This window comes from Mastigoproctus giganteus, chromosome 7 (genome assembly GCF_048544385.1).
Source record: "Mastigoproctus giganteus isolate SK-2022 chromosome 7, ASM4854438v1, whole genome shotgun sequence".
Taxonomy (NCBI): Eukaryota; Metazoa; Arthropoda; class Arachnida; order Uropygi; family Thelyphonidae; genus Mastigoproctus; species Mastigoproctus giganteus.
Window position 1 is genome coordinate 39245174 of NC_143581.1, and position 414146 is coordinate 39659319.

A 414146-nucleotide genomic window follows, 5' to 3' on the forward strand; every position below is an offset into this window, starting at 1 on the left:
ACCTACCTCTGTTCCAATACGTGATCATCCCGACTGGAATTACACCTAACTCCCCGATCGCTTCAAATTTCCTTATAAGTTTTCAAAGCCCCACTGACATCAAAGGTCCTTTACGCAAACCTTTAAGTTTCCAATATTCACATAGTGCTGCAATAGCTTTACAATTATTCCGGTAGAACAGTTATACTAAAAGAGCAGGTTATTTTTTGTAAGAGCCATAATGGTTATTGACAGTGGCATTGGCCTTTCTGCTTTTATCTAACATGATGTTATTTGTGTAAGCAGAGTGTCTTGAAGTAAATTACAACTTTTATGTATGTGCAGCACTGTTTTCCCCCAAGTGGCAGAAATTAACTAATTTTTTTTCTTCTACAAATCGCTTCCCCATATCCTAAATGACATACTCACCGATTTTCACAGCACTAATTCTAACCATTTTCACACTAGGATCTCCCGAACAGGGAAACTTATTTTATAACCACCCGGTATATATACACCCATGAGCCAAAACATTATGACCAGTGAGTCGTTATACAAATCAAAGCAACTGCAGGTGAACTACGGCGTGTGCGCGGGTAGTTCACCTGCAGGTGAACTACCCGCGGAAAGGCAGCGGACTTAAGCGAGTTTGACAAAGGCCAAATTGTAATGGCCAGATAACTGGGTCAGAGCATATTTGAAATGGCACGGCTGGTGGGATGCTCAAGGTCAGCCGTGGTTAGTATCTACCGAAAATGGTCCGAGGAGGGGGAACCCACGAACCGCCAGTGAGGTGTTAGATGACCATGGCTCATCGATGCTCAAGGTGAGCGAAGGCTCGCCCAGATGGTACATGGCAACAGAAGGGCGACTGTGGCGTAACTCACTGGTAATTGGAATGCTGGTGATGGGAGTAATGTGTCACAACACAGTACATCAAACCCTGCTGAAAATGGGGCTGCATAGCCACAGGCCGCTCTGAGTGCCCATGCTAACCACGGTTCACCGGCAACAGTGCCTACAATGGGCATGCGAGCATCGAAACTGGACCTTGAGTGATTGGAAGAAGGTTGTCTGGTCCGATGAATCACGTTTCCCGTTACACCATGTGGGCGGCCGGGTACGTGTGCATCATTTACCTGGGGAAGTGATGGCACCTGGATGCATCGTGGGACGAAAACAAGCCGGTGGCGGCGATGTCATGCTTTGGGCGATGTTCTGCTGGGAAACCCTGGGTCCAGTCATCCATGTGCCGGGCACTCTGAAGTCTACCACCTACCTAAACATCATTGCTGACCAGGTACACCCTTTCATGGCAATGGTGTTAACCTCTGCCGGTGCCATCTTTCAGCAGGATAATGCACCATGCCACACTGCCTGGATTGTTCGAGACTGGTTCGTGAAACATGAGGAAGACTTCCAGGTATTGCGCTGGCCTCCAAATTCCCCAGACATCAATCCCATCGAGAATCTGTGGTTTGTGTTGGAACAGCAACTCCAATCTAAAGTATCTCAACCACAGACCTTACAGGAGTTAAAGGATCTGCTGGTTGCGTGTTGGTACCAGAGACCACAAGACACATTTAGAAATCTTGTAGCGTCCATGCCTTGCCTGGTACGATCTGTTTTGGCTGCACGCGGAGGACCAACATCATATTAGGTAGGTGGTCATAATGTTTTGGCTCATCGGTGTATATATACAGTGGTGTTCAAAGAAAGTGCATCACCTAGGAATTTCATATTTCTAACCCTTTTTAGCGATGGTATGTTACATTAATGACTAGCATCACAAATAGAAATATAAACAAAAGATATTTATTAATAGTTAAGGGAAAGCTAAGTAATATTTGACAGGTGCCCTCAAAATATTCCAAAATGAGCATTTGCAACCTTTATACAACAGTTTTGGTAAACACGACAATTATGACTGAAATTTTATCAGAAGCCCTCACAATTCGTTTCAGTTTATCATTTTAAATGGAAAACAAAATGAAAAGTCCACCAGGTGCAAACTAACAGTTAGTTGAACCACCTCTGGCCCTGATGACAGCAGCACACCGTCGAGGCATTGTCAAGATCAATTTCTGAAGATAATCAACTGATAGTTTGTGGTTCCAAACACTAATTATGGCTTCCTGAAGTTCACGAAGGGTCTTTCTTTCTTTCTGGCAACTGCAGATTCCACACGATGCCAACAGTTCTCTATAGGATTCAGGTGCGAGCTGTATCCTGGCCAGCTAAGAGTTGTAATGGACCATTCTTCCAACCATTCACCTGTAACAAATGTAAACACATTATTGTCAAACCTCTAATGCAGAAATGAAACTAAAGTAACTACAGAAGTGCCTAATTGCACTTTTTGCCCGAGGACAAGAAGCAGAGTCGTCCTGAAAGATGCAGTTACTTGGCAGGTTGAAATGATCTCTAATGGTTGGCAGCAATTTGCCTTCCAATATAGACAGGTATCCATTGGCATTTATGGTAGCTTTTATAAACTGCAGGTGCCCTACTCCACGATATGAAATGCACCCACATATCATTTGGCTAGTAGGGAATTTCACTGTAGGCACCATACAGTCTGGATGGTATTCTTCACCATGTCTACAGCGAATTGTTTGTCTCCCATCAGAGCCATGCAGGCAAATTTTTCTCATCCGAGAAAATAACTGACTTCCACTGCTTGGGGGTCCATTTGACATGCTCCTTACACAAAATTAATCAAGCCTTTTTCTTTCATTTTTTGTGTGAGGATGGATTTTCTTCTTAGGACGACAGGCTACAAGTCCATTTTTCAAGTGTCGTCTTCTGACTGTTACTGCACTTGCTACCACTCCTGTACATTCTTCTCATTCTCTTTTCAGTTCAGACGAAGAAGCATTACGGTTTTTAAGGCAAAAGCGCTTCAAAACACAGTCCTGTTTTGGTATAGAGACAAGTTTGCATCCGGTTCCTTTTTTCCTATCAGCAGAATCAGTATTCTTGAGTTTGGAAAGAAATCTACTCACTGTCAACTGATTACAAGACACTCTATAAGCAATATGATGGGAAGAACATCCTTCCTCATGTAAAGCAACAATAGCCAGTCTTTCTTCGTGACGTCAACTGCACGTACCTCGCCATCCTGACACAAGCAAGGAATGACTGCAACTCTTGCAGAGCGTACTTATATGGCTGAAAGTAACAGCTGATGTAATATTACATCATCACCTATTCACGTCAATCTTATCTATAAGAAATATTGCCATATATACTTACATTATTCGGACAATTACAATTTTATAGGGTGATGCACTTTCTTTGAACACCAGTGTTTTTTTTTTTTTTTATGAAAACCCCAAACACGAAAGGTATCAACCTATAGTACTTAGTACCGTGCATGGGTTGAAGGAGAAGTGGGGGGGATGCCGATTATTTGGGCCACCGGTTAATCGGGGCAGCGGTTTATTTGGGGCAAATCTTAAAAAACAGAAACCAATCGAGAAAATAGCCAGGGTTTACTTCGCTTAATTGGGACAGCATGCAGTTTAATCGGGGCAGGATACCACAGCACTGGAGAATACCCTACGATTGTCTCCGACGGTACCACGTGGCTCAGTTGAAATTCTGGAGGTCACAACCATAAAACAATTAGCACTCACCTGTTTATTGGGCTTTTCTGTTAGTGAAATCTATCATAAACGGATCGAGTAAACTCGATCTTACTGAATTTGCGATAATACCGAAAGCTGGAATTCTGTGGGTTATTATGGTGAAATGTGTTTACACTTCCATGAAATCTTCAATCATAAAAAAATTTATTTTCAGATCTTCTCTTCATTCCTATTTTTAAAGCTTTGTAACTCGTTACTCCGTTCTCACTTGCGCGTATTGTGTTACTTGCAATTTGTGTCTGCCGTGTTCTTTGTTATTGATTGCTTATCTTTTTACTGTTTTAAATTTTAACCCCCACCCACAAATGAGTAAACAGAAATGTCAACTAGTTCATATGTACATATTACAGTACGTATTAATTATTCCGATTATCAGGTATATTCTTCCGATTTTCACTTATCATTTAATTTTTTAATTGGTAAGGTAATAAAGGGTAAATTTGTGCCTAATATATCTTTGCTTTTATAGCCTGTGGATAATATTCCTCCTATTTTCGCTAATTAGAATTGCTGTTTAATAGAATTAAAATTCAATTCACAAACGTAATCACAATGACTGGCGCTTACTGCACATCGTATAGTGAACAGTACTTTACTATGTTGAGTTCGTCGTAACGTGATTTGATTGCACAGTGAACAAATTGTAAAGGGGGGGTACATTGTATTTTTAACTATTTACGTGAAACTTCGGATAATTGGGACAGCCGTTTAATTAGGCCAAAATGCACTAGACCCGATGTGTCCCAAATAACCAGAATGGACTGTATATGACAGCTGCTTTTTGAGCAGCTCATTTTCTTTTTGTCAGTTTATTAATTATAAATCATGAATTATTCGAGTTTATTATATTAATCACAGCAAAAACATGAAATGTATGTTAATTTCACCTGTTATTAAAACCCAAGAAATAAGTAAAGCATTACAAAACATTGATTGAATATTACACTGTGAGGTATGTGCAGTGAAGTGAAAACAATTACTTACATTATTAAATTAATTTAAGAGATAAAACTTTAACAAGCCTGAAATGAAATACACTGCATAAATTACCTAACTTGTTTAATTTGCAACCATATACATCCATCATGTTATAATGGTGAAAGGATTATTCTTTTTATTGAACAAAACCTTCAGCTCATCAATAAAAGTGAAAAAGGTGCTAAAGTGTCAACCTTAATGAGTGACAACAGAACTTGACTAAATGGAACAAGAAGATGACGCTATGAAATTTACAGTCGAAGCTCTATATAACAACCTCCCCCCCCCCCGGGGAATGAGAAAACAGTTGTTATATCGATTGTTAATAACATAGGATTAGGTTAATGAGAAATTTGCCGGGACCAACTACATAGGATGTTATAATGTGTGGGATGTTAAAAAAAGGGTCACTATAAAGAGCTCTGACAGTAATAACCATTAGCAAGAAGGCCAATAAAGGGAAAAAACAAACTTCACTATAAAAAATTAATTAAATGTAAAATTTCATCTTGTAATACTTTTATAAATATGAATATAGCATGTAACTTTATTTTTGTTACATTTATAAGTTTTTCTTTCATTTTGAAAATTACTTAGGGTTAAGATTATCAGGGAGAATATTTCCTAATAATCTTGCCAGCGAATATTCTGAGAATATTCCCAGCCCAGATAATCTATTGTATAATAATCTTGCAAAAAAATTGTTGCAAAAATTTTTATTATGATTTTTATCAGTGATTAGTTTTAAATACCTCTGCAGATTTTAGATGGGGAGGCTTTCCATCAAATACATACACAGGCTTAATTCCATTTTCAATCATGCGTATTGTTCGGTAGAAAAATCCCACAAGGTGACTAAAAAGAGAGAAAGAGAGTTATTGATTAATTAGAAGCTCAACTTTAGAAAGTTTAAGACCAGGAGGTACTGACAATATTTGAAGTACCACTGATTATTGCTAAAATAACTACATTAGACAATATCAATACTAATCTATTAGATAGCAATTAGTCATCCAATTCATTAAGAAAAGAGTAATTACACCTAACCTTTCAGACCTATTTTTGACATCATCAAGGCAAATTTACATACCTTTAATATTACAGAGATGGTAGAATGAGTTTTATATTAATACAACATAATAAAATACACTACACTGACAACTCAATAAAAAAAATATATAGAATTTCATTATTGGCACTTTGAATATGTGAATATAACTTTTTAAAATCACATCTTCATTAAATATTGATGAAAGTCAGCTATTCTTCATTCCTTGTTCTAACAGCTATTTTCACTTTGGTACAATAACTGAGTCACTGGAGAATATTTAAAACAATGAAAATGCTTATCTGAAAAGAAGTTGTTTGTGAGACTGCAATGAATTTTCCACTGTTTGCATTTTCACAGAAAAAAAAACCTCTTTTCTGGTGCACATCCATTTTTAAAATTAAGAATGTTATTAATTTGCACAGATATTTATTGAAAACCTTAAGGGTAACAAGCTTAGTCATGAAAAAAACCATTTAAAAATAAGAATACTTATTTAATCATTAAAAACTTGAATGGATAAAGGAAGTTTAAATATAGGGCTCTTGCTGAAATAAATCATCATTGCTTGTAATAAAAAAAAATCACACTTTCATAAGGAATGGAGATCATGAAGTTACCCCAGGCAATGTGTAATAAGAGGTATGATCAAAAAGTTTAGACCAACTGAATTTTAAAACTGTGGTGGTGCTGTGATGAGCTGAAATGTACTCAGTAATTCTCTAGACACAGTAATACATAAATCACCTGTTTACCCGCATGTTGTCTGAATTAGAATGTGTGAGTTGAATAGATGTCTGATGTGTTTTACTGCATTTTTAAAAAAAAATGTGATTTTATTGAGCAATGAATTTTTTTTTATATATATATATATATATATATATTTTTTTTTTTTTTCAAATTATGGACAAGTAAACAGAAACCCACAAAATGTTAAAAACACCTTTCTAAGAAGATGCTATGCAACATTTGAACTTTTCAGTGAATTGTTTGTTGTTTTCATTGGGTTTAAGGAGCATCAGCAACTAAGGCCATGTTGCAGTGTAAATTGTCTGAAAATTGCATGTGTTCTGAGGTCAATTTTCTGTTTGCTGGATGAAAAACCTGAGTTTCCAAGGGGAGAACCATGCTACCCCTTGCCTGAGACCGACTAACTCAGCCATGTTGTGAAAAAGACCCATAAAAATTTCTCCCATCATTGACAGGATTCGAACTCACTTTTCAATGAAGCTGCTTAAATTCCTTGCAGGAATTACAAAGCTAACTATATATTGCTTTTCTCTTGATAAAGGGTACACTTCAAAGTACAGTACAGTATGCAATAACATTCAGTAGCACATACAATAAATTACAAAAATACAGCTGGCTTTTTCTCTTTTTTCCCCCTTTAAATATATTACTACAATATGATCACTCAAAATCTGGAAAATCCAAAGATCCAGCTAGCCTTGGGTCCCAAGTTTCCAGATTTTTAAGGTTCAACTGTAATAAAAAAGTAAATTGCAGCCATTATCAACCCACTGCAGGATGGAAGAATCCTCAACAATTCATGCTGAGGGAAAATGGACCGTAATCTGCCATGCTGGTCCAGTGCGGGTTGGCAGATCAACCGTATTTAGCAGTCAGGGGCTTGAACCCCGGTCTACTCAAAGAGCGTGTGCCACTGCACTCCCGCTCCTGACCACTCAGCTACGGAGGCCTCAACTGTAATATCATTCACTAATATTATATATAAAAGTATTACTGCATTAAAAAAATAATAATAAAAGAAAAGAAAATACTGCTACAAGATTAAACCAACAAAATTGTTACAAAAAAAAAAATTCTGTGGTAGTCAATTTGTTCAAATTTGCCTGAATTAACTGATATTTATTTTAAAGCTATATATAGATGTACAGTACATAATGTGCAAACCAATAACCATAATAAATGCAAATTATTGTAATTTTCTCTGATTAATTTTTGATCTTTTTCTCCTTATCTTTTCCAGGGGCTCATATCTGGTGAGTATGGGCTTGGCACACCCAGGGTCCTGAGCTGGATATCATTATTCTTCTCTTTCTTGGTGATTCCCTTCTCTCTCTCTCTCTCTCTCTCTCTCTCTCTCTCTCTCTCTCTCTCTCTCTCAGGGGTAACTCAGAAAATTTTTTTTTTTGGCTGGGGCAGCAAAAGCCTCAGGCTTCCTTGCACCATATGGCTAATAATATTTTAAATAGATTTCATTTAAAATCAATTATCCAAAATACTCAGTCACAATTTCAGAGAACATGGAATTTTACTGTATGTGGATTTGTGTGTTGGGGGGGGGGATAGTATAAAAACTGCGACTAATTCTGACTTTTCCTTCTCAGATACACCCCCCCCCTCAAACATTTGAAATATCCTTTTATTTATTTAACTATATAATATCGGTTCAAATGCACTATAGTTAACCCATAAATTTGAACTACGTAAGTAGGGTAGAAGGCATAATTTTAATTGTATCTCCTATTGTGGTTGCCTTCACAACAAGATAGCGGTATTGCACTACTTCAAATAAATAACGCTTCTCTAGTAGAGAAGATTACTGTTATTTATTTTGGCATGTTGCATTACCAGGGTACCTGCCCGCCCACTGATGATGAAGCCCAATAGCTTCGAAACGATCGTCTGGTTGGTGGTATCCTCTGAAAATAAATAACAGTAGTCTTCTCTACTAGAGAAGCGATATTTATTTGAAATAGTGCAATACCACTATCTCGTTGTGAAGGCAACCACAATATGAGATACAATTAAAACGATGCCTCTACACTACTTACGTAGTTCAAATTTATGGGTTAACTATGGTGTATTTACACCGATACTATACAGTTAATTACCAAAACCCATAAGAATTAAGCCTTGTGCATTTTGTTTTCAAGCTTTCATTTATGTATATTTTAGATATTTTAAGATATTTTGAGATATTTTAACCTCAAAGTTAAGACATGCTGACAAATCCATATATAGTAAAACTGAAAATGCTTGTATATCTAAAACTACAGCTAATGGAGGCTAGCAGCTTCTGCCAAGAGGTAAAGCTTTCTATATATTATAAGTTAGTTCAGAAATATAAAAACATCAAGTCTAGCGGAGTTAGTCCATTCTTCCTCTTAATGCTTAATATACACTGAGTGGCCAAAGAATTGAATGCTCCACCAAAGACAGTGTTGTGTCTGTACCAGGCTATATAAAGCAGGTGATGCCAAAGGATAAAGTATTTTTGAAATTTAGTGAATGGGCCATGACCTAAGTGACTTTGAGTGTGCTGTGAAGTTATTGCAGATATTAGAACCTATAGTACTTAGTACGGTGCGCAAGTTGAAGGTTGAGAACATGAAAGAATATATTTGTCGACATTAGACTTGAATGTTGAAATTTACAGGAAGTACGTATAAAGGAAAGTTGAATGAATAAATGAGAAAGAAGAAAAGTTGGTTCTGTGAGTTTCAAGTCGGACAGTAAAAGGATGTTGACTGGTTGCAGCGTGTGTTCGAACTGTTTCGGAAGAGAGAGCGGGAATTATAGAAGCCAATTCAGAAGAGAAAAAAATATGCATGTGATGCACATAAATTATCAGCGACACAGAATCCTATGGCAGATATCAGCTAGTCTGTAATCAAGTCACAAAGGAGATTAAGCAAGTGAAGGCAGATTACGAGAAATCTTTAGAAAAGGATGCTAAGAAAAACAGCAAAGATTTCTTTACTTATATAAACTCTAAAAGGAAGAGGATGAATCAGATTGGTCCTCTTGATATCGATGGTTCGACTGTTGATGATCCTGCTCAGATAGCGAACAAACTTAATGAGTATTTTGCATCTACATTCACAAATCAGGAGTTATTAAGAAAGGAAAATGCCAAAAGTTTATCAAATTGTAACAGGGTGCTTAACGATTTTGTAATAACTGAGAGTTGAAATTGTTGAAGTTAAACATAAAAAAGGCAACTGGGGTGGATGGATCTATCCAGTTATATTAAAGGTGGTGGCAAATTAACTAAGAAAACCCTTAGCCATAATTATGGGATCATCCTTAGATGATCCCATAATTAAATAATGCAGTCACTGGTTAAAGATGCATTGCAAGTTCATCTAGACAAGGCTGCAGCAATAATTCAGACAGCATGGGTTTGTAAAGGGAAAGTCCTGTCTGACAAAATTGATTAGATACTATGATGTGGTTACAAAGGAACTGGATGCAAAAAATAAGTCTGATATCATATACTTGGATTTTAGTAAAGCTTTTGACACTGTTGCACGTGGAAGACAAATTGGAGCAGAATGGTATTAAGGGTAAGTTGTTACAATGGATAAAAGGGTGGTTGAGTGGGAGAAGACAGAGGGTGGTAATCAATGGATGCTGCTCTTCATGGACTAATATTATTAGTGGAGTTCCACAGGGTTAGGTGTTGGTCCCACAGTTGTTTTGTATATTTATCAATGATATTGATGAAGGTATATCAGGCTTAGTGTTGAAGTTTGCAGAAGGTTGGCAGGGTTGTTAATGACAGTAATTGCAGTGTGCTACTGCAACAGGATCTAAAAAATTTCGGCAGATGAACTGAGAAGTGGCAACTGAGGTTTAACATTGACAAATGCAAAGTACTGCATATGGGTAGAAGTAACCCCAGAGGAACGTACCAACTGTGTGGTACTACACTTAGGGTGGTAGAAATGAAAAAGACCTGGGAGTTGTTGTTATTTGGTTTTTAGGAGCATTAGCAACTAAGACTTATTGCTCCGGGGATATGCGATGGTCATTCCCTGACCTTTCCGCATACTCCGTAATTGGTTGTCATGGGCTCGGACCCTGGTCTAATCTAGAAGCATGTGCTACGCACTGCTGCTCCTGCCCACCTGGCTACGGAGGCGCCGACCTAGGAGTAATTGTGCAGTCAGATATGAAGTTTTCTGAGCAATGCAGACAGGCTGCAAGAGAGGGTCATGGGGCTTTTTTTATGATATACAGGAGTGTTGCTAGCAGGGAAAAGGAGGTGATTATCCCTTTGTATAAGGCAATGGTCAGGGCACGCCTTGAGTACTGCATACAGGTCTGGAGGCCTCATTTTAGGAAGGATGTAGATTTGCTTGAGCATGTACAGAGAGGGGCAACAAGATTGGTGAGGGGAATGATCCTGCTTAAGTTCTGCAAATTGTAGCAGCTGAAGACTAAGCACCTGCGAGGTGATCTGATTGAGATGTAAAAGGCTTTGAATTGGTTGAGCACACTGAATTCTGATGGGATTCTTCCACTTGCTCAGATTACAAAAACCTAAGGGGGCATAAATTAAAATTGAGGAAAGACAGTTATAGAATAGATGTGTGGAAATTTGCTTTTAGCCAGTGGGTGGTAAATTGCTGAAACAAACTTCCATTTGTTTTTTTTTTTTTTTTTTTTTTAATTTTATGAGAACCCCAAACATGCGAGGTATTAGAACCTATAGTACTTAGTACTGTGCTTGGGTTGGAGGCTGAGAAGACGAAAGAAGATATTTGTTGACATTGGACTTGAACTTCTGTAGATTGTAATTTTCAGGAAATATGTAGGAAGGAAGGTTGTTCCAGAAAACGGCACTTGAATGAATAAATGAGGAAGATGAAAAGTTGGTTCTGTGGGTTTCAAGTTGGACAGTGAATGGATGTTGGCTGGTGGCGGCACGTGTTCGGACTGTTTTGAAAGAGAACGGGAATTATAAAAGCCAATTTAGAAGAACAGTGCCCATGGAAGTATCTGTAGAAGAGGAATGCAGCAGAAACAGTACGTCTATGAGAAAGCGAGTGGAGAGATTCTGTTAGAGATGAATCATTAATTAACCTTACTGCCCTCTTCTGAATGGAATCAAGAAGCCTGAGAGAGGTTTTGGGGGCACCCCCCCAGATGTGGGAACAATATTCCATGGCAGGGCGGATTTTCGATTTATACAGAGTGAGCAGCTGTTTGGAAGAAAAGTAACGCCGATAGCGAAAGAGAAAACCAAGTTTTCTAGATGCAGAGGAAGCAATATTTGTAATGTGCTTGTGCCAAGAGAGATTAGAAGTCAGGGTAATCCCCAAAAGAGATATATCATTTTGCCTAAAAATCGGAGTGTCACTAAAGATAAGCATAGGAGCAGAAGAATCCTTTTTCCGAGATAGTAGTAGTAGTAGTGGCATGTGATGCAAGAAAGCAAATGTATGAGCTTATGCAGCATCATCCAAAAAAAAAAAATCACACCATTCCCTCCAAATACCTGTCCAGTTCCTCCTTAAATTTATTCAACCTATCAACTTCCACGACAGATGGAAGTTTGTTCCAGCAATTAACCACCAGCTGGCTAAAGGCAAATTTCCGCACATCTATTCTACATCTGTCTTTCTTAATTTGAATTTATGCCCCCTTAGGTTCGTAATCTGAACAAGTGGAAGGATCCCATCAGAATTCAGCATGCTCAACCCATTCAAGGGCTTATATACCTCAATCAGATCACCGCGCAGGTGCCTAGTCTCCAGCCACTGCAATTTGCAGAACTTAAGCCTCTCTTGGTAAGAGGATCCCTTCATTCCCCTCACCAATCTTGTTGCCCTTCTCTGTACACGCTCAAGTAAATCTACATCCTTCCTAAAATGAGGCCTCCAGACCTGTACGCAATACTCAAGGCATGGCCTGACCATTGCCTTATACAGAGGGACAATCAACTCCTTTTCCCTGCTAGCAAAATTCCTATATATCATTGACAAAACCCCATGACCTGCCCTGGCAGCCTGTCTGCATTGCTCACAAAACTTCATATCTGACTGCACAATTACTCCCAGGTCTTTTTCATTTTTCTACCACCACATTTTTCATTTTAAGTGTAGTACCACATAGTTGGTACGTTTCTCTGGGGTTACTTTTACCCATGTGCAGTACTTTGCATTTGTCAAGGTTAAACTTCAGTTGCCACTTCTTAGCCCATCTGTCCAAATTATCTAGATCCTGTTGCAGTAGCATACTGCCATTACTGTCATTAACAACCCTGCCAACCTTTGTATCATCTGCAAACTTCGACATTAAGCCTGATATACCTTCATCAATATCATTGATAAATATACAAAACAACAGTGGACCTAACACTGAACCCTGTGGGACTCCACTAATAACATTAGTCCAAGAAGAGCAGCACCCATTGATTACCACCCTCTGTCTTCTCGCACTTAACCATCCTTTTATCCATTGTAGCAACTTACCCTTAACGCCATTCTGCTCCAATTTGTACAATAGTCTTCCATGCACAACAGTGTCAAAAGCTTTCCTGAAATCCAAATATATGATATCAAAATTATTTTTTGCATCCAGTTCCTTTGTAACCACATCATAATATCCTATCAAATTTGTCAGACAAGACTTTCCCTTAACAAACCCATGCTGTGTCTGAATTATTGCTGCAGTCTTTTCTAGATGATCCTGCAATGCATCTTTAACCAGCGACTCCATTATTTTACCAGGAACAGAAGTTAAACTAACTGGTCTGTAATTACTCGTGTCACCCTTCAATCCCCTTTTGTGAACTGGGGATACATTTGCACATCTCCAGTCCGTGGGAACCTCCCCTGAGTCCAAGGATGCTCTCATAATTATGGCTAAGGGTTTGCTTAGTTGCTTTGCCGCCTCCTTTAATATAACTGGATAGATCCCATCCACCCCAGGTGCTTTTCTTACGTTTAATTTCAACAATTTCTCTTCCACTTTGCTCTCAGTTATTACAAGATCATTAAGACAGTTTTAGAAGGGTTGAAATCAACTAAGTTGTCTTTGCCCCACTGGAGAATTACCTGAAGATCAGCATTTAAGGAATTGGTAGAAGATTTTCGAGAAGTTAAAGCTGATTGAGCAGGACAAGGTTTCTCAAAATGGAAAGTGGAATGCAATGTGCTATCATTGGCAAAACTATGGATAGGATTTCCAGTCAATGGAAGAAGGTCATTAATATACAAGAGGAAAAGAGTGGGGGAAAGAACTGAACCTTGGGGGACACCGGCATTAGTGGAGAAGTTAGAAGACAGAGCCACTACCATCACCCTCAGTGAGCGATTAGAGAGAAAACTGGATAACAAATTACTGAACACAGTTGGCAAACCATAAGATGGAAGCTTGTTTAGAAGACCTTTATGCCAAACACGATCAAAAGCCTTTGAGATGTCAAGAGCAACTACTTGTGTTTCACCGAACCTTTCCATTGAATTAGTCCATAAATGGGTAACATAAGCCAGAATATCACCAGTGGATCGACACTGACGGAATCCATACTGGCGATCGTTGATCAGACGGAAGGTTTCTAGGTAGTTTAAGAGTTGGTAGTTAATTGATTTCTCCATTACTTTAGAAAGGGTAGAAGTAATTGCAATGGGACGATAATTAGATGGGAGGGATTTGTCACCCTTTTTAGGAACTGGCTGGATATGAGCAAATTTCCAAGCAGAAGGAAAAACACCTTTGGAATAAGAAACTGAAAAAAGGTGGCAAAGAATAGGAGTAAGTTCAGGAGCACAGGTTTTGAGAACAAGTGGAGAAATACCATCAGGACCTGGAGCTTTCTTAGCATCAAGATTCATCAAAATCCTTCTGATATCCTTTTGACGGAAGACCACAGGAGGCATTGAATGGAGCGTGTTGGGAATAGTGGGAGGTGTTTTACCAAGATCATTAATACATGAGCTGGAAGAAAAATGGTATGCTAGTAGGTCAGCTTTATCCTTGGCTGAAGTGACAACAGAACTATCTGGTTTGGACAGAGGTGGGAGCAGAGATGGGCAAAAGTTGCGGCCAATAGCTTTGGCAAGAGACCAGAATGCTTGGCTACCATTAGGACAAGAAGCAAGTTTTCTACTCTTAGCCTGTTCAAACTCTAGTTTGGACTGATTAATAACTGCTTTACAATTGTTGCGAGCTTTGGTGTAGGCAGAAAATGAAACTGAAGAATTAGAAACAAGCCAATTACGATATGCAACATTCTTCTCATGAACAGCCTTAGCACATTCTCGTCCTTTATCTAAACCAAGGTTTAGATAAAGGAAGAGATTTTAAAGTGGAGTGTGGGATAAAGGATTCCATTCCTGCAAGAATAATTTCACTGACACGATCTGAGCAAACGTTGACATTAGAAGTTTTGAAACAGTAATCCGACCAAGGAAAAGAAGAAAAGAAGTCTCGCAGGTCATCTCATTTTGCATTCTTGTAATGCCAAACAACACGAGGTTGGGAATAGCCATGGGATAAAGGTTCCATTGGAGAAGAGACAATCACCAAGTTGTGATATGAGGTGCCTAAAGGACCTCTCACTTCGACCGTGTACTTAGAAGGGTTGTTTGTGAGAAAAAGATCAAGCGTATTCGCTGTATGATTAGCATTGTCCGGTATTCTTGTAGGTAAATGAACAATCTGTGCTAGGTCATTAGTAATTGCAAAAGCCTCAGCATCTCGAACTGCTGGGTCGGTGTGACTAGAAAACGGAAGCCAGCTGGAGTTGTGAACATTAAAATCACCAAGGAAAATTACCTCACTGTTAGGAAAATTGGACTGAAGAAAGTCAAGTTGCAAAGAGAGAAAGTCAAAGAGCTCCATGTGATTAGTGGAGTTGGGAGAATGGTAGAGACAACAGATGAATATGACACAATGAGGTAGAGAGATTTTAAGCCAGAGAAGATCAAAGAGAGGAGATTCCAAATTGCCAAGTCTCTGACAGGGAATATCAGAACGGACATATGCACAAGTACCACCTTTGAGGTGTAAAGAATCATACAGCGGATAATTTGGGCATCTGAGATGAGCAGTAGTTGAATCAACAGATAACCGAGATTCTGTCAAAAAAAGTACATGGGGTTTGGCAGACTGCAAGTGGAAATGGACATCGTTGAGATTAGAATTGAGACCACGTATATTTGTGAAATTAATTAGGAAGTGCTTAGGAGGTTTATATCTTTTCGCAGATAAGCTTGTTCTATTAGTTTGACAATTCATGGTGTATTCAGTAGTAAGAAAAAGTGGGTGGGACATGCTGTATGAAGTAATGAGATTTATGGATATGGTGTACACGTGGTAAGAATATACCCAGATCCTTGACATAACGTGGCCTCGACAATGCTGCCCGCGTACACACTACTCGGACTCCCTCCAATCACTATCTGGTAGAGTAGAGGTAGCAAGATTATACACTAGCTGATCCGGAAGCCTCCTAAACAGTTACTAATAGGTTCCGTCCAGTGTACGCACTGTTCTCTAAAACGGTGTTTGCAGGCCGGCCTGCGAACAGCGTTTTAGAGCTGTATCCTCAAAATGTAAGGAATATTGGATCTCGCCACAACATTCATCATAACCTCGAAAGTCATAAATCATACTGCATGATGGAAGAGATGGGGAAGGGTTGACCGGAACTTAGCTCTAGAGACTAAACATGGGTTCCACCACTTCAAGATTCAAATAAGCAAAGTGGTGGTATTTCACCAGTTGATGAGAGTCATCTACCACCTAGTACTGCCTGGTAACCTAGAGGGGCGGTGTTCCTCCATGTGGTATGGGCGCCACACGTCGACCCCTGCTTACGTTGGTTCACACCTAGGTGGTCACCCACCATGTACTTGTGCATGGAGGTTATACCCAGGATTACTAACAGTCCCACCATCGTGAAGGTGCAAGCAGAGGATTTGGCTGTCACAGACCATCCGGACTTTGCCGAAATTGGGTCCACTTGACTTGAGTGTCACCCGAATATCAGTTCCATCAGCGTTTTAGACTCCCAGGTAGCAAGTACAGCTTGTCTGGCATATCTGAGAGAATGTCTGTGACAACCTCAAGGACCATTTGTCGTTGTGGAAGTTGATAGCTTAAATAAATTCAAGGAGCAACTGGACAAACATTAAAAGGAATGGTTGTGTGAATTTTTTTTTTTTTTTTTGACTGATGCTACAAAGCTCATACGCTTGCATCACATGCCTCTATTACTATTACAAAGTGCATTACATTTCAGGAGTGTCAGATTCTTTCTTATATTAATTGAATTGTTTTTTTATTTTTTGTGATTAACAAATGTAAAAAGAAAATACAGTTACTTCCTTATCAATTAATTACTAAGATTTAAACAGAACACTTAAACTAGTTTTATGTTCTCTAAACAGCCATTTTGTTTAATTACCACTATACAATATTTATAACTCTCATTCCATATTACTCTTCTTTTTTTTTTTAAGTCTCTTTTCTCTATGTACATATGTATCTCTTCATAAGTGACATCACATTCACAAGTCTTGCGTAACAATACTGGATTAAAATTACATGAGTGCCAGTGTTTTATATCAATATCAACCACCCAGATGATTATTATTTAATACAAATACCACTGGTTTTTAATTTATTTAATGCAGGACACTATGTGGATATATTACTAAGAAAGATTTTTAAGAAATTACATTTTTACCATATAATACCGTTTTCTGTATTAGTATTAGCCATATAGTGCAAGGAAGCCAGAGGCTTTTGCTATACGAGCCAAAACAATAAAATAAATAAAATAATAATAAAATAAATAAATAACTAAAAGTTAGATAAGAAAATACAGATTATACATTTCTCCTCCTCATGAAGGTAAATGTCCAGTAGACCTTTGGATTTCTTCAAATTGTCAGTCTGACTACCTGCAGAGGCAACTTGTTCCAGTAATCAACAACTCACTGGCTAAAAGAACACTTCCTACAATCTAGTCTAAACCTCTTCACCCATAATTTGAAATTATAGCCCAGAATTCTTTATAACAGTGAAAATAACCTATTTGTTAAAAAAACACCCCACCTCCCACCACCATTTTTTTTTATTTGTAAAAATTCTGATGTAATAGAACAAATTAAGTAACTTTTGAAATTTCTGTTACAAATGTAGTTTTATCAGCAGTAAGTTAATAAATTGGCACTTGAGCTAAAAGAAAGGCACAGAAAAAGTCTTCATTACTCATTATATAAATAAATTTAAAAATTCAAGCGGAATGCACAAGCAGTAACCTCCTGTTATTTCGTTCGAATCTTGCAGCCATTGTTTTTGTAAATAGTGTTGGGAATTCAAATTTTTAATTGAGGTAACTAGGTAGCTCTAACGTAAAATTATATAGCGTAATACGCCTCACTGTTTCTATTAGATAGCGTAGTATTGACATTTAATTAATTTAATTTATTGATCTTATTAATTTAAAATATCATGCCCCAAACTAGAGTAGCAAAGCAACGGGCACAAAGTGGCAGGAGTGCTGTGACTCGGCGGGAGAACTGATGCGATTCTCCAACGCATCACAGCCTAAAAAAAATGTGCAACTTGTGAAATGTTTGCCAAACTCTCTGGAACAGAACATGATATTGCCATGGGGATGTCTTTGTGTGTGCGCGATGTAAAGAGTGTAAGGAAATCAGGCGACAACTCAGCGTTGTTATGGGCCTATATGAGAGCTTGAAGGACAGGGTGGATGCCCTCAAAGGATCTAAATTGAGGGACCCATCAAGCTCTCAGCTGCCCACATCAACGCCAGAGCTTGCACTTGGTCATCACAGAACACAGCGGCAACCCCCAAGGCAGAATGCGCTGGTCCCACAGGACACAACATGGGTTTGTTAAGGGAAAGTCTTGTCTGACAAATTTGATAGGATAATATGATGTGGTTACAAAGGAACTGGATGCAAAAAATAATTTTGATATCATATATCTAGATTTCAGGAAAGCTTTTGACACTGTTGCACATGGAAGACTATTGTACAAATTGGAGCAGAATGGTATTAAGGGTAAGTTGCTACTATGGATAAAAGGATGGTTAAGTGGGAGAAGACAGAGGGTGGTTTTTTTTTTTTTTTTTTTTGGTAGTTGTTGGCGCATCTGTGGCCATAATGCACCTCCCAAGGTTTTTGCAGTATTTTGATCAACGCCCGAGGCAGGATTCGAACCCGCGACCTTTGGGTTGCCAGGCAGGTACTTTAACCACCCGCCTCAGAAGGTGGTAATCAATGGGTGCTGCTCTTCGTGGACTAATGTTATTAGTGGAGTTCCACAGGGTTCGGTGTTGGGTCCACTGTTGTTTTGTATATTTATCAATGATATTGATGAAGGTATATCAGGCTTAATGTCGAAGTTTGCAGATGATACAAAGGTTGGCAGGGTTGTTAATGACAGCAATGGCAGTGTGCTGCTGTAACAGGATCTAGATAATTTGGGCAGATGGGCTAAGAAGTGGCAACTGAAGTTTAACCTTGACAAATGCAAAGTACTACACATGGGTAGAAGTAACCCCAGAGAAACGTACCAACTATGTGGTACTACACTTAAGGTGGTAGAAAATGAAAAAGACCTGGGAGTAATTGTGCAGTCAGATATGAAGTTTTGTGAGCAATGCAGACAGGCTGCCAGGGCAGGTCATGGGGTTTTGTCAATGATATATAGGAATTTTGCTAGCAGGGAAAAGGACGTGATTGTCCCTCTGTATAAGGCAATGGTCAGGCCATGCCTTGAGTACTGCAGATAGGTCTGGAGGCCTCATTTTATGAAGGATGTAGATTTGCTTGAGCGTGTACAGAGAAGGGCAACAAGATTGGTGAGGGGAATGAAGGGATCCTCTTACCAAGAGAGGCTTAAGTTCTGAAAATTGCAGTGGCTGGAGACTAGGCACCTGCGCGGTGATCTGATTGAGGTGTATAAGGCCTTGAATGGGTTGAGCATGCTGAATTCTGATGGGATCCTTCCACTTGTTCAGATTACGAACCAAAGGGGCATAAATTCAAATTAAGAAAGGACGGATGTAGAATAGATGCGCGGAAATTTGCCTTTAGCCAGCAGGTGGTTAATTGCTGGAACAAACTTCCATATGTCGTTGTGGAAGTTGATAGGTTGAATAAATTTAAGGAGGAACTGGACAGGCATTTGGAGGGAATGGTGTGTTATTTATTTATTTATTTATTTTTTGGCTGATGCTGTATAAGATCATACACTTGCTTTCTTGCATCACATGCCAACTACTACTACTACAAACACTAATCGTGAACTAACTACATTCTGACACACGGCTGCCACAAGTGGACAGGGAGGTAAGCGTCGCTTACGGGTGGCAGTTCAAGAGGCCGCTGAAATATTTTTCGATATTGTTTTTGTGAATTAATTTCAAGGTTGGTTGGTTGGGTTTTATTGCCGCATTAGCAACTAAGGCTATAATGCGCCAAAACCTTGTCATAAAAAAGTAAAACTTTCAGTGACCTAACGAATTAGGTCACTAAGTCAGGGTATAAAAACAAGTATAAACTGTAAAAGACAAATATCAGTAAACAAGTAACAATATTAAGGTAGATTTTTTTAAATGTGAGTAAAAAGGTTTACTGATTGTAGAAAGCTAAAAATAGCAGACACGTGGTCATTGTTGGATAAAATCTGACTGAGTGTATATGGCTCAGTCAGATGGTTAAAAGCGGTAAAACGAGCATTTCTAAAACTGGTACAATCACATAAAATATGATCAATGGATAAAATGGTGTTACATTGCTCGCACATAGGAGGGTCATCAGCCCTCAGCAAAAAGGAGTGTGTCACATCGTAGTGTCCTATGCGGAGACTGTCATGCCGAGCAAGAACAACTTCCTCTTTGCAATCCCTGCGTAAGCTGGACCACCAAGGATGGATCACAGTCTTAATCCGACATAGTTTGTTTGTAGTAACCAGGCGATGCCACGAATCTTGCCACAGAGATTGTAGGTTACTACGGATCACTTGCATGTAGTCTGTACAGCGGACTAACAGGTCAAGATTATCCATCAGGGGTGCCGATTTGGCTGCAATATCAGCCAAATCATTTCCTCTAATCCCGATTTGACTGGGGATCCAGCAGAAGCAGATATCGAATCCACTTACATAGAGGCTGTATATTATCTGCTGAATTCAGAACAGGGTCGGATGATTAGTGCGTGACACCGCTGATAAAGCCTGTAGTGCACTCAATGAATCGGCATATATAATGCACCGTTGGTATCGGTGTTTTCTTATGTGATCTAGAGCTAACTCTATAGCTTGCAGCTCTGCAGTGTAAATGCTGCAATAAAGGGGTATCTGCTCTGATATGGTGTTATCTGGAAAAACAGCAGCAGATCCTACATACGATTCTGACTTTGAGCCGTCTGTGTAAACTGGCAAGAAGTCAAAATGTTCTGCACGGTGTTGTGAATAGAGCTGCAGGTAGACAGAAGACGGAGTATTAGACTTCGTCGCAATCTTGAGCAAGAAGTCACATGCTGGTGTTTGTGCATGCCAGGGTGGAAGGGGCTCCCCTTTGGTGATCGAGCAACCTTGTCAACCGAGATGTTAAGCTCATTGAGTAGCTCTTGAACACAAATGCCGAATGGGCGATTGGCGGTCCGCCGTGTGTTATAAAGATTTTCCCATCGTGGCTCAAAAATGGATGTCCACGTGGGATGATCTGGCAGGGGCTTCAGCTTGAAGGCATATTGTAGAGACAACTGCATTCGTCGAAGCGACAAGGATGGTTCATTTGCTTCGACATACAGACTTTGGACAGGTGATGTTCTGAATGCACCAGTAGAAATACGAATGGCTTGATGATGGATGGGGTCAAGCCAACGAACAGCGCTATTTCTGGCAGATGCATATACCTGAGACCCATAATCTAATTTTGAGCGTACAAGTGCACAGTATAGACGTAGTAGAGTGCATCGGTCTGCACCCCAAGAGGTAGAAGAGAGAGAGCGGAGAATGTTAAGCCCTCTCATGCACTTTGTGCGTAGCTGACGAATGTGTTGGACAAATGTCAGCTTTTTGTCAAAAATGAGTCCCAGGAATTTCGCCTCTGATACAACTGGAATGGTGCTTTGTCCAAGTCGTAATTCAGGCTCAGGGTGGAGGTTACGTTTGCGACAAAAATGTATGCAAACGGTCTTCTCCAGTGAGAACCTGAAACCATTGGCCATGGCCCGGAGTTAAGACGGTCAATAGCTTGTTGCAGTTGTCTCTCAATAACCCTCATATTGCATGATTGAGAGAATATGCTGAAGTCATAGACGTAGAGTGCACTGTTTATAGTTGGAGGAAGTTGTTCAGAAATAGAAATTATTTTAATGGCAAAAAGTGTGACACTTAAAACAGATCCTTGTGGTACCCCCTTCTCTTGGCAAAAGGGCCGCGAAAGGGAGGATTCTACACGAACTTGGAAACAACGGCAGGATAAAAATTTTTTAATAAAAACGGGAAGGTGACCTCTTAGACCGAGATTGTAAAGGTCTTTTAAAATACCAAATCTCCAAGTTGTGTCATACGCTTTTTCTATGCCAAAGAAGATGGACACCAAATGTTCTCTTTTTAGGAAAGCATCTCAGAAAGATGTTTCCAATCTAATTAAGTGCAGTTTTTTCGGAAGCTGCACTGAAAGCAGGAGAGAAGATCATTCGATTCTAAATACCATAAGAGACGAGCATTGACCATTCTCTCCAATATTTTGCACAGACAGCTGGTCAGAGCAATAGGACGATAGTTTTTTACATTTAGGATCCTTTCCTGACTTGGGAAAAGCAAGTATAGTTGTTTTGAGCCAGGTATCCGGAAAATGCTCTTCAAGAAAGATTCTGTTGTACAGGAAGAGCAGATGGTCCATGGATTCTGGTGAAAGATGTTTTATCATTTCATAATGGATGTTGTCTGGTCCAACAGCGGTAGCCTTTGTACAAGCAAGTGATATTTTCAGCTCGTGGTTAGTAAATGGCCCATTATACGCGTGGGAACCCTTCGATTTGAACTTAAGGGTCTGCTTTTCACTGTTGTGCTTTAAGACCAGAAACTCTGGGGAGTAAGATGATGTTGCAGAGATGTTAGAAAAAGTTTCCCCAAGAGCATTGGCTATTGCAGTAGATTCTGCAATAGTACATCCATTATATTCCAGGACCGATGAGGGATGTGCTGTATATTTCCCCTTCATTTTCCGAATTTTATCCCAGACTAACTTAGTACTAGTAGACTGAGTAATTGATGAAGTAAAGCGGATCCACGATTCCTTTTGACTCTGACAGTGGATGTAGCGTGCTTTGGCTCGCGCTCGTTTAAAGGCTATAAGGTTGGTCGTGGTAGGATATCGGCGAAATATCCCCCACGCTTTATTTTGAGCCTTTTTTGCTGCTGTGCATTGTGAATTCCACCATGGTTTTGGAAACGAAGGAAACTGGGTGGACATTTTTGGAACTGTAGTTGCAGCTGCATGGACAATATTTTCTGTTATGTACGTGACTGCATCATTGATAGACTCCTGACTGACTGCAGAGATGTTAAAATTTGACAGGTGTTGAAAGGCACTCCAGTCACCCTGATCAAACTTCCACCGTGGTAACCTGAAAAGAAGACAGTCTCCCACTTTGTAACGAGGTTATCACAGGGAAGTGATCACTTCCATATGGGTTCTCCTCCACTTCCCAAGTGAGCGAAGGGAGTAGAGAAGGGGAGCAGATAGAGAGATCAATGGCAGAAAACGTAACGGGTAGGCATGTGGAAGAATGTGTTTGTTCCAATATTTAGAAGGGAGAGGTCATTGTCATTTAGCATACGCTCTATGGCTCATCCCCTTCCGTTAATGCTAGCACTACCTCACAGAGTATTATGTCCATTAAAATCCCCGAGAAGTAAGAAAGGGGGAAGCAACTGCGTTACAAGATCTTCCAGGGAGATGTCAGTCCCAGTTGGCAAATAAATAGAGCACACGGTTAATAGGAATCCCACTGTAAGGCGAATTGCAACAGCCTCTATGCTGGTTGTAATTAGCAAGGGCTGAATGGGAGTCTGGTTGCCCACAAGGATAGCAACTCCTCCATGAGCAGGACCATCTGCAATTCTATCCTTACGAAAAATTGTGATGTTACGCATGGTGGGATCATCATTTGCCTTTAGGTAAGTCTCCTGCAAGCAAAAGCAAATGGGCTCGTGCTTTTGCAGGAGGGCCTTGATGTCATCAGTATTTCGCCGGAATCCACGACAATTCCAATGTAGGAATTTAGCCATTATTTTGGCTTGGTGGGTCCATCAGGCAGCTTCCGAGTTGCTGAGGGCTTACTTTTATCAGTCTTGGGTTTATCTCTTTTGGGGAAGTATGGACGCTGTCTGGTATCCATTTCTTCCTCCACAAAGAGTTCCAAGACTGATTCGTCCGATACCTCCTTGTCCTCTATATCCATTGTTTCTGTTATTATTGGTTGCTCTTTTTTACCACTTGGTTTTGGTAGTGGTGGAGCACTAGGAGGTACGGATATAGGAGTGGCAGCTGATTGTGTTTTTTTGGTGGGCTTTTGTGAACTCAATAAATAGTGTGCAATCGGAGTGAATGACTCTCTTGGTGGTACAGTCATCTCTGTTTGTGTACCGATAGTGCACCTCGCAGATACCTTCTGAGCATATGAAGGCTTCTCGCTATTTATTGGTTGTATGCGTTTTCTAGCCTCTGGGTAGGAGATGTTTCAGCTCCGTTTTTAATTTTTGGATCTCCTTTTCGTCCTTCCACCACTGGCATGCTTGAGAGTATGCAGGGTGCTCTCTTTGGCAGTTAGTACAATTAGGCTTAGGAGCTAAACATTCCTTGCTCTCGTGATCTTTAGCACCACATCGAGCACAGGCATGGTTACCACGACAAGCTGTTTGTGAGTGGCCATACTTTTGACATTTAAAACACCTCAGTGGGTTTGGAACGTAAATCCTCACTGGGCAGTTGGAACTTGGAGGTTGTGGGGTGTTAAATATTAGGATGAGAACTCGGGTAGGGACGAGATTCCCATCCTACATGGATATTCGCTTGACAGCTGTTACTCCTTGCTCTTTTAATTCAGAGCAGATCTCTTCTTCAGAAACGTGAAGGAGATCCCACTCTGATATGACACCTCGTGAAGAGTTCAAAGTTTTGTGAGGGGTTATGATGATGGGTATACCCCCTATAGATGTGGCTTTCAAAATTTTTTCGGCTTGATTTGTATTTGAAGCTTCAATTAAAATATCTCCAGAACGCAGCCGTTTTACGGATTTGGTTGAACCTGCCATTCCTTCTAATCCTTTCTGGATAAAGAAAGGTGACATTTTCCCAACTGACTGCTCTCCGGTGGAGTGGAGAATGAGGAAAAGAAGTGTCACAGATGGTGTTTTCTCCTCAGTTCTGGCTCTTTTAGCAGAATCGCTCTCACTATCATCAGACGATCGATTAGGTAAGGGCCTTGTTGGGGACCCAGAAAAAGAGGGATTTAAACTACTCATAAGAGTAAAGAGAAAGTGTCTGATGCCTAAGTACCTCACCCACCACGGAGCCCAATGAGGGGACGCCCACTCGTGAACTAGCAGGTACTGCGTACACGAATGGACGCCGAGTTCGCTTAGGAGCACCATACCCACATTACCAATAAGTCTTTATCCCGTCCCAGGATCAAAGGGAGGGAGACTTATTGGAACGCAGTTGACCCTAGCAGTAAAAAAACCACCCGCCGATTGATCCCAGTCGGGCCGGTCCGGGACCTCCCATCTTGTCGAAGCAGGGGCCAAAGTGGTGTATTAAGGCTGGGCCCCTCAACCACCGGGATCCCCCTTTCCGAAATCCACGGGTCGCGGCACACGGCTGCACACGCCGGATTCCAATGATGTAACCCTGGAACCAAGGTATGGGCGTTAGATCCCAGTGATGCTAATCTGGAAAACCAGCAGCATCACTGGGAGGTCCCCTCACCACGTACAGGTGCCCACGTCGAGGGGTATTTTCAAGGGTTCAGTATTCTGCATTTAGGACGGCAAATTACATTTTGCTTACCTGCGGCACAGGAACGCACACTACTGTTCTGACATTGCTGTACAACATAAGTAAAACTAAAGCCAGTCGTTTGCTGCTAGGTGTAATAAAATCCTGAGAAAACTCGGGATTTAACTGCCTAATGCAAAATTAGCCAGAGAAAATACGTTTCAGTCCTAAATTTGGAGGTATTATTGTATCCCGAGATATCTCGCGTGTAGTTCCAAATAACTTTTAAAACTAAAAACGAGATATCTCGGGATAATCCATGAAGGGGTTAAACTCTATGAAAATTAAAACCTTTATATGATTAAATTTTAGATATGTGGTAATAGTCACATATTACCATTTAATCATTTATGATGAACTATTACTGTATATCTAAAATTTATGATTAACTAGTACCACATATCTATAATTTTTGATTAACTATTACCAGAACATAAACTGAAAACAAGCACAGGAGATGATAAATTAACAGCTGCTCATTCCCTGAGTTATGACCATGGCTCCATAAACTCCATGAACAGTATAATTTTTTTCAGGAATGAAAAATTTTCTCCATGATCAGTTAAAAAAAAAAAAAAAAAAAGCTTGTTACATCAATTGAATAAGATACTAATTATGATGAAAACTCTCCAGGTAACTTTTAATTTTCACACTACTCTAACGAAAGTCAAATATGATTGGTTAGGTTATTATTCTTTGTCATGTTCCTTCAACCAACAAGATTTGTTCTGTAGAATAATGCTGTTGATAAATTAGCATCCATTCAAAGAGTCCATCATATTGTACTTTTGTTGAATGTTATGCCAATCATTGTAAAATACAGAACACAATGATTGTAAAAGAAAGAAGTGGCAATTTAACCTGATGTCCACTAAACTGATCTGAAAATACTAGTTACCAGCTGGATTTCTTAGTTTTAAAATGTTTGACCATGCTTGTCAAACCCTGGTTTATACAGTGTAAAACTGTTGACCGCATTGGGCACTTTGCTTCCTGTTAACATATCCTGTTAAAATCATATAATAATTTTTCTTAACAAGAAAATTTTAAACATACCTTGTGGTTTCTCCTTCACTATTTACTAACATATTTGATTCCTGACGAACGGCAACGAGAAACTGGTACATACACATTGATGCATCTACTGCAACTTTGCGTCCTAACAGAAACAAAGTAGACTTCAATATGCATAAAAATGTGGTGGGACGGAGGTGCTAATTTACATTATAATATAAGATTCTGATTGAGCACGTATAACTATTCTATTCACAATCATTAGGTTCATATATATACATTTCTTATTATTCAATTTATATTATTGGCGAAGGTAAAGAAAGCCAACATAAGAACCACGGGAAACTTTGGGAAAACTTACCAGGCAAAATTGTTTTCCACTACTACAGTTTCTCCCTGTATTCTCGGTAAACAGATGGTGCATATTATCGATAGTTTTTTTTTTTTTTTTTTTATGAGAACCCCAAACACGAAAGGTATCAAAGCCTATAGTACTTAGTACCGTGCATGGGTTGAAGGAGAAGTATGGGGAGAGGGAAGGGGGATGCCGGAAACTTTGCTCTAGAGACTAAACATGGGTTTCACCACTTCAAGCCTCCAATAAGCAAAGTGGTGGTATTTCACCGGTTGATGAAAGTCATCTACCACCTATGAGTGGCAGTAGAAGTCGATAACTATGTATCGATTAATTTTTTCTCATAATTAAAAGCAGATTATCGGAGTTAATGAGTGCAAATTGATGGCAAACGATGAAATGATTGGTGGTGGACATGACAGATGACAAGCTACTGTGTAGTCATTGGTTGGCATTATGATGTGTATTTATGAGTAAAGAATGGTGTATAATTAGTTTTGTAATGAATGGTAAACAGGTGATAGTAGCAATGAATCTTTTAAAGATGGAAGAAATTTGTAAATAAAATGTTGCTTGATTTTTTGATGAAAACTAAATTAATAAGACCGAAATTGTACTGTTTTCAGTGCAATGATTATTTTAAATTAACTGAATCACGAATAGAGTCGTGTGGAAAGTTCTGGTATTGCAAAAAATGTTCTGTGCGAGTTTCTTTATTAAAACATAGTTTTATGGAAAATATAAAACTTAGCTTAAAAAAGATAATGTATATTATATATTTTTGGTCAACATGCACGCCAGTAACTACGACAGCATTCCATCTGGATATTTCGAAAGTAAAAGCAATTATGTTTTATAAGAAACTAAGAGATATTTGCGAATTGCAGTTGTTAAAAAAACCCATTAAGTTGGGTGGATCATCAAGGAAAACTGTAGAAGCAGACAAAACTGTATTGGTAAAACCAAAACATCACAGAGGACAAAATTTAACTGCTAAGAAGAAATGGGTGTGTGGGGTATTTGAAAGAGAATCAAAATTCGTCCTCATGAAATTCATAAAAAATCGGAAAGCAAAAATTCTTTTATGCATTATTAGAAAACTAGTGAAGAAAAATACTACCATCATAACAGATGAATGGTGTAGATATAGGCATATTACGGCCTTAGAAAAAAAAAAAAAATTACAAACATTTAATGGTGAAACACAAGGAACATTTTGTAGAAAGGAACACTATGAATAACATCGAAGCCCAGAGAGACTAAAAAGTGTGAATAAAAGACTAAATGGCAGCTGTAAAGATATATTGACGGATCACATGAATGAATATATGTGGTGTTAAATTTATGGGAAAAATCATGAAGATGCTTTTCAGATGTTTTCCTATTATTACTCAAATTGCAAATAGCTATTGAGGTCCAACTACACCTAATTCTGTTTTTGCACGAACTTTTTTTACACGAATTTGATTTAACACGAATTCAAAATAAATATTTGATTCTCTTTTTACGCGAGTCATTTTGATTTAACACGATTTCTATGAATTTTTTTTTGCCTAAATTCTACGAATTTTTTTTTTATTTGTGGCATATTAGTATCATTTCTATATTACACGTACCAATAGATTGGATAACAGCTAGCGGGTGCATTTTAAAACACATGCTTTTGTTTACCAATGTATACGTCTAGGTATCTATGAATCATCAACGTTTTTATTGAATTTGGTGCACATCTACGGTATTCGTGCATTGTATCTTCGGAAGACATTTAGTATTAAGTTCTATTTCAAAGTGAAAGAATCTTCGGTGAAATTTCTGCACATATAAATTTATTAATTTTGCCAATAGTCAATAAATTGTAAGTTTACAAATTTTTCATACCTTTTTTTATTAATTATAACTGAGATATTTTTCGGTAGCTCTTATATAATGTCAAATAATTCGCCTATTGCCAAAATGAAAAGGAAAGAGATTTCTTTGGAACTTAAAATTCAAATTTTAGATCATCTTGCAACTGGACTACGTCTGTAGGAAAGCATTTTGGTGTACATGAAGCTACTGTAAGAACTATTAAGAAAAATGAAGCTGCAATTAGGAAGTCAGTATGTTCTGGAACAAAAGTAAGTGTTAATTCATCATCATATACAAGAGATATTGTCAAGGAAAAAATGGAAAAGGCTCTGGTAATATGGATAGAAGATCAGTCACAAAAAAAAAGAGTACCAGTAGATGGAAATGCCATTAAGCAAACAGCACTAAGAATTTACAGACATATTAAAGAAAAGGAGCCAAGCACTTCATCAGAAAGTATGAATAAACAGAAAGTATGAATTTTCAGCGAGTACAGGTTGGATGACAGGGTTTCTTAAAACGAATGCTCTTCATAATAAAAAAATTAAAGGTGAAACTACATCTGCTGATGAATCGGCTGCTAAAGTATTCCCGCAGGAACTTGCAAAAATTATGTAGCCAAATCGTAGAAAACTGCTGGTGGCTTTAAGGTAGCTAAGGATCGTGTGACCTTATTATTTTCCTCCAACGCCTCAGGAGATCGTATGTTGAAACCACTGCAGGGAAATCGAGCCCTAAACCCTCGTTCAATGAAAGGTGTAGATATCAATAAACTGCCTGTTCGCTGGATGGCAAACAAGAAGGCCTGGGTGACCACTGCTATCTTTACAGAATGGTTCAACAAACGTTTCGTCCAAGAAGTCGGATGTTATATGAATTTGAAAGGTCTCGAATTTAAAGTTCTTCTGATTCTTGACAATGCACCCGGGCATCCTGTCTTGGAACACCCAAACGTACAAATTTTATTTCTGCCACCTAATACTACATCTTTGATACAACCGCTAGACCAAGGTATAATTGCGACAATTAAAACATACTACGTAAAACGAACATTCCAACACGTTTTGGGCAAACTGAATGATGAAACGCTAACAGCCATTGATGTGTGGAAGAAATTCTCAATTATGGATTGTATCAATCAAGTTGGATTAGCGTTAACTGAATTAAAACCAGCAAATTTAAATGCGTGTTGGAAAGCAGTTTGGCCACAATGTGTAAAAAGCAAAGATCCCATCATCCCTAATACGACCGAATTTCCCAACATCATTACAATAGCACACAAAATTGGTGGAGAAGGATTCGATGATCTATCGTTTGAAGATATTGATGAATTGTTAACCGACAAAGCTCTAAGTGAAGATGAAATATTAGAGGTTGTCCTTGGGACTCCTTATCCCACAGAACGTAGTGATAATGAAGAAAATGACCCTGTTCTAAATGCAGATTTAATAAAAGAAGATCTGGAACTGGCCAGAAAATTAGGCAATCATTTTGTCAACATGACCCTAATGAGGAACGCGGTGGGAAGTTTCAACGTGAACTGAAGTTGTTGACAGCCTCTTACAGAAAATTATATAACGGCCTAACCAAAACACGAACACAACGATTAATAACTGAATTTGTTTGTAAAACCGGTGAAACATCAGCACCAGAGGAGCTGGTGCTGATGTTTCACCAGCACCAGAGGAGTCTCGTGCTGATTTTGCTCAAGAGATCACAGAAAGAATTTCATTAATAGAGAAAGAAGACGATGTCCACAACATTTCTAGTGATAGCAGTGATATTCCAGTCGTATGCAAACGTATGCGCCGTTTATTATCAGAAAGTGAAAATGAATAAAATCTTATGTGTAAAACAGATTTTTTTTGTTCATGAAGTATTTTTTTCAATTAATATGCATACAAATTTACTTTAATACATTTTCATCACATATTATTACATGTGTATTTTGTTGAAATAAAATAATAAGCTTAAAACGAATATTTTTATGTGTTTTTTTTTTTAATTATTTTTACTGATATTTTAGATCCGGAACCAATCTTCTTTTCTTCCATAAATACAATGTCTTTTTTTACACAATTTTTTTTTACACGTATTTTTCAGGAACATATCTATCGTGTATTTGTATTAATTAATTTTTTTTTTTTTTTTTTTTGAAAAAGTTCCATTCCGTTCATTTTTATGTCTTCATGAAGTTTTTTTTTCTCATTTTAAAAGCAGATTTTTGGAGTTCATGAGTGTTTTTACTATATTATTGATCTAGGTTTGGTTACAAAAAAAAGGAAAAGGTTTCTTTATTTTTTGTTTTATTTCATAACCTGACCTTAAATGGTAAGTTAGGAAATAATAGAAAAGGTTTCCTTATATTTCGTGACCTAACCTTAAAGGTTAGGTCAGGAAATAATAGGAAAAGAAAGAAAGATTCTTATATATATATATATACATACAAATCATTATTTAATTCAATAGATATAGCATAAAATGATACCTATCATGACAAATTAAAATTTAAAAACAAAATTGGCAATGAATATCTGCAACTTAAAAAGGACCCTATCAGCATCTATAGAAAGCAAAGTTTATAATAATCATAATAATTCCATATTTACATAATACAAATTATAAAATTCAAAATCTTAAAAAAAAAAAAAAAAACACGCAAAGTACAAAACTTATCAGTTATTATTGAATAAGGCTTACAAGGAAAGAGACGTCTTCATGGGGCTAGTGCCTCTCAATATATGCCATTGATGGCATATATTGAGAGGCGCTAGCCCCATGAAGGGCCTCATACATGTTATAGCTTACGCCGCAACAACTTTAAATCGGGTCCTGCTTGAATTCCGAAAACAGAGAATTGTTGTATTCTGTTTTCAGCAACTGTCCATTTGTCTTCTGCTCACACCTGCCATTTCTTTTACTACACTCAATATATGCCATCAATGGCATATATTGAGAGGTGCTAGCCCAATGAAGACATGCCTTTCAACGTAAGCCTTATTCAATAATAACTGATAAATTTTGTATTTTTCAGTATTTTTTGGTTTTTAGATTTTGAATTTTATAATTTGTATTATGTAAATATAGAATTATTATGATTATATTAATTTAACTTTGCTTTATATAGAGGCTGTTAGGGTCCTTTGTAAGTTGCAGATATTCATTGCCAATTTTGTTTTTGAATTTTAATTTGTTGTGATAGGTACCATTTTATGCTATATCTAGTGAATTTTTTTTTTATGTAAACCCCAAACACAAGAGGTGTTAGAACCTATAGTACTTAGTACCATGCTTGGGTTGGAGGTTGAGAAGACGAAAGAAGATATTTGTTGACATTGGACTTGAACTTCTGTAGATTGTAATTTTCAGGAAATACGTATGAAGGAAGGTTGTTCCAGAAAACTGCACTTGAATGAATAAACGAAGAAGATGAAAAGTTGGTTCTGTGAGTTGGAAGTTGGACAGTAAATGGATGTTGGCTGGTGGCAGCATGTGTTTGGACTGTTGTGAAAGAGAGAGAGCAGGAATTATAGAAGCTAATTCAGAAGAACAGTGCCCATGGAAGTATCTGTAGAAGAGGCATGCAGCAGAAACAGTACATCTATGAGACAGCAAGTAGAGACTTTATTAATGATGAATCATTAATTAACCTAACTACCCTCTTCTGAATGGAATCAAGAAGCCTGAGAGAGGTTTTGGGGACACCACCCCAGATGTGGGATCAATATTCCATGGCAGGGCAGATTTGCGATTTATAGAGTGAGCAGCTGTTTGGAAGAAAAGTAACACCGAGAGCAAAAGAGAAAACCAAGTTTTTTAGATGCAGAGGAAGCAATATTTGTAATGTGCTTGTGCCAAGAGAGATTAGAAGTCAGGGTAATCCCCAAAAGAGATATATCATTTTGCCTAGAAATCGGAGTGTCACTAAAGATAAGCATAGGAGCAGAAGAATCCTTTTTGCGAGATATAAGACAAGACTGAGTTTTAGAAGGGTTGAAATCAACTAAGTTGTCTATGCCCCACTGGAGAATTACCTGATGATCAGCATTTAAGGAATTGGTAGCAGATTTTCGAGAAGTTGAAGCTGATTGAGCCGGACAAGGTTTCTCAAAATGGAAAGTGGAATGCAATGTGCTATCATTGGCAAAACTATGGATAGGATTTCCAGTCAATGGAAGGTCATTAATATACAAGAGGAAAAGAGTGGGGGAAAGAACTGAACCTTGGGGGGACACCGGCATTAGTGGAGAAGTTAGAAGACAGAGAGCCATCTACCATCACCCTCAGTGGGCGATTAGAGAGAAAACTGGATAACCAATTACTAAAAACAGTTGGCAAACCAACTGTTTTTAGTAATGAGGTAGAGAGATTTTAAGCCAGAGAAGATCAAAGAGAGGAGATTCCAAATTTCGAAGTCTCTGACAGGGAATATCAGAACAGACATATGCACAAGTACCACCTTTGAGGCGAAAGGAATCATACAGTGAATAATTTGGGCATCTGAGATGAGCAGTAGTTGAATCAACCGATAACTGAGATTCTGTCAGAAAGAGTACATGGGGTTTGGCAGACTGCAAGTGGAAATGGACATCGTTGAGATTAGAATTGAGACCACGTATATTTGTGAAATGAATTAGGAAGTGCTTGGGAGGTTTAGATCTTTTCGCAGATAAGCTTGCTCTATTAGTTTGACAATTAGCATTAGTTTAGCATTAGTAGAGGCATATGATGCAAGAAAGCAAGCTTATTCAGCATCAGCCAAAAAAAAAAAAAACATTACTCCCATTTCACCCCTCCATTCGTTCGAAATACCTGTGCAGCTGAGCCTTAAATTTGTTTAGGCTATCAACTTGAACAACAAGCGATGGAAGTCTATTCCACAAACCAACTGCCCGCTGGCTAAAGGCAAATTTCCGCACATCTATCCGACATCCGTCCTTCCTTAATTTGAATTTATGCCCTCTCAGGTGATTATTCTGAGCAAGAGGAAGAATCCCATCGGCATTGAGCATGCTCAAGCCATTCAAAGCCTTATACACCTCTATCAGATCACCTCGCCGATGCCTAGTCTCCAGGCTCTGTAATTTGCAAAACTTAAGCCTTTCTTCGTAAGAGCAACCCTTTGTTCCTTTCACTAATCTTGTTGCCCTTCTCTGCACTCGTTCCAGCAGCTCTACATCCTTCTTGAAATGAGGCCTCCAAACCTGTATACAGTACTTAAGGTGTGGCCTGACCAATGCCTTATACAAGGGAATGATCACATCCCTGTCCCTGCTAGAAAAATTCCTGTATATCATTGACAAGTCACCATGAGCTACTCTTGCAGCTCATCTGCACTGCTCAGAGAACTTCATATCTACCTGCACAATTACCCCCAGGTCCTTTTCATTCTCTACCACTGTCAGCGTAGTACTACAGAGTTGATACGTTGATCTGGGGTTACTGTTTCCCATATGTAGTACTTTACATTTGTCAATGTCAAACTTCATTTGCCACCTCTCAGCCCATCTGCTCAACCTTTCCAGATCCTGTTGCAGCAGCATAGCATCAGTAGTGTCCTTAACAACCCTGCCAACCTTTGTATCGTCTGCAAACTTGGACATTAAGCCTGATACACCATCATCAATATCATTTATAAATACAGAAAACAACAATGGACCCAACACTGAACCCTGAGGAACTCCACTAATAACATTAGTCCACGTTGAGCAGTGTCCATTGATTACCACTCTCTGTCTTCTGCCACTCAACCATCCCTTTATCCATAGCAGCAATTTGCCTCCAATGTCACACTTCTCCAATTTGTGCAGCAGTCTTCCATGCGCAACAGTATCAAAAGCCTTTCTAAGATCCAAATATATAATATCAAAGTTATTCCCTGCATCCAGTTCTTTTGTGACTACATCATAGTATCCAATCAAATTGGTCAGACAAGACCTGCCCTTAACAAAACCATGTTGTGTCTGAGCTATAACTGAATTCTTGTCCAGATGATCCTGCAATGCTTCTTTAATCAGTGCCTCCATTAATTTTCCTGGAACCGAAGTTAAACTAACAGGTCTATAATTACTTGTGTCAGCCTTTGATCCTCCTTTGTGAATTGGGGTTACATTTGCACATCTCCAGTCTATGGGTACCTCCCCTGAGTCCAAAGAAGCTCTCATAATTATGGCTAGGGGTTTGCTTACTTCCTTTGCTGCCTCCTTTAATATAACTGGATAGATCCCATCCACCCCAGGTGCCTTTTTTATGTTTATCCTCAACAATTTCTCCTCCACTTTCCTCTCAGTTATTAGAAAATCATCTAGCTCACTGCCAATGTTTACTTCACCTACGACATTCTCCTTCCTGAATAACTCCTCATGCGTGAATGTAGATGCAAAATACTTGTTTAGATTGTTAGCCACCTGAGCAGGATCCTCAACTGTTGAACCATCAACATCCAGTGGACCAATCTGATTCATCGCTTTCCTTCTTGAGTTTAAATAGGTAAAGAACTGTTTTCTGTTTTTCTTTGCATCCTTTGCCAAGGATTTCTCATAATCTGCCTTTGCCTGCCTAATCTCCTTTGTGACTTGGTTACAGACCAACTTATATCTATCATAGGCTTCCATGTCACCCATTAATTTGTATGTATCCCATGCATTTTTCTTCTCTGCCATATGTCTCATTAGTTCATCTGACAACCATTTAGGCCTGAACCTTAAACAATATTTCTTGGTTGGTATGTAAAGCCTGGTAGCTTCCAAGATTAGTTCCTTGAATGCTTCTTATTTTGAATTTGCTGTTGGTAACATCATCAGTTGGTCCCACTGTATAGAATTTAAATACTGTCTCAGACCATCATAGTCGCCTTTACGAAAGCAAAAACCCTTCCCTTTACCTCTGATGGTAGTTACCTCCTTGAGTAAATCCCACTTCAGCACACTGTGATCACTGCCACCCAGTGGTTCCTTTATCTGGTGTATTTTCATGGTGTATGTCATGGTGTATTCACCATGAATACACCATGTAATTCATGGTGTATTCAATAGTAAGAAAAAGTGGGTGGGACATGCTGTATGAAGAAATGAAATTTTTGGATGTGGCGTACACATGGTAAGAATATACCCAGATCCTTGACATAACGTGGCCTCGACAATGCTCCCCACATACACACTACTCGGACTCCCTCCAGTCACTATCTGGCAGAATAGTGGTAGCAAGATTATACACTAGCTGATCCGGAAGCCTCCTAGAGAGTTACCAATAGGTTCGGTCCGGTGTACTAACTTGCGGCAGGCCTGCGAACACTGTTTTAGAGCTGTACCCTCGAAATGTAAGGAATATTGGATCTCACCACAATGTTCATCATAACCTCAAAAGTCATCAATCATACTGCATGATGGAAGAAATGGGGAAGGGTTTACCGGAACTTAGCTCTAGAGACTAAACATGGGTTCCACCACTTCAAGCCTCCAATAAGCAAAATGGTGGTATTGCACCGGTTGATAAGAGTCATCTACCACCTAGTACTGCCTGGTAACATAGAGGGGCGGCGTTCCTCCACGTGTGGGTGCCACACCTCGACCCCTGCTTACATTGGTTCACACCTAGGTGGTCACCCACAGTGTGCTTATGCATTGAGGTTATACCCAGGATTACTAACAGTCCCACCATTGTGAAGGTGCAAGCAGAGGATTTGGCTGACACAGAGCGTCTGGACTTCGCCAAAATTGGATCCACTTGACTTGAGTGTTACCCGAATATCAGTTCCATCAGCATTTTAGACTCACAGGTAGCAAGTACAGCTTGTCTGGCATATCTGAGAGAATGTCTGTGACAACCTCAAGGACCTAATGAATTAAATAATGATTTGTATATTCTCAGGCAAATGTAATGTTAAATCATTTCTGATGGCATTAATTTGTTCTGGCTAGTAATTTTATCTGTTTTGAATAAATAAATATAGTTTTTAAATTAATATATATATATATAACAGGTAATTAATATAAAAAAATAAAAATCAAATGTGCCAATTATATTTATTTTATTTTTTATTTCATTCAAACTTTTAAAGCCATTATTCATATATATATATATATATATATATTATTTTTTAAAACTTAATACCAACTGGATAAATTGCATACAACTGGAGAATTTTAATAAGTATCATGTAACCTAAGTTGGACTTCATTATATATATATATATATATATATATATATATATATATATATACAGGGTGATTCACTACCAGTGCAACAAACTTGCAGGAGGTGCAGGGGGCACAAAGACGAATCGGAATCACATAGCATTGCAGGGTCTGAAATGCCTTCGTCATGCGATAGAGGACGTTGAACGGGAGGTGGCATGAACAGCGATCCTGCTGGAAGTCAGCATTTGCGAACTGTTTATGTTGAAGAAACCACGTAGCAAAAGTCCTCCAGAGTGGATAATCTGCGGCTCCAATGATTGGACGCATTGCAGATGGCATGAACTCATTTGGTTTGTTGACAGTATCCTCCATACAGTGGATTGGGAAATACCCAATCGTTGGCCAATCGCTCGAGTACTCGTACTCGGATTGCCTTCTGCAAGACGTAGGACATTCTCCTCATTGGTCTGGCATCCTCGTTGTTCGCTCTCGATTCATGGTACCTCTCGTGAAACAACCAGTCTCACGTAACCTTCTGTGCACACGTGCGAAAATCATATGATGAGGAGCACGCCTGTGCAGGAAACGTTCCTGGTACAAGCGCAGAGCGGTGCGCCCATTACAGTCCGCAGCTCCATACGCGAGGTGCATGTCGGCCAGTTCAACGTTTGAATACTCGTCCATCCTACTGCCTCGGGAACCAGTTCGCAAATGCTGACTTCCAGCGGGATCGCTGTTCACGCGACCCCTCGTTCAACTTCCTCTACCGCATGACGAAGGCATTTCGGAGCCTGCAATGCTATGTGATTCCGATTCGTCTTTGTGCCCCCTACACCTCCTGCAAATTTGTCGCACTGGTAGTGAATCACCCTGTATATATATTGCGAATAGCTATTGAGGTGTTGATTGATGTTACGTGTGTATCTGCAAGAGTGTCTTTAAAAATAAAAATACAGTAATAAAAAATTAATATTTTGTTAATAAACAATTTATGTGCTAGTTCACCCATGATTCTAAAGAAAAAAGGTGAGGTTATCCCCTTTTAAAGCCATTATTCATATATATATATATATATATATTATTTTTTAAAACTTAATACCAACTGGATAAATTGCATACAACTGGAGAATTTTAATAAGTATCATGTAACCTAAGTTGGACTTCATTATATATATATATACAGGGTGATTCACTACCAGTGCAACAAACTTGCAGGAGGTGCAGGGGGGGCACAAAGACGAATCGGAATCCACTTTGGGAGGTAACCTGACCTCTTTTCACCATTATAGAAAGCATTCGTTAGGGCCTGTGTAATTAAGGCAAGCGACCATTAGTGCTTCTGAGATTAGGGCAAGTGATACTAAACCGATGTTATTGCCTGTTATCTTCACGCACCAATCAGCACATTTGCCACGCCTACCTGTCAATCAATATATCGTTCTCGACTTCTGCTCCACACTGATAACGTCTACAGTCTGTTTACTGAGCGAGCAGCGCTAGAGTGAGGTATCAGGAAACTAATTTTCCGCGTAAGTTAGCCGACATTTCCCATGTTGGCTTTCTTTACCTTTGCCTACTGCCATTTATTTGAATTGTCTGCCATTACCCAAATCTGGGATTTCAGCCCTTATTTAACTTACTGCACCATCTCACATATTGTAAATATATTTCATCAATGGGTTGTTCAGGTCTGCATAGTTTCTACTTACCCTCACCCCCCAAAAAAGGGTCAAAATACAAGTATGGTAATAGCATACACTTTAAATAAACAGAAATACTTTTTTTACTAGAAACAGTACTTTTTATTTGCAGTAGTGAATACAAGAGCAACTCACAATGAAGCACTTCCACAATATGAGACTGATGCACCAAGCAGCAAATCTAACTCACTCACTGCTACATTTACTAATAGGTGATTTTTATCATCATTAAAATCCCTCCCCACCCAGCCAAATAGTGAGGACCACATGTATTACATATGCAGACTATATGAGGTATAATCAAAAAGTCAGGGGACTGAACTAATATTTGGGAAATAAGCTTAGCAGCTATTTGGATGAGATTTCCTCTAAAGCAGTTTTCTTGACACTAAACAACAATTTCAATGCTTCTGCAACTTCTGTAAGCATTGGAAATTGGTGAATTAATGAGCCCCTTAAACCTCAAATCAAAGGCAGGTTACATGGAGTGTAATCTTCCTTTGATTTCTTAAAGAAGTACAGATTATTATCTGATGTTTTGTGGTACCTCCTGTACTTCAGTGACTGCAAAGACAGCACAACTGGTAAACCATGGTGATATGATTTGCATAAAGTTAATTTTGATTACACATTACCTATTAATTTGATTAAACAAAAATTAACATTGTTAATTTAGTTAATCTTATTAACAAAATTATGTAAAATTATTAAAAACTGCTGAAACTTAATTCTTTACCCAATGTACAGCTATTTGTTAACTAATTCAACAATAAACTTAACTGTAACAAATAAGAAATATGTAATCAAATTAACCACTTTATGTAAATCATATCACTATAATTTACGAGTTCTGCTGTCTTTGCAGTCACAGAAGTGATACAGGAAGTAGCACAAAATGTCTGAAAATAATTTGTAATTCTTTAAGAAATTAAAGGAAGATTACATACCATGCAGGTTTAAGTGCTCATTATTTCATAAATTCCCAGTTCTTCATATACCTCACACCATGTTACTAAAAGAATATTTAAGATTCTGGAAGCATTCCAGAAGCTTTGGAATTGGTTTAAACAGTGTCAAGGAGACTACTTTGTTACAACTTAGTAACTAATAGTTCCTATATCAGGCCTCTGCAGTAAGTGATCAGGTGCGGGAGTGCAGTAGCACATGCTCTTTGAGTAGATCAGAGTTCAAGCTTGTGACTGCTAAATACAGTCAATCTGCCAACCCACACTGGACCAGCATGGCAGATTATTATTATTATTTTTATGAAAACCCCAAACACGAAAGGTATCAAAACCTATAGTACTTAGTACCTTGCATGGGTTAAAGGAGAAGTATAGGGCAAGGGGATGCCAGAAAATTTGCTCTAGAGACTAAACATGGGTTTATGGTCCATTTCCCTCAAAATGAATTATTGAGGTGGCTTCCATCCTGCAGTGGATTGATAATGGCTGCAGCTTACCTTACCTTAGTTCCTACATAGCATTCTGTATAGTTTCTTCAGTCACTAAATCTGTAACCTTTCAAGGAAACTTTTACCCAATGGTGGCAGTGCCCTCAAGTTGTGACAAAACACAATTGCATGAAACCCAAACCTTTTTCCAGAAATTGACACCTGACAAGTGCCAATTTCCTTTTTCATTTCTAGAAAACGTTTTGGGCTTTTTTTCAAATTGTGGTTGGACAATACCAATATTTCATCTTTTCTTAACAGATTACAATACTAATGTACAAGTTAGTACATTTGCATTATTTCTGTACACAGCCAACTACATAAGTAGTTATAAATTGGCATCATTAAGTATATCTCATATTGTGAATACCACAACGAGTTGCCATGGTATTGCACTAGCTCGAATAAGTAACGCTTCACCATAGAAGACAAATGCACTAACTTGTACATTAAACTATTTATGCAACCTGAGGCTTTAGCCCTAAACTATGCCGTAATCTAAATTACTCCACACCATCAGGCATCTCTCGTATTGTGGATTTATACTTCGCAACTGGGTTGTCATCATTGCAACACCAGGGTATCTGCCCACCCACTGATGAGGAGCCAATAAGCTCCGAAACGGTGCCGTATGGGTGATGGTATCCACTGAGAATAAGTAACAATAGTGTTCTATGGTGAAGCATTACTTATTTGAGGTATTGCTACAATATGAGATATACTTAATCATGCCAATTTATAACTACTTATGTAGTTGGCTATGTATAGAAATGATGCAAATGCACTAACTTGTACATTAGTTAAACTATTTACGTAACCTGAGGCTTTAGCCCTAAACTATACCAGATTACAATACTTATTTTATGTAACTTTTTAACTTTTATTAAAATAAGGAAATGTTTTTAATACCTTTTATTTTCAAAAAACAAAAAAGTTAATTCTGCTGAAAATTAAAAAAAAAAAAAAAAAACCTCTAGTCAAAAAATTATAAATGCAATTTTTCTTTTTTCTTTATGAAACCTTCGTCAAAATAGGTTATAATACCTATAGTACTTCTGTGCATGGGCAGAAGGCTGAGAAGATGAAAGATGACATTAAACAGAGATTATATGCACAAAGGGAGGTTGTTCCAGAAAATGGAAGTTGAAGAAATAAATGAGGAAGGAAGAAAGTTGGTTCTTTGAGTTTGAAGTTGGACAATAAAAGGATGCCGACTGGTTGCGGCATGTCTTTGGACTGTTTCAAAGAGAATGGAAATTATAGAAGCCAACTCAGAAGAACAATGCCCATGGAAGTATCTATAAAAAAAAGGAATGCAGCAGAAACAACATCTATGTGACAGAGTAGAGAGATTTTGTTAGAGATGGGTCATTAATTAGCCTAACTGCCCTCTTTTGAATGGAGTCTAGAAGCCTGGGAGAGGTTTTGGAGGAACAGCCACAGAAGTGAGAACAATAGGTTTGAGTCAAAATCTTCTGACCTTTATTTAGGCAAGTTACAAAAGCTAGTAGATCATGTCAGAGAGTGTGTTGACTTAAAGGGGAACTATGGTGAAAAATAAACGGGTTTTCGCAATTTTCTAGCATTCCTTCTTATGAAAAGCTAGAAACTTTTCTAGTTTTCACTAGAAACATCACAGACGGCTAAATGTCAGTCAGATCCAAATTCAAAAACCAATTGAATCATTGGTTTTCGAATTTGAAGAGCAGCCAGATTAAGGTCATCTTCAACAAAAAAGACCTCTTTAAACCTTGTGAACCACTGAAAAGTCTTTCTTAATAACATGCAGCATCTTCTCTGAAAGTTTATTTTAAGATTTTGTGGATTTCTGTTGAACTTTTCCCTAATTTGAAACAAAATTTGATACATGATTTTTTTCATATTTTAAAATAAGTGATTCTGCTTAGCACATTCACTGCTAAGCAGAATAACTTATTTTAAAATATGAAAAAAAAAAAACCCTTCCTATTCAGACTTGACTACAGATAATGACATATGTGAAAGGGAGGATTCCTGCATTAAAGTATACTGGTTGTTTATTATTTGGTTTTTAGGAGCATTAGCAACTAAGGCCATATTGCTCCGGGAATATGCGGTGGTCATTCCCTTGACCTTTCTGCATCCTCCATATTTGGTGGTGATGGGCTCGAACCCCGGTCTAATCAAGAAGCGTGTGCTACGCACTGCTGCTCCTTCCCACCTGGCTACGGAGGCACCCTTAAAGTATACTTTTGTCACAAAAGTATATTTGTTGAACCAAATATGCTGTGACAAGTCACAATTGGCTATGATGCTGCAGTTTATAAATACAAAGTCAGTCCCTAAACTATTTGGTCACACCTTGTATATGTGTACATGGTTTGAAGGACAAAAAAATCCTACACTTTTTCCTGAGAATGGTTAAGACAGCTCCCAAGTGAAAAGTTTTATAAATTTCTTCCTGCCAGCAAGAGTAATCTGGGCTTGATTACTATTGCTCACAGGAAGAAATTTATACTGTATGTATGCATGTGTTCCCCCTCCCTGCAAAGCATGGCATGTCACAAAACTACTCTGCCACAGGAGTCTTTCTTATGATATTTTGCTATTGGCCTATTAAAAAAAAAAAGTTGAATATACTAATTTCAACACTTCTGCAACTTCTGGAAGTATTCTGATAGGCTTCTTTTGGAATTGCTAAAATAGTTGATGTTGTTAATAGTGCTAACAGTTCCTATATCCATAATGAGTGAGTAGGCAATAGTTAAAAATATTAGTTTAAAAATTGCCCAAAATTTTAAAATATACCCAGTAACCAATGGCAGTTCAACTGATTTTTGCATCCAGACTGACAAAAGTAAAATGATACACTCAATTTTGGTAAAATTTACATTCATGATTAATAGCTTTAACATTTATTCCTTAAGTCTTAAAAGCAGTCAGTTGCAGAAGCACCATCTCAAAGACAGAAGCACAGATCTAACAACAGCAGCAACAACAGGCTTACATGGCACTGCTTTGTAATAACATAAGTAGAAATTTAATTAACTGAGCATTACAAGAAATTTGAATGTTTTGGAACAATTTGATACCTTCACCTGTGAAAATTGGATTCATTTTCTCATTTGGTAAAGGGAAACCCAATACAATAAAAGTTTAATAAAATAAAAGTTAACCATTGGAACTGAAAACTCTTACTTCAGGTTAGCAAAAGCTTTAAAGGTTTTTTAGAGATCGGCTAAAAATGTTCCAGGAGATTTTGGAACTTAGACAGCATCAAAAAAAATTAATTTATATTGGTGTATATCATGTCAATTTGTCAAAATCAAGCATATCATTTTTTGTTCAACTATTCTCAAGATTCAGAAGCCTATCCAGCTGAGCTGTCCTCGTATAATCATTAAATTATATATGACCAACATTTTTCTATGTTTACATTAATACTTAATTTTACTCCAGGGGCTCACATCTGGCGACAATGGGCTTGGCACACCCAGGTTCCTGAGCAGGATATCATCATTCTTCTCTTTCTTGGTGATTCCCTTCTACTTTTGACCGACTCTCTCTCTCTCTCAGGGTAACTCAGAATTTTTTTTTTTTTTTTTTTTTTGCTGATGCAGCATAAGCCTCAGGCTTCCTTGCACCATATGGCTAATAATATTATTATTATATAATATTCCGACAATCAATTACTCTCTGACTAAAGATAATGCCATCAATCTGAGAGTTAACCGTATTCCTATCCTCTTGATCGTCGGAATGATCTTTCACCGAGTGGTGTAGGAAAGTAGTTTCAATCAATTTTAAAGAATAAATATTGGCTAATTAGAAGGAAAGGGCAAATAAACTGGGTAAATCTCGATTTTTGACTAATTACTGTATAAGCTTTGCTTTCTTGCATCATTTTGTCAATACTAAATCAATACAAAATTATTACCAAAATAATTTTTAATTTCATTTTCCTTAATGGCAGATGGTGCGTGATCAGCTATTAGCTTAGCTAGTCCGTGAATTCCCATGCTGCAAGAAAACTAAAATTTACTATATTCACAACAAACCAAATATCTAAACCACAGAGTATCTTACTACTCTGTACTCGATGCAATATGAAACAAACCAAACTGACGTCATTTCCCAAAATTGCTCCCGCCAAACATAAAGATTATAAGAAAATGAGAAGGAGAAACTGAAAATAATTTAAATATACCGAACTTCCAAAATTAATAAATTTTAACTAGACGTGTAAAAATTTTGGGGAGTACAACGTCTACAGAAAGGATAGACAGGATAGGAAGGGGGGAGGGGTTATGCTATTAGTTAAGAAACACATAAAAACCAAGGAAGTGAAGCCAGTCGACATCGCTGGACAGTGCAGTGTTGAGTCAGTTTGGTGTGACATAAGCATTGGGAGATCAAAATTGAGAGTAGGAGTGTGCTACAGGCCTAATGACTCTGATGAGTATAATAAGGAACTGTACAGGGAAATAGAGTGGGCCAGTAAATCAGAGAGTCTAATAATGGGAGATTTTAATTTCCCAGATATTGACTGGAATTTGGGGGCTGGTTACTCACACACTAGCAGGGCTTTTGTGGATTTATTGGATGATTGTTTTCTACATCAGCATGTTCGGGAGGCAACTAGAGGGAGTAATACTCTTGATTTGATTATCAGCAGTGATTCTTCATGCATTAAGAATCTGCAGATAAATGAACCACTAGGTGGCAGTGATCACAGTGTGCTGAAGTGGGATTTACTCAAAGAGGTAACTACCATTAGGGGTAAAGGGAAGGGTTATTGCTTCCGTAAAGGCGACTACGATGGACTGAGACAGTATTTAAATTCTATACAGTGGGACCAACTGATGATGTTACCAACAGCAAATTCAAAATGGGAAGCATTCAAAGAACTTATCTTGGAAGCTACTAGGCTTTACATACCAACTAAGAAATATTGTTCAAGGTTTAGGCCAAAATGGATGTCAGATGAACTAATGAGGCATATGGCAGAGAAGAAAAATGCATGGGATACTTACAAATTAACACATGACACAGAAGCCTATGATAGATAAAAGTTGACCTGTAACCAAGTTACAAAGGAGGTTAGGCAGGCGAAGGCAGATTACGAGAAATCCTTGGCAAGGGATGCAAAGAAAAACAGCAAAGAGTTCTTTACTTATGTAAACTCTAGAAGGAATGGGATGAATCAGATTGGTCCACTTGATATTGATGGGTCAACTGTTGATGATCCTGCTCAGGTAGCTAACAAACTAAATGAATATTTTGCATCGACATTCACACATGAGGAGTTATTCAGCAAGGGGAATGCCAGAGGTGTATTCAACTCTAGCAGTAAGCTACAGAATCTTGAAATAACTGGGAGTAAAGTGGAGGAGAAACTGTTGAAGATAAACACAAGAAAGGCACCCGGGGTGGATGGGATCTATCCAGTTATATTAAAGGAGGCAGCAAAGGAAGTAAGCAAACCCTTAGCCATAATTATGAGAGCTTCCTTGGACTCAGGGGAGGTACCCATAGACTGGAAATGTGCAAATGTGACCCCAATTCACAAAGGAGGATCAAAGGCTGACACAAGTAATTATAGACCTGTGAGCTTAACCTCTGTTCCAGGAAAATTAATGGAGGCACTGGTTAAAGAAGCACTGCAGGATCATTTAGACAAGACTTCAGTTATAGCTCAGACACAGCATGGTTTTGTTAAGGGGAAGTCTTGCCTGACCAACTTGATTGGATACTATGATGCAGTCACAAAAGAACTGGATGCAGGGAATAACTTTGATATTATATACTTGGATCTTAGAAAGGCTTTTGATACTGTTGCACATGGAAGACTGCTACACAAATTGGAGCAGTGTGACTTTGGAGGCAAATTGCTGCTATGGATAAAGGGGTGGTTGAGGGGGAGAAGACAGAGAGTGGTAATCAATGGACACTGCTCATCGTGGACTAATGTTATTAGTGGAGTCCCTCAGGGCTCAGTGTTGGGTCCATTATTGTTTTCTGTATTTATAAATGATATTGATGATGGTATATCAAGCTTAATGTCCAAGTTTGCAGATGATTCAAAGGTTGGCAGGGTTGTCAAGGACACTACTGACACTATGCTGCTGCAACAGGATCTGGAAAGGTTGAGCAGATGGGCTGAGAGGTGGCAAATGAAGTTTAACATTGACAAATGTAAAGTACTACACATGGGAAACAGCAACCCCAGAGCAACGTATCAACTCTGTGGTACTACACTGACAGTGGTAGAGAATGAAAGGGACTTGGGGGTGGTTGTGCAGGCAGATATGAAGTTCTCTGAGCAGTGCAGACGGGCTGCAAGAGTAGCTCATGGAGTATTGTCAATGATATACAGGAATTTTTCCAGCAGGGACAAGGAGGTGATTATTCCACTGTATAAGGCAATGGTCAGGCCACACCTAGAGTACTGTATACAGGTCTGGAGGCCTCATTTCAAGAAGGATGTAGAGCTGCTGGAACGAGTACAGAGAAGGGCAACAAGATTAGTGAATGGAACAAAGGGGTGCTCTTACGAAGAAAGGCTTAAGTTTTGCAAATTACAGTGTCTGGAGACTAGGCACCAGCGAGGTGATCTGATAGAGGTGTATAAAGCCTTGAATGGTTTAAGCATGCTCAATGCTGATGGGATTCTTCCTCTAGCTCAGAAAAATCACCTGAGAGGGCATAAATTCAAATTGAGGAAAGACAGATGTAGGATAGACGTTCGGAAATTTGCCTTTAGCCAGCGGGTGGTTGGTTGGTGGAACAGACTGCCATCACTGCCATCCCTTGTGGTGGAGGTTGATAGCCTAAATAAGTTTAAGGCTCAGCTGGACAGGTATTTTGAACGAACAGAGGGGTGAAGTGGAAGTGGTTTTTTTTTTTTTTTTTTTTTTGGCTGATGCTGCATAAGCTTGCTTTCTTGCATCAAATGCCTCTACTAATGCTAATGCTAATGCTAATAATTTAAATATACCGAACTTCCAAAATTAATAAATTTTAACTAGACGTGTAAAAATTCAAACAATGGTTATAATCTTTAAACTTATATCAGATTTATTATAAATTCAGTTCGTTTCTTTTTTCATTTTTTTTTTTTTTCTCTACTCTTGATAAAGATTGATTGAGCTACAGACAGAGGACGCCACGGCAATTGTGTATATCAAACACGTGTACAGATCGGAGGGAGAGTTTCGTTTTTTTTTATTTTTAAATGTCTGATTTCATGGATCAACTTGGTTTTGTGAAAACAATCGTGGACATTGACAATGTTACTGCAGAATCCGAAAGCTCGGACGAAGAAAATGTAAGTAGCTCATTTAAAGTTATTTGCAAACATTTCTCTGATTACAGAGGCGCACTGTCTTTTCAGATTTTTTTGGGAGCTGGGACTGAAATAAGTCAGATCACCTCAGATTCTCTATTTCCGTGCTGTTGAAACCTTAGTTTTTTTTTTTTTTTTTTTTTTTTAAGTTACTGAATGTTTTCAGCTAATGCAGATTTTCCAGTCGCTTAAAGATTTGGAGTGCTGGACACGTGCACACGCGATTTATATGTGTACCGTGTAATCGCCTGTTCGGTACAACCCATATTAATAACTAATTAATGCAGAAATAAATATGAATATATATTTTATTTTTCTCAGAATATTTTTATTTATAAAAAATACTCATTTTCATGTGTTGTTTTGACTGTACCTGCCTTTCCCAGAATGTGCTGCTTCCCCAATGGTTCTAAAGCTTTTATCTCTAAAAGCTTTAGAACTTTTGCTGTATACACTATTGTATATCAAAATGAAAGTGTGTTTTGGATGAGGATGTTCGCGGCATCACTCAAGAAAGGAAAGTCAGATCAGCAAAAAATTTTCAACATATGTTCTCATAGTCCCTGAGAAGGTTATACACCGTTTTTAAAAAATAAAATTTTTGGTTTTGTTTTTTTAAATTTAAAATGGTGTTTTATTAATTATTTGTGTAATTTGGCCCACTTTTCACTGTTTGAAAAGTGGGCCAAAGTGTTTTGTGTGCTGTATGTGGTAGAATTTTTTTTTTTTTTTTTTTTTGACATTTCTTCTATTATACCACTCAGTTTGTGTATTTTCATCCAGAAACTTCTCCCTATGGGGGGAGGGGAGCAATATTCACAAAAATATATATACAATGGATACAAAGGGTCAGCTTATAAAATGCCACTGGTGTGGATATATTACCCATAATTCATGCCTCCACCCACCATTCAAGATGGATAAGTGGGAAGACAAACTATAGTTGCTAGATGAATGGTGTTTGTACATTCTAGCTAATTCCAAATAAAAAATAAGACTTGGATACTCACTTAGCATCTGTCAGATCTTGAACAAATAGTTAACCTTTCATTACCTAATTAACTGAAAAAAAAAAAAACCCATAAAATATTCTATCTTAATACTTTACACCAATCAGAAGAATTAATGGATATTCTTCAGACTTTAGCCAGCAGGTAGTTGGTTGCTGGAAGAGACTTTGATTTATTGTTTTGGAAGTTGATAGCTTAAATAAATTTAAGGCTGAACTAGAGAAACATTTGGAGTGATAGGATGGGTGAAATGGGAAGTTTTTTTTTTTTTTTTTTTGCTGATGCTCTGCAAGCTTGTTTTCTTGCATCATATGCCTCAACTAATGCTAATGCTACTGCATATGGGTAGCAGCAACCCCAGAATAACATACCAACTGGGTGGTACTACACTCAGGGTAGTGGAAAATAAAAAAAGTCTTGAGGTAATTGTGCATTCAGATAGAAAGTTTTCTGAGCAGTTCAGACAGGCTGCAAGAGTAACTCATGGTGTCTTGGCAGTGATATACTGGAATTTTGCTGGCTGAGAAAAGGGGTATTTGTCCCATTGTATAAGGCAATGGTCAGACCACACCTTGAGTACTGCATAGCATACAGGTCTGGAGGCCTCATTTTAAGAAGGTTGTAGAGCTGCAGTAACAAGTACAGAGACGGGCAATGAAATTGTTGGATGGAACAAAGGGTTTCTGTTACTAAGAAAGGCATAAGTTCTGCAAATTGCAGTGTCTGGTGACTAGGCACCTGCGAGTGGTCTAATTAGGGTGTATAAGGCCTTGAATGGTTTGAGCAAGTTGAATGCTGATGGGATTCTTCTTCTTGCTCATATTTTTTCACCTGAGGGGACATAAATTCAAATTAAGGAAAGAATTGTAAAGATGTGTGGAAATTTGCCTTTAGCCAGCAGGTCGTTAATAGTTGGAACAAACTTCTATCACGGCAGAAATAGACAAACATTTGGAGTGAATGGATGGGTGAAATGTGAAGTGTTTTTTTTTTTTTTTTGTCTGGTGCCTATATAAGCTTGCTTTCTTGCATCATATGCCTCTACTAATGCTAATAACAATGTTTGTCTTTTTAATGTTGGTTTTATTTTGTTTGCTTTTGAAACTTTGAGTATTAATAAAAAAAATAAGTTCCCATTCTGAATAAAAAGCACTATAAATTTAGTTAAAACCATAATTTTTTTTTTTTTTTTTTTTTATTAAAAAAATCAAAGCTCATATCCATATATTTATTCTTCCAAAATTTGACCAACAGCTGAAAGGGATTATTCTGCAAGAATAAAAGAATGCTTTCAGTATCTTGCTCCATTGGGTAGTTGGCAACAACTGAACTTCATATCGTGTGCTTTTCTCCACACATCACAGTCTTCTTGTTTCCAAATTTTGACTACTAACTGCTAACATTTTTTTCTAACCAAATGTTAAATAATGAAACCATTGTTGTGTGGCTGTGTTAATGAAATTGACTAACTCAGGGCAGCCACATGAAGGTTGTGCACCCCACAAAGGCACCTAATTAAAGGAAATGCCATCTGCATTTTAGTAGTTTATAAATTTAAAAATTAAAATAAATTAAAAATAATAATATTCCTGTTTTTAATTTTTATTTATTTTAATTTTTAAATAAATAGTTTTTTTTTGTACTTCACTATAAACATTACTAAAAAGTTACCAGCCCATTACATTATCCCTAAACCCTAAAATTTGTTTTCAGCTGTAAACTGCATTGATCATTACGAAATACAGTATATTAAAATAACTCCCTACACCTATTTGTTAATTCTTCTTTGTGGTTGGGGGAACCGGTAAGATTTTGCAAAACGCACTTCATAAGCATGCAATTTTCTTGGTCTGACCAAGGTCTTAAACAGGAATAACATTAAGTGAGCCTGCAGTGGAGAAACATGCACTCAGAACAAAGTTTGTAACTGCTTGTTGGAGCAAGATATATGCCATTAAAAGTTTATTCAGGATACTGCACCTTGGGCTGTTGGTCAAAATGTGGATAACTTTTTTCTGCTGTCATATAAATTACTTATATAATATGCATACTGCATTTTTTTTTAAATAAGTTTAAAAGAAATTATTTATAATGTTACATTTGAAACTACCATTTATTAATTTTTTTTATTTATGTTTTTAATAATTTATATTTATATTCCTCTGAAATATATTACAGCCAACACCAAATAAAAAAAGAAAATCGAATATATTTTCTGCTGGTTTTCAATTTGTTGGAAGCACTTATGAAGAAGTTCATGATAACTGGAATAATATAACGAAATATACAAGAGGAAAATTATATCACCTGGATGATAAGATTGCTCAACTAAGAGAAGAGAGAAAAAATAAAAAAGTAAGTATGTTTGAATTTCATATTAAAATTGGAATATAACTGTAAAAATTAATTCAACTTAGAAGTTTGAAATTATAAAACAGTTAGTATTATTTTGGCCATTTCAAAATGGTGAAAATTAGGAGGGCTACTTGCCTTTCTCATGTTTTTGTGGACTGCAGAAAAATAGAGAAAATGAATTTAGATTAAATGATATTTGGCTGCAGGAAATATAACACTTAAACTGATGAATGTGTTAAAAAATAAAAAAAAAAAGCCGACCGGGCTAGCCGAGTGGGTAAAGTACCTGCCCGGCAACCCAAAGGTCGCGGGTTCGATTCCCGCCTCGGGCTTGGATCAAAGTACTGCAAAAACCTTGGGAGGTGCAATATGGCCACAGAAGCCGATGCGCCAACAACTACCAAATCAAAAAAAAAAAAAAAAAAAAAAAGTTAAAAATAAAATATGAACAGTAGAAAAATTATGTTAGTCATGTTGGCTTTTCCCAAAATGTGGAATTTTGATGATCTTGTGCAGAGGTTGTCAACCTGCAGCATGCATGATTTGAATATAAGAAATGACATAAATATGTAGTTTAAATTCCACTTTTATTATCAGAAATTACAACCCATGTTTCAACATCACAGGAAGTGGAACAGCTATGGTTTATACATATTACCTGTTAGTATTAATTCAGTGCAGGTTGGTAGGGTACTTAAAAGCTCCTTATGACATCAGTTCCTAAGGATGAAAATTTGATTGTTAATATATACAGGGTCTCTCAAAAACATTTAGGGGAGGTAGGTAACATCTAAAGGAATGTGAATTGAATAGGAACCCATAACTGGAAACGGCACGGGAAAGTAGTAGCAGAGGCACAAGAAGCAGAAATGACACAAGACAGTAATTAGTGTTGAACGTTTATTTGACATAATATTAACAATGGAGTACGAGATGGATACATTTCATGATGTTACAACAGATGCTCGAAGGTTCCACCATGAGACGCAATGCATGCATAACACCAACGCGGCATGGATTGGCAGACACAGTTGAACACACCTGGAGTTTCTTTGACAGTAGCAGCAGCACAGATGAGTCTCGCCACGAGATCCATTTCCGTCTCCACAGGCGATTCATACACGATAGATTTGAGGGGGCCAGGCAACGGGTCCACCACAGCCAATCCATCGACGCCCAAAACGTCTGTTCAAATGGTCACGAACACACCTTCCATAATGGGCAGGCATCCCATCATGTTGAAACCAAATGTTGCGTCTCACATTTGCTGGAACATCGTCAAGTAACCCTGGTAGAACTTGTTCAAGAAAGATCCGATATTTAGCGGAGTTCATGCGGGATGGTAACGGGTATGGGCCGACTAAGCAGTCACCGACCATACCTACCCACACATTTATTACGAAGTGATGTTGTGCCGCATGGGGGCGTACACCGTGTGGGTTGTCGTGAGCCCACACATGAGCATTGTGCTGATTGAATAAGCCTCATCCATGAACAAAACATAGGCTGGAAAATTCAAGTCTTGAACACTTTCTTGGAGAAACCACTGTGCAAAAGCCACATGTGCAGGGTGATCTTGGGGGAGTAGTAACTGAACCCTTTAGGGATGAAAGGAATCGTCGTGCCAGACACGCTGTATACTGCAACGAGACACTTCTAAGGCAGAGGCAACAGGCACGTGTGCTGGTAGTAGGATTATTCTGGACGGCATTCAACACACTTTCTTCCATGGCAGGAGTTCATGTTGAATGTGGTCTGCCTGCACTACTCCTGTTACCTCTAAATGAACCATAATCGCACAAATTTTTATGCACACGCACAAACATACGGTGGTCCGGTACATGTCTGTCTGGGAAGCGTTCTCCATAAATTCGTTGAGTGGCTCGTCCATTGCCCTCTGCTAATCCATACACTAGGTGCATGTCTGCCAGCTCACAGTTTGTATATCTATGCATGCTCTTCGTGCGGCTACTACTGCTTGAATGAGTAAACCGGAAATTTTCCCTCTTGCGAACTGGTGAACAGCGCTGTGTACCAACTTACGGTGATGTTTCCGGTTATGGGTTCCTATGCGATTCACATTCCTTTAGATGTTACCTACCTCTCCTAAACGTTTGTACCAATATTTTTGAGACACCCTATATATTAAATTTATTTTTATAAAGGTAAAATTCTTTTATTATTATTTGAAACATTTAGTATAAAATTCCCTTATGTAGTAGCAAAAATATTAGGTGATATGGCATGAACCATTTGAGAGCAGTTATTTCAAGATCCTGACCTCTTAAAGTTATTGTACTGGCTTTTTTAACTTCTTTTTTTATAAAAAAAAGTGGTACACTGAATTCTTTAATGTAGGTGCAATGCTTTATTTATTTTATTTATTAATTATTATTATTTTTTTTTTATTTGCTTTTCCAAGTTGATTTGTCTCGGGTGGCTTCTAAATCTGCCCTTAGGTGGGTAACATATTTCCAAAATAATATATGGAACATTGCAGAAAAAAGTTGGTTATTGCTGGTCTTATCGATTACATTGTGGAGTTTGACTATTATTGATAATTTTAATAGTACCAATACTGCTGAAGACTAACTGACAGATATGAAGATTATAACCCAATTGCTTTCAAAGGATTTCTAAGTTAAAGTAGTAGTAGTAATAGTGGCATGTGATGCAAGAAAGCAAGCGTATGAGATTATGCAGCATCAGCAAAAAAAATAAATAAATAAAAAAGAAATTAATTTTACACAACCATTCCCTCTAAATGTTTGCCCAGTTCCTCCTTAAATTTATTTAACCTATCAACTTCCACAACGACAGATGGAAGTTTGTTCCAGCAATTAACCACCCGTTGGCTAAAGGCAAATTTCTACATCTCTATTCTACATCTGTCTTTCCTCAATTTGAATTTATTCTCCCTTAGGTTTGTAATCTGAACAAGTGAAAGAATTCCATCAGAATTCAGCGTGCTCAACCCATTCAAGGCTTTATACACGTCAATCAGATCACCTCACAGGTGCCTAGTCTCCAACCACTGCAATTTGCAGAACTTAAGCCCCTCACCAGTCTTGTTGCCCTTCTCTGTACATGCTAAAGCAAATCTACATCCTTCCTAAAATTAGGCCTCCACACCTGTACGCAGTACTCAAGGCGTGGCCTGCCCATTGCCTTATACAGAGAGACAATCACCTCCTTTTCCCTGCTAGCAAAATTCCTGTATATCATTGACAAAAACCCATGACCTGCCCTGCCAACCTGTTTGCATTGCTCAGAAAACTTTATATCTGATTGCACAATTACTCCCATGTCTTTTTCATTTTCTTCTGCATATGGGTTACTTCTACCCATATGCAGTACTTTGCATTTGTCAAGGTTAAACTTCAGTTGCCACTTCTCAGCCCATCTTCCCAAATTTTTTAGATCCTGTTGCAGTAGCACACTGCCATTACTGTCATTAACAACCCTGCCAACCTTTAGATCATCTGCACACTTAGACACTAAGCCTGATATACCTTCATCAATATCATTGATAAATATACAAAACAACAGTGAACCCAACACCGAACCCTGTGGGACTCCACTAATAACAGTATTCCACCAAGAGCAGTGCCCATTGATTACCACCCTCTGTCTTCTCCCACTCAACCGTACTTTTATCCATTGTAGCGACTTACCCTTAATACCATTCTGCTCCCATTTGTACAGAGTAGTCTTCCATGTGCAACAGTGTCAAAAGCTTTCCTGAAATCCAAGTATCTAATATCAAAATTATTTTTTGCATCCAGTTCCTTTATAACCACATCATAATATCCAATCAAATTTGTCAGACAAGACTTTCCCTTAACATATATAAAGACTGTATATAAACAGTCTTTATATAAAGTAAGTTTTTAAGGGCCATAATGTGTTATAAAGGTTTTCAAAATCAATTTTAAAAATTTTACTATAAATAAATAATAAAAACTATTTGCATGTTATTTATAATTTTAAACACTATACATCAAAATGACTACTAAGAAAATAATGCCATGCTTGCTCCTCAGAATAACAAACAAAATCCTTAACCTTCTTCTGCTAGTATGGCATCTTTTTAAAAGTTTAAAAACTGTCTCAGACAGTTTTTAAATTCAGTACAGTGGGACCAACTGATGATGTTACCAACAGCAAATTCTAAGTGGAAAGCATTCAAGGAATTAATCATGGAAGCTACTAAATGGTTCATACCTATTAAGAAATATTGTTCAAGGTTTAGGTTTAGTCCTAAATGGTTGTCAAATGAACTAATGATACTCATGGCAGAGAAGAAAAATTGCATGGGATATATATAAATTATCAGGCGACACAGAAGCCTATGGCAGATATAAGCTAGTCTGTAATCAGGTCACAAAGGAGGTTAGGCAGGCAAAGGCAGATTACGAGAAATCTTTGGCAAAAGATGCTAAGAAAAACAGCAAGGGTTTCTTTACTTATATAAACTCTAAAAGGAAGGGGGTGAATCAGATTGGTCCACTTGATATTGATGGTTTTACTGTTGATGATCCTGCTCAGATAGCAAACAAACTGAATGAGTATTTTGCATCTATATTCACACGTGAGGAATGATTACAGTTTGAAAATGGAAGAAGGTTATCAAATTGTAGCAGTGTGCTTAATGATTTTGTAATAACTGAGAGCAAAGTGGAGGAGAAATTGTTGAGTTAAACATAAGAAAGGCACCTGGGGTGGATGGGATCTATCCAGTTATGTTAAAGGAAGCGGCAAAGGTAGTAAGCAAACACTTATCCATAATTATGAGAGCATCCTTGGACTCAGCTGATGTCCCCACGGACTGGAGATGTGCAAATGTATCCCCAATTCATAAAGGGTGACAGGAGTAATTATAAGCCAGTTAGTTTAACTTCTGTTCCGGTAAAATGATGGAGTCACTGGTTAAAGATGCATTGCAAGATCATCTAGACACAGCATGGGTTTGTTAAGGGAAAGTCTTGTCTGTCAAATTTATTGGATATTATGATGTGGTTACAAAGGGACTGGATGCAAAAAATAATTTTGATATCTTATACTTGGATTTCAGGAAAGCTTTTGCCACTGTTGCACATGGAAGACTACTGTACAAATTGGAGCAGAATGGTATTACGGGTAAGTTGCTTCAATGGATAAAAGGATGGTTGAGTGGGAGAAGACAGAGGGTGGTAATCAATGGGCGCTGCTCTTCGGGGAATAATGTTATTAGTGAAGTCCCACAGGGTTTGGTGTTGGGTCCACTGTTGTTTTGTATATTTATCAATGATATTGATGAAGGTATATCAGGCTTAGTGTCGAAGTTTGCAGATGATCCAAAGGTTCGCAGGGTTGTTAATGACAGTAATGGCAGTGTGCTACTGCAACAGGATTTAGAAAATTTGGGAAGATGGGCTGAGAAGTGGGAACTGAAGTTTAACCCCTTGATAAATGCAAAGTACTGCATATGGGTAGAAGTAACTCCAGAGGAATGTACCAACTGTGTGGTACTACACTTAAGATTATAGAAAATGAAAAAGACCTGGGAGTAATTGTGCAGTCAGCTATGAAGTTTTCTGAGCAATGCAGACAGGCTGCCAGGGAAGGTCATGTTGTTTTTTCAATGATATACAGGAATTTTGCTAGCAGGGAAAAGGAGGTGATTGTCTCTCTGTATAAGGCAATGGTCAGGCCACGCCTTGAGTACTGCTTACAGGTCTGAAGGCCTCATTTTAGGAAGTAGATTTGCTTGAGCATGTACAGAGAAGGGCAACAAGATTGGTGAGGGGAATGAAGGGATCCTCTTACCAATAGAGGCTTAAGTGCTGCAAATTGCAGTGGCTGTGGACTAGGCACCTGTGATCTGATTGAGGTGTATAATGCCTTGAATGGGTTGATCACTCTGAATTCTGATGGGATTCTTCCATTTGTTCAAATTACGAACCTAAGTGGGCATAAATTCAAATTGAGGAAAGACAGCTGTAGAATAGATGTGCGGAAATTTGCTTTTAGCCAGCGGATGGTTAATTGCTGGAACAAACTTCCATCTGTCGTTGTGGAAGTTGATAGGTTAAATAAATTTAAGGAGGCACTGGACAAACATTTAGAAGGAATGGTTGTCTGTGCTACATAAGCTCACATGCTTGCTTTCTTGCATCACATGCCACTATTACTATTATGCCTAGATATTTTATTTCATTGACAAGTTTAATTGTGGACCTGTGAATTTTGTTCAGTGGAGGCCGTCGAAGGTCCAGGTCCACTTCAGCAGGACTGATGATGTTTTGGTCGTTGTCAGAGATGTATAATGGGCCACCCAAAGCATACAGTGAATAATTTGGAAGAGAAAAGAAGAGAGAGAGAAAATAATAATAAACAGATCTCAGGCTATGGCTGACTCGCATTTAAATTCCTAATTGTAATTCACATGGCGCTTACTATTTTTGTTAGCTCTGTAAATAAATTTCATTCTAGCTAAGCAAGTAACCTAAAATAACTTCTTGAAATAATAACAATTTTTATAAAATAAATTTAACATACAGACTTACGCTGGTACTCCAGTTAATGATGAGGTGACTGATTCCGTTTCATACTTATAATTTGTTTAATATTTGTCTTGATTTGATAATCCAATATTAAATCATTCAAAAACTAAATAATTTTAAAAAATTCCTTGTTACGTTTTGATGCAGTAATATTTTCTGCATTTATTTATATATCATTTGATTCAGTTTCATCAACTGGTAAATCAGAAATCCAGAGAATTTATTCAGATTTGTCTTTTGTAAGTCAAAATTGAACACTTGAAGCTAACAGGTGTAAGCTTTTCTAAAGATTTTCAAAGCTGTTATCTTACTTATAAACTATGCCTACAATTACTTGGAAACACATAACACATGGCAGCACACCAGCACCTACTTAAATATTTCTAGAGTCTACAAATATCCAGGTAAGTGTTGCCATATATTATATTTGGGCATAAATGGACACATTATTTGAAACAATCTTCAAAATGTATATGTACATATAACAGTGAGTCCACATATGAAAATCAAGATAGACAGCATGTTTTTATCTTCATTTCTTGTTTTTCAAATTAGTTGTATAATTTTTTTTTATGTTATATTTTCACGAGAGGCAGCCCACTGACAAAATCTGCGCAGACCACAAATGGCCTGTGTGCCAGTTTGGCTATCCGTGCTGTAAACAAATGTGTGAAACTCAGTCACTCCATAGTACAAAAATACAATAATTCCCTCTTGTCCAGAAGTAACCTTCCCCTCTTTTCAGTGATTATAGACTCTTCCAAAAATATGCTCTAATATGTTTAGAGATCAACTGTAGAACTACCTACTATCCGAAGAGAGACCAGTAATAGCAACCCCTATTCTTTTAACATTGTTGGTGTCATTTTTTTTAAAATAGTCTAATGCTAAACCAATTCATGATTAAAACAAACTTTGTTCTGCTGTGAACATAAGGCCATCAAGCTTGGATTTACAGTTTTTGGTGCTTGAAACAGCAGTATGTCGACACCAGTTAGAAATAAACTGCAGTTTATTTCTAACCATTAACTATGTTCCTTGCACTAAGTATCACTTGTGTGGAATGGACTGTTTGGTTCTTTTTTTTTTTTTTTTTTTTAATTTGGTTTAAAATAAGCAAAAACAGTGGTGAATTTTTAGGGGTGGTCAGAGCGAATGGCAGAATAATGAATGACCTAATTCCAAAAAAAATTAATTATAAAGTAATAACTTTACAATTGATGTTTTGCATATTTAATATTCTAACTTAATAATTTATGAATAAATCTTGAAAACTTAATGCAAATTTCCATTACAATTTTATTACAGTTAGTTTGTTAGCAAAATGTCATTTTAAATCAACAAAATGGCAAGTTGTTAACCTGTTCTTGAAGCACCAATCATATGTAATTTTATTTGTAACGTATGCAGTGATCTTAAGGTAATTGGATTACTCACTAGTTTAGCAGGTGGTTTCACAAAATATTGTTTCCTTTGTTTACAGAATAGTCATGCAACAGAAAAACAGTATATTAGCATTACTAGAGGCATATATGCAAGAAAGCACACTTATATAGCATCAGCCAAAAAAAAAAAAAATCTTCCCATTTCACCCATCCATTCTCTCCACACGTTTGTGCAATTCTTCCTTGAATTTATTTGAGCTATCAACTTCCACAAAGACAGATAGAAGTTTGTACCAGCAATCATCCACCTGCTGGCTAAAGGCAAATTTCTGCACATCTATTCTGCAACTATTTTCTCAATTTGAATTTATGCCCTCTCATGTACATAATCTGAGCAAGAGGAAGAATCCCATCAGCATTGAGCTTGCTCAAACCATTCAAGGCACAGATATTTAAGCCTTTCTTGGTAAGTGGACCCCTTCATTCCCCTCGCCAATCTTGTTTCCCTTCTCTGTATTCATTCTAGCAACTCTACTTCCTTCCTAAAATGAGGCCTCCATACCTGTCTGCAGTACTCAAGGTGTGGCCTTATACAAAGGGATAATCACCTCCATATCCCTACTAACAAAATTCCTGTATATCATTGACAAGACTCCATGGGCTGTTCTGGCAGCCTGCCTGCACTGCTCAGAAATCTTCATATCTGGCTGCACAATAGTCACCTTTTCATTGTCTACTACCCTTAGTGTGGTACCGCACAGTTGGTACATTACTCTGGGGTTACTGCTGCCCATATCCAGTACTTTGCATTTGTCAATGTCAAACTTCAGTTGCCACTTTATAGCCCAACTGCTCAACTTTTCTAGATCCTGTTGCAGTAGCATACTGGCGTTAACAACCCTGCCAACCTTCGTATCATCTGCAAACTTGGAGATTAAACCAATATACTTCATTGATAAATGCAGATAACAACAATGGACCTAATACTGAACCCTGGGGGACTCCACTGATTAAGTTAATCAACAAAGAGCAGTGTCCATTGATTACCACTCTGTCTTATCGTACATTATTGTACTTTAAACACCCTTAAAATCCTTTATCTTAAATCTGTATCTTACATGCTGTTGTAATTATTTTACAGACTGTTGTAATGTTTATCAATAATTTAGTGGCATTAATCTGATCTGAGACTCTTTTCCTGCAATTCCATTCAAATATTTTTCCGGTTGCGTGCGTGAAGGGAGCAGTTGTATAGAGATTGGTGATTAGTCTTGGATAAGTTCTGTTGCTTAGGAAAATTTACTATATATTTGAATATATCATAGAAGAGATAACAATACAGGTAACCTTCGTATAACACGGTACTTAGGTTCCTATAAAATCTTGTGTAGTGTGAAACCGTGTTATATGGGACTAAGAACCATTACAAAGGGGGGGTTACGTTCCAAGGGCTAACAAAAATATGCCATTTCATTAAAAAAAACTGAGAAAAATACACCTTTATAGATTTTGCACGCTTTAAAAATCATTGATCTGGGTTTGCTTGCTTTTGCTTGATAGATATTTGTAATTTCATCATATGGAACTAATCATTTTTGAAGCTCCCTTTTGAACTTTGGGCTTCTTTCAGTCGAAGAATCTGAATTCAAAAAAATAAGATTTTGATTGCTCTGCTAGTTTCATGCTTTTCTTTTATTCTTTTTAGTTATAAAATTTGGTAGTTCAGAATTTTAATCTGTGCTGTCATCCTCTGAATTGATTTGATTTTCCTCTGATACTATTTCCACTAAATCCGCTTTGCCAGCATCTTTTTCTACCAGTAATTCTTGAATGTATTCAATAATTATATCGTTTTTGTTTTTTTTTTTTTTTTTTTTTTAGAAGCATCAGCAACTTAGTGTGTTGCTTACTGTGTGTTCTGAGGTTGATTTTCTATTTTTCTTTATGAAAAACCCGAGTTTCCAGGAGGAAAAAACCATGCTGACCTCACCTGAGACTGAATAACTCCACCATGTTGTGAAAAAGACCCATAAAGATTCCTCCCATTATCGACGGGATTTGAACTTAGGTCTTTTCCACCCAGTGTGGGGGATGACGGCAATTCTACGAACTGTGCTACCCTTGAGAGCTTCAGTAGTCATATCATCGAAACCTTCCTGCTGTACCAGTTCTACTATCGCACCGATTCCGTTTTTGGCTGGTTAAATCATTTCTTGAATGAACTGACTCTGGCCGCACATTTTTCCACCACGCATTTAATGTTGATGGTTTTACTTCTTTGAGTGATAAAGCTATGATTCCGATACAGTCCACAATTGAAAAATGTTGCCCTGCCTCCGTGACTTCAATTTTCCATCAATTGAATTCGGAATCAATTTTTTACAAAATCCATTGTAACAATTTTCTGATGTAATGAGTTTCAAAGGTAGATGTAATGCCTTGATCTAATTAAAAAAGTTTTACTAGATGGTAGGAACAATACTTCAGTGCTTGGATGGCCTGGAATGTTATCCAATAGTAATAAAACTTTGAAATCTAGATTTTTCTACAAGTTCAACGAGCAGAAATTCGATAGCACAGAACCTAACACAGGGATTTCCCTACAAAGTAAAATACCGGGATTTCCCAATTTTTTTTTTTTTTTTTTTTTTTTTTTGCATAACAATTAGCGAGCCAAAAGTGGGGATTCACAAAAAAGAATGTAAATATTGAAAAATTACATCCAACATAATAGAGTTTTCCTTGCACAAAAGCTCAAAAATACCATGTTATGTAAGGTTTGCTGCAATTCTCTAACCGTGTTAGAGCAAAACCATGTTATATAAGTACTGTGTTCTGCGCCGCCTCTGTAGCCAGGTGGGCAGGAGCAGCAGTCCGTAGCACATACTTCTTGATTAGACCGGGGTTCGAGCCTGTGACCACCAAATACGGAGGATGCGGATAGGTCAGGGAATGACCACTGCATATTCCTGGAGCAATACGGCCTTAGTTGCTAATGCTCCTAAAAACCAAATAACAACAACAATACTGTGTTGTGCGAGGATTGCCGCACTTGATCAGTGTCAGAGCGAAATTGTGTTGTAGAAGTACCTTGTTATTCAGGAGGGGGGGGGTTACCTGTATATCATAGAAGAGAGGGATGGCTGGTTTACATCTCAGAAATGCAATAGGTTTTTTGACATATAAAGTATATTTTCATGTTCATCTTGGAGACATTTTCACAGCCACTGTATAAAAAGGTGTGGTATGTCAAGGCTGAATAAATAATATTTCCATTGTTTTTTATGTTGTTAGATAATCATTCAGATTATAGATCATACATTATTTGCATGATAACTGAGAAAGAATTTGACATAAGGGATGATGTTTATGCTAGTTTATTGATGTTCAATTTGTCATTCTTATTTTATGCAGAAAGTGGCAAATCAGATCACCGGAAAAACTGAGAATATATTAGAACATTCTGAGATCACACGTGAAGATGATAATTCTGAAGAAATTATACAGCAATCAGGTAATTTTTAAATTACAAATAGCCTGCTCTTTTAAAAGTTAAAAAAAAAAATTTTAAAAGCAAAGGTAAGGTTCAAATTGGATGCAATAAATATAACAGTTAATAAATAAATAAATAAATAAATATAAGCTTATTGGTCACTATAGAGAAATTGTGTTGTCAGGAAAGAGTAACCTGCTTTGGATGGCATATAGTCAGTGAAGCCTACACTAAAATTATTATGGCAAAAATAAATATGTTCAAAGCATTCAGTGACTCATTTTACAAAATTTTACTATTTTCGGGATTACGTGTTCATACACACTGATAGACAAACTTTAAATTTAAATATCATAAAGAGTAGGCAGCAAATGAAAACATAAAAATATTTATAAGTAAGCCTGTACAGGTTATCATTGAAGAAAGTTGCCAACATTAGAATAATAGACTTTATTAGTTACAAACAAGCACACCTCTTTCATTATCATTTATAAGCTTCACAGTTGAGCACAGAAAATACACCGATGAGCCAAAACATTATGACAAGCGAATCGTTATGCAAATCGAAGCAACTGCAGGTGAACTACAGTGTGTGCGCAGGTCAGGACATGGTATAAAATACACCTGATACTGAGCTCTGGTAATCAGTGTTACTCTTTTTCTTCAGATGGAAAAGGCAGTGGACTTAAGCGAGTTTGACAAAGACCAAATTGTAATGGCCAGACGAGTGTGTCAGAACAGATCCAAAACGGCATGGCTGGTGGGATGCTCACGGACAGCTGTTGTTAGTACCTACCAAAAGTGGTCCAAGGAGGGGGAACCAATGAACTGAGGTGTTGGGCTACCATGGCTCATCAATGCTCAAGGTGAGCGAAGGCTCACCTGGATGATACATGGCAACAGAAGGGCGACTGTGGCGTAACTCGCTGGTAATTGGAATGCTAGTGATGGGAGTAATGTGTCACAACACACAGTACATTGAACCCTGCTGAAAATGGGGCTGTGTAGCCGTAGGCAACTCCAAGCGCCCATGCTAACCACAGTTCACCGGCATAGCACCTACCTACAATGGGCACGTGAGCATCAAAACTGGACCTTGAGTGATTGGAAGAAGGTTGTTTGGTCCGATGAATCACATTTCCTGTTGCACCATGTGGACAGCTGGGTATGTGTGCGTCGTTTACTTGGGGAAGTGATGGCGCCTGGATGCACCATGGTACGAAAACAAGCTGGTGGCAGCGGTGTCATGCTTTGGGCGATGTTCTACTGGGATACCCTGGGTCCAGTCATCCATGTGCCGGGCACTCTGATGTCTACCACCTAACTAAACATCATTGCTGACCAAGTACACCCTTTCATGGCAATGATCTTCCTCTCTTGCGGTGCCGTCTTTCAGCAGGATAATGCGGCATGCCACACCACCTGGATTGTTCGAGACTGGTTCACAGAACATGAGGAAGACTTCCAGGTATTGCCCTGGCCTCCAAATTTCCCAGACATCAATCCCATCGAGTATCTGTGGTTTGTATTGGAACAACAACTCCGATCTGCGGCGTCTCAAACCACGGACCTTGTAGAAGTTAAAGGATCTGCTGGTTACGTGTTGGTACCAGATATCACAAGATACATTTAGAAATTGTGTAGCACATGGAGGACCAACATCATATTAGGTAGGTGGTCGTAATGTTTTGGCTCATTGGTGTATCTATTGAGAGTTTTGGTTCTCTTTTGTAATGGATATAATGAACATCTGGATCTAGTATTTTTCTGAGGAAATTCGATAACAATTTTATCCTAAATAGGTTGAAGCGCAGAAGTAGTGTATATTTTAGCAACAGTCGCTAGTGAATCAAGAACAGTTATATAATTTGGAAATAAGTCTTTCTGAATTTGGCCTGTAAACAAGTTACTGGCTTTAACAATTTAGAATGGTAGACTTTATCAGTTACGAACATGCACACCTATTTTATTATCATTTACATGCTTCACAGTTAGGCACAGGAAAATCTATTCAGACCTTTGGTTCTCTTTTGTAATGGGTATAGAGAACAACTGGATCTAATATTTTTCTGAGAGAAATTGATACTAATTTTATCCTAAATAGGTGGAAACAGTAGTATATGTATTAGCAACGGTCTTAAGTGAATGAAGAACAATTATATAATTTTAAAATAGCAGTATAGTTAAGGGAATTACACATTTCTAAACTGGGCCAGGTAAACTAGTTACTAACTTTAACGTTTTCCTCTTTTAGAATGTATAATTCTGAGGATAGAAGAACAGAAACAGATTGTATTTTGTAGCAACAGGCAAAATGACTGAGCTATAAAGCATCACTGGATGCAAATGAGTTTTTATGTATTTCATATTATGGCTGAATCAGAAATATAAATTATATTTTGCTTTAGGATGGGATTTAATTTTAGACTTTTGAAGGTAAATTTTGAAATTGAGAGTTTAGAATTAAAATATATACCCAGATTCTTATGTATTGGAACCTCTTGAATTATAGTGTTGCCAATAATAGGAGAAAACTGAAGTAGAAAAGATTTCCTAGTTATTGAAAAATGAGTGGACTTTTGAGGATTTAGAACAAGGCCCAAAAAAAGAAGGTATTAAAGATGGTATTTAAACATTGATTTATAAAAACATTATTTGGCCTAGCTTCTTCTACAGAACGTGAGATAGACCAAATCTTTAAATCATCTGTGTAAGTAATTATGGGAAGTTTATTCTGAGGGGAGGGAATAAAGACTAGAAAACAGAGCAGATAGTGTAGCAGATGTATTCCTGCCGATATGGTTGTAACCAAGATCATTTTCCCAGAGTGTAGAATAAGTTTTTTTTCTATTAAGTATACAGTGTGGCAATTGGAAAACAAGACTGATGCTAGAAAAAAATAATGATCCCATGTTGATTAAACTAACCTTGATTTATTCAAAGTGATTGGAATGATGGTGGAAGGCCATAACTGATATACTGTTCAATAACCTCGCCATAACTCTTTGGATTGTGTCGGTCTTGAAAATAACAGCCTTTCAGTGGTGTCTTGAGCTTCGGGAACAAAAAGAAGTTGCATGGGGCTAAGTCTGGTGAATATGGTGGGTGCAAACAGTATGCAGACTTTTTTTTTTGCTAGTCAAATTCTCCCAAACAGTGAGATCCTCGTTGCTTGGTGTGTTGTCCATGAGGAACCAAATGTCATCTTCTCCATACTGAGGTCTCACGAAATGGATTCTTTGCAACAAATGTTTCAAAACGTCCAGATAGTAGGCAGCAGTAACACTTTGGCCATTGGACATGAACTCTTTGTGCATAGTTCCCTTGCTGTCATAGAGTGATGAGCATGGTTTTGATTTTTGACCTTTTGTGATGGACTTTTTTGGCTTTGGGAGAGTTTGCTAACTTCCACTCTGCACTTTTTCGCTTTGTTGCAGGGGCATACTGAAAACGGCATATCTGGTCATCCATAACAATCAAATTCAAGAAGTTGGGTTTGCTTTTGGCTGCTTATTGAGTAATCTCTAGTGTTCAACTTGCTCCTGTCACTGATTGTCTGTTAATGAATGTGGAACAAACCACACAGAACTTTATTTTCTTCAAATCATAGGTTATCATTTGTCAGATGGTTTCCTGATCAACACAGATCTTCTGAAATCATTTGGAGCATTGCACATTGGTCATTTGTAATGATTTCCTCCACATTTTCAATGAACTCTAGCATTCAAACTGTTTTTTTCTGAGTCCTGATGTTTGTAATCTTCCAGTGATTCTCTTCCATCGGTGAAAGATTTATGCCACTTGAACACACATGCATGGGACAGGCATTCTCTCCTTGCGCTGCTTCATCATTTGAAATGTTTCCAAGGTACTTTTGCCCAGTCGAACACAAAATTTGATATTTGCTCTTTGTTCCAGTGTCCCTCCACAACTCTATATCCACTGACCTTTACTGCCATACTCGAGGAACAGTCACACTTTCTTTTCATGTTTACTTTTATTAGATGGCAGCATTAGCACTTGTCTCATAACATCCGTCTCGCTTTCCAGTTGCTGCACTGTGTATGAAATTTTGAACAAAAGAGAGAAGAGGGCCAGAAATGGAATAGTAGTCATGTAAGAAATGAACAAGTGTATGGGAATTGATTACATTGAAAGCAGCAGAGACATTAAGATAGATTAAAACCAACTGAGCATTACTGTTGATTGCTTGAATAGCAAGAAAAGTATAAAAAATAAATTGGAAATTGTGGAGATGTGGTTTTTTTTTTGGCCCTAGTTTACGTTCTTTACTTTTTTTTTTTTTTGGCCCTAGTGCACCTAATCAGAGTTAAAGGACAAGAGTTTTGTGAAAGTAAACTGAGAAAAAGAATTTTTCTGAAGAAATTTTAGTACGAGTGATTGAGATAGAACTGGGTCTCCAATGTTTAGATTGTATACGATTTTATCTTACAGAAAAGATGGAATATTCATTTCAGCAGGCAGGAAAGTATCTCCGCACCAAACATTTGTTGAAGATAACAGCGAGGGCTGGTAAATTTTAAATAAAGATAGGAATCATTGACTAGACAAAGATAGGAGTCTTGGCTAGCACTTCAAGCTCATCAAATTTATTAACTATACTCCTAGCATTGGTGTACATGCAAGTATACATGCACCTGTTCCTACTCTTGGTTACCCTAACACAGCCCATGTATTTACTTGTTCCACTATGACTCCCAACAGTCCTTGGAAATCTCCATCACCTTGCTTTCCAGGCTGCTGCTCATTCTAATCAGCAGTGCAAGAATCACTAATATCTCAAAAAAAAATAATAAAGTCCAGAAGCATTGTTATTTCCCTTTGATGATATTTACAAAGCTGTAGATCCTTTTTTTTTTCTCCTATCACAATGTGTGCTACCTTCTGTTCATTGGAATTGAGGAGAATGACCACCACTTACTATAAACAGTGTAAGATGCTAATGTGTGGATAACATTGAGCAAAATGCTATACTTCAGTGTGTGGATAGCATTGTAATAGTAGTAGTAGTAGTGGCACATGATGCAAGAAAGCAAGTGTAGGAGCTTATGCAGCATCAGCCAAAAAAAAAAAAAAAAAAACCATTCCCTCCAAATGCCTGTCCAGTTCCTCCTTAAATTTATTTAACCTATCAACTTCTACAACGACAGATGGAAGTTTGTTCCAGCAATTAACCACCCGCTGGCTAAAGGCAAATTTCCGCACATCTATTCTACATCTGTCCTTTCTTAATTTGAACTTATGTCCCCGTAGGTTTGTAATCTGAACAAGTGGAAGGATCCCATCAGAATTCAGCGTGCTCAACCCATTCAAGGCCTTATAGACCTCAATCAGATCACCGCGCAGGTGCCTAGTCTCCAGCCACTGCAATTTGCAGAACTTAAGCCTCTCTTGGTAAGAGAATCCCTTCATTCCCCTCACCAATCGTGTTGGTCTTCTCTGTACACGCTCAAGCAAATCTACATCCTTCCTAAAATGAGGCCTCCAGACCTGTACGCAGTACTCAAGGCGTGGCCTGACCATTGCCTTATACAGAGGGACAATCACCTCCTTTTCCCTGCTAGCAAAATTCCTATATATCATTGACAAAACCCCATGACCCGCCCTAGCAGCCTGTCTGCACTGCTCAGAAAACTTCATATCTGACTGCACAATTACTCCCAGGTCTTTTTCATTTTCTACCACCTTAAGTGTAGTACCACACAGTTGGTACGTTTCTCTGGGGTTACTTCTACCCATATGCAGTACTTTGCATTTGTCAAGGTTGAACTTCAGTTGCCACTTCTTAGCCCATCTGCCCAAATTATCTAGATCCTGTTGCAGTAGCACACTGCCATTACTGTCATTAACAATCCTGCCAACCTTTGTGTCATCTGCAAACTTCGACATTAAGCCTGATATACCTTCATCAATATCATTGATAAATACACAAAACAACAGTGGACCCAACACCGAACCCTGTGGGACTCCACTAATAACATTAGTCCACGAAGAGCAGCACCCATTGATTACCACCCTCTGTCTTCTCCCACTTAACCATCCTTTTATCCATTGTAGCAACTTACCCTTAATACCATTCTGCTCCAATTTGTACAGTAGTCTTCCATGCGCAACAGTGTCAAAAGCTTTCCTGAAATCCAAGTATATGATATCAAAATTATTTTTTGCATCCAGTTCCTTTGTGACCACATCATAATAACCAATCAAATTTGTCAGACAAGACTTTCCCTTAACAAACCCATGCTGTGTTTGAATTATTGCTGCAGTCTTGTCTAGATGATCCTGCAATGCATCTTTAACCAGCGACTCCATTATTTTACCTGGAACAGAAGTTAAACTAACTGGTAATAATGCAAAAGAGCTTCAGACAGAGTTGTAAACTTTATGAATTGTAGTATTAATATCAATAGTTTTCTCTAGAGTTAATGCTCTAAAAACAGGGAGCTAAATGATTTTGTAATAACTGAGGGGAAAGAAGAGAAATTGTCGAAGTTAAGCATAAGAAAGGAACGTGGGGTGGGTGGAATCTATCAAGTTACATTAAGGGAGGCAGCAAAGGAAGGAAGGAAGTACGCCCTTAGCCATAATTACGAGAGCATCCCTGGAGTCAGTGGAGATGTGCAAATGCTTCCCCAATTTGCAAAGGGGTATCAAAGGGTGACACAAGATATTACAGACCTGTTAGTTTGATTTCTGTTCCAGGAAAAATAATGGAGTCACTGGTTAAATAACTAATGCAGGATCAATTAGACAAGGCTGCAATTTTACTTCAGACAGCATGGGTTTGTTAAGGGAAATCTTGACTAATCTATTTGATTGGATACTACGATGTGACCACGAGGAACTGGATGCAAAAGTTAATTTTGATATCATATAATGTACTTGGATTTCAGGAAAGCTTTTGATACTGTTGCAAATAAAATACTGCTGTACGAATTGGAGCAGTATGGCACTAAGGGCAAATTGCTGCTATGGATAAAGGAACGACTGAGTGATAATCAGTAGACACTGCTCTTCGTGGACTAATGTTATTAGTGGAGTTCCTCGTGGTTCGGTGTTGGACCCATTGTTGTTTTCTATCTTTATTAGTGATATTGATGAGGGTATATCAGGCTTAATGTGTAAGATTGCAGATGATACCAAGATTAGCAGGGTAGTTAATGACAGTAATGGCAGTGTGCTGCTGCAACAAGATTTTTAAAAAACTAGCTAGATAGGCTGAGAAATACCTCTTGAAGTTTAACATTGGCAAATGTAATGTATTGCATATGGGTAGCAGTAATCCCAGAGTAATGTACCAACTGTGGTATTACACTCAGGATAGGGGAATATGTAAAAGACTTGGGGATAATTGTGTAGTCATATGAAATTCTCTGAGCAGTGCAGACAGTCTGCAAGAGTATATCATGGTGCCTTGTTAATCATATACAGGAATTTTTCTGGCACAGATAAGGAGGTGATTATCCTCTTGTATAGGGCAATGGTCAGGCCACACCTTGAGTACTGTAAATAGGTCAGGAGGCTTCATTTTAGGAAGGATGTAGAGCTGCTGGAATGAGTACAGAGAAGAGCAATGAGATTGGTGAATGGAACAAAGGGTTGCTCTTACAAAGAAAGGCTTAAGTTCTGCAAATTGCAGCGTCTGGAGACTAAGCACCTGCAAGGTGATCTGATTGATGTGTTTAAGCTTTGAATGGGATTCTTCCTCTATGCACATGAGTGTGCATAAATTCAAATCGATGAAGGATGGTTGGAGTATAAATGTGTGGAAGTTTTCCTTTAGCCTGTGGGTGGTTGATGGTTGGAACAAACTTCCATCTGTTGTTGTGGAAGTTGATAGCTTAAATAAATTTAAGGCTGAGCTAGACAAACATTTGGAGTGACTGATGGGTGAAATGGGAAGTTTTTTTTTTTTTTTTCCCCGTCTGATACTGTATGAATATATATATACAGTAAACCCCCGCTATTCGTGGTTTCTCGTATTTGCGATCGCCGATTTAATATAAAATGAAACCTAAAAAAAATGTGAATTTTAAAGCGCCGTGAATATTTTCCGCCATAAAAAACATGGGCGTGGCCAAAATTATCTTTCCCGGTCAAAACAGCGCTCAGTGGGTGGGGGGAGAGGGGTGACAAATTTGCGAGCGTGGATGTTTCTCGCTAATCCTTGTTCAGTATGTGTTATGCGTATCAGTATGTTGTCATTTGCTTTAAATTTATATGCTTATAAATTGAATAAATTTAAATTGATGTGCTTACAAAAATGATAAATCTACCGTTTTGCAGTGTAAAACAGACTTTTTCGAGTGTGTTAACGGAAGAAAGTGACTTTATTGTGGACAAGTTCTTTCTAACACCTACAAAAATATGGTTACGAATAACAAGAGAAATGTGAAAATATCAAAGAAGGTGATGACATTAGCGAATAAAATTGAGTTATTAGATAAAATTTCTAATGGTGAAAGTGTCTCCTCATTGGCAAAACATTATAAAATCAATGAGTCAACGGTACGATCAGTCAAAACATCGGAAGAAAAAATCCGCTGTAGTGTCCATGAAAATGAGCTAATTGCTTCAAAAATTTGCTCTGTAACTCGTGATGTTAAATTAGAAAAAATGGAAAAAAGCTTTAAATCTGTGGATAGAAGACCGAACTCAAAATATAATTCCGTTAAGTTCACTCATCATTCGTGAAAAGGCAAAACTCCTTTATCAACACTTTAGCGGAACTGGTGATAGCACTGGCGGGATAAGTTTTTTTTGCTAACCAAGGCGCTGGTTTGAAATTTCTAATAAATATTACATTTAATATTAAATTGTTTCTTATTTTCATTTCGATGCCATATGCTTGCATTTCACTATGTACATAGTCATATTATGAAGGTACATATAATACATACATAGAAAAAATTTTAGACTAGTTTTTCTTATATATTTCATACTTTGGAACGGAACCCCTTTATTACTATGGGAGCCATAACTCAGTATTTGCGTTTTCGGTATTCCCGACATTTCTCAGGAACGTAACCCCTGCGAATAGTGGGGGTTTACTGTTATATGCTTGCTTTCTTGAATCATTTGTCACTACTAATGCTAATGCAAATAACTTCAGTCTGATTGAAAAGGAGATGCAGTATTATTTGCTCAATACAAACAACTGTTGTTGTTATTTTATTTCTACATAATGGGGTTCCACCCCATGACAGGTACTGGTAACAAGTGCACACGGTGGTTGTTATGTCTGGTGTTGGTTGAGGAACTCTCTGACTATCCTAAAGGTGTTCAGGATTGTAACTTTCTGGAATTCCTTGTGTGTGTTCTCTGGGAAACTTATTGCTGCTGTGTTGTTATGTAGGGTCTTTGGCACCATACTGGTGGTTGACATGATGATCAGGATGACCGTTACTTGTTTCATATGCCACATCTCTTTGATCTCCAGTCTTATGTCTGTATACTTCCTGATCTTTTCCTCGTGGGTTTTCTGGAGATTGCCAGTGTTGGGCACCACTATGTCAATCAGATAGGTAACTTTTATCTCCTTGTCAACAAAAGTTATGTCTGGTCTGTTGTGTGAGATTGTCTTGTCTGTTATTATGGTGCGGTCCAAGTACAGCTTGGGGTTACTTGTAATAAAGTACAGTTTCTTTGATCAACTAGTATTTCCTCCCTAGCTTCTGATGTATTATCCTGCCTAGCTGGTCATGTCTATGAGTGTACTCCACCTGGGCGATCACACATCCTATAGTAATGTGTAGGATCGCTTCTGAGACTATGTGCTATTGTCGACATGTTGTCATCTGACACTCTGGGCTTCTTTGCAAATTCTTCAGTCTTGGGGAAGAGCATTCCACTTGAAAGAGCTATGCATTGGAAGCCATTTTATCTTGGTGTTAGTCCAATCTATGATCCCAAAGGAGTATGTTAGTGCTGAGACTACACAGGTGTTTAGGGCTTTAACTGTGTTCCCTCTGTTTTGCCAAAAATACCATTAGGGACTCAGAATCCTGCTCAAAGCAGGCTTCTGATGATATTTTTCGGGCAGGCAGGCCTTATCTCCTTGTCTAACTGCTGAGCCTGCATGATCCTCTTTGTAGGTCTCTCCCTGTCATACTTCGATATCTTTACCAGTCTGTAGCTGGTAGTTTCAGTCAATTAATTTCCCCTGATCCAATGTGTGGATCTTACATTTGTCTAGTTCAAATTCCATTCTGATATCATTGCTGAATTCTTTGATGATGGAGTTGCTTCTTGGTTGCCACGTAGAGTTTGATGTCATCCGTGTACATCGGGTGGGAGACGATGAACGTTAAACGTAAGAAAAGCACCTGGGGTGGATGGGATCTATACAGTTATATTAAAGGAGGCGGCAAAGCAACTAAGCAAACTGTTAGCCATAATTATGAGAGCATCCTTGGATGCTCTCATAATTATGGGATGCTCTCAGGGGAGGTTCCCACAGACTGGAGATGTGCAAATGTATCCCCAGTTCACAAAGGGGGATCGAAGGGTGACACGGGTAATTACAGACCAGTTAGTTTAACTTCTGTTCCGGGTAAAATAATGGAGTCGCTGGTTAAAGATGCATTGCAGGATCATCTAGACAAGACTGCAGCAATAATTCAGACACAGCATGGGTTTGTTAAGGGAAAGTCTTGTCTGACAAATTTTATAGGATATTATGATGTGGTTACAAAGGAACTGGATGCAAAAAATAATTTTGATATCATATATTTGGATTTCAGGAAAGCTTTTGACACTGTTGCGTATGGAAGACTATTGTACAAATTAGAGCAGAATGGTATTAAGGGTAAGTTGCTACGATGGATAAAAGGATGGTTAAGTGGGAGAAGACAGAGGGTAGTAATCAATGGGTGCTGCTCTTCTTGGACTAATGTTATTAGTGGAGTCCCACAGGGTTTGGTGTTGGGTCCACTGTTGTTTTGTATATTTATCAATGATATTGATGAAGGAATATCAGGCTTGGTGTCGAAGTTTGCAGATGATACAAAGGTTGGCAGGGTTGTTAATGACAGTAATGGCAGTGTGCTACTGCAACAGGATCTAGATAATTTGGGCAGATGGGCTAAGAAGTGGCAACTGAAGTTTAACCTTGACAAATGCAAAGTCCTGCATATGGGTAGAAGTAACCCCAGAGAAACGTACCAACTGTGTGGTACTACACTTAAGGTGGTAGAAAAATGAAAAAGACCTGGGAGTAATTGTGCAGGCAGATATGAAGTTTTGTGAGCAATGCAGACAGGCTGCCAGGGCAGGTCATGGGGTTTTGTCAATGATATATAGGAATTTTGCTAGCAGGGAAAAGGAGGTGATTATCCCTCTGTATAAGGCAATGGTCAGGCCACGCCTTGAGTACTGCGTACAGGTCTGGAGGCCTCATTTTAGAAAGGATATAGATTTACTTGAGCGTGTACAGAGAAGGGCAACAAGATTAGTGAGGGGAATGAAGGGATCCTCTTATCAAGAGAGGCTTAAGTTCTGCAAATTGCAGTGGCTGGAGACTAGGCACCTGCGCGGTGATCTGATTGAGGTGTATAAGGCCTTGAATGGGTTGAGCACGCTGAATTCTGATGGGATCCTTCCACTTGTTCAGATTACGAACCTAAGGGGGCATAAATTCAAATTAAGAAAAGACAGATGTAGATTGGATGTGCGGAAATTTGCCTTTAGCCAGCGGGTGGTTAATTGCTGGAACAAACTTCCATCTGTCGTTGTGGAAATTGATAGGTTGAATAAATTTAAGGAGGAACTGGACAGGCATTTGGAGGGAATGTTGTGTTTTTTTTTTTTTTTTTTTTTTTTTGGCTGATGCTGCATAAGCTCATACATTTGCTTTCTTGCATCACATGCCACTACTACTATGATGTGCAGGTTTTTCTTTCCTTCTTTGAGGTTATATCAATATTTGCTATTGTTGAGCATTATGGATAGCAGGTTGAGTACTAGACAGAACCACAGTGGGTGCAGGGCATCTCCCTGAAAGCTTCCTCTCCTGATTTTTTTTTTTTTTTTTTTTTTTTTTTTTGATTTGGTAGTTGTTGGCGCATCGGCTTCTGTGGCCATATTGCACCTCCCAAGGTTTTTGCAGTACTTTGATCCAAGCCCGAGGCGGGAATCGAACCCGCGACCTTTGGGTTGCCGGGCAGGTACTTTACCCACTCGGCTAGCCCGGTCGGCCCTCTCCTGATGGGGATCAGTCTGGTTGTGATATTCTTGACCTTGATGGTGGTACTTTATTTCGCCATGGTTGCTTCTAGGAAGTTTGTCACTATCGGATTGACGTTGTAGATCTTCAGCATATCTATTAGCCAGCTATATGGCACAGAGTAGAAGGCCCTGAGGTAATCAATGTAGGCTGTGTACAGGTCGCAGCACTTTTTTGTAGGCTTGCTCTCTAACTGTGGCATCTATGATAAATTGCTCCCTGCATCCCTTTTACTGTTCGGTCATGATGTTCTGGCTCTCCAAGTAGTCTGATTGATTTTTGTTATGCAGCTGGTCAGGATCCTATACATCATTGGGAGATGGGTGATCGGCCCATATTTTGTCAGGTTTCTTGTATCTTGGTCTTAGGCCTTCAAATATCTGATTCTTTGAGTAAGAAACTGGGATTGACTCTGGGTGACTTATCATTCATGTGAACTGCTCTGCTATGTGCTTGTGTATGCAAGTCAGCTTCTTGTACCAGTAGTTGTGGACGTTATCTATTCCTAGGGTTCACCAGTTGTGGGACTTCCTGATCGACAGTTGTTCTTTCTCTGAATCTCCCATTCTGTCATCTCTTGTATGTACTTTGTTTTCTTCCATTCTAGTTCTATCCAGGGAGCTCAGCTATTATGGCTTATTTCACTGCTCTATATGTGACCCCAGAGCTCCTCAATCGTTTTCTACTCAGGTGGCTTATTTCCGTCTTTTCCATCTTGTCCAATACTTCTGTAGGATGCTGTTTTCTTTTCATCAAAGATTCGGTTGTTTATTTTCCTCGGGAGCTCTCTTTGCATCAGCATAATCTCTTGATGAGTGCAAGGAAGTTCTGCTTCAGTATGTCTAAGTATTCTACTATTCTCTGATTTTTGGTCTCTTATTTGCTGTGGACGTTGTCTCTCTTCAGGATGCTCTTCACTTTTTCAATCGGTTTCTTACTATTACCCCGTTCATACTGGCTCAGCTGGCCTATCTTGACTCTTAATTCTTCTACCTTCTGCTGAAGTCTTCTTTCCCAAGCTGGCAGTTCCTTGTTTTTTTGTTTCTTTTGCTGCTGGTCTCTTGTTTCTCTTACATTAATTCTATTGGCTAGCAACACAATATACAGCTGTGGGCTGTGTGGATGGCCTCTAGTATTGCACCATTGTTGTTGTTGAGGTAATGTAGTATTATTTGCCGATTTGTGTTGTCTGTGACTCTCCACAGGATTCTTTTGAATTTCTGCTATAGTATCATGTGGATCGTTGTGAGGTCCATTCCTTTGAATTCTGTTAGGGCCTTCCACTCATTTTCTATTCTAAATATCATCACCAGTGGCAACTTGTGACTGATGTATGGGGGTGCCGCTTCTTAAAGTTACATTAAATTGCCTTGGTTATATGATTATAAGACATGTAGACTATAAATAGTAATAATAATAAGAGTTAAAAATACTACAGAACATTAACTGGCCACTTACCATTAACAGACTTGGGGTAATCTTGAAATTTTATTTAAAAATAAAATACATTCTTCGGTTTTTATTTGTTGAAAATAGATTAATAACTTTTTCATTTAAGTTTGTTGCTCTGTTCAAATTGGTATTGCTCATTTCGCAGTTCCTTTGCCTCATTTTGTCACCTCTATAAAATGTGCATTGGCAACATGCCAACTAGGCATTGAACCACTGGGACCAAAATGTGGAACGTCAGGATTGTTTCTGGGTGCCTTATCATTCAGGTGAACTGCTCTGCCAGGTGCTTGTGTGTGCAAGTGAACTTCTTATACAAGTAGTTGTGGATGTTATCTATCCCTGGAGGTCGCCAGTTGTGAGAGTTCTTGATCGTCTGTTTTACTTCTTCCTCCTAAATCTCCTACTGTCTCATCTCTTGTTGTATGTCCTTGGTTTTCTTCCGTTCTAGTTGCATCCAGGGGATCGGCTGTTATGTCTTACTTCCCTGCTCCATACATTGCTGCAGAACTCTCAATCGACTTCTGCTTGGGTGGTCCATTCCCTTCTTTTCTGTCTTCTCGAAGACTCCTGTAGGAGACTCTTTGGTCTTCATCGAAGATTCGGTTGTTTATTTTCCTCTGGGAGCTCTTTTTTTTTTTTATCGGTGTAATCTCTTGCTGAGTGCGAGGAGGTTCTGATTCAGTGTGTCCAAGTGCTCTCCTATTCTCTGTTTTTTTTTGTCCTCATGTTTACTGTGGACGCTGTCTGTCTTGAGGATGCCTTCACTTTTACAATCAATTTTTACTCCTATTACCCTGTTGGTACTGGGTCACTTGGCCTATCTTGACTCTTAATTCTTCTATCTTCTGCTGAAGTCATCTTTCCCAAACTGGCGATTCATTCTTTCGGTTCTTCTGCTGTTGGTCTCTCATTTCTCTTCCATTAATCCTAGTGGCTGCTATAGTAGCACAATATACGGCTGTGTGAATGGCCTTCAGTGTTGTATCATTGTTGTTGAGGTAATGTAATGTTGTATTATTGGCCAATTGGGGTGGTCTGCTCCTCTCCCCAAAGGTTCTTTTGGGCCTCTGCTTCTGTATTATGTGGGTCTTTGTGGGGTCCATTCCTTCGAATTCTGTTAGGGCCTTCTTCCACTTGTCTTCTATCCTGGATATCACAGCCTTGTCTCTTTCCATTTCAGCTGTTGTGGGTTGTATTTCTTCTTGCTCTTCCTCCTCTGGTTCCAAATTGACCATATTCTTTATCCTTTGCAGTTGATCACTCACGTTGTGCTTGATTTTTTCCAAGATTGCAGGAGCTATCAGGTTCTTCGTGATGATGGTCGTTCTCTGGTTTGCTATTTGCTGTTCGGTGACCTGAATATCTGGGAATCGTTTCAACCACTTGATATGTAGTCTAACTGTGTACATTGTTGTATCGGTCTCTAGCTTTGTTATTTCGTAGTATGCTTGCATGGTGCATGTATTCATTTCAATGCTCCACTTCATGCGTTGGCATTTTCTTCCTTTCTGTGTGGTCACTAGTGCTGTTGCGCAGGAAGCACTTCCAGTTAGTGGGGTTGGATGGCCTTGCTCTTCTCTTGTGGTAGCTATATGGGGGACAGTGCCACTTGCTCCACTGTCTTCCTTCGGAGACCGTCTCTGACTTTTCGAACTGACCCTTCTGCCTAAGGCCTGAACGCGAGTGACTTCATCGTGTGCCACACTCAATGCAGTATGATTAATATTTTTGGCGCATTATAGCCTTAGTTGCTAATGTGCCAATAAAACCCAACCAACCATTAATATTTCTCTGTGACATCATCCATCTATGGAGGTGGACCTGTTTAGCTTTTGACTTATGTCCAGTGGTAGTTCTCGGAAGTGACACCAGATGGCACCATAATAATAATTATTATTATTATTACTATAGCAAATGGGATAATTGATTGAGGTTAACATAACTGATATTTTGTGCCCTCGTTAAGTGCTGCTGAAATGCAGGTGCTGTGTGTTTTTTCTGTAAATATCTCTGTTTAGGGGTTGAGTTGCATGTTAAGCAGGCTGAAAAACCGAGAATATTTCATGTGGGAACCCTACTCCCTCTGCTGCAGATTGGCTTCAGTCTGCACCTTCCATTAAAGCAAGTTAGAAATTCCTCTAATTGTAGATGGTAATTAAACCCAGATATTCTCAAAACAAGTGTCAGGTAGTGATGTGTCATACCAACTAAGTTGCAAATTCAGAAGTCAACCAATGATTTATTATATGAATTTATTACCAAGAGAGTTGCTAGGATCTGACTGACCAAAATCAAAAGATGAATATCAGGTGAGCAATTCATGCTAGTTTTCTTATTTGAAATTCATAATGTTGTTACCTCTGAGATTAAATTTTAAAAAAGTGGAAAAAAAAATTTTTTTCCATGACATTTAGTATAATGTTAAATGCCATGATTTTTTTTTTTTTTTTTTGTAATTTATTCATAAGGGCTGAATTACTTGAAAAAAAAAATTTCCTAGTTTCCTATCAGAATTGGGTATTTTTTAATAGTAATAATATTTTCTAATAGTTTCTAATATTACAGCTCTTAATCTAAAATTTCATTTTAGATTAAGAGCTGTTATGACATTTTAGATTAAGAACTGTAATAATAATTTAATTCATCTTTCCTTTCTTCCCTTTCCTCAATTCTTAGATTTTCTGAAAGTGACTGGTAAAAGAAAAAAAAAAAAGAAGAGTGAGAAGGCATCAAATGAACATATAGATGACATTGAAGTAAGTACTTTGTTTTTTAAACCCTAATGCATTATATTATCCACTTCAACTAACAAAAAACCTATAAAAGATATATATGATATAGTTCAAACTCTTAAATTTGGGATTCTGCAGTCTAGTTTATTTCCAAAATATTGTAATTTCTTCATTCTTTTTGCCAAGAAACTTAGGGGTTGAGTTGCATGTTACTCAACTCAAAATTCTGTGACTTCAGTTTTTGTTAATGCAAAGTAAATTATTTTGCTGGCCAAAAAATAATTTAGTTTGAGTAAATTATTTTTACCATAATGGCTATCAAAAATAAAATATCATGAATATTTTCTTTTTGATAAGCTTTGAAAGTTATTTCTTTCACTTTCTGTAAAGTCAAAGAAGATTAATTTTTCCCTTGAGATTTATTTTTAGACAGAAGTTTCTGATAAATACAAATGGATAAAACATAAACTAATGAGGACTAGACTTAGCCAAGGCTAATTAGGCATATTCACAAATTTTCCTCTATATCATCAAACCTAATTTGAAAAAAAATAAAATAAATAAAATGTAAAATTAAAGAATAAAATGCAGTATGTTAGGTTCACTAATTTTACACTGCAAAAAGTAAACTTCTACTGTACTTCTTAGAGGGTAACCAGCTACTGTATTCATTTATTATTGTATGTAATTACTGTAATTTTGCAATTTTTCCTTTGTCTTGCCTCAATTAAAGTTGCAACAAAAAACATTAATAGATTAATAGTTGTGTTTCCTGTGTAATCTCACAACGGAAACTAAAAAAAAAAAAAAAAAACTACTTCTGAACAGGAAACCACCTATTGTATTCGTCAGTTGTGGTATTTTCAGTTAGAGTAAATTTTTGTAAACAGTAGCACACAGTACCCTTTCCTAGATTATGAAATACGTATACAAGTAGAATAGTGAAAGCTGATAACAGCTTAACAGAAAGTGCACACGAATTGATAAACAGCTTTCATTTTAGAAAGTTTCGTACTTTGCTGTAATTATTGTACTCTGAATTTTTCTTGTATTGTTCGTAATCCTATTCTGTTACAGTATGACTAGCAAAATAAAGTGCAAAACTTTTTTATTGTGCCTGAAAGAAGTTGATCAAACAAAGAGGTTTCTAACATTATAAGTTTGAAATGCACAACAGTTTTCTTAAAAGGCGCCTCCATAGCCAGGTGGGAAGGAGCAGCAGTGCGTAGCACACGCTTCTTGATTAGACCGGGGTTCGAGCCCCTCACCACCAAATACGGAGGATGCAGAAAGGTCAGGGAATGGCCACCGCATATCCTAGAGCAATATGGCCTTAGTTGCCAATGCTCCTAAAAACCAAATAACAAACAAACAAGTTTTCTTAAACAATCATCAAAAACAAAAGTATAAATTGAATGCAACAGAAAAACACTGATTCCAAATTTAAAACCATTGAAAATTTCTAGGTGGTTTTTTTTTTTTTTTTTTACGATTCAGATGAAATTTGCAAGCGACAGAAATATTCCAGTAAGTTTGATTTAGTTGGAAAAAATAAATAAATAAAATAACAGAAAAGAATGTTTGTTGAACAACTAGGGTATTACCAGATGAACGGCCAGCTTCTTAAAATGCATGGTTCCATGGCGGGGGAAAAGAAATAAAGATGATGTAACTATGCTTTTATATGTGTTTTTAATCACAGTAATGGTAAAGAAAAATTACAACTATTGATAATAAGAAAATCAAAAAAGCTGAGATGATTTGCATGTGTGAAGCATAATTCTCTCTTCGATTTTACGTAGTATGTGAAATTGAGTATTGCTTTGTATGCCCACCTCACACTGTTGCATGGCCACTATACAAAAATATTTAATGATTGTTATTATATGATTGATTTTATATGTGAATTGAAAATTAAAGGATTTACTCACAGATATTTATAACTGTTATATTAAATAGATTTTACAAATATAAAATTAGCATTATGAAATCATCCTTGACAGTTTTAACAAATTTTATGGACTACAGTTTGAACATTCAAGTTTGAACATTCAGAAAATACATTAATCCTACTTGATGTTACTCATAATAAATAACAGTTAGGTAAAAGTATTGAAGAGTCTTGAGTCGCGACTATCCCTCAGAGACTCAAAAACTAGTACTGCTTATTTCCAGTACCATAAAAAAATTAATTTGGCTTTCCAACAAAACAAGCTTGTTGGATTTTAAAATAAAATTATTAAAGACTATTTGACCTATTAAACAAAATATTATTGAAGATTTTTAATTAAGGACTAAGGATAGAATATATATGAATCTTTCCTTCTATCTATTTGATAAATATTTTCATAGGATTTATTTTACAAAAATCCAATTTTATTGACACATGCATATATGTATTATGAAATAAAATTATATACAGAAAAGTCTATATATAAAAGAACATTTCCACATGCAGTTTTTTATTCACCAAATTTACAAAGAGAATTCATTTATTTTATAATTACAAGTAATAATTAAACTCTACACAAAATTATATATATATGAAAGAATATACATAATTTTAGATTTTTATTTTAACTACAATATTTACATGAGGTATGGATGTAAGTTAACACTTTAAATAGATAAGAAAGTTAAGAATATGAGATCTCTATCACATGTAAGTTATGTATATTGTATATTTCCTTATATTTTACTTTAAATGTTATAAAACATATTTTTAGGAAAGTGACATAGTAATGGCTGACAGCATATGCCTTGCAGGCACAAGTTTTCATCAAATGAATCTTTCAAGACCTCTTCAGAAGGTATTTGTGTATATTTTAATTCAGTATATAAATTCAGTATAAACACATATATAAAATTCTTTTTGGCTAGAATTCATGAAGCAATTTGATATAAGAAGAACTTAGAGGTGTTTTATCAAATAATTAATGATGAAGTTCCAACAAAAAAGGACTAGAACAGTTACAGCCAAATGCATAATAGCTGTTTATAGCTGTTGTTCTGAAGTTTTGTATGCATTAATTGTGGATAATTGTAATAATTCTGATTCTCAATCTTTGTTAAATCATGGTGACTTACTCTCTTCAGTTATCTGTTTTTCATACATTCATGCAATGGGAATGTAAGCATCACCACAATTATTATATGCACGTATTATTTTAATATGTGGATGTTTGTATCTTTTCAGCAACAATTTTCAACTATTAATCCAACTGCTCACCATTGTCTAGCTGTTTGTGCCATCACTTACTCATTGTGGATGATATCCAACATGATTTTTTCCAAATGAATTATTCTGTTGATTTCTTCAATCCAGTTTAATTCTGTGCCACTACAAGCAGTTCCATTGCCTATGAAGGCTGTAATTTTATTTCATGCTGTTTTCCCAGAAATTTTCATTAAAATTATGCCTTGAGTTATGATTGACTTTGGGACTGTGAAACTTAAACATGCTGAAATTTATCCTTTGGCATGATTCAAGCTCCTCCTTCTATATTGTATTACTTTGATCCATCTGTTGCTAGTTGGTCACAGCCTCACATATGTCACATCCATCCATATGTCAGACATAACTCTAAATATGCTCATAGGCCTTTGAGGAGACAGCAATATGATTTGTGAATGCAAGGTTCTGCAATCAGTGGAGTTAACTGACTTCTAGTGGGGAATGAAAATAGGGTGCCACATAAGCAGTCAGTCTGTGTCATTTCAACAATACTGAAGATTCCTAGATTGATGATTGGCAATGTGATCTCCAAATCAAAGCACACTATGCTGAATGATCACAAAGTGACCCGGAAAACCCTCTCGATTGTTTTGTCATTTTGTACAGCAGGGTAAATCTGTTATACACGAAATTGATACTGCATTAGAGAATACTCTTATGGATTTTACAAGAACAGAATTTGGAGTCAACTTTTTCTTAAGTATTTTCTACAAAAATTAAAGGTTATATAGAATAGATACTTTAACATTGTTAATGTTATGTTTGCAGTTTATTCCTATAAAGTGACGGAATGTGACAGTAGAGTCCCATAATGGCATACACACACACACACACACACACACACACACACACACACACACACACACATGCTCCCTCAGTTGGGAGTCAGCATCAGTATAGTGTGCAGGACATTGCATAACAGGGGTCACCATGGTTGGGCAGCTGCCCACAAGCCACTGATCACCCCAACTAATGCCAGATACTATCTAGCTTGAGGTAAGGCCTGCCATTCTTGGACCATAGCCCAGTGGAAAGCTGTGCTTTGGAGTGATAAGTCATGGTACATGGTCTATTGTTCTGGCTGTGGTGAATGCCTGGAGAAAGCTACCTGCTAGACTATCATCCCAACAATGAAGTTTGGCAGAGGCATCATGCTGCCTCCACACTTCATAGTTGGAGACAGCATGATGGTTTGGGACTGTTTTTCATGGTTCAGCCTGGGACAAAATCATGTTTTAGATAAAATCATGAATACTCAGGTCTATCTAGATATCCTGGACAATAATACTCTACCTACATTTTGGGGAAAGCGTATATCTGTATCAGCAGGATAGTGCTCCATGTCAGCTTGAGTCATGACAGACTGGCTCAAGGAAATGAGCATCAAAAAACTGGACTGGCCACCCCTGACCTGAATCCTATAGAGAACCTCTGGGATGAATTGAATTGTTGGGTGCATGTGAGGAGAGGCTGCCCAAAAAATAGAGCTGAACTTGCTGCTTTGAAAGTTAAATGGTAGAAAATATCAGAAATCATTTAAAAAAAACTGGTGAAGAGTGTTCCATGGAGACTAGAGGCTGTCATAAAAGCTAAAGGTTATTTGTAGATATGTAGATGTCCTGATGTTAATGATAGGGCAGGGCTGTGTGTGTGGGGGGGGGGAATATATGGAGAATTGGATAATTAAGGTATGTGTAAGGCTGTGTATGTATTAGAGAGAAGGGTGTAAACCAAGAATAGATGTTTGAACCAAGCAAAATAAATAGGCTGATTAATTAAATATTGGGGAAATGGCACAGAATAACATGCCTGCTCACAAGTCTATCAATGCTATGGCTGCACTGAGTGCTGCTTTGAAATCTTGTACTATCCTTCATATTTACCAGATCTATCACCATCAGATTTTTATCTATTTCCTAATTTGAAAAAATACCTGACTGGCATCCATTTTTCCCACAGACATTGATGTCATTCTTGGAGTACCAAGAGAAAATGTTCTTTGCAGCTGGAATCAATGTATTGCAGCATTGCTGACAAAAGTATATTGACTCCAAAGAGGACTATGTTGAAAAGTAATACGTTACCAGATTTTTCAAATAAACCCTTCGTACTCAGTCCACAAACTTTTCAAATGCCTCTTGTACATCAGAATATTAGATGTAGAAACGTCTTTTGTTTTGCAACTGTTTTGATGAGTATGTTGCATGTCCATGTTGTATCTCTTTTAATTTTTAATATTACTAAATTTCAGTGTTTGTTTTTTAAGTGACACTAATTGATCATCTTAGACTTTTAACATGCTATATATGTGGGAGCAGTGTGTGGGGGGGGATATTCTGGAATGATAAATTCCAGAACTTTTTTTTTTATTAGTCTTACTTATACAATTGGACAAAACTGGGAGAAAAATTATCAAATAAAATAAAGTACTTTTAGAACACGTAAACAAAGAAAGTAAATTTAAAATATGGCTTGTTAGATTTCATAATAACATAACAATATGAATGATATGCCAGTGCATTCTGGCTGGAAGACAGATCTGTATTTAAATTTTTCTAGATTCCAACTTCTTCAAAGGTGGCAGGCATATGAAACAATCCCAAACAGCAAATGTCGTGATCAAATTTTAATTTCAACAGGGACTTTGGAACATTTTATTACAAAGGCCCCTAAATGTCCGGCAAAATCCTCACTCATCCTTTATTCACCCAGTCTTTTAAAATAATACATAATTTCCTTATACAAAGAGTGGGATCACTACTGAAATCCCACCTTAGAGTGAACCCACTATCCATGAAAGATTTTCTGTTCCTTTTGACTACTCTGGTTAATATGAGTTCATAAGGTACTCCAGTTAATGTGTGTGTGGGGGGGGGGAGGGATTTTGCACAGGTCGAAAAACTTAAATAACTCATGGGATAGAATAACTTGAGTTAGAAAATCTTTACTCCCTCCACTTGAGATTAGCTAGTGTCAGGCCTGATTGATAGGAAACTTTTAAAAAATCCCATCAACCAGGATTGATATAAGCTAATCTCAGGTGGCGGAACCCTCAGAATTGAACATTGAACCTCTCTTTATTAGTGATAAGTGATGAACCCACAGAAGCTTCTCTGAAAGGTTTTTAACCCATGGCATAATATAAGCTTTAAGCCTGTGAGAGGAAACCTTCCATGTCCTGCAGAACTGCAAATCATCAGTGAGCTGCTCTTTGTGTGTAATAAACACAAAATTATTCCAAAAGCAACACCAAAAACTTTCCATTGCCATAAATTAATTAAAATAAATAGATCAACTTTTCACATTCCTCAAAATTCTCAGATTATTCTTGAAAAGTACTAAAATACTGAGCGTTATTAACATCACTTACATGAGAAATGTCTTAACAATTTGTGCTATTATATGTGTTTCCAGGTTAAGCATGTCTGTCAACACTCTTGATTTATGGTGTAGTCCCTATTTTTTTTTATCCCATTGGCTGCTCACCATCTTAACTTAATTTTCTCCATCTTTTTCAAAAAAAAACTATAAACCCATGGCTTTTCATTAAATTCAGAATTTTTAAAATATTCTGCAAATTTAGGCATGAAATTTCATCGTTTATCTGTAGCTAATGAATTCGCACCATGTGCTTGTTTGGGATGAATAGAATATGTGGAATGTAAAGGATAAAATGCTAAATATATTGTAATGTTAAACCAAAATTTCTTGTATGCGTGTTGCAAAGTTAAATTTAATTTCATAATTTCCTTCAGTAAGGTAACACATATCCGCAAGATGTTGCATATATTGAAAAATATGATAGTATGAATCAGAGCTGTAATACTCAATACATTCTACGTTGATATTAATATTTGTAAAATAATAAAAGGAGTTTACCTCAATATAGTACGTATAACACTTCAGTATGATACTCTCCAGAAATTAAAATGAAAAATCAAAAACTTACATTAGAGTAAAAAAATAAATAATTAAAAATCGATTTAACGCAATTAAAAAGAATCTAACAAAGATATCAAGACGATTTTCCTTCCTGAAGTTGACAACACTTTTCGACCGTATATTGTGATCACAGGAATGAAAATTACCGAATAGGGTTGAACCTGAAACTTAAATAGTGATTACAGTAAACCCCCGCTATTCGCGGTATCTGTATTCGCGGTTTCGCGTATTCGCGATCGCCGATTTAATATAAAATGAAACCTAAAAAATGTGAATTTTAAAGCGCCGTGAATATTTTCCGCCATAAAAAAACATGGGCGTGGCTAAAATTATCTTTCCCGGTCAAAACAGCGCTCAGTGGGTGGGGGGAGAGGGGTGACAAAATCGCAAGCGTGGATGTTTCTCGCTAATCCTTGTTCAATATGTGTTATGCGCTTGTTATGGAAGGTTTCGTCGTTTGCTTTTAATTTATATGCTTATAAATTGAATAAATTTATAAATTGATATGCTTACAAAAGTGATAAATCTACCGTTTTGCAGTGTAAAACAGACTTTTTCGAGTGTGTTAACGGAAGAAAGTGACTTGATTGTGGACAAGTTCTTTCTAACCCCTACAAAAATATGACTACGAATAACAAGAGAAATGTGAAAATATCAAAGAAGGTGACGACATTAGCGAATAAAATTGAGTTATTAGATAAAATTTCTAATGGTGAAAGTGTCTCCTCAGTGGCAAAACATTATAAAATCAATGAGTCAACGGTACGATCAATCAAAAAATCGGATGAAAAAATGCGCCGTAGTGTCCGTGAAAACGCGCTAATTGCTTCAAAAATTTGCTCTGTAACTTGTGATGTTAAATTAGAAAAAATGGAAAAAGCTTTAAATCTGTGAATAGAAGACCGAACTCAAAATAAAATTCCGTTAAATTCACTCATCATTCGTGAAAATGCAAAACTCCTTATCAACGCTTTAGCGAAACTGGTGATAACACTGGCGGGATAGGTTTTTTAGCTAGCAAAGACGCTGGTTTGAAAGATTTGTTTGAAATTTCTAATAAATATTACATTTAATATTAAATTGTTTCTTATTTTCATTTCGATGCCATATGCTTGCATTTCACTATGTACTGTCTATGTACATAGTCATATTATGAAGGTACATATAATACATACATAGACAAAATTTTAGACTAGTTTTTCTTATATACTTTGGAGCGGAACCCCTTTATTACTATGGGAGCCATAACTCAGTATTCGCGTTTTCGGCATTCGCGGCATTTCTCAGGAACGTAACCCCCGCGAATAGCGGGGGTTTACTGTATTTGTCTTTTTGTAACTGTAATTACCTTATTGGCAATTGTAATATTCTAAAATATTCCAATTTGTAACTCTTTCTATTTTTCTGTTTCCCTAATAGCTTGGTCTGATGATGGGTATCGGTAAGATATCCGAAATGTCATATTAATGTAGGCAAACAGTCTAATAAACTATATTGTTAATTTTCACGTGGTATAAGAGTGGTTTTTTAATATAATAACCTTAATGAATTACTATACATTGAAATTTCAACTGAAAGAAAACTTATTTTACAAATTTGAATGGGTTCATGTTTAAATATAGAATTTTAAGTGTAACGTTTAAAAACATTAACTAAGTTTTCTAGAAGTATAGTTTGTAACTGCTGTAAATAAATAACAACAAATTGTAAATAATGTTATTCTGTATATGTGCATTTTTTTTAAAATTAGGCTATCACAGTAATGAATTTCCTTCAACCTACTCCAATTCAAGCAGCAACTATTCCTGTAGCACTTATGGGAAAAGATATTTGTGGATGTGCTGCTACAGGAACAGGTGAGATATAACTTATGACTTTTAAAATATTCAACAGGGAAGGTTTAAAACTAAATAAGATCAGTTAAAAGTTTTCTTCGTGGATAGATTTAAAGCTCTTGTAATTATACTGGTTTACTCCTGCACAACTTCCAGTACTTGAATTGAGGTGCAACTACTTTACCTAATCCAATTCAACTCTTTCAGCATTGAATTCACTAAGCATAACAAATTTATTCAGTGACATAACAAATTTATTCAGGAGACTCAGGAGAATGACCTTCTCTTAGTGGTTGGCTCTGCCAAGTGAGTTTTTTTTTTTTTTTTTTTTGTGGAAATTTGAAAATTTGCAAAAATGAAAACTTTGTACATAAATGCTTTTAAATAATTGATTTGTTCTTATTTTAACTTGGTCGGCAAACATTAGAGTACATTATTGTTAAAAATCAAATCAGAATTAATCCAATAGTGGTGGTTGTGCCTGGTCTGATGGACCCTCTGGGAAATATCTATTGCGTGTTAATTCATTGGTTTAAGATTGTAGTGGCTGTTGTCTTTTCTTTTTCTCTCTCTCAGCAGCAGCAGCAGCATTGTTTAAGTTGTTTTTGAATTATATATGAAAAGCATCTGTTAAATCAGCTATCACTATCTATGTTATTATTTTTGCCTTTCACTTTGTGCTGCTATTTTTGGTTCCATTGTCTGACAACTTGTCTATTTGTTTCTTGTTAGATATTTGCTTCTGCTGTTTTGTGTTTAATTATTATATAAATTGGTTTCTTACCTTGATCATTATTATATATTTCACTTAATCTTCCCACTTATGTGAAATTTAATAAAGTAAATAAATTATACAGGAATTTTGCTAGCAGGGAAATAAGGTGATTAGTAGTGGCAAATGATGCAAGAAAGCAGGCTTATAGAGCATCAGCCAAAAAAAACTATCCATTCAACCCCTCCAATAATTTGTCTAGTTCTTCCTTGAATTTATTCAAACTACCCACTTTCACAACAACAGATGGAAGTTTGTTCCAACAGTCAACCACCTACTGGCTAAAGGCAAACTTCCACATATCTGTCCTGCAACTATCTTTCCTCAATTTGAATTTATGCCCCCCTATGATGCTGAGATGTGTGTAATCTCATCTGGAAGAATGCCATCAACATTGAGTTTACTCAATCCATTCATGGCCTTAAACACCTCATTCAGATCTCGTCACAGGTGCCTAGTCTTCAAATGCTACAATTTGAATATTCCTTTGTATAAGACAATGGTTAGGCTTAATCTTGAATACTGCATACAAGCCTGGAAGCCTGATTTGCAGAAGCATGTGGATCTGTTGGAGTGGGTGCAGAGAAGAGCAACAAAATTATTGATAGGAATTGAAGCATTTCCTTTTACCAGGAAAGGCTTCAGTTTTGCTGTATATGGAGACTAGACACCTGTGAGGAGATCTCATTGAGGTGTTCAAAGCTCAGAATGTATTGTGTACACTCAATGCCAGTGGAGTCCTTTCTCTTTCTCAGATTATACACCTGAGTGGGTATAAATTCAAATTGAGGATGGTTGTCGGATACATGTGTGGAAGATTGCCTTCAGCCAGGAGGTGGTTGATAAGTTAGAACAAAAACTTCTGTCACTTGTTATGAAAGTTGGTAATTTGAATAAATTCAGAGAACTAGAACTATTGAAGGGGATGTTGATGTGAAAAGGCTTTTTTTTTTTTTTTTTTTTTTTTTGGCCGATGTAAAAGTAATGTGATGCAAGAAAGCAAGCTTATGTAGCATCAGCCAAAAAAAAAAAAAAAAAAAAAATTCACACAACTATTCCCTCTAATGGTTTGTCCAGTTCCTCCTTGAATTTATTTAAGCTTTGCACTTCCATAATGACAGATGGAAGTTTGTTCCAGCAATTAACCACCTGCTAGCCAAAGGCAAATTTCCGCACATATATTCTGCAGCTGTCTTTCCTCAATTTGAATATATGCCCCTTTAGGTTCATAATCTGACCAAGGGGAAGAATCCCATCAGAAATCAACGTGCTCAACCCATTCAAGGCCTTATACACCTCAATCAGATCATCTCACAGGTGCCTAGTCTCCAGCTGCTGCAATTTGCAGAACTTAAGCCCTTCTTGGTAAGAGAACTAGAACTATGCCCTTTGTTCCCCTCACCAGTTTTGTAGCATTCTCTGTACAGGCTCAAGCAAATCTACATCCTTCCTAAAATGAGGCCTCCAGACCTGTACGCAGTACTCAAGGCGTGGCCTGGCCATTGCCTTATACAGAGGGACAATCACATGCTTTTCCCTGCTAGCAAAATTCATGTATATCATTGACAAAACCCCATGACCTGCTGTGGCAGCCTGTCTGCATTGCTCAAAAAACTTCATATCTGACTGCACAATTACTCCCAGATCGTTTTCATCTTCTACCACCCTAAGTGTAGTACCACACAGTACGTTCCTCTGGGTGTTACTTCTATCCATATGCAGTACTTTGCATTTGTCAATGTTAAACTTCAGTTGTCACTTCTCAGCCCATCTGCCCAAATTTTCTAGATCCTGTTGCAGTAACACACTGCTATTACTGTTATTAACAACCCTGCCTTTGTATCATCTGCAAACTTCGACACTAAGCTTGATATACCTTCATCAATATCATTGATAAATATAGAAAACAATAGCGGGCCCAACACCAAACCCTGTGGGACTCCACTAATAACAATATTCCACAAAGAGCAGCTCCATTGATTACCAATTTCTGTCTTCTCCTATTCAACCACCCTTTTATCCATTGTAGCAACTTACCCTTAATACCATTCTGCTCCAATTTGTACAGTAGTCTTCCATACACAACAGTATCAAAAGCTTTCCTGAAATCCAAGTATATGATATCAAAATTATTTTTTGCATCCAGTTCCTTTGAAACCACATCATTATGTCCAATCAGGTTTGTCAGACAAGACTTTCCCGTAACAAACCCATGCTGTGTCTGAATTGTTGCAGTCTTGTTTAGATGATCCTGCAGTGCATCTTTAATTAGTGAGCCCATTATTTTACTTGGAACAGAAGTTAAACTAACTGGTCTGTAAGTACTCATGTCACCCTTTGATCCCCCTTTATGGATTGGGGATACATTTGCATATCTCCAGTCCGTGGGGACTTCCCCTGAGTCCAAGGATGCTCTCATAATTATGACTAAGGGTTTGTTTAGTTCCTTTGTACCTCCTTTAATATAACTGGATAGATCCCATCCACCCCAGGAGCATTTCTTAAATTTAACCTCAACAATTTCTCCTCCACTTTGCTCTCAGTTATTACAAAATCATTAAGCACCCTGTTACAGTTTGATTAACTTCTGGCATTTTCCTCCCTTAATAACTAACTCCTCATGTGTGAATGTACATGCAAAATACTCATTCAGTTTGTTAGTTATCTGAGCAGGATCATCAACAGTCGAACTATCGATATTAAGTGGACCAATCTGATTCATCCCCTTCCTTTTAGGGTTTATATAAGTAAAGAAGTCCTTGCTGTTTTTCTTAGCATCCTTTCCCAAAGATTTCTCGTAATCTGCCTTCACTTGCCTAATCTCCTTTGTGACTAGATTACAGACTAGCTTATGCCTGCTGTAGGCTTCTGTGTCGCCTGATAATTTATATGCATCGTATGCATTTTTATTCTCTGCCACCAGTCTCATTAGTTCATTTGACGACCATTTAGGCTTAAACCTTGAACACTATTTCTTAATAAGTATGAAAAGCCTAGTAGCTTCCAGAATTAATTCCTTGAATTCTTCCCACTTTGAATTTGCTGTTGGTAACATCATCAGTTGGCCCACTGTACAGAATTTAAAAACTGTCCGAGACCACTCTAGTCATCTTTACAGAAGCAAAAACCCTTTCCTTTACCCCTGATGGTAATTATATCTTTAAGTAAATACATAAGTGCACTGTGATCACTGCCCCCCTAGTGGTTCCTTTATCTGCAAATACACGAATAATCACTGCTGATAACCAGATTAAGAGTATTACCCTCTCTGGTTGCCTCTCAAACATGCTGCCGCAGAAAACAATCATCCAATAAATCCACAAAAGTCTTGGTGGTGTGCGAGTGATCAGTCCACAAGTTCCAGTCATTATCTGGGAAGTTAAAATCCCTCATTATAAGACATTCTGATTTACTAGCCCACTCTATTTCTCTGTACAATTGTTTGTTGTACTCATTAGTATCATTAGGCCTATGACACACTCCTACTCTTATTTTTGCTTTCCCAGTGCTTATGTCTTATAAGCTTGCTTTCTTGCATCATTTGCTAATACTAAATATTATTATTCTCTTGTAAATACACTGTCAGAAGAATTTGCTTCTTGAAACTCAATGGCAAAACATGCTGCTATGTGTAAGCCTCCTTTTCATTTTGAAAACTGAAATAGAAACTTTTCCATTCTAAATTCAGTTAAATTTTAAACAAAGATATTTTTGAACATTTTTTTGGTTATGTGTGATACTGTTTCATAAGAGGATTGTTCTTTATTGCTTTAGAAATGTAAAACTATATTGCTTTTTAGAATTTTAAATTTTTTTTCATTTTATATATTAATCCATTTAATGGATATTAAGAAAGATATGACCATAGTGAATTATGATATATAGATTGTAATTTATTCCAGTAATTTCTTGGATAAATAATCTGCATGATGAATTTCCCCAGAGCTCTGTCTCTGTCTCTTTCTCTCTCTTAAACATAAAAAAAGTAGATTACTTCCAGTGACCTGACTTAAACAAATAATTTGATCTCTTTTCATGCATAACTTTTCAGGTTCTTGCATGACAGGCCTCAAAATAAAAGTAGGATTTTTGAATTAATGGCATCTTTCAAAACTGCTAGGATTAGCACCAAGCATGTTTTTTCCATTGTAATAGTAGATAAAAAGATCTTACTGTTACCAAGACAGAGCTCTGGGGAATTATTTCAATTTTTAAGTACCCACTAGCAAGTTAATAAATGACCATTCCGATAACAGTGTTCTCCATATTTTTTCCTGATTCTGCAAATGTTTTCGAATTCTGTTGTTATTAGTTCTGATATAAGTCTCTGAATCTTGAATTTGCTCATCTTATTCGATAATTAGTTAACTCCTCCACATTTTAATTCCTTTTTTCCTTCATGTGTTTTTGTCACCATACACTGATGAGCCAAAACATTATGACCAGTGAGTTGTTATGCAAATTGAAGCGACTGCAGGTGAACTACGGTGCATGGACGGGTTGGGACATAATATAAAAAACACCTGATACTGAGCTCCGTTAATCAGTGTTACTCTTGTTCTTCAGATGGGAAAGGCAGTGGACTTAAGCAAGTTCGGAAAAAAACCAAATTGTAATAGCCAGACGACTGGGGCAGAGCATATCCGAAATGGCACGGCTGGTGAGGCGCTCACAGTCAGCCATAGTTAGTACCTATCGAAAGTGTTCCGAGGTGGGGGGAACCCACTAACTGCCAGCGAGGTGTTGGACCACCACAGCTCATCGATGCTCAAGGTGAGCATCGATGAGCTGTGGTGGTACATGATACATGTTGCCATGTACCATCTCCCGGATGGTACAACAGAAGGGGGACTGTGGCGCAACTTGCCAGTAATTGGAATGCTGGTGACAGGAGTAATGTGTCACAACACACAGTACATCTAACCCTGCTGAAAATGGGGTTGCGTGGCCACAGGCTGCTCTGACTGCCGATGCTAACCACGGTTCACTGGTGAAGTGCCTACGATGGACATGCGAGCATTGAAACTGGACCTTGAGTGATTGGAAGAAGGTCGATGATCCAATGAATCACGTTTCCTGTTTCACCATGATATACCTGGGGAAGTGATGGCGGCAGGGTCATGCTTTGGGCAATGTTCTGCTGAGGTACCCTGGGTCCAGTCATCCATGTGCCAGGCACTGACATCTACCACCTACCTAAATATTATTGCTGACCAGGTACATCCTTTCATGGCAACGGTCTTCCCCGCTGGTAGTGCTGTCTTTCAGCAGGATAACGTGCCATGCCACACCACTCGGATTGTTCAAGACTGCTTCACAGAACATGAAGATTTCTAGGTATTGCACTGGCCTCCAAATTCCCCAGACATCAGTCCCACGAGCATCTGTGGTTTGTGTTGGAGCGGCATCTCAACCACGGACCTTACAGGAGTTAAAGGATTGCTGATTAAGTGTTGGTACCAGATACTACAAGACACATTTACAAATCTTGTAGCGTCCATGCCTCGCTGGGTATGAGCTGTTTTGGCTGCACATGGTGGACCAACATCATATTAGGTGGTCATAATGTTTTGACTCATCGGTGTATGATGTTTCATTTTACCTTAGAAGAGTAATAAGTATCTTCATTGATTCTAAATGGCTGAATATCAAATACATTCCTTCATTATTTAAATCATCTTTTTGTCAAATGAAAAAAGTTAATTTTTTCAATGATCGATATTTTCATCTGATATATCTCCAGTTTGACCGGCCATTTTTTTTCTCTTTCTCTCTCTCTCTGTGTTTTTTTTTTTTTTTTTTGTCGTTATTCGTTATGGTATCTCGCTCTGTCATTATTTGTTATAAGTATTTTAGTTTTTATTTTTACTTTTTTTTTTTATAAAAAAAAATGTAAGAAGATTTAGAATCTGTTAATAAGATTAGTATTTGTATTATTCTTAATAATAAACTTATTATTATTATTTTTTTAATTTCTTATTTTCTCAAAATATTTTTAGGTAAAACTGCCGCATTCATGCTGCCTATCCTTGAACGACTCCTATACAAGCCAAAAGAGAAACCTGTTACTCGTATTTTAGTGTTAGTTCCTACCCGGGAACTTGCTGTTCAGGTTTACCAAGTCTCTCGACAACTTTCACAGTTTACAAACATTGAGATTGCCCTGACAGCAGGTAAATTTTTTTTAAAAAATGGTTTATGAAATCATAATTTTAATTGCTATCACTGCAAGTCTTCCTAATGTCTCCCTACAAATAAATGGCACACCTTATAATGATGATATGCGTATAATACAATTTATTTGCAATTTTATGCCATCATCCCGAAAACTTTTAATGGTTGTTCCAATCTTTTTTATGGGACAGTATGATGCTACTCTAAAGATACCTTTAGAGTAGCATCAGAAGACTCAGTTGACAGTTCAAATCCTAAGATGCAAGATATAAAATGGCATAGAATTCCAATAAAAGGACTGAAAACAGCTTCAAAAACTTATATATTATAGAACTTTTGTCTGTTTTCTAATGTAGTTTATAGATGTGAAAAGAATTTTTTGCCAAGTAAAAAGTTAAGTTTCTGAGTTGTAATAGACATTGGAAGAATGCTATCATTAAACCTTTCTTCCTTCCCTTTCAAAATCAGGAAAGTGGCTCTGCATCATAGATGATATTTTCATTTTGGAACATAACATTCCATATAAACTCATTTCCTTAAATTCTCTAGTTAAATTACAGCAATTAATATAAAGCAAAATAAAACAGAACTGGTCATCTCTAAACTAAATGTTTACTGAAGTGATGACATTGCTAACTATAATTTTGTTTTTTTGTTAGTGATAACATCACAAATAAAAAAACACAATTAAAAAGCAAGCACTCAAATGTCCTTAAACAAACTAATATAGCCTGTTACCCAACTTGAATACAGTTCTTTTACCCCATAATGTGTCACTATAACCATCATCTGAAAAACTTCCTTCCTCCTCCTTTCTATTTGACAATCCTCTAATTTAGTATCATAGATGGCGGTATTGTAATAGTACATTTTCCCATGTAGGATGTATGAAGTATTATTAAAGTTGGCTATCAGGCTATATTAGTTTGTTTAAAGAGCTATTGAAGAAGGCCACTAAGGTAGCTGTATGATATAGTGCTAGTGTCTTATACCAGCATTTTATTATATTGTGTTTTTATATTTTCAATAAAATTTACTTAGTGAAGCAGTCTTTAATAAACTTTTTAGTTTTGAAATGGTTGGTGTGTTGTTTTATTTCACTTTATACAAAGGGTACTAGGAAAGTTTTGCAATATGACGCAACAACGAATCACAGGAAGCTGCTTGTTGCTGCATGTTGAGACATGTTCATACATGCATAGTAGCCGCCACACCAAGTCGATGGGCTCAGTTATTCATTAGTAGTGAGAGTGTAAAGTGCTTGCGATGGCATCGTGGTCAAGAAATGAGATAAGGACAGTTTTGCGGTATAATTTCGTGCGTGGTTTAACCATAGACCAGTGCTTAGAAGAAATGACTCTTGCACTAGATGATGATTGTCCACATCGTACAACGATATTCAGGTGGTATAGAGAATTCCAAAGGGGAAATTTCACTCTGGAGGATTCTGAGAGGCCGGGAAGGCCACGAACATCAGTTACGGAGGAAAACGTTACTGCTGTGAGAAAAATGCTTGACGAAAACAGGCGAGTGACCTACCAACAGATAGAGGATACTTTGGGCCTAAATGCACCAGCAATTCGTTCGATTCTGCAAGATCATTTGCAAGTGAAGAAACTTTGTTCTCTCTGGGTGCCGCATCAACTGACTGAAGAGCAGATGACACGACGTGTGACTTGGTGCCGGGAGATGTTAAAAAAGTTTGATAAGGGACAATCTCGGTATGTGAACAACATCGTGACAGGTGACGAGACTTGGCTGTACTATTACGATCTGCCGACCAAGGTTCAAAACAAAGTTTGGGTCTTTGATGATGACGACACACCCGTAATTGTCAGAAAATCCCGATCTGTAAAGAAGAAAATGATAGCTGTATTTTTCAAATCGAGTGGAATTGTGGAACGTGTCGTTTTGGACACGCAGAAGACAGTCACAGCTAAGTGGTATACTGAACAATGCCTGCCTAAAGTCATTGGATCTATGAAGAACCTGGGGCCAAAGTCAAGAATGGACACCTGGTACCTCCATCACGATAATGCTGCAGCTCACCGCGCCAAAGCCTGCACCGAATATTTGACCACGACAGGACTGAAACTTCTCGAGCACCCTCCCTACAGACCAGACCTTGCTCCCTGCGACTTTGCACTGTTCCTGCATGTGAAAATGAAGCTAAAAGGGAGGCAGTTTTCCAGTGATGAGGACCTTCTACGGGCTTGGGACAACGAGTGTGCTTTACTCCCTAGTGAAACTTGGCAGAACTGGTTTAAAGATTGGTTTCGGAGGATGGAGAGGTGTATTGAATGTAGAGGAAATTACTTTGAAAAAATTTAATAAACAAAGCTGTATTGCAAAACTTTCCTAGTACCCTTTGTATTAATTGTAGTAATTTAACCAGAAAATTCAAGGAAATGAGTTTATAGTCATTGATTTTCTAGACATGTTTTTTAAATTAGCATTCCATGTTCCCAGCTCTGGATATAGATAGGCTTTTTGTGTATTTTTTTTAACTAGCAACCTCTGGTCTCCAGTTAAAAATGTGAAGAGTGAGTTACATTCCAAACAGATCTTGTCAATAACTTTCTGCATCTGTCATGAGGGTTGTTTGAGTATACATTTTGCTTTAAATCAGATGTAGGGAAACATTTTGCATGTTGTGTTATAGGGAAACATTTGCATGCTGTATAAAATTTTGAAAATTGGACATGAACAGTCTTATAATTAGTTGCAGAACTTATGTGTAATTACACTCAATGTTTTTATAATTATGATAATGATTAGTTTATGTCCAAAAATAGCTTCTTGAACTGGTTATTTGAAGATAAACTTGAAACCTATGTTTCTTTATGTTTATTTCCAAATTGTAAATATGTACATAATGTTCTTACCGCTTCTTCAGTGACTGCAAGGACAGTAATGAAGGTTACTAGGGTTATTATTATGGAATTCTTAAAAATTATAGTATAATTAAATTTCTAAAATATTTTTGTAAATCGAACTTGGATCTAATTCAAAGAATTTTTGTTTTAAAGTTAGTAAGCAGTTATGAGCTGTCTCTGCAATATCACCATCACAAAAGGTCACCTAGGTTATAAGAACTTGTTGATTTGTTTATGAGTGAAACATATACGAAGAGCAGTACTTTCGTACTGCTCCTCGTATATGTTTCACTCAAAAAGTATGTCTCCATTTTTTTTTCCTCAGGAAATTTAATTCCTACAGCTATGCATTTTACATCTATTAATCCTCAATCATTAATAAACAACTGTTATTTTTTACAAAGTCACCATATTTTCTGTGCACTTCTGCCAAATCTGAGTCAGACTCTGTATTCCAATCCTGTAAAAGTCCTTACTCTTGCTCCAGAGAACTTTGCAAAAACACTGTCCTTGAGCTGACCGTCGTCTGCAAAATAGGTTCCAAGGAGTGCATCCTTCAGCGGGCCGAAGATGTGATAGTCAGAAGGTGCAAGATCCGGGCTATGAGAGGGACGAGGAAAAACAGTGCACCCCAGTTTTGCAATGGCTTCCTCGTGCACAGACTGGTGTGGGGTCATGCATTATCATGGAAAAGAACCTCATTAAATTTTTTGTCCGGTTGAACTCTACAGATGTGGGCTTTTAACTTTTTCAACATTTCCACATATCGATTTGAGTTGATTGTGGTGCCATTCATCACCTGTATATGCATGAAAGAAAAACCTCTCCTTCACTCTCATAGCACTGGAGAAGTTTTGTACAGATGACTTTCCGGGCTTCTTTTTGCTCATGTGTCAGCAGTTTTGGGACCCACTGGGTGCAAACCTTGTTGTAGCCTAGTTCCTTTATAATGGTTATCACAGCAGGTTTCCCTATACCTACTGCATTGCACAATTCGCATTTTGTGATGCGGCGGTCCTCTTTTATCAGTGCATCGATCTGGCACTTGTCTGTTATCACTGACATTACTGGTCAGTCGCTTCGGGGCTTATTAACAATGTCACTTTCCCCACAGTTAAAGTTTCTTACCGAACATTACCGAGTATTGTTGCCATAAACATTTTTGAGATGCGTATGCATTTCGATAGGTGTCACTTCTTCCTTGGTAAGAAATTCAATCGCCACTCTTTGCTTGATACATATCTGTAACATCCACAAGTTTGAATTATCCACGTGCTGCACTCACGAGACCGATCAAGTGCCACTCAGTATGGCAAAACTAAAGATCTGTGAGATGCAAAATGATCTACAGATACCAGGGTTTACTTGTGCTCTGTGGGTAACATTACTGTAGGTATTGCTTAGTGCAGCATTTCTCAACCTGGGGGTGTCGCAAGCAGCTTAGAGCGAGGGGGTTGCACCTGGATACAGTTGAATGTGTAATGTATAAAAAATCATCTTCAATCATATTCTTTATTAAATCTCAGGTGTGTTATTAACACTTGGTTCATTAACCAGATCACAAGACAAGCCCCTTTTCTCACTCACATTTTGTTTCTTTTTCTGTTTTCAAAGGAATCACACAAATTCCTTTAGCATTTTTGAGGATTGCAATATCACGAAGTTTAAGAACCCCCGGCTTAGTGGATAATGGGGGAGGTTAATACAGATTTAAAAATATATTTTTTATTAAAATTAAAATAGAATAAGATATAATTAAACTAAATTATATTGTCAGAAAACTTTACCAGTCAAGATCTGTTTCTAGGGTGGTTGGTAAGATTGATCTAGGTCATAGTGCACTTCTTAGTTGTTGGGGGGGTTGTTGTTTTGGTTGTAGGGTTGGTTGTGGTTAAGAAGTTTAAATTCATTTTTAATTTGGGTTAGGACTTTATTCTTAAAGGTGTGTGTGTTTTCAGTATGAATTCCTTTGTTGCAGTTAATGTTATCCTTGGCTCCTATTAAAAAGGTTTCTTTGTAGCATCTATGGTTATGGTATCTGTCTGTAGTCAGTACCGATGTTTCAAAAATCTAATTGTGGTCTTCTATCCATGTATAGGACAGAGGGGTCTGACTCTGTTAATCTGTCTTTCTCAGTGTCCTTGTGTTCATCTCCTCCGACTGTCTCTCTTTTTTTTTTTTTTTTTTTTTTGTCCTATATAAGCTTTAGAACTACTGAGATCTTACCCTTAAAATAAAAAAAAGGGGGGTTATGGACCCCTTCAAAAATCAAAAAAGTTTGTGGACCCAAGATATATATATATATACACACACACACACACATATGTTTCTGTGTGGGTGTGTCTGTGTACACACCGATGAGCCAAAACATTATGACCGGTGAGTCGTTATGCAAATCGAAGCAACTGCAGGTGAACCTACGCCGTGTGCACAGGTCAGGACATGGCATAAAAAACACCTGATACTGAGCTCCATTAATCAGTGTTACTCTTATTCTTCAGATGAGAAAGGCAGCAGCCTTAAACGAGTTTGACAAAGGCTAAATTGTAATGGCCAGACGACTGGGTCAGAGCATATCCGAAACAGCACGGCTGATGGGGTGCTCACGGTCAGCCATGGTTAATATGTAACGAAAGTGTCAGAGGAAGGAAAACTCATGAACCGCCGGCTGGGTGTTAAGATGACCATGGCCCGTCAATGCTAGGGGTGAGTGAAGGCTCTCCCAGATAGCACATGGCAACAGAAGGGTGACTGGCACAATTCACCGGTGATGGGAGTAATGTGTCATAACTCACAGTACATCTAACTCTGCTGAAAATGGGGCTGCGTAGCCACAGGCCGCTCCAAGTGCCCATGCTAACCACGGTTCACTGGCGATAGTACCCACAGTGGGCATGCGAGCATCGAAACTGGATCTTGAGTGAATGGAAGAAGGTCATCTGGTCTGATGAATCATGGTTCCTGTTGCACCACGTGGACGGCCGGGTACGTGTGTGTCATTTACCTAGGGAAGTGATGGCACTTGGATGCACCGTGGGACAAAAACAAGCCGGTGCCGGCGGTGTCAGGCTTTGGGCGATGTTCTGCTGGGATACCCTGGGTCCAGTCATCCATGTGCTGGGCACTCTGACATCTACCACCTACCCTACCCCTTCGTGGCAACAGTCTTCTCCTCTGGCGGTGCCATCTTTCAGCAGGATAATGTGCCATGCCACAAAGCCCAGATTGTCCGAGACTGGTTCGCCAAACATGAGGAAGGTTTCTGGGTATTGCCCTAGCCTCCAAATTCCCCAGGCATCAATCCCGTCGGGCATCTGTGGTTTGTGTTGGAACAGCAATTCTGATCTGTGGCGTCTCAACCATGGACCTTACAGGTGTTAAAGTATCTGCTGGTTACATGTTGGTACCAGATACCACAAGACATTTAGAAATCTTGTAGCGTCCGTGCCTCACCGGGTCAAGCTGTATTGGCTGCAAATGAGGACCAACATCATATTAGGTAGGTGTTCATAATGTTTTGGCTCATTGGTGTATATGAACACTGGGTTTTCTGAAAAGAAAATTCAGAGTTTTATGTTTTAAAAAACTCACCTTTATTCTTATTTTTTCATAAAGGTGATATAATAATGTTATTTATCATCGATTTGCTATACATAGAACGAATAATTTGACTCCATACAAGAAGGTGTGTTTCGCTGACCCCTTGGAACTGGTCTACGAACCCCCAGCGGTCTGCAGACCTCCAGTTTGGGAAAAGCTGCTTTAGGGCAATCTCTATATTATAGTCAGTATATATGGTTTATAGTGATGAAAGCCTTTGGGAGGGGGGGGGTAAATAAAAGATAAAAATTTTGCTTTTTAGTTATCTAGGCTTATTTCTTTGCTGATATGGTGCATAGGGGATAGTGATGTATTGGAGAATTTTTCTGTTGTACTTTGTATCATTTTTGATATCAGTTTTTATGGATATCCACAGTTTCTAAAGATGTGTGCAATCTGAATGATTTCATCTTTTAGAGCTTGGCCCTTGCAAGGGCAGCAAGCCCTCAGGATACGTTTTTGTGTTTAAGGAATGGTTAGACAAGAATTGGAGAATAGATCCTGTATCTATAAGTTTTCTGTATATTTGTGTTGTGATGACGTTGTTAGTTCTGCTTAGTAGAAGGTCTAAAGATCTTATCTTCTAATGTCATTTTGAAAGAGATGTGTGGATGTAGGCTATTTATGTGAATGACAGTTGCTGAGTTCCTCAGTGCTGTGTGACCAAATTGTAAGGACATCATCTGCATATCTAATCCAAACTTTAAGTTTATAGAGCTTTTTCTATGGCCTTGTTTTCAAAGAAATTCATGAAAATCTCTCTCAGTAGAGGGGAGAGCAAATTACCCATGCTTAATGGGTAATCCACCTTGTTTATACAGGCTACTTTTGAAGCTGAAGTAACCTTCTCCTATCAACAAATCTGTTGTCGAGAATGTGAAATATCTATGGGTTGGTTGAAGAAGGTAGTGTGTAACTGGTCACCTAGTATTTGGTGGAGAATAGTTTTAGTCTCTTCTAATAGGACTTTAGTGAACATGGTATCAACGTCGAAGGAGACTAGAAGATCTTTGTTATTGATGTTGGTGTTTTCTAGCTGGTTGAGTAAATGTGAGTTTTTTTTACCATTCTAGGATTTGTAGGTAAGGCTGGTGTCATGGGCACCGGCAGCATGGTGCAAGGTGGTGCAAGTGCACCACCTTTGGATGTCAAAGTAATGCGCAATTTTTAATATTTTCATTAATTTATTGAAACATTAAAACAATACAAATTCTACAAAAAAAAAAAAACTAAAATATATTATTCAAATAATTTATCAAAACAAGAACAAAATTAAAATAATTCTTGCAAAACAGAATTAGACCCAGTTAATTTTTGTCATTATCTTTAAATAAAAATTACAATTTTCTCGGCTTCTCTGTGAATATAGTTTTATTTAGTTGCATTTATAAAATCTTCATTGCCAATGACAAAATTTCACACCTTTTTTCTTTTTCACTCTGCCAGAATGCACTCGCAGTCTGTGCAGTACTTTCTCCCACCTATCATGAAATGTTGGCTCGGCTGTACATGTAAAGTCAAACTTGACTTAATTAAGATATTGCATGTATTAGAAAATTTGGTGAACATAATTTCTTCCCACATGCACTGATAGCACAGTGGTATCGTCACCATCCTCCTTGCACTGAGTGGGAAAGGCCATGGTTCGAATCCTGTTGATGACACAAGGAACTTTTATGGGCAGTTTTCACTCCATGGCTGAGTTAGTCGATCTCAGGTGTAGATAGCAGGGTTTTTCATCCAAAAAAATAGTCAAATCAACCACAGAACACGCAATTTACAGACACATTACAAATGGGTATATTTAATAGCTTACCAGGTGACCTTCTTCTTCTTCTTCTTTGGTCCTTAGCTGGCAGCTGGGGGAGGCGGTTGGCCACGCAACCAGTATGCTGCTGTAGGTGCCGCAGGGTTTCGGACTTGCTCTGTGATGTTCTTCCATACCTTACGATCCATGGCTTCAGTCCTGGCCTGGTTAAGGTCGAGACGTCGGCTCTTCAAGTCATCTTCCACTTGCTTGGCCCACGTTTTCCTAGGCGCGGTCCGTTGGATGCTCCATTGGGTGGGTCGTTGTCTCCAAAGGAGTGTGGATGGTATTCTGTTCGTGCCCATTCTACATACGTGGCCAAACCATCTGAGCCTTCGCTTCTGGATTTGGTCGGCAATGGTTGGTTGCTGTTGGTATCTGGCGCGGATGGTATCATTAGTGATGCGGTTGCGAAGAGAGATGCCCAAGATCTGCCGCAGGCATCGCATTTGGAATACCTCAAGTTTGTTCAAATCTAACTTGAGACAAATCCATGTTTCCGATCCGTAAAGAAGAATGGGCAGGATCAAAGTCCGGAAGAGTCGGATTTTAGTCTTTGTGGAAATGTTGGTCCTCTTCCATAGACACCATTTGAGCGAGGCGAACGCAGTGGCCGCCTGTCCAATTCTGCTGTGGATTTCCATGGTGGATGCAACTTTCTTCTCCTGGACCAGCGACCCAAGGTATTTAAAGTCCTGCACTTGCTCGATCTGGACGCCTTCGAGATAGATGGTGGTTTGCGACCCATCCGTTGTCAGGGCCTTTGTCTTACCAGCATTGATCTTCAAACCGTATGGCCGGGCAATGCGGGCAATGTCGTAGAGGATGTCCGTGGCTTCAGCATCGTTACCGGCAAGGATAGCACTATCATCAGCAAACATCAGGTCAGTCACATAGTGATCCTTGTCATATTGTATGCCCTGTCTGTTTCTGAATGCTTGCCTCATAATGGCGTCGACCACGATGTTGAAAAGCAATGGGGAGGCTACATCCCCTTGGCGGACTCCAGTTTGGATGGTAAATTCCTCAGATAAATCGTTCTGGATGCGCACCTGGCTGGTTAAACCGTTGTATGCAGTTTGGAGGAGTGTGATGACTTTTCGAGGTACATGTTCAACCTCTAGTAGTTTCCATAAGGCAGGCCGGTGGACACAGTCGAAAGCAGACTTAAAGTCAATGAAAACAATGACGGTTCGCTGTCCACACCGGATCCTCTCCTCCATCAGCTGACGAATGGCAAAGATTTGATCACAGCATCCTCGCCCGGGTCTAAATCCTGCCTGTTCTTCTTGACTGGTTTGCTCACGATGTTTTTGCAGTCTTGACTGGATGATCTTCATAAAGACCTTTCCGATGATGGAAAGGAGGCTGATGCCACGGTAGTTCTTGCAGTCCCGGTTATCACCTTTCTTGTGGATCGGTACGATAATGGCTTTCCTCCATGTTAACGGAATTTGTTCAGTGCACCAGATAGTTTTGAGGAGTGAGTGTAGTCGGCGAAGCAGTACATCTCCCCCGGCTTTGATCGCTTCTGTGGTGACTTGGTCCACTCCTGGTGCCCTGCCATTCTTCAGGGATTGTATGGCTGCTTTCACTTCTTCTACTGTAGGCTCAACATCGACCATGGAGACCTCAGGGGGGTCGATCGAGAGTGCTGTTGCTGGCGGTCCCTGAGGTGGGTTGTGATTATACAAAGCTTTGAAGAATTCACTCCACCGTTGCAGGCGTTCGGATGGTGATCGCACGAAGGTCCCATCAGCATTCTTGATGTTGTCACTAGTCAATTTGGTCTTTCCACTCAGACATCTGAGGGTGCGGTAGAGAGTGCGGTACTCGTTTTTGGATGCCGCCACTTCAAGATCGTCTGCCACTTGGTTCCAGTATGCTTCTCTTTCTGCTGTCATTCTTTGTCGGACTTCTCGGTTTAGCTGCCGGTACCGTTCAAAGTCGACCAACTTTGCCTGTTTCCGTTTGTCCACGAGGTCGAGGCACTCGTCTGATATCCATGGTTGCGTTCGACGTCGGGCAGGTGGACATAGGGGCTTGGCACATTCCAGGATGGCATCAGAGATCTGCTTTTCTTCTTCATTTATATCCTCGGGCACAGCCAGCATCTCGAAGCGGTTGGATAGGGCGATCTGATATGCCTGTTTGTTGGCAGCATTCATTAGCTGCCTCCAGTCCAGCTTGGCTGACCGAGATGATCTTTTTGCATGCCGTAATTTGAGCTGCACCTTAGCCCGGATGAGGTAGTGATCAGATCCGCAATCAGGTCCCCTCATGGCACGAACGTCCATGAGTGATGAGCGAAATCTGGCATTGATCAAAATGTAGTCCAGGATTGCTGAGTCCTTGCCAGATGGATTTCGCCATGTAAGTTGATGTTTTTGAGGGTGCTGGAAATGGCTGTTTCCAATGATCAGGTTGTTAGATGCGGCAAAGGACAACAAACGTAAGCCGTTGTCATTGATCTTCCCATGGCCAAACTTGCCCATTGTTGTTTCCCAACCAGATCTGTCCACGCCAATATGGGCATTAAAGTCCCCTGCGATGATGACCTTAGTGTAATACAGTAGAATGTTGACTATTGGAACTAATTGGAACCAAGATTATTTCCGATAATCAAACATAGGTAGTAGATGGCTTTCATCAACCGGTGAAATACCACCACTTTGCTTATTGGAGGCTTGAAGTGGTGAAACCCATGTTTAGTCTCTAGAGCAAAGTTTCCGGCATCCCCCCCCCCCATACTTCTCCTTCAACCCTAACCCAAGCATGGTACTAAGTACTATAGGTTCTAATACCTCTCATGTTTGGGGTTCACATAAAAAAAAAAAAAAAAAAAAAATACACATGAATACCTAGTTTATATGAAACAAAGTGTAATTAGGCCTACAATTAAATTATTGTATGCAAGGTTATTACTACTGTATTTTGAAATATGAAGTATTATAAAAAAATACAGTAATTGATTTGGGAAATGGTTTGTAAATAATAACCAAAACATTTTGAAGAAACAATGTATATTATAAAGGGTCATCGAATAAGGTGTACGTGATTTCCCTTTTAATATGTTGACTGCCAAATATGAGTTATTTGGTGATCTGGCCCAGGACGCTGCGCCTACGAGTTAACTCAGACTGGTATGACTTGCCTTTCAGGTGCAGCTACGAGTATATTTGTAGCAAATACGTGCAACCGACGGATAGTGGGCTTCTGGGATAAGAATGAAAAATCAACCACAGCATCAGAAAACAAGAATTTATTCACAAAAAAAAAAAATATTTTATTCACAAGTACATAAAGAAAAGTGTATTACTAAAACTCACAAAAATAATCTTATTTATTTGTGATATTTCTTGGAACATTCTTCTACACAAAGAGCAGGCTTTTCTTGGCACACTGGACAATAATAGCTTGTTTCACAGCATTTTTTATTCCTTGTACATACTCGACATGGCTTAGTCGGGCATGTTTTATTTTTTCAGTTGGTATTATATCCTCTAAATAATGAATTTCACGTTCAGACCTAATCTTTGGAACTTTTAGAATTTTTTCTCCAATCAAAGATTCAATGAATGTTTCTCTGAATTTTATAGATTTTATGGTGGAACCTGTAACTTGATGGAAAAGGACGTATACGTTATGTATATATATTTCTAAAATATATAATGCAATTTTTTTTGGCCATCTGATGGTTTTCTTAGCTCTGAATAATACAAGAGCATTTGATCCGATCAATCTGTGCCAGACATTCCACTATTGTAATCTCGAATTATGTTTGGTTTTATCGAAATTTTTCCATTCTGGTTATGTACCTCAACCATTTCAACATGTTTGTTAGAAATAGTGAGAACTTCTCTTTTATCCCTCCACTTACATACTATAACAGGGCCATTTCATTGCCATGCAATTTCCCCTTTCTTCAATTTTCACATCACCAAATCTTTTGGATTTTCTTTTCTGTTGGTGCATAATGTTTCACATACATAAGTTTTTCGAGCAGACAATAATTTCGTTAGAGCAACAGAATTATAAAAATTTTCCATATACAATATGGGATCCGGAAAAGTGGCCCCTAGCATTTCGCCTCCTGTAGATATTGAGTAGGCTACAGAAATGTAAATGAATCACTTAATTTTTTAATAATTCTAATTTATTTTGTTTTAATAGAATAAATGCACATTATTATTGTTTAAAACTCGAAGTTGTATGCAATGCCTCTAAGGTAATCAATCACATTACAATTTTGAAAATCTTGGACTATTCTTTTGATTCTAGCAGAAATTGCAGCGTACTTCTTTTTTCTTTGATTGCCTGAATTACTTGGCAATTAGTTGTGTAATTTCGAAATTGCATAGCCCTTGTTGTTTCTTTAAAGGATCAGTGAATCGTAAATATTTGGGAATAAAGTAGCACAAGTTTCCTGAAATCCCCTGTGCCACCCCTCCACGCCGTTGTTAGTACGTTGCTGATCATTCAGTGTTCATGTGTAAACATTCCACAATTCGATGGCAAAAATGGGTAATTGCCAGCCTCTCCGCTGTCTTCCAATATATGTATCTTCAAAGTAGTTTGCAATCACCATAGCTTCAATGGGGAAGTCATCAGCTTCAACTAAATCTTCAAATGCTTGAATAACGTTAGCAGGAGGAATAAATGCCAATGCCTGAATCATTCGGATCCAACGAGCAAATTCATGGTCTTGTTCGTATCGGGCTTTTAAACCTTCCTTCTGTACCCTTCGCCAAACGCTTTGGGAAAGATGAAAAATACAACCGGTATTTACAATACCAGGAAATTCTTGTTGGAAGGCTTGCATGGCACTTTGTTCAAAATCTGTAATAAGTCCCTGGGGTTGGAGACCCGGTTGTAGGTTTTTAACTTCTTGAAGCAACCTGACGTATGTGGCACGAGTTTTGTTTGGCAGAAGTGCGTAGACCACTGGAATAACTGCATTGAATTGAACCACATGAATTGTATAAAGCTGCTGGAAATGCGTGGGTACTGTGCTAAAAGTTCCATCAGAAAACCACTCCTGGCTACGTGCCAATAACTGAAGATTGTTACTAGTGGAAAAAGTAAGCATGCGACGCGGGAGCAGTTCGTCCTGAGAATCATACATCAAAAACTGTTGTAAATTGCCATCGATGATAATTTTGTGTAATTACTCGGTCCTGGAGATTGCTCGGTATAGCAGGAGTACCATTGTTGCATGTAACATGACGAATGGTTCGTTTAAGTGAATCCTTTTTAGGAAGTAATGCCGCGACATTGGCATGAGCCTCTGCAGTTACTGATGTAATAATTTGCTGTGGCCATTCGTTCGTGGTTGTTGGATGTTGCTGTATTTGACCAATCAATTGCAATGCTTCCGACCTTGCAGCTTAAGCTGCATGGTTATGTTTAGGTACGACTTTCACAACTGGGCCTTCCAAACCCTCTGTCCAAACACGCCCTTTGCAGGTGGAATGTTTTCCACAAACTCAGATTCCATGTTTTTCATCTAGAGTTCTCTTTGAAAACACATAAATGTGGTTTTCATCATCTACCAATTTTTTGTCGCCTCTTATTGATGAAACACTTCTTGCTATTGTACACACAGGATAATCAATCAAGATGCAAAAATAATATGCAGATATTGCACTGCCTGCGATGCTCAGCTTGTTCACACGATGCACCACTGATAATGAGGCAGCGAAAACAGCAAACGCGCGCTGTCCACTGCGCCAGGAAATGTGAGGAGAGCCAGATGCAGGAACTTTTATAGTTTGAATTTAGACAAATCAGAACAAGATTCACTTGTTACTGAAAAGACTCCTATAAGATTAGTCACTGTTCCCTCCCCCATGTCCGTCACTAACCACGTGACTATTGCCCTCGTGGTCGAGTATGTATTCTTTCCATTGTGAAATAATTAACAGTTCCAGTTAATCCTTTCACAATGGAATGAGAACCCTGAAGACATACAAAAGGGGAGAAATTAGTTTAAAGATTACGTGACAATTTGTACAAGAATGTAATTTTGAAAATTTGTTCGGAAAAGTTAAGAGTTATCAGAAGTTCAGTTCGAGTAATCGAGAGAGTTTAACATTTAATCTCCACTAAAGGGACTGGGACTTCAATAAAAATTCGAGTTATCGAGAATTGACTGTATTTACATTTTTGTCACCTACTCGTTATATACTGGGGGCAAAATGTGCCGGGGCAAGATTTGTGTGTGTGGGGGGGGGCGAAATGCGAGGGGCCACTTTTCCTTAAAGCATACAATACATATCCCTTGTCTAAGAAGTTCTCAAGCAAGTATAGCACAACTTCAGCAGTATGACCTATGCTTTGTTCATTTTCTGATTTACCAGAGTAAATTTTTATTTTCATAAGGCCGCTGGAGTTGCACAGTTCGTAAAGTTTAATTTCGTATTTGTGCTTTTTATTTTTATACATTGGCAGAAATTCAGTCTCCCATGCCACAACATCATCAACTCGTCGATACAGATGTTTTTATTCGGTACATAATTATTGCACATAACATTATTGAAATGATTCAAAATCAGTCTTACCTCGTATAGCTTGTCAGCAGATTGTAATGAATTATCTGCGATGTGAAAATATTGTAATATCAACTGGAATCTATTTCAACTCATAAATGATTGCCAAAACATAACATCGTAGAATGCACTTGTACTCCAGTAATGCTCTATTGAAGGAAAAGAACAAGGACCCATTTGTAACAGAAGTCCAAGACACACTTTCATTTCTGAGATGTTAGTGTCCTTCCATCTTGACGACCTGGCAGATTTTTGCAGTTGTCCACATTTTTCAATTTCTTGCAAAGCATATAAATTAGTTTGTTCAACTAATAATGTAAGAAATTCTTCCGAAAAATATAAGTATACCAATTTTTGTACACTAAGTTCTGTTGTGTCCATTTTTAAACCAACATTCTCTTCAAAAATAAATTGTGGAGGATCTTGTGCTATTTCATTCCACAAATTGTCATTATTTGATGTACTTGCCTGTGGAGAATTAGGATTATCTTCAGGCTGGGAGCTTGCTTCACCTTCACTGTCGAAACCAGAACCATACAGCTTGTCAAAAATCTCTTCAAATTCCAAGTCACTCATATTAGCATAGAGCTCAAGCTCTTCTTCGGTCAGTGGTCACTTCTTATCCATGTTTTAAGTAACAAATTACTAAATACAACATACATGGCACAGTCTGTGTCACTACTACGGATTTTGCACACAGTGCTGACTCATATACAGGGAATTCTGCAGGTAACAATACATCTGAGTTAACTCATAGTTGACTGCCGCTTGGAATTTTCTATTACATACGGCATCTACTAGATAGTTCGAGCTTTTTTTTTTACGAGTTTTGGTGATGAATATATATTATAATTTGGGTTTTGAATAATTTAACATGCCTAACTCAGATTGGTGTCAGAGACCTATTTACCCAAATAAGCCGTAGCAGCAAACAGTGTTAAGTTTTTTTTTGACGCCTCAACAATGACCTTGGCTGTGCCGTGAGTGTGTGCAGCCACTCAGTCTCATTTAACACGGCACTAGCAAATTCAATAAGTCTGGGACGGTCTTCAGGTTTGATTTCATGTGTGAGTTGAATCTTGTGTGCATGCAGTCTCAGTTGTTTATGAAGCACATTCTGAATGGTGGTCTTTGGAATGCCAAGCTCCAGGATGCGACGAGCAGTGGATTTCTTCAGACTACATAAGCAAGACTGTCTCAAGCACTCCACATTCTCTTCAGATGTTGGTGGTCAGCCTGGAGATTTCTTAATGTCTACACCAACGTATGTTGTTTTAATCAGTTTAAGGAAGCTGGCAGTGTACACATTAAGAAATCTCCAGGCAGACCACCAACGTCTGAAGAGAACATGGAGCGTTTGAGACAGTGTTGCTTATGTAGTCTGAAGAAATATGTCGCTTGTCGCATCCTGGAGCTTGGCATTCCAAAGACCACCATTCAGAATGTGCTTCATAAACAACCGAGACTGCATGCATACAAGATTCAACTCAAATACAAAATCAAACCTGAAAACCATTCCAGACTTACTGAATTTGCTAGTGCCATGTTAAATGAGATTGAGTGGCTGTACACACTCACGGCGCAACCAAGGTTGAGGTGTCAAATAAAACTTAGTGAGTTACCACACTGTTTGCTGGTACAATCACAGCAATCAATCAAATATTTCCCAAGATAATTAAAATGGAAATCACGGACACCTTTTTTGATGACCCTGTATATTACATTTATTTTGAACTTACCTAATTGTTTTACATGGTTTCAACTATAAATCACACTTTTTTTTACATAAACAGAAAAAAACAAACACAAGTAATTGCATACAAATAAGAGTATAATGAATCTTAGGAAGGTTTATTTTTCTTTCAACCATTCAAGATTGTCTTTTTTTTTTTTTTTCATGGCAAGGCCTCTCATCCTCTTTAATAGCAGTATCTCCATAGAACTTCATTCAGACTGTTGCTAACACTATGCCATTGCAGTTTCTAGCCGGCGAAGGCTTCCGCATGAGTGGGCCTGCTTAGTCTTCTTTATCATCAGAATCACCTTGTTTAAAGTCAGCATGTTTTTCATCCTGGACTAATGCAACAGTTTCTTGGTTAAAATATGATATCCAGGATCATCAGCATCATTGTTTAACCATGCCTCTGCATCATCTTGCCCACACTCAGAAAACCCGGTAATCCCTTGAAATAAAGTTACAATCTCAACTATGTCTTCATTCAGATCTTACACATGTGACCGTTGCTTCAGCAACACCCCATAGTTTATGCCATGCCTTTTTCAGATTTCTTTCTGACATGTTCCAGGCATCTGCTAACCCGTAGCAACAATCCTTAACATTGAGCTTCTTTGAAAACTCAACTATGTGCTCTTTCTGGTAGCAGCAAGCAACGCAAGACTTGTTTTTTGTACATTGTTTTTAGGTTCTCTGTAACACCTTGATCCATTGGCTGCAACAGGGCTGTAATGTTTGGCAGTGAAAAACCTGACAATGAAATTCTCTTTCAATCGAATTCAGTTTTTCAAGAGGAGGGTTGGATGGTGCATTATCGATAATAAGCAAAACTTAACCAACTTTACTCTAATTTTCTTGATGCCTCTTCACACTTGGAATAAAATATTGGCTAAACCAATCCAAAAAAAGTTGGAATTCATCCAAGCATATTTCTCTCCTTTATATTGTACTGGTAGGCACTTGATACCTTTAAAGCCTCTTGGATTTTCCAATCACCAACAATGATAAACATGCTATCCAATGGCATTTGCACACACCATAACTGTAACATGCTGTTTGTTAGCTTTGAAACCAGGAGCAGCTATTTTGCGTCGTGATGCAGGGGATTTAGGAAAGTCAAGTGTTGTTGCGAATCCTAGGGTTCCCCCCATTAGCCACTTTTGTACATCTTGTGAAGAGGCTTTCGCCATATCTGGTCATGTGTATGTAGTGTATTGTGCAGTGTTCATGATGCAAAAAATTTAAATTCAAATTATTATATTAGAGCAACCCATAATTTCTTACATATATCTGTGTATGTATTATATCTATAAATTGTGTGTGTTCTCTGATGGATTTGCCTGTTTTGCCCAGCAGTTTCTGGGGGGGGGGGCTTGCTATCGACGCCCGAGACTGGCTAACTCAGCCATGGAGAGAAAAAAGTTCCCCGTACATTAAAGTTCCTTGCGTTATCAACAAGATTCAAACACAGGCCTTTTCTACTCGGTGTGGTGAGGACTGTGACAATACCACAGTGCTACTGCATAGATGTTCATGATGCAGGTGATTTACGGGGGAGTGACTTCCAGTTAAGACCAGTTTCATCTGCATTGTAAACTTCATCCTTGGAAAAACCTTCTTCCTCCGCCATTTTCAGAAAAGACTCTTTAAAAGCTTCTACTTCTGGGACATCACCTGATAAAGCTTCTCCTGGAATTTCAAGCTACCTTACACTATGGCGAGATTTGAAAATTTTCAGCCATCTTGTACTGGCTTTAAATTTAGATGGGCTTTTAAACTTTTGATTCAATTTTAACGCTTTTTTTGCATAACAGAGGTCCACAAATAGGTTTGCCTTGACTTCTCTTTTGTAGAAACTGAATAAACAGCGTCTTTTAATTTCTCATCACTAGCTTTTTTCATAGTTTTCCTTTTTATAGAACCATTTTCATTGTATAACTTTGAAGCAAACTTCAAAATTTCATTTTTTCTGCTCTTTATGTCAGATATGGTTGCCATACCAATGCTAAAAATCTTAGCAAGAGATACACCGGTTTTGCCCTTTTCCAGTCTATTAATAATGGTTATCTTGTCTTCTATCGACAACATATTGCAGTTTCTTTTGCCTGTAGATGCTTGTTATTAACACAAAGGGGCAGCGGTATTGAAATTAAAAAGCAAAATGACATGGTATTTTACTTTGAAATAGCCACAAACAAAAACATTGAGTGATTGGAAACAAAGTGCCTGCAATGGCTTGCAGCAGACTGGGTAAAAGCTAACTGCCCCCATCATACTCCTGCACCCACAACGGACAACAGACAATGATGCATCAAGGTCCTGGGTCCACACAGTAGCTAAAGCCAACATTTCATTTTTAACTCCTGTAATGACAAATTAAGACTATTTCTATGCTATACTGCTTATATCTACAAATAAAAAATCAGAAACAAATGCGTTAAGCAGCACGAGTAACATTTCATCATAACAACAAGTGCACCAAAAGTAGATACTGTAATTTGGGGGGGGGGGGACAGTGATGGTTCAGATAATCAGTGTTCTACTGTAGTCTGTTTTTGTTTGTTTGTTTTTTTGCACCATGTTGCAAAATATCCTATGGGCATCCGTGGCTAGTGTGATGATTTTCACAATCCATTGGGCTACATTTCAGCCTGGATAGATTCCACCATTAACTATGGGTCTGATAGGAAATTTAGCTTTGTGTGCTTTGATGTTTCCGAACAACATTTGGAGCTCAGAATTTGATGGTAGAAGTTGTTTGTAGGTGGTGTCATTAATTTTGTTCTGTGCAAGTAGGAGTTTTAATTTTATTTTCATCTTTTTAGCTGTGGAATTGGTAGGGGCTCCCTTGATGGTTTTATAGATACTTTCATCTGCCAGTAGAGATAGGATTTTATTGTTATAATCTTCAGTGTTTATAATTAGTACTGCATTTACTTCGAGATAACAGAAGAGGAGAAAAAGTAGTATGTACTGGAACTTAAGAACAAGTTTGAGATTCTGCAGACTGCTCAGGACCAAGATATTGACAAGGAATACTACAACTTTCTGAAAGTGATAATGGCCAAGAAACCTATTGGTAAAAAGAAATCCAAAGAAGAAAAAATTAGTCAAGAAGCGCTTGTCATGATGAACCAAAGATGGCAAATAAAGGAGCAAGATAAACACTGACAAGGAGAAAATTGAGTATACTGAGTTATGCAAAGCCATTAAAAAGAGACTCAGAGAGAACATAAGAAGATTTAATACGAGAAAAGTAGAACAAGAATTAAGGGAAAACAAAGCACTTAAATCAGCAACCATGAGCAGTAATACTGAAAGACAAATGATACTGAAACTGAAGAATAGCAATGGTGTACTTATAAATAGCAGAGGAGGCATGATTCAAATAGCAGAAGACTACTATAGAAAATTATACGAGGAGCAAGGGAATGATGCCAGCAGTGGGGAAGATTGATCACAAATTAGTAACACATACATACACCATACCCGATATCCTTTCTGATGAGGTAGAACATGTGTTGAAGAATCAGAAAGCCCCTGGTGAAGATGAAGTTATTGTAGAGTTGCTAAAATTCGGAGGAAGAGACATGACAGAAACTGGCAAGATTCTTCACAAAATGCATTAGAAAAGGTGTGACGCCTAAGGAGTGGAATAATGCAATCATAGTTTTGCTGCATAAAAAAGGAGATAAATCAGAAATTGGAAATTATAGACCATTAGCTTGTTATCCCACATCTACAAGTTGTTCACAATGGTCATTACTAATAGATTAGAAAGAATACTTGATGAGAGTAAGTTGAAAGAGCAAGCTGGCTTTAGGACAGGATTCTCAACTATGGATCACCTTCATGTAATATCACAGCTAATGGAGAAAGCAAATGAACATAAAACACCATTATGCCTGGCATTTGTGAATTATGAAAAGGAATTTGACTCCATACAGCATAAGGCAATATTTCAGGCACTTGAAAGACAAGACATACATACCCCCTATATTATGATTTTAAAGAAAATATGTGAGAATGCTACCTTCTTTATTAGACTAGACAAAGACAGTAGCAAATTTAAAATTGAGAAAGGAGACAATATCTCTGAAGTTCTTTACTGCTGCCCTTGAGGAAGCTTTCAGAAGATTAGACTGGTCACAGAAAGGAGTCAATGTGAATGGAGAGTACCTAAACCATTTATAATTTGTAGATGACATTGTGATCATGTGAATGGAGAATACCTAAACCATTTAAGATTTGTAGATAACATTGTGATCGTGTGAATGGAGAATACCTAAACCATTTACAATTTGTTGATGACATTGTGATCATAAGCCATGATCCCAAAGAATTAGAGGAAAATCCTAATCAGTTATGCAGAGTTAGTAAGGATTTTGGACTAAAGATGAATATGGCTAAAACAAAAGTAATGATAAACAGGTATGCCACAGAAAGTGATATAATCATTGAAGGAGCAGTAATGTGGATCGATATACTTATCTTCTTATCTGGGAAAAGTCATTAGCTGTAATAATGATAAATGGCTGGAAGTCAAGAGAAGAATAAATTTTGGATGGATAGCATTCAGGAAAATATAGTCACATACTGAGGAGCAATATCCCAGTTTGTCTGAAATATAAAATAATGAACCAATGTATACTCCCCACCATGACTTGTGGAAGTAAAACTTGGGCACTCACCAAAAGAATGGAAGAGAAGCTGAGAACTACACAGCGAAGAATGGAACGAATTATATTGGAAATCGGACTGTTAGATAAGAAGAGAAACACATGGATTAGGCAGCAAACTCAAGAACAGGACATTCTTACCAAAACTGAAGAACTAAAATGGTCTTGGGCAGAACACATAGCTTGAAGACATGATGACAAATGAACTAATAAAATAACAGACTAGTACCCAAGCGGAACTAGAAGAAAACCTGGAAAACAATGACGGATATGGACAGATGAAATTTACGAGTTCGTGTGTAGTCAATGAATGGCCATTGCACAAAACAGAAGGAACTGGAAAGTTGCTGGAGAGGCCTTCATCCTTCAGTGGATTGAAAATGTCTGATGATGACTGCATCTCCTTTGTCAGCTTTGGCTCTGTGTATGTTGCTATCTTGCTTAAGTTGTTTTAGTATTTCCTGGGTGAATGACAGGTTGTTATATTTTTTGTAAGTTCATTCATATTTATTTTTATGCTTTTGGTACTAAGTCTTGTTTTTTCTGCAGGTAATTAGCAATTTTAGCTACATTAACATAGTTTAGCTACACACCATGGCACTCAAAGCATATCTAAGGTCATCCTACAGAAATAGCATTATCAGACCTATTAACAGGCATGAAAAAATTGTCAGAAAACTGAACACAAAACAGTTAATTCCTAATTATCTGCAGAAACCAAGAATTGGTACCCAAAGGACTTCAACTGAAAAATCCCATCAAGTTCCTTAACTCATCCAGGATCCTTAATACTGCCTCAAAAACTGATTAAACACAGCTATCAAGCACAATAGAAATGAGATTAACCACTTTCACGGAGAGATGAACCTTCATAAGACAGAACTCCATCAAAAGCTGAACCAGAGAGACTTCAGGATTGTCCAAGTTGTATGTTGTGAAGTAAGTGATGGTTTGTTGACTAGGTTGTCCAAATCACCTACATATCACTTACTTCACGACATACAATTTGGACAATTGACCTAATTAAAATAGATAAATTATTTTATCTGTATAGTCATATGATTTTATATATTTTAATTGTATTGGTAAATTTACTTTTCAGTACATAGCATTGGACCACCTTCCTGGCTCATGCAGTTTTTAATTATATTATTGTACTCTTACATCAAAAACTTGATTTCCCAACTTTTTTTTGCATCAATAGTGATATTCTTTGTAGATATAATCTAACTTCCAATCTTTTTTTTTGACTTTCTTTTATTACTTGACTTCTTGTAGGGCAGCATCCTATACACTGAACATCTCAACCTGCCATATTTACACTTTAATTTCCATTCGTGTGTGTGTGTGTGTGTGTGTGTGTGTGTGTGTGTGTGTGTGTGTGTGTGTGTGTGTGTGTGTGTGTGTGTGTGTGTGTGTGTGTGTGTGTGTGTGTTATGTTGATTTTTGGTATTGCTCTCCTGTGGAAAAGCCTGTATATGCTGATGTGCACAGCACTCAAGACTGCAATTTTTAAGGCATAAAGTGGCTGCTCATGAATATTGTGAATTTTTGGCAATGTAGTTATCATTTGTGATTCTCTGGTGAATTTGTTCATTACTTGGAGTTTGTCATTGTTTAAGGAACCAGAGTCAACTTCTGCCACTGTTATAGTACTGATATAGGCAATGCTTTGACTATTTATGTATCCGCTGAGGTGAAACCTCTAACAACATTTGAATTCCTTTTTTTTTTTTTTTTTTCTGGGTTCCTTGTAGCTAGTACAATGGTTATGATCACTATTCTTCCATATCATATGTAAAAGGCCTGGGTTTGAGTCCCATCTAGATGGGAGGGATTTTTATGGGTTTTTTTTTTTTTTTTCAGTGTGGAAAAAACCCATAAAAATCAGTCAAGTCAATTTCAAGCTGGAAATTTTTTTTTTTTTTTTTTTCCCAGAAGTTTTTCTTCCAACAAGACTGGTAAACCAGCCATAGAAGACATACAGCATACAGATATAATACACTGTTTTGTGGCCTTTAGTGCTTTGGTGCAAGATCAAACAACAACAATTTCCTCTATCTGGTGATTAAAGTTCATGCATAACTTGAATGTTATATAAGAAAGGTGCCACAAAATTTCTGTTGTTTTTTATATACTTCTATAAAGAGAAAATCCACTGCTGCGAAAATATACTCAGCAATTTTTTTAGAGAATGTAAAAAAACTTTATAGAGATATTATCGTCCAGAACACACTTATTGTTGACATTACCCGTTTTGCACAGAATAATTGAGGTGCACGTTGTAAATTTATTTGGAACATGGAGAATCTGAAAATTCCATGGAAGTGCATTCTCTTAGTCTAAACAGAAATATTACATCAAGTAATATTTCTGTTTATATCGTCATGTTCAACAATAAATGCACTTTGCACTTAGGTTATTTTTATTTATTTTATTTTTTTATTATTTTTTTTTATTTTTGTTTATTTATTTTTTGGCAGATGCACAAAAAGCCTGTGATTTCCTTTCATCATATGGCTAATACTAATATTAGACCTTTTGAAAACTATGGAAAAATGGCACCTACTGTTAGCAAAAAAATTTGAAGAATTTGGATTTCACCCTTTCCAACTTATAAAAAAGTCACAGTCATGTATGCCTATACAGTACCAGATAGTCTAAATTTAAAAAAAAGGAGAAAACAAAACTGAAAGTGGGCTGAACTATGTAATCTTCTGTGCATTATATTGCTCTTGCAAATGTTTTAAATATGTCCTAAGAATATACTTACTGCTTTAATTTTGGCAGAAAAAGCAGAATAACAGCAAAATGTTGATGGAAACCAGTTTAAAAAAAAAAAAAAAAAAAAAAAAGCTGCTGTATAAAAGAATATGAAATTCTGCCTGATTCTTCTGTTGAAGGAACAGATAGGTGGAATTTCATAATTAAAAATGTGCAGAATTTGTCTTCAACTAGCTAGTAGTTTATTGTTGGAACAAACTTCCATCTGGTGTTGTTGAGGTAGCTAGTTTAAATAATGGGAAGCATTGTTTTTTTTTTTTTTTTGCTGATGATGAATGATCTTTTTTTCTTGCATCATTTTCCAATACTAATACTAATACATTTTCCAAATTTCTAATACTAAAAGTTCAAATTTTGCCTGAACTAGCCAAAATCTTAAGATGCTGAATAGAAAAATAAGATTTGTCCTGCTTCATATCCTGATGTTGAACAGTCTGTTTTGCAGAAGTTATCAGAAAATAGAAGTCAAAACCTACCAGTGAGTTCATTTATAATGGACTCGTGTTTTTTTTTTTCTCCCCCCCCCCCCACTTTTTCATTCTTGTTATATGAAAGTATTGATATTTATGCTAAAAAAAAAAATACTGTTTGGTTGCTAATACTGTAATTTTTGTAATGGAATGTTATGGTTCCCACACAACACAATTTTTTAATTATATAGTTACAAGTTATATATATATATACTTAATTTATCATTTTTGTCTTAAACTTTAATGAACAGGTGGTTTAGATTTAAAAACTCAAGAGATAGCCCTTCGTCGTATTCCCGATATCATTATTGCTACACCTGGGCGCTTGATTGACCATCTACAGAATACTCCAACCTTCAGTTTGGATAAAATAGAAATTCTGGTACTTGATGAAGCAGACAGGTATAGTTTTCATTTATATTTTAGATTGTGAATAATAAATATTTTGTATAAGACATTTTAAACCAAATAACCCGAAAGTATTCTATTACATTTATAGGATGGATGAATGAAAACTACAAAAGCATGATAGCATCAGTCCATGAATGTTGTGTGCATAACGTTTCATTCTTTTATATGTTTGGTGGCTGTACAATGAACTTTCAAAAATTTCCCTGAATCACACACTGGTATTTAAATGGTTTGCACTATGGCTGTAAGATTTGGTGGGACAGTTAACCTTGGTGTGCATGCATGTCAGGTGGGAACTGGCTCAACCATTTCACTTGTGTGTCACAGCTCATTGATTGCAGAATGCTGCAGTTTTAAGAGCTGCTAATCTCTTTTGCTGTTTTGTTGAAAACAGCAGTTTACAAGTGGTTTAATCAGTTTAAAAATGGACAGGAAACACTGGAAGATGAACTTCACAGTGGATGCCCTTTGATGTCATGAAATGATAGGTGAATGACTGTTATTCAGATTGCTCATGAAGTTATCTTTAGGTTCATTATATACAATCCTGAAGCAAGATGTGGGGGTGTGTACACGGGCAAAGTTTGTCCCATGCTTGCTGTTGGACGACAGAATGGACTGCAAGAAAGCCATCGCAGGTAATCTGTTTGAAAAATCTAAGCAAGATTCAAGCTTCCTAAGAAAAGTAGTCGCTAGGGATGAGATTGAGTGCTCACCTCCAACCCCGAGACCAAGTGGACTTTGCCCATCATGGCCTAAGTTGCCTTTGCACCGTAAAAACCTAAATCAAATTAAATCAAACCCAAGACCAAGGTGGAATCATCTGAATGGCATACAATAATGTCCCCACTGCATAAGAATTCTTGTGCAACAAAATCTAATGTAAAAGTCGTACTGATCAGGTCCCCCCCCCCGAAAATGAGGGCATTGTGCACCACGAATTTGGGACTAGAGGGAGAAATATTACTGCTGCTTACTCTGTTGAGGTTTTGACACGTTTGGGTGAGATTGCGAGGTAAAGGCAAACTTAAAAATTGAAGGAAGGCTGGACAGTATGCCCAATCACATGGCAAAGTTATTTGAGCAGTTTTTGGCTGTTAAAAAAATCAGTCATGCAGCAGCCTTCCTACTCCTCCAACCTTACATCATCTGGCCTCTGATTGTTCCCTAAACTGAAAATGGGGCTTCGGGATCGTCGTTTCTCTATAGCAGATGACATCAAAGGAAATACAAAGTGGCCCTATGTGTGCTAAAAAAACACCATTTTTTAAAGAGTTTTTTTAAGTCACAGAAAAGTGTGTAACACATTTTGAGTAGTGTTCGAGGAATGAAGAAAATTTCTGCTTGGAATGTCTCCAAACTTCTGATACCTGAATACTTTTGCAACATGAGAATCACTGGCATTTTGAGTAGAACATCACTGGCATTTTGAGGCTAATCAAAGAATTTTGTGGTTAGATTGATAACAGTAGATGAGAATGGGTCTACCACTTCCAACAAGAGGGAAAAGATAGTCTAAGCCCAAAGTCAAGTTCATTCTTTTAGCTGACATCCAGATTCTGTGATTCTGAGGGCTTGCTGGTAATGGATTATTTAAGAAAAGACCAGCTCATTACAGGGAAATGTTATTTTTTACTGTATGCTGTCAATACCAAGGTTAAGAAGTAGCATGGAAAGTTCACAGAAAGGAGCCTTTTACCAGGACAGTATGATATCACACTATTTGCAGTGGGCACAATTTTTGATTGTACATTTAAACTTCTTAAACATCTCTCACTTGATTCAGCATCACAGATTTGACTGCTGCCAGCCCTCCCCCACTTGAAAAAACATTTGTCTTGAACTCATTTTCAAACAGATTCAGGTGTCATGACTGTTGTTAATGCATTTATTGGAGGACTTAGACAAAACATTTGAGACTAAATAACATACTTAACAAACATTGAGTAACTAACAGAAAAATCTTGGCAACAGGTTACTCATACGTAGATATATTCCTGAGAAGAGTATCTTAATCTAAATATATTACAGAAAGAAGGCAACCGACAAAAATAGTAAATTTCTTATAGTTAGGCACAAGAAGGTTTATTGTTGAAGAATCATAGCAATAAAGATTATCATTTTAATTACATTAGAAGGATGATCTTTATAATATAAAAACAAGCAAATGGGTTTCATTACAGAAGTCAATTTCATTATTATTTATAAGCCTAATTCTTAGGTATGGGAGGAATCTGTTGAGTGTTTTTTTAATTTTGTCTTGTAAAGGTAATAGGAATTGTTTGGATTTAATACCTTCAATTTTATTCAATTTTTTTTCAAAGGTTTTTTTTTTTTTTTTTTTTTTACACAATTTTATTCCCAATTGAAGGAAGAGGAAGAAGAAATGTAGTGGCGGTGGCAAAAATATATAAAACACACACACACACACACACACACTACACCCATTCATAGCCTTCAAGAATTTGTCTAGTTCTTCCTTGAATTTATTCAAACCATCCACTTTCACAACAACAGAGGAAGCCTGTTCCAACAATCAACCAGCTGCTAACTGAAGGCAAACATCTACACATTTGTCCTGCAGATGTGTAGAAGTTTGACACCATCCTTCCTCAACCTGAATTTATGCCCCTGATGTGTATAGTCTCAGCAACAGGAAGAATGCCATTAACATTTACCTTACTCAATCCATTCAAACACCTCAGTCAGATTTCCTTGCAGGTGCCTGGTTTGAAGATGCTGCAAAGAATTTGCATAACTGAAACCTTTCTAGTAAGAGCACCCTTTTGTTTTATTCACCAGTCTGGTTGCCCTTCTCTGCACCTGTTCCAGCAGATCTACATCCTTCCTAAAGTATTGGTTTTTTTTTTTTTTTTTTTTTAGGAGCATCAGCAACTAAGGCCATATTGCTCCGTTCCTAAAGTAAGACCTGTATGCAATGCTCAAGATGCTGCCTAAACATGTGCTTATACAAAGGGATAATCACTGCCTTATTCCTGCTAGCAAAGTTTCTGTATATCATTGACAAAACCCCATGAGCTGTCCTGGCAGCATGTCTAGTTCAGCCTTAAATTTATTTAAGGCTGAACTAGACATTTTATTTATTTAAGGCTGAATTAGAGAATTTCTTATCTGACTTCACAATTATCCCCAGGTCCTTTCCATTTTCCACTACCCTTAGTGTAGTATCACACAGTTGATAAGTTACTCTGGGTTTACTGCTGGGTAATGCAAGGTACTGCATATGGGATAACCGATGTGCAGTAGTTTTAACATTTGCCAATATTAAACTTCCATTGCCATTTCTCAGCACATCGACCTAATTTTCCTAGATCTTGTTGCAGTAGCCCACCCTGATTATTGTTGTTAACCACCCTGCCAACCTTATTATCATCTGAAAACTCAGATATTAAGCCTGATATATCTTCATCAATATCATTAATAAATATTGAAAACAACAATGGGCCTGGCATTGAATCTGGGGGGGGGGACACTTCTAACATTAGTGTCAGTGGATTCCACTAATGTTATTAGTGGAGTCCCCCAGGATTCAGTTCTGGGCCCATTAACATTAGTGCCCATTGATAACCACTCTTGTCTTCTTCCAGTTAACCGTTCCTTTATCCATAGCAGTAACTTGCCCTTAATGCCACATTGCTCCAGTTTGTACAGCAGTCTTTTATGTTCAACAGTATCAAAAGCCTTCCTGAAGTCCAAGTTCTTTCTGTACATTAAAATAATCTTCCTCCTAGTGATATTTATTCAGCCAATAGGAGAAGAGGGATGCCTGTTATGTAGCAATACGTAAAAAATACTAAAATGCGTAACAGAAGCTTGTTTTACTGCGTGGTCCTACTAGATAAACCTTGTGCATGTGCTTTGTTTATCTAGCATGACCACGCGGTACCATTCTTGATTTCCATTGTAACGTATTTATGTATTCATAGCTGAGGAAGAGACACACACACACACACACAGTGTCGAAAGCTTCTGTAAGTATTTTATTTTATTTTATCAAAAGAAGCAAGTGCAGCGAGCAGAGGGCAAAGCCCCCTAGTACAATATTACAATGATTTTTCTGCATTATATTAACTTATTGGATTAGCTAGACAAAACACTGATCCTTAAAAAATCCATATTGTGACTGTAGTATAATTTCATTCTTCTCCAGATTTTTCTCCATTACTTCTTTAACCAGTGACTCCGTTATTTTCCCTGGGACAGACATTAAGTTAATAGGTCTAATTACTCATGTCACCTTTTGATCCCCCTCCCTTTATGAATTAAGGATACATTTGCACATCTCCACTCTAGAGGGACTTCTTCCCTGAATCTAAGGATGCTCTCATAATTATGGCCAAGATTTTGATTACCTCTTTTTGCAGCCTCTCTTAATATAATTGGATAGATTCCATCCACCTTGGGTGCCTTTTTTATATTCAGCTTCAGCAATTTCTCTTCCACTTTTCTTTCAGTTATCACAAAGTTATTTAGCTCCCTGTTAGTTTCATAAACTTCTGGCATGCCCTCCCTAAAGAATTCCTCATGTATGAATGTAGATGCAAAATACCTATTCAGTTTGTCAGCAAATTGAGCAAAGTCATCAACAGTTAACCCATCAAGTGGCCCAATGTAATTCAACCCCATTCTTCTATTGTTAATATAAGCTTAGAAGTCTTTTCAGCTTTTCTTTTCCAGAGACTTCTCATAATCCGCCTAACCTCCTTTGTGACTTGATTACTGCTACTTTATATACAGGGTGTTTCAAAAAATGATGGTCAGTAATTTAAAGGTGAAAAGTACAAACTAAAATAAGCAAAAAAGTCCCAGTGAACATCGGGCCTCAAATGAACCATTTTTGAGGTAATGCACATTTTCTGTTAAGATCCGCCACTGTCTATGGGAGCACTAGTTTAGCAAAAAGCTGTGAATCTTTTGCTAAGAGTGGTTTTTATTAATCATAAGATAATAAATTTTTAATTTTTGGTTTCAACACCACAGGATTTTACAGATCATTTACAGATCACACAGGATTTTACTTCCATCTGATCAACGATCACCAGTATGGATTCCGTCAGTGTCAATCCACTGGTGATACTCTGGCTTATGTTACCCATTTATGGACTAATTCAATGGAAAGGTTCGGTGAAACACAAGTAGTTGCTCTTGACGTCTCAAAGGCTTTTGATCGTGTTTGGCATAAAGGTCTTCTAAACAAGCTTCCATCTTATGGTTTGCCAACTGTTTTTAGTAATTGGTTATCCAGTTTTCTCTCTGATCACTCACTGAGGGTGATGGTAGATAGCTCTGTCTTCTAACTTCTCCACTAATGCCGGTGTCCCCCCAAGGTTCAGTTCTTTCCCCCACTCTTTTCTTCTTGTATATTAATGACCTTCTTCCATTGACTGGAAATCCTATCCATAGTTTTGCCGATGATAGCACATTGCATTCCACTTTCAATTTTGAGAAACCTTGTCCTGCTCAATCAGCTTCAACTTCTCGAAATTCTGCTACCAATCCCTTAAATGCCGATCTTCAGGCAATTCTCCAGTGGGGCAAAGACAACTTAGTTGATTTCAACCCTTCTAAAACTCAGTCTTGTCTTATATCTCGCAAAAAGGATTCTTCTGCTCCTATGCTTATCTTTAGTGACACTCCGATTTCTAGGCAAAATGATATATTTCTTTTGGGGATTACCCTGACTTCTAATCTCTCTTGGCACAAGCACATTACAAATATTGCTTCCTCTGCATCTAAAAAACTTTGTTTTCTCTTTCGCTCTCAGCGTAACTTTTCTTCCAAACAGCTGCTCACTCTGTATAAATCGCAAATCCGCCCAACCATGGAATATTGTTCCCACATCTGGGGGGGTGGTGTCCCCAAAACCTCTCTCAGGCTTCTTGATTCCATTCAGAAGAGGGCAGTTAGGTTAATTAATGATTCATCTCTAACAGTCTCTCCACTCGCTTTCTCATAGATGTACTGTTTCTGCTGCATGCTTCTTCTACAAATAGTTCCATGGGCACTGTTCTTCTGAATTGGCTTTTATAATTCCTGCTCTCTCTTTCAAAACAGTCCAAACACGTGCCGCCACCAGCCAACATCCATTTACTGTCCAACTTCAAACCCACAGAACCAACTTTTCATCTTCCTCATTTATTCATTCAACTGCCGTTTTCTGGAACAACCTTCCTTCATACGTATTTCCTGAAAATTACAATCTACAGAAGTTCAAGTCCAATGTCAACAAATATCTTCTTTTGTCTTCTCACCCTCCAACCCAAGCACGGTACTAAGTACTATAAGTTCTAATACCTCTCGTGTTTGTGGTTCACATAAAAAAAAAAAAAAAAAAAAAAAGATGTTACATGTTATAGGATGTTCTTTCTAACACCTTTTCTTCAACATCAGGTGTTATGCTTCTGGGCCTACCACTCCTACTCCATGTGCAAAGCGCTCATGTTCTCTAAGGCTTTGACGTACTCTGATGAACGTGCACCTGTTGGCTGCCTTCAGCGGGGAAATGCTTCTTGGTGCAAACATGTAGCCTTGAGTGCACTGCCGTTGGCTTTACCATACATGAAGTGCATGTCTGCGTACTCAGCAACAAAGAGTATGCATACATGAAGTGCATGTCTGCATATTCTTCGTTGCTGTAACCTCTTTTCATGTTGACTATCATTTGACGAGTACTAGTATGCCTGCTACATCTCAGAGCATTGAGAGAGGGGAAACAGAGAATGAGCATAACCTAACCTAAACAAACAAGTCAGTGGTGGATCCCAACTAGAAATGTGCAATATCTCAAAAACAATTCACTTAAGGACCCATGTTAACTAGGCTTTTTTTGCATATTGTAGTCTGTACAGTTCACCTTTTAAATTATTGACCATTACTTTCTTGGCTTCTGTATCATCTGATAATTTACATGCATCCCATCACCTTTTCTTCTCTGTCATGTATCACAATAGCCTTCCAAGTATACATGTTAGCAAAAGTTTAAAGAGAGCTAAAACCATTAACTTAGAAATAGGAGTGTAATTAAAATTATTTTAGAATTCTGACTTGGATCAAGTAACCAAAATTAACTGGGCATTATTATTGATTGCTCGAGTAGCAAGAAAGATTGTGGAAATTACTCTACAAATTAAAAGTACTACATAAATAAAATTACCCTAAATCACTATTATATTTATGCTAATAATAAAACTTGGATTCGTAATGCAGAAAATTACCTATTCTTTGGCTTCTTACATTTCAACTAACCTTCTTGGGCCTTTGCTTGATTTATTGCATAATACTTTATTTAAAACTTGTTTGATTCCCTTTATGTTTTAATAATATGTCCCTGGGTTATAATGCCAGAAGAAGAGTCTGTCTCACCACACTGTGTACAAATAAATGAGAGAAGGAAAAAAAAGATTTGTACCCATTGTGTTTATGGTTGCCTCTGCAATTTTATACTGTTTGTTTAAAATTTATATTCTTGAACTGTTAAAGAATAATGGAAATTTGCACTGAGCTTAGGAAGCTGTAGTATGCTAATACTAGAAACTGCTTGTCACACATTTCATCGGTTTCAGTAAAATTCAAGGATGAGCAGAAATAACATAATCTACTAGTTTCTATTGTAGAAAAGGGAACACTAAATATATCACAAAACTGATGTTGCAGATTAATGCTGCAATTAGGATTATATTTGGCAAGGTGTATTTGTTACCTGAGTACCAAGCTACCATAATAATCAAAATAAAATAAAATCATAAAAATAAGAAACAGACAAAGCAACACTTACTCTAAGCAGTGACTCATCCACAACTGCATGACTCCCCACCCAAGGGTATGCCACAAGCACCACCTCTTCAAGGAAATATTAGCACTTGCAAACTCCAAAAAAAGGATCATATTTCAGTCATTGACTGCTATGGACTAAATATCAGTGGATATCGTGGTACAACTACTACTACTACTACAACAATCGATTGATATTTGGCTGATTTCAGCTGCTGAGGATGAGTGTTGCATGGTTTTTTTCTTATTTTTTGATTTTATTTGATTTTTATTATAAGGTTATCTTGATACTCAGGTTACAGATTGCACCTTGCCATATATAACACTAATTGTAGTGTTAATTTGCCACCTTAGGTTTGTGGTATATTTAGCTTTCCTATTTTACAGTACTCTTGAAGACATGTCCATGTTTATCTTCATAGTAAATTGGTTTCACCATTCAAAGACCTTTGGTATGCCAAACATTTCTTGTGAACCTTAAAGAGGAGATTAATATAGCACAGAATTATGGGGATACAAAAGTAGGAGAGAAGTTGCCTGTTTCCTGAAACAAATTATAAATACTGGCCAATTACTCTCAAATTAAATACAATCAAATTCAGTTTTAACAATAATGGCTCTAACAAGTTCACAGCTATAGGTGCAAATACTATCTCAAAGTTAGGTTTAGAAGCATTTATATGCAGAAAGTTCACATATATATAATGAGCATACTTAGAATTAGTAGAGTCACATGATGCAAGATAGCAAGCTTATATAGCATCAGCCAAAAAAAAAAAAAAAAAACCTTCCCATTTCACCCATTCATTCACTCCATATGTTTGTTTAGTTCTGCCTTGAACTTAAGTTGCTGACCTCCACTACAGCAGATGGAAGTTTGTTCCAACTATCAACCGCCCGTTGGCTAAAGGCGAATTTCCGCACATCTATTCTACAATTATCTTTCCTCAATTTGAATTTGTCCTCTCAATTGAGTAATCTGAGCAAGAGGTTGTTGTTTTTTGTTGTTTTGGTTTTTAGGAGCATTAGCAACTAAGGCCATATTGCTCCAGGGATATGCGGTGATCATTCCCTCACCTTTCCGTATTTGGTGGACACGGGCTCGAACCCCCGGTCTAATCAAGAAGCTTGTGCTACGCACTGCTGCTCCTGCCCACCTGGCTACGGAGGCATCACTGAGCAAGAGGAAGAATTCCATTAGCATTGAGCTTGCTCAATCCATTCATGACCTTATATACCTCGGTTAGATCACCTCACAGGTGCCTAGTCTCCAGAAGCTGCAATTTGCAGAACTTAAGCCTTTCTTGGTAACAAACTCATTCCAAACCTTTTGTTCCACTCGCCAATCTCGTTCCAGCATCTTTACATCTTTCCTAAAATGAGGCCTCCAGACCTGTATATAGTACTCAAGGTATGACCTGACCATTTCCTTATACAATGGGACAATCACCCCCCCCCCTTATCCCTGCTAACAAAATTCCTGTATATCAATGACAAGACACCATGAGCTACTCTTGCAGCCTTTTTGCACTGCTCAGAAAACTACATATCTGACTGCACAATAACCACAGGTCCTTTTTATTCTCCACTACACTGATTGTAGTACCACCTAGTTAATATGTTACTACTACCCATATGCAGTACTTTACATTTGTCAATGGTAAACTTCAGTTGCCACTTCTCAGCCCATCTACGTAACTTTTCTAGATCCTGCTGCAATAGCATACTGTCTTTACTATCATTAACAACCCTGCCAACCTTTGTACCATCTGCAAACTTGGACATTAAGCCTGATATACCTCCATCAATATCATTGATAAATACACAAAACAACAATGGGCCCAGCACCAAACCCTGGGGGACTCCACTAATAACATTATGAATGAAACTGTCAATGTCATTTACATGACCAAAATTCATTATTTCGTTTTGTTTTAGCCATTCTAATAAAGGGAGTAGATCATCTTCATTAATGTTTTGGCCTCTAATGGAAAAGTTGTCTAACGATAAACAATTTATCATCAAAAGTTATTGGAAAACCACAAAACCATCCTGTTTCATAAAAATGTAGAAGCTTCCTGTTGAATATTGAATATGCTGCAAATAAGAAGGCATGGATGACTTCAGTATTTTTCAACAATGCATAAGTAAGTGGAACAGGAGTTGAGGTGAAAAAAATTAGAAAAATATTACTCCGATAAGCTAACTGTTTAGTATACCCTCATTTGCAGGATTTGTTCAACATAAAATTTTTGTTTTTGTCTCCAAATGCAAACTCTGTTTTGCAGCCAAATGGACATTATTAAAAGCTTCAAGAATTATTTCAGGTGATTCTTTGTTTTCCAACTAATTTGAAAAGAATGAAGTTTACACGACAGTGTTTTTTTATTGGATTAAATTTTTTTGATGAGAAATGCATAGAATACTATTACATCTGCAGCAGTGATAAATTGTTTCCAGATAAATTGTTTATCATCAGACATTTTCCATTAGTGGCCAAAACATTAATGAAGATGATCTGCTCCCTTTATTAGAATGGCTGAAACAAAATGAAATAATGAATTTTGGCCATGTAAATGACATTGACAGTTTCATTCATTTCATGTGGATGATGATGAAATATTTGATAACTCCTGGAATTCCTACAGAGTGATATAATAAAGACTTTACTGAGCAAAGAAGAGAGCATTGAAGACACAATCACTATAAAAGCCATCGCAACTTACTCGCAAACTCAGGATGCTTTGGAGACTTTGGCAAATAACCCCAGGGGCTCACATCTGGTGAGTATGGACTTGGCAAACCCAGGGTCCTGAGCTGGATATCATAATTCTTTTCTTTCTTGTTTGCTTTCTTGGTGATTTCCTTCTGCTTCTCTCTCTCGGTAACGTGGGATTTTTTTTATTTTTTTTTTTTTTTGCTGGTTGCATAAGCCTGAGGCTTATGCAACCAGCAAAAGCTTTGGGGTTTTCATAAAAAAAAAAAAAAAAAAAAAAATTGAATTTTTTGAAAACACTGGCACTTCTGATGATGGTTTTAATGTGCCAAGTTTAATAAAAGGAAACCTAAAAGATCTCAAAATTAAATCTATGAAATAGGCCACATTTCTAAATTATGTTTATGAAGAGATAAGTCAAAGGTCGCGGGTTCGATTCCCGCCTCAGGCTTGGATCAAAAGTACTGCAAAAACCTTGGGCGGTGTATTATGGCCACAGAAGCCTATGCGCCAACAACCACCAAAAAAAAAAAAAAAAAAAAAAGATTAATGATACATACATAATTAACGTTTTTATTCACCTTTATTTTTATTTATTTTTTTGCATATTTGTATTTTTATGTTATTCTCACATGTTATGTATATACAGTGGATTCCAGTTATTTGGGCCACCGGTTAATCGGGGCAGCCGTTTATTTTGGGCAAATCTTAAAAAACAGAAACCAATCAAGAAAAAAACAGGGTTTACTTCACTTAATTGGGGCAGGAGACCGCAGCACTGGAGATTACCCAACGATTGTCTCCGACAGTACCATGTGGCTCGGTCGAAATTCTGGAGGTCACAACCATAAAACAATTAGCAGTCACCTCGATCTTACTGAATTTGTGATAATACCGACAGCTGGAATTCTGTGGGTTATTATGGTGAAATGTGTTTACACTTCCATGAAATCTTCAATCATATAAAAAAATTAATTTTCAGATCTTCTCTTCATTCCTATTTTTAAAGCTTTGTAACTCGTTACTCCGTTCTCACTTCCGCGTATCGTGTTACTTGCAATTTGTTTGTGCTGTGTTCTTTGTTATTGATTGCTTATCTTTTTACTGTTTTAAATTTTAACCCCCACCCACAAATGTCAGTGAACAGAAATGTCAACTAGTTCGTATGTACATATTACAGTACATATTAATTCCGATTATCGCGTATATTCTTCAGATTTTCACGTATCATTTAATTTTTTTAATTGGTAAGGTAATAAAGGGTAAATTTGTGCTTAATATATCTTTACTTTTATAGCCTGTGGATAATATTCCTCCTATTTTCGCTAATTAGAATCGCTGTTTAATAGAATTAAAATTCAATTCACAAACGTGATCACAATGACCGGCACTTACTACACATCGTATAGTGAACGGTACTTTACTATGGTGGGTTCGTTGTAACGTGATTTGATTGTACATAGTGTGCATAGTATTAGGGTCAGGCGCCACCTGTGGTTTCCCACATCTGCGCCATATGTTCGCTGTGAAGGAATACAGTACTACTGTAAATTCCAGAAAAGTGTTGTGTGTTGTATATGACATATTGCGTTAGGTTCTGTTATGTGTCCTGGCATTTGGCCGCAGGGTCCCTGGTGGGACTCCACGTTGCCCGCACACACCACTAGGAGGTTGCCAGTCTGCCCATTATTCTCTGGCTTGTCCCTGCCAGGGTCGCCAGAGCTTCCTGGACGGAGACAAAAAAAAAAAAAGGTAGAGTCAGGGAAGTACAGAGTGTATGCAAGAAAGGAGGGTATAGCTAGAAATATGGAGGATGTAGGCGAAGGCATCCTCCAGGTTATCAATGGAGCAATAAGCACCATCAGTTGAAAGGGGAATCCGGGAAGGACAATAAATAAGACACAGCAAGAGAGCTGCATGTAAGTTGCCACTGAGGAATAAGGTTGCCCGTACACCAGTTGATCCTATCCAGGTTAAGATCGGTTGGCCAGTTAGGCAAGGATCAGATGTTTGGATTGTTCCTATTTTGTGTTGGCAATAGGGTGCTCCGTCTTGTGAAGAGGGCTTGTGCAAACTTGGTAAACTCATAGTAGTAGTTTTCTTATGTGATGAATAAGTGTTCATTTCCTTGAGGGTTATCTTGTATACGAGTAAACAGGATGCTGTGGAGGTCCTCATAGTGTTGATTTGATTGTACAGTGAACTAATTGTAGGGAGGTACATTGTATTTTTAACTATTTACGTGAAACTTCAGATAATTGGGGCAGCCGCTTAATTGGGCCAAAATACACTAGTCCTGATATATCCCAAATAACCAGAATGGACTGTATATCTGTATTTATTTATTCACTTTTATTTGTTATATCAACATATATTATATTAATACTTGCATGTTTTATGCTCACAGGTGTTAAGAATAATGGCCATAATGAGTAGAACTGCTTGATCCTGTGCTGTTCTTTATAACCAAGTTTGACTGTATACTGGGAATGGGTGTATGCTCTTTTAATATAAATTCCTTATTCATCCAGGTGAAAAAAAATGTGCAACAAATACTTTTTAAAGTTAGTATGACTATAATTTCTAGTATAGTGATATCATAGCTAGCTTCGAATAAATCTTTCAAAGACCTAAGAAAGTACTATTCAGATTAATTGGCCTAAATATACATCCAAATATTTTAAACAGGGGTTGTTTAGATTTTGGTTCTTGAAAGACATGGATATAATTCCAATTTTTATTGGACTCAAGTATAGGATACCCTGTCTAAATAACACACACACACACACACACACACACACACACACACACACATACATACACACAATTTGGCAGAAAATTCATGTTTGCCAAGATTTGAAGTACGATTATTTTTTTAGACTCTTCTTTGGACTAAGGTGAGAACAGGCTGAAATATATAATTTTTTATTTATTGAATTTAGAATGCTGGATGAATATTTTGCTGAACAAATGAAGGAAATAATTCAGCAGTGTTCCACCACACGTCAGACTATGTTATTCTCTGCAACTCTTAATGATGAGGTAAGCCTTTTCTTTATTTGCTTTTTACTCAAAGTATTCACAACATTAATTATCAATGATAAACCTCAGCTGAAGCATTAAAATTATTTAATGATATGTAAAATAGATGTGCAGAAATTTGCCTTTAGCCAGCAGGTGGTTGATTGCTGAAACGAGCTCCCATCTGTCGTGGAAGTTGACAGCTTAAATAAATTTAAGGCTGAACTAGACAAACATTTTGGAGTAAATGGTTGGATGAAATGTTGAGGAGGGGTGTTTTTTTTTTTTTTTTTTCTTTTGCTTTATGATGTAAGTAGAGGCATATGATGCAAGAAAGCTTGCTTTCTTTGCCTCTAATAATGCTAATGTGTGTCTTTTTTTTCATTTGTTAAATCATACTTTGGAAAAAAAGGATTCTCATTTCTTTGAATTTAATAAATAATGTACAATAATTTCCCAAAGAATAAGCCATAAGTCAAAAGTTTTTAAATCTGGGGAAGTTTTTCCATACATATGATGTGATGAGAAGATGTATGCTGGTAACAGATTTTCATTCCCAAATATGCTTAACAGCAAACTTTGCTTTTTTTTTTTTTTTTTTTTTTTTGAGAATTGAAAAGAGGTTTTTCGTTGTGATTGTATAATTTTATAAATTTGAGGGGGATTAAAATATTTACCTTTATTTTATCTACCCTTAGAATTTCCATAAATGAATTATAATATTTAGAGAAAAAGTTAATTAAATCGGTATGTAGTAGGCAAATTCTTTTGTTCCACTTTTGGGGAAGAAATGTATAGGTCACCAATTAAAAATTATTTACAGGCTGTATTAGAAAAAATGTAAATGTAAAAAACGGTCTAGATCCTTTTTTGGCATAAAATTAATAAAATGTCAAATAAATACACACACTAGCCAAAAAATTACTAACTTTTATTCAGTATTGAATTGGACCACCTTTGTTTCGAATAACAGTAAGTATGCAGTTCGCCATGAATTCTATAAGGTGTACTAGTGCATTTTACTTTAACTATTCTAACTATTCTTCCAGCTATTCTCAAACTATTCTTCCAGCAAAATATCGTATAGCTGCAACAAACTTGAAGGAAGAGAACTTTGTTGCCGAATAGCTCTGTCCAGGATATCCCGCACATTCTCAATAGGAATGGGATTCGATGAATGTGGGGACCAGGGTAGATGATGGAAATCAATGTCATGTTCTACAAACCATTCATGCAAGATTCTGCCACAATGTACTGTTCCATTGTCATCCATAAAGTGGCCATCTTCATGATAAAAGTGTAACATTGCAGGGTGCAGTAGTTCTGATACAAAATTCAGATAAATGATATTCAACCTTTCAACAGACCCAGTCTGTATACCTTTGACTTGGAGGATGACAAGGATCGTTATGCTCTTCGTGGAAGTGGTTTCTTGTTAGGTTATATTTCAAGTTGAGTAACGTCGTTTTGGACTAGCTAACGTTAATGGGTTGTGACAGTCTCATTGTGGTTGTTCATAGTAATCATCATCATTAAATTTTTGATCAAATTTTCCTGAATTTGACTGCGTGGCAATCGGTGCTTTATAAAGAAACAGTCTCATTGTGGCTGTTGTTTCCCTGTTGATGCTGCTGGCTTTATCATCTGTTTCCAGTACGCCTCTTCTCGTGGAAGATTGTAAAGATGTATTTCATTGCTGTGTATCTTGGAGCAGAAGTGACGAATATCAACATGCTTCCCATAGCAGTAGTCTCATCGTGACTACTTGCCGCCGACAATCCTTTTTAAATGCTTTTGTATGTAGTTAAAGTTTTAGCTTTTAAATTTAATTGCATTGTAATATCTTAAAGTTAAATTCAATTAAGGTAAAAATATCAAAATTTCTGAGTAAAATTTACTAGGTTAATTTACACAGGGGTTTTTTTTTTTTTTTTTGCTGGCTCCTGGTTTGGGCAACCTGGGAGCGGGATTGCTTGTGCCCACCGGTATAGCACTATCTTCGGTGGGTGAAAGATTTTGTGCATTTCAGTACTACAGGTGATAGTGGACCCAGACCAACACATTAGGCTTACATGAGCACCAACACTTTTTCGGGCCCAATCTGCAGAGGCTCTGCACCACCACAGATGAACAAGGTGAAGATTGGCAAATGCCTAGGGCCACCAGTGATACCACACACACACACACAGACCCAATCCGTGCCAACAAAACATTCCCCATACCATGATACCACCTCCAGATACTTGTCTTCATAAGAAAAGCAGGGTTCATCACTTCATGAGTTTCTTGCTACACTCTCTGCTTAGCATCAGTACAAAACACAGTCGATCGTGATTCATCTGACCACGACTTTCTTCCATTGTTTCACTGTCCAATCATGACATTCTTAGCACCACTGCAAGCAAATTTTTATTTTTCTCTGAAACAAGCAGGTTCCAAATAAGCAGACGACTCTCAATACCCAATTTCTTCAATTCCCCACACATGGTATAAGTTGAAATAGGGCAGTTCAGATGTTATTTGCCACACACTGAATGTCTTATTTTTCTGTACAGTCCTCCTTAGAGTATGATGGCTTTGCTCTTAAAGTATTGTTTTTCTGTGGCATTTATTCCTTTGAAATGTGAAAGCCACTTTCTTTCCACTCATTAAAAACCTTTGACATGGATATTTTGAGAAACCAGTTATGTCTTTCATTTCTTGAATCATCATGGCTCCTGCCATGATAAGGCCTTTTTTTTTATCAGTCTAATAGGATATGCATTTTCTGACTTCAGATTTTTCAGTCAAACAGCCTATGCAGTCTTTATACTCAAAACAAGGCAACATTTCACAGTTTTATTTGCATTTCTTTTATCTGTGACTGTTTCTTAATACAGAGGGATTTTTTTTTTTTTTTTTTTTGGCCAATGTGTGTATTATGTTAACATTTTTATTTTGTATTTAATAAAACTGTTTAAAAATAGTTTTATTATTTATAATAGAGAAGTTCTGAATGCATTGGTCATTATATAGTTCTGATAAACTTACTTTTTTTTTTTTTTTTTTTCATTTTCTTTTTTCTTTTTTTTTTTTTTTTTTTTTTTTTTTGATTAATGAGCAATGCATTCCAGTTATTATACTTTAAATTTTTTTAAAAAAACATTAAAATAGTCATTGCAAGTTACGTGTTAAAGTGAAATTAGTAAAGCATAATTATTTGTTGCATCCAAATGTCAGAATTAGGGAGAATTGTAACATTCGCATGTGTAACTGCTGGTGTGACATTTGCCTATGTTGTATAAACTTTTGACAAAATTTATATTTAACCTTGTTTTGTTGCCAAATATTAGCATTCTCTTTGTTATTACTTTATAAGTTGTACATTGGTTGAAAGTGAAATGTAGGCTGTTCAAAACCAGTGCTGTTGACAGTGATTAAACTCTCTTACTTCTGTTGTGGCTTAGCTAGGTTTTCACTTAACAACTAGTCAGTATAAACTTGATTAATCAAGACCCTGCTGTGTGTATGTATATTATAAGAAAAGAAATAATATAAATCTACTAAGAAATTAAGAATATAGTTATCAAACTATGATATTGCACAAACTGAACACACGTCCAATGTTAGAAAAATATCATAGGACTAAAATGTAAAGCTGCATGCAATGATTAATGTATAACAAGAGTTGGTATGCTGATATAGATTGAAGGAGAATAAAAAATAAGGAATTAAAAAGTGAATAACTTAGAGAAAGTAAATAGAATAGATAGTTACTGCATGGATAAGATCTTTTAAGAGCCCTCAGAACAGAGGGAGCCTTCTGATGATGGAAACAATATTTTAATTAACAGGAAATTAAAATGGGAAGGAAAATTCTTGCCGAAGGAAAAAAATTCTGTTGTACTCCAGCATGACCACTGTGTCAGAGGATTTTACAATTAGCCATATTTAACAATCATGTGTGCTTGAACCACGGTCCACTCAAACATGCACGCGTGTGCGTGCGTGCGTGTGTGTGTGTGTGTGTGTGTGTGAGAGGGATAGCATGGCAGGAGACAAGAGGAGAGGAGTAATGTTTTTAATTGCCAAGCATATAGATTTAAGACAAGATTTACCAGTTTTATGTCACATGAGTATGATGTGTGTTATGGGCAAGGAAATCAGAATCTCTTATTATGGGAGATGTTAATTTTTCTAGAGGTTTACTAGAACTAGTGGGTTGGTCACCATTGTGCAGTAATTGGTCACTCATGTAGTAATCTGGAATTACTGGATGACCGCTTCTTACATTAAATTTTTAAAATGAGAATTACCTGTGGTATATTCCAAGGTCTTTTAATGATTCTGAATCTTATTAAAAATCGTTTCTTTATGGGGATAAAAACTAAGTTCAAAATAATAATCATTAAAATCTTGTTACTTATTTGAAAGAGGAATGCCAAGATTACGGCACCTCCGTAGCCAGGTGGGCAGGAGCAGCAGCAGTGCATAGCACACGCTTCTTGATTAGACCGGGGTTCGAGCCTGTGACCACCAAATACGGAGGATGCGGAAAGGTCAGGGAATGACCACCGCATATCCCCGGAGCAATATGGCCTTAGTTGCTTATACTCCTAAAAAACAAAATAACAACAAATAAATAAATAACAGCCAAGTATTACAACCATCCCTACCACATTATCAAGTAATGCAGACAGTAAAATCTCAGCACCAATATGCCTGATAACAACATAAATGTAGACCAGTGATACAATGGCAGTCATCCAGTGAAATGCAGTGCAATAACAAGTTAAAACCTTCCTGAAGTGAGATTAACATTTTTGTTTAGTCTTCAAGGGGAACAGCGTAAGACAAATGACAATATTAATGTGGCAATATAATATTGCCGATAGGCTGAATTCTGCATCTGCATCTTTTGCTTCTGCATCCATATGTATGTGAGGAAGTTTTTAAAGTTGAAGATAACCAGTGGCCTCTATAGTAAGGGAAGCAGAAAAAGTTGTATACAGACCTTTAGTTGTTATAATGAAAGCATCCTTGAATTTATATGAAGTCCTTAAAGATTGTAAATGTGCAATCTCCAATTCTTTAATTGAAATGGACAACATCAGACCTGTCAGTTTGACTGCTATGCCAGAGAAGACTGTTGAGTCTTTAGTTAAGGATGACATATGAGGTCATCTAGACAGGTATGGAATTACAAAGGAACCACAGCATGGCTTTGTTAATGGCAGATGGTGTCTGAATAATCTAATTGGCTACTATGAAGTTGTCAGCAAAGAATTGATTAGAAGGGATAACTTTTATACCGTTTTTAATGACATTTCAGTAAAGCTTTTGATACAGTCCCATATGAATTATTGTTGCCTACATTTGGAGTAATGTGGCATTAAGGGAAAATTATTGCTATGGATGAAAGGATAGTTAAGTGGTAGGAGACAAAGAGTAGTTATAAATGGCTGCTGTGATCTTCATGGATCAGGGTTTGGTACTTGGCCCCTTACTGTTTCTAATATTTATTAATGATGTTGATGTGTTTCAAGTTTAATGTCTACATTTTCTAATGATACAAAGTGGGCAGGATAGTTAATGACAATAATCATGGTATGCTACTTCAAGAGACTCTGATAAATTATTCAGATGGGCTGAGACAACTGAGGTTTAATACTGGGAAAATGCAAGATGTTGCATCAGGGTAGGAACTTGGGGGAGTATCTATACAATCTAATAAGAACTTTTCTGAACAGTGTATGCAGGTTTCTAGGACAGCTGCTAGAGTTTGTGGCAATGATATATAGGAACTTTGCCAGTGGAAATAAAAAAAAAGATTGTTCCATTATACTGATGATATATTAAGGAATCCTTATGTGCTGTGATGTAACAACTAGATCATAGGTTTATATTTCATAACTTAGCTAATTATCAGCACTCACCTCATAGTAATCTGCTTAGTTTGATGAAAGTTTCAACACGTGCATAGTAGTTATGAAATTTTAAAATTCCGATTAGTAGCTATTTTTTAACTTAAAGAAATTATGAATTTAAAAAAATTAGAAATTATCAAATTATGAGCTTTAAAAATTGTTAAAATTTGCCTAAGAAAGGAAAGTGCACATTCCATTCTATAGTTGTCTAATTAAAATTATGTATTAAAAATAAAATAAGTGAGATAATTCATCCATAGCAATAATTAGCTTTTATCTCACTTTTATTTTATTTTTAATACATAATTTTAATTAGACAACTATAGAATGGAATGTGCACTTTCCTTTGTTAGGCAAATTAACAATTTTTAAAGCTCATAATTAAGTAATTTCTAATTTTTTTAAAATTCATAATTTCTTTAAGTTAAAAAATAGCTACTAATCGGAATTTTAAAATTTCATAACTACTATGTACGTGTTGAAAATTTCATCAAACTAAGCGGATTACTATGAGGTGAGTACTGATAATTAAGCTAAGCTATACCTACCATCTAGTTGTTCCATTATATTAAATGGTTGATGTGCCACATCTTGAATATTTGCATATATGGCTTGAAGATCCCACTTTAGGAAAGATGTGGACCTGTTAGAGAGAGTGTGTATATACAGTGAAGGGTGGTAAGATTGGTTAAGGGCACAAAGAGATATTATAATTAAGAAAGACTTGTTTTGTAAGCTACATTGTTTGGAAACCAGGTATGTGTGGGATGACCTGATCAATATATTTAAGGCCTTGAATAGTTTGAGTAAAGTAAATGCCTAGGAAAATTTTATGCTTAGTCATTATTATTATTATTATTATTATTATTAGCTATATAGTGCAAGGAAGCCTGAGGCTTATGCTGCACCAGCCAAAAAAGAAAAAAAAAAAAAAAATTCCCGAGTTACCCTGAGAGAGAGAGAGAGAGAGAGAAAAGAATGATGATATCCAGCTCAGGACCCTGTTTGCCAAGCCCATACTCGCCAGATGTGAGCCCCTGGGGACATACACAAGGCAGCATGAATTTAAATTGAGAGGGGATAATGACTAGATGTCCAAAAATTTTTCTTATAAGTAACTGGTTAGTTTATAAGTAAGTAACAAATTAAAATCAACCATTTTTTTATGTTACATAAATTTAATGTAATATATGTATTATGCCTTGTAAGTTACAGTAATATATACAAAAAAAAGAACTGCATAATTTTTCAGGATGAATTCATAGAACACTATTAAGCTATCTTATACAGAAAAGACTACATTATATTATATTATATTACAGAACAGCCTGTATTATATTATTATTATTTACTAAATTATTAAGGGAGGGGAGATATTTTTAGATGACATAAGCTATGGATGAAAAAAACATGGTGAAAATATGGCATCAATCTAACTTTCCTTCTCAAGTAATGCCCAAAATCTGAAACTGTAGATAGAAATAATGACTAGTGAGTCATACTAAGTTCAGTGACTTGAGTCATTTGATTATTGAATATTGAGCAGAGCTGTAGTCATCAGTCTTTGCACCAGAATCAATAGCCAGTATAACAGTGCTCTAGTTATAGCAGCAGAATGAGCAGATCTTTATATATATCTCGGCATTCTCCTTGGCAGGATAGAGCAAATGTGCAGTGGCCAACCAATCTTAGTTGTGCTATAGGATTAGTTCAAAATAAAATGAGAGGGTTGAAGGGAAGTTTTAATTTTGATAGGTGAACAGTAAATAAACTTGAAGTATTTTTTTGAATGTTGCCTTCATTGAGACCATTGCAGCACTATCCTGTTGCAAAAACAAATGAAAGGATGAGGTAGCCCTCCTAATTTTATATAATTTCAATAAATCAAATAGCATTGGTTAATTTGTACTTTTGAACCTTTTAAATATACATTGTATATATATATATATTTTTTAAAAACTTATATTTATAACTTGAATGAAATTACGCACAAAAAATGTAGCCCACTTTCATACTATTCAGCTCTATATGTAAAAAAAATTCTATTTTTCATTTTTTAATGAACAAACTTTGCCTTTGCAACGAGTTGCCCTGATATTGCAGTACTTTCAAACAAATTAGATCACCAAAAGATTAATCTGACAGCTTTTGTGCAGATTTTAAAGCTTAATACTGTGTTAGGTATCCCTCAAAATCTTATATTATTAATATGAAAAATATTTGAAAGATGAAATTATTATGACAGCATGTTACAAATTTTGCTAATCTTCCAGATAGTGAATGGTCTTCAACAACAATAATTAGAAAAAAATATGCACAAAATATTTCAATTTCACAATAACACTATTGAATTTTCTGAGTAACCCAAGATTTCAGTGTGGTTTTTCTGTATGCTATTTATTTTATATTTCAGTAGCTATTATTTCATGCAATAAAATACTACGTGAAATTTAGACTTCTTTCATCTAGCTGTTCTTTTATTCAATAAAATAATAGCTGGCCTAAAAGACTATTTTTGTGGTTAAGTTAAACTGCCCAGTCAAAGAACAGCCTTTGCAATGCATTGCACTACTTTCAATTAAATAGCATTGGCAAGTGGTTATTTATCATTCAATTAAGAGATAGCCCCAGTTTCATGACTTACTGTGTTCCTCTCACATAGCAGGTGGTTTCTTTTAAGTAAAAGGCACAATTCTTTTGGCAGTGGCACTTGTTTAGAAGTGGTGCAATATTGGAGCAACTTGCTGTAAAGGCAAAGTTTGTTATGCTGTGAGCATTTAGACCATTGCATTGACTAGGTGGTTTAAATCCTGCTGGCTGCAGAAACACAACAAAAAAACAAGATATACCTCCGAACTTCATATAACTAAAAAACCTAATACCTTTAATAATATAAATTAACTTATTAAATTAACAGAACTGCGATGTTATATATATTTGTTTTGTATTTTAGCATTAAATATTTTTGACACCGGCTTCAGCAATTTGGGATGCATTACTGCACGACATTATAATTCCATCTGAAATTCCATCCTCCCGACACCACATGCTGTTATAAAATTTGTAAAAATATAACAAATTCATTGTTTTTGTAAGTTGAACACTAATTTCTCTACTTTAAACATTTCAACTTGCCCTGTGATGATGTGTGCTATGCAGTTAAAGTCACCCTGCCAAGCAGAATGCCATTAGGTATAATTGAATACCTAATGGCATCCAAGCAGGATGCCATTGGGTATACATCATCTTAAGCTTCAACATGTGTAACTAAATCCTTTTGATGTATCCCAATGTTTAAGGCAATGGTTAGACTACATCTTGAGTAGTCTTGAAGCCTCATTTTAGGGAGGACGTGGATCTCTTGGAACAGCAACAAGGTTAGTGAGAGGAACAAAAGGGTGCCTGTTTTCAGACACTGCAGTCAGTGTCTCGAGGCTAGGCATTTCTTACTCAATCAATGGATTGAGTAAGCTGATGGAATCCTTCCTCTTGTTCAGACCACACACATGAAAGGAGCATAAATTTAATTGACTGTTGGATTTTTTTTAACAAACTCACCATTTTATTAATTGACTTAAAGACCACCTTAAATCCATACCACTTTGTAATTGGTATTCCATCATGTTGGGTTATTGTGTTTGCTACTCAAATATATATATATATACTACCATTAAATACCATTTTGCCATACTACTGGCTTATGTTTTATTTTATTTAATTTAAAGTATATATATTTATACGTACACGTATAAATGTGAAGCTGGAAGTGTAAGTTACACAAATGCCAAAAGCCAAGAGGAAAAAGATAACAGAAATATGAGAAAATGCATGCTAACTTTAAGACTAAAAAGTTAGGTAGAAGTATTTTCTCATATTTCTGTTATCTTTTTCCTCTCAGCTTTTGGCATTTGTTTAACTTACACGTCCAGCTTCACACTTGTACGTATATATACATCTGCATCTTTTGCTGCTGCTTTGCACACTCTGGGCATTTGTTATATTCAACTTATTTTTATTTTTCCACTTTTTTTCCCTGGTTTTAACTATATAATATAAAAGATATATTTATATAATGACATTTTATCATTTTGGGTTTAGGTTGGATATTTTATAATCAAAACAATAATATATCAGGAGTGGGAAATAATATAATAATTTGCATTATTTTTTGAACTTATGCAATATTTATTTGAAATATTTTTAGGTAAAAGATCTAGCTGCAGTTTCTTTAAAAAAACCTGTAAGGATATTTGTTAATAGCAATACAGAAATTGCCTTAAATCTGCGGCAAGAGTTTATTCGAATCAGATCTAATAGAGAAGGTGACCGAGAAGCCATTCTTGCAGGTATGTAATATTTGTGTATTATACTTGACTTTTAAAATATAGTGTGCTAGTGAATAAAACTACTGGGTAAATAACAATAAACACATATAATTGTAATAGTTGTGTTGCAGTTTTTGCCCACATTGTATGTAAAGTTTTTTTTGGTTCTGTAGGGGTGAAATTTCAGTAACATATTAGAGAGTCTGACGGTTTGGATAATAGCTGCACTAATATGCATGTATTTTCATCTGCTACAATACTTCTTGGAATTCATTCCTATGTGACATATTCATAATATAAAACCCAAACACTATCTGGTATGCCAGATCATTTAAAAGCTTCTTACAATTTACTGAGATGTTATCTGCCATTATAAAGTTGTTGCAACGAAACAATTGTATCTTGTCACCAAACATGATAAGAAATTAAGTATAGTGGAATGATGTAAAAATTGCCTTTCTCTTGGTTTAGCTTGTTTCACCTTTTTATTTTCTTGTGGAATTACATTAGAGACCAGTTCTGCATGCCACCATTTCCAGGATGACTTAAAACGCCCATTGACAGAGCAAATATATCATATATCAGGTCACATATTAGACATCAACAAGATGACTCAGGGTTCTCATATCATGCATTTAGACTAAAGAGAAATGTTCGTTTTGTTGTTCTTGTTGTTTTGGTTTATTTTTCCTGTTTGTGATTTTGATTACAATGATGTAGCAAAAAACATTTAGAGTCAACCTGTATAATAAAACTTATTTTTAATCATAATCAGTTTGCACTTCAGAATATAGATGTCTACATGGTAACATTAGAAAGAATTAAATCAATAAAAAATAAAATAATTAAAATAGAACATATGGTACCTGATTATCTGGCCCCAGAGTGCCAAGTGATCTCCCTATTGAGATTTTCTAGAGTTTTTTCATAAACCCTCCTCTACAACGTTAATGCTACCTCCACTAGCAATGTACTGCCCTCCTCTTCCAATTGTTTGATCATTGGTTGGCACTGCTCCTGCCTCCATGTGCTGGGGCCAGTAACCTGGGAGAAGAAAGTCTCTCTCTCTCTCTCTCTCTCTCTCTCTCTCTCTCTCTCTCTCTCTCTCTCTCTCTCTCTCTCTCTCTCTCTCTCTCCCTCTCTCTCTCTCTCAGGACTAAAAGCATACATATCCATCACTAGATCCAACTGGTTCTCAACATACTGAAACTCCAGAAATAGAGCATGACCTCTCTCTACCCAAAAATAATTAAAACAGATTTGTACAGATCAGACCAGAACAGATGAACCTTTCTGATAATTCATTCCTTGTGAACACAGCCAATAAGCAAGCTTTCACCATTTATCATTCAGATATGTCTCAAAAATAATGTGGCAGGTTCACCAAAAATAGTAAAATGCTCAAGTCAGGAGATTTGTTGATTGAAACCCTGCAAACCAGCATGACATTTTGAACTATTATTAAAAATGTCCTCTATAAGTGGAATCCCAATCAAAGTCACTCCACATAACACACTGAATTCCTCAAAAGGATTGGTAAAGTGAATGAAATTGATTGAAAATCCCACTCACTTATCAATAGTGCATCCATTCACAAAACAAATCTTTTCCTGTTTAACCATCTACAGAATAATAATCATTTGGATTGCAGGATCTCTAGGCATTCTGTTATCACAGGTAATGAGAGAGCAGATCGGGCAGCCAAACAACCAAACAGTACAACACCAACAGTTTACCAAGTACCACATACAGATTATTTGAAGCATATAAAAAAAAGTCTATATACTTCAGTGGTCAGAAATCTGGAAGTGACAATTGAAAAACAAATTGCTCCAAATCAACCAGGAACTAGCATTATGGAATTCTAACTTTAGCAAAACAAGCAGGAAAGAAGTTGTACTAGCAAGATTATCTATAGAGCATACACACCTAACCCCAACCTATATATTTCCTCTTGTGGGGAATGACCCACCTCTGTACATGCATTGTTCATCACTGCTTACTGTCATGTACTTTTAGATTGCACTTACTATTCCCATATCAGGAAAAGTACTTTCACCCTCTCTCATGATTGCAAGAACCCTTATTACTTACCAGTATTATTGTAAATAGTGCAAATCTAGATGAACTGTTCTTGTTTATACTTTGGCACGACCACCGGGCCAGTGGAGTTTACAATAAATCAATCAATACAAATATTAATCGTATTTAGCAGTCATGTGTTTGAACTCCAGTCTACTCAAAGAACGTGTGCTGCTGCACTCACGCTCCTGATCACTCGACTATGTTTATCTTCCTCAAACAGAGAAAATTAAAAATGACAAAAAGGACCAAATTATTATGTTAAATTATAATGTAGGAATAGGCACATTTTGCCCTTGCTGCCTTTGTGCCATTAAACATCCGTACCATTACCACAAGATTTTTTTTTTTTTTTTTTTAATAAATTTATACAGTAGTATACAATCAGTGCATTGCACAATTTTCATACTTTATTATGCTACCTGTCTAACAAATCCTGGGAAAGATCTCGAATTTTATTTTGATTCATACTATTCAGGAATTTATTGTACAAACTTGGAATTCCTAAATACAGATACCAGCTAACCAGAAACCACAATTTTTTCATGGTTAATAATTAGAGAAATGGTGGTAAATGTGGGCCAATGACCCCAATAGCTGTTTAGTATTTTCCATTACAAAAGATTGAAATATATTTTGTAAGCAATTTTCTCCAGTGCGTGTATAATATAAGTCTGCTTTTTTTAGTGAGATTGTTCAAAGGCTGGGGAGAGTGTTCATTGGGGAACATTCGGCATTATATGTCATATATAAAGTAATTTTTCATAAGTAAGTCTATAATTAGCAACATCATTTCCAGTGACATTTTTATGTTTGTAGCACACCTCAATTTTAATGCCACTAGTGCTGTAACAGATGCAAAACCACCAAGAGCTCCACATACTGTAAATATACCTGAGAATGCACAGTAAGTTTGCTTGCTTATTGAACAGAATCTGAGACAATTCATTTCGCCTCATGCTTGTTGACACTATTTGTTTCACATAAATGATCACTGTAGTGTATATTGTTAATTTATTTGGAACACAAAACCTGAAATTCCATGGAAAATACTATGTCCAAGTATAGAGGCTGAACCTTAAAAAATAAGTCATTAAGCTTCTTGAAAGGTTCCAAAGATGGGCAATCCACTGCAAGGTCTGCAGAGAGCACCCATATGAAAAAAGACGCTGATGAGGGCTACAGAGCGTAGTAACCAGGCATCTTAGAGGGGATAGTAAAACAAACAGTGAAAGTTTTGAAAGCAAAATTATAAATAATTCCTGAACCAGGGGCTATAAATTAAAATTTGATTGGGGGAAAGTGATTGACTGGATTTTGTAAGAAGTACAAAAGGCTCGAGCTAATGGGAGTGCTGTGGCTCAGAGGAGAACTGAGGGGGTCAGTTGCCCTCTGAATCACAGCCTTTTAAAATGCACTGCTTGCATGATGTTTGTGCAGCAATCGGGTACGGGATATGATATTGCCATGGGGGACATCTTTGTGTGTGCGCGATGTAAGGAGTGTAAGGAAATCAGGCGACAACTCAACGTTGTTATGGGCCTATATGAGAGCTTGACATGAATTGTTGAGAAGGCTCCCATCCTGCAGCGGGTTGATAATGGCTGCAGTTTACCTTTATAAGAGCTTGAAGGACAGAGTGGATGCCCTCGAAGGATCTAAATTGAGGAGCTCATCAAGCTCTCAGCTGCCCACATCAACCAGAGCTTGCACTTGGTCATCACGCAACACAGCGACAACCTCCAAGCCAGAATGTGTTGGTCCCACAGGAACTAGTAGTTGTTGGTGACTCTATTGTCAGGGAAACGGGGAACATACTTTGTAAAAAGGATAGGTGGAACAGGACCAGGGTATGTCTGCCAGGGGCAAATGTTGATGACGTTGTAGAGCGGATATCATCTTTTAAAGGCACAAAAGGTGATATAGTTTTACCCGTTGGCACTAATGATATTAAGAGTAGGAGACTGGCAGAATTACTTAACAAGTACAGGTCACTGTTGAAAAAAAGCCGTGAATTAGGGTTGAATTTGAAAGTGTCTGCAATTCTGTCCAGACGCGAAAGGAGGGAGTATATGATGAGAGCCTTGTCGATCAATTCGGCCCCGGAAAGATTGTGCAAGGCTCAAAGGGTAGAATTTTTTTCAGCCTGGTGTGTACTTGTTAACAGGAGAGACTGCTTCTACAGGGATGGGATACACTTAAATAGAAAGGGTGCAAGAATATTTGCTGATGCTATCGAGGTAGTGTTAGGTGGGTTGGAAAACTGCTAGCTTGGGGGGATACAAAGACTAATAGATTAACAGTAGCCACTGGCAGAGGTGAAAGTGATTCTTGCACTGCTTCTATTGGAATTCGCAGCAGCCTGGAAAACAAGATGCAGGATATTTCAGAGACTACTGGGAGTCATTACGGTACAAGTAAACACATGGGTTGTGTTAGGGTAGCTAAGAATAGGAACAGGTGCATGTATACTTGCGTGTACACCAATGCTAGGAGTTTGGTAAATAAATTTGATGAATTTGAGGTATCGCTCAAAACATCAAAGGCAGATATTGTTGGGATATCAGAGACGTGGTGTCACACAGATATAAGGAATGCAGAACTGGAATTTGAGGAGTACAATGTATACAGAAAGAATAGACAGGATAGGAGGGGGGGATTATGCTATTAGTTAAGAAACACATAAAATCCAAGGAAGTGAAGCCAGTCGACATCGCTGTACAGTGCAGTGTCGAGTCAGTTTGGTGTGACATAAGCATTGGGAGATCAAAATTGAGAGTAGGAGTGTGCTATCGGCCTAATGACTCTGATGAATATAATAAGAAACTGTACAAGGAAATAGAGTGGGCCAGTAAATCAGACAGTCTTATAATGGGGGATTTTAATTTCCCACATATTGACTGGAATTTGTGGGTTGGTCACTCACTCACTAGCAAGGCTTTTGTGGATTTATTGGATGATTGTTTTAGAGGGAGTAATACTCTTGAACTGATTATCAGTAGTGATTCTTCATGCATTAAGAATCTGCAGATAAAGGAACCACTAGGTGGCAGTGATCACAGTGTGCTGAAGTGGGATTTACTCAAAGAGGTAACTACCATCAGGGGTAAAGGGAAGGGCTTTTGTAAAGGTAACTACGATGGTCTGAGACAGTATTTAAATTCTATACAGTGGGACCAACTGATGATGTTACCAACAGCAAATTCAAAATGGGAAGCATTCAAAGAACTTATCTTGGAAGCTACTAGGCTTTACATACCAACTAAGAAATATTGTTCAAGGTTTAGGCCTAAATGGATGTCAGATGAACTAATGAGACATATGGCAGAGAAGAAAAATGCATGGGATACATATAAATTAATGGGTGACATGGGGAAAAACTCGTAAACCCGGGAACTCGTAAAGTTCCCGGGTTTACAAGTTTTTTTTTTTTCCCAAGTATCAACAAAATCGAAAATATGAACATTAATTGCAAAAAATGAATGTTAAACATTCATAAATACCGCATTACAAACCACGTGCATAGCTATACAATACAGTGTACCACGCTTTACGATATTAATCAGTTCCAGAGATACCATCACATCGTTAAAATATCATAATTTGAACCCAATAACACATTGTTTTTTGGTAATTGTTTCAAGATCTCGGAATTTGAAAATTTCGCTGTGTAACTAAGCTATTTATCTCTCTAAAATATCATTTTTAATGTCAGGAGCGTGACCTTAAGGCCATATAAAAGGTCATGAGCATGGTTTGCAAATTGTATTAGTTACTAATTCAAATCATTAAAATGCACTACACTTTCATCGTTATCATATGTTCCATTATAAGAATCAATTTTAAACGTTTGTGATATTTTTCTAAAGCACATTTCTGGAAGTCACAACCATAAAACAATAAAAACAATTTGCAGTTTCTGATTTATTGGGCTTTTCTATTACTGCAAGCAATTATAAACGAGTAGTAAACTCGATCTTCTTGCATTTGCGAAAATACCGATAGCTAGAATTGTGTGGTTTTTTGTTATTGTGGTGAAATGTGTTTCCCCTTTACTGAAATATTCAATCGTATAAAAAACATAAATACATTTTCAGAATCTTCTCTTCATTCCTTTTTTTTTTAGCTTTGTAAACTTGTTACTCCATGCGAATCATATTAGTTGCAATTTGTGCATGCCGTTAAAAAATGCTTATGCATGCAGTCGTGAAATTTATAATTAAAAGGGAAGATTATCTTGGAAACAATCGCCTCTTGAAACATATCTGAAGAAGACATTGTGCAACAAACCAACGAGTGCCGAGCCAATAATGAGTGATCAACAAGTGTGCATTTAGTCGTAAATAATTTCTCTATTATTATAATTTGCTTGATTTTACAGGCTACATTTTCATTTCTTTCGATAAATCAATCATTGTTTGAACATAAACTAATTAGCTAACTAATTTCATTGTTGAGAATGTAACCCCTATTTTTGACCTTATGTCTATGTCGAAATAAATTTCCGCTTTACGAGCGCATGCTAGAAACGAATTAACTCATAAAGTCGAGGACTACCTATACCAACAATAATACTTTGATATTTGTGGAGGTAGACCATGCTCTTAATATAACCCTTCTTAATTTAAACATATATTATAAAATAATTTTAATAATAGATAAAATTTATGCTTCTATTTCTCTTTAAAATATTTTTAGCTCTTCTCTGCAGAACATTTACTGATCGTGTTATGGTATTTGTTCAAACTAAGAAGCAAGTTCATCGTTTGCGTATTATACTTGGTCTGTTAGGAATTAAGGTAGTAGAGCTGCATGGTAATCTCAACCAGGCTCAGCGACTTGAAGCACTGCAGTCCTTTAAAGAAGAGGTAGCAGATGTGCTTGTTGCGACAGACGTTGCTGCTAGAGGCCTTGATATTGAAGGAGTTAGAACTGTAAGTTAATAAACATTATTTCAGTTTTAAATATTTGTTAATGTATTCAGGTTTGATATGAATGCATTGTCTGTCTGTCTAAATATAGACAGGGGCATACATAAATAGTATGGTTGTCCGTGTGATAATATGGTAGTTTCATCAATTGTCATTTGAGTGAAATGGGTCTGAGGTTCAATTCCGAAGGAAGACTGAAGTGTTCACTTAATTTATGTCTCTGTTCTATCCCCTGTTGTATGTGGCTATGCCTTTACCTATTCTCAGTATTTATTTTAATGGCCATGCCACTAGTTTTTACCCAGTGGTAAATTAGGTAAAAGTTCATTAAGATTAAATAAATACTATTATGGGTGGGCTCAGCTGTACATGTCTATAATATTTTCAGCTATAGGCTGTCAATGTTAGCTCTCAAGCTTTCATCACCTTGAAAGCTTCATGCTTGTTTTATTACTTTTATTTTCTTTATATTAACAGGTTGACTTTTGTTATTTATTGTATATTTATTGGCTGCATATAATTTCAGTTTTAATTTATACAGTGTATTTATTTATTTTTTTATATTTTATTTTATCTATCAGCTTGCATAAACTTTACTCTTTTTGACTGTCTCATTGGTAGAAGCAATATCTGTTTCATTATTACTATTCCTGGTACTCAACGATTAAGTCAGGCACATAGTAGACAAATTTTTTGTTTAGATTTACCTTCTGTAATTTTAAAATTGTATTTTGGTAATTTCGTGATATTAATTTCTACAATATTTTTAAATTTAATTCTTAACTTCTCTGAAGTACAGGGTTGTTAAAATTAACAGGTGGATATGAAGGTATCAGAGCAGTGTAATCAGGTATCCAGGAAAGCTTGTGGTGTCCTGTCGATGATTTATTGAACAGCAGCCTATAGAGATGGGAGGTCATAATCCCACTATATAAGGCAATTGTAAGACCACTCTTGGAATACAGTGTATGGATACCACATTTAAAAAGACATTAAGCTTCTCGAAAGAGTCCGTTAGACAGGCAGCTCACATGGTATGATTGGTAAAAGGATGGCCCTACAAGGAAAGAGTTTTGTAACTAGACACCTTAGAGGAGACCAGACTGAGGCTTGGACTACATTGTAGAAAGTGTTTTCTTTTAGCCAGCAAGTTGTTGATTACTGAAATAAGTTGCCTCTACAGTAGTTGAGGTTGACAATTTGAAGAAATTCAAAGTTTGAAGAAATTTCACTCACTTGTATAAAATTACCTACCTCCATGAAGAATTGTAGGGCTTTTATCTGTGAGTTATTCTAGAGTTTCCCCCATTGCACATGTTCAGAACCAGCGAAACTAACCCTGAACATGGATAACTACTGACCTACACAGGTGAAAAAGGCAATGGGAAACCATCTCATATAACTTGTACAAAATCCCCAGCATTAAAAAGACCTGTATTCAACAAAATACCATTTTAATTCCAGATTAAATCAGAGTTTAGTTATTTCCTCAGTAATAATGTTGTACTTGTCAAAATAGTATCCTGTGTTAAAAGTTTAACTTTTAACTTTAAATAACTTTGGCTTATGAGTTTTTTTATCATAAATAATAATTTTATTTTAATATATAACATTTCAGGTTGTCAATTTTACAATGCCTTGCACCCTTCAGCATTATATCCATCGGGTTGGTAGAACAGCTAGAGCTGGAAAAAGTGGAAGGTAATATTATATCTTTTATTGTATCTGGTCATCCCGTAAGTAATACCATTTTTTCCCTCCCTTTTTCTAAATAAAAAACTCGAGTACACCATGTCTAGTATATATTTTCCTTTGTTTTTTATGACTTCTTACAAGGCAGGCTATTTTTAGCATCCTCAACTTTAGAGTTCTTTTCTATTGAGATAGTGTTGTACATTTTTTTTGTACATGATAATTATGTGGTAATCTGATAGTTTGTGGTCCATTTTTATTTCTAGTTACTCCTTGATTTTTCTGTAGGTGTCCCAAGGGATGGGGGTTTTTTTTTTTTTTTTTTTTGTAATGCTATGTTGTTGGCAGCAAGCTTTGGCTGTATCAGTATCATTGATCTGCATTAGTGAAGAATAAACTGAGTTCAGAATAAAATAACCCACCAACTGCACAGCAAAACCTTCTTGGGATGCATCATAGATCTTCTGGCATCAATCTGCTATCAAAGATACTTAAAATGATATAAAGCCCCCTTTTTTTTTTAATGCATAGTAATTGAATTGATTTAAAAATTTCCCTCGAAGGTCAAGAAGATATATCAGATTGTTTACCCAATATCTAAAATTATCTGGTGACAGCACATGGAACTCGTGTTCCAGGTTTTGATAATTTTTACAGCTATCACGAGTGGTGACAGTCATTGGAATTTATCAGTTTGAATTACTAGGCAAGTTCTCAAACTGTTAAGCAGGGTTTTCTCTGAGTGCAGCTATCTACAAGTCATCATTGAATTGAGTCTCTTATCTCATTGGCTATACTGTAGCCACCAAACTTCTTGAAACACCCTTAACTTCTTGCATTTAGAGATTCCTCACCATACACACTTTGAATGTTTTCATATCTGTAGCTGACCCAATACTAAATTATTTATTTATATATTTTTTTACAAATAGTTATATAATATACAGGATGTTCTAAAAGATTTGCAAAATAAGAACACTATTGATTGCAGATATCACTGGAAATGGACACTGTTCCACAAAGTGCAGAGAGGAGGGGTGTACAAATTATTTTAAAAGGCATGTTGGTCATTTATTTTCCATTAATCGCCATATTTGCTTTACCAGAGAAAGATCTGCTAGTTAAGCTGTAGTACCCTTTACAACAGTTTGTCCAGAAAGATACAGAAGGGGTGTAACCAGACCAACAAAGAGTTTGACAAGACAGGATGTCCAACAGCTCCTCCATGAAGTGAGAGACCATCAGAATTTATTGCAGTTGTGCCTTCTATTGAAGAGTACATTGATGAATTGATTACTTCAACATGTCATCGCGTCTCCAGTTTCGTGGCAGTGAAGCATTCCTAGTACAAGAGTTTACAAAGCACTGAAAAATACATTGCACCAATATCCTAAGAAAATCCATGTTGCATGTGCAATAAATGCTACCACAAGATTTTTCTGAAATTTGTTAGGTGAGCCTTTGCAAACATTGAAACAAAGGACTTAAATCAGCAGCCATGAGCAGTAATACAGAAAGACAAATGATACGGAAACTGAAGAATAGCGATGCTGTATTTATAAATAGCAGAGAAGGCATAATTCAAATAGCAGAAGAGAACTACTATAGAGATTATACAAGGAGCGAGGGAATGATGCCAGCAGTGGGGAAGATGGATCGCAAATTAGTAACACATACGACATACCCGATATCCTTCGTGATGAGGTAGAACATGCTTTGAAGAAAATGAAGAATCAGAATGCCCCAGAGGAAGATGAAGTTACTGTAGAGTTGTTAAAATTGGGAGGAAGAGACATGACAAAAACTGGCAAGACTAAGCTCAATGTTTGCAAAGCTTTGTGCATTCAAATGTTTTTGGATGCACAAAGTTCATTTGCAACTTAATTAGGGAGTGAATACCACAGCTGTTGCATTTGGGCAACAGATATCCATTATGCCTGGATCAAAAGCTTTGCTCTTTGGAATCTGCCCAAGCACATTTATGTATGTATACATTTCTGTGGACGGCCTCCGTAGCCGAGTGGGCAGGAGCGGGAGTGCAGTAGCACACGCTCTTTGAGTAGACCGGGGTTCAAGCCCCTGACTGCTGAATACGGTCGATCTGCCAACCCGCACTGGACCAGCGTGGCAGATTATGGTCCATTTCCCTCAGCATGAATTGTTGAGGAGGCTTCCACCCTGCAGTGGGTTGATAATGGCTGCACTTTACTTTTTTTTTTTACATTTCTATGCATCAATACTCTAACTGGAAATATTAACAACCAGCACAGTAATATTTAGTAGCAGATTAAAGAAATCTTTAGCAAAGGATGGAAAGAAAAATAGCAAAGATGTCTTTACTTATATAAACTAGAAGGAAGGGGATGAATCAGATTAGTCCACTTGATATCGATGGTTTGACTGTTGATGATCCTGCTCAGAAAGCTGACAAACAATAAGTATTTTGCTTCTACATTCGCACAAGTAAGTCTATAGGGAAGTTAGCATTAGCATTAGTAGAGGCATATGATACAAGAAAGCAAGCTTATGCATCATCAGCCAAAAAAACCCCTTCCACTTCACCCCTCCATTCATTCGAAATACCTGTCCAGCTGAGCCTTAAATTTATTTAGGCTACAACTTCCACAACAAGGGATGGAAGTCTGTTCCACCAACCAACCACCCGCTGGCTAAAGGCAAATTTCCGCACATCTATCCTACATCCGTCTTTCCTCAATTTGAATTTATGCCCTCTCAGGTGATTATTCTGAGCAAGAGGCAGTATCCCATCAGCATTGAGCATGCTCAAACCATTCAAGGCTTTGTACGTACACCTCTATCAGATCACCTCGCCGGTGCCTAGTCTCCAGACACTAATTTGAAAAACTTAAGCCTTTCTTCGTAAGAGCAACCCTTCGTTCCGTTCACTAACCTTCTTGCCCTTCTCTGTACTCGTTCCAGCAGCTCTGCATCCTTCTTGAAATGAGGCCTCCAGACCTGTATACAGTACTCAAGGTGCAGCCTGACCATTGCCTTATACAAAGGAATAATCACCTCCCTATCCCTGCTAGAAAAATTCCTGTATATCATTGATAAGACACCATGAGCTGCTCTTGCAGCCCATCTGCACTGCTCAGAGAACTTCATATCTGCCTGCACAATTACCCCCAGGTCCTTTTCATTCTCTACCACTGTCAGTGTAGTACCACAGAGTTGATACGTTGCTCTGGGGTTGCTGTTTCCCATATGTAGTACTTTACATTTGTCAATGTTAAACTTCATTTGCCACCTCTCAGCCCATCTGCTCAACCTTTCCAGATCCTGTTGCAGCAGCAGCATAGTGTCAGTAGCGTCCTTAACAACCCTGCCAGCCTTTGTATCGTCTGCAAACTTGGACATTAAGCTTGATATACCATCATCAATATTATTTATAAATGCAGAAAACAACAATAGACCCAACACGGAACCCTGAGGGACTCCACTAATAACATTAGTCCACGATGAGCAGTGTCCATTAATTACCACTCTCTGTCTTCTGCCACTCAACCATCCCTTTATCCATAGCAGCAGTTTGCCACCAATGCCACGCTGCTCCAATTTGTGCAGCAGTGTTCCATGTGCAACAGTATCAAAAGCCTTTCTAAGATCCGAATATATAATATCAAAGTTATTCCCTGCATCCAATTCTTTTGTGACTACATCATAGTATCCAATCAGATTGGTCAGGCAAGACCTTCCCTTAACAAAACCATGCTGTGTCTGAGCTATAACTGAATTCTTGTCAAGATGATCCTGCAGTGCTTCTTTAACCAGTGCTTCCATTAATTTTCCTGGAACAGAAGTTAAACTCACAGGTCTATAATTACTTGTGTCAGCCTTTGATCCTCCTTTGTGAATTGGGGTTACATTTTCACATCTCCAGTCTGTGGGTACCTCCCCTGAGTCCAAGGAAGCTCTCATAATTATGGCTAACGGATTGCTTACTTCCTTTGCTGCCTCCTTTAATATAACTGGATAGATCCCATCCACCCCAGGTACCTTTCTTGTATTTATCTTCAACAATTTCTCCTCCACTTTACTCTCAATTATTACAAGATCATCTAGCTCACTGCCAGTGTTTACTTCATCTATGGCATTCCCCTTCCTGAATAACTCCTCATGTCTGAATGTAGATGCAAAATATTGATTTAGTTTGTTAGCTACCTAAGCAGGATCATCAACAGTTGAACCATCGATATCAAGTGGACCAATCTGATTCATCCCCTTCCTTCTAGAGTTTACATAAGTAAAGAACTCCTTGCTGTTTTTCTTTGCATCCCTTGCCAAAGATTTCTCGTAATCTGCCTTTGCCTGCCTAACCTCCTTTGTAACTTGGTTACAGATCAACTTATATCTGTCATAGGCTTCTGTGTCACATATTAATTTATATGTATCCCATGCATTTCTCTTCAACTAATATGTCTCATTAGTTCATCTGACATCCATTTAGGCCTGAACCTTGAACAATATTTCTTAGTTGGTATGTAAAGCCTAGTAGCTTCCAAGATAAGTTCTTTGAATGCTTCCCATTTTGAGTTTGCTGTTGGTAACATCATCAGTTGGTCCTACTGTATAGAATTTAAATACTGTCTCAGACCATCGTAGTCACCTTTACGAAAGCAATAACCCTTCCCTTTACCCCTGATGGTAGTTACCTCCTTGAGTAAATCCCACTTCAGCGCACTGTGATCACTGCCACCTATTGGTTCCTGTATCTGCAGATTCTTAATGCATGAAGAATCACTACTGATAATCAAATCAAGAGTATTGCTCCCTCTAGTTGCCTCCCGAACATGCTGATTTAGAAAACAATCATCCAATAAATCCACAAAAGCCTTGCTAGTGTGTGAGTGACCAACCCAAAAATTCCAGTCAATATCTGGGAAATTAAAATCCCCCATTATAAGACTCTCTGATTTACTAGCCCACTCTATTTCCCTGTACAGTTTCTTATTATACTCATCAGAGTCATAAGGCCTCTAGCACACTCCTACTCTCAATTTTGATCTCCCATCCAAGTGGAGGACAGAAGCTTATTAAACTCTAACAGGGAGCTTAATGATTTCATAATTACTGAGAGCAAAGTAGAGGACAAATTGTTGAAGTTAAACATAAGAAAGGCACCTGGGCTGGATGGGAATCTATCCATTTATTAAAAGTGACAGCAAAGAAAGTAAGCAAACCCCTTGGCCATAATTATAAGAGCATCCTTGGTCTCGGGGGGAGATCTCCACAGACTGGAGATGTGTAAATGTATCCTCAATTCACAAAGGGAGATCAAAGGGTGACACAAGTAATTAGACCTGTTAGTTTAACATCTCTTCCCGGGAAAATAATGGAGCGACTGGTTAAAGAAGCATTGCAGGATCATCCAAATGAAGACTGCTATAATAATTGAGACAGACTAATGTCCACTTTGTGGACTAATGTTGTTAATGGAGTCCCCCAGGGTTTGGTGATGGGCACATTGTTGCTTTCTGTATTTATCAATGATATTGATGAAGGTATATCAGGTTTAATATGCACGGTATGACGGTTGGCAGGATTGTTAATGACAGTTATGACAGTACGCTACTGCAACAAGATCTAGAAAAGTTGAACAGATGGGCTGAGAGATGGCAACTGAAGTTTGACAAATGGAGAGTACTGCATATGGGTAGCAGTAACCTCTGAGTGATGTACCAACTGTGTGGTACTACACTCAAGGCAGTGGAGATTGAAAAAAGACCTGGCGATAATTGTGCAATCAGATATGAAGTTTTCTTAGCAATGCAAACAGGCTGCAAGAATAGCTTATGGGATCTTGTCAATGATGCAGAGGAAGATTGGTAGCAGGGATAAAGAAGTGTTATCCGTTTGTATACAGATCTGGTAGCCTTAAGAAAGGATGTAGATCTGCTGGAACAGGTGCAGAGAAGGGAAACTAGATTGGTGTAGGGAACAAAAGGGTGCTCTTACTAGAAAGGCTTAAGTTCTGTAAATTGCAGCGTCTAGAGATTAGGCACCTGCTGGGTGATCTGTTTGAGGTGTACAAGGCCTTGTATAGTTTCAGCACGTTGAATGCAAGTGGGATTCTTTCTTTTGCTCAGGGTATGCACTTGGGAATTGAAGAAAGTCAGTTGTAGAATAGATATGCAGAAATTTGCCTTTAGCCAGTGAGTGGTTGATTGCTGGAGCAAACTTCCATCTGTCGTTGTGGAAGTTGACAGCTTAAATAAATTCACAGCTGGACTAGACAAACTTTTGAAGCAAATGGATGACAGAAATGGGAAGTTTTTGATGTGTAAACATCTTTGGCGACACCTACTAAATTTTCGGATGGTAGTAAAATCAATTCATCACGATTTTGTGGTGCAGAAATGATTTTATTTGAAGTCACTTCCATTTCATAACGAAGAAAAACGGAGTCAGGTGAGGAGATCATGCAAAGAATCATGGGAGGTGATCTTGGTTGTGAGCGTGCAAAGGATCATGGGAGGTGATCTTGCAGATCGCTTACTAAATTTCAGATGGTAGTAAAATCAATTTGTCACGATTTCGCGATGCAGAAATGATGTAATTTGATATCATTTCCATTTCATAACAAAGAAAAATGGAGTCTGGAGAGGAGATCGTGCAAAGGATAATGGGAGGTGATCTTGGATGTGCTCAGAGCTGGCATAAACCAGCTGGTTGTGGAAAAATGTTTGATTCGGGGCATACTGCTTAGGCGGTTTTGGGCTAACCATTGCCACCCATGGCAGAAACCTTTTGGTAACCAGAGAAAGTGATCTTCGATGTGCTCAGAGCTGGCATAAACGAGTTCTGAGCACATCCAAGATCATTACATTGCATGCACTTCAACCTTACAAGTTGAAGCACATGTAGGCATTACAGTATCCATCTGTATTACTGAAGCAGTTGTATATTTCCCTCAAGAGATGAATCATAAATGTTTTTCTGCAACCAGCTGGACCCGTAAAGAATATTTGAACCAGTTCACGATTGGGAAATAACAGATTCCAAATTACATGTATGAGTAAAATCTTTTGCTTGTCATTGTTCATTCTTATTAAGTTGCAGAAGTCCTTGTTGGTCATCAAGTTTTCGCATTTCTTTGCAATTGCACCGAGTCGGTTGAACATGGCAAGCTTTAGATCCTCATTCATCTCGCTGTTTGGATGATCGTAAAAGTTTTTCTTCTTGCAGTCACATTACAAGGCTATGCAGGTCATTACCGCATGCTTTGTCAGGGTCATCGTTGTGGCACAGCATCTTACATATTTCAATTGTTTTGCGAATGTCCAAGTCCAATTCATACAATTTACAATCTCGTATGAGCTCTTCATTGCCGTCGTAGATCTTGACATATTTCATCTCTCTGACGGTATCTCTGTTTCCTCATTGCGAAATGGAATGTGCAGTGTTACCATCTAGCGCTTGTACTTGTTGAGATCCTGAGCCAAGTCATAGTTTTGATAGCATATTATGCATGGATACTGTCGTTTCTTGCAGATGTTGTAGCACTGCATGTGTAATTTCAGACAAAGCATGACAGAGTAACATGATAGTATGATTGTAACAATACAAATACTTGTATTGTTGCAGTCATACTAAATTCAGCAAATGGCTACCTCTTCCAAATGTTGATTCGGTAGAGTAAGCAGCGGTCGTGTGTATCCTATTTATCACTAACATTGATTCGATGGAGTAAGTAGCAGGCGTGAGCATAAATTACACTGTTCGTGATTTCGGTTCTAGCTGTTCAAAATTTATTAGGTGTTGTCAAAGATGTTTACACATAAATCATCTTTCCTGCTTACAGGATACACACTCGACTTTTTTTTTTTTTTTTTTTTTGCTGATAGTGTATAAGCTTGCATTCTTCGTATGCCTCTACTAATGCTAATGTTAATGTGGGACTACATCATAATTCTATAAATGTGAGACGACCATATCTGAATTTTGGACATTTGAGCACATCTAAAAAATACTCTCCCATCTAATACCACATAACCATTTTAGGCTTTGGGCTAAGTATTTGTTTTATTATATTAGACTTGTTTTGCTCAATATAGTAAATTCTTAAAATTGCATGCAATATGTCGCCAGTATTCAAAAGGATATTGGTTCCAATCATTTTTAATATGATTAGGAGGAAGGGAAATGCCATGTCTTTTTGAAACATAAGCTTTCAAATATTTTTAAAAATATGCAATTATATATAATTTTTCCATTTACATTGTAAAATGGTTAATTATACAGGCTGGCCTCAATTAACGCGATTAATTCGTCCCGCGAGCACATCGCACACAACGGAAACGTGTTAATCGAATATAATAATCAATAGGAAAAATTATAATTGGTCCTTGACCTTCTGGAATGCCCATAAAGAATTTTAAAAATACCTTTTAAATAACTTTTTAACTGTATACAATGTAAAAGATAATGAAAATAATTATGGAATTAAATGTTTATTGCATAAAACAGCGGTTCCCAAACTGTGCACCACGGAGTATTTTAAATTTTCGAGGGAAACACAGCGATACTCGACATCTGTCGGACACTGCATGAACTACTAGCTCAAGGTAGTTCACAGTTTCAACATTTCTTAGTTGTTTGGACCTAACTACTAAACGGAACTGTTGGTTATTTCTTTTGGTCTGAGTGCACTGTGAAAAAATTACTGAGACACTAAGGGCACCATGAACCGAGAAAGTTTTTGAACCTCTGACGTAAAATACACAATGAAGAAATGACAGTTGCGGAAATATTTGAACAGTGTTGACTTTCTCTTTTCATCAATCAATTTCCGATAGCCAACAGCAATCTTCTCTGGGCCCTGGCGAAATAAATATCACAGAGAACCTCAAACCTTTTGTTTGAGGTTCTCTGCAATATGAAAGATTTCATATAGTTCTTTTACCGTTATCTCCTTCGTGGTAACATTTTCATCTAGTTCATTTAAAAATTTTAATTTTTAAATGCAAGTCTGCATTAACTTTATTAGTGAGAGACAAACAAGTAACGCGTCTTTTTCCGATGGTTGATGGAACACACCGAAGTGGGCAGCAAGCAAACTTTGTTTATTGCCCGTCTGATGCACGATTCAAATCTTTTTCAACTATCGCATTAAAAAAAAAAATTGCGTTAACTGGAAATTTGCATCGTGTAAAGTGAAAAGTGGTATAATTTTTTCAAATAGTAGTATCTGAAAAACACGTTAATTGAACTCGCATTATACGAGGCCTGGCTGTATATACAGGGTATCTCAAAAATACACTGCATAACTTCAGGAATGAGTTCCTCATATGTAGACAATATAAATATTTTATATCAACATAGTTCCGGAAATGCTTGGTTCCAGAGTTATTAACCGGAATGTCTTATCTTCTGCAGGTGATTTCCTTCATCACAAGGTACTGACAGAACCTGGTGGTTTTCCATTCTGACCGTGTACTGAAATCAGGAGCAAGCGGATATGCACTTTATGTACGGTTTGGCGGACGGCAATGCTCTGGAGGCTCGTCATTTTTAACATGAAAGGTTCCCAGAACGAAGATGTCCAGACAGGAAAATGTTTGAAGGTATCCATCGCCACCTTTGTGAACATGGGACCATTACACCTTGTGCTGCTGACAGAGGACAACCAAGATCTACGACTCCTGAAGTAGAGGAGTAGATTTTGGATGTTGTGCATGCCATTCCTGGAATCAGCACATGCAGAATAGCAATGCAACTGGCTGTTCAACGTTCGACTATTTGGAGAGTGTTGCGAGAACACCAACTGTATCCTTACCATCTGCAACGGGTACAGGCCTTGTCACCAGCAGATTACCCTGGGCGCCCTCCGTAGCCAGGTGGGAAGGAGCAGCAGTGCATAGCACACGCTTCTTGATTAGACCAGGGTTCGAGCCCGTCACCACCAAATACTGAGGATGCGAAAAGGTCAGGGAATGACCACTGCATATTTCCGGAGCAATATGGCCTTAGTTGCTAATGCTCCTAAAAACCAAATAACCAACCAACCAGCAGATTACCATGCATGAGTAATGTTCTGCCAGTGGTTCTTGCAGCAGTGTGGTACAACTCCTCACTTTCCTGCCTTAGTGATATTCACAGATGAAGCACAGTTCACACGAGACAGAATCCAAAACTTTCACAATCAGCATGTATGGGCTGAAGAAAACCCACATGCAATTCTTCCATCACATCACCAACAGCAGTTCAGCCTCAACATCTGGGTGGGTATTTTTGGTGATAAGTTATTTGGGCCCCATGTACTTCCAAACAAACTCACAGGGCAGGTGTACAGAAACTTTCTGGAAAACAACATGCCTGATTTCTTAGACGACACGCCACTGATCATTTGTCAACAAGCACACTTCATGAACGATGGCACTCCCGCACATTTCAGCCACCTAGCTTGCAATTATCTGAATCGAAGGTTTCCTGGTCGGTATATAGGTAGAGGTGGACCAACTGCCTGGCCTCCATGCTCACTGATTTAAACCCACTAGATTTCTTCTTGTGGGGCCATTTAAAGTCATTGGTGTATTCGACTCCGGTAGCTGATGTGGAAACTCTCCGCAATTGAATTGTTTCAGGTTATGAGTGAGACAATATGAAACATGCCAGGAATTTGGCATCGTCTTCGCGAGTCCATGAGACGTCGATGTGAGGCCTGTATTCAGGCAGAAGGAGGACATTTTGAACAATTACTATAAGGTGATGTGAACAGTTAAGTGTCATAGACAGACCTTCAGAACTCGGAAACCAAGCATTTCTGGAACTATGTTGATATAAAATATTTTTGTCTACATATGACGAACTCATTCCTGAAGTTATGCCGTGTATTTTTGAGACACCCTGTATATATGTATATTGGAAATAACTTGGATCCTTTCATAAATAACAAGTGTGTATTTCCATAACATTTTGTTTCTCTAAATATTAGGTCTTTGTCTATGGTTGGAGAAAAAGAACGTAAAATTCTTAAAGAAATTGTGAAACATGCAAATTCTTCAGTGAAGCATCGCATAGTGCCATCAGGTAAATTTATTTTATATGTATAAATACTAGCTGTAACCTGCAAAAAATTACACGATATTAATTCATGCTACATATTAGCATGCAAATGGTACAAACAACCCCCACCTTTCTGTCATCCTCACATTTACACTGCTGAGTTTCATATGTACTATCCATCACCTGTAAATGTGTATTTCATAGTAAGATGCTGCTGTACAACCACTGGCAGGATAAAAGAAATCAGCTCATGAGCATACACTTGTATAGACTAATGCATAATGGCACAATATGGTTTAAATCACTGATGTGCCTAAAACCCTATAACAAGAAGGCACCACAAGTGGAAGTCATCGAATCTCCATCACTCGATCACTCAATTTTATGCATGTGGAAAGATATAAGAGTAATTATAAAGAACCTTTGCCACTACCGAGATAATATTTTACAAGAGGGGTGTGCATTGATTGATCATGCTATCTCCAATTTATTTTAAACTTTGCAAGGATAAAATATTCCTTAAATGAAGTAAAATGGCCAAGCTTCATATTCAGAAATAGATGAGAAAATTGAGAGAGAGAGAGGTTTGCCTTTCTCCTTATCACTACTTGCAATTCACCTATCAGCATTATTATCAATTCATTCCTATGCAAGTTTATAAATAATAAAGTGTGAAACATGCATGTGACCAGAGGCATCAGGCATTGCACAAGTGAAAGTAGCTGCATAACTATATTGCAAAATTCTGACATCAAATTAGTTTAGATATGTTATAAACAAACAAGCTGAACATAAAAGAAATATGAAATGAAACAAAAAAAAATTATAAAAATAAAAGCAGAAAAAAAAAAAAAAAAAACTGAACTAAAAAATTCCCCAGAACAAATGTTAGCCCCAACTCACAACCTTTGAACCAGAAGGTTTCACCTTAACTCCTAGGCCATAGAGGCTGATGATAAATGAATTCCAAGGAGCAAGAAACTCTCTTTCTCCCTCCCTGTTTTGATTTTCTCATCTATTTATGAATATAAAGTCATATTACATAGTCATTTTGCTTTATTTAAGGATACTTTATCCAACTGTGAAAATTTCAGTTGTATTTGACTTCTTGGATGCTGCCATTGTCTAGCATTTTCTCAGATTAACAAGTGACTGAGCTGTTCAAGTTCATATTACAGGTCTCATTCGTGTAGAATGACAAGGTGTGTTCATTGTGTCACGTCATTATCCATGATGCATTGCATTCATTGGGTGATAAACATGGCAGCAGAATTGGTCTGCATTTCATCTGCTATTGTTACTCACATCCTCAGAGTAGCCATCAAGCTTTAGAATTGCACAGAGGTTGCCAGAATGCATGCATAACTTCAAGTACTTCCAAAATCAGAAATCCATTGATATAACGTGAGGTAACTGGAGATGGGAGATTCTATTGGGAAGAATCTCTTCACCATATCATAAAACAGGATGATAAGTAGTGTGCCACTCTCCTGCAGTGTCAGCATCTGTTTGTCGGGAACATTTAGAAAAAAAACAGTATTCAGTACCATTTGGCCGCCAAAAAAAAAAAAAAAACAGTATTCAGTACTATCTGATGCTGTTCTCATCTCAAAATAGAAGGATTAAAGGATAAATTCAGACAAAACCACCACCAGTTTACTTTAGTTTCAAGTAGCAGTTTTCTAATAGTCATATATATTTTTCTCCACCAAAATAGTGCAGGTTGTATGTTGTTAACACCATTGGTAAGAGTGAAATATGTGAGCTTCGTTTGTCCAGAAGACATTGCTGAGGCGCCTCCATAGCCAGGTGGGAAGGAGCAGCAGTGTATAGCACACACTTCTTGATTAGACCGGGGTTCGAACCCGTCACCACCAAATACGGAGGATGAGGAAAGGTCAGGGAATGACCACCGCATATCCCGGAGCAATATGGCCTTAGTTGCTAATGCTCCTAAAAAAAAAAGACATTGATGATTCCTTGACTATTCAACTCCCAGTTGTTGCAGAAACCATGAAAATTATGCACATGAAGAAGTAGACCTTGTTATTCTGTTAACAGTAGGCACTATCCAAAATGGTAATAGTAGTTGTCATAGTAATTTCCAAAGTGGATAGTGGTAGTGGTCCCAGCAATTTCCAGATTGGATAATGTTAGGTGTCTTAGCAATTATTTCTGTAACTATTTCTTCTCCATAATCTACTTATAAAATTTCATCTTTGTGGCAAGCCAGTGACCATGTTACTTGCCACCCATTTGGAAAGGTTTGGTTCCGAATCTCATCAATAACAGGATGAGATTTGGACCTTTCTCAATAACATGAGAGATGAGTTGAGGCATTTCTGTGCAAAGCTGAGATAGCTAGGCACTGGCTGACATGCATTTATTTTCCTGAGATTTTTTCATTCCCCATCCCCACACAAGCATATTGACCTTGTACTGTGAGGCATCAGCATGCCACATATGACTTATAGGCATGGCAGCAGTTAATACCTGGTGGTCTGAGATATCTTGGAGCTAATTCAGAACAACAAAAAGCCAACCCAATTTCAATATTTCTAATTCTGATGAACTGTAACTGAAATATTCAACTAAAAATACTTTAAAAATCTTTATACTCTACACTCTGTGTGAATGAGTGTTCATTTTTAATCCTTACATTGAATTAAATTTTTTTAAAAGTGAAAAAAATTAATTCACAGTTTAATTGTGAAATTTGTTTATATCATTTTGATGTTATTAGATTCCTTATGTTTTCAGAAATAATTTCCAAGTATAAGAATCGTATTGATAACCTAGAAGAGGATATTAAAAAAGTTCTTCTTGAAGAAAAAGAGGAAAAGGAACTTAATCAAGTAGAACATAAAGTTCAAGAAATTGAAAAGTTTGTGGGAGATTCTAAAGACAATCCTGAACAAGTAAAGCGCTCTTGGTTTCAAACGCCTCGTGAGAAAAGAAAAGAACAAGGTAATGTGTTATACACACATATATAAAACTGAACAAACTTGCAGTTTATATAGGTTTTAAAACTGCTGAATATATTTAAAAATTAAATGTATTCAGCAGATGAAATTGTAAAGTATTTTGAGTTAAAACATTACTTGACACTGAAGCTTATTTCTCTCATTTTGTGATTGTAAGACATGGCTCTGTTGTTCTTCTCCTAAAACCCATGAAGTATAGAGAAGAGTTTGGTTTTTAAAGTGGATTCTATATGTCAGTTAATCCCTAAACAAATAACTAAGAGTTAATTATACTATGTGCAAAGTGATTGTAAAGAAACTCTGGAGATGAGTGTCTTGGTACAGTGCACTAAATTTTGTTTGCACTGGCTGTGCAATCACAGCCAGTGCAAACAAAATGAACTGCGACTGTTGGGCTTTGTCCATTAAATAAAGTGAGATTTAGTTCCAGTTTTTGCCAAATTTTTCAACTATTCATTGAAAGGGACATCACAGAAGTGGCACTATAACAGTGAGAGGATACACTGTCCACAAAACAATGTAAGAGGATATTGTTAGGATAAAGGTGGCCAATACTGATTTAGAAATTTTTTATTGCTATCGTATATGTCATCCATCATATATACAATGCATTGGAAACCATATTTAGCACATATTGATTGTATCTGCACAGATTGAAAGGCACATTACTGAACAACTCAACTGTTGGTAAGGTTTAATGTAATGTTGGCCATTGGCCATCCTTGGTTTCCTTGTGCATGTACTCCCAGTAACCTTGCAATATTACATATTTCTAGAATGTCTCATTCATAAAATATTCAATCCCGAAGTGTCCAAGTTTATTAAAAATATTTCATATATAATAAAAAAAAATTCTTTAATATAGATTTCTTGCAATATATTTTATAAGAAAAATCATACAAATAGGAGTTATTCTAGAAAACAAGCAAAATTGCGCATGAAGCATATAAACAATACATTGCTGGCCCACTGCTTAGTCAAATAGTATAATCTTTAGCCCAGATTATTTTTCATCAATGGCTTTATGCAATATGCTTTCAGACTACTTATGACAAGTCTTTACTAGACAGTTCTTTCACTTGCTGTTATACCAGCATTGTTCCTCCCACGTGACTTAGGTCTATGAAATGATTGTGGAGGCTTAAACATCTTAAAAATCTGCTTGTTATCACAGGATGATGAAATGATTCCTTCAGATGAGATAATTTCATTCATACATAAAGTTACTAATGAAATAATAAACCTTAAATGGATGATGCTTTTTTTATAGTTGCTGCTGTTTATTGAAAGTTATGTAATAAAAGACATATTTGTTAAATGGATATAAAAAGTAAGCACTTCTATGGATTTATGAGGTGGGGCAATAAAGTTCCCAGAATGATGCTATTGCAGTCATGTTTGACGAGTTTGAAGTAATACGTTGTAGTTCATATTTCCTCCGACAGATGATGTTACAGAAATTGTCCAGTACATTTACAGGTTGCAAATAACAACCACTTTAATTAGTAGTGTTAATGTTCCATGTCACAATTTCACAAGGGAGCAACAAATGAATATCAAATTTTGCTTTAAACTGGGAAAATCTGCAACAGAAACATATGAAATGTTAAAGACTATTTATGATGATGAAATGTTAAGTCATACCATTATTTTTAATGGTATAAGCAGTTCAAAGCAAACATGAGGAAGTGTGCAATGACCCAAGAACTAGGCATCTGTCAACCTCTCAAAATAGGACAAGGTTGCAGAAATTCAGGAAACTGTGGGAAGAGATCATTGTTTGACCCTCAGAGTGATGGCTGATGAATTTGATATGAATAAGGAGACAATTTGTCAAATTCTGCATGAGGAATTAGGGAAATGGAAGATCTGTGCAAAATTTGTGCTGCACAGCCTCACAAATGACCAGAAGAAACAAAGTGTCATCATGCGAAGACTTCATCCAGACTTGTCAAGACCTAATTCCTAAAATGTATTGTCACTGGAGATGAGTGTTAGGCCCAGAAAATTTTGTTTACAGAAGTCCAGTATCAAGAAAATGCTGATCATGTTTTTCAACAAACAGGGTGTGATTCACAAGGAATTTGTACCTGAGGGGGAAAGAGAGTCAATGCTGCATTCTACATAGAGGTGCTTCAAAGAGTATTGAAGCACATTTCCTGGGTGAGGCCACAATTTCAAGAGAAAATCAGCTGGTTCTTGTTGTATGACAATGTCCTACCCATTCTGCATTTGTTGTGAAGACATTTTTGATGAAACATGGCATTGTACTGTACAGATCAACTGTCCACCCTACTCTGCTGATCTAACACCGGTGTACTTCTTCCTCTTTCCCTAGGTGAAACTGCCCTCAAAAGAAAGATTTCAGGATGTTAATGGCAAAGAAAAATGTGACCGCTGAACTGAACATCATCCTTTTGTATGCCTTCACTGACTCTCTTTTCAAAAACTTTCAAAAAATGGTGTAATCAGTCAGGTGGCAATTACTTTGAATAAAAATAAAACCATTTTTGAGCTACTTCACTTTGTCCTATACATTTTGATAATGTCTTGACATTATCAAATGCAACAGTTGTTTCTTTATCAACGTTACTGCAGGCCACTACATTCTCTATTATGCTCAATACATTTTGGGAATTTTTTTAGATGGCAGTGTGTGCTTCTTCACTTTCGCTGTCACTCGTAACATAAACATCATTGTTTTGCTTAGGGCTCTCCCTATGTTGGTGTTGCTGTGGTAGCAACTTCATCAGCCACCTTCACAAACTTAAAATTTGCCCACAAAATCCATATGCTCCTTCAGATTTTCCCATTCTTCAATATTGCTATTATATTCGTCTGCTGGACCATGTTTTTCCATAGTAATCTCTCCAAATCCACTCTTTCTGAAGCAGTTGATTATTACACTTGATGCGAGCAATAACAAGATTACAGATAGCATCCAAGACATTCAAATTTGGCTGCAATTTGTTCCCTCCTATATTGTGGATAAAGTACCTTATCTGGCAAGCTGTATATGCTCCCTTGAGGTTATAAATAATGCCTTGATCCAGTGACATTGGGAGGTAAAAACAACAGCCTTATATTTGTCAACTTAAATGTCTCAGCAGAATGTGCTGTTCAACAATCTCAAATCATCAAAATGTTCCTTTATTCTGAAGCCATTCTTCTGTCTACTTTTGATAACCTGAAAAATTTTGACTGTAAGCCAAGCACTTCTATTGGCCTCGTACTTACAGGGAAGTTGGTTAACTTCTTAAAAACATCTTGGCTTGGAAAACTTGCCAATCAGAAGTGGACATAGTTTTGTACTGCCATCTGAATTGCAGCATAACACAACAGTGAGTCTTTGTTTACTTAATTTTCTTCCATAACAAGGCTCTCCTCAAACAGCAGATTATAAAATAAACCTGTCTTATCAAGATTAAAAATATCCTTTTCCTCATATTTTTCAAGAATGGACTGTACAGAACACAACCAGTCTAGCCTTTTCTTTGTTGACTAATCCAGACTCGCTGCAAACATTTTGAAAAACCAAGTTATTCTTATCTTTTAAATCTATGGAGTCACCCACTGCTGCATTTGAAGTTGCTAATTCCATGTTGCTGAACTAGATAATTTTCCCTTTGCAAAATTGGACCTGATATTGGCAAATTAGATGCACGCATTTGTTGGTATCACTCAAAGTTTTGTTTCAAGCTCCTCGTGTTTGGCACCACAAATTCATTTCCTGTTTTTTATTTTGCTCCAGTGTCACGCACTTCAAGTTTTTTTCAGTATTGTAGATAAAGTGGGTAAAGGGATATTGTATTCCTTTGCGGTGTCTGTTTTGCTTTGTTCCATTCTGTCAGCCTCTTGTAAAATTTTCAGTTTAATTTCCATGCTGAATTCCATCCGTTTACGTTTTGTCACCATAATACTGCTAGATGAGATTTAATATAAACAAACTTTAAATTTATTTTAAGACATGAGTTTCTAAAAAGACACCAGCTCAGATAAAATGGCACAAAAAATAGATTATATTGTACTGTAGCAAAAGACTCTTTGAACTGGCATAGCAATTGCAGCTGACCTTAATCCCATGGAGAGAGCAAGGGAGTGTATGTAAACAACTTAGAAAAACTGTTTTTATTATTTTGTTAATTTAACAGCTCATCCTTCGCAATGATATTTTTCAGAGTGCACTTATGTTGTAGCTACCGTAAACTGGTTTTGTTTACACAAAGGTAAATTTGCAAGCCAGTGCCATCCTTCGGGAAGCAGGGAACCTGGTGGCCAGAGGCAATAATAGTAGCAATAATCAGACAACTGTGCCAAGTTTGTATTAAACATAGAAAATAAAAATATTTATTTCTCACAGGGTGAAAATGAACTTTGTAATACATATTAACTGAATTTTGTAATAAACAAATCTATTTACATAGAAAAGCCTATCCTTTTGCAGGGGAATGGTACGTGCTTCATATAAATGAGTACTTTGTATAAACAGTTTGTATTAACGAGATTTTACTCATGCATGTATATGTGCATGCGTGCATGTGCAGAGCATCTCAAAAAAATGTATACACACTTTTACAGCCCACAAATAAATAATATTTTTTCTTACTTAGCTGTAACCAATTAAAAATTATGGCTGAAACAAGACTAAACTTTGAAGAAAGGAAATTCATCCTGTGAAATTCTGTGAGTCGTACCTGTCAAAATGTGTAGAGGGCCCACAGTTTCCAAACAAGATTCTTTGAAGTGATGAGGCTACATTTAAGTTAAACGGCTCAATTAATCGCCACAATTGCAGCTACTGGGCAACTAAGAACCCGTATGTTACAGAGACAAGCCATGTGAACTTATCAGGGGTTACAGTGTGCAGTGGATTGTCAGCATTGGCCTAATTGGACCATTCTTTTTTGACAACACTGTAACTGGTGCTGTTTATTTGAACCTGCTGCAGGATTCCATCATGACATGCATTCGCGAGATGTTTGCAGATGAGGAGGACTTTTATTTCCAGCAGGATGGAGCCCCTCCCCACTACCATCATGGTGTAAGGGCCTTTCTTGATGAAAATTTACTGAACAAATGGATTGGGCAAAGAGGTAGCATTGAATATCCCCCTCATTCACCAGACCTCATGCCACTGGACTTTTTCTTATGGGGATACCTAAAAGATAATGTTTATCGTGCAAAACCAGCAACAATTGATTAAATGAAAGCAGCCATTGAAAGAGAATGTTCCCATATCGCAAATGAACTGTTTCATGATGTTTGCAACTCTGTAGAACTATTTTGTCATTAGTGTCTGCACCAGAATGGCTACCAGTTTGAAAACTTGCGATAGCTCAAAATAATTACACATCTGACCTCTTTAATTTGAATTATAAATCTTGGATGTATCTGAATTGAAACTGTGTGTGTGTGTGTGTGTGTGTGTGTGTGTGTGTGTGTGTGTGTGTGTGTGTGTGTGTGTGTGTGTGTGTGTGTGTGTGTGTGTGTGTGTGGTAGTGGCATGTGATGCAAGAAAGCAAATGTATGAGCTTATGCAGCATCAGCCAAAAAAAAAAAAATCACACCATTCCTTCCAAATGCCTGTCCAGTTCCTCCTTAAATTTATTCAACCTATCAACTTCCACAACGACAGATGGAAGTTTGTTCCAGCTATTAACCACCTGCTGGCTAAAGGCAAATTTCCACACATCTATTCTACATCTGTCTTTTCTTAATTTGAATTTATGCTCCCTTAGGTTCGTAATCTGAACAAGTGGAAGGATCCCATCAGAATTCAGCGTGCTCAACCCATTCAAGGCCTTATATACCTCAATCAGATCACCGCGCAGGTGCCTAGTCTCCAGCCACTGCAATTTGCAGAACTTAAGCCTCTCTTGGTAAGAGGATCCCTTCATTCCCCTCACCAATCTTGTTGCCCTTCTCTGTACACGCTCAAGTAAATCTACATCCTTCCTAAAATGAGGCCTCCAGACCTGTACGCAGTACTCAAGGCATGCCCTGACCATTGCCTTATACAGAGGGATAATCACCTCCTTTTCCCTGCTAGCAAAATTCCTATATATCATTGACAAAACCCCATGACCTGCCCTGGCAGCCTGTCTGCATTGCTCAGAAAACTTCGTATCTGACTGCACAATTACTCCCAGGTCTTTTTCATTTTCTACCACCTTAAGTGTAGTACCACATAGTTGGAACGTTTCTCTGGGGTTACTTCTACCCATATGCAGTACTTTGCATTTGTCAAGGTTAAACTTCAGTTGCCACTTCTTAGCCCATCTGCCCAAATTATCTAGATCCTGTTGCAGTAGCACACTGCCATTACTGTCATTAACAACCCTGCCAACCTTTGTATCATCTGCAAACTTCGACATTAAGCCTGATATACCTTCATCAATATCATTGATAAATATACAAAACAACAGTGGACCTAATACTGAACCCTGTGGGACTCCAGTAATAACATTAGTCCAAGAAGAGCAGCACCCATTGATTACCACCCTCTGTCTTCTCCCACTTAACCATCCTTTTATCCATTGTAGCAACTTACCCTTAATACCATTCTGCTCCAATTTGTACAATAGTCTTCCATGCACAACAGTGTCAAAAGCTTTCCTGAAATCCAAATATATGATATCAAAATTATTTTTTGCATCCAGTTCCTTTGTAGCCACATCATAATATCCTATCAAATTTGTCAGACAAGACTTTCCCTTAATAAACCCATGCTGTGTCTGAATTATTGCTGCAGTCTTGTCTAGATGATCCTGCAATGCATCTTTAACCAATGACTCCATTATTTTACCCGGAACAGAAGTTAAACTAAGGGGTCTGTAATTACTCGTGTCACCCTTCGATCCCTATTTGTGAATTGGGGATACATTTGCCCATCTCCAGTCCGTGGGAACCCCCCCTGAGTCCAAGGACGCTGTCATAATTATGGCTAAGGGTTTGCTTAGTTGCTTTGCTGCCTCCTTTAATATAACTGGATAGATCCCATCCACCCCAGGTGCTTTTCTTATGTTTCACTTCAACAATTTCTCCTCCACTTTGCTTTCATTTATTCCAAAATCATTAAGTGTCCTGCTACAATTTGATAACCTTCTGCCATTTTCAAACCTTAATAATTCCTCATGTGTGAATGTAGATGCAAAATACTCATTCAGTTTGTTTGCTGTCTGAGCAGGATCATCAACAGTCGAACCATCGATGTCAAGTGGACCAATCAGATTCATCCCCATCCTTTTAGAGTTTATATAAATAAAGAAATCCTTGCTGTTTTTCTTAGCATCTTTTGCCAAGGATTTCTCCTAATCTTCCTTCGCCTGCCTAACCTCCTTTGTCACCTAATTACAGACTAGCTTATATCTGCCATAGGCTTCTGAGTCGCTTGATAATTTATATGCATCCCATGCATTTTTCTTTTCTATTACGAGTCTCATTAGTTCATTAGATAACCATTTAGGCCTAAACCTTGAACAATATTTCTTAATAGGTATGAAACTAAAAGTTTCATACGTGTGTGTGTGTGTGTGTGTGTGTGTGTGTGTGTGTGTGTGTGTGTGTGTGTGTGTGTGTGTGTGTCAAGGATGCTCAGTTGAAATATATAAAGCTACGGAATGACCCATAATAACATATGCAGTTGAGACGAGGTATTTCACTTCCATTTCTTCGCTCAGCAATCCAATTTTCCTAGATCATGTTGCAGTAGCTCACCCTGGTGACTGTACCACTTTGCCACCTGTAAATTTAGATATTAAGCCTAATATACCTTTATCAATATCATTAATTTTATAATTAATTAGTTAATTTTTAGTTAATTATAATACCAACTAGATAAATTGGAGAATTTAGCATAAAAGTATTAGGGATGAAAACTATACTCATTAGTTCAAAGGGCCAAGTATTTAGGTAACCTAAGTTGGACTTCTTTGTTTTAGCATCATCGTAACCTAATAAATATTGAAAACAATATGCCCAGCACTGAACCATGGGGAACTCCAATGATAACATTAGGCCACGAAGAGCAGTGTTTATTGATAACCACTTTGTCATCTTCCACATAACCATCCCTTTGTCCATAGCAGTAACTTGCCCTTAATACCACATTGCTCCAGTTTGTACCTCAGGCTTTTGTGTGCAACAGTATCAAAAGCCTTCCTGAAATCCAAGTTTATATAAAAATTATTTTTTTTTTTGCATCCAGTTCCTTGGTCACTATATCATAGTAACCTATCATTTGTTAGACAAGGCCACCCCTTAACAAATCCATATTGTGACTGCAGTATAATTGTATTCCTGTGCAGGTGGTCCTGCATTAGTTCTTTAACCAGTGATTCCATTATTTTCCCTGGAACAGATGTTAATCTGACAGGATGGTAATTACTTGTCACCTTTTGATCCCCCTTGATGGATTGGGGATACATTTACACAACTGCAGCCCATAGGGATTTCTCGTGAATCCAAGGATGCTCTCCTAATTATGGCTAAGGGTTTGCTCACCTCCTTTGTTGCCTCTCTTAATATGATTAGATAAATTCCATCCACTCCAGGTGCCTATTTTATGTCCAACTTCGACAATTTCTCTTCCACATTTCTTTCTGTTTTTACGGTCATTTAGCTCCCCATTGCAATTTGATAAACTTCTGACCCCCCCCCTCCTATAAAGAATTCCTCTTGTGTAAATGTAGATGCAAAATATCTATTCAATTTGTCAGCAACAGGAGTATGGTCATCAACAGTTAACCCACTGACATCAAGTGACCATGTGATTCAACCCCTTCCTTCTCCTGTTAATATAAACATGGAAGTCTGCTGCTTTTTATTATTATTATTATTATTATTATTATTAGCTATATGGTGCAAGGAAGCCTGAAGCTTATGCAGCACCAGCCAAAAAAAAAAAAAAAAAAAAAAATCCCAAGTATTTTCTTGGCATTCTTCACCAGAAACTTCTCATAATCAGTCTTAGCTTGCCTAACCTCCTTTGTGACTTGATTTCAGACTAATTTATATCTACCTTAGGCTTCTGCATCACCTGATAATTTATATGCATATATATGTATGAGTATATAAATATGGATGATATGAAAGGAATTTGCAAAGTTCATGGCCTAAGTATGAAAGGAGAGTGGTACGGTGTTAAAATTTTGTGTACTTAATGTATAACGCTTCAAATAGTAACCTGTCAAGTTTCATGCAGTTTCAATAATGTCTTTCTTTAATTACAGGTCCTGAAATGAACAAAGTTGTGTGAATGAGGAAAGATGGACAAAATCAGTCACTGTGCTGTCATCCAATTTTTGAGGTAAAGATGGACTAACACCAAAAGCAATTAATGAGGATATGGTTACAACACTGGGGAAGGATGCCCCTTGCATCTCATCTGAACGTTGAACGTGCATACCACATAATAACAGTTCTTGCTATGAAAAAGGTGTCAGCTCAATGGATCCCAAAGTTGTAGACAGCAGATCAAAAAAAAAAAAAAAAAAAAAAAATGCACAAGAGTTGTCAAGTCAAGCGAATATTTGCATCATTTTCAAGTAGATCCATCAAATTTCCAAGGTTTATAACCATGAATGAGATGTGAGGCCAGGCATTTACAGGGGCATTTTATGCCGACCTTGTGAGGTATTTGCACGAAAACATCAAAGAAAAATGCTGAGGAAAACTCAGCAAAGGAGGCTTGTTCCATCAGAATAACATGGCTGCTCTGCATGAGTGCTGCTTTGAAATCTTGGACCATCTCCCATATCTCCCTTAAAAAGTTAAATCATTGTTGCTTAACTTCGATGACACTCCAATTTCTAAGCAAGATCGTGTATCTCTGTTGGGGGTTACCCTGACTTCTAATCTCTCTCTTGGCATAAGCAAGCACATTACAAATATTGCTTCCTCTGCATCCAAAAAACTGGGTTTTCTCTTTTGCTCCTGGTATTACTTTTCTTCCAAACAGCTGTTCACTCTGTACAAATCTCAAATCCACCCTATCATGGAATATTGTTCCCACACCTGGGGTGGTGCCCCCAAAACCTCTCAGGCTTAGATTCCATTCAAAAGAAGGCAGTTGGGTTAATTAATGACTCCTCTCTAACAAAGTCTCTCTGCTTTCTGTTTTACGGATGTTCTGTTTCTGCTGCATGCCTTTTCTGTAGATATTTCCATGGACAATGCTCTTCTGAATGGGTTTCTATAATTCCTATTTTCTCTTTCAAAGCAGTGTGAACACATGGTTTAGCTGGTCAGCATCCATTTACTTTCCAACTTCAAACTCACAGAACCAACTTTTCTTCTGCTTCATTTATTCATTCAACTTACATTTTCTGGAACAACCTTCCTTCATACATATTCCCTGAAAATTGCAATCTACAGAAATTCAAGTCTAATGTCAACAAATATCTTCTTTCATCTTTTCAACCTGCAATGCATGCACTGTACTAAGTACTATAGGTTCCAATATCTCGTCTTTAGGGTTTTCTTTAAAAAAAAAAAAAAAAAACCATTGTTTATTCCTTTCCCTCTTCCATTTTCATTAAAAGTAATTAATTTTGAATTTGTTTGTGCTCTGAAGCAAAGTGGAACTAAATTATTACAAATTTGTTCCTGTCTCTGCTTAGTAAGTTATAGATTATTCAATATTAAAAAGACAGTGTTGTGAGGATACTCATATGGAAAAATTTTAAAAATCATTTATTGACTTAGTAAGAATAAAATTTTATTAATTCAGTGTGAATGCTTTCATATTTAACTATTTCTTTAGAGCTTACTGTATTTAAACTTTTCTTTCCTCTGCTTAGCATCCCTAAGATTAGATGACTATAATAAAAAATCTAAGGGAACAAAAATATCCCATGGACCTTTATCGGTAAGTATATCTATGGCTATAAATAATCTTCCTTACAAATGATGTTTATTATTATTTTTTCTTTTTTTTTTTCTTTGCATGAGCAAGAAAGTTCTTTTGGAATTTAGAAATTGCATATTTCACCAAATTATTGCTTTGAAAATAAATAGATAAAATAGTAAGATCCAAATGAGCTATTCTTTTGGGTAATCGAATTAAGAAGCACGATTCCATACATACACTTTACTTGTTATTCCTGCTTCTATGCAGTAGGACACTAAATTTAACAAATTAGTAAGCATAGGCACTAATGTACTTGGGCATTTTTTTAAACAGCATGACTAGTTGTCCATCAGATCCTGTGTCAATACAATCTTTGATCTTAGAAATAATAGTTAAAATATTATCAGGCTGAAGTTCATATGAGCTTAGAAAATCCTGAATTTCATCTGCTGATTGAGAATAGTGGTCAGAAACACTATCACAATTCAAAGAAGAAGCTGAGAAAACATGTACATAAAAGATTAGATTAGCCTTTTTTGGTAGGAGGTGAAAAGTGAGATTTTTTTTTTTTTTCTTTTGTAATTGAGTATCCTGTTTTTTCTCTGACCACTCACTGTCTGTTATGATAGATGGCTCTCTGTCTTCTTTTCCGCTAATGCTGGTGTTCCGTGAGGTTCAGTTCTTTTTCCCACTCTTTTCCAGGAAGTTATGCCAGATTTATTTTAAGTAATTTTTTCATGTGTGTGTGAAATTTTTAAGTATCATATGTTTGAGAACTCTTAATTTTTGAAGTGTTGAGTTAAGCACCAGTGCAATATAGCAATGAGTATAGAATACATTTTAAATTCCCATTTTCATTTCATCTAGCATTAGCATTAGTAGAGGCATTTGATGCAAGAAAGCAAGCTTATGCAGCATCAGCCATAAAAAAAAAAAAAAAACCCCACTTCCACTTCACCCCTCTGTTCGTTCAAAATACCTGTCCAGCTGAGCCTTAAACTTATTTAGGCTATCAACCTCCACCACAAGGGATCGAAGTCTGTTCCACCAACCAACCACCCGCTGGCTAAAGGCAAATTTCCGCACGTCTATCCTACATCTGTCTTTCCTCAATTTGAATTTATGCCCTCTCAGGTGATTTTTCTGAGCTAGAGGAAGAATCCCATCAGCATTGAGCATGCTTAAACCATTCAAGGCTTTATACACCTCTATCAGATCACCTCGCTGGTGCCTAGTCTCCAGACACTGTAATTTGCAAAACGTAAGCCTTTCTTCGTAAGAGCACCCCTTTGTTCCATTCACTAATCTTGTTGCTCTTCTCTGTACTCGTTCCAGCAGCTCTACGTCCTACTTGAAATGAGGCCTCCAGACCTGTATACAGTACTCTAGGTGTGGCCTGACCATTGCCTTATACAATGGAATAATCACCTCCTTATCCCTGCTGGAAAAATTCCTGTATATCATTGACAATACTCCATGAGCTACTCTTGCAGCCCGTCTGCACTGCTCAGAGAACTTCATATCTGTCTGCACAACCACCCCCAAGTCCCTTTCATTCTCTACCACTGTCAGTGTAGTACCACAGAGTTGATACGTTGCTCTGGGGTTGCTGTTTCCCATGTGTAGTACTTTACATTTGTCAATGTTAAACTTCATTTGCCACCTCTCAGCCCATCTGCTCAACCTTTCCAGATCCTGTTGCAGCAGCATAGTGTCAGTAGTGTCCTTGACAACCCTGCCAACCTTCGTATCGTCTGCAAACTTGGACATTAAGCTTGATATACCATCATCAGTATCATTTATAAATACAGAAAACAATAATGGACCCAACACTGAGCCCTGAGGGACTCAACTAATAACATTAGTCCACGATGAGCAGTGTCCATTGATTACCACTCTCTGTCTTCTCCCCCTCAACCACCCCTTTATCCATAACAGCAATTTGCCTCCAATGTCACACTGCTCCAATTTGTGTAGCAGTCTTCCATGTGCAACAGTATCAAAAGCCTTTCTAAGATCCAAGTATATAATATCAAAGTTATTCCCTGCATCCAGTTCTTTTGTGACTGCATCATAGTATCCAATCAAGTTGGTCAGGCAAGACTTCCCCTTAACAAAGCCATGCTGTGTCTGAGCTATAACTGAAGTCTTGTCTAAATGATCCTGCAGTGCTTCTTTAACCGGTGCCTCCATTAATTTTCCTGGAACAGAAGTTAAGCTCACAGGTCTATAATTACTTGTGTCAGCCTTTGATCCTCCTTTGTGAATTGGGGTCACATTTGCACATTTCCAGTCTATGGGTACCTCCCCTGAGTCCAAGGAAGCTCTCATAATTATGGCTAAGGGTTTGCTTACTTCCTTTGCTGCCTCCTTTAATATAACTGGATAGATCCCATCCACCCCGGGTGCCTTTCTTGTGTTTATCTTCAACAGTTTCTCCTCCACTTTACTCCCAGTTATTTCAAGATTCTGTAGCTTACTGCTAGAGTTGAATACATCTCTGGCATTCCCCTTGCTGAATAACTCCTCATGTGTGAATGTCGATGCAAAATATTCATTTAGTTTGTTAGCTACCTGAGCAGGATCATCAACAGTTGACCCATCAATATCAAGTGGACCAATCTGATTCATCCCCTTCCTTCTAGAGTTTACATAAGTAAAGAACTCTTTGCTGTTTTTCTTTGCATCCCTTGCCAAGGATTTCTCGTAATCTGCCTTCGCCTGCCTAACCTCCTTTGTAACTTGGTTGCATATCAACTTGTATCTATCATAGGCTTCTGTGTCATGTGTTAATTTGTAAGTATCCCATGCATTTTTCTTCTCTGCCACACGCCTCATTAGTTCATCTGATATCCATTTTGGCCTAAACCTTGAACAATATTTCTTAGTTGGTATGTAAAGCCTAGTAGCTTCCAAGATAAGTTCTTTGAATGCTTCCCATTTTGAATTTGCTGTTGGTAACATCATCAGTTGGTCCCACTGTATAGAATTTAAATACTGTCTCAGTCCATCGTAGTCGCCTTTACGGAAGCAATAACCCTTCCCTTTACCCCTAATGGTAGTTACCTCTTTGAGTAAATCCCACTTCAGCACACTGTGATCACTGCCACCTAGTGGTTCATTTTTTATTCATTTATTGTTATGATCTGAAATATTTGCAAATAAATACATTAAAGTTTCAGTTAACCTTACAGGTTTACATATAACTAAATCCAGTTTTCAGAATGGCCACCTTGTGACTTCATACATATCCCTTCATTTCTGATGCCAACATTGGATTTGTTTATGGTCTCTGCTGACTGCTGCTTTTTCTTTGGCTTTCCACCATGGTACTCCCTACACTGCATGCAACCCCTAGAGAAAAAAAAATCTAATAGCTTTGAGCTGGCTGTGTCCTTGGTCCACTTCTACCCATCCATCTTTCTTGATAATTTTCATTTAAGAACTCTTTAACTACTCTGCAGAAATGTAGAGGTGCACAATCATGTATCCATCACCCTTATTTGGCAAGAGGCACATCCTATAAATGTAGCTCACTTTCCTTAAAAGTCCCATAATATGCTGTAAGATACCTATCTTACAAGTAATTTTTTTATCTATTTTTCTGTCGGAATTTAAGTAATTTTTTTGTGTTTGTGAATAAATTCTATAAAATGGTGTTTGGGCAAAGAGAGAGCATATCGAAAGACAGTCGGTAGGTGTTCGTTTGATGTGGGGGCACAATACAGCTTTGCTAATGGAAACAGGTCCAGGAGAAAATATAAACAATAGAAGGTAACTGCAGGAGACAGGGCAGTTTACCTGAAATTGAACGGACACTGTACTCAGGTAATGGCAGACACCTTAAATTTCGGTGTGTACAAAGTGACTGATCCTGCGACACGGTTGAAAACTGAAGGGAGACTAGGTCTGGCAAAGAGCATAGAAAAAATAATTAAAAGAGTAGCCATTAAGTAAAGTAGCCAATGGAAGCAGTTCTAAGACAAAGAAGAGAGAATAGAGCAAATTAGAATAGACATTTAGAAGAGAAATTGATGGTGATCAGCGAAGGAAAGGAGGGAGAGAGAAAAACAAAAAAGAGAAATGTGAGGAGAGAAAGGTAAGGAGATTTTTGAGTGTGGTTGGAAGAAAGCCCTGGTTCAGTTCTGAGGGTCGGAGAGGAGAAGGTATGGAAAGGGGAAGAAGATAAAAAGTTATGTAAAAGTACGGTAGTTTTGGTAAAGGAGTGTGGGAAGTGAAATGTATTTAGTGGGAGGCTGTAGAAAGTCTTGGATGGTAAAGGAATGCATGAAGGAACGTGGAACAACGAGAAGGCTTCAGGAATCATCTATGTGCAAGAAGCAGAAGCTACACATAGCGTTTAACCCTTTTGATTGTGGCATTATGAGGATGAAGATCAAGCAAGTGTTGTGCAGTGACTAATAAGGAAGATAGCTGTTTGAAGGAGTCCAGGAGGCAGGAACCCTATCAAGGCAGTGGGAAGAGAAAGTAAGGAAGAAAATAAAAAGTAAGTCCTGTGGAATTTTGATTATGTTAAACTAATAAATAGGACTAGTAGGTAGGGCTGTATGCATTCTTATAGAAAAGAAAAAAGATAGAAAGAGAGAGTGAGTTATCTGTCTGCGACATAAAAGCATATGTGGAGTTATGAATTAGATGTTATTGTCATTAATAAAGAAAGTAAGTGCTCTGAATGGAGAAATCAATTTGTTTATAAACCACAGATGAGGGATCTGTGGGCCAAAAAAAATGCTATATACCCTATTTTTGAGTTTATATGTACTAAGAGAGAGTGAAAATGGAATTATATATATATAACTTTACGTGTTTGATAGTGAATCAATATTGAGATGTTAGTAAAAGGGGAATACAATATACCGTTAGTCACACTGATGTTGATAAAGGGATATAAAAATAAATAAGATAATTATATTCTTGGGGGGAAAGTAGAGAATATATCATCATCATCATCATCATCAGCCATTTTCAATCCACTGCAGGATGAAGGCCTCTCCAGCAACTTTCCAGTTCCTTCTGTTTTGAGCACTGGCCATCCATTTACTACCCACAAACTCATGAATTTCATCTATCCATCCCTGCCTTTGTCTTTCAGGTTTTCTTCTAGCTCCTCTTGGGTACCATTCTGTTATTTTCTTACTCCATCTACCATCATGTCTTCGAGCTATGTGTCCTGCCCAAGACCATTTTAGTTCTTTAGTTTTGATAAGAATGTCCTTTACTTGAGTTTGCTGCCTAATCCATGTGTTTCTCTTCTTATCTAACAGTCTGATTCCCAATATAATTCGTTCCATTCTTCGCTGTGTAGTTCTCAGCTTCTCTTCCATTCTTTTGGTGAGTGCCCAAGTTTCACTTCCATAAGTCATGGTGGGGAGTATACATTGGTTCATTATTTTACGTTTCAGACAAACTGGGATATTGCTCTTCAGTATGTGACTATATTTCCTGAATGCTATCCATCCAAAATTTATTCTTCTCTTGACTTCTAGCCATTTATCATTATTACAGCTAATAACTTGTCCCAGATAAGTATATGACTCCACCTTTTCAATTACTGCTCCTTCAATCATTATTTCCCTTTCCGTGGCATACTTGTTCATCATTACTTTTGTTTTAGACATATTCATCTTTAGTCCAAAATCCTTACTAACTGTGCATAACTGATTAAGATTTTCCTCTAATTCTTTGGGATCGTGGCTTATGACCACAATGTCATCTGCAAATCGTAAATGGTTTAGGTACTCTCCGTTCACATTGACTCCTTTCTGCAACCAGTCTAATCTTCTGAAAGCTTCCTCAAGGGCAGCAGTAAACAGCTTTGGAGATTGTGTCTCCTTGTTGAACTCCTTTCTCGATTTTAAATTTACTACTGTCTTTATCTAGTCTAATAAAGGAGGTAGCATTCTCATATATTTTCTTCAAAATCATAATATGTGGGGTATCTATGCCTTGTCTTTCCAGTGCCCGAAATACTGCCTTATGCTGTATGGAGTCAAATGCCTTTTCATAATCCACAAATGCCAGGCATAATGGTGTTTTATATTCATTTGCTTTCTCCATTAGCTGTGATATTACGTGAAGGTGATCCATAGTTGAGAATCCTGTCCTAAAGCCAGCTTGCTCTTTCGGTTGATTCTCATCAAGTATTCTTTCTAATCTGTTAGTAAAGACCCTTGTGAACAACTTGTAGATGTGGGATAACAAGCTAATTGGTCTATAATTTCCAATTTCTGATTTATCTCCTTTCTTATTCAGCAAAACTATGATTGCATTATTCCACTGCTTAGGCATCACACCTTTTCTAATGCACTTTGTGAAGAGCCTTGCCAGTTTTTGTGTTATGTCTCTTCCTCCCAATTTTAACAACTCTACAGTAACTTCATCTTCCCCTGGACTTTCTGATTCTTCATTTTCTTCAATGCATATTTTACCTCATCAGGAAGAATATCGGGTATTTGTATGCGTTACTAATTTGCGATCCATCTTCCCCACTGCTGGCATCATTCCCTCACTCCTTGTATAATCTCTATAGTAGTTCTCTTCTGCTATTTGAATTATGCATTCTCTGCTATTTATAAATACACCATCGCTATTCTTCAGTTTCAGTATCATTTGTCTTTCTGTATTACTGCTCATGGCTGCTGATTTAAATCCTTTGTTTTCCCCTTAATGCTTGTTCTACTTTTCTTGTGTTAAAAAAAAAAAAAAAAAAAATTGATGCCTCCGTAGCCAGGTGGGAAGGAGCAGCTGTGCGTAGCACATGCTTCTTGATTCGAGCCCATCACCACCAAATACGGAGGATGCGGAAAGGTCAGGGAATGACCACCACATATTCCCGGAGCAATATGGCCTTAGTTGCTAATGCTCCTAAAAACCAAATAACAAACAAACATCTTGTGTTAAATCTTCTTATGTCCTCTCTGAGTCTCTTTCTAATGGCTTTGCATAACTCAGTATACTCAATTTTTTCCCTGTCAGTGTTTTTCTTGCTCTTCATTTGTCGTCTTCGGTTCATCATGACAAGTGTTTCTTGACTAATTTTTTCTTCTTTGGATTTCATTTTCCCTATAGGTTTCTTGGGATTTATCACTTTCAGAAAGTTGTAATATTCCTCATCGATATCTTGGTCCTGAGCAGTCTGCAGAAGCTGAAACTTGTTCTTAAGTTCCAGTACATACTGCTTTTTCTCTTCTTCTGTTATCTCAAAGACCTTTGTATTATTTACTTGAGTCAGTTTTTTCCTTTCCTACATCTATATCAAGTGTACATCTTACCATTCTGTGATCACTTCCAACATTTACCTTATTTAGGATGCTAACATCATTCACAATATATCTTCTGTTAGTGAGGATGAAGTTGATTTCATTAGTTGTTAATCCATTTGGACTCTTCCATGTCCACTTTCTGTTCACCCTTTTCTTGAAAAAAGTGTTCATTACTGACAATCCTTGAAATTCTGCAAATTCCACAAGTCTTTCGCCTCTTTCATTTCTTTCACCAATTCCAAAATTTCCTATAGTTCCCCTTTCTGCGCTGTTTTGTCTTTTTCCAACCTTAGCATTGAAGTCCCCCATAATAATAGTGTAGTGTAGTGGGTTTTCTGCTCATCTAGAAGACTCTCAATTTCAGTGTACGTTTCTTCAACCTCTTAGAAATCTTGAGTATTAGTCTTGACACCCTTGGTGATGTACTTTTGAATTCCAAAATGTTGTTTTTTAAATCTTTATTGACCAGAAACACAACTCCATCTTCACTCCTTTCACTGTTTCCATTGATGTACAGCAGATTTCCACTTGATAAACTTATAAGTGATTCATTTCTTCTTCTTGTTTCAGCGAAACCGATGATATTCGAATTCACATTTTCTAATTCCTTTTCCAGCTCTAATATCCTGTCTTCACCGATGAGTGATCTTCCATTGTAACAGGCCAAGTTCAATTTCCGTGCATGGCAGGCTGGTCATACTTAGAGATTCTTAGCACCCTCTGCTTCCACTCTGATCCTCTCGCTGCCGTAAGAGGAGGAGTGAAAGCCGCTGGAGACTGGACTGAGGGCCATTTGTTTTGTCGTGCTGTCATATGCCGGAGGGTTTTGTCTTTTCCTCTACACGCTGACCAGGCGTCTTGAAGAGAACCATTCTACATGTTCGTTGCCACCTAAGTGACGTAACAGGGCCTACCATCGAGAAGGTGTGCGTGAGTAGATTTTGGGGAGGCAGACCAACCGGACCTCTCCTAAATCTTCTGTAATAGAAAGATATTGGATCCATCAGTGTTTTAGACTAAGTGTCTGATAACACACAGGATACCTGTTCTCCTCTAAGCCCCTAGAGAATATATGAGAGGTTATAAATGTGTATTACTGTGGAGGAGAAAGAATTGGATGATTGTATATTCTTGTAAATTTAGTATTTTGTATTTCTCACATAAGTTAACTGTGTTATGTTATTAAAAAAAAAAGACTCGTTATTTAAGAGATATACACAGCCCACTAAAATAGCCAGTGAAGCTTATCGTGGAAGGAGAAAATAAGAAAATCCTCATTGCTCACAATCTTCTGAGAAAGGATATTATTGCAGTCAGATAGCTTGTGGGCATTGGAGGAAGTGAGGATTCCAGTTGTTTGAATTGAAACTTAATAACAACTACCATTAGTGATTCCAAGGTAAATAGGGGTGTTAGAAAGATATTTAAATATAGTAATAATTAAATAAAATAAGATAAAACAGAAAGACCCAGTTCCCACAATGCAACTATTAAATATCTGAATAAAATGTGGTCCAAATAGGTAGTTGCCTAGTAGCCACACCACATATTTATTGAAAATTGTTAAAAATTGTTTGCTACCTTTTGGATTTTCCTGCCACCAAGAATTTGGATTCCTTGTGTTGTTGATATGGTCACCAGTAAACTGAGCCCCTTTGATAAACAGAACATTGTGTAGAAATTTGTAGACATGCTTGCAGCATTCAGAAAATTGTAAACAGCTGGTGTGATCTCCTGGTAAGAGTTGTCATACTGTTTGGAGGTAATATGCATATGACTCATCATTGTGCAAAATCCTCCATGCCTTTGTTGGTGTGCATTATGGGGATTCTCTATAAACTTTGTACATGGGCTTTGCTAAACTGCAACCAGAAAATTGGTTGCAGTTTAGCTTCTCCAAAAATTGTTGCTCATGTTCTGCATTCACATTGCTGGAAGAGTATTCTGTGCACATTGGAAGGTGTTGCAGTGTGGATATCATTGCCAGTATTCTTCTATTCCATAAACAAAATTATCTCTCGAATGCCTAAGGATCCCCAAGTAGTACTGTTGATTGACAACTTCTAATGTAACAAGAATTTGTTCCATCAGAAGTTACATGGCCACTTCAATAACTGCAGAATTATTTGAACACCCACAGTTAAACAGTGGGTGCACAAGAGTATGCTGTAGTAGCAATTCCTTCCCTGTCAAAAAACACAACCAATGTGTTATTCAGTGCTTTTTTTGTAAAAAAAAAATAGGTGCTGGTAGTCATTCTTTGCTATCAAGAAAAATTGAAAATTAAAAGGATATGAAAAGTACTCTAAAATGTTTTTTTTTTTCCTGATATTGTTACTTTAGTAGTAATGTTTTTGGAATAAGAACAACAAATTAAGTATATTAACACAGTTTATTAAGCATAAATTTATTATTCAAGTATATAAAAAAATAAGTAAAATGTAAGTAAAATAATAACATAAGTAAAAATAATTTCTTAATAAAGTTTTTGTAGAATATTCCAAATTTTTATTAAGTTCTCATTCAACACCCTATGCCGACTTCTTTTCTTCCTCTTTGTGCATCAGTTGCTGAATGACATTTCCGAAGCAGCCACAAATTGACATATTTTGCTGGATTGAAGCGAGTCAGCATGGGCCTACAGTTTTAAGAAACAGTAGTGAAGAAACTGTTTTTGTCATCAACGAAGCGCTGGTTGGGCTGGCAATCAGATTCATTTGTGAAAATTCTCGTTCACATTCACTCCTTGAAATTGGTATCGTACTCAAAGCGTTCATCAAATACTTCAATTCTTCCGAAACCTTCTTATCAATTAGGTATCCACGAATTTCATCTCTTTTACTTAACTGTAACCTAATTGACAATTTTCTAACATCATTTTCACCAAATGCCAACAATTTATGTTTAGAAGGATTAATACCTTTGTTGTCCTCGTTTTCCTTCTCTCGTCATCGTATTGTGACTAGTTCTTAAATTTGAATTTTTTTTTTTTTTTTCCCCTTTTCTTTTTCTTTTTTTTGAAACTATTCAAAATGTCAGCGTTATTCAGGTACTGTGACCATGTAAACAGAGATACGGAAAATGTGGATAATGCACTTCCGCGAAACAACAGATGATTATTTGCCGGGGTAAAAGAAAATCACTTTTCTAATTCTCGAACAGGGCGCTTACAGTTGATTCACAGTGGTGTCCAACCTACGGCCCACGAGGAAAGTGAACTAAAACAGCATTTTAAAATTTTTTAATTATCAAAAAAATTTTCTCATTAAATGTTTTGTTCAGTAAATGTAATTGTGTATTGTACTTAATAAATTTTTTGAATATTTTAATTTTACATGCAACAAGATATGGAAAATGTAACACACTAAAGAAATCTAACTTTGAATTATTTTTGAATATGGCCCCTGTACGGGAAAAGGTTGGACACAACTTCACTAGTGTGACTTCTCCATATGTGGGACAGGTGGTCGGATAGGTTTTACCAGGTACCACTAAGCTGTAGAATGATAATCCCTTTAGCTCTCTTAATTCGTGCAGCAGCACTATTTGCCTAAATAAATGGGTTGAGCACGCTGAATTCTGATAGGATCCTTCCACTGTTCAGATTACGAACCTAAGGGGGCATAAATTCAAATTAAGAAAAGACAGATGTAGAATAGATGTGCAGAAATTTGGCTTTAGTCAGCGGGTGGTTAATTGCTGGAACAAACTTTCATCTTCTGTCATGGAAGTTGATAGGTTAAATAAATTTAAGGAGGAACTGGACAGGCATTTGGAGGGAATGGTGTGATTTTTTTTTTTTTTTTTTTGGCTGATGCTGCATACGCTCATACACTTGCTTTCTTGCATCACATGCCACTACTACTTAAATTGCCTGAAGGCTAGAAATGTGAACAGTGCATACTGAGTTAATTCTCTCCTAATCATATGCTATATGAAAATTTTCTTCACTCAACAGAAACTACTTTAAATGTAATTTCCAAGAGGAATTCAAAATAATTCTCTATAAAAGGACTTCGTTAAACAGAGGTCCGATTGAGTAATATAGAATTATAAAAATGGTTATACAGTTTTATATAGAAAATATCTTAACAATAGATAGTAAAAAATGCAAATTTAGTTAAATAATTTTAAGCTTATTTGAATAGTAGGTAAACGTGAAAAAAATTTATGGAATGTTACAAATTTCGAAGTTCACTGCATCCAAATGTCACATGTCACTGTTAATAAAGGTACCAATATGCTGTACTGTTGTGTACCATCCTAAAAAAAAGCACTGGTTATTCATGATGGACCTGACCTGTTCCTTTTTTTTTTTTTTTTTTTTTTATATTGAAAAGGTGGACTCTTCCAGTGGAGTGAACGTTGCTTTGCTTCTGAGTCATAAACATAATCCTAGTTTTCATTTCCAATTATGACCATTTACTGGAAAGGAAGCTTTTGTCTATTTGACATAACTTGTTTGCCTGTGTTCCAGAAGACCTGGAAAACAGACAAGTTTTGCTCCTCACTGAAAAAAATGAGGCACAAACTTTGCAGCATCTACTGCATGTTGAAATCTTCCATTAAAATGCACTAGCATGATAGGCCTAAAATCCCAGCTACATCATGAGTGGTGCCCTGATAGTCTCTATGAGTGACTTGATGCACTTTTTTTTTTTTTTTTTACATCTTTGTCAGCCTGACTTAATGGGTAACTTAAATTCCCCAAATCTTCAGCCAACATTTGACAACTTTTAAACCTGAAAAACCACTTGAATATATGAGTGCTTTTTCAGGTTTAAAGTTTGAGTGGTATATCTATTTGAAATACTGAAAACTGTTTTCAGTCATTAGTTTGTGAAACTACTTTTCCGAGTTTAAAGCAAAATTTTATGCAAACGCTTTGCTCCTTGACATCATCTATTTCACTAACTGCAGAATGTTTTGAACATGCACACTTAAACAGAGGTTGCACAAGAGCATGCTATAGTAGCAGATCTCACCATATTAACCCATAATGAAGCAATGCAGCAGTACCTAATGGCACAAGGTCATGCTTTTTTACACTCCTATCTTGCCAGTCTAGGAACTTTTAGCTTATATCTCATATGTATTATTTGCCTGTTTTGCACACTTGATCCAGTTAAATTTATATAACTGAGATGTTTGTCCTCTTCTTTCTTTTTATCTAAATAGGGAGAAGAAAGAGTTCAGCATGAATTGCAAAAAGCTGCACAGTTTCAAGCAAGATTTGCAAAACGAAAACAGAAGCCTCACAAATTACGAGCAATTTGCGAAGAAGGTCTTTCAAACTTATCACACAAAATAGCTGGTGAGAATTTTTTGAAGGTTGAATTGTGCTGTTTTAGTTTTTTGTGCAATTATTATTATGCTTTATGGCACAGAATTAAAGTCATACCTTTTTTGAATTGTTTAGGGTCCAATAAAAAAGCAAAGTCTTCATTTGACGATGAATTGGTCAACACTAGTAGAAAGTCTGTTAAACAATTTAGATACGAGTAAGTATTTATTTAAGTGAGTCATTATAGTCTTGATATAGTCTACTAATATATCCAACACGTATAGTGTTTCATGTAAATTGATAAATTATTATATCTTGCTTCCTAAATTGTCCTAAGCAATTTTGGCTGCTACTGTAAAATTAAGAATTCCAAAATTGAAAGAACACACTAGAATTTAGAATATTTTAAAGCATTTATTTTAATTGCTTCTAATTAGTCATCACAATTTCATATTTATTTACAATATACCATCACAATTGTGTGGGGGAGTGTTGGTAAATATCAGGAGACTAGAAGTAGGACACAATGTGAAGAGGATATGCTCAGCCATAAAAAAGATACGTAAGAATATGAAAATAAAAAAATTATTCAGCATCAAGTCCTTGCAATTAACACATTGGTTACAAACATGGTCCTTTCACCCCATTTGGGAAGGACCTGGATTTAAGTCCTGTCTAGTTGTGACTTAAATTGTGCAACCCTCACTGTTTCAGGAATTTTTCTCCAGGAAATTGAGTTTGTTTCACATCCCAGAAAACAGGCAAGCTGACAATATGTGCAGTTACAGACAATGTACTGGTTCCCCATGTCCTTGGTTGCCTCAGCACAAAATCTACTGACTGAAGCCAAATGTAACCACTATTTATTATAATGATAAGCTAGTTACCAGCCATTACAACAATAGTTTTAGCAAAATATGTCCATTATCCAGATTTTTAACTAGCTTGTACCCATTTTAATTATTCAGTGGAGTGGCAGATAATTGATACTCTTCTGTACACATATGATTTTATAATTGAATGTTTGTATGCATGTGACAACTGTTACTTCTTGAAGAATTTGCACACTAACTTGAGTATGAAGGAAATAATTCAAAAATGATTTTTCCCCTTCTGAAAAACAGAAATGGAAAAATTATGCAATATGGAAACAGTGTGCTGATAAATATGTTATGGTAATCAGATAAGTTAGCCCTGTTTTTTAAATATTTTGAGAAAGGCATATTAAACTACACTGAAAGGACAGAATACATGGGGTACTTGATTCCTGGGCAGCGCAATGCTGTCACCCCTTTCGCTAGTAGACAAACCCACCATTTGGCAGTTATATAGGTACACTGCATTCACGTAGACAGTAATTCGATGTCAGTATGGATAAATGTCGTGAGTTAACCGACTTTGAAAAGGGGATGATAGTAGGTGCCCGACACATGGGTCACTCTATCGCAGAGGTGGTACACAGGGCGGTTGTTATGTCTGGTATTACTGTTGGTCAAGGAACTCTCTGCCTATCCTACAGGATGTTCAGTACTTCTGATTTTTTCTTCATGTGTTTTCTGGAGGTTGCCAGTTTTGGGCACTGCTATATCAATTAGATAGGTAGCCTTTTCCTTCCTGTCCGCAAGGGTTATGTCTAGTCTGTTGTGCAGGATTGTGTTATCCATTATTATGGCACAGTCCCAGTAGATCCTGTGGGTTGGGATCTCTAGTACTGCCTGGGGTTCGTACTTGTAGTACAGTACACTTTCTTTGATCAATTGGTATTTCCTCGCTAGCTTCTGATGTATTATCCTAGCTACCTGGTTGTGTCTACAAGTGTACTCAGTCTGGGTGATCACCTTGCATCCCGCGATGATGATTTGAATCGTTTCTGAGGCCAGGTGGCATCGTCGACGTGTGTCATTTGACACTCCGGGCTCCTTGATGATGTATTTTCTATAGTTTCTGGTGTTGATTACCTAGTCTTGGATAGCGAGCATGAATCCTTCAGTCTCAGGGAAGAGTATCCCACTTGTAAGCCATACATTGGAAGCAATTTTATCTGTGTGATCTTGATGTTGTTGATCTGTTGTGCAGGATTGTGTTATCCATTATTATGGCACAGCCCCAGTAGAGCCCGTGGGTTGCTAGCGAGGTCATTGTAGTGTCTGTCATGGAGTGTCTTCTTTGCCCATCTTTCTGGCTTTACTTGTGAGTCAAGTGCATCAACCAAATCCTCTGCTTCCACCTTCAAGATGGTGGGCTGTTAGTAACCCTGAGTATACTCCATTCCACATGCAAGTCCTGAAACATTGCACCTAGTATACTGAAGGTGACCACCCAGGAATGAACCTATGTAAGCAGGGGTTGAGATGTGGTGTCCACATCACACAACAAAATGCCATCCCTTTGTGTCACAGGCAATACTGGGTGGTAGATGATGCTCATCATCCAGTGAAATACTGCCACTTTGTCTATAGGAAGCTCCAAGTGCAAACCTATGTTTAGTCTCCAGAGAAAACTCCAGCAGCTCCCATCTCTTCCACCATGCAGGGTGAGTAATGTCTTTTAGGGTTATGATGGGCATTGTGGCAAGACCTGATATTTCTTCCATTTTGGGGTACACCTCTCAAATGGTTTTTGCAGGCTGTCTGCCAAATAGTCCACCAGACTGAACTCTCTAGGGGACATCTGGATCACCTAGTGTGTGATCTCACTACTTGTGCTTTACCAGCTAGTGGCTGGAGGAAGTCCAAGTAGTCTGTATATCGAAGGCATTTTTGAGACCTCGTTATGTCGAGGAACTGAATATTTTCTTACTCAGTGTTTGTCACTTCCAAAAATTTCATTAATTTCATATGTGTTCCTGCTAATAGAATAAAATTATCTGTGAAAAGATCTGACTCTCCCATAACCTCCCTTATCCATTTCACAAATATAGGTGTTCTCAATCATGTCCATTTCCACCTGTCTACAGTCTGCCAAGTCCCACTTAACTTTTTCTGACAGAATTCCTATTAGCATTTGCATTTGTAGAGGCATATGATGCAAGAAAGCAAGTTATATAGCATCAGCCAAAAAGAAAAAACCCCTTCCCATTTCATCATCCATTCACTCCAAATGTTTGTCTAGTTCTACCTTGAATTTATTTAAGCTGTCAACTTTTAAATTATCCACTACCAATTCCTTCATTGCTGAACTCTATGTAATTCCCTCACTGGGTGAAGAAAACTTCAATCCTACTATAACTCAGTCCTGTCTTATTTCTCACAAAAAAAAAAGAAAAAGAAAAGAAAAGAAAAAAAGTCTACTGCTCCTGTGCTCATATTCAACAACAGTCAGATTTCTAGACAAGAACACATGTATATTAGGGATTACTCTAACTTCTAATCTCTCTTGGCATAAGTACATCATAAATATTGCTTCCTCTTTATCAAAAAAAAACAAACTAGGTTTTCTTGTTTTGCTCTTGGCATTACTTTCAGTCTAAACAACTTCACACTCTGTACAAATCTGAAATCTGCCTTACCATGGAATATTGTTCCCACATCTGAGGTGGTGCCCCTTAAACCTCTCTCAAGCTTTTAAACTTCATTCAAAAGATGACAGCCAGGTTAATTAATGACTCTTCTCTTACAAAGTCTGTCCACTTTCTGTCTCTCAATCATTTAATATCTGTTGTAAGCCTTTTCCAGTGATACTTCCATGGGCACTATTCTTCTGAATTAGCATCAGTAAATTCTCCACTGTCTTCCAAACCAATCCAAAAACATGATACAACCAGTGAACATCTATTCACTGTTTAACTCCAAATTAATGAACCAACTTTTCCTCCTCTCTCTCTCTCTCTCTCTCTCTCTCTGGAACAATTTTCCTTCACATGTATTTTCTGAAAATTGCAATCCACAGAAATTCAAGTCTAATATCAACAAGTATTTTCCATTTTCTTAACCCTTGTATGATAATAACTACTATAGGTTATAATACTTTTTGTGTTTAGGGTGTTTGGAGGGGGAAAAAAAATCAGACCTCACTAAAGAAATGATAAGTGGCAAAACTGCTATACCATCATGGAGAATAAAATTCTCTGCAATTTAAAACCAGAAAAATGATGAAATTGAATCAAATGATACCAAATTCACAAAATAGCAAGTGCTTAATTTTTCAGTACTCACCTTGATCGATCTGCAATTGTTATGGTTTGAATGGCAAGAGGTGACTAGCTTTAAGGTGATTGGTTCTTAAATTAAGGGGCGGGTAAATAGTAATTATGATGGAAACAGAATTAAAATATGCGCAAGGAAGTAGAAGTGCACTAACTCCGTTCTTGGTTGTTATTAAATTGGGTTAAATTGGGAATCTCTAAATAGTGGATAAGCCAAAAGTTGTAACGAAGGACTTTCGTTAAAAAAACATCTTCAGTTGGCAAGTTAAATGAAAAGGGAATGTGTACTGTATTTAAGAAGAATTTTGTAATCCCGTGATGCACTTTGTTACTTGTGGGAATCTCAGATTGGGGAGATTCCAAACCGGAGAAAGATTGAAGGGGAGTTTCGCATTTATAATATTTAGATCGGAGTGGTGACAAAACCATTCTATAATGAGGGCTTCGAATTATAAAATTTTGTAACTGTTATTTAATTTTAATATGGTAATAGCTGAGTCAACTAAGGGAGTATGGTTGTTGGAGTGGGCATGTAAAGTAAGTTCAGTGCTAGATTGTCCAGTTTTGAAGCTATTGTAGTATGCTCTGGTATTGGATGATTGAGTTGAACCGAATTTGGTTGTGGTACTACCAGTGTAACAGGCATTACAATTGTGTTGACATTTTATTAAATAAATAATATTATTCATTTCGCTTGTTGGATATTTATGTGTTTCTTTATATTTATTGAAAAGTGATCCGAGTTTATTATAAGTGGAAAAAATAAGAGTGATGTCTGTACCTGCAAATATTTGCCGAAATTGTCCTGCAAGATTACTATGATAAGGAAGGACAAGACATGTTTTACTGTTTATGATGTGTTTTATGGGGTTATTGATATTATTTTTTGCGATGGAAATGGTATGTTGGATTAATTTTGGAGGGTAATTTCTGGCTATGAATTTTTTTGTGAGATATTGTAACTCATTGAATAGGTCGTCTTGTGAGGTGCTGAATTTAATGGCGTTGTAGATTTGGTTGTAGAGAACGGATTTTTTTATGTTGAAAGGGTAGTGTGATGTGAAATGTAGGAATTTCCCTGTGTGTGTATGTTTTCTATAGCTCTTAGTTCCTAGTTTAGTACCTGTTTTATATATTGTGAGATTGAGAAAATTAATTTGTGTATTGGTTTTTATTTCAAGTGTGTATTTAAGTCTGTTGTGAATTGAATTGAATTTTGTAAAAAAGTTATCAATTATAGTTTTGTTTCATATTAAAAGTACATCATCGGCGTATCGAATGTATAACTTTATCTCGGAAGGGTAAGGTTGTAGGATTTTATTTTCAACTGTGGCTAAGTAAATTTCGGAAAGGGAAGCAGAGATGCCCATGCCCATGGGTAACCCGAATATTTGTTGGAAGATCTGATTGTGAAATCTGAAATGCCTGGTGTCTAATAGTAGAGAGGGGAGTTCTAAAATATCGTTCATAGAAAGGGAGGTGCGATTAATGAGACTATTGTCGGAAGTTAAATATCCACGAAGGGCTTGTAAGGTGAAAGGTATATGTACATTGGTGTATAGTGATACGACATCAAACGATGCTAGAATATCATCGTCAGTGATTATGGTGGTTTTAATTTTCTCCAAGGCTTGGTTGGTATTACTGATTTTAAATTTGGAAAACCTGGTGAGTGGAGATATGATTTTTACTAGAAATGAGGATAGGTTTGCGAAGGCGGATTTACTAAAAGAAATAATTGGTCTTAAGGGGTGGCCTGGTTTATGTAGTTTGGTAATTCTAAACATATGGGGGAGAACATTGCTTCGTATGCCAATCTGCTGTAAGGTATGTAGGGTGATTTCTTTATTAGACCGGAGTTTTCTAAGGATAATGTCAAGCTTGTTTTTTAATTTGGATATATTATAGGAATTATTAATTATATAGGTGTCTTGGTCTGCTAGAATTTGTTCCATTTTTTTCTATATAAGTGGCTTTATCTAAAATTACTATGGTATCTCCTTTGTCTGCTTTTTGGATAATAATGTCGGGAATTTTACTTAGTTTATGAATATCATTGAGTTGTTGTTTGGATATATTAGATTGGGAGTGGAGTTTTGAGTTAATGATAGTGTTAGTCTGATGTAAAATGCGCCATTTGTCAGGGTGATGTTCGACTTTTGTTTGAAGTTCAATAATACTTTGATGGCTTTTTATCGCAAAGTTGAATCCATGCTCTAAACTTGTGAGTTCAGTAGGAGTGAAAGTTTTAGAAGAAATGTTAACTGCGGAAATTTGTGAAGCCGTTATTTTTGTTTCCTGGGTAAGTGTGATCCATTTTTTAGAATGTCTTAGTTCAACCTCTTTGAGGGCAAGTAACAAAGTGCATCACGGGATTACAAAATTCTTCTTAAATACAGTACACGTTCCCTTTTCATTTAACTTGCCAACTGAAGACGTTTTTTAACGAAAGTCCTTCGTTACGACTTTTGGCTTATCCACTATTTAGAGATTCCCAATTTAATGACAACCAAGGACGGAGTTAGTGCACTTCTACTTCCTTGGGCATATTTTAATCCCATTTCCATCATAATTACTATTTACCCACCCCTTAATTTAAGAACCAATCACCTTAAAGCTAGTCACCTCTTGCCATTCAAACCATAACAATTGCAGATCGATCAAGGTGAGTACTGAAAAATTAAGCCCTTGCTATTTTTTGAATTTAGTCCAATACTTTAAGAATACTATAACTTCTAAGTGATCAAATGATACCATAATGGTTTTTTTAATTCAAATTTTAATTTGATTTTCGACAATAATTTTACTCTAATGTTGAGCAATCAAGTCAAGTTAAAACAAATTAATATTTAAAATCATTTATTTATAAAATTTTTATTTTTACAGAATTTTAACATTCCACAAAGATGACCTCTAACAGGAAAACCTGTTCTTCCCAAGCCCATACATTTAGAATTGGAAAAGACATTGTCATATAGAACATTTAAGACATTTAAATCTTTTGCCAAAATGGGTACCTAATGTAAACCAGAAGAATTGTTTTTGCGAATTTCAAAGTGAACTTCTGAATTAAAAGTTTTTCAGAGAATTTGTGACTGTGTATGCAACTTGGATTTGCATGGAGTGGCATTATGGAAGGTCTTTGCCACAAGAAATTTTGAAGAGCATCATTAACTAACAAGTTGATGGCACCAGTTTTTTGGAACAAAGATGGGATGATATTACTTAACATGGTCAGAATTACTTAACAAGTAGAGCACCTCCGTAGCCAGATGGGAAGGAGCAGCAGTGCGTAGCACACGCTTCTTGATTAGACTGGGGTTCGAGCCCGTCACCACCAAATACAGAGGATGCGGAAAGGTCAGGGAATGACCACTGCATATCCCCGGAGCAATATGGCCTTAGTTGCTAATGCTCCTAAAAACCAAACAACAAACAAACTTAACAAGTACAGATCAATGTTGAAAAAAAGCCACGAGTTAGGGTTGAATTTGAAAGTGACTGCAATTCTGCCCAGACACAATATGACAGGGTGTATGATGAGAGCTTTGTCGATCAGTTCGGCCCTGGAGAGATTGTGCAAGGCTCATGGGGTAGAATTTTTCTCAGTCTGGTCTGTGCTTGTTAACAGAAGAGACTGTTTCTGCAGGGATGGGATACATTTAAATAGAAAGGGTGCAGTCAGGCATGAAGTTTTCTGACAGTGCAGACAGTCTGCAAGAGAAGCTCATGTTGTTTTGTCAATGATATACAGGAATTTTTCTAGCAGGGATAAGGAGGTGATTATCCTCTTGTGTAAGGCAATGGTCAGGCCACACCTTGAGTACTGTATACAGGTCTGGAGGCCTCATTTTAGGAAGGATGTAGAGTTGCTTGAGTGTGTACCGAGAAGGACAACAAGATTAGTGAATGGAACAAAGGGCTGCTCTTATGAAGAAAGGCTTAAATTCTGAAAATTACATTGTCTGGAGACTAGGCACCTGCGAGGTGTATGAGGCCTTTAATGGTTTGAGCAAGCTCAATGCTGGTGGGATTCTTCCGCTTGCCACGATTAATCACCTGAGAGGACATAAATTCAAATTGAGGAAAGACAGTTGTCGAATAGATGTGCAGAAATTTGCCTTTAGCTGGCAGGTAATTGATTGCTGGGGAAAACTTCCATCTATCGTAGAAGTTGACAGCTTAAATAAATTCAAGGCAGAACTAGACAAACGTTAGGAGTGAAATGGGAATTTTTTTTTTTTTTTTTTTTTTTTTGGCTGATGCTGTATAAGTTTGCTTTCTTGCATTGTATGCCTCTACTAATTGTAATGCTAATATTCCTTGGCACTAGGTTTTTAACAAAAAGGAATGATATTAATTGATCACTTCAAAAGAGTAAATCCGTTATGAGCGAATATTATTCCTCCTTGCCACTGAAAAAAAAAAAAATCAAAAGCCAGATGTTGTAGGAACTCTCCATAGAGATCCTCTTCCTGCTTGACAGTATTTCCAGTCACAGAGCTAAGGTATCCATGAAACAGTCACTGATTTATTATGTGGAGTTTCACACCCATTCCGTTCTTCAGATATGGTTCGTTTAGATTACTGCCCTGCTTCCAGCACTGAAAAAAATTTTTGAATGTTATTTATAGTGATAGTCATGAGTGAATGATTAATAATTAAGACTTCAATAATCAAAATAGTTGAATGATTAGTATTATGATTATATTATCATTCCATTATATCATTTGAATGAAATAATTAAACAATACACTCACTGGCCAAAAAAATTAGAAACCTTTATTCACTATCTAGCATGGCTACATTTTTGTATTAATAGTGGCAAATGATGCATGAAAGCAATCTTATACAGCATCAGCCAAAAAAAAAAAAAAATCCCATTGCACCCATCCATCCCTTCCAATAGTTTACCTAGTTCTTCCTTAAATTTATTCAAGCAATGAAGTGCCTGTTTGCTGAAGGCAAACTTGCACACATTTGTTCTGCAACCGTGCTTTCTCAATCCATTCAAAGCCTTAATCATCTGAATCAGATCACTTTGCAGAACTGGAGATTCTTGGTATGAGCACTCCTTTGTTCCCATCATGAATCTTGTTGCCCTTCTCTGTATCCATTCCAGCAGGTCTACATACTTCTTAAAATAAGGCTTCCAGACCTTTATGCAGTAATCAAGATTTAGCCTGACTATTACCTTATACAATGGGATAAGCAGCTCCTTATCCCTGCTAACAAAATTCATGTATATCATTGATAAAACTCCATGAGATGTCCTGGCAGCCTGTTTGCATTGCTCAGAGAACTTCATATTGGATTGTATATTCTGCAGAATTAGACATTAAGTCTGATATACCCTCATCAGTACCATTAATAAATACAGAAAACAACAATGGGCCCAATACAGAACTCTGTGGGACTCCACTAACAATGTTAGTCCATGAAGAGCATTATCCATTGATAATCTCTGTCTTTTCCAAATCAACCATCCTTTTATTCACAGCAGAAACTTTTGCCACTTAATACCAGACTGCACCAATTTGTACAGCAGTCTTTTATGTGCAACAGTATCAAAAGTGTACCTGAAATCTAAGTATATGATATCAAAATTATTTTTTGATCACTGCATCATAGTATCCAGTCAAATTGGTCAGACAAGATCTCCCCTTAACAAACCTGTGCTGTGACTGAAGTATAACTGCACTCCTGTATATATGGTCCTGCATTACTTCTGTCATCCTTTGACCCTCCTTTGTGAATTGAGTATACATTTGCACATCTCCAGTCCATAGGGGCCTCCGCTGAATCCAGAGTTGCTCTCATAATTATACCTAAGGGTTTGCATTCTGCTCACTCTTAAAATTTGATAATCTCCGGCATCACCCTTCATTAAAGAATTCCTCATGTGTGAATACAGATGCAAAATACCTATTCAGCATGTCAGCAACTTGAGCAGGTTCATTAACAGTTAAACCATTGATATCAAGTGGACCAATGATATTAAACCCTTCCTTCCTTGTGCTGTTAATATAAGTAAAGAAGACTTTACTGGTTTTCTTGGCTTTCTTTGCCAGTGACCTCTTGTAATCTGCTTTGGCTTGCCTACCCTCCTTTTTAACTTGATTGCAGACTATTTTATATCTACCATAGGCTTATGTAGCACATGCATAATTTATATGCAACCCATAAATTTTTCTTTTCTGGCACGTGTCTCGGCATTTTATCTGACATCCATTTAGATCTGTGCCTTGAACAGCATTTCTTGGTATGAAAAGCCTAGTAGTTTTTATGATTATTTCCCTGAATGCTTCCCATTTAAAATTTGTTGTTGTTGGAAACATGAGTTGTTTGCTCTGTACAGAATTTAAAAACTGTTTGAGACTTGTGTAGTCTCCTTTATGCAAAAACTCCTCCCTTTACTCTTGATGGTAGTTACATCTTTAAGTAAATACCACATCAATACACTGATTACTGCCACCTGGTGGTTCTTTTATCTGTTTTTTGTTGTTGTTATTTGGTTTTTAGGAGCATTAGCAACTAAGGCCATATTGCTCCGGAATATGCGGTGGTCATTCCCTGACCTTTCCGCATCCTCCGTATTTGGTGGTGACGGGCTTGAACCCCGGTCTAATCAAGAAGCGTGTGCAACGCACTGCTGCTCCTTCCCACCTGGCTACGGAGGCCCCGGTGGTTCTTTTATCTGCAGATTCTTAATGCGTAAAGAATCACTACTGATAATCATATCAAGAGTATTGCTCTCTAACATACTGCTGTAGAAAACAGTTATCCAGTAATTCCACAAAAGTCTTGCTAGTGTGTGGGTGACAAACCCACAAGCACAAGTCAATATCTGGAAAGTTAAACCCCCCATTATTAAACATTCTGATTTACTGGTCCACTCTATTTCTTTATAGAGTTTGTTGTGCTCAGTTGCTTTCCCAGTGCTTATCACACCAAACTGACTCGACATTGCACTGGTTGCTCATGTGAATTGGATGCACTGCCTTAGATTTTATATGCTTCTTAACTAAGAGCATAATCTCCCCCCCCTTCCTCCTGTCCTTTCTGGCTTTCCTGAAATCCAAGTATATGATATCATAATTATTTTTGCATCCATTTCCTTTGTGACCACATCATAGCATCCAATCAGATTGGTCAGACATAACTTTCCCTTATGAAACCCATGCTGTGTATGAGCTATAACTGCTGTCTTGTCTCAGTGATCCTACAATGCTTCTTTAACCAGTGACTCCACTATTTTCCTTGGAACAGAAGTTAAACTAACAGGTCTTTGATAACTCATGTCGCCCTTTGATTCCCCCTTTGTAAATTGGTGATATATTTGCACATCTCTGTGCACATTTGCACAGCTGCCTACCTACAACCCAGTAACTACATCCAGAGCCAAATGTGATGTTCTGCAATATATATTTTTGATCATTATAATTCATATTCGTTGTTAATGTATATATAGAATATGCTATGTAATTTTTTATATATATATATTTGTCTCCTTTGTACTGAATTTATGCCCCTAGCCTAGTGCTGTGATGGGCTTATTTATTTATTTATTTATCTCCAGTCTGTGGGGACCTCCCCTGACTCCAGGGAGGATGCTCTCATAATTATGGCTAATGATTGCTTGTTTCTTTTGCTACCTCCTTTAATATAACTGGATAGATCCCATTCACTCCAGGTATCTTTCTTATGTGTAACTTCAACAATTTGGCCTCCACTTTGCTCTCAGTTATTACAAAATCATTTAGCTCCCCATTAGAGTTTCATAGGCTTCTGGCCTTCACTTCCCTACAGAATTCCTCATGTGTGAATGTGGATGCAAAATACTCATTGTTTGTCAGCTACCTGAGCAGGATCATCAACATTTGAACCATTGATATCAAGTGGACCGATCTGATTCATTCCCTTCCTTCTGGAGTTTACATAAGTAAAGAAGTTCTTTGCCTAAATTGAATGTTTCACTCATTGCTGCAGACTGGACCTTCTATTCTGATGCGCAATTTGCTTTAAATTCCTGCAGTCTTGTTCTTGGAGTATGGGCTTTCTGTCACTTTTCTTCCTTTTAGAGCTGCCTCCTCCTTTCATCTTCTACTCATTGTATACTTTTGAGATGGCTGTTTTTGACACCAGTAGATTGTGGCTCATGCTAAACATGTTACAACAATAACACCTTTCTGAAAATTGGAAAGAGCACCTGCCTTCCCTATGATCGGATCAACTAAAAAGCCCCAAGAAAGCATACAGTATTTATCTGATATCAAGGAACTTGTGATCATAGCACACTACAGCTTACATTTGTAAGCTGTAGTGAGCTATGATTAATTATCTATTGATACCAGTGTCTTTGCAGGATGTCATGGCCAAGAAAATGGGTTTTACATAAGTGAACTAAGAAGATGAGAAGACATTGTATTAGTTGCAAATTGTGTAGTTCTTAGAGTTGACTGTAGAATAAAAGTCATTCTGTGGTAGGCCAAAAACTTTTCATATATTACTGTATATAGTATGCTATTTAATTTGCTCTTCATGCTTCACTAAGGAATTTTATTTTTTCTAATTAGCTGATTTTTTTTCCCTCCCCTTATTAGAGCAAAGGAACATTTAAAGAAATATAAAAAGAAGCCTGCAAAAAAATTCAAGTCAAAAGCCAGGTATGATGATTTTAGTTTTTGGTTAACATTTTCTAAAAATGTTATTACACTTATTGGATAGTGAAATGACTGTTTATGGCCATCCTGGAGTATAAATAAAAAAATTATTTACTTATATGGTAAAACCTCAGTAATACAGACTAAAAGGGGGAAGGGAGGGTTGAATTGTAGAATATAATGATATGTAAATATTTTAGTTGTAGGTCACAAAAACAAGCAAATTTATCCAAACATTTTCTTAAGTTTCTCTTTCTTCATATTTGTGTCCCAGTAACTTAGATATTACTGGGACACAAATATGAAGAAAGAGAAACTTAAGAAAATGTTTATTCCCAAAAATAACTTGAATGTAAACAATTTAAATCAAAGGAATGTGGCTAATACATTTTTTAAACAATAAATTTTAATTAACTTGTTAAACATTAACTACAAATTTAGTAGTATATGCAGATGGTCCTTCTTCGGTTGTATTGTCCATTTTTGAAGGAATATCAAAATTTATAATGAGTAAAGGTACCACCATATTGTTATTTCATAATGTTATTCTTCGTTTCTCTTAGAGCATAAAAGTACTTTTTGATTCCTCATCAGAATTAACAAATTTATCAAAAGTATCAAGCAACTTTTGGGTTCATGTAATTTAGCTTTTATTTTGAAGAAAAGCTGTACCCCCTTGAACCAGTATTGTTATCTCTTCATTTGTCCCAATTAGTATCCTTTTACACTGACACTTCATAGTGGATGAACAGTGGACTCATCCAGTTTCAATTATTAAAATGTTCTCCATACCTTGATTCCATCCCCACAAGATTCAGTAGCAGATTTAATGCTCTTGGTATTCTGAAAAAATAATTTTTTATGTTATAATTTTTAATATTGCCCACTGTCTTTTCTTGTCTTGTATCCTGCTGACTGTCAGAATCCTCAAAAAAACCTAACACCTTTCAGTTGATTTCTTCAATACAAATGTTTGAGTATGACTCTCCAATACATAGATCATATGAATATGAAGGTGCAGTTATTGGGAGATTACAAAATGCACTTGATAAAATATCAGTGAAAGGATTGATTGATTTTTTTTTTTGATTGATTTAGTAGTTGTTGGCGCATCGGCTTCTGTGGCCATATTGCACCTCCCAAGGTTTTTGCAGTACTTTGATCCAAGCCCGAGGCGGGAATCGAACCCGCGACCTTTGGGTTGCCGGGCAGGTACTTTACCCACTCGGCTAACCCGGTCGGCTATCAGTGAAAGGATGTGCAAGTGCATCATCTAAAAATTACAGTGCTAAACCTTAGTATTTTTATTTGCTTTTAATTTTGTATTTTGAAATTTACTTCTTTTACAAAGTGATTGTGATACCATTTTGAAAAAAGTTTAGAATTGTATCATTAAATTCTCATTTAGGAAAATTTCTATTCTACATAAATAAAATACATATTTTAAAAAAGTGAGTTTTTTTTAAATATGTATTTTATAAATATATATATAATGTATTTTGATTCTTTATGATGTTTTAATTTTTTAGAGGATTATAAATTGAATTACATATCATAAATTTGTCCAGAAGTCACATCTTCATGTGTTTGAAAATATAAAATTCTCTACAGAGTTCATTATTATAGAGGCCATGTAAAATGCTGCAACTCACTATCTTTACAACATGATGGTATTGTGCAAATCAAATATGCTTGCACTTCCTTCATATAAGATGCACGGTGGACTCACACTTTCAATTATAAGAATAGCCCTGATTCTATCCCTAGGGCGCCTCCGTAGCCAGGTGGGAAGGAGTGGCAATGCGTAGCACACGCTTCTTGATTAGACCAGGGTTCGAGCCCGTCACCACCAAATACGGAGGATGCGGAAAGGTCAAGGGAATGACCACCACATATTCCCCGAGCAATATGGCCTTATTTGCTAATGTTCCTAAAAAAAAACCCAAATCTATCCCTAGAGGCTCAGTAGTTCATTTAATACTTTCAGGACTTCACTATATTTCTTAAATGTACAATAAAATCTCTGTGTATGGATTATGATGAACTGGTCTGCAAGTAGAAGTGTGGTGGAGCAAGATGATCTGTTGAGAAAGAAGATCAGACAGAAACAATGATTTGTGTTTGTGATTACCATATGTGTGACTTTTATGATTATTTTGTGACTCAAGTTGATCATTTGTATCTGTTGGAGGTGCAGTATGAATTAGTATGAGGGCTCCATAGTATTGTGAGCCCATTTTGATTATGCTAATTTGAGCATGAGATAGTAGAGATCTACTTCCTCATGGTGGGGATATGAGTGCCTGTCCCCACCACGAGGCTACAGGTTTCTCTGTAATATCTTTTTTTTATTTATTTATTGTTCATTTGAATTGACCTGAGTGGGATCTCTGTTATATGTGTAATTAGCGTATTAAATAGTTATGTTGCAATTATGCAGATGAGAATAGAGATGCCAGTGCGTGAGGGGCCCAGGTTGCATCCTGGTATCGACACCCTGATTTCAGGACTCTGAGCAGGAATTCTTTTTTGTACCATAGGATATAAAAAATACACATTATATATTGGATCATGTCAAGACAGTACCTAGATGCAGACAAGAAAGTTCTCTCTCTCCAAAACATGAAAATATCTGTTTGTTTTAACCCCCCCCCCAAGATCTTGCCCCAGAGTGCAAACACTTGGAATGGAAGGATAAAACAGACCTCCAAACTTCCACGATAAGACACTTCTAATTTGCCTACTTGCAAAAAACATAATTGAAGCATTTTTTTAATTAATTAACTTTTGAATTACATTTCAAGCAAATGAATCAGTATCAAGAGTGCAGTGCTTGACATTGCACCTTAGATTCAGGGGCGGGGAGTTTAATTCAAAGTACTCAAGCATCCACTTACCTGCTTATGCTTAAATCCACCATTGCACACGGGTATTGTGGATTTAACTATAACAAGGTGACACATGTAATTGGTTTATTTCCTGCTCTCTACAACTGTGAAGCAGGATTTCCACTGAATGTTTTTTGTATTTATTACAGTGATAAGAGGTTTACAGTACAAACTTCCAGATTAGTCTACTACCATTTGGTTTCATTGGATTTGGGAATATTCCTCCCATGTTTGAAAGTTGTGGTCAGATGCAGTAAAGTGGAATATGAAATTCTTGTTCTCTCACAGATTATAAACATATCACAGAATTCTTCATTGAAATGGGGAAACATCTTCCAATTATAGAAGTGGGATAATGTTGCTTTACATCATTATGTTCTCATTATAGAATTATTATACATATCAGGCATTTAGACTTACTATGTTCTAATTATTAATTGTTCATTAGTCTTATCTGTGCTGGTACTCTTTCCTGCAGAAAGCATTTACCCATATTTCCTGCTATAGCTGTATGTCCTTTTACAAAAAAAATTGTTCTGTTGCCTTATGCATCCCCTGGATAAATAGAGTACCATTTGAAACAGTCAACGTGATTGCATTGGAACAAATCATCTTGTGCAGAGAATTGGTAAACTAATCACATTTAAATTCTTTCATTGAGGCCTTTATAAAGTTTTTTTTTTTAATGAAAACCCCAAACAGGAGAGGTATTGTTTGTTATTTTGGTTTTTTAGGAGCATTAGCAACTAAGGCCATATTGCTCCGGGGATATGCGGTGGTCATTCCCTGACCTTTCTGCATCCTCTGTATTTGGTGGTCATGGGCTCCAACCCCGGTCTAATCAAGAAGCGTGTGCTACACACTGCTACTCCTGCCCACCTGGATGAGAGGTATTAGAACCTATAGTACTTAGTACTGTGCTTGGGTTGGAGGTTGAGAAAATGAAAGAAGATATTTGTTGACATTAGACTTGAAATTCTGTAGACTGTAATTTTCAGGAAATACGTATGAAGGAAGGTTGTTCCAGAAAATGGCAGTTGAATAAATAAATAAGGAATATGAAAAGTTGGTTCTGTGAGTTTGAAGTTGGACAGTAAATGGATGTTGGCTGGTAGTGGTATGTGTTTGGACTGTTTTGAAAGAGAGAGTGGAAATTATAGAAGCCAATTCAGAACAGTTCCCATGGAAGTATCGAAGGCTGAATATCCTAAAAGCACTCCCTGATGGCTGTTTTTAGACTTTGAACACCTATTAGCTACAGTTGAGAAATGATTTGATTTAAAATGCTCCAAAGTGCATTGTCACCTGTTGCTAATTTGGAACTTAAAGGTGGTCATGCCATATCTGCTTCTCACCCACCCAGTCAACCACTGAATGTGTTTACTGAGATATTCTCAAATGGAAGAACATAATGTGTCAGTGCTGCTCTCTTGCTGCAGGAAGCATGTTGACTCAGGCTCTCTCATGCCTTTGCAGAATGAACCATATCTAATATATATATATATATATATGTGACCCAATTAAGTATGAATCCATTGAAATTGCTGCCAATGTCATCAGTTCTGCTCAGTTTCCTCATAATGGAAGGAGGATTTTTGTATAAAAAATAAATATTTCTGTCTCAATTTCTGAGATAGGTTATATGCTCATCTGAGAAAAAAACTGTTCTACCTCAAATCAGTGGAGGAGGACTCTAATGAGCCTTGAAAGCAGCCTCACATGTATCTACATCTGTCAGAAAGTTTACCTATAAGACCAGTTTTAAATGACTGCCATCCTAAATCTTTCTCAAACATTGTATGAAAATAAAATATTCCATGCAAAGGGACTTTGTGACCACCCTATAGGTATTCCCATGCATTTTTTTGTTTTCACATAGTTATTCAGTTGTTATATGCTAGTTATATCCTGTCAATGTGGAAGAAATTTCTGTCTTTTCACTCAGCTTTTGGGGTAAGAGCCACTTGGTGATTTCATTGCGGAAGCTTATTTTTTGTCCTGCAAAGCAGGCAAACTAATTAGTATTATCCATATAGGGCAAGGAAACCATAGGCTTTTGCCTTGCGAGTCAAAAAATAACTAAATATTTAAAAAAAAAAAAAAAAAAAAAAGAAATAACTAAATAAAAAAGAAAAGAAACAACCAGTGTGTTTCCTTCCTCTCATAGGTAACTATCCACCTGACCTTTGAATTTTCCCAAGCCGTCAACTTAAAAAACTACACATGGTGGTAACTTATTCCAGTAATTAACTTCCTAGCTAAAAGAAAACTTCCTGCAATCCAGTCTGAATCTCTTTCCCCATAATTTTTATAGCCCCTAATTTAAATCTTATAGCAAACATATCAACTTTGTTTATTTTCAGAGATTTTTAGACATTCAGGCATAGTATGTCTACAGTATCAAAGAGAAACAATTATTGCAGTGATGCTGGTTTGTTTATATGCATAGTTGTCTAGTAATTTATGGCTGTTTCAGCTACAAATATCACTGAAAATTATCTGACTTCATCGAAAGCATTCACCTTTTCAGCAGAAGAAATATTGAAGGGAAAAAGGCTTTGATATAATACAGTCAGACAACCTCTGGAAACCAGTTGTAATCAGCCTTCTGCACTAAGTGGAGCTCTGCTGTAGTCACCTTTCCTCTTCAAGAGCATCTTGTGGGATGCATGATGACTCTTGATTAAAGCCGGCCCCTTTCAAAATCGGCCATGTGGTGGTAGGCAATGGCATACCACCACATTATCTGATGCCACAGAGACCATAAAACCAACTCCAAAAACTGCTGTTAAAGGAAGACTTGCAACTAGTTGGAAGGATGGGATCAGTGAACTTTTGGGCGTGACATTTTGCGATGCCGTTCGTATAGCATATGATCAATGCAGTTGGAGGATTTTGTTGGTGGCCACAACAGCTCCTCAGGGAACTACATGACTGGAAAAAGGTGTCTACAGTATGGCGTATTTAACACTCCTTTAACTAATTGCCATGGTCTAAATTCGATGCAGCAAATGATTAATTCTTTCTAGAACTTTATTATATCCTTTCTTGCCACTGTATGTGCTAGTCAGTTTGGGAATCTCATTTAATCAAGCATTGACTGAGATATGCATAACTACATTATATGATGTCCATCGTTCCTCCTTTCACACATTGATACAGTGCATGTTGTGATCAGATTTTTGAAACAGTCAGTATTTATATGAAGAGAAAGGAAATTCTCACATTGTTTTATTTAAATCAATTTAAAACTCAGCTTTATCAAGAAAATTTGTAATAAATGGAAGTTGATTTTTTCCTTTTTCTTTTTTATAAAATGCACACTCAAAGGAATTTAATTATAATGTTTAATAGGAGTGTAATAATAATTTAAAAATTTGGTTCCTTGCTTTTCTTATGAATATCTCTTCAAATAATCTTCTGGATTATATACTTTGTTCTCTTTTATAATTTTATTATAAGTTTTCTCTTTGAAAGCTTGTAAAACATTCCAAAATGAAATTTTACATGTAATTATTTATAAACAGGTTTTTTTTGTTTTTTTTTTTCAATGGTATTTCATATTTCTCATTTAAGGTACAAGAGGAAGAGGTAAAGAAAGAAGCAAAAACTTCTGTTTGTCACTCTTGTAAATGAAACACTTGTAAAATAAAAACTGTTTCTCTTGTTTTTTGTATGCTTTCTTAGTTTTTACTGCTCTCATGGCTAGTACATGATCACTGTTCTTCTACACTGGATGGGAAAACCTGGGCATCAGCATGTCTGTCAAGATGGAAGAAATTTTTCAGGTATTTTATACACAGTGGCTAAATTAGACAGTCTTAGGTGAGTATCACCTGATTTATTCCTCCTGAAAACTGGTTTTTTAATCCTCCAGAATAGACACATGCTGATGCCTCATGGCAGTAACTGGCTTGCTGAAAATTCTGAGACAAGTGGTCTTCTTTTACTATTGGAAATACTATACTATCGATAAATGAATTTTTTCCAAGTGTGTATTGTATGAAAACAAAAATATTTATTGACTAAACTATTATAAATCAGACTTAACCTCGTGGTGATTTTTCATATACAATTCAAATAAAATGTCCATTACATTAAAAAATTATTTTGAAATCCCTCATCATGCTTCTATCTCTTATTTGCGTTTCCAACTAATAATGGCATGGCTTTAATACAAGGGTCAGTAACCTGCGGCTCTTTAACTTTTAGCCCAGTTGCAGCTCGTAGTGGCAGTGGGCAGCGCCATAAATGCATTAGTTTCAGCATAAGCTGTAAACACTTAATTTGCCTGCACATCGTAAGCATTAATAAATAATATTTATGATTTATTAATAAATATATTTTAATATAATAAGAGCTATTATCTGCTCAATATCTCCTGTATTCTTTGTTACTTTTAGTAAATAATATAGGGATCACCTTGATCTCTTTATTGGAAGGCTTCTTATCCAACTCTCCTAGTCCATCACATAAATTAATTAAATTACAATAAAATTAATAGACTGCACTTTAATGTGTTCCGTATCGATAGCTGCTCTGGCCCTGTACAGTTGTTTATTATACTCATCAGAGTCATTAGGCCTATAACACACTCCTACTCTCAATTTTGATTTTCTAGTGCTTCTGTCACACCAAACTGACTTGATACTGCACTGTCCAGCCATGTTGACTGGCTATACTTCCTTGGATTTTGTGTGTTTCTTAACTAATAGCATAACCCATTCTGTCTATCCTTCCTGTACACATTGTACTCCCCAAATTCCGTTTCTGCATTCCTTATATCTGTGTGACACCATGTCTCTGATATCCCAACAATATCTGCCTTTGATGTTTTGATCAATACCTCAAATTCATCAAATTTATTTACCAAACTCCTAGCATTGGTGTACACACAAGTATACATGCACCTGTTCCTATTCTTAACTAACATAGCCCGTGTGTTTACTTGTACTGAAATTACTCTTGGCAGTCTCTGAAATCCCCTGCACCTTGTTTTCCAGGCTGCTGCTCATTCCAATAGAAACAGTGCAAGAATCAATTTCACATCTGCCAGCAGCTACTGTTAATATATTAGTCCATGTATCCCCCAAGCTAGCAGTTTTCGGACCCAACTAACACTGCCTCGATAGCATCAGCAAATATTCTTGCACCCTTTCTATTTAAGTGTATCCCATCGCTGTAGAAGCAGTCTCTCCTGTTAACAAGCACAGTCCAGGCTGAGAAAAATTCAACCCCACAAGCCTTGCCTTGCATAATCTCTCCTGGGCCGAATTGATCAACACGGTTCTCATCATATACTCCCTCCAGAATTGCAGAAACTTTCAAATTTAACCCTAACCCTAACTCACAGCTTTCTTTCAACAGTGACCTGTACTTAAGTAATTCTGCCGGTCTCCTACTCTTAATATCATTAGTGCCAACGTGTAAAACAAAAACACCTTTTGTGCCCTTAAAAGATATCTGCTCTACAACGTCATCAACCTTTGCCCCCGGCAGACATACCCTGGTCCTGTTCCACCTATCCTTTTTGCACAATATGTTCCCTGTTTCCCTGACAATAGAGTCACTGACAACTACTAGTTCCTGTGGGACCAACGCATTCTGCCCTGGGGGTTGCCACTGTGTTGCATGATGTTCAAGTGCAAGCTCTGGCATTGATGTGGGCAGCTGAGAGCTTGATGGGCTCCTCAATTTAGATCTTTCGAGAGTATCTACCCTGTCCTTCAAGCTCTCATATAGGCCCATAACACTGAGTTGTCGCCTGATTTCCTTACACTCCGTTCATCGTGCACACACAAAAACATTCCCCTTGGCAATATCATGTCCCATCCCTGATTGCTCCACAAACATCAAACGAGCAGTACATTTTAAAAGATTGATTCAGAGAACAACTGCCCCCTCAGTTCTCCCATTAGCTTGAGCCTTTTGCTTTGCTGCTCTGGTCTGAGTCATGATTCCGATTCAATTTCAATACAAAATTATAACCCTAAACTTATATATTGTGTATGCGTGTATTTTTTTCCTTCAATATTGAGTATTATTTCCAAGTTTTGTTATATAACTTCCGTATCTCTTATCAAGTTATATGTATTAATTAATAATGTTACGTTTGAAAAAATCTAAGTCGTTATATGTATTCAGTTTAAAAAAGTACAATTTAATTAACAATGAAGTTTCAAGTTTCATAAACTTTACTGATTAATTGATAATACTATACTAAGCTAACAGATTTCTAATACCATGCTATGTGTTTCGCTATCTAGTTTTACCTTAAACCTTATGCTATCTAGTTCGGGATATACGTTGTATCATATAACAATGGGGTCAAGTTACGAACAGTAAATCTGTGGACACTAAGTATTAATTAACTTTCAAAATCGTGCTTTCAAAATAAACCAAGAAGCTTGATTAGGTCTATAAGCTACTTATAGAAAATAATTTAATATAATAAGTCAATAAAATGGCTAAATATAAATAAAAACTTAGCATTCGCCGGATCTGCCAAAACTTGTAATATATTTAACAATACTTTGAACTGGTTGTACCACAGAGTAATAATACTACTACTCTGTATTGTGATTAGAATAATAAATATATAATAAAATTTTTAATTATTTTTGGTGCAAGGAAGCATATGGAAGGTGCAAGGAAGCCTGAGGCTTATGCTGCACCAGCCAAAGAAAATTCCCAAGTTACCCTGAGAGAGAAGTAGAAGAGAATCATCAAGAAAGAGAAGAATGACGATATCCAGCTCAGGACCCTGGGTGTGCCAAGCCCATACTCACCAGATGTGAGCCCCTGGGGTTATCCCACAGTCTTCTTTATCACCTGATAGTAAATATATCCCATGCATTTTAATTCTGTGCCACATTCTCATTAGGCCATCTGACATCCATTTAGGTCCAAGCCTTGAACGGTATCTCTTAGTTAATGATTATTAATTATATTAGTATATATTAACATTTACTGGAATAACTGCCGAAAGCTATGTAAAATGAAAAACACTTTACCGTTATCTTATGTAGCGCGCAACGAAAAATTAAATTGTGTTATATATAATGATTAGTTTTTAAAAATATATCGTTGTTGAAACTTGGTTGAATGTGTATTTCATTTGGAGTGAGAAAAATTTAAAGGATAATTGTCTCTTAGTGTACCATTCAAACTCTGAAAATCATATCAAACAGAAAACTTATTGACAGTCTTGCAATGTGCACAAAAGTGACAAGTTAGTTTAATCTAAGCAGTGTGTGATATGCATGTGTTCTCTGGTCGATTTGTCTGTTTTGTTCACCATCCCAGGGCCGGCCGATTGGACCAATCGAGCTCTACTCTTGGCAGAAAAATTAAAATGAAACAAAAAAAGAGAAGGGAAAGATTTTTTTTTTTTAAGTTAAAGGGCTCCTGTGAAACCCGAAACAATGCCTTTTTTTACATATGTTTAGAAAATGTGATTAGCATTTTCTTAATGAGTACAATGGATGCCGACAGAAAGTTTTTATTATTATTTATTTATTTTTATTTTATTTTTTTTTTAATTCATAATATGTGAACAGCAAAGTCTGTATAATTTGTAAAGGTATGGAAATTTTGACCATTGTCTAGGTAATTATCTCAAGGCCAGTTTTTACACATCCCTTGAAATATCAAAAGTAATTAATTTTCACACATGCATGCCCTACTTTAGGTATGGGCCAGACATAAGGTGGGGTATACACGTATGAAAATTAATTACCTTCGTGTGGCTTCTGCTGTATGGCCGAACGCAGTATGCATCGCTTTAAAGTTGTATTGTAATGTTGTTGTGTTTTTATTTGAACAATTGTGCTCCTTATTGTAAGTAAAATTTATATTATTCTTCATTTTATTTATTGAGTTGGAGCTGGAACGCGACACAAACCCAGTGGTGTATAACTATGCCAATGCAGCTGCATTGGAGCCGAGCTTGAAAGGGACCCCGTGAAATTTGGAAGACATTCATTTCTCAAGACAATTCACGATTTTCATTCATAAACAAGCAAGTTTTTTAAATTAAATGTAACACATTGTTATTGACCCAGCGACTAGCCACCATCCGAGTATTGTTTATACTGATTTCAAGCTTATAGAAATATTAGAAAATAAAAGATAGTCGTGAAATATTCAGCAACACCAGTGTCAAATATTAAATATATATCACAGTCTGATTTTATTTTAGTGGTTGGTGAATTTACATTTTTTGTGTGTGCATCTCCGATTGTTGTCAGAGGGTAATATATTTTTTTTTTTACAATACACATTTGTTGCATAACAGTCTGGCTGTGGACAGTGTTGTCTTTTTTAACGCCTATGTGCTAGATTTGGCTTTTTTTTTTCCTTTTTTTTTTTTTTATCTGAAACGAAAAACTGCAAGGACTAGGAATGAGTTATGTTTCTTAGAACATGAAAAAAATTTACTCGTTACCGCTTTTTTTTTTTTTTTTTTTTTTTCAATTTGCGATAGAGAGGCTGAATAGTAAGTAAATTTATTATTCCGGTTTTCGTTTACAAATTGTGGATTCATAATTTTGAAGGATCATTTACAGATCAGAGAAAGATGTAATATGGCTATTTTTCTTGTCTGCACCTTTTTTTTTTTTTTTTTTTTTCGCGCTTAGTGAACAATGAATGTGCACCTCTGAATTGTATTAATTTGCTTTGTGCGCAATGCAATGCCAACTTTGTAGTGATTCTGTAATAATATATTATTATTATTATTATTATTATTATTAGCAGCCATATGGTGCAAGGAAGCCTGAGGCTTATGCTGCACTAGTCAAAAAAAATTCCCGAATTACCCTGAGAGAGAGAGAGAGAGAATCAGAAGTAGAAAGGAATCACCAAGAAAGAAGAATGATGATATCCAGCTCAGGACCCTGGGTGTGCCAAGCCCATACTCACCAGATGTGAGCCCCTGGTGTCACTAGCATAGCTACCCTTTTTCGGACCCGGAGGCAAAGAACATGTTATGTTCTTTTTGTGCTATGTTGCCATTTTTGATTAATTTAACTTCAAAGTTACTGCAACAAAAAAACTCGGTCAGGCAATGTGTCATTTAGAGGTATCTTTAAATTCTATGGTTTTGCTAAGAGATAGTTATGAAGAAAGTAAAAGTTTTGCGTTTTCTTTAGTAAGATCTTGGGGAATAAATTTTAGTAACAAACGCAATAGGAAAGTTAAAAAAATGTTTGAAGATTTAGCTCAAGACGAACGACTTCAAGATTCTGAAAGACGGTTTAAAGTTGATATATACTATGCAACAATAGACATTGTGATACATCAATTAAAATCTAGATTTCTTAATACAAAAAATGTTGTAGATAGTTTTAAAATTTTGCAACCAGAAACACTCATTTTTTGGCGACGAAGCTCTGCAACAAGTGGCTGTAGAATTTCAAAACCGATACAATAAAGATATTTCTGATTACTTTCCACAGCAGCTATTAAATTTAAGATCATCTTTAGGACAAGAAATTTCAAAAATTAATTCAATTCGGGATTTGTGCAACCGTATTTTAATTAAAAACACGTCGTTATATGCATTTGTTACAGACGTTATAACGGCATGCTTTATATTCTTGACCTTGCCGGTTACTGTGGCTGGTGCTGAAAGGAGTTTTTTTAAAGCATATACTGTATAAGGAACACAATAGGCCAAGATCGACTTAGCGATTTGTCCGTCTTAAGCATTGAAAACGATGTAGCGAATTCAACGGAATTATAGATATTTTTTCGACTAAAAAGGCTAGGGCACAAAATTTTCATTACAGTTTAAAATATTTGTTATAAAACTTTTTGTGTATATAGACTAGATTTAACATATACAGTTGGTTACTTATTACAATGATTTGTTTTAAAATTACTCCAAAACTATTATATGTGTGTGTATATTTTTTTCCTGCGGTGTTTATGTTTCTGTATATTTTATTATGTATTCTTTTTTTTTTTTTTTTTGTCATTTATATCTGCATGTAATACATGTATTGTTACTGAGGTTTTATGTTCATGCATATTTTAATTCAAATCTTATTATTTATAAATATTATTCATTTAGATATTATTCATTCATTTAATGTGAATAAAGATTGTACTACCTAGCTTTATTTACTTCGTAGATATACAGTAAATTTTTTTTCACCGATCATTTTGTATGTATTTCTGTTGATCTTAATCTGTAATTAGCTATTGGGTTTTGTTTTACAATAATAAAAAATAGGGTTTGATATAAATTCGACATTTATTTTTTAATACATCATTTATACAGTACCTTCAAAAATGTATTCATTAAATTTATTACAATGTCTACAGAAGGCAGAGGAGGAATTATGATGGTTTCAATTTTTTTTAATCTTCTCGTGTTTATATTTTTTACTCCTGTTTTTGCAATTTTCATTAATTAAGTAGGGACCCGAACGTGTTCTTTGCCTCCGGGCCCGAAAAAAGGGTAGCTACGCCACTGGTGAAGGGTCTTTCTGTAAAGCCTCTCTGTGAAACAAGGTGGGAGTGTCGAATGCAGTGTAAGGTATCAAGTTGGTGATTTCGATTATGCGCTTTTGGAAATAGCATCAGAAGATGCCCAAGCAAGAAGTGAAGCTGAATCACTAGCTAACCAGATCAATAAATACAAGTTTCTTGTTTCTTTAGTATTTTGGCATATATTTTTTTTTGTTTTGTTTTGTTTCACGTAAATAAAGAACTGCAAAGTGATTCTACAGATCCTGCTCTTTCTTCTTCTTCTTCATTTCTTCTTTCTTTCATTTAAAAAACCTTCTGCACTAGATGTCAAAGTATAGAGAGACTCACTTTAAACAAATCTTAGTTGGTGCCACAAAAAAAAAAAATAATAATATATATATTTACCTGTAATTGATTACATAAACCCATATTTGTGTCTGTAAATTGCGTGTGTTCTCTGGTCGATTTGCTTGTTTTGCTGGAGAACAAAAAACCCAGTTGCTGGGGGGAAAAATCTTGCTATCTAAGCCTGAGACCAACTAACACAGCCATTGAGTGAAAAAATCCCATTAAAAGTTCCTCGAATCGTCGGCGGGATTCGAACCCAGGCCTTTTCAAGCTGGTGTGGGGAGGATGGTGACGACACCACTGTCCTACTCACACAGACTAGTTTTTGCCACAGAACTTGTGACAGAATTGGAAGTATCTCTATCTTGGAAGTAAAAAAAAAAAGAGGCACTTCAATAACCAGCCTGCTGATGAACCTATAACAAATCCTAAGGAAGCTTACAAGGTAAACTGCTTTAATAAAATCGTAGACAAAGCTTTTCAATCTCTAGAGTCATGTTTCTAGCAGTTAATAAAACATAATAATCTTTTGGTTTCTTGGGTAAATTTCTAAGAATTCCAAAGGACGAGTTAAGAAAACACGCTGCAGTTTTCGAAACCCGCACTTTCAGATGCTAAAATCTTTGAGGGCAATGAATTGGTCAGTTCTGTGGAGGTGGCAGATATTGATGGCCAAACGCTAGTGGAGGAAATGGGAGCACTGAAACGAATTCTTCCAGAATCGTGCTTCGAAAAGCCTTTAAATATTTAACAATTTCTCGCAACTAATGGAAGAGCCACTGGATTTTCGGATAAAAAGTATATTTTTATAAGATATCGCTAAGAATATTTTTATCGATTCCGGTGACTGTAGCGTCTGGGAAAAGAAGCTTTTCCCGATTAAAGTTTATTAAAACATAATTAATTAAATAATAAATATACTAATTATTTAATAAATCATTTAATGAAAACATATCTAAGTTCGACAATGCTTCAAGAGAGACTCACCAGCCTTGCTATTGTATCCATTATTATTATTTTTATTATTAGCAAGGAAGCCTGAGGCTTATGCTGCACCAGCCAAAAAAAAAAAAAAAAAAAGTCCAGAGTTACCCTGAGAGAGAGAGAGAGAGAGAGAGAAAAGATTTGAAAAAGAAGCAAGGAATTTAAATTTGAGGTCTTCAAAGATTTTGCCGATAAATGGACAAGAAAAATATCCTTCTGATTAGTTTGTTTATATTATCAATATTTCTGGTTCAATTGTTAACAATTATTAATAGTTTTAGTTTTTCATTATTTCAAAATATTGAAGGATTAATATTGAATTTTTCAAGGGGCCCGCGGTATGCTCCAATCGGGCCCCTTCCTTATAGAAAAAATCAGCTCGATTCCCGTCAGTGACGGGAAACTTTTTCACAATGTGATTGAGACAGCATGTTTTTTTTTTTTTTTCTTGTTTTTTTTTTTTTTTTTTTTCTACCATAAACAAGCAGTTTGCAGACATATGATATATGGCGCAATATCCCGACGACAACCAAGCCATAATTTTTAGTTCTAGAATTTGAATATGAATTTGTTTTTCTGTATTTTATTTCCTTTACATTTACAGGATTTCCTAATATTAATACACCTATCTTGTCCCTTGGATGAGTAGCCTAGTTATGATATTTAGTGTCCGGTGGTGTTAAGTGAATTCAGGTACAACTTTAAGACTTATTATTATTTTATTTATTTTTATTTTTTTGGTTTCGAACCACGAGTCCGGTTAACTTGGCCACAAATGTGGTATGAGTTTTTGTAATTGCATTATTGCTTTATACACTAAGTGATCAATGAATTATGACCACCTGCCTAATACAGAAGCTATCCGACGTGGCATTGAGTCAACAAGATGTCGGAAGCATTCTGGGAGTATGGACAACCAAGCTGTGTGTAATGCGATCAGCAATGCAGGTATGAAGGTGATTGGTGTACCAAGACGCCTGATATGCCCTTCCATAGCGTCCCACAAGTGCTCAATGGGATTGATATCGGGCCAAGTTCGGAGGCCAATCGATATGCTGGAAGTCAGAACTGTGTTCCTCAAACCATTCCTACAACAAGTGCCAGATGGCTCGGCGCATTGTCATCTTGGAAGACACCATCGCCATTCGGGAAAAAGTGTAACATAGCGGGGTGTAAACAGTCAGCAGGCAGTTGACGATAGCGGGGACCACTGATACGTTGTTCCACATGACTAGGGGTCCAAGTTCTTGCCAGTGAAATATGCCTCACAGCATACAACCACCTCCACCAGCCTGCACTTTTCATACCGTGCATGATGAATCAAGAGTCTCATATTGTTGACGCCAAATCCGTACACGACCATCCACGGTGTGGAGTAAATAACGTGACTCATCCGACCAGCACGCCTTCTAACGTTCAACTTGCATACTCTTTGCACCAGGCATCTTTTACGCCGATGAACCTTGGTTAGGAGAGGATGCCGTAGGGGTCGTCTGCTGGTATAGCCCATACATGCGACACATGGTCATGGCAGATATTGTTCTGGGTTGGCCCATGTTATATTGGGTAGTCAACTCTTGAACAGTACTGCGCCTGTACGAGTCGTCGGATCCCGTGCTCACCTCTAACTTCAACCTTTTGCTGACCTTTGCAGTTTTGCCGTTGGGTCGTTGTTTGACCATCTCGACGCCAGTCTTGGTACACCTTAACTATGGCAGTTCTCGAACATCCCACCAATTCAGCCGTTTGGGAAATCGAGGCACCAGCTCGTTGAGCTCCCACAATCTGTCCTTTATCAAAGTCCGATAAATCCTTCCTTTTACCAATCACGATCGGAATTTTACTACCTACTGAACCACTGACACTTTATTTATGCTACGTAGGTCGACTAACTGTGCACTCTGGTACCTCACGTGGTCAACGGGTCGCATTCACTTTTCATATGGTTTGTCATAATTCAGTGATCACTCAGTGTATAATATACTTTGTTTTATATGAATAGTTAAATTTGAATTTATGAAGCATCATACTGTTAATAATTGCCAACTTCCACCCATAATAGGTGATGCTTCTTCAGCAGGCCTCTCCCAGAAATCTGTGTTAAAAATGACTGTGTTACTATTGTAGTTGACAATGATGTTATTGTAATTGACAATGACAAAGTTTCCATGACTGAGACACATTCTATGATAAACTTGACACTTTATGTTAAAGAAATGTTGCTCGAAATCCTCCATTAAATAGTCAATTGCCTCACCATGTGTCTTCTATTAACCACCGATTTGTGTCCTCCCTAATACTGATTATTCTTATTCTTCTGGTGATGATTTGCAGATGAAAATAGTTCTACTTGTCACTCCGATATTGTTATATGCGTACCTTGTGCTACAACTTTGCCGTGTTGTTCAGTCTATTGTGTGTCAGAACCCCTGGGTGCATTTTAACTTTTTGTACTGTGCATATAACTGATAGTGGTGCTACTGGCCACTGTCTACGCTTAACGCGGCTACTGTGTGTTCCTGGATTTTATGTTAAAATGTGATTTTAAGAAGAGTTATTTGACTTTTCTTGGTGATCACCTTGTTAACGAGTTGCATTGTAGTAAGGGTTGAGTGTTTTTGTACCATATCAGGTAGTATTCAACTGCTTATGGACATGCGTTTATTTGACAGTTGGAACGTTCTTAGTTCTAACGGTCAGCTGATTGTTTGCCTATGTTACAGCATAGCCTAAATACTTAACATTTTATCTGGCTATAATTTAAAATTTATTCATTGGGACTAAGCCTGTACAAACCACCATGAAAATGTGTTTAGGAAATTCAAAAATCATAAATATATTGGACATTATTAGCTGGAGATTGAGAGGAAGAGTGATAATGCGCCACCTCACTGAAGATTAAAAAAAATAATAATGGTGGGCACTAAGTGGGGCTTTGCTGTAGTCACCTTTCCTCTTCAAGATCATTTCGTGGGATGCATGATGACTCTTCCTATGATTAAAGCCGGCCGCTTTCAAAATCGGCCATGTGGTAGGCAATAGCATACCACCACATTATCTGATGCCACAGATACCATAACAAAACGAACTCCAAAAACTGTTGTTAAAGGAAGACCTGCAACAAGGTGGAAGGATAGGATCAGTGAACTTTTGGGCGTGACATTTTGCAATGCCGCTCGTATAGCATATGATCGATGCAGTTGGAGGATTTTGTTGATGGCCACAACAGCTCCTCAGGGAACTATGTGACTGGAAGAAGAATATAACCGATCCTCCTGCAATCCTAGATGATGGTGGATCTATTGCTTCTGTGGATAATTTGAGCGAACTACCTTCAATATCAAGTAACTACATATTGAGGAATTGAATCTACTCATCTTCCTGATATACAGCAAACATAAAAACCTGTGCTTGTCCTTAGGGACAGTCTCTCTCTCTCTCTCTCTCTCTCTCTCTCTCTCTCTCTCTCTCTCTCTCTCTCTCTCTCTCTCAGGGTAACTCGGGAATTTTTTTTTTTTTTTGGCTGGTGCTGCAAAAGTATCAGGCTTCCTTGCACCATACAGCTAATAATAATAATGTCAGGCATGATGTTCCTTTGAGGTTTGTTAAATCTATCAGTTAGATTATTCAACATGCTGTTTGTATGAGTATTTCTGGCCCTTTCCGATCTTTATATCTGAGCACACATCCCAATTGAGATATGTTCAAGTCAGAGCTGTCGCTAATGATCTAACTTCCATTAACTGCTAATTTATTTATTTATTGGGGTAGGATTTGTTAACCTTGTGTTTGTATAGAGTAGAATTCTAGTGGTTTCCTTACTCTGCTACGCCTTTGGCTATCACCACCCAGCTCTCTTGTAATGTAACTTGCTTCCCTTTCTTGGGTCTGGTTCTCCTCCCCTCTATTTCGTCTAGTTTTGCATTTGTCTGCCTCCTCCACAAAAGCTTCGCTTTTTACCAACTTTATTCCCTTATTGAACTGTACCCCTGCACTCGGTTCAATTTTTTTTTTTTTTTTTTTTTTTTAATGCAGAAGATAGGAAGCTCAGGCGACTCTGTGTCGAGTCTAGCCATAGTGCTTCGCTCTCTCTAATATCTGGACTACCTCCAGTGGCGGACTAAGGAAAAATCGGGTCCCAGGCAAGATTGTCATTTCGGACCCCACTTAGGGTTGCCATCTTTCAGAAATTGTAATGGAGGACACAGATGAATGGGTTAAAAAAGGTCTTCTATTACTAAATATAAAAATATATTTGAACTCTATTATTGAAGTTGCCAACTTAAATCAAATAGTTCATACCAACGTACAACAGAGGCATTGATTATGTGACTAAATCTACCTAATCAATGTGCGACTATAGCGCTATCTAGTGAATCATCGTGTATACCGCGCAAGGCGCGGTATACACGATGATTCACCTTATAGGGCGGCGTGAAAAGATGCTTTGATTGATCGGCGCGAAACATAAATTTATTTAAAATAAAATAATGAAAAAATGTACAGTATAATTAAACCGTTTTGCGGGCCCTAGGCAGTTGCCAAGTCTGCCTAGCCCAAAGTCCGCCTCTGACTACCTCCACGTGGTGGTGAAGGGGAACGTGGGGTCGCACCAGGGGCCCCGAAACTTAATGGCTAAAAGAATAACACAGATCAACACTTGTCCAAAAAAGCTCTGCACAACCCTACACTTTCACTTATAGATTCTGGCCTTTACATTGAACTATGCATCAAAGAGTTACTATGCAGAGTTGGGGGAACCCCTGTATCACTGGGTTATCCTCTCATAGCGTCCAATTCGCAACAACCCCAGGGGGCTCACATCTGGTGAGTATGGGCTTAGCACATCCTGAGCTGGATATCATAACCCTTCTCTTTCTAGGTGATTCCCTTCTCTCTCTCTCTCTCTCTCTCTCTCTCTCTCTCTCTCTCTCTCTCTCAGGGTAACTCAGAAATTTTTTTTTTTTTTTTTTGGCTGGTGCAGCATAAGCCTCAGGCTTTCTTGCACCATAAGGTGGCTAATAATAATAATAATAATAAAGGGGGTTGCGAGGGACCAGTGGTTAAGACACTGGACAACCAGCCTGACGGAGCCGAGCTCGAATCCCTCCCGCCTTGGTGGAAGCGAACACGGCTCTATTAGGCTGGGAGAACAATTATAATAATAATATAAAAAAAAAAAAACATCGCGAAAGTTACCCCATGGGACTTACCTTCCCTAAGGTCGGAGTGACGGCTGAGGCAGATAGTGGCGCCATCTGTTGTCACTCGCGAGAACTAAATTAAAAATAAACCACTGGACATAAGCCAAAGCTAAACAAGTCCACCATCCATAGATGAATGATGTCGCAGAGAAATATTATTCATACTGCATCGAGTGTGGCGCAGGAAAAAGTCACTCGCGTTCAGGCCTTAGGCAGAGGGGTCGGTTCGAAAATTGGAGGCAGTCTCCCAATCAAGACAGTGGAGCAAGTGGCACTGTACCCCGTAAGGCTACCACAAGAGAAGGGCAAGACTGTCCAGCCTCACCAACTGGAAGTGTTTCCTGCGGTAGTGACCACCTAGGAAGGAAGAAAACGACAACGCATGAAGTGGAGCATTGAAATGAATACTTACATCATGCGAGCATACTACCAGGCTAGAGACCGATATGACAATGTACAGATCGCGACTACATACCAAGTGGTTGGAACGATACCCAGATATTCAGGTCACTGAACAGCGATTAGGTGATAAAAAGAAGGACCATTGTCACGAAGAACCAAACAGCTCCTGCCATCTTGGAAAAAATCAAACAGGATGTCAGTGATCCACTACAAAGCACAAAGAATATGGTCAATACAGAACCAGAGGAGGAACAGCATACCATGGAACCAGAGGAGGAATAGCAAGAAGAAATACAACCCAGAGTAGCTGAAGTGGAAAGAGACGGAGTCGTGCTATCCAGAATAGAAGACGAGTGGAAGAAGGCCCTAACAGAATTCAAAGGAATGGCCCCCACAAGAACCCACGTGATACCTAAGCAGAGGCCAAATAAAATTCTGTGGAGAGCAACAGACCACCTCAATCGGCAAATAATGCCACATTATCTTGACAACAATGGTGCAACGCTGGAGGCTATCCACACAGCCGTATACTGTGCTGCCATAGCAGCCACTAGGATTAATGGAAAAGAAACGAGAGACTAGCAGCAGAAGAACCGAAAACAGAAGGAACCGCCAGCTTTGGAAAGAAGACTACAGCAGAAGATATAAGAATTAAGATTCAAGATAGGTCAGTTGACCCAGTACCAACAGGGTAATAGAAGTAAGAAATTGATTGGAAAGGTAAAGAGCATCCTCAGGAGAGAGAGCGTCCAGCAAACATGAGACCAGAAATCAGAAAATAGGAGAATACTTGGACACACTGAAGCAGAACCTCCTTACACTCCGCAAGAGACTACACCAATACAAAGAGAGCTCCCAGAGGAAAATAAACAACCAAATCTTCGAGAAGGACCAAAGAGCCTTCTACAGGAAACTGGGCGAAGATGAGAAAGCAGGAAACGGACCACCGGAGAAGAAGACGATCTAAGAGTTCTGCGGGGAATATCTGGAGCAGTGAATAAGGCATAACAGCAGAACACCCTGGATAGAAGCAGAATGGAAGAAAACGAAGGGCATACAAGAGATCAGAGAGTGGGAGATTCGAGAAGAAGAAGTAAAACTGTCGATCAAGAACATCCACAACTCAACTGGCAAACCCCAGGAATTGATAACGTCCACAACTACTGGTGCAAGAAGCTCACCTGCACGCACAACACAAGCACCTAGCAGAGCAGTTCTCTCGAATGATAAGGCACCCAGAGACAATCCCGAAGTTTCTCATCGAAGGAGTCACATATCTGAAACCTAAAGACAAAGATATATGAAACCCGGCGAAATACAGGCCAATCACCTGCCTCCCAACGATATATAAGATCCTGACCAGCTGCATAACCAAGAAGATATCAGACCACTTAGAGAGTCAGAAAATAAAGGCCGAACAGCAGAAAGGATGCAAGCGGAGGAGCAAAGGATGGAAGGAGCAATTAACCATAGATGCTGCAGTTATGGAGCAAGCCTTCAAGAAGCACTGCAACCTATACACGGCCTACATCGATTACCGTACCTCATAGCTGGCTAATAGAGACCCTGAAGGTCTACGAGGTCAATCCGATAGTGACAAACTTCCTAGGAACAACAATGGCGATATGGAGTACCACCATTAAGGTCGAGAACATCGCAACCAGGCCAATCCCCATTAGAAGAGGAATCTTTCAAGGAATGCTCTAAGCCCACTATGGTTCTGTCTAGCAATCAACCCACTATCCACCATGCTCAACGGCAGCAAGTATAGATATAACCTCAAAGAAGGAAGGAAGAACCTGTACACCCTCACCCACCTGATGTGCATGGATGACATCAAACTCTATGCGACAACCGAGAAGCAACTCCAGCAACTACTCCGGATCATCGAAGAATTCAGCAAGGACATCAGGATGGAATTTGGTCTAGACAAATGCAAGACACACAAAATGCACCAAGGAAAATTAGTTGGCCGAAACTGCCAGCTGCTGACTGGTAAAGAGATCAAAGCAATGACAGAAGGAGAGACCTACAAACACCTAGGGATGATGCAGGCTGAGCAGTTAGAACACAAGGAAATCAAGAAGTGCCTGACAGAAAAATACCATCAGAGACTCAGAAACCTGCTGAAATCAAAATTGAACTGAGGGAACACAGTTAAAGCCTTAAACACCGATGTAGCTCCAGTACTAACATACCCATTTGGGGTTATAGATTGGACTAACACTGAGCTAGAAGATATCATGGACAATGAGGTAACTACCATTAGGGGTAAAGGGAAGGGTTATTGCTTCCGTAATAACTATACAGTGGGACCAACTGATGATGTTACCAACAGCAAATTCAAAATGGGAAGCATTCAAAGAACTTATCTTGGAAGCTACTAGGCTTTACATACCAACTAAGAAATATTGTTCAAGGTTTAGGCCAAAATGGATGTCAGATGAACTAATGAGGCATATGGCAGAGAAGAAAAATGCATGGGATACATACAAATTAACACATGACACAGAAGCCTATGATAGATACAAGTTGATATGCAACCAAGTTACCAAGGAGGTTAGGCAGGCGAAGGCAGATTACGAGAAATCCTTGGCAAGGGATGCAAAGAAAAACAGCAAAGAGTTCTTTACTTATGTAAACTCTAGAAGGAAGGGGATTAATCAGATTGGTCCACTTGATATTGATGGTCAAGTGTTGATGATCCTGCTCAGGTAGCTAACAAACTAAATGAATATTTTGCATCGACATTCACACATGAGGAGTTATTCAGCGAGGGGAATGCCAGAGGTGTATTTAACTCTAGCAGTAAGCTACAGAATCTTGAAATAACTGGGAGTAAAGTGGAGGAGAAACTGTTGAAGATAAACACAAGAAAGGCACCCGGGGTGGATGGGATCTATCCAGTTATATTAAAGGAGGCAGCAAAGGAAGTAAGCAAACCCTTAGCCATAATTATGAGAGCTTCCTTGGACTCAGGGGAGGTACCCATAGACTGGAAATGTGCAAATGTGACCCCAATTCACAAAGGAGGATCAAAGGCTGACACAAGTAATTATAGACCTGTGAGCTTAACTTCTGTTCCAGGAAAATTAATGGAGGCACTGGTTAAAGAAGCACTGCAGGATCATTTAGACAAGACTTCAGTTATAGCTCAGACACAGCATGGTTTTGTTAAGGGGAAGTCTTGCCTGATCAACTTGATTGGATACTATGATGCAGTCACAAAAGAACTGGATGCAGGGAATAACTTTGATATTATATACTTGGATCTTAGAAAGGCTTTTGATACTGTTGCACATGGAAGACTGCTGCACAAATTGGAGCAGTGTGACATTGGAGGCAAATTGCTGCTATGGATAAAGGGGTGGTTGAGGGGGAGAAGACAGAGAGTGGTAATCAATGGACACTGCTCATCGTGGACTGATGTTATTAGTGGAGTCCCTCAGGGCTCAGTGTTGGGTCCATTATTGTTTTCTGTATTTATAAATGATATTGATGATGGTATATCGGGCTTAATGTCCAAGTTTGCAGACGATACAAAGGTTGGCAGGGTTGTCAAGGACACTACTGACACTATGCTGCTGCAACAGGATCTGGAAAGGTTGAGCAGATGGGCTGAGAGGTGGCAAATGAAGTTTAACATTGACAAATGTAAAGTACTACACATGGGAAACAGCAACCCCAGAGCAACGTATCAACTCTGTGGTACTACACTGACAGTGGTAGAGAATGAAAGGGACTTGGGGGTGGTTGTGCAGGCAGATATGAAGTTCTCTGAGCAGTGCAGACGGGCTGCAAGAGTAGCTCATGGAGTATTGTCAATGATATACAGGAATTTTTCCAGCAGGGATAAGGAGGTGATTATTCCATTGTATAAGACGATGGTCAGGCCACACCTAGAGTACTGTATACAGGTCTGGAGGCCTCATTTCAAGAAGGATGTAGAGCTGCTGGAACGAGTAGAGAGAAGGGCAACAAGATTAGTGAATGGAACAAAGGGGTGCTCTTACGAAGAAAGGCTTAAGTTTTGCAAATTACAGTGTCTGGAGACTAGGCACCAGCGAGGTGATCTGATAGAGGTGTATAAAGCCTTGAATGGTTTAAGCATGCTCAATGCTGATGGGATTCTTCCTCTAGCTCAGAAAAATCACCTGAGAGGGCATAAATTCAAATTGAGGAAAGACAGATGTAGGATAGACGTGCGGAAATTTGCCTTTAGCCAGCGTGTAGTTGGTTGGTGGAACAGACTTCCATCCCTTGTGGTGGAGGTTGATAGCCTAAATAAGTTTAAGGCTCAGCTGGACAGGTATTTTGAACGAACAGAGGGGTGAAGTGGAAGTGGTTTTTTTTTTTTTTTTTTTTTTGGCTGATGCTGCATAAGCTTGCTTTCTTGCATCAAATGCCTCTACTAATGCTAATGCTAATGCTAATGAAGAGTCGCCAACACCACCCGAAGTCTGCAGTGGAGAGACTACAATACCTCGGAAAGAGGTAGGAAGGGGCCTGATAGACCTGATAGAGCAACAGAAAACAGCGATAGTTAACTTGAAAGATTAGTTCGAGACCAACAGACCACCAGGCCATAAGGAAGATGGATAAGTGGTATACCCCACTCAACCTAAGCGAGGAACCCCCTCCCGCCCAGGCGGTACAAGAAACGAAGTTAGAATGATGGGCAAAGAAGACACTCCATAGCAGACACTGCAATGACCTCCATCAAGATCACATCGATAACATTGCGTCCAATGCATGGTTCACAAGCGGGACACTCTTTCCAGAGACTGAAGGATTCATGCTGGCCATCCAAGATCAGGTAATCAACACCAGAAACTACAGAAAATACATCACAAAGCAGCCCGAAATGTCAGATGACAGACGTCGACGATGCCATCTGTTCTCAGAAACGATCCAACACATCACCGCGGGGTGCAAGGTGATCACCCAGACTGAGTACACTCATAGACACGACCAGGTAGCCAGGATAATAATCAGAAGCTAGCGAGGAAATACCAGTTGACCAAAGAAAGTGTACCATACTACAAGTACGAACCCCAGGCAGTACTAGAGACCCGAACCCACAAGCTGTACAGGGACCGCGCCATAATAACAGATAAGACCATCCCGGCCAGACATAACTCTTGTGGACAAGATGGAAGAGGCTACCTACGTGATTGACATAGCGGTGCCCAACACTAGCAATGTCCAGAAAACCCATGAGGAAAAAATTAGGAAGTTCACGAACCTGAGACATGAGATCAAGGAGATGTGGCATATGCAAAATGTATCAACCATACCGATCATCCTGTCAACCACCGGTATGGTACCAAAGACTCTACATAGCAGCCTAGCAGCAATAGATCTCTGCCAGAGAACACCTACAAGGAAGTCCAGACAGTAGCAGTCCTGAACACCTGTAGGATAGTCAGAGATTTCCTCGACCAACAGTAACACCAGACATTACAACCACCCTGTGTACTTTGAAGCAGTACCCATTATGGAATGGAATCCCCAAATCAGGGAGAAATAATATAAGAGAAATAATAATAATAAAGGAAATACCCGTTGGCCGAAGAAAGTGTACCGTACTACAAGTACGAACCCCAGGCAGTACAAGAGACCCCAGCCCACAAACTGTACTGGGACCGCGTCATAATAACGGATAGGGAAAACCCGCACAACAGACCGGACATAACCCTTGTGGACAAGAAGGAAAAGGATACCTATCTAATTGACATAGTGGTACCCACCACTGGCAACCTGTAGAAAAACCATGGGGAAAAGTCAGGAGGTACACGAACCTAAGACAGGAGATGAAAGCGATGTGGCATATGCAACAAGTAACGACCGTCCCGATCATCGTGTCAACCGCAGGTATGGTGCCAAATATTGTACATAGCAGCCTAGCAGCAAAAGATCTCCCAGCGAACACATACAAGGAACTCCAGAAAGTCGCAATCCTGAAGACCTGTAGGATAGTCAGAGAATTCCGCAACCAATAGTAACACCAGACTTAACAACAACCACCCTGTGTACCTGGTAGCAATACCCGTCACGAGGCAGAACCCCCAATCAGGGAGAAATAATATAATAATAATAACATCTCAATGCACTTGAGCACGTTTGAAGTCTTTTGGAAAAGGACATTCATTGCTACGTCCATCCACTGGCAATGTGCGGGTATTACTGGATACATTGTGGAACGAATAGGTAACACTAGTAGAGGCCATTCTTCAACACCTTGTGAAATTCATGCCAAGACGAGTATAGGCTGTATTAAGGGCAAATGTTGGTCCACGAGATATTAGGTAGGTTTTACTAATGCAAAGCCAATTCACTGTATCTATATCTATTTTATTCGCAAATCAGTAACGGTATCTGTAACATCCTCGTAGGAAGCACAGTTGGTAGGATCGGCGTCCTCCACACTCGGGACTAAAAGATCTGAGTTTGAGTCCCGTTAATGACGGAAGGTATTTTTATGTGCCTTTTTCACAGCGTGGCTAATGTTTCTCTCTCTCTCTTGGAAACTCGAGTCTTTCGTCCAGCAAACAGAAAATCGACTCAGAGCACACGGAATTTACAGACAATATCATGGCAATATGGCCTTAGTCGGTGATACTCCTAAAAAGCCCTACGGCAACAACAGCAGCATCAGTAACAGATTTCAGGTTTCTCTACTCGTCACTGTATTGCTTTTGACAAGTCTAGGTTCGAATTCAGTCAGTGACCAGAGAAATTTTAACTTACTTAATCGCAACTGTGTAATCCATTAGTATAGCGTCCCAAATACCGAGCGTTCCAAGAGTTTCAGTCGGTTAAAAACCTGTTATTCGGAGTTGTAGTATCGCCTACTGAGTTTGCTTATCTTATGGCAGCCGTTACAATCAGCGTGTGATTGTAAATAAATGAGACGGTTAATGACTGTTAGCAATTATCTATTTGGTCGTATGATGCATAAACAATGCATATTTAAACAATGTGCGGAAATAAAGCAACAGCGCCTTCTTGTTTTTTAAAGCTCCTGGCTTTAAAAAACAAGAAGAAAACAATACAAAATGGAATATTTGAATGATACAGCAAGTATAAATCTAAAAAAAAAAGTAAAGTAATAAGGCTAATTTTACATATTTACATATTCCAGTATTGTTATTTCTCTAGCAACATTCTGAATTATTTAAAATATGATAAATCTCTGAACAGACCACACGATATGAAATATTATTGCTATAAGCGCAGGAAATAAAAAATAAAAAAAAACCGTTAACTAAGTATAAATTGCTATCATTTAATTTTTTTTTGGAATTACTGAAAATTCGATAAACGTGTTACGCCACGTGCTGTCCACAGAGTAGTAAGATACTCTGTGATGCTGGCTATGAGTAAGCGAAACGTCAGCTGCGAATAGCAGATTTTTTGTCACAGCGAGTCTGCTGGAACAATCAGATGTTTAGTGACAAGTCGGAACCAATGCACTAGAAATGTTGGGATTTGGGGACGCCATACTACAGGATTACCTGCGGCTGCAGTTATCTGATTTCTGACTGTTGGAATTGAGTTTCTCCTGTGAGTTACCGGCTTTTTTTTTTTTTTTTTAAGCTAACACAATATGCAAATCGGCTAAACTGCAAAAAATAAAACTATAAGATTTAAAAATCGTAAAAATAGCGCCAGATATTAAAAGCTAAGCTAAGTTAGTATTAACATTAGTAGAGGCATAGAAAGCAATCAGCAAAAAAAAAAAAAAAAACTCCCTACCCATCCATTCGCTCGAAAAGTTTGTCCAGTTCTTCCTTCAATTTATTTTAGCTATCAACTTCTATGGAAGTTAAAAACAATCTTTAAAATTGTTATCGGCAGTCTAAAAAAAAAAAAAATTTCCCAAACACACAAAACACTACTTATTATTTATCTCGCTGTATTCTAGGAACACAGTTTAAATTAGAAAGACTGTTCACTCCTTAGTTTGCACGTGCAATCCATGCTGTAAGTGGCATTCGCTTCAAGCACTAAAAAAGTGATGGTTTGAATTGGATTCTTTCTAGTTGGTCCATTTTGTGCTTTTTGAAGTGATCGGGGAAAGCCGGTTCGGTAATAGAATAAGTACGGTGAGTGATGTATTCGTCATTTCAGCAAAAAAACAGGTGCTTAAAAGTGGAGCATTTGACGTAAATTCGGTGTAGTATGTAATGATTGTGATGGCCTTTGTAGAGATAAAAATCCTGATATAATTTTTTCTATAGTGTCAACTGAGCACTTATCCCAAAAGTGCGCAAGATGATACGTGTTACTCTAAATGATTAAGTGTCGTTTACCTTGTATCAAGTTCATAACTTGTAAGAGATACAGTTAAGGTTAATGATTTCAGTTAAGTAAAGGTACGTTAAAACCGTATAACCTCTGTTGCAGGGATTGGATATTTAGTTATGCAATTAGTTTTTTGTAAAATATTTGTTTCCGAAGTTAAATTAATTTCGATGAACGTGTGTGAGTATTATCACAGTTCTCTTTTTTTGCGGTCATTCATTATACCGGTAGAAATGCTAATATTTTATTTTATTATTATTTTTTTTTTGTTTACTTTTGCCTTTCATTTATCAAGAGACAGAAACGAATGAAGTACACCACTGCATATACACGCACAATGTAATCATAATATATACGAATTTCTGTTCATCAGCGTATGAAGCCCTATCCATTTTTGATTTGACTTAACTAATAGAATCACTAATTGCTTATTTCCATGTCTGTAAATAAGCAATTAGTTTAGTGTATTGAATGTTCTGGATGTAGAGTTTCTCAACTGTTCAGAGCCAGTAAACAAATTGTCACTTTTGAAAAGTTGAAATGGAGTTAAAGTATTAGTCTAACTGCAAGCCATTTGTACTGTACAGTTTACATCTATTTTTATTTATAATACTACACAGTAAATGCAGCAGAGTGCTGGTGTAGGTATGCCTGTTCAGGTTGCTGACAAATGAATAGGTATTTTGTGTCTACATCCATGCATGCTAAGTTCTTTATTGAGGGAATTCTAGAAGTTCATCAGAATCTAACAGGGAACTAAATGCTTTTGTGGTAATAGAGGAAAGTGCAAGAGGAATTGTTGAAGTTCAACATAAAAAAAAAAAAAAAAGGCATTTGGGGTAGATTAGCATTAGAAGAGGCATATGATGCAAGAAAGCAAGCTTATGCAGCATCAGCCAAAAAAAAAAAAACCAAAAAAAACTTCCACTTCACCCCTCCGTTCGTTCGAAATACCTGTTCAGCTGAGCCATAAATTTATTTAGGCTATCAACTTCCACAAGGGATGGAAGTCTGTTCCACCAACCAAACTACCCACTGGCTAAAGGCAAATTTCTGCACACCTATCCTACATCAGTCTTTCCTTAATTTGAATTTATGCCTTCTCAGGTGATTATTCTGAGCAAGAGGCAGAATCTCATCAGCATTAAGCATGCTCAAACCATTGAAGGCTTTATACACCTCTATCAGATCACCTCGCCGGTGCCTAATCTCCAGACACTGTAATTTCCAAAACTTAAGCCTTTCTTCATAAGAGCAACCCTTTGTTCCATTCACTAATCTTGTTGCCCTTCTCAGTACTCGTTCCAGCAGCTCTACATCCTTCTTGAAATGAGGCCTCCAGACCTGTATACAGTACTCAAGGTGTGGCCTGACCATTGCCTTATACAAGGGAATAATCACCTCCTTATCCCTGCTAGAAAAATTCCTGTATATCATTAATAAGACACCATGAGCTACTCTTGCAGCCCGTCTGCACTGCTCAGAGAACTTCATATCTGCCTGCACAATTACCCCCAGGTCCTTTTCATTCTCTACCACTGTCAGTGTAGTACCACAGAGTTGATACGTTGCTCTGGGGTTGCTGTTTCCCATATGTAGTACTTTACATTTGTCAATGTTAAATTTCATTTGCCACCTCTCAGCCCATCTGCTCAACCTTTCCAGATCCTGTTGCAGCAGTGTAGTGTCCTTAACAACCTGCCAACCTTTGTATTGAATTATGTTAATGGATGCAGCAAACCTGTGCCAGAACCCCAGGGGCTCACATTTGATGAGTATGAGCTTGGCACACTCAGGGTCCTGAGTGTGCCAATCATTCTTTTCTTTCTTGGTGATTCCCTTCTACTTCTGACACTTTTTTTTTTTTTGGCTGATGCTGCATAAGCTCATACACTTGCTTTCTTGCATCACATGTCACTACTACTACTACTTGTTTTCTTTCTTTCTTTTTCTCTCTCTCTCTCAGGGTAATTCAAAATTTTTTTTTTTTTTTTTGGCTGGTGCAAGCATAAGCCTCAGGCTTCCTTGCACCATATAGCTAATAATTATAATTATAAGAGAATCTCTAGATTCAGGGGAGGATCCTGTGGACTTCAGATGTGTGAATGTATCCCCAATTCACAGCAGGGAATCAAAAGGTGGCATAAGCAGTGCTGTAGTCGTAAAATTAGCAGAAGGTATACTCTATGAATGTTACAGTATGCAGAGAGTATACTGTGCTTATTAATCGAATTCTAGAGAGTATATGGTATATACCCGTGTGTATATATATTTATATATATATATATGGCCAGTGCCATTGTGAGCTATTTTTTCGCCCTGGACAAATCAAGCTTTTGTCTAGGGCATGTGGATTATGCATAAAATTAAATAAAACGCACAATGGTGAAGCACCCCTACCCAATGGCACCCTAGGCATTTGCATGGATGCCTGCCATACCACGACAGCACTGTACACGGCATATTTTCTTATATATATGGCATTTATATTAAAAATAATAAAACTAAGTATTGCCTAAGAATAAAATTCTAATAAATTTATTTTTTAATTTTCAGTAAATATTTTAATAATATTTGTTTTTTAAGTCTTTTAAAAACCAGAAGGTATATGCTATTCACCTAAAAAAAAATTTAGAGGGTATACGGCGTATACCCTCCACTACAGCCCTGGGCATAAGTAATTACAGATGTAGAGAAGGGTAATGAGATTTTTGAAGGGATTGAAAGGGTGGCTTTCCCAAGATCAGCTTCAGTATTGAGCTTAGTGCTGATGGCATTCTTCTTAGCTTCACTTCTGTTCCAGGATAAATAATGGAATTACAGGTAAAAGAAGTAATCCAGACCATCTACAAAGGAGTGATGTTATGCTCCAGTCACAGCATGGATTTTTTAAGGAGCGATCTTGTCCGAAAAATTTGATTCGATACCATGATGCAGTAACAAAGGAACTGGAATGCAAAAAAGCAATTTTGATATCATATACTTCGATTTCAGAAAAGCTTTTTATACTGTTGCACTTAAGACTGCTGCACAAATTGGAGCATTGTAGCATTAAGGGCAAGTTACTGATCTTATTAAAGAGATGGTTGAGTGTGAGAATATGGAGAGTGTTTATTAATGGACACTACTCTTCATGGACTAATGTTATTAGTGGAGTCCCCTAGGGTTTTTTAACAATAACTAATTAATTAGTTATTAATAATTATTATATGTAATATTTATAAAGTTATTATTAGTTATTATTAATTTTAACAATAACTAATAATAATATATTTATTAAAGTATATCAGGCTTAATGTCTAAGTTTGCAGATGATATTAAGGTTGGCAGGAGGGTTAATGACAGTAATCAGGGTAAGCAGCTGCAACAAGATCTAAACAAATTAGGCTGATGGTCTGAGAAATTTCAGTTGAAGTTTAACATTGATAAATGCAAAGTACTGCATATGGGTAGCAGTAACCCCAGAGTAAAGTACCAACTGTGTGGTACTACGTTGAGGCTAGGAGAAAATGAAAAAGATCTGGAGTAATTGTGCAGTCAGATATGAACTTCATATCTGACTGCTCATGTAGTTTTGTCTATGGTATACAGAAACTTTACTAAAAAGGGACAAGGAAGTGATTATCCTGTTGTGTAAGGCTATTGTCAGCTGAACCTTGAGTACTGCATACAGGTCTGGAGGCCTCATTTTAGGAAGGATGTTGATCTGCTGGAATGGATGTAGAGAAGGGTAATGAGATTGTTGAAGGGAATGAAAGGGTGACTTTCCCAAGATGGGCTTCAGTATTGAGCTCAGTGCTGATGGCATTCTTCTTGCTCCGACTACACACATTAGGGGAAGGGCAAAAATTCAAATTGAGGAAGGATGGATGCAGGTTAGATGTGAGGAGGGGGTTTTCCTTCACCTTGTGATTGGTTGACTGTTGGAATAAACTTCTGTCTGGTGTTGTGGAAGTGGGCAGTTTGAATAAATTCAAGGGGGAAAAAACTTATTGGACAGATGGAAAAGTGATGTGGGAGTAGTTTTTTTTTTCTTAGTATTATTATCATTAGCCATATGGTGCAAGGAAGCCTGAGGCTTATGCTGCACCAGCTATAAAAGGATTCATCAGATAATATCCAGGTCATGACTCTGAGTGTGCCAAGCCCATACTCACCAGATGTAAGCCCCTGGGGTTAAATATTGAAATGAAAACAGAAAATACTGTACAACTAGTTAGAGAATACTGGTAAGGTACATAGTTGGATTTGATTTCATTCAAAAATATAAAGTGGCATCTGCCAGGTGCCATATTAGTTTACATAAATCATAAAAGATAAAAGGGCAAACACTAAACTAAATTTGCAAACTAAGAACCAAACAAAGTATATAGAACACCATATTTTTATCTGCTGGAATTCATTCTGTTGCCAACTGTTCAACCTTTCAATCTGTTGACATGACAAATCAGAATGTAAGCATCAATACGAAATAATATTTCTTACTAAGCAGTTTAAAATTTTATGAAGATTAGTAAATGGTGGGGCCTGATGGAATCCATACAATTATATTAAAAGATGCTATAGAAGTACTTAAACACTTGGGCATAATAAAGAGAGCATCCATAGATTCAGGAGTCCCCAGAGGTTGGAGATTAGTAATGGTAAATGATGCAAGAAAGCAAGCTTACACAGCAACAGCAAAAAAACCCCAGATCATCTGTCTATCCACCTTTAATTGGTTGTCTGGTTTGTCCCTGAATTTATTTACACTATCCACTTAGTGTTAGTAGTGGCAAATGATGCAAGAAACCAAGTTTATACAGCATCAGCCAAAGGAAAGAAAAACCTTCCATTTCTCCTATCCATCCCCTCCAATAGTTTTATTTTTCATTTAATTTCTTTAGCCTATCCAGTTCCACAACAACAACAGAAGTTTGTTCCAATAATCAACCACCTGCTGGCTAAAGGCACACTTCCACACATTTATTCTGTAACCATCCTTCCTCAATTTGAATTTATGCCACCTTGTGTGTGGTCTGAGCAAGAATCCTATCAGCGTTGAGCTTGCTCAATCCATTAAAAGCCTTAAACGCCTTAATCAGATCACCTTGCAGTTGGCTGGTCTCCAGATGCTGTAATTTGCAGAACCAAGTCTCTCTTGGTAAGACCACACTTTTGTTCCCTTTACCAGTCTTTGGGGGATTATTCCACTAATGTTATTAGTGGAAACCCTGGGGGATTCCACTGATAACATTAGTCCACAAAGAGCATTGACATTGATAACCACTGTGTCTGTCTTCCACAACGACAGATGGAAGTTTGTTCCAGCAATCAACCATCCATTGCCTGAAGACAAACTTCTGCACATCTGTTCTCCAACCAGCCTTTCTCAATTTCAATTTGTGCCCCTCGTGTGTGTAATCTGAGCAACAGGAAGAATACCATCAGCATCGAGCTTGCTCAATCCATTTAAAGCCTTACACACCTCAGTCAGATCACTTCACAAGTGCCTAGTCTCCACTCGCTGCAGTTTGCAGAAATGAAACCTTTCTTGGTAAGACCACCCTTTTTTCCCCTTCACAAATCTTGTGACCTCTGCACCCATTCCAGTAGCTTTGTACTCTTAACGAAATGGGCTTCCAGACCAGTATGCAGTACTCAAGTTTGGGTTGACAATTGCCCTATACAATGAAATAATTACCTCCTTATCCATGTTAGCAAAATTCTTGTATATCATTGATAATACCCCATGAGCTGTCCTGGCTACCTGTCTGCACTGCCAAGAGAACTTCATATCTGACTGCACATTTACCCCAAGTCTGCTTCATTTTCCATTACCCTGAATATAGTACCAAATTGTTAGTATTAAACTGTTCTTACTGATATCCCATATGTAGTATCTTATTTCTGTAGTACCTTATATCGTGTCTGCAATTCTGCCCAGACACAATAGGAGGGAGTATATGATGAGAGCCTTGTCAATCAATTCGGCTCTGGAAAGGTGCAAGGCTCAAGGGGTAAAATTTTTTTCAGCCTGGTCTGTACTTGTTAACAGGGGAGACTGCTTCTACAGGGATAGGATACACTTAAATAGAAAAAGTGCAAGAATATTTGCTGATGCTATCGAGGCAGTGTTAGGTGGGTTGAAAAACTGCTAACAAGGACTAATAGATTAACAGTAGCCATTGGCAGAGGTAAAAGTGATTCTTGCACTGCTTCTATTGGAATGAGCAGCAGCCTGGAAAACAAGATGCAGGATATTTCAGAAACTGCTGGGAGTCATTGCGGTACAAGTAAACACATGGGTTGTGTTAGGGTAGCTAAGAATAGGAACAGGTGCATGTATACTTGCGTGTACAGCAATGCTTGGAGTTTGGTAAATAAATTTGATGAATTTGAGGTATTGCTCAAAACATCAAAGGCAGATATTGTTGGGATATCAGAGATGTGGTGTGACATAGATATAAGGAATGCAGAACTGGAATTTGGGGAGTACAATGTGTACAGAAAGGATAGGAAAGGAGGCAGGGTTATGCTATTAGTTAAGAAACATAAAATCCAAGGAAGTGAAGCCAGTCGATATCGCTGGACAGTGCAGTGTCAAGTCCGTTTGGTGTGACGTAAGCATTGGGAGATCAAAATTGAGAGAAGGAGTGTGCTATAGGCCTAATGACTCTGATGAGTATAATAAGAAACTGTACAGGGAAATAGTGGGCCAGTAATTCAAAGAGTCTTATAATGGGGGAATTTTAATTTCCCAGATATTGAATGGAATTTGTGGGTTGGTCACTCACACACTAGCAAGGCTTTTGTGGATTTATTGGATGATTGTTTTCTACATCAGCATGTTTGGGAGGCAACTAGAGGGAGTAATACTCTTGATCTGATTATCAGTAGTGATTCTTCGTGCATTAAGAATCTGCAGATAAAGGAACCACTAGGTGGCAGTGATCACAGTGTGCTGAAGTGGGATTTACTCAAAGAGGTAACTACCATCAGGGTTAAAGGGAAGGGTTTTTGCTTTCGTAAAGGCGACTACTATGGTCTGAGACAGTATTTAAATTCTATACAGTGGGACCAACTGATGATGTTACCAACAGCAAATTAAAAATGGGAAGCATTCAAAGAACTTATCTTGGAAGCTACTAGGCTTTACATACCAACTAAGAAATATTGTTCAAGTTTTAGGCCTAAATTGATCTCAGATGAATTAATGAGACATGGCGGAGAAGAAAAATGCATGTGATACATATAAATTAACAGGTGACACAGAAGCCTATGATAGATATAAGCTGATCTGTAACCAATTTACAAAATAGATATCAGGTGAAATGATGACCTTAGTGGCAGAGAAACAAAATACTGGGATGATTATGAATGTCTGGAGATATAGAGTCCTCCTGCAGTAAGTATAAACTAGCTTGCAATCAAGTTACTTGATAGGTTAGGCAAGAGATTATACCAATTAATAGATATGTTCAAGGTTTAAACTAAAGTGGATATCAGATGAACTGATGAGACTAGTGGCAGAGAAGAAAAATACATCAGATGATTATAAATTATATCAACACAGAAACCAAGGGACACAGAAACTTAACAGTAAGTATAAACTAGTCTTTAATTGAGTTACCAACTTAGTCAGATTATGAGAAGTCTTTGACTAAGAATGCAGCAAGAATTCAGTAAGGAAATAGGGTTAGCAGAAGTTTATCAAATTTGGATTGGAAGTTAAATGATTTTTTAATAACATTAGCATTAGTAGAAGCATATGATGTAAGAAAACAAGCTTATACAGCATCAGCCAAAAAAAAAAAAAAACCTTCCCATTTCACCCATCCATTTGCTCCAAATTGTTTGTCTAGTTCTGCCTTGAATTTATTTAAGCTGTCAACTTCTATAACAACAGATGGAAGTTTGTTCCATCAATCAACCACCTACTGGCTAAAGGCAAATTTCTGCACATCTATTCTACAACTGTCTTTCCTTAATTTGAATTTATGTCCCTTCAGATGATTAATCTTGGCAAGAAGAAGAAGAAGAAGATCCCATCAGCATTGTGCTTGCTCAAACCATTCAAGGCCTTATACACCTCAATCAGATCATCTCCCAGGTGCCTGGTCTCCAGACACTGTAATTTGCAAAACTTAAGCTTTTCTTAGTAAGGCTAAATGGAACAAAGTGTTAACCCTTTGTTCCATTCACTAATCTTGTTGCCGTTCTCTGTACTTGTTCCAGCAGCTCTACATCCTTCCTAAAATGAGGCCTCCAGACCTGTATACAGTACTCAAGGTGTGGCCTGACCATTGCCTTATACAAGGGGATAACAGCTCCTTATCCCTGCTAGAAAAATTCCTGTATATCATTGACAAGACACCATGAGCTACTCTTGCAGACCGTCAGCACTGCTCAGAAAACTTCATATCTGACTGCACAATTACCCCCAGGTCCTTTTCATTCTCTACCACCCTCAGTGGCCGACTGGGCTAGCCAGGTGGGTAAAGTGCCTGCCTGGCAACCCAAAGGTCGCGGGTTCGATTCCCGCCTCGGGCTTGGATCAAAGTACTGCAAAAACATTGGGAGGTGCATTATGGCCACAGAAGCCTATGCGCCAACAACTACAAAAAAAAAAAAAAAAAAAAAACCCACCCTGAGTGTAGTACCATACAGTTGATATGTTACTCTGGGGTTACTGCTACCCATGTGTATTACTTTACATTTGTCAATGTTAAACTTCAGTCACCACCTCTCAGCTCAACTGCTCAATTTCTCTAAATCCTGTTGCAGTAGCATACTGTCATTGGTGTCATTAACAACCCTTACAACCTTCGTATCGTCTGTAAACTTAGACATTAAGCCTGATATACCTTCATCAATATCATTAATAAATAGAAAACAACACTGACCCTGGGGACTCCACTAATAACATTAGTCCACAAGGAGCAGTGTCCATTGATTACCACTGTCTTCTCCCTCTCAACCCTCCCTTTATCCATAGCAGCAACTTACCTGTAATGCCACACTGCTTCAATTTGTATAGCAGTCTTTTATTAGGGGTAAGTTAGTATTGTGAATAAAGGGATAATTAAGGCAGGAAAGAAGAAGAGTTAAAGAACAATTTTTTGTTAATTTTTATATTTTTTAATCACTCTCCTAAAACAACTTTCAAATAAAATCAACAGAACACAGTGTTCTGTTGTCATCACCCCTTGAAGTGAATACTTCAAATTGTTACAGTTGAGTTTCACTGCTTTGAGTGTGCTGTTGCACTGCATATAACAAATGCAGTGCAGCAGCACACTCAAAGCACTGCAAACAACAAATGCTGTTTGAATAAAGTTCCACAGATGAATGCATGGGATGAAATCTACTCAGGGTCATTTTGATCATGTGTCTGCCCATAGTTTATTGCTATTCACACATACTTTAAAGTTTCTTTGAAACATGTTGAAAAGTACAATAATATTTAAAAGGCCACATTCAGCGAGTTTGAAAAAAAATGGAAGTGGTATCTTCTACTTCAAACTTCCACCAACAGATAGTGATACATAGATTGTCCAGTAGGCTGACATATTGCAAGTAACAACCAGTTTTGTTAGTAGCACTAATGTTCTATGTCATGATTTTGCAATGAAGCAACAAATGGATATTCAAGTTTTGCTTTAAAATGGGGAAATCTGTAGCAGAAATGTATGAAATGTTAAAAACTATTTATAGTGATGAAATGTTAAGTCATACCAGTGTGTGTTTGAATGGTATAAGCAGTTCAAAGACAAATGTAAGGATGTTCACAGAATCTTGAAATAACTGGGAGTAAAGTGGAGGAGAAACTGTTGAAGATAAACACAAGAAAGGCACCCAGGGTGGATGGGATCTATCCAGTTATATTAAAGGAGGCAGCAAAGGAAGTAAGCAAACCCTTAGCCATAATTATGAGAGCTTCCTTGGACTCAGGGGAAGTACCCATAGACTGGAAATGTGCAAATGTGACCCCAATTCACAAAGGAGGATCAAAGGCTGACACAAGTAATTATAGACCTGTGAGCTTAACTTCTGTTCCAGGAAAATTAATGGAGGCACTGGTTAAAGAAGCACTGCAGGATCATTTAGACAAGACTTCAGTTATAGCTCAGACACAGCATGGTTTTGTTAAGGGGAAGTCTTGCCTGACCAACTTGATTGGATACTATGATGCAGTCACAAAAGAACTGGATGCAGGGAATAACTTTGATATTATATACTTGGATCTTAGAAAGGCTTTTGATACTGTTGCACATGGAAGACTGCTACACAAATTGGAGCAGTGTGACATTGGAGGCAAATTGCTGCTATGGATAAAGGGATGGTTGAGGGGGAGAAGACAGAGAGTGGTAATCAATGGACACTGCTCATCGTGGACTGATGTTATTAGTGGAGTCCCTCAGGGCTCAGTGTTGGGTCCATTATTGTTTTCTGTATTTATAAATGATATTGATGATGGTATATCCGGCTTAATGTCCAAGTTTGCAGACGATACAAAGGTTGGCAGGGTTGTCAAGGACACTACGGACACTATGCTGCTGCAACAGGATCTGGAAAGGTTGAGCAGATGGGCTGAGAGGTGGCAAATGAAGTTTAACATTGACAAATGTAAAGTACTACACATGGGAAACAGCAACCCCAGAGCAACGTATCAACTCTGTGGTACTGCACCGACAGTGGTGGAGAATGAAAGGGACTTAGGGGTGGTTGTGCAGGCAGATATGAAGTTCTCTGAGCAGTGCAGACGGGCTGCAAGAGTAGCTCATGGAGTATTGTCAATGATATACAGGAATTTTTCCAGCAGGGATAAGGAGGTGATTATTCCATTGTATAAGGCGATGGTCAGGCCACACCTAGAGTACTGTATACAGGTCTGGAGGCCTCATTTCAAGAAGGATGTAGAGCTGCTGGAACGAGTACAGAGAAGGGCAACAAGATTAGTGAATGGAACAAAGGGGTGCTCTTACGAAGAAAGGCTTAAGTTTTGCAAATTACAGTGTCTGGAGACTAGGCACCAGCGAGGTGATCTGATAGAGGTGTATAAAGCCTTGAATGGTTTAAGCATGCTCAATGCTGATGGGATTCTTCCTCTAGCTCAGAAAAATCACCTGAGAGGGCATAAATTCAAATTGAGGAAAGACAGATGTAGGATAGACGTGCGGAAATTTGCCTTTAGCCAGCGGGTGGTTGGTTGGTGGAACAGACTTCCATCCCTTGTGGTGGAGGTTGATAGCCTAAATAAGTTTAAGGCTCAGCTGGACAGGTATTTTGAACGAACAGAGGGGTGAAGTGGAAGTGGGCTTTTTTTTTTTTTTTTTGGCTGATGCTGCATAAGCTTGCTTTCTTGCATCAAATGCCTCTACTAATGCTAATGCTAACCCAAGAAGTGGGCATATATCAACCTCTCAAAATGAGGACAAAATCTCAAAATTTTGGGAAATTGTCCAAGAGATTGTCATTTGACCTTTAGAATAATTGGTGATGAGTTGAATATGAATAAGGAGATGATTCATCAGATTCTGCATGTAGATTTAGGGAAAGGAAAGTCTGTGCAAAATTTGTGCCACACAGCCTCATGAATGGCCAGAAGCAACAAATAGTGTCATCATGTGAAGACTTCATCCAGACTTGTCAAGACACTCCTAATATCCTTAACTGTATTACCACTGGAGATGGGTGTTTCAGTACGACCCTGAGATGAATTATCAGAGCATACAGAGGACTTCAAAATCATCATCAGTGCCCAAAAAGTTTAGTTTACAGAAGTCCAGGACCAAGAAGACACTGGTTGTTTTGTGAGAAATGTGGTGCAATTCACTAGGAATTTCTACCCGAAGAGGAGAGAGTGAATTTTGCGTTCTATGTACAGGTGCTTCAAAGACGGGTGAGGCCATAAAGTCAAAGGAAAGGCAGCTGTATCTTGTTGCACGAAATTGTCCTTCTATTCTGCATTTTTTGTGAAGACATTTTGAAAGACAAATGGCATTGTAAAGATCAACCATCCACTCTATTCTCCCTATCTAGTGCCAGCAGACTTCCTCTTTACCAAGGTGAAAACTGCTCTCAAAGGAAAGAGATTTCAGGATGTTAAGGACATCAAGAAAAACATAACCACCAAACTGAACATCATCTCTTTGGTTACCTTTATTGACTCTTTTCAGAACCTTTTAGAATGGTGTAATAAGTGCATTCAACTGGCGATTACTTTAAAAAAATTAAAACCATTTGCTCTCCTTCACTTTGTGTTCTTTTTATTGCACTAGACCAGAAACTTTATTGTCATACCTTGTGTGTGTGTGTTTATTTTGCACATGCACATACCCTCTCCTGCCTAAAAGTTTGAAATCACGTTTCACTTTCTTAAATATCAAAATTTTCATTAAATTAGGACCAACTTATACAGTGGCAGACAAAAAAACTGTATCACCTTAAAAAAAGTAACATTTGTAGTGAAACATATAAGATATTGTTTAATTATAGTAATTTTTTTTGTCGCAAAGCAAAGGTATTGCGATAGATAACACGTCTATTGCATCAGCCATTTCTATAAATACGCCGTTGGAAGGGTATACACACTCATTAGTATCCTGTTTTGCAGAGGTGTAAGCATGGCTGCATATGTTCAGTTGACACAAAGAAAAAAAAAAGTAGCTGTTGCTCTGTCCCAGGAAGGGCTTTTTACGGGTGCTATTGCTGATAAAATACGCTGCCACCAGTCAACAGTATCCTGGGTGCTGAAATTAAAGTGTGAAATCGGTGATGTGAAGAGAAGACCTGGATCAGGCCTTAAGAGAGTAACTATGCCTTCCCAAGATCGATATTTGAAACGGCTATGCCTTTGTAATCGCCATGCTAGTGCTCCTGATCTAAAACTGGATTGGAGATGGTTCTGGTGTCGAAACAAGTGCACAAACTATCCAAATACGGCTTTCGGATTGTGGTCTGCATGCCTATTGGCCCAAGAAGAAGCCTTTGTTTACTCAACAAATGAGGAAGAAGCGACTTGCTTGGGCTAGAACACATTTCATGGACAAAAGAGCAATGGGACACCGTCATCCTTTCTAAAAAATTGAAATTCAACCTGCATGGCTTGGATGGGAAGCAATATGTCAGAAGACAAAAATTGGAGGTATACCATCCTGACTGCATAACACCGACCATAAAGTTCACCGCAGGTCAGATGGTCTGGGGATGCATAACAAGCAAAGGGGTGGGGCGAATTAAGTCTATTAACGGAACGGTGAATGCAGAAACCTACACTGCTATCTTGGAGGAGTGCCTGAAACCCGTTATTAGGGAGCACATAGACTTCCAAGATTGCATTTTTCAGCAGGACTCGGTACCTTGCCACACAGCAAAATTGGTAAGTTTTATGCTATTTAGATGTAATGATGTGTTTGTCTTCTTGTCTCACAAGGCTTAACACATACTTACACCAATGTTTTCCCTCATTTTTTCTCCCTTAAGATGCAGTCATACCTCAGAAATGCTGGCATTACAGTGTTGGACTGGCCCGGCAGCAATCCAGATATGAACCCTATTGAAAATTGCTGGTACATAATGTCTAAAATTGCTCAGAAGAAGCCAATAAGTAAGATTCAGCTGCAGGAGAGCATTGTAAGGGTGTGGTATCACGAAATTGAGCAACCATATAGCTAGAAGTTGATTAACTCTATGCCAGATCGTTGCAGGGCTGTAATTGCAACTCGAGGAGGAACAACAAAATACAGTAGACTCTAGATTTTCTGGGATAGATGGTAAAAAACAAATCCTGGATAATCGATTTCCCTGTTAATCCAAAAATACAAAAGTCCCCGACATACGTAAGAGATGCATTCCAGGACTTCTTACTTCGTTGAGTTTTACAAAAGTAACTCGGGAATGACTAATAACATATTGCTACTATATTATCATTGACAAATCTGAATTCTGCATGATACTTGTTAATGTTTGGCCATTTTCATACATCCTTATTATAATGATTCCTTAGAGATTTAACAGATGCACCATTTTAAAACTTTAAATAATTTCAAGTTTTTGTTTAACTGAAAACGCAACTCTTGCGTTTACCCATAATTTTTGCAATTTCTAAACAAAAAAATTACTATAAAAAAAATTCCAACATCCCTGACATAAATAACGAAACGAAATTTATCTTTTTGTTTTGAGACGGAACGCAACAATCGACGCAACGCACTAAACAAACTAAACATTTGGTCTCTCCTTTTTTTTTTTTTGAGCTGCGGGGATTGCAAGATAATAGGTACACTAATCCCCAATGATGACTTATAATTCCACTTGTTGTTTATTTACGACTTGCAAAATATCTGTTTATACCTATTCTAGTTATTACTTGAATTTTATGATTTCTGATTGATATATTTTTTTAATTTCGAGTCTTGAAGTGTTCCGGTTAATCCGATCCTGGTTAATCGAGAGTCTGCTGAATTAGGACTTATTTTTCTGATTTACAGTACATAATACTATTACATTAATTTGTCATTTCAGTTTGTACATGTAAATGCAATAAAATGTGTTTGGTTGTCATGATTGCCATTTACATGACTTCTCATATTTCCAGTAATTAAAAATTTAACCCTTTGGGAAGATATTTATGACAATTAGGTATATCAGGCGGAGTCTTTATTGGATTTCATTCATTCACGAAGATATATATCCCATCTAACAAATGCATTTCGAACATTTCTGCAACCCACAATGCAGTGCAAAACACATTATTTGCAAATTCGCAAGTGATGCAGTTTTGTCCACCACTGTATATCAATTTTTATTAAATTATTTTCTATTATGTATAAAAATCAAAAAACTTAAATAATATTTAAGAAATTTCTAGAGTATTCAAGAATATTCCAGAAAGGTGTATAGAAGTCTCCTAAATGAGGTAGAACATTATAGATGATCCTAGATAATATTTAATAATAATTAAATTAAATAATATTTAATTATTATTAAATTATTAATTAAAGATGCTGCGTTAAGAAATTTCTGGAATATTCGAAAATATTCCAGAAATGTGTAGAAGGCTTCTGAATGTAGCAGATCACTGTAGATGATTCTAGAAACTGGAAGTATTATTTCAATTTTATAGAACATTGTAGATCAGGGATTCCCAAAGTGGCCGGTAGTGACCCCCTGGTGTCTTTGGGCAAGTGTGTGAAGGGTCTTTAGTTCCTAATAAAGCCACTGGGGGTAGGTAAGATTATTTTAGGGGTCTTTAAAGAAACTATTTCCTTATAAAGATAAATCTAGAATTAATATATGAAACAAGTCGTTAACTCGGGCAGTCAGCAAAGTGGTTTAGGGTGGAATCACACTATTGTCACCTGATGTGAGGTTACATGGAAACAAGTCAAATGTATGGGGGTGAGAGAGAGAGAGAGAGAGCGCGCGCGCATGCTATATTTCCCGTTTTGTTTATTGGCCGGAGACAAACTATTGTTAATGGCAGTAGTCGCAAGATAACACGTCGGCCTTCAAGGTCAATTCACGTCCTCACAAGTTCACAGTTTTCTGTTTGAGCAGAAAATTTTGTACGGCATGAGTTTTCTGTCACACTGACAGAAGAAAATAAAGTGATAATAGAAACATGTCCAGTCACATAGACCCTCAAAGATGGCCAAAGGAAGGAAATAGACCAACAGTATTACAATTTACAAATTTAGAGGAGGAACAAGTCGATAATTTCAGTTTGTACAACTCATAACAATTTCTAACAAGTTCAGTTTTTAGCGTTGTGAAGTTGTTTTTGTTATTAAATTTAATTTAAAAAACATTTTGTATTGTGACTGAATAAATCCTTATTCCAAATTAAACTTACAGTATTTCAACTTTCCTTAAACATACAACTAATTATTCCTTACCGCTGACTGAATTTCGAAATTGTGTATTTTGCCCTTGTATGTCATCCTTAATTAGATTATATTGGAAATTAAATTCTACTTTATTCATCCGTAAGTACATCTTAAAACGATTTTCATCTTCTAAGTCCTGCAGTAAATGATGGAAGAACGCCTTTTTCTGTTCTCTTCCAGTTTATGTCGTGTATTCATTGCTTACTCCCTTTTTGTTTTCTCGGCCAGGGCCCCAAAATTAAATATGGCCGGAGGCCTATTTCATCCTTAATCCACTTCTGTTCTCGGCTATAAGAAAATCATTTTCTAAATCTTCTTCAAAATCTGAAGAAGAGGATGAAGTGTGGCAATTCATTTCACTTCAGCTTTCCCCAAAGAGAACAACACATATATAATGTAGCATGGTAGTAATGTGTCTCCTATGACTGACTTCGCAGTTTACATTGAATAGTGTGTTTACGGTCAAATGGTACTGGGGCAGTCTCTCTTCTCCAAGTGACACGACGTGAGGTGACAATCACTGTGTGTGTGTGCCCTTGAAAACATAAATAAATTGTTTTAGTTAGTGTCCAAGCACATTTTCGTTCTAGTGGTCGTGCTCAGTTTTCGTTTTACCGCCATTGCTGTCGTCAAACTTCAGTGCTATTTCTAGTGTCAGTAGATATTTTCGTTCTGCAGTGTTTGGGAGTGGATTATTCATTTTGTTTTAATAGTTTCTTATTAAAATTATTTTGGTAAGAGTTAGAGTTGCGGTGAAATAATTTCTTACAGAAAACTCCTAATGATCATCATGTCTGACGCAAAAAAGCAGTATCATCAATATTCGGTAGAATATTTAAATTTTGGGTTTGTGCCTTCTCAGAGTAATGAAACAAAACCAATGTGTCTTTTATGTGAGAAAACGTTTAGTAATGATGCTATGAGACCTTCAGAAATGAAAGAACATTTAAAAAAACAGCATAATGATAAATGCGACAAAGACCTTGAATATTTCAAGACAATGAAGGAAAAATTTTTAAATTGTACAACGCTTAAGTCCTTTATAAAATCATATGCAGTACCAGCAGCCAGTGGTGGAGTACAAGCATTGTATGATATTGCTCTCCTAATTGCAAAGAAAGGAAAGGCACATACTCTTGGTGAAGAAATAATTCTACCCTCTATAAAAATAGCAATAGAGTTAGTTATGAAAAAGGATGCTAAACAGTTTTAAGGAGTATTCCACTTAGTAATAATACAGTGCAATGGAGGATTGCTGAGATGGCAAATGATGTCCAAACAACAGTAATTTCAGAGCTCAAAGAGGTTATGTTTGCTATACAATTAGACAAGTCAACATTTGGAAGTATAAATATTTTAATTTCATTTGTACAGCATTACAGTACGAGTAAAAAAGCAGTAATTGATGAATTCCTTTTTGCCAAATCTTTAAAAACTGATTCCAAAGGTGAAACAATTTTTAGATAGTGCAAGGGTATTTTGAAAAGTACAACATTCCTTTTAGTAATATAACTGCAATTGCAGTGGATGGGGCTCCACCCATGGTTGTTATGAGTCATAAGTACAGAGGATTTTTAGCTTTAGCTTAAAAAAAGAAAATAACACAATGTACTGCTTGTATTTTAGCTTTAGCTAAAATACAAGCAGTACATTGTGTTTTACACAGACAACACCTTGTTGCAAAAAACAAGTGAAGAATTGCATGTTGCTTTGCAAATTTGTATTAAGATAATAAATAAAATAAAAGCAAATGCTCTTAACAGCCGACTGTTTGCTATGCTATGTGAAAGAAACAACGAAAATTTCAACCAATTGCTCCTTCATACAGAAGTAAGATGGTTGTCAAAAAGTAACTCTTTGCAAAGGATTGTAGAACTTTATAACTCAGTGGTGGAATTTCTGTCCGAGCACAATCAATCATTTGCTGATAAATTTAGTCAGTGTAAAAACCCTCTTTTACTTTGCTGATATATTTTCAAAATTCAATGAAGCACAAAAAAAACTGCAAAGCAAAGACATTACAATTATACAGAGTCATACAATTATTTTGGGATTTCAAGAAAAGTTAATGCTCTTCAAAACTTCACTGGGTCGTAGAAATTTTCACTTCTTTTCAAATATGTCATCTTTAGAACAAGAAGCCAAAGGAAATTTTTCAGATGCCAACATTTATGTAGCTCACCTCGAACACTTAAAAGAGGATTTTAAAAATTGATTCAAGGATCTCAAAGATATGAAAGTTCCAGAATGGATTATGTCTCCATTTCATGCAGAGAGGGACGATTTGGATCTGGATTTGCAAGAGGAAATTCTTCAAATGAAGATGGACCTAGAAGCTAAATCTCTGCACTCAAAAGAAAGTTAAATTAACAGAAAGTTAAATGGACAAGTAAAATTATTATTGAAAACTACCCAAAACTGTATAAAACTATCGAGCCTTTATTATTGACCTTTCCAAGTTCATACAGGGTAGAAGTCGGATTTAGCCACGCTAACAGTATTTTAACTAAGCAGAGAAATCGACTAATCTCGAAAATAATGGAGATCTAAGATTAAAACTAACAAATCACGAACCCAATATTTCCTCTCTTCTAAAAGCACATCAACCACATCCTTCACATTAGACATGAGGTAAGTGTTAAGTGTTCATTAAATTTTTTTTTTAATATGCACTGCAAATCATAATTGGATACATTTTCTAAAAAAATTGTTTATAAAATATAACTTGAAGTTTATTGCTCTTGGGGGGTCTTTGTTATTATTGAATTTTTACTTGGATTTCTGACCAAAAGGTTTGGGAACACCTGTTGTAGATGTGTTTTGTACTAATATAAATTGAAGAGTAAGACCTTTTAACATATAAAAATGAGCACCGGTCATTCAGAAAGAGTGTTTGTTATATGTTTTGTGATAAGCATGGTAAGAAATAAGGAACTCAGTGTAAAAAAAGAAGTGTTATTATAACTCTTTATAAAGAAAGTTAGTTATTCTATATAAGAAGTTTTGGCAAAAAACTAAGTGTTTCATTTAAAGGAGTACAAACTACTATTTGATGAAGTTTATTTATGCATGGGTACTGCACGTACATCATTTTTATTACCCATGTAGTATGAATGCATTGTTTATTTATATCTTATATTATGAATACTTTCACAAGTTTCTGAGGTATTAGTATTAGTAATGGCCACATGGTGCAAGAAAGCCTATGGCTTATGCTGCACCAGCCAAAAAAAAAAAAAAAACCCCGAATAAAACAATGATAAAAAAATAAATAATTAATAAAAGAAAAGGAAATTAAACCTATCATCTTATGCGCTTCCCTCATCCGAAGGTACTATTCAGATGACCTTCGAATTTCCCCAAACTGTCAGTCTCTACCACCCACATAGGCAACTTATTCCAGTAATTTATAACTTGCTGGCTAAAATAAAACTTCCTGCAGTCCAATCTAAACATTTCCCCCCGTAACTTGAATTTATGTCCCCTAGTTCTAGCATCATTTATAATCTTGAAAATTTTGTCCTCATTCATTTTACTGATGCCTCTCAAAGCCTTAAAAACTTAGAGCAAATCTCCTCTAAGGTGTTTAGTTTCCCAACTCTGCAACCCACATATTCGAAGTCTTTCTTCATAAGGACACCCTTTTGCCGATCTCACCAGGCGAGTTACCCGTCTTTGCACCCTTTCAAGAAGCTCGATGTCTTTCTTTAGGTGCGGTCTCCATACTTGAACACAGTATTCCAAGTGTGATCTAACAAAAGCCTTATATAATGGGATTATCACGTCTCTATCTCTACTTGCAAAAGTTCGATAGATCATGGATAGGACACCATGGGCCTTCCTTGCAACCTGTTTACAATGCTCAGAGAATTTCATGTCTGACCGTGTCGTAACACCCAAGTCCCTTTCCTCCAGTACTGGGTTTAGTTGAACTCCACCAAGTGAATAAGTTATTTTGGGATTACTGTTTCCCAGGTGTAATACCTTACACTTTGTTGGATTAAAGCATAGCTACCATTTTTCTGACCATTCCTGAAGTCTATCTAGGTCTCTCTGAAGAAGCTCAGCTTGACAGTGATCATTAACTACTCTACCAATTTTAATATCATCTGCAAATTTAGACATCACGCCCTCTATCCCTTCATCGATGTCATTTATGAAAATTAAAAACAACAGTGGTCCTAATACTGATCCTTGGGGAACCCCACTTCTTACATCAACCCAATCTGAGGAATAGCCATTTATCACAACCCTCTGCCTCCTGACCTGAAGCCATCCTGCTATCCATTTAAGGATTTTCCCAGTGATTCCAACCTGTTCCAGCTTATAAAGCAACCACTCATGTGGGACTGAGTCAAAAGCTTTGCTGAAATCTAAATAAACAATGTCGAAATTATTCCCTAAATCCAGCTCGTGAGTGACTCTTTCAAAATAGTGAACCAGATTTGTTAAACATGATTTTCCCTTTACAAAACCATGCTGAGTATCCTTGAGAATTTCAGTTTGATCCAAATGATCCTGAATTTCCACCCTTGATCATTGCCTCCATGATTTTCCCTACCACTGAACTCAGACTGACAGGTCAATAATTTCCCACTTCACTCTTAGAGCCACCCTTATGTATGGGAGATACATTGGTACTTTTCCAGTCCAAGGGAATCTCCCCAGAGTCTAGCGATGCTCACATAATTAGCCTCAATGGTTCAACACTCACTTGCAGCCTCCCTTAAGATTATGGGGTATATTCCATCAACTCCAGGAGCTTTACTGGCCTGTAGGCTCAAAAGTTTTTTCATTAAATAATCATGCGAAATTTCAATATCATTAATTACATATTTTTCAGCTTTGCTCCCACAATTTCCCATTCCCACAAAAAGTTTTTCATTTGTAAATATCGATGCAAAATAACTGTTGAGTTCATCTGCAACAGCAGCTGGTGTATTTAATACTATCCCCTTTCCCTTACGTAAAGGTCCGATCTGGTTTGTCCTGCTCTTCTTGGCATTTATATATATGAAGAATTCCTTATCTCCCCTCTTTGCTCTGTTTGCTAGTGATTTCTCATAAACTGCCTTTGCCTGTCGAACCTTTTCTGTGGCTCTATTACAGATCATCTTGTAGCTGTTATAGGCTTCAGTACTTTTTATTGCTCTGTAACCTTTCCATGTCACCTTTTTCTGCTCAAGTAATGTGGCAACTTCACTATTCATCCAACTTGGAACCCTCCTTGTGGAGTATTTTTTTTAATGGTAAATACGCATTCAAGGCATATGTGATTAATGTTTTAAAAGCATTAATCACAGATTGACATTACACTGCTTTGAATAAGTAGCAATTCACCAGTGGAGAAGGCTAATGTTACTTATTCTCTGCAGATACTACCACCACCCAGACAGCACAGTTTCGAAGCTTGTTGGCTTATTCATCAGTGGGTGGACAGGTACCCTGTTGTTTCAATAGTGACAACCCAGTTATGAAGTATAACTCCACAATATGAGAGGTGCTTGATGGTGTGCATGGTTTAATCTAAAAATATTTCTTGGCTAAATGTTAAGAGTATGAAGTTGGTTTATGTATGGGCACTGCACGTAAACACTATTGCAACTACAGGGTACCTGCCCACCCACCGATGAGTAAGCCAACAAGCTTCAAAATGGTGCTGTCTGGGTGGTGGGATCCGCCGAGAATAAGTAACATTAGAATAAGTAACCCAGTTAAAATCTTCCATTATTAGACAATCTGATTTACTGGCCCAATATTCAAACATTTAGGTTGGAGAGTGTATATATATATATATATATATATATTTTAATTTTGAGCACTTTTGATTGCAGGTCAGTGTTGCCTGTACTTGCTGAAGGACTTCTGTAATAAAAAGAAAACTACTGGTTAGGGTAATTTAAACTTTCTTCAAAAGCTCATCATTCAATTTATATATAGAGCAAGTATAGTTCTGCCTTCAAATGATATTTTCTTCCTTAATAAGTTCGAAAATATTTTTCTTTCCTTCAAAATTTGGTTTCTCTGAATTTTGAAGGAAATTTTGCATGTTGCATTTGCTTAATGCAACATGCAAAGAATTGACGTAGGTGCCGTCTAGGTGCTGCATAAAGATATATTCACTTTCGTACTTTTGTTGCAGATTTTTAAAGTTTACTTTAATATACAACACAATGCTAATATTAGAAAGTTCAGACAAATTTCTGTGTTCAGACAGTTGTCTGAACACACAGAAAGGTTACTGACATTATCCAACCACTATACCATGCTGAAAGTTTGTTACTTCTGAATTCGTAACCCACACTGGCTACTGCCCAGGCAGATCCACAAGATTTCTCTTGATGTGTTTAAACTGATACATATATGGAAGAATTTTGGCATAGCACATTATTTGTGGAGAGGTGTTTGAATATTTATTAGTGTACATCCCACTGTATGTGATTGGATTGTCTGTAGTCTCAAATCAGAAGCTTAGCTCAGTTTTTTAAGAAATAGGATGCAAGAAACAATTCTGGCATGAATGATTGAAGAAACAATTTTGTCATTATATATTTAGACTTTAGCAATTTAGACATGGGGAGTGTAGTCAGCCAGCTTGCAGTACAGGCTGGAAGTGTATTGAGATTATGTGCAAGGATCTGAGGTAGATTAAGCAATTGCTAAAAGGAGTAGAGAGTTGTTATAAATAGTCATTCATCATAGTGGGCTATGGTTAGAAGAGATGGGCTTGGTGCTGGGATTATTCTTGTATCTGATTTTCTTGAGTGATATTTTCTTGGTGAAATAAAGGGTAAGATGTTGAAATTTGCAGATAGTATGAGGCTCAGGAGAGTGTTTAATGATGCAATTCAAACAGCTGATTTAGAGTAATTTAGATAGGTTTCACAATACCCTTTATCATAGACTACTAATATTTATGATAAAGAGTGGATTCAAGAGTAGTTTCAGGAATTACCTGATTGAAGTGTATTAGCCACTGAGAGGTGATAAAATGGATTATAATGAAATTTTCAAATGAAATAAGAAGGAAAAACCACATGAGATAAATAGAAACCATTGAGGTTGATAAATACAAACCTAATAGGCTTGACCCTGTGAACTTTGTTTGACAGTAATGTATCGTCCTGTAGTTCAGCTGTACCAGGACCCTGGGGGACACTAAGGAAAAGAGAAAGTTACATAAATTAATATATTATTGTATTATAGCTACATAAAATAATATTGCACCAGGGCTTAGTCTAGCAGTGATATACCACAGGTCATTTACCACTAGAATGAATTGCCTTCTTGGGCATTAAGGTAGTTAGTCTTAAATGCATCTTTTCCCTCTGCAAATGAAATTTGCAGCGAATCAGTTGTATCATTTAAACAAAATTTAATAAATGTGATGTTTTCCATTTTCATTCAAATTATGCATTTAAAAATGCATAGGTGCATTGCATATGCACATGTATATTTTTCAAAAATTCTCTTGTTAGGAGTGTATCTTGTTTAAGATTGTAACTGATATGTGTAATTTTTACAATAATTCAAATATTTTAAAAAATAATAATGATTGTTTGTAAAATTGAGATTGATATATTAGATTAAAAGAATTTAAATTTTAGAAAAATATAAGAATTTGAGATTAATAATAACTAATTCTGTAGAGTTAAAAGAGAAAATATTTATGTAGTTTTGTGGTCTAATGATATGGAATATAGAGGTCTATTACTTGTACTTTATAAAATATATTTATTTCCAGAATGGCTCACATAACATTGCAGTTTAGTAGTAGTTTAGCACCCTCTGATCCTCAACAGCATCCAGTTTTAATAATTGGACAACCAAAACATCTTTCCAAACTTGCATATAGTGATGTGAAAATGAAACTAGAGCCAAGGGTTTCTGAAGAAGTAAGTTAAATATTGTAATAACATTTTGCATCTAAAAAGATAAATCATATGTCATTTGAATGTCTCAACCAGGAATTGACTTTATGATGTTAACGACAATTTAATGAATTAATTTTTTTTAAATGTGAAATTAAGTAATTGATGTGTTTGTGCAAATGACTAAGTGACATTGTAAATCAGGATATCATAAGCACAGTGCAGGATATTTTACACTAATTTTATTAGTATTTATTTTATTACACTAAGGGCCCTGCAGCCAAGCAGCCAGATAACAAAACACAATACTACATAAACCAGACACTGCACTTTTCCTGCCTTTTGCAGTAGTTATGCATTTAATCACCAAGTACGTACAGTGCAGATGTGGGAAACCACTGGTGGCACCTGACCCCAAATACTATGCCACCTTAAACTGTCAAAGTTCTCTCTTCTGAAGTTAAAACCTGTGCCTTTACCTTGAACTGCCGCAACATCTTTCTTTTATCTTGTTTTTTTTTTTTTTTTTTTATGAAAACCCAAACACGAAAGGTATCAGAACCAATAGTACTTAGTACCATGCATGGGATGAAGCAGTATTGGGGTGGATGCCAGAAACTTTGCTCTAGAGACTAAACATAGGTTTCACCACTTTAAGCCTCCAATAAGCAAAGTGGTGGTGGTGGTATCTGACGATTGCATATTCACTTCCTGACAATGGTTCCTGTACTTTAAGCCCTGTGATGTCATCTGATTCATTAGTTATGATGAAGTCAAGAATATTCTCACTCCTAGTACTTTCTCTGACATGCTGATACAAATAATAATCATCTAGTTTATTTTAAAAAATTTTACTACCCACTTTTTCCTACCTTCATCAGTGAGTTTCCTGCCCACTTTTTCCAGTCAGTCTGGGGCAGATTAAAGTCACTTATAATAAGACATTCATGCTTGCCTGCCCATTCCATCAGCATGTAAAGGTTATCGTCTTATTCTTCACAATCTTTTGGTCTGTAGATTACTCTCACTCTCATTGTTCCTTTGCTTCCAACTAACTCGCACCACACAGATTCTATGCTGGCAGATGTAACTTCAGACTCAGCAAAAGCTCTTTTTGCACGCAGGCTGCTTTTGATAAGAAGCATGATCTCTTTTGTCTTCCCTATCTTTCTTAAATACATTATGCATACTGTAGTGGAACTCGTCATCATCGATTTCCTGGTGGCACCATGTTTCTGTTAGCCGTATTATATCAGCATTATATGTCCTAACCAGGAGTTCATATTCAGCCATTTTATTGACAACACTCCTGACATTATTGTAGATACAGTTGAGACAAAGTAATCTACAGTTTACTACCCTGACACACCCTTTGAAGTTATTTAGGTTTGTATTCCAAGTTTTATCTCCCCCCCCCATTTGAAACATTGCTACCCTCAGAACGTCTTATCAACATCAACTGTTGTGGCAACAAACAAGAATTCTTGAGGTGAGTGCAAGCATTGCTTTGACCTATATCATCAGATAAACATGGATATAAATTACCCTTCGCCCCCCCCCCCCAACTAGCAGTTTCCCTGAATCCTTGTTATAACATTTTTATTAAAATTATCTTATTGCAGATCTTAATCCCTAAAATGGTTAATCCTAACACTCAAAACCCTACCTACAAATGTTAATATATATTTATTTACTTCACTTCTAAAATATATATATGTAATTTTAAAACTAATATTGCACTTTCATATATCTTTCCTTGCTATTTGAACTTGTGTATAGGTCTTCAGATTAGCTGTTGAAAATCTTCATCCATCTCCAACTGATACATGTTCTCTATATCTTAATTTGGCTACTGTTGGAGCATTACCCACCAAATGTTCAAGGCACAATACTCCATCTCGAGCACATTCTATTACAAAGTTGGTAAAAAACTATACAGTTGGAGTAGATGAATATGTTGTGGTAAGTTGAATTTTGATATCTTATAAATTATGTTATGTGTTCATTATTTAAATGCTGATAATAACTTGATCTGTTTTATGCATTTAACTGGAATGTACTTCTTTATTTTATCATACCTGCATTTAGAAAATTATAAAAAAGGAAATGTAGGTTTTTTGTTTGTCATGGTAAATTCATAGAAATGGCTATTTAAACTCCTTTCTTCCTGGGGTGAACAATCAATCTTTACATTTCTTTACAAATCTCTACCAATTGATTCTTGATTGGTAGCTCAGTGCTTGACAAGGTTTTGGCTTGTGCCTTTAATCTTCTAATAGATCAGAAATTATTTCCCTGATTGCCTTAAAGGTCAACTTTCAGTCTAGAAGCATAGAAAAAAAATTTTGTGGCTATATATCGTCAGCGAAAAAAAAAATTAACAGTGCTGTTCAGGGCTTTTATTGTACTTCAGGAATATTGAAATTTTTATATTTTTTTTCAAAAATGTTTCTGTTTTTGGCTGATGACATCAACCACTACATGTTAATAGATTAACTTTTCCTGTACATACATCAGTATTTCACCTCCAGTCTCTTCTTATGAGTTAGTCCCCAAAAGTAGTCTCTGTAATCTCATCTGTACTGCTTGTAATTTCTCTATAGTCTTGTAGGGATGTGCACAGAGTATAGCCAAGCGAGAATTTCCTCCATGGAGGATATCTTCATCCTATGCATGGCGATCTTCACTAGAGTCGTGGTGCTTTTATTTATCATTGTTACAGCATAACCACTTGCCACTTCTCACCCCATCTTCTTGGAACTAAAGTTTTGCTGCTTTGCATGTGTTGTTATATAGTCTCCAGTTGGTTTCAGTAGATGTTTTATGATAAAACCCATAGACTTATTGTACTGTTATGCTTTCTGTTGTAAGGTTGTGTAAGACAGTTCTTGTGTTCAGAGATGATGTTCTTTGGTCTTAACTTGGGAATTGGATCAGTTATTTTTCCCTTCAGTTTCAGCATTTATTTTGTATTATTGTGTAATTCATCTTGTGATATAGTATTGCATGATCATCAGCATATAATATGATACTTAATTTCTTATTGTTAGTTTGCATACACTCTGCTACTGATCTTTGCAGAATCTGTTCATATAGATATTGAAAAGTATTGGTGTTGGCAAAATGATGTCAGGCAGAGGATCCCAAACTTTCTCAGTTCGTGGCACCCTTAGTGTCTCAGTAATTTTTTCAGTGTCCCTAGGCCAAAAGAAATACCTAACAGTTCCATTTATTAAGTAGTTAGGTCCAAACAACTTAATAAGTAATTTTGAAACTGTGAACCACCTCAAGCTAGTAGTTCGCATGGTGTTCGACAGATGTCTTATCGCTGTTTCTCTCAAATTTAAAACATGTCGCAGCACCCCTGTGGGTTCACTGCAGTGTGCAGCGAACCGCCGATGTAAGGAAGGTTTGGGAACCGGTGATGTAAGGAAGCAAGCTTAGTATCAGCTTAGAAAAACAACTGACTTGGATGTAGCATCAGCTATATCTATATAATAAAAAAAATTAGCTCTTGGAATAAGCACCCAAATACTCTTGTAGGTGAAAACTTATTCCTAGAGTCATTTTCACTCTTTGACTGAAAGAAAGTTTTTTTTTTTTTTTTTTTTTTTTTAACCATCTGTTCTGCAGTTATCTTCTCCATTTTAATTTGTCTTCTAGTATATGTCTTATCCAAGCATAAAGATGCCCCTGGTATTTAGTTTATTAAAATAATTTTAAAGCTTTTAAAAACACTGAGTTCACCCCACAAATACCTGATTTTCAGACACTTACAGAATTCAATACTTTCTGGATAAGAATGTTCATATATCCCCTTAACCAATCTTGTTGCTCATTCTCTTTTCAGCAAGTCCACCCATCTTTCCTAGAATGGATTACCAAGCTGACGTAATTCCAGAGATCACCAATTAATTTTCTTTGTTGTCCTTGTTAATTCTTTGTTTATAGTTTATAAACTGTTTTATTCACTTTCTTAAAGATAAGTACCAGAATAGCATTATTCCAGGTTTTGGGAATTTTTCTATATTTAAACATTATATATATAGTTTAACTGGTTGAGTAGCAACCTTCAAACTGAGGGTGTAAAGCATGTTAGTGTCTAACGGCTCCTGGGATTTCTCCCATCTCCGCGAGTGTACATTGTATCGGGGCCAGAGATTTGAAGTGTCTTGTGCTGTATATTGTGTTGTGCCCTTTGTTTCTCCAGTCTATTAGCCGCCGAGCCCCTAGTGGGACCCGACGTTACCACACCATGCCACAGGGAGGCTGACCGGGTGCACCACTGATGCTAGAGTACTCTGGCGGGTCCTGTCACCTACTTTCCTTCAATTTCAGTGGCTAGGACCAGATTTGAGAATGAAATGATCGTTGTTTCTTGAGCAATGGTTGTAATTTTAACACAGCATAGGGTTGTTCGCTGATAACTTGTTCTAGGGCCAAATAGGTCGGGCAATAATTTTGATGTACAGTCTGTCCTCGTATAGCACGATAGTTGTGTTCCTAGAAACCCTCTTGCAATGCAAAATCGTGCAATATAAACAACAGGCCCTATGGGAAAAGTGGGGTTAGATGCCGACCACCCAAGATTGAACACACATTTGGAACCAAAACATTACCAAACACAATAAATAATTGGGTAATTTTAATCATTATAAAATACGTAAGTATTTTATAACGATTAAAATACGTAATAAAAAATATAATATTTTTTTATTATAATATAATAAAAATAAATATTTTTTTATTATATTATAATAAAGTATTTTTAGTATTTTTTAATACTAAAAAATTATTTTTTACGAATAAAATACGTATTTTATTCGTAAAAAATTTATTATATTAAATAAAATAGTCGTAATAAAATACTTACGTATTTTATAATAAGTAAGTATAAATTATAATACGTAAGTCGTAATAAAATGCTTACGTATTTTATTACGACTATTACGTAATAAAATATTGCTAATGCTTTATCATAAGCAAACTTGTTTTTTGTTTGATTTTCTATCCAAACAGATGACAGCCATTCCATCTCTTCCAATTCTTTGTCTTAATCTAATGGATTTTAATTACACTTTCAGTTGTTCCTGCTATGAAAGTTGTTTTTATTTTCTCCGCATTCTTTGTAATTCTCGGCATTGCCTCATTTAGGTCTGTAGCACATGCAATATCACATGGTCTTTCATTTCGCTCAAAGCGTTTCACAATTTCATATTTTTTTTCTCTATCGACAGAGGCGGACTGGCCATAAGCCTTACCGAGGGGAGTCCCGTGTGATTTTGGCCATAAACCGTAGTATGAGGCCACTATAAATTTTCCCGGGTAAGAATTTTTGACCCAGTCCGCCTCTGTTTATCGATATTGCTTTTTTTTTTTTTTTATCTCTCTGAATCTGCAGTGTCTTCGCCAGGATGCTTCCTTTTCACACCTTTTAAGTATTTTACTAATTTTTAGGGAATAAAACGCAATTACAAAACGAGGAGGCACGCTTAATACACATAAACAAAGCAGTGCGCGTATAGCAACTGAATAAACAACACCGTAAAGGCCGAGATACACTATTAACACCCCACATTTTACTAAAGCACATTTCTGGGGGTTACTACCATAAAACAGTAAAAACAATTTCCAGTTGCGTTTCTGCTAGTGGAATCTGTTATAAACTGGTAGTAAACTCCATCTAATTGCATTTGCGATTACATATGTATATCGATAGCTGGAATTGTGTTGGTTTTTACGTTATTATGGTGAAATCTGTTTCCCCTTCACTGATATAAAACACATAAATACATTTTCAGAATCTTCTTCATTCCTATCGTGTTGCGTTCAGTTGGGGTGATTTCGCGTTCGACTGCCATTTCTTGTAAACACAAAGGCGAATCGTGCATAAGTGAATTCGGTTCGTGTTATATAAGATAACGTTCCCCTATTTATAAATCGTGTATGATTGAATTCGTGTAATGTAAACACGTGTTATACGAGGATCGACTGTATTTAGATTTAGACCTGTGGGATATATATATATATATATATATATATATATATAAAACATTGTGCAAGAGAAAAGTAAGGGAGGAAGGCAGAAGACTAGAGGGTAGAAAACAGAAGAAAGAGGCCGACAGGGAAGACGGCCCCTGATGACAGTGTGGCATGCCCAGTGCCTTACCAGAGAGAAGAGTGGGGTGGCGGGTGGACGAAAACCCACCTCCCCACACAAAAAAAATCATTGTGTAAGAGAAAAATAGGGGAGAGGTGAAAGGACAGATGGTAGGAAACAGAAGAAAGAAGCAAAAAAAAAAGAGAGAGAGAGAGAGAGAGAGAGAGACCCTGCAAGTGTAGGGTAGGTACAGCTAGCACGGGCCAGTCAGTTGGAGCCGACAACTTGGTGGAAATCCAGCAGTGTGAGTGCTGCTATGGTGGATGGGTCATGTTCATGAAGGTCTAGTCCAGGTGTTGTCATTGGGACTCCATTTGATGAGTCTGTGTCGCATCCTAACTGAAGGCTGGTCCAGTAGTCCATGATAACGAATAGTGGGGTGGTCAAAACCAGGAGTCCAAGGTATGATGGACAAGTCGAGGGATCGATGGTAGGTCTCTTCTTGATGAGATGTGTCACGTCTGGTCGGGAGAAGTTGGTCCAGGAATCAATGATGAGGAATTTGTCAAGGTATGTGTGGACCCTGTCTTTGCTTGTACTGCTAGTATTGTCCCAACTAAGTGGGGAGACCAGTGACTACTTGAGATGTGAGGGATCAAGTTGGGTTCTGTACTCCGGATGGTTTGTTGGTCAAGTCTTGTGTAAGTTGGTCCAAGGCATTAGCATCCATGGCTCAATGATGCGCAGCAACAATTGGCAGTCATGGTTGTTATGACCTATTGATTCGGATACTAAGGTTGTGGTAGCGCTTTCTGCCTGGTAAATAGGTCCATTGCAAATTGAGTCAGGGCTCGGTAAGTTTCTTCATTCTGTAGGGTGAGGTGTTCTTGATTTTGGTAGTTGAAGCGTAGTTTCGTTATTAGGATCCTCCTGAAGTCCTCATAGATTTCACAGCTATGGGCAAGGTGCTCCCACGTCTGAACCTCTCCACAGTGGTAGCGGGGTGAGTCTGAAATTCTGAAGTCATGTAGTTTTTTCTGGAAGGAGCCATGTCCAGTGAGGAGGTAGATAGCATAGAGTCCCAGTGAAAACCAGACAGGTGTGAGTGCGGAAAGGTCAGGGAATGACCACTGCATATCCCTGGAGCAATATGGCCTTATGCTAATAGTTTTTGGTTTTTAGGAGCATTAGTTGCTAATGCTCCTAAAAACCAAATAACAAACAAACAGGTGTGAGGGGGTAGGAGGCCCTGACATCTGGGAGGAATCTTTTGGTGACAGCACCTTTAGTTGAGGTCTGCCATCTTTCTTGCCAAGTGTCTGTTAGATGTTCATTAAGTCTCTTCTTTTCAGCGTTTCTATTATTTGCTGGGTCAGTGGTGAAACCTGCGCAGGTAACTGCTCTTCCTTGGGCTATTTGATAGAGCAACCCATGACGAACAATCTCCAGGTCCAGTGGAAGAGATCCAGTGAGGACCTGAGGGTGTGGTTATCTTCCAAATCACAGCCTCACAAAATGTACTACTTGTTTGATGTTTTGCAGATCTATCTGGAACAGGACATGATACAGCCAGTGTTTAATTTTCATCTGGTGTTATGAAAATGGATAATTTGAATAAATTTAAGGATGCTTGACAAATTATGGAGAAATAAGGTTGTTGCGTGTTTTTTTTTTTTTTTTGCTTATTGTATAAGCTTGCATCATTTGCTACTAAAAAAGTTGTCATTCAAGTCTGTATTTATATTATCGAAATTAGTTTAAATTGCAAATTTTATTAGGATCAATGGATTGCAAACCTTTCTCTCTCTCTCTCTCTCTCTCTTTTAGAAAATTAGAGTAAACAATAGAAAAAGGTGTGTGTTTTTTTTTTTTTTTTTTACTTAATGGAAAAAAAACAAACTTTTTTATCCAAATCAGTAATAAAATGAAAACAGGAGCTAAATGAAAACAGGAGCTAGCCTCACTATCTTCAGTAATATAAAGTGGGAGATATAAACTCTTGCAGTCATTGTTTTAACTTTGAAGATTGAAAAAAAGAAAGAAAAAAACAGTATAATCACACTGATTACCTTCTATGTCTATTAATTATTACTGTTATTATGCAATTTAATTCTTTAAAAAATGAATTAAACCATCTAGTGGTTACCATGGCATAATTTCTACATCAAAAATAGAAAACTTAGAAATGTGAATATCTGTTAGAATTACAATAGTGTGAATTTTAATATCCTCAATTTATTCCAGTTTGATTTGCATAATTATTTTTTGATTTTCAATAGTGTGAATTTTAATATCCTCAATTTATTCACTTTTGATTTGAAAAGTATAATGCTTAAGAACTTCTTTAGAACAAGAACAGAACATCAAATTTTTTAAGGGAATCAGGAGCAATCATCAATACATAATTAATTTTTTTTCTCACTCACTCACTCAATAACTCTCATAAGATTCTCACTCACTCAATAACTGTCTCATAAGATTCTTCTTTAAGTGTCATTGGCAGCAAGCAAATACCAAGTTTCTTTGTCTCTTGCATCAAGAATTGTTTTCTTGGTATTAAGTCCAGTCTAGTCTCTCAAGTTATCCATCTGTCTTCTCTTTCTTCTTCCTCTCTCTGGATCCTGTTATCTTGTCCTCCAATACAATCTGTGATATTTCATAGTTCTCTCATCTCAGGATGTGCTTGCAGTATATTCATTTGAATCTCATGATTTTCTTAGGGCCCCCACATGTCAAATGCCTCCAATCTTATTGTCATTTCTTTGTAAATTATCCAGGTTTCCCCCTTCACATAGGTATAGCCTAAACATAGTGTTCCAAAGACTATTGATTCTTAATTCCAGAAAAATGATTCTTACTTCCAAATTCACCTTGCCCTCTTATGGGATGTTTCTCATTTAGTTGAATTTGTGTTTACTTTTCCTGGTGTGATTTCTTTAGTTTGTTGTCTGGATAGAATGACTTGACTAGATAGCAAAAGTTGTCCTGTTCCATATTTCCATTTCTGCAGAGAAAGGAGAATGTTATTTTTTTGTTTCTTGTTGTATGTAATTTTTGGCTTCTGTTGTTAATTGTAAGGCCTGTTTTTTCCCTTTTGGATTCTGTTCTGCTCGCCAGTAGTTGAAGTTCTCTTTATCAGGTGGCAGTGATAACTGGCAGCTATATCTCAAGTTGTTTATTTTTGTTCCATTTCTTTCATCTCATTAAATGCATCCTGTATTATTTTTTTCTGCGTATAAATTATGCAGAATTGGTGGTAGGATGCAGTGTTATCCCATACCTTTCCTAACCTTAATACAATTCATTTTACACATTTTCCATGCTAACTTTAGTTTTCTTATTTTTTTGTAAGGATTCTTATATTCCTTATAAACCTTATAGGAGGTTTATAAAAAATGTTCTTGTTATACTCTGGCACAACCACTAGGTCAGTGGAGCTTACAATAAATCATCAGTAGAAAAGTTAATCATATTTAGTAGTCACAGACTTGAACCCTGATCCACTCAAAAGTGGTACTGCACTCTCGCTCCTGACCACTCAGCTACATCAGGCCTAAGGAATATAATGATCATTACAGAAAGAAAAATTATTTATAATTTAGCATTGAGAAGAATATGAACAACAAATGAGTTGACTAAGGTTTCTGAAAAGTTTCCCCATGCAAGTCATCTACTAAGTGCGATGTTGTTCTCTGGAGGATTATGAAATTGCAAGGAAATTTTTTTTTTAAATTGTATGTGAAAATTGGAGTTCAGTGAGAATAATGAATAAGAGGAAAGCACATTGTATTACACTTATACTGAGTGGACAGAAATAATGGGATACCTATCTAGTAACGGATAGGCCCACCTTTTGTCCGGATAAGGGCAGTCACACAGCAAGGCATTGAGTCCACTAGTTCACAAAAGAATTCCACGGGTATTTCCATCCATGTTTGCTGCACTGCTGTCCATAATTCTGTTGCATTCGTGGGTGGAGGATCCAAAGCTTTCTACAGCATTCTAAAGATGCTCCACTGGGTTCATGAGCAAGGAGGCCATTCTTAAAATCTGTGGAATGCTCTTCGAACCATGTTCTAGTCACCACAGCACTCTGGGGAGGTGCATTGTCTTGCTGGAAGAGTTCATTGCTCTGTGGGTGCACAATGACCATGAAGGGATGCAGATGGTCTGTAAGGATGGACACACAACCTGGACCATTCATAGATACATCTAGATGTGCCAGAGGTCCCAACGTGGGCCTGTTGAACACTCCCCAGACCATTACAGACCATCTATCTGCCCGAACAGTTCCTTGTTGGCATGACGGGTGCACTGTTTCATGCAGTTTCTGCCAGATACACACCCTCCCATCCACTCGAAATAACTGGAAAGACTTTGAAAGTTTTTTCCAAAAACTTTCAAAGTCTGTTAACTCATGATGTTTATCCATACTGTCATCGAATTACCGTCTACATGGATGCAGTGTACCTATATACCTGCCAAGCAGTGTGTTCGTCCACTAGTGAGAAGAGTGACAGCATCGCTGCTTAGGAACCAGCTATCCCATGAATTCTGTCCTTTCAGTGTACTTAAGCCGACCGGGCTAGCCGGGTGGGTAAAGTGCTTGCCTGGCAACCCAAAGGTCGCGGGTTCGATTCCCGCCTCGGGCTTGGATCAAAGTACTGCAAAAAACCTTGGGAGGTGCATTATGGCCACAGAAGCCTATGCGCCAACAACTACCAAAAAAAAAAAAAAGTGTACTTAAAGGAGCCGATATTGTTTTGGTAGAAGGTGGCTGGAATTTGTGTTTTCTCAAGTCATAAAAAGGTTAGTGCAGGAATGCCTTTTATAGTTATGCTACTAATAACACAGATACTTTATTGTTATAATTTAGCTATAATATGAAGTTATTTATATTTATTTTTCTCTTTTTGGATTATTTATATTATTTATTTGTATTAGTCACTTATGTAACATAATTTGTAAGAAGTTGCATAAATAGTGATACAATAAGTTGTCAGTTTTTTTGTTTTTTTTTTTCTCTCCACTTAGCTGGTTTGTGAATGGAATGATGTATTTGCTTCTGCTTCTGCTGTTGCCCGTGCCTTCCCTCAGTATACACGCAAATCTAATCCTAACTCTGTGCCCCATACTGTTACAGTTGAATTTTTATTATTAAATTGTGGCAGTGAGGGTAGTACTAACCTATCATCTAGTGAAGTTCTTTGCCTGACTACAGCAGCTGAAGGTGTGCAGCTGGCTGCACGCATAGTCGATGCTCCATGTAACGAAATGAATACAAATATGTTTTTGCAGGTAAAGCAATTATTTTTATTGTTCAATAATTTAATGATATTAAATAAGTTTACTATGGGGCCAAAGAATTTTGTATTTTTGTTAATTAAATGCATTTCATCAATTAATATAAAAAATTTACAGAAAGTTTTAAGAACAGAAATGCAAAAAAAAATTCTTGTGCTCTTCACTATTAAATTAAGTAGCTATCAAATACTGGGATACTTTTTTTATGAAAATAATGACAAATATTTTATTTAAATATTTATATTACTTGACTGAATAATTAGAATCTTACTTTCTTATATTTTATTTCATTTTGATGTCTTTCTATTTATTCTTTTAGCTTTCCCCTCCCCACATGCATTTAACATAGGTAGAATCTTAATTTATAATTTTTTTTTCCAGGTTACTATTAACATATCATCAGGTTGAGATATAATGTGCTAATTAAATGTGTTAGAAGACAGACCTCTTCAGTTCAAAAGCCTATATTTAATGATTTGAGCATTTCTTATTTTGTTCGTGCTGTAGATGATAGTTAATAATAAGTTATGTTAAAATTAACTTAATGAATTAAGTGATCAGTTGGTTAAACACCCTACCATCCAAGTAAATTAGCCATATGTTAATCAGGATATTTTGAGGAAGCTTGATTACCCAGCATCTTAAGGCAGTTGTGCGGTTTGGAATAAAAAGACATGGTGTATGTCCAGTGATATTACTTTGTGCATGTCTGTTTTAAAATGCATATGAAATTGTCAACACTTCAAAGCTTTCCCAATGAAGAAAATTTTCGTGGTTATTTGATTGTCACTTGCAGTCAGTGACTCTATTGCAGGCACCAGTAAAGGCAGTAAATTGAGCATTTGCTTTTTTTTGTTATGAATAGATAAAGATGATATTACCTACTCCATTAAAATTAAAGTTTGTCCCGTTTTAGAATTAAAAGTACTAAAAGGAGCAAGAATAAAATAGAAGCAAGAATTTTTTGTATTTTTATTTCTATATAGAGCAGATTAAATTTATATTTTAATTTAGCACGTTGTCATGGTTGTTTGGTCTACATAATCTTTACCTATACAAGTTTTTGGTAAATTATATTAAATGGGAATTTGAACAAACTCTGCATTCTAGGCTGAACATTTTTATTCAGAATTTGAAAAAGTATAATTTACAAAAGCCTTATCAATAACTAATTCATTTTCTTCTTCAGCAGCAGAAATAAAATTTTTTTTTTTTTTTTTTTTTTTAGTTTAAAGTTAATTTGTTTTTAAGTTCATTTTATTTCAGCTGCTGAAGAAGAAAAATGTAATTTATATTACACACTAAGCAAAATATGACAAGCAGTAAAATACACACTACCTGCAGAGGTAGGAGAGGAACACAAACACTTGCCCACCTAAATTCTTACCTAAATAACAAAAGTGACTTTTCTTTTGTTAAAATCATTTCTTCCTTAGTCAATAGGCACATATTCCTCTTCTGTTCAGCAGGTAATGTGAAATCTTGAAATTTCAGCAAAAGCTCTTGAAGCAAAGTAACCTGTGCAATTGGAATTCCAGGTTGAGATTCTGTTCTGCATTTTATACGCTTTTTAGCTATATGATGTGTAAAAGTTGTAGGCTATTCTCCCTACCTATTGCCTGATGAACTTTCATGACATTTGAAGCACCGAATTTAAGTTTTTATATTTACAAGGATAATTAGTTAATTTTACTTATTTATTTATTATTATTTTATTTTATTTTTTTTCAGAGTGGGTTCAATATAGTTGTATCATCTAAATTGCATTCTCATCACTGGGTGTGATGCTTCATGATTTTGCTGCCTGAGGTGTCAGCATTACATTAGTCAACATAGTGAAAATGGCATTGATACATTGTGAGTTAAAGCACTGTCCAAGTACAGTGGAATCTCATTAGTATGTTTATGCTTAGCATGTTTTCCTGAATGGTATGATGATTTTCAGAAGTCCCGTTCTCATTCCTTTTAACTATACAGTAGTTACAAAGGTTCCATTTACCGCATTTATTCTTGCTTAGGACTCTTAAATTTCCACCACATATAGGATTTTATTTTATCCAATCATTTTGTTGCTTACAGGTTAATAAAGCCCACTTGCTAAAGCCCGTGAGCAGAGATTCTTGACAGTTGTGCTAACATCCAGCTGGTTGTTGTTATTTTTTTTGTTTGTTATTTGGTTTTTAGGAGCATTAGCAACTAAGGCCATATTGCTCTGGGATATGCGGTGGTCATTCCCTGACCTTTCCGCATCCTCCGTATTTGGTGGTGACGGGCTCGAACCCCAGTCTAATCAAGAAGCGTGTGCTACGCACTGCTGCTCCTTCCCACCTGGCTACTGAGGTGGCATCCAGCTGGTACCGAGTGGCTGGCTATCATTTATCAGTCATCCCAACAGCAATCACTGGCAATAAGTCTGAATGACATGCTAAGGTTTCTTTTTCAAATAAGTGCACTGAAGGAAGAAACCATGGCTTGCAATCTCACCTTTGTTCTAAGCCAGTTGCCAGAATCCTTTCTTGTGATTTTGTGTCAAGAGTGTGGAGAAGTGGGTGTTTAGCTGTGCAGAGAGAAGCAAATAAGATATAAATTACTGAAACACTGCAAATCATACAAGAAGTAGACTATAATCCTCACATGAAACATGTGCTGATGCTGAACTTGACTACACTCAGTATGATAGGTCTAATTGGGAGAAATTTAAAATTGAGAAAGGAGTACAAGGAGACACAATATCTCCGAAGTTGTTTACTGCTGCCCTTGAGGAAGCTTTTAGAAGATTGACTCATTTCTGCGACCAGTCTAATGTGAATGGCGAGTACCTAAACCATTTATGATTTGCAGATGATGTTGTGGTCATAAGCCACGATCCCAAAGAATTAGAGGAAAATCTTAATCAGTTATGCATTGTTAGTAAGGATTTTGGACTAAAGATGAATATGGCTAAAACAAAAGTAATGATGAACAAGTATGTCATAGAAAGGGATATAATTGATTGAAGGAGCAGTAATTGAAAAGGTAGAGTCATATACTTATCTGGGACAATTCATTGGCTGTAATAATGATAAATGGCTGGAAGTCAAGAGAAGAATAAATTTTGGATGGATAGCATTCAGGAAATATAGTCACATACTGAGGAGCAATATCCCAATTTGTCTGAAGCGTATAATAATGAACCAACGTATACTACTCACCATGACTTATGAAAGTGAAACTTGGGCACTCACCAAAAGAATGGAAGAGAAGCTGAGAACTACCCAGCGAAGAATGGAATGAATTATATTGGGAATCAGACTGTTAGATAAGAAGAGAAACACATGGATTAGGCAGCAAACTCAAGTAAAGGACATTCTTATCAAAACTAAAGAACTAAAATGGTCTTGGGCAGGACACATAGCTCGAAGACATGATGACAGATGGACTAAGAGAATAACAGAATGGTACCCAAGAGGAGCTAGAAAAAAACCTGGAAGACAACGATGGAGATGAACAGATGAAATTCGTGAGTTTGTGGGTAGTAAATGGATGGCCAGTGCTCAAAACAGAAGGAACTGGAAAGTTGCTGGAGAGACCTTCATCCTGCAGTGGATTGAAAATGGCTGATGATGAAGAATTGGGAGAAAATGCATGTGTGAAGGAGACAACATCCAGAGCTTGAAGAAGTGTTTCAAGCATGTACACTGAGTGGACAGAAATCATGGGATACCTACCTAATAATGGGTAGGCTCACCTTTTGTCCGGATAAGGCCAGTCACATGGCAAGGCATTGAGTTCATTAGTTCACAAAAGAATCCATGCTTGCTGAGCTGTTATCCATTATTCTGTTGCATTCCTGGGTGGAGGAGCCAAAGCTTGACTGGAGCTTTCCACAGCATTCTAAAGCTGCTCCACAGTGTTCATGTCCGGTGAACAGGGAGGCCATTCCATGGTGGTAAAATCTGTGGAATGCTCTTCGAACATGTTCTAGTCACCGCAGCACTATGGGGAGGCACATTGTCCTGCTGGAAGAGTCCATTGCCCTGTGGGTGTACAATGACCCTGAAGGGATGCAGTTGGTCTGCAAGGATGGACACAATCTGGACCTTTCAGAGATGCGTCGAGGCGTACCAGAGGTGCCCAATATTTCCCCCAGACCATTACCATCTGTCCACCTGCCTGAACAGTTCCTTGTTGGCATGACGGTTGCATAGCTTCATGCAGTATCCACCAGTTATGCACCCTCCCGTCCACTCGAAATAACTGGAAATGGTACTCATCGGACCAGTAGACTTGTCTCCAATCCGGCAAAGTCCAGTTGAGGTGTAGAGCCTGTGTTGTGGTGTCAGCAATGGGACTCTTGTGGGTCAGCGACTCCCATAACCTATTGCAGCTAATGATCGCCTGATGGTCTTGGTGGAGACGTTTCTGGCATCTCTCGCGTTGAAGTCGGCAGTGATTTGTGCCACTGTTGCTCTCCCGGTGGCTAAAACAATTGAACACAGACGTTGAAAGCCAAGTTCATCCACCACATTTCTCCGCCTATAGGGCTGTACACGATGAGATGTTATTCCAGAAATGGCATATTTCCGATACACTCTTGATACTGTTGAACAAGGATAGTGCAATTTCTGTATCACCTCCACAATAGTGACCCATGCATCAGGTACCATCATCCCTCTTTCAAAGTCTGTTAACTCGTGATGTTTATCCATACTGACATTGAATTACCATCTACATCAGTGTTCTCCTCAGAAATTTTTGTCAGCCGGGTGGGGAAGTGTAATGCTTTGCAGAATTATAAAATTTTCTGTTATTTATAAATGTGACTTAAGCAATCCAGAGCAAAAATTAATTGCATAATTTAACGTTATATGCTCCGGTCGCATTGATCTGGATCGCATAGTATGTTCAAATTAATATTGATCGAAATCAGCCAGCAGGTCTTGATCATACTGCAAGAATTGCTTAAATTTGAGCTGAGTGGTCAGTTAAATTCACCGGGCGGTGCGCCAATTTGATAGATTCTGGGGAGAACACTATACATGAATGCAGAGATACAGTATACCTATATTCCTATCAAGCAGTGCATTCGTCCACTAGTGAGAGGGGTAACAGCATCGTGTTGCCCAGGAACCAGGTATCCCACGAATTCTGTCTACATGCATCTAACATACCAGTGACTGCATGGTTCGGTCAAAGGCAGCCAATTCAGCCCAAAAGATGGGGGCTGATAGAAAGATCTAAGAAGTGACACAATCTTGTGTGCTGTTTTGTGCATGGTAAAGGTTCTAGCATGAGTGTAGAGAAAGGGAATACGTGGGGAAAAATATTCTTGAAGAATATTATCCCAAAAATGTTTTAATGCAGACAAGATGGGTCTGTTTTCTCACCTCTGTCGATAGAGAAAAAATATGAAATTGTGAAATGCTTTAAGAGAAATGAAAGACCATGTGATATTGCACGTGTTACAGACCTAAATGAGCTAACGCCGAGAATTACAAAGAATGCAGAGAAAATAAAAACAACTTTCATAGCAGGAACAACTCAAAGTGTAATTAAAATCCGTTAGATTAAGACACAAAGAATTGGAAGAGATGGAATGGCTGTCATCTGTTTGGATAGAAAATCAAACAAAAAAACAAGTTTGCTTATGACAGAAGCTACAGCATTAGCAATATTTTATTACGTAATAGTCGTAATAAAATACTTATGTATTTTATTACGTATTAATAAAATACTTACGTATTTTATTACAGTTATTTATTGTGTTTGGTAATGTTTTGGTTACAAATATGTGTTCAATCTTGGTCGGCACCTAACCCTATTTTTCCCATAGGGCCTGTTGTTTATATTGCACGATTTTGCATTGCACGAGGGTTTCTAGGAACACAACTATCGTGCTATACGAGGACTGACTGTATGCGTACTTTCCTTGCACTCATCACTTAAACACTAAGGCATAGATGACATTACCCATTTTTGAATCTTCTGTTCAAGCATTACATGTCAAAATGGGTTCAAAGAAAAAAAAAATTTTACTCTTGTTATCTTCATAAACAATGTGCATACCATCTCTCTGACACCTCATACCTGCAGTATTTAAAGGTAGTGTTCTTCCCAGCCAATTGTATGAGTCACCTTAAACCTCTTGATCAAGAGAAAATTCAGTGTGTGAAGCAAACTTCTAGAAAGAAAAGAGGCTGGCATTTATACACACCACACAGAAGAAAATTTCGATATTGGATGTGCTGCACTTTTTAAAATTTCTATGCTACCAGTGAGTTCTGTCAACACAAATACTATAAGGAACTGTTTCAACAAAATGGCCTTTTGTCCTTTGTTTCCTATGACTCCACTGATAGTGGATATGAACAACCACATAATAAAATCAGATGAATGGCAGTGGGTTGCTGGGAATGATGTTAGTTTTGATGATTATGTCAAGTGTGATGACAGTGTCATTGTCTCCTAGCCTTTGTTCTTAGAAGAAATGGAGTAGCACTAAACAGAAAGAGGCATTGACAATGGCAGTGATGAAAAAGAACAAGTGCCTTCACCAGTTCCAGTGCTGTAGAAGCCATGAATGTTGTGTGGTGTTATATCTACAATTTTGATGTTGATGAGGATGTCATTAATGTTGCCAAAAATGGACACTATTAAGCCAGAACAATAAGAAACAAAGCATTATAATTATGTTTGTTAAATAAATAAGTTTTTTTAACTCTCGTGAGAGTTAAAAAAAAAAAAACGTATTTATTTGTTTAACAAACGTTTTTTAAAAAAACTCATGTTTTTTTCTCAGTAGAATGTTTTTTTCAGTTCCCTGAAAAAACGTACTACCGGGATTCTACTCAATCTAGTTTCTCACTACAGCAAGTATTTCACAATCAGCATTCACTGGCAGGTGAAAGCAGTGTATCAGTCGGCATTCAGGAAACCCATAGTGAAAACATGCTCACTCTTCCTGCTTTGTGCAGTTTAACCACTGCATGATTAATTTGCATGACTTGGTCAACCACATGCCATTCACAAATCTCAACTGTGTGCCAATAATTCTTTTTTTTTTCTCTTTTATGAAAACCCCAAACACGAGAGGTATTACAACTATAGTAGCGAGTACTGTGCATAGGTTGAAAAGATGAAAGAAGTTATATTGCCTACCTCAGGAAACAGTTGTAACCTGCTTTCCACTTTGCAGGAAAAAATGAAAAACTATTTTGACCATCCTTGAATATAAAGTGTGTGTGTGTGTGTGTGTGAGTGAATGAGATGGGGGTAACTGATTGTGACTATTTGCAGTGTTAAGGAGAAATAGATGAAATTTGTGGGAACATAAATTTTCTGTTTATACTCCAGTATGATAACCAAGTCAGTAGAGTTTACAATAAATCGTCAATACAAATATTTATCGTATTTAGTAGTCACGGGCTTGAATCCCAGTCCACTCAAGGAGCGTGTGCTATGCACTCTCACTCCTGACCACTGGGCTACATCAGGCCGTACTACTGTGATATGAAGGTGAAGAATTCATATGCAGTATTCTGGCAGTGAGTTAGGTGCATCATTTACCTCTTTTTATGAAAACCCCAAGCAAGAGAGGTATTACAAGTGGAACTGAACCAATCAAAAAAAAACACTCACTTGCTCTCTCGTGTTGGGCCACTATTTGCATGGTGGCCCAACATGGTATTATTCACCTAGGCATTGATGTCTGAGGACATCCTTAGGGATCTGCAAGGGCTTTCCACAGTGCCGGAATAGATGTATGGTTGTGTCCATACATCTCACTTCCTTGAATTGAGGTCAGGCTAATTTGGAGGCCAATCAAAATGGATGACATCTTCATTGTGTTCCTTGAATCACTTGTACACACACAGTACTTGCTCGATGACAAGACACATTATCATCTTGGAGGCTGCTGTTTTGGTCTGGAAAAAATGCAATATGGCAGGGTGCACGTGGGCTCTTAAGAGCTGCCAGTAGACGTCACCAATGAAACGTTGTCCCATATGCACCAGGGATCCTAGTTCTTACAAGCAAAATGTGCCCCATATTAAGCAACCACCACCTGCCTGGATTATGCGCAATGGGTCCATGGACATGTGTTGCTTGCACTACACACAGACATCAGTAAGTGTGTTGCACCAGGTATTTGGATTCATCTGACCAGCACACTCATTTCCAGTTCTACAGTGTCCAACTAGCGTGTTGTTGACACAACAGCATTCACTGTTGACTATGATCAGCAGTGCAGTAAGAAGATGTCTCTTGGGTCATCTGCTATGGAACCCTATACATCTAATTTATTATTCTTGCACTCCCCATATTGTATTGAAATGTCAACTGTCGCACAGTGACCTGCCATTGAACATGTACAGTGCACTGCACCCATCGCACACCATGAACATCCTTGTAATCCTTTACAGTTCTGTCTAGCGGGAGGTGGTTTGACCTGTTCAACAACATTCTTTGTACACCTTAAATATACTGGGCCATGAGCAACCAATGTGCTGCCCTTTGAATTTTCTCAAGCTGTCCGCCTCAATTAGTCATAGAGGTAACTTAACTCAATGAATGATAGCTTTCTGACTATAGGAAGAACGTTCTACAATTCAGTGTCTGTAACTCCTTCCTTATGTTGAAATTTTGCCTCTAGTTCTGTCATCATTTATTATTGAAAATTTCTCCTTCATTCAATTTACTATACACTGTAAAGTGCCTAATAATCAAGCTCTAGAACCCAAAAATTCAGTCTCTCTTCGTATGGGCATAATTTTTGTTAATTTCACTATGATTGCTATTTGTCTGTTTTTAGATCTTTTCAAGAAGCATGGTCTGTTTTTTTTTAGACACGGTATTCCTTAGATATTCCTTCAAAAAAATATCAGAGCAGGAGTTAGTCTTAATACTGATCCCCAAGAGACCCTCCCGCTTTTAACCATAATCCATTCTGAAAAGTAACCGTTAATCATAATCCTTAGCCATCCCATAATCTGTACAAGGATTTTACCCATGATCCCACTGTTATAGTTTATGTAGCTTACATTTGGAATTTAGCAGAGTCCAAATAAACAATATCAAAGTTATTTTCAGCATCCAACTTATGAGTGACACTGTCTTAATAATTTATTAGGTTAGTTAACAAGGTTTTCTCTTTCTCTACAGAACTGCTGTGTTGACTTCTCCATTCCATGAGAATCAATCCTGATTCCATTTGGCATTCTTGAAAATTTCTTAATTTTCATGATTTTTTCTACCTATTTAGTAATACTATCTAGTTTGTGACGTTAAAATACTTGTTAATAATCACAGCAATTATTTCTTTAAAAAAAATTCATTTATTGCATTTAGACCAAGCCATGAGCAGGGTTGTACATGCAAAATCTGTGTAATGCAGTTTGATTTTGGAATTGACTTTAGGACAATTAGGCAATTTAACAGCTAAGAAAAACAGTACCACCCCTGATTATGGTCACTCCCTTCCCGTCATCATAGTACAAACTGTAATGGATTTAGAAGGTATTTCTTGTTTAATTTTCAGAACTATGAAGGTAGTTTTTGGTTAATTTTTTAATTTAAAATAAATGTCTTCTAGTTATCAGTATACAATCATCATCGGGTGCCACTTATGTAATGAATTTGGGTAACCAAATGTCTGCAAGCCTTTGTATATTCTATACTCCATTTGAGATCAACATGCAATCAGTGTGCAAGTATATACCTTAACAGAAACGAGTAAGAAACTTAAAATAAAACTCATATTTGAATTTAAAATACACAAAAATTAAATATTTCGATAATTATTTATTATGGTTGAGATAGTTGCCATATCAAGGCCAGTAGAATCTTTACTTGCTGAGAAAAATGTTGCCTTATTTTCACTCTGTGAATCATCCAAATTATCTTCATGGAACTATAGTAGAATTTTGTTAATACAAAATCATGTTTATACAAAATTTCTCCTTGAAAACTAAATTATGTTAATTTGTATATTTAATACAAAGTTTGTTACAATCCTAATTAATTAAAGTATAATATATTCCCCCCCCCCCCAAAAAAAAATTACATACACACTTGCTGTTCAAAGGAGCCTTGCAATGATGGAAAATTAAGTCAAGCAAGCATTGCTGTTCTGTTATGCTGCAAAATAGATGTCAATACAAAACTGCACCTACTTGTGATTGGAAAATTTTCAAAGCCAAGGTGTTTTATGATTAACCAACTTCCATGTGATTATGAATTTAATAAAAGTTTTCTTGGCTTGCAGTAAAATTTTTTTCAGTCTTCATTATTGAAAGCAGATAGAGGAATAACCTCAGAAGAAAGGAATGTTTGTAGATTGTCATACAGTGCATTTTGCTGACACATTTAAGCTGAAGAACATACCTTCTGATACCACCAGTTTCATGTAGCAACTGGATTATGGCATTATAAATAATACCTTAACCTCAAGAGAGCATATAAAGCCTTCTATGTAAGGTACTTGATCCTCATCCTAGGAAGAGAAAAGAATTTATAGCTAAATTGGAATATCTTTGATGCTATTCATAATGTTATTTCTTGGGACAGCATTGCATAAACTTCTTCATAAAAAATGGCTTTGGTGAAAATATCACTGAAAAACATGGTGGTCCAGCAAATGAATGTGATAGGATGGGATCTTGAAGGAGAATATGGATTTTTTTGAAGAATTGATTAAGCTGGATGATGATGTTGTTTCTACAGAAATGAACTTGGTGTCAGCAGAAGAGCTGCTGACCACCAAGCAAAATGAAGTTTTTGTTACCAGTGACAAAAGTGAAAGTTAAAATAATGTTCACTCTACTTAAGAATGCATGTAAAACAGACCATTCTAATGAAATTGGATTCTTTCTTTTAATTAATTTATTAAAGAGTTAATTAATTTCATATTTTCTTTAATATTAATACCATGATTAAAGTTTACGTGTACTACGTATATATTTTTGTTTAGTTATGTTGTTTCTTTTCTCATGGCCTCTCTTATAAACAAAACAAAATTTAAACAAATTTATAATTATTATTATTGTTAGACAGAGGTAAGTTAATATTAATAAATATGTACACTGAAAATGATAAAGTTTGACAATTTTGGTGGACCTCATTATTACAAAACCTGAAAATTTAGGTCCCCTGAACTTTGTGTTAATAGGAATCACTTGTATAATCACAAGATATAAAACAGATTCCAGAAAATATAGTCACAGATTTAAAGAGAGGGAGGGATGCCATCTGTGAAAAGCAAAGGGAAGTTTTAACTCATTTTGCTTATGACCACACTTAGGAACAAATGCAAATCCGGTTAACAGCGATCAGAGGGAAATGATCAGAATCATGCAAAAGAAAGACATTATGCAAAAATGATTGGTATTGTATCCTTCAAAAAAGCATGAAATTCATGATTCCTTACTTTCATTTTTGGTGATTTCTGATGATCTGACTGGAGATATTGAATCCATTGACCATAAGAAAGTGAACAAAAGCAGAATATATATATATATATATATAGAGAGAGAGAGAGAGAGAGAAAACTGTGGCATACAAATCCATTTTGCGAAAATGAGTTATGGAATATGTTGTAAAAGCAGTCGCAAATGATGCAAGGAAGCATGTTCACATAGTGTAAGCAAAAGGAAAAACACCTGTTCATCCACTCTAACAGTTTGCTGCCTAAGTTTTCCTTAAATTTATTAAAACCACCCATTTCTACAATACCAGATGGAAGTTTGTTCTAACACTCAATCATTCTCTGGATGAATAGCAAATTTTCACATATCTATCATGCACACATCCTTTTTCAATTTATATTTATATCTTCTTATCTGTGTCATCCAAGAAAAAATAAAGATACCTTCAGCATTTAGTTTACTCAATCCATTTAGAATCTTAAGCATTCAGTCAGGTCTCATTACAGGTACCTAGTTTCTAGGCACTATAATTTGCAGAAGTGAAGTTTTTTTTTATGAGTACCCTTTTTTGCCCCTGTTTAATCTTGTTACTCTTCTCTACACCCATTCCAACAGATCCTCATTCTTCCTAAAATGAGACTTCCAGACCTGTAGGCAGTACTCAGGGTGTGGCCTATACAACAGGATAATAATCTCCTTGTCTCTGCTGGAAAAATTCTCTATATCATAGACAGAACACCAATGAGCTGTCCTAGTAGCATGTCTACACTGTTCAGAGAACTTAATGTCAGATTGTACAATTATCACTAGGTCTTTTTCATTTTCCACCACCTTAAGTGAGGTGCCACTCAAATATATTATTCTAGGATTACCGCTACCTATTTGAGGTTTTTAAGCCTATTTTAACAGACATATAAGTTAGTGCAAATGCATCATGTCTGTATACAGTAAATAAACCGAGTTGTTATAGTGGCATCATTTCATTACATCTCATATTGTGAATGCCTGCACGAGTTGCTTATTTGAATAAGTAATGCTTCCCTGATAGAGAAAACTATTGTTACTTATTCTCATTGAATAGATACCCTGATGGTATAACATTTGACAACCCAGTTGTGAAATTAAGTTCAAAATATGAGAGATGTCAAATGGTGTTTAATACTTAATAAAAGTTCAGGGCAAAAGCCTCAGACTTTGGAAAATTTACAGACATATAAGTTAGCGCAATTGCATCATGTCTATATGCAGGTAAACTATTTAGGGTACCTACCTACCCATTGTTGAATGAAGGAGAAAATAGCCCTAAAACAGCTGTCTGGGTGGTGGTATCCACTGTGAATAAGTAACGATAGTTTTATCTATTGGGGAAGCATTACTTATTTGAAGTATAACTGAATGGGCAACTCACTGTGAAGGCATTAATGAAATGGCATGTGAAGGCTGAGATGAAATGAAGTGATGCTACTATGATAACTTTGGCTTACTATTTATAGACATGATACATGTGCACTAACTTATGTCTGAGGCTGTTGCCTTGAATTTTTTTTAAGCATTAGCCTATTTTAACCTATATGTTTTAAAAATGAAAGAAATTATCAAAAATTGGAATCTTCAGAAATGAGAGTGTAAGAAAAATAAATGGAACTAACAAATGAAAGTTTGCAAGACCATAATACAAATTAATAAATAAGAAAAAATCTTGGGGGTAACTAACATCCAAGCAAAAGTAAGTCAGGCAAATTTAAGATAGTAAGGACACAAAAAAGTATGGAAGAAGAGAGTCTAGCTTAGTAGTTATTCAAAACAAAACTGAATGGTAACAGGCCTAGAGGCAGAACAAAAAGAATGTGGATCAATGATATGAAGCAAGTATTACAGGAAAGTGGGTTTGTCTGGCTAACACTCAAGATCTGACAGAAAAAGGATAGCACAAAAAATCTCAATGACGATTCATTAAGATAAAAATTTGCTTTTCTGAGTTCCATATGGAATGTAACCTCTTATTATAACATTGTACTTAGAGGAAAAAATCATTTGGCTTGCATGCATTATAGTCAAAACAGAGGCATACAGTCATGATATTTTTTATCTGCTTATGCATTCATATACTTCATGTTTGATATGGAATTCCTGCTGAAATTCTATGAACTTAATTGCTTGATTACAAGAGTAAACCTGTCAACCATAATAAATTTCTAATATAATTCACAAAGGACATTACAGTATGATTCATGCAAGGTATATTTTGTAAGGAAAACACTATTACTGGGATCCATAGAAAAATTGTAACAGATCTTTCCCTGGATCCCAATCTGTTCTGTACAGCTTTTGGATATCCTGCTGGTTATTGATCTGAAGATATAGTCCAGTAAGAATACAGAAATGTGACCAAATTGTACAGGGTTATTCAAAATGAAGTCCGGGGTTTCAAACAATTCCTGTACACACATGAGCAGACATAGGAAGAAAGAAATATTTCCAGACTGCAAGTATAGTAATGAAGTTTTTTTACATACCTCATAAATGTTCAATATGAGAGTCTTTAGTGATCCGGCAGACATCAACTTGGAAAAGGAATTCTTCCCACACACGGCTTAGTAAGTCGGGAGTGATGCTGTCAGTGATGATCCGAGGTTTTGGTAATCCGATCTTTCAGTTCTGGTATAGTTGCAGGTAAGGGAGGCACAAAAACATTATCCTTTACGAAACCCCACAGGAAGAAATCGCAGTAAAAGCTTTCTCATTACATTCCGAAGCCATGTCACAACAGAGCAGAACTGGCGTCACAGGAAAACGAATGACTGCACGGCGGTATGCGTCCATTGCCATCCGGTAGTTAGCCGTGCAGCATACCAAACATTGCGAGCGTGGGAACGAAATTTGAGATATTATGCGTTCTTTCGAGATGGCTACAAATGATTGACACATGCGCTTTCCCAAAAAAAAAAATTCTGAAACCCCGAACTTCATTTTGAATAACCCTGTATAATTCAATGTGCTTGAAGGGAGTTTATATCTCTTAAGTATCTCAGTGAACTAAAATTATAATAGTGGTAATAGCATTTTTCCCTTCAAAATATATTTTATGGTAAATTTATTAAAAGCAGTAATGCACATAATATTTAGTATTTACATGTAAGTTAACTTATAGCTAAAGATTAAAAAGGCATTTTCTTTATTTTTGAAGGAGGTGAAACAAGTTGGTGATGCTCTTGGAATAAAGCCTTTAATTGTGCAGGGTAAAGATTTGGCAAAAAAAGGATTTGGCGGTAAGTTTAATTAGGCTATATCAAATTGATTCTGATTCACACCTGCCTGTATTTCCTTAGCCAGGATTAATGGTATGTGACATCATTCAGCAATTGGGTAATTGTGTTGTTTTTTGTTCCCAAATAAATATGAAGTAATTAATATTTGTTATAAGAAGGTGAGGTGGCATTATTTGTTGTCAGTGTGACTGATGAGTTAATCGTTATGAGTAATGGTTAGTAGAGATGGGAAAAAACAACTCTTTTAGTTAATTGATATGCTCAATTTCTTCTTTAAATAATTATTCTATTTACTTGCATGGGTTGATTTTGATACCCACCTTATATATATATATATATATATATATATATATAATAATAATATAAGATTAAGTTAATGAATGATTTTATAGGTGTCAGAGATATATGGCTGAAAAATTGGTAGCCCTCTAATGTAGACCACAGGCTGTTTAAAGCAAATTCACAATAAGCTGTAACATAATCTTAAAACACACACAGACACACACCTTGTGGTAGGAATGGAATGGACTAGTCTGTGATGCTGGTGAAAGTTCAGAGTTGGCAGTGGTTAATATATGATTATAGCTTGCATGAGAGGATTAGTTTTTGAGTGTTTATGAGGAAGAATGAGTTGGCATTAAGATCTTTCTAGCTTCAAACATGGAATGATTGTGGAGACAAGACATGCAGGTACCAGTATCTCAACAACAGCCATCATGGTTGTAAGAGGACTGAAGCAGCCAACATGGTTAATTGCTCCCATTCTGTGGTGTCATGAGTCTAGTGTGACTTGTTCAACAGCAGTTGTACAATCAGCCAAAGGTGCACATGAGACAGCTATGTGTGACCAGTGCTTGTGTTTAGTGTTGTGTATCTCACCTTAAAACAAAGCAACAATGCAGCATAGTGGCTCAGCCAACCACTCATTACAATGTAGGAATAGAAAGACCAACATCATGTGGACCAGTTAGTTTAACTTCTGTTCCTGGTACAATAATGGAGTCACTGGTTAAAGATGCATTGCAGGATCATCTAGCATTAGCATTAGTAGAGGCATATGATGCAAGAAAGCAAGCTTATTCAGCATCAGCCAATTGGGTAATTGTGTTGTTTTTTGTTCCCAAATAAATATGAAGTAATTAATATTTGTTATAAGAAGGTGAGGTGGCATTATTTGTTGTCAGTGTGACTGATGAGTTAATCGTTATGAGTAATGGTTAGTAGAGATGGGAAAAAACAACTCTTTTAGTTAATTGATATGCTCAATTTCTTCTTTAAATAATTATTCTATTTACTTGCATGGGTTGATTTTGATACCCACCTTATATATATATATATATATATATATATATATAATAATAATATAAGATTAAGTTAATGAATGATTTTATAGGTGTCAGAGATATATGGCTGAAAAATTGGTAGCCCTCTAATGTAGACCACAGGCTGTTTAAAGCAAATTCACAATAAGCTGTAACATAATCTTAAAACACACACAGACACACACCTTGTGGTAGGAATGGAATGGACTAGTCTGTGATGCTGGTGAAAGTTCAGAGTTGGCAGTGGTTAATATATGATTATAGCTTGCATGAGAGGATTAGTTTTTGAGTGTTTATGAGGAAGAATGAGTTGGCATTAAGATCTTTCTAGCTTCAAACATGGAATGATTGTGGAGACAAGACATGCAGGTACCCATCTCTACTAACCATTATGAGTAATGGTTAGTAGAGATGGGAAAAAACAACTCTTTTAGTTAATTGATATGCTCAATTTCTTCTTTAAATAATTATTCTATTTACTTGCATGGGTTGATTTTGATACCCACCTTATATATATATATATATATATATATATATATATAATAATAATATAAGATTAAGTTAATGAATGATTTTATAGGTGTCAGAGATATATGGCTGAAAAATTGGTAGCCCTCTAATGTAGACCACAGGCTGTTTAAAGCAAATTCACAATAAGCTGTAACATAATCTTAAAACACACACAGACACACACCTTGTGGTAGGAATGGAATGGACTAGTCTGTGATGCTGGTGAAAGTTCAGAGTTGGCAGTGGTTAATATATGATTATAGCTTGCATGAGAGGATTAGTTTTTGAGTGTTTATGAGGAAGAATGAGTTGGCATTAAGATCTTTCTAGCTTCAAACATGGAATGATTGTGGAGACAAGACATGCAGGTACCAGTATCTCAACAACAGCCATCATGGTTGTAAGAGGACTGAAGCAGCCAACATGGTTAATTGCTCCCATTCTGTGGTGTCATGAGTCTAGTGTGACTTGTTCAACAGCAGTTGTACAATCAGCCAAAGGTGCACATGAGACAGCTATGTGTGACCAGTGCTTGTGTTTAGTGTTGTGTATCTCACCTTAAAACAAAGCAACAATGCAGCATAGTGGCTCAGCCAACCACTCATTACAATGTAGGAATAGAAAGACCAACATCATGTGGACCAGTTAGTTTAACTTCTGTTCCTGGTACAATAATGGAGTCACTGGTTAAAGATGCATTGCAGGATCATCTAGCATTAGCATTAGTAGAGGCATATGATGCAAGAAAGCAAGCTTATTCAGCATCAGCCAAAAAAAAAAAAAAAAAAAAAACACACCACTCCCATTTCACCCCTCCGTTCGTTCGAAATACCTGTCCAGTTGAGCTTTAAATTTGTTTAGGCTATCAACTTCAACAACAAGTGATGGAAGTCGGTTCCACCAACCAACCACCCGCTGGCCAAAGGCAAATTTCTGCACATCTGTCCGACATCCGTCCTTCCTCAATTTGAATTTATGCCCTCTGAGGTGATTATTCTGAGCAAGATGAAGATTCCCATTGGCATTGAGCACGCTCAAACCATTCAAAGCCTTATACACCTCTATCAGATCACCTCGCCGGTGCCTAGTCTCCAGACTCTGTAATTTGCAAAACTTAAGCCTTTCTTCGTAAGAGCAACCCTTTGTTCCATTCACTAATCTTGTTGCCTTTCTCTGTACCCGTTCCAGCAGCTCTACATCCTTCTTGAAATGAGGCCTCCAGACCTGTATACAGTACTCAAGATGTGGCCTAACCATTGCCTTATACAAGGGAATAATCACCTCCTTATCCCTGCTAGAAAAATTCCTGTATATCATTGACAAGACACCATGAGCTACTCTTGCAGCTCGTCTGCACTGCTCAGAGAACTTCATATCTACCTGCACAATTACCCCCAGGTCCTTTTCATTCTCCACCACTGTCAGTGTAGTACCGCAGAGTTGATACGTTGCTCTGGGGTTACTGTTTCCCATATGTAGTACTTTACATTTGTCAATGTTAAACTTCATTTGCCACCTCTCAGCCCATCTGTTCAACCTTTCCAGATCCTGTTGCAGCAGCATAGTGTCAGTAGTGTCCTTAACAACCCTGCCAACCTTTGTATCATCTGCAAACTTGGACATTAAACTTGATATCCCATCATCAATATCATTCATAAACACTGAAAACAACAACGGACCCAACACTGAACCCTGAGGAACTCCACTAATAACATTAGTCCACGTTGAGCAGTGTCCATTGATTACCACTCTCTGTCTTCTGCCACTCAACCATCCCCTTATCCATAGCAGCAATTTGCCTCCAATGCCACACTGCTCCAATTTGTGCAGCAGTCTTCCATGTGCAACAGTATCAAAAGCCTTTCTAAGATCCAAATATATAATATCAAAGTTATTCCCTGCATCCAGTTCTTTTGTGACTACATCATAGTATCCAATCAAATTGGTCAGGCAAGACCTGCCCTTAACAAAACCATGCTGCGTCTGAGCTATAACTGAATTCTTGTCTAGATGATCCTGCAGTGCTTCTTTAACCAGTGCCTCCATTAATTTACCTGGAACAGAAGTTAAACTAACAGGTCTATAATTACTTGTGTCAGCCTTTGATCCTCCTTTGTGATAGACAAGACTGCAGCAATAATTCAGACACAGCATGGGTTTGTTAAGGGAAAGTCTTGTCTGACAAATTTGATAGGATATTATGATGTGGTTACAAAGGAACTGGATGCAAAAAATAATTTTGATATCATATTTTTGGATTTCAGGAAAGCTTTTGACACTGTTGCGTATGGAAGACTATTGTACAAATTGGAGCAGAATGGTATTAAGGGTAAGTTGCTACAATGGATAAAAGGATTGTTAAGTGGGAGAAGACAGATGGTGGTAATCAATGGGTGCTGCTCTTCTTGGACTAATGTTATTAGTGGGGTCCCACAGGGTTCGGTGTTAGGTCCACTGTTGTTTTGTATATTTATCAATGATATTGATGAAGATATATCAGGCTTAATGTCGAAGTTTGCAGGTGATACAAAGGTTGGCAGGGTTGTTAATGACAGTAATGGCAGTGTGCTACTGCAACAGGATCTGGATAATTTGGGCAGATGGGCTAAGAAGTAGCAACTGAAGTTTAACCTTGACAAATGCAAAGTACTGCATATAGGTAGAAGTAACCCCAGAGAAACGTACCAACTGTGTGGTACTACACTTAAGGTGGTAGAAAATGAAAAAGACCTGGGAGTAATTGTGCAGGCAGATATGAAGTTTTCTGAGCAATGCAAACAGGCTGCCAGGGCAGGTCATGGGGTTTTGTCAATGATATATAGGAATTTTGCTAGCAGGGAAAAGGAGGTGATTATCCCTCTGTATAGGGCAATGGTCAGGCCACACCTTGAGTACTGCGTACAGGTCTGGAGACCTCATTTTAGGAAGGATGTAGATTTACTTGAGCATGTACAGAGAAGGGCAACAAGATTGGTGAGGGGAATGAAGGGATCCTCTTATCAAGAGAGGCTTAAGTTCTGCAAATTGCAGTGGCTGGAGACTAGGCACCTGCGCGGTGATCTGATTGAGGTGTATAAGGCCTTGAATGGGTTCAGCACGCTGAATTCTGATGGAATCCTTCCACTTGTCCAGATTACGAACCTAAGGGGGCATAAATTCAAATTAAGAAAGGACAGATGTAGAATAGATGTGCAGAAATTTGCCTTTAGCTAGCGGGTGGTTAATTGCTGGAACAAACTTCCATCTGTCGTTGTGGAAGTTGATAGGTTGAATAAATTTAAGGAGGAACTGGACAGGCATTTGGAGATAATGGTGTGTTTTTTTTTTTTTTTTTTTTTTTTGGCTGATGCTGCATAAGCTCATACACTTGCTTTCTTGCATCACATGCCGCCACTACTACTACTACTACTAATATGCACCAGACTCATGCTTGTATAGGCTATGGCAGTCAGTGGCTGTCACGGGTACTCATGCTTGCTGTGAGACACAAGAAACTGCACCTTGCATGGGCATGTCAGCACCAGCATTGGACCACCGACATGTGGAAATCTGTTGTCTAGTCTGATGAATCCCATTTCCAACTCTATCATGCTGATGGTCCTATCTGTATTTGGAGAAAGAAATGTGAAGCCATGGCAAGCAACTAGATGCACTGTTGGTGTTTGTCAGCTTGATGGCATTGGTGTTATTGTTTGGGGACTGTTTTCATGGCATGCAATGGGTCCTCTGATCACAGTTAGTTAATAGCTCAGTGGAATGCCTACCTTTCTGTCATCACTGACTGAGTACACCCCTTCATGATAGGCGCCTCCATAGCCAGGTGGGAAGGAGCAGCAGTTCGTAGCACACACTTCTTGATTAGACTGGGGTTCGAGCCCGTTACCACCAAATATGGAGGATGCGGAAAGGTCAGGAAATGACCACCGCATATCCCGGAGCAATATGGCCTTAGTTGCTAATGCTCCTAAAAACCAAATAACAAACAACCCTTCATGAGAGTAGTGTATAATAGTGGTGATAGATGCCAGACAACTCTGGCATCTATCAACAAAACAGTGAACAATGCCACAAGATCTGGCAGTTTTCAGGAACACTACAATGAATTCTTGTTCTCTCATGGCCACCAACTCAGCTAATATAAATCCAATTGAGCATGTTTGAGACTTACTGGAAAAGGACATGTGATGCTACAACCATCCTCTTGACAATATGTGGGCATTACTGGATACATTGTGCAATGCCAAGGCCTGTATAGGCTGTATTATGAATAAGTGGTGGCCCCGTGAGGTATTAGGTAGGTGTTGCTAATGCAAAACCAATTCGTATATTCATCATCATATACCCCCCCTTCATTTTTAGTTCCAATTCTGATTAGTATTTAACGATGAAACTTTGCCTCATTTGTCAAAGTCAACTTGAATCATGAAAGCAACCTATAGCTAACATACAGTTTATTCTTTTAGTTTCATGCATTGCTGTTAAAGTGCCCAAATAATTCATTAGAATTCATTGAACTGTATAGAAAAAAAAAATGTATTAAAACAAGTCAGAGGGTGTGTTTGTACACACATACAGAGTGGTCCATGAGTGAGGAAATGTGTTTGACTGTAAATAATAACACATTTTTTAATATATATTTTAATTAATTCTAGCACAATGGAAAGGCATACATAAACTTCATCTGTTCAATATGGCTGCCATTTTGGCCTTTATAAAATTATAGAACTATGGTTATTCCTAAATATTTTTTCCTTTAAGAATCCTCACAAAAAAAGCAATCACAAGGCGTTAAATTCGGTGAGTGTGGTGGCCATTCAGTGGAATCCTGCCATCTGATCCATCAACCCAAGAGCATTTACTCTACGAATTCGCAGACAGCTTTTGTTTAGTAAGTTGGTGCTCCATCCTGCATAAAAAAGCAATGCTAAAAGTTGATTTTGGATTGCATTAATGGAATGATTTTTATCAGTCTTAGGTACCTTTCTCCTTTCATAGTTCCCCCGAAGGAAAAAGATCAGAGAGCAACTCCTGTCCCCAAATACCAAGCCGTAAGCATTTAAATCCTTGTTAAAGAATAAATTAAGAGTAATAAACACAGTTATGATAGTGTTTTATTAATCAGTCCACAAAACATTGTCAATATTATCTGTGTTTGTAACACTAGTGGCCAAACTATTCGGCAAATTCCAATCTTCTATCTGAGTCATCCTCGTTCAAACTTTGTAGCAACATGGAATAAAAAACTTTGTTTAAATTTCTTTATGATTCTGCGTAAGCTTGTTTTAGGTTTATCACATTCCAAACTTCACTTTCTTTTGGTTTTTTTCTTGAACTTCTTTCAATATCTGCTCTTACAAGTTTTAAATTGGCAGATGCCTTTGAGATACAGGTTTACCAGGTTTTGGTAGATTATGCACTGTTCTCACTTCAGATTTCTTCACACTTTTTGGTTTATGGTCTTTATTGTGGGTGGTTTATATCCAAAAAAATTTCTTGAACTAGTGTTCAACTTCTGCACCATTTTCATATTTTGCATGCCATCGTATAATTTTAATCCTCTCCTTCATTGTAAGGATCATGGTACTTTTCCTATGTTCAAATTATTTTGAAACAAAAAATTTGCAGAAACAGGTGTTCTTTATGTGTCTACCATTGTCTACTCAGCGGCATCTTTTTAAACTTATAGAAGGATGTACTTTATAATTTAAATATAAGCAATAATGAAACCAAACTGATGTGGCTGAAAAGATGAGAATAAACAGAGAAAATAATGAAAAAATAAAACAATGAAAAAAATAATATAAAAAAAGAGGAAATTGAGGAATGCTATCTACCTGTCTGTGCTTTACAGTAAGGAAAGAGCAAAAGCTATGTCTACATGTTTTGATTTTCTCCCGTAATTTTGTGAGTAAGTTGACATAATAGGCACCTGTAATTGTTCTACCTTTTGGCAGGTAATCAGTCATTATTACGCCTTTCTCATCCCAAAACACTGTCAGCAAGACCTTTCCTGCTGACGCTTGAACCCTTGCCTTCTTGGGGGGGGGACCACAATATCGCCGTTCCATGGACTGCTTTTTACTTTCAGGGTCGAAATGGTGTATCCAACTTTCATCCTGAGTGATTAGACAAAAGAAAGTCTTCCTCATTTTTTTGGCACAGGGCTAACAACTCCTGTGATTTCTGTTGTTTATCAGCCTTCTGGAAACCAGTCAATAATCGGGGAGTCCATCTTGCACTCCATTTCCATAAATGGAGTTGGTCATGAAGGACTGTTTCAACAGAGCCAACACTAATCATCACCTCCTGGGACAATTAAAGCACAGATATTCGGCGATCTTCCATGATTAATGACTCCACTTTTCTGATCGTGCTGTCATCAGTGGCTGAATGGGGATGACCTGGAATGGGCTCTGATTCTACCGATGTCCGACCACACCTAAACTGTCTATGCCAGTGCTTCACAATGCCATAGGATGGGGCTTCCTCCTTATATACAGCAGTCATCTCCTCGTGGATTTCATTAGGAGATTTCCCCTTCAAGAACAGATACCAGATTACAGCTCTGACTTCAGCTTTGTCCATGATGCTACTTTGTCACACGTTCAGCTCTGTAAGAGAAAAACAAATTAAGACACAGGGCTGAAATTTTACACCTTTAGTACAGAGATATGTATGATGCTACACACAAAATATCATGACTGCGATATGTGGAAGTAGGTGAAGGCGAGCCTTTATTGAACCACCTCGTATAAAGGAATATACACATACCTATATATACAGGTTATAAAAGCATTCTCATTAAATCTGTCATTTAAACTTGAAAGAAATACATATAGTTGCTAAACTTGTTAGAATGCTTTGAAAAAGTGCTGTATACTATGAAATAAAAAACCTTGTGTGTCATACTGTATTTCACTGTACTTATTGTGTGGAGTAGAAGAGCTCAATTTTGCTGTGTCATATAGCAACACTGGCAACTAAATAAACCTCATTGTCTGTAGTTTTTTTTTTTTTTTTAGTTTTTTTTTTTTTTTTAGTTTTTTTTTTTTTTTTTTAAGTATTCTCGTCTGAGGTTCAGATGATTTGCTGCTGATGTCTGACCTGTTGGGTGACTGGTGAAAGGTGATGGCAGTAAAAATCTTGGCCCTCTGGCACTCCACTTTATTGTGAAAATATTTTAACTGATGATTGCACAAACAGATGCAATCAATTAAAAAATTTTTCATCCATACTGGACCCAGTAACAACTACATCAGTTATGCCACCAAATTATATACAGATAAAAAGCCTGAATTACAAAGAATACAATGTGGAGATGGGGGAAACCCCTGGTGCCGTCAGACAACTAACACATTTTGCACTCTGTAAAATTACATCTTCATATTCAGCTTCATTTCTAACTGTTGAGACATATGGTGATTAAGAACATGTGGTATTATAAAATTTTACAGTTGAAATAACCATATTCATAACGTGTTGGAGATCCAATACATTCCAACAAAGAGCTTGTTGATGCACAAAGTGAATTCCAATCTTGAGGTTCAGCTCCAATATCTATAATTTTCTTGGTTATTCTACCCATATGTCCAATGTTTTTACCAGTCATATTTTTGCACCTTCAGTTGTGACTAGAAACCAGGGTTTTAATATTAAAACCCCTGGTTTTAATATTTAATCCTAACTTTTTAATAGATTGGCAAAAATTTTCAAAACGATTCTCACCTGTAGTTGTTCAGTGCATACTCTGTAGGTCAGCTAAATCTTCAGCTGATACAAAATTATCATTAATTCCACGTATGAGATAGTTGGGCTATGTCATTTACACTGAGTGGACAGAAATCATGCGATACCTACCTAGTAACAGGTAGGCCCACCTTTCGCCCGGATAAGGGCAGTCACATGACGCATTGAGCCCACTAGTTCACAAAAGCATTCCACAAGTATTTCCATCCATGCTTGCTGCACTGTTATCCATAATTCTGTCGCATTCTTGGGTGGAGGATCCAAAGCTTGAACAGACCTTTCCACCATCTCAAAGATGCTCCACAGAGTTCATGTCCGGTGAACTGGGAGGCCATTCCATGGTGGTAAAATCTGTGGAATGCTCTTCGAACCATGTTCTAGTCAGCACAGCTGTGAGGAAGCGCATTGTCCTGCTGGAAGAGTCCATTGCTCTGTGGATGCACGATGACCATAAAGGGATGCAGATGGTCTGCAGGGATGGATACATAACCTAGATCGTTCAGAGATGCATCTAGACGTACCAGAGGTCCCAATGTGTGCCAGTTGGACATGCCCCAGACCATTACCGACCGTCCACTTGCCTGAACAGTTCCTTGTTGACATGATGGGTGCACAGCCTCGTGTGATTTCCGCCAGATATGCACCCTCCAGTCCACTCAAAATAACTGGAAACGGGACTCATTGCACTTGTGTCCAATCATCCAAGGTCCAGTGCCAATGTTATTTCGCCCAGTTGAAGAGTAGAGTCCTGTGTCGTGGTGTTAGCAATGGGACTCTTGTGGATCCCATAACCTATTGTGGCCAATGATCGCCTGATGGTCTTGGTTGGAGATGTTTCTTTGATTTCAGTGATTTGTGCCACTGTGGCTCTCCGGTTGGCTGAAACAATGCGAGATAGATGGCCACGTTCATCCACTACCTTTCTCGTCCTCAGCACTGTTCATGATGAGATGTTATTCTGGAAATGGTGTATTCCCAATACACTCGATACTGTCGAATGGGGATAGTGCGATTGCTGTACCACCTCAGCGATAGAGTGACCCATGCGTTGGGCACCCACTGTCATCCATATTTCAAAGTCAGTTAACTCACAACATTTATCCTTACTGACATTGAATTACCATCTACGTGAATGCAGTTTACCTATATACCTACCAAGCGGTGGGTTCGTTTTTCGTTGTACACAATGAAGAAATAGTCTTCAGTCGGATCAGACCACCTTTGATTAAAATCATGACACTCCAAATCAACTTTCCTCTCTTGGAACATTTTTAAGGATGATTTTTTGTTTCAATATAAATTTAATAACAATTCAATACAATGAACAAGTTATATCAGAATAGCAGAATTTCACAATATGAAAAGATTAATATGTACATCACTGTATTTAGTGTGCATATGACTGCACTAGACTACATGTACACGTTTGATACAGTCCAGCTTGACACTTACATGCCTGTACGACGCCTCCGTAGCCAGGTGGGAAGGAGCAGCAGTGCATAGCACACGCTTCTTGATTAGACTGGGGTTCGAGCCCGTCACCACCAAATATGGAGGATGCGGAAAGGTCAGGAATGACCACCACATATTCCCGGAGCAATATGGCCTTAGTTGCTAATGCTCCTAAAAAAAAAACCTAACAACAACTAACATGCCTGTACACGCAGTGGCTCAACTCTAAAATGCTGCTTTAGTTCACTTTCCATGTGGGCCGGATCTAGCCTGCAGGCCATAGGTTGGACACTACTGCTCTAGATGATGCTCTAGAAGGTATCATCATCCCAATACTCTGGGGACATCCAGATCATTTTTATGTATGCTTGCTGCCTTTATTCTGCCATCTTCAAGTAGTGTTTATGTAGGGGTTACTACTGAGGCCATAGTTAAAGAGTTGGATATTATCATTACTTAAGTAGACTCATATGATGCAAGAAAGCAAGCTTATACAACATCAGCCAAAAAAAAAACCCTACCTATGTCATCAGTTCATCCAGTCTAATAATTTGTGTAATGCTTCCTTAAATTTCTTCGAACTATCCACTTTCATTATACTAAATGGAAGTTTCTTCCAACCTCAATTAATCTATGGGTGAAAGCAAATTTGTTCGAGATTTGCATCTTCTTGGAAATATAGGTGACATAATTGTTGATACTTGAATAACTTTGATTATATGAAGGTGCTAACTGATTTTGTGCCTTTAATTCACCAGCTTTTGTATTTTTGGTTATCACAAATACAACCCTTTCATGAACTGTTCTCATATTACTGGAAAGATATATTTTTTGCTAGGCCTTTTAAATCTTTTTATTTTAAATTTTAGATTATTTAAAACTTTCTGGAACAAATCAGATGAATATAAAATGTATGAAGAGGTCCTGAAAATAAAAATAAAGCATTTGATTGCATGTCCTTTGTTATAAAAATCAGTACTTCGATATGGAAATTTTATTGGAAACATTTTTTATTTTACTGTAAGGTATATATTCAGTTGGAAAGGCAGCAGTTCATCCACCAGCATTAGCTGTATTAAGTTATACTCCTCCAGAAGCAAAAGGAACAATAGCTTGGGTTGGAAAAGGCATTGTTTATGATACTGGTGGGCTATGCATAAAGGCAAAGGTTAGTATAAAGTTAATATTCTGATTTTTGATATAAGTACTTTATTCTGATTTTAATTAAAATAATTCCTAAGTGAAGGTTTGTATTTAGACTGAACATTCTATCTTGTTTTAATCATTTTACCAATAGCTTTATCATGAACTCTTTCATGATAAAGTTAATGACATGATATGGGCTTGCTAGGCTCTCTGACCCTATCTTTTTGTTTTCTCATCTTCATATACCTTTTGTATGTGTGGTACCTTTTTTTATATATATATATATGCTGTGTCACTTCAGTTGCATCAATTAGGAGATATCTTTCAGATTTTTTTTTTTTTTTTTTTTTTTTTAATAATTAAATACTTACAAACTAACAATAGGAATTACCTCAGTATAGGCATGCAGAATGCTTCTTTCCTAACACTCTCCTTGAATAAAAGAATTTAAAATAACTAATTGAATTCTCTACACTTGGAGAGAAAACATCAGCGATCAAACTCACCCAGAATCTGTGGTTCAAGAGCTCTAAACTCGGCCCCAAAATACATTGGACCACCAGGTGGGAAGGAGCAGCAGTGCATAGCACACACTTCTTGATTATACCGGGGTTCGAGCCCATCACCACCAAATACAGAGGATGCGGAAAGGTCATTCAGGGAATGACCACCGCATATCCCGGAGCAATATGGCCTTAGTTGCTAATGCTCCTAAAAACCAAATAACAAACAAACATTGGACCACCAACAAATATCAACAAGCGGAAGAAGACATTGTGTCTATAATTAAAACGGTTACAAATATTCTAAAAAGATTTTTTTTTTTTTTTTTTTTTTTTTTTTACTTTCCTGAAGTGTACAGGACTTTTCAACTTTGGTCGTGATCACAGGATAGTAAAAACATGGGAAAAAAAATTTTTTTTTTAGAATATTTGTATTAATTTTAATTATAGACACAGTGTCTTCTTCCGCTCGATGGTTGTCCAATGTATTTTGGGGTCGGTTTTAGAGCTCTTGAACTACAGATGCTGGGTATGTTTGATGGCTAATGTTTTCTCCAAGTGTAGAGAATTCATTTAGTTATTTTAAATTCTTTTATTCAAGAAGTGTTAGGAAAGAAGCTTTCTGCATACCTATATTGAAATAATTCCTCTCAGTTTGTAAATTGATTAATAGTGTAGAACATATTGGGCCCCTAATGCTCTTTCATTTACTAATAGAATATAATTAAATATGAAAATCCATCAATTATTACATAATATTAATAACATTCCTATTATATAGTTATAATAATATTGCTAAATTCTGAGGAATACACTTAAAACATGAGAAAGAAACATAAAAATTGAACATTATTAAAAATGGATATTTTCAAAAGTCAATACTGTATTTTATCTTATTATTATTTTCTTGGCACCAATGCTTGTTGCTCATACTGATTTCATGTATTTGTCTGTAGAAGTGTGTGTTCATAGGCCAATTTGCATGTTGCTTGGAGTAAAAATAATAAAATAAATAAAAAAAATAACCTGAAATAATTGATGAGGAAAAAACCCTACTCCTCTGTCTGAGATTGGCTAACAACAGTGTCAATTAACCCTCTATTGGAAAAAAATTATTAGAAGGAATGTTTAAACAGTAGATAAAATTTATTTTATCTTCAAGAACCATATTCTTTTTGCCCATTCCTTCTAATAATTGCTCAATTTTTTTTTAACCATTATTGATCACATCAGATTATTAGAAAATTTTTGTGCCTGGTTAAGGCTTAAATAGCACACCAGCAGTTTCTCCAGTCAATGAGATCGAACACAAACCTCTCAAAATGGGAGACATCTATATAATGTGCTGACTTTGCTGGCATGGAGGATTTTTTATTCCTGCTTCTCTGGGTCATACCTCAACAGCAGCAATGTTTAGCTTTGTTTTTTTACATTGTTTTTATAATTTATCTCAGAAATAGACTTTTGAGACATTTGTAGGAACTTTTTTTCTAATTTTTAGCTGTAGAAAATGCTCTACATTTACTGTGTGCAGTTTTCAAACACCCTATGTATTATTATTTTTTTCTAAATATTTATATACATAATTTATAAGCAGAAATATGTGTGCATATGGAATTTTGAAATATGTCATTAACAGTTCTATAAGTTGGAAAATGGAAGTTACTAATGCTCTCATATTTATAATTTTCTTATTTTTTTAAATTTTTATTTTGACCAGAATTAATAAAGATTTTGTTTCATTGAACATGATCTGTAGAAAACATTTTCGAATTATCAGATTTTTCATTAAAAAAAATATTATACATAAATAAAATTTACATTTAATTTATGCAATTCATTAAAAAAGGTCAAGCATTGGTATATGGCAATCAGAATTCAATAAAACATTTTCCATGAATGAAAAAGAAAGTTAGTCATGTGGCACCTTATAGTTGCCACATGACTGTGTATATTATGATCCAGACCATGATCACTGGCAGATAACTTAGTATAAGGGAGGGGTGATTACTTTCCTAGTGTGGTGTGTGGTACATGAAAAATCATGTACCACACACCAGAAAAGATATAACATTCTTAGGTTACATACCGAATTATAGTTAAACTATATTCAAATAATTTACAATAATTAATCCCAAATAATTTACAATTGTGACTCCTGAAACAGGTATATAACAAACCTTAAAATATATACATACAATATATAGATAGATACATAGATATCTACAATATCATTGATGACATTAAAATTGCAAAATTTCCAAAACAAGTTGATTTAAAGCTTTACTCAACATTGGAAGTTGAGAGATAAAGCAGTTATTCATATTAAGTTGATTCCTTATAAATCTCCATTAATATTCATAATTGACCTAAAAATTTAATGTGAATAACCTTTTAATTTATATACATGAAACATTTTTTATTTATTGGAAGGGAATATTTTTACTGTACTCACATAATTCAGTTTATTTATTTATAACTAACTGATTTGCAAATTTTTTTCCAAACAAATTGTCACTCTGCCCGCTCACTTTGTAAGCTGGCAAAGTGGCCTGCAGAGCGTTTTTGTGTAGTCTTTTTTTTCTAGCCAATAAGCTAAGCTGCCTGTCTATATGTGATTTTGTTTAATCAAAAATACAAAATCCTACAGAAACAAGTAATAAGAAAGAAAGTTTATAGCATTGGCATATTCCAACTTTTAAAAAAAAATAATTACTGGTTGGAATAAAGGGGAAAGTGCTTGTTTATGTTGAATGTTATGTTGATGGCAAGGGTTGGGATAGGAAGTGACAATTCAAAGAAATAAACATGGTGACTTTAATCTAAATGTAGTGTAAACTGGTAATTGCCTTCATAGTGCATTCATGTTGCGCTAATGATTAGAAGAAGTAAATAAAGGTGGCACAAAAGAAACCTAGAGAAATCCAGAAATGCTGTTCTGGAGAAATACAGGACTGTCCATAGTCCTTGTATTTGCAGGATGTTTTTAGCAGCCAATTCAGCATAATTCTTTGTTTTTGCATTCAAAGTGGTCATGTTGCTGTAAAAAGGTGAATTTACTTGTTCTTTGCTCGTAAGCAATATAAAGTGGTTATATTTTTTGAATCATGGCATCAAGGAAATGGAAAGTTTGTGATTAAAGAGGGATTTTTGTTCTTAAAGTAATGTGATTAGTAAATACTTCTTTATCAAAAGTAAATCTGTTTGTCTTATCTGTTGAAAATCTGTTTTTGTTATAAAATAATACAATATCAAGCTTTATTATGAGAGCAAACATAAAAAATTTTTTGATTGTTTCACTGGTGAACTTATAAAAAGTAAAATCTGAAATTTGAAAAATCTCTTTGATGGGTCAACAAAATGTTAAGAAATGATGCATTCAAAACGAATCAGGAGTGTGTGCTAGACCTGTAGTGTAGTGGCTGAAATAATTTAAAAAACACAAAGGTCCTTTATGGACGCTGAATTTGTGACCTAGCATATGATAGCTGTGACTGAAGAAGTGTGTCCAGATTTTAGAAAAAAAACTTTTGAAGGCAGTCTTTCTGCTGAAACTTGTGCAAGACACACAGAAGAATTTGGAGTAAATCTTGTTGAACAACTTAAGTTCAAGACAAAACTTTGTTATGCACTTATAGTGGATGAAAGTTATGAATGTTGCAGAATCTGCTCAGTTGTTAATATTCCTGTATGTAATTGTGCCTTTACGGTTCATGAAAAACTAGCTCATTTGTGCAGTTTTGAAAAGCACTACTACTACCAATGAGAATTTGTTCTTTGAAGTAAAGGAAATAAATGCTCACTCCTTTGGAATTGAACTGGAGTAAGATAAAAAATATAACAACAGATGGTGGGCAAAATGAGTGGTTCTAAAACCAGTTTAGTAGTGAGAATCTACAAGGAAGTTATGCAAATTAGATTAAATGATTATTGGGTTAAATAAGTGGATTTGATTCAGTTTCATTACACAACATCCTTCCTTTCAGGAAGGATTTCTTTCTTCATCAGAAGGCACTCTGCTAAAAAATGCTGCCAGTAAAGAATGCTATGGATTTTGTCATTTTAACGGTGGATGCAACTATTCAACGCACTATCAGTTTCGGTGCCATGCGATAGTGACAGGCGATTTTCTCTGAGATATATAGAGTGCTCGTTCTAAGCGACAAAGTTTAATTTCCTTTCTTGTGCCTTTTTCTCTTTTGTTTACCTCAAGTGGTTCTGTGCTTCAAGTGTTAAGAGTAAGAACCCAGAAAGGAAAACTACCTTTCTCTATTCAGTGTATGTATGTGACATATATATATGTATATATATGTCATATATTGGGACATATATATATATATATATATATATGTCTCAATTATATAAGCTATAGTGTAATGTAAGTACCTCCATCGTTTGAAAATCGATGTAACCACTGGCCAACCGTACCTCCAGTATACATGAAAAATTACATGAAAAATATAAAATATTAGGTTAAATAACATAATAAGCCTTACATGGGAACCCATTTTGCAAGAGACTTTGTCGAGGGCTAAACCCCTACAAAATAAAATCCCATGTTAGACTGAGCCATCGGTTTCTGTTATCATCTGCTTGTATACCAAATCCAATATCCATAATAATGGATAATTCAACTACTTTAAAATTAGGTTATAGTAAAGACTATAAATCAGTATAAATCTAGTCGTCCAAAAAGGGTATGTCTAACTATAATTTGTAAGAATACAGGCTGGATGATATTTAGCCCGACCGATCGCTGCAACATTATAAGCACAACTGAGAAATTATTAATATTTGCTGAACAATTTGCAGAAAAAGGCTAATTTAGCTAACTAAAGGCGAACGGAAAGCAGAGTAGTTAAAGCAATAGTACCTCATTCCCCCTCGAATTACTCTAATAGTTCGTGAGATATGAAAAATTAAGGCAAGAGGATAGCTAAAAGTGAAACAGAAAAGGAAAAGCAATCTATCGATATTACATCGGATATAGCTGGGAGTGTAAATTCCCGACCCTAATAGTAGGGATCCTGGTTAAGTAGTAAGAGCCGGTAAAATATATATCAATATAATGCGAAAGGAAACAGAAAAAACGGAATGGCTAATTCCTAAGATAATTTACTATAAATCTAACTTCAAAAATTAAGTAGTGGCAAACTTTATGTAAAGCGTTAAACAACAAAGGAGGGAATACCGTAGAACCAGTATGCTCCCGTCAAAGAATCTACCTTACATACATTACTGTAGCCCAAGGCGGGAAAAAAACTAAATGCCTGCAGCAAACACACAAGACGTTTATAACTGCCGCGTATACTGCGCCACCTAAGATTTGTCCAATAATAGCCAGGTTTGGGATGAACCAAAAGCATAACAGCGCCCTCTATAGTAGAGAAAACAAAACCAATAATTCTCAGATGTCGAAGAGAAATCTTAGTAAAATATAAACGAATTAATTCCTACTGTAAAAACACATATAGGTACCACTTTTCTAAGGCGTAAGCTATATATAGTGTGTTTATGCAGCAGTACCTAGTATGTACATGTATATACAAAGGCTAATTAGTAAACAACTTGCTCCATAGATACTGATGTATAAAACCGATAATAATTCTTTTGAAACAGAGAAACTATACCAGATAATAATTCCTTTAAAACAGAGAAACTATATACCGTACGTGTAATTCAATATGCGGTATGCCTAATAGCTTCCATGGTATCCAACAGGTTTAGATCTTCGTGGTATTGTTTTAGGGCTATTGACAAAGCAGTACTCATATGTTTCATAATAAAATTATGTGGGAAACCGTTATCTAATAAAATATGCTTAAGATCGATCAGTGTGTCTATAACATCACTTTTATTATTACAGATATATAATCTTCTGATACCTTGTGTCACTATTATGTTTTTAAGGATTCGTATTGAGATGTTAGTACCCCAACTGGTTAGGTTTATAGTTTTGAAATTAAATTCTTTGCGTTTGTCAAATACCTTGGTAGTTAGGTTATTATTCTTAATATGAATGTCTATATCCAGATATGCAGCTTTAACGGAGTCACTCTTGTTAGTGACCTCTAGAACCAAATCCTGCGGGTAGTGTTTAACTGCTTCTGTATGAAAGTTAGTATAGTTGAACACAATTAAGTCATCTATATATCTGAACATATTGATATCTTTATCGAAGTTATTTTCAAAATGGTGTAGATATAGATTGGCCATAAGACACGAGCTACTCGCCCCCATAGCTATGCCAGTATGCTGTAAATATTGCTACCATTATAAATATAGCTGTTGGAAATACATAGGTTAAGTAGGTTATCCCAGTAATTACGTTGGCAGGGTAAAATATCGTTATATTCTGTGAAATAATTATTTAAAACCAATTTTAAACTATCATGCGGGATGCTAGTGAATAAGTTTTTGAAATCATATGTATTTATGTGTTTGATGTTATGCTTATTATTCCTTATAAAGGTTAAAATAGGTCTATTATTACTAATAATTCTAGTGAAATTTATAGTATTGAAGATAATCCTAAGCAGTTCAACTAGCTTACAATGCGGGACCTTTGAGTAGCTATTTCTACATGAAGTTATAAATCTGAAACTGATAGGTGATTTATGAAATTTGGGTATACCATACAAAAAAGGAAAGTTAGTGTTGTAGTTGTTAAGTTTTAACTTTTTTTGCATAGCTAGTAGCTTCTTGGTAATAGTACCAAGGTTACCGTTTGATCTAGCGTATGTAGCACTGCTATGTAGCTCATTGTATAACAGTGAGGCGTAGAATTTTTTGCAGATGAAACTATAATTATTGGCGGCCTTGTCTATAGTAGTTATGATAAATATATCCTGTAAATTCTTTAATTGTCGTTTGATTAATTGCATGTTATATCTTTTGCTATCTCTATTGGTATGTTGCTTCCTACATATATGTTGATTAAGTTCGCTGATGGTAAGTACCAGCCAATTATAGAAGGCCTCTAGTGGTAAATTATACTTATATGCAAGTTTAAGGCAAAATTGCATAAGGTCAGAGTGTAATTGTTTGGTAATATAGTTGGCATTAGGACTAGTATTAGGTCTGTATTTAAAACCATGTGAAAGTACTGTTCTCAGTTCCTGGTGTGGAACCAAGTTGAGATCACCTGTAATTACATGCATATCTACATAATCATGGTATTGTGGCAAGTGGCAGTGGCAGATAGCCTCCTTGTAGAAGTTATCTAAGTTGCATGCTAACTGTTTATAGTTACAAGCCATAAGTCCAAAAGGTTTATTGTAACTGAACCTAGTTACTATATTCTTATTTTTGAGTGGAAAATCATTAATATGTTTATTTAAGATATCCTTGAACAATAAGCTGTCAAATATAATGTTGCTGTATTTAATATTAATATAGATGTTATCGATAACAGGTTTATTACCCAGCCGATATTTAAAGATATCCTTGAGTAAGTGGTCAAGATGCTGGTTACGGTGTAGATATGTCAAGTTAATTTTTTCTAAGGCTTTAAGTTTGCTATGCTTGAGTCCAAATACTATATCATGTATGTGTTTTATATTTATATTAGGTTCATCCCATGTATCCAGTACTTCATCAAATCTGCCTAGAGTATGCTTAGTGTGTATTAGATTGCCGTTACCAGTATTGTTATAAACTTTGCTATTCTTCTTGCTACGTGGCAATTTATAATGGGATCTATTTGCCATTCGAAATAGTTTATATACACATGTCTCTAAACTACCATTGTTATAATTACGTCCGTTAAACAAGCTATTGAGACCGTATGGGTAAAGGGTTTTATATTTAAGTATATTGCAGTTTTCACGATATAATCTAATGCTGTGCTTATGTTCAATTTCTAGTATCGTGATAGTAATATTATCGAAGCTATGTATTTGGAAGTGCTGCAGTTCAATGTCATTTTTGTTAACAAAGTTATTAATATGTGATCTGTGCCCATTAATTCTAATATGTAATTCTCCTCCCGTTTGTCCAATATATTTGGCCATGCAATTATTGCAAGTAATTAGATAAATGGTTCCCCTAGAATGGCAGAAAACCGGATCGTCAGTATTATTTGAGACATGTTTAATGTTCATAGCAGGGCATGTTTGACATCTAATATTATTGCATTTTTTGAATTTTAAGTATTGCTCCAATGTATAATTCTTCGTGTCCGAGGGTAAGTTAGTGGCTATATTATCCATAGTATCATTAGTGGTATCATTAACGAGACAGTTACTTGGTAAGCCTAACGCATTAGATGCAATCTGGCTAGTTTGGTTACTTATCGGATCACCCATAGCCACAGTGGAATCCGTGGTACAGTTTAGCCTACGCGACCGACTTAGTATCTTATGATTATTCGAAGTGTAGTAGCTCATAATAGTATTAAAATGTGACAATATTTAAAATGGGAAGTACCGTTAGCAATCGACTACAAGTCATACCAAACTCAGAGTATAATAACCTGCAATATAATATCTTAATATCCTGATACCAACTTTTAAATGTAATGATATAATACGATAAAGCAAGATAAAGCAATTTAATAACGCTTTTTCTGCAAATTGTTCAGCAAATATTAATAATTTCTCAGTTGTGCTTATAATGTTGCAGCGATCGGTCGGGCTAAATATCATCCAGCCTGTATTCTTACAAATTATAGTTAGACATACCCTTTTTGGACGACTAGATTTATACTGATTTATAGTCTTTACTATAACCTAATTTTAAAGTAGTTGAATTATCCATTATTATGGATATTGGATTTGGTATACAAGCAGATGATAACAGAAACCGATGGCTCAGTCTAATATGGGATTTTATTTTGTAGGGGTTTAGCCCTCGACAAAGTCTCTTGCAAAATGGGTTCCCATGTAAGGCTTATTATGTTATTTAACCTAATATTTTATATTTTTCATGTAATTTTTCATGTATACTGAAGGTACGGTTGGCCAGTGGTTACATCGATTTTCAAACGATGGAGGTACTTACATTACACTATAGCTTATATAATTGGGACATACCTAACGACCGATGTAATGTTCTATCGTTTGATGGCATTAATCGGTTTGTTCTATATGTAACACTTAATAATTTTATATATTTGTAACACTTAATAATTTTTTATATATATTTTACAATTTAACTCTGGAATATTTGGATTCTTTATATATGTATATGTATATATGTATATATATATGTGTATATATATTATTAACAAACTCTACTACAACCACTTGGTTACTGGTGGCACTGCTCCTGCCTCCACGTGGCAGGGCCAGTAACCTAAGAGAAGAAAGTCCCTCTCCCAGGGCTAAAAGGAGCAAACATGGAATTTGATCATTTGCTTCCAATTGAGCCTCAAAGCTCATCATGTTCAAAAGTAAATGACACTGACCATGACACATCACAGTCGAAAAGACTGCGGACTGGAAAAGAGCAACAGGAATTCCCATCTTTCTTATCTTCCACTCCTTGTCAAACGAATGCATGAGTTTTTTTGATTTTTTTTTTTTTTTTTTTTTTTTTTTGATTTGGTAGTTGTTGACGCATCGGCTTCTGTGGCCATATTGCACCTCCCAAGGTTTTTGTAGTACTTTGATCCAAGCCCGAGGCGGGAATTGAACCCGCAACCTTTGGGTTGCCGGGCAGGTACTTTACCCACTCGGCTAGCCCGGTCGGCAAATGCATGAGTATGCTCTCCCCATTTCTGATACAGAAATGCTTGGAAAGCTCATGAGTTTCTCCTGAAATGGTGAAAAGACGTAGATCTGGAGATTTACTAATAGAAAGTGTGAGTCATAAGCAATCAGAGACTGCTGAACCTCTCAACCTTTGGTGGTATTCCCATGCAAGTTACCCCACATACAACACTAAATACCTCCAAAGGGATAATTTCTGAGTGGGATTTGATCACAGAAGATGAACCGGTCAAAGAGTTAAAAGAACAGAAAGTCACACAAGCTAAGCGGATTATGATCAGAAAAGATGGTCAGCTTGTTCCCACGCAGAACATCATCCTGAAGTTTGGCACACCAAATTTATAATCGAGCGTTAAAGCTAGCTATCTCAATTGCTGTGTAAGACCCTAGATTCCTAATACCATTAGGTGTTATAAGTGCCAAAAATTTGGGTACTCTCAGACCGTCTGTCAAAGGAATGCTGTATTCCCAAACTGTGGGTCAAAATCCCACACACAAATGGAATGTGATGCTGAAACGCCACATTGTCCGAATTGTCAAGGCCAACACTCTGCTTATTCAAGGAGCTGTGAACTATGGAAAATAGGGAAAAAGTAATTCCACAAGTAATTCCAAAAATACAAAGTAGAGCAGAAAGTGACTTACCAGGGTACAAAGAAGCAAATTATGCTTACTGCACCAAAATATACAACATACAATATACAATACATATACAATATACAATATACTATGCAACAACAGCAAAGAAATTCCAGTCAAGGAGCCACTCAAACTTGACGTGTCAGTTCTCCCAACCATGTCTATTGCAGATTGGGCCTGGGAAATACTCTCAACCTCACAGCAATCTACTAAGGAACAGCATGCGATAGATCGTGCCAACAGCACACCAATTACAGTACAGCCAGTTGCATCACAGTCTTCCTCATAAAAACTAAAACCCAATGCAGAAAATCTGCCAAATTTAACAAATATGGATACAGATGTAAACATCAACCCCCAATGAGCCAATCTTAGATCTGTACACAGAAGATGACATGGACACAGGATGGCCTATCTTCTCGAAAAAAGAGAGAATAAAACTGGAGAGACAAAAACAGACTGGACCTAAAAGGCAGACTGAGTCAAACCCAACTATTAAAAACAAATAATGGATCACATCATACAATGGAACCGTAGAGGCCTACATAGCAACACCAATGATATCTATGACCTAATCCAACAGTATAGTTCAGTAAGCATATGTTTAAAAGGCTGGCACTTCCGTGGGCAGGAGCAGCAGTGCTTACACACGCTTCTTGATTAGACTGGGGTTCGAGCCCGTTACCACCAAATATGGAGGATGCGGAAAGGTCAGGGAATGACCACCGCATATCCCGGAGCAATATGGCCTTAGTTGCTAATGCTCCTAAAAACCAAATAACAAACAAACATATGTTTAAAAGAAACTAATCTACCACCACAAGTAATTCCAAAAATCGAAAACTATACTGTATATTAGCATAATAGAAATAACAACAACACTGCATGGAGGTGTGGCCATTCTTGTAAACTCAAGAATCCCTACTAAAAACATTCCACTGCAGACCTCCTTAGAAGCAGTAGCAATACGTGTCTCCTTAAGAATCATGTTAATAAAAAAATTCAATCTACCTATCACCGAACAAAAAATATACTTATAATGATGACCTAGAAGAACTTCTGCTGCAGATCCCTCCTCCCTTTTGTTAATTAGGGGATTTTAATGCACACCACCCACTCTGGGGCTCCCCACATACAGACAGACTTGGTAACTTCTGGAATCGCTGCTTGACAAACATAATCTAACACTGTTGACTACTGGTGCAGATACTTACATTCATTTTGCTACTAGAACAACTATAGCTATAGCCTTAACAATCTGCTCTCCAACATTGTATCCACTCATCTGCTAGTCAGTTCTGGACAATGCACTAAGCAATGATCATTATCCGATAATTTGTGAAATCCAAACAACTAGAATCCCTCAGGCAAATAATACCCGCTTAAAATGGAAATTTTCCAAGGCTGATTGGAAGTTTTCTTCTAATATCTCATTTGATGATGAAATTATCAAACGTCAATCTATTGATGATGCCACACATCACAACTCAGATTCTAAATGTCACAACCAAGGCCATACCCAAAATCTGTACTGGTTCTTTTAAACATACCAATTTGTGGTGGAGTGATGCATGCCAGCTTGCCAAAAAAAGAGAAAAACTGGGCATGGAACCTGTTTCAAAAACACCCAACAACTGAGAACCTTATAAATTTCAAAAACTTAAGGCATCTGTTTTTTGCCCTTTTCCCTTACGATTTGTAAGGAAAAAGGGCTAAAAAAGAATTTTGGATCCAGTTTGCCTCTACTATAACGAATAAAATATACTATATCTGGAATAAAAAAAAATAAAAATAAATTAATGGTAGATTTCTATCAGCATCCTCTAATACTGAGATGGAATGAGCAAAACATCTCCAGTTGAAATAGCTGAAATGCCCTGGCAGAAAATTGCTCTTGAAATTCTCTGGCAGAAAATTTTGCACAAATCTCAGATATATCTGCATGTGAACCATCCTTTCAGCAACATAAAACAAGGGCTGAGCAATGAGGATTAAATTTCAACACAAGACTATCCATATAATCAATCCTTTACAGTTTTGGAGCTACAGGATGCTCTAAACCAGCGTTTCCCAAACTTTTTTGGTCACGGAACACTTTTCATCTCACAATATATTTACAGAACACAAGTTTAGTGGGAGCCAAAGAACTATTTGCTAACCTTTTATTACATATGATGCACTGTGCATCAGGAGCATCTTTATTTTCAACACATGTAAAGCCAAAATTCAAATAACTGTCATCATACTTTCGTTTTGGTCTTTTATTAGTTGGTTCCTGTTTTTTCACTTCAGATTTTTAGAAAACAAAAGGCTGCAATTGTTCATCTTCACTTTGAAGTGTGACAATATTGTGTTCGTTTTCATTACTGCAGTTGCAATGCTCGAAGTACTTCCTTCTCTTTTTAAAGTTTCTTTTTTCAACAACAAATCCACGGTCAATAATAATTCGAAATACTAATAATTATCAAAAAAATTTATGTAAGGAAGTGAGTTTAGTTATGGTATTGGTTCACTTCCTCTTCTCCTTCAACCCATGTATTCTAGACTAAATCGCATACAAATAGCATATTACATCACTACATGCTACTTTTCTGGGGTGCCTCCGTAGCCAGGTGGGAAGGAGCAGCAGTGTGTAGCACACGCTTCTTGATTAGACCTGGGTTCGAGCCTGTCACCACCAAATACGGAGGATGCGGAAAGGTCAGGGAATGACCACCGCATATTCGCGGAGCAATATGGCCTTGGTTGTTAATGCTCCTAAAAACCAAATAACAACAACAGCTACTTTTCCAGATGTCATTACCTCTACGCATACTTCTCTATGCAAAAGCCCGCCAAAATAAAGTGTTCCGCAGTCTATTTGATTATTAATCTATGCCAGTATATTAATAACAAAAAAAAAAAAAAAAAAAAGTTAAAAATTATGATACAAAAGTGGTGTACGCTACAAATATGCAAAATTTATTTATTTTATTATTATTTTATTTTTTAATTATTGATTACAATTTTTTACGGAACACTTGTTCACATCTCACGGAATAGTGTTCCGCATTTCCCAAATCAACAAATTGGGCATCGGCTTCAGGTCCTGATGGGATTTCTTACCTCGTGTTGCAACACCTAGACAAAAAGGCATTAAATTCTCTATTGCTGTTTCTGAGTTGGATCTTCTCTGAAAGCCACTATCCTTGCTCATGGTGTCATTCAACAATGCTAGCTTTTCCTAAACCTGATCATCAGCGATCATAGAGAGAGAGAGAGAGAGAGAGAGAGAGAGAGAGAGAGAGAGAGAGAGTTACCTTAAAAATATAACTTTTCAAGTGAGTTATCATAATGCTTTTTCACAATCTCTGGTACTCAGCTCTACACTCTTTGCTCTTAGAATAAACAGTTTAGCACAACATTTTGGGTAACGTGGAATCTATCTCTATGCTGATGACCTTGCAATATCTTTCCATTCGCAGAATATGCATTCCATTGTCATGGACTTCATGTAATGGTTATCGTCTATCAGCAACCAAAACTACAGCCATTCACTTTTGTAAAAAACACCAACTACATCCAGAACCCAAATTATCATTGGGAAATCAACTGATACCAATCACCAGAAATATCCAATTCTTGGGCATGATGTTTGACACCAGTCATCTCATCTATGACATGGGGAACCGATCACTATACTCTACTCCAGGGGTGGCCAACTTAATTTGTGATGCGATCTACTTTTTTTCTTCAAAATGTGCCGCGATCTACCATCTCAAGAATTTCATTGCACATGGTTAAAAAGGTTACTCAACACATATTTAAAAATGTTGTTTATAAATTTTAAAATTCAATACAATTCAGAATTATTATTTTAAATTCATATGTATTTAAAATTTTAATTTATGCGAAGCTTGTGTCTTCATGTCATCTGCCAAGCTTTCAAAATCTGTACTGTGATAAGGCCAACCGTAAAGAATCTTCTGTATGCAAGTCCGTAAGAGAATAGCGATTCTTTGTTTGTTTCAAATACGAAAACGCCAATTCACATAGATATGTGGAACCAAAACAGGAATTTAAAAGTTCACTGCATTTTTTTACATTTGGGTACTTTTCTCAGCAAACTTATTTCCAAAAGTCTTTTTCCAATGATCTGGCTTTTAGGAAGATATCATTTCGCAATGTAATAATTTCATTTTCAAGTAATATTTTCTCCATGTGAAAGATTTTTCACATGGAGAAAACTAAGTCGACATTAAATGGATAAGAAATATATTGAACAGTCTTCAATTGTTTTAAAATCACTGAATCTGGTTTCAAAATCATCCACAACTTTCTCAATTTCAGAAACATATTTCTCACTATTAAATTCAAAAACAGGATATTTTTGCAAATGATCATGCATGTTTGCAAAATGGTCAAATTTTTTTTCTTTGAGATCCTTAACCATTGCCAAAAATTGATATTTATATGCAGAAATACTACTAATCATGTCACCCACATTTTTATTTTTTCCTTGTAATTAAAATTCAGATCACTTTAATTTACTGGTAAAATCTGTCAAAAAAGCCAGATCACACAACCGTTCTGCATCTTGTAGCTGCTGATAATCATTTCCCCATTGATCAACAAATTTTTTAATTTCATTCAGCAAACTCTGACACAGCCACCTCACATCTGTGTGTAATATCAGATCTGGTTCATTTTCATCGAGTTGCATTTTGAAATGTCTCCTTTGAAGAGATTGTCCTCTGATGGAATTCACGATTTTGAAAGCGATGTCCATAACACTTTTAGTATTTAATCTTTTGCTGGGTAACACTTGTTAGTGGATGATACACTGGTAACAAAAAATCTGGAAATTCATCATCCTTTTGGCACAATTCGATGAATCCATTAAGATGCCCTGTCAGCTTTAGCTCCACCTGTTGTTACTGATACGAGCTTAAATAGTGGTAATTTAATTTTTTCAATAAAATGTTTGAATAAGTTAAAGATATCAAGACCTCTTGTTCTTTCTTTTAATGAAACCATGCCCAGCAGTTCTTCTCTAGTGGCAGAATCATCGAAAACCATACTAATAAAAACGAGCACTGACATCTGTAGATTCATCCAGTTGTAAAGAAAAGGACACACAATTAGCAATATAGCACGCGATTGTTAGCCATTTTTTTGATGCGTCGCATCATAGTATGTTGAGATAATTGCAGATCTTGAAGGGCACTTTTAATTTCATTTTTGTTAAAATTTTCAATAAGAGAATCTGTTATTTCTAAAAATGCTGCCTTTGATGAATTGACAATCAGAAAATGGTGGTGTTTTTTGCAAAAAAAGATGACTCACTTTAAATGAAGCTATAGTTACTGCTTTAAATTGTAAATTAGGTGTCATGAAGAAATTTTGTTGCGCAAATAATTTGGATTTAAGTTCTTCTAATTTATTTTTTCTAAGGTCACTTAGAAATGGAAAATTAGGTGGAAAATCCGATTGGTATTTACCACGGAGTGCATTAAAGTGCCTTTCTAAATTTCCTTTTTTGGGTATAGCCACGGAAGCATTTCAAATCAAACAGCAACATTTTTCTTTCACCATTACAAAAAAGTATTCTAGTTCTCACTCTTGGTGAAAATGATACGTTTTACTCTTTTTCGTAGTATTCATTTTAAATCAAAAGATATTAAATTAACATATAAGTACTGTCCAGTTATTAAATTAGCAAAAGCAATGCTTACTGATTAAAACACTAAGTTGCGCAAACCGGAAAAATATTCTGTCCAAACAGCTAACGTAGGATAATTGATGAAGAGGATTCCCGAATGAGGAAGTTGTTTCCAAAATAACCGGACAAACACACCACCATTTATTGCTCTGTTTGGTTATATCCTTATGAATCAGTTTTGAATGCCTTCGTGATATTTCTCTAAAGCTATTTCTGGAGGTCACGACCATAAAACAATAAAAACAATTTGCACTTTCTGGTTTATTCGGCTTTTCTGTTAGTGCAATCTAATTATAAACGGATAATAAACTCAATCTTATTGCATTTGCAATAATACCGACAGCTGGAATTCTATGGGATTTTACGTTATTATTGTGAAATGTGTTTCTCCTTCAATAAAATCTTCAATCATGCAAAAAAAAAACAAAAATAAATTTTCAAAATCTGCTCTTCATTCCTATTTTTGAAGCTTTGTAAAAAAAAATAATAATAAATAATAATAAAAATAACGCACGGGTAGCGAAACCCGCTACACAATATAAAATTTTGGTAGTATACCTGACCGCACAAATCGAGGGATGACTGTATATTTAAAATTCTTCGTGATCAACCGAAATTAAAGCCACGATTGACTAGTTGGCCACCCCTGCTCTATTCTATCTATACTGAGCTTTAATCAGATCTCGATTATATTATGGTGCTCCAGTTTATGACTCTGAAAGAAAGACTTTTAACATGTCTCAACATAGTGCACTCAGGATTGCTCTTGGAGCATTCAGGACTTTGCCAGTCCAAAGCCTATATATAGAAGCCAATGAACCTCCACTCCACCTTCGGAGAAAGATGCTACACCTCAACTATGCGGTTAAAATAAATAGCCTTCCATCTCATCCTATCTGGTCACACATCTGATCCTCAATGGGTAAACCTTTTTAGAAATAAACCTCATGAAAACAAACCTACAGGAATCTGCCTACACGAGCTAATTCAGCAGTGGAATATGCATTTGACCAATTTTCATCAAGACAGAGAAACCATGCAGCCTCCATGGAAAGCATCCATACCTCCATGTGATGATTACTTCAAATGTTTGGGGGAACACTCCCTGAACAATCAAACCTTTTAGAAACTACATGCAGCCCACTCCTTCGCAAGGTGCCTCCGTAGTCAGGTGGGCAGGAGCAGCAGTGTGTAGCACACACTTCTTGATTAGACTGGGGTTCGAGCCTGTGACCACCAAATACGGAGGATGCGGAAAGGTCAGGGAATGACCACGCATATCCCTGGAGCAATGTGGCCTTAGTGCTAATGCTCATTAAAAAAAAAAAAAAAAAAAACCTCCTTGGCAAATGCACAAACTCTGCAAATTTATACTGTGGTTCTATTAACATCAACAGTCTCTGTCTTATTACCACAGGAATGCAATGTTTTCACTTCAGAACTCTATGCCATTAAGATGGGTTTGACCTTAATTGCTAATAACTCCACTCCAAAGACTATAATCTATACACTCTTTGAGTGCAGTGACAGCCCTCCATGGAAATCTTGCTCTCCACAAGCAAGAAATCCTACTGACAACGACAATATCCAGATTCCTTACACAGACTATTAACTAATCATATGCCAAATATGCAATGCAAAATGGAGAGAAATTTGGCATAACCAGTTAAATAACAAGTTATGAAATATAAAACAGAATCCACAGTTGTGGAAATCTAGTTTTTACCTCAAACAGACATGAAGAGGTTGTGCTTGCCAGAGCATGTATTGGACATATCCATCTTACATGTCTCTATTTATTGCAAGGAAATAATCCTCCACTATGCTTGCACTGTGATTCACCACTAACTGTGAAACATATTCTTATAGAGTGGGATCAGTATCAGTCTGCCAGATCCACATCATTCCGATCCCTCCGTAATTTGAATGAGTCTCTTCAACTAAGACATTATTGGAGACAACTCCAATTTATCTGAATTTTTCCACTATCTAAAACAGATATATATATATATATATATATATATATATGCTCTTATAAACTCTTTTTACTGAACTGTACTGTATCTCACCACAGGAACAGGTGCAATTTGGCCATAGTAGCCCTTTCACACAAAAAAACAACAATAACCATCAGTTTCATTATTTTCTGGAAGACATTAAAGCTGAGCATGACCAGTGTTGTCTACTCTTATTTGACAGTGAGATGGTTGACTAGGAATCACAGTCCCAAAAAGATTTTTTCCACTTTTGATCTGAAATAGATATTTTCACTGCAGAAAAGGATGCTATGAAAACTTGCATCAAATTAGTGGAGTGTGTGATGCTACCAAACAAGTTTTTTGTCATTGTTCAGCAGTTCTGAAAGAAATTCCTCGAGATAAGATTTTTAGATTAGATCAAATGAAATCTGTGTTACAAAATCCTTTTGCTCTTAACACTGATGAGGTTCCAACACAGTTTTAAATGGAGCCAATTGAATTATAAGGTAATGACACCTTGAAAGATGCTTTTTATGAGACAAGAAATTTTCAATTTTATGTCATTCTACCTACTTGAAAGTCCCCCCCCCCCATCACGACTCCAAAACTAATGAGCACAGCATTTCTCAGCAGTTCAATTTTTTTTTTTATAAAGACCCCAAGCATGAGAGTTATTAAAACCTATAGTACTTAGTACCGTGCATGTGTTGAAGGTTGAGAAGATGAAAGATTTATGAGCAAGCAGAGAACTTGCATTCTGTGTTACATATTTCACTTCCCACTTTTCAAGCAGAATCAAAACTAGCCAGGGATATTAAACCACAGAAATCACATTAATCGATTTTAAAATACATCATGATACCAGCAACATAAAGTTGATGTACTTATTGATTTTATAGAGATTTTTAGTAAATCTGCAGAGTGGAAAAGTTGCAAGAAACCTAAATAAGCAATGCAAAAAGCTGGATGATTTCAAAATAAAGCAATGGTTAGGCTGCACCTTGAGCTTCATACAGGTCTGGAAACCTCTTTAGGAAGGATGTTAGTCTGTTGGAATAGATGCAGAAAAGATTAGTCAGGTGCACAAAGGGGTATTCTTATCAAGAAAGACTTCAGTTCTGGAAATTGCAGCTTCTGAACCTAGGCACCTCTGTGGCAATCTGGTAGAAGTGCTTAAGGCTTTAAATGGAGATTGAGTAAACTAAATTCTGATGGCATCCTTACTCTTATTTGGACCACATGTGCACGTGCACACACACACACACACAAGCTTAAATTGAAAAGGAATGGTTGCAGGATAGATGTGTGAAAATTTACTCTCACTGGGTATTGGAGCAAATTTCCATCTGGTGTTAGAAGTCAAAAGTTTGAATAAATGTAAGGATGAATTAGGCAAATTATTGTAAGGGATGGACAGATGGTGTAGGTGTGCATGTGGCGTTGCAAGATTACTTCCTTGCAATATTTGCTACTACTAATAATATATTGTGGGATATCCATACTTATGACATTTTTTATATAATAATTTTAAAAGGAAAAGCTCCTACCTTAAAATTTTGCTTTTATGTGTTTAAAACATGCATAGGATGTTGTAATAAATAAAAATAGTGAAGCATTAGCATTAGTAGAGGCATTTGATGCAAGAAAGCAAGCTTATGCAGCATCAGCCAAAAAAAAAAAAAAAAAAAACCCACTTCCACTTCACCCCTCTGTTCATTCAAAATACCTGTCCAGCTGAGCCTTAAACTTATTTAGGCTATCAACCTCCACCACAAGGGATGGAAGTCTGTTCCACCAACCAACCACCCGCTGGCTAAAGGCAAATTTCCGCACGTCTATCCTACATCTGTCTTTCCTCAATTTGAATTTATGCCTATGCCCTCTCAGGTGATTTTTCTGAGCTAGAGGAAGAATCCCATCAGCATTGAGCATGCTTAAACCATTCAAGGCTTTATACACCTCTATCAGATCACCTCGCTGGTGCCTAGTCTCCAGACACTATAATTTGCAAACCTTAAGCCTTTCTTCGTAAGAGCACCCCTTTGTTCCATTCACTAATCTTGTTGCCCTTCTCTGTACTCGTTCCAGCAGCTCTACATCCTTCTTGAAATGAGGCCTCCAGACCTGTATACAGTACTCTAGGTGTGGCCTGACCATTGCCTTATACAATGGAATAATCACCTCCTTATCCCTGCTGGAAAAATTCCTGTATATCATTGACAATACTCCATAAGCTACTCGTGCAGCCTGTCTGCACTGCTCAGAGAACTTCATATCTGCCTGCACAACCACCCCCAAGTCCCTTTCATTCTCTACCACTATCAGTGTAGTACCACAGAGTTGATACGTTGCTCTGGGGTTGCTGTTTCCCATGTGTAGTACTTTACATTTGTCAATGTTAAACTTCATTTGCCACCTCTCAGCCCATCTGCTCAACCTTTCCAGATCCTGTTGCAGCAGCATAGTGTCAGTAGTGTCCTTGACAACCCTGCCAACCTTTGTATCATCTGCAAACTTGGACATTAAGCTTGATATACCATCATCAATATCATTTATAAATACAGAAAACAATAATGGACCCAACACTGAGCCCTGAGGGACTCCACTAATAACATTAGTCCACGATGAGCAGTGTCCATTGATTACCACTTTCTGTCTTCTCCCCCTCAACCACCCCTTTATCCATAGCAGCAATTTGCCTCCAATGTCACACTGCTCCAATTTGTGTAGCAGTCTTCCATGTGCAACAGTATCAAAAGCCTTTCTAAGATCCAAGTATATAATATCAAAGTTATTCCCTGCATCCAGTTCTTTTGTGACTGCATCATAGTATCCAATCAAGTTGGTCAGGCAAGACTTCCCCTTAACAAAACCATGCTGTGTCTGAGCTATAACTGAAGTCTTGTCTAAATGATCCTGCAGTGCTTCTTTAACCAGTGCCTCCATTAATTTTCCTGGAACAGAAGTTAAGCTCACAGGTCTATAATTACTTGTGTCAGCCTTTGATCCTCCTTTGTGAATTGGGGTCACATTTGCACATTTCCAGTCTATGGGTACCTCCCCTGAGTCCAAGGAAGCTCTCATAATTATGGCTAAGGGTTTGCTTACTTCCTTTGCTGCCTCCTTTAATATAACTGGATAGATCCCATCCACCCCGGGTGCCTTTCTTGTGTTTATCTTCAACAGTTTCTCCTCCACTTTACGCCCAGTTATTTCAAGATTCTGTAGCTTACTGCTAGAGTTGAATACACCTCTGGCATTCCCCTTGCTGAATAACTCCTCGTGTGAATGTCGATGCAAAATATTCATTTAGTTTGTTAGCTACCTGAGCAGGATCATCAACAGTTGACCCATCAATATCAAGTGGACCAATCTGATTCATCCCCTTCCTTCTAGAGTTTACATAAGTAAAGAACTCTTTGCTGTTTTTCTTTGCATCCCTTGCCAAGGATTTCTTGTAATCTGCCTTCGCCTGCCTAACCTCCTTTGTAACTTGGTTGCATATCAACTTGTATCTATCATAGGCTTCTGTGTCATGTGTTAATTTGTAAGTATCCCATGCATTTTTCTTCTCTGCCATATGCCTCATTAGTTCATCTGACATCCATTTTGGCCTAAACCTTGAACAATATTTCTTAGTTGGTATGTAAAGCCTAGTAGCTTCCAAGATAAGTTCTTTGAATGCTTCCCATTTTGAATTTGCTGTTGGTAACATCATCAGTTGGTCCCACTGTATAGAATTTAAATACTGTCTCAGTCCATCGTAGTCGCCTTTACGGAAGCAATAACCCTTCCCTTTACCCCTAATGGTAGTTACCTCTGAGTAAATCCCACTTCAGCACACTGTGATCACTACCACCTAGTGGTTCATTTATCTGCAGATTCTTAATGCATGAAGAATCACTGCTGATAATCAAATCAAGAGTAATATTCCCTCTAGTTGCCTCCCGAACATGCTGATGTAGAAAACAATCATCCAATAAATCCACAAAAGCCCTGCTAATGTGTGAGTAACCAGCCCCCAAATTCCAGTCAATATCTGGGAAATTAAAATCTCCCATTATTAAGACTCTCTGATTTACTGGCCCACTCTATTTCCCTGTACAGTTCCTTATTATACTCATCAGAGTCATTAGGCCTATAGCACACTCCTACTCTCAATTTTGATCTCCCAATGCTTATGTCACACCAAACTGACTCAACACTGCACTGTCCGGCGATGTCGGCTGGCTTCACTTCCTTGGTTTTTATGTGTTTCTTAACTAATAGCATAACCCCTCCCCCCCTTCCTATCCTGTCTATCCTTTCTGTAGACGTTGTACTCCCCAAATTGCAGTTCTGCATCCCTTATATCTGTGTGACACCACGTCTCTGATATCCCAACAATATCTGCCTTTGATGTTTTGAGCAATACCTCAAATTCATCAAATTTATTTACTAAACTCCTAGCATTGGTGTACACGCAAGTATACCTGCACCTGTTTCTATTCTTAGCTACCCTAACACAACCCATGTGTTTACTTGTACCGCAATGGCTCCCAGCAGTCTCTGAAATACCATGCATCTTGTTTTTCAGGCTTCTGCTCATTCTAATAGAAGCAGTGCAAGAATCTCTTTCACCTCTGCCAGTGGCTACTGTCAATCTATTGGTCTTTGTCTTCCCCCAAGCTAGCAGTTTTCCGACCCACCTAACTTTGCCTCGATAGCATCAGCAAATATTCTTGCACCCCATTTCTATTTAAGTGTATCCCATCCCTGTAGAAGCAATCTCTCCTGTTAACAAGTACAGTCCAGGCTGAAAAAAATCCTACCCCTTGAGCCTTGCACAATCTTTCCAGGGCCGAATTGATCGACAAGGCTCTCATCATATACTCCCTCCTATCGTGTCTGGGCAGAATTGCAGACACTTTCAAATTCAACCCTAATTCTCGGCTTTTGTTCAATAGTGACCTGTACTTGTTAAGTAATTCTGCCGGTCTCCTACTCTTAATATTATTAGTGCCAACGTTTACAACTATATCACCTTTTGTTGCCCTTAAAAGATGATATTCGCTCTACAACGTCATCAACCTTTGCCCCTGGCAGACATACCCTGGTCCTGTTCCACCTATCTTTTTTACAAAGCATGTTCCCCGTTTCCCTGACAATAGAGTCACCAACAACTACTAGTTCCTTCGGGACCAGCGCATTCTGCCTTGGGGGTTGTCTGTGTCACGCGATGCCCAAGTGCAAGCTGTGGCGTTGATGTGGGCAGCTGAGAGCTTGGTGGGCCCCTCAATTTAGTTTCTTCGAGGGCATCCACCCTGTCCTTCAAGCTCTCATATAGGCCCACAAGAACGCCGAGTTGTTGCCTGATATCGATACACTCCTTGCATCGCGCACACACAAAGACATCCCCCTTGGCAGTATCATGTCCCGTACCCGATTGCTCTGCAAACATCAAGCAAACAGTGCATTTTATAAGGCTGTGAGTCAGAGGACAACTGCCCCCCTCAGTTCTGCTCTGAGCCACAGCACTTCCATTAGCTTGAGCCTTTTGCTTTGCTGCTCTGAGTCATGATTCTATTAATTTATTAATTAATTATAATTAATTATGTTATGTTATTAATTATGGTAAATATAATTAATTATATTACTTTTGTAATCTAAGTCGTTATATGTATTTATTTAAACGTACAATTTTACTGCTAACGAAGTTCAACTAACGCTATCTAGTACGGTATATAACTATCGTATCACAAAGGCGGGAAAATTACGAGCGGTAATGGAGTTGGAACACGTGGAAACCTTTACCGATACTTTTATGCAATTACAAGGCCGAGTAAAGAATAAATACACCAAATTAATCAGAAAATCACAAAATAATGTTAATCTACTAAATTTAAATCAAAAGTTTTAGAAAAACAATAATTTCAAATCAATAAATAAGAAAAATCCACTTAGTGGCTTTGAACACGACCGTCTCTAGTAGCCTCGTCAGCAGTTGAAAACATTCCATGGTATCCAAGGTATTTTCTTAGTTATAAAAGTTGCTTATCACCAAAATGGGTATGTAATACTGAGACAGCAATAAAATTTGAATTTGATAAATATAAAGAGCAAAATTATGTATAAACATCCTTATGCAAATGAGTATAACATAGAGAAAGGTTGTGATTGAAAAGTGGTGTAATAGCAGTACTTCAGTATGCAGGAATGGCCTGTATTGTTATTTTATTAACTTATTTTGAATAAATATAGTTTTACTTCATTGATGAAATGCTGTTAGTGGAAATATTTACGCTAATAGCACATTGTTGAATTTTGTGACATCTTGATAGAAAATTTTCCGTGACATTTATTTAGTTCTGAGTTGTGCTAAAGCAAAGCCATGATATTTCCTCTGGGATTACTATGGTTTTCCTTGCACACGCACGCACAGCACACACAATTTTTAACTGCATATATAGGATTACTGTTATTTTCATTTCTTAAAACTATTTAAAATTTTTGTTATTGTTAGATATATCTGGAGATTGACTTCATATAAACAAAGAAATGTGCTACCTGTACAGAATTATGTTTTTGATAAATATACATTAGGATTAAGATTAGGTAGGAAGTAATCTAAATGAGCATATCCTTAAGCAGAAGTATTTTTATATGAAAATTAAAACTAAGAAATAGTCTGATTCATTGGAAAACAAATTTTCATATAACAAATAAAACAGAGCTCTTTCTGAAATGATGGATTAATTTATATTAATCCAAATTAAAAATGTAATATTTGCCATTTTAAATGTTTCTTGTGTTTTCTGTAACAGACAGCAATGACAGGAATGAAACGAGATTGTGGAGGAGCTGCTGCTATCCTTGGAGCATTTTATGTAGCTGTGAAACTGGTAAGAACTGTTAATTTTTTTTTATAGACATCACTGATATTTTATTTTATGTGATGTCTATAAATGGGGGAATTTTTCAAAAAAGTTAGATTACCCCCCCCCCCAGTAGCTTGTTGGAATATCTTAGAGCCGCCGTAGTAGCACTTAAGCCTTCCTGGGAAGCAACAGCCATAACAAATAATAGGTGGTAAGAGATTGGGAAATCCCACTCCCTTTTTTATAGTAACTGAAAATGTGAAAAATTATTGGAAATTAGCACTGTGAATAGGTTGAGAAGACAGAAGATACTTGTTGAATTGCTTCCTCAGAATTTCAGATGTTGTGCTCTGCAATATAGCTGCTTATCCTTATTTCTCTCTCCTGTCGTTTTTGTTTTCTTGTGCATTGTTACTAAAGACAGTACAGTAATCTTTCATGTGTCCATTGTCCTTACCTAAAATGCAATTTTAGGTAAGGTTTATTTATATGGTGATTTATTCAAAACCCCAATTAATGTCTCACTGTAAGCTTCCCAAATTTCTCAATATCCATGATTATTTCAAAATTCACCACTTGGATTTTATGTTTGAGATAATAATATAATTTAATTATAAAAGTGATTTAGGTTTTCTAAGTCTTGAATTGAGATTGTATCAAAGTTTGTGTTCCATTGCAACATCATTGAATTTAGAAGATACTTAACTGCTTTATGAAATTGTTAGCTGATATGGCTTTTATATAAAACATATCAGCTAAAGTGCACATTTTGATGATAGCACTGCAATCGTGAATGGAGAGCACAAGGCAACTGGAAGAGTGGAAATGTAAAAAGAAAATGCATATTGAGAGCTTGTGAATGGCAACCTTAGTCTTTAGTAATATGCAGGCGTATGGATTTTGAGTGTTTAACTACTGCTGCTCCACAGTTTACAAAGAGGTACTTCTGCTTTCAAGTAAAGATGATATTTTAGATAAAGTTAGGTAGCATTCAAAAAAAGTAAGGTCCACAGAGAATGTATAACAAACTTAAAGGACTTCATTCATTATTCCTCTTGCTTCTATGGAAGTAAAAATGGCAGACTAGTAAAGGATTAGTTTGTTATAGTTACCTAGTTTTTGAGAAAATTATTGGAGAATGCTAGGCATGTTTTGTTTACCAATGATAGTTTTACATTTATAAGAAGAATTAAGCTAAGACCTTTGGTTTTATGCTTTTCCTATATGTACAACTGAAAGGTTTGTGTAAAGGCAATAGAGAACGTTGGTGGTCTTTATAGAAAATAAAACAACAAAAAAAAAAATCTAATTTGGTGTTGCTAATGAAACATTCATTTTCCATATCAACAAAAGAATTGAACAAAACTGTAATAGCTTTATATAGTGCATGAAGTGATATATTCTTTGAGATTCATCCATTAATTAGATTTAGCTTTAGTTATCAACAGTCGTCACTAGAGATAAGTAATAAAGTATTCTTTGGTGATGAAAAATGTCTAAGTGACTACCTTGGAATTTTGCATATTTTTTGGTTATGTATCCTTATTAGATCATCCACTAAACATATATATTTAAAAAGAGCAAAATGTTTAGTATCAGTTCTTTCAGTTATATTCCAAAAAACAATCTTTAGAAACTTAGTGTTTCACACTTGTGTTGACTAACGGAACCCCAAATAAGCTGTTACATGAAAAGAGTAAAGTTAACTTTAGTGTGCTCACCACACACAAAAGGAAAGAAGTTCTTAGTCTTCACTAAGAACTGGAAGTTATTCAGTTAATGTTTTTCTGTTACTCTGTGCATAATAACTGCTTATGTCAACATTAGTACCTTTTGTTTGTTACAAGTGGATGTAAGTTGCATGTTTAGTTTTGGTAAGTGCTAGGTATTTAAAAGATATTAGCATGCACTTACTATAGAAACAACTTTATTAAAGTGGCCAAAACAAACACATTTGAAGCACCAGATGATACCAGAAAGGAAAGACATGAGCATACAATAGTAAGATGAAAAACAATATGCAACTCAAGATCACTTGCTAATCTTCCCTCTCCTCACTCACTCACTCCCTCCATAGTGTTGAGTATGGGATGGGTGTGTAGGCCTAGTGAATGGTTTTGAGCCACCTTTTATTTTTATCCTTAATATAATTCCATGTTAGTGACATTATTATGCAGACTGTAATGGCCCCGAGTACCAAGCGATCTTTCTAGTGCGATTTTCTAGCATTTTTCCTAGGGCGAGTACTACTGCTTTAATAATCCCTCCACTGCTCGCAACGTTACTGCTGACCGCTCACAATGTCACTGTTTCACCACTAGCAACGTTACTGCTATCACTAGCAATGTACTGCTCTCCTCTTCTGCTGATCGCGTGGTCACTGGTTGGCACTTCTCCTGCCTCCACGTGGTGGGGTCGGTAACCTGGGAGAAGGAATTCCCTCTTCCAGGGCTAAAAGGAGCAGTGATGGATTGCGATGCATATCCACCGCTAGAGCCCACGGGCTCCAGACCTGTTAACTCTGATTCAGAGCATGACTTGAATTGTCCGAAGAGACTACGGACAGAAAAACAAACTACAGACATGCCAGCATTTCTCATAATGCATTCGCTATCCACACAACCTGTCGGCAAGCTATCGCCTTTCCTAATACAGAAATGTTTAGAATCGGTTGTTGGATTTCCCAAAATGGCTAAACGTCTCCAATCTGGAGACCTAATTAAAGCTTCTAAGCCAAGTCACTCAGAAAAATTGTTAAAATTAACAACTTTTTAACAATATTCTTGTGTCAGTAACAGCCCATAACGCTCTGAACACCTCTAAAGGAGCTATCAGCGAATGGGACTTACTAAATGTGTCTGAAGAAGAGATAATTCAAGAGCTTAGCAAACAAAAAGTGACTCATGCACAGAGAATTATGACAAAAAAAGATGGCAACCTATTACCAACCAGGTCCATTATTTTGACATTCAGTACTCTGAATCTCCCATCTTCTGTAAAAGCAGGTTACTTAAACTGTAAGATTCGACCTTACATCCCGAATCCCATTTGCTGCTTTAAGTACCAGAAGTACGGCCATTCTTAGACAGCGTGCTGAGGCAATGCTGTGTGCCCTATTTGTAGCTGCGGCTCCAAGGAGACTGTACAGCTTCCACTCCCACTTGCCCAAACTGTAAAGGAAGCCATCCTGTATTTTCTAAAGCATATGACCTTTGGAAAACAGGTAAAAAAATCCAGAAGTATAAAGTGGAGCATAAAGTCACATACCCTGAAGCAAGAAAGCAAATAATGCTAACCATGCCTAGCCGATCATGTGCATCAGTCACCAAAAACAGCCGCTCAGCTATAACCCAAACAGATGTCTCCATAGAACTGAATATTTCCTTTGCCACCTGGGCCAAAACTGTGCTAACTTAAGAAAACTACAGTCAGTGAGACCAGCAACACTCCTATCAGTATCCGAACTGATGCTATCTCAACCTTGCGAAGAAAGTTAAACCACGCATTAGCAACATGGAAATGGAGGTTCAGTGGATGAAAACAGTACTAGAGTTACATGCTAATGATACCATGGATACAGGACACCCAACCTTTCTCAGAAAGGAAAAATCAAAACTAAGCAGACAGAAACCTTCTCAGAAAAAAACAGTCAGATCAATCTTCCTCAAATAAATCCAACCAATGAATAAATTTCTTCAGTGGAACTGTAGAGGATTACGCAGTAATATAGATGACTTGAATGATTTACTGGGCGCCTCCATAGCCAGGTGGGCAGGAGCAGCAGTGCATAGCACACGCTTCTTGATTAGACCGGGGTTCGAGCCCATGACCACCAAATACAGAGGATGTGGAAAGGTCAGGGAATGACCACCACATATCCCCAGAGTAATATGGCCTTAGTTGCTAATGCTCCTAAAAAGCAAATAACAAACAATGATTTACTCATAAAAGCTAAAGTAATAGGTATATGTTTACAGGAAACCTTTTTATCACCACTAGTTTCCCTGAAAATTAAAAATTATACTATGTTTAGGCGAGACGGGGATTCTGACACTCCTGTGCATGGTGGGGTGGCTATTCTTATTAAAACTACCATACCGTCGAGACATCTCCAACTACAAACCTCCTTAGAAGTTGTAGCGGTTCGAATAGCAATGGGAATATCGTTAACCCTTGCATCCATTTATATCCCACCGAATTATCCTTGCTCCCAGACTGAACTTGACAATCTTATCACACAACTGCCACCTCCAGTATGTTTACTCGGTGATTTCAACGGTACCATCCATTGTGGCGATCTTCAAACATTTGGAAGAACTTCCAAAAACGATTGAAGTATACATGTATGTTGACGATCTCACCATATCCTGTCAACCACAAAACATGAATACTATCAAAAGACAGCTACAAATTGCTTTAACGCGAATTCAATCCTGGACCTTACACAATGGAATCATCTCACTGAACAGAAATCAACTACCACTCATTTCTGCAAACTTTGGTCACTTCGTTCTGCTCCAGAGCTAAAGATAAATAACATGCCAGTTCCTCATGCTCACACTGTCCGTTTCCTTGACCTGATACTAGACAGGAAACTGAATGAACTTTCAAGCATATGTTGCCTATCTTCGAACCATCTGCTTGAAGAAATTAACCGTATTCCCGTCCGCTGGGGCATGTTCCAGCCCCAACTGGGTTCAGCAAGTTAATTCTATAATTTTTACTCTAATTACAGAGCTGAAACTTGCTATAGTTGGAGCCAGAACTGTTTCCTTGAATTTTCCCACTTAAATTTTCAAAACCTTCTATTGAATTTCATGCAAATGACAAAAATGTGACATCAAGTATGCATTTTTTTAGGCCTTTTCAATTAATTTTTTTGCCCCCGCCCCAACCAGCCTAGAGCTTATGAAACCTGACACTTGATTCGTTTCTTGGTGTAAAGCGTGCGAATTTCTTTTTACAGAGAGTAGCAGTTCTGATAAACAACTCCGCCTGAATACGAGTGAAGCGTGGGAAGTATATATCACGTGACCTCGTCAACCATACAGCTACATAGAGATGGGAAGGGATTAGCGTAAATAAACAAAAGACGAACAGGAGCTACTGTTTTTGACATAAGAACCAATAAAGCGATACAGTAGCAATAACAGTTTATGAAAGGTGAACAGATCGTATTTCCTATATTCAACGTGTATTGCTCCAATGAACAGAAGATCAAGGAAATTCATCTGTTGGAAACGGGAAAAACTGGTGTAAAACTGATAACACTGCAATGCGCATTTGATAAAAAAAAAAAAAAAAAAAAAAAGTTTGCTTTATTGTAATTGTTTTTAGTAAACAATATCGGAACAGCAGTTTCCTTTGTTTGATCTTCTAACCAAATTTCGAGCAAATATTTCTATTTATAGCTGCGTTATAAACTTCGAAAACTGGTGCATCAAAAGAAAGGGAAAAAAAATCATCCGCGATGAATTTCTTTCTTTCTTGAAATGTGTACTGTTCACATAACTGCAATATTTCTAACAATACAAAGCTAACAGATTACGACTAACGGCTGCTCAAAAAGTATCGTTAGAAGATATTTGCTTGTTACGCTTTGATGTTAGCATTAGTAGAGGCATATGATGCAAGAAAGCAAGCTTATTCAGCATCAGCAAAAAAAAAAAAAAAAAAAAACAACCACTACTCCCATTTCACCCCTCCGTTCGTTCGAAATACCTGTCCAGCTGAGCCTTAAATTTGTTTAGGCTATCAACTTCAACAACAAGCGATGGGAGTCTATTCCACAAACCAACTGCCTACTGGCTAAAGGCAAATTTCCGCACATCTATCCGACATCCGTCCTTCCTTAATTTGAATTTATGCCCTCTCTCAGGTGATTATTCTGAGCAAGAGGAAGAATCCCATCGGCATTGAGCATGCTCAAGCCATTCAAAGCCTTATACACCTCTATCAGATCACCTCGCCGATGCCTAGTCTCCAGGCTCTGTAATTTGCAAAACTTAAGCCTTTCTTCGTAAGAGCAACCCTTTGTTCCATTCACTAATCTTGTTGCCCTTCTCTGTACTCGTTCCAGCAGCTCTACATCCTTCTTGAAATGAGGCCTCCAGACCTGTATACAGTACTCAAGGTGTGGCCTGACCAATGCCTTATATAAGGGAATAATCACATCCCTGTCCCTGCTAGAAAAATTCCTGTATATCATTGACAAGACACCATGAGCTACTCTTGCAGCTCGTCTGCACTGCTCAGAGAACTTCATATCTGCCTGCACAATTACCCCCAGGTCCTTTTCATTCTCTACCACTGTCAGCGTAGTACCACAGAGTTGATACGTTGATCTGGGGTTACTGTTTCCCATATGTAGTACTTTACATTTGTCAATGTTAAACTTCATTTGCCACCTCTCAGCCCATCTGCTCAACCTTTCCAGATCCTGTTGCAGCAGCATAGTATCTTTTTTTTTTTTTTTTTTTTTTGGTAGTTGTTGGCGCATAGGCTTCTGTGGCCATAATGCACCTCCCAAGGTTTTTTTGCAGTACATTGATCCAAGCCCGAGGCGGGAATCGAACCCGCAACCTTTGGGTTGCCAGGCAGGCACTTTACCCACCCGGCTAGCCCGGTCGGCACATAGTATCAGTAGTGTCCTTAACAACCCTGCCAACCTTGGTATCGTCTGCAAACTTGGACATTAAGCCTGATACACCATCATCAATATCATTTATAAATACAGAAAACAACAATGGACCCAACACTGAACCCTGAGGAACTCCACTAATAACATTAGTCCACGTTGAGCAGTGTCCATTGATTACCACTCTCTGTCTTCTGCCACTCAACCATCCCTTTATCCATAGCAGCAATTTGCCTCCAGTGCCACAGTTCTCCAATTTGTGCAGCAGTCTTCCATGCGCAACAGTATCAAAAGCCTTTCTAAGATCCAAATATATAATATCAAAGTTATTCCCTGCATCCAGTTCTTTTGTGACTACATCATAGTATCCAATCAAATTGGTCAGACAAGACCTGCCCTTAACAAAACCATGCTGTGTCTGAGCTATAACTGAATTCTTGTCCAGATGATCCTGCAGTGCTTCTTTAACCAGTGCCTCCATTAATTTTCCTAGAACCGAAGTTAAACTAACTGGTCTATAATTACTTGTGTCAGCCTTTGATCCTTCTTTGTGAATTGGGGTTACATTTGCACATCTCCAGTCCATGGGTACCTCCCCTGAGTCCAAAGAAGCTCTCATAATTATGGCTAGGGGTTTGCTTACTTCCTTTGCTGCCTCCTTTAATATAACTGGATAGATCCCATCCACCCCGGGTGCCTTTTTTATGTTTATCCTCAACAATTTCTCCTCCACTTTCCTCTCAGTTATTAGAAAATCATCTAGCTCACTGCCAATGTTTACTTCACCTACGACATTCCCCTTCCTGAATAACTCCTCATGTGTGAATGTAGATGCAAAATACTCGTTTAGATTGTTCGCCACCTGAGCTGGATCCTCAACTGTTGAACCATCAACATCCAGTGGACCAATCTGATTCATCCCTTTCCTTCTTGAGTTTAAATAGGTAAAGAACTCTTTTCTGTTTTTCTTTGCATCCTTTGCCAAGGATTTCTCATAATCTGCCTTTGCCTGCCTAATCTCCTTTGTGACTTGGTTACAGACCAACTTATATCTATCATAGGCTTCCATGTCACCCATTAATTTGTATGTATCCCATGCATTTTTCTTCTCTGCCATATGTCTCATTAGTTCATCTGACAACCATTTAGGCCTGAACCTTGAACAATATTTCTTGGTTGGTATGTAAAGCCTGGTAGCTTCCAAGATTAGTTCCTTGAATGCTTCCCATTTTGAATTTGCTGTTGGTAACATCATCAGTTGGTCCCACTGTATAGAATTTAAATACTGTCTCAGACCATCATAGTCGCCTTTACGAAAGCAAAAACCCTTCCCTTTACCTCTGATGGTAGTTACCTCCTTGAGTAAATCCCATTTCAGCACACTGTGATCACTGCCACCCAGTGGTTCCTTTATCTGCAGATTCCTAATGCATGAAGAATTACTACTGATAATCAGATCAAGAGTATTACTTCCTCTAGTTGCCTCCCGAACATGCTGGCGTAGAAAACAATCATCCAATAAATCCACAAAAGCCTTGCTAGCGTGTGAGTGACCAACCCACAAATTCCAGTCAATATCTGGGAAATTAAAATCCCCCATTATAAGACTCTCTGATTTACTGGCCCATTCTATTTCCCTGTACAGTATCTTATTATACTCATTAGAGTCATTAGGCCTATAGCACACTCCTACTCTCAATTTTGATTTACCTATGCTTATGTCACACCAAACTGAATCGACACTGCCCTGTCCATCAATGTCGACTGGCTTCACTTCCTTGGATTTTATGTGTTTTTTAACTAATAGCATAACCCCTCCTCCCCTCCTGTCCTGTCTATCCTTTCTGTAGACATTGTATTCCCCAAATTCCAGTTCTGCATTCCTTATATCTGTGTGACACCACATCTCTGATATCCCAACAATATCTGTCTTTGATGTTTTGAGCAATACCTCAAATTCATCAAATTTATTTACTAAACTCCTAGCATTGGTGTACACGCAAGTATACATGCACCTGTTTCTATTCTTAGCTACCCTAACACAACCCATGTGTTTACTTGTACTGCAATGACTTCCAGCAGTCTCTGAAATATCCTGCATATTGTTTTTCAGGCTTCTGCTCATTCCAATAGAAGCAGTGCAAGAATCTCTTTCACCTCTGCCAATGGCTACTGTTAATCCATTAGTCTTTGTCTCCCCCCAAGCTAGCAGTGTTCCGACCCACCTAACACTGCCTCGATAGCATCAGCAAATATTCTTGCACCCTTTCTATTTAAGTGTATCCCATCCCTGTAGAAGCAATCTCTCCTGTTAACAAGTACATTCCAGGCTGAAAAAAATTCTACCCCTTGAGCCTTGCACAATCTTTCCAGGGCCGAATTGATCGACAAGGCTCTCATATACTCCCTCCTATCGTGTCTGGGCAGAATTGCAGACACTTTCAAATTCAACCCTACTTCACGGCTTTTTTTTCAACAGTGACCTGTACTTGTTAAGTAATTCCGCTGGTCTCCTACTCTTAATATCATTAGTGCCAATGTGTACAACTATATCACCTTTTGTGCCCTTAAAAGATGATATCCGCTCTACAACGTCATCAACCTTTGCCCCTGGCAGACATACCCTGGTCCTGTTCCACCTATCCTTTTTACAAAGCATGTTCCCTGTTTCCCTGACAATAGAGTCACCAACAACTACTAGTTCCTGTGGGACCAGCGCATTCTGCCTTGGGGGCTGCCTCTGTGTTGCAAGATGACCAAGTGCAAGCTCTAGCGTTGATGTGGGCAGCTGAGAGCTTGATGGGCCCTCAATTTATTTCCTTCGAGGGCATCCGCCCTGTCCCTCAAGGTCTCATATAGGCCCATAACAACGCCAAGTTGTCGCCTAATTTCCTTGCACTCCTTGCATCGTGCACACACAAAGACATCCCCCATGGCAGTATCATGTCCCATACCCGATTGCTCCGCAAACATCAAGCAAACAGTGTATCTTAAAAGGCTGTGATTCAGAGGGCAACTGCCCCCCTCAGTTCTCCCCTGAGTCACAGCACTCCCATCAGCTTGAGCCTTTTGCTTTGCTGCTCTGGTCAGAGTCATGATTTCGATTTAAATGTCAATAAAATTACAATTTCAGAACAAAATTAAAACCTTAAACTTGTATCTTAACACAGTTATAACGCTATATTTATTTTTCAGTATCGAGTGTTATCTACGAGTTCCCTTTATATAACTTCCGTATCAAGTATGTATTAATTATTTGTTACGTTTGTACTCTAAGTCGTTATATATATATATAGTGAAAAGTACAATTTAATTGACAATGAAGTTTAACAAGATTAATAGATCTACTGATTAATTGACAATATTATATTATGTACTAAACTATACAAAGCTAATGCTTTTGTATAGTATAGTGCATATGTTTGTTCAGATATTCCCTCTCAGAGACTTGGTAATTTGGAAATTCCTCGTTTCGATATTCTCTGGCTTAAAATCTGTCTACCTCATTGTGTCATATTCATCTGTTGTCTCTACCTTTCTCTCAACTCCCCTAATTACTTGGAGCTCTTTGACTTCCTCTTTGCAACTTGACTTTCTCCAGTCCAACTTTCCTAACAGTGAGGTAATTTTCCTTGGTGATTTTAATGTTCACAACTCCATCTGGCTTCCATTTTCTAGTCACACCGACCTGGCTGGTCGAGATGCTAAGGCTTTTGTGATTACTAATGACCTTGCACAGATTGTTCATTTACCTACAAGAATACCAGACAATCTTAACCATGCAGCCAACATGCTTCATCTTTTTCTCACAAACAACCCTTCTAAGTACACGGTCGAAGTGAGTGGTCCTTTAGGCACCTCAGATCACAACTTGGTGATTGTCTCTTCTCCAATGGAGCCTTTATCTCATGGCTATTCCCTCGTATTGTTTGGCATTACAAGAATGCAAAATGGGATGACCTGCGAGATTTCTTTTCTTCTTTTCCTTGGTCGGATTACTGTTTCAAAACTTCTTATGTCAACGTCTGTTCAGATCGTGTCAGTGAAATTGTTCTTGCAAGACTGGAATCCTTTATCTCACACTCCACTTTAAAATCTCGTCCTCTATCTAAACCTTGGTTTTCCATTAAATGTGTTCCAAGGCTGTTCAAGAGAAGAACGTTGCATATCGTAATTGGTTTGTTTCCAAATCTTCAGATTCATTTTCTGCTTACAAAAAGCTCGCAACAATTGTAAAGCAGTTATTAATCAGTCCAAACTAGATTTTGAACAGGCTAAGAGTAGAAAACTTGTTTCTTGCCCTAATGGTAGCCAAGCATTCTGGTCTCTTGCCAAAGCTATTGGCTGCAACTTTTGTCCATTTCTGCTCCCACCTCTATCAAAACCAGATGGTTCTGTTGCCATTTTAGCCAAGGATAAAGCTGACATGCTAGTATCCCATTTCTCTTCCAACTCCTGTATCAATGATCTTGGAAAAACACCTCCCATTATTCCATACACACTCTATTCAGTGCCTCCTGTGGTCTTCCGTCAAAAGGATTTTGATGAATCTCGATGCTAAGAAAGTTCCAGGTCCTGATGGTATTTCTCCACTTGTTCTCAAAACCTGTGCTCCTGAACTTACTCATGTTCTTTGCCGCCTTTTTTCACTTTCTTATTCTATGGAAGTTTGCTCATATCCAACCAGTGCCTAAAAAGGGTGACAAATCCCTCCCATCAAATTATCATGCCATTGCAATTACTTCTACTCTTTCTAAAGTAATTGAGAAATCAATTAACCACCAACTCTTAAACTACCTAGAAACCTTCTGTCTGATCAATGATCGCCAGTATGGATTCCGTCAGTGTCGATTCACTGGTGATATTCTGGCTTATGTTACCCATTTATGGACAAATTCAGTGGAAAAGTTCGAGGAAACACAAGCAGTTGCTCTTGACATCTCAAAGGCTTCCGATCTTGTTTGGCATAAAGGTCTCATAAACAAGCTTCCATCTTATGGTTTGCCAACTGTTTTTTGCAAATGGTTATCCAGTTTTCTCTCTGATCGCTCAGTGAGAGTGATGGTAGATGACTCTCTGTCTTCTAACTTTTCCACTGATGCTGGTGTCCCCCAAGGTTCAGTTCTTTCCCCCACTCTTTTCCTCTTGTGTATTAATGACCTTCTTCCATTGACTGGAAATCCTATCCATAGTTTTGCTGATGATAGCACGTTGCATTCCACTTTCCATTTTGAGAAACCTTGCTCTGCTCAATCAATTTCAACTTCTCCAATATCTGCTACCAATTCCTTAAATGCTGATCTCCAGTGGGGCAAAGATAACTTAGTTGATTTCAATCCTTCTAAAACTCAGTCTTGTCTTATATCTCGCAAAAAGGATTCTTCTGCTCCTATGCTTATCTTTGGTGACACTCCAGTTTCTAAGCAAAATGATATATCTCTTTTGGGGATTACCCTGACTTCTGATCTCTCTTGGCACAAGCACATTACAAATGTTCTTTCTCCAGTGTAAATTTTAACCTAATGTGCATTTACACTGGAGAAAGAAAAATAAGAAACAAAGTCCATAAATTTTTTAAACTTTACACATGAGAGTGAGGGCAAAAATATTAATTTCAGTATTTATCGTAAGCCCATGAATGCGGGGATGTTCCTACACTATGGTAGCTATCACCCATACTCATATAAAAGGTCAACCACGTTAAACAAATTCTTAAATGCATTCAAATACTATTCCACACAACTTGCCCTACAGATAAAAATAGAACTGCTGAATAGGTTCCTAAATAGAGGATACTCTATTACCTCTATCAATAGCATTAAATTAGAAGCTAAAGACAAAATAATCAATAACAAACATAATGACAGGATTAATAAAAAATATTTTATTTCAATGCCACATGTTGAACACTGGTATAGATAAATTAACAATCTTTTTAGAGGTACAAAAATTAAAATAGTAGAAAAACCGGGCCGTAAATAATATGCAACATTAAAAAAATCATGTGGTACTATCGAATTCTGAACAAACACATGGCTCGTCTACCACATTTCATGTAAGGATTGTGATTCTTCTTACATTGGATCTACCAGATATATTTTAAACTCGAGGGTTAAGCAACATGAAGCATCGGTCTGTACATCACATGCCAATCCATTGGAACTGGCATTCCATGTGATAAATGAAAACCACATATTCCTGTTTAATGAAGCCAAACTTTTAAATATTGAACATAATTATACTAAGTTATTGATTGCCGAAACTTTAGAAATGAAATTACCAAAAAACTCTATTAACATTCGTCGTCCATTTCTCATATCTGATTCGTGGTCGTTCAAACACATGCGTACCAAAGACTAATCTCCTATAAGATTCTGAACACACGTTTCATTCCACCCTGTGAACATAAAACTTGTCAGAGTTTTGGTCCACTTAAGGGAGAAAATTGTACCAAAGACTAATCTCCTATAAGATTCTGAACACACGTTTCATTCCACCCTGTGAACATAAAACTTGTCAGAGTTTTGGTCCACTTAAGGGAGAAAATTTAAGTGGATTTTAATAGTACAATAGACTCTCGATTTTCCGGGATAGATGGTAAAAAAAAAAACCCAGATAATCGATTTCCCGTTTAATCCAAAAATACAAAAGTCCCCAACATACGTAAGAGCTTTGTTCCAGGACTTCATACTTCATCGAGTTTTACGTAACTCAGGAATGATAACATATTGCTACTATATTATTATTGACAAATCTGAATTCCGTGCAATACTTGTTCATGTTTGACCATTTTCAAACATCCTTATTTTAATTTTATGATCCGAATTGATTGCTTTCCTTTTTTCTTTGATAGATTTACTAGTACCACTGTCACTTATTCTCTTAGTCGGCACCATGATAACGGTCAAATGAAATTTTCTGAAAAGAACTTCACAGGGTTAAGGGGGAAACATGCTATTATCACCTCACGCAAACTCACATTTTACTAAAGCACATTTCTGGAGGTCACTGCCATTAAACAATTTGCACCTTCCGGGTTACTGGGCTTTTCTGTTTGTGCATCTAATTATAAACAGGTAGTAAACTCGATCTTACTGCATTTGTGATAATACTGGTAACTGGAATTGTGTTGGTTTTTACGTTATTATGGTGAAATGTGTTCCCTTCACTGAAATCTTCAGTCATATAAAAAAACCATAAATAAATTGTAAGAATCTTCTCTTCTTTCCTATTTTTTTGCTTGTTACTCTGTATCTCACTTGTGCAATTTGTGCATGCTGTGATCGTCGTTATTGATTGCTTATTTGAGTTATTTATTTTTGTTTTAAATTTTACAATCCTAAAAAAAAAAAAAAAATTTGAGTGAAAAAAATTTACGTAAATCCGTAGTTGCGTAAGTCGAGGACTTACTGTATCGAAAAATGTTCAGCAACCTACATAAAAAATATGGCGATAGATTAAAAACAAAAAAACTTACCACGCACTGCTCACGTGTCCAATACGATGCGTCCCTTTATTTTTTACGATGTTGCGTATGGTTTGGTCACCAACGTCATAATGGTCTTTAGAGATTTAACAGATGCACCATTTTCAAACTTTTGAATAATTTCAAGTTTTTGTTTAACTGAAAACACAACTCTTTTGGGTTTACTGATCATTTTCGCGATTTCTAAACAAAAAAAAATTTACTGTAAAAAAAATTCTGACATCCCTGACATAAATAACGAAACAAAATTTGTCCTTTTGCACTACAACGGAACACAACAATCGACGTGACTCAATAAAACAAACTAAACATTTCGTCTCTCTCTTCTCTCTTTTTTTTTTTTTTTTTTTTTTTTTTTTTACAGTAGGCATGAAGCCAGCAGGGGTTGCAAGATAATAGGTACACTAATCTCCCAATGACGACTTATAACGCCGTGTGTCGCTTATTTACGACTTGCAAATATCTAGTTGTTACTTGATTTTTTGATTTCTGGTTAATTTTTTTAATTCGGAGTCTTGAAGTGTTCTGGTTAATCGAGAGTCTGTTGTATTTCGTTTGTATTTAAAATTCGCATTTATGACAAAATGTCTTCCTTCACTAAAGGTTGCATGTGGGTTTGGGGTTTGATATTTCTGGGGTTTACCACTGTGATCCTGGGGTGTTGGACTGCCAGTGTCAATAGTGAGGAACACATTATGAGTTTTAAATTATGTAATATTGTTTTAACATATCATTTCATAATTTATTCGCATAAGAAGAATTGGTAAAGAAAAAATCCTGTTTTTTTTTTTTTTTTGTTTTTTTTTTTTTTTTTTTGGCTGATGCTGCATAAGCTTGCTTTCTTGCATCAAATGCCTCTACTAATGCTAACTCTGTGGTACTACACTAACAGTGGTAGAGAATGAAAGGGACTTGGGGGTGGTTGTGGGGGTGGTTGTGCAGGCAGATATGAAGTTCTCTGAGCAGTTCCATGAGCTACTCTTGCAGCCCGTCTGCAAGAGTAGCTCATGGAGTATTGTCAATGATATACAGGAATTTTTCCAGCAGGGATAAGGAGGTGATTATTCCCTTGTATAAGGCAATGGTCAGGCCACACCTAGAGTACTGTATACAGGTCTGGAGGCCTCATTTCAAGAAGGATGTAGAGCTGCTGGAACGAGTACAGAGAAGGCAACAAGATTAGTGAATGGAACAAAGGGGTGCTCTTACGAAGAAAGGCTTAAGTTTTGCAAATTACAGTGTCTGGAGACTAGGCACCAGCGAGGTGATCTGATAGAGGTGTATAAAGCCTTAAATGGTTTGAGCATGCTCAATGCTGATGGGATTCTTCCTCTAGCTCAGAATAATCACCTGAAAGAGGGCATAAATTCAAATTGAGGAAAGACAGATGTAGGATAGACGTGCGGAAATTTGCCTTTAGCCAGCGGGTGGTTGGTTGGTGGAACAGACTTCCATCCCTTGTGGTGGAGGTTGATAGCCTAAATAAGTTTAAGGCTCAGCTGGACAGGTATTTTGAACGAACAGAGGGGTGAAGTGGAAGTGGGTTTTTTTTTTTTTTTTGGCTGATGCTGCATAAGCTGGCTTTCTTGCATCAAATGCCTCTACTAATGCCAATGCTAACATTCTCTCCTCCTGCTTAAAGTCTCTTATGCCATTCAAACACACAAGCTCTTAACATAGTATCTTCCCTTTGAGGTTGATTTGTTGTTCAATTCTTTTGTGTGTAATTTTTCTGGCAAACTATAAAAGCACAAGGTAATGAAAACCCATCTCACTGTAAAGTGAATGAGCCTATTGGAATGTGGCGTGGTAGGAAACTAGGGAAAGGTTTCAGGTCAACTGCTTGTGCCTTTGTTTTGCAGGTGTTGCTTGGTGTGTGTATAGTGGCTGTATGTCCAGTCTCTTCATTTAATAGCCACACTTTGCCTGTTTCAATTTTAAATATTTGTGCTTGTAATTTAGATTTATTATAACACAGGTAACTGCAGATAATGCAAAATTAATATAAACAAAAGTATTGTAAACTTTTGATTTTTATATTGCTTGTTAATATTTATAAAAGAGGGGACACCATCTAACAATACAATTATGTTGATTTATTAAAATGGTAAATATTAATATATGGACAGTAAAATACTGGCATCAGTTTCCTAAATCATGATAGACATCTCTCTTTGCATATCGTGCAACTTCTTTGGGAAATGGTAGAAACTTAATGATTTTAATGAATATAGCAGTATACTTTCTGATAAAAGAGTAGACTAACATGCAGATGCAGAAATTTTTAGTATTTTCAATGAATTCAGCTGGATTGGTATTGACACAGAGATTAACAATTGGAATAGTTTAAATTGTCTATCATTAATGTAACCTGAGAAAATTGGGTCAGGGGGATGATAAGTGTAGATATAGTGACTGACGAGTTTACAAGGTGAAAGCTTGTTTCAGCGGTGGTGAAGGTGTGTGGGATGGGCTTAATAAAAACCCTGATGCCAATGTCCTTAAAAGTATATTTTATTAACTTTCTTAAATTTAGCCTTTTTAAGGTTAGGCTTGAAATTTAAAGATACAGTGGTACCTCGACATACGAGTTTAATTCGTTCCGTAACCTTGCTCGTATGTCAAATTGCTCGTAGCTCAAAGCAATTTTCCCCATTGAAATTAATTGAAATGCCATTAATCCGTTCCAGCTCCCAAAAAACCACCTCAGTTGTTTTTGTTAAGTGTTTTTGAATAAGAAAAATGTACTGTATTTGCAAGAAGAAACATTTATTTATAAATAACAAATACATATTCTATAGAAACATAATAAAAGAAAAGGTGAAGTGCTTACGGAAGGACTTGCATGGGTAGGTTGTTTTCCTGTAGATATTTTTTAACAGAAGGGCCAAACACCAGGTTTATCCACTCCACAAAGAATTTCCTGGTGACCCACGCCTTCAGATTTGCCCTCCACATAACTTGTAGTTTTTCTTTTAAAATCTTATGTGACTTAAAGGCCCTGGGATTTTCCGAATGGTATACTAGCAGAGGCTTGATTTTGCAGTCGCCACTCGCATTGGCGCAAATTGCTAGAGTTAATCTATCCTTCATAGGTTTGTGACCTGGCATTGTCTTCTCCTCTGCCATTATGTAAGTCCTATTCATCATCCTTTTCCAGAAAAGCCCTGTCTCGTCACAGTTGAAGACTTGCTGAGGGATGTATCCTTTGGCTTCTATCAGTTCGGAAAACATTTTGATGTAAACCTCAGCTGCCTTCACATCCGAACTTGCTGCCTCACCATGCCTGACGACGGAGTGAATGCCGGTCCTTTTCCTAAAGTTGTCAAACCAGCCCCGACTGGCTTTAAACGAGTCTTTCAATTCCTCGTTTGTGGAAGTGTGTGGGATCTGCTTCAGCAAATCACCGTAAATCGCTCGTGCCTTCTCACATATGATACTTTGTGTTAAGAATCCTCCTTGAAGCTGCTTCTCTGTCACCCACACCATCAGTAGTTTCTCCATTTTCTCATGGAGAGAGGTCCGGAGCTTAGAAATTATTGTAACGCCCTTGGCTGGCATTATACCCTTTATCAACTTCTTCTGTTTAAGCACAGTACATATCATTGATGTGCTACGCCTGTACATCCTCGCCAAGTCAATTACTCGCACACCTTGCTCATGTTTTTCTATGATTTCACGCTTTAATTCAATAGACATCGTCTTCTTCTTCGGACCCATGGTTATAAAAATAAATTTGATAATGTTTTGTAAATGTACAAAAAGCAAAAAACGCGAACCCAACTTATCAAAAATGCTACGAAAACGAGGGAAACAAGCACACAGACTGAGGTGGGAGAAACTGTTAGACGCTGCACACGACCCCAACATGCGCCCCGCATGTTGGGGTCGTGTGCAGCGGTGTAGTGTGCGATTCCTCGTATCTCAAATCTTGCTCTCATCTCAAAGCAAAATATCGCTCGCTCGGCGGCTCGTATCTCAAAACACTCGTATATTAGGGCACTCATATATCGAGGTACCACTGTACTTTGATGTCTATTGTATATTGCAAATTGGATGGATATCATTAAATTATATTAGCAAGTTATTGGCATACAGGGAAAAGTAGTTTATTTAGCTATTAACCAACTATTTAAGTTTGATGATGATTGAGGTTCACAGGTCCCCCCCCTTACTTATTTGGGTTTTTCAGCCCACCCACATCTGTGGGTATGCATGCATGCATGCATGCATGCACTGGCACACTATAATCAGAGCAGTCGATATGCCAATGAACTCTCAACTGCTCAAATAAAAATTTGTACATTTTACCTGCATTTGATTTCAATCATAGAGAGACTTTCTGCTCTCACTGAAAACTAGGCACTGAGTACTCATTAAGGTTCAGGCTTATGTTCAACTTGGAGACAAATATTATTATCCACAGTTCTGCCTAAGTTGCTAATATCTTTTAAATTGGATAGCATTACCAGAATAGGTGAATGCACTATAAATTTAAAAATTTAAGACACTGGCAGGACTGCTGTTTCAAAGCTTACTGGCTTCTCATCACCAACCCACCAACTAAGCTTTTGCAAGCTATTTTAAGTTAATTGTCTTTGAGTTCTTTTGTATGCATACTTATGTTATTATGTCCTCTTGAAAGATTTTTTTTTTCTCTCCATTCAGTTAATGTATTAATAAATCAAGCATTTTGAAGTTTAATCATCTAGCAGACATGCAAAAAATAATAACAGTGGGGGCCTGGTGCCTTTGCTTCAACAAGTTTTTAGAGAAAAAAAGCACGAAATGGTTTAAAATGAGAAATTTTAAAATTTTATTTGTAATTCTGACATTATAAGATTGAAAAACTTTATTATAAACAACAGTCTTGTCTATATAGCTAGCCAAAGCGGGTGTTTAAAAAAAAATAGGCTGGGGGAACAAAACAGTTTTGTGGCTAAACTTTCCAATCAAAAAATAATTAATTATGAAGATTGAAAGTGCCATACTGGAGGAATACTAAAATTCAAACTAATGTAATTCTAATACATAAATAAATTTATAAGTTTTACTGTTTTTGGTATATAAAATATACCAATTAAGCTGAATAATGGGTTGATAATGTTCCATTTTCTAAAATTCCTTCTGAGATAAAAATTTGGAAATTATTCCTCATTTTAATTATGTTTGGGTTTTTTTTTTTTTTTTTTTTTTTAATCTCCATAGGGATTTCGAGAAAATCTGCATGCTGTATTCTGCCTTGCAGAAAATGCTGTTGGACCTGAAGCCACTCGACCAGATGATATAATAACACTGTATTCTGGCAGGTATATGAGCTATATTTCCATTTATAGTTAAAATAGTTACTGTTATTACTAGACTATTTACAAAATTATAAAATGAGAGAGAGAGTGATGACCAGACATATAGTTTAGAAATGATATGTGAAATCCTCTTCCCCATACCAAAATTATGCTATATTTTGTGAACAGACTCAATATGGCTTCAGTAGCCTCTGTGTCATTAAACCCAATACCAACAACAGCTATATTTTGTTGCCCATTTTTTTATGAAATAATTGGCCAGGGCCATTAGCTCTGGTCATTTAACTCCTGTTACCCTACCTTCCAATAATGGCCAAGGTCATTGCAGAAGGTGGAGTAACAGTAGTCCCCTCCTCAGATCCTTCATTTCATATTACTATTCTATTGATATAAATCCAGAAAATGAGTTTCTTCTGCAAATTACATAAATTAACAAACAGAAAGCAATAATTAAAAATTACAGTGAAGTAAATAATAGTTACTTTGAATAATCAATATCAGATTATTGGATATACAATGTATTTTGAAGTCACCAGTGTGTCCCAATCAACAATACAGCATTTTAAATGCAATTTAGTATAGAGTGAATAATGTGTACTAAATTATCCCACAACTTGTGAATAGCTTTCTAATTTGAAAAAAACTGCCAAAACCAGCAAAAATCATTATAATGAAATTGAATGGAACCATAATAAAAATTTGATAGTATATTTTATATAATATCATTATACAATATATGGTATCTCTCAATTTTACATTTCCATTCTTCCCATGGGAATTCGTGTAATCCATTTTGTTTATACAGCTAGGAAAAAATAAAAAATACTCTGGTCACTAACAATGCATAACATGTGATTTCCCTGTTGTGCATTTCCCAGGGGTTGTGCATTTTCAAGCCACCACATGTAATTTGAGAGAGAATGACAATGAATGTGCTTCAGAGAAAAAAATACTTTCATATTGGAGAATGGAGAATTAAAAAAAAATAATAACTAGTCTTCTCAATCACAACAAGGAATGTAAAATCTTTTTCAGTTTCCCATACATGATAACAAGGTGACAGAGTTGATTTTTCTACCATAATAGTCATGCAACTTAATGTATATGACTTATACATTAAGAGAAAGTATCCATATTTTGGGATATTATATACAGTGGATTCCGGTTATTTCGGCCACCAGTTAATCGGGGCAGCCGTTTATTTGGGGCGAATCTTAAAAAACAGAAACCAATCGAGAAAATAGCCAGGGTTTACTTTGATTAATTGGGGCAGGAGACCGCAGCACTGGAGATTACCCTACGATTGTCTCCGATGGTACCACGTGGTTCAGTCGAAATTCTGGAGGTCACAACAATAAAAACAATTAGCAGTCACCTGTTTATTGGGCTTTTCTGTTAGTGAAATCTATCATAAACGGACAGTAAACTCGATCTTACTGAATTTGCGATAATACTGACAGCTGGAATTCTGTGGGTTATTATGGTGAAATGTGTTTACACTTCTATGAAATCTTCAATCATATAAAAAAATTAATTTTCAGATCTTCTCTTCATTCCTATTTTTAAAACTTTGTAACTCGTTACTCCGTTCTCACTTGTGCGTATCGTGTTACTTGCAATTTGTGTGTGCCTTGTTCTTTGTTATTGATTGCTTATCTTTTTACTGTTTTAAATTTTAACCCCCACCCACAAATGTGAGTGAACAAAAATGTCAACTAGTTCATATGTACATATTACAGTATATATTAATTATTCCAATTATCACTTATATTCTTCCGATTTTCACGTATCAGTTAATTTTTTAATTGGTAAGGTAATAAAGGGTAAATTTGTGCTTAATATGTCTTTACTTTTATAGCCTGTGGATAATATTCCTCCTATTTTCTCTAATTAGAATCGCTGTTTAATAGAATTAAAATTCAATTCACAAATGTGATCACAATGACTGGCGCTTACTACACATTTTATAGTGAACAGTACTTTACTATGGTGAGTTCGTCGTAACGTGATTTGATTGTACAGTGAACTAATTGTAAAGGGCCCCCCCCTTGACAATGTACCCCCCCGTACATTGTCTTTTTAACTATTTACGTGAAACTTCGGATAATTGGGGAAGCCGCTTAATCGGACCAAAATGCACTAGTTCCAATATGTTCCAAATAACCGGAATGGACTGTATATGTTGTTTAATACTTGTAATCCATGGAAAAAGGGGTGATATTTTTCTCTTCTAGCATTGCTGCTCATTCAATAAATTTAGTAATACAGCACTAACTACTCTTGCTAATTACAGCAAGCAGTTAGCACTGAACTAGTGATTAATTTGACAGGTAAGAGTGGGGGGAAGAAAGTTCAGTGTGTGGGTGCAGATAAAATGTATATTTGATAACAGTTGTGAAATTTTACCTTGGTTGTGTGAAATTAAATCTACTTTTTGGTGTGTATGTGTAAATTAAGTTGCGATTTAAGGAAGTGATTAACCAAAAAAGCTGCTTCAGTTTTTTTCTCATATTCAGTATTACTTTGTCAAGCCACATTAAAAGATGAAAGATATAAAAATTTAGTACAGTCCAAATACAATAATAATCTTAAGTTGAATATATAAGATCAAGAGACCCTGCTTCTCTAGAACAGAGATCATTAGAGCCCTTATATATGAGGAAAGCTAACAAATCAAATTATTATTTTGTGATGCAACTAAACATGATAGCAAGTTAATTTCCTGTTATGTGTCACTGGAGAGAATTGCTGGCATTGCTACACATGTCTGTCTGTCAAAAAAACGAATTGACAATTAATTTTTGATAGTCAGACAGGTGTAGGAATGCTAATTTAATGACTGGAACTTTTTTTATTTACTTAGTGGAAATAAATTTTATCTACCATCAGAGCTCATTCTCTCACTGTATCTACTATTGCTTGAGAATGATTGCACAAATTCTTGCAGTCAGAGCTTGTTCTCCTTTTGCACATGTTACAGCCATGTTTCACAATATTTTTTTGCAGCTTGCATCAGAAATGGCAAAGTCATATGTTAAATTTTTACTGACAGCATAAGAAGATACCTAGTATTTTAACCTTTGTTCCTCTCTGTGGGGTATCCCCTTCAAATGCTCTTCAGGCATTGTTAAAAAAATTTCTGAGCTCCTATCAAAACAGCTATCAAAATCATCTTTGATTTTGATAGCTGTTTTGATAGGAGCTCAGAAATTTTGATAGCTGTTTTAAGTGCGATTTTGATAGCTGTTTTAAGTGCGAAAGCCAGTTGTGTTTCATTCACGCCATTGGTGTTGGTTCTTCCACATGTGTTGTGGCCATGTTTCACATAATTTTTGCAGCCCACTGCATCATCAGCAATGGCAAAATGTTGTCAGATTTTTATTAAAAGTAAAAGAGGAACTCTAGCTTTTAATTTTTGTTTCTTTGTGGAATGTTCCTTGGGAAAATTTTAAATGGTACATGAGCCTGATTTTAATCTAAAAAAGTCAGTTGCACTTTTTCTTGTAATTGATAAAACTGCATTGTCATGGCAAAAAAATTTTATCAATAGCCCACGAGGATAAAATTAGCATTGAAAAATATAGTAAATAAAATATAATAAATATAAATAAAAGTAAAGAGAAAGTGAAGAGCAAACCAACAAAAAACATTTTTTTTTTGGATAATTATGTTTTTTTTTCCCTTCTTAATTACCATTCTGCAAAAATGAGTGATTCTAATCACTCCCTCTTCCCCAGAATAATGCTTTTTAAAGCATCATTGAAAAGTAGACAACCAAAAAATAACAGCATTGGTATAATTACATTTTTTATTTTCTTGAACACACTTATTGCACTTTATAAATAAATTTACTTTTCTTCATATAAGAATTTTTTTCTTTGCTACCAAAGTGTTGAGAACAGTGATACAAAATGCTGAGCTGCAAAAAAAGTTAGTCCAATGAGCATTTAGTGGGAACCAAATGCATTTAGCTGCATCATATATTTGGATTTTAGCAAAAATTTTATCACTTACATTTGAGTTGAATAATTCTAATATCATGACATTCATTTTTAATGCGTTATTTATTTTAGTATATAGTTGCATATAATATTTTTATTTCAAGCAGCTTCCATGGTTAATCTTTTCTATAAATAGCAACTTATGCATACAAAGAGGGAAAAAAAGTGAATGCATGCATACATACATACACACAGATTTAATTTCATATAGTCAAGATAAAACATTCAAGATTTCACAACAACTGCAATCAAACATTTTTTTCAGCTGTACTCAGACTTGGGGCGTCTTCTGTCTCCAGTCACTAATGTTTTAAAGTGATGTCAAGCTAGTCACCAGCTTGTGCAGTGAAATTAGCAAGGATAGTTTTCACTTAGTTACAAGTTCACAGAATGCAACAACACAAAAAAGGGAAATGTTTATTCTTTTTTTCATGGATTTCAAATATTAAGCAGCAAATAATATCCCAAAGCATGGGACTCTCTCTCTGTCTCTAGAGAAAACAATATTTTTGTATTTTTTTAAAAATAAAAAATAACAGTGTGTACAGCTATACATAATAAACAACATAATTCTTATTTTAACCTTTTAATGTACAGCTTGTATATATCGAACTGTAACTAGTAAAAACTGCAAAAACAAAACTTAGTAATCTTGTTATCACATACAAGAAATTTATTGAACTTCTCCACGGCATATTGTTATTTTTCTCATATTGACTAAATTAATGTGTTGACTGTCTATTAATGAATATATGGTCAAATTCAACAAAACTAAAGGATTGTTACTCTTTTAAAATGAGAATTATTAAAATTCTATAGAAGAGAGACTTTTAGTCAGATTAATTAATACTGGTGTGTTCTGAACTTGTATGGATACTTCAAACCTATTTCAATTGAAATTAACATATTTGGTCTCTTGAACTTCAAATTAACCAAGCTTCACTATATTAACTTATTTATTGCCTTCATTGTGTAATCACTAAAAGAAAAATACTATTTTTTTTTACATTATTTTTGCCATCCCTTATGTGCAGAAGTTGTTCAGTCAAAACACTTTTAAGATATTTAAAAATCATTTTAAGCATTTAGATTCAAATTTCTTTCAATTAACATACAAGGTGTGGTTATTAAATAACAAAACTGTTACAATAAAATAAATATTATTAAATATTTCATTATATTTATTTTCTTTAACAGTCTCCTACAAATTATCCCCTTCAAAATAATTGCCTTGGGGTTACACACACTGTTCCACACATTTCTTCCAAGCATAGAAATATTTCTGGAAGTCTGTATGCCCTTTAAACACTTCAGTTGGTTTTTTTTTTTTTTTTTTTTTCCCTGAATGTCTTCAGTGGCCTAAAAATGGGTTCACTTAAGTAAAGTTTCAGTTTAGGAAGAGAGAAAAAGTCACAAAGGGCTAAGTCTGGCAAGTAGGGTGCATTTTTACAAACAGGGATTTGTTTTTTTGACCAGAAACTGGAAAACAGAGAGAGAACATTGTGTGCTGGAGCATCAAAATATCCTTCCACAATTCAGGTCTCTTCAGAGTTTTTCATGCATTGTTCTCAGAAATTCAATGCAGTATGTTTGATTGACATTCTGATTTGGTGGGATGTATTCATCCATAATAATTCCTTTAATATCAAAGAAAACAAATGGTTTTTATTTTTGATTTTGACATTTTTTTTTTTTTTGTCTGGGAGGATTGTGCTTGGTAACAGGAGAGACTGCTTCTGCAGGGATGGGTATACTTAAATAGAAAGGGTGCAAGAATATTTGCTGATGCTATCAAGGCAGTGTTAGGCGTGTCGGAAAACTGCTAGTTTGGTGGGATTCACAGACTAAAACATTAATGGTAGCCGCAGGCAGAAGCGAAACTGATTCTTGCACTGCTTCTATTGTAATGAGCAGTAGCCTAGAGAGCAAGTTGCTGGGGATTTCAAGAACTGCTGGGAGTCATCATGGAACAAGTAAATACATGGGCTGTGTCAGGGTAACTAAGAGTATGAACAAGTGCATGTATACTTGCATGTACGCTAATGCTAGAAGTATAGTAAATAAAATTGATGAATTTGAAGTGCTGATCAAGGCATCAAGGGCAGATATTGTTGGGATATGAGAAACATGGTGTCACACAGATATAAGCAGTGCAGAATTGGAATTTGGGGAGTACAGTGTGTACAGAAAGGATAGACAGGGTAAGAAGGGAGGAGGGGTTATGCTGTTAGTTACGAAACACAAAATCTAAGGAAGTGCATCCAGTTGATATGGGTGGAAAGTGCAATGTTGAGTCTGTTTGTTTTGACATAAACACTGGGAAAGAGAAAATGAGAGTAGGAATATGTTATAGGCCTAATGATACTGATAAGTACAATGAACAGTTGTGCAGAGAAATAGAATGGGCCAGTAAATCAGAACGTATTGTAATGGGGGATTTTAACTTTCCAGATATTGACTGGAACTTGTGGTTGCTCACTCGCATGCTAGCAAACCTTTTGGATTTATTGGAGGATTGTTTTCTACAGCAACATGTTCAAGGGGCAACCAAAGGGAATAATACCCTTGATCTGATTATCAGCAGCGATGACGCATGCATTAGGAATTTTCAGATAAAAGAACCACTAGGTGACAGTGATCACAGTGTACTGATGTGGGATTTACTTAAAGATGTAACTGCGATCAAGGTTAAAGGGAAAGGTTTTTGTTTTTGTAAAGGTGACTACAGAGGTCTCAGACAGTTCTTAAATTCAATAGAGTGGGATCATCTGGCGCCTCCGTAGCCAGGTGGGAAGGAGCAGCAGTGCGTAGCACACGCTTCTTGATTAGACCAGGGTTCGAGCCCGTCACCACCAAATACGGAGGATGCGGAAAGGTCAGGGAATGACCACCGCATATCCCGGAGCAATATGGCCTTAGTTGCTAATGCTCCTAAAAACCAAATAACTAACAGAGTGGGATCAACTGATGATGTTACCAATGGTGAATTCTAAATGGGACGCCTTCAGGGACTTAATCTTGGAGGCTAGTAGGCTTTTCATTCCAATTAAGAAATAATGTTCAAGGTTCAGGCCTAAATGGATGTCGGATGAATTAATGAGGCTCATGACAGAGAAGAAAAATGCATGTGATGCATATAAATTATCAGGCGTCAGGCGACACAGAAGCCTACGACAGATATAAGCTAGTCTGTGATCAAGTCACAAAGGAGATTAGGCAGACGAAGGCAGATTACAAGAAATCTTTGGCAAAGGTGTAAAGAAAAACAGCAAAGCGGTCTTTACTTATGTAAACTGTAGAAGGAAGGGGATGAATCAGATTGATCCACTTAACATAGTTGGTTCAACTATTGATAATCCTGCTCAAGTAGCTGATAAACTGAATGAGTATTTTGCATCTACGTTCACACATGAGGAGTTATTCAAGGAGGGGAATGCCAGAAGTTTATCAAACTCTAACAGGGAACTAAGTGATTTTGTGATACCTGAGACCAAAGTGGAGGGGAAATGTTTGAAGTTAAACATAAAAAAAGGCACCTGGGGTAGATGGAATCTATCCAGTTATAATGGAGGCAGCAAGGGAAGTAAGCAAACCCTTACCCATAATTATGAGAGCATCCTTAGAGTCAGGGGAAGTCCCCATAGGCTGGAGATATGCAAATGTATCCCCAATTCACAAAGGGGGTTCAAAGGGTGACATAAATAATTATAGACCTGTTAGTGTAACTTTGTTGTGGAGAAAATAATGGAGTCAGTGACTCCATTATTTTCACCAGTCTAGGTAATCCTCTTTAACCAGTCAGTGACTGGCTAAAGAGATGATACAGGATCACCTAGACAAGACAGCAGCAACAGTTCAGACACAGCATGGGTTTGTTAAGGGGAAGTCTTGTCTGACCAATTTGATTGAATACTACGATGTGGTCACAAAGGAACTGGATGCTAAAAATAATTTTGATATCATATACTTGGATTTCAGGAAACCATTTGATACTGTTGCACATGGAATACTGCTATACAAATTGGAGCAGTATGGCATTAAGTGCAAGTTACTGCTATGGATAAAGGGATGGTTGAATGGGAGAAGACAGAGTGGTAATCAATGGACACTGCTCTTTGTGAACTAATGTTATTAGTGGAGTACCCCAGGGATCAGTGCTGGGCCCATTGTTGCTTTGTGTATTTATCGGTGATATCGATGAAGGTATATCTGGCCTAATGTCCAAGTTTTCAGATGATACAGAGGTTGGCAGGGTTGTTAATGACACTAACACAGTATGCTACTGCAACAGGATCTAGAAAAGTTAGCCAGATGGACTGAGAAGTGGCAACTGAAGTTTAACATTGACAAATGCAAAGTACTGCATATGGGTAGCAGTAACCCAAGAGAAACCTACTAACTGTGAGGTACTACACTCAGGGAAGTGGAGAATAAAAAAGACCTGGGGGTAATTGTGCAGTAAGATATGAAGTTCTCTGAGCAGTGCAGACAGGCTGCCAGAGCAGGTCATGGAGTTTTGTCAATGATATACAGGAATTTTGCTAGCAGAGAGAAGGAGGTGATTATCCCTTTGTATATAAGGCAATGGTCAAGCCACACCTTGAGTACTGTATACAGTACTCAACATCCTTCCTCATTTTAGGAAGGATGTCGAGTTGCTAGAATGAGTACAGAGAAGGGAAACAAGATTGGTTGTTATTTTTGGGTTTTTTTTAGAAGCATTAGCAATTAAGGCCATATTGCTCCGGGGATATGCTGTGGTCATTCCCTGACCTTTCCGCATCCTCCGTATTTGGTGGTCACGGGCTCGAACCCCGGTCTAATCAAGAAACGTGTGCTACGCACTGCTGCTCCTGCCCACCTGGCTACGGAGGCACCACAAGATTGGTGAGAGGAACACAGAGGTGTGCTTTTGAAGAAAGGCTTATGTTCTGGAAGCTGTAGCATCTGGAGACTAGGCATCTGTGAGGTGATCTGATTAAGGTGTATAAGGCCTTGAATGGTTTGAGCAGGCCCAATGCTGACGGAATACTTCTGCTTGCTCAGACTAAGAACCTGAGGGGACATAGATACAAATTGAGGAAAAGACAGTTGTAGAATAGATGTGTGGAAGTTTGCCTTTTGCCAACGGGTAGTTGATTGCTGGAACAGACTTCCATCTGTTGTTGAAGTTGATAGCTTAAATAAATTTAAGGCGGAACTAGACAAACGTTTGGAGTGACCTGATGTGTGAAAGGAAGGGTGGGTGGTTTTTTTTTTTTGTCTGATGCTGTATAAGCTTGTTTTCTTGCATTTATGCCTCAACTAATGCTAATGATTGTTTTGTCTTCCATTGCATTGACTGTCTTTTAACTTATAGGTCATACTGAAACAGCCAACTTTTATTGCAACTGATTATATTACTCAAAGTCTGGTTCTTCAATTTTTTTTTCAAAACATCTTAACAAACTGGGAGACTTCTCATTCTTTCTTCTTCATTCGAAATTTTTGGTACTAAACTGGGAGACTTCTCATTCTTTCTTCTTCATTCGAAATTTTTGGTACTATTTTGGCACATACTTTTCTCATGCCTAAATTTTCAGTTAAAATTTGTCTAACTGTTCCTTTGTCTACATTGAGTTCTAATGCAACCATTGTAATGCTTAAACAACAATCACTTCTGATCAGTATCCTTACACTTCAGCCAAGGATTAAGCTGACCAGCTAGCATCCATTCTTCTTCCAACTCATGTATTAATGATCTTGTTAAAACACCTCCCACCATTCTCAACATGCTGCATTCAATGCCTCCTGTGGTCTTCCATCAAAAGGAAGTTTTCTCTCTGATCACTCAGCGAGAGTGATGGTAGATGACTCTGTCTTCTAACTTTTCCACTGATGCTGGTGTCCCCCAAGGTTCAGTTCTTTCCCCCACTCTTTTCCTCTTGTGTATTAATGACCTTCTTCCATTGACTGGAAATCCTAATCATAGTTTTGCTGATGATAGCACATTCCATTCCACTTTCCAGTTTAAGAAACCTTGCCTGCTCAATCAGCTACAACTCCTTGAATATCCGCTATCAATTCCTTAAATGCCGATCTCCAGTGGGGCAAAGACAACTTAGTTGATTTCAGTCCTGTCTTATATCTCGAAAAAAGTATCCTTCTGCTCGTATGCTTATCTTTGGTGACACTCTGATTTCTAGGCAAGTTGATATTTCTTTTTGTGATTACTCTGACTGCTAATATCTCTTGGCACAAGCACATTACAAATATTGCTTCCTCTGCATCTAAAAAACTTGGTTTTCTCTTTCGCTCTCAGCTTTACTTTTCTTCCAAACAGCTGTTTACTCCGTACAAATCGCAAATCCGCCCTACCATGGAATATTGTTCCCACATCTGGAGTGGTGCCGCCAAAGCCTCTCTCAAGCTTCTAGATTCCATTCAGAAGAGGGCAGTTAGGTTAATTAATGACTCATCTCTAACAGAGTCTCTGCAATCTCTGTCTCATAGACGTACTGTTTCTGCTGCATGCCTTTTCTACAGATACCTCCATGGGGTCTGTTCTTCTGAATTGGCTTCTATAATTCCTGCTCTGTCTTTCAAAACAGTCCGAACACGTGCCGCTACTAGCCAACATCCATTTACAGTCTAGCTTCAAACTCACAGAATCAACTTTTCATCTTCCTCGTTTATTCATTCAACTGCCGTTTTCTGGAACAAACTTCCTTCATACATATTTCCTGAAAATTACAGTCTATAGAATTTCAAGTCTAATGTCAACAAATATCTTCTTTCATCTTCTCAACCTCCAACCCAAGCACAGTACTGAGTACTATAGGTTCTAATACCTCTTGTGTTTGGGGGTTTTCATAAAAAAAAAAAAAAAAAACCTTTATGAAATTGTTTGGACTATAGGTCTGAGTTAAAGAATAGTTGACCAAATATTTTCATATAAACTTGTTTTTCTCATGCTAGTGAAAGAGGTTTCACTAGCATGGCCATTTCACATCTTCCACATTCTCCTTCCTTCTAAAAATCTTTTATGCCACTCAAACACACGAGCTCTTGACATAGTATCTTCCCTATAAACTTGATGTAACAACTGATAACTTTCAGTTGCTGTTTTATTTAGTTTTGAGGTTGATTTGTTGTTAGATTCTTTTTTCTGGCAAACAGCAAAAGCACAAGGTAATGAAAACCCATCTCGTACAGTAAATGAGTGTGTTGGAATGCGACTTGGCAAACCACTAGGAAAGGTTTAACGTTAACTGCTCTGCCTTTGTTTCACAGGTGGTGCTTGGTGTGTAATGGCTGCACTTGCAACCTCGTTATTTATTAGCCATGCCTTTACTTAGTGATTCGAGGAAATAGAAACAGATCTCCATTTTTCCTAATGACTGAGCAATTTGAGATATTTCCTTATATTTTTGGACATCTTTAGAAAAATAAATAACAGTAAATAAACCGCTACTTTGGGAGAATTAAAAAAAAAATGTGCTTCTTTATTATTGCCAAAATCATTGTCAATAGCCCGGTGGAAGTGCAGAATATACGACACAAAAACTGTTTTCAGATAGGTGGCGTAAATAAAAATAAAACCTTAGCCCTGCAATATACCCTCATACTTGAATGTAAGTCCAGAAAACAGATAGAAAAAGAAAATGTTAGAATATCAATCCAGTAGTGAAATAAATGAGATCAATGCAAGAGAATTATTCAGAATACAGCCCATCCTGCTGTAACACTCAATACTTAAGAGTCCATAGAAGTACCGTTCGTAATTACCGCCATTGTAACACGATACAGCATATCCGGAATTCAATAGCATTAGCTTTGTATAGTATAGTGCATAATATAATATTGTCAATTAATCAGTAAATCTATTAATCTTTTTAAACTTCATTGTCAATTAAATTGTACTTTTAACTATATATATATAACGACTTAGAGTACAAACGTAACAAATAATTAATACATAACTTGATACGGAAGTTATATAAAGGAAACTCGTAGATAACACTCGATACTGAAAAATAAATATAGCATTATAACTGTGTTAGGATACAAGTTTAAGATTTTAATTTTGTTCTGAAATTGTAATTTTATTGACATTAAATCGAAATCATGACTCAAACCAGAGCAGCAAAGCAAAAGGCTCAAGCTAATGGGAGTGCTGTGGCTCAGGGGAGAACTGAGGGGGGGGCAGTTGCCCTCTGAATCACAGCCTTTTAAGATGCACTGTTTGCTTGATGTTTGCGGAGCAATCGGGTACGGGACATGATACTGCCATGGGGGATGTCTTTGTGTGTGCACGATGCAAGGAGTGCAAGGAAATTAGGCAACAACTCAGCGTTGTTATGGGCCTATATGAGACCTTGAAGGACAGGGTGGATGCCCTCGAAGGAAATAAATTGAGGGGCCCATCAAGCTCTCAGCTGCCCACATCAATGCCAGAGCTTGCACTTGGTCATCTTGCAACACAGAGGCAGCCCCCAAGGCAGAATGCGCTGGTCCCACAGGAACTAGTAGTTGTTGGTGACTCTATTGTCAGGGAAACAGGGAACATGCTTTGTAAAAAGGATAGGTGGAACAGGACCAGGGTATGTCTGCCAGGGGCAAAGGTTGATGACGTTGTAGAGCGGATATCATCTTTTAAGGGCACAAAAGGTGATATAGTTGTACACATTGGCACTAATGATATTAAGAGTAGGAGACCAGCGGAATTACTTAACAAGTACAGGTCACTGTTGAAAAAAAGCCGTGAAGTAGGGTTGAATTTGAAAGTGTCTGCAATTCTGCCCAGACACGATAGGAGGGAGTATATGATGAGAGCCTTGTCGATCAATTCGGCCCTGGAAAGATTATGCAAGGCTCAAGGGGTAGAATTTTTTTCAGCCTGGACTGTACTTGTTAACAGGAGAGATTGCTTCTACAGGGATGGGATACACTTAAATAAAAAGGGTGCAAGAATATTTGCTGATGCTATCGAGGCAGTGTTAGGTGGGTCGGAAAACTGCGAGCTTGGGAGGAGACAAAGACAAATAGATTAACAGTAGCCACTGGCAGAGGTGAAAGAGATTCTTGCACTGCTTCTATTGGAATGAGCAGAAGCCTGAAAAACAATATGCAGGATATTTCAGAGACTGCTGGAAGTCATTGCGGTACAAGTAAACACATGGGTTGTGTTAGGGTAGCTAAGAATAGGAACAGGTGCATGTATACTTGCGTGTACACCAATGCTAGAGTTTAGTAAATAAATTTGATGAATTTGAGGTTTTGCTCAAAACATCAAAGGCAGATATTGTTGGGATATCAGAGACATGGTGTCACACAGATATAAGGAATGCAGAACTGGAATTTGGGGAGTACAATGTCTACAGACAGGATAGACAGGATAGGAAGGGAGGAGGGGTTATGCTATTAGTTAAAAAACACATAAAATCCAAGGAAGTGAAGCCAGTCGACATCGATGGACAGGGCAGTGTCGAGTCAGTTTGGTGTGACATAAGCATGGGTAAATCAAAATTGAGAGTAGGAGTGTGCTATAGGCCTAATGACTCTGATGAGTATAATAAGATACTGTACAGGGAAATAGAATGGGCCAGTAAATCAGAGTCTTATAATGGGGGATTTTAATTTCCCAGATATTGACTTGAATTTGTGGGTTGGTCACTCACACACTAGCAAGGCTTTTGTGAATTTATTGGATGATTGTTTTCTACACCAGCATGTTCGGGAGGCAACTAGAGGGAGTAATACTCTTGATCTGATTATCAGTAGTGATTCTTCATGCATTAAGAATCTGCAGATAAAGGAACCACTAGGTGGCAGTGATCACAGTGTGCTGAAGTGGGATTTACTCAAGGAGGTAACTACCATCAGAGGTAAAGGGAAGGGTTTTTGCTTTCGTAAAGGCGACTATGATGGGCTGAGACAGTATTTAAATTCTATTTAAAGCCTAGTAGCTTCCAAGATAAGTTCAAAGAACTTATCTTGGAAGCTACTAGGCTTTACATACCAACTAAGAAATATTGTTCAAGGTTTAGGCCTAAATGGATGTCAGATGAACTAATGAGGCATATGGCAGAGAAGAAAAATGCATGGGATACATACAAATTAACACGTGACACAGAAGCCTATGATAGATATAAGTTGGTCTGTAACCAAGTTACAAAAGAGATTAGGCAGGCAAAGGCAGATTATGAGAAATCCTTGGCAAAGGATGCAAAGAAAATCAGAAAAGAGTTCTTTACCTATTTAAACTCAAGAAGGAAAGGGATGAATCAAATTGGTCCACTGGATGTTGATGGTTCAACAGTTGAGGGTCCTGCTCAGGTGGCTACCAATCTAAACGAGTATTTTGCATCTACATTCACACATCAGGAGTTATTCAGGAAGGGGAATGTCGTAGGTGAAGTAAACATTGGCAGTGAGCTAGATGATTTTCTAATAACTGAGAGGAAAGTGGAGGAGAAATTGTTGAGGATAAACATAAAAAAAGCACCTGGGGTGAATGGGATCTATCCAGTTATATTAAAGGAGGCAGCAAAGGAAGTAAGCAAACCCCTAGCCATAATTATGAGAGCTTCTTTGGACTCAGGGGAGGTACCCATAGACTGGAGATGTGCAAATGTAACCCCAATTCACAAAGGAGGATCAAAGGCTGACACAAGTAATTATAGACCTGTTAGTTTAACTTCGGTTCCAGTAAAATTAATGGAGGCACTGGTTAAAGAAGCACTGCAGGATCATCTGGACAAGAATTCAGTTATAGCTCAGACACAGCATGGTTTTGTTAAGGGCAGGTCTTGTCTGACCAATTTGATTGGATACTATGATGTAGTCACAAAAGAACTGGATGCAGGGAATAACTTTGATATTATATATTTGGATCTTAGAAAGGCTTTTGATACTGTTGCGCATGGAAGACTGCTGCACAAATTGGAGCAGTGTGACATTGGAGGCAAATTGCTGCTATGGATAAAGGGGGAGAAGACAGAGAGTGCTATGGTTGAGGGGGGAGAAGACAGAGTGGTAATCAATGGACACTGCTCATCGTGGACTAATGTTATTAGTGGAGTCCCTCAGGGTTCAGTGTTGGGTCCTTTGTTTTCTGTATTTATAAATGATATTGATGATGGTATGTCAAGCTTAATGTCCAAGTTTGCAGACGATACAAAGGTTGGCAGGGTTGTCAAGGGCACTACTGACACTATTCTGCTGCAACAGGATCTGGAAAGATTGAGCAGATGGGCTGAGAGGTGGCAAATGAAGTTTAACATTGACAAATGTAAAGTACTACACATGGGAAACAGCAATCCCAGAGCCACGTATCAACTCTGTGGTATTACACTGACAGTGGTAGAGAATGAAAGGGACTTGGGGATGGTTGTGCAGGCAGATATGAAGTTCTCTGAGCAGTGCAGACGGGCTGCAAGAGTAGCTCATGGAGTATTGTCAATGATATACAGGAATTTTTCCAGCAGGGATAAGGATGTGATTATTCCCTTGTATAAGGCAATGGTCAGGCCACACCTTGAGTACTGTATACAGGTCTGGAGGCCTCATTTCAAGAAGGATGTAGAGCTGCTGGAACGAGCAGAGAAGGGCAACAAGATTAGTGAATGGAACAAAGGGGTGCTCTTACGAAGAAAGGCTTAAGTTTTGGAAATTACAGTGTCTGGGGACTAGGCACCAGCGAGGTGATCTGATAGAGGTGTATAAAGCCCTGAATGGTTTGAGCATGCTCAGTGCTGATGGGATTCTTCCTCTAGCTCAGAATAATCACCTGAGAGGGCATAAATTCAAATTGAGGAAAGACAGATGTAAGATAGACGTGCGGAAATTTGCCTTTAGCCAGCGGGCAGTTGGTTTGTGGAATAGACTTCCATCACTTGTTGTTGAAGTTGATAGCCTAAACAAATTTAAGGCTCAGCTGGACAGGTATTTCGAACGAACGGAGGGGTGAAATGGGAGTAGTGGTTGTGCTTTTTTTTTTTTTTTTTTTTGGCTGATGCTGAATAAGCTTGCTTTCTTGCATCATATGCCTCTACTAATGATAATGCTAACACACTACCTTACAGTGCACATTTCTAGTTATATTTATTTAGCACCTTGTCTGCCATTATGCACATGAAAATTCCAAGTTTTGCACACAAAATTCACATGCCACATGGGTTTCGTGTGCATGTTGCATATTTGATTTGTTATGTATCTTGCATGGCTGCCAACTCTGGATATATCATAAAGAAGCCTTTTTTTTATTCAATTTGACCTATATCCATCTTTTCACAAAGAAAAAGTAAATAAAACTATGTTAAAATTGGTATTTTTTTTTTTTTTTTTTTTTTTTGCAAATTTCTACTCTTTGTTAATGTATTGGTCATCAGGTAGTCTACATTGCAAAACAGAAACACACAGTAATAGCATTGTTCACAGTAATGTGTGATATTTCATCAGACTTTGTGGCGTGAAACTAATTAACAGTCTTTCAGTAAGATGCCAGTGAAAAAAACATAAAATTTCAGATGCCTCCGTAGCCAGGTGGGCAGGAGCAGCAGTGCATAGCACACGCTTCTTGATTAGACCGGGGTTCGAGCCCGTGACCACCAAATACAGAGGATGTGAAAAGGTCAGGGAATGACCACCGCATATCCCCAGAGTAATATGGCCTTAGTTGATAATGCTCCTAAAAAAAACCAAACGAAACCAATAAAATTTCAGAAGACATACATGCAAGATTTTCCATGTATTTTGAAATCAGAAAAAAAAAGTAACATGTGCCTTGTATGCCATATGTAGTTGTGATATTTAAATATCTTGTAGTGGGAAATGTGATATAATCAGACGTTTGCAAATTATTTGGATCTTTTGTCATATAATATTTTTCTCAGGTTTACTGATGATGTAGGTGTGTTGTTCAGAAATGTGTTTCCTCACGGCGAGGTAACGAAAAATATGGTCTTGGAAGAACAAAAATATTAGGCATAGTTAGTGAAGTTGCACAGATATGGAAAGAAGCAGCGGTGATAGCTCTAAAAATGGACCGTTTTCAGTTATTGCAGGTAGCAGTAATCAGAGTGATTCCAAGCTATATCCCATTGTTTTGTAATAAAAATAATTGTCAAATCAAATCAAATCTCATTGCTAGCATTGCAAGTTGACTTTACAGGGTACAATGTTGAGCATCTTCTGAATAAACTGAAAGCGTGTGGAATTCTTTCAAAAAAACTGTCTGACACTTAGTCTTGATAATGTACCTGTTATAGTTGGGGTAACAAGGGTACTGTTACTCCTAAAAACTGGTATAACAAGGGTATTAAAAAAAGGAGATTGAGCACTTGGTGGTAATCCTTGTCATCTTATTAATTTATATGCTGGAAAGGGAGCTGCATGCCTTCCAGTGACTGGACAAATACTTGCCAGAAATTTACTACCTGTGAAGAGAGAAGTGCTAAAAGGAAAGACAGATTTAAACAGTTTCAACTGGCTCATGCCACTGAAGTAAAAAAAAAAGATTTTTTAGGATAGTGGCATCCTTGGGCAAGTCTGTTTAAAGAAGAGGTTATAAGTGGTAACAAAAGCAATATGAGCACTTTTCAGAGATACCAAATTGAAAAGTACAAGTGATCACTAGTGAGTGACACTGATCCATGTTCAGATCCATTTTGTGATTCAAAAGTTTTGAAGTAGGCCAGATTGATGAACTCAAGATGAATTGAATTGTAGACTTCTGGTAAAAGCAGTTCTAAACATGCCAGTCAAGCTGATAATTCTAGGCATGCTGTCCTTGCTCGTGCAGAAAGTCTGTTCATGTTTCTCTCTTCTGGCTTGAATAAAGCAATTTTCTTGTTTCTTTTAAATGTTATGCCAATATTTGAAAATCCGAACATAGCTCTTCAATCTAATGTACCTCACATCCATCTACTGAAGTCATTACATAGTTGTGACGTATGTTGAGTAATGTTATGGGCAAATTTAATTTACCAACAGTTTTCAATTCTTCCACTTCCATTTTGGAAATTGGTTACATAGCAGACTAAACCAGGCGATGGATGATACTGACTTAGTCATAGGCATTTTTACTTTTTTTTTTTTTTTTTTATGAAAACCCCAAACATTCGTGAGGTATTAGAACCTATAGTAATTAGTACCATGCTTCAGTTGGAGGTTGAACTTCTGTAGACTAATTTTCAGGAAATACATATGAAGGAAGGTTTTTCCAGAAAACGGTAGTTGAATGAATAAACGAGGAAGATGAAAAGTTGGTTCTGTGAGTTTGAAGTTGGACAGTAAATGGATGTTGACTGGTGGCGGCATGTGTTCGGACTGTTTTGAAAGAGAGAGCGGGAATTATAGAAGCCAATGGAAGTATCTGTAGAAAAGGCATGCAGCAGAAACAGCACATCTATGAGACAGAGAATGGAGAGACTCTGTTAGAGAGGAGTTATTAATTAACCTAACTGCCATTCTTCTGAATGGAATCTAGAAGCCTGAGAGAGAGAGGTTTTGGGGGCACTGCCCCAGATGTGGGAACAATATTCCATGGTAGGACGGATTTGTGATTTGTACAGAGTGAACAGCTGTTTGGAAGAAACGTAACGCCGAGAACGAAAGAGAAAACCAAGTTTTTTAGATGCAGGGGAAGCAATATTTGTAATGTGCTTGTGCCAAGAGAGATTAGAAGTCAGGGTAATCCCCAAAAGAGATATATCATTTTGCCTAGAAATCGGAGTGTCACCAAAGATAAGCATAGGAGCAGAAGAATCCTTTTTTGCGAGATATAAGACAAGACTGAGTTTTAGAAGGATTGAAATCAACTCCAGTGGGGCAAAGTTATCTTTGCCCCACTGGAGAATTACCTGGAGATAATACACACTACTCGGACTCCCTCCAGTCGCTATCTGGCAGAGTAAAGGTAGCAAGATTATACGCTAGCTGATCTGGAAGCCTCCTAAAGAGTTACCAATAGGTTCGGTCCAGTGTACTAACTAGCGGCCGGCCTGTGAACACCGTTTTAGAGTTGTACCCTCGAAATGTAAGGAAGATTAGATCTCGCTATGATGTTCAGCATAACCTCAAAAGTCATCAGTCATACTGCATGATGGAAGAGGTGAGGGTTGACCGGAGTTGCCGGTCAACCCTGCCAGAGTTGTGGAGTCTAAAAGAAGATTCTGCTCTTTTACTCCATGAGGAAGTACTTTATGGCCTGTATGTGGTTACATGGTGCACAAGTTCCTATTGAAAAATTATGTTCTTATAAATACTGAGATATCACAAATTTCATCACTGGCAGTGCATTATTTTCGAATTTGAAATTTTTTTGTGGATAGGTTTCCAGCACCTCTTGCCATCATTAGATATAAAGAAATCAATGAAACAGATGTTTTGAAGCATCAATTGTCAGTCACATTGTGATAATCTACCAGATGCTATTATGAAAGAAGGAAGAATTGATGTAGTGATTTGATTGTGGAACTGACAAATGCAAAAGGAAACTTGAAGTATATCAAATTATCCCAAGACATACTTATCATTTTAATAAGAGTTGTTCATTGCAGTGCTTGAGTTTGAGAGAATATTCAGCCAGATTAGAAAAACAAAAAGTGTATTTGGATTTTCTCTTTCTGGTGAAGCTTTGGAAATCGAGCAGAACCATGGCTTATGAACAGAACATAAACAATGGCTGTATTTTAATATAAACTGTGAAATTTAAATTCTGATGCAGTGGAGAATTTAAAAAACCTACTTTTTGTGAAAAATCTCCCATTTTCCTCTTGTTTTTTTGGAAAGCACTCCTACCTTTTGCAAAAAATCTCCTGTTGTGTGTGTGTTTTTTTTTTTTTTTTTTTTTTGGGAATACATACTACCTTTTGCAAAAAACCTCCTGTTTTCTTCCTGCTTACAAATACTTGATCTCCAAATTATTGAGTCAAAAGATGGCAGCTATGATTTTGTGTAAAAATTGATACGCAATTCTGTGTACATATTCTTACTACCCAAACTGTAAAAAGTGAGTGCATTAAAAGAGTATAGTGTTTTAAACAAAACAGTAAGCATTAAGTATTGAAATAAAGATGGTTTCTGACATCAAGAAGCTGCATGTTCAAAATAAAATTGCTCTTTTGAACAGTTACAGATTTAGTATTAGTAGTGGCAAATGATTGTGTGTGTTAGCGAGAGGAAAGATGTTGTCAGCATTGAGCTTACTCAATCCATTCAAAACTTTAAACACCTCAATTAGATCTTCTTGTAGGTACCTAGTTTCCAGATGCTGCAATTTGCAGAACTGAAATTTTTCTTGGTAAGAGCACTCTTTTGTTCCCCTCACCAGTCTTGTTGTTAGGTGCCTCTGTAGCCAGGTGGGCAGGAGCAGCAGTGCGTAGCACACGCTTCTTGATTAGACCGGGGTTCAAGCCCGTGACCACCAAATACGGAGGATGCGGAAAGGTCAGGGAATTACCACCGCATATCCCCGGAGCAATATGGCCTTAGTTGCTAATGCTCCTAAAAAAAAAAAAACCAAATAACAACAACAGCAAGAATTGCTGTTGTTGTTATTTGGTTTTTAGGAGCAAACCAAATAACTGGGGTTCGATCCCGTCACAGCCGGGTGGGTAAAGTGCCTGCCTGGCAACCCAAAGGCCGCGGGTTTGAATCCCGCCTCGGACTTGGATCAGAGTAGTGCAAAAACCTTGGGAGGTGCATTATAGCCACCACAGAAGCTGATGCGCCAACAACTAACAAACAAAAAAAAAAAAAAAAAAAAGATCCCGTCACCACCAAATACGGAGGATGTGGAAGGGTCAGGGAATGACCGCCGCATATTCCCGGAGGAATATGGCCTTAGTTGCTAATGCTCCTAAACCAAATAACAAACTAACAAACAAACCAGTCATTTTACTCTTCTCTGCACCTGTTCTAGCAGATCCACATCCTTCCTAAAAATGAGCTTTCCAGACTTGTATGCATTACTCAAGATGTAGCCTAACCATTGTCTTATACAATGGGATAATCACCTTTTAATCCCTCCTGGAAAAATTCCCCTATAACATTGACAAAATCTTATGAGATGTCCTAGCAGTCCATTTGCCTGGCTCAGAAAACTTCATATCTGACTCCATAATTACCAGGTCTCTTTCATTCTCCATTACCATAAGTGTGGTACTACAGTTGGTGTGTTATTCTGGGAATATTGTCAAAACTGTTTCAGAGAAGAAATAAAGATTAATATCGAAGTAAAACTTTTCCCTTGGCTCCCTTTGCTGCTGGGTAAGGTGTTATTGTGGTGGACTCTGGTAAAAATGAAATTTGATAATTTTTTACCTGTATGACTATATCGTCCTTTAATAAAATAACAATTATTGCACAAAAATTATCTAGACCTGTAAACTGGAAACTACGTAAAGTTGTCCACGAGCAAAATAGCCAACCTTCTTGATTGTGATCACAAAAGCTAAGAAATTGTCTTCTCTTCAAAGTCAATGGCAAGTTAGTTTCCCTGAGAGCTAAATCAATTTCTCAAGGTATTTGAAAATTGGTTGGAAATTGTTTTGGATTCCCCCTCCCCCTCAATTTTATTGCTAAATAGAACCTATTGCAAAAGGAATAGAGTGAAAAGCTTGTATAGTCTTTGAATTATTGAAGTTCAGAGTGTTCTGGACAGAGGGACATATGCAAATTATTTAATAGGTTACTGCTACCTATATTGCAGTACATTGCATTTGTTAAACCCTCAATTGTCATTTCTCAGCCCATTGACCTAATTTTCCCTAGAATCTTGTTGCAGTAGCTCACTGTGATTACTGTCATTAACCAACCCGCCAGCCTTTGTATCATCTGCAAACTTAGACATTAAGCCTGATATACCTCATCAGTATCATTAATAAATACAGAAAACAATATGGGTTCAGCACTGAATCCCAGGGAACTTCACTAATAACAGTAATTGAAGAAAATCAATACCCATTGATAACCACTCTTTGACTTCTCCCAATCAGCCATCCCTTTGTCCATAGCTGTAACTTGCCCCTAATACTCCAGTTTCCAGTTTGTATGGCAGCCTTTTATGTGAACAGTACATGTTTTGTACAGCAGTCTTTTTAATTTTAGAAGAGGAAAAAAGCAAGTTATGCAACTGACCATATGCATTCATTCTTTAAATAAACCAGCCCAATATAAGAAGAATTCTTCCCTCCTTTCTTCCAGTTGAAAGATTAGCCATCAAAAATGAAACTGTATTGCTCATATATATTTAATAATGAATTTAATGTTATTTAGCAAAATAGCACAACACACATTATTAAAAATAAGTTCAAAATTGGGGTTGGTAAGTATTGATAATTTATAGCTTTTATGGAATCTGTCCCTGTCTGTTATTTGAAAATGTACATGCTGTATTGTACTTTATGGCAAGATATGCTGTAGATTATTGTTTTTTTACAATTCATAGATACCACCACAACCCCAAACATTGGCATTTCTGATTATGGAATTTGTTTCCTGCTGTGCTGGCACATTATTGTATTGCCATCTATATACATCTATGTATATTGTACTGCCATTTATATACATTTCATATAAACAATCTGAAAAGCTAAATCAATGTTCATTGATGTTTATATTCAATTCTTAAAGGCAGGCAATTTTTTTTATTTTTTTCTTTCTTTCTTTTTTTTAGTCCTCTTCTAGTCAGATGTCAGAACTACCAGGACCATCAGCACTTCCAATTATGAAATTTGTTTTCCCACTGTATTATACTACCATCCATTTATAATTACTATAAATTATCAGTAAAGCTAAGTCCCCATTATAGTTTATATTCTATTGTTGACAGCAGACAGCATTGCGTTTTTTTTTTTTTTTTTTTTTTCCCTCTCCTCTCACCTCCCAAATTGGCCTTTCTTATGAAGAAATGGAGATTTAAAAAAAAGAGAAAAAAGGAAACTTACAAATAAGGTGGTTTCCAACTCTTCCGTATGGCATAACTGAGTTTTAGTTTCACTAAAGAAACAAAGAGTTTTTTATGTTATTATCAACATGGGATTAAATTAAAAATATAACGAAACATTGGTCTGACGAATGAACAGACAGAATTCTATTTTTTAAGAACGTATTTAACAGGAAGACATTTCTGCAGATATTTTGCATGTTGCATCTCTGTCCACCCACATAGGGACAAACAAAAGAAATTCAAAGCAGTCTCTAAAGTAAAAAATATTGATTGTCTGGATGGAAAATTTTGTAAATGTTTTCTTTGGGAAGAAATATTGTATCAGAGCTTTTAAAATGTTTTGCCATGCTGTTTTATATATTAGCCTACATCGCTTGAAATGTGATGTTCAAAAATATTTAAGCATCACATTTCAACTAGTAACTTTTTTATTGTTAGAGCTAGACTGCACGGGGAAAAGAGTGGAAATAATGCTGGACTGTAATGGGTTAGTGTTATAGTCACATAAATAAATTTGATGAGGTATATGCAACATATTTAAAATAAAACAATGTTAATTTAATTGCTGGTTTTTCGTTAATATACTTTTTTTTTTTTTTTTTAAATAACGGTCCCACAATTTATTTCCCAGAGCCCTACAAAATTTCTAATACTCCAGTAGCCCTGCTAATGGCAATTTTTTTTAATGCTGTTGAAAGTATATTTTTTTATAATTATTTATCACAGTTTTTATTCCTGAAAATAACTGGTTTGAAAATTAAAAATAAAATCAGATACATATTTAAAAAAATGTATTTTGCAGTTTCTTTCATCCAAAAATAGCAATCAAACAATAATACATATCAAAACACAAAAACATCACTTGCCAGGCATAGTACGTGTAGAATATCTTAAGAGGAGGGATCCCAAGGCGTCTCGCATATTTGTTTTGGTAATTTAAATTCCACTTAGAATTCTTAATTACCAAATCAACGATAATGACTAATCTGAAAGGTGCTTAAAAGTTTGAGCATGATTAGCCACTCTGTCCTTGCACAAATATTTCTGACCAATGGGATATTATCAGTATCCCAAGTGCTTTCTATAGGGATAATAATCTCCTTTCTGAAGTGAATATCTAGGCTTATGTGGAATTTACCAATTCCACATAAGCCTAGAAGCTTTACAAATTTAGGGGAAAAAAATCAAAATGATGTAATTATTTTCAGCTTTGACTGATTAATTTATAGTCGTTAATTTGGAAAAAACAAACCAAGGAAATTATTACTAAATATATTATCGCTCTTATACCACATGAAATTAATAATATAGTTTATTTAGCTATTTGCCTAAACTACTATACATTAAGGTAACGTTTCAGGTAGCTTACCAATACCCATCATCAGACTGTACTGCTGCTGATGATGGGTATCATTAAGATACCTGAAACGTTACCTTAATGTATAGTAGTTTAGGCGAATAGCTTAATAAACTATATTATTAATTTCACATGATATAAGAGTAGTAATATACTTAATAATAATCTTAATGGAAAAGAACCACATAACATCCTTCCCTAACTGTATTAAACCAAGGAGAATTTATACCATATCTTTTGTGCATGTTCTTCGTATGTTCAAAATTCTTATTTAAAAAAAAAAAAAAAAAAACTTTTCCATAAGTGGTGATTTTATTGACTCATCTTGTATTTTGAGTATGCTGTTTAATCTTCTACAGATTAGCAAAATGTCATTGTTAACATAAGGTATTGTATGCAAGGGTTTTTCTTTTATATTTTTTATTTTCTTGATTAATTCTCTTCTTTGTAGATGAGCTATATATAGCTAAGCCTTTTTTGAAATTATTTTCTGTTAATTTCTGATTTTATAGATTTAAACTAAAGTAGGTTATAAATATATTGACTGTGGGTTCCTGTATTTTAAAAAAAAGTTATCTTGAAGGTAATCTGAAATTCATTTTAGGACTGTAGAAGTTAACAACACTGATGCTGAGGGGAGGCTTGTACTCAGTGATGGGGTAAGAATTTTGATCCATTGTATTTATTGTAAAATTTATAAACTTTACAGATTTATATAACAGTGCGGAACAATTTATTTTTAAAGATATTCCATTTTTTCTTATTTTCTTTGTTGTTGAATATTCTAATTATGGATTGAAGTTAGTTTTTTCGTTGCATCTCTAGTCTTTCCAAACATAAAAAAAAAAAAAAAAAGAATTTGTGTGTATACTACATTCATATTTATTATCAGAGTATATCTACCTTTCAGAAAGAAGAAACAAAAGTCCATAAGTAAATTGCAATGAAGAGAAAAAAGTAGTAACACTTTAGTCAAAAAATGAACATTTAAATGTCTTTCTTTTGAGATCATGTGATTACTCTGAGCAAAACGCCAGATGTAATTAACCATCCCACTGCTGGTACCTCTTCCCCATTTCTCTTGAATATCTTGATAGAAACAACGCTGCCCACTCACATCAACCAACAACTAAAAAATCAAGTGAGAGGCAATTTTGCAATGTACTCTCAGGTACAATTTCATGCCATTCAGATTTTTCAGCAAGCTCTTTGTAGTTTGCTTTTTTTTTTTTTCTTTTTTTTAATGAAGTGAAATCTGGAACTGTTCAGTCTTATACTAGCAAGTTACATATGCACTAGCCAGTATAGTGTAGTGACAGAATCATGTCAGTTCATTGCAAGACAATTTATTGTTCAACAGTTCAGTGCATGAATTCACTATATGCAAAAATTTGGTGCATGACACTTTGGTGAATGACAATTTGGTGAAAGACAAGTAGTACAACGATTCAGTGAATTCTTTGGGAGAATTCACTATAATGAATTCACTATAATTCACTATAGTGAATTCTTTGGGAGAATTCACTATAATGAATTCACTATAATTCACTATAGTGAATTCTTTGGGAGAATTCACTATAATGAATTCACTATAATTCACTATAGTGAATTCTTTGGGAGAATTCACTATGGCAAAGTAAGACAGAAAATGCAAACTTTTAACGTGCCGTGCTGTAAATGGTGAATTTAGTGATCACAATACCATCCTTGATATTTTATATTTTTGATGGGGCGTACAATCGCCTTTGTTTTTTAATGTACATACTATCTATTTTTTTAGGAAATCTTATTTTAAAAAAAAAATGCCACAGATAGGTTAAAGATTGGGATACAAAAGAAACCTTGTTCACACTTTACTTTCACTTCTGTAAGTTACATTTTTTAAAGACATACACGTGGGAAGGGTGGTGGGGGATGAGGAGTTTTTCCAGAGACTAAAAGTAGAGATCATTATGGATGCTGGCTGGGTAATGCACATCTTTTGATGTTTGCAATCTGCACTATAGTTTTAATTGAAAAAAATTTGTAGTAGGCTAGTACTGTGGATGGGTTAAGTGTAGGTAGGTAAGCTTCCCTGGAGATCGTAAGGGTCAAAATTGGAGTCCAAATCCCCTACATTAAAAGGCTCTCTGGTCTAGTTAGGTGTTTACACCAAGGCCGGTGGTAGTTCTTGATACTCCTAAAGGATGGTACTCCAAAAGACATTTAGTTAGCATGGAAGATAGTAGTTAAAAGGTCATATTTTTGCACCAAACAACTAAGGTCGTGAGGTATCTGTGAATTGTGTATACAGTATTGTATTCTATATTGTCTACATCTTCTGGCTTCATAACCCTCAACCAATCTGCATTACTAAAACAATGTATGGCTTTAACAACTTTCACGGTTATAATCTTAATTTCTGTTCCTTTCACCTGGTTTCTGCACCTGTAATTTTCTTCTAGCATTCCAACCCTCAACCAATTCATGCTCCTAGAAAAGCATACGATTCAACTGAGTAGATATGTTAAAAATAAATAAATAATAAATAATCTTATCTGGTGTTACAATATGGATACAGTCATGCTGAAATAGGCATGTACAATACTCACTTTCCAACTTGCCCATGAAAAGAATCAGCATGAATCCTTTTATACAAAATAAATTGATAAAAAATGTTTTATTTTCTTTTTACTGAATTTCTCCATTCCTCCTTTCTAAATTGCCAAAACTTCTCTTGTTTCCTAAACCTCACTTGATTGGAAATTCGTTAGAAATTCGAGAAGAAGAGTAGCCTTGTGCAGGCGAAGTTTTTTACTGCTCCTGGAATAGTGAAGTTTTTTCTGTTTTATTAGCTTAAATTGGCATATTAACTTATTTTCTAGGGTAGCTTTATATTCCTAGTTACGATACTTAGTTTAAAGTTTAACTTAGATAGAGATTTTGTAGGTATTACTTAGTATTGGTAAGGGTAACAAATCCATGTGTTACAAGTTGCAGCTCCGCTGAACGAGAAGTTTTTTTTTAGCCATATTTAGCTGCTTTATTGACCAATTGTTATATCAAATTATTTTCTATAAGTAGCTTATAGATCTAGTCAGGATCCTTAGTTTATTCTGAATTGAGACAGCGAGATTTGGAGGTTAATTAATACTTAAGTGTCCATAGATTTACTGTTCGTAACTTGCTGACATTGTTATACGATACGTTATATCCCGAACTAGATAATGTAAGCTTAGTGTAGTATATAACCGCAGTCGCCAACCTTTCAGACCTCACGGACCACTAAACTCAAAATTTTGAATCCCACAGACCACTCCATGATTTTTTCCATAAAAGTAACATTCTAAATATGAAATGTTTACACTTGTTTTTGCACTCCAAGTAATTTGCAAAAAATTGGATATCATTAATGTTAATATAATTAATAATATAATGGCTTTATAATTATAAAAAAAAGTATAATAAATAAACGCAGATATATTCATTACGAAAAATGCAAAAAAAAAACATTTTAAATTTCATTTTATTAAAAAAAGAATTAACAAACAATTAATATTAAAAATTATTAAATATCGAGTGCACCTCGACATAGAGGTGTATAAAGGATTAATTATAGCAAAATAAGCAGTGTGACATTTGTTGCTGCTTGTTTGAAATAAGCTGTTGGATTCTTGGCTCCAATGACGTTACTGCAACATGGAGAACCGTTTGTATTTCTAGCCGACAGTGGTACTTGTTTTTAATTGCCGTAACTGATGAAAATGTCTTTTCACACATACGTAGTTGCGAATGGAATTAAAATTTTGATGGCCTTTTCACTCGGTACTCACTTTTTATGGAAAGCCAAAAATGAGATCTTGTTAGGGACAAGTGAAATTTACCTTTGAGACTGTCGTCGGATGATAGATCGATTAGGCTTTCTTTTTCTTTCATGTTCAAATTACTGTCCTCAATTTTCGCCGAAAATGGATCTATTATCCACGTATTTCCGTATCTGGGGGTTCTCTTCCTTTGGGTAATAACGACCAAAAGAGTCAGCGAGTGACTGTAAGTGCAATCAAATAAAAATTATTACCTGTCGGTTGACATCCTCCTGTTTCATATAATCATCAAAATTTGGGAACATTTGCAGAGCTTCTTCAGCCAACTGCGTTTGCCACAGCAATATCTTCCTTTGAAATGCATCCATTTTGCCTTGGAGTGTGAACGCGTCCGTAAGCTGTCCTTTCAAGGATGTGTTCAGCTCGTTTAACAGAGAAAAAATATCTGCCAGGTATGCAAGCTTGGCTAGCCAATCATTGTCGGACAAGAGATCATGGAACCTCGAATTATTTTGCTGCTGGAACAATAACTTGACTTCGTGGTGCAGGTCAAACAATCGGGTTAGTACTTTGCCCCTCGACAGCCATATCACCTCAGTGTGAAGAAGAACGAGTATGCTGAGAACCCATTTCTTCACAAAGTGCCTCAAATATTCGAGAATTGAGTGCTTTGTGGCGAATTTCGTTTACAATTTTAATTACATCAGAGAGTACTTCGTGCAGTTCTGGAGATAATATTTTCACCACAAGTTGCTCACGATGTATAATACAATAAGTAAACAAGATGTCTGGGTGTCCAACGTCTTTCACTTTTACAACAACTCCTGAACAATGTCGAGTCATGCTTGCGGCACCCTCTGTGCGTATCCCAACACATTTCTTCCATTCAATACTGTGTTTCAGGAAATAACCATTAAGTGCATTGAAATTTTCAGAGCCTGTTGTTCTACCCGACAAGATTAGCGAACAGCAGAGTTCTTCCTTTAATTCTCCTTTTCAATCAAACCTCACAAAACAAAGAAGAACTGCCTTGTTAGTTATGTCTGTTGATTCGTCAAGTTGAATTGAATAAAACGTAGAATTTTTCACAAGTGCAATCACTTGATTTTCAATATCTTCGGCCATGTCTTCAATTCTGCGCTTCACAGTGTTAGCAGACATAGAAATTCCTTTCAGTTTGTGGACAGCCTGTTTCCCCAAAACCTCTTCACAGGCTTGTATCAAGCAAGGCTTAATTAATTCTTCTCCAATTGTATATGGCTTTTTACATCTCGTGATTTGAAGTACTATCAAATAAGATTTTACTAAGGACTTATCTTCAACAATCATTGTTGCTAATGAACTTTTTTGCTTTTGCAAATTTTCACCCATCCTTTGGAAGTATTCATCTGGCTTTTTAGCTAAATCTGGGTGTTTTGACTGCAAGTGCCTGCCGAGTTTCGAAGGTTTCATGGCACCATTGGGTAAACGCTCAGAACATATAATACAAAGCGGCCATAGATCCAGTTCACTTCCAGGTTCTTGAATAAATCCAAACTTCAAGTAGTCTGCATCATATTTTCTTGAAACTTTGAACTTTTTCTTCTCTCCGCCTCCAGTTCTAATGTCCTTCCTGATATTAACGAATGGGCCTGGTGTACTGGGGTCCATGGTTGAGAAAAATAGATATGTACAATGATAACCCAGTTTAATGTAATATAATAAAATATATAATAATAAGTAGCAGGCAGTAGCTTTCAAGACTAATGAGTCTCTTTTTCAACTGAATTTAAATACAATGGATAAGTGCAATGAGCTGAGTGAGGCACGTTATTCATTTGCTATTGTTGTTGCACGGACGTGCGTTGTTTTACTCCACTGATCATCTAGCATTAAAACGGTTGTCTCTAGGATGGGGGGCGCCTCCGTAGCCAGGTGGGAAGGAGCAGCGGTGCGTAGCACACGCTTCTTGATTAGACCGGGGTTCGAGCCCGTCACCACCAAATACGGAGGATGCGGAAAGGAGCAGCGGTGCGTAGCACACGCTTCTTGATTAGACCGGGGTTCGAGCCCGTCACCACCAAATACGGAGGATGCGGAAAGGTCAGGGAATGACCACCGCACATCCCAGAGCAATATGGCCTTAGTTGCTAATGCTCCTAAAAACCAAACAACTCTAGGATGGGGTATAGACGTATGCCTTTGTGGCGGTTTATTGCCTTTGGATTGTTTAATATGTTAAGTGACTCTAGCCATAGGCGATGGTGGAAGTGTCATGAGTGGTCTACTATTTCAAAGTCACGTTTGGGATCAAGATTATGGTTGGTGGCCCAAAAATGTTCCGCGACTGTGGACTGGTCAGTTTCGGCAAGGCCGGATTGCTCTGTCATGTTCTGTAAGGCAATCTTGGAGACATCTTGATATTTCTCCTATGTAGCAGGTGTGACAGGGGTCTTCACACTGGAGACAAGTGAACCTAGGTTCCTGCATGCATTTGATGTTGTAATTTCTAAGAATTTTCGAGATCTGTCCTGACACACCTGGATAATAGGGAATGTAGGCGGACGGTATACCGTCTTGGTTCGGTGGTCTTGGCTGGGATGTGAGTTCTTGTGCCTCTAATAGGCACCTGCTTAGCACATGGGATGGATAACCACATTTGGTTAGGTCCGCCTTCACACGGGTGAAACCATTCCAGCACTGATGCAATTAGGCGTAACGAGATCTCCCATGTGAAGGCGGACCTAACCAAATGTGGTTATCCATCCCATGTGCTATAGTTGGTGATATAGTTGTACATGTTGGCACTAACGATATTAAGAGTAAGAGACCGGCAGAATTACTTAACAAGTACAGGTTAGGGTTCAATTTGAAAGTATCTGCAATTCTGCCCAGACACGATAGGAGGGAGTATATGATGAGAGCCTTGTCGATCAATTTGGCCCTGGAAGGATTGTGCAAGGCTCATGGGGTAGAATTTTTTTCAGCCTGGTCTGTACTTGTTAACAGGAGAGACTGCTTCTACAGGGATGGGATACACTTAAATAGAAAGGGTGCAAGAATATTTGCTGATGCTATCGAGGTAGTGTTAGGTGGGTCAGAAAACTGCTAACAAGGACTAATAGATTAACAGTAGCCACTGGCAGAGGTGAAAGTATTCTTGCACTGCTTCTATTGGAATGAGCAGCAGCCTGGAAAACAAGATGCAGGATATTTCAGAGACTGCTGGGAGTCATTGCGGTACAAGTAAACACATGGGTTGTGTTAGGGTAGCTAAGAATAGGAACAGGTGCATGTATACTTGCGTGTACAGCAATGCTTGGAGTTTGGTAAATAAATTTGGTGAATTTGCGGTATTGCTCAAAACATCAAAGGCAGATATTGTTGGGATATCAGAGACGTGGTGTCACACAGATATAAGGAATGCAGAACTGTAATTTGGGGAGTACAATGTGTACAGAAAGGACAGACAGGATAGGAAGGGAGAAGGGGTTATGCTATTAGTTAAGAAACACATAAAATCCAAGGAAGTGAATCCAGTCGACATCGCTGGACAGTGCAGTGTCGAGTCAGTTTGGTGTGACATAAGCATTGGGAGATCAAAATTGAGAGTAGGAGTGTGCTATAGGCCTAATGACTCTGATGTGTATAATAAGAAACAGTACAGAGAAATAGAGAGGGCCAGTAAATCAGAGAGTCTTATAATGGAGGATTTTAATTTCCCAGATATTGACTGGAATTTGTGGGTTGGTCACTCATACACTAGCAAGGCTTTTCTGGATTTATTGGATAATTGTTTTCTACATCAGCATGTTCGGGAGGCTTATCAGTAGTGATTCTTCATGCATTAAGAATCTGCAGATAAAGGAACCACTAGGTGGCAGTGATCACACTGTACTGAAGTGGGATTTACTCAAAGAGGTAACTACCATCAGGGGTAAAGGGAAGGGTTTTTGCTTTCGTAAAGGCGACTACAATGGTCTGAGACAGTATTTAAATTCTATACAGTGGGACCAACTGATGATGTTACCAACAGCAAATTCAAAATGGGAAGCTACTAGGCTTTATATACCAACTAAGAAATATTGTTCAAGGTTGTTCATCTGACATCCATTTAGGCCTAAATGGATGTCAGATGAACTAATGAGACATATGGCAGAGAAGGAAAATGCATGGGATACATATCAATTAATGGATGACATGGATGCCTATGATAGATATAAGCTGGTCTGTAACCAAGTCACAAAGGAGATTAGGCAGGTAAAGGCAGATTATGAGAAATCCTTGGCAAAGGATGCAAAGAAAAACAGAAAATAGTTCTTTACCTATGTAAACTCTAGAAGGAAAATGATGAATCAGATTGGTCCACTGGATATTGATGGTTCAACAGTTGAGGATCCTGCTCAGGTGGCTAACAAACTAAACGAGTATTTTGCATCTACATTTATATATGAGTTAGCATTAGCATTAGTAGAGGCATATGATGCAAGAAAGCAAGCTTATTCAGCATCAGCCAAAAAAAAAGAAAAAAAAAAAAAAAACGACCACTACTCCCATTTCACCCCTCAATTCGTTCGAAATACCTGTCCAGCTGAGCCTTAAATTTGTTTAGGCTATCAACTTCAACAACAAGCGATGGAGTTACTCAGGAAGGGGGAATGCCAGAGATGAAGTAAACACTGGCAGTGAGCTAGATGATTTTCTAATAACTGAGAGGAAAGTGGAGGAGAAATTGTTGAGGATAAACATAAAAAAAGGCACCCGGGGTGATTGGGATCTATCCAGTTATATTAAAGGAGGCAGCAAAGGAAGTAAGCAAACCCCTAGCCATAATTATGAGAGCTTCTTTGGACTCAGGGGAGGTACCCATAGACTGGAGATGTGCAAATGTGACCCCAATTCACAAAGGTGGATCAAAGGCTGACACAAGTAATTATAGACCTGTGAGTTTAACTTCTGTTCCAGTAAAATTAATGGAGTCACTGGTTAAAGAAGCAGTGCAGGATCAAATAGAAAATACTTCAGTTATAGCTCGGACACAGCATGGTTTTGTTAAGGGAAAGTCTTGCCTGACCAATTTGATTGGATACTATGATGCAGTCACAAAAGATGCAGGGAATAACTTTGATATTATATACTTGGATCTTAGAAAGGCTTTTGATACTGTTGCATGTGGAAGACTGCTGCACAAATTGGAGCAGTGTGGCATTGGAGGCAAATTGCTGCTATGGATAAAGCAATGGTTGAGGGGGGGGGAGACAGAGAGTGGTAATCAATTGACACTGCTCATCGTGGACTAATGTTAATAGTGGAGTCCCTCAGGGTTCAGTGTTGGGTCCATTATTGTTTTCTGTATTTATAAATGATATTGATGATGGTATATCAAGCTAATGTCCATGTTTGCGGGTTGGCAGGGTTGTTAAGGACACTACTGATGCTATGCTGCTGCAACAGGATCTGGAAAGGTTGAGCAGATGGGCTGAGAGGTGGTAACTTAAGTTTAACATTGACAAATGTAAAGTACTACATATGGGAAACAGCAAATCCAGGGCAACGTATGAACTCTGTGGTACTAAACTGACAGTGGTAGAGAATGAAAAGGACCTGGAGGTAATTGTGCAGGCAGATATGAAGTTCTCTGAGAGTGCAGATGGGCTGCAAGAGTAGCTCATGGTGTCTTGTCAATGATATATAGGAATTTTTCTAGCAGGGATAAGGAGGTGATTATTCCCTTGTATAAGGCAATGGTCAGGCCACACCTTGAGTACTGTATACAGGTCTGGAGGCCTCATTTCAAGAAGGATGTAGAGCTGCTGGAACGAGTACAGAGAAGGGCAACAAGATTAGTGGATAAAGGAGATTAGTGGATAAAGTGAATGGAACAAAGGGTTAATCTTAACAAAGAAAGGCTTAAGTTTTGCAAATTACAGTGTCTAGAGACTAGGCACCAGTGAGGTGTATAAAGCCTTGAATGGTTTGAGCATGCTCAATGCCGATGGGATTCTTCCTCTTGCTCAGAATAATCACCTGAGAGGGTATAAATTCAGATTGAGGAAAGACAGATGTGCGGAAATTTGCCTTTAGCCAGCGAGTAGTTGTGGAAGTTGATAGCCTAAATAAATTTACGGCTCAGCTGGACAGGTATTTCGAACGAACAGAGGGTTCAAATGGAAGTGCGTTTTTTTTTTTTTTTTTTTGCCTGATTCTGCGTAAGCTTGCTTTCTTGCTTCATATGCCTCTACTAATGCCAATACTAATTGTTTTTGTCACTTGCATGACCTCTGTGTGATACACCAAACTGTTGTAGCCCAATTGTCTTTTGGTAAATTATCTCAGGCATCGAACCGTTCAACGAGTCGACATGAACCCTACAGCAATACGCAGCGTCTACAGATGGTGACTTACCCAACCATGGGTCTCAAAGGGTACCATTTGAGACTCCTGGTAAGAGTGGTCATCTGGTTTTGAAAAAGTCTTAAAAGTTTCTTCCAGAGTTTTCTGTAAGTTTTGAACAATGCTTCCACTCTCTGGATGCCAGCATTGCTCAAAATACTCATAATTTTAAATACTCAAATTGATGCCAACTTTTATCATCAATTTGAGTATTTAAAGCTTTGATAGATTGTTTCACCAGCCCTAGCTTAATGTGAAGTATGGTGGTAGCATGACTATATCTGTTTAGAATAGAGCATTTCTAACTACATTGTGTTTACTAGGATTTAAATCCTGTCAGATAGGTTATTCTCTTTTGATGTAGTGCTAGTGTTGCTCTGCTGTCCCATATACCGAGGAATTAAAAAATATTTAATGTATTTACCTTGCAATACAAGAAAAATTCCTGAAAAATATCCTGTTTTTAGCCTTTGTAGTTGAAGATTAATTATGACGGCTAAACAAGGCTATCTTCTCAATATTTCTTTTCTTCCTTGGTGTAGACTGCCTTGTCTGAACCATTAGCATTAGTTGAGGCATACGATGCAAGAAAGCAAGCTTATACAGCATCAGCCAAAAAAAACCCATTTCACCCATCCGGTCACTCCAATTGTTTGTCTAGTTCAGCCTTAATTTATTTAAGCTATCAACTTCCACAACAACAACAACAGATGGAAGTCTGTTCCAACAATCAACTACCCGTTGCTGAAGGCAAACTTCCGCACATCTATTTTACAACTGTCTTTTCTCAATTTGAATCTATGCCCCCTCAGGTTCTTAGTCTGAGTAAGCAGAAGTATGTCTAGAATAGACAAATCACTATTTACAGCAATAAGTAAATACCAAATTTGGTTATCAAAACTACGATCATTTTTGGAGATTAATTTAATTTAACCCCTGCAGGAAGGGTGCCTTCACTCCTGCACTTATGCGAAGAAGTAATCATATGACACAAGCCATCAGTTAAAACACTCTTAATAAGACAGTAAAGAAAACTCTAACAATCTACAACAAAGCAATAATGATGAAATCATCTTTAGCATGTAAACTCCATCCATTTTAGAGGATACACTTTAATTAACCCTATCAAGTAGATAGGGTTACAACACACATACACCTAAAACAGAACATAAACATACAGCATGTATCCTTTCCATGCTTAAATTGTCAAGTTTCATCATACTGTCCAACAAATTAACACAAACAAATCAAACCTTATCCTAAGTTTGGTCCTTACAATTAGCTCAAGACCACAACTTAAAAAACATTTATTACTCACATTAAGCTAGATACAGAGACCTAAGGATCTTGTCTCATCCACAACCGCCATATCTACATCTTGGACAAACCAATGATCAATTCCCACAATATTTCTGAGAGACTTGTCTCATACATGGAAGAGAAATCCAACCATGTACAAACCAAGTCTTATACAGAGTAGCTAAGTATCAGCTGTGCAATCCAAGTTCAGTAAACATAATACTCAATAATATATCACTTTCAAAAACAGTTAAACCAATCATCTGTCTGATTCAATCCTAATATTATTAGGGCTATAGTTTAACGCAGTGTTGCTCAAGCTGTGTGCTGCAGAAAATGCAAATAAAAAAAACAATAAATCCAAGTTTTATAATAAAAATTTGTTTATTATTACGCTGTACCGATCCCAGCCCCTTCCAGCAGTCAATGTGATGTCACATTCTTATTCCTAGTACTAGATCTGTTCACCTTTAATCCTTTATTCATCTTTTGATTCCTAGAAGTAGATCTGTTTTCACCTTTATTTGGCCATTCTTATCACTTGAGGGTCTCTTCTAGCCACCCTGCAGTTGTATAAGTGCAACTTTTAAGCAGCATAATAAGAAATTTCATTTGTGATTTAAAAGTACTTTTTGTGCTTTTATATCTCTAAAACGTCGTATTCAGTTAATTCGTATGGAATAAGTATTTTAAATTAACTGTACTATTACATTCTAGAAGTTTAACAAGTAAATAGCTAATAATTTTTTTATATAAATTATTAACGATGGATAGATTTTTAGTGAAAGGAAATCAGAAGAGTCAAATTGATAACAACGAGCTTGGAGAAAATGACATAAACAAAAACGAGCAACCATCAACATCAAAAAAGAAGAAAACTTATTATCGTAAATATAACGATGATTGTTTGAGGATGGGATTTTCATATGCTGGTACCCAAGATTGTCCTCAACCTTTGTGTGGCATGTGATTTAAAATTGTTGAATGTATCAATGGTGCCAAGAAAATTGCAGTGTCATTTTTCTGTGAAACACGAGAATTTATCGTCCAAAACTGTGGAGTATTTTGAAAGACTGCTGGCCTCTACTAGCAAACAAGGTATAGAATTTTATAATATGGCTAAAATATCTGATGAAGTGCAAAGAAGCCAGCTATTTAGTAGCTGAACTGGTGGCAAAAAAAAAGAAAAAAAAAAAAAAGGAAATTTCACCTGATTGCAGAAAGTCTGATTTTACCAGCATGTCCGGTAATCGTGAAAAGTATTTTGGGAGAGGAAGCGGAAAAATGAATAATGACTACCACTTTCGAACAGCACAATTAGCAGGCATATAAAAGAAATGTTCGATAATATTGAAGAACAAGTTGTTCAAAATATTAATAATTTTGAGCGACTGTTTGCATTGCAAGTAGATAATTCTACAGATATTAGCAGGAAAGCCCAATTAATAGCATTTGTCAGGTTTTTCGAAAATGACACAGTTATTATTATTATTATTTATTTATTTATTTTTTTTTTTTTTTTTGTTGCTGTTGTTGTGACGAAATCAATGAAAGAACAACCGGCCAAGATATTTTCAAAGTAATGAATAATTATTTACAAAAGTGTGGTATATTATGGAAGTCGTGTGTTGGCATTTGTACTGAGTGCTCCCGTTATGACAGGAGCACTGAAAGGATTTGTAAACTTAGTAAAACAACACAATTCAAATATTATTACAACACTATTTTAAAACTTGTTTTTAACCAATTTAAAACTTGTACTTGATCAAGCAGTTAAAATGGTCAATTATATCAAAAGTAGACATATGTATTTTCAGAAAATTGTGCAAGGAACTGGAGTCTGCATCACTTTTTTTAATGATGTATACTGAGGTTCGATGGCTATCAAAAGGAAATGTACTTATGAGTATGGAAAAGTTGCTTGAGGAAATGCTCATATTTTTTTCACTGGAGCAATCAAAATTTTGTGATTATTTAAGTGATGAAATTTGGTGCTGTAAGTTAGCTTTTCTAGTAGATTTATTTGCACAGCTTAATGAATTAAATATCAGTATGCAAAGCCTATAGGAAAATTTACTCACTTCTACTGACAAGTTGTTTGCCTTTAAAGAAAATTGCTTTCCATCCCTTGATACCAAAAAATATTTGTGGGTAAGAGACCCATTTGCAACAAGAAACCTTCTGATGTTAGAACTTAATCTGCAAGAGGAAGAAGAATTGGTTGAGATTCGTAGTGACCAGTTTCTGGAAATTCACCTTAATAGTGCTAATATTAGCAAAATTCAAAATGAATATCCACAAATTTCGGAAAAGGCAATTAGAATTTTATTGCCATTTCCACAAGATTAAATAGAGAGAGAGAGAGAGAGAGAGAGAGAGAGAGAGAGAGAGAGAGAGAGACTAAGACTAAAGTCAGAAGAGCTGAGAGTAATCCTGTCCATAATAAATCTTCATATTAAAAAACTGTGCACTTCCATTTAATCTCACTGATTAAAATGTTATAATTGTATATTTGTTTGTTTTTATATTTAAATATGTTAATTTTTAAAATATTTTCTTTTAAATTTCATGTATGTTCTTTTAAATACAGTAATTCTTTTATTTTAAATTTCATGCAATTCATGTATATTCAGAAAAGAACATTGAAAGCATTTGAAACAAATAATAAGTGTATTATTAAATAAACCCAACAGAAATAATTTATAGTTTGTGAATATATAAATATTATAATATTTATAATAATTAGTTTATAATAAAAGTTTCTCAATGAAAAGGTTGAGAAACACTTGTTTAAAATTTTCAATAACACATAAATACATTTCATACATCGTCAATACTCTTTCAAAGTTTTATTCCAGAATCATTAATCTGGACAGATACACAGACCCTTAATTTCAGTCCAAAGGTTATTTTCAACTACGTATAATATTCCATTCATGAAACAACCAGCTCAATATCCTGTCATTGTCTTCTATTAATCTTAGAATCCACATACATACTAATTAAGTAATGAACTACAATTGTGTTAGTCACTTCAAGGTATATCTATTCATTATAGATTTTCTTCTGCTAAACAACTTATCTGCATGTTCAGATAGTTAATGGGATACAAATCACTGGCTTCCTTGCATAGAGTCCACTTGAATTGAGCCTTCTTAACACAGTATGTGGTTGGAAATGCTTTAACCTATGGACATTGCAGCAACCTCAAGAGACAGTTGATGACAGGACATTGTAGGGTTTTGTCTTGCTGTTAGAAGATAATGGTCTGTTCTTGTTGACATAGCCTTGACCAGCTCTTTTTGTAATGGTTTCTGTCTCCTGAAACTGCTTCCATAGTGCTGAGACGACACTGCATGATACATTAAGTCAACGTGCTACCTCTACCTGCGACTGCCCTGCTTCAAGTCTGCTAACGGCCCGCAACCTCATAGAATCATCTAAACGATGATGACTTGCTAGCCCGAGTACTAAAGATGTGGCTTTTCCACATCTTCAATACCTCATCATTTCATTCCCATTTTTTGGCTCTGAGTGAGCCAAAAAAAAATGGGAATGAAGTATTTTTCTGCATTTATAGGCATGAATAACTTGCATAATGTGTGGCTTTGTAAGGTGGTAGATCAATTTCTATTGGATACTTGGAATTTGCATGTTAGGATGCCTTTATATCAAATATTCGCCTTCAAAGTTCACAATAAAATATTCACGAAAAATATTTTGTTCCATTAATTTTTTTCAAACTGTATTATAAACACTTTTCAGTTTATAAGGAAAAACAGCAGTAATCAATCTTACCTTACTTGCCTGCTATGCACTCATGTATGTTGAGAGTTTTTAATTTATATATGATTCTACATGTATAACCTATAGTTTCTTCTAAATGGAACAAAATGAATAATTTCTTTTTTTTGTCTTAATTCTATTGTCAACTTTAAATATTTTCCTTATTTTTTTTTTTAAATTTATGTAATACAGAACACATTTGGTTTCTGTCATGCAGAAACCAAATGCATTGTGGGATCGTCTAGACAAGACTGCAGTAATAATTCAGATACAGCATGGATTTGTTAAAAAAAAAGTCTTGTCTGATGAATTTGATTGGATACTATGATGTGGTTTCAAAGGAACTGGATGCAAAGAATAATTTTGATATCATATACTTGGATTTCAGAAAAGCTTTTGATACTGTTGCACATGGAAGACTAATGTACAAATTGGAGCAGTATGGTATTATTATTATTACTCTTATATTATTTCTCCCTGATTGGGGGTTCCACCTCATGACGGGTATTGCTGCCAAGTACACAGGGTGGTTGTTGTTATGTCTGGTGTTCTGTTAATCGAGGAACTCTCTGACTATCCTACAGGTGTTCAGGATTGTGACTTCCTGGAGTTCCCAGGTGTTCACTGGGAGACCTATTGAACACCTGGGAACACCTGGTGTTCACTGGGAGACCTATTGCTGCTAGGCTGTTATGTAGGGTCTTTGGTACCATACCTGTGGTTGACACTATGATCAGGATGGTCGTTACTTGTTGCATATGCCACATCTCTTTGATCTCCTGTCTTAGGTTCGTGTACGTTCCTGACTTTTCCCCATGAGTTTTCTGCAGGTTGCCATTGTTGGGTACTGCTATCAATCAGATAGGTAGCCTTTTCCTTCTTGTCCACAAGAGTTAAGTCCGGTCTGTTGTGTGGGATTGTCTTATCCATTATTATGGCACGGTCACAGTACAGCTTGTGGGTTGGGGGTCTCTAGTACTTCCTGGGGTTCATACTTGTAGTATGGTACACTTTCTTCGATCAACTGGTATTTCCTTGCTAGCTTCTGATGTATTATCTTGTCTACCTGGTCGTGTCCATGAGTGTACTCAGTCTGGGTGATCACCTTGCACCCTGCGGTGATGTGTTGAATCGTTTCTGAGGCCAGGTGGCATCGTTGACGTGTCATCGGACACTCCAGGCTCCTTGGCAATGTATTTTCTATAGTTTCTGGTGTTGATTACCTGGTCTTGGATGGCAAGTATGAATCCTTCAGTCTCGGGGAAGAGTGTCCCACTCATGAGCCATGCATTGGAAGCAATTTTATCTATGTGATCTTGATGGAAATTATTGTAGTCATGGAGTGTCTTCTCTGCCCATCTTTCCAGCTTCGTTTGTACCTCCTGGTTGGGGGGGGAGACTCCTCGCTTAGGTTGAGTGGGGTATACTGCTTGTCTATCTTCCTTATGGCCTGGTGGAGTGCTGCTGTGTGTTTCTGGAAGTAATCCTTCAGGTTAACTATCGCTGTCTTCTGTTGCCCAATGAGGTCTAGCAGGCCCCTTCCTCCTTTTTCCAGGGCAATTATCAGCAGATTTTGGGTGGTGTTGGCGGCTCTTGGTCATCATTGTCCTTGTCTTTCTCGTGATATCCTCCAGCTCGGTGTTAGTCCAATCTATGACCACGAAGGAGTATGTTAGCACTGGGACTGCATAGGTGTTTATGGCTCTAATAGCTGTGTTCCCTCCATTCAGCTTTGATTTCAGCAGGCTTCCAAGTCTCTGATGGTATTTTTTGGTCAGGCAGGCCTTAATTTCCTTGTGCTGTAACTGCTGAGCCTGCATCATCCCCAAGTATTTGTAGGCCTCTCTCTCTGCCATGGTTTCGATCTCTTTACCAGTCTGCAGCTGGTAGTTTTTATTGACTAATTTTTCCTGGTGCAATCCATGGGTCTTCCATTTGTCTAGACCAAATTCCATCCTAATATCGTTGCTGAATTCTTCGGTGATCTGAAGTAGTTGCTGAAGGTGCTTCTCGGTTCCCGCATAGACAGGTTCTTCCTTCCTTCTTTGAGGTTATATCCGTACTTGCTACTGTTGAGCATGGTGGATAGCGGCTTAAGTGCTAGACAGAACCACAATGGGCTCAGGGCATCTCCCTGAAAGATTCCTCTCCTGATGGGGATTGGCCTGGTTGTGATGTTTTCGACCTTAATGGTGGTTCTCCATTTTGCCATCGTTTCTCCTAGGATGTTTGTCACTATCGGATTGACTTTGTAGATGTTCCGCACCTCTATTAGCCAGCTATGAGGCACGGAGTCGAAGGCCTTGCAGTAATCGATGTAGGCTGTGTACATGTTGCGGCGCTTCTTGTAGGCTTGCTCCATAACCATGGCATCTATGGTTAATTGCTCCTTGCATCCTTTGCTCAGCCGCTTGCATCCTTTCTGCTGTTTGGCCATTATGTTCTGCTCTCCAAGTGGTCTGATATCTTCCTGGTTATGCAGCTGGTCAGGATCTTGTACATTGTTGGGAGGCAGGTGATTGGCCTATATTTCACCGGGTTTCTTGTATCTTCGTCCTTAGGCTTCAGATATGTGATTCCTTGAGTGAGAAACTTCGGAATTGTCTCTGGGTGCCTTATCATTCAGGTGAACTCCTCTGCCAGGTGCTTGTGTATGTGTGCAGGTGAGCTTCTTGTACCAGTAGTTGTGGACGTTATCTATCCCTGGAGTTCGCCAGTTGTTGAGAGTTCTTGATCGTTTTACTTCTTCCCAAATCTTCCACCCTCTCATTTCTTGTACGTCCTTGGTTTTCTTGCATTCTACTTCTATCCAAGTGGCTCGGCTGTTATGTCTTACTTCCCTGCTCCATATGTTTCCTCAGAACTCCTCAATTGTCGTCTTCTTCTTGGGTAATCCATTCCCTTCTTTCCCATCTTCTCTGATGTTCCTGTAGAAGCCTCTATGGTCCTCATTGAAGATTTGGTTGTTTATTTTCCTGTGGGAGCCCTTTGTATTGGCGTAGTCTCTTGCTGAGTGCAAGGAGGTTCTCTCCTATTCTCTGTTTTTTTTGTCTTATGTTTGCTGTGGACACTGTCTCTCTTGAGGATGCTCTTCACTTTTCCAATTAATTTTTTACTCCTATTGCCCCATTGGTATTGGGTCAGTTGGCCTGTCTTGACTCTTAATTATTCTATCTTCTGCTGAAGTCTTCTTTTCCAAGCTGGTGGTTCCTTCTATTTCGGTTTTTATGCTGCTGGTCTCTCGTTTCTCTTCCGTTAATCCTCATGGCTTCTACCGCAGCACAATACACAGCTGTGTGGATGGCCTCCAGTGTTGCACCATTGCTGTCGAGGTAATGCAGTATTATGTGCCGATTCAGGTGGTCTGTGACTCTCCACAATGTTCTGTTCGGCTTCTGTATCACGTGAAGCTTTGTGGGGGTCCATTCCTTTTAGAATTCTGTTAGGGCATTCTTCCACTCTTCCTTTATTCTGGATATCATGACCGCGTCTCTTTCCACTTCAGCTGCTGTGGGTTATATTTCTTCTTGCTCTTCCTCCTCTGGTTCAGTGGTGGTATATTCTTCCTCCTCTGGTTCCATATTCTTTATCCTTTGTAGTTGATCGCTCATGTCCTGCTTGATTTTTTCCAAGATTGCAGGAGCTATCAGGTTCTTCGTGACGTTGGTCCTTCTCTGGTCTGCTATTCGCTATTCGTTGACCTGAATATGCGGGAATCATTCCAGCCACTTGGTATGTAGTCTCGCCTCTAGGTTGTCATATCGGTCTCCAGCTTTGTTATTTCGTAATATGCTTGCATGATGTACGTATTCATTTCAATGCTCCCCTTCATGCGTTGGCATTTTCTCCCTTCCTGGGTAGTCACTAGCGCAGTTGCGCAGAAAGCACTTCCAGTTGGTGGGGCTGGATGGTCTTGCCCTTCTCTTGTGGTAGCCATACAGGGGACAGTGCCACTTGCTCCACTATCTTCCTCGAGAGACCGTCTCTGATTTTTCAAGCCGACCCCTCTGCCTAAGGCCTGAATGTGAGTGACTTTATCCTGCGCCACACTCGATGCAGTATGATTAATATTTCTCTGCGACATCATCCATCTATGGAGGTGGACCTGTTTAGCTTTGGCTTATATCCAGTGGTAGTTCTCGGGAGTGATGACAGATGGCGCCATAATCTGCCTTAGCCGCCACTCCGACCTTGGAGTAGGTAGGTCCCTTGGAGCAACTTACACAATGTTTATCTATTTATTAATTTTTATTACTATTATTATACCGGTCTCCCAGCGTGATGGAACCACGTTCGCCTCTGCCAAAGTGGTACTCAAACCCAGGTCCATCAGGCTGGTAGTCCAGTGTCGTAACCACTGGGCCATCGCACCCCTTTTATTATTATTATTAGCAGCCATATGGTGCAAGGAAGCCTGAGACTTATGCTGCACCAGGCAAAAAAAAAAAATTTCTGAATTACCGAGAGAGAGAGAGAGAGAGAGAGAGAGAGAGAGAGAGAGAGAGAGAGAGAGAGAGAGAATCACCAAGAAAGAGAAGAATGATAATATCCAGCTCAGGACCCTGGGTGTGCCAAGCCCATACTCACCAGATGTGAGCCTCTGGGAGGGCAAGTTGCTACAATGGATAAAAGGGTGGTTGAGTGGGAGATGACAGAGAATGGTAATCAATGGACGCTTCTCTTCGTGGACTAATGTTATTAATGGAGTCCCCCCCCCAGGTTTGGTGTTGGGTCCATTGTTGTGTTTTCTGTATTTATTAGTGTTATTGATGGTATATATCAGGCTTAATGTCCAAGCATGCAGATGATAGAAAGGTTGGCAGGGTTGTTAATGACAGTAATGGGTGTGCTACTGCAACAGGATCTAGAAAAGTTGGGCAGATGGGCTGAGAAGTGGCAACTGAAGTTTAACATTGACAAATGCAAAGTACTGCATATGGGTTGTAGTAACCCAAGAGAAACCTACCAACTGTGAGGTACTACACTCAGGGAAGTAGAGAATGAAAACGACGTGGGGGTAATTGTGCGGTCAGATATGAAGTTCTCTGAACAGTGCAGACAGGCTGCCAGAGCAGGTTATGGAGTTCTGTCAATGATATACAGGAATTTTGCTAGCAGAGACAAGGAAATGGTTATCCCTTTTTATGAGGCAATGGTCAAGGCATGCCTTGAGTAGTAATAGTAGTGGCATGTGATGCAAGAAAGCAAGTGTATGAGCTTATGCAGCATCAGCCAAAAAAAAAATAAAAAATCACACCATTCCCTCCAAATTCCTGTCCAGTTCCTCCTTAAATTTATTCAACTTATCAACTTCTACAACGTCAGATGGAAGTTTGTTCCAGCAATTAACCACCCGCTGGCTAAAGGCAAATTTCCGCACATCTATTCTACATCTGTCTTTTCTTAATTTGAATTTATGCCCCCTTAGGTTTGTAATCTGAACAAGTGGAAGGATCCCATCAGAATTCAGCGTGCTCAACCCATTGAAGGCCTTATACACCTCAATCAGATCACCGCGCAGGTGCCTAGTCTCCAGCCACTGCAATTTGCGGAACTTAAGCCTCTCTTGGTAAGAGGATCCCTTCATTCCCCTCACCAATCTTGTTGCCCTTCTCTGTACACGCTCAAGTAAATCTACATCCTTCCTAAAATGAGGCCTCCAGACCTGTACGCAGTACTCAAGGCGTGGCCTGACCATTGCCTTATACAGAGAGACAATCACCTCCTTCTCCCTGCTAGCAAAATTCCTATATATCATTGACAAAACCCCATGACCTGCCCTAGCAGCCTGTCTGCATTGCTCAGAAAACTTCATATCTGACTGCACAATTACTCCCAGGTCTTTTTCATTTTCTACCACCTTAAGTGTAGTACCACACAGTTGGTATGTTTCTCTGGGGTTACTTCTACCCATATGCAGTACTTTGCATTTGTCAAGAAGTAACCCCAGAGAGTACCGTGTACAGGTCTGGAGGCCTCATTTTAGGAAAGATGTAGAGTTGCTTGAGTGAGTACATAGGACTACAAGATTGGTGAGGGGAACGAAGGGCTCTTCCTACCAAGAAAGGCTTAAGTTCTGCAAATTGCAGTGGCTGGAGACTAGGCACCTGCGAGGTGATCTGATTGAGGTGTATAAGGCCTTGAATGGGTTGAGCATGCTCAGTTCTGATGGGATTCTTCTGCTTGCTCAGATTATGAACCTGAGGGGGCATAAATTCAAATTGCGGAAAGAGAGTTGCAGACTCGATGTGCGGAAATTTGCCTTTAGACAGCTTGTAGTTGATTACTGGAACAAACTTCCATCTGTCCTTGTGGAAGTTGATAGCTTTAATAAATTCAAGGTGGAACTGGATAAACCTTTAGAGGAATGGATGGGGAAATGGGTTTTTTTTGGCTGATGTTACATAAGCTCATAAGCTTACTTTCTTGCATTCCATGCCTCTACTACAGATAAAAGTCATTAGGTTTGCCAAAACTAATTAATTCAAAATTAATTTTGCTAAATGATTGCCTAAAGGATACTACAAACATTACTTTTTAAAATGGAAAATTTCAAGCCTTTGATGTTCACTCTTGCCTCTCAGCATTTTCTCCACTGTGTTTTGATTTGTGCCATTTTACTTTCCAGCATTACGGTGGATTGTTTCAGTCTGTAACATTTTCATCATGGTGTTTTGATGCAGAACCATTCAATATTGGTTATATCTCTGTAAAATGGAACACATTCGGTTTCTGTCATACAGGTTTGCCAAAAATTAATTGTGCTAAAATGTCTAAAAGATACTGCAGACATCAATTTTTGTCCTGAAAATACAAGGACAGATTGTCAATGGTTGGTTGTTGGGTTTTATTGGCACATTAGCAACTAAGGCTGTAATGTGCCAGATTGTCAATTCATACAAGCTCCCTTGTCTTTACAATTGATTGGTACTATTTAAACATTTATGAACTTTTATGTATGCTATACATATTGAGTCAGCTCTTATTTAATTGTTATGAAACAAGAGTTTTTTTAATAAAGGCGTAAGTCTGCATTTTGCATCTTTAGTCTTTATTTCTGCATAAAATAGATATTATCGCAACTGCCAAATGCACAAAGAACAGCTTAAAAGTTTTTATTTGTTTCACAAGCTAATTCCCCCCACCTCTCTCTTCCCCCCAGATACTTTCCATACATAACAGTTGCTCTTGCATGTGTGTTATGTACTAACAGTGTCTCTTTGTTATTTATTGTGTAATCATTGTTTCTACTGTGGAATAAGTTTTATCAGCTCAGAGTTAATGATATGCAACATATAGTAGTAAAATAAAATGAAGTGGATAAAATAAAATTTTTGCCAAAGAATTTCATTAAATAAAGGTGAAGAGATTTCAGAAATACAAAAATGCCTGCTGGAATTATGTCTTCTTTTTCAAATTAGTTTTGTCTCAAGCAGCAGCAATGAATTTAGATGTAAATCTGCCTAACAAAAATGACATGAAAGTTATGTACTATAAATAACGACAAAATGAACACATATACAGTTCAAACACGGGTAGGGGTGAAGTATGTCAGCATTTCCGGCTGATGTGCCATCTCCTCAAATAAAGCTACAAGGCAAAAATGGACAAAGGACAAATGTCCTTTGTCCTTTTTTTCAGTAACTTTTTTTTTTTCATGTCCTACTGAAGTTAAACTCCTACAGCCACAAGAAAGAAATGAAAAAGTGTACACCACAAGAATAAATACTGAACAATAACGACCTGTGGTAGAAGAGGTCCAGAATATAGAATCTTTCTACTACTTTAAAGTTCGTCCAAATAGTCAGCTCTCAGATTTGTCTTAAAATACAGCTGATAGATCAGGAGTAAAAGAGATGTTAAGGCAGATAAAATTATTTATATCTTCCTATATGGATTTTCAGTTATGCAGGTAGACACAATTAAATAGATTTCATTATAGTTTTGTTTCGTAAGTGCTAGCATCTAACATATTCACAGTCACAATTAACATAGTGGACTTTCTGAAACTAGCAATAGAACATGACTTAAAAAACATTCAGATATATTAAACTTTAAAACTATCATTAATAAAACAGTAATGATATTCCAAGAAATTCTCTGCAATAGTTAATTAATTTAAATTAATTTCAGTTAGAGAGAGAGAGAGAGACATTGAAGCCGCAGAAAATTTAGATTGAAAAAATTATGCATGATCAGGGATTTTGGACTCAGTTGCATTATTATATTCTATACAGTATGAAATAAAAGTCAAGGATAAATCAATCAAAAATTTATAAAAATATAAATATAAGATTGAAAATCCAGCACTTTTTTAAAAACTTTAAAAGAAAAAATTCTAGAAATTGTTCACACTGTATTGGATGTTATTGCTTTGTCAGTATTTGATGCATGTAGTTCTCACTTGTGGGCCTGACAGTTATAGCGTATTACTCACCTCAGAAAACTTAAACTTTCCCATAGCTACTGAAGCAGCAGTCAGGGAAGAGTTCTTCAAGCATCACATTTAACCCCTAGGTTTAAAAATAAATAAATAAATAAAAACATAATAACACTCTAAAAGGTTATGTGATGTACAGCCGGAATAACATTAGCTGCCAGTTATAATTAGGTGCATTATAGAGGTTCAACTTGCTATCCAGTCATCATAGAGTTTTTCAGCACTGTTTCCCAGTGTCGGACAACTCTGTGATGACTTTGGAAAGTTACAGAAAAGTTTCCTGTAGTTTAATTTCCAGTATTTAGAAGAAAGTTAAAAAATATATTTATGTGAATTTTATGATATAATTACTGTAAGTGGCTTTGTTGCTCTGTTGTAAAGTATAATATTTCTACAGTTAGTAGTTTATTTGTATAGGTGTCGATATTAGGTTCAACCACAAGCAATAAGTAGACTGCAACACTTGCCAATCTATTGCCTTCAGTTGAGCTTAATGTAAATCCCATAAATAAACTATTGAACAAATTTGCAATTTTGAACTTTGACATACCACCACCTGTTTCTGGAATTACCAGCAGAGCCATATAGCCTTAACTTTCAAAAGTCTAGCAAAGATCAAGTTCCTTATATTTAAAAAATTTGAAATATGTAGGGCTGATCAAAAAGTATTGAGAATAAACACATATCTCTGATTAATTGCACCATGCAGGAGTGCCCATTTATGAATGTTGACTGACATGTTGTTGCATATCTGCATGTTTACAGTTCACTCCATTGCTTCAGTCATTTCAACCTCTTCAAATGAGGTTAAACTGTTTTTTGTTGATACATCATATTTCATCATGTCCAAAAGTACAGAAGAAATTTTTTTGACAATTGGAGAAACTAAAACTACTGACTGAAAAACTAAATGCTGACTGAAACTTATCACTTAATGCAAATAGTGTTTTCCCAGGAACCTTGAACACTATTACAGACAGTGCAAATCTGGTCAGCATTCTTTATGTTCGTGCGATAGATACAATTTGATAAATTTTATTGTCAAATTTCCAGTGTTGCATAGAAAGGCACTGTCCTTAGTATCCTTTGTGCAACTAAATAATGCCATCCATCCAACCAGCAAATAGCATTTGGAGATGTACCAATGAACTGTGATGAGTTTGTGAGTGATTCAGTTGTTTTAAAGGGGAGTGAATATCTGTTGAAAGCAGTGAGCATTCTGGATAATCTCCAGCTAATAGAAAAAATGAATCAATAGCTATAATCTGTAAAATGATAGAAGATTAACTGTTTTCAAAATGTTAATAGAGGACTAAGTATCATTTCTTGTCCTACATGACACTACAGTGGCTTAACCACCTATCACTGATTTGGAGAAGTCTGTGTTTGGTCCCATCATAGACCAGAATAATTTCTAAAAGCCTCTTTGTTTGGGACTATAATTGTAGGAGTAGAGTTCCTCTGTGAGCTATATTAAGTTTTCAACCCCCATAACATGCAAAATAACTCATGAATACACACCTGTACAGATATAATAAACAATAGCATTAGTAGAGGCATTTGATGCAAGAAAGCAAGCTTATGCAGCATCAGCCAAAAAAAAAAAAAAATAAAGTAAAATAAAAAAATAAAAAATACCACTTCCACTTCACCCCTCTGTTCGTTCGAAATACCTGTCCAGCTGAGCCTTAAACTTATTTAGGCTATCAACTTCCATGACAAGGGATGGAAGTCTGTTCCACCTACCAACCACCCGCTGGCTAAAGGCAAATTTCCGCACATCTATCCTACATCTGTCTTTCCTCAATTTGAATTTATGCCCTCTCAGGTGATTATTCTGAGCAAGAGGAAGAATCCCATCAGCATTGAGCATGCTCAAACCATTCAAGGCTTTGTACACCTCTGTCAGATCACCTCGCTGGTGCCTAGTCTCCAGACACTGTAATTCGCAAAACTTAAGCCTTTCTTCGTAAGAGCACCCCTTTGTTCCATTCACTAATCTTGTTGCCCTTCTCTGTACTCGTTCCAGCAGCTCTACATCCTTCTTGAAATGAGGCCTCCAGGCCTGTATACGGTACTCTAGGTGTGGCCTGACCATTGCCTTATACAAGTGAATAATCACCTCCTTATCCCTGCTAGAAAAATTCCTATATATCATTGACAATACACCATGAGCTACTCTTGCAGCCCTTCTGCACTGCTCAGAGAACTCCATATCTGCCTGCACAACCGCCCCCAGGTCCCTTTCATTCTCTACCACTGTCAGTGTAGTACCACAGAGTTGATACGTTGCTCTGGGGTTGTTGTTTCCCATATGTAGTACTTTACATTTGTCAATGTTAAACTTCATTTGCCACCTCTCAGCCCATCTGCTCAACCTTTTCAGATCCTGTTGCAGCAGCATAGTGTCAGTAGTGTCCTTGACAACCCTGCCAACCTTCGTATCGTCTGCAAACTTGGACATAAGCTTGATATACCATCATCAATATCATTTATAAATACAGAAAACAAAGGACCCAATACTGAACCCTGAGGGACTCCACTAATAACATTAGTCCACGATGAGCAGTGTCCATTGATTACCACTCTCTGTCTTCTCCCCCCTCAACCACCCCTTTATCCATAGCAGCAATTTGCCTCCAATGCCACTGCTCCAATTTGTGCAGCAGTCTTCCATGTGCGACAGTATCAAAAGCCTTTCTAAGATCCAAGTATATAATATCAAAGTTATTCCCTGCATCCAGTTCTTTTGTGACTGCATCATAGTATCCAATCAGATTGGTCAGGCAAGACTTCCCCTTAACAAAACCATGCTGTGTCCGAGCTATAACTGAAGTCTTGTCTAGATGATCCTGCAGTGCTTCTTTAACCAGTGCCTCCATTAATTTTCCGGGAACAGAAGTTAAACTCACAGGTCTATAATTACTTGTGTCAGCCTTTGATCCTCCTTTGTGAATTGGGGTCACATTTGCACATCTCCAGTCCATGGGTACCTCCCCTGAGTCCAAGGAAGCTCTCATAATTATGGCTAAGGGTTTGCTTACTTCCTTTGCTGCCTCCTTTAATATAACTGGATAGATCCCATCCGCCGACCGGGCTAGCCGTGTTGGTAAAATGCCTACCTGGCAACCCAAAGGTCGCGGGTTCGAATCCCGCCTCGGGCTTGGATCAAAGTACTGCAAAAACCTTGGGAGGTGCAATATGGCCTCAGAAGCCGATGCGCCAACAACTACCAAAAAAAAAAAAAAAAAAAAAAAAAAAGATCCCATCCACCCCAGGTGCCTTTCTTGTGTTTATTTCAACAATTTCTCCTCCACTTTACTCTCAATTATTACAAGATTCTTTAGCTTACTGCTAGAGTTGAATACACCTCTGGCATTCCCCTCGCTGAATAACTCCTCATGTGTGAATGTCGATGCAAAATATTCATTTAGTTTGTTAGCTACCTGAGCAGGGTCATCAACAGTTGACCCATCGATATCAAGTGGACCAATCTGATTCATCCCCTTCCTTCTAGAGTTTACATAAGTAAAGAACTCTTTGCTGTTTTTCTTTGCATCCCTTGCCAAAACATTTTTCGTAATCTGCCTTTGCCTGCCTAACCTCCTTTGTAACTTGGTTACAGATCAACTTGTATCTATCATAGGCTTCTGTGTCATGTGTTAATTTGTATGTATCCCATGCATGTTTCTTCTTTGCCGTATGCCTCATTAGTTCATCTGACATCCATTTAGGCCTAAACCTTGAACAATATTTCTTAGTTGGTATGTAAAGCCTAGTAGCTTCCAAGATAAGTTCTTTTAATGCTTCCCATTTTGAATTTGTTGTTGGTAACATCATCAGTTGATCCCACTCTATAGAATTTAAATACTATCTCAGCCCATCATAGTCGCCTTTACGAAAGCAAAAACCCTTCCCTTTACCTCTGATGGTAGTTACCTCTTTGAGTAAATCCCACTTCAGCACACTGTGATCACTGCCACCTAGTGGTTCATTTATCTGCAGATTCTTAATGCATGAAGAATCACTACTGATAATCAAATCAAGAGTATTACTCCCTCTAGTTGCCTCCCGAACATGCTGATGTAGAAAACAATCATCCAATAAATCCACAAAAGCCTTGCTAGTGTGTGAGTGACCAGCCCCCAAATTCCAGTCAATATCTGGGAAATTAAAATCCCCCATTGTAAGACTCTCTGATTTACTGGCCCACTCTATTTCTCTGTACAGTTTCTTATTATACTCATCAGAGTCATTAGGCCTATAGCACACTCCTACTCTCAATTTTGATCTCCCAATGCTTATGTCACACCAAACTGACTCGGCACTGCACTGTCCAGCGATGTCGACTGGCTTCACTTCCTTGGGTTTTATGTGTTTTTTAACTAATATTATAACCCCTCCTCCCTTCCTATTCTTTCTGTAGACATTGTACTCCCCAAATTCCAGTTCTGCATTCCTTATATCTGTGTTACACCACGTCTCTGAAATCCCAACAATATCTGCCTTTGATGTTTTGAGCAATACCTCGAATTCATCAAATTTATTTACTAAACTCCTAGCATTGGTGTACACGCAAGTATACATGCACCTGCTCTTCCTCTTAGCCACCCTAACACAACCCATGTGTTCACATGTACCCCATGATTCCCAGCAGTCTCTGAAATATCCTGCATCTTATTTTCCGGGCTGCTGCTCATTCCAATAGAAGCAGTGCAAGAATCACTTTCTCCTCTGCCAGTGGCTACTGTTAATCTATTAGTCCTTGTATCCCCCCAATCTCTCAGTTTTCCGACCCACCTAACACTGCCTCGATAGCATCAGCAAACATTCTTGCACCCTTTCTATTTAAGTATATCCCATCCCTGTAGAAGCAGTCTCTCGTCTTAACAAGTACAGACCAGGCTGAAAAAAATTCTACCCCTTGAGCCCTGCACAATCTTTCCAGGGCCGAATTGATCGACAGGGCTCTCATCATATACTCCCTCCTATCGTGTCTGGGCAGAATTGCAGACACTTTCAAATTCGACCCTAATTCACGGCTTTTTTTCATCAGTGACCTGTACTTGTTAAGTAATTCCGCCGATCTCCTACTCTTAATATCATTAGTGCCAACGTGTACAACTATATCACCTTTTGTGCCCTTAAAAGATGATATCCGCTCTACAACATCATCAACCTTTGCCCCTGGCAGACATACCCTGGTCCTGTTCCACCTATCCTTTTTACAAAGCATGTTTCCCATTTCCCTGACAATAGAGTCACCAATAACTACTAGTTCCTTTGGGACCAGTGCATTCTGCCTTGGGGATTTCCGCTGTGTTGCACGATGACTAAGTGTAAGCTCTGGCATTGGTGTGGGCAGCTGAGAGCTTGATGGGCCCCTCACTTGTAATCCTTTGAGGGCATCCACCCTGTCCTTCAAGCTCTCATATAGGCCCATAACAACGTTGAGTTGTCGCCTGATTTCCTTACACCCCTTGCATCGCGCACATACAAAGACATCCCCCATGGCAGTATCTTGTCCCATACCTGACTGCTCCGCAAACATCAAGCAAATAGTGCATCTTAAAAGGCTGTGATTCAGAGGGCAACTGCCCCCCCTCAGTTCTCCCCTGAGTCACAGCATTCCCATTAGCTTGAGCCTTTTGCTTTGCTGCTCTGGTTTGAGTATATGTCAGGCTATTTAAACTTCTCATTGTCACAGACAGTGCAAATCTGGTTAGTATTCTTTGTTTCTGCACCAGATACAATTATTTGATAGGTTTTATTGTCAAATTTCCAGTGTTGCATAGAAAGGCAATATCTGTAGTATCCTTTGTGCAACTAAATAGCATTTGCAGACTGTTTTATCAATTAAAGTAGCAGTTATTTTATTTTTAGGTTGCCTATGCCCAGAAAGATCTCATAGCATAGCAAATACAGTAGAGCATCAGTTATCCGGAATAATTGATGTCAGGCCTCTCTTCCGGAAAGCCAAATTTTATGGATAATTTTTCCGGTAAGATTAAATAAATTTAATCTAAGGTAAAGTAAAAATAAATTTATTTAATCTTACTTTACGATTGGCACCTCCGTAGCCAGGTGGGCAGGAGCAGCAGCAGTGCGTAGCACATGCCTCTTGATTAGACCGGGGTTCGAGCCCGTGACCACCAAATACGGAGGATGCGGAAAGGTCAGGGAATGACCACCGCTTATTCCCGGAGCAATATGGCCTTAGTTGCTAATGGAGGCCACCGTAGCCTAGTGGGTGCATAAGTACATGTGCCTTGAGTGACCGGTGTTCAAGCCCATGACTGCTGAATACAGTGCTGTTTCTTGTAATCTGTCTATCTTGTGAACTCCTCTGACCGTTTGGTCATCCCGGAGTATAAACAGAAATTTTATTTAGAATTTAGAAAATTTAGTTGCTAATGCTCCTAAAAACCAAGTAATAACAACAACAACCTTACGATTAAATTAAATAAGATTAATTAAATAAAAAAATTATAAACCAATCTCGGAAAACAGAAACATCCATCCAGGCATTTTTATGGTTTTTATACAAAACAGGAAAATTGAAAGATTTTTAAATGCTCTCGGTTTTTTCAACTTACCAATAATGAGCACGGACAATCTGTACGTCCCAGTAGCATTTGCGCACATAGCAATTGTAACTTGCTCTTTTCTTATCTTAAAACTTGGTGCAGGCATTTCTCTTTTGGTGGCTAGGGTTTTTCTCGGTAATGCTTTTCATAATAAGCTAGTCTCATCAACATTATAAATGTTTTCTTTCCCATAATTTGCTTAACTGAAGTGAACTTACTTTTCAAAGACACTGCTGCCGATTCGTCTGCAGAAAGTTTCTCATCTTGAATATCTAGTTCACATATACCATGTCTCGGTTTAAAGTTTTTTAGCCAACCTGTGCTTGCCTTAAAATCTTCATTACCTCTTAATTTTCAAATAAAATCCAATGCTTTTTCACACAACATTGGGCCAGACACTGGTTCACCTAAACTTCACACTGAAGAAAACAAAAAAATAAAATGAGTGCACTCTCTAAAGCGGCATTTTCAGATTTCGACATCATCTTTTTCCTGCTAGATCCTCCTACACTATCCATAATCGACACAAATTCTGTTATAGCATTGAAATTTTTCTTGATGTCGTAAATTGTTGAAGTCCCCACATTAGACCCTTTGGAGAGATTTCCTAAATTTTCTTCTTTCTAATTCTATTAATAATTTCCATTTTTCGTTGCAATGTTAAAAATACACGATTTCTTTTCATCCACATTTCACCATTAAAAATTTAGAAAAATAATAAATCGCACAGTTTCTGGTTGATATTATTCTTACCGAATCTGGAGCTAAACTAATCTGAAATTCACTCATGGTTTCTGAGAAAACCCAGTAGTCTGTGATACTTTTCTAAGCACATTTCTGAAGGTCATATAGAATTCTAAAGGTCAACCATAAAACAATAAAAGCAATTTACAGTTTTCGGTTTATTGGGCTTTTTGTTTGTACAATCTGTTATAAACAGGTAGTAAAACTCAATCTTTCGTTTATTATAATCAAAATTTATCTTACAAACGTTGACTGCTATAACCGGAGCTTACTGTACTACCATAAATAATAATAATAATAATAATTAAAAAAAAAAAAAAGAAAGATCAGCCTTTCAAATTATTTTGTATAACTGACATTCTACTGTACTGTTGTTGATGTGGCTACTTTAACAGGAGCACAAGGTACAGCAACAGGTAAATATCATGCAGTCATTCTTATAACAATGAAGATTGGAAAGAGGCAACTATTAAGACTGGCCAAATATCTGGTAATTTAGTTCATCCACTGCCATACTGTCCAGAGCTCCACTTCAATGAATTTACAAGTGCTGTAGCTGACGTGCAGCATTCTGTAGCAGAGCAATTTTTTTTAGCTTCAATTGGTTTTTGGGAATGAAATGCATCACATCACCTAAATTTGCTCTGACTGCTGATGCAGAAGCAAAACTGCTGCTTTTTAGAAGGGGAGGAAGTATTCCAAAAGTGAGACAGCCTGCATGCTCACTAGATATAATTTCCTGTGGCTTTTAATTTCAAAGAAATAAAAAATAATAATAAAACTTGAAAGGAAAAAAAGATTTGATGTTTAAACAATTAAACAGAAAGTGACAGAGCTACTTCCGGTACCAACATGAGTGATAAAATAAATGAATACCTTCTAATGGAGCATACACTGAAAGGGATTAACCTTCCATCACTATAAATACAGGGTGATTCACTACCAGTGCAACAAACTTGCAGGAGGTGTAGGGGGCACAAAGACGAATCGGAATCACATAGCATTGCAGGGTCCAAAATGCCTTCGTCATGTGGTAGAGGACGTTGAACTGGAGGTCACGTGAACAGCGATCCCACTGGAAGTTAGCATTTGTGAACCGGTTCCCGAGGCAGTAGGATGGACGAGTATTCAAACGTTGAACTGGCCGACATGCACCTCACGTATGGAGCTGCGGACTGTAACGGGCGCGCCGCTCTGCGCTTGTACCAGGAACGTTTCCCGCACAGGCGTGCTCCTCATCATATGATTTTCGCACGTGTGCACAGAAGAGAGGTACCATGAATCGAGAGCGAACGACGAGGACGCCAGACAATGAGGAGAATGTCCTACTTCTTGCAGAAGGCAATCCGAGTACAAGTACTCAAGCGATAGGCCAACGATTGGATATTTCCCAATCCACTGTATGGAGGATGCTGTCAACAAACCAAATGAGTTCATACCATCTGCAATGCAACCAATCATTGGAGCCTGCGGATTATCCACTCCGGAGGACTTTTGCTACTTGGTTTCTTCAACAGAAACGGTTTGCAAATGCTGACTTCCAGCGGGATCGCTGTTTACGCGACCTCCCGTTCAACGTCCTCTACCGCATGACAAAGGCATTTCGGACCCTGCAATGCTATGTGATTCCGATTCGTCTTTGTGCCCCCTACACCTCCTGCAAGTTTGTCGCACTGGTAGTGAATCACCCTGTATATCCTATGTTTCATGGATTCAGTCCTCCATTCATTTTGATTGTTCTTCATATTTAGTTTAATTTCTTAAAATAATTTAAAGTAGAAGTTTTTAAAAATTATTAGTTATTATTTATTTATCATGAAAAGAGCTTGTGAAAAGTTTAATTACAAATTGCAGACTTTATTTTATAAGTAGAGTAACAGTTATTTTATTTTTAGGTTGCCTATGCCCAGAAAGATCTCATGGCAAATACTATTGTTGATGTAGCCACTTTAACAGGAGCACAAGGTACAGCAACAGGTAAATATCATGCAGCCGTGCTTACTAACAGTGAAGATTGGGAAGAGGCAACTATTAAGGCTGGCCAAATATCTGGTGATTTAGTTCATCCACTCCCATACTGTCCAGAGCTCCACTTCAGTGAATTTGCAAGTGCTGTAGCTGACATGAAAAATTCTGTAGCAGTAAGTAATTTTTTTGAGCTTAGTAAATTTTGCATATGCTATAGTTAGAAGCAAAATTTTAAAATAAATTAACTCTAAATTGATCACTGAAAGTTACAGTAGAATTCCAGTTATCTAAAATTTTAATTAACCAAATTTTTTTTTTAGTTTTTATTGCTTGTTTTCCAAATTTTTAATCTTATGACACATTTTCATATTTAACTGTGACATAAAAACTTTGTAAAAAAATAAAAGCTACAAATTTGCCTTTACATAAGTTATTGCAAATCAAAAATTATCTAAGTGTTGATTTGTATGACTAAATGAATGTGGATAAACAAAGATGCAAATTTCCAGGTTTTTGTATTTTGATGAAATAGTTTCATAGTTAAATACTAATTTGAATCAGACAAAAATTGAAAATGAAGAGGGCCATTGTGATGAGTATATGCTACACTAATCAACGAGTGAAGCATGAGCAAATGCCCTTCAGATTGTTACTACATAGTGAGTGGATGGGTGAAATGAGAAGGGTGTGTTTTTTTTTTTTTTTTTGGCTGATGCTATATAAGCTTGCTTTCTTGCATCATGTGCCCTTGCTAATGCTAATGAACTGAATCACAAAAGGAATTGACTGCAAACCAATTAATGTGTTACAAAAAAGTAATACAAAACATTTTGCAGTGAGGGGGGGAAAGAAAGAGAAACATTTTTTCAAGTAGGAAATATTCGAAGTTATTTTAAAGGTGCATAAGCATGTATAGTACATAATGTATAATACATGCCAAATTACCATAATTGTCTCTCGTTAATTTTTTTCTTGCTTACCTTTTATACTGTAGGTAGATTGCATTTAAAATCAGCTATTTGAAAGATCCTTAGTTCCAGTTTCTGATAACTGGGATTCTGCTGCATTGGTCACCTTTATTTATCAATTGGCCAGAATATCTTCCATCTCAATTTTTATACATTATTGGGTTACCACTTCAAATAATTTTTATATCATAAATGATTTCTTCCTATTATGAATAATAAAATTTAACCTTCTTGTGGTCATTAACCACTTCATGCTTCACTATGGTTGCTATTCTTTGTGCTTTGGTATGTCCACCCATGCCACTATCTGTAGTGGTGATCAGAAGAATCACTGGTAAGCATTAATTTCAGATTATGATTTTATAGAGATTTGAAATCATTTTCAGAAACAGCCAGTTTTCAGTGTGTTAGATAAACGGTTACATGCCTTTATTATGCCCACAGAAAGTGGCTGTAAATTTTTTTAGGTGCTTCTTGAGAGCATGTCTTGATGTGGGTTTGATATTTTTAAACTCTTAATCAGTTCTTCTGGGTCGACTGACATACAAACATCAAAAATGTAGGATTGAGTATATAATGCTAACAAGTCTCTTAATTATTCCCAACAAAAAAAAAAAAAAAGTAAATCTATTTTTTATTCTTGCTGTGGCAAATGTAACATGGGAAAGGTTTGCTGTTTCACACAATGAATACCATATGTATGTTTATTTTTATTTTCTAATTCATGACAAAATATTTTTTGTAAGTAAGTTTAAGTTTGCACTTAATGTGTCCATTGATTTATAGTTTTAATCTAAGGGGTGCTTAGTAATAATCAAAAGGCAAGTCTTTCGTTGTTAGTATTGTCATATAGCAAAGAGAATTTTTGGTTTGTCCAAAGTATATTATTTGTAATTCAAAAAAACAAAAATAAAATAGTAGCAAAAATTTTAAAGAAACAAAAGTTTTAAATTTTTAAATTACAGTTTGCCTTTCTTAATGACATGTATTAATTACTATTATAATTTGGAAAAAATATTCTGAAGCAAGAGCAGATCCAGTCTGTTTTGTGGGGGGGGGTGGCTTTAACAGCATATTATGAATAGTATTCTGTTTCAGATAACGTAAAACCAATATGTGTGTAAGAACATTTTTTTTTTTTTTTTTTGGAATAATCTGGGGGGGAGGCTATATTAATAAACAACAAGTATCCCCTCCTATACACACACACTGTCACAATGCCATTAGCTGCAACACAACACATATCCGTTTAATTATTTTTCTTATTTATTTTTATTATGTGGATGTTGAAAAAAACATTCATACAGATTAAATATTTGTGCTAACATTCTAAATATTGACCTTCAAAACAGATTGGGAATTATTCCAGTGTTTAAAACCTATGTTTGTGAAACTATTCAAGAATGTGAACAACTTATATTCTGCAAGGATCAATTTTTTAACCCTTTGTTTAGGATCGTAGCAATGCTCAACCATCTTGTGCTGGACTGTTTGTTGGTGCTCATCTGGGATTTGACTTTCCTGGAACCTGGATTCATCTTGATATGGCTTATCCAGTACATTGTGTAAGTTACATTATGAATACCTATTTTTTAAAATAGGTTTAAATTTTCTTGCATTAGTCATAATGTCAAAAAAAAAAAAAACACTAGCGACTTTTTTATTAGCCACTAAGTAATAATTGTTAAAATTAAAAAAAAAAAAACTTGCTGACCAGGATTAAAAAGGGGAGTTCAAACCAGTTGTTGAACCTGAATTAAAAGGGGGAATTTAAAATCTTTAACGTGTATTATTTTTGTTGAATTTAATTTCCACAAAAGATTGTTGACAATAATGGGAGGGGGGGGTGGAATTGATAAATAAATCCCAAACAGAACATCTCCATGCATGATTGTGAGTTTTTAGCAGTAGGTGGCAGAATGTTTCACAATGATGTAAGTGTTTTTATTGTGCTCATATCAGTTAATGCTGTCTTGCATGGTGAAAGATAGCAGATGTACTTCAGGAATTACAGTTGAACAGTGTGCTGTTGTATGTTTTCCCATGGCTCAAAGGACATTCAGCCATGAAGTGGTGGAACCCATATTTAGTCTCCAGAGCTAAGTTCGGGTCAACCCTTTCCCATCTCTTCCATCATGCAGTATGACCGATGACTTTTGAGGTTATGATAAACATTATGGCGAGATCCAATCTTCCTAACATTTCGAGGGTACAGCTCCAAAACGGTGTTCACAGGCCGGCCGCTAGTTAGTACACCGTACCGAACCTATTGGTAATTCTCTAGGGTAATGCTTCTGGATCAACTAGTGTATAATCTTGCTACCTTTACTCTGCCAGATAGTGACTGGAGGGAGTCAGAGTAGTGTTTGTGTGTGAGGTTCATTGTCGAGGCCATGTTACGTCAAGGATCTGGGTATATTCTTACTATGTGTATACCATATCCAAAAATTTCATTACTTCATACAGCATATCCCCCCCCCACACTTTTTCTTACTATCGAATACAACATGAATTGTCAAACTAATAGAGTAAGCTTATCTGCGAAAAGATCTAAACCTCCCAAACACTTCCTAGTTCATTTCACAAATATACGTGGTTTCAGTTCTCATCCAATGATGTCCATTTCCACTTGTAGTCTGCCAAACCCCATGTACTTTTTCTGACAGAATCTCAGTTATCAGTTTATTCGACCACTGTTCATCTCAGTTGCCCGAATTATTCGCTATATGATTCCTTTCGTCTTAAAGGTGATACATGTGCATATGTCCGTTCCAATATTCCCTCTCAGAGACTTGGTAATTTGGAATCTCCTCGTTTCGATATTCTCTGGCTTTGTCTCTACCTTTCTCCCGACTCCACTAATCACTTGGAGCTCTTTGACTTCCTCTCTTTGCAACTTGACTTTCTCCAGTCCAACTTTCCTAACAGTGAGGTAATTTTTCTTGGTGATTTTAATGTTCACAACTCCATCTGGCTTCCGTTTTCTAGTCACACCGACCCAGCTGGTAGATGCTGAGGCTTTTTTAATTACTAATGACCTTGCACAGATTGTTCATTTACCTACAAGAATACCAGAGAATTCTAAGTACATGGTCGAAGTGAGTGGTCCTTTAGGTACCTCAGATCACATCTTGGTGATTGTCTCTTCTCCAATGGAGCCTTTATTTCATGGCTATTCCCAACCTTGTATTGTTTGGCATTACAAGAATGCAAAATGGGATGACCTGCGAGATTTCTTTTCCTTGGTCGGACTACTGTTTCAAAACTTCTGATGTCAACATTTGCTCAGATCGTGTCAGTGAAATTATTCTTGTAGGAATGGAATCCTTTATTCCACACTCCACTTTAAAAGCTTGTCCTTTATCTAAACTTTGGTTTTCCAATAAATGTGCTAAGGCTATTCAAGAGAAGAATATTGCATATCGTAATTGGCTTGTTTCCAATTCTTCAGTTTCATTTTCTGCCTACACCAAAGCTTGCAACAATTGTAAAGCAGTCATTAATCAATCCAAACTAGATTTTGAACAGGCCAAGAGTAGAAAACTTGCTTCTTGCCCTGATGGTAGCTGAGGATTCTAGTCTTTTGCTCATCTCTGTTCCCACCTCTGTCAAAATCAGATGGTTCTGTTGTCACTTCAGCCAAGGATAAAGCTGACCTACTAGCATCCTATTTTTCTTCCAACTCATATATTAATGATCTTGTTAAAACACCCCCCACCATTCCCCATTCATTGCCTCCTATGTTCTTCTGTCAAAAGGATGTCAGGAGGATTTTGACAAATCTCGATGCTTAGAAAGTTCCAGGTCCTGATGGTATTTCTCCACTTGTTCTCAAAACCTGTGCTCCTGAACTTACACCTGTTCTTTGCCGCCTTCCAAAGGTGTTTTTCCTTCTGCTTGGAAATTTGCTCACATCCAGCCAGTTCCTAAAAAGGGTGACAAGTCCCTCCCATCCAATGATCATCTCATTGCAATATCACTTCTACTTTTTCTAAAGTAATGGAGAAATCAATTAACCGCCAACTCTTAAACTACCTAGAAACCTTCCGTCTGATCAACAATCGCCAGTATGGATTCCATCAGTGTTGATTCACTGGTGATATTCTGGCTTATGTTACCCATTTATGGACAAATTCAGTGGAAAAGTTCAAGGAAACACAAGCAGTTGCTCTTGACATCTTAAATGCTTCCGATCTTGTTTGGCATAAAGGTCTCATAAACAAGCTTCCATCTTATGGTTTGCCAACTGTTTTTTGCAAATGGTTATCCAGTTTTCTCTCTGATCGCTCAGCGAGAGTTATGGTAGATGACTCTGTCTTCTAACTTTTCCACTGATGCTGGTGTCCCCCAAGGTTCAGTTCTTTCCCCCACTCTTTTCCTCTTGTGTATTAATGACCTTCTTCCATTGACTGGAAATCCTATCCATAGTTTTGCCGATGATAGCACATTGCATTCCACTTTCCATTTTGAAAAACCTTGTCCTGCTCAATCCGCTACCAATTCCTTAAATGCCGATCTCCAAGTAATTCTCCAGTGGGGCAAAGACAACTTAGTTGATTTTAATCCTTCTGAAACTCAGTCTTGTCTTATATCTCGCAAAAAGGACTCTTCTGCTCCTATGCTTATCTTTGGTGACACTAATTTCTAGGCAAAATGATATATCTCTTTTGGGGATTACCCTGACTTCTCTCTCTTGGCACAAGCACATTACAAATATTGCTTCCTCTGCATCTAAAAAACTTGGTTTTCTTTTTCAATCTCGGTGTTACTTTTCTTCCAAACAGCTCTTCACTCTGTACAAATCACAAATCCGCCCTACCATGAAATATTGTTCCCACATCTGGGGCAGTGCCCCCCAAAACCTTTCTCAGGCTTATAGATTCCATTCAGAAGAGGGCAGTTAGGTTAATTAATGACTCCTCTCTAACAGAGTCTCTCCACTCTGTCTCATAGACGTACTGTTTCTGACAGATATTTCCATGGGCACTGTTCTTCTGAATTAACTTCTTTAATTCCCACTCTCTCCTTCAAAACAGTCCGAACACATGCCACCACCAGCCAACATCCATTTACTGGCCAACTTTTCACCTTCCTCGTTTATTCATTCAACTGCCGTTTTTTGGAACACCCTTCCTTCGTATGTATTTCCTGAAAATTACAGTCTACAGAAGTTCAAGTCTAATGTCAACAAATATCTTCTTTCATCTTCTCAACCTCCAACCCAAGCACAGTGCTATAGGTTCTAATACCTCTCATGTTTGGGGTTTTCATAAAAAAAAAAAAAAAAAAAACTTTATGAAATTGTTTGGACTATAGGTCTGAGTTAAAGAATAGTTGACCAAGTTTTTTCATATAAAATTGTTTTTCTCATGCTAGTGAAAGAGGTTACTCACTCTAAGCTTAGTGTACCAAAATATAGAAAAGTATTTATTTTACTGCTTGTCATTACAATACTAAGTAGAAAGATTCTTAAAAATAAATTTACTGGATTGCATGTGAATCACTGTATAATTAATATAAATTGAAACTTTAGGAACCCTTTGCATTTTCAGGAGGAGGAAAACAGTAAGATTTTGAATATTTATATAATTAAAATGTTACCTCTGTTACTATTTGCAGGGTGAACGTGCCACGGGTTATGGAGTTGCACTTCTGCCGGTTTTATTTGGACATGCATCAGAGAATCCTCTACTCCAATCAATGTCTCCATTTATTCATATGAATGGCCCTGAAACTGAAAGTGCTAGTAAGAAGATTCGTCTAGTTTGACAAAATGGGATTGTGCTTAGTTGGAAATATTTAGTTTTATATATTACTGGTCAGTTGCTTCACTTGTTTTTATATGATATAGTGGTGCCAATGATGTGCATAATTTTTCATATTAAAGAATCAAACAGTGTCTAAAAACCTGTGAATGGCCTATGACTTAAAATGAGACTATATATCTGTTGAATGTAAGGAATGTTTCCTGCAGTTTTGTAGCTTCTTTTATGAAATATTTAATTTTGTTATTAACAAGGAATTCAAAATACAATGAGCAATGTTATGAACTGTTCTATGGCAAAAAGATGTAACTTTGTACAGTTCTTTTATCAGTCTACAAATTTTTTTATACAAATCATAATTAGATTATGTAGCAGTAGTTTGTGTGAACAGATTGGTTTTACTAGTTTACATTTTATATACACAATTTGTAATACTTACTATAAAAACTGTGGATGATCTGTTCATCATGAACATTAAATTTAAGTATTCAGAGTTGCAATTTTTGTTTCATGTTATTTTTTAACAGTTCCTTTGAACATCAGATATATTTGAAAGTCATGTGCAGAGTGTTTACCTCTGTTTTCTAGCAAAACATGGGCATCAAGTTGTCAAATAATAATTCAGAAATTTCCTCTGAAGCATCTCTTAACAGAAAATGGTTATGGTTTACTTACTGCACTTTTTCAGCTGTATGACTGCTTTTTTCTATATTTTCAGTTCTTAAATTTAAAAGGTTGTCATCGCCATCCATATATACAAGTCTGGATGTTATAGAAATTATAGTAAATATACTGTAGATGAAAAAATGGCTTAGAAGCATTGCTGATGTAATGCCTAGCCATTTTTGGATAAATTTAATTGCAGAGCTGATAATGGTGTAGAAAAATATGAATAAGAACTATTGTGCTATTCTTCCTTTCTGCAAGTCAGTCAGGAATATCATTTTGATATCCAATGTATTTTAGCCTTATTTGCACTCTTCAGTCTTGTCCAACCAACTGTGACTCAAAATAACACACAAGAAAAGTATTTTTTATTTTCACTATTAAAAATTAAATATCCATTTTCTGGTTTGGTGTTTTAAGTAGTTGAAAAGAAATAAATCTCTGTTATAAAATACAAAAATCATATTTTTAGGGTCTGGAGAAGTAGGTTTCAATGGAACACATGAATATCAGTAAGTAGAATATATAAGTAGGTGAAGGGTGAAACAATGGATATATGCTGGCTGCAGTAGCAGTTGCAAGATTATTATATATATATATATATATATATTTTTTTTTTTTTTAATAATTACTGACAGTATGAATATGAAATTTTGATGTTATATTATAGATAGTACTGTTGACAAGAAAAAAAAAAAATCAATGAGAAATATTTATGTTTGTGCTATAAGCATTTATTAAATTTAGGAATCAAAATATCTACTATTTGTCAAGGATCCTTTTGACTGCAGTGCTACAGGTAAAAACATTGGAAAAGGCCAGTAATTAAATCCCATCAGGACTATTTATGAACCATTTTTTTTTTCATACAGAGATGAACAAGATAGGCTGGCACTGCCTAACTACAGTACATATAATGTAGTTGAGACAGGACAGCTCTGGTTAGGTGAGATTACATGGTTCCCCCCCCACCCCTCCTGAAAACTCATCTTTTTAAGAGGCAAACTGACTGCATAGCACGTGGAATTCACAGACATGATACATACTGCTTATCATCTTTGCACTCATTCTAAAATGACCAAACCCATGGCCTGATAGCATTCAGATTTTGGAAACATGTAAAGACTGGTGACAAATGGGCCTGGAGTACTTTATATATGTATATGTAAAGACTGGTTATAGTCATTGAATTACTTTGGATACATTCGCTATTTTTTTAAGTAAAAGTAGCCACAGTATTCTAATAATATGAAATAATAAGTAACCTGTAAGTGCTTTCTAAACTGATATTTTCTTTACTGTATTGCATGTATTTTTTTTGTGTTAAATACCTCTGACAATAACAAGCATATATTATATGTAAAATGTTAACCGGATTTAGTTTTCACATTTTTTTTTTTTTTTTTAATATTTATAATAAATTTTTTCAGTAGGGTACTCTGCTGATCCAATTTACAATTAATTATTCCCCCCCTTTATTTTTCACACCCCTTATAGAAAGGTCCACTTGGGGGGTTAAAGAAAAGGTTAAAAGATTTGGGTATTACTAGTAGCTGATTTTATTTTTATTTTATTTTTTTTTCCCATAAACAATATTGCTGTTTTATTCTTTGGAATTAAGTTTATTATGCTGATAACCTTAGTATGCACTGAGTGATCACTGAATTATGAAAAGTGAATGCGTGAGGTGCACAGTTAGTCAACCTACATAGCATAGATAAGGTGTCGGTGGTTCGATAGGTAGTAAAATTCCGAGCATGATGGGTAAAAGGAAGGATTTATCGAACTTGGATAAAGGACAGATTGTGGGAGCTTGACAAGCTGGTGCCTCAATTTTGCAAACAGCTGAACTGGTGGGGGTGTTTGAGAGCCACTGTAGTTAAAGTGTACTAGGATTGGCATCAAAATGATCAAACAATGGCAAAACTGCAAAGGTCAGTGAAAGGTTGATGTTAGAGGTGCATACCGTGTCCAACGACTCGTACAGGTGAACAGATGCAGTACTGTTCAGGAGTTGACTACTCAATACAACATGGGCCAACCCAGAACAATATCTGCCATGACCATGCATCACATGTATGGTCTATACCAGCAGACGACTCCTATGGCATCCTCTCCTAACCAAGGTGCAAAGAGCATACAAGTTGGACGTTAAAAGACTGGAAGGAAGTGTGCTGGTTGGATGAGTCACGTTATTTACTCCACACCATGGATGGTTGTGTATGGATTTGCATCAACAACATGAAGCTCTTGATCCATCATGCATTGTTTCAAAAGTGCAGCCCAGTGGAAGTGGTTGTATGGTGTGGGGCATGTTTCGCTGGCTGGAACTTGGACCCTTGTTCCATGTGAAACAACATATCACTGGTCTCCACTATCATCAGCTGTTTGCTGACTGTGTACACCCCGCTCAGCATGAATTGTTGAGGAGGCTTCCATCCTGCAGTGGGTTGATAATGGCTGCCCTTTACTTTACTTTTACACCCCGCTACATTACACTTTTTCCCGAATGGCAATGGTGTCTTCCAAGATGACGATTCCCCGAGCCATCAGGCACTTGTTGTGCAGGAATGGTTTGAGGAACACAGTTTTTTTTTTTTTTGCCTGCTATTAAAAAGAATGAAAAATTTTTTAAATATTTTATTAAATTAAACTCAATATTGTTATAAACATAATGAATATGGTATTAACATAACTTCCATTTGTCCATTTTTTTGAATGAATTTAGAGAAGAGTTCATAAGTGTTGCTGTGCTCGTTGCTTTATTCTACACCATGAGAGCCACTAGCTCTCATCAGTTTTAGCCACTGACGTACAAATATGACTGTGGTATATGATTGATCATTTATAGCATCAGTTGTTATACAAAATAAATATAAATCAGTAATAAATACAAAAAGATTTTTACTTTTAATTTTTTCAGTGTTATTGTAGCAATAGTGCAATCACTCAATAGGCACCACTGGTCAATGACTGAATACAGTTACACATCTGTGTGTGTAAATGCATGTGTTGCTACATTTTTCCTCCTTCTATGAGTTGGATTTTTATCCAACTCATAGGAGGAACCATGCTTTTTAACTGATTTGTTGCTTAACTTATGTACATCACTATTTTTTCTATTAAAAGAAACTAGCTACAGCTTTCACAATGAAGATTGATCTCGGCATTGCAGCTCAATATTTTGTAGAGATGGGATACATTTGACCAAAGGTAGCACAAGAGTCTTTACTGATATCATCGAGGAGACCTTAAGGGTTCAGAAGAATTTGCTAGTTGGTGAGGAGAGGGGAGTACAGATATTTTTTTTGTTTAATATTGTTAAAAGTAACATGTACCAGTCAAGGGTTCTTTTATGAGGCCATGGTACAAAGTCCAAGAGTCTGGAATAATGCACCAACAGTAGTAGTTACACATGAACTTATATTGCATCATGAGCATTTTTTTTTTTTTTTATCTCTGTAATCTATTTTTCTTGTAAATTCTTTTTAGAATAATTTAAGGGCATGAGGCATTTGCCCTTAAATACTTTATACTCTATATCACTACACACCATCAGGCATCTCTCATATTGTGAATTTATACTTCATAACTGGGTTGTCACTATTGCAACACCAGGGTACCTGCCCATCCACAGAAGAGAAGCCAACAAGCTTTGAAACGGTGCCCTCTGGGTGGTGTTATCCACTGAGAATAAATAACAGTAGTCTTCTCCACTGGTGAAGTGTTATTTATTTGAGGTAGTACAATACCATGGCAACTCGCTGTGAAGGCAGTCACAATATGAGATATAACCAGAACGATGCCAAATTAATTAATTTAACTACTTTGGTAGCTGGCTATGTTAAAATGTTGCATTTGCACTAACCTACATATAATGTCTCATTAGTTCATCTGACATCCATTTAGACTTAAACCTTGAACAATATTTCTTAGGTGGTATGTAAAGCCTAGTAGCTTCCAAGATTAATTCTTTGAATGCTTCCCATTTTGAGTTTGCTGTTGGTAACATCATCAGTTGGTCCCACCGTATAGAATTTAAATACTGTCTCAGACCTCCATAGTCACCTTTATGAAAGCAAAAACTCTTCCCTTTACCCTTGATGGTAGTTACCTCTTTGAGTAAATACCACATCTAGTGGTTCCTTTATCTGCAGATTCTTAATGCATAAAGAATTATTACTGCTAATCAGATCAAGAGTATTAATCCCTCTAGTTGCCTCCTGAACATGCTGATGTAGAAAACAATCATCCAATAAATCCACAAAAGCCTTGCCAGTGTGCAAGGCTTTTGTGGATTTATTGGAACAATGTGCAGTTTCCAGTTTATTGGGCTTTTCTGTTAGTGCAGTAAACGAGTAGTAAACTCAATCTTATTCATTTGCAATAATACCATGGTGGTGAAATGTGTTTCCCCTTTGCTGAAATCTGCTCTTCATTTCTATATCTAAACTTCATCTCACTTGCGGGTGAGACGAAGGCAAACTGTGTTAAGCACTTATAAGCACTAGTTCCAATTTGTGTGCCATGTCCTTTATTATTGACTGAAGCTTATCTTTTTTAATGTGTTTTAAATTTTACTACTAAGAAAATATATATATGTCAATGAATAGAAAGAGTGAATTTGAGTGTAAAAGATAAGTTACGAATTATAGAATCGTATGATAAATTAAACTTAGGCAATATGTCTCAAAGGGAAGCGGCAGTAAAATTTGGAGTGCCTCAGTCATCTTTATCAAAATGTGATTAGTTAAACACTGATTAGTTAAACCAGAAAAAGGAAGCTTAAAGGGAAATGCCAAACGGTAGATGAAGCTCTGTTCGTTAGGTTCAAACAGGCCAGCTCATTTAATGCGCCAATCAATCATAGCATTCTTCAAAAAGCTAATGATTTTGCCGAAAAACTACACAGAGTTTAAGGCGATGGATGGATGGCTGACAAGGTGGAAGGAAGAGGCATGATATTTTTTACAAAAAACTTCAGAGAAAAACAGGATTCCGATGGTTCTGCAGCTGACACTTGGTCCTGAAGACATTTTTAATACAGATAAAACAGGGTTGTACTACAGGGCTACCCCAGACCACTGCATGATTTTTAAAAATTTCTCTGCATCTGCAGTAAAGAAGATCAAGGACAGGATTACAGTTCTTTTAACATGCAACATGGGAACAATCAAGATGAAACCGTTAGTTATTGGCAAGAGTAAATCACCTAGATGTTTTAAAGGAGTAAAACAGCTGCCTGTTGAATATGCCAATAATACCAATGCTTGGATGACAGCTTCTTTATTTGAAGATTATCTTTGTAAATGAGATCTGAAATTGGATAAGAAAAACAAAAAAATTGCATTGGTTTTGGACAACTGCCCAGCTCATCCAAAGTTGACTTTCAAAAACATTGAATTAGTTTTTCTACCTTCAAATACCACATCACTGATTCAACCGCTCGACTAGGGAATAATAAAAACCTTTAAGACCTTTAATAGATCAGATAGGTGAAAAATCATCCAGGCTATAGATGAAGGTTTGGGAACATCCAATATTGCAAAGCAGGTAACTGTTCTAGATGCACTTCATATGACAATGAGTGTCTGGAATGAAGTTTGCAAAACCTGCATTAGCAACTGTTTCAAAAAATGCGGATTAATTATTCATGATGGATAACTAAGTCACGATACCAATCACGTTGAAAAGCCAGAAGACATGGGTGAACCGGAGTTTAATGATTGGGTGGACATAGATTGTGATCTACAAGTTACTACAGCTTTAACAGTTGAAGAAATTGCCCAGTCTGTTACTGATAATTTTTCCGAGGAGGAGGAAAATGAAGATGAACCCGAACAAATTCCAGCTACAAAACGGCAAACTCATGAAGCTATAGCCCTCCTGAGGAGAGGTTTGGAAGAAACTGGTGCAAGTGATTGTGAATATAGATTTTTATACAATATTGAAAAATCTATAGACTTCAATAATGATAATTTAAAGCAATCTAAAATAAGTGATTATTTTAAATTATAATCATATTACAAATTATGTTTAATATGTATATTAATTAACCTTAAGCGTATTAATCAATTACATAAGTATAAATTTATTTTGTTCAGAATGTAAAATTAGGAATATTCTGATTTTTACATATTTATTTGGTAATAGTGTAAGTTTGTGCTTTATATCTTTAATTTTTATAGTCTCTGGATAATATTTGTCGATTTTCACTTATTAGAATCAAAATTCAATTTGCGAACATGCTCACTATAACTGATGCTTACTGTATATGTATAAAGGGGGGGGATTATAAAATATAAGAAAAAAAGCATAATGCCAGCTAACATATCCCATCCCAGAGTGGGAGTTTGACCTTCCTACTGGATTCAACACTACATGGACCTGACAACCATCACCAATTAAGACATACTGTGGCTTTACTGCCAACATGTCATTTGGCGATCTGAACTGGGTACTCTAACGCAGCTCCCTTTAAAACCCCATTCCCAGGCAGGGGAGGGAGGAGACAGGTCTCTGTTTCCTCCCCTCCCTGCCCCCCCCATACTTTGTCTGGTGGGGGCTTGTCTCTACTGACCTCTTTGGGGATACCAACTCTATCGTCCCCATCCTTCTACCTGTTTTCCCCCAGTCTTCAGTCTCCCTCCCTCACTAAACTGACCGAGTACACCCCCTAACAATGCCACCAAATTCTAATCAACGTCTAAATTCTACCGCTTTCTTATAAATCTTTTGGCCAAATTCTAGGTGTTCACCCCCCTGCCTTTTTTATTTATATATATATATATATATATAGAGGCCTTGCCAATTAGGTAGTGGAGCCTGCCAGAGTACTTAATCTACTGGGAGCCTGACCTGCCTCCTTGTGGCAAAGTGTGGGCAACTGTGGGTCCCAGTAGGGGGCCCAACAGCTAAATGTTCAGAGAAACAACAGAACATAACAAACCACTCCACACACACTTTTTCAATCTCTGGCCTCCACGGAGTTCTATGTCACGTGCAAAGAATACGTGTTGCCATCAGACAACTAACACATTTAAAAAAAAATAAAGACCTGCCTCCTGAAAGATTTTGCTAAAGTTGATGACATATCTTTTAAGGACACAAAAAAGCGATACTGTTGTAGATGTTGGTACTAATGATAGCAAGAGTAGGAGATATAAGGATTTACTTAACGAGTACAGGGTGGTGCGGAGAAGTTGCGAGATAATTTAATTTCAGTCTTTGCAATTCTGCCCCAACACAACAGGTGGTATAAGAAAGCCTTGGCAATTCAATCCAGCCCTGGAGAGACTGTGCAAGGCTCATGGAGTACAATTTTTCTGAGCATGGAATTTTTTTCTTGTTAACAGGAGAGACAGTTTTAAGAGGAATAGGATACACTTAAATACTGGGGGGGGAGTGAAAAATACTTGCTGGTGCTATCATGGCAGTGTTAGGAGGGTTAGAAAACTGCTAGCCTGGGGTGGGGAAATTCTGAGACTAATAAATTAATCTGAAGCTACAAGCAGAAGTGAAACTGCTTATTTATTGAGCAGCCTAAAAAGTGAGTTGTCAGAGATTACAAGGCCTGCTAAGGGTCTTCATGGGGAACATAAGTAGGCTGTGGTAGGGTACCAACAGCAATAACAGAACCATGTAAACTAATGCTAGGAGTACAGTAAACAAGTTTTGGTGAATTTGAAGTACTAGATAAGTCAACAAATGTAGACAATTTGTCCAATATCCCTACTATGGGATATTGGAAACAATGGTACTGAGACATAAGCAATGCAGAATTTAAAGATGGCAAGTACAATGTCTATAGGAAGAACAGACAGGATGGGGAAGAGAATAATTTTCTTAGTTAAGAAGTACATAGAAGTGAAGGCAGTGCAACTAGGTGATATGAGTGGCAAGTGCAATATTGAGTCAGTTTGGCATGACATTAGCACTGGAAAAACAAAAATAAGTGTGTTACTGGCCTAATGGCTGTGATGAATATAATAAGCAACTGTACAGACATATAGAATGTGCCAGTAAATCAGAATTCCAAATATTAACTAGAACTTGTGGAGTGTTCACTCACAAAATAGAAATGTTTTGGATTTATTGGATGACCATTTTTCTACAGCAGAATGTTGGAGAGGCAACAAGAGAAACCAGTACTAAATCTGATAGTAATATAGGCATGTGATGCAAGAAAGCAAGTGTATGAGCTTATGTAGCATCAGCCAAAAAAAAAAAAATCTCATAACCATTAATTTTAAAAGTTTCTCCAGTTCCTCATTAAATTTATGAGTTTCACATCAATTTCCACAACAGATGGAAATTTGTTCCAGCAATTAACCACTCACTGGTTAAAGGCAAATTTCTGCACAGCTATTCTACAATGGTCTTTCCTCAATTTGAATATATGCCCCCTTAGGTTCGTAATCTGAAAAAGCGGAAGAATCCAATCAAAATTTATGTGCTCAACCCATTCAAGGCCTTATACACCTCAATCAGATCACCCCGCATGTCTAGTCTCCAGCCGCTGCAATTTGCAGAATTTAAGCCTCTTGGTAAGAGGACCCCTTTGTTCCCCTCACCGATCTAGTTGCCCTTCTCTGTACACACTCAAGCAAATACATACAGTCAGTCCTCGTATAACACATGTTTACACTACACGAATTCGATCATACACGATTTATAAATAGGGGAAACGATATCTTATATAACACGAACCGAATTCACTTATGCACGATTCACCTTTGTGTTTACAAGAAATGGCAGTCGAACGCAACACGATAGGAATGAAGAGAAGATTCTGAAAATGTATTTATGGGTTTTATATCAGTGAAGGGGAAACACATTTCACCATAATAACGTAAAAACCAACACAATTCCAGCTATCGGTATAATCACAAATGCAATTAGATCGAGTTTACTACAAGTTTATAACAGATTCCACTAGCAGAAACGCAACTGGAAATTGTTTTATGGTAGTAACCCCTAGAAATGTTCTTTAGTAAAATGTGAAGTGTTAATAGTGTATCTCTGCCTTTACGGTGTTGTTTATTCAGTTGCTACACGAGCGCAGCTTTGTTTATGTGTATCAAGCGTGCTTCCTTGTTTTGTAATTATGCTTTATTCCCTAAAAATGAGTAAAATACCTAAAAGGTATGAAAAGGAAGCGTCCTGGTGAAGACACTGCAGATTCAGAAAGAAAAAGAAAAGCAATATCAACAGAGGCGGACTGGGTCAAAAATTCTTACCCGGGAAACTTTTGTAGTGGCCTCATACTAGCGTTTATGGCCAAAATCACACCGGCCTCCGGCCCACCGGGGTTTCCCCGGTAAGGCTTATGGCCAGTCCGCCTCTGTCGATAGAGAAAAAATATGAAATTGTGAAATGCTTTGAGCGAAATGAAAGACCATGTGATATTGCACGTGCTACAGACCTAAATGAGGCAACACTGAGAATTACAAAGAATGCAGAGAAAATAAAAACAACTTTCATAGCAGGAACAACTCAAAGTGTAATTAAAATCCATTAGATTAAGACAAAGAATTGGAAGAGATGGAACTGCTGTCATCTGTTTGGATAGAAAATCAAACAAAAACACAAGTTTGCTTACGATAGAAGCAAAAGCATTAGCAATATTTTATTACGTAATAGTCGTAATAAAATACTTAAGTATTTTATTATTACAAAACACAATAAATAATCGTAATAAAATACTTAAGTATTTTATTACGATTATTTATTGTGTTTTGTAATATTTTGGTTACAAATGTGTGTTCAATCATGGGTGGCCGGCCCCTAACCCCATTTTTCCCATAGGGCCTGTTGTTTATATTGCACGAGGGTTTCTAGGAACACAATTATCGTGCTATACGAGGACTGACTGTACTTCCTAAAATGAGGCCTCCAAACCTGTATACAATACTCAAGGCATGGCCTGACCATACACAGGGATAATCACCTTTTCCTTGCTGGCAAAATTCCTGTATATCATTGAGAAAACCCCCTGACCTGCTCTTGCAGCCTGTCTCCATTGCTAAGAAAACTTCATATCTGACTGCACAATTACTCCCAAGTCTTTTTCATTTTCTGCCACCCTAAGTGGTACCACATAGTTGGTACATTCCTCTGGGGTTACATCTACCTCTATGCAGTACTTTGCATTTGTCAGTGTTAAACTTCAGTTGCCACTTCTCAGCCCACATTTTCCAGATCCTGTTGCAGTAGCATACTGTCATTAACAACCCTGCCAAACCTTTATACCATCTGCAAACTTAGACATTAAGCTTTATATACTGCATTATTTTGCATATTTATCGTAATATTGATAAATATACAAAACAATGGGCCCAACATCAAACCTGAGGACACCACTAATAACATTAGTCCACATAGAACAGTATCCATTGATTACCAGTCTTTTCTCACTCAACCATCCTTTTATCCCTTATAGCAACTTGCCCTTAATGCCATACTGCTCCAATTTGTAGAGTAGTCTTCATGTGCAACAGTATCAAAAGCCTTTCTAAGATCCAAGTATATAATATCAGAGTTATTCCCTGCATCCAGTTCTTTTGTGACTGCATCATAGTATCAATCAAATTGGTCAGGCAAGATTTTCCCTTAACAAAACCGTGCTGTGTCCGAGCTATAACTGAAGTCTTGTCTAGATGATCCTGTAGTGCTTCTTTAACAAGTGCCTCCATTAATTTTCCTGGAACAGAAGTTAAACTCACAGGTCTATAATTACTTGTGTCAGCCTTTAATTCCCCTTTGTGAATTGGGGTCACATTTGCACATCTCCAGTCTATGGGTGCCTCCCAAGTCTAAAGAAGCTCTCATAATTATGGCTAAGGGTTTGCTTACTTCCTTTGCTGCCTCCTTTAATATAACTGGATAGATCCCATTCACCCCAGGTGCCTTTCTTGTGTTTATCTTCAACAATTTCTCCACTTTACTCTCAGTTATTACAAGATTATCTAGCTTACTTCCAGAGTTGAATATACCTCTGGCATTCCCCTCGCCAAATAACTCCTCATGTGTGAATGTCCATGCAAAATATTCGTTTAGTTTGTTAGCTACCTGAGCAGGATCATCAACAGTTGAACCATTAATATCAAGTGGACCAATCTGATTCATCTCCTTCCTTCTAGAGTTTACATAAGTAAAGAACTCTTTGCTGTTTTTCTTTGCATCCTTTGCCAAAGATTTCTCGTAATCTGCCTTCGCCTGCCTAACCTCCTTTGTAACTTGGTTACAGATCAACTTATATCTGTCATAGGCTTCTGTGTCACATGTTAATTTATATGTATCCCATGCATTTTTCTTCTCTGCCTTATGTCTGATTAGTTCATCTGACATCCATTTAGGCCTAAACCTTGGACAATATTTCATAGTTGGTATGTAAAGCCTAGTAGCTTCCAAGATAAGTTCTTTGAATGCTTCCCATTTTGAATTTGTTGTTGGTAACATCATCAGTTGGTCCCACTGTATAGTATTTAAATACTGTCTCAGACCATCGTAGTCGCCTTTACGAAAGTAATGTATGAATAATCACTGCTGATAATCAGATCAAGAGTGTTACTCTCTCTTGTTGCCTCTCTAACACGTGGCTGTAGAAAACAATCATCCACAAAAGCCTTGCTAGTGTGGAAGTGACCAACCCAAAAGTTCCAGTCTATATCTGGGAAGTTAAAATACCCCATTATAAGACACCATTACTGGTCCACTGTTTCTCTGTATAATTGTTCATTGTACTAGAGTCATTAGGCCTATAACATACTCCTACCCTCATTTTTGCTTTCCCAGTGCTTAAGGCACACCAAACTTACTCAACATTGCACTGTCAATCTATGTCAACTGGAGGAACTTCCTTAGGTTTTATGTTTCTTAACTAACAGCATAACCCCCTTCTCCCTTTCTGTACACATTGTAATCCCCAAATTCTAATTCTGCACTGCTTATATCTGT

The 414146-nt window shown here is 37.2% G+C and overlaps 3 protein-coding genes across 8 annotated transcripts in view; 2 read left to right on the plus strand and 1 right to left on the minus strand.

The window, feature by feature from the left end:
* The window catches only part of Fen1 (Flap structure-specific endonuclease 1), a 182793-nt gene extending 138166 nt beyond the window's left edge, over positions 1-44627 (minus strand). Inside the window, exons 1-3 of one of the 3 annotated variants that reach the window (XM_090376844.1) lie at positions 44525-44627; positions 26522-26624; positions 5360-5462 (exon numbers count right to left, since the gene is read on the minus strand). In XM_090376844.1, the coding sequence (XP_090232970.1) occupies positions 5360-5462; positions 26522-26598 (180 nt within the window). In that variant the 5' untranslated portion in view covers positions 26599-26624; positions 44525-44627. Of the gene's footprint in view, positions 1-5359; positions 5463-26521; positions 26625-43388; positions 43449-43889; positions 44053-44524 lie in introns of those variants that run through there. The other 2 variants (XM_090376843.1, XM_090376845.1) reach the window with 2 other exon arrangements.
* Positions 44628-47126: 2499 nt separating this feature from the next.
* Rs1 (Dead-box helicase Rs1) lies at positions 47127-208570 on the plus strand. Its single transcript, XM_090376846.1, has 19 exons — positions 47127-47279; positions 50486-50662; positions 62007-62106; positions 78458-78537; positions 81240-81323; positions 87441-87546; positions 94297-94470; positions 119222-119372; positions 132831-132930; positions 143020-143161; positions 149921-150156; positions 151772-151854; positions 162800-162894; positions 165631-165837; positions 176654-176721; positions 189165-189300; positions 189406-189487; positions 202018-202080; positions 208542-208570. The coding sequence occupies exons 1-19, from the start codon at positions 47187-47189 to the stop codon at positions 208558-208560; spliced, it is 2196 nt and encodes a 731-aa protein (XP_090232972.1). The 5' UTR covers positions 47127-47186; the 3' UTR covers positions 208561-208570.
* A 21302-nt stretch (positions 208571-229872) lies between these two features.
* Positions 229873-401689, plus strand: grsm (probable aminopeptidase NPEPL1 granny smith protein). 4 transcript variants are annotated; one of them, XM_090376850.1, is made up of 12 exons: positions 229873-229945; positions 254303-254453; positions 256209-256391; positions 265564-265827; positions 280423-280504; positions 292560-292702; positions 318016-318093; positions 337401-337501; positions 362395-362449; positions 394717-394962; positions 397212-397322; positions 401377-401689. In XM_090376850.1, the coding sequence occupies exons 2-12, from the start codon at positions 254304-254306 to the stop codon at positions 401524-401526; spliced, it is 1563 nt and encodes a 520-aa protein (XP_090232976.1). In that variant the 5' UTR covers positions 229873-229945; position 254303; the 3' UTR covers positions 401527-401689. The 4 variants fall into 4 exon arrangements, with proteins under 4 accessions (XP_090232976.1, XP_090232973.1, XP_090232974.1 ...); XM_090376847.1 differs by lacking the exon at positions 229873-229945 and adding an exon at positions 230358-230523; XM_090376848.1 differs by lacking the exon at positions 229873-229945 and adding an exon at positions 230358-230487.
* Positions 401690-414146: the final 12457 nt, after the last annotated feature.

Bases quoted from the DNA above. Each gene is read 5' to 3' on its own strand.
- Rs1 (XM_090376846.1), top strand. From the start codon at position 47,187: ATGTCTGATTTCATGGATCAACTTGGTTTTGTGAAAACAATCGTGGAC. The intron at 150,157-151,771 runs GTAAGTTAATAA...ATAACATTTCAG, and splicing joins ATATTGAAGGAGTTAGAACT to GTTGTCAATTTTACAATGCC. The intron at 189,301-189,405 runs GTGAGAATTTTT...TGAATTGTTTAG, and splicing joins CTTATCACACAAAATAGCTG to GGTCCAATAAAAAAGCAAAG.
- grsm (XM_090376847.1), top strand. From the start codon at position 230,495: ATGTATTCGTCATTTCAGCAAAAAAACAG. The intron at 318,094-337,400 runs GTAAGAACTGTT...TAATCTCCATAG, and splicing joins TTTATGTAGCTGTGAAACTG to GGATTTCGAGAAAATCTGCA. The intron at 397,323-401,376 runs GTAAGTTACATT...TACTATTTGCAG, and splicing joins TGGCTTATCCAGTACATTGT to GGTGAACGTGCCACGGGTTA.